General features: G+C 36.6%; 3 non-coding genes across 3 annotated transcripts; 1 reads left to right on the top strand and 2 right to left on the bottom strand.

The window, feature by feature from the left end:
- Positions 1-30493: 30493 nt before the first annotated feature.
- On the bottom strand, positions 30494-30600 carry LOC128291272 (small nucleolar RNA R71). Its single transcript, XR_008281048.1, has one exon. It is a non-coding gene; the product is annotated as a small nucleolar RNA R71 (small nucleolar RNA).
- Positions 30601-361000: 330400 nt separating this feature from the next.
- LOC128290846 (small nucleolar RNA R71) lies at positions 361001-361106 on the bottom strand. The gene has a single exon (XR_008280631.1). It is a non-coding gene; the product is annotated as a small nucleolar RNA R71 (small nucleolar RNA).
- A 76228-nt stretch (positions 361107-437334) lies between these two features.
- Positions 437335-437441, top strand: LOC128291387 (small nucleolar RNA R71). The gene has a single exon (XR_008281161.1). It is a non-coding gene; the product is annotated as a small nucleolar RNA R71 (small nucleolar RNA).
- The last annotated feature ends 139275 nt before the right edge of the window (positions 437442-576716 follow it).

The following is a 576716-nucleotide window of genomic DNA, read 5'->3' as shown; positions in this document are numbered from 1 at the left end:
CATTCGTATTTCATTTTCATTAGCAAAACTCAAACACAAGGCACTTTTCACACTTGCAATTTCGGTTCAATAGCCACACACAAAGAGCACGATTTTGATTTGCTTAAAACATGATCCAATCAAATCATAATCTAAGTTCCATTACTCGAAAACTTACCTCGGATGTTGTCGAACGGCTTCAACGGCTATTCGATCACTTTTTCCTTTCCCTTATCCAACTGTGGTCCCCTAAGCTCTTGAGCTAATTCAAACAAATTTAACTTATTAAAGTCTCATTTTGCTAGCTTATGGCCGAATATGACAAGGAGTTTGATAGGTCATATGGCCACCTTTTAGCTCAAATACACAATGATCATGCACATTTTTAATCACATCAAGCAATTTAATACAATTCATTCAACATCAAAAGAGAAGCTCAAGGTACTTAGCCCATATATACATTAGACATTAGAGTCACATATGTACGAAATCACGAATCGAATTCAACATACTAGCTAATATTTCCCTTACCCGAATTTTCTAAGTCAAGCTAAAGCCATCAATAGGCTACCTATGGCGAACATACCCATCAACTCATGTACTCATTCATGTGGCGAACATACACATCTATGCTAAGGCCGATTGCAACACTTAATACATTCTACAAGTATGGTCACTTGTATTGACTAAACACCATTTGTTTCAAGTTCAAAACTTGGCTAATACACATATATACACTATTAAAGCATCCTCTCCCATTACACTAATTCAACACATGCATTACCCATAATATACAAAATTATATTCGGCCTTAGCACACAACTTGCTAGCCGATTCTTCTCCATCTAGCAACTAATGCACATACGAGCTCATTTGTTAGACTCTACTTCATCTAACAACAACCTTATTTCTCTTTTATTTCCTACCATGGCCGAATGCATCACAACACCTTACCATTTCAATTTTGGTCATGGTTGAACAAGGAACTTAATGTCTCACTCAAGGATGCTAAAAAGGAGATTCAAGAGTTATCAATCCACCATCACATGCATCATTTCAAGCTTCACTTTTAGCATGCAAATAACATCAACACAAATCCACCTTAGCCGAATATCATCTGTGACAGCCCAAAATTGACCCTAGCCGGGAAGTGGTTTCAGGACCGCTAAACCAAGTCACTGAAATGTTTGAACGTAATATTTATTGTCTAGAATATGTAATTATGAATGTGTGAAAATTTCAAGCTTCGATTTAGCCGATAGCATGTGAATTCAGTTAGTAGGACTTGTGTGACACTTTTGAAAAGTGATAGGCTAATCTATAAGGACCTAATAGTGCATGTAGTCAAAGGGGAGGACTTGCATGTCAAATTTCCCCCTAATAGTTAGTGGCCGCCATGACAAGAGATTATGGGTAAAAACATGTCATAAAACATGTTGGGACAATGGTGTATGTAAGAAAAAATAAAATAGTGAGCATGGGAATTTAATAATGAAAGGAACAAAAAAAAGAAAAAAAAATGGTCTCATGCATGCCCATTGCCGTGAGTGTGGAGAAAGAAAGAAGAATTTTGTTCATCATTTTCATTTCCTTTGGGCTGAAAATTCTATGGAAGAAGGAAGGAATTCTTGTTTCATGTTGGTTTGGAAGAGGTTTAGGAGGAGGTTTGGCCATACTTGTACCTAGATTAAGGTAAGTTTGATGTTTTGCCATGAGATTCATGTATATTTTAGTTGCTAGCTTGATGTTCTTATTAGCCCATGGTTCAAATCTTTGTTATGTCATGGGAATGAAATTCGGCCAAAGTGAATATGGTGTTAATGCCATTGCATGCTAAATATCAAGCTTGATAATGATTCATGTGATGGTGGATTGAGGATTCTTAGATTTTTTTAGCATTTTGAATGAGATACTAAGCTCTTTGTTTAACCATGACCAAATTGAAACGGTATGGTGTTGTGGTATTCGCCATGTTATATCCATAAGTATGATTCATGCATGTTGCATGGTAAGTAAGATTTAAGCTTTGGATATGTGTGTATATTTGGATATAAGCCACTTGAGAATTCGCCATTGCACCTACATGAATATATGTTTGCACATGATGAATTGGTATGACATGTATACTATTTTAAGGTGTCTATTTGCTTGTGATGTTGTTTCGGTTATGAAATAAATGAGAGATGTGTATAGAACTACAATATGTAATGCGTTAATTAGGAAAATGTATGCTGTTTTTTTGTGTAGTATTAAGTGTAAAATTGGCCTCCACATAGACATGCATATTCGCCAAAGGAAGTAGATTGGTGTGCATGTATTCGGTTAGAGGCAACCATATTGAAGCCTTATCTTGGCTTAGATTGTTGACCAAATGGGTAATAAGTGAGGATGGTTGCGAATATACAAACATACATATGCATGTGTAATTGAATTATGAATGTTTAGCAAGAGGGTTAAACTAGTTGATTTATTGATTAAGCTCAAGGAGTTAAAGAAGGAGAATCAAGCAAGGGAAAGACGAAGGTCATCGAGTAGCCGACTTGGACTGTTTTACCCAACACAAAGTAAGTCATTAAGCGTATATTTGGTGTTGATTTAAATGATCAATATATATATGCAAATGTGTTTAAATGAGTTGGTGTGTAAATGGAAATGTATGTGTATGGAATGATGCCATTGTTGAATGTATAAAGGCAGCAAAATACATAAGGTATTGGTCTCGGCACTAAGTGTGCGGGTATAAATGGACACGGTGACAAGATTGGCACTAAGTGTGCGGGTTTAAAATTGTACAGCACTAAGTGTGCGAGTTTGATTATATAGCACTAAGTGTGCGAGTTGAATACATATAGCACTAAGTGTGCGGATTCACTATATGCTCTTGCATTACAATTGGCACTGAGTGTGCGACATTTATCGAGCTAATCCCGGACAGCGGATCGGTAAGTACCTCGAGCTCATGACGAATAGAAAATATGTTCATGCTCGGGGTTGAATTTGGTAAGCCTTAAATCTATGTGATGATTGAAATTGTATGGTTGTGCTGGAAAATGAGTTAATGTGTAAAATGCTTGATTATTTTGTTGTGTAGAATATGAAATGTGGATGTATGAATTGGTACGAGATTGGACCGAAAGGTCCGAGGTATTATGGTATAGATTCGATATGGACGAGTACCTAGCCTCATTTGTTGTACATGTAGTAGTAACTTTATCGGTGGATTGACGAATGCTTATGACTTACTGAGTTGTAAACTCACTCGGTGTTTTCTTGTCACCCATTTTAGGTCTCTTGGACTCGTATTGTTGCGTGCTCGGAACCGTCGTTGAAGTCATCACACCGCTGAAATCTTGTGGTATTGTTTTTTGTTGTTGAAGAACATTTGGCATGTATAGGCTATTATATTTTGTCGAATTGTGGGTTGTAAACTTTAAGCCATGTGAAAATGGCCTATGTGGTCGTCGAGTGGGATGCTAGAACCTATAGCCACGAGTCTTAGAAACTCAAATTATGTTAAGGTGGCCATAATTTGTGTCATGTATGATGGATGATTAAGGCCAAGGAAAAATTCATGAAATTGGCATAGTCTACTGCAGTAACTGTTGCGGACAGCAGCAGTGAGATGAGATTGAAAAATCACTAAAAATAGTAGAAGTAGAATTAAATAGTGAGTAAATTATGGAACTGAACCTTGATGAATCTATTTTTATATGGACGAAACGAAACGACCATATGAGCAGTATACTGGGAAATATTAAAGTTCTCGTGAGACAGGGCCAGAACGGTTTCTGGGTCCCCTGTCGCGACTTTGAAAATTTACCATAAATTATCCAGAAAGAATTAGGAGTCATTCCTTATATGTACAGATTCCATTTTGAGTCTAGTTTCATTAGAAACAAACGTCACCAGTATTAAAGCCCTGTACAGAAAGATATTCAAGTTGTAACGCGCGGAGGTCAGAGCAGTCGATCCCTGTAACATGGGTGACTTTAACTAATAAACTGTACCAATTGGCCGAACCAAAAATTCTAAAAATAAATACATGGATGGGTATATGAGTCTAAATTCAGGGAAAATTTACGAAACCAGTTTCCGAGTTTTGGAACTCGAGATATGATTTTTAAGGCGACGGTGACGCAGTTTTCCAGCCTGTCCAGAAATGCCAAATTGGTCGGTACTTTAAGAGGATTTGTCTCGTTAACCCCTCGTGTCCGACACCGGCGTCGGTCACAAGTTAGGGGTGTTACAATTTTATTGGTATCAGAGCTATGGTTTAGTCGGTTCTAGGACTACCATAGCGCGTGTGAGTCTAGCTATACATGCCAAATTGTTAGCGCTTAATAATGTGATGACTTCTGACGGTTGGAATTTTTGTTTTGATTAGCAATGGAACCCGGTAGAGAGACCCTTGGCGGATGACGTTGAAAGTGTAGCGGCTGCTCCTGCGCAAGGGACACCGCCGTTGAGCCTCGATCATCCGCGAATAATCAAAATGAAGGCGCGAAACAAGCCTTCTTCACCATGATGAATGAGTGGGTCGCATAATATGCCCGAACCAACCCGGCTGTCCAACCATTCCCGAATTTAAATACTCCACCCAAGAGCCCGCAATGCCTCCGATTCATCGATCCTGTGAGGCTGAGTAAACCACCGTGGACTTGATTAGGAAGCGTGGGGCGAGGAGTTCAAGGCCATAGTTACCGATGATGCCGAAAAGGCCGAGTTCGCTCGATAACACCATTAGAGTGTTAGATGAATGTCATGCACACCGACGAATGTCTTAAGTGTGCTATATCCTTGTTATGAGACTCACTTACTATTGGTGGAGGACTTTAATTTCCATAGTCCCAAATGAACGAGTTACTTGGGATTTCTTCCAATCCGAATTTCGAAAGAAATACATTAGTCAACGGTTCATCGATCAGAAGCGTAAGGAATTCTTGGAACTCAAGCAAGGCGGATGATCAGATTCGAATACTGAACATGAGTTCGTAAGACTTAGTCGGTATGCTCGGAGTGTGTGGCTGATGAGGTTGCGATGTGCAAAAGATTTGAAGAAGGATTGAATGAAGAGTTAAAGTTACTAGTGGGAATTTTAGAGATAAAGGAGTTCGTGACACTAGTCGAACGAGCCTGCAAGGCGGAAGAACTTGGGAAGGAGAAGAAGAAGGCTGAATTTGAAGCAAGAGATTACCGTAAAAGATCGACGAGTAAAGCTCCGTTCTCGGCTGTAAAGAGGTTCAGGGAGGACACCAGTAAGTCGAGGATGATCTGGAATTTCCATTAGAGCCCGACCATTGACGGACTCGAGCTACTTCATAGCTAGTGTGGGCAATAATCGTCAAGAGAGACCCGAATGCCCCAATGTGGAAGACGACACCTAGGTGAATGTTGGGGTAAGTCATTAATAGGGCTCATTATGGATGCGGTTCAAGGACCACTTCATTAGAGATTGCACGAGCTAGATGAGAGGAATAAGACGCAAGGTGCAAGACCTAGTGGAACGACAATGGAGGTAGGCCCCGAGAATCTCTGGAGGTAGGGGTGGTAATCGAGAGGAGCCTCTAATACTACTGTCCGATCCGAGACCCGTACTCTGCTAGAGCATATGCCATCCGCGCACGAGAGGAGGCATCCTCCCCTGACGTTATCACTGGTACTTTTACTCTCTTTGATACTATTGTGATTGCATTGATTGACCCCGGCTCTACTCACTCATATGTATGTGAAACCTTAGCATCCAAGAAGACTCTACCGTTGAGTCTCTTGAGTTCAATAATTCAGTGTCAAACCCTTTGGGTCAATACGTGCTCGTTGATAAAGTGTGCAAGAGATGCCCCTAATAATTCGAGAATCTGCTTTTCCACCGATCCGATGCTTCTACCATTTAATGAATTCGATGTTATTCTTGGTATGGATTGGTGACCGTACATGATGCAATGGTGGATCGCAAAAGGAAAACCATTGATTTGAGGAGTGCAAATAATGAGGTAGTCCGAGTCAAGTCTACCGATTTAAAAGGAGCGCCGATAATAATATCTTCTATGACCGCCGGAGGTATGTGAAAAAGGGTGTGAAACATACCTTGCGTATGTGTTTGGAAGTAAAGAGACGGAAAGGAAACTCGAATCGGTACCGATGGTTTGTGAGTATTCGATGTTTTCCACGAGGAGTTACCGGATTGCCACCGGTTCGAGAAGTGGAATTCGCATCGGTTGTACCGGTACTACGCCGATTTCAATAGCCCCGTGTCGTATGGCATTAACTTAATTAAAGGAATTGAAGGTTCAATTGCAAGAATTGACGGATAGAGGTTTCGCCGACCGAGTTTTTCTCCATGGGCGCTTTTGTATTGTTTTTGAAGAAGAAGGACGGAACCATGAGGTTGTGCATCGACTATCGTCAACTCAATAAAGTGACGATAAAGAATAAATATCCATTGCCATGAATTGACGATTTGTTTGATCAATTAAAGGGAGCCTCGGTGTTTTCAAAGATAGATTTGAGGTCGGGTACTATCGGTTGAGGGTCCGAGAATCGGACATACCCAAAACCGCTTTTAGAACGAGGTACGGTCACTACTAATTCTTGGTGATGCCGTTTGGGCTCACTAATGCCCCCGGTGTTTATGGATTTAATGAATAGAATTTTCAGCCATACTTGGATCGGTTCGTAGTTGTATTTATCGATGACATTTTGGTCTATTCGAGAGATGAAACCGAGCATCTTGAACACCGAGGCTAGTGTTGCAAATCTTACGAGATAAGCGATTATACGCAAAGTTCAAGAAATGTGAATTTTGGTTGAAAGAGGTTAGCTTTTGGGGCACGTGGTGTCCGCGACGGTGTCGGGTGGACCCGAACAAAATTTCGCCATAGTCGATTGGAAACCACCAAGGAATGTTACCGGTTAGGAGCTTTTGGGGCTTGCCGCTTATTACCGATGATTTGTAAAGGTTTCTCGACGATAGCCACGCCAATGACGGCTACTCCAAAAGGATGTTAAGTTCGAATGGACGGAGAAATGTCGAAAAGTTTCGATCAACCGAAAGCTTATTTGATCAAGCCCCAATTCTAGTGCAACCCGAATCGGGCAAAGAGTTTGTCATTTATAGTGACGCATCCCTACTTGGGTTGGGTTGCGTATTGATGCAAGAAGGGCGAGTTGTGGCCTATCGTCGAGGCAATTAAAGCCACATGAGAAAAATTAGCCAACCCATGATCTCGAATTGGTCGCCGTCAGATTCGCCTTAAAGATATGGCGACATTACTTATTTGGTGAGAAGTGCCATGTGTATTCGGATCACAAAAGTCTCAAATATTTGATGACCCAAAGAGACTTAAATCTGCGACAAAGGCGATGGCTCGAGTTGTTAAAAGATTATGAGCTCGTCATTGATTATCACCCGGGAAGGGCTAATGTGGTTGCGGATGCCTTAAGCCGGAAATCACTATTTGCCTTGCAAGCGATGAATGTACACTTGTCTATCCTACCCGACAATGTGTTAGTAGCTGAATTGAAAGCCAAACCATTATTGATACGTCAAATTCGTGAAGCTCAGAAAGTCGACGATGAGTTGGTTGCAAAACGGGATGAGTGTGTTCCGAACAAGGACTCGAAATTTCAAATCGATGATGACGATTGTTTGAGGTTCAGAAGTCGTCTGTGTGTCCCAAAGAATTCGGAACTTATTCCAATAATTTTGAACGAAGCCCATTGTAGCCGAATGGCAATCCACCCGGGGAGTACGAAGATGTACAACGATTTGAAACGTCGGTTTTGGTGGCATGGTATGAAACGGACATCTCCGAATTTGTTTGAGATGTTTAATATGTCAACAAGTGAAAGCGGAACATCAAGTGCCTTCAGATTGCTTCACCGATCACGATACCCGAGTGGAAATGGGATCGAGTCACAATGGACTTTGTGTCCGGCCGCCATTGTCGACTAGTAAGAAGGATGCGATTTGGGTTGTTGTTGATAGACCGACTAAGTCGGCTCACTTTATCCCCGTCGTCGGATTTTCATTGGATAAACTAGCCGAATTGTACGTTTCTCAGATTGTGAGATTACACGGGTACCGATTTCTATTGTGTCGGATAGAGATCCGAGATTTACCTCGCGATTTTGGAAGAAATTTCAAGAAGCTTTGGGTACCAAGTTGCATTTCAAAGACCGCCTTTCACCCCCAAACCGATGGTCAATCCGAACAGATAATTCAAATACTCAAGATATGTTGAGATGTTGTATCCTTGAGTTTAGTGGTTCATGGGAACAGTATCGCCTTTGATTGAATTCGCTACAACAATAGCTTTCAATCAAGTATTAAGATGGCGCTTTACGAGGCTTTATACTGGTCGTAAATGCCGCACCCATTATTCGGACCGAACTTAGTGAAGGTAAATTCTTCGGTTGATTTGGTTAAGGATGCCGAGCAAAGAGTTCGAGTAATTCGTGAAAGTTTGAAAGTCGCCGGATCGCCAAAAGTCGTATGCGGATTTGAAAAAAGATATTGAATATCGGGTTGGAGACAAGGTCTTTCTCAAAGTTTCACCTTGGAAGAAGGTGCTTAGATTTGGCCGTAAGGAAAATTGAGCCCGAGGTTCATCGGGCCATATGAAATATCTGAACGAGTCGGTCCATCGCGTATCGTTTGATTTTGCCCCTAACTTGAAAGGATTCACAACGTCTTCCATGTTTCGATGCTTCGACGTTATAGATCGACCCGTCACACGTAATTAGTCCATCGAGGTTGAAATTCAAGCCGATATGAGTTATGAAGAAGAACCGATTCGTATCCTAGCTCATGAAGTGAAGGAGTTATGAAACAAAAGAGTTCCATTAGTAAAAGTGTTATGGCTCAAACACGGGATGGAAGAAGCTACTTGGGAACCCGAGAACTCTATGAAAGAGCGTTACCCAAACCTATTTACGGTAAGATTTTCGGGACGAAAATTTCTTAAGTGGGGAGAGTTGTGACAGCCAAAATTGACCCTAGTCGGAAGTGGTTTCGGGACCGCTAAACCGAGTCACCAAATGTTTGAACGTAATATTTATTGTCTAGAATATGTAATTATGAATGTGTGAAAATTTCAAGCTTCGATTTAGCCGATAGCATGTGAATTCAGTTAGTAGGACTTGTGTGACACTTTTGAAAAGTGATAGGCTAATCTATAAGGACCTAATAGTGCATGTAGTCAAGGGAGGACTTGCATGTCAAATTTCCCCCTAATAGTTAGTGGCCGCCATGACGAGAGATTATGGGTAAAAACATGTCATAAAACATGTTGGGACAATGGTGTATGTAAGAAAAAATAAAATAGTGAGCATGGGAATTTAATAATGAAAGGAACAAAAAAAAAAAAAAAAAATGGTCTCATGCATGCCCATTGCCGTGAGTGTGGAGAAAGAAAGAAGAATTTTTGTTCATCATTTTCATTTCCTTTGGGCTGAAAATTCTAAGGAAGAAGGAAGGAATTCTTGTTTCATGTTGGTTTGGAAGAGGTTTAGGAGGAGGTTTGGCCATACTTGTACCTAGATTAAGGTAAGTTTGATGTTTTGCCATGAGATTCATGTATATTTTAGTTGCTAGCTTGATGTTCTTGTTAGCCCATGGTTCAAATCTTTGTTATGTCATGGGAATGAAATTCGCCAAAGTGAATATGGTGTTAATGCCATTGCATGCTAAATATCAAGCTTGATAATGATTCATGTGATGGTGGATTGAGGATTCTTAGATTTTTTTAGCATTTTGAATGAGATACTAAGCTCTTTGTTTAACCATGACCAAATTGAAACGGTATGGTGTTGTGGTATTCGCCATGTTATATCCATAAGTATGATTCATGCATGTTGCATGGTAAGTAAGATTTAAGCTTTGGATATGTGTGTATATTTGGATATAAGCCACTTGAGAATTCGCCATTGCACCTACATGAATATATGTTTGCACATGATGAATTGGTATGACATGTATACTATTTTAAGGTGTCTATTTGCTTGTGATGTTGTTTCGGTTATGAAATAAATGAGAGATGTGTATAGAACTACAATATGTAATGCGTTAATTAGGAAAATGTATGCTGTTTTTTTTGTGTAGTATTAAGTGTAAAATTGGCCTCCACATAGACATGCATATTCGCCAAAGGAAGTAGATTGGTGTGCATGTATTCGGTTAGAGGCAACCATATTGAAGCCTTATCTTGGCTTAGATTGTTGACCAAATGGGTAATAAGTGAGGATGGTTGCGAATATACAAACATACATATGCATGTGTAATTGAATTATGAATGTTTAGCAAGAGGGTTAAACTAGTTGATTTATTGATTAAGCTCAAGGAGTTAAAGAAGGAGAATCAAGCAAGGGAAAGACGAAGGTCATCGAGTAGCCGACTTGGACTGTTTTACCCAACACAAAGTAAGTCATTAAGCGTATATTTGGTGTTGATTTAAATGATCAATATATATATGCAAATGTGTTTAAATGAGTTGGTGTGTAAATGGAAATGTATGTGTATGGAATGATGCCATTGTTGAATGTATAAAGGCAGCAAAATACATAAGGTATTGGTCTCGACACTAAGTGTGCGGGTATAAATGGACACGGTGACAAGATTGGCACTAAGTGTGCGGGTTTAAAATTGTACAGCACTAAGTGTGCGAGTTTGATTATATAGCACTAAGTGTGCGAGTTGAATACATATAGCACTAAGTGTGCGGATTCACTATATGCTCTTGCATTACAATTGGCACTGAGTGTGCGACATTTATCGAGCTAATCCCGGACAGCGGATCGGGTAAGTACCTCGAGCTCATGACGAATAGAAAATATGTTCATGCTCGGGGTTGAATTTGGTAAGCCTTAAATCTATGTGATGATTGAAATTGTATGGTTGTGCTGGAAAATGAGTTAATGTGTAAAATGCTTCGATTATTTTGTTGTGTAGAATATGAAATGTGGATGTATGAATTGGTACGAGATTGGACCGAAAGGTCCGAGGTATTATGGTATAGATTCGATATGGACGAGTACCTAGCCTCATTTGTTGTACATGTAGTAGTAACTTTATCGATGGATTGACGAATGCTTATGACTTACTGAGTTGTAAACTCACTCGGTGTTTTCTTGTCACCCATTTTAGGTCTCTTGGACTCGTATTGTTGCGTGCTCGGAACCGTCGTTGAAGTCATCACACCGCTGAAATCTTGTGGTATTGTTTTTTGTTGTTGAAGAACATTTGGCATGTATAGGCTATTATATTTTGTCGAATTGTGGGTTGTAAACTTTAAGCCATGTGAAAATGGCCTATGTGGTCGTCGAGTGGGATGCTAGAACCTATAGCCACGAGTCTTAGAAACTCAAATTATGTTAAGGTGGCCATAATTTGTGTCATGTATGATGGATGATTAAGGCCAAGGAAAAATTCATGAAATTGGCATAGTCTACTGCAGTAACTGTTGCGGACAGCAGCAGTGAGATGAGATTGAAAAATCACTAAAAATAGTAGAAGTAGAATTAAATAGTGAGTAAATTATGGAACTGAACCTTGATGAATCTATTTTATATGGACGAAACGAAACGACCATATGAGCAGTATACTGGGAAATATTAAAGTTCTCGTGAGACAGGGCCAGAACGGTTTCTGGGTCCCCTGTCGCGACTTTGAAAATTTACCATAAATTATCCAGAAAGAATTAGGAGTCATTCCTTATATGTACAGATTCCATTTTGAGTCTAGTTTCATTAGAAACAAACGTCACCAGTATTAAAGCCCTGTACAGAAAGATATTCAAGTTGTAACGCGCGGAGGTCAGAGCAGTCGATCCCTGTAACATGGGTGACTTTAACTAATAAACTGTACCAATTGGCCGAACCAAAAATTCTAAAAATAAATACATGGATGGGTATATGAGTCTAAATTCAGGGAAAATTTACGAAACCAGTTTCCGAGTTTTGGAACTCGAGATATGATTTTTAAGGCGACGGTGACGCAGTTTTCCAGCCTGTCCAGAAATGCCAAATTGGTCGGTACTTTAAGAGGATTTGTCTCGTTAACCCCTCGTGTCCGACACCGGCGTCGGTCACAAGTTAGGGGTGTTACATCATCTCCATGACATAGTAAAGATTTGAACCATGGGCTACTTAGAACTCAAGCTAACAAAAAAAAACATGCATGAATCTCATGGCACAACATCAAACTTACCTTCACCTAGCTACAAGCATGGCCGAATCTCTTCAACATTTCCTCCCTTCTTTCTTTTGAATTTTCGGTCAAGAAAAACCAAAGAACACAACTTGTTTTTCTCTCTTCCTTAGAACATTCGGTCAAGAGCTATGAAGAAAGATGGACACTTTTTTTTTTTCCTTTTTCCATTTCTTTATTACCCATACTCATTATTCTATTGTTCCTAACATACATCACTACATAACATGTTTGTGACATGTTTCCACTCATAGCATGACCGGCCATTAGCTCAAATATTGGGCAATTTGACATGCAAACCCACCATTTTTATAACATGCATTATTAGGCCACTTTACATTTGCCTAGCACATTTCTAAATTTTCTCACATAAGTCCTATGCACTCCATTCACATGCAATTAACTAAATCGAAGCTTAAAAGTTTTCACACATTCACATTCACATATTTTAGACAATAAATATCACATTCAAATAATTCGGTGACTCGGTTTAGCGGTCCCGAAACCGCTTTCCGACTAGGGTCACTTTAGGGCTGTCACATGCCTAAATTATTAAGTTGATCAGGTACGTATCATGTACTCGTATTTGAATTTCGATTTGGATTGAATTATAAGGGTATAAGTGATGCAATTTTGAAAGAGTGTTATGACTATAAATGTGATTTTTGTACGTGGCTATGGAACTGGAAGTTGAATGGTCGATAAGCATGTTGTGTTTGTATTCAAGTAATGTAAAGGATGTACCAATGTGTATTGCTATATGTGTATATGTACATGAGAATTGAGAGTGATGTATCCGGACTAAGTTCCGAAGAACATTCGTGCTAGTGATGTATCCGGACTAAGTTCCGAAGAGCATTCGTGCTAGTGATGTATTCGGACTAAGTTCCGAAGAGCATTCGTGCTAGTGATGTATTCGGACTAAGTTCCGAAGAGCATTCGTGGTAGTGATGTATCCGGACTAAGTCCCGAAGAGCATTCGTGCTAGTGATGTATCCGGGCTAGGTCCCGAAGAGCAATCATGCTGGTGACGTGTATTCGGGCCTCCGTGCCTAGTAGGCTTCGTGCCGGTAATTTGAGCAAAGTTTAAGTGTTCATTACTATACGAATTCAAATTTAAATGAGATGATATGTTTAAAAGTGTACATACATGATGTTTATCGACTTGGTTAAGTCATTTCAATGTGTAGTAATGAATGAATAAGAGCACTATGTGTGTGAATGATTAGAGGCATTGTGTGTGTGCAAATTCCTTTAACCGAGCACTATGAGTGCGAGATCGGTCAGTGGGCACTAAGTGTGTGAAGTGGAATTCATGTAAGACCTCGTCTGGGATGAAGGCATTGATTTGAGATAGTGTGTAAGACCATGTCTGGGACATGGCATCGGCTCGATATGTGAGAATATGTAAGACCATATCTAGGATATGGCATTGTAAGAGCTATATATGCTTAATGAGTACCCGTAATGATTTCGAATGATTCAATGGGTATATTTAAGATGATAAATAAAGTAAGATCAGAATAAGTGATACGGGTATGTACGGAAGGTATGTGAAAATCAAATGAAAGTAAAAATTTGTGAGTTCATATTATATTATGTTATGTATACTAAGTGAGTGAATACGTAAAAAGATGGAGGATATGTTGTTAAGAAATGAATTCATGTTATAAATGTGTTACGGATTTAGTCTATGGGATGTTTGAGTATATGTGTACTTTCGGTCAGGTTACAGCTTATACATGGATGAAAATGTGGGTTACAAATATGTGGGTTGATGATGTGAATTATACATGTTAATATGTGCTTGATATGTGTTTGAAATGCAATTGTGAATTAAATTAAGTGATTATTGCTTATGAAATCAAGGAAATGAGATATATGTGCATACTTGTAGAAATGTTTATGTATTTGTTTTAAGATAAGAAAATGATTTTATAGATCAATGCGAAATCAATAATGAATTACAATTGCTATCGATGAGCTAATGTTTATATGAATATAATTCAATAAGAGGACGTTATCCTAAACTATGCATCGGTAGAAATTTTCGGGACGAAAATCCTAAAGGGGAAGAGTTGTGACACCCTAAAGTGACCATAGTCGGAAAGCGGTTTCGGGACCGCTAAACTGAGTCACTAAATTATTTGAATATGATAATTATTGTCTAAAATATGTGAATATGAATGTGTGAAAGTTTTAAGCTTCGATTTAGTTAATTGCATGTGAATTTAGTTAATAGGACTTATGTGTGACACTTTTGAAATGTGATAGGTAAATCTATAAGGATCAATTAGTGCATGAAATCAAAAGGGTGGACTTGCATGTCAATTCCCCCACTTAAGAAGTAATGGCCGGCCATGACATTGAGGATAGACAAAATGTGATGGGTAAAACATATTAAAAAAAATTTGTGATAACATGTTGTGGGAAGAACAATAAAATATGAGGGGAGTGGGAGGAGAAACCAAAGTTGTTTCATCCTTGCTCCCCCCCCCCCCCCTTTTGCCGTACCTAGAAGAAAAAAAAAAGGAAAAGGCTTCATCCTCTTTGTTCTTCTTGACCTAAAAATCAAAGGAAGAAGAAAGGAGTTCTCTTGCTTCATGTTCGGTTTGGATGAGGATTAGGAAGAGGTAAGTATCTTGAAATTCTTGGAAAATTATGTATAAAGAAGGTGGTTAGTTCGAGTTCTAATCATTCAATGGCTTGTTTATTTTGTTAAGTTCGGTTTCAAGGTTTGATCAAATTATGGTTATATTTGACATGGTTGGTTTATTTTGTTATGCTTGTTATATGATAGGTATGATTTGTGTTTTGGTGATGTGTTTGTGATGTCGATTATATGATGAAATATAATCGGCCATGGAAGTAGCTCATTTTGGAAGTATGATTTGTGGTATATTTTTTTGTGGTTGATTATAAAATTTGGCTTAAGTGAGGTAATTGGTAAAAGATGTGTTTATGATATAATACATATGCTTTCATAAGCTAAGTTATGTATATGTGATATCTTGCATATTGGTTGTTAAGGTAAGGTTTGAGATATTAACGTATGAATATGTTTTGTATACTATTTGATGTTCATTTAGGTACGGTTATAAATGATGCAATTAGTTTTGATTTAAATTTTGAAATTGGTTGAATTATTAAAGAATAAATTTTATGACCGAATATATGGTTAAAAGGTTGGCCATGCATATGTATTTTGAAAATGGTAAAGGGTTGTATATTTGTATTTGGCTATCAATTGGTAAAATTTGTTTTACATGCCTATGATATGTTTTGTTTGTGGTTCGCAACTAATGGTTAAGTTGTTAAGTTACATGCTTGAGTTTAAAATGTGCCTTATATGTGGTTTATGAATTTGGTAATTGATAGATTGATATTTTGGATATTTCATTAGTCAAGTGATATTGTAACTATGGTATGATTTGATTCGGCACTTATGTGTAAAATTGGTAGTTATTATTTTGGTAAATGTGCAAAATTTGGTAAGACCAAATTTTATACTTAAGCTTAAGTGAAGTTGTTAATGCTGTATATATATATATATATCAACGATTAATAAATCATGTGGTTTGGCTTGACTTAGTAAATAGTGAAGAAATGCATATTTATACATAGTGTTTATGAAAGATAGTTTTATAAATGTGATATGAGTATTTTGTTTGTAAATGAGTAGTAAATATGTTAAGAATGGTTCTAAAATGTATATGGATGCCGTGTGATTGTGTTTGATTGGGAAGTAAATTGTTTGATTTAGCTCAAGAGCCTAGAGGATCAAAGTCGGATAAGGGAAAAGAGAAAGTAAACGAATAGCCGTGGATATCTAGTCGTCGACCACTTCCGAGGTAAGTTTTAAGTGATTAAACGTTGAGTAAATTCAATCATAATAGGACATAATGAGTTGATTTAATAAGATATGATGTGGCCATGATATGTTTTAAACTCAAATGGTAAGTTCATAAGTGTTTGGACTTGGGAATTTAAGAGCAAATGGTAATAATTTGCTTGGACAGCAGCAGTAATGTGATTTTAGAAAATCACTATAAATTGTTGGTGTGGAATTATAGGCTGAATAAAATATGTAATCAAATATTAGTTGGTCTAGTTTCTTATAAAAGAGACCGTGGAAGCAAAGAAATTTCCTATAAAGAGATATTTAAAGTTATGTGGGACAGTGTCGAATGACTCAAAATCCCTGTTCTGTTTTTGGAAAATCATTATAATTTGTACAAAAATGGTTATAAGATAAGATTTATATGCTTAGACTCCTTAATGAGTCTAGTTTCAAATGAAATCAAATAGAACACATTATGAATTCTGTACAATGAAAAATTTGATTCGTAGTGAAGAGTGGTCAGATTAGTCAAACAGTGAAACAGGGGAAATTTTAAGAAAAATCTGGTATTGATTGACCAAACCTAAAATTCTGAAAATATTATGGATGGAAGATATATGAGTCTATGTTCAGGGAAAATTAACGGCAATTGAGTTTGAGTTTTGTAGCTCCAGTTATAAATAATTTAGTGACTATTGCTCAGGAAAACAGCTTGTGGTGAATATGTGAATTTGTTGTAAACATTGATCAAACTATTTGAGTTGCTTATAAGCTATGGCTGAAATTGATGTGCAAGATAAATATATATATGTGTGATATGTATATGTGGTAAAGCAGAATGGCGAATGTGAAATATATGTGTGATATGTATATGTGGTAAAGCCGAATGGCTAATGTGAAATATATGTGTGAAATGTATATGTGGTAAAGCCGAATGGCGAATGTGAAATATATACGAGATATGTATATGTGGTAAAGCCGAATGGCTAATGTGAAATATATGTGTGAAATGTATATGTGGTAAAGCCGAATGGCGAATGTGAAATATATGTGTGAAATGTATATGTGGTAAAGCCGAATGGCGAATGTGAAATATATGTGTGATATGTATATGTGGTAAAGCCGAATGGCGAATGTGAAATATATGTGTGATATGTATATGTGGTAAAGCCAGAATGGCTAATGTGAAATATATGTGTGAAATGTATTTGTGGTAAAGCCGAATGGCTTAATGTGAAATATATGTGTGAAATGTATTTGTGGTAAAGCCGAATGGCGAATGTGAAATATATGTGTGATATGTATATGTGGTAAAGCCGAATGGCGAATGTGAAATATATGTGTGATATGTATATGTGGTAAAGCCGAATGGCTAATGTGAAATATATGTGTGAAATGTATATGTGGTAAAGCCGAATGGCGAATGTGAAATATATGTGTGATATGTATATGTGGTAAAGCCGAATGGCAAATGTGAAATATATATGAGATATGTATATGTCGTAAAGCCGAATGGCGAATGTGAAATATGTATGAGATATGAATATGTGGTAAAGCCGAATGGCTAATGTGAAGGTTGTAACATGCGATTAAATGTACATGAAACTTGGAAATATATTCCGGGAAAGACCCGATGACTACGTGTGGAGATTATGTCTGGGTAAGACCCGATGACTACGTGTGGAGAGTATGTCCGGGTAAGACCCGATGACTTCGTGTGGAGATTTCGTCTGAGCTAAAGGTCTCACCGATAATCCGAGTAGAGGTTAAAGCTATAAGACTTCGTAATAAGAATTGCTTATAAATATATTCAATGCGAAAGGTTAAACAGGTATGTACCCCAAGTTTATATATGATGCATACGAGAGCAATCTATGGGACTATTCCTATGATTATGTGGCATCAGATTAGTGTGAAAGGTTATGTGAAATCATACGATATATCTATGTCACATGAGCTCACTTTTATGTGAGAGTTTATCGCCTATTGTATATGATGAGATGTGCATATTCGGAAAAGGGATGGTATGCACGAAGGAAGAGTGAAATAAAAATACGAACAACTATGTTATAATTTGATTGTTATCTGTTGACACTGCTTAAAACTTACTAAGCATTGTAATGCTTACTCAGCTTACTCTGCTTCCTCCGCCTTATAGGTCTCATTGCAAAGCTACGTGCTCGGGGATCGTCAAGAACTAGTCACACTATCATTATCCACCGCTTGTTACTTGTTATGTTTAGAATTATTTTATGGCATGTATAGAATAGACTAGTGGCGGAGAATATTTTTGGTTAATGTATATAAGCCATGCGAAAATGGCATCTTTTGAATGTTTACTTAGAGAAGTTTAAATTTTATCCCTGGCTGTGCTTAGTACTTATTTAAATGAATGATCTTTATTTCAAGAAAAATTTCAAAATTTTACTGTTCTGACATGAGTTACAAGTCCGGTAATGCCCCTTACCTATTCCGGCGACGGTTACGGGATAGGGGTGTTACATCTATGGCCCCCTGTTTTCTAATTTTATCAACTGGTGGCTTTTATCTTCTGACTGTATCTGTGACTGGGGAAGCTACATGGGTAGTCTGAGGATCATGAGGTGGTAGAGGTCTAACGGCCGGATTCGTATGAATGAACTTGGTAAACTATTCATTCATAACTTGGAAGAAGGCTTCTCGAGCCCCACCTCCCTAACTAACTGTAACAGGCCTTTCACTACTATCTGGTGGCATTGTCCCTTCTGCGGGAGTGGGCGCGTTACTTTCTACATCATTTGAGTTTCGGGATCCATAACTATAAAAGAAAAACATTTTAAAATCTTCAGGAGTCATCACACTATCAAAATATAAGTATGGCATGTATAGGTAGACTCTTACTCATACTGAATATTTTAAGAATCGAATAAAATCTTGCTCTAATACCAATAAATGCAGCACCCCTTACCTGAGACCGTCGTCGGAGTTGAGCACGAGGCGTTACCAGACTTATCTTAATTGTTGAGGGCATAAAAAATTTACTTTTAAAAAAAATTAATTCGCTCACATTCATCCAATAAATCCCTAAAAAGAGCCCTCGAGGCCCTAAAACATGCAATTGGAACGGTTCGGGACCAAACAGGGAACATTAAAATTTTTCCGATTACTTACACAAATCAAAACAATTTATTTCACTATTCATAATAAAACTGTCCATCTGCGTAATAGTCACTAAATTAATTATAACTCGAGTTACAAAACTCAAAATTTAAATCTAAATTTTTCATGAAACTAGACTCATATATATTCTTACCACAATTTTTCCAGAATTTTTGGTTTGGCCAATTAGTACAGTTTATTCATTAAAGTTTCCCCTATTTTTCAGTTTAGCGGACCTGACCTCTCTTCACTAAAAATTGATTATCTCATTATACAGAAATCAGATAATATTTCTATTTCTTTCTAATGAAAATAGACTCACTAAAGAATCTAGAAATATAAACTATGACTTATAATTATTTTTATAAAATTTCTAGTGATTTTTTAAAATTGGAATAGGGGATCATGAAGTCACTCTAAACTAGTCTTACAGAAATTTAAATATCTTAGAATATAGGCTTCTTTGCTTGCTCTATTTCTTTCCTATGAAAATAGACTCAATAAGATTTGATTATATAGCTCATTCACCATTTAATTTCATTTCTATAATTTTTAGTGATTTTTCAAATCCATGTCACTGCTGTTGTTTCCTAACTGTTCCATGGCCAACTCTTACTCCATAATTCCTTTCCATCAAACCTATTTTAGGCATACATAATACCAAAACATGTTCTTATTTAGCTATATCATAAGCTAATAATTACCAAGTATTCACATGCCATTCTTTAATCATATCATAAGGAGATACACACAAAATAGCCAAGTCTCTATACATGCCATAACTTAAAGTATTTCTAGTCATAAAATACCGAGATAGCTTGTTGATAATGTGAGGCGATATCCGACATCTTTACAATTTTTCAAGTTGGCTTTGTGATACTATAAAAAAAAGAGAGAAAAGAAAGGAGTAAGCATAAAGCTTAGTAAGTTTGCATGTAAATAAATAACAACATTCTAAATGAATTATCAAGATAACTTGAATCTTTCTAACATGAACTTTTCTTACCTTGCCTTTGGTACACTTTTTGAATTTTTTGTTGAACCATTTGGAATACTAAGGATACACGGGTACCTTTCCTTTTTAAACTTACCATTTCCATGTCTTGACATGGTCTTACGTGGTATCCTTGCCTTATGAACTCACCATTGTCATGCCTTGGTGTGGTCTTACGTGGGATCTTTGCCTTATAGTAGTTTATCAATGCCATGCCTTGACATGGTCTTACATGATTTCCTTGCCTTGTAGAACTTACCAATGCCATGCCTTGGCATAGTCTTACTTGGTATCCTTAAACCCTAATGTCATGACATTTGTATCCTACACATTCTTAAGGTTCAACTGGGACTTTTAAGTATCATTTCTCCATCAATTCTTGCTTGAATCATCAAGGAATAAATTTACAGAAAAAATATATTGATGCTGAAATATAACGTCATTAATTATAAATAATAAAACATTGCAATTAATTACTGCAAACTTACCTCCATACAAAATACGATCAAATATTTTGATTTAGTCCTTAACCTTTTTCTTTCCTCGGTCTAATCCTGAATTTCATTCTTCTTGATCTATAATAGTAAATTTAACTTATTTAATATTCACATTTATCAAAACAGTCCTTAACTCTAACTTTGGAAAAATTATGATTTTGCCCCTAAATTTTTACATATTTACACTTTTTCCCAAGGCTCGGAAATGAAACTTAATCCCTAATTCTTATGTTTTATGACATGCTGATCATTTATTTGCCTACAGCAACATCAAATTCCCACTTTAACATGTACTTATGACCATTAGGTATTTTTATCGATTATGTTGTTTTACTCGTTTTCGCTTAAAATCGCTTAGCTCAAGTTGCTTAACATAATTTCAAGCTTCATATTCTACCATAAAACATAAAAATAAACACATTTTACCTATGGGTATTTTTCCAAATATGAACCCTATGTTAAATTATTGCTAGAATAAGCTAAATCAAGTTACCGGGACTTTAAAAATGTAAAGAACATTAAAAATGGGGCTTGGAATTACTTACTATGAAGCTTGGATGCTTGACAAAACCCTAGCTATGAAGAACCCTTGAAATTTCGGCCTAATGAAGAAGATGGGTACATTTTGCCATCTTTTTCCCTTTTTTAATCTTTTAATTACCAAATGACTAAAATACCCTTCATTAAAACTTTAGTTATTTTTATCTATGTATGTCCATCTTTGTCCATGAAAACCTAATGGTATAATTACCATTTAAGGACCTCTACTTCAATTATACTCTTCAATTTAATCCTTTAGCATCTAAAACTCATATTTATCAACTTTTGCGATTAAGCCTTAGTAGGCAAATTAAGCATGCTATCTATAAAATTTTCCATCGATACTCTAACACATGCATCTAATCACTCGATAAATTATAAAAATTAATCAGAATAAACTTTTCTATCTCAGATTCATGGTTTTGCAACCACTATTCCGTTTAGGCCCAATTTTGGGATGTTACAAAAAATATACTGGTTGGATGGTATGAAAAGAGACATCTCCGATTTTGTATTGAAATGCTTGATATGTCACCAAGTCAAAGTTGAACATCAAGTACCTTATGGTTTACTACATCCTGTGATGGTCCCTGAATGGAAGTGGAATAGAATCACTATGGACTTCGTGACAGGATTACCATTGACCCCTAAAATGAAAGATGCTATATGGGTTGTGGTTGATAAGTTGACAAAGTCAACTCATTTTATTCCTGTAAAGATAGATTTTTCACTTGAAAAGTTGGTCGATTTGTATATATCTGAGATTATGAGATTACACGGGGTACCGTTATCGATTATTTCAGACAGAAACCCAAGATTCACTTCGAGATTCTAGAAGAAGTTACAAGAAGCCTTGGGTGCTAGGTTGAGTTTTAGTACAACTTTTCACCCACAGACTGATGGTCAGTCTGAACGAATGATTCAAATTCTTGAGGATATGTTGCAATGTTGTATCCTTGAATTTCAGGGCAGCTGGCCATTGGTAGAGTTCGCCTACAACAACAGTTTTCAAATAAGTTTGAAGATGGCACCTTACGAGGCCTTTTATGGCAGAAAGTGCCGAACTCCATTGTATTGGATAGAACTCAAAGAGAGTCAGATTCACGGAGTTGATCTAATCAAGGAAATTGAAGAAAAGGTTAAAGTGATCCGTGATTGCTTAAAAGCGGCATCGGATAGACAAAAGTCATATGCTAATCTGAAAAGAAAAGAGATTGAGTTCCAAGTCAGAGATAGAGTAATCTTGAAAGTATCTCCATGGAAAAAGGTATTGAGATTTGGCCAAAAAGGCAAACTGAGTCCGCGATTTATCGGACCATACGAGATCACTGAAAGAGTTGGACCATTAGCCTATCACTTGGCTTTGCCACCAGAATTAGAAAACATTCATGTTGTATTCCATGTATCTATGTTAAGGAAATATTGATCACACCCCTCTCATGTGATTTCACCGACGGAGATCGAAATTAGACCGGACATGACCTATGGTGAAGAACCAGTAAAGATTTTGGCTCGTGAAGTTAAACAGCTTAAAAATAAATATGCGGCTTTGGTAAAAGTCTTATGGAATTGACATGGTGTGGAACAGGCTACATAGGAGCCAGAAGAAACCATGAGAAGCCAATATCCGAATCTGTTTACTGCTAAGACTTTCGAGGACGAAAGACCCTAAAGGGGGGAAAATGTAACATCCCGAAATAGGGCCTAGTCGAAACAGTGGTTTTGGGACCAAAAATTTGATGTTGAAATATTTATTTTATGATTATTATGAGGTTTAGAATATTAGAATATGCATATGTTAAAGTTTCATGAAGAAATTCTATGAGTAAGGTGTCCAATTGGAAAATGAGGACCAAATTCAATAAAGTGCAAAACTTGGATTCTAGAAGAAATTTGTATGAAATTACTTTAGATTATTAATTAGAAGTCCTTAAAGAGAAATTTTCCCAATTTCTAAGTTTTTGGACAAAAATGGGCATGTATGGATAAAATTTGAAAGAAAGGGCTTAAGGGCATTTTGGTTATTTGGCTAATTAATGAAATAAAATGGGAAAATAAGCCAAAAATCAGCTCATCTTCTCCACCTTGCTGCCAAAATTTGAAAGCCAACATAGCTAGGGTTTATTCACTTTTCAAGCTTAATAGTAAGTGCTCCCAAGCCCCGTTTTTGATGTTCTTCGTATTTTTGAAATCCCGGTAACTTACTCTCTCCATTTCTACCCATATTTTGAGTTAGGGTTCATGTATCTAAAGTGACCCATGTGTGACATGTTTATTCCTTGATGATTTATGGAGGAATATGAGATTTGGATGTGTGTTAAACATCTTTTTCTAGGTGATTTTCATGAAAAACCCCTAAAAGGACCTTTTTGCAAAATGTGTAAAATATGTGGTAGAAATGTGAAATAATGGAAAAATGTGGGCTGCCATAAGAGGAAAGAACATTCAACTAGGCTTGGGTAATGTAGAAAATTCATACAGTTCATCATACGAGTCTAGGGACTAAATCGTAAATAATATGAAAGGTTAGGGGCAGAATGATCATTTTGCTTGGGGGTGAAATTTAGACTCAAAAAGAATAATGTGAGATATTAATGATTTATTTTTATTGTTATAGACCCTGAGGAATAAATTCCGGAGGTCGATCGAGGAAAACGAAAGGTTTCGGAATAATTAAGATGCAAAATCGTAACGGATGCCAGGTAAGTTTGGATAACTTTAAGTAAACTATTAATATGCCTAATTACATGTATTATGAATGTATGATAATTGGTTATAATGATGGCATCAAAATCCATAAAAAATGTGTTAATAATAATGAAATGATAATAAATGTCCCGGTTGAAGTCAAAAAGGGAAATTCGATGGATAAACCATGGCTTACATGACTTGAGATCCTGCATGTGTTGCAGAAAAGGATTTAGCCAGGATGGGTAATCTGTTGCTCTCAAATATAGGAAGGATCTAGCCTAAACGAGTGTTCCTTGAGTGATCGAGCCTCCCGAAGAATATGTGTGCATTGTGGATTTAGCCTAGACGGGTAATCTGACTAGGGTCTGAATTTAGCCTGGATTGGTAATTCAGATCCGAGCTCATTACGGGTGTTTATCGCTATAAGGGATTTAGCCTGGACTGGTAATCCCGACATCACCCTATAAGTTTACAATACGGGGGAGTTAGCCTGGACTAGTAATCTCGATGTATGATAGGAGGCTCGCGGGAGTGCGCAGTTGAGATAATCACTCTTATAACTTGACGGTAAATGGTTAATCCATCGAGATTTTTGAGAAACTCAATAGGATCAACATTAGGTATGAAAATGAAAATTTTGAATGATGAGCTCATCTAAGACAAATTACATGGTGTATCGTTATGGAACTAACTCGTCGGTTTGAGTGCATGTGATAGGGAAACTATTTCATGCTTGTTGGTTTTATTGCCTAATATGGATGCATGCTAATTAATCAATAAGTTTATTTTCCAGTTATTCAGGCTTACTAAGCATGTAAATGCTTACCCTTCTCTTTTCCCTATCTTATAGAGCTCATCGAGTCGCGAAGATTCGGAGACGGTTGGAGAGTCAACACACTATCATCTTGTCTAGCTTTGGTATATAGATACTCCTATTTTGTTCAATGGCATGTATAGGGCTTTTGTTATTTTGTTATATGTGTCAACTGATTCAATATGAAGGCTTATAAAAGTATACATATTCATTTGTATATGGTCATGGAAATTGGCTCATTTTGGTATAGGTTATGACCTACCAAATTGTGCATGTTATGTTCCAATGTTCTTATGATGATTAAATATGGTGTGATACAATTAGTCATATATAATATGACCAAATCACATGGGGTGGTTAGGCCACAATTTGGCAATGAGTTAAGATAACGAGCCAAGCTTAATTGAGTTACAAGTCCTGGAAATCCTTAATATAAAAGTGATAACCTAGCATGTATAAAAACTGATGAGATGAGGTTTACATACAATGAAGCATATTAAAGTCATTTAAGAGTATAATTAGACCATGTCAAGTGTTATTGAAAACTATAAGTTGATATGTATATTAAAAGGTGACCAAAGGCTTGGAAAATAGCCTAACAAGGTCCACACTGGTGGACACACGGGCGTGTGTCTAGGCCGTGTGTGACACACGGACTGCCCCATGGGCGTGTGAAATGGCCGTATGTTCCCCTGCACCTAAAAATATTAAGTTAGAATGCATGGTAGTAAACACACAAGTAGAGACACGGCCATGTGTCTCAATCGTGTAGAGGGCACGGCCTAGCACATGGGCCTGTGTCTTGGCCGTGTGCCCCTAAATGCATGCTGACGTCATAAATAGAATGCTCGAGTTTTTAGGCACGGGCGACCACACGGGCGTGTCTAGGTCGTGTAAAGGGCATGGGCCAGGGACACAGGCGTGTGCATTGCCTTTACAAGGGCGTGTGCATTGCCTCTACACGGGCGTGTGAGGCTTAACTTAGAAACTTTTTCAAGAACTTTCTCAGGTCCTCAGTTTAGTCTCGACCTTTCTCAATGTATGTTTTGGGTCCTGTAAGCCCATAATAGGGACACTAAGATGTTGTTTGATTGGGTTCAAATTGGAACAAAATTTTATAACCCTTATTTCCCGAAAATGTTCGTGTACATGTCTGGTAACGCCTCGTACGTGGTCCCGATCTTGGGTATGGGTAAGGGGTGTTACAGACTTACTAAGCTTTATGCTTACCTTTTTTCCTTTCCATTTTCTTATAGTGCCGCCAAAGTAGCTTGTGGATCATTTCCTTACGCCGGAGAAGGCAGTCACACTATCCCTGAAGCATTTGTATAGCTAGTTTGATCATTTTGATTATGGCATGTATAGGAACTAGTCTTTTTGTAATGGTCGCATTGTTTTGGGCCAAACAAATGGCTTGTCATAGCTCTTTAGTCATTTTGTATAATGCCAAGGATGGTGGCTAATATTGGTTATTGATAACTGCAAATGATGATGATTTCATAGATGAGTAAATCGCATGACTAATCAAGTTCTTGTTAGATTGTTAAAGTGTAATGTGGTTGTATTAGATTTCTTGTTGTGGTTGAATTGGTTTTGTGTTACCGTGTGAATTGGTGGTATGTATTGCTTTGTAGGTAGGTGTAAGAAAGGGTGGCAGAAAGACTTGGTAGATAGCCTATTTTTGTCCACACGGCTAGACACACGAGCATGTGCCTAGGCCGTGTGTGACACACGGTCAGCCCCATAGGCGTGTTGTTTGGCTGTATGTCCCCTGCACCTAAAATTTGCAAGTCAGTATGCATGATAGTAAACACACGGGCAGAGACACGGCCGTGTGTCTCAGCCATGTGGAGGACCTGGCCTTTGGCCATGGACGTGTGCCTCTAATTTGTTGCTGACGTCAGAAATGGAATGTCAAGGTTTTTACACACGAGCTTCAACACGGGCGTGTCATGGCCGTGTGGGGAACCCGGGCTGTAGACACGGGCGTATGCTCAGCCGTGTGAAAACCCTTATAGGTTTGAATTTGGAATTTAATTCACATGGGCTCAGGGCACGGGCATGTCCCCTTATGCTTAGGCCGTGTGAACCACACGGGCCTTCAGCACGGCCAGGTCAAAATGGCCATACGGGCGTGTCATCTTTCCACATGGGCTTGTGCCCTTATCTCAAGTTACATTCTTTTCAGAGTCTTTAAAGATGTTCGATTTAATCCCAGATAGTTTTCTAAGGATGATTTGGGCCTTGTAGGCCCCTATTGAGAATTTTTAGATCAAGAGCGAGAAGTTTTAAATTTGATCTAGTTTTTATAACTCAAAAATGATCGTATGCATGCATTTAGGTCAGGTAATGCCTCATGCCCAGTCCTGGCCTCGGACTCAGGTGAGGGGTGTTACACTATCCATTGGCTCTTTTGGTACTTTTACTTGGTTACATTTTAGTTATAGTGGCATGTATAGGTTATTTTGGCTAATGTTGGCCTATGTGTGATGTTGTGGTTGTGGCCATATGCTTTGGCTTGTGTTTTGGTATATTTTGCTATGTGTCTATGTAAATCACCTTATCATATTTGGTGTGTGGCTTGCTTTGTGATAGAATGATTAAAGGTACATGTTAGCTAAATGTGCATTTTGTACATATGTTTGTGATGTGAAGAATTGGAGATGAATTGGTACATTGATATGTAAGGTATATATATGTCTAAATATGTTAGTATTTGAAATGCATTTTAGTATCAAATGGTATGTTTTGGTAGATAAATGAATTGGTATGAAAGGATGAAATTAGCTTGGTAAATTGATGGTTTATTTGCATATATTATATATATGAAAATACATGTTTGAATATTGTCATTTAGGTGCCTAAGGGCATATTGGTCGTATACGAAATATTACATGTTTAAGACTTGATTTTGACTTGTTTTAGATGCCTTGTTATGGCTTGTTGATGTGCATAATATTGAGTTTAGGTTGATGTCAATTTGTGTGAGAAATGTGGCTTGGAAAATGTAACACCCCTTACCCTTATTCAACGCCGGAACAGGGTACGAGGCATTACTGGACATATCACACGATCAAACATATAGTTTCGAGTTATACATTTGCGTCCAAATTAAAACTTTTTCATTTAATCATAAAGTTCCTAACACAAGCCTACGAGGCCTAAAACATGTTTTGGAAGTGGTTTAAGACTAAACCGAGAACTTTAGAAATTTTTACAAAACTTGAAATTTTTTCTATTAAACAGGGGTCACACGCCCGTGTGGATATGGGACACGCCCATGTGGGCAGGCTGTGTGGTCACACACGCCCCTGTCCCAAACTTATGTAACTCTCTGTTTGCACCCAAGAATAAATTGAAGACATAGTTTAAGTCACACGCCCGTGTGCTAGGCTGTGTGGTCGATTTAAATTTTATGATTTTCATTAAATAGGTGCAGACTTCACACGGCCAGGGAACATGCCCATGTTTGAGGCCGTGTCATCCACACAGCTAAGACAAACGCCTGTGTCTCTGCCCGTGTGCTCAATTCTGAGCATTCTGTTTTACAAAAATTAGGGTGCAGGGGACACAAGGCCTAAACACATGCTCGTGGGGCAAGCTGTGTGTCGCACACGGCCTAGACACACAATCATGTGTCTACCCGTGTGGACAAAAATAAGGCTATTTACCAAGCCATTTTGCCACCCTTTAATTGACACACCTACACAACATAACTGATAAACCGTAATTTATACATATTTTTACCCCATGTTTAACACGTTTTATGGATGACTTTCCATTAGAATTGGTAAATTTGATGCTCCTAATGCTTTAATTTCATGTTTTATACTTAGGAGAGCATAGGATAGTGAAAGGAAAGAGAAACGGGCCAAAAATGGAGAAAATGGGCCAAAGTACAAAATCAACACGGCTTGGACCTCCTCACACGGGCAGACCACACGGTCGTGTCAATTTGGCAGGCTCGAGCATGGCCTGAAGTAATCGTACACGGGCGTGTCCCTGCTGAGCCCAAGTTGAGTCCAATTCCGAAAAGGCTAATTTTGAGGGCTCTTAGGCATTCCAAAGCCTATAAATACACCCTAGAGGAGGAAGAAATAGGACACACAAAATAGGGGGTAAGGAATTACTCCAAGAAAGCCGATTGATTCATCTCAGAAGCCGAATTTATCATCAAGACTAAATATCTCTCCTCAATTTCCCCTTCAGGAGTTTTGGGTTTTCTTTATGTTTTGTATTCTTTATTATTCTGAGATGTTTTCTTATTTAGTTATGAACTAAATCCCCTAAATACCTAAGGGGAATGAAACCTAAGATGAATCTTGTTATTATTTTCTGAATTATATGATAAATATTTAACTTGTTCTTAATTATGTGTTGTTAATTCTTGTTTTGATATCCCAGGATACTGATTCAAGATAAGCTCTTATTCAGAGGAGGAATAGACCCTGTCTAAGAGTACATTTTTCATAATTAAGTGGAGTTGATTGTGCGCCTAGACATAGGGTGACAAGATTTTGCTGGACTAGGGTGAAACCTAATAAGGGGATCCATAGATCGAGTTAATGCAACCCTAGGGTGTTAATTAGAGAAAGGTCTCAATTATTCAATCTAGGGATTAGAAGTTATTAGTCTTGAATAGGGATAATAACATAACTTAGGGAGCTCTAAGGAACAAGTTAAATGAATACATCGTCTGATTCGGAGCCAGAATAACAAGTATAGTCTAGGTGGATTTTTCCTTTGGTATTGTCTTAATTCAATCAATTTTCCCAAAAGCAATTCCCCAATTCTATTCTCTGTGAATTCTTAGTTTAGATAATTAGTTAGTTAAAACAAAACCTCTTTATTCTTAGGCTAGATAATAAAAAGACAATCATTACTAGTACTTTTAGTTCCTTTGTGTTCGACAATCCGGTCTTGCTAAAACTATACTACTGTTCGATAGGTACACTTGCCTATATCGCGATAATAGTTAGTTTCAAGAATGATTAATTATAAATATTTAAAACCTATCACGAAATCAAGTGATCAGGTTTTTGGCGCCGTTGACGGGAAATTGAAATATTAGGAACACTCAATTTTTATTACTTTAGCCATTTATTTTTCTTGCAATCTAATTTTATCTTTAATTTTATTCTAATTTACTAATTTTCTTTTTCCTTCTTCTAGCAGGTTTTTATAGTTTATGATTAGAAAAAACCCGTCAGGACCATTACTTTTTTGACGAAAACATCGAGTGTACAATTCACAGAAACCAAAGAGAAATAAGGCGAAGCCTAAGATACACAAAGAATGAGCAAGAAGACGATACTCAACCCCCAACCGAAGAGATGGTGAAAACCAAGACAATCGCCTACCTCCGCAATTGCGACTAATCAAAATCTCGCCCACGCACTATGTATGCTTATGCTAAACCTTCTTTAACTGGAACTGAATCAAACATAGTTAGACCTACTGTAGCTGCAAATACTTTTGAACTAAAACCTAACACAATTCAAATGATACAACAGTTTGTTCAGTTTGATGGTTTGCAGGATGAAGATCCTAGTTTGTTTAGTTTGATGGTTTGCAGGATGAAGATCCCAACGCTCACTTAGCAAACTTTTTGGAACTATGTGATACATTTAAAATTAATGGCGTTTCTGACGATCCCATTCGTCTTCGGTTATTCCCTTTCTCATTGAGGAACAACGCTAAATAGTGGTTGAACTCGTTACCACGAGGGTTAATTACTACTTGGGAACAAATGATCGAAATATTTTTACTAAAATATTTTTCGCTGGCTAAAACGGCTAAATTACGTAATGATATCTCTTCTTTTGTGTAGATGGATTTAGAAACACTCTACGATGCATGGGAGAGATACAAGGACCTTTTGAGAAGGTGCCCTCACCATGGGTTACCACTTTCGCTCCAGGTTCCAAAGTTTCATAATGGCCTGGATCCTTCGACTCGACAAATGGTTGACGCAGCTGCTGGCGGAACCACCAACAATAAAACACCTGAAGATGCTTATGAGTTCATAAAGGAGATGTCATTGAATAACTATTAGTGGCAAGTCATGAGGACAAAGCTAACGAAAATAGCCAATGTTTATAACGTCGATTCGGTCACCATGCTCTCTAATTAAGTAGAACTCTTGAATAAGAAAATTGATAGTTTTCTTAAATCTTCACAGGTTCACCCAGAAACTCAGTGCGAAGCAAGTGGAGATGAAACAAGCCATTCGGAATACCAACCTTATGGTCACAACATGGATAATGAGCAATTAAATTACATGGGTAATAATCCTCGACCTCAAAGCAATCCATATAGTAACACTTATAATGCAGGTTGGAGGAACCACCCAAATTTCTCATGGGGAGGCCAAGGAAATCAGCGACCACCTCCGGGCTACCAACAGCCACCCTATCAATAGGAAAAGAAACCAAACCTTGAAGAGATGCTCTCAAAGTTTATATCGGTGTCAGAAACCCATTTTCAAAACACCAAAACGACACTTAAAAATCAACAAGCTTCAATCCAAGGGCTCGAAACTCAGATAGGCTAGCTTGCTAAACTAATCTCCGAATGACCACAAGGTAGCTTGCCAAGTAATACTGAACCTAACCCAATGGAACAGCTCAACACGATTAATGTTCAAAATGAAGAGGGATTTGTTGAGCCTGAGCCAGAACCGAGGTAAGAAACTGTGGTAAGCAAAGGTCAAGGTAAGGTAGATCACAATAAAAACAAACCAGTGGCTGTCAAATATAAACCTCGTGTGCCATACCCTAACGCGACAAGGAAAGACCGCTCAGATGAACAATTTGGTAAATTCCTTAAACTCTTAAAAAAATTACATATTAACTTACCGTTTATTAAAGCTCTATCGCAGATGGCAAACACAATTAAATTTTTAAAGGAGCTTTTAGTAAACAAGCGAAAGTTGGACGAGGCGCCGCATGTGGAGCTGAATGCAGTTTGCTCAGCTATTCTCCAAAATAAACTACCCAACAAACTAAAAGATCCAGGAAGTTTTACAATTCCTTGCTTAATTGGTAGTTTAGATGTTAATAATGCATTAGCTGATTTAGGGGCTAGTATTAACGTCATGCCCTACAAAATGTTTAAGTAATTAGGTCTTGGGAAACGCAAACAGACTAGGATGAGCATTCAATTAGTAGATAAAACTATAAGATTCCCTAGGGGTATTATTGAAGATGTACTAGTGAAAATCGATAAATTTATATTTCTCGTTGACTTTATTGTTCTAGATATAGAGGAGGATAGCAACACTCCTTTAATTCTGGGAAGGCCCTTTTTAGCAACTGCTAAAACAATTATTGATGTTGGCACAGGTGAACTCACACTCCATGTGGGAGACGTAACAATCACTCTTCAAGCTCGCAATTCTAGCAACACATCGGGAATTGAAGGTGATCGTTTAACCCATTCTTCTAAAACTGACAATATGGTACAACCTACTTTGCAGGAAATGAGTCTGAAGGTAGCACATGAGTCATTCGCAAGCAATAGTAGAGGACCCATTCATGAAGATCGAAGGCTAAAAATCGAGGAGCTAGATGAATGGCGGACGCATAAATTGAGAACACCTGACAAACCGAATCTACGACAGAACAAGCTCAATCTCTTTCCAAATCTACTTAAGGTTGCAGATAGAGTCTTATTAGATGCCACAAATCCCCACATTGTCACTACCACATCGAATGAAGAAATCTCTCTTACGGTACTCAGTATTTTCCCATTCGGTACGGTTGAGACGAGTCATCCCAAGTTTGGCACTTTTAAGGTGAACAACACCCGTTTAAAACCTTATTTTGATGAGATTAACAGCAGGAATGAGGAGTATAAACTCCTCGAATCACCATGACCATTCAATGGAGAGGTAAGCAGAGCTTAGACTATAAATAAACGCTTTTTGGGAGGCAACCCGAGCACTAACAATATTAATTTCCTTAAATTTTATTATTTAACACCTAACTTACTAATAGAGATCTTGAATACAGGCTTTTCCACAAAGGCACGGCCAAGCACACGGGAGTGCTTAGGGTCTTGTGAAAACAGGGTAAAAGATTTCCCCAACACAGGCTACGATAAAACACCATGGCCGTCTGACATGGCCGTGGTTGAACCTGCCAAAACAACACGGGCATGAGACACGCCCGTGTGGGAGACCAGTGGTTGAAATTGAGAAACTAGCACGAGCGTTCGACACGCCCGTGTCTAGTACCCGTGGCCGAACCTTTGTTAAATTAACACGGGCGTGGACTTTGCTTACACGGGTGTGGGAGAAGTGAACGAAGCTAGACACAGTCATTCGACACGGCCGTGTGCACCCACGCGCCCAAGATACACGGGCGTGGGGCGAATTTCAAACACGCCCAAATAGGAAAAACGGGAAACACACGGGCAAAAATTGGGGAACACGGGCGTGTTACCTGGCCGTGTGCCCCAAAATCTATAAATACCCTGCACTATTCATTGTCTTCCCTACTCAAAAACCTTAACCCTAGCCGCTGCAATTCCACACGGCCTCCTTGCCACACCCATGCGCCACCTCCAACTCTATTTTTGACGCCCACTCTCCTCTTTCTAGCGTTTTTTCACTCTTTTCTCGTTTATTTGTACTAATTTCTAGGGCTATTTATCATAATAATATGAAATTTTTCATGTTACTTTCTTATTTTTTTCATACAAATGTTATATCTAGAATAGTTATTATCTTTTTGATGTTAAAATTTTTACTCATTATATGATTTCTCTACTTTATTTGATTAGTTAGAAGTAAATATTCATGATTAGAACAATATATATACTCATGCCTTTAGTGTTTTTCATCCGTCACACATATTGCATTCCATGAAATTCATTGCCATTTTTATGCCATACAATTGATTGCTTTGATTAACTTGTTAGTCTTAGTAGTTGTTGACATTATGATTGTTATTTACAAATTATATTCATTTTACTTTGATCATTCCTCAAAATGAATTAATGGTTCTTGATCGCAAGTACCATGTCGTCTTCACGAGGAAAGAAAACTGCTGTACCTTCCTCGAAGAAGAGGAAGGGAGCATCATCTTCCGCGCGTCCAACTACATAAATTCATCACCCTCTTCTGCAGTTCCCCCGAGGGCCCCAAAAAGAGCTTTTCCAAATACTTTGGGCTCGACCTTTAATTGCGGGTCGCTGCATCGACTGGGCTGTCGTAGAACAAGTTCAGATGGCTGATGCGATTCGGGCCCTCCTAACCACCGACCCTTGGAGCTGTTCTTTCGGATTATCGAACCAGCATACCTCGAACTCACGATGGAACTATGCTCAACATTCCATCTGCAGATCGTAATGACTAATTACGATGATCCCGACACGGTCTAGTTTCGTATAGGCCGGTTAGTCCGCCAGCTAAGCGTCCCAGAGTTCAGTGCTGCACTGGGCTTATATATGGAGGAGTTCAACGAGGAGAATGAACTACATACTCTCACTCGCCACATACATTTCTCTCCCTCGAAGTGCTTGCACACTTTGGCCCTTGGCACAGCCTCCTACAATCCTAGCCGCTCCAAGGCATCAGTTCTCCCACCATCCCTGAGGTACCTACACGCCATTTTGGCTCACACGATTATAGGGAGGTGAGAGAGCACTGGCATAGTCAACACTCACGATGCCTACTTCTTATGGTGTATGTCGCACGGGCGCGTCATCGACCTTGCCTATTTCATCGCCCTCGTGATTCAGCACCAGACGAAGCGGCATAGGAAGGGGGTCATCTCCATTGGCCCCTATGTGACGCAATTGGCTCGACACTTCGGGCTTCTCGACACCGCGGCCTAAGAATCATCCTTGACCCTCATTGGCCAGATGTCTCCACAAGGCATCTCGAACATGCTTAGCATGAGGATGATTGAGAGGAGCTGAGGAACCTACCCTCCTTAATATCGTCTCGCCCGATCTACCGAGGAGGAGGTCTATGAGGACATTCCTTATGATGTCCCTCCACAGCACGAGGACCCACCATCCTAGCCACCACCACCCTCTCGTCCAGTTCATGCAGCGACTTCATATGCTAACATCTCTGAGCGCCTAACTCAATTCGAGCAGTAGTGTTTTCAATGATTTGAGGACATTGATGCTACTCTACAGCAGATTTGTCAGCACCTCCACATCTCATCGCCAGACCCATCTAGCGAACCATCCAACGATGAAGATGTTTAAAAATATTTATTTATTATTTTATGTTTTTAATTTTTATTAAAACTACTTTTTATTTTGATTAGGTTTTAGAATTTTGTTTTTAATTATCAATTTCGGTTATTTCTTTATGAATAATTATTCTCCCTAATATCCCCTAAAAAGTTCCTGATCTTATCACAGTTATATAGAGCTTTTAAAGCTAATCATCGCATAGGAACTAAAAACTCCACCGGGAAAGGTTCTCCATAACTGCCATGTCCTGATCGACCACGGCCATAGCTACCACTAGATATAATATTTTTTTGGCGTAGGACTTATGGACTAATGAACCTCTACGACCGCCGGAGTATCCTCCTCCACTCTCGAACCAATCACTCTCCAAAACTCCAGTTCGAGGAATTCATCATACAGGAAGTTTCACTTCTCTCCCTATCTTATTTTTATACTCTAATATCTATCTTTGTACATTGAGGGCAATGTACATCTTAAGTGTGGGGGGGTATTTATTTCATTATCAAAAAAATCCCTAAATGACTACCTTGTTCTCTTGAAAAGCTCTCATATCATATTTAGGATAAATTTTGATTGATTTTTGATTTTTTTTTATATATCTTGAATTAAAACATAGGCATTTATGCATTGATTGTTTAAACCTTAAGAAATTAGAGAATCAAACATGGTAAGTTGATTTTTAAGAATTTAAAATACTAGGTTGTTTCCTCAAAGTTAGGCATTACTTTAAGTTAGAATTCACAAGTTTTAAACATCAAAAAGCCATAATTTTTGTGAGATTTTTGAGCCTTTTGAGCACTATTAATTCTTTCATGCTCACTTTTATTATTGCTTTGAGTGCGTCAATATCGAACTGTTATTCTAGAACTTGCTTGATTATGCATGTCAAGACCACACCATTTGATTTGATATGTCAAAATGATTAAGGCACTTAGGATTAACCCACTTATGCCATGAAAAGCCTACCTTGACAATTAACCCCTAGTAAAGCCTCTTGAGCCTAACAAGCCACTTCTTGTATTACCCTTAATATTAACCCTTAACCTATTATTGTTGAAATCCCTTAAATTAATCCCTATTTTTGTCGAGATTTGAGTTGAAGAATTTGCTTAGCTATGTCTTGTTCTTAATAGTTATTCTATGTTTTATTTAACTTGTTCTTAAAAAAAAATACAAAACAATGTATACACATTAATAATTCCATATTCTGAGAAGAAGCTTTGTTGTAGCCAGGTGATGATTAACTCTTTTTCTAGTTAGGCAATTTTTTAATTCAATCTCGATTCTAACCTTTTCTTTTAGCTTGTGGCCTCACCCCCTAACCAAGCCTCATTACAACCCTCTAAAGACCTTTTGATTGATGTTTCATCTCAATTTATCAGTTGTGGAGATTTTATTTTCATGCAAGCCTATGGTAATGACTTTTCATTATTGACTATTGAGTGTTTCATTTGTTGTCCTTAAAATACCTCGAGTGATTTGAGTGAATCTTTAGTGAGGATGTGAAACTCTGTGATATTCCGAATCAAAGGTAATTACTTAAATGAGGAGAGACACCTATGTTTGCATGATTAAATACTCAACTTGGAATGTTTGAAACTTATGTTCTTTTAGTTGAATTCTCAATGTATGATTACCTATGGATTATTTTGAGATATTATCGATAGAAATTATAAATTGAGAAGAATTTATTTTGATTATGAGTTGAGAATTTTGCTTGAGGACAAGCAAATGCTTAAGTGTGGGGGTATTTGATAAACCGTAATTTATACATATTTTTACCCCATGTTTAACGCATTTTATGGATAATTTTCCATTAGAATTGGTGAATTTGATGCTCCTAATGCTTTAATTTCATGTTTTATACCTAGGAGAGCATAGGAAAGCGAAAGGAACGAGAAACGGGCCAAAAACAAAGAAAATGGGCCAATATACAAAATCAACATAGCCTGGACCTCCTCACACAGGCAGACCACATGGCCGTGTCAATTTGGTAGGCTCGAGCACGGCCTGAAGTAATTGCACACGGGCGTGTCCCTATCGAGCCCAAGTTGAGTCCAATTTGGAAAAAGGCTAATTTTGAGGGTTCTTAGGCATTCCAAAGCCTATAAATACACCCTAGAGGAGGAAGAAAGAGGACACACAGAATAGGGGGTAAGGAATTACTCCAAAAAAGTCGATTGATTCATCTCAGAAGCCGGATTCATCATCTAGACTGAAGATCTCTCTTTAATTTCCCCTTCAGGAGTTTTGGGTTTTCTTTATGTTTTGTATTCTTTATTATTCTGAGATGTTTTCTTATTTAGTTATGAACTAAATCCCCTAAATACCTAAGGGGAATGAAACCTAAGACGAAACTTGTTATTATTTTCTGAATTGTATGATAAATATTTAACTTGTTCTTAATTATGTGTTCTTAATTCTTGTTTTGATATCACAGGATACTGATTAAAGATAAGCTCTTATTCAGAGGAGGAATAGACCCTGTCTAAGAGTACATTTTTCATAATTAAGCGGAGTTGATTGCATGCCTAGACATAGGGTGACAAGATTCTGCCGGATTAGGGTGAAACCTAATAAGGGGATCCATAGATCGAGTTAATGCAACCCTAGGGTGTTAATTAGAGAAAGGTCTCAATTATTCAATCTAGGGATTAGGCGTTATTAGTCTTGAACAGGGATAATAACATAACCTAGGGATCTCTACGGAAGAAGTTAAATGAATAAATCGTCCGATTCGGAGCTAGAATAACATGTACAGTCTAGGTGGATTTTTCCTTAGGTATTGTCTGAATTCAATCAATTTTCCCAAAAGCAATTCCCCAATTCTATTCTCTATGAATTCTTAGTTTAGATAATTAGTTAGTTAAAACGAAACCTCTTTATTCTTAGGCTAGATAATAAAAAGACAGTCATTACTAGTACTTTTAGTTCCTTTGGGTTCAACAATCCGGTCTTGCTAAAACTATACTACTGTTCGATAGGTACACTTGCCTATATCGTGATAATAGTTAGTTTCAAGAACGATTAATTATAAATATTTAAAACCTACCACGAAATCAAGCGATCAATAACATAGTACCAATCCAAGCATGGACATAAAACCAACATCCACAACCAAGACATCAACACATCATTCATGAAAGGCATCATTATATGATCTTACTTATAACCAATATTAGCCCATTTCCAGTAGCCTTTACAAAATGAATTACTAACCAATATAAGCCAACACATTTGGCCAAAACAATTATGACACATAACAAAATAACCAAGTCCCCTATACATGCCATAACTCAAAATGTTGAAGTCATTGGTACCAAAATAATTGTTGATAGTGTGAGTGGATCTCCGACGGTCTCCGAACCCCGAGCTAGCTTGGTGACACTATAAGACAAGGGAAATAAAGGGGAGTAAGCTATATAGCTTAGTAAGTTCCTATACAAGTAATAAGCATCATGGCCACAAAAATTAGCATACAATTAGCATGATGATGATTAGCATGAACCATATCAAAATCTCTTAGACATAACTTACTCAATCACATTCCTACTAAGAGTTCATCACATATCGAGCTCATTACTTATGAGTTATACATACATACCTGCACCAATTTGCAACATAACCATATCTTTTCACAACTTTGACATTCTCGTTGAACACTCATAATATTAACGGATACTCAGAAATCTTCCACATAGGTGCATATAAGTAGCCGAAGCTACCTCATATCTCATAATACATATGGGCTCATTTCGAGCTATTCATGGGCTTGCTCACACAAGCTATCTGTCAGGACGTAGCTACACAGTGCTACTCACACAAGCTGTCAGGTATCCGTAACACATGCCAGACTACCCAACCACTGGTAGGACATACGAGACCAGCACCCGGATTATATAATCACTTATACACATGGGTTCCTAGTGACATATCACTCGTATATTATTCTATTCTTAAGGTTTAACCAGGATTTCTCGCTTGTCAAAACTTTTTTGAATACATCCAAAGAGTCAATCACAATTCATACAATATTAAAGCATTTAAAACATAAATATAACAATGCATTATTTACATATGAACTTACATCGGTACAAAAATAGTAGAATTGGACCTAATCATCAAACACTTTGTTTTTCCCCCGATCTAGGTCCGAACCTTGTTTTTCTTGATCTATAATAACAAATTTAACTCATTTAATATTCACATTATTCAATTTAGGCCAAAAATCATATTATGATAAAATTACATTTTTGCCCCTAACATTTTAGATTTTTACAATTTAGTCCCTAGGCTCGTAAAATTGAAATGTATTCAATTTCTTCAGAACCCAAGCCTAGCTGAACCATTTTCATACTCATACCATCCCACATTTTCCAGTTTATCACACTTTTACTACTTATTTTATAACTTTTACAAATAAGTTTAAAACTTTTACAAATAAGTCCTTTTTGACATTTTTATCGAAAATTGCTTAGCAAACGTTGTTTATCTAACACCAAGCATGCATTTTCTACCATACACAAATATCTAACATAGGTAAAATTTTAAACTTGATCTTTCTTTCCAATTAGTCCTTGAAATAGCTAGATTAGGTTACAAGGATCTCAAAAACATGAAAATAATTAAAAACGGGGCTAGAACGAACTTACAATCGAGCTTGGAAGCTTGAAAAACCCTAGCTATGTCTTCCTCTTGTAAACTTTGGCCAAGGGGGACTAAATTGATGAAGATGAAGACTTTTATTTAGTTATTTTGGCTGTATTTGACAAATGACCAAAATGTCCTTCATGCATAACTTTAAAATTTCACCTAATCATGTCCATTTTTGTTCATCTAATTAACAAATGGTCTAATTACCATCTAAAGACCTTCAATTTAAAGCTTCATAGCAATTAGACACCTCTACCTTCTAGAACACACATTTTGCACCTATTACAATTTAGTCCTTTTAACTAAATTGAGTGCCCAATCGATAAAATTTTCGAATGAAATTTTCACGAAACAATTCCATGAAACTGTAGACCATAGAAATATAATAAAAATAAATCTTTCTTTGTTGGATTCGTGGTCCCGAAACCACTGTTCCGATTTGGCCCTAAAATGGGCTATTATAGAAAATGGCCTATTTTCGTCTACATGGACAGAGACACAGGCGTGTGACTCAGCTGTGTGTGACAAACGACCAGGTGACACGACCGTGTGTCCCCTACAGCTTCTTAAGGGTACAAGTTACTATGCTCACACGGCTTAGCACACGGGCATGTAGCTTGGTCGTGTGACCCAAGTCAATGAGTTACATGGCACGGACACGGGCTGGAACACGGTCGTGTTTCCCTATTTCAAATGTCGATACGGCCTAAGACACAAGCGCATCTCTTGGCCGTGTGAATCATACGGCTTGGCCACACGGCCGTATGACCCCTACAGCTTTGAAAACTTTAAATGTTTCCGAAATATTTTCTAAGTTTTCTATTTTGTCCCGATTTGTTTCTAATGTGTAAATTGAGCCTCGAGGGCTCGTATAAGAGACAGCATGTAAGATTTCGATTAGTTTCTTACATGAATATTTTATGATATGAAATGTTTGAAATTATGTCTGTTTGATTTTTAAACTCCGGAAATGCTCCTTAACCCTGTTTTGATGATGGATATTGGTTAGGGGTGTTACAAGCATTATACAGAATTTAGTTCATACAAACTTACCTAGTTAAATTGCAGAAATGTCAAAGTACAAAGGCATTTTGGTAAATTTCCATTCTCTTCGATTTTCTACCCGATCTTGATCTAAATTAATAATTTCATTCAATATATCAATTTAGAAAGTAAAAAAATATATTTTATGCAATTTATTCATTTTTAAATTTTTACAAAATTGCCCCTAAAGTTTTACTTTTATTTAATTTAGCCATTGAGCACAAAACATGCAAATTAACCATTTTTAATGCCAAATTATAATAGCCGAATATTCATGGCACCCATATCAGCCCATATTTGTAATAATTTTACATCAAATCCTTGTACTTTTATTATTTTAACAATTTAGTCCCTAATCAATAAATTCATCAAAAATCACTTAATAAAATACTTTTGAATAACAACTAATATTTCAAATTCATGAATTAACATCTAAAATCACAAGGTTCATCAATGATAAAATTCAGAGTCTTTAACAGTTTCAAAATCGAAGGTACAGGCTAGCTGGACCCAGTTGCAACGATATCAAAAACATAAAAATTATTAGAAACGGGGCTAAAAAGAACTTACATGCATCTTTAAAATGAAAGCTGAAGCTTGAAGCTTTTTCCATTCTTTTTCCATGGCAACCTTCAGTGGTGAAAAACAAATGGGGAAGGAAACATTTTGTTTTCTTTATTTTATTAACCTTTTATTTTATTTATCGAATAAATAACATATAAAACATTATAATTAAAAGAAATTAAGTATCCAACTACCCCATTCATATATAATATATTATATTTACTATATTAGTCCATATAATTTCATTCATTAAGCCATTTAGTTACTCAAATCAAATAATGATCTAATTTTACAATTTTTACGATCTAGTCCTTGTTAATTAATTAACTATCAAAACGTTAAAATTTTTGAACGAAACTTTAATACCATCTTAATGACACTCTGTAAGTATTTAAAAAAATATTTATGACTTAGTTTATAGAAATGAGGTCCCGATACCTCATTTTCTAAAACCAGTTGACCTTAAGGTCTTACCACTTGAACTTAATAAATCGCTTCTATAACATAATTTATTAAATCAAAAACCTTTTTAAAATCATATTTGACACGTAAATATTAAATAATAATATTTACGAACTTACTCGTTGGATTTGGTGGCCCCGAAACCACTATTTTTGACACCATTGAAAAACGGGTTGTTACATTTATATTGTGCATATTAATTGTTTGATGAAATGTCTATTTGGGTGTTAAGCTTTATCATGTGCTAAATTTTTCGATGGTTGGTTGATTGGTTATTTTCTAGTTTAAGTTAATGTTTATGCTTGATTAATTTGTTGTTCGATTATATCAAAATGCTTAATACACTAGAATTGACGCCTCTAGGTAAGATCGAGTGGAGAGTTTATCCTTAGATAGTTCGATATGTTTGTATCGAATAGTGAGACCGAGATGAGAGCTTAGGTGGTACCTTTTAGACTAGGATGAGAACGAGAGAAGATTCCTAACTAAGAGTGACAAATACTATAATCGATACAGATTTATTAGCTTAGCTAGCAATTAACAATTCAATCGTCTATCGGTTTATCATTTACATTGTCTAAAGAAATAGGGAAAAAATTATATTATTTAGTTTAATTGGTAATTTAAACTTAGTTTATAAATAATTTATTTGAGAATTTGCACTAATAATTTTTGACTCGATTAGATTAGTAATTGTTTAACTTGTAATTAACTTGATAAATACATTTACTAGAATCCCTTAGGCTCAATCATTGGAATGCTCCAGTGTTCCATTAACACTACAAATATTATAACTGACATTGTATGCTTGCAATTAAGACCACACTTTTAAAATTGTTTTATAAAATTGTTTATTTTCTATGCACGTAAGCACGCGGTTAATATTCGTTGTTCTGAGAGGTCGGGTGAACTAGAATTTCTCAAGAATGAGTTTAGAAAGAAATATGTTAGTCGTTTATACCTCAAGATGATATGATTGTCGCTGAATACGAATGTGTTTGTCCAAATCAGCAAGTATGCCTGAGAACTAGTATCCACTGAGGTTGAGACATGCTCCCGATTCGAGTGGGGTTTAAGTAAAGACATTCAAATCCCTGTTAGGGCTTTAGAACTAAAAGAATTTTTTATGCTATCAATAATAGCTTAGAAAATAGAGGAAATGAGAAATGAAAATAAGTGGGCCAAATAAAAAAGTAGGGATACTAGGAAACGTAACTTGACTAGATCATTCCCGACTCCCCTATCCAAGTTGAGCAGAGAATTCAGAAGTTAATTTTTTGCTTCTGTAGGGAATCTGAGAAAAGACATGTCCAAACAAAAATTTTCAAGATCATAGGCTACATTAGTAGCTAGTGCTGGCAGTGCCAAGAATATGAACAAATCTATTTGCAAGCATTGTAGAATAAACCACTTTAGGAAGTGTTGATTGAAGAAAGGATCTTGTTTCAGGTGTGGTTCTTTTGATCATTTCTTGAGAAATTTCTCAAATAAAGTTGAGACTAGTTTAGAATAGGTTACAAAATCGGTGACAACTCCACAGAGGTATAGAAGATTGGGATCTCGAAATAATGCTGAAGCTAGTCATGGTGATGTAGGCATACAACTGTGAGATTCGAAGCACATGTACCAGCCAAAGCTTACGATATATGAGCCAAAGACTAGGCTACAACTTCTAATGTGATTACCGGTACATTTTCTCTTTTCAATGTTAATGTACATACTTTGGTAGATCCTGGAGGAACGCATTCATATATATGTATTACACCAGTAATTGAAATAAATATGCCAACAGAATTGACTGTTTATTATGTTAGACTCTCAAACCGTTAGGTCAGTGTGTCAATGTTAAAAAATATGTAAAGTTTTTCCACTGAGAATTTAGGTGATGCGAGCTCGTATTCATTTTTTATTATGAGTCGCAAGAGTTCCCAATCAAAATTAAAAAGTATCAAAATGATGGGCTAGGTATAGGTTGAAAATGGGAATGGAAGGCTATGTAAGAAGGGTGTTTTGTTGGTTGGAAATGGAGAAGTTTTAATTTAGTTTAAGGGCTTAAGAATGAACCAATATTAAAGGACAATATTGACCCAATTCTTATATTAGCACTTAGGATGATTATGATAAGGATAACAAAAGAAAATCATGATCTTCTATCTAGCAAGATAGAAAAAGTTAGATTGACGCTACAAGGAATCTTGATAAGTCATTTTGAGTCAAATATGAACACAGAGAGAGAACATTCACAATAAGATAAGAGAACATTCACAATAAGATAAAAGTTCATCAAAAGTTCCTACAAAGTGTTTCAAGCCTAATATTTATAGGCTGTACAAGAAATCAGCTGAATAGGCATGTTAACAATTAGATTGAATGTGCTTAATGACCATTAATTTGTCTAAGACATCCCTTGAGAGTTTCTAGATGTAGGTAACGCCAGCAGCCTTGTTCACATTATGACATTTGCATTCCCAATCAGCCAATTTGTTGGACCTTAAAGATTAGCTGAATGTGCATGGAGTTGAACGATTGAAATGGTGTGCACATGAATTTATGCTACCTGGAAAACCGAATGGTTATGTAGCTCATTATGTAACAACCCAATTTTAGCTAAACTTGAATAGTGGTTTTAGAACCACAAATCTAATGTTGGAAAATTATTTTAATATTATTTTTGGTATTTGCAACATGTTATTTGATATGTGTGATAATTTCGTGAGCTAATTTTATCGTTTGAATAGTCAATTTGTGAAAAAGGACTAAATCGTGTAAAATGCAAAAGTTACATTCTACTTGTTAAATGTGTTTAATTGCTATGATTTATTAAATAAAAAGTCCTTATGATGATATTAGACCATTGGTAGTATTAATGGACATTAATGGACATGCATTATAAATTTCTATGTTTATTCATTAAAGGTAAATAAGTAAATTGATAATTATAAGTTAATTTAATAAAACAAAACAAAACAAAAAATTTGTTTCATCTTTTTGCCATTGCTGAATTTGAAGGAGAAAGAAGCCATTTTAGGGCTTGAAATATTCGGCCACATCAAGATCAAAGTGTAAGTCCATTTTAGCTCGGTTTTTGATGATTTGTATGTTTTTGTAATGTTGTAGTTCAATCTAGCTAGCCCATACCTTTAATTGTGAAACTATTAAAGATTTTAAGAGTTTCTATTGATTATTTTATGAGTTCTTTGATGTTTGAAGGTGAAATATGAATTTTTGATGATAGATTTTTATCTTTTGTAAAGTGATTTTTGATGAAAATGCATAATAGGGATTATATTGTGAAATGTGCAAATTGAGTGGTTAAAATGTGAAACAAATGAAAGTTTTGGGATGTTAGGGACCTATGAATAATTTGGCCAAGCTTGGGTTTATGGAAATTAAGTGAATTTTGTGTATTTGTGAATTAGAGACTAAATTGATTAAATGTGAAAGTTTAGGGGCTCATGTGCAAATAGGCCTAAATGTATGTCTTGGACTAAATTGAATGAATGGTTGATTAAATTAGTTAATTTTAAATATATTTAGATCAAGAAAGGAGGAATTCAAAATTAGAAAGGGGAAAGGCAAGATCATCGAGTAATTAACTCATTTCTCCATTTTCATACTCGAGGTAAGTTCGTATGTAGTAATTTCATTATAAAAGTATGTTAAAAGCTTTGATTTTGCATAAACTGTGATTATGAGATTATGGATAATCTTTGAATTGTGAAAATGACTCTATAAATGCATTCGATGATAGAAACGGAAAGTGTGAAATCTCGGTGGAACTTTAGGAATAGATTTGGATACTAGTGTCATGTTATTAGATGATAAGTTGAGTTGGCTTCGAGCCATGCATATCGGATGATTTGGCTTCGAGCCATGCATATCAGATGATTTGGCTTCGGGCCATGATAATTATTCTTCGAATAAGTTACCTTGATTTGGCTACGGGCCATGGTATAGGTACTTATCGTATAAGACTATTGAGTATCCAATTTTTATTCAAAATGGTTCAACGAGTAAACGAATGATTTAGTTGAGAAAGAGTTTAGTACGAGGCGATATAGGTATGTACAAAACCTATTTGAGTATTAAATAGGGAAAGTTCAACGGGATGGTATTTAATCATGTTTTAAGACATGAGAAAGGTTTGTAGTTAATATGAAATTGGTTGATTTACGTTTATTTGATGAATAAAGTTATTTACATATGAGCTTACTAAGCTATGAAGCTTACTTCATGTTATGTTTCTATGTTTTATAGTGAATCAAGGCTACCTCGAATCCGAAAGTCGTCGGGAATATCATCACACTATCGGACATCTATTTGGTACTTTTAAGTTGTGTATTTATGGTATATGGCATGTACAGGCTAGATGTGGTATTTTGGTTATGATTATAGCCATGAGAGTTGGCTTGTAAATGATGTTACTATTGATGTATGTTTGGCTAATAAAAATGACGTTTTTTTGGCATGTTAGGTATGAGTATGGTTAATTGAATTGTGGAGTTTAAATGCCTGAGAAATGCTTTGATGAAGTATTATTTTAGAAGTTGAGTTGATAAGTATTTGATTAGGTAAATACATTGAATTGAGTGTTGAAATTGGTTTAAATGGATATTGTATGAATTGTACATTTGGTTGATGTTTTTGGCTGCCTAATTGTATGATGAAATGGTACCATTTTGATTGTTTAGGTGAGCATGAATAAGGGTGGAAAATTGGCCTATTTTGTCTACAAGGGCAGAAACACAAGCGTGTGTCTCAGCCGTGTGTGAGACACGATCATGTTACACGGTCCTGTGTCCTATGGTGTTGAAATTGAATTGAAGTCAGTATGCTCCACATGGACACACACACGGGCATCTGACTGGCCATGTGGTACAAGTCAGTATACCCCCTAATTGGCACACGACCTAGCACACGGGCGTGTGACTTGGTCGTGTTGCATAAGTCAGTATACCCTCCAGTTTTCACAAAGTCTGGCACATGAGCGTGTCCTTGTCCGTGTGATATAAGTTAGTATGTATGCCTTGTTTCCGTACGACCTAAGACACGGGCGTGTCTGGAGCCGTGTGAGGCACACGGCCTATTCACACTGCGTGTGACCCCTGTATGGTTGAAATTTTTCTAAGTTTCCAAAATTTTCATATGATATCTGTTTAGTCTCGAACCACTTCTAAAGCATGTTTAAGGCTTCATAGGCCCTTATAAGGGACAATGTGATTGTGTTGAATGATTTATGAGAATGAATGTTTTACGTTTGATAAATGTATGCTATATGTTGTGATTGATCGGTAATACCTTGTAACCCTACTCCGGTGATGGATACAGGTTAGGGGTGTTACATTTTATTGGTATCAGAGCTACAATTTAGTTGATCTAGGACAAACATAGCGTGTGTGAAAGTCTAGCTATACATGCCATGTATACTCTACGATAGTGTGATGATTTTTGACAGCTTAAATTGTGTTTTCGTATAGTAATGGATCCCGAATGAGCTGTAGTCGATGATGTAGAGAGTAATGCGCTTGCTTCTACTCAATGGGCTGCGCCATCAGATTCTAGGCCTGTAACGAGTAGCCACGAGGGAGAGGCTAAACAAGCCTTTTTCCAAATGATGAACGAGTGGTTCACAGAGTTTGTTCGAACAAATCCAGCTGCTCAACAACCTCCACCACCACTTATTCCTCAAAAAATCCATATTGTTTCTCAAGTTATAGACCCAATACAGTTGAACAAGCCGCTAGTAGATAAGATTTGTAAACATGGGGCTGAAGAGTTTTGGGCTACTATTGATGATGATGCTGAGAAAACTGAGTTCTAGCTCAAAAATATGATTCGAGTATTCGATGATTTGTCTTGTACTCCTGATGAATGCATTAAATGTGTTGTATCTTTGCTGAGAGACACCGTGTATCAATGGTGAAAAATGTTGATATCTGTGGTTTTAAAAGAATGGGTTACCTGGGAATTATTTTAGACAGAGTTCCGAAAGAAATATATAAGTCAACAATTCCTTGATCAAAAGCATAAAGAGTTTCTAGAGTTAAAACAAGGCTGAGTGACTGTCACTGAGTATGAAAGAGAATTCATACGGTTAAGCAAGTATGCTTGAGAGTATGTGTCTACTGAAGAAATAATGTGCATGCGGTTTGTTGATGGGCTAAACGAAAATATAAAACTTCTAGTTAGAATTCTAGAGTTGAAAAAATTTGTCGTTCTGGTTGAAAGGGCTTCTAAAGCCGAGGATCTTGGCAAAGAAAAGAGAAAAGTAGATCCAGAGGTTAGAGGCTTGAGAAAAAGATCGATGAGTAAGCCGTATCAATCTTCCTCAAAGAAATTCAAAGAGTTGTATGCTTGCCAAAATGCTTCAAACGAATATTCAAACAGAGATCATAGAGAAGAATATTCAAGTTCTAAAGCTTAAGCTACTTTAGTAGCGAGTGTTGGCAGTGGGAGAGAGGAGGCGACATTATGGAGAATGCTGGAATAAAAATAATAAAGCTTGTTACAAATATGGTTCGCTAGATCACTTTATTCGAGATTGCCTTGAGATAGATGAGAAAGATAAAGTTCAAAATGTGAGACCAAGTAACAAGTTGAATAGAGGTAGACCACCTAGAGTTGCCGAAAACGTAAGTGGTAGAAGAGGGGCGGCAAAAGATTTAGCTGTGAGGTCTGAGGCCAAAGCACCTTCTAGATCATATACTATTTGAGCTCACGAAGAAGTGTCATCTCCAGATGTTATCACTGGTACTTTCACTGTCTATGATACTAATATGATTGCATTAATAGATCCAGGATCAACTCATTCTTATATATGCATGAATTTAGTATCTAGTAAGATTTTTCCTGTAGAGTCTACTGAATTGTGATTAGAGTATCGAACCCCTTAGGAAAACGTGTTTTGGTTGACAAAGTTTGCAAGAATTACCTGTTAATGAATCGAGATTTATGTTTTCTGGCTAATCTGATGTAGTTGGCATTCAATGAATTTGATGTAATTTTGGGTATGGATTGGCTATCGATGCATGATGCTATAGTGAATTGTAGACGAAAGACAATTGAACTGAAATGTTAGAATAATGAGACTATTAAAATTGAATCTGATGATCTGAATAGTTTGCCAGTTGTGATCTCGTCTATGTTAGCTCAGAAGTTTGTGAGAAAGGGGTGTGAAGCTTACATTGCTTATGTACTTGATACGAAAGTGATTGAAACAAAGATTGAATTAGTACTAGTTGTATGCGAGTATCCAGATTTATTTCCAGAAGAGTTACCGGGTTTACCACCTATCAGAGAGGTTGAGTTTGGTATTAAATTAGTACCAGGAACAACACCGATATTGATAGCTCCGTACAAAATGGCTTCGACAGAGTTAAAAGAATTGAAAGCCCAATTACGAGAGTTGACAGATAGAGGTTTTGCTAGAGTGGCTTTCTCTCCCTAGGGTACACCGATGTTATTTGAGAAAAAGAAAGATGGCACGATGAGAATGTATATAGACTATCGACAGCTTAACAAAGTGACGATTAAGAACAAATACCCTTTACCATGAATAGATGATTTGTTTGATCAGTTAAAAGGGGTAACGGTGTTTTCAAAAATTGACTTGAGATCAGGTTATTACTAGTTGCGTGTCAAAGACTCATGTAACAACCCGGTTTAAACCCTAGTCAAAATAGTGATTTTGGAACCATAAATCCGAGCAAGAAAAATATTTTAATATTTTTATTTCATTTTTTTCTCTATGTTTACAGTATGTGGTTAAACATATATGAAAGTTTTGTATGAAAATTTAATCGTTTGTGTGCTTAATTTGATAAAAAGACTTAATCGTAGATAATGCAAAAGTGGCCTTCTATATGTTAAAGTGTTTATTTGATATGGCTTTTATAATATGAGGTCTTTATTATGTTGTTAGACCATTGATATGGTTAATGGACATTAATGACCATCCATTAAGTTGATTTTTAAATGGTTTAGTAAGGTTAAAATTGGAAATTGATTATTAAGGTTATATTAACAAAACAAAAGCCACAAGTCATATTATTTTTCATCTCATTTTGCCAAAATCAAAGAAAAAAAGGCTAGGGTTCTTGTGTTTTGATATTCGGCTACTTCTAAGCTTAATTAAGGTATGGTTTTGACTCGATTTTTGATAATTTCTATGTTTTTGTGGTTGTTGCTCTGTGTACTATCATGCCCATGTATGAATTTTGGAAATTGTTGATGATTTTGAGTTGAGCCATTGTTGATAATGTGATTTTTATGAAGTTTGATGATAGTAAATAGAAGATATGTGTTAGATTACTATGTTTTGTATTGGAATTTTTGATGAATTTGAGTATTTTGGACTAAATTATGAAAATGAGAAATTGAGGGACTAAAATGTGAAATAAATGATAAATATGGGCTGGTAGGAATCATAGGAAAATTCAGCTAAGGCATGGTTTTGATGAATTTTATATATTTGGTGTTTTGTGTAATAAGGACTAAAATGTAAAAATGTGTAACTTTAGTGGCTAAAGTGCAAAAATGCCCAAAGATGTGTTGTGTATTAAATTGAATGTGTTGGTGATTAAATGAGTTAACTTTGAATACATATAGATCAAGAAAGGAGAAATTCAGACCTAAATCGAGGCAAAAAACAAAGTGCTCGATTGATCGACTAATATCGTCGTTTTTACGTCTGAGGTAAGTTCGTGTATAATACATATTGTTTGTATAATGTTTGTATGTGATGAAATAAATAGAAATGAGATTGAAAAGTTGGAGTATGTGAAATGTGAATCTAATTTGAAGCACTAAGTGTGCGAGAAATGAAATAGATACAACTATTAAAAATGGCACTGAGTGTGCGAGAATATAACAGCAATGGCTGAATAAATGGCACTATGTGTGTGATACCGATATAAGTTCGGTTTAATAAAATGGTAGTAAGTGTGCGATATTAGTATAGCTTCGGCTAATTAATTGGCACTAAGTGTGCGAGTTCATCGAATGTTCAAGTATGATCGAATGAAGTAGTGCATCGAGCACCAAAATGATGAATGTGATAGATAAGAACGTGATGACACAGGTATGTACGGAACCTATGTGTTTGATGATATTGAGTATGAAGTAGATGAAAGGTTATGTAAATGAATGATGAGATGAGTTGCATTAAGTGTTAGCTAATTGATAGAATTTTATTTTAATTGATTAGTTAAATGTGTTATATCATGAACTTACTAAACTTTAAAGTTTACTGCGTGAAATGTTCTCTGTTTTACAGTGTTATAAAGTTAGCTCGGATCCACACTATCGGATATCTATTTTGCTACCATTTTGAGAGTTGTATATATGGTATATGACATGTGTAGGCTAGAAGTAATTAGTATGTTTTGTGATGTGAATATCTAGCCATGAGATTTGGCTTGTAAATGTTGGTACATATGGACTTTTAAGTTGGCCTAAATGATGTGTTTGATAGGTAAATCATATGATGTATATAATGTTCATGAGATGGATTGAATATGGAATGTTGAATTTGTAAGTTTTGTTGTAATGCCCCAAATTTGGGCCTAGAAAGATTGGGCATTGAGCGTGGGAACACAAAAAAGTTTATGTGTGCGAGAAATATCACAAGTTTCATGTTGGCTTTAGTGGCTAAGTATTTGGGCATATTTGGGAGTGTTGGAGAAGTCCTGGGTTCAAACCTGGGCTTTAGCTAAATTTTTGTTTTTTAAAACCTTTGCTGCTTGGAAGTAGGATTTTAAATTTTTGTGGTTAAAATATATCATAAAAGGAGCTTGTGGTCTAGTGGCAAGATGGCATTTGTGGTGTGTATGAGGTCTAAGGTTCAAGTCGTGGCATAGGTAAAGGAATTATTTATTTTGCTGGCTGAGCTTGGAAAGAGGTGGAGTTGGAATGAGACTCTGAGGTTGAATTGGTTATGAGTGTTTCAAGGAAAGTTCAATTGGATGTTGAGTGATTTGGGGAGAAAATCAAGGAATTTAAAATAGGAGAGTTGCATGGGAGGAGTGTTTGTGTCGAATTGGGATGGTGGAAAGGGAGAATTTTGGCTAGGGGGAAATTGTGGTCACATTTCAGTTTTTCTTTACTTAATTTCGGGTTTTTGGTGGTGTTTGACATCTAGTTTTGGTTTCTACTCCTTGTGTGCTGAATTCTCTGTTGCCTTTTCTCTTGTGTTTCTTGCTCAATTTTTGGGATCGAATATTGACTTCTTTTCTTGCTTTGGCCGAATAGGCACTCTCATTTTGGGCATTCTTATTTCCTTTTTTAAGCCGAATTTGGTTTCTTCCTCTCAATATTTTCTCTTAATTATCGAATCTCTGCTCTCCTCCTCCTCTGATATTTCCTTTTCAATCATCGGCTGAATACTCCTTCTTCTTTTTCCCCTCTCTAACCCCTTTCAGTTTAGCCTTGCTTTAACGAATTCTCTGCTTCTACATCCTGTACTCTCTCTATTTCTGTTCTCGATTTGGCAAGTAATCTCTGTTAATCGAACTCGCGATGAGTAAAGGGGGTTCTAGCAATAAAGTGATGACAGTGGTGCCAATTGGGAGCAAACGCGTAGCCTCTGCCCTCCAAGTTTAAGCGACGTAGGGTATCGGTGATTCGAGATTTTCTGCCAGGTTACGGAAGGGAGACTGCACCAAACTTTGGATTAAGTAGGCAAATCACAGTTAACCATTTGAGTCAAGGCAAGTGGTAGTCGATTCTTCAGCTACGGGTTTGGTTAATATTCTTTTAACTTTGTTGATAAGTGATTAACCATTGTTATGTTTGAATAGGTTCCAGCAATCGGTAATTCTTAGTACTCTACGTGATCAGGTGTGTAACCGTACACCCAATTTTGCTACTGTCAAAACGTTGGATAGAGGTGTTTATTCACACCACTATGTTACTGTGAATTGGAAAAAGCTGAAAAGCCGAAAAGCCGAAAAGCCGAAACTTCGTCATTTGAGGCCTCATGAGCGTGCGAATGCTCGTGTGGTAAACCGAGCCCACAAATCATAGGCGTAGACTGTAGAGGCAACCACGAGCATTCTTGTGGGCTTGGGCATATGGGCCTCGTTGGGCCGTGTGGGCCCTACACAGATAAAATTTACGGTAAGTGACATATAATAGAGTGTGGGCTAAATGGGCCACAAGAGCATGTGGGCCCACTTGGGCCAAGTAATGGGCCTTGTGTCCATTTACACTGATTTGGCCATATGGGTTATCTGAGTTGTTAGAGACGACTGTAGACCTTCTGAAGGGTCGTCATTTGTACCGAGACCCCAAAATTAATTAAATTACTTAAATACCCTAATTTGTAAAATTATCAAAATACCCCCGATTTGTAAAATTACTGAAATACCCTCGATTTGTAAAATTACCAAAATACCCTCAATTTGGAAAATTACTAAAATACCCTTGTAGTGTAAAATTACCGAAATACCCTTGTAGTGTAAAATTACCAAAATATCCTTATAGTGTAAAATTATAGAAATACCCTTCTAGTGTAAAACTACGGAAATACCCCTGTAGGGCAAAATGATTGTTTTGCCCTTATGGGTTAATGATCAGCTTAGACTATAAATTTGACTGATTTGACTATGATTGTATGACTGTGTTTTAACTGACTTGACTATGGTTGTAAAACTGATATGCTTTCAATATATGTTTAAATGATTGTTACTGAGCATGGCCACATGTGATGATTGAGCATGACATACAAGACATATTGCATGCGATTGGGACATTGATATGGAGGAAGTACTGTTCTGGTAGGGTCGCACGGGCCACACAAGATGACTGTGGATCTAATATTGATCTGTTAAGGTCGCACGGGTCGCACGAGACGACTGTGGACTGATGGACGGCTTAATGCCGCTTAATTTGATTATGGCTTTGTGCCATCTTGTTTATGCCTTTGGGCTAATCATATTTACCTATGGCTATGTGCCTATCATATTTATTGATGACTATGTGTCGACCATATTTACCCATGGTTGTGTGCCGATCATATTACAGCTACTGATGGCTTTGTGCCGATCAAATTACCACTACTGATGGTTGTAAGCCGTGTATATATCTAGCAGCTTTGCTGCGTTATTATTTCTAGTAGCTATGCTGCGATATTGGTGTGCTGGCTGGGTGGGTCGATTTTATTCCCACATGGTGTGTTGGTTGGTACGGGTGGTGTGTTGGCTGGATTGGGATGGATTGCATTATTGTACTGTTGCATTTCTGTTACTGATACTGTCACTGTAATGGGCTTAGGCCCACATGTACTATGTTTTTGATTCTGTTGCTATATTGGGATAAGGCCCATATTGTTCTGTTACTAAAAAGGGCTCTCGTCTAGACTACTTCTGCATTCTGTTATCTTACTGACTGTTTTTATTTTAGGGGATTGCACACTGAGTTTTTGTAAACTCACCTCGTTTTTAACTGTATAGGTAATCCCCAGCCTTAGACAATTCAGAACCGTAAGGGACTCAGAGGTGGCCACACAACCGCAGCTTTTAATGCTTAACTTTATTTATATTTAAAATTTCACTTTGGGTCTTGATTCTGTAATAAAGCCTCTTAAACTTAAGTTATTTTATTTTGGCTTTATTTATTTGATACTTAACTGATAGTGATAGAATGCTGGTTTTCGAAACGATTAACTGTTTTCAAAACACCGTGTTTTTGCAACATTTTTGGATATTGCTTCTACAACAAACAATGTTTTTAAAGTAAAGACGTTTAAAATGGTTAATAAATGGTTAAGATGATTTGAGTTTTAAACAAAGAGATTTCAACTCAAAAATGAATTTCTACCAACATGTCCAATTTTTGAAAGACACTTCTACATGACACGCCAGATTCGGCCATGACGTCTAGGCCGGGTTTGGGGTGTTACATTTATGGTATGAAGTATGTTATAAAATGATGAGTTTATGTATTGGAAACTTATGTAAATTGTGATGATTTTAGTACATTGATTTGGCATGTTTTGGTTGTGAAATTGAGTAGTGAATTGGATGGTATTTGAATGGCATGAAATATATGCAAATGGCTGAATTGGTTGCCTATGAATGTATGCAAATAATGCTAAAATGTTGTGGGTTTTGAGTGCTTGAGAAAGGTGGGAAATGTGGCTTAAACCAAGCCTAATTTCACCCCACACGGTTGAGCAAACAGGCGTGTGTCTCGACCGTGTGTCTGTTGTAATTTAGTTATTCAAGTCTGTCTTGAGCACGATGTAGATACACGGGCCTGTTGGTGGCCGTGTGAAGCACACAGCCTTGGTACATGGACGAGTGTAGCTATTTTGAAAGGTACACAGGCTAGACACACGGTCGTGTGGTAGGCCGTGTGACCCAAGTAAGTTTTGACCACAACCAAGGCATACGGGCATGTCTTGTGGCCGTGTGGTGAAGTTAGTATGTATGCCCTATTTTGCCACGGCCTTGACACACAAGTGTGTCTAATGCCGTGCAAGGCACGCAGCTTATTCACATGGGAAAGTGACCTTTATTACTTAGAAAAATGTTTAAGTTTTGGAAAAATTTGTATGTGTTCGGTTTAGTCCCGACTCATTTCTAAAGTATGTTTAAGGTCTTGTTGACCTAAGTAAGGCATGTATTGTTGATGTTTGATTATGATTTGAGAATGATGTATATGAATTGTTTGTAAAATATTTCGATTTTCCTGGTAACGCCTTTAACTCTAATCCAGTGACGGATACGGGTTAGGGGTGTTACAACTCAGATGTGCCAAAAACAGCATTTAGAACAAGGTACAGACACTACGAATTTCTTGTTATGCCTTTCAGACTAACAAATGCACCTGCTATTTTTATGGACTTGATGAACTAAATTTTCAAGCTGTTCTTAGACTGATTCATAGTTGTGCTTACTGATGACATTTTAATTTACTCTCGAGATGAATCTGAGCATGCTGACCATTTGGGAATCGTGCTACAAACTTTGAGAGATAAATTGTTGTTTGCAAAGTTTAGCAAATGTGAGTTTTGGCTACAAGAGGTTGGTTTTCTAGGACATATAGTTTCAGCCGCGGGTATCTGAGTTGATCCAAGAAAAATTTTTGCGATTATAGAATGGAAGCCTCCGAGAAATGTATCCGAAGTCCATAGTTTTCTGGGACTAACCGTCTATTATAGACGATTTGTGAAAGGCTTATTGATAATTGCGACTCCGATGACACGATTGCTTCAAAAAGATGTTAAATTTGAGCGGTCAGAAAAGTGTCAGTAAAGCTTCGAGCAGTTGAAAGCATTATTGACAAATGCACCAGTGTTAGTTCAACCTGAGTCGGGCAAAGAATTCGTAGTTTTCAGTGATGCACCATTAAATGGTCTGGGTTGTGTTTTGATGCAGGAAGGCAAAGTTGTAGCTTATACCTCAAGTCAATTGAAGCCACATGAAAAGAATTATCCAACGCATGATCTAGAGTTAGCCGCGATAGTGTTCGCATTGAAAATTTGGCGTCATTACTTGTTTGGTGAGAAATGCCATATTTATACCGACCACAAAAGCTTGAAATATCTGATGACTCAAAAAGATTTGAATTTGAGACAGTAGAGATGTTAGAATTGTTAAAAGACTATGAATTAGTGATTGACTATCATCCAGGGAAAACGAACGTAGTTTCTAATACTTTGAGTCGAAAGTCCTTATTTGCTTTACGTGCTTTGAATACACAGTTAGCTTTGTCTGATGACGGTTCGATAGTAGCAGAGTTGAAAGCGAGACCGTTATTTCTACAGTAGATTTGTGAGGCTCAAAAATTTGATAATGAATTGCAAGCAAAATGAGCTCAGTGTGAGTCAATTTTTGATTCAGTGTTTCAAATAGGGCCTGATGAATGTTTGATGTTTCACAATAGAATATGTGTACCAAGAAATTTTGAGCTTATTCGGAAGATTCTAAACAAAGCACACAGTAGTTGTTTTTTAATACATCCAGGAAGCACGAAAATGTATAACGATTTGAAACAACATTATTGGTGGCACGACATGAAATGAGATATCTCAGAATTTGCTTCAAAATGTTTGATTTGTTAGCAAGTTAAAGTTGAGCATCAAGTTCCGTTAGGTTTATTATAGCCTATTATGATTCCTGAGTGGAAGTGGGATAGAGTAACAATAGATTTTGTATCGGGTTTACCCTTATCTCTGAGAAAGAAAGATGCAATTTGGGTTGTTATTGACATATTGATGAAATCAGCTCATTTTATTTTGGTATGTATAGATTTCTCGCTTGATAAATTGGCTGAGTTGTATACCTTAAAAATTACTCGATTGCATGGAGTACCACTATCTATTGTTTCAGAAAGAGATCCGAGATTCACTTCACGATTTTGGAAGAAATTGCAATAAGCTATAGGTATAAAGATGCATTTCAGCACCGCGTTTCACTCACAAATGGATGGTCAATCTGAACGAGTTATTCAGAAACTTAAGGATATGTTGCGTTATTGCATTCTTGAGTTTGAAGGTAGCTGAAAGAAATATCTAACGCTGATTGAATTCGATTACAATAATAGCTTACAATCAAGTATAAAAATGGCATCGTACGAAGCTTTATATGGTCGTAAATGTAGAACATTGTTGTATTAGACTGAGCTTAGCGATAATAAGATGCACGGGGTTGATCTGATCAAATAGACTGAAGAAAAAGTAAAAGTAATTCGCGATAGTTTGAAAGCAGCTTCGGATAAATCATATGCAGACTTGAAAATTTTGTTTTAGATCGGGGATAAAGTGTTTTTAAAAGTGTTGCCGTGGAAAAAGATATTATGGTTTGGTCGGAAAGGGAAATTGAGTCCAAGATTCATCAGACTGTATGAGATTACTGAGCGAGTTGGGCCAGTGGCATATCGACTATCTTTACCGTCTGAGTTAGAGAAAATACATAATATGTTTCATGTATTGATGCTTCGATGATACTAATCTGACCTTTCGCATGTCATTTCCCCGATCGAGGTTGAAATTTAGTCTGATATGTCATATGCTGAAGAACTGATTCAAATTTTAGCTCGTGAGATCAAAGAGTTTAGAAATAGAAAATTGCATTAGTGAAAGTACTATGGCATCAACACGGGGTTGAAGAAGTTACATAGGAACCCGAGGATGCTATTAGAAAACAATACCCAAACCTATTCACTGGTAAGATTTTTGGGAACAAAAATCCCTAAAGGGGGAGAGTTGTAACAGCCCGGATTCAGCTCAATCAGAACAGTGGTTTTGGAACCACAAATTTGATGTTGGAAAATTATTTTAATATTATTTTTGGTATTTACAGCATGTTATTTGATATGTGTGAAAATTTCATGAGCTAATTTTATCGTTTGTGTAACAGTTCGATTTTGACCCTAGTAGGAATAGTGGTTAAGGGACCACAAATCCGAGTTATAAAAATATTTTTATATTATTTTTCGTGCCTATTATAAGTGAATTAACATGTGTGAAAGTCTCGTGTGAAAATTTAACTGTTTGTGTGCTTAATTTGCAAAAAGGATCTAATCGCGTAAAATGTAAAAGTTGTGTGCTAGATATTAAAAGTGTTTATTTGACTTGGCTTTATAATTTAGAGGTCCTTATGTGGTTATTATGCCCTTTACATAGTTAATGGACATATATGGCCTTATTTCAAAGGATTTTTATATGTATAAATAAATGGTAAAATGGGTATTTGCTTAATAATTATTAGTTAAATAAAACGAAGCATAAAATGAAGGCATATTCATCTTGTTCATGCCAAAATTGAATAAAGAAAAGCTAGGTTTTGTGTTTTAACATTCGGCACATTGGAAGCTTAATTCGGTATGTATTTTGCTCGGGTTTTATAATTTCTACGTTTTTGTAGTTGTTGCTTCGAATACTATCAAACCCATGCCTCAATTTCTGATTTTGATGATAATTTTGAAATGTTCCATTGATGAAGCTATGAGCTTTGTGATATTAGTTGGTGAATTATGAAAGCTTGATGTTGGGTTTACAGGTTTTGTCTTTGAATTTTTAATGAAATTGAGTAATTTGGGCCAAATTGTAAAATTGTTATTTTGAGGGACTAAAATATGAAATAAATGAAATGTATGGACTTGTATGAGAGATAGGATAATTCAGCTAAGCATGAGTATAAGCAAATTATGTGTATTTTGTGATTTTGTGATTTAGGGACTAAAGTGTCAAAATGTGAAAATGTGAGGGCTACTTTGTAAAATGCCCTAAATATGTGTATATGGATTGTTTTGAATGATTTGGTGAATAAAAGGGTTAATTTTGAATACGTATAGATCAAGAAAAGAGGAATTCAGATTTAGACCGAGGGAAGTTGAAGATTGTAGAATAAACAGTCTGAGTCGACAATTTCGAGTACGAGGTAAATTTGTACTTAAAACATAATGTTAAGTATATTTTGATGTTTTGATTATATATACATTGTATATATTTTGTTTTGGATGAATATAATGATAAATAAATAGTATTTGGCACTAAGTGTGCGATGTAAACTAGCTTCGGCTATATGAGGCACTAAGTGTGCGATACCAATTTAGCTTCGGTTAATTGAGATGGCACTAAATGTGTGAAATCATTCTAGCTTCGTCTAATTGTTACAGCACTAAGTGTGTGGATGTTCAAAGCACAAATAATTTATGGAAAGTTTTAATATATTTAAACAAAAAGTGAGAATGAAAGTGAATAAGTACGGGAATATTTCGGTATGTACGATACCTATGTGGTAGATGATACTATGTATGTTAAGCTCATTGATTTGGTATGAGCATATGGATTGTGTTGGTATAGATTTGATAGATAATTTAAGAATTTGTAAGTACTTATGTATTGATGATTTTTGGTACGAGCTTACAAAGCTTTTGAAAGCTTACTTTGTGTGTGTTTGCATTGTCTTATAGATATCGAAGCTATTGCAAGCTCGGGGATCGTCAAGGATCATCACCACACTATCGAACCTCATTTTGGTATTTTGAAATTGTATATTTTGAAGTATGGCATGTATAGGCTAGTAGTTGTGGGATTATGTTTTGTGATGTATATATTTAGCCATGTGATTTGGCTAGTTTATGTTTGAACTTATAGTTTGATAATGGTATATAATATGAGATGCCAACGTTCAATATGGTATGTTTTGGTTGGTTAAAAGAGATGGTAAAAATGGCAAGTTTGGTAAGTTCATAGGATATGTTTGAATGATGTATCGATCATTTGGTTAGGTATGATGTTAGTTTAAGTTTTGGTATGAATTGAGTGATGAATTGAGAATGAAAAATATTGGTAATGTTTTAGCATGAATGATGTATGATTTGATATAGATATTGGCTGAAATGATTAAGCAAATATGCTTATTTCTTTGCTTGTAGGTTGACCCATTTTGGGGTGGCAAATTGGTTATTCAAATGGCCTATTTTTGTCCACACGGGCATGTGTCTCAGCCGTGTGCGATACATGGCTATGTTGCACGGTCGTGTGTCCCCTAAGGTACCCCACAATTGTAAGTCAGGCCCGAACAAGGCCAAAGCACACGAGCGTGTGGCTAGCCGTGTGGCCCAAGTCAGACTCGACCACGGCCAAGGCACATGGGCGTGTCTTGTAGCCATGTGGGCAAGTCAGTAGCTGTGCCCTATTTTGCCACAACTTAGACACACGGGCGTGCCTAAGACCGTGTGAGGCACACGGCCTGTTCACACGAGCGTGTGACCTTTTAAAAGTTGAAAATTTCTATAAGTTCTGAAACTTTCATATGTTATCGAATTGATCCTGAAAACATGTTTTAAACTTCGTATGATCGTTTAAAGTTCATGTTTAATACAAATGATCTATTTTTATTGAAATGGAAGGATATTTGATATTTGATGGTTCTGATTTGTGTTATGAGTCCGGTAATACCTCTTAACCTATTCCGGTGAAGATTACGGATTAGGGGTGTTACATTTAATTGGTATCAGAGTTATGGTTTAGTCGGTTCTAAGACTGCCATAGCCTTTGTGAGTCTAGCTATCCATGCCATATTTAGGAACTGCGATAGTGTGATGAATCCTGACATTGAAATGTGCTTACATATAGCAAATGGATCCCGAAAGAGCCATAGCAGATGATGTTGAAAGCAATGCGCCTGCCCCTGCGTAAGGGACAGTGCAAGCTAATTCTCGACCAGCTACGAGTAGCCGTGATGGTGAGGCTAAACAAGCCTTCTATCAGATGATGAATGATTGGTTCACCCAAAATATTAGAACCAATTCGGCTTTACAACAACCTCCACCCCCGGTTAATCTTCCTCAAGCTCCTGTTATGCCACCAGTGAATCCAGTTCAGTTAAATAGACCACCAGTCGATAAGATTAGAAAATATGGGGTTGAAGAGTTTCGAGCTACAACGAGTGATGTTGCTGAAAAAGTCGAATCCTGGTTAAAGAACACAATAAGAGTGTTTGACGAATTATCTTTAAATTCTGAAGAATGCATAAAATATGTTGATTCCCTTCTGAGAGATACGACATATCATTGGTGGAAAACTTTGACATCTGTGATTCCGAGTGAACGGGTTACTTAGGATTTCTTTCAAACTAAATTCTAGAAGAAATATATCAGTCAAAGATTCATTAATCAGAAATGCAAAGAGTTTCTCGAGCTTAAATAAGGCCGTATGTCTATCACAGAATACGAGCGAGAATTTGTAAGGTTGAGTCAGTATGCTCAAGAATGTGTATCTTCAGAAGAAATAATGTGAAAAAGATTTGAAGATGGTTTGAACGAGGATATTCATTTGTTAGTCGGGATTCTGGAAATCAAAGAATTTGCCGTACTAATGGAACGAGCATGTAAAGCTGAAGATATTGGAAAAGAGAAAAGATAATCTGATTTTGAAGCTAAAGAGGTACGAAAGAGATCATCGGGCAAGTCATTTCAATCTGAATCAAAGAAGTTTAGAGATGATAACAGTTGTTCAAAGACTAGTGTGAGATATTTGTACAGAGATCGTGTTAGATCGCAATCAAATTTCAAATCTTCAGCTACTTTTGTTGCCAGTGTTGATAATGCAAAGAATGAAAAGCCTGAGTGTGATCAATGTGGAAGACAACATTTTGGAGAATGCTAGGGAAAAAGTAATAACCGAGCTTGTTATAGTTGTGGTTCAAGAAATCACTTTATAAAAGATTGCCTAGATTTAGCTGAAAAAGATAATGTTCAGAATCTGAGGCAAAGTGGTAATGCTTCTCGTGGTAGACCTCCCAGAAATTCGGGAAATATAAGTGGTAGTCAAAGAGGAACAAAAGACACAACTGTTAGATATGAGGCTCGTGCACCTACCAGAGCCTATGCTATCAGAGCTCGCGAGGAAGCTTCATCGCCAGATGTGATGCAGGTACATTTGCTCTCTATGATACTTCTATGATTGCTTTGATAGATCCTGGATCAACACATTCGTATATATGCATGAACTTAATGAATAGTAAGACTTTACCTATAGAGTCTACTGAATTTGTAATCAGAGTTTCGAAAGCCCTAGGCAGATGTGTTCTGGTTGATAAAGTATGCAAGAATTGTCCGTTAATATTTTGAGACACTTGTTTTCCGGCTAATATGATGTTGTTACCTTTTGATGAGTTTGATATAATTCTGGGTATGGATTGGTTAACTTTGCATGATGCTATGGTGAACTCCAAACGGAAAACTATTGATTTAAAATGTAAGAATGATGAAACAGACAGAATTGAATATAGTGATTTGAATGGATTGCCTACTGTAATATCTTTGATGAAAGCTTTAAGTATTGTGAGAAAGGGTTGTGAAGTTTATTTTGCATATGTGATTGATTCGAGAGTGTTAGAAAAGAAAGTAGAATCTGTAACACCCCGTACCCGAGACCGTTGCCGGAGTCGGACACGAGGGGTTAACAGACTTAATTCACTTATTTGCACAGTCCATTTTAAATTTTCAGACGAGCTGGCTAACTGCGTCACTGTCACCTTAAAAATCATATCTCGAGTTCCAAAACTCAAAAACTAGTTCCGTAAATTTTTCCTGAAACTAGACTCATATATCCATCTACAAATTTTTTTCTAGAATTTTTGATCCGGCCAATTAGTACAGTTTATTAGTTAAATTCTCTCCTATTTCAGGGTTCAACTGCTCTGACCTTCATGCATTACGAGTTATATATTTCCCTGTACAAGGCTTCAATACTTATTCTGTTTGTTTCTAATGAAGCTAGACTCAAAAAGGAATCTATACATATATGGCATGACTTCTAATTATCTCTGGTTAATTTATAATGAATTTCCAAATTCAGATTAGGGGATCAAGAAATTGCTCTGGCCCTGTTCCACGAAAACTTAAATATCTCTTAAAATCCGACTCATATGACCGTTTCGTTTCTTCCATATGAAAGTAGATTCATCAAGGTTCGATTACATAATTTATTCACTATTTAAATCCATCCATACTATTTTTAGTGATTTTTCAAATTCACACTACTGCTGCTGTCAGCATCTGCCTTTAGGGTAGACCTTACCTATTACATAATTTTCCATGAATCAAATAGTAAATTGACATACATTATTATCAAGGGTAATCCCGATTAGCCATGACGTACGTAGCACCAATAGGACCATGATTGGCCATTCCAATGGCTAGTCATTACCAAATATTTCCGCACAACTTAACAACCATATCACAAGACCATAATGTTATACTCCGAAATATACGAGCCATTTTCGCATGGCTATACGAATACACATTACCAAAGGGTACTTAATTAACAACAAGGGTCAGCCCTATACATGCCATTTTCAAAATTGAACTAAAAGAGTACCAAAAGTGGCTTAGATAGTGTGGATGACTTGACTTTGACACTCCGAGTCCGATGGTGACGAACAAAATCTATAAAACAGAGAATCAAAGTAATCGAGTAAGCATTTTAATGCTTAGTAAGTTCAAGTAATGAAATTATTCACGACTAAGGTATAACATTCATATGACTACATGAATAATTGCATATATGCATGTTCTCAAATCATACTTACTTCATGCTTCAACCATTATATTCATACACAGGGAATCAAACCTAACTAGAGGTCGGAAGTTCGTTAATCAATTGAGCGAATACTATTTAAAAGGAATCAACCTTTCCGATGCATACACGAAACATACCTTATCATTTGGATTTTATGTGCATATTAATTGAAATTATTACAGCAAGATCACTCACTTCCAAACCCAAGTACCTTCGGGATTTAGCCGGATATAGCAACTCGCACAAATGCCTTCGAAATTAGCCCGGATATAGTCACTAGCACAAATGCCTTGGGACTTAGCCGGATATAGTCAATAGCACAAATGCCTTGGGACTTAGCCGGATATAGTCACTAGCACAACCGCCTTGGGACTTAGCCGGATATAGTCACTAGCACCATGCCTTCGGACTTAGCCGGATGTCATCCGAATAATCATGCACATATATCGATAAATCATGACACATCCATATTTCATTTTCATTACTAAAGCTCAAACACAAGACACTTATCAAACCTTACCAATTTCGGCTCAATAGCCATATACAAAGAGCATGATTTCGAGTGGCTTTATAACATGATCTCTATACACATTATCGGATACCCGTCATAGGTATAAACTAATCACCTCAATATATCATTCAAGTAAAGTCATTATATCTCCGTTTATTCGTTATGCTTATATGTCATGACTTAATCAAATCATAAACTAAGTTTCATTACTCGAAGACTTACCTCGGATGTTGTCGAACGACTTCAACGGCTATTCAATTACTTTTTCCTTCCCTTTATCGGATTTAGTCCCCCTTTGCTCTTGAGCTTAAGTTCAACAAATTTTAAACTAGTCATTAATCGACTATTCAAGTATTACTTTCAGAATATAATACATATAGATTCGACTTTCACACATATAGATTATAGTAAGCTTTATAAAATCAATAGATAATTCATTAGCAAATTTTCATTAATGATTACAATATAATTACAATTTCCCTATAAGCTGACTTCCTGAGCAACAGTCACTAAAGTTTTTATAACTGGAGCTACGAAACTCCAAATCAATTGCCATTAATTTTTCTTGATAGAAGACTCATTTACCTATTATCCATAAAATTTTCAAAATTTTTAGTTTATCCCAACAATACCAGATTTTTCTTAAAGTTCACCTTGTTTCACTGTTTGACTAAACTGACTACTCTTCACTACGAATCAAATTTCTCATTGTACAGAATTCAAAATATGTTTTCGTTTATTTCATTTGAAACTAGACTTATTAAGGAGTCTAAGAATATAAATTTTATCTTAGGGCCATTTTGGTACAATTTATACTGATTTTATAAAAACAGAACAGGGAATCTAGTAGTCATTTTGACTCAGCCCCACAATACTTCAAATATCTCAAGATCGGTAACTCTTTTGTTTTTATAGTTTCTTTTGTAAGAAACTAGACTCTTCAAGATTTAATGACATAATTTATTCAGCTTCTAACTCAACTCCTACAAATTATGGCGATTTTCTAAAATCACCTTACTGCTGCTGTCCCCAAGCAGATTATTACCAAATCAAATACTAACATTTGCATTTCACCTCAATAGCTAGCTTAGCAAACCTTAATTTAACATATAATTGTTCATAACACAATTAAAGCATCCTCTCCATTCCATCAATTCAAAACACATACATTGCCCAATAATATCCAAAATCATATTCGGCCATAGTACACAACTTGTTAGCCGATTTTTCTCCATTTAGCAACTAATGCACATATGTGCTCATTTGTTAGACTCTACTTCACCTAACTACCATTTTTTTTTTCATCCAAATAACATGAACAACACCATTTCTTGAATATTTTCTCTTAACCGATTACTCATGTTACCAACAAGATTCAAAATTTGGACATGGGCTAACTAAGGGGCTTAGTAACTAGCTTAATACACTCAACAATTTCAAAAGCTACCATGAATTACATACCTTATTTATACATAAATTTTCAAGGATTTCAAAGTACTTACCTCTTTCTAAACATCAACCAAGCTGAACATGAAACAAGGGAATTCTTTTCTTCTCCCACCCTCAAGTCACGGCAAAGGAGGAACAAGGAGGAGACAACTTTTGTTTTTTTCCTCCCACTCACCTCATGTTCTATTATTCTTAATTCATTATTTTATTGTGTAACATAAAATTATTAGCACAAAATAATTATAATATGCTTTAGTCCATAACATGGCCAGCCACCATCTAGAATTTGGCCAATTTGACATGCAAGTACAAGCATTTTCTATCATGCATCAATAGGCCACTTTAACATTTGCCTAGCACATTTCTAAATTTTCTCACACAAGTCCTATTTAATAAAATTCACTTACAATTACCAAATTCAAACACGAAATTTTCACACATGCATATATACATATAATAAGCATCAAATATGTCGGTTAATTATTTTTATGACTCGGTTTTGTGGTCCCGAAACCACTTTCCGACTAGGGTCACATTAGGGCTGTCACAGAATCAGTGCCTGTTGTATGTGAGTTCCCTGATATATTTCCAGAAGAACTTCCTGGATTACTGTAACACCCCTTACCCATACCCGAGGCCGAGATAAGGTATGAGGCGTTACCGGACACATGGTCGTGTTTCTGCCTGTGTGAAATATACCTAGGCTATTTTCCAAGCTTTGGTCAACCTTAATCTCTTACACACTTATACAAAATCAAAAGCATATAACATGGTATTCATTTAATGATTAAATATTCTCAATTAAACCACAAACATAGCATTTGTATGTCATCATACATGTGTCTCTCATACTCATTTTACCTTGTTTATTATACTACCACTTATACATTTATACCAAGATTACCATCTTACCAAATATCTTCAGCTTAATCATCAAGCATTCATATTTAAAACTAGATCATATCTTTATAAAATACCAAAATTCAGATCATAAAATAACATGTTTGCTGAAACATTTCAATTCAACTCCATACCCAACAAGCATTACATTGAGACTAGTCATATATATATATATACATGTCATGATACATATCATTCTCTTTACTTTTCTTATAAACACATATCATTTATTTCATTATATCAATATTTCATATACCATAGTTTCCATGTATTCCACATATATTTATTTTCCTCCTCCTCCTCTCCATTCCACATCCTTAATGTATATAGCATCCTTTTAAGTACGATTTCACAATTTACTAATAAATTCTCACATCAAACTGTCCACATGAGTCATAGTCACTTACTTATTTATAATTCGAGCTACAGAGCTCCAAATTAAGATTCGTAAATTTCCCCTGAAACTAGACTCACATATCTTTCCACCATAAAATTTTCATAATTTTGGTTTAGCCAATTAGTATAGTTTATTCATTAAAATTTCCCTGTTTCACTTTCGCGATTCGACCTCTCTTTACTAAAATTAATTATCTCACAAGATGAGAACTGGGATAATGTTCTTGTTGATTTATCTTGAAAATAGACTAATTAGGGATTTTAAAAATATAATTTTAACCCTCCAATTATTTTTATCCAAATTGTTTTGATTTTCCAAAGTCAGAATAGGGGCTCACGTAATCATTCTGAACCAGTCTCACAAAAACATTAATATCTCAAAATATAGAACTTTTTTTCTTGCTCTATTTCTTTTATAAAATTTAATTTGATATCTCACTAAGTTTCTGATTCAATTTCTACTATTTTTGGTAATTTTTCAAAATCACATCACTGCTACTGTCCAAAACAGTTTTATTGCTAATTCACTCTTTCACACTTTCTATGTATTAACCTCATTTTAACATACATATCACAAATCATTTTCACCACATTTCATACATCACAAGTATAGACCCATGATCACAAGGTCACCATAAAATCATCCTCATGTATAACTTACTTGTTTATAACATTACCACCTCCTGGTCACTTAATGAACACAGCATTCACATAACCAAGTTCCTGCACTTATTCATCACAAAACTCACAAAGCAATACATAGAGAGTCTCCCGTTGAACACTTCGGATCAATCCTCGATACTTGGTGGTTTCAGCACATAGCTCCACCCATCATATAGTTCGGCTCTCTTGTACACATGGTGAACACTCAGTACCACCCATGTGACCTAGCCAATTTATCTCGTAGCTCTCTTGTCTACATGGTGTCCTTCACTTGGAACCACGCATGCGACCTAGTTACATATATCCCGAATCATCCAATCTTTCCGAAGGTTCAACCGGGATTTCTCTCTCTTTTCCAACAATTTCACCAATCAAGTAATTATCCACAAACATATTTCCAATATTATTATAAAATATCATAATACAAATAATATTGATGTATTACTTACATATAAACTTACATCTCGTTTAATATCAAGGCAATAACATTAAATTACACATTGCCTTATTAAAAATCATATGAACTTACAATTTCCCATAATATCCATAATCATAGAAATCACATTTATGTATGATAATTCAATGCACTTCATGTACCATAGACATATTTTTAAATCAATTCATAAACTTGGCACCATAATCATTTAATTTAACACAATTCAATTAATTCACTAAATTTAACTTTCAAATATAAATTACAACATTATTGTCAGTATTATTATCATCTGAACTTACATACTTTCAACACCTCGAAAATCATAATAAATATATCAATTTTACATTGAAACATGCATAAATTAATGCTTATTATACATATGAACTTACCTCGATACTAAAATGACTATTTTACCAACTTTCCCAATTTTCGATTTTTCTCTCATTCTAGGTTCAAATCTCGTTTTTCGGGATCTAAAACATCATATTTTATTTATTTAATTAATGTACTATTCAAAACAGTCCTTAACTCAAACTTTTCAAAATTACAATTTTGCCCCTAAACTTTTGCATATTTTCACTTTTGCCCCTAGGCTCGGGAATTAAACTTCATCCCTTATTCTTATGTTTTATGACATGCTGATCACTTTTCCCTTCTATAGCAACATCAAATTCTCACTCTAACATATACTTATGACTATTAGGTATTTTTACGGATTAAGCCCTTTTACTCGTTTTCACTCAAAACCGAGTAGCACAAGTTGTCTAACATAATTTAAAACCTCATCTTCCATCACAAAACAGAAAAATAAACACATTTCACCTATGGGTATTTTTCCAAGTATGAACCCTAGCTTAAATTATTGCTAGAATAAGCTTAATCAAATTACCGGGATTCCAAAAACGTAAAGAACTTGAAAAACGGGGTTAGAACGGACTTACTATTGAGACTGGAAAGCTTGAAAACCCTAGCCATGGCTTCCCCCATGCTAATTTCGGCCTCCATGAAAAAGATGAGTAAATTTTGGCTTTATTTTCCATTTTTATTTCTTTTTATTACCAAATGACCAAAATGCCCTTCCTTACTAAACTTTCAAAAATTCCATCCATGTCCAATTTTTGTTCATCAGTTAGAAATTGGTCAAATTTCTATTTAAGACCTCCTAATTAATGTTTCAAAGCAATTTCATACTAGAAACTTCTAGAATGTAAGTTTTGCAACTTATTCAATTTAGTCCCTAACTTCAAATTGAGCACTTTATGCATAGAATTTCTTCACGAAATTTTCACACAATCATGTAATCATATCATAGACCTCAAAATAATCATAAAATAATTATTTCTATCTCGAATTTTGCAGTCCCGAAAACTCTGTTCCAACTAGACCCAATTTTGGGCTATTACAATTACCTCCGGTTAGACAGGTAGAATTTGGTATCGAATTGGTACCTGGTACTACTCTGATTTCAATAGCTCCGTACAGAATGACTCCGAATGAGTTAAAAGAGTTAAAGTCTCAATTACAAGAGTTGACCGGTAGAGGATTTGCCAGACTGAGTTTCTCACCTTGGGGTGCTCCGGTTCTATTTGTGAAAAGGAAAGATGGTACGATGAGAATGTGTATCGATTATCATCAGTTGAATAAAGTGGCTATCAAGAATAAATATCCTCTGCCCTGAATTGATGATTTGTTTGATTAGTCGAAAGGAGCTCCGGTGTTTTCGAAAATGGATTTGAGATCAGGCTATTATCAATTATGAGTGAAAGACTCAGATATTCTGAAAACTACCTTTCGAACGAGATACGACCACTATGAATTCTTAGTTATGCCTTTCGGATTGACTAATGCACCTGCTATATTTAGGATTTGATGAATAGAATTTTTAGACCGTATTTAGATCATTTTGTTGTTGTATTTATTGATGACATATTGATTTATTCACGTGATGAATCTGAACATGCCGAGCATTTGATATTAGTGCTACAGATTTTGTGAGATAAGCAATTGTATGCAAAATTCAGTAAATGTGAGTTCTGGTTATGAGAAGTTGGTTTACTGGGTCATATTGTATCAGCATCTGGTATCTGAGTTGATCCGAGCAAAATTTTAGCTATTCTGGATTGAAAACCTCCGAGAAATGTCTCTGAAGTCCGTAGTTTTCTGGGACTTACTGGTTATTAAGAAGATTTGTGAAAGGTTTTTCGATGATTGCGACTCCATTGACAAATCTGCTATAGAAAGATGTCAAGTTTGAGTAGTCCAAAAAGTGTCAGAACAGCTTTGATCAGTTGAATACCTTGTTGACTGAAGCTCCGGTATTGGTACAACCTGAATCGGGTAAAGAATTTGTGATCTACAGTGATGCTTCATTGATTGGTTTGGGATGTGTTTTGATACAATAAGGCAAAGTCATTGCTTATGCTTCAAGACTGTAACACCCCGTACCCGAGACCGTTGCCGGAGTCGAACACGAGGTATTTACGGACTTATTTCATTGACTTACACAATTCATTTTTTTTTATTTCCAGACAAGCTGGCTAACTGCATCATAGTTACTTTAAAAATCATATCTCGAGTTCCGAAGCTCGAAAACTGATTCCGTAAATTTTCCCTAAAACTAGACTCATATATACATCTACAAATTTTTTTCTAGAATTTTTGATCAGGCCAATTAGTACAGTTTATTAGTTAAAACTCCCCTGTTTCAGGGTTCGACTGCTCTGACCTTCATGCATTACGACTTATATATCTCCCTGTACAGGGCTTAAATACTTATGCCGTTTGTTTCTAATGAAACTAAACTCAAAAAAGAATCTATAAATATATGGAATGACTTCTAATTATCTCTGGTTAATTTATAGTGAATTTCCAAAGTCATATCAGGGGATCCAGAAATCGCTCTGGCCCTGTTCCACGAAAACTTAAATATCTATTAAAATACGACTCATATGATCGTTTCGTTTCTTCCATATGAAAGTAGATTCATCAAGGTTAGATTACATAATTTATTCACTATTTAATTCCATTCCTAATATTTTTAGTGATTTTTCAAATTTACATCACTGCTGCTGTCAGCATCTGCCTTTAAGGTAGACTTTACCTATTTCATAGTTTCCATGATTCAACTAGCCCTTTAGCATATATAGCACAAAATATGATCATGATTAACCATTCCAATGGCCAATCATTGCCAAGCATATCCACACCTCTCAATAACTATATACATAAAAAATGATTATATCACTATGCTCAAAATATATAAGCCATTTTCGCATGGCTATCCAAATATATACAACACCAAAGTACTTGACTAATAACAAAAGGGCGGTCCTATACATGCCATTAGCGAGTTCAACTAAAAGAGTACCAAAAGGGCTTTGATAGTGTGGACGACTTGACTTTGACAATCCCAAGTCCGATGGTGACGAACCAAAATCTATAAAACAGAGAATCAAAGAAACGGAATAAGCATTTAATGCTTAGTAAGTTTTGAGCAATGAAATTAGGCACAATTGAAGTATAGCATTCATATGACTAAGCGGATAATTTCATATACACACATTCTCAAAATCATACCTACTTCACATTACCAACCCTTATACTCATACATAAGAGATCAACTTAACCAAAAGCGGAAGCTCATTAATCGACTGAGCGAATACAATTTAAAAGGAATGAACTAATCCAATGCATATACGAAACATACCTCATCGTTGGGATTTTACGAGCATATTAATTGAAATTATTACAGCAAGATCGCTCATTCCCAAACCAAGTACCTTCGATTTAACCGGATCTGACTACTCGCTCAAATGCCTTGGGACTTAGCCGGATATAGTAGTTCGCACAAATGCCTTCGGGACTTAGCCCGGATATAGTAACTCGCACAAATGCCTTCGGGAATTAGCCCGGAAATAGTAACTTGCACAAACTCCTTCGGGACTTAGCCCGGAATTAGTACTCACACAAATGCCTTCGGGACTTAGCCCGGAATTAGTAACTCGCACAAATGCCTTCGGGACTTAGCCCCGTTATCATCCGAATGTTCATGCACATATCAGTAAATCATGACACATCTTTATTTCATTTTCATAACTAGAATTCAAACACAAGTCAATTATTAAGCATTCCCATTTTCGGCTCAATAGCCACATACAAACAGCATGATTTGGTTTGCTTTATGTCATGATCTCTATGCACATACGGCTACCCATCATACGTATAGACTAATTAACTCAACATATAATTCAAGTAGAATCATTATATCACCGTATTTTTGTTATGCTTATACGTTATGACTTAATCAAATCGTAAACTAAGTTTCATTACTCGAAAACTTACCTCGGATGCTGTCGAACGATTTCGACGGCTATTCGATCACTTTTTCCTTCCCTTTATCGGATTTAGTTCCCCTTTGCTCTTGAGCTTAATTTAACAAATAAATTGATTTAATCATTTGAACATCAAAAAGAGAAACTCAAGGTACTTAACCCATATATACATTAGATGTGACACCCCTAATTTGACCCTAGTCGGAAAGTGGTTTCGGGACCACAAAACCGAGCCACAAAAGTAATTAATTGTTATATTTTATGCTTATTATTTATGAATAAGTATGTGTGAAATTTCATGCTTTAATTTTGTCATTTGGATGTGAAATAAATAAAAGGGCTTATGTGAAAAATCTTGAAAATGTCATAGGTTAATTGGTAGTGGCTAAAAATTGCATGGTTTGAAGCATGAGGGACTTGCATGTCAAACATTCCTTTTCTTGGTAGTGGACGGCAAGGATGGGCATGAATGACACATTTTGGCATTTTGTATGTTATATTTTAGTTAAATAATATCAAATAGTTTTATAATAAATCAAGTTATTATATGTCATAAATTATAAGAGGAATTAAATAATTAAAAGGGTGAGAAAAAAACAAAGTTGGGTCTTTTCTTCTCTTCCATTGCCGTAGCCTAAAGGGAGGGAGAAGAAAGTTTGGTTGCTTTGATTTTTGGCTTAGAAGATGGCTAGAATAAGGTATGTATTGAATGATTCTTGAAAATCTATGCATGTTTGAGATGATTAGTTCAAACTCTACTTATCCCATAGATTAAACTTAGAATTTTGAGGTTTGAGATTCGGTCAATAAGCTTGAAACTCATAGTAGTTTGTTTTGGTAAGCTTGGTATACGGATGATAGATGTGTTTTGGTTTTGGTTTGATAATGATGTTAATGATGGTGATTTTCGGTCATGCATTAACTTAAATTGTAAGTATGATTTATGGTATAATTTGTGTGATGGAATGGTCTTGAGATTTGGCTTGATTAAATGGGTAAAATGCTAAGTGTTTTAAAGATGATGTAATGGTTATTTCGGTTTATGTGAAGTAAATATAGATGATGGTTATAAGCTGTTTTATGATTTGATAATGGTGATTAAATCTTGTAGTTAAGTGTTTAGATATATATATATTAATAATGAATTTAGTTGTACTTGCTATGTGAGAAATGTGCAATGCTATAGGTATTTTATTATTAGATATGGTTATTTTAAGTTGATTTGTAATGGTATGATTGCATTGATGAATTGGTTTGGAAATGGTGGGAAAAATTGGCTATTATGCTTGATACTAATGCCGAATATGAGAATGTTGTACTTGAAAAATGTAGGCGAACATGACAAGTGTATTCGGCTTAGGGCATAAAGGATATGAAAATTTGGTATTTATTTTTTATTGTGTGTGTATGACCATGGATAATTGGCTGCACAAATATTTTGAATACATAATGTATGTTAAATTTATTAAGCTACAAAACATTATACATGATCGGCCAATGTAAATTATTTGAGTAAAGTATATCTTGATGGTACATTTCGGCTAGTATAAAATGTATATGGATGTCGTATGACTATGTTTAATTTGGGAAGTAAATTGTTTGATTTAGCTCAAGAGCCTAGAGGATCAAAGTTGGATAAGGGAAAGGAAAAGTGACCGAATAGCCGTCGTAATCGTTCGGCAACTTCGAGGTAAGTTTTAAGTGATTAAACGTTGAGTAAATTCAATCATAATAGGACATAATGAGTTGATTTAATAAGATATGATGTGGCCATGATATGTCTTAAACTCAAATGGTAAGTTCATAAGTGTTTGGACTTGGAAATTTAAGAGCAAATTGTAATAACTTGCTTAGGACAGCAGCAGTAACGTGATTTTAGAAAATCACTATAAATTTTTGGTGTGGAATTATAGGCTGAATAAAATATGTAATCAAATCTTAATTAGTCTAGTTTCTTATAAAAGAGACCGTGTAAGCAAAGAAATTTCCTATAAAGAGATATTTAAAGTTGTGTGAGACAGTGTTAGAATGACTCCGAAATCCCCTGTTCTGTTTTTAGAAAATCATTATAATTTGTAAAAAAATGGTTATAAGATAACATTTATATGCTTAGACTCCTTAATGAGTCTAGTTTCAAATGAAATCAAATAGAACATATTTTGAATTCTTTACAATGAGAAATTTGATTCGTAGTGAAGAGTGGTCAGATTAGTCAAACAGTGAAACAGGGGAAACTTTAAGAAAAATCTGGTATTTATTGGCCAAACCTAAAATTCTGAAAATTTTATGGATGGAATATATATGAGTCTATATTCAGGGAAAATTAACGGCAATTGATTTTGAGTTTTGTAGCTCCAGTTATAAATAATTTAGTGACTATTGCTCAGTAAAACAGCTTGTAGTGAATATGTGAATTTGTTGTAAACATTGATGAAACTATTTGAGTTGCTTATAAGCTATTGCTGAAATTGATGTACAAGATAAATATATATGTGTGTGGTAAAGCCGAATGGCTAATGTGAAATATGTATGAGATATGTATATGTGGTAAAGCCGAATGGCTAATGTGAAATATGTATGAGATATGTATATGTGGTAAAGCCGAATGGCTAGTGTGAAATATCTATGAGATATGTATATGTGGTAAAGCTGAATGGCTAGTGTGAAATATCTATGAGATATGTATATGTGGTAAAGCCAAATGGCTAGTGTGAAATATGTATGAGATATGTATACGTGGTAAAGCCGAATGGCTAGTGTGAAATATGTATGAGATATGTATACGTGGTAAATATGAGATATGTATACGTGGTAAAGCTGAATGGCTAGTGTGAAATATGTATGAGATATGTATACATGGTAAAGCCGAATGGCTAATGCGAAATATGTATGAGATATGTATATGTGGTAAAGCCGAATGGCTAGTGATTCGGCTAGTGTGAAATATGTAGGAGATGTGTGTATATTGTGGCCGAATGACCAAATGTGAAAGGTGTGTATTATTAGATATTTGATGAGGCAAATGAATTACAAATATGACGGTCGATGTGAATGTTGTAACATGTGAATAAATGTACATGAAACTTGGAAATATATTCCGGGTAAGACCCGATGACTACGTGTGGAGATTATGTCCGAGTAAGACCCGATGACTACGTGTGGAGATTTTGTCCGGGTAAGACCCGATAACTACGTGTGGGGACTATTCGAGCTAAAGGTTTCATTGAAGATTCGAGTAAAGCATAAGATTATCGACTTCACGATAACGATTGGTAATAAATACGTTCAATGCGTTAAGCTGGTCAGGTATGTATTTTGAGATTATATTTAAGCTTGATTTGGACTAAATCACAAGGTCGTTATGTGATGCATATGTGAGTAAAGTAATAAGACTGTTCTATGATTATTGTGCATTTGGTCAATGTGGAAAGTTAGGTGAAAATATGTAATGTACCTATGTTTATAAGAGATCACTATCAAGTGAGAATTTATCTGCCTATTATATATGATGAGATGGGCATATTCGGTAAAGGGATGGTATGCCCGAAGGAAGAGTGAAATAAAAATACGAACAACTATGTTATAATTTGATTGTTATCTGTTGACCTTTGCTTAAAACTTACTAAGCATTGTAATGCTTACTCCGCTTACTTTGTTTCCTCTGTTTTATAGATCTCATTTGGAAGCTACGAGGCTCGGGGATCGTCAACAACTAGTCACACTATCACTATCCTTTGCTTATTCTTGTTATGTTTTGAATTATTTTATGGCATGTAAAGAATAGACCGATGGTCGAAGAATATTTTAGTTAATGTATATAAGCCATGCGAAAATGGCATCTTTTGAATGTGTACTTATAGCGATTAAATTGTATCCCACTGTCTTTAGTATTTACCTAAAGGAACGTTCTTTATAAAAAATAATAATAAAAAAAATAAAAAAAATATTCAAAATTTTTAATGTTCGGATATGAGTTTCAAGTCCGGTAATGCCCCTTTACCTATTCCGGCGACGAATATGGGATAGAGGTGTTACATTAGACATTAGAGTCACATATATATGAAATCATGAATCAACTCAACATATTAGCCCACACTCTCTTTTAGCCGATTATCTAAGCCAAGATAAAAGCATCAATATGCTTGCCTCTAACCGAATACATGCAACACCAATCTACCTCATGTGGCCGAATATGCATGTCTATGTTGAGGCCGATTTTATGCTTAATACTTCCTACAAATATGGTTACTTGTATTGACTACATACCATTTTGTTTCAAGTTCAAAACTCGGCTAATACACATATATACACTAGTAATAAAATACTAACATTTGCACTTCACCTTACTACCAATTCTCATCTACTTCCTACCATGGCCGAATGCATCAAGACACCATACCATTTCAATTTTGGTCATGGGTTAAACAAAGAACTTAATGTCTAACTCAAAAATGCTAAAAAGAAAATCCAAGAGTCATCAATCACCATCACATGTATCATTACAAAGCTTCACACTTAGCATGCAAATGACATCAACACAAGTCCACCTTAGCCGAAACTTAACTCATCTTCATGCCTCGTCACCACAACATCAAACACCAACCAAAAAGACAATACCCATGGCCGAATATCATCTCCATCTCATAGCAAAGATTTAAACCATGGGCTAGGTAGAACTCAAGCTAACAACTAAAAATATGCATGAATCTCATGGAACAACATCAACATACCTTAGTCTAGTGAACCACCATAGCCGATTTTCTCCAAGCTCTTTCCCTTCTTTTTCTTTCTTCTATTTGGCCAAGTTGAACAACATGAGAGCTTTTTCTTTTTCTTTTTTCTTCATCATTTTCCTTTTCATTATTTTATTACCATGCTCCTTATTTTATCATTCCTCCCATGAAACACTAACATAACATGTTTATAATACCTTTTTACCCATAGCATGGCCGGCCACCATCCCAAGTTTTGGGTATTTTGACATGCAAGGACAACATTTTCTAGCATGCATTAATAGGCCACTTTAACATTTGCCTAGCACATTTCTAAATTTTCTCACACAAGTCCTATTTAGCAAAATTCACTTACAATTAACAAAATTCAAACATGAAATTTTCACACATGCCTATATACATATAATAAGCATCAAATATAATGGTTAATTATTTTTATGACTCGGTCTTGTGGTCCCGAAACCACTTTTTGACTAGGGTCAATTTAGGGCTGTCACAACTCTCCCCCACTTAAGAAATTTTCGTCCCCGAAAATCTTACCGGTAAATATTGTTTGGGTATCGTTTTTTCATTGAGTTCTCGGTCTTCCAAGTAGCTTCTTCCATCCCGTGTTTGAGCCATAACACTTTTACTAAAGGAACCTTTTTGTTTTGTAACTCTTTCACTTCAGGAGCCAGGATACGAATCAGTTCTTCTTCATAACTCATACCGGGTTGAATTTCAACCTCTGATGGATTAATTATGTGCGATGGATCAGATCTATAACGTCGAAGCATCGAAACATGAAAGACGTTGTGAATCTTTTCAAGTTCAGGGGGCAAAATCAATCTATACGCAACTGGACCGACTCGTTCGGATATTTCATATGGCCCGATGAACCTCGGACTCAATTTGCCCTTACGCCCAAATCTGAGTATCTTTTTCCAAGGTGAAACTTTAAGAAACACTTTATCTCCCACCTAATACTCAATGTCCTTTCGTTTCAAATCCGCGTACGACTTCTGACGATCTGATGCTGCCTTCAGACTTTCACGAATTATTTTACTTTACGCTCAAAGATCTTTAATCAAATCAACTCCGAAAATTTTACTTTCACCGAGCTCGGTCCAAAACAATGGTGTACGGCATTTTCGACCATACAAAACCTCGTAAGGCCCCATCTTAATACTTGACTGAAAACTATTGTTGTAAGCGAACTCAATCAAAGGTAGATACCGTTCCCATGAACCACTAAACTCAAGGATGCAGCATCTCAATATATCCTCGAGTATCTGAATTATCCGCTCGGATTGACCATCAGTTTGGGGATGAAAAGCAGTGCTAAAATGCAACTTGGTACCCAAAGCTTCTTGCAATTTCTTCCAAAATCGCGAGGTGAATCTCGGATCTCTATCCGACACAATAGAAATGGGTACCCCATGTAATCTCACAATCTGAGAAACATACAATTCAGCTAGTTTATCCAATGAATAATCCGTCGTACGGAATAAAATGAGCCGACTTAGTCAGTCTATCAACAACAACCCAAATCGCATCTTTCTTACTTGTCGACAATGGCAACCCAGACACAAAATCCATCGTGACTCGATCCCATTTCCATTCAGGTATCATGATCGGCTGGAGTAAACCCGTAGGCACTTGATGTTCCGCTTTCACTTGTTGGCATATTAAACACTTCGAAACAAAATTGGAAATGTCTCGTCTCATACCATGCCACCAAAACTGACGTCTCAGATCGTTGTACATTTTCGTGCTCCCCGGGTGAATTGACATTCGGCTACTATGAGCTTCGTTCAGAATCATCGAAATAAGTTCTGAATTTCTTGGAACACACAAACGACTTCTGAACCTCAAACAATCGTCGTCATCAATTTGAAACTCTGATTCCCTATCCGAAACACATTCAGCCCGTTTTGTAACCAATTCATCATCGACTTTCTGGGCTTCACGAATTTGATGAATCAACAATGGTCTAGCCTTTAATTCTGCTACTAACATATTGTCAGATAGAACAGACAAGTGTACATTCATCGCTCGTAAAGCAAATAGTGATTTACGACTCAAAGCATCCGCAACCACATTAGCCTTTCCCGGGTGATATTCAATGACAAGCTCATAATCTTTTAACAACTCAAGCCAACGTCTTTGTCACAGATTCAAGTCTCTTTGAGTCATCAAATATTTGAGACTTTTGTGATCTGAATATACATGGCACTTCTCACCAAATAAGTAATGTCGCCATATTTTCAAAGCAAATACGATGGCAGCCAGTTCGAGATCATGGGTTGGATAATTTTTCTCATGTGGCTTCAGTTGCCTCGACGCATAAGCTACAACTCGACCTTCTTGCATCAATACACAACCCAACCCAAGTAAGGATGCATCACTGTAAATGACGAACTCCTTGCACGATTCGGGTCAAGCACTAGTCTCGAGCTTAGTCAAATGAGTTTTCAATTGATCGAAACTTTTCTGAAACTTTTCTATCTATTCAAACTTAACATCTTTCTGAAGTAGTTTCGTCATTGGTGTGGCTATCATCGAGAAACCTTTTACAAACCGTCGATAGTAGCCGGCAAGTCCCAAAAAGCTCCGAACCTCAGTAATATTTCTCGGAGGCTTCCAGTTATGTATGGCTGAAATTTTGCTCGGATCAACTCGAATACCCGATGCGGATACCACATGACCCAAGAAGCTCACCTCTCTTAACCAGAACTCACACTTACTGAACTTAGCATATAACTGCTTATCTCGTAAAATCTGCAACACTAATCTCAGGTGCTCAGCATGCTCGGTTTCATTTCTTGAGTAGACCAAGATGTCATCAATAAACACAACTACAAACCGGTCCAGATAATGTCTGAAGACCCGATTCATCAGATCCATAAATACCGCAGGGGCATTAGTGAGCCCAAACGGCATCACTAAGAACTCGTAGTGACCGTATCTCGTTCTGAAAGCTGTTTTGGGTATATCCGAATCTCGAATTATGGCGATAATAACCCGATCTCAAATCTATCTTTGAAAACACTGAGGCTCCCTTTAGTTGATCAAACAAATTGTCAATGCGCGGTATCGGATATTTATTCTTTATTGTCACCTTATTCAGCTGACGATAGTCGATGCACAACCTCATGGTTCCGTCCTTCTTTTTCACAAACAATACTGGTGCACCCCAAGGTGAGAAACTTGGTCGAGCGAAACCTCTATCCGTCAACTCTTGCAACTGAGCTTTCAATTCCTTTAATTCTATTGGTGCCATACGATACGGAGCTATCGAAATCAGTGTAGTCCCAGGTACAAGCTCAATACCAAACTCTACCTCCCGAACAGGTGATAAACCTGGTAATTCTTCGGGAAAAACATCCAGATATTCACAAACCACCGGCACAAATTCAGGCTTCTTTTCTAACTCTTTGTCATCAAGTACATACGCAAGGTATGCTTCGCACCCCTTTCTTACATATTTCTGAGCCAACATCGATGATATTACAATTGGCGACCCATTCAAGTCGATGAGACTCAACTCGAATCATCTCATTATTTGCACACCTCAAATCGATAGTTTTTCTTTTGCAATTCACAATCGCATCGTGAGCGGTTAGCCAATCCATACCGAGGATAACATCAAATTCATCAAGCGGTAAAAGTATCAAATTGGCGGCGCAGGAACCTCGATTTCTAAGGGACATTTCTTACACACTTTGTCGACAAGCACATAAGGACCCAAGGGATTTGACACCGAATTACGAACTCGATGAGACTCAACGGTAAAGTCTTCTTGGTTGCTAAGGTTTCACATATTTAAGACCGAGTAGAACCGGGGTCAATCAAAGCAATCACATTAGTATCAAAGAGAGTGAAAGTACGGTAATAACATCGGTGAAGAAGCATCCTCGCGTGCACGTATAGCATAAGCTCTAGCAGCGCACGAGCCTCGAGATCTGGTTGTAGCATCTCTAGATCCTCTCGACCGCCACTAGCATTGCCGTGTTTCTAGACGGTCTACCCGGCGATAGTAGCACCGGTTTCCCACTCTGATTTACATTTTGTTCAGACAGTCTCGGGCAATCCTTGATAAAATGGTCAGTTGATTCGCATTTATAACAGGAGCGGTCATGGAATCTACAACTCCCCGAATGCCATTTACCACAATACTGTTACTCCGTTCTGTCTCGACGATCGTTTCCAACACTGGCGACCGAAGTGACTCGTGTACTCACAGGGGGTCGGTCACGATCTCGTCTAGAAAAACCCGAAGTGTCTCTAGACCGGCCTAAGTCATCTCTAAATTTCTTCGATGACTGTTGGAAGGGCTTTCCCGAAGATCTCTTACGAAACTTCTTTGCTCCCATATCAGCTTTCCTTTTCTCCTTACTAAGCTCCTCGGCTTTGCAAGCTCGCTCGACAAGTACCACAAATTCTCGGATTTCTAAAATGCCAACATACGACTTTATATCATCATTCATCCATCTTGAAACGTTTACACATCACGACTTACAAGAAATACATTCTCGTGCGTCTGGCTAAGCCTCACAAATTTTCGTTCATAGTCGAACCGCATGGAACCTTGTTTAAGTTCAAGAAATTCCTTCCGTTTTGGTCAATGAATCTCGATGATATACTTCTTTCGAAACTCGGTTTGGAAAAACTCCCAAGTTACTTGCTCTCTGGGCACAACAGAAATCAACGTATTCCACCAATAGTAGGCAGAATCACGTAGCAAGGAGATAGTACACTTTAAGCATTCATCGGGTGTGCAAGATAGTTCATCAAGTACCCGAATAGTGTTATCCAACCAAAATTCAGCTTGCTCGGCGTCGTCGCTGTCCGTAGCTTTAAATTCAGTAGCCCCGTGTTTTCGGATTCTGTCAACTGGGGGCTTATTTGACCTTATTTGGTCAGTGACCGGAGGCATTGCAGGTGCGGGGGTTGTATTAGTCGGGAATGGGGGTTGTGGAACAGCCGTATTAGTTCGAATGTATTGGTTGAACCAATCATTCATCACGCTATAAAAAGCTTGTCTAGCTTCATCGTTCAGATTACTAGCAATAGGTTGAGAGTCCGCCGACGCTGTCCCTTGCGCGGGAGCAGACGCTACACTCTCAAGATCATCAGCTACCGCTTGGTTGGGATCGGGATCCATTACTATAAATAAACACATTTTCAATTGTCAGAAATCACCACACTATCAAATAATCGCAAAATGGCAAGTATAGCTAGACCCAAACGTATTACGGTAGTCCTAGAATCGACTAAACCGTAGCTCTGATACCAATAAAATTGTAACACCCCATACCCGAGACCGTTGCCGGAGTCGAACACAAGGTATTTACGACTTATTTCATTGACTTACACAGTTCATTTTTTTTTATTTCCAGACAAGCTGGCTAACTGCATCACAATCACTTTAAAAATCATATCTCGAGTTTCGAAGCTCGAAAACTGATTCTGTAAATTTTCCCTGAAACTAGACTCATATATCCATCTACAAATGTTTTTCTAGAATTTTTGATTGGGCCAATTAGTACAGTTTATTAGTTAAAGTCTCCCCTGTTTCAGGGTTCGACTGCTCTGACCTTTATGCATTACGACTTATATATCTCCCTGTACAGGGCTTCAATACTTATGACTTTTGTTTCTAATGAAACTAAACTCAAAAAGGAATCTATAAATATATGGCATGACTTCTAATTATCTCTGGTTAATTTATAGTGAATTTCCAAAGTCAGATCAGGGGATCCAGAAATCGCTCTGGCCCTGTTCCACGAAAACATAAATTTCTCTTAAAATACGACTCATATGATCGTTTCGTTTCTTCCATATGAAAGTAAATTCATCAAGGTTCGATTACATAATTTATTCACTATTTAATTCCATTCCTACTATTTTTAGTGATTTTTCAAATTTACATCACTGCTGCTGTCAGCATCTGCCTTTAAGGTAGACTTTACCTATTTCATAGTTTCCATGATTCAACTAGCCCTTTAGCATATATAGCACAAAATATGATCATGATTAACCATTCCAATGGCCAATCATTGCCAAGCATATCCACACCTCTCAATAACCATATACATACAAAATGATTATATCACTATGCTCAAAATATATAAGCCATTTTCGCATGGCTATCCAAATATATACAACACCAAAGTACTTGACTAATAACAAAAGGGCAGTCCTATACATGCCATTAGCAGAGTTCAACTAAAAGAGTACCAAAAGGGCTTTGATAGTGTGGACGACTTTGACTTTGACAATCCCGAGTCCGATAGCTGACGAACCAAAATCTATAAAACAGAGAATCAAAGAAACGGAATAAGCATTTAATGCTTAGTAAGTTTTGAGCAATGAAATTAGGCACAATTGAAGTATAGCATTCATATGACTAAACGGATAATTTCATATACACATTCTCAAAATCATACCTACTTCACATTACCAACCTTTATACTCATACATAAGAGATCAACTTAACCAAAAGCCGGAAGCTCATTAATCGACTGAGCGAATACTATTTAAAAGGAATCAACTAATCCAATGCATATACGAAACATACCTCATCGTTGGGATTTTACGAGCATATTAATTGAAATTATTACAGCAAGATCGCTCATTCCCAAACCAAGTACCTTCGGGATTTAACCAGATATAGCTACTCGCTCAAATGCCTTTGGGACTTAGCCCGGATATAGTAGTTCGCACAAATGCCTTCGGGACTTAACCCGGATATAGTAACTCGCACAAATGCCTTCGGGACTTAGCCCGAAAATAGTAACTTGCACAAATGCCTTCGGGACTTAGCCCGGAATTAGTACTCGCACAAATGCCTTCGGGACTTAGCCCGGAATTAGTAACTCGCACAAATGCCTTTGGGACTTAGCCCCGTTATCATCCGAATATTCATGCACATATCAGTAAATCATGACACATCTTTATTTCATTTTCATAACTAGAATTCAAACACAAGTCAATTATTAAGCATTCCCATTTTCGGCTCAATAGCCACATACAAACAGCATGATTTGGTTTGCTTTATGTCATGATCTCTATGCACATACGGCTACCCATCATACGTATAGACTAATTAACTCAACATATAATTCAAGTAGAATCATTATATCACCGTATTTTTGTTATGCTTATACGTCATGACTTAATCAAATCGTAAACTAAGTTTCATTAATCGAAAACTTACCTAGGATGTTGTCGAACGATTTCGACGGCTATTCGATCACTTTTTCCTTCCCTTTATCGGATTTAGTTCCCCTTTGCTCTTGAGCTTAATTTAACAAATAAATTGATTTAATCATTTGAACATCAAAAAGAGAAACTCAAGGTACTTAACCCATATATACATTAGACATTAGAGTCACATATATATGAAATCATGAATCAACTCAACATATTAGCCCACACTCTCTTTTAGCATATTATCTAAGCTAAGATAAAAGCATCAATATGCTTGCCTCTAACCGAATACATGCAACACCAATCTACCTCATGTGGCCGAATATGCATGTCTATGTTGAGGCCGATTTTATGCTTAATACTTCCTACAAATATGGTTACTTGTATTGACTACATACCATTTTGTTTCAAGTTCAAAACTTGACTAATACACATATATACACTAGTAATCAAATACTAACATTTGCACTTCACCTTACTACCAATTCTCATCTACTTCCTACCATGGCGAATGCATCAAGACACCATACCATTTCAATTTTGGTCATGGGTTAAACAAAAACTTAATGTCTAACTCAAAAATGCTAAAAGAAAATCCAAGAGTCATCAATCACCATCACATGTATCATTACAAAGCTTCACACTTAGCATGCAAATGACATCAACACAAGTCCACCTTAGCCGAAACTTAACTCATCTTCATGCCTCGTCACCACAACATCAAACACCAACCAAGAAGACAATACCCATGGCCGAATATCATCTCCATCTCATAGCAAAGATGTAAACCATGGGCTAGGTAGAACTCAAGCTAACAACTAAAAATATGCATGAATCTCATGGAACAACATCAACATACCTTAGTCTAGTGAACCACCATAGCCGATTTTCTCCAAGCTCTTTCCCTTCTTTTTCTTTCTTCTATTCGGCCAAGTTGAACAACATGAGAGCTTTTTCTTTTTTTTTTCTTCATCATTTTCCTTTTCATTATTTTATTACCATGCTCCTTATTTTATCATTCCTCCCATGAAACACTAACATAACATGTTTATAATACCTTTTTACCCATAGCATGGCCGGCCACCATCCCAAGTTTTGGGTATTTTGACATGCAAGGACAACATTTTCTAGCATGCATTAATAGGCCACTTTAACATTTGCCTAGCACATTTCTAAATTTTCTCACACAAGTCCTATTTAGCAAAATTCACTTACAATTAACAAAATTCAAACATGAAATTTTCACACATGCTTATATACATATAATAAGCCTCAAATATAATGGTTAATTATTTTTATGACTCGGTCTTGTGGTCCCGAAACTACTTTCCGACTAGGGTCAATTTAGAGCTGTCACAAAGACAGTTGAAGCCGCACGAAAAGAACTATTCGACGCACGATCTTGAATTAGCTGCGATTGTGTTTGCTCCAAAGATTTGGCGCCATTACTTGTTTGGTGAGAAGTGTCACATATATTCTGATCATAAGAGTTTGAAGTATTTGGTGACTCAGAAAGATCTGAATCTTGGATAGAGAAGATGGTTAGAACTGCTAAATGATTATGAACTTGTGATTGATTATCATCCTGGAAAAGAAAATGTTGTTGCTGATGCCTTGAGTCTAAAATTGTTATTTGTTTTGCATGTGATGAATACTCATTTGGTTTTATCAAATGATGGTTCAGTTTTAGCTGAATTACAAGCAAGACCTTTGTTCTTACAGCAGATTATCAATGCTCAGAAGATTGATAATGAGATTTTAGCTAAACGAGCTCAGTGCGATGTAGAGTCTGATTCAGAATTCAGAGTTGACAAAGATGATTTCTTCAGATTTCAAGATCAAATTTGTGTTCCGAGAAATCCAGAATTAATTCAAATAATTTTGAGTGAAGCTCACAATAGGCATTTATCTGTGCATCCGGGTAATACGAAAATGTATAATGATCTAAAACAACATTATTGGTGGTCCGGAATGAAAAGAGATATCTATGAATTTGTTTCTAAATGTTTGATCTGTCAGCAAGTTAAAGCGGAACATCAGGTGCCATCAGGATTGTTACAACCGAATATTATTCCAGAGTGGAAATGAGATCGAGTGACCATGGACTTCGTTTCAGGTTTGCCCCTGGCTCTGAGAAAGAAAGATGTAATTTGGGTTGTTGTTGATCGTTTAATGAAATCAACTCATTTTACTCCAGTTCAATCCGATTACTCGCTTGATAAATTAGCTGAGTTATATATTTCTAGTATTGTGAGATTGCATGGTGCGCCATTGTCTATAGTGTCAGACTGAGATTCGAGATTCACATCACGATTCTAGAAGAGGTTGCAAGATGCTCTGGGTACTAAATTGCACTTCAGTACTGCTTTTCATCCGTAAACGGACAGTCAATCCTAACGGATTATTCAGATACTCAAGGATATGTTGAGATGTTGCATTCTTGAGTTTGAAGGTACGTGGGAACAATATCTTCCCTTGATTGAATTCACTTATAATAACAGTTTTCAGTTGAGCATTAAAATGGCACCCTACGAAGCTTTATATGATCGCAAATGCCGTACACCTTTGTATTGGACTGAGCTTAGCGAAAATAAGATTCACAGGGTTGATTTGATAAAAGAAACTAAACAAAAAGTGAAAGTGATCCAATATTATTTGAAAGCAGCTTCTGATCGTCAGAAATCATATGCGGATTTGAAAAGAAAAGACATTGAGTTTGAGATCGGCGAAAAAAGTGTTTTTGAAGGTATCTCTATGGAAGAAAGTGCTTCAGTTTGGTAGAAAAGGAAAATTGAGTCCGAGGTTCATCGGGCCATATGAGCTTATAGAGCGTATTAGACCGGTAGCTTATAGATTGTTATTGCCACCAGAATTAGAAAAGATTCATAATGTGTTTCACGTGTCAATGCTTCGATGATACAGATCCGATCCTTCACATGTGATTCCTCCGTCTGAAATAGAGATTCAGTTTGATATGACTTACGAAGAAAAGGCAATCTGTATTTTAGCTCACGAGGTTAAAGAGGTGTGAAATAATAAAATTCCATTAATTAAAGTGATGTGGCAGCGACTTGGTATTGAAGAGGCCACGTGGGAGCCTGAAGATACTATGAGACAATTATATCCGAATCTATTCAATGGTAAGATTTTTAGGGACGAAAATCCCTAAAGGGGGAGAATTGTAACAATCAGGTTTTGACCCTAGTCGGAATAGTTATTTCAGGACCATAAATCTGAGTTAGAAAAATATTTTTATATTATTTTTCGTGCCTATTATAAGTGAATTGACATGTGTGAAAGTCTCGTGTGAAAATTTAACTGTTTGTGTGCTTAATTTGCAAAAAAGATCTAATCGTGTAAAATGTAAAAGTTGTGTGCTAGATATTAAAAGTGCTTATTTGACTTGGCTTTATAATTGAGAGGTCCTTATGTGGTTATTATGCCCTTTACATAGTTAATGGACATATATGGCCTTATTTCAAAGGATTTTTATATGTATAAATAAAGGGTAAAATAGGTATTTGTTTAATAATTATTAGTTAAATAGAACAAAGCATAAATGAAGTTTATTCATCTTGTTCATGCCGAAATTGAAGAAAGAAAAGCTAGGTTTTGTGTTTTAACATTCGGCACATTGGAAGCTTAATTCGCGAATGTATTTTGCTCGGTTTTTGATAATTTCTATGTTTTTGTAATCGTTGCTTCGAATACTATCAACCCATGCCTTAATTTCTAATTTTGATGATAATTTTGAAATGTGCCATTGATGAAGCTATAAGCTTTGTGATGTTAGTTGGTGAATTATGAAAGCTTGATGTTGGGTTTACAGGTTCTGTCTTTAAATTTTTGATAAAATTGAGTAATTTGGGCTAAATTGTAAAAATTTTATTTTGAGGGACTAAAATATGAAATAAATGAAATGTATGGACTTTATGAGAGATAGGAGAATTCGGTTAAGCATGAGTATAAGCAAATTATGTGTATTTTGTGATTTTGTGAATTAGGGACTAAAGTGTTGAAATGTGAAAATGTGAGGGAAATTTTGTAAAATGCCCTAAATATTGTATATGGATTGTTTTGAATGATTTGGTGAATAAAAGGGTTAATTTTGAATACGTATAGATCAAGAAAAGAGGAATTTGGATTTAGACCGAGGGAAGTTGAAGATTGTAGAGTAAACAGTCCGAGTCGACAATTTTGAGTACGAGGTAAGTTTGTACTTAAAACATGATGTTAAGTATATTTTGATGTTTTGATTATATATACATTGTATATATGTTTGGTTTGGATGAATATAACGATAAATCAATAGTATTTGAAACTATGAGGCACTAAGTGTGCGATACAGATTTAGCTTTGGTTAATTGAGATGGCACTGTAACGCCCCAAAAATTGGGCCTAGAAGAGTTGGGCTTTGAGTCTGGGATTCGGATAGAAGAAAACCCGAATATTGAGAAGTTTTGAATATTACTAGTGTTTAAATATATATATTGATAAAATATTTATGTTAGTACTAATATTTTAATTTTTATGAAAATTATTATCATTATAATTATTAGATACAAATATATTTATACAATTATTGTTGTTAATTTAGTGTTTAAATTAACATATTATCAAAAATTTTATCAGTATCTATTTTCATTGATTTATGGAAATTATAATTATTATTATTAGGAAAAATTTATATATATTATCGTATTTGAAATCTTCATTATTATGGTTATTATTATTATTATTATTTTAGTTTTAAATAAATTTAGAAGTATTTAAAGTGTGGGAAAAATTCAGACCAAGACTCTAGCAAAAAAATTATTATTTTTGCTTCTTTAGGGGATCTGAACATTAAGGTTTATTAATAAGTTAGGCTAAAATTAGACATAAGGAGGAGTCTGGCCCAGTGGTTAGGAATGTTGGGCAGCAGAAAGGGAACTGAGGTTCGATACCCAGCGTGCGCAAATTGGGTTTTTTTTTAGTATACAGGTTGCGGTTGGAATAGGCCTTAAAGGAAGTTACGAATGAAGTTTGACACAAAGAGAGCCTGTGGTGCAGTGACAAGCAACGTATGGGTGTGTTAAAGAGGTCGCAGGTTCGATTCCGTACATGAGCGAATCCTGTTTTATTTTTAAAGTGGGCCAGAACTGAAGCAGGTAAGGTTTATAATTTATTGTGACCATAAATTAGCAAGGAAGGAAGCCTGGTGCAGTGGCCAGCAGCATGGGCGTGGGTGCTAGGCGGACGGAGGTCTGGGGTTCGAGTCCAAGCGAAGGTATGTTTTAATGTTATATTTTTAAAATTAACGGGACTTCAGTAGGTAACCTTTAAGATAAAAGGTGACGGTATATTATTGAAAACAAATGCCCGTCCCAGTGGCCAGCAGCGTGCTGGGCAACCTGGGGGTCCTAGGTTCGATCAACGCTATGCTCAAAAGGGTGATTCTTTTTGCTGAACGTGCGTGGGAAGGACCGTATGGAATTGAAACGGTACCAGCTGCAGGAGGAGTGAGTGGGGGACTGCTGCTCAGCAGTGGGAGTTTGAATTAAATTCAAACTTTGATTATGGCCATGAATTAAGGAGATAAGGAAGGAATTAAAATTGGAAAAGGATTTTATTTTATTCTAATCTTAATCTTATTTCTTTTTGCTCTTATTCTTTTCTATTTTTCCCAAAAGCTGAACAATTTTCTCTTTTTTTTTAATTATTTTCTTTCCTTCTCTCATCTATTCCTCTCTTCTCTTTTCTTTCTCCTCTTGCCAATTGTTCTTAAGCTAATCCCTCTCTTTTCTCTTCCGTTATTTCTTCCACAAACTCTCTACCTCTCATTCTTCCTCTCTTTCATTTATAGTAAAAGCTGAACCAATCATTCTTTTCATTGCTAACCGAATATCAACAAGCCAAATCCCGAAGGAGTCAAAGGAAGTCGATTGCTTTATAAAGGTATACACTTGTTCTTTTTCTTTTTAGCCGATTCTTGTTATTTTAAAAAGCCTTTCAACTTTTTTGGCAACACCCTTTTTGGTCCATAACCACTTTTTCTTCAGTGACCCAAAAGCCAAAAGCACAGCACCCTTGGGTAACTTGGTGGCCGATTCGTAGGATCCTTGTGGTACGGGTTCTGCTAGTGTTTTAGAGCGGCGACTGTGTTGAATCGGAGTTAACACGGGATTGAAACCGTTTGGGTAAGTGAACCTTGGTAAGTGCTCGTAGCTTTAATCAATTCAATATTAGGGAGTTTAAAAAAAGCCGAAACCTCTCTAATTTAGGGAGATGGCCGAATGTGGGTATAGGCCTTATGGGGTCTTCTTTTAACATTTTTGTGGTTTATTTAGTGAAGGAGCAGCAAGGTGTAGTGTCGACTTGGAGTAGCTTGGATCACCGGAGTAGCTAGGCCTAGTCATCAATCGCGACAAAGGTAAGGTGCCTAAGGCCATTATGGATGGTGGCCGAATGTGTAAGTGTTAATATTGGATAGTTCTTGATTTGGTTCAATTATTGCGAGCTGATCTATTTAACAACTGATGATAGGAGAAATCGTGTAGGAGATCTCGTCGAGGAATATCACAAATCAGGTGTGTAACGAACCCTTTTCATAGTTTAAAGCGATGAATGTTTAAAAGCAAATGTCAAATTCGGCATTTCGAGGACTTGTGAGCAAGCGAACGCTCGCTAGTTAGTTAGAATCGATGAGATTATGATCGGGAACATTGGAAATGGTAATAACGTAATTTTTGGCATTCACGGTAAGTTGGGCCTCGAGGGGCTGCAATAGGGCCCAATAGGCTTTCGGGCCCATTTGGGTAAAATTGGTAGAAAACGGAAATCTGTTAAATTGCCTGTTAAGACTATTAACACTATTATGGATATAGGCTAAATGGGCCTAGATGACAACATCGGCTAAGTAGGGCCCATTAGGGGTTTTAGGCCCAATAACTCGGTTTCGTTAAAAGTGGGCTAGAAACGCGGTTTACACAAATGAATAGTTAGTAACTGATGATGAACATGGAAAAATCCCTAATTTTTGGTAAAATTACGATATTACCCTTATAATATGAAAATGACCATTTTGCCCTTAGGTAAAAATGACCATTATACCCCTAGGGTTTATGTATGAACTTAATGCATGGGATTTTGATAAACATGATATGTATGGCATGCACATGACATGTATGATATGCACATGATATGTATGATATGCACATGAGATGTTCATAAATGCATTGGGTTGGGAATTTATATGGATGGAGGAAGTGCAAAAGAGCTTATGCCCTAGTTATTAAAGGGCTTATGCCCCAGTTATTAAAGGGCTTATGCCCCAGTTATTAAAGGGCTTATGCCCCAGTTATCAAAAGGGCTTATGCCCCAGTTATAAAAGGGCTTATGCCCCAGTTATTGAAAGGGCTTTTGCCCCAGTTACTAAAAGAGGCTAGGCCTCGGTTATATGATAAAGCGCTTATCTTTGCCAAAAGGAGAGTTTGGCGGGGTGGGTCGAGTTAATCCCACATGGTGTGTTGGTTGGTACAGTGGAGAGTAGCGGATGGTGGGTTGAGTAGTCTCCCAAATGGGTTGCATTCTTTCATTGAAATTATATGTGATATTGAAATGGGCCTAAGGGCCATACTGCTTAAAGATAAAGGCTTGCCCAAGAATATGAAATATGGAATGGCTTCGGCCCAGTGTTATGGAATATGAAACATAAAAAAGGGCTATGGCCCAGTATATGTTGAGATTGGATTTGGGCTTAGACCCAACAGTCATTATTGTTTTTGGGCTCGAAAGGGCTTGTTGCACACCGAGTTTCCAAACTCACCCCTTTCCTTAACCTTGCAGTGAGCCTTGATGTGGGACTTGGGCGAGAGAGGATTCAGAGTGGCCACGGTGATCATCTTTGGGCTTTTAAATAAGTGTTGGTTTTCATTTAATTTCCTTTAATTATTATTTATTTTGGGTTGTAATAAGGCCAATTTTAACTTTCCTTTTATTTCTTTTGAATTATACTAATTTTAATAACTTTAAAATTGGTTAATAATTATTCAAATGGGCTAGACTTAGGACGTGTTTTCAAAATGATACTTGTTTTCAAAATATCACAACACCACAATTAATCGATTTATCAAAGACATCCACTTAAACAAATTTAAACTCGATATAACAAAGTGTGGCTATGGTTGTGGGCATGTCTAGGATTGGATCCAATTAAAGAGCTTGGTACTTAAGCGACCTTCATGGCTCACCTCCTCTGTCTCGGATACCTACCGGTGCCCGACTTCCATACACTTTGTTAACTCAATAAAATGTATGGTTTTAAAACACTAAAACGGGCGTGGGTTTTCAACTCCAATGTGGCACGTCAGATTCGGCCATAACATCTGGGCCGGGTTTGGGGTGTTACATTTAGTGGTATCAGAGCTAAGTTGCAACAACTTGGCTGTGGATCGGGTCCAAAAAAAAAAATTTTGAAAACTTTATGCCAAAAAGGGTATTTTTGGAAAAACCTGACTTTTGAAAACAAATTTTTGTTTAAAGGAGATAATCTCCGAACTTGTTTTTTTTTATGATTGAAAAATGGATTTCAAAAAGTTTAAATCTTTTGAGTTCATCTTAAAACTGAGGAGGTGGCATACTGAATCCCCGGCACCAAGTCTGTAAGTACTTTTTTTTCCTACACTGTAATGCACTGAAATAATACTGTAGTTAGAATCGAGCCTTTTGATATGAAACTGTAGATAGGGTAGAACTAAAAACCCTAAAAGATTGAAACCGTGGTTAGGATATGATTCTATAAGAACAAAAACTTGAAAATACTCTCTCTGCATAAGACATATGAATAAATAGTAAAACTTTTTGAGATCTTTGTAGTTATTTGATATGTGTACTGGTAATGTAGAGTATTGATATGGATTCTGAGGGTAAGCAAAGTCTGCCAACTTCGGGTAGCGGTAACTCGGAGCTTGGTACTGAGGCACTGGCCGAGATAGTAAGGAAAGTGGTAGAGAAAGTATTGGATACCAAAATTAAGGAAATTAGGGAAACGCTTCAAGTAGGGTGCTTGGAGTGTAAGAAAAGGAAGGATTCTAGTTCTTAGAAAATGTGAAACATGTTACGGCACAACCAAACTATCCAATCTGCAAAGACTGCAACGGACGTCATCCGGGTGAATGCCATAGGAAGACAGGAGCATGTCTTAGATGTGGGTCCAAGGAGCATCGAGCTCGGGATTGCCAAGTTTATTCTATTTGAGTGTGTGTTACACGTTTCTTTATTTCGGTAATTAGATGTTCGGGTCGATTAAAATTATTTAGATCGAGTCTTGCAATGATAGCATATTAGCATAGCGGTTTGACTTGAGTAATACTGATTAGTTGATAGTTGGAAATTTCGAGGACGAAATTTGTTTTAGGGGGATAGAGTTGTAACGCCCCAAAAATTGGGCCTAGAAGAGTTGGGCTTTGAGTCCAGGATTCGGATAGAAGAAAACCCGAATATTGAGAAGTTTTGAATATTACTAGTGTTTAAATATATATATTGATAAAATATTTATGTTAGTACTAATATTTTAATTTTTATGAAAATTATTATCATTATAATTATTAGATACAAATATATTTATACAATTATTGTTGTTAATTTAGTGTTTAAATTAACATATTATCAAAAATTTTGTTGTATCTATTTTCATTGATTTATGGAAATTATAATTATTATTATTAGGAAAAATTTATATATATTATCGTATTTGAAATCTTCATTATTATGGTTATTATTATTATTATTATTTTAGTTTTAAATAAATTTAGAAGTATTTAAAGTGTGGGAAAAATTCGGACCAAGACTCTAGCAAAAAATTATTATTTTTGCTTCTTTAGGGATCTGGACATTAAGGTTTATTAATAAGTTAGGCTAAAATTAGACATAAGGAGGAGTCCGCCCAATGATTAGGAGTGTTGGGCGTGAAAGGGAACGAGGTTCGATACCCAGCGTCATAAATTGGGTTTTTTTAGTATACAGTTGCGGTTGGAATAGGCCTTAAAGGAAGTTACGAATGAAGTTTGACACAAAGAGAGCCTGTGGTGCGATGACAAGCAACGTATGGGTGTGTTAAAGAGGTCGCAGTTCGATTCCGTGACGTGAGCGAATCTGTTTTATTTTTAAAGTGGGCGAATCTGAAGCGGTAAGGTTTATAATTTATTGTGACCATATATTAGCAAGGAAGGAAGCTCGTGCAAGGGCTGCAGCAGATGGGCGTGGGCGCTAGGCGGACGGAGGTCCGGGGTTCGAGTCCAACGAAGGTATGTTTTAATGTTATATTTTTAAAATGAACGGACTTCAGAGGTAACCTTTAAGATAAAAGGTGACGGTATATTATTGAAAACAAATGCCCGTCCCAAAGGCCTGCCAGCGTCTTTGGGCAACCTGGGGTCCTAGGTTCGATCAGCTTATATGCAAAAGGGTGATTCTTTTTGCTGAACGTGTGGGAAAGACCGTATGGAATTGAAACGGTACCACCGCAGGAGGAGTGAGTGGGGGACTGCTTTGCTCAAGAAGGGAGTTTGAATTAAATTCAAACTTTGATTATGGCCATGAATTAAGGAGATAAGGAAGGAATTAAAATTGGAAAAGGATTTTATTTTATTCTAATCTTAATCTTATTTCTTTTGCTCTTATTCTTTTCTATTTTTCCCAAAAGTGAACAATTTTCTCTTTTTTTAATTATTTTCTTTCCTTCTCTCATCTATTCCTCTCTTTTCTTTTCTTTCTCCTCTTGCCAATTGTTCTTAAGCTAATCCCTCTCTTTTCTCTTCCGTTATTTCTTCCACAAACTCTCTACCTCTCATTCTTCCTCTCTTTCATTTATAGTAAAAGCTGAACCAATCATTCTTTTCATTGCTAACCGAATATCAACAAGCCAAATCCCGAAGGAGTCAAAGGAAGTCGATTGCTTTATAAAGGTATACACTTGTTCTTTTCTTTTTAGCCGATTCTTGTTATTTTAAAAGCCTTTCAACTTTTTGTCAACACCCTTTTGGTCCATAACCACTTTTTCTTCAAAGGACCCAAAAGCCAAAAGCACAAAGACCCTTGGGTAACTTGGTGGTGATTCAGAGGATCCTTGTGGTACGGGTTCGCTAGTGTTTTAGAGTCTGCATTGCGTTGAATCGGAGTTAACACGGATTGAAACCGTTTGGGTAAGTGAACCTTGTTAAGTGCTCGTAGCTTTAATCAATTCAATATTAGGGAGTTTAAGAAAAGCCGAAACCTCTCTAATTTAGGGAGATGGCCGAATGTGGGTATAGGCCTTATGGGGTCTTCTTTTAACATTTTTGTGGTTTATTTAGTGAAGGAGCAGCAAGGTGTAGTGTCGACTTGGAGTAGCTTGGATCACCGGAGTAGCTAGACCTAGTCATCAATCGCGACAAAGGTAAGGTGCCTAAGGCCATTATGGATGGTGGCCGAATGTGTAAGTGTTAATATTGGATAGTTCTTGATTTGGTTCAATTATTGCGAGCTGATCTATTTAACAACTGATGATAGGAGAAATCGTGTAGGAGATCTCGTCGAGGAATATCACAAATCAGGTGTGTAACGAACCCTTTTCATAGTTTAAAGCGATGAATGCCGAAAAGCCGAAATGCTGAAATTCTGGCATTTCGAGGACTTGTGAGCAAGCGAACGCTCGCTAGTTAGTTAGAATCGATGAGATTATGATCGGGAACATTGGAAATGGTAATAACGTAATTTTTGGCATTCACGGTAAGTTGGGCCTCGAGGGGCTGCAATAGGGCCCAATAGGCTTTCGGGCCCATTTGGGTAAAATTGGTAGAAAACGAAATCATTAAATTGCCTGTTAAGACTATTAACACTATTATGGATATAGGCTAAATGGGCCTAGATGACAACATCGGCTAAGTAGGGCCCATTAGGGGTTTTAGGCCCAATAACTCGGTTTCGTTAAAAGTGGGCTAGAAACGCGGTTTACACAAATGAATAGTTAGTAACTGAGTTTCCAAACTCACCCCCCTTTCCTTAACCTTGCAGGTGAGCCTTGATGTGGGGACTTGGGCCGGAGAGGATTCAGAGTGGCCACGGTGATCATCTTTGGGCTTTTAAATAAGTGTTGGTTTTCATTTAATTTCCTTTAATTATTATTTATTTTGGGTTGTAATATGGCCAATTTTAACTTTCCTTTTATTTTTTTTCTAATTATACTAATTTTAATAACTTTAAAATTGGTTAATAATTATTCAAATGGGCTAGACTTAGGACGTGTTTTCAAAATGATACTTGTTTTCAAAATATCTCAACACCACAATTAATCGATTTATCAAAGACGTCCCACTTAAACAAATTTAAACTCGATATAACAAAGTGTGGCTATGGTTGTGGGCATGTCTAGGATTGGATCCAATTAAAGAGCTTGGTACTTAAGCGACCTTCATGGCTCACCTCCTCTGTCTCGGATACCTACACGGTGCCCAGCTTCCATACACTTTGTTAACTCAATAAAATGTATGGTTTTAAAACACTAAAACGGAACGTGGGTTTTCAACTCCAATGTGGCACGTCAGATTCAGCCATAACGTCTGGGCCGCGTTTGGGGTGTTACAGGCACTAAGTGTGCGGAATCATTCTAGCTTCAGCAACTGTTACAACACTAAGTGTGCGGATGTTCAAAGCACGAATAATTTAAGGAAAGTCTTAAAATATTTAAACGAAAGGTGTGAATGAAAGTGAATAAGTATGGGAATATTCAGGTATGTACGATACCTATATGGTAGATGATACTATGTATGTGAAGCTCATTGATTTGGTATGAACATAGGGATTATGTTGGTATAGATTTGATAGATGATTTAAGAATTTGTAAGTACTTATGTATTGATGATTTTTGGTACGAGCTTACTAAGTTTTTGAAAGCTTATTTTGTGTGTGTTTGCATTGTTTTATAGATATCGAAGCTACTGCAAGCTCAAGGATCGTCAAGGATCATCACCATACTATCGAACCTCATTTTGGTATTTTGAAATTGTATATTTTGAAGTATGGCATGTATAGGCTAGTAGTTGTGGGATTATGTTTTGTGATGTATATATTTAGCCATGTGATTTGGCTAGTTTATGCTTGAACTTATAGTTTGATAATGGTATATAATATGTGATGCCAATGTTCAATTTGGTATGTTTTGGTTGGTTAAAAGAGATGGTAAAAATCGCAAGTTTGGCAAGTTCATAGCATATGTTTGAATGATGTATCAATCATTTGCTTAGGTATGATGTTAGTTTAAGTTTTGGCATGAATTGAGTGATGAATTGAGAATGGAAATGATTGGTAATGTTTCAGCATGAATGATGTATGATTTGATATAGATATTGGCTGAAATGGTTGAGCAAATATGATTGTTTCTTTGCTTATAGGTTGACCCATTTTGGGGTGGTAAATTGGTTATTCAAATGGCCTATTTTTTTTCCACACGGGTAGAGACACGGGCATGTGTCTCAGCCGTGTGCGACACACGGCTATGTTGCACGGTCATGTGTCCCCTGAGGCACCCCTCAATTGTCAGTCAGGCCCGAACACGGGCAAAGTACAGGGGCGTGTGGCTAGCGGTGTGGCCCAAGTCAGATTTGACCACGGCCAAGGCATATGGGCGTGTCTTGTAGCCGTGTGGGCAAGTCAGTAGCTGTGCCCTGTTTTGCCACGGGTTAGACACACGGGCGTGTCTAAGACCGTGTGAGGTGCACGGCCTGTTCACACGGGCGTGTGACCTTTTAAAAGTTGAAAATTTTTATAAGTTCTAAAACTTTTATATGTTATTGAATTGATCCTGAAAGCATGTTTTAAACTTCGTACGATAGTTTTAAGTTCACGTTGAATACGAATGATCTATGTTTATTAAAATGGAAGGATATTTGATATTTGATGGTTCTGATCTGTGTTATGAGTCTGGTAATGCCTCTTAGCCTATTCCGGCCACGGTTACGGGTTAGGGGTGTTACTGTTTGAATAGTCAATTTGTGAAAAAAGACTAAATCGCAGAAATTGCAAAAGTTGCATTCTACTTGTTAAAGATGTTTAATTGCTATGATTTATTAAATTAAAAGTCCTTATGATTATATTAGACCATTGGTAGTTTTAATGGACATTAATGGGCATGCATTATAAATTTTTATGTTTATTCATTATGGGTAAATAAGTAAGTTGATAATTATAAGTTAATTTAATAGACAAAACAAAACCAAAAATTTGTTTCATCTTTTTGCCATTGCCAAATTTGAAGTAGAAGGAAGCCATTTTAGGGCTTGAAATATTCGGCCACTTCAAGATCAAAGTGTAAGTCAATTTTAGCTCGGTTTTTGATGATTTGTATGTTTTTGTAATCGTTGCAGCTCAATCTAGCTAGCCCATACCTTTAATTTTGAAACTGTTAAAGATTTTAAGAGTTGCCATTGATGAGTTTATGAGTTCTTTGATGTTTGAAGGTGAAATATGAATTTTTGATGATAGATTTTTATGTTTTGTAAAGTGATTTTTGATGAAAATTCATAATAGGGATTAAATTGTGAAATGTGCAAATTGAGCGGTTAAAATGTGAAATAAATGAAAGTTTTGGGCTGCTAGGGACCTATGAATAATTCAACCAAGCTTGGGTTTATGAAAATTATGTGAATTTTGTGTATTTGTGATTTAGGAACTAAATTGATTAAATGTGAAAATTTAGGGGCTAATATGCAAATAGGCCTAAATGTATGTCTTGGACTAAATTGAATGAATGCTTAATTAAATAAGTTAATTTTGAATATATTTAGATTAAGAAAAATCTGGAATTAGAATGGGGGAAAGGCAAGATCATCGAGTAATTAACTCATTTCATCGTTTTCATACTCGAGGTAAGTTCGTATGTGGTAATTTCATTATAAAAGTATGTTAAAAGCTTTGATATTGCATAAATTGTGATTATAAGATTATGGATATTGTTCGAACTATGAAAACGAGTCTACAAATGCATTCAATAATAGAAATGGAAAGTGTGAAATCTCGGTTGAACTTTAGGAATAGATTTGGATATTAGTGTCATGTTATTAGATGATAAGTTGAGTTGGCTTCGGGCCATGATATTAGCACTTTGGGTGCAAATTATACCAATTTGGCTTCGGGCCATGATAATTGTTATTAGGATAACTTACCTTGATTTGGCTATGGGCCATGGTATAGGTACTTATCGTATAAGACTATAGAGTATCCAATTTCTATTCTGAATGGTTCATAGGTAAAGGAATGATGTGGTTGAGAAAGAGGTTAGTACGAGGTGATACAGGTATGTACAGAACCTATTTGAGTATTAAATAGAGAAAGTTCAATGGGATGGAATTTAATCATGTTTTAAGACATGAGAAAGGTTTGTAGTTAATGTGAAATTGGTTGATTTACATTTATTTGATGAATTAAGTTAATTACATATGAGCTTACTAAGCTATGAAGCTTACTTTGTGTTATGTTTCTATGTTTATAGTGAATCAAGGCTAGCTCAGATCCAAAAGTCGTCAAGAATATCATCACACTATCGGACATCTATTTGGTACTTTTGAGTTGTGTATTTATGGTATATGGCATGTATAGGATAGATGTGGTATTTTTGTTGTGATCATAGCCATGGGAGTTGGCTTGTAAATGATGTTAATATTGATGTATGTTTGGCTAATAGAAATGGCTTATTTTGGCATGTTTGGCATGAGTATGGTTAATTGAATTGTGGAGTTTAAATGCTTGAGAAATGCTTTGATTAAGTATGATTTTAGAAGTTGAGTTAATAAGTATTTGATTAGGTAAATGGCATTGAATTGAGTGTTGAAATTGGTTGAAATAGATATTGTATGAATTGTGAATTTGCTTTATGTTTTTGGCTGCCTAATTGTATGATGAAATGATACCATTTTGGTTGTTTAGGTGAGCATGAATAAGGTGGAAAATTGGCCTTGCAAGTGGCCTATTTTTGTCTACACCGATAGAGACACGGGCGTGTGTCCCAGCCGTGTGTGACACACGGTCGTGTGTCCCATGGTGTTGAAATTGAATTGAAGTCAGTATGCTCTACATGGACACACACAGGGGCGTGTGACTGGCCGTGTGGTACAAGTCAGTATACTCCTCTAATTGGCACACGACCTAGCACACGGGCATGTGACTTGGTCGTGTTGCGTAAGTCAGTATACTTTCCAATTTTCACACGGTTTGGCAGATAGACATGTCCTCGATCCTGTGATATAAGTCAATATGTATGCCCTATTTCCACACGGCCTGGGACACAGGTGTGTTTAGAGCCGTGTGAGGTACACGGCATGTTCACACGGGCGTGTGACCCCTGTATGGTTGAAATTTTCCTAAGTTTCCAAAATTTTCATATGATATCAATTTAGTCCCGAACCACTTCTAAAGCATGTTTAAGGCCTCGTAGGCCCTTATAAGGGACAATGTGATTGTGTTGAATGATTTATGAGAATGAGTGCTTTACGTTTGATAAATGTATCCTATATGTTGTGATTGATTGGTAATACTTAGTAACCCTAACGGATACGGGTTAGGGGCGTTACACATTATTGTTTCTTGTGTCACATGAAGAGTCTTCAAGTGTGAACAACAAGAATTGAATGGCTTCATAGGTGTGAACTTGGTAGCCAACAGATATGTCAAGTGTGGACACACTTGATGCCTTGGCTTTTCACAAGAAGGCACTTGGAATGTTGTGTTCAGCACCTTCCACATGCATGCACGTCCAAGTGCATGGAGATCCAGAAATGTGGTTCATTAAACATCAATTATGCACGCATTAGCTTGAGAAGAAGTTTCTTAGCAGCAGCCAACGTGAACAACCTGGCCAACATTAAGACAACATTTAAATGCACATTAAGACAATATTTAATCACACTTTAATTTGTTTGAACTTAGACAAACATTAATGATGTCAAAATTAAGACACATAATTAAAACACATATTAACGATGTTCAAACTAAGTCATAATTAAAGACACAAAATAAAATAACTAAAATGGATAGCAATCCTTATTTCCAACAACCGAATTGAACACACTGATTTAAGGCTTTATTTGAAGCACACTGCATGGGTCGCATTGTAACAGCCCGTTTTTAGTCAAATCGGAATAGTGATTTCAGGACCACAAATCTGAAGTCAAAATATTTATTTTATTATTATTTTAATTTCTACAACATGATAATATGTTTGTGTGAAAATTTCGTTAAGAAATTTTATCGTTTGATTAGTTAATTTGATAAAAAGGACTAAATAACGTAAAGTGTAAAAGTTGTGTTCTATTAGCTAAAGGTGTTTAATAGCTATAGAACCTTAAAGTTAAGGTCCTTAAGTGGTAATTAGACCATGTTAATTCTGAGTGGACTATTATGGGCATGCATTAAGTGTTTATATTGTTTTATAATTAAGGTTAAATTTGTAATTAATTAATAATGTTATAATAAATAAAAAAAATTTATATTTTGGTGTCATCTTCATCATATAGCCGAAAATTAGAAGAAGAAAGCGATGGAAATAGCTTGATACATTCGGCCTTCTTTGCTTGAGCATGTAAGTCCATTTTTATTCGGTTTTTAATGATTTATATGTTTTTGAGATCATTGCAGCTAGGTCTAGCTAGCCCATGGACTAATTTGCAAAATTGTTAAAGATTTTGAATGTTGCCATTGATGAATAAGCATGTATTTTCAAGTTTCTTTATATATTATGAATGCTTGTTGATAGATATACAAGTTTTGTTAAGTGATTTTTGAGAAAAATGCAAAATAAGGATTAAATTGAGAAATGTTGAAACTTTGTGGTTAAAATGTGAAATAAATAAAAAATATGGGCTGCTAGGGTTATGATAGTAATTTGGCTAGCATGGGTTAATATTGAATTTTATTAATTTGTGATTTTATGAAATAAGGACTAAATTGTGAAAAATGTGATATATTAAGGGCAAAAGCGTAAATGTGCTTTAAAGTGTGTTTTATACTAAATTGAATTGAGGGATAATTAAATGAGCTAAATTTGATATTATATAGATCAAGAAAAGTTGAATTTGGAAGTAGATCGAGGGAAAAAAAAGTTTCGGATTAATCGGTCTATTTCATCATTTTTTAACCCGAGGTAAGTTCGTATGTTATAAGTTTTAATACAAATGTATTTCATATGCTTTGATATTGCATAAATTGTGAATACAAGACTATGGATATGATCGATAGTGATTCGATGACGATTCGACATTCGAAATTTCAGTTGAACCTTAGGAATAGTTTAGGATAATAGTAACATGTCATTAGAGGATACATTAAGTTAGCTTCGGGCCATGATATTAGCACTTCAGGCCATGAATATGGGTTGATTTGGCTTCGTGCCATAATATCAGTATTTCGGATATAAGCTACATTGATTTGGCTTTGGGCCATGGTATAGGTACTTAGTGTGTGAGACTCTTGAGTATCCGACTTCTACTCCGAATGGTTCAACGGTTAAACGAAAGATGTGATTGAGTATGAGAATGATATGAGATGGTACAGGTACGTACGTGACATGTATAGGTTTTGGTTCAAAGAAACTTGTGAAGAATGTGGTTAATATCATAATTGTGTATATGAAAGGTTTGTTAGCTAACATATGCTAAATGTTGATATATATATTCAAATTGTTGAATTGTAATCTTGAGATTGAGTTGAGTTTATTTTATACGAGCTTACTAAGCTTTATAGCTTACTTTGTTTATTTTCCCGTGTTTTATAGTGTTATCAAGCTATCTTGGATTCAGGGATCGACGAAGATCGCTTCACACTATCCACCTATCACTTGGTACCTATGAACTTTGGCATTTTAAGTATATGGCATGTATAGGTATTTTGAGTCATTTTGGTATATGTAGCATGATTTTGGCCATTTGTGTTGGCTTATGAAAATTTAGTGTTTGGTTTGTGTTAGCCATGTAAGTTGGCTTATTTTGGAAATTATGTGGTGTATGTATATATGTATTAATGTCTCTTAGTGATGCGGTTCATAATTGCTTGAGAATGGATTGTTGATGTAACACCCCTTACCCGTATACATTGCCAGAGTAAGGTTACGAGGTATTGCTGAACAATTCACAACATAAAGCATACATTTATCAAACATAAAACATTCATTCCCATAAATCATTCAACACAATCACATTGTCCCTTATAAGGGCCTACGAGGCCTTAAACATGCTTTAGAAGTGGTTCGGGACTAAACCAATAACATACAAAAATTTTTGGAAACATAGAAAAATTTCAACAATACAGGGGTCACACGACCGTGTGAACAGTCTGTTTGCCTCACGTGGCTCCAGACAGGCTCGTGTCTCTGGCCATGTGAAAACAGGGCATACATACTGACTTGGGCCACACGGCCAACCACACAGGCATGTGACTTGGCCATGTACCCTTCGAAGTGGCCACACACGCCCGTGTGCCAAGCTGTGTACTAGGCCGTGCCAAACTTGTAGGGTATACTAACTTATGCAACACGGACAAGTCACATGCCCGTGTGCTAGGCTGTGTGCAAAATAGGGGGTATACTGACTTGTACCCCACAGCCGATCACACGCCCGTGTGTGAGACCGTGTGGAGCTTACTGAATTTGTAACATCCCGAAATAAGGCCTAAACAGAACAGTGGTTGCGAAACCACAAATCTGAGGTAGAAAAATTTATTTTATTATCATTTTAAGGTCTATGGCATGATTGCATGATTGTGTGAAAATTTCGTTTAGAAATTTTATCGATAGAGGGTCCAATTTGATATTTAGGACTAAATTGCAAAAGTTGTAAAATGTGTGTTCTAGTTCACAAAGGTACTAAGTACTTGTGAGTAATGGGTTTTTAAAGTGGAGGTCCTTGGATAGTAATTAGACCATTATACTAGTTTGGACAAAAATACCTAAAGGAAGATAAAACACCATAGTTTTTAATTAAGGGCATTTTGGTCATTTAGTTATTAAAATGAATTAAAAACAAAATTAAAAGCCAATTTTTTTCCATCTTCAACCCTTTGGCCGAATTTCACATGAGGAAGACATAGCTAGAGTTTTTTGTAACACCCCATACCCGAGACCGTTGCCGGAGTCGAACATGAGGTGCTAACCAACTTAATTCATTTACTCTCACAGTCCATTTAAAAATTTTCCAGACGACTGGCTAACTGCGTCACTGTCACCTTAAAAATCATAACTTGAGTTCCACAACTCGAAAATCCATTTTGTAATTTTTCCCCGAAACTAGACTCATATATCCATCTACAGATTTTTTTCTAGAATTTCTGGTTGGGCCAATTAGTACAGTTTATTAGTTAAAGCCTCCCCTGTTACAGGGTGCGACTACACTGACCTTCATGCATTACGATTTGGATATCTCCCTGTACAGGGCTTCAATACTGATGTCGTTTCTTTCTATAGAAACTAGACTCAAAAAGGAATCTATACATGTATGGAATGACTTCTAAATGTCTCTGGTTAATTTATAATGAATTTACAAAGTTAGATCAGGGGATCCAGAAACCGTTCTGGCCCTCTCTCACGAAAACTTTAATATCTCATAATATACTGTTCATATGAATGTTTCGTTACTTTCCTATGAAAATAAATTCATCAAGGTTCGATTACATAATTTATTCGCTATTTAATTCCATTCCTACTATTTTTAGAGATTTTTCACATCCACATCACTGCTGCTGCCAGCATCTATTTTTAAGGTAAACTTTACCTATTTCATGATCATCCATGGATCAACTAGAGTTTGTCATACATATACCAAAAGTGATTATGAATAACCATTCCCATGACTAACCGTTACCAACATTTCCATACCTCTCGACATTTACATACAAAACGATTATAATGCTATGATCAAAGTGTACTTAAGCCATTTTCGCATGGCTATCCAAATTTACACAAAACCGAAAGGTACATGACCTACAACAAAAGGGTAGTCCTATACATTAACCAAAATATCCTCTCACTACTAGTCTATTCTATACATGCCATAAGATATTCCAAAACGTAGCAGTACCAAACAGTGGATGGTGATAATGTGACTAGTTGCTGACGATCCCCGAGCCTGTAGCTTCCAAATGAGATCTATAAAACAGAGGAAACAAAGTACACGGAATAAGCATTACAATGCTTAGTAAGTTTTAAGCCGTGTCAACGGATAACAATCAAATTATAACATAGTTGTTCGTATTTTTATTTCACTCTTCCTTCGGGCATACCATCCCCTTTTCCGAATATGCACGTCTCATCATATGTAATAGGCAGATAAATTCTCACTTGATGGTGACCTCTTATGATCATAGGTACATTACATATTTTTTTACCTGACTTTCCACATTGACCAAATGCACAATAATCATAGAACAGTCTCATTGCTTTACTCACATGTGCATCACATAACGACCTTGTGATTTAGTCTAAATCAAACTTAAATATAATCTCAAAATACATACCTGACCAACTTAACGCATTGAACGATTTATTACTAATTGTCACCGTGAAGTCGCATAATCTTACGCTTTACTTGAATCTTCAGCAAAACCTTTAGTTCGGGCTTACCGGACAAAATCTCCACACGTAGTCATCGGGACATTAGAGCTCGGATATAGTATGAGCACGGCCTCACGGTCATTAATCGGTGATAATATTCTCGCATAAAGCTCGGGGTTTTAACCCGGATATAGTACTAACACAAATGCCCTTCGGGACTTATCACATTTATACACTTCCACATCCATCACGTTGGCCACTCGGCCCTATCACATATATACACTTTCACATTCATCACATTGGCCATTCGGCCTTATCACATATATACACCTTCACATTCATCACATCGGCCATTAGGCCTTATCACATATATATACACTTTCACATTCATCACATCGGCCATTAGGCCTTATCACATATATACACACTTTCACATTCATCACATTGGCCATTAGGCCTTATCACATATATATGCACTTTCGCATTCATCACATCGGTCATTCGGCCTTATCTCATATATGCACTTTCACATTCATCACATCGGCCATTAGGCCTTGTCACATATATACACTTTCACATTCATCACATTGGCCATTCGGCCTTATCACATATATACACTTTCACATTCATCACATCGGCCATTCGGCCTTATCACATATATGCACTTTCACATTCATCACATCGGCCATTAGGCCTCATCACATATATGCACTTTCACATTCATCACATTGGCCATTCGGCCTTATCACATATATATATCTCATACATATTTCATATTTTTCTTGTACATCAATTTCAGCAATAGCTTATAAGCAACTCAAATAGTTTCATCAAAGTTTATTACAAAATCACATATTCACTACAAGCAGTTTTCCTGAGCAACAGCCACTAAATTGTTTATAACTGGAGCTACAAAACTCAAAATCAATTGCCGTTAATTTTCCCCGAATGTAGACTCATGTATCTTTCATCCATAAAATTTTCAGAATTTTAGGTGTGGCCAATCAATATCAGATTTTTCTTAAAATTTTCCCCTGTTTCACTGTTCGACTAATCTGACCACTCCTCACTACGAATCAGATTTCTCATTGTACAGAATTAAAAATGTGTTATATTCAATTCATTTGAAACTAGACTGATTAAGGAGTCTAAGCATATAAATTTTACCTTATAACCATTTTTGTGCAAATTATAACGATTTTCTAAAAACAGAACAGGGGATTTTAGAGTCATTCTGACACCGTCTCACACAACTTTAAATATCTATTTATAGGAAATTTCTTTGCTCACACGGCCTCTTTTATAAGGAACTAGACTAATTAAGCTTTGATTACATATTTTATTCAGCCTATAATTCCACACCAACAATTTATGGTGATTTTCTAAAATCACGTTACTACTGCTGTCCTAAGCAAATTATTACAATTTGCTCTTAAATTTCCAAGTCCAAACACTTATGAACTTACCATTTGAGTTTAAAACATATCATGGCCACATCATATCTTATTAAATCAACTCATTATGTTCTATTATGATTGAATTTACTCAACGTTTAATCACTTAAAACTTACCTCGGATATTTTGAATAGTTGTGGGTAGGCTACTCGATTGCTTTTTCTTTTCCTTTATCTGATTTTGACCCTCTTAGCTCTTGAGCTTGATTCAAACAAATAGATCTTATTTAATAACTTATCAAATTAGCTATTCGATTAAATACATGTATATTATACAATTAAGTGCGAATGATTTTATTAACTATGTAACAGCCCTAATTTGACCCTAGTCGGGATGTGGTTTCGGGACCACAAAACCGAGTCATAAAATTTAGTTAAAATTTTATTTGCATACCTTATATGTGTGATAGTACTAGTATAAAAATTTGGTGATTCAATTTTTATCTTAGGAATGTGAATCTTGCTCGAAAGGATTTAGTTGAGAGACTTAGAAAATTTGATAGGTAAATAAGTGAGGACCAAATAGTATGGAATTATGAAAAGTTGGGTTTGCATGTCAAAATGCCCCAAACTAAGTTGAGTGGCCGGCCAAGCATGGCTTCATCTTTCCAAGATCATGTTGTTATAATTATTTAATGTTGGTAAGATATTAAAATAGAGGAAATAAACATTAATGATAGGAAAATGAACAAAAAAAAATAGGTGTTCATCCTTGCTACCTCTTAGCCGAAAAACCAAGTGAAAGGAAAAGAGAAAAGCTTTGGAGAAGTCGGCCATACTAGTATCCAAGTTGAGGTATGTTGGAGTTATTCCTTTAAATTCATGTGTATTGTTGGTTGTTAGTTTGAATTCTATCTAACCCATGGTGGGATTTGGGGTTGTTGGAGAGTTGGGATTTGACAAAAAAAAAAATTAGTAGATACCTTGATGCTATTGACATGTTAGTTGTGTGGATGAACTAAGTTGCTTGTTATGTTAGCATGAAAGTGAAGATGTTAGTCATTTTGTTGGAGGTGAAGCTATGCTAGATTGGAAAAAAAAAAGGTTGGTCAAGTGTGCATTAGAAGAATTTAGGTGTTTAGATGATGTTATAGATGACACTATACATATATACATATTCGCCATCAAAGGAGTACATAGGTGAGGTTGAGTCAAATTTTTTGTGCACAATCGGGTATATATATATATATATATAAGTATGCCCATTCATGATGTTACCTTTAATCATGTGTATAATCGACTAAATGAGTAATTAGTAAGAGGGGTTGCGAATCTACAAATATACATATGCATGTGTAATTGAACTATAAATGTATAGCAAGATGATTAAACTAGTTTATTTATCTATTAAGCCCTAGAAGTTAAAGAAGGAGAAACAAGCAAGGGCAAAGCCAAGGACATCGAGTAGCCGGGTCGGAACCGTTATACTCAACGCAAGGTAAGTCTTTAAGCACTTGTTGTGAGAACTCCTTGATAGATATTTTCTGAGTGATTCTCCTATTTATTAATATGATTATATGTACAATTTGAATTTAGTAAATTGCTTTACCATGATGAATTGACATAAGGCACAATGTGTGCAAAGACTATGTGGCACTATGTGTGCCGATTGGAAGGTTGAGGCATGAGGCTATCTCAAATGCACTATGTGTGCGATTCACTATGGCACTATGTGTGCGATTTACTATGGCACTATGTGTGCGATTCACTATGGCACTATGTGTGCGATTTACTATGGCACTATGTGTGCGATTTACTATGGCACTATGTGTGCGATTTACTATAGCACTATGTGTGCGATTTGCTATAGCACTATGTATGCGATTTGCTATAGCTCTATGTGTGCGAACATAATAAGCACTATGTGTGCCACATTCGGTTGTGGAAATAAATTGTGCATGAACGAGGTAAGTGATTGAGTTACTAACTAAATATCGAATTGGGATTGTACGGTGTACGCATAAAATTATCTAGTGCATTGTTGTTCCAACTTGAGGAAACGGATCCAAATCGATTGGGCTGACTTGGCGTTTGATTTGGTTGAAGGATTTGGCATGAGATCGAACCAAAAATTTTAGAAATTGCAGTATAGTTTGTTATGGCTGGAAACATCTATTTTGTATTATTTGATTATTCACTTATGATTGTTATTGTTGATGGTAGAGTAGTGCTTACGACTTCATCGAGTTATGTACTCATTTGGTGTGCTTATTTGTTGTTTATTTAGGTTCTTGATCCATTTTATGCGTTTCGGGACTGTCATCGGTCATCACACCGCCTAGCGACTTTTTGTTATCTTCTTCTTAGATGGTTTAAGAAAACATTTCGCATATATAGGCTATTATGTTTTGTTTGAACTTGGTATGTAAAATTTTGAATAGCCATGCGAAAATGGCTTATAAATGTTTTGAGCATAATGTTATAATCTTTTGGTATGTATATGCTCATTAAGAGGCATGGAAGTGTTTGGCAATGACCAGCCATTAGAATGGGTCATCATGCTTATATTTTGGACCATATATGAAAAAGGGGTGGTTGAATCATAGAAACTATGTGTTAGAGAAAGTCTACCCTAGAAAATGATGCAGGCAGCAACAGTGACGTGGATGTGAAAAATCACTAAAAATAGTAGGAATGGAATTAAATAGTGAATAAATTATGTAAATGAACCTTGATGAATCTATTTTCATATGGAGGAAACAAAACGGTTATATGAGTTGTATGTTAAGAGATATTTGGGTTTTAGTGAAACAGGGCCAGAACGGTTTCTGGATTCCCTGTTCCGACTTTGAAAATTCATTATAAATTAACCAGAAATAATTAGGAGTCATACCATATATGTATATATTCCTCCTTGAGTCTAGTTTCTATAGAAACAAACGGCACCAGTATTGAAGTCCTGCACAGGGAGTTATTCGAGTTGTAACGCATGAAGGTCAGTGTAGTCGGCCCCTGTAACATGGGAGAGTTTAACTAATAAACTGTACTAATTGGCTTGACCAAAAATTCTAGAAAAAAATATGTAGATGGAAATATGAGTCTAGTTTCAGAAAAAAATTACAAAGCTGATTTTCGAGTTGTAAAACTCAAGTTATGATTTTTGAAGCGACTAGCACACAGATTGGCAGCTTGTCTGGAACTTCTCAATAAGTGGTTTGAAGTCTGTTGACACCTCGTGTTCGACTCGTGACGGTCTCGGGTTCGGGTGTTACAATTTTATTGGTATCAGAGCCATGGTTTAGTCGGTTCTAGGACTACCATGGCACGTATGAGTCTAGCTATACATGCCTTAATGTTAATGTTTAAACGTGTGATGACTTCTGACGGTTAAAATGTTTTTTTTTGTTGTTTTGATTAGTAAATGGATCCCGATGTAGAGAGAACCTTGGCGGATGACGTTGAAAGTGTAGCGGCTGCTCCTGCACAAGGGACGCCGCTGTTGAACCTCGGTCATCTGCGAATAATCAAGGTGAGGGGGCTAAACAAGCCTTCTTTACCATGATGAATGAGTGGGTCGCGCAATATGCCCGAACCAATCCGGCTGTCCAACAACTCCCGAATTTGAATAATCCACCCCAAGAGCCCGTAATGCCATCGCCATCGACCTTCGTGAGGCTGAGTAAGCCACCAGATTTGATTAGGAAGCGCGGGCTGAAGAGTTCAGGTCGTAATTATCGATGATGCCGAAAGGCCGAAGTTCGCTTGACAACACCATTCGGTGTTTGATGAACTCATGCACACCCGATGAATGTCTAAAGTGTGCTATATCCTTGTTGCGGGACTCAACCTACTATTGGTGGAGGACCTTGATTTCTATAGTCCCAAACGAACGAGTTACTTGGGATTTCTTTCAAACGGAGTTTCGAAAGAAATATATTAGTCAACAGTTCATCGATCAAAAGCGTAAGGAATTCTCGAACTCAAGCAAGGCCGCATGACAAGATCTCAATACGAACATGAGTTCGTAAGACTCAGTCGGTATGCCCGGGAGTGTGTGGCTGATGAGGTTGCTATGTGCAAGAGGTTTGAAGAAGGATTGAATGAAGATCTAAGACTACTAGTGGGTATTTTGGAGATAAAAGAATTCGTAACACTAGTTGAACGAGCTCGCAAGGCGGAGGAACTTGGAAAGGAGAAGAAGAAGACTGAATTTGAAGCTAGAGACTATCGCAAAAGATCGACGGTAAAGCTCCGCCTCGGCAGTAAAGAAATTCAGGAGGACACCAATAGATCGAGGACGATCATGGGATTTCCATTAGACCACGACCATTGACGGACTCCCGAGCTACTTCGGTAGCTAGTGTGGGCAATAACCGCCAAGAGAAACTGAATGCTCCCAATGTGGGAGAAGACACATAGGTGAATGTTGGGGTAAGTCTACCAATAAGGCTTGTTACGGATGCGGTTCAAGGACCACCTCATTACTGATTGCACAGAGCTTGATGAGAAGAATAGGATGCAAGGTGCGAGACCTAGTGGAATGACAACTAGAGGTAGACCACCAAGAATTTCAGGAGGTAGGGGTGGTAGTCGAGAGGGCTACTGATACAATTGTTCGATCTGAGACCCGCCTCGCTAGAGCATATGCCATCCACGCACGAGAGGAGGCATCCTCCCCGACGTTATCACCGTACTTTCACTCTTTTCGATACTAATGTGATTGCTTTGATTGACCCCGGTTCTACTCATTCTTATATATGCGAAACCTTAGCATCCAAAGAAGACTTTGCCTATTGAGTCTCTCGAGTTTGTAATTCGGTGTCAAACCCTTGGGTCATTACGTGCTTGTCAACAAAGTGTGTAAGAAAAGTCCCCTAGTGTTTCGAGGTTCTTGTTTTCCGCGGACTTGATGCTTTTGCCGTTCGACGAATTCGACGTTATTCTTGGGTTGGATTGGTTGACCATGCACGATGCGGTTGTAAATTGCAAAGGCAAGACTATTGATCTGAGGTGCGCGAATAACGAGATAATTCGGGTTGAGTCTACGGACTTAAAGGGGTTGCCAGCTGTAATATCAGCAATGTTGGCCCAGAAATATGTAAGAAAAGGGTACGAAGCATACCTTGCGTATGTGCTCGATGATAAGGAGTCAGAAAAGAAACCCGAATCTGTGCCAGTGGTTTGTGAATACCCGGATGTTTTCCTCAAGAATTGCCGGGTTTACCACTGCTCGGAAATAGAGTTTAGCATCGAATTGGTACCGGTACCACTCCAATTTCGATAGCTCCGTATCGTATGGCACCAACGAATTAAAGGAGTTGAAAGCTCGGTTGCAAGAATTGGTGGATAGAGGATTTGCTCGCCGAGTTTTTTGCCCCGGGCGCGCCGGTGTTGTTTGTGAAAAGAAGGATGGAACCATGAGGTTGCAGATCGACTATCGCCGCCTTAATAAAGCGACGATAAAGAACAAATATCCGCTATCACAGATCGATGATTTGTTCGATCAACTCAAGGAGCCTCGGTGTTTTCGAAAATAGATCCGAGATCGGGCTATTATCGCCATGTAATTCGAGATTCGGACATACCCAAGACCGCCTTCGAATGAGATATGGTCACACGAGTTCCTAGTGATGCCGCTTTGGGCTTACTAATGCCCTACGGTATTTATGGATTTGATGAATCGGATCTTCGCACCATATCTAGATCGGTTCGTAGTTGTCTTCATTGATGACATTTTGGTCTATTCGCAAAATGAGAACGAACACGCCGAACACCGAGATTAGTGTTGCAAATTTTACGGATAAGCAGTTATATGCTAAGTTCAACAAGTGTGAATTCTAGTTAAGAGAGGTTAGTTTCTTGGGTCATGTGGTATCTCGATCGGTATTCGAGTCGACCGAGCAAAATTTCAGCCATACTTAACCGGAAGCCTCCAAGAAATATTACCGAGGTTCGAGCTTTTTGGGACTTGCTTACATTACCGACGGTTTGTAAAAGGCTTCTCGATGATAGCCACACCCATGACAAAACCGCTTCGAAAGATGTCAAGTTTGAATGGACGGAAAAGTGTCGAAAAGTTTCACCAATTGAAAACTCATTTGATGAAAGCTCCGGTTCTAGTACAACCCGAATCGGCAAAGAGTTTGTCATCTATAGTGATGCCTCCCTACTTGGGTTAGGTTGCGATTGATGCAAGAAGGTCGAGTTGTGGCCTATGCATCGAGACAATTAAAGCCACATGAGAAAAATTATCCAACCCATGATCTCGAATTGGCGGCCATCGATTCGCTTTAAAGATATGGCGACATTACTTATTTGGTGAGAAGTGCCATGTGTATTCGGATCACAAAAGTCTCAAATATTTGATGACTCAAAGAGACTTAAATCTGCGACAAAGACGATGGCTCGAGTTGTTAAAAGATTATGAGCTCGTCATTGATTATCACCCGGAAAGGCTAATGTGGTTGCGGATGCCTTAAGCCGGAAATCACTGTTTGCTTTACGAGCGATGAATGTACACTTGTCTATCCTACCCGACAATGTGTTAGTAGCCGAATTAAAGGCCAAACCATTGTTGGCTCATCAAATTCGGGAAGCTCAGAAAGTTGATGAGGAGTTGCTTGCAAAACGGGCTGAGTGTGTTCGAACAAGGAATCGAGTTTCAAATTGATGATGACGATTGTTTGAGGTTCAGAAGTCGTCTGTGTGTTCCAAAGAATTCGGAACTTATTTCAATAATTCTGAATGAAGCCCATTGTAGCCGAATGGCAATCCACCCGGGGAGTACGAAGATGTACAACGATTTGAAACGTCGGTTTTGGTGGCATGGTATGAAACGAGACATCTCCGACTTTGTTTCGAGATGTTTAATATGTCAACAAGTGAAAGCGGAACATCAAGTGCCTTCAGGGTTACTTCAACCGATCATGATACCCGAGTGGAAATGGGATCGAGTCATAATGGACTTTAGGTCCGGCCGCCGTTGTCGACTAGTAAGAAGGATGCGATTTGGGTTGTTGTTGATAGATCGACTAAGTCGGCTCACTTTATCCTGTGCGTCTGATTTTTCATTGGATAAATTAGCTGAATTGTACGCTTTCTCAGATTGTGAGATTACACGGGTACCGATTTACATTGTGTCGGATAGAGATCCGAGGTTCACCTCGCGATTTTGGAAGAAATTGCAAGAAGCTTTGGGTACCAAGTTGCATTTCAAAGACCGCTTTTCACCCCAAACCGATGGTCAATCCGAGCGAATAATTCGGATACTTGAGGATATGTTGAGATGTTGCATCCTCGAGTTCGATGGTTCATGGGAACAGATTTACCTTTGATTGAATTCGCCACAACAATAGTTTCCAATCAAGTATTAAGATGGCGCCTTACGAGGCCTTGTACGGGCGTAAATGCCGTACACCATTGTTTTGGACAAAGCTCGGTGAGAGCAAAATTTTCGAGTGGATTTGATTAAAGATGCTGAATGTAGTAAGAGTAATCCGTGAAAATCAAAATAGCCTCCGATCGTCGAAGTCGACGCGGATCTCAAACGAAAAGACATTGAGTATCGTGGGAGATAAAGTGTTTCTTAAAGTTTCGCCTTGGAAAAAGATACTCGATTTGGGCGCAAGGGCAAATTGAGTCCGAGGTTCATCGGGCCATATGAGATATCCGAACGAGTCGGTCCAGCTTATGTGATCGTCGATTTTGCCCCGAACTTGAAAAGGTTCACGACGTCTTTCATGTTTCGATGCTTCGACGCTATAGATCTGATCCGTCCCACGTAATTAGTCCATCAGAGGTTGAGATTCAAACCAATATGAGTTATGAAGAAGAACCGATTCGTATCCTAGCTCGTGAAATGAAGGAGTTGCGAAACAAAAGGGTTCCATTAGTAAAAGTGTTATGGCTCGTACACGGGATGGAAGAAGCTACTTGGGAACCCGACAACTCTATGAAAGAGCGTTACCCAAACTTATTTACCGGTAAGATTTTCGGGACGAAAATTTCGTAAGTGGGGAGAATTGTAACAGCCTAATTTGACCCTAGTCGGGATGTGGTTTCGGGACCACAAAACCGAGTCATAAAATTTAGTTAAAATTTTATTTGCATACCTTATATGTGTGATAGTACTAGTATAAAAATTTGGTGATTCAATTTTTATCTTAGGAATGTGAATCTTGCTCGAAAGGATTTAGTTGAGAGACTTAGAAAATTTGATAGGTAAATAAGTGAGGACCAAATAGTATGGAATTATGAAAAGTTGGGTTTGCATGTCAAAATGCCCCAAACTAAGTTGAGTGGCCGGCCAAGCATGGCTTCATCTTTCCAAGATCATGTTGTTATAATTATTTAATGTTGGTAAGATATTAAAATAGAGGAAATAAACATTAATGATAGGAAAATGAACAAAAAAAAATAGGTGTTTATCCTTGCTACCTCTTAGCCGAAAAACCAAGTGAAAGGAAAAGAGAAAAGCTTTGGAGAAGTCGGCCATACTAGTATCCAAGTTGAGGTATGTTGGAGTTATTCCTTTAAATTCATGTGTATTGTTGGTTGTTAGTTTGAATTCTATCTAACCCATGGTGGGATTTGGGGTTGTTGGAGAGTTGGGATTTGACAAAAAAAAAATTAGTAGATACCTTGATGCTATTGACATGTTAGTTGTGTGGATGAACTAAGTTGCTTGTTATGTTAGCATGAAAGTGAAGATGTTAGTCATTTTGTTGGAGGTGAAGCTATGCTAGATTGGAAAAAAAAAGGTTGGTCAAGTGTGCATTAGAAGAATTTAGGTGTTTAGATGATGTTATAGATGACACTATACATATATACATATTCGCCATGAAAGGGAGTACATAGGTGAGGTTGAGTCAAATTTTTTGTGCACAATCGGGTATATATATATATATATATATATATATATATATATAAGTATGCCCATTCATGATGTTACCTTTAATCATGTGTATAATCGACTAAATGAGTAATTAGTAAGAGGGGTTGCCGAATCTACAAATATACATATGCATGTGTAATTGAACTATAAATGTATAGCAAGATGATTAAACTAGTTTATTTATCTATTAAGCCCGAGAAGTTAAAGAAGGAGAAACAAGCAAGGGCAAAGCCAAGGACATCGAGTAGCCGGGTCGGAACTGTTATACTCAACGCAAGGTAAGTCTTTAAGCACTTGTTGTGAGAACTCCTTGATAGATATTTTCGGAGTGATTCTCCTATTTATTAATATGATTATATGTACAATTTGAATTTAGTAAATTGCTTTACCATGATGAATTGACATAAGGCACAATGTGTGCAAGACTATGTGGCACTATGTGTGCCGATTGGAAGGTTGAGGCATGAGGCTATCTCAAATGCACTATGTGTGCGATTCACTATGGCACTATGTGTGCGATTTACTATGGCACTATGTGTGCGATTCACTATGGCACTATGTGTGCGATTTACTATGGCACTATGTGTGCGATTTACTATGGCACTATGTGTGCGATTTACTATAGCACTATGTGTGCGATTTGCTATAGCACTATGTGTGCGATTTGCTATAGCTCTATGTGTGCGAACATAATAAGCACTATGTGTGCCACATTCGGTTGTGGAAATAAATTGTGCATGAACGAGGTAAGTGATTGAGTTACTAACTAAATATCGAATTGGGATTGTACGGTGTACACATAAAATTATCTAGTGCATTGTTGTTCCAACTTGAGGAAACGGATCCAAATCGATTGGGCTGCCTTGGCGTTTGATTTGGTTGAAGGATTTGGCATGAGATCGAACCAAAATTTTAGAAATTGCAGTATAGTTTGTTATGGCTGGAAACATCTATTTTGTATTATTTGATTATTCACTTATGATTGTTATTGTTGATGGTAGAGTAGTGCTTACGACTTCATCGAGTTATGTACTCATTTGGTGTGCTTATTTGTTGTTTATTTAGGTTCTTGATCCATTTTATGTGTTCGGACTGTCATCGAAGTCATCACACCGCCTAGCGACTTTTTGGTATCTTCTTCTTAGATGGTTTAAGAAAACATTTCGCATGTATAGGCTATTATGTTTTGTTTGAACTTGGTATGTAAAATTTTGAATAGCCATGCGAAAATGGCTTATAAATGTTTTGAGCATAATGTTATAATCTTTTGGTATGTATATGCTCATTAAGTGGCATGGAAGTGTTTGGCAATGACCAGCCATTAGAATGGGTCATCATGCTTATATTTTGGACCATATATGAAAAAGGGTGGTTGAATCATAGAAACTATGTGTTAGAGAAAGTCTACCCTAGAAAATGATGCTGGCAGCAACAGTGACGTGGATGTGAAAAATCACTAAAAATAGTAGGAATGGAATTAAATAGTGAATAAATTATGTAAATGAACCTTGATGAATCTATTTTCATATGGAGGAAACGAAACGGTTATATGAGTTGTATGTTAAGAGATATTTGGGTTTTAGTGAAACAGGGCCAGAACGGTTTCTGGATTCCCTGTTCCGACTTTGAAAATTCATTATAAATTAACCAGAAATAATTAGGAGTCATACCATATATGTATAAATTCCTCCTTGAGTCTAGTTTCTATAGAAACAAACGGTACCAGTATTGAAGTCCTGCACAGGGATTTATTCGAGTTGTAACGCATGAAGGTCAGTGTAGTCGGCCCCTGTAACATGGGAGAGTTTAACTAATAAACTGTACTAATTGGCTTGACCAAAAATTCTAGAAAAAAATATGTAGATGGAAATATGAGTCTAGTTTCAGAAAAAAATTACAAAGCTGATTTTCTAGTTGTAAAACTCAAGTTATGATTTTTGAAGCGACTAGCACACAGATTGGCAGCTTGTCTGGAACTTCTCAATAAGTGGTTTGAAGTCTGTTGACACCTCGTGTTCGACTCCGGCGACGGTCTCGGGTTCGGGGTGTTACAAACTAGTTATTCAAGCATTATACATATGCTCTACTCATGCCCCATCGAACATAATACTAGCTTAATACCTTGCATATTAGGATTTCATAGACATCATTTAGTTTCACATAGTACACATATTGTCCCAAATCGACACAAGAGTCAAACGCATCACTCAAAATGCCGAAATCCAATGAAGTCTACCATTATAGCATTATCATATTTATGTACTTGGTAAGTTGGGTTTGAACACGTTTGGCACTAGGTGACCAACCAAATATTCCTTGAACACTAAACTCAATTTATAATCTTTCCTAATTAAAACATTTAACACCGATTAGACATGTTTACAAGCCTAGGCTGAATATTATTTTAGACATTCGAGAAATCATTTCTCAACTCGTGATTCACTAACTTGGGAGTTATTTTCTAACAAATTTTAACTTACTCTAATACTGAATGCTACTCAAGCTTTAAGCTCATGTCCTTTCATTATTAAGCAAATGTTATAACATAACTAACATCCCCTTTTCAATTCGAACATCAACACATAAAGAAATTAAACACAAAGATTCATAGCCGAAACCTATACATAACATCATTCAAGGTTTAATCCCCTAAATTCATGCACAAAGCCGAACCTATTGAGAGATGTATATAAAACAATATCTAGTTAGTACATTCAAGCACCTACGGCATTCCCTTCAATTTAATACTACGACAAACCAAAAGATTTATTCATGTAAATTCAAAAATTTCAAGTTCATCTCTTTCACATATTAATACCAAAAATTAAGTATTAGTAGCTTAAACTCTATTAAACCTTAAAACATCAATCTATCCCTACCATTTTCCCCATGGCCAATGCTCAAGACACCATAAAACTAAAAATTTTGTCATGGGCTATGTAATGAACTTAACATCTAACTCAAAATATGCTAAAAAAATCCATAAGCTAACATGAATTTCTCACATTACTCATGACTTAGAATCACCGAATGGTTGCTCCCTCTCTCCCTCTTAGAATCGGCCAAGAAGAAACAAGAATAAAGACTTGTTTCTTTCACCCCTTTCCTTCTTTCTTCTTCTTCTTGTACGGCTAAGAAGAACAATGTGATGCCTTTTTTTTTCTTTCCTTCACCCTTCATCCCCCTTATTTTATTACTAACTCATTATTTTATTCTTTCCAACATGAACATTAGCACACCATGCTTAAAATATGCTATGACCCATAGCATGGCCGGCCACTAGCTCAATTTTTTGGGCAATTTGACATGCAAACCCCTCACTTCTATAACATGCATTAACAGGCCACTTTACATTTGCCTAGCACACTTCTAAATTTTCTCACATAAGTCCTATTTACTAAATTTCACCTACAATTAGCAAAATTCAAATATGAAATTTTCACACATGCATATATACATATAGTAAGCATCAAACATGACAGCTAATTATTTTTATGACTCGGTTTTGTGGTCCTGAAACCACTTCCCGACTAGGGTCATATTAGGGCTGTCACATTTTTCAAGCTTCCAAGCTCGATTGTAAGTCCATTTGATGTTCAGCCATGTCTTTTGAACGTTTTTGAAAGCTTATTCTATCAATAATTTAACCTAGGGTTTATATTTGGAAAAATACCCATAGGTGAAATGTGTTTATTTTGATGTTTTATGGTAGAATATAAAGCTTGAAATTGTGTTAAATAGTTTTTGCTAAGCGATTTTACGTGAAAACGAGTAAAACGACATAATCGGTAAAAATACCTAATGTTCATAAGTACATGTTAGAGTGAGCATTTGATGTTGCCATAGAAGGGAAAAATGATCAGCATGTCATAAAAAAAAAGAAAATAGGATGAAGTTTAATTTTCGAGCCTTGGGGAAAAAGTGTAAATATGTAAAAGTTTAGGGGCAAAAATGTAATTTTGCCAAAGTTTGAGTCAAGGACTGTTTTAATAAATGTGAGTATTAAATAAGCTAATTTTTTTTATTATAGATCAAGAAGAATGAAATCTGGAGTTAGACTGGGGAAAGAAAAATATAGTGGACTAAATCGATATAGTTGATCGTATTTTGTTTCGACGTAAGTTTGTGGTAAATAAATGCAATATTCTATTGTTTTATGTTAATGTTGTTAATTTCCAGCATGTGTATATTTATTTTATGAAATTATTCAAAGAAGACTCAAGCATGAATTGACGGAGAAGTAATTTCAGAAAGTCCCGGTTGAACTTTAGGAATGTGTAGGATACAAATGTCATGACATTAGGGTTTAAGGATACCATGTAAGACCATGCCAAGGCATGGCAATTGGTAAGGTTTCTAAGGCAAGGAAATCATGTAATACCATGTCTAGACATGGCATTGATAAGTTACTATAAGGCAAAGGTCCCATGTAAGACCATGCCAAGGCATAGCATTGGTGAGTTCATAAGGCAAGCATACCATGTAAGACCATGTCAAGACATGACAAAGGTAAGTTTCAAAAGGATACCACGTAAGACCATGACAAGTCATGGCAATGGTAAGGTACCCGTGTATCCTTAGTATTCCAAGTGGTTCAACGGGAAAATTTAAAGAGAATGTCAAGGTAAGGTAAGGTAAGACGAGTTATGCTAAAAAGGTAAGACAAGTTCATGCTAGAAGAGCAAAGGTAAGTACATAATGTTCATGTATGCTTGATAAGGAAAAAGGTAAGTAAAATGTATTAATAAATTTGATTAAGTAAGTAAGTATTTAAGTAAGTGAGTAAGTGAAGAAGTTTAAAATATGTCTATGACAATTAATGAAGTTGCGTCAAGTAGTATCATGCCAAGTAGTAAGATAATTCTTATGAATGTTGTTATTTATTTGCATGCAATGTTACTAAGCTTAATGCTTACCCCCTTTATTTTCCTTCTTTTTATAGTTTTTTCAAGCCAACTCGGGGATCGTAAAGTACGTTGAGGTCTGGGCACACTATCACAATGATTATTTTGGTATAGCTAGACGTTTCATTTTGAGTATGGCATGTATAGTGTCGTAGCCATTTTGTGTGTATGATCTTATGACATGGCTGATGAATGGTATGTAAATGCTTAATAATGATTAGCTGTTGGAATGGCTAATCAAGGACATGTTTGGTGTTATGTATGCCTAAATGCTAGTTATTCCATGGAAATCATGAAAAAGGTGAAATTAGCTTTAAAATAGTATCGGACAGCAGTAATGATGTGAATTTGGAAAATCGCTAAAAATAGTAGAAATGGATTTAGATAGTGAATAAGATATAGAATTAAATATTATTGAGTCTATATTCATATGAAAGAAACAGAGTAAATAAAGGAGTTGTATTTTACGAGATATTTAAATTTTCGTGAGACAGGGTCACAGTGATTTCTGAATCCCTTATTATGACTTTAGAAATTCACTAAAAATTGTACAAAAATAATTAGGAGTTATACTTTATATGTATAGTTTCCTTATTGAGTCTAATTGTAAAGAAAATAAACTTCATGGCTATTTGAGTTCTTTACAGTGAGAAAATTAATTCGTAGTGAATAGAGGTTAGAGCAACCAAACACTGAAACAAGGAAAATTTTAACTAATAAACTGTACTAATTGGCTAGACCAAAAATTCTGAAAAAAAATTTAGTAAGAAGATATAAGAGTCTAGTTTCAGTGAAAATTTATAGATTTGGATTTTGAGTTTCGTAACTCGAGTTATGATTTATTTAGTGATTATGATACAGATGGACAGTTTATTTATGAAAGATGAAATAAATTGTTTTGATTTGTTTAAGTGATCGAAAAATTTTTATTGTTTCCGGTTTATTCTTAAACCATTTTAATTTTATGTTTTAGGGTCTCGAGGACCCTTTTTAAGGACATATTGAATTAATGAAACTAAATTAATTTTAAAAGCAAATTTTTATGCTCGAATTAGTAAGCTAAGTCAGGTAACGCCTAGTGCACAACTCCGGCGATGATCTCGGGTAAGGGGTGTTACATTTATTGGTATCAGAGCAAAGGTTTAGTCGATTCTCAGAATATTTAGCATGAGTAATAGTCTAGCTATACATGCCATACTTATGTGTTGATAGTGTGACGACTCCTACGATTTTAAAATGTTTTCTTTTATAGTTACGGATCCTCAACAAGCTGGTGCAGATGATGTAGAGAGTAACGCGCCCGCTCCCGCAGAAGGGACGGTGCCACGAAATAGTAGTGAAAGTCCTGTTATAGTTAGTTAAGGAGGAGGGGCTCGAGAAGCCTTCTTCCAAGCTATGAATGAATGGTTTGCCGAGTTCCTTTGTACAAATCTGGCTGTTAGACCTCTACCCCCTCATGATCATCAGAGCACCCATGTAGCTCCCTCAGTCACAGGTACGGTTATAAGAGAAAAACCACCAGTTGATAAAATCAGAAAACAAGGAGCCGAAGAGTTTCGAGCTACAAAAGATGATGCAGAAAAGGCAGAATTTTGGCTCGAGAATACTATCAGAGTCTTTGATGAGTTATGCTGCACACCTAAGGAATGTATGAAATGTGTTGTATCACTTCTTAGAGATTCGGCCTACCATTGGTTGAAGACACTTATATCAGTTGTACCGAAAGAGAGAGTCACTTGGGATTTCTTTCAAGAGGAATTCCGTAAAAAGTACATCAGTAAGAGGTTTGTTGACCAGAAAAGAAAAGAGTTTCTAGAGTTGAAACAGGGCAATATAACAGTGACTGAATATGAGCGTGAGTTTGTTAGAATCAGCAATTATGCTCGAGAGTGTATGTCTACAGAGGCTATTATGTGTAAAATATTTGATGATGGGCTTAATGATGATATCCGATTTTCTGCTGGTGTCCTAGAAATAAAAGAGTTTGTTATCCTAGTTGAGAGAGCCTATAAGGCAGAGGAGCTGTTAAAAAGAAAGGGCAAAGTTGAAATTGAGACGCAAGACACGAAGAAAAGACTAATCAGCAAGTCATTTCAGTCTACATCCAAGAGGCCTAGAGAGTTCTCCATTAGATCTAATTCTTCAGCTGGATATTCTAGCCGAAACAGAGGCAGAAGATTTATGAGTTCGAAAGCTCAGACCACTTCGATTGCAAGTGTTGACAGTGTTCAGCCTGATAGACCAGAGTGTCCCCGATGTGGTCGATGCCAGCCAGGTCAGTGTCGAGCAACTAAGACAGGTTGTTTTTGATGTAGTGCACCAGACCATTTTATTCAGAAGTGTCCCGAGATGATTAAAAGGGACGCAATACCGAGTGTAAGATCAGGCAAAGCTCCTGTCAGAGGTAGACCATTGAGAAATCTTGGAGCTGGGGCAAGTAATAGAGGTGCATCTAGAGATTCAGCAGTGAGGCCAGATGTTAGAGCACCTGCAAGGACTTATGCTATCCGTGCTCGCAAAGAGGCATCCTCCCCCGATGTGATTATAGGTACATTTTCTCTCCATGATACTAGAGTTATTGCTTTGATTGATCCGGGTTCAACCCATTCATATGTTTGCATGAAATTGATGCCTAGTATGAGTATGCCTATAAAATCTACAGAATTTGTGATTAAAGTATCGAATCCATTAGGCAAGCATGTATTAGTAGATAAAGTATGTAGAAATTGCCCTTTGATGATTAGAGGCTCTTGCTTTTCCTACCGATCTCATGCTATTGCCATTTGATGAGTTTGATGTGATTCTTGGTATGGATTGGTTGACTACACATGATGTGATAGTGAATTGTGGAAAGAAATTCATTGAGTTGAAATGTGAAAATTGTGAAATTCTTCGGGTTAATTCAGAAGAGTCAGATAGTTCATTTGCCATGATTTCTGTTATGTCTGCTCAGAAAAGTTTGAGAAAAGGGTATGAAGCTTATCTTGATTTTGTGTTGAACACTAAAGATCTAGAATTGAAAATTAAATCAGTGCATGTGGTATGTGAATTTCCCGATGTGTTTTCGGAAGAACTACCAGGTTTGCCTCCTGTTAGAGAAGTTGAGTTTGGAATTGAGTTGATTCCAGGTACCACACCCATTTCTATCGCTCCTTATAGAATGGCCCCGTTGGAAATGAAAGAATTGAAAGCTCAGTTGCAAGAATTAATAGATAAAGGCTTTGCAAGACCCAATAGTTCACCATGGGGTGCACCAGTACTATTTGTGAAAAAGAAAGACGGATTAATGAGATTGTGCATAGATTATCGGCAGCTTAACAAGGTAACAGTAAAGAACAAGTATCCATTACCTAGAATTGATGATCTGTTTGATCAATTGAAGGGACCCACTGTGTTCTCCAAGATAGATTTGAGATCCGGATACTATCAGTTGCGAGTTAAAGAGTCAAATGTCTTAAAGACTACTTTCCGGACTAGGTATGGTCATTATGAGTTCCTTGTGATGCCATTTGGCTTAACTAATGCTCCTGTCATTTTCATGAACTTAATGAATCAAATTTTCAAACCGTACTTGGATAAGTTTGTAGTTGTGTTCATTGATGATATCTTGATTTATTCTCAGGATGAGACTGAGCATGCAGAGCATTTGAGAATAGTTTTACAGATTCTAAGAGATAATCTGTGACAGCCTTAAAACGACCCTAGTCGGAATGTGGTTTTGGGACCACAAAACCGAGGCATAAAAATAATTTGATATTTATTTTGATGCCTATAATATGTGTTAACTCATGTGTGACATTTTGATGCTTTAATTTAGAGTTATAAATGTGAATTTCACTAGAAAGGACCTAGTAGAAAACTTTGAAAGTATGATGGGGAAATGTATGATGACTAATTAAAGCATGCATGCAAAACAATGGCCTTGCATGTCAAACACCCCTTTTACAAGTGATGGCCGGCCATGACAAGGAGTATGGGCTAAACATGTCATGAAACATGTTTTGTTGGTGCATTAGGGAAACAATAAACAAATAAGCATGGGTAGTAAAGAAAAAAAAATGTGTGTGTGTGAGTGAAACCCCCATTGCCGTACATGGAAGAAAAGAAAAGAAAAAAATTTTGCTCATCCATTTCATTCTCTCTTGACCAAAAATACTAGAGGGGAAGGGAGGAATTTTGCTTCATGCTTGGGTTGGAAGAGGATTAGGAAGAGGTTTGGCTATATTTTCATCAAGATTAAGGTATGTTTGATGTTGTGCCATGAGATTCATGCATGTTTTTGGTTGTTAACTTGATGTTCTTATTAGCCCATGGTTCAAATCTTTGTTATATCATGGGGATGGTATTTGGCCAAGGTGGATTTTGAGTTAATGCCATTGCATGTTAAATATGAAGCTTGATGATGATACATGTGATGGTGGATTGAGGACTCTTAGATTTTCTTTGAGCATTTTTGAATGATATACTAAGTTCTTTATGTAATCATGACCAAAATTATGGTGTTGTGATGTATTCGCCATGGTGCATCCCCAAGTGTGATTTATGCTCTTTGCATGGAGAGTAAGATTTGTGTTTCAAATCATGTTCATGTTTAGTTACAATCAACTTGAGATTCGGCTCTAGCATACATATATGTATATATGTTTGAGCATGATGTATTGGTATGACGTATATACTATCTTAAGGTATATACTTACTTATGATGATGTTTTGGTTATGAAGGAAATGATAGATGTGTATTGAGTTACAATATGGAAAGGTATTAGTTAGTAAAATGTATGCTGTTTTTGTGTGGTAATAAGTGCATAAATGGCCTCAACATGGACATGCATATTCGCCACATGAAGGGAAATTGGTGAGCATGTATTCGGTTAGAGGCAACCATATTGAAGCCTTATCTTGGCTTAGATTGTTGACTAAATGGGTAATAAGTGAGGATGGTTGCGAATATACAAACATACATATGCATGTGTAATTGAATTATGAATGTTTAGCGAGATGGTTAAACTAGTTGATTTATTGATGAAGCTCAAGGAGTTAAAGAAGGAGAATCAAGCAAGGGAAAGGCGAAGGTCATCGAGTAGCCGACTTGGACTATTTTTACCCAACACAAGGTAAGTCATTAAGCATATATTTGATATTGCTTAAATGATTGTAATATCTATGCAATTGTGTTTAATGAGATGAAATATATACAAATGTATGTGTATGAAAAGATGATAATGTTGAACGTAAAAGAGATAGTGAAATGTGTAGGAAGTTGCTTCGGCACTAAGTGTGCGAGAAATAGATGTGTATGGTGACGAGATTGGCACTGAGTGTGCAAACTTGTAATGTACGGCACTAAGTGTGCGAGTTTGGACTATATGGCACTATGTGTGCGGGCTTGAATCATATGGCACTAAGTGTGCGTGATTGAGTATTAAGCACTATGTGTGCGAACTCTACACATATCTCCGATTGAACATTTATATGGAGGCGTGACTTTATCGAGATGAGTATGGACAGCGGAAAGAGTAAGTACCTTGAGTTCATGGCTAATAGATGCTATGTTCATGCTCGGAGTGGAGTTGGTAAGATTTAAATCTATGTGATGATTTCAATTGCATTCCCGTAAATAAGGTATCGTGGAATAGATGAAAGTTCATTTGATTGCATGATTGTTGCGGAAATGAAATGATGTATGGAAATTGCTTCAATTATCCTATTGAACAGTATATGAAATGTAAATGTATGACTTGGTATGAGATTGATCCGAAAGATCTAAGGAACTATGGTATAGTTCGGTATGGCTAGAACATTTGGCCTTGTTTCATTATTTCATTTTATGATAATTGTATTAATGGATGGTTGTGGAATGCTTATGACTTCTTGAGTTATAAACTCTCTCGGTGTTTTCTTGTCACCCATTTTAGGTTCCTTGGGCTCGTCTCCTTTTGGGTGTTCAGAATCACAACAAAGTCATCACACCGTGAGCAATCTTTGGTATTGTCTTCTTAGTCGACTTAGGAGAACATTTGGCATGTATGAGCTATTTTGTTTTATTAAATTTTGGGTTGTAAACTTTAAGCCATGTGAAAATGGCCTATGTGGTCGTTTGAGTGGGATGCTAGAATCTATAGCCACGAGTCTTAGAAACCTTAATTTTGATAAGGTGGCCATAATTTGTGTCACGTATGATGGATGAGTAGTAAGGCTAAGGAAGGATTCATGAAATTGGCATAGTCTACTGCAGTAACTGTTGCGGACAGCAGCAGTGATATGAGATCGAAAAATCACTAAAAATAGTAGAAGTGGAATTAATAGCTAAAAAAATTACGTACTCGAAGCTTGATGGGTCTATTTTCATATGGATGAAACAAAACGACCATATGAGCTGTATTTTAAGAGATATTAAAGTTCTCGTGAAACAGGGCCAGAACGGTTTCTGGATCCCCTGTTCCGACTTTGGAAAATCATTGTAAATTAACCAGAGATAATTAGGAGTCATTCCATATATGTGTAGATTCCTCTCTGAGTCTAGTTTCTATAGAAACAAACGGCATCAGTATTGAAGCCCTGTACAGGGAGATATCCAATTCGTAACGCACAAAGGTTAGTGTAGTCGATCCCTGCAAAAGGGGAGAGTTTAACTAATAAACTGTACTAATTGGCTTGACCAAAAATTCTAGAAAAAAATCTGTAGATGGACATATGAGTCTAATTTCAGGGAAAAATTACGAAACTGATTTTCGAGTTGTAAAACTCAAGATATGATTTTTGAAGCGACTAGTACACAGATTGGTAGCTTGTCTGGGAAATTCTCAATAAGTGGTTTGAAGTCTGTTAACACCTCGTGTTCGACTCCGGCGACGGTCTTGGGTTCGGGGTGTTACATAATCATTTGTATGCCAAGTTCAGCAAAAGTGAGTTCTGGTTACAAGAAGTTGGTTTTCTTGGACATATTGTCTCAGGTGAAGGTATCAAGGTTAATTCGAGCAAGATTTCAGCCATTGTTGATTGGAAGCCTCCTAGAAATGTATCAGAAGTTAGAAGTTTTCTTGGTCTTGTTGGATATTATAGACGATTTGTAGAGGGATTTTCCATGATAGCTACCCCACTGACAAGATTGCTATGAAAGGATGTCAACTTTGAATGGACTGAGAAGTGTCAACAGAGTTTTGACAAGTTAAAGGCATTGTTGTCTAAAGCTCCTGTTTTAGTACAACCAAAACCAGGTAAGGAGTTTATGACTTACAGTGATGCTCCATGAATGGACTTGGTTGTGTACTTATGCAGGAAGGAACGGTAATTGCATATGCCTCTAGACAGCTAAAGCCACATCAGAAGAACTATCCGACACATGATTTAGAGCTAGCTGCCATTGTTTTTGCGTTGAAGATCTGGAGACATCATTTGTACGGTGAGAAGTGCCACATATTCATTGATCATAAAAGTTTGAAATATTTTATGACTCAAAAAGATTTGAATTTGAGGAAAAAAAGATGGTTAGAGTTGATTAAAGATTATGAGCTAGTGATCGATTATCACTCAGGTAAGGCAAACGTTGTTGCTGATTCTTTGAGTAGGAAATCTTTGTTTGCATTAAGAGCTTTGAACACTAGTCTAGCCTTATCAGATGATGGTTTTATCTTAGATGAGTTGAAAGCTAAACCGATGTTTCTTGGAGAAATTTGTGAAGCTCATAAAAATGACAGTGAGTTGTAAGCCAAAAGAGCTCAGTATGAGTCGGATATAGAGTCAGATTTTCAGATCAGTTCTGACGGTTATTTGATGTTCAAAGACAGGTTATGTGTATCGAAGAATGATGAGCTTATTCGAAAGATCTTACAGGAAGCACATAGTAGTTCTTTGTATATTCATCCAGGTAGTACAAAGATGTATAATGATTTAAAGAAAATGTACTGGTGGGTAGGAATGAAAAGGGACATTTCGGAGTTTGTTTCTAGATGCTTGATCTATCAGCAAGTAAAGGCCGAACATCAGGTACCTTCAGGTTTATTACAGCCTATGCTAATCCCTGAGTGGAAATGAGATCGAGTTACTATGGATTTTGTGACAGGATTGCCATTGACACCAAGAAAGAAATGGGTTGTGATTGATAAGTTAACGAAGTCGGCTCATTTTATCCCAGTTCGTATGGATTATTCACTTGAAAAGTTGGCCAAGTTGTATATTTCAGAGATAGCTAGATTACACTGGATACCATTATCGATCATTTCAGATAGAGATCTGAGATTTACTTCACGGTTTTGGAAGAAATTACGGGAAGCTTTGGGCACAAAGTTGAGTTTTAGTACAACTTTCCATCCTTAGACCGACGGTCAGTCAGAGAGAGTTATTCAGGTACTTAGAGATATGCTTAGATGCTGTGTACTGGAATTTCAAGGCAGTTAGGAAAGTACTTGCCATTAGTAGAGTTTGCCTAAAATAATAGTTATCAGTTGAGTTCGAAGATGGCACCTTATGAAACTTTTTATGGACGTAAATGTTGCACACCTTTGTATTAGACAGAGCTTAAGGAAAAAAAGATTTACGAGGTTGATCTATTTAAGGAAACAGAAGAGAAAGTAAAAGTCATCAGAGATTGCTTGAAAGCAGCTTTAGACAGACAAAAGTCATATGTAGATTTCAAGATAAAAGAGATTGAGTATCAAGTTGGTGACAAAGTGTTTTTGAAAGTATCCCCGTGGAAGAAAGTTCTCAGATTTGGCAAGAAAGGCAAACTAAGTCCACGTTTTATTGGACCATTTGAAGTGATTGAGAGAGTCGGACCATTAGCATATCGGTTAACTTTATCGATTGAGTTAGAGAAGATTCATGATGTATTTCATGTGTCTATGCTATGTCGTTATCGTTCAGATCCATCACACGTGATTTCTCAGACAGAGGTTGAGATTTAGCCAGACATGACTTACGGTGAAGAACCGGTAAAGATTCTAGCTCGAGAGGTAAAGCAATTAAGGAACAAAAGTATTGCAATTGCGAAAGTACTATGGAATAGACATGGGGTAGACGAGGCTACATGGGAGCCCGAAGAGGCCATGCGAAAACAGTACCCAAATCTCTTCACAGGTAAGATTTTCAGGGATGAAAAATCCCTGAAGGGGGGAGAAATGTAACATCCCGAAATAGGGTCTAAATGGAATAGTGGTTGCGAAACCACAAATCTGAGGTAGAAATTTTTATTTTATTATCATTTTAAGGTCTATGGCATGATTACATGATTGTGTGAAAATTTTGTTTAGAAATTTTATTGATAGAGGGTCCAATGTGATATTTAGGACTAAATTGCAAAAGTTGTAAAATGTGTGTTCTAGTTCACAAAGGTACTAAGTACTTGTGAGTAATGGGTTTTTAAAGTGGAGGTACCAAGGCATGGCATTGGTGAGTTCATAAGGCAAGGATACCATGTAAGACCATGTCAAGACATGACAGTGGTAAGTTTCAAAAGGATACCACATAAGACCATGACAAGTCATGGCAATGGTAAGGTACCCATGTATCCTTAGTATTCCAAGTGGTTCAACGGGAAAAATTAAAGAGAATGTCAAGGTAAGGTAAGGTAAGACGAGTTATGCTAAAAAGGTAAGACAAGTTCATGCTAGAAGAGCAAAGGTAAGTACATAATGTTCATGTATGCTTGATAAGGAAAAAGGTAAGTAAAATGTATGAATAAATTTGATTAAGTAAGTAAGTATTTAAGTAAGTGAGTAAGTGAAGAAGTTTAAAATATGTCTATGACAATTAATGAAGTTGCATTAAGTAGTATCATGCCAAGTAGTAAGATAATTCTTATGAATGTTGTTATTTATTTGCATGCAAAGTTACTAAGCTTAATGCTTACCCCCTTTATTTTCCTTCTTTTTATAGTTTTGTCAAGCCAACTCAGGGATAGTAAAGTACGTCGGAGGTCCGGGCACACTATCACAAGGATTATTTTGGTATAGCTAGACGTTTCATTTTGAGTATAGCATGTATAGCATAGTAGCCATTTTGTGTGTATGATCTTATGACATGGCTGATGAATGGTATGTAAATGCTTGATAATGATTAGCTGTTGGAATGGCTAATCAAGGACATGTTTGGTGTTATGTATGCCTAACTGCTAGTTATTCCATGAAAATCATGAAAAAGGTGAAATTAGTTTTAAAACAGTATCGGACAGCAGTAATGACGTGAATTTTGACATTCACTAAAAATAGTAGAAATGGATTTAGATAGTGAATAAGATTTATAATTAAATATTATAGAGTCTATATTCATATGAAAGAAATAGAATAAATAAAGGAGTTGTATTTTACGAGATATTTAAATTTTCGTGAGACAGGGTTAGAGTGATTTCTGAATCCCCTGTTCTGACTTAAGAAATTCACTAAAAATTGTAAAACAATAATTAGGAGTTATAATTTATATGTACAGATTCCTTATTGAGTCTAATTTTAAACAAAATAAACGTCATGGTTATTTTAATTCTTTACAGGGAGAAAACTAATTTGTAGTGAATAGAGGTTAGAGCAACCAAACACTAAAATAGGGGAAACTTTAACTAATAAACTGTACTAATTGGCTAGACTAAAAATTCTGGAAAAAATTTAGTAAGAAGATATATGAGTCTAGTTTCAGAAAAAATTTACGGATTTGGATTTCAAGTTTCGTAACTTGAGTTATGATTTATTTAGTGACTATGATACAGATGGACAGTTTATTTATGAAAGATGAAATAAATTGTTTTGATTTGTTTAAGTGATCAGAAAATTTTTATTGATTCTGATTTATTCTTGAACCATTTCAATTTCATATTTTAGGGTCTCGAGGACCCTTTTTAAGGACATATTGAATTAATGAAACTAAATTAATTTTAAAAGAAAATTTTTATGCCAGAATTAGTGAGCTAAGTCAGGTAACGCCTCGTGCTAGACTCCGGCGATGGTCTCGGGTAAGGGGTGTTACAGAATTCATTTCAATTTTAACACCAAAGGACACATGGCTGTGTAACATGACCATGTGTCACACACGGCTGAGACACACGTCCGTGTCTCTGTCTGTGTGGAAAAAAATAGGCAATTTACTAAGCCATTCTGCCACCCATTTTGCACATACTTATACAAGCCCAATTGGTACCATTTTAAGACACGAATATGCAACCAAAAGTCATGAACCAATAGACAATCATACTATATCCATTTCAACCATTTCAATACTCAATTTTATGTCATTTACCTATTCAAGTACCTATCAACTCAACTTGTTTTACTAGACATAATTCACATATATAATTAATATGGGTAAACCATTCCAACATGCATTATCAATTCAACTTCATTCACTCAATATAGGTCAATTACCTAACTCAAAACAAAGCCATTTACACAACTTAATACATTAAAAAATTCGTTATCACAAGCCAACTCAAATGACCTATATTACATGTTCATCAAACATATTCAAAATGACTCAAGCCTATACATGCCATATACCATATATACATAACTTCAAAAGTACCAAAATAGATGTTCGATAGTGCGATGAAGTCTATCACGATCCCCAAATCTGAGCTAGCTTCGAAAGACTATAAAACATAGAAAATTAAACAAAGTAAGCTATAAATCTTAGTAAGTTCATATGATATAAACTTAACTAATCACAAATACAACATTCATCAGTCAAAACATATTATTATGTACTTTATGATTACAAACAAACCTTTCACCTGCTTATTCATAAGCTTATATACAAACTTTGTAACTTCTTCGATTTTAAGCTCATAATATATATGTACATACATGTACCAATCCTTAACAAGTTCATACATACACGGAATACTGTTGTAACAGCCCAATTTTCAATGGTGTCGGAAATGGTGAATTGAGATCACAAAATCTAACAAGTAAGATTGAACAAGACAGTAATTTAATATTTATGAGTCAAGTAAGAAATTAAAAGAATTAATTAGGTAAATTGGGTTAAAAACAAGGTATCGAGATCTCAAATTTGAAAATCGAGCCATAAATATTTTTAGAAATATTTATTGAGTGTCATTAAGTTAGTATTAAAGTTTGGTTGAGAAATTTTAACGTTTGGGTAGTCAATTAAATAAAAAGGACTAAATTGTAACAAATGCAAAATTTACTAGAAGAAGTAAATAGCTCAAGTGTTAAAAGAAAGAGGATTTAAAGGGAAATTAAGCCTAAAAGTGAATAGGTTGGACGGCAAGGGCAAGAAAATCAGCTGAAAAAAAAAGGGAAATAAGGGCAAAAATGGAAATTTTACAATTTTAATATACAAAATAAAGACAAAATTGAAAAATCTAGAGATCTATTCATATCTTCTCAGCCAAAATGCCATAGGAGGTCTGGAGAAAGCTGGTTTTCATATTTTTACATCATGTGAGTTTAATTCTTGCTTTTTCTTGATAATTTTTATGTTTTTATGACTTTTACAATTAGGTCCACTTATAGAATTCATTAGTTTTTGATTTGGTGGGTGAAATTGGAAGCTACCCTGGCTGAGTAAGGGAATTTTATGATGAATTATTCTAATTTCATATTAAGGTTGTTTTATTAAGTAATTTTGATAGAAAATGGTATTTAGGACCTAATTGTGAAAAAGTTATGAATTAGAGGTTGGTGTTGAAATTCAGAATATCAAAAGTTGTGAAATAGTTTATAATGATAAAATAAAGTGTTAATTGGGAAAAATTAGTTCCATTGATGGGTGAATTGAGTAAGGACTAAATTGTAAAAATTGTAAAATTTAGGGTAAAAGTGTAATTTTGAAAATTGAAGGGCATAATTGTGAAGTGAATTAGATCTGAAAAATGAATGCTAATGAATGGAAAATTCTATATTATAGATCGAGAATCCGAAGAAAACGTGGAATAGAGGAAATTTTCGATTAGTCCCTGAATTTCCACAACTTCTACAAATTGGCCCAAGTAAGTTCATATGATTTTTAATAATGCAATGTGTATTTTAATGTTATTGCTTTGATAGTATATGAGATGTAAGTCTATATATAAATAAATGTATTTGAAATGGTTTATTTATGCTTATTTGCCATGGAACCATGATGAATGAATATATAAGTTGAGAAAAAAGAAATTGAGGTAAGTAGTGATATTTTGAATTGAATGAGAATTGGATTCGATTGATGAATGTATACATGTGTGAAATTGAATTGTATAATGATATATGGTAAATTTGAAATTGTGATTGATTTGAATTCGAATGATTATGATCAACTGAAAGCAAAAGTGAAAGTGATATGAATATGTGATTCTGATACCCTATTAACTAGTCGGGCTAGGGTGGATGTATTTGGCATGCTATAGGATAGGAAGAGTTCAGGGATTCTTCGATCTCGAGTCGATGAGACACTTGGTGTGTCATATTTGCTTCGGATAGGTTTGATGAGGCGTTGGTCGCCACTTTGCTTCGGCTTAGCCGATGAGACGTTGGTCGTAACTTATTTACTTCGAACTATCCAATGAGGCGTTGGGCGCCACTCTGGTGTGTTTGGTTAGATTCGTGTATCCTCCAAAGTCCAAGTTATGTTAATAGGGGAAATATATGTGAAGAAAAAAATTAAATGAAATTGATAAATTGAATTGTTGAATAAAATGAGAAAGTGATATTTTAAAATGAAATGAGAAATGCAATTTGTGCTATGAGATTGTTGGCATTGATGTTTGATTACATGTAAGACCACGTCTGGGACGTTGGCATTGTATATGCTTTTCGAGCTATCCACATAGCCTTATGGTTCCAAACAGTTCAAATGCGCATTTCGAGAAAGAAATGATTTTTTGAAATTGGATTCAATTCAGGTACTTTTGCATGTATAAGTGCATGAAAGCAAAGATATTATTTGCCATTATGTGCTCGTATGACTGTGATGATTCATGGTGATATATATATTCTTGTGTATTATGTATGAACGGTAATGTTATTTGATTTGATGAAAGTACGAGGGTTTGTGGAAAGATACATGTATGATATTAAAGTATGCCTATGAGTATAAAGTAACAATGAATTTATGATAGCTATTCTGATTTTGCACCGAAATAGTGTTGAATAGCAGCAGTAGCCCGACTTTGAAAATTCACCATAAATAGTATAAGTTGAACCAGAGGCTGAATAATATATGAAATTAAAGCTAAATAAGTCTAGTTTCACATAAAGGAAATGGTATAAGAAAAGAGTTTTTTTGTAACATTCTGATTTTCGGGGTTTTCGCAATTCTTGATATTTTAAGTAAGTTTCTAAAATTTGGTATGTGATTATGGAATTCTAATTTGGGTATGTAAATGGGCTTATGGAAGGCCCATGAGTTGGCCTAAACCCGGTAGAATTTTTTTTAAATTTTGGACTTAGGAGTTAGGGGTTCTGGCGAGGTGCCCTTATATAAAGTTGTGGGTAAAGTGTATCACAAAAAGAGCCTTGGTAAAGTGGCAAGGGTGACGCCACTAAGCTTCAAAAAAAAGTGGCGTGTGGAGCATAGAGGAAGACCTGGGTTCGATTCTCTGGAATGGCAAAGGTAATGTTATTTTTATGCTTGTGCATGCTAGAGTTTAAAGCTGGATGGAACTCTATGGGAGAGAGTTTAAAATAGTCAAGATGAATGGATTAAGGAAGGATAAGAGGAGAGATTTTAGGGATTTGAGAAAGGGATAGAGCTTAGCCGATTTGAAGGAATTAGAGAGGGGATTTCGGCAGAGGGGTATTAGGTTAGCAATTTCGGCATTAGGGTCTTAGCTGTGCCGTTTTCTCTTTTGGTTTAGTTTTTCTCTTCTTTCTTCTTCCCTAGTCGAATCTTCCATCTTTCCTCTCATATTTTCTCCCTTTTCTTTTTCAAAAACCAGCCCATTACTTTCCTCTACTCATTTATTATTTCTTTCCTTAATCTCTACTTCTGCCGAAATACTGCAAAAGCCAAAATCAGTGAAGATAGGGGGGTGCCGATTCTTTGTGACCAGCAACCTTTTCTTTCCTTTTCAATTTTTGGCGTTCAATTCCTTTACCTTTTAGGCATCCAGATTCAAGAGGAGTAAGACTGTGGTAAGTACTCGAACTCTAAACAATTCCTAGAGTAACTTTTGGCCAAAAGCCGAAACCCCTCTAGTTTAGGGAGGTGGCCGAATATGGGTATAGGCCTTATGGGGTATTCTTTTAATATTTTTGTGGTTTATTTAGTGGAGGAGCAGCATGGTGTAGTGTCGACTTGGAGTAGCTTGGATCTCCGGGGTGGCTAGACCTAGTCATCAATCGCGACAAAGGTAAGATTCCTAAGGCCATTATGGATGGTGGCCGAATGTGTAAGTATTAATATTAGATGATTTTTGGTTTAGTTCAATTATGGGAAGCTGATTATTAACGATGGATTATAGGAGAAATCGTGTAGGAGATCTCGTCGAGGAATATCGCCAAACAGGTGTGTAACGAACCCTTTTCATAAGCTTAAAGTGATAAATGCCGAAAAGCCGAAATGCCGAAATTCTGGCATTTCGAGGACTCGTGAGCAAGGGAACGCTAATTAGTTAGTTAGATTCCTTGAGATGATGATCAGGACCATTGGAAACGGTAAGAACGTGATTTTTGGCATTCACGGTAAGTTGGGCCTCGAGGGGCTGCAATAGGGCCCAATAGGCTTTCGGGCCCATTTGGGTAAAATTGGTAGAAAATGGAAATCTGTTAAATTGCATGTTAAGACTGTTAATACTGTTGTGGATATAGGCTCAATGGGTCTAGATGACGAAATTGGCTAAGTAGGGCCCATTAGGGGTTTTAGGCCCAATAACTCGATTTCGCTAAAAAATGGGCCAGAATCACTATTTGCACCCATGAATTGTTAGTAACCATTAATGAACACGGAAACCCTAATTTTTGGTAAAATTACAAGATTACCCTTATAACATGAAAATGACCGTTTTGCCCCTAGGTAAAAATGACTATTATACCCCTAAGGTTTATGTATGAATTTAATACATGGGATTTTGATAAACATGGTATGTATGATATGCACATGACATGTATGATATGCACATGATATGTATGATATGCACGTGATGTAATCATGAATGCATTGGGTTGGGTTTTTATATGAATGGAGGAAGTGAAAAAGGGCTTATGCCCCAGTTATTAAAGGGCTTACGCCCCAGTTATTAAAGGGCTTATGCCCCAGTTATTAAAAGGGCTTTTGCCCCAGTTATTAAAAGAGGCTAGGCCTCCAGATATATGATAAAGCAGCTATGCTGCAAGTGGAGAGTTATGGCGGGGTGGGTCGAGTTAATCCCCACATGGTGTGCTGGTTGGTACGGGTGGAGAGTAGCGGATGGTGGGTTGAGTAGTCTCCCCAATTGGGCTTGCATTCTTTCATTGACATTATATGTGATATTGAAATGGGCCTATGGGCCATACCGCTTTCTGATAAAAGGCTTGCCCAAGAATATGAAATTTGAAAAGGCTTCGGCCCAGTGTTATGAAATATGAAATATGAAAAGGGCTATGGCCCAGTACATGTTTGAGATTGGATTTGGGCTTAGACTGTAACATCCTGATTTTTGGGTTTTTCGCGATTCTTGATATTTTAAGTAAATTTCTAAAATTTGGTATGTGATTATAGAATTCATAATTTGGGTATGTAAATGGGCCTATGGAAGGCCCATGAGTTGGCCAAAACCCGGTAGAATTTTTAAATTTTGGACTTAGGAGTTAGGGGTTCTGGCTAGGTGCCCTTATATTAAGTTGTGGGTAAAATGTATCACAAAAAGAGCTTTGGTAAAGTGGCAAGCGTGATGCCACTAAGCTCCTAAAAAGGTGGCGTGTGGAGCATAGAGGAAGACCTGGGTTCGATTCCCTGTGTTGGCAAATAAGAGTATTTATTTTTATGTGCAGGAAGGGTAAGTATTAGAACCTAAGTGGATTCTGTAAGAGGAGAGTTGGATCAAGTCAAATGCATAAATTAAGGAGGGATAAGGGGAGAGATTTTAAGGATGTGATATGGAGATAGAGTTGGCCGAATAAGGGAGATTGGAGAGGGGATTTTCGGCAGAGGGGTATTAGGTTAGTAATTTCGGCATTAGGGTCTTAGTTGTGTCGATTTCTTCTTTGGTGTGTAGCCTTTTTCTCTCTTTTCTTTTCCAGCCAAATCTACCTCCCTCCTATTCATTTTTTCTTCCTTTTTCTTCTTTCAAAACAGCCCACTATTTCCCTCCATTCACCATTGTTTCTTTCCTTAATCTCTACTTCTACCGAAATACCGCAAAAAGCCGAAATCAGTGAAGATAGGGGGTGCCGATTCTTTGTGACCAGCAACCTTTTCTTTTCTTTTCTATAGTTGGCGTTCGATTCCTTTACCTTTTAGGCATCCGGATTCAATAGGAGAAAGACTGTGGTAAGTGTTCAAACTCTAAACAATTCCTAGTGTAACTTTGGCCAAAAGTCGAAACCCCAAATTTAGGGAGATGGCCGAATATGGGCATAGACTTTATGGGGTCTTCTTTTAATATTTTTGGTTTATTTATTGAAGGAGCAGCAAGGTGTAGTGTCGACTTGGAGTAGCTAGGCCTAGTCATCAATCGCGACAAAGGTAAGGTGCCTAAGGCCATTATGGAGGGTGGCCGAATGTGTAAGTGTTAATATTGGATAGTTCTTGATTTGGTTCAATTATTGCGAGCTGATCTATTTAACAACTGATGGTAGGAGAAATCTTGTAGGAGATCTCGTCGAGGAATATCACAAATCAGGTGTGTAAACGAACCCTTTCATAGCTTAAAGCGATAAATGCCGAAAAGCCGAAATGCCGAAATTCTGGCATTTGGAGGACTCGTGAGCAAGCGAACGCTCATTAGTTAGTTAGATTCGTTGAGATGATGATCGGGAACATTGGAAACGGTAAGAACATGATTTTGGCATTCACGGTAAGTTGGGCCTCGAGGGTCGCAATAGGCCCAACAAAGCTTTCGGCCCATTTGGGTAAAATTGGTAGAATATGAAAACTAGTTAAATTAGCATCGAGACCGATAAAACCATTATGGAATATAGGCTAAATGGGCCTAGATGACGAAATTGGCTAAGTAGGGCCCATTAGGGGTTTTTGGCCCAATAACTCGATTTCGCAAAAAACGGGCCAGAATCACTGTTTGCACCCATGAATTGTTTATAAATGTTAATAAACATGGAAACCCTAATTTTTGGTAAAATTACAAGATTACCCTTATAATATGAAAATGACCATTATACCCCTAGGGTTTATATATGAACTTAATGCATGGGATTTTGATAAACATGATATGTATGATATGCACATGACATGTATGATATGCACATGATATGTATGATATGCACATGAGATGTTCATAAATGCATTGGGTTGGGAATTTATATGGATGGAGGAAGTGCAAAAGGGCTTATGCCCTAGTTATTAAAGGGCTTATGCCCCAGTTATCAAAAGGGCTTATGCCATAGTTATCAAAAGGGCTTATGCCCCAATTATTAAAGGGCTTATGCCCCAGTTATTAAAGGGCTTATGCCCCAGTTATTAAAAGGGCTTTTGCCCCAGTTATTAAAAGAGGCTAGGCCTCCAGTTATATGATAAACCAGCTATGCTGCCAGTGGAGAGTTATGGCGGGGTGGGTCGAGTTAATCCCACATGGTGTGTTGGTTGGTACGGTGGAGAGTAGCGGATGGTGGGTTGAGTAGTCTCCCAAATGGGTTGCATTCTTTCATTTGACATTACATGTGTTATAAAATGGGCCTATGGGCCATACCGTTTCTGATAAAAGGCTTCGCCCAAGAATATGAAACTTGAAAAGGCTTGCCCGGTGTTATGAAATATGAAATATGAAAAGGGCTATGGCCCAAGATATGTTTGAGATTGGATTTGGGCTTAGATCCAACAGTGCTTATTGTTTTGGGCTCGAAAGGGCTTGTTGCACATGAGTTTCCAAACTCACCCCTTTCCTTAACCTTGCAGTGAGCCTTGATGTGGGGACTTGGGCGGAGGATTCGAATGGCCACGGTGATTGTCTTTGGACTTTTAAATAAGCGTTGGTTTTCTTTAAATTTGCATTAAATATTATTTATTATTATAGTTTTTGGGGTTGTAATAAGGCCATTTTAACTTTTCTTTTATTTCTTTTCGGGATTATTTTAACTTTAATAACTTTAAACCTGGTTGATAATTATTCAAATGGGTTAGACTTAAGACGTGTTTTCAAAATGATCATTGTTTCCAAAAGAGTTCAACACCACGATTAATCGATTTATCAAAGTCGTTCACTTAAACAAATTTAAACTCGATATAACAAAGTGTGGCTATGGTTGTGGGCATGTCTAGGATTGGATCCAATCAAAGAGCTTGGTACTTAGCGACCTTCATGGCTCACCTCCTCGCCTCGGATACCTACACGGTGCCTAGCTTCCATACACTTTGTTAACTCAAAGAAAATATATGGCTTTTAAAACACTAAAACGAAACACGGATTTTTAACTCCAATGTGGCACATCAGATTTGGCCATAACGTCTGGGTCGGGTTTAGGGTGTTACATTTAGTGGTATCAGAGCTAAGTTGCAACAACTCGGCTGTGGATCGGGTCCAAAAATATTTTCGGAAACTTAGGCCTAAGAAGGGTATTTTTGGAAAATGGTTTTTGAAAAGTTCATTTTAAAGATGTTTTACGGAGAATATAGGTCAAAAGGTACCAGTTTTTCTGTTTTAAATCAAGAGTTCAAAATAGAGGGAGTTTTCAAATCAAAGTTTTCAAATTTCTATTTTCGATGATCAAAAACATGGTTTTTAAGTTCTAAATGGATTGGAGAAAGAAGTGGCGCACTGAATCCCCGGCACCAAGTCTGTAAGTATATTTTCTTTACGATATATGATATTATGAATAGTGCTGAGACCCTACTATGATACTTTAGCTAGGGTAGAGCTGTAAACGGTAGGAATGAGACTGTAGCTAGGCTACGATGATACGAAAACAATCCTTGAACCGCTATATCTTCATAAGACATTTTCTTAATAAACAGTGGAACGTTATACTAATTTCATAAAACTCGTAAACAGAAAATTCGATATGAGTACAAGAGGAGCTCGTGGACGAGGCCGCGGACGTGGTCGCGAAGGGTGCAAGTGAATCTTCATCCTTAGGGCATAGGCCACCGAGGAGCCATCGTGCCACAAGCAACGGAGACTGGGTCTTATGATCGGGTCATGAGGATGACGCTTTATCCCAAGCCATGTTAAGGGTTTTAGAAAGAGTGGTGGAGCTAGTCTTGGGACGGTGTATAGGGGGTCTATATCGGAGCGACTCCGGGCCAACGGAGCAGAAGTATTTAGGGGTGTATCTGGAGTAGCCCCAAATGTGGCAGAATATTGGCTAGAGGCAACAGAACGGATCATGGGCGATCTAGACTGCTCAGTGGAGCAAAAGCTAAAAGGAGCTGTGTCGCTGCTACGGGACGAGGCATACCGTTGGTGGATCACCGTAAGGGAGAGTACCCCAATTGAGCAAGTAACCTGGGAATTGTTCAAAACTGCTTTTAAAGGGAGGTATGTTGGAGCAAGCTATATGGATGCTCGTCAGAAGGAATTCTTGAATTCGAATCTGGGGATCGTCAGTGACATCAATCACACTATCAAACATCTATTTGGTACCATTTTGAGAGTTGTATAAAGTATATGGCATGTATAGGCTAGAAGTATTTTGGTATGTTTTGTGATGTGAATATCTAGCCATGAGATTTGGCTTGTAAATGTTGGTATGTATGGCCTTTTAAGTTGGCCTAAATGATCTATTTGTGTAACGCCCTAAATTCTAGGCCTAGAAGAATTGGGCCTTGGGCATGGGAGCATTAAAACTTTTGGGAACAAGGAAATGGCTCATATGCATGTTAGAACTGTGGGGTTAGTGATTTTGGATTGATAGGGGGTCGTCTAGAAAGTTCGAGGTTCAAGTTTTGGTATAGGAAAAATTTTGGCTTTTAGCTTGAAGGGAACCCTTACTCCTGGTGTAAAGACTTTTAATTAATTGAGGCTACATGATGACACAAAGAGCCTTGTGATGTAGTGGCAAGGTGGCGTCACAAGGGTGGCAAGGAGGTCCAGGGTTCGAGCGTTGGCATGGGATATTGATGAGTATTTATTTTGAACTTATGGATGGCAAGTGGTTGAATTGGAGTAGAATTCTATGTGGTGGAAGGTTGATTTGGCCTTGGAATTTGAATGTGAGGTAGGAATAAGTTGAGGAGGGGATTATGGAGAGAATTAAGGATTGAATCAAGGAGATTTGAGTTGTTAGGGTGATCAAACCGAAATGGGACTATTGTTGTGCATAGAATTTCGAAAAGGGGGAAATTTGGGTTCACTTTTCTGCTTTGGTGAGTATTTTGTCTTTCTTTTCGATTTTTTACTAGTTTGCATTGGTGGGAGCCAAAATTTTTACCACTCAGGTCTTTGTTTTCTACCTTTCTATTTCTGTCGGGGCATTTCCTTTCTCTCCATTCTCTGTGTATCGAATTTATTTTGAAAGTGAGTTTTTGGTTTTCTTCTTTGTTGTTTGGTCAATTTCACCTCTCTTCTTTTTCTTCTTGCTTGTGCCGATTGTGTTCTTATTTTCTCTTTTAAACCGTGACCTTGATTTTCTACTTTATTTCTCTGCGTAGGCAAGAAACACTCTTCTTTTATTTTTCTCCATTAAACTTCTCATAGCCGAATACCCTGCTCTTTCTCTATCAACAATTGTTTTCTTCATAAAGTAGTGGTTTCTTCTCCTCCTTTTTTTCGATATTAAGTGTAAGTAATGGTGTTTGCTCTTAATGGTATTGTCGTTGCTGCTAATATTCATTTTCTCTTCTGCTGAATCTCCCCTTCCCTTTCTTCAACAATTTGCTTCTTGACCCCATACATTTTCTTTCCCTTTTCAATACTTTTTGGTTGTAACGGTTCCTTTTTTTTCATATATCGATTATGGTTGATACCTAGGTTCTCTCGCGGTTTGATAGAGGGACAAGCTACTTCAAGTAATCGACTCTCTACTCTCAATTCTTAACCAAGGTGAGCGTTCTTGCCTTGTTTGGTGGAGGGCGAATATTCCTGTTGGTGTGTAAAATTTTAAGTGTGGTTTTAATCACATGATTACTCAACATCTTTTAATAAGGCTCATTGTGATGCAAGATTCATCTATGGGTTTAACTTTTGCTAACGATTAGAGAGGGTTTGACAAGGTGCGATCGATTAAGGTTAGTGAAGTATGGTTTCAGCTTTTGATTGGATAAAGGATTTTTTTTTGTGTGTGTGCTGATCTAGTGGCTAATTGTTAGTCTTGATTGCAATAGGTTTGGTGCTAGAGATTCATCGCACATTCGTATCAAGGTGTGTACACACACCACTCAAACCATAGACCGACAAAAAGTCAAAATCTCGAAATGCTGAAACGCTGAAAAGCCAAAAATTGGGTTTTTGGCCACATAGGTGTTCAAATGCCCATGTGATTATCTGAGCTCACAGGGTGTAGGCCTACATGGGCTTGTTTTTTAGTATTTGGCCTATTCAACCAATTCTGTACTGTTTTCAATTGCACGTGTCGCTAGACGACCGTGGGCTTACTGATGGGCATAAAAGTACTTAGGCCTAAACTGGCAAAATGTATGTTTTGACCCTATAGGATATATGGATGACTATGTATGCCATGAGATGATTTATATATGTATACTTGTTCTGCTTACATGCATGATAAAATTTAGTAGCATGCCATTGATGTATGTTGCATAACATGGGGTTGGGTTACGTGATTGGAGGAAGTATCCTATTCTGGCAGCACTACTGCATATCTCTCATGGTTATTTGCCTACCGTTCTGGGAGTTCTACTATAAATTTTGTTTAGTGCTGCATTGGTACTATTATGTGGTGTTTAGGGATGGGTGGGTCGATATTATATCCCTACATGGTGTGTAAGGTTGGACGGAGCTGGTGTGTAGTGGTTGGATGGACAGGGTTTTTGCATGCTAGATTATTCTGATTCTGTTCTATTTAGGGCTAAAGTTTAGGACCAGTTGGACACTGCTTCTAAAATGGGCCCAGGCCTAGACTGTTTTGGTTGATCACTATATTGAACTGGGGCACACACTAAGTTTTCGTAGACTCACCCAACTGTTTTAACTGTGCAGGTAATCCCCAGACATAGATGGTTCGGTACTGTGAGGGACTTGGAGCTGGCCACACACATAAATTTGCTTTGGATTTTATTTACCTTATTTATTATTTTTGTGTTGTAATAAGGCCTTTAAAATTTTTGGATTTTAAAATTTGGAATTTTATTTATTGTTTTATAATTGCTAGACGTAGAACACTATTTTTCCAAAATAGCAACTAATTTTCAAAATATCACATTTCCGCAACTGTTTTAAATTAAGCTTCCGCAACAAATAAGGTTTTAAGGGTAATAATGTTTTACAAGAGATTGACTTTTAATAAACTGTGTTTAAAAATAAGCAAACGAAATCCGGGGTTTTAAATGGAAAAAAGTTTTGAATGGTAAGAAAGGTTTTCAGCGAAAACACGGTGTTCGAAAAACAATTTAATGTGACATGCCAGATTCAACCATAACGTCTGGGCTAGCTTTGGGGTGTTACAGTTTGATAGGTAAATCATATAATGTACATAATGTTCATGTGGTGGTTTGAATATGGAATGTTGAATTTTCAAGTTTTTTGGTGTGAAGTATGTGATAAAATGATGAGTTTATGTATTGGAAACTTATGTAAATTGTGATGATTTTGGTACATTGATTTGGTATGTTTTGGTTGTGAAATTGAGTAGTGAATTGGATGGTATTTGAATGGCATGAAATATAAACAAAAATGGTTGAATTGGTTACCTATGAATGTATGCAATAATGCTAAAATGTTGTGGAATTTGAGTGCTTGAGAAAGGTGGGAAATGTGGCTGAAACCAAGCCTAATTTTACCCCACACTGTTGAGCACATGGGCGTGTGTCTCGACCTTGTGTATGTTGTAATTTAGCTATTCAAGTTAGTCTCAAGCACGACCTAGACACACGGGCGTGTCTGGTGGCCGTGTGAGGCACACAGCCTTGGTACATGGGCGTGTGTGGCCATTTTGAAGGGTACACGGGATAGACACACGGGCGTGTGGACGGCTGTGTGACCCAAGTTAGTTTCGACCACAACAAGGTAAACGGGTGTGTCTTGTGGCCGTGTGGACAAGTCAGTATGTATGCCCTGTTTTGCCATGGCCTAAACACACGGGTGTGTCTAATGCCGTGTGAGGCACACGGCCTGTTCACACGAGCGTGTGACCTTTTTAACTTTGAATAATGTTTAAGTTTCAAAAAATTTTGTATGAGCTCGGTTTTGTCCGAACTCCTTTCTAAAGCATGATTAAGGTCTCATTAACCTTCGTAAGGGACTCTATAATGATGTGTGACTTTGATGTTATAATGTTTGGAAAATGAATGTGAGATGTTTAGATATGTTCGGTAATGCTTCTTTACGCTAGTCTAGTGACGGATACGGCTTAGGGGTGTTACAGGGGGCATCTTTTTTGTAGTCTCCTTATCCCCACTTCAGTGTAAAAATAGAGTTAGAAAAGGGTCAGGTTGTTCTTTTTCTTTTCAATTGTTTTTCCACCTTGATCGCCATGTGCACCATATCAACGATCTCAACATAATGTTGCAATTCAATTACATTGGCGATTTCTCAATTAACGCCAGCAAGAAACCTTGCCATTGTAGCCTCTAGGTCTTCCTCAATGTCAACACGAATCATGGCTATTTCCATCTCTTTGTAATAATCTTCCATGCTTCGGTTTCCTTGGGTGAGATTTTATAATTTCTAGTACAACTCTCGATGGTAATGGGTGGGTATGAACCTCTTTCGCATGATAACCTTCATTTCAGCCCATGTAGACATGGGTCGTTCACCATTTCTTCTCTTACTCATGGTTAGCTGATCCCTCCAAATAATGGCATAGTTGAAGAATTTGGTGGCAGTAAGTTTAACCTTTTTGCTCTCTGAGTAGTTGTGACACTCAAAGACGAGTTCGATCTTCTTTTCCCACTCTAAGTAGGCTTCGGGGTCAATTTTTCCTTTGAATTGAGGAATGGCCATTTTGATGTTGCTAAGATTGTCATCAACTTGATCTTGTTCCCTTAGCCTTCAATTTCTTTGTCCTCAACACCTCTCACTACGATTTGAGGCTCGATTACTCTCCATGTTGCTAGGCTTATAGTAATCTTCTTGATTCAGCCTTGGATGACCTTGCTTCTTCCTTTAATTTTGAGGAGTTCGTTCTCGTTGGGCTCTTTCCTGCAATTGGTTCAATTGTTCTTGCATTGGCTCCAACCGGCGTTACAACAATCCGTCCATCTTACGAATGAATGCTTGGTACGCTAAACCGGGCACACCACCACCACCAGTAACATTCCTTTTGGGGTGCATACCATTGTCTCTAGCATTACTCTTGTCGGGACTTCGAGACATGTTGCCTTCTCACACAAAAATCTCACTAGTACTCTCAAAGAAGAAATATTTGCTCCTCTCATGATTGGCTTTTATCCCCTCTCATGCTCTCTCGTACTCTTGTGTTTTACCACTCTTGCTTGTTTCTTTAATTTCTTATGTGACTGCCTTAGACTTAGCAACAAACCTTGTGGAATCAACTTCAAAGGTAATGTAAAGGTAGGGATTATGGTTAGATGATAGGGAAGGCTTAAAAGAAAAAGTTAAGGTTAATAATTTAAAGTGTGGCTGATATCGTTATGGTAAGAAACTAGTACTTAGGAACATAAACTCTTTTAAACTAGCTCTTTTTTTTATTATCTTGAGTCTCCCCTTTTGTATTTTGAACTTGTAATTGCAAATATGCTGAATTCTCTCTCTCTTTTTTTGTTTAAATTTTTTTCTTTTTTATTTAATTTGTTTTCAAATTTTGACCCCGAGAGAGAAAAAAAACGTGGATACTTACTTAATTTAACTAGCTTTGATACCAAATGATGCGAGCTCGTATTCCTATTTTGGTTATGAGTCGCAAGAGTTCCTGATCAAAATTAAGAAGTATCAAAATGATGGGCGAAGTATAGGTTGAAAATGGGAATGGCAGGCTATGTAAAAAGGGTGTTTTGTTGGTTGGAACTGGAGAAGTTTTAATTCAGTTTAAGGGCTGAAGAATGAACCAATATTAAAGGAAAATACTGACCTAATTCTTATATTAGCACTTAGGAAGATTATGATAAGGATAACAAAAGAAAACCGTGACCCTCTATCTAGCGATAGGAACCAGTCGGTATAATGGTGAATGCCACACTTCTAAGAAGTGATAAGTTCAAAGCAAAAATTAGTCTAACACCACAAGGAAGCTTGATAAGTCAATTTGAGTCAAATATGAACACAGAGAGAGAACACTCAAATAAGATAAAATTTCATCAAAAGTTCCTACAAAGTGTTTCAAGCCTAGTATTTATAGGCTGTACAAGAAATCATCCAAATAGGCATGTTAACAATCAGATTGAATGTGCTTAATGACCATTAACTTGTCTATGACATCCCTTGAAAGTTTCTAGATGTAGGTAACGCTAGCAGCCTTGTTCACATTGTGACATTTACATTCCCAAACAGCTAATTCATTGGACCTTGAAGATTAGTTGAATGTGTATAGAGTTGAAAGGTTGAAATGGTGTGAACATGAATTGATGCGACATGGAAAACCAAATGGTTATATAGCTCATTATTGCTTCTTGTGTCGCATAAAGAGTCTTCAAGTGTGAACAAGAAGAATTGAATGGCTTCATAGGTGTGAACTTGGTAGCTAACTGATTGGTCAAGTGTGGACGCACTTGATGACTTGGCTTTTCACGAAAAGGCACTTGGAATGTTGTGTTCATCACCTTCCACATGCATGAAAGTCCAAGTGCATGGATCTCCATAAATGTGGTTTATTGAACATTAATTATGCATGCATCAACTTGAGAAGAAGTTTCTTAGCAGTAGCCAATGTGAAAAACCTGGCTAACACTAAGACAAAGTTTAAATGCACATTAATACAAGATTTAATCATAGTTTAATTTTTCTGAACTTAGACAAACATTAATGATGTCAAAATTAAGACACATAATTAAAACACATATTAATGATGTTCAAACTAAGATATAATTAAATACACAAACTAAAATAACTAAAATGGATAACAATCCTTATTTCTGACAACCAAATTAAACACACTGGTTTATGGATTTATTTGAACCACATTGCATGGGTTGCATAGAGTGCATGCCCAAGCTTGATCAATTAGTCTCGTAACAGCTTCTGCCCAAACTCGATCAATGATACCTGTGATAGCTTCCTTGAACTTTTTAGCTAGTGCACGAGTAATTGGTCCTATTGGCATCTAAATTGGATCTTGCGATGTTTCACGAGCTGTTTTGGTTGAGTCCATGTCCATGCTCGCATCATTAGGGCCATGAATTTCTTGCCAAGCTAATGTTATTGCCATTTGATGAGTTTAATATTATTCTCGGAATATACTGCTTAACTCTGTATGATGTTGTGGTTAACTATAGATAGAAATAGATTGTATATTAAGATGTTAGAATAGTGAAACGATTAATGTTGAGGTTGACAGATTCGATTGTTCTACTAACATCATTTTAGCGATATCTACCCAAGAATTGTTCAGAAAGGGTGTGAAATGTATCTAGCTTACATTTTAGATGCCAGAGTGTCAGAATCAAAGATAGAACAAGTTCTGGCAGTTAATGAATTCTCTAATATGTTTCCTTAATAATTTCTAGGTTTATCATTGGAGAGGGAAGTTGAATTTGTTATTAAAGTGGCGCTTGAAATTTCTCGATTTTGATTGCTTTGTATAGAATGGCTTTGGCTGAAATGAGAGAGTTGAAAGAACAGTTGGAAGAATTATTATATTGCGGATTCATTCAACCGAGCGTGTCACCTTAGGGAGCTCTGATTTTGTTTGTGAAAAAGAAAGACAGAACTATGAGATTGTGTATCGACTATCTTCAACTAAACAAAGTCACCATAAAAAACAAGTATCCATTACCATGTATTGATGACTTGTTTTGATCAACTGAAAGGAGCTACCGTATTTTTGAATATTGACCTCAGATCAAGTTACTATCAACTCAGAGTTAATGAACCAGATGCGTCAAAAACTACTTTCAGACTTGATAGACACTACGAGTTTTTGGTGATGTCATTTGGACTGACCAAAGCCCCAAACGTATTTATGGACATGATGAATTGAATTTTTCAATCGTACCTTGTAACAACCTGTTTTTCAGTGGTGTTAGAAATAGTGGTTCTGGGATCACAATTTCAAAGTGTGAGTCTGTAAATATTATTATTTAATATTTATGAATTAAATATAGTATTATAGTAAGTTACGATATGGTAAGCTTTGTTAATAGAATGATTAATTATAGTACAAATGGTGTGTACTAAAAGCTAGTGGTTTTCTAAATAAGGTATCGGGACCTCAATTTCGTAAATTAGGCTCGTAAATATTATCATTAAATATTTGCGAAGTTGTTATTTAGGTAAATGAAATTTTGGTCTCAGCATTTTATTGAATTGATAGTTATTTAAGGTACAATGACTAAATCATAAAAACTATAAAAGTTAAGTGTAATGAATTTTAATTACCTAAATATTAAAATGATGTTATATGAGGTTTTAAATGGCAATTTAGACATTTTAATTGATGGTAGGACGAGTAGTGGGTGTTTTATAAGTTAAAATAGTTAATAAATTAATAATATTATAAGTTAAAAACATAAAATGAAAGATTCATCATCTTTATTTCATAATTCTCAAAGCAAACACCTAAGAAACACCATGGTTGAAGCTTCAAGGTTCGACTAAGTTGTTCTTCTTGCAAGGAGATCTAATTGAGGTCAATTTTTAGTAATTTTTATATTTTTGAAATCATTGTAACTCGATTTAGCAAACACGCATATTCATTTTCAAAACTATTATAGATTTTAAAATTTTTTCATTAATGTTAATTGAAGTTTTTGAATGTAAATGGTAGATTTTGAAGCCTAGAAATAAATTTTGCTAGTTTTAAATTTAAGAACTAAAATGCAAGTATTTTGAATTTGTCATGATATTTCTCTAAATATTAATTTTAGAGGGTTGTATAATGAGAGAATTGAAATCAAATTGAAAATTGAAGCTTAAATGTGAGAGATATGATAATCTATGATTTAGGGCTAAATTGAATAAAATGTAAAATTTTAGGAAATTGAGTAAAATAAAATTAAAATATCATATTTGAGTGTTATAGTGTGTTTGTAATTGATATTTTGAATTTAACTATTATATAAATCAAGTTGTTGATAATCAAGAAAAGAGAAACTACGAATAGTCCCTACATTTCAGTTCATTAGTTTATTGTCTTAAGTAAGTTCATACAATTTATAATCATTATATATGTTGATTAATTGTGTTATAAATACTTATATATATACTTAATGAATATTGAATGAAATAGCATTTATATAGAAGTTGAGTTTGGACTAAAATGAAAGGTATTTAAATATGTATGGGGTAATTAAACTCTGTGTAGAGTATTGCACGATATTGAGATGAATTCAATACATGCTTCAGTATTGGAAGTATTGTGATAACATGAATGTCCTAAATCCTAAAAAAGTGCTCCTTGTAGTACTTTCGTACTCCTGTTAGCACTATGGTGCTCTTGATAGTACATTCATGCTCTTGTTAGCACTACATGCTCTTGATAGCACACTTGTGCTACTGTTGGAACTACGGTGCTCCTGTTACCACTATGGTGCACCTACTAGCACTACAGGGCTCCTAATAGCACATTTGTGCTCCTTTTAGCACTACGGTGCTCTTGATAGCATATTTATGCACTTGTTTGCATTACGATGCCCTGATTGCACATTTGTTCCCAGTTATGCACTCTGGTGCCTTGTTTCACTTTCGTGCTCATGTATGCACTTCCATGCATTGTTTATCACCCCAATGTATCTTGATACAGTGAACTATGTATCTGATGTAACACCCCTAACCGCATTCGACGCCAAAACAGGGTATGAGGCATTACTGGACTTAAACACAAGCAAACATAGATTTTGTAGTCATAAATTTTTGTCCAAATTAAAACTTTTTGAAATCAAGCATAAAGTTCCTAACACGAGCCTACGAGACCCAAAACATATTTTGGAAGTGATTCAGGACTAAATCGAGAACTTTAGAATATTTTATAACACTTAGAAAATTTTTGCCTAAATAGGAGTCACACACCCGTGTGGGCAGGCCGTGTGGTCACACAAGCCCGTGTCTCTAACCTGTGTAACTCTCTGTTTGTCACCCAATAACAAATTCAAAATCACACGACTAGGGCACACGCCCATGTCTTGGGGCGGTGTCCTTCACACAGCTGAGACACACGGCCATGTCTCATGCCCATGTGCACGATACTAAGCATTTTTTTTTGCAACAATTTAGGTGCAGAGGACACACGGCCGAAACGCACGCCTATGAGGCTGACAATGTGTCACACACGACCTAGACACACACCTGTGTGTCTACCCGTGTGGTAAAAAAAAGGCTATTTACCAAGCCATTTTTCCACCCTCACTTGCACACATCTACACAACACTACATGGCACAAATTCAAGCATGTAAGAGCAACCAAACAATCACAACCAAGGTAAGAACATGCCATTCTCATTCCATTATTAATCATACTTAAAACATCAACCTCTCCACATCAAATTATGCAAGATTCCACATTCACAAATGCATTAATATAAATACAGTCATAACCAACAATAGCTAACTTCCAAGGGTATATACAAAATGAATCATGAACCATTATAAGCCAACAAATATAACCAAAAGGCCGAGTCCCTAAGCATTCCATTAATTCAAAATACTTGAATTCATCAATACCCCAAATGATAGCTTGATAGTGTGATAGGATCTCCGGTGATCTCTAACCTGAGCTAGCTTGATGATACTATAAAACATGGGAAAGGAAGGGGGTAAGCTATACAGCTTAGTAAGTTCATATGAAAATAATAAGCAACTCTTACTAATCATTCACCATGTCCAATGTTATCAACACAATATATTATAAATTACTATAAAGCTCACAGTTATAACTTGTTCAGTCATATTATTTGCTCTATAAATTTACAAACATAATTTAACATGTCTTGACATTAGCCTAACAACCATAATCTCTCCATTACAACATATTAACACAATCAACCAATCATCTCAAACCTCATAATAAGCATACACATTAATTACGAGTATTCACATTTCAAGTATATATTTTAACATCTTTCACTTGTTAAAGCTCATATCTTCCCATAGCTCCATAGTCATTTTAATAGGCAATTATGCTAATCTTTCCTTTTTCTCATATCCGATAAATCACAATTTGTGTGAATAAAATACGTTATATCATAACTCAATTTGGCCTGAAGCCAATCACATAATCCTCAACCAAATTTACCATAAATTTCATACGTCACAAGTATAAACCAATAATCACAAAGCTTTCACAAAACATTCTCATAGAAATCATGAACTTACGATATCAAGAAGTCAATTCTTATAAACTTATGTACATACCTGTACAAATTCATAACACTTACATGCTCTTTCTCTTATTTGACTGACCCATTAAATTTCCCGTCGAACCACTTAGAACACTAAATGAACTCGGGAATCTCGTACACACAGTACCATACCAAAGCCATATCCCATATATAGTCTTACATGAAATCTCGTATCGATGCCAATAACCCAACAATGGTCTTACACGTAATCTCAGTAACCCTAATGTCATGAGATTTGTATCCTATCTATTCCTAAGGTTCAACTGGGACTTTAGCTGTATTGAATCTCTGGTGGTCATTTCCATAATATCGTACTCAATAGCATTCACATTTTATTTCAATAATATAGCATTTACCACAATTATATCAATTAAGCATTTATACATATACAATTTAATGCTTATTAAACATACGAACTTACCTCGGCATAAAATTGGCAAAAAGAGCCTAATCGTCAAATACTTCTTTTTCCCCCGTTCCAATTCTGAACCTCATTTTTACTGATCTATAATATCACTTTTAGCTTATTTAATCATTATACTATTCAAAATCAACCCAAAATCACATTATGAAAAAAATTATATTTTTGCCCCTAAAGTTTGACATTTTACAATTTAGTCTCTAGGGTCATAAAATGAAATGTACTTAATTTATTCAATACTCATGCCTAGCAAAACCTTATACATGAGAATAGAAGCCTACATTTTTCTTTTATTCGCAATTTAAAATCCATTTTACAACTTTTTACAAATAGGTCCTTTTAAGCATTTTCATCGAAATTCACTTAGAAAAAGTCATTTATCTAACAACTAACCTGCATTCTCTATCATTAAACATCAAAATACACACATGTCTAACATGGGTCAAACCTTAGACCTTAATCATACCTCAAATTAGTGCTAGAAATAGGTAGATCGAGTTACAAAGACTTCAAAAATGTAAAGAGCATTAAAAATGCTAGAACGAATTTACAATCGAGCTTGGAAGCTTGACAAACCCTAGCCATGGTTTCCTTTTGTAAATTTTGGCCATGGGAGGAAGATGGAAAAAAATTGGCTTTTATTTTGGCCTTTTAATTAATTTAATTACCAAATTACTAAAATGCCTTTAATAAAAAACTTTAGAAACATACCTAGCTATGTCCATTTTTGTCCACCAACTTAACCAATGGTCCAATTCCATTTAAGGACCTCCAATTTAAAATTTCATTACAATTAGGCACCTTTAACCTGTAGAACTCACATTTTGCACTTATTAGAATTTAATCCTTTTGACTAAATTAAGTACCCAAACGTCAAAATTTTTGAATGAAATTTTCACGAGATCATTCCATAAAACTGTAGACCATAAAATATAATAAAAATAAATTTTTCTGCGTCAGATTTGTGGTCCTGAAACCACTGTTTCGACTAGACCCAAAATCGGGCTGCTACAACTCTCCCCCTTAGTGATTTTCGTCCCCGAAAATCTTACCAGAAAAAGATTAGGGTAACGTTCTCGTAGTTTCCCCTACCTCATCAAAGAGTTTTCTTCAAGGTCAACATTTTCAGAAGCACTCTGTCATCGATCTGGAATTCAATACCTTAAATTTTTAAATCTGTATACTACTAATGTTAGTCTGAAGTTGCTTTCAACTTTCATGAATCACTTTGACATTTTTCCTCAAAATCACAAATCAATTCCACCTCGTACATCTCTTTCCAATCACTTTTGAACTCTGAAACACAATGTCAGAGCATATCGTCAAAGATCCGAATGCTCTCTGAATAAAAAACAAGCTACTACTGAGTCTCGTACAACATTTACTGCATAAGCTCCAGAAAATTCATTGCGTGAATTCTATCTCGGAGTAATAATAACAAAAATCAGAATAAAAAGTCGTCTCACACTGTACTCATTTAGGTTACCACTCACTATCACATTACTGAGGTTCTCAATCTTGCAAAGAAAACATTACTTTAGCTTTTTAATTTAGCTAAATTCAGACTTCCATCAAATAAGATTAATCAAGTAACTAACACTCACAAAATGAACAAAGGCTTTTCGTTCAAGCATCTGCAACTATATCTACTTCCCCAAAGTTAATCGTTAATTATTCACAATCTTTCAATAGTTCAAGCCATCAACGTTGTCTTAATTTTAGATTTTTTTGTAACATTATATACTTTATACTCTTGGAATCAAGAAACATATGACATTTTTCGTCCAACAAATGATGTCATCAATTTCTCAAGATAGACTTACTAACGGCCGACTCTAAGTCACTCATCGAACAATTCTTTTAATGAGATTTTAACCGTCTGAAAGCATAAACTGTCAATTTACATTCTTGTATTAAAACACACTCCTATCCGTTTGATAATGCATCACTGAAAATTCAAAAATTCTTTACTCAATTCAAACAGAACCCAGAACCATTGCTTCGGTTAATAACACCTTCAACTATTTTCAACTTTCTTAACATGCAATAGACCATTCAAACTTTCACAAATGTGATAACTTTATCAATCGAAACAACTTTAACCCGTAACAACATCATTCGACTAGAATAAATCTAATAAGTATATCTTTGTATTACACTTTCTAGAATATGAATTCTTCCTTCAAATTGTCCGTCTATTCACCCATAAATGTATAATATTTTATTTTCTTACCTGAGGATAAACTTAAATGCATATAACTCAAATTACCTTTCAACTGTCCAGCTCGCTCAAATAAAAACAACTGAGTCGACCTAAACTATCAAATAGTAACATGTCAAAATACTCATTTCTTCATGCTGTTAAATAACTCAAACATACAATCTTTTATAATTCTCCTAACATAATAATCAAAGATCTTTACAACTGCATTAGCTCAAGAAAACAAAATATCCTGATCAAACTGTAACACCCCTAACTCGTGGCCGACGCCGGTGTCGGACACGAGGGGTTAACGGCCAAACCCTCTCAAGATACCAACCAGTTTGACATTACCAAAGTGGAAAACTGCGTCACCGTCGCCTTAAAAATCATATCTCGAGTTTCAAAACTCGGAAACTGGTTTCGTAAATTTCCCTGAATTTAGACTCATATACCCATCCATGGATTTATTTTTAGAATTTTTGGTTGGGCCAATTGGTACAGTTTATTAGTTAAAGTCACCCATGTTACAGGGACCGACTGCTCTGACCTTCGCGCGTTACAACTTGAATATCTCCCTGTACAGGGCTTTAATACTGGTGCCGTTTGTTTCTAATGAAACTAGACTCAAAATGGAATCTTTACATATAAGGCATGACTCCTAGTTCTTTCTGGATAATTTATGGTAAATTTTCAAAGTCGCGACAGGAGACCCAGAAACCGTTCTGGCCCTGTCTCACGAGAACCTTAATATTTCTCAGTATACCGCTCATATGGTCGTTTCGTTTCGTCCATATAAAAATAGATTCATCAAGGTTCAGTTCCATAATTTACTCACTATTTAATTCTACTTCTACTATTTTTAGTGATTTTTCAATCTCATCTCACTGCTGCTGTCCGCAACAGTTACTGCAGTAGACTATGCCAATTTCATGAATTTTTCCTTGGCCTTAATCATCCATCATACACGACACAAATTATGGCCACCTTATCAAAATTTGAGTTTCTAAGACTCGTGGCTATAGGTTCTAGCGTCCCACTCGACGACCACATAGGCCATTTTCACATGGCTTAAAGTTTACAACCCACAATTCGACAAAATATATTAGCCTATACATGCCAAATGTTCTTCAACAACAAAAACAATACCATAAGATTTCAGCGGTGTGATGACTTCAACGACGGTCCCGATCACGCAAACAATACGAGTCCGAGAGACCTAAAATGGGTGACAAGAAAAACACCGAGTGAGTTTACAACTCAAGAAGTCATAAGCATTCATCAATCCATCGATAAAGTTACTACAACATGAAACAATAAACGAGGCTAGGTACTCATCCATATCGAATCTATACCAAGTCATACATCCACATTTCATATTCTACACAACAAGATATTTGAGGCATTTTCACACACTAACTCATTTCCACCACAATCATACAATTTCAATCACCTCATAGATTTAAGGCTTACCAAATTCAACCCCGAGCATGAACATATTTTCTATTCGTCATGAGCTCGAGGTACTTACCCGATCCGCTGTCCGGGATTAGCTCGATAATGTCGCACACTCAGTGCCAATTGTAATGCAAGAGCATATAGTGAATCCGCACACTTAGTGCTATATGTATTCAACTCGCACACTTAGTGCTATATAATCAAACTCGCACACTTAGTGCTGTACAATTTTAAACCCGCACACTTAGTGCCAATCTTGTCACCGTATCCATTTATACCCGCACACTTAGTGCCGAGACCAATACCTTATGTATTTTGCTGCCTTTATACATTCAACAATGGCATCATTCCATACACATACATTTCCATTTACACACCAACTCATTTAAACACATTTGCATCTATATATTGATCATTTAAATCAACACCAAATATACGCTTAATGACTTACCTTGTGTTGGGTAACAGTCCAAGTCGGCTACTCGATGACCTTCGTCTTTCCCTTGCTTGATTCTCCTTCTTTAACTCCTTGAGCTTAATCAATAAATCAACTAGTTTAACCCTCTTGCTAAACATTCATAATTCAATTACACATGCATATGTATGTTTGTATATTCGCAACCATCCTCACTTATTACCCATTTGGTCAACAATCTAAGCCAAGATAAGGCTTCAATATGGTTGCCTCTAACCAAATACATGCACACCAATCTACTTCCTTTGGCCGAATATGCATGTCTATGTGGAGGCCAATTTTACACTTAATACTACACAAAAAAACAGCATACATTTTCCTAATTAACGCATTACATATTGTAGTTCTATACACATCTCTCATTTATTTCATAACCAAACAACATCACAAGCAAATAGACACCTTAAAATAGTATGCATGTCATACCAATTCATCATGTGCAAACATATATTCATGTAGGTGCAATGGCGAATTCTCAAGTGGCTTATATCCAAATATACACACATATCCAAAGCTTAAATCTTACTTACCATGCAACATGCATGAATCATACTTATGGATATAACATGGCGAATACCACAACACCATACCGTTTCAATTTGGTCATGGTTAAACAAAGAACTTAGTATCTCATTCAAAATGCTAAAAGAAAATCTAAGAATCCCCAATCCACCATCACATGAATCATTATCAAGCTTGATATTTAGCATGCAATGGCATTAACACCATATTCACTTTGGCGAATTTCATTCCCATGACATAACAAAGATTTGAACCATGGGCTAACAAGAACATCAAGCTAGCAACTAAAATATACATGAATCTCATGGCAAAACATCAAACTTACCTTAATCTAGGTACAAGTATGGCCAAACCTCCTCCTAAACCTCTTCCCAACCAACATGAAACAAGAATTCCTTCCTTCTTCCTTAGAATTTTCAGCCCAAAGGAAATGAAAATGATGAACAAAAATTCTTCTTTCTTTCTCCACACTCACGGCAATGGGCATGCATGAGACCATTTTTTCTTTTTTTTTTTGTTCCTTTCATTATTAAATTCCCATGCTCACTATTTTATTTTTTCTTACATACACCATTGTCCCAACATGTTTTATGACATGTTTTTACCCATAATCTCTTGTCATGGCGGCCACTAACTATTAGGGGGAAATTTGACATGCAAGTCCTCCCTTTGACTACATGCACTATTAGGTCCTTATAGATTAGCCTATCACTTTTCAAAAGTGTCACACAAGTCCTACTAACTAAATTCACATGCTATCGGCTAAATCGAAGCTTGAAATTTTCACACATTCATAATTACATATTCTAGACAATAAATATTACGTTCAAACATTTCGGTGACTCGGTTTAGCGGTCCCAAACCACTTCCGACTAGGGTCAATTTTGGGCTGTCACAACTCTCCCCACTTAAGAAATTTTCGTCCCGAAAATCTTACCGTAAATAGGTTTGGGTAACGCTCTTTCATAGAGTTCTCGGGTTCCCAAGTAGCTTCTTCCATCCCGTGTTTGAGCCATAACACTTTTACTAATGGAACTCTTTTGTTTCGCAACTCCTTCACTTCACGAGCTAGGATACGAATCGGTTCTTCTTCATAACTCATATCGGCTTGAATTTCAACCTCTGATGGACTAATTACGTGTGACGGGTCGATCTATAACGTCAAGCATCGAAACATGGAAGACGTTGTGAATCCTTTCAAGTTCGGGGCAAAATCAAACGATACGCGACTGGACCGACTCGTTCAGATATTTCATATGGCCCGATGAACCTCGGGCTCAATTTTCCCTTACGGCCAAATCTAAGCACCTTCTTCCAAGGTGAAACTTTGAGAAAGACCTTGTCTCCAACCTGATATTCAATATCTTTTCTTTTCAAATCCGCATACGACTTTTGGCGATCCGAAGCAGCTTTCAAACTTTCACGAATTACTCGAACTCTTTGCTCGGCATCCTTAACCAAATCAACCTCAAGAATTTACCTTCACTAAGTTCACCGAGAATAATGGGGTACGACATTTACGATCGTATAAAGCCTCGTAAGGCGCCATCTTAATACTTGATTGAAAGCTATTGTTGTGTTTAATTCAATCAAAGGCGATATCGTTCCCCATGAACCACTAAACTCAAGGATACAACATCTCAACATATCCTCGAGTATTTGAATTATCCGTTCGGATTGACCATCGGTTTGGGGGTGAAAGGCGGTCTTGAAATGCAACTTGGTACCCAAAGCTTCTTGAAATTTCTTCCAAAATCGCGAGGTAAATCTCGGATCTCTATCCGACACAATAGAAATCGGTACCCGTGTAATCTCACAATCGAGAAACGCACAATTGGCTAGTTTATCCAATGAAAAATCCGTGACGCACGGGATAAAGTGAGCCGACTTAGTCGATCTATCAACAACAACCCAAATCGCATCCTTCTTACTAGTCGACAATGGTAGCCCGGACACAAAGTCCATTGTGACTCGATCCCATTTCCACTCGGGTATCGTGATCGGTGAAGCAATCTCAAGGCACTTGATGTTCCGCTTTCACTTGTTGACATATTAAACATCTCAAACAAAGTCGGAGATGTCCCGTTTCATACCATGCCACCAAACCGACGTTTCAAATCATTGTACATCTTCGTACTCCCGGGTGGATTGCCATTCGGCTACAATGGGCTTCGTTCAAAATTATTGGAATAAGTTCAATTCTTTGGGACACATGACGACTTCGAACCTCAAACAATCGTCATCATCGATTTGAAATTCCGAGTCCTTGTTCGAACACACTCATCCCGTTTGCAACCAACTCATCGTCGACTTTCGAGCTTCACGAATTTGACGTATCAATAATGGTTTGGCTTTCAATTCAGCTACTAACACATTGTCGGGTAGGATAGACAAGTGTACATTCATCGTCATAAAGCAAATAGTGATTTCGGCTTAAGGCATCCGCAACCACATTAGCCCTTCCGGGTGATAATCAATGACGAGCTCATAATCTTTTAACAACTCGAGCCATCGCCTTTGTCGCAGATTTAAGTCTCTTTGGGTCATCAAATATTTGAGACTTTTGTGATCCGAATACACATGGCACTTCTCACCAAATAAGTAATGTCGCCATATCTTTAAGGCGAATACGATGGCAGCCAATTCGAGATCATGGGTCGGATAATTTTTTCTCATGTGGCTTTAATTGCCTCGACGCATAGGCCACAACTCGCCCTTCTTGCATCAATACGCAACCCAACCCAAGTAGGGATGCGTCACTATAAATGACAAACTCTTTGCCCGATTCGGGTTGCACTAGGATTGGGGCTTCAGTCAAATAAGCTTTCAGTTGATCGAAACTTTTCTAACATTTCTCCGTCCATTCGAACTTAACATCCTTTTGGAGTAGCCGTCATTGGCGTGGCTATCGTCGAGAAACCTTTACAAATCGTCGGTAATAACCGCAAGCCCCAAAAGCTCCTAACTTCAAGAACATTCCTTGGTGGTTTCCAATCGACTATGGCGAAATTTTGTTCGGGTCCACCACGACACCGATCACGGACACCACGTGCCCCAAAAAGCTAACCTCTTTCAACCAAAATTCACATTTATGAACTTTGTGTATAATCGCTTATCTCGTAAGATTTGCAACACTAGCCTCGGTGTTCAAGATGCTCGGTTTCATCTCTCGAATAGACCAAAATGTCATCGATAAATACAACTACGAACCGATCCAAGTATGGCCTGAAAATTCTATTCATTAAATCCATAAACACCGCAGGGCATTAGTGAGCCCAAACGGCATCACCAAGAATTCGTAGTGACCGTACCTCGTTCTAAAAGCGGTTTTGGGTATGTCCGATTCTCGGACCCTCAACCGATAGTACCCGACCTCAAATCTATCTTTGAAAACACCGAGGCTCCCTTTAATTGATCAAACAAATCGTCAATTCGTGGCAATGGATATTTATTCTTTATCGTCACTTTATTGAGTTGACGATAGTCGATGCACAACCTCATGGTTCCGTCCTTCTTCTTCACAAACAATACAAAAGCGCCCCATGGAGAAAAACTTCGGTCGAGCGAAACCTCTATCCGTCAATTCTTGCAATTGAACCTTCAATTCCTTTAATTCCATTAATGCCATACGATACGGGGCTATTGAAATCGGCGTAGTACCGGTACAACCGATGTCGAATTCCACTTCTCGAACCGGTGGCAATCCGGCAACTCCTCGGGAAAAACATCTGAATACTCACAAACCACTGGTACCGATTCGAGTTTCCTTTCCGTCTCTTTACTTCCAAACACATACGCAAGGTATGTTTCACACCCTTTTCACATACCTCCGAGCGGTCATAGAAGATATTATCATTTGGCGTTCCTTTTAAATCGAGAGACTCGACTCGGACTACCTCATTATTTGCACTCCTCAAATCAATGGTTTTCCTTTTGCGATCCACCATTGCATCATGTACTGGTCACCAATCCATACCAAGAATAACATCGAATTCATTAAATGGTAGAAGCATCGGATCGGTAAAAAAGATTCTCGAATTATTAGGGGCATCTCTTGCACACTTTATCAACGAGCACGTATTGACCCAAAGGGTTTGACACTCAATTACGAACTCGAGAGACTCAACGGTAGAGTTTTCTTGGATGCTAAGGTTTCACATACATATGAGTGAGTAGAGCGGGGTCAATCAATGCAATCACAATAGTATCAAAGAGAGTAAAAGTACCAAGATAACGTCAGGGAGGATGCCTCCTCTCGTGCGCGGATGGCATATGCTCTAGCAGAGTACGGGTCTCGGATCGGACAGTAGTAGAGGCTCCTCTCGATTACCACCCCTACCTCCGAGAGATTCTCGGGGCCTACCTCCACCGTCGTTCCACTAGGTCTTGCACCTTGCGTCTTATTCCTCTCATCTAGCTCCGTGCAATCTCTAATGAAGTGGTCCTTCAACCGCATCCATAACAGCCCTATTAATGACTTACCCCAACATTCACCTAGGTGTCGTCTTCCACATTGGGGGCATTCAGTCTCTCTTGACGATTATTGCCCACACTAGCTATCAAGTAGCTCGAGTCCGTCAATGGTCGGGCTCTAATGGAAATTCCCGCAATGCGTCCTCGACTTCTTGGTGTCCTCCACGAACCTCTTTACAGCCGAGAACGGAGCTTTACTCGTCGATCTTTTATGGTAATCTCTTGCTTCAAATTCAGCCTTCTTCTTCTCCTTCCCAAGTTCTTCCGCCTTGCAGCTCGTTCGACTAGTGTCACGAACTCCTTTATCTCCAAAATTCCCACTAGTAACTTTAACTCTTCATTCAATCCTTCTTCAAATCTTTTGCACATCGCAACCTCATCAGCCACACACTCCGAGCATGCCGACTAAGCCTTACGAACTCATGTTCAGATTCGATCTGATCATCCGCCTTGCTTGAGTTCCAAGAATTCCTTACGCTTCGATCGATGAACCGTTGACTAATGTATTTCTTTGAAATTGGATTGGAAGAAATCCCAAGTAACTCGTTCATTTGGGACTATGGAAATTAAAGTCCTCCACCAATAGTAAGCTAAGTCTCGCAACAAGGATATAGCACACTTAAGACATTCATCGGGTGTGCATGACAGTTCATCTAACACTCTAATGGTGTTATCGAGCGAACTCGGCCTTTTCGGCATCATCAAGAACTATGGCCTTGAACTCCTCCCCACGCTTCCTAATCAAGTCCACGGTGGTTTACTCAACCTCACAGGATCGAGAATCGGAGGCATTGCGGGCTCTTGGGGTGGAGTATTTAAATTCGGAATGGTTGGACAGTAGGGTTGGTTCGGGCATATTATGCGACCCACTCATTCATCATGGTGAAGAAGGCTTGTTTCGCCCTTCATTTTGATTATTCGCGGATGATCGAGGCTCAACGGGCGGTGTCCCTTGCGCAGAGCAGCCGCTACACTTTCAACGTCATCCGCCAAGGGTCTCTCTACCGGGTTCCATTGCTAATCAAAACAAAAATTCCAACCGTCGAAGTCATCACATTATTAAGCGCTAACAATTTGGCATGTATAGCTAGACTCACACGCTATGGTAGTCCTAGAACCGACTAAAGCATAGCTCGATACCAATAAAATTGTAACACCCTAACTTCGTGGCCGACGCCGTGTCGGACACGAGGGTTAACGGCCAAACCTCTCAAGATACCAACCGGTTTGACATTACGGTCAAAGCTGGAAAACTGCGTCACCGTCGCCTTAAAATCATATCTCGAGTTTCAAAACTCGGAAACTGGTTTCGTAAATTTCCTGAATTTAGACTCATATACCCATCCATGGATTTATTTTTAGAATTTTGGTTGGGCCAATTGGTACAGTTTATTAGTTAAAGTCACCCATGTTACAGGGACCGACTGCTCTGACCTTCGCGCGTTACAACTTGAATATCTCCCTGTACAGGGCTTTAATACTGGTGCCGTTTGTTTCTAATGAAACTAGACTCAAAATGGAATCTTTACATATAAGGCATGACTCCTAGTTCTTTCTGGATAATTTATGGTAAATTTTCAAAGTCGCGACAGGAGACCCAGAAACCGTTCTGGCCCTGTCTCACGAGAACCTTAATATTTCTCAGTATACCGCTCATATGGTCGTTTCGTTTCGTCCATATAAAAATAGATTCATCAAGGTTCAGTTCCATAATTTACTCACTATTTAATTCTACTTCTACTATTTTTAGTGATTTTTCAATCTCATCTCACTGCTGCTGTCCGCAACAGTTACTGCGATGAGACTATGCCAATTTCATGAATTTTTCCTTGGCCTTAATCATCCATCATACACGACACAAATTATGGCCACCTTATCAAAATTTGAGTTTCTAAGACTCGTGGCTATAGGTTCTAGCGTCCCACTCGACGACCACATAGGCCATTTTCACATGGCTTAAAGTTTACAACCCACAATTCGACAAAATATATTAGCCTATACATGCCAAATGTTCTTCAACAACAAAAACAATACCATAAGATTTCAGCCGGTGTGATGACTTCAACGACGGTCCCGATCACGCAAACAATACGAGTCCGAGAGACCTAAAATGGGTGACAAGAAAACACCGAGTGAGTTTACAACTCAAGAAGTCATAAGCATTCATCAATCCACGATAAAGTTACTACAACATGAAACAATAAACGAGGCTAGGTACTCATCCATATCGAATCTATACCAAGTCATACATCCACATTTCATATTCTACACAACAAGATATTTGAGGCATTTTCACACACTAACTCATTTCCACCACAATCATACAATTTCAATCACCACATAGATTTAAGGCTTACCAAATTCAACCCCGAGCATGAACATATTTTCTATTCGTCATGAGCTCGAGGTACTTACCCGATCCGCTGTCCGGGATTAGCTCGATAATGTCGCACACTCAGTGCCAATTGTAATGCAAGAGCATATAGTGAATCCGCACACTTAGTGCTATATGTATTCAACTCGCACACTTAGTGCTATATAATCAAACTCGCACACTTAGTGCTGTACAATTTTAAACCCGCACACTTAGTGCCAATCTTGTCACCGTATCCATTTATACCCGCACACTTAGTGCCGAGACCAATACCTTATGTATTTTGCTGCCTTTATACATTCAACAATGGCATCATTCCATACACATACATTTCCATTTACACACCAACTCATTTAAACACATTTGCATATATATATTGATCATTTAAATCAACACCAAATATACGCTTAATGACTTACCTTGTGTTGGGTAAAACAGTCCAAGTCGGCTACTCGATGACCTTCGTCTTTCCCTTGCTTGATTCTCCTTCTTTAACTCCTTGAGCTTAATCAATAAATCAACTAGTTTAACCCTCTTGCTAAACATTCATAATTCAATTACACATGCATATGTATGTTTGTATATTCGCAACCATCCTCACTTATTACCCATTTGGTCAACAATCTAAGCCAAGATAAGGCTTCAATATGGTTGCCTCTAACCGAATACATGCACACCAATCTACTTCCTTTGGCGAATATGCATGTCTATGTGGAGGCCAATTTTACACTTAATACTACACAAAAAAAACAGCATACATTTTCCTAATTAACGCATTACATATTGTAGTTCTATACACATCTCTCATTTATTTCATAACCAAACAACATCACAAGCAAATAGACACCTTAAAATAGTATGCATGTCATACCAATTCATCATGTGCAAACATATATTCATGTAGGTGCAATGGCCGAATTCTCAAGTGGCTTATATCCAAATATACACACATATTCAAAGCTTAAATCTTACTTACCATGCAACATGCATGAATCATACTTATGGATATAACATGGCGAATACCACAACACCATACCGTTTCAATTTGGTCATGGTTAAACAAAGAACTTAGTATCTCATTCAAAAATGCTAAAAGAAAATCTAAGAATCCCCAATCCACCATCACATGAATCATTATCAAGCTTGATATTTAGCATGCAATGGCATTAACACCATATTCACTTTGGCCGAATTTCATTCCCATGACATAACAAAGATTTGAACCATGGGCTAACAAGAACATCAAGCTAGCAACTAAAATATACATGAATCTCATGGCAAAACATCAAACTTACCTTAATCTAGGTACAAGTATGGCCAAACCTCCTCCTAAACCTCTTCCCAACCAACATGAAACAAGAATTCCTTCCTTCTTCCTTAGAATTTTCAGCCCAAAGGAAATGAAAATGATGAACAAAATTCTTCTTTCTTTCTCCACACTCACGACAATGGGCATGCATGAGACCATTTTTTCTTTTTTTTTTTGTTCCTTTCATTATTAAATTCCCATGCTCACTATTTTATTTTTTTCTTACATACACCATTGTCCCAACATGTTTTATGACATGTTTTTACCCATAATCTCTTGTCATGGCGGCCACTAACTATTAGGGGGAAATTTGACATGCAAGTCCTCCCTTGACTACATGCACTATTAGGTCCTTATAGATTAGCCTATCACTTTTCAAAAGTGTCACACAAGTCCTACTAACTAAATTCACATGCTATCGGCTAAATCGAAGCTTGAAATTTTCACACATTCATAATTACATATTCTAGACAATAAATATTACGTTCAAACATTTCGGTGACTCGGTTTAGCGGTCCCGAAACCACTTCCCGACTAGGGTCAATTTTGGGCTGTCACACAAACTCATTGACATTAATCAAACTTACTTGAGAAAATAAAACCATCATACAATTTGAGTTTGAGCTTCCACTATCTATACCTTTTCCGATGTCAATTCCTTTCAAGAAAATTAGAGAAATCTTGATACCAAAATCACCACATTCCTATGTTCGAACCAGAAAGACACCCATAATAGACATAGTTATCACAAGCCAAAAAACACACTTTAAAGATGAGCCAAGATTGCCAATTTACGAAATAAGGTTGATAAGAAAATCAAGATAAAGAAATCCAAGATGTGATGCCATACTGGAAGTCCTAGAATATAACTCATAAAAAAATAATAAAGATCTTGATGATTTCTCAGGAAAAACCAGAAGAAAAACAATGTTTACACGCTCTGGAATCCATTGTAACAGAGATAATATATTTTCCATATATATACATAAAACAAAACAACATCTAGTAGAATCAGAAGAATAACTTCACATAAATTTTCACCATAAACTTTTATTCCAAACATAATAGAATAGAACCCCAAAGAGAGAGATAAGATATGCTGATCCTGAACCAACCAAACCAACAGTGCTTTCATCTAACATTATAATTAGCTAGCATTCTCATACGATAAGAATTTCATCAGAAAACGAACAATCACATATATCTCCGAGGCTAAATGAATACATAAAATACCCAGGAGAGATCATCATAATCTATTCAATTACAACTGCTACACTCAGACATCTTTTCGACTCAAATATCATTTCTCTGACTAATTCTGTCATCACTAATCCAGTATTATTCCATTCACTAATGAAAATCAATCCAGAAGAAATTCTAGCAAATACATACTTTAGACATCATACCTGAATAAGTCGATTAGCCGATATTAACTTTTTCTTCAACCATGACATTGCGAAATTCGAATGATCTTTAGAATAGCCTGGAATCTTTTCCAAAACTGTAATCACTTGTCAAACTATTCTCAACTCTGACCACATTATTAGTTATTCTGCTTGTAACACCCTAAACCCAGCCTAGACATTATGGTCGAATCTGGCGGTGTCACATTGAAGTGTTTTTCGAAAACCGTAATTTCATTGGAAAGCCCGTTATATATTAAAACCTTATTATATCATTAACGAAAATTTGTAAATCAAATTAGATTTTTATTACACTTTAAAACTATGTTTCTTGCGGAAGCTTTAAAATTATATTAAGAAGACGTGGTGTTTTTGAAAAACTGTTATCTTTTGAAAACACGTCTTCTTCCTACAACTAGCAGTTTATATCAAAGCAAGTAAAAATCCCAAATTAAAAGTTAAAACCTTAGAGGCCTTATTACATAAAAATACCCAATTAAAACTACTTATAAATTGAAAATCAAGATTGAAAGCGTGGGCAGTTGTGTGGCCACCTTTGAGTCCCTCGCAGCACCGATCCGCCTAAGATTGGGATTATCTGTACAGATAAAATAGATGGGTGAGTTTATGAAAACTCAGTGTGTAATCCCATATAAGCAAACAATCAGAGCAAACATAATTTGGGCCTAAGCCCTTTCAGTTTCAGTTAGTGCCTTAGCCCATTTCAGAATCAGAATCAGTGTGGGCCTGAGCCCATTCCAGTAACAGTATTAGTGGGGCCTAAGCCCGTTACAGAATTAGTGCAGTATGCAATCAGAAAATCCTACCCAATCCATCCATTACACACCATATCCGTACCAGCCCTACATATCATGTGGGGATAAAATTGACCCACCCAACCCTACACACCAAGTCGTACCGGTTGCAGCACTAAAACAGTATTTGCAGCAGAACTGCCAGTAATATGAATGGCTTATAGCCATCAGTAGGTTCATAGTCATCTTAGGCGACCCATGCGACCATATCAGTACAGTACACTTCCTCCAAAATAACAATCCCAACCCCATGCAACATGTCATGCATCGTATCATAATATCTTACATGGATGCAACATACATATAACGTGGCATGCTCAAATACAGTAATACACATCATAAGGCAAGTCAATCATTTTACCTTATAGGGATATTATAGTCATTTTACCGTACAGGTGTATTACAGTCATTTTACCTTATAGGGGTATCTTGATCACTTTACCCTATGGGGGTATTTCGGTCATTTTACCCTATGGGGGTATCTCGGTCATTTTACCCTATGGGGTAGTTCGGTCATACATGGCCCAAAACGATCTAAGCCCATGAGATCGCCCATGGTGGCCTCTCGTAATCCAGTACCCACGTTTATGCATTTGGGGTTACCACACGAGCAATCGCACGCCCATAAGGCATCAACAATCCTATTTTTCGGCTTTTGCCAATTTACGGTTAAGACAGTCATTACACACCTGATTGCAAAAAGACGCAGAAGCCAACGAACACCAACCTATATTCAAACACAAAGCACCATTAATCTTATTACCAATAGGATTAGCAATCCCTTTCCATATCACTTAACAAAATGGTATCTTCTCATTTGCCTATCTCAATCGATTGGGGTTTGTACACCTATCCTGTTGTAAGAGACTAATCGCTTGTTCCTTAAAGATAACCTACAATCCAACCGAAACCGATTAATATATATTTCTACGATCAGATTGAACCAACGAAAGATCGCTTACCGAACTGCAACCCATGCGTAGGGGAAAGGAACAATCAGTCTATTACTTTCCTTTAAAAGAAAAAAGCTCGGCACAACACACCCTAGCAATTAATGGTGGCAAGAGGAGATGTTAAAAGAAAACTATTAGTATGATAGAAAGAAAAAGAGAGAAAGAGTAACCGGAGAATTGGTAGTACCACCAAAACCTACAGAGAGCAGTAAAGATTTGGCACAGTGAAGTGGAAGAAATAGCAGTTTTTCATCAAGGAGAAACTGATATGGGGTGAAGGTGTGAAGGAAGATTCGGTCTAGAAAGGACCCATGGAGAGGGAGAGGGAAGAATACAAGATATTCGACCAAGAAGCCACCACCAATTGAGGGGAGGAAAGATGGAGTAATCAAACAAGAAATAAAACCATAAGAACAACTTGACAAAACTGAAAGTGCAAATGAAAAAGAAATAGAACAAAATCATGTAATGTAGAAAAAGAGATACCCGAAAGAACCTTAGGTACCAATCGACCTCTAGAGAACAACAGGAAAAACCTAAAAATGCTCACAAAATCGAAATAGAATAACCAAACTCACTCCTTCAAACTGAAATTCCTGAGCATTCCTTGATCAAATTCGGTACTCTATTCCCTCTCACCCCACTTCCTTTGATTTCCTCCTAATATCTCTCATCAACTCCCTCTTACAGTCCCTCCATGACCAATTCAAACTCCACTCTACTCTGTAGTGTTTCGGTCAAACTCCACTACCTCCCATGGCCATCAGTAAAAATAATCTCCATTTGCACAAGCAGGGATTCGAACCTCAGACCACTAGCACACCCCACACGCTAATATCTACTAGACCAGCAGGCTCATTCTGTCATGTTTTTAACAAATTTTACTTATAACCCTACTGACCAAAGATAGAGGTTTTATCCTCAAAAACCAAAATTTTGTGAAAGCCAAGGCTTGAACCCATGACTTCCCAGACATTTCCAGAGCACACAACCACTAAGCCAAACACTCAATTGTGTCACTTCCTTGCACAATAAAATATTTATGTGCAACCTCCAAACTGTACCCCTACTCAAAACCTAATACTTCTAGGCCCAAATTTTAGGGCATTACATCGCTACTGAAATCTTTAGTCTCTCACTTGTGAGCTCATTCAACATAAATCTCCTGAAATTTTGTTATAAAATACCACATTGGTAAGGCGGTGGAGGTTGTAAAGTCTCTAACTCAACTCTCATATATACACACATGTAACTTAACATTCGTCATCATAATATCATCACATATCATTCACTTCAGGCAAATTAACATACATACTTAAGCTACACAAACTTTCCGATTATCTTATTCAAACAAATGCACATATATATATGTTCCATAAATTTTGAGTAAGTTTACTTATCGTATTCACTTAATCAAACAACTTAGGCACATAACATCATATGAATGCCAAATAAACATGGATGCTTATCACAATATAAACTTTCATTTCGTGTCACTTTTCCATATTTCAAGAATAACTCCCATTGAACTATTGTAATTTTGATGGATATTCGGGTAGTATACTCAAGGTACACATGGCAACAATCCGTAAATTCATATTCAAAAGAGCCCTTTTGGCACATATCCATAGAGCACACTCTCGAGTCATATATGATATAATAGGATTACGAGTCCAGGCTAAATCCTTTTTATGTCATATGCTCTAAAGAGTTTGATCTGGATTACCTAGTCTGGGCTAAATCAAATCCATAACATTTATAACATTTTATCTGTTTCATAAAATCACCATAATCTATCGAAATACAACATTCAACCAGAAAAATGTCATTTTTACCCATACTTCTTAACTTATTGTTATTTCATTTTACACATCTTCACATGCATATCATGAACTCTTATTCATACCTTTCTAAGTTTTGACTCATCATAAAGACATTTTCAAATATCTTAGTATCACTTTTTGGGTTTCTGAAAGTAGCTTAGCTGGAAAGCATCTCTGTCTCAATAAAAAAATTTCATCAGAGTCAGGAGATATCACACTATCACAGGTTATATATTGTAACATCCCGAATTAGGGCTAGTAGGAACAATGGTTTTGAGACCACAAATCTGAATTAGAAATAATTATTTTATGATTATTGTAAGGCTTATGACATGTTTATATGCTTGTGTAAAAAATTCATGAAGAAATTTTATGTCTAAGGTGTTCGGTTGGACTTTAAGGACTAAATCGTAAAAAGTGCAGAAGTTGAGTTCTACATGCTAGAGGTGTCCAATTTTTATGAAATTTTAAATTAGAGGTCCTTATATGGTAATTAGACCATTGGTTAAGTTTTTGGACAAAAATGGACATGGTTAGGCATGTTTCCAAAGTTTTTCATTAAGGGCATTTTGGCCATTTAGTTATTAAAATGAATTAAAAAAAATTAAAAGAGAATTTTTGTCCTTCAACCTCTTAGCCGAAACATGCATGGAGAAACCATGGCTAGGGTCTTTCAAGCTTCCAATCTCAATTTTAAGTCTGTTCTAGCCCCGTTTTTAATGATTTTTACGTTTTTGCAATCCCTGTAACAAGATTTATCTATTTCTACCATTAATTTGAGCTAGGGTTCATTTTTAAAAAATTGACCAATGTGTGACATGCATGCATTTTGATGTCTAATGGTAGAAAATGAGTGTTGGGTGTTAAACAAATGACTTTTACTAAGTGATTTTCGATGAAAACGTCCGAAATGACCATTTTGTAAAGGTTGTAAAAATGGTATAAAAGTGTGTTTTGATGAGAATTGTGGTTTTCTATAGCTATGAAAATGATTTGGCTAGACTTAAAATAGAAGGAAATTGAATAAAAATCATTTTACGAGCCTTGGGGCAAAAGTGAAAATATGTGAAAGTTTAGGGGTCAAAATAAAAATTTGTAAAAATATGATTTTTGGACCCATATGAATAATGTGACTAATTAGTAAGCTAAATATGATATTATAGATCAAGGAAAATGAGATTCGGGCATAGATTGGAAATGAATGAGATTATGGACTAAATCAGAATATATAGCCGTGCTCACATTCGAGGTAAGTTCGTATGTCAATAATAATACAACGATATCATTCTTTATGCTTGAACTTAAATTGATGTGTTAACATTATGTGGTGAATATTTATATAGTTGATATGATGATTATATTATGTGACAAATGCCTAAATGTAATTATGAGCAATGCCATGTTTATTTCATGAATATGAGAATGGTGAATTTGTAAGCATGAATGATATTATGGTCGTTATCCACGACGTTTAGAGCAAGTATGATGGAGATCCTATGTGCAATGAGAAAAACCCCGTTTGAACCTTAGGAATAGTTAGGATACAAGTGACATGTCACTAGGAATTTAGAAATCCAAGCTCGTTGAGCGGTCTGAGTTTGTGATATATGTGAGAATCCAAACTTGTTGAGTGGTCCAAGTTCGTGATATATGTAGTATCCAAGCTCCTTGAGTGGTCCGAGTTCATTATGGATGTGAGCATCTGAGCTTGTTCAGAGGTTCAAGTTCATAATCGATGCGATTCATGTAACATTTGAGCTCGTTGAGAGGTCCAAGTTCATTATGGATGTATACATGTTATGAGGTAGCTTTGGCTACGTATGTATATGTGGCACATAGGTGCAAGTTTCTGCATATCCAATAGTATTCCTAGTGTTCAACGGGTAATGTAATGAATGTGATGAAAGTCCCGAGGAGGGCATGTTAAAGAGGTATGGTTATATGATACAGTACGATGAATACAGGTACGTATGCTAAACTTATGAATAATGTCTTGGTAAAGATCGATTTATGACGAGCAAGTATATATGTGTATATGATAAGTAAGCCAAAAGGGGTATGAATGATGAATAATATTTATAGTTATGTTATTATTTCTTCATGAAATTGAACATGAAATCCATGAAATGGTAAGTTCATGATTAGTTGAAAATGAACTTATGATAGTTACCATTATATTGTACTAAGACAGTGTTGGACATTAGTAGTTGTGTGACTTTGAAAATCCACCAAAATTTGTGGAAATTGAATTAGAGACTGAATAAGATATGATATTAAATCTTATTGAATCTAGTTTCATATAAAAGAAACGTGTAAGAAAAAGAGTTTCATATTATGAGATGTTTTAACTTTTGTGAGACAGAGTCAGAGTGATCTCGGGCTCCCCTATCTAGAATTTGAAAAATTTCTAAAAATTGTACAAAAATTATCATGGGCTAGGATTTATATGAGTAAATATTTAATGAGTTTATTTTCAATATAAATATATGTGAACATTAATTGAAACTCGTACTATGAGATAATAAATTTTTAGTAAAGAAAGGTCAAAGCTGTCAAATAGTAGAGTAGGGGTAACTTTAAAGAATAAATTGTACTTATTGGCTTGACCAAAAATTTCAAAAATTTTATGGTAAGAATATATATAAGTCTAGTTTCAGATAAAATTCAAATATCTTAATTTGGAGTTTCGTAGCTCCAGATATAAATAAATTAGTAACTATGGCTCGAGAAAATAGCATGACCAGAAAATAAGAAAAAGTGTAATTATGATTATATTTCCATGGAATTATGCTGATAATTTGCTTATTATTTTCATATGGACTTAATAAGCTTTAAGCTTACTCCATCCTTTCTATTTCTTTAGTATTGACAGATTTTCTCAGGGTTGGAGATCGTCGGAGGCAACCTCACACTATCAAGCTACCTTCTTTGGAGTATTGATGAATCTTAATGTCTTCAAGTGAGTGGCATGTATAGGGATTTAATTATTGATATGTGGTCATATGATTTGGCCTAGATGTTGGCTTGTATTAGTACATTGCATATAGCCATGAGATGTGGCTTATGATGGTAATGGCTTGTAAGCCTATTTATCCAAGTTATGTATTGATGCCTTGTGATATGGTCATTAGATGATATTTGTTTGATATGAATGGTTAGTATTACAATATGTATGCTTGATGAATGTCTTATGTCCAAGTAATAATGCTTGAACATGAAATTGGTGTGGAATGACTTAGGCAAGTATGGTATAAATGTATAAGTAATAATCAAAATGACATGTTCAATTGATTATGAATTGGTGTGTTTAGACTTGGTATAAAATGAGTAAGCAATACACATGTATAATGATATATGAAGATTACGATTGAGTCTTAATGGAGGATGTTTAATCATTTACTTGATGCTACATTTTTTGTGTCTATAATGTATTTAAGTAAGTGAGGTATTAATGGTAACAAAAAGGGCTTGGAAAATAGCCTAAGTGCTAGCCACACGGGCAGAGACACTGCCATGTGTCTCAACTGTGTGGAGGACACGACCTAGCACATGGGTGTGTGATCTGGCCGAGTGGTTCAATTTGTTTCGCTGACATCATAAATAGAGAGTTACACGGCCTAAGGACACAGGCGTGTCCGTGTAACCCTGTTTCATGAAAATTTCTCTAAGTTTTCCCACAGCTTTCCAAAGTTCTCAGTTTAGTCCCGAACTACCCCGATGTATGTTTTAGGCCTCAAAGGCCTATATAAGGGACGATTTACATGTGTTTGAAAAGGATTAATTGTGATGAAAATTTTATGGCCCGATTTTACATGTTTGTGAATGTTTAAGTCCGGTAACGCCTCGAACCCTATCACGGCTTCGGATACGGGTAAGGGGTGTTACATATATGGCATGTATAGCTAGACTCTTACACATGCTAGGTTAGCCTGAGAATCGACTAAACCATAGCTCTAATTACACTAAATGTAACACCTCTTACCCGCATTCGACGCTCGGACAGGGTACAAGGCATTACAGGACTTAATCACAAGCAAACATACATTTCCAAGTCATAAATTTTCGTCCAAATTAAAACTTTTTGAAATCGAGCATATAGTCCCTAACACAAACCTACGAGGCCCAAAACATGCTTTGGAAGTTATTCGGGACTAAATAGAGAACTTTAGAAAATTTTACAACACTTAAAATTTTTTTCCCTAAACAAGAGTCACACGCCCGTGGGGCTCATAGTGTGTCACACATGACCTAGACGCACGCCAGTGTGTCTACCCGTGTGGAAAAAAACAAGGCTATTTACCAAGCCATTTTTCCACCCTCACTTGCACACATTTACACAACACCACATGACACAAATTCAAGCATGTAAGAGCAATCAAACATTTACAGCCAAGACAATAACATGTCATAATCATTCCATTATTAATCATACTTACAATATCAACCTCTCCACATCAAATTATGCAACATTCCACATTCACAAATGACATTAAAATAAATATACTCATAACCAACATTAGCTTACTTCCAAGGCTATATACAAAATGAACCATGAACCATTATAAGCCAGTACATATAACCAAAAGAACAAGTCCCTATACATGCCATTAACTCAAAATACTTGAATTCATCAATACCCAAAATGATAGCTTGATAATGTGATAGGATCTACAGCTATCTCCAACTCGAGCTAGCTTGACGGCACTATAAAATATGGGAAAGGAAGGGGGTAAGCTATATAGCTTAGTAAGTCCGTACGAAAATAATAAGCAACTCTTACTAATCATTCACCAAGTCCAATGTTATCAACACAAGATATTATAAATTACTATAAAGCTCACAGTTATAACTTGTTTTGTCATATTATTTGCTCTATCAATTTACAAACATGATTTAACATGTCTTGACATTAGCCTAACAACCATAATCTCTCCATTACAACAGATTACCACAATCAACCAATCATCTCGAACCTCATAATAAGCATACACATTAATTACGAGTATTCACATTTCAAGCATATATTTTAACATATTTCAATTGTTAAAGCTCATATCTTCACAGAGCTCTATAGTCATTTTAATAGGCAATTATGTCGATCTTTCCTTTTCTCATATCTGATAAATCACAATTTGTGTGAATAAAATATGCTATATCATAAATCAATTTGGCCCTGAAGCCAATCACATGATCCTTAACCAAATTTACCATGAATTTCATACGTCACAAGTATAGACCAATAATCACAAAGCTTTCACAAAACATTCTCATAGAAATCTTGAACTCACGATATCAAGAAGTCAATGCTTATAAAGTTATGTACATTCCTATACAAATTCATAATACTTGCATGCTCTTTCTCTTTTTTAACAAACCCATTAAATTTCCCGTCGAACCACTTGGAATACTAAAGGATACTCAGGAATCTCATACACACAGTACCATACCATTGCCATATCCTAGATATGGTCTTAAATGAAATCTCGTATCGATGCCAATAGCCCAGCTTTGGTCTTACACGAAGTCTCATATCGATGCCATATCCCAGATATGGTCTTACACATAATCTCAGTAACCCTAATGTCATGATATTTGTATCCAATCTATTCCTAAGGTTCAATCGAGACTTTAGCTGTATCGAATCTCTATCGGTCATTTCCGTAATATCGTACTCAATAGCATTCACATTTTATTTTAGTAATATAGCATTTACCACAATTATATCAATTAAGAATTTATACATATATAATTTAATGCTTATTAAACCTATGAGCTTACCTTGGCATAAAAATGGTGAAAAGAGCCAAATCGTCAAATACTTGTTTTTCTCCCGTTCCAATTTCGAACCTCATTTTTCTTTATCTATAATTTCAAATTTAACTCATTTAATCATTATACTATTCAAATCAGCCCAAAATCACATTATGGAAAATTTTACATTTTTTCCCCTAAAGTTTTACATTTTTACAATTTAGTCTCTAGGCTCGTAAAATGAAATGTACTAAATTTCTTCAATACTCATGCCTAGCAAAACCTTGTACATGCTTATAGCAGCCCACATTTTTCTTTTATTCGCATTTTAACACCCATTTTACAACTTTTTATAAATAGGTCCTTTTAGGCATTTTCAACGAAAATAACTTAGCAAAAGTCATTTATCTAACAACTGACATACATTTTCTATCATTAAACATCATAATACACACATGTCTAACATGGGTCAAACCTTAGACCTTAGTCATACGTTAAATTAGTGTTGGAAATAGGTAGATCGAGTTACAATGACTTCAAAAATGTAAAGAGCATTAAAAACGTAGAACGGACTTGCAATCAAGCTTGGAAGCTTGACAAACCCTAGCCATGGTTTCCTCTTGTAAATTTTAGCCATGGGAGGAAGATGGACAAAAATTGGCTTTTAGTTTGGCTTTTAAATTCATTTAATTACCAAATTACTAAAATGCCCTTAATGAAAAACTTTAGAAACATACCTAACCTTGTCCATTTTTGTCCACCAACTTAACCAATGGTATAATTACCATTTAAGGACCTCCAATTTAAAATTTCTTAACAATTAGACACCTTTAACCTATAAAACACTCATTTTGCACTTATTACAATTTAGTCCTTTTGACTAAATTGAGTGCCCAAACGTCAAAATTTTTGAACGAAATTTTCATGAGATCATTCCATATAATTGTAGACCATAAAATATAATAAAAATAAATTTTTTTGCGTCAGATTTGTGGTCCCAAAACCACTGTTCCGACTAGACCCAAAATCTCTTTTACTATTGTTCATCTAGCTGTCTTGATTAATAAAAGAAGTTAATGACTTGACAACTTGATGACTGGAATATGTTTTGAATGCTTGGATTGATTTGATTGAAATGAATTATCGATTGTCCTGTTACCTGAGTCTATGAAAGACTCACTTGTTTCTTGTGAAATGAAATACCAGGATTGAAAATGACACATAAACATAGTTATATAAATGTATTTTGGTTGATAAGGTAAGTTAATGTACATGTTATTGTATGAAGTTACTCAGCTTTCGTAAAGCTTACTCGGTTTTGTTCCCTGTTTCTTTTAGTTGACATTTTACAGCACAAGGTTGTCAGATTAACTTTAGAGCTCACATTATTAAGTTTCAATCTCGGTAGATCTTGAAATCATTTTAAAGGTTAATCTTATAATATGGCTATAATTGTAACAACCCATTTTTCAGTGAAATCGGAACAATGGTTTCGGGACCACAAATTCGATCCAAAAATAAGGTTTATTTTTATTTTATTATATGGTCTGTATTATAATAGGCATGTCGTGTGAAAATGTTGATACAAAAATTTTACCGGTTAAGTGTTTAATTATGAGAAGGACTAAATCGCATAAAATATGGAAGTTGAATTCTAGTAGCTATAAGGATTAAATAGCTATGGAATTCAAATCTAGATGTCCTTATATGGTAATTACACCATTAAAGAAGTATGTAGATTTTTTGATGACTCATCCATGGAAATATATAAAAAGGGCAAGGACTAAATTGGAAATTGCAAAATACTTAATTAATTAAAAGATGAAGAGAAAATATCATCTTATTTTTGTCATCTTCAACCTAAAATTCTATGGAAACCGTAGGAGAGAAAAGGGAAACTTTCAAGGCTTAATTGGGTAAGTTTTCTTGTCCCAACTTTAGTAATTTTGATATTTTTGAAACGAGATAGCTTAATCTCTCTATTTGAGGGATTAATTTGAAAATTTACCAAAGTATGGAAAATAGGTCAAGGATGTATATGCTGAAAGTTAGAAATTTATGGTATGAAATGAAAGGTTGTTGACAGATAAACAACTTTTACAAAGTGATTTTGATGGAAACATGGTTCAGGGACTAAAATGTAAACTTGTGAAATTGAAGAAAAATTCTAAATTTTTATTAATATATGTGTTGTAAAATTTGTAATGGGATTTTGGTTAGGCTTGGATTAGGGAGTAAATTGCACAAATTTTATTTTCCGAGCCTAGGGACGAAATAGAAATTTTTGAAAAAGTTAAAGGCAAAATGGTAATTTTACCAAAGACATAAATTGAGTCAATTTAAATATGAAATGTGTGAATTTGATGGTTAAATTTATTTATATAGATCCGTACAACAATAATTCGAGGTTAGATCAAGGAAAAGAAAAGGTTTCGGATTAGTAGACTTCTAACGTGAACAAGTGTCGAGGTAAGTTTATGTAACCTAATTGAGCATGTAAAAATGTTTTATTGAATGTTGTGATTGAATGAAATGTTATTATCATTTGATGTGAATTATTTGATTGCTATAAAGAAAAATTGAATACATGCTTGAAATGATGGAAAAGGGGTTAAGTCCCTATTGAATATTGAATTCCGATGATTATATGCGCTTTCCTGAAACTAATAAGGTCCTGCATTTGTTGCGGACAAGATTTAGCGCAGACGAGTAATCCTATTAACCTTGTTATAGAAAGGATTTAGCCCAGACGTGTAATCCTGATATAATATCTCTCGAGTATACATTATGATTAGGGTTTAGCCTGGACTGGTAACCCTAATTGAACTCTTTTAGCATACATTATATAAAGGATTTTTCCTAGACTGGTAATCCTATTATATGATATGTGGCTCGAGAGTGTGTTCCTTAATTAAGTAACCTAATAGGTACTGTAACACCTCTAGCCCATATCCAACGTCAGAATAAGGTTACGAGGCATAACCAAAAATCACAGATAATTCACATATATTCATAGAATTTTAATCAAAATCTATTCATATCAATCACATTGTCCCTTGTAAGGTCATACGAGACCTTAAAACGTGCTTAAAAGGGATTTGGTACTAAACCGATAACATTCACAAACTTTGGGAAACATAGAAAATTTTCAAAGATATAAGGGTCACATGCCTGTGTGAACAGGCCGTGTGCCTCACATAGCTACCAGACACGCTCGTGTCACAGGCCGTGTGAAAACAAGGCATACATACTGACTTACACCACATGGCCGAGGACAAGCTTGTGCGCCATGGCCATAGGAAAATTAGGGAGGTTACTGACTTGAGTCACACGGCTGACCACGCGGCTGAGGACATGCCCGTGTGCTAGGGCTATGGGAAAATTAGGGAGGTTATTGACTTGAGTCACATGGCCAACCATAGGCCCATGTGTAAGCCCATGTGTCACACACGACCAATAGACACGCCCGTGTGTCTAGGCCGTGTCAAAATTGTAGGGTATACTAACTTTAAATTGTAGGGTACCCCAGGGTACACACGGCCATGTAACATAGTCGTGTGTCGCACACGACTAAGACACACGCCCGTGTCTCTGCCTATGTGGACAAAAATAGGCCATTTATAAGGCCAACATGCCACCCTAAAAGGGTCATCTTTACAAGCATCATCCAAAGCATAATTCATGACCAAAAAGCAACCAAAACCATACCCAAATATGCATAATTCAATCCACAATATCACCAACCAATTTCATATTCAATTTCATACCAAAGCATACCAATTTTATGAACTAAAATTATGCCAATCCATTTGTCTCAAACACTATATAAAACTCAAAATCATATCAAAACCTTACCATTTTAACTACCAAATCATACCAAGATGACCATTCACCCAAGACTCTATATATAGTCTATACCAAAACCAATTCCATATTCTCAATCATATTCATACCATATCACATGGCAGTAAATATACATAACACATATCATAACATCACTAGCCTATACATGCCATATATTAACATTTAGAACTTCAAAAGTATTAAAATAATGTTCGATAGTGTGATAATGATCCTTAACAATCCCCAAGCTCATGGTAGCTTTGATAATCTATAAAACAATGAAAAACACAAACAAAGTAAGCTTTCAAAAGCTTAGTAAGCCATATACAAATAAACTTAACACATAAGATAAAAATAAGCCAATTTATCCACGGAATCCATAACAAATTTCATACACAAGTTTCATAATTCACATCTAACTGACTTGTTCTTAATGCACTTGCATTTAACCACCATTCATTCTTATGAAATTTACATGTCATTATTTATACACATACTCATCTTTCATTCTTGAATAACATATACATTTCATACGTACCTGAATCGGATACTCATTCACATTTTCATTCCATTCTTGATATTGCCCATTGAACTGTTCGGATTTGATAAGGATACTCGGATAGCTCGTAAACTCGTACAATGTTAATGTCCCAGACGTGGTCTTACATGTTATCAAATATTGATGTCACTGTCCCAGATAGGGTCTTACACGAAATCATTTACGATGCCAATGTCCTAGACATGGTCTTACACGTAAATCTCAAATCGATGCCAACGTCTCAGATGTGGTGTAGCACCCTAAATCTGGCCTAGACGTTATGGCCGAATCTGTGATGTCACATTGGAGTGTTTTTTTAAAACACTAATTGTGTGAAAATTCATTCTACATAAAACTCCTTTAGGTTCTTAACCAAAGTTTAGGATGTCCGGCTCATTGTGAAAACACAAGTTGTCTTCGTAAAACATTAATTATATTAGTTTGTTATTAAATTTTAAAACAGTGTTTGTTGCGGAAGCTTTAAAACTCTGTTGCATAAACGTGGTGTTTTCAGAAAAACATTTGTGTATATTTTTTTCTTGAAAATTTGTGGCCTACTACTACCTGATTAAAATTTCAAGTAATTAAATCCCCTAATTAAAATAAAAATAAAATTAAAGGGTCCTTATTACAAAATCAACACCCAAATTAAAATCTTAATTATAACATTTAAAGAAACTTCGTCGAGTGGCCACCTCTGAGTCCTGCATAGTTAAAAGATGAGTGAGTTTACGAAACTCAGTGTATGAAATCCCATGAAAGCATACAGTTAGACTAAACAGAATTTGGGCCTAAGCCCTTTCAGTTTCAGTTAGGAGCCTTAGCCCCTCTTTCGGTAGTAGTAGCAGAGCAGTAATAGTGGCAGTCTGGGCCTTAGCCCATTTCAGTATAGTATGAAAACAAAGAATCCTACCCAGTCCATCCACTACACACCATCTCCGTACCAGCCCTACACACCAAGTCGTGTCAGTTGCGACACTAAAATAGTATTTGCAGCAAAGCTACCAGATTAGGCTTATAGCCTTTCAGTACACTTCCTCCAAAATCATAAATCCCACCCCATGCAATGCAACATAATATAAATGTACATACATGAAAAATGGCATGCTTAAAAAATCATACATCACATAGGGGTAGAACAGTCATCTTACCAAAATAAGGGCCAAGGTATACTTATCAGCCCAACAGAAGGTCCACAGTCGTCTTGGGCGACCTGTGCAGCCTTAATAGTCAATTAGTGATAATGGGCCTACAAACCATATTTTGGGCCCATGTTGAGCCACACGCTTGTATGGCCCATATAGTCTAGAAATGGCCTTAGCCATGTGGTTTACACAACCTGGCCCAGAATTTGCCACACCTTTGAGCGATTTTCCCGTGTAGGGCCCACAGGCCCATTGGGCCTACACGGCTCAGTTCGACCCAAAATGGCCCAGTATCATTTTGGTCCATGAAAACGCTCGTGGCCATCTCATCGACCACACGGCCATGGTTTACTCCATGGCCTGCCACACTGGCGGCCACACGCCCGTGTGGTGGCGACAACCCACTTTTCAGCTTTTCAGCTTTCCCGCCGGTCTACATTAATAACAGTGTGGGTACACACACCTGATTGCGAAATCACCCAACTAGCCCACAAGTACTCTAATTTGTTTCAAGTAGAAGGTTCGGTTAATAGGCTAAAATCGAATTAAAGCAACCCCGAACGAAACACTTTACCATATTCTTACCTACCCCTTGCTTGGACCGATCCACAAACTGTTGCAAGCAACCCCCTTTTTTCCAATCCTTAGAGACTACCTGCAACCATACATCCCTTCTAAACTATTACCTCACGCAATCCATTATACCAAGTGTAAAGAACTTACCAAACTTGTAGACTAAAAGTGAGGGATAGTAGTATTCGGCCAAGAACCCCAAAGCACACCTTAATTCTGAGGCACGAGATGCAACAATCTCGCTCCCTCGAAGGAAACGTAAAAAATAAGAGTTATTAAAAAAGATTATTTTGGCCAAAACCAAAGAGGGAAGGAGATAAATAAAGTGATGGAAAGGAGAAAGAACCTTGCTCGGACCCCTAATCGATTGCTGAAGAACCCACTTCAAAAGCCGAAACACGATAGGAGTTGAGAAAGATGCAGAGGGATTCGGCTTCAAGAGCAAATAGTGTCAGCTTAGAACCAAAAGAAGAAAAGCTAACAGAGATTTGGCAAGGGTTAAGGAGATAGAAAAAGAATAAGAAGAAGAAAGTATTCGGCTAAAGACCAAAAGAGAAGGTGAAAGTTGATGACCGATTGGGAGGGAGAGAATAAAGGTTCGGCAAGTGGTGAAGAAGATTAAGAGAAGAAAAAGAAGAAGGTCGATTACTTAAGCACAAACTTGAAGACAAAACCACAGTAGGCTAGTATGCAGAGTGCCCAAGTGGTCACCAGTATAATTAGCTACCAAGCAAGAAAATAACCGAATGAGAAAAAAGGCATGAAAAGTAGACAGAGGAAAAATTATGATTATCCAAATGGAGAGTACTAGATTACACTTTCGACACTAAGTGTATGGCCGAATGACTAAGTGCACTAACTCAAACCGAAAGGTTGAGGAGAGTCCTCATTCGGCACTACACTCCCACACTTCCCAAATCCCTAATTTTCCTCATCCAAAACCTCCCTATATCTCTCAACCAATAACTCCCCTATCCACTCCCACCAAACTCTCCTCAAATTCGGTTATTCATCCCCATTCAACCACTCCAACATCAGAGTTTCGGTCAACCACAACTTCCTACATTGCAAGAGCAGAAAAATAGAACACCTTTGTGCATAAGAGGACTTGAACTTAAGACCCTTAAGCATCTTAACACGCCACTTTCCACTAGACTAGCAGACTTTTTTATGCCATGCAACCCCCACATTAATTTAAAAGCCCACTAGCTACAGACAAGGATTTATTCAATTAAGAGCAAAATTTTTCTCAAGCCAAGGCTTGAACCCATGACTTCCCAGAAACTCCCAGGACAAACAACCACCAAGCCAGACATATTTTCATGCCATAGACACACAAAAATAATTTTAACAGGGATTTCGGGATTTGAGAAATTAGGGCGTTACATGTGGTCTTATACAAAATCATATACGATGCCAATGTGTAACACCCCTCACCCGACCCCGACGTTGGAACAGGGTTCAAGGTACTTGTAACGCCCCGCACCCGAGACCGTTGCCGGAGTCGAACACGAGGTGTTAACGAACTTAATTCATTTATTTACACAGTTCATTTTAAAATTTCGGACAAAGTGGCTAATCTGCGTCATTGTCACCTTAAAATCATATCTCGAGTTCCAAAACTCGAAAACTGATTCCGTAAATTTTCACTGAAACTAGACTCATATATCCATCTAGAGATTGTTTTACAGAAGTTTTGATCGGGCCAATTAGGACAGTTTATTAGTTAAAGTCTCCCCTATTTCTGGGTTCGACTACTCTGACCTTTATGAATTACGACTTAGATATCTCCCTGTACAGGGCTTCAATACATATGCCGTTTGTTTCTAATGAAACTAAACTCAAAAAGGAATCTTTACATATAAAGCATGACTTATAATTATTTCTGGTTAATTTATGGTAAATTTCCAAAGTCAGAACAGTGGATCCAGTAACAGTTCTGGCCCTGTTTCACGAAAACTTAAACATCTCATAAAATACGGCTCATATGGTCGTTTCGCTTCTTCCATATGAAAATAGACTCATCAAGATTCGATTACATAATTTATTCATTATTTAATTACATTCCTACTATTTTTAGTGAATTTTCAAACTCACATCACTGCTGCTGTCAGCATCTATTTTAAGGTAAATTTCACCTATTTCATAGTTTCCATGATTCAACTAGCCATTTGACATACATAGCACCAAATATGATCGTAATTAACCATTCCAATGGCTAATCATTGCCAAGCATTTCCACACCTCTCAATAACCATATATATACAAAATGATTTTAATACTATGCTCAAAATATTTAAGCCATTTTCGCATGGCTATCCGAATATATACACATTACCAAAGGTACTTGATTAACAACAAAGGCTAGTCCTATACATGCCATTATCAACGTTTAACTAAAAGAGTACCAAAAGGGCTTAGATAGTGTGGACGACTTGACTTGACAATCCCGAGTCCGATGGTGACGAACAAAAATCTATAAAACATAGAATTAAAGAAACGGAATAAGCATTTAATGCTTAGTAAGTTTTGAGTAACGAAATTATTTACGACTAAAGTATAGCGTTCATATGACTAAATGAATAATTTCATATATGCACATTCTCAAAATCATAATTTCTTCACGCTTCAACCAATATATTCATACACAGGGTATCAAACCTAACTAGAGGCCGGAAGCTCGTTAATCAATTGAGCGAGTACTATTTGAAAGGAATCAACCTTTCCGATGCATATACGAAACATACCTTATCGTTTGTATTTTATAAGTGTATTAATTGAAATTATTACAGCAAGATCGCTCGCTTCCAAACCCAAGTATCTTCGAGATTTAGCCGGATATAGCAACTCGCACAAATGCCTTCGGGTCTTAGCCCGGATATAGTCACTAGCATGAATGCCTTCGGGACTTAGCCCGGGTATGGCAACTACTCGCACAAATGCCTTCAGGACTTAGCCCGGATATAGTAACTTGCACAAATGCCTTTGGGACTTAGCCCGGATATCATCCGAATAATCAAGCACATATACCAATAAATCATGACACATCCATATTTCATTATCATAACTAGAATTCAAACACAAGACGCTTATCAACCATTACCATTTTCGGCTCAATAGCCACATACAAAGAGCATGATTTTGATTTGCTTTATAACATGATATCTATACACATTCGGCTACCCGTCATAGGTATAAACTAATCACCTCAATATACAATTCAAGTAGAATCATTATATCACCGTTTATTTGTTATGCTTATATGTCATGACTTAATCAAATCATAAACTGTAACACCCCAAACCCGGCTTAGACGTTATGACCGAATCTGATGCGCCACATCGAAGTATTCAAAACATTCCGTATTACTTAGTTTGAAAAAAAAACTTAGTTGGTGTTGTAAAAGACACTTTTAAAAGTAGGTTAAAGTGAACGGAAGCTGTGCACCAGGTAGGAAACCAGGAAGAAGAGGAGGTGAGTCCGTCGGACTGCTTAAGTACCAAGCTCCCTTCGGATCCAATCGTAGACATGCACACCGCCATTGCCACACTCTAACATCTCGTATAATTTGGAGAAAACCGTTTGGTTATGTCTCATTTTAAGAAAATGATTAAGGTTGAAAACGTTTGCTGGAAATATTTATTCTCTTGGAAAACATTTACTTTGCGGGAACTTTGTGCATCATCGTGATCTTTTAAAAACAAGTAGTTTTTATAAAACGAACCCTAGTGCTAACCAGTTTAATAATCCCCAAAATAAAATTAATAAAAAGAGCGGCCTTATTACAACTTCAAGCACAATAAAAATAATCCAAATTAAATGCTAAACTTATTTAAAATCGGCAATCAAGCTTCATGGCCACTCTGAATCCCGCCCACTCAAGTCCACCAACTAGGGCTCACCGCAAGGATGGAAGAGGAAAGGGTGAGTTTGGGAAAACTCGATGTATCTGAAAACCCATCCAAAGCCCAAATCAGCTCGAGCCCATTGGTCCTAAGCTCTATCTGAGATAACGATTACAGAGAACAAAGCCCTTTTCGAATACGATGAGCAAGGCCTTAGCCCTTTTTAACATAACAGTATGGCCATAGGCCCAGTTCAGTAACATATGTAACAATATCAGTAATGAATGCAAGCCCAACTGGGGAGACTACTCAACCCACCAACCGCTACACTGCCCCGTACCAGCCCTACACTCCATGTGGGGAATATCTCAACCCACCCAGCCCTACACTCCACAGTTGCAGCAACGCTGCTCAATTATCAGTCAGTTGAGGCAAAGCCTCCAGTACGTGGATGAACCACATTCAGTACTTCCTCCATCAATACCCCAATCCCATGCAATAGATATTAATAAATGCATATCATGTAAAATACAGTATTAATCAATCATGCAGTTTAACCAATTTAAACCCTAGGGGTATTTCGGTAATTATGCTCTTTAGGGGTAATTTCGTACTTACGCAACTACACACGTTATTCCAGTAATTCTTAACAATCATATGCAATTTGATTCTCCCATCTAACTGACAGGCTACTTTGCCCACCTCTTGCCCATATTGGGCCGTAAGCCCATTGGGCCCAGTTTTAGCCCATCGAGGCCCTATTTTCGAAGTACGTTGAAACGTCACACAAACTTACTTACCACTTTGCGGTGCTAGATCTAACAATTACTCTATGTCTTGAGAGCATTCGCATACTCACAAGCCTATGAAATGCTGGAATTTCGGCATTTCGACTTTTTGCCGAATTGAACTAAGAAAAGGTGTTCGGTACACACCTGATTCGCGACGACCGCTACTGAGATCTCTTTCGATATCCTACAATTGATTAGCACAGTGCTTATTTACAAACTATAATCACTAAATTCCCAAAACTTACTTATCTATGATCGAACCATATCCCTAAAAAGCCTTTGAACCCTTACCTTTTTGCCAAAATCGATAGCTAGCTCCGAATCCGATTGTTCCAATGATTCACGCTTTCAATCCAACACTTAAGAAGACTCTAATCACCGAGAGAAAACATTAGTTACAAACCTTAAAGCCTTATGCTCAAATCGACAGCCTCCCTAATTTTTAGGGATTTCGGCTTTTCCTAACATCGCAAAATAAGAACAGATCTGAGATGATAAGTACTTACCCCTTACTCCTACTTGATTTCCATGCAATCCGGTGCAGATTTATCCTTAGAACAATGGTAAAACCCGAATCCAGGAGTTTGAAGAAGTTTCGGCTATAAGCCCCTAAACTAGTGGTACTTTCGGCTTTTAGGTGGTGAAGAAGATGATAATGTGGAACTATAACCTTGAAGTAGAATTGTTGTCAGGTATCTAGGATTAAGAAAATATAATCGTAGATTAATAAAAACAAAGAACATAGAAGGACCTGGCTTTGAAGAAATCGGCACAAGCAGTGATCACAGGATTTCGGCTTTTATAGATTCGGCAAAAGTATTGATGAATAGCGGTATGATGAATAGTTTTGAAGTAGAAAAATAGAAGAAGAAGAATAGGGAGGTGGTAGTTTCGACTAGAGAGGAAAAAGAGAGGAAAAACAACCCTAAGGTGTTAAAGCGGAAGAAAACGACAACACTCAATACCCTAAGTGCGAAATACCAACCTAATACCCCCGCCGATTCTCCTCTTCAATTCCCATAATTCGCCAACTCCTAGCCTCATCCAAATCCTTAAATCTCTCCCTTATCCTCCTTAATCCAAGCATTTAAACTGATCCAACTCTCTTCTAGCGTAATCCACCAACTCCAACACTTACCCCTCTTGCACTTAAAAATAAATGCATCTATTTGTCAATCAGGAATCGATCCCATGCCTTCCCCAACGCTCTACACGCCACTTTTCTAGGAGCCTAGTGGCGTCACCCTTGCCACTTTACCAAGGCTCTTTTGTGATGCAATTTACCCACAACTCTACTTAAGGGCCACTTAGCGTAACCCCTAACTCCTAAGTCTAAAATTCCAAAAATTCAACTGGTTTTGGCCAACTCATGAGCCTTCCATAAGCCCATTTACTTACTCAAAATATTAATTTCACATCCAAATACAATAATTTAAAGTCTTTATAAAATATTGAAAACCACGAATAAATCCAAAAAATCAGGATGTTACATAAACTAAGTTTCATTACTCGAAAACTTACCTCGGATGTTGTCGAACGATTTCAACGGCTATTCAATCACTTTTTCCTTTCCCTTATCCAACTTTGATCCTCTAAGCTCTTGAGCTAAATCAAACAATTTACTCCCCAATCAAACACAATCATATGGCATTTATATACATTTTAGAACCAATTCATTTGAATCAATTTACTACTTATACATCAAAATTTCCAATACAAAGTATTTAGCACCTATGCACTTAAACTAGATTTGCAAACACTCATAGACCATGTCCGAATGCCATTTAAACACAAGTCAACAAAACCTCATGATTTCAAATCAAACTCTTAACAAGAATGCACAATGCCGAACCCTTAGATGATTAACATCTAATTTAGACAATTTAGAACACCTAAACGGCACTTGTTCAAACATTAAACAACTACATGTTCGGCCATTACCATAGGTGCATTAGAAATCTATACTATCAATAAGCTCAACTCCTTAGGTCCTAATCGGTACACTAAGACCATCTTAACTCATTTCTCATCTTGTTAACAAAGACATAGTAAAGCAAATCTTTATACACAATTATTATCAATTCATCCATCCACTAGGGACTTAGCCTAACGTTCAATAACAAACTCCTCCTTTATCAATTACATATTCGGCAAGAACATGGTAACTTATACTACATCAATTTTAAGTACATAAATTACTTAAACATAATCAAATTCACATTCGGTCTTGGTACATAATAAGGTAGCCGATTCTTTTCCCTTAGCACCCAATGCTCACATATGCTCATTTGTATAGTTCAAACACTCATCTACCATTGTTCATCTAAATTTATCATAAAACAACAACCATCACCCTTATTAATTACCATAGCCGAAAGCCCTACTCATTCCCACAATCAAAAATTCAACATGGATTACTAAAATAACTTGATACCTTATTCAAGATTAACCAAAATTTCAAGAATTAACATAACTTCTTACCTTAATGCTAACTTAAGATGACCGAATGCCTTTCTCCCATCTTCCTCTTTACATTCGGCCAAGAAGAAAGAAACTCAAGCTTTGTTTTCATCACCCTTCATTTCCTTATTTCAATTACTTTTTCCTTTTTCATTTATTTATGTTATAAAATATAAAGCTACTAACTAATAATTAATACATATTGCATGTATATAACCCATCATGGTAGCCACTACTTGTCATAGGTGGAAATTTGACATACAAACCCATTATTTTCATAACATGCACTAATAGATCCTTATAGATTAACCTATCACATTTCAAAAGTGTCACACATAAGTCCTATTAACTAAATTCACATGCAATTGACTAAATCGAAGCTTAAAACTTTCACACACTCATATTCACATATTTTAGACAATAAATATTATGCTCAAATACTTCGGTGACTCGGTTTAGTGGTCCCGAAACCACTTTCCGACTAGGGTCAATTTAGGGCTGTCACAACTCTCCCCCACTTAAGAAATTTTCGTCCCCGAAAATCTTACCGGTAAATAGGTTTGGGTATTGTTCATTCATAGAGTTCTCGGTTTCCCAAGTAGCTTCTTCGATCCCGTGTTTGAGCCATAACACCTTTACTAACGGAACCCTCTTATTTCGCAACTCTTTCACTTCACGAGCTAGGATGCGAATCGGTTCTTCTTCATAACTCATATCGGCTTGAATTTCAACCTCGGAGGGATTTATTATGTGCGAAGGATCAGATCTGTAACGTCGAAGCATTGAGACATGAAAAACGTTGTGAATCTTCTCAAGGTCAGGGGGTAAAATTAATCTATATGCCACTGGGCCAACTCGTTCGGATATTTCATATGGCCCTATGAACCTCGGACTCAGTTTGCCCTTACGGCCAAATCTGAATATCTTTTTCCAATGTGAAACTTTAAGAAACACTTTGTCTCCCACCTGATACTCAATATCTCTTCGTTTTAAATCCGCGTATGACTTCTGACGATTTGATGCTGCCTTCAGACTTTCACGAATTATTTTTACTTTCTGCTCAGCATCTTTAATCAAATCAACTCTGAAAATTTTACTTTCACCGAGCTCAGTCCAAAACAATGGTGTACGGCATTTACGACCGTACAAAGCCTCGTAAGGCGCCATCTTAATACTTGATTGGAAACTATTGTTGTAAGCGAATTCAATCAAAGGTAAATACCGCTCCCATGAACCACTAAACTCAAGGATGCAACATCTCAACATATCCTCAAGTATCTGAATTATTCGCTCGGATTGACCATCAGTTTGTGGATGAAAGGCGGTGTTAAAATGCAACTTGGTACCCAAAGCTTCTTGCAATTTCTTCCAAAATCGCGAGGTGAACCTCGGATCTCTATCCGACACAATAGAAATAGGTACCCCGTGTAATCTTACAATCTGAGAAACATACAATTCAACTAGTTTATCCAATGAAAAATCCGTACGTACGGGGATAAAGTGAGCCAACTTAGTCAGTCTATCAACAACAACCCAAATCGCATCTTTCTTACTTGCCGACAATGGCAACCCAGATACAAAATCCATCGTGACTCGATCTCATTTCCATTCAGGTATCATGATCGGCTGAAGTAAACCTGTAGGTACTTGATGTTCCGCTTTCACTTGTTGACATATTAAACACCTCGAAACAAAATCGGAATTGTCTCGTTTCACACCATGCCACCAAAACTGACGTCTCAGATCGTTGTACATTTTCATACTCCCCGGGTGAATTGACATTCGGCTACAATGAGCTTCATTCAGAATCATCGAAATAAGTTCTGAATTTCTTGGAACACACAAACGACTTCTGAACCTCAAACAATCGTCATCATCAATTATTTGAGACTTTTGTGATCCGAAGATACATGACACTTCTCACCAAATAAGTAATGTCGCCATAATTTCAAAGCGAATACGATGGCAGCTAGTTCGAGATCATGGGTTGGATAATTTTTCTCATGTGGCTTCAATTGTCTCGACGCATAAGCTACAACTCGACCTTCTTGCATCAATACACAACCCAACCCAAGTAAGGATGCGTCACTGTAAATGACAAACTCTTTGCCTGATTCAGGCTGCACTAGTATTGGAGCTTCAGTCAAGTAAGTTTTTAGTTGATCGAAACTTTTCTGACATTTTTCTGACCATTCGAACTTAACATTTTTTTGAAGTAGCTTCGTCATTGGTGTGGCTATCATCGAGAAACCCTTTACAAACCCTCTGTAGTAACCGCAAGTCCCAAAAGCTCGAACCTCGGTAATATTTCTCGGGGCTTCCGTTAAGTATGGCTAAAATTTTGCTCGGATCAACTCGAATACCGATCTGAGATACCACATGTCCCAAAAGCTAACTTCTCTCAACCGAACTCACATTTACTGAACTTAGCATATAACGCTTATCCGTAAAACTGCAACACTAACCCCGGTGTTCAGCATGATCGGTTTCATTTCTCGAATAGACCAAAATATCATCAATAAACACAACTACAAACCAATCCAAAAACGGTCTGAAGATCCGATTCATCAAATCCATAAATACCGCTGGGGCATTAGTGAGCCCAAATGGCATCACTAAGAACTCGTAGTGACCGTATCTCGTTCTGAAAGCAGTTTTGGGTATATCTGAATCCCGAATTCGCAACTGATAATAACCCGATCTCAAATCTATCTTTGAAAACACTGAGGCTCCCTTTAGTTGATCAAACAAATCATCAATACGTTGTAATGGATATTTATTCTTTATTGTCACTTTATTCAGCTGACGATAGTCGATGCACAACCTCATGGTTCCGTCCTTCTTTTTCACAAACAATGCTGGTGCACCCCAAGGTGAAAAACTCGGTCGAGCAAAACCTCTATCCGTCAACTCTTGCAACTGAGTTTTCAGTTCTTTTAATTCTGTTGGTGCCATACGATACGGAGCTATCAAAATCGGTGTAGTCCTGTACAAGTTCGATGCCAAACTCTACCTCCCGAGCAATTGGTAACCGGTAATTCTTCGGAAAAACATCCGGATATTCACAAACCACTGTACCGATTCAAGTTTCTTTCACGATTTTTCATTATCAAGCACGTATGCAAGATACGCTTCACACCCTTTCTCACATATTTTTGAGCTAACGTCGAGGATATTATTGTTGGCAACCCATTCAAGACAGATAGACTCAACTCGGATTATCTCATAATTTGCACACCTCAAATCAATAGTCTTGCTTTTGCAATTCACAACCGCATCATGCACGGTCAACCAATCAAACGAGAATAACATCAAATTCATCAAGCGGTAAAAGCATCAAGTCCGCGGAAAATGGGAACCTCGAATTACTAGGGACATTTCTTACACACCTTATCAACAAGCACACAATGACCCAAGGGATTCGACACTCTAATAACGAACTCGATGAGACTCAACGGTAAAGTCTTCTTTGGATGCTAAAGTCTCACATATATAAGAATGAGTAGAACCGGGGTCAATCAATGCAATCACATTAGTATCAAAGAGAGTGAATGTACCGGTAATAACATCAGGCGAAGAAGCATCCTCGCGTGCACGTATAGCATAAGCTCTGGCAGGAGCACGAGCCTCAGATCTGGTGGTAACATCTCTAGATCCGCTCTGACCGCCACTAGCATTCCCCGCATTTTTAGATGGTCTACCTCGAGTAGTAGTAGCACCCGGTTTCCCACTCTGATTTATATTCTGTTCAGACAATCTCGGGCAATCTTTAATAAAGTGGTCAACTGATCCGCACTTGTAACAGGAGCGGTCATGGAATCTACAACACCCCGAATGCCATTTACCACAATACTGGCACTCTGTTCTGCCTCGACGATCATTTCCAACAGCGGCGACTGAAGTAACTTGTGTACTCACAGGGGGTCGATCACGGTCTCGTCTAGAAAAGCCCGACGTGTCTCTAGATCAGCCTAAATCATCTCTAAATTTCTTCGATGACTGTTGAAAGGGCTTTCCCAAAGATCTCTTACGAAACTCCTTTGCTCCCATATTAGCTTTTCTTTTCTCCTTACTGAGCTCTTCGGCTTTGCAAGCTCGCTCGACAAGTACCACAAATTCTCTGATTTCTAAAATGCCAACATACAGCTTTATATCATCGTTCAATCCATCTTCGAAACGTTTACACATCACAGCTTCTGAAGAAATGCATTCTCACGCGTACCGGCTAAGCCTTACAAACTTTCGTTCATAATCAGTAACCGACATGGAACCTTGTTTAAGTTCAAGAAATTCTTTTCATTTTTGATCAATGAATCTCGGTGATATACTTTTTGAAACTTCGGTTTGGAAAAACTCCCAAGTTACTTGCTCTCTAGGCTGCTTGAAATCAACGTATTCCACCAATAGTAGGCGAATCACGTAGCAAGGAGATTGTACACTTTAGGCATTCATCGGTGTGCAAGATAGTTCATCAAGTACCGAATAGTGTTGTCCAACCAAAATTCAGCTTGCTCGGCATCGTCATTGTCGTAGCTTTAAATTCAGTAGCCCGTGTTTTCGGATTCTATCAACTAGGGCTTATTTAACCTATCTGTCGATTCTGGAGGTATCGCAGTCTTGAGGTTGTATTAGTCGAAATGGGGTTGTGGAACAGTAGTATTAGTTCGAATGTATTGGTTGAACCAATCATTCATTACGCTATAAAAAGCTTGTCTAGCCGTCATTCGATTACTAGCAATAGGTTGAGAGTCCACGGTCTTGTCCCTTGTCGGGAGCAGCGCTACACTCTCAAGATCATCAGCTACCGCTTCGGTTGGGATCGGGATCCATTACTATAAACAAACACATTTTTAAGCGTAAATCACCACACTATCAAATAGACACACAATGGCATGTATAGCTAGACCCGAACGTATTACGGTAGTCCTAGAATCGACTAAACCGTAGCTCTGATACCAATAAAATTGTAATTCCACAAACCGAGACCGTTGTTTGAGTCGAACACGAGGTGTTAACGAACTTAATTCATTTATTTACAGTTCATTTTAAAATTTCCAAACAAGTCGGCTAATGCGTCCTTCATCACCTTAAAAATCATATCTCGAGTTCCAAAACTCGAAAACTGATTCCGTATATTTCCCTGAAACTAGACTCATATATCCATCTACAGATTTTTTTCCAGAAGTTTTGATTGGGCCAATTTGTACAGTATATTAGTTAAAGTCTCCCCTATTTCAGGGTTCGACTACTTTGACCTTCATGCATTACGACTTAGATATCTCCCTGTACAGGGCTTCAATACATATGCCGTTTGTTTCTAATGAAACTAAACTCAAAAAGGAATCTGTACATATAAAGCATGGCTTCTAATTATTTCTAGTTAATTAATGGTAAATTTCCAAAGTCAGAACAGGGGATCCAGTAACCGTTCTGGCCCTGTTTCACAAAAACTTAAACATCTCATAAAATACGGCTCATATGGTCGTTTCGCTTCTTCCATATGAATATAGACTCATCAAGGATTGATTACATGATTTATTAATTATTTAATTACATTCCTACTATTTTTAGTGAATTTTAAAACTCACATCACTGCTGCTGTCAGCATCTATTTTAAGGTAAATTTCACCTATTTCATAGTTTCCATGATTCAACTAGCCATTTGACAAACATAGCACCAAATATGATCGTGATTAACCATTCCAATGGCTAATCATTTCCAAGCATTTCCACACCTCTCAATAACCATATATATACAAAATGATTTTAATACTATGCTCAAAATATTTAAGCCATTTTCGCATGGCTATCCGAATATATACACATTACCAAAGGTACTTGATTAACAACAAAGGCTAGTCCTATACATGCCATTATCAACGTCTAACTAAAAGAGTACCAAAAGGGCTTAGATAGTGTGGACGACTTCAACTTCGACAATCCCGAGTCTGATAGCTGACGAACAAAAATCTATAAAATAGAGAATTAAAGAAACGGAATAAGCATTTAATGCTTAGTAAGTTTTGAGTAACGAAATTATTTACGACTAAAGTATAACGTTCGTATGACTAAATGAATAATTTCATATATGCACATTCTCAAAATCATAATTTCTTCACGCTTCAACCAATATATTCATACACAGGGTATCAAACCTAACTAGAGGCTGGAAGCTCGTTAATCAATTGAGCGAGTACTATTTGAAAGGAATTAACCTTTCTGATGCATATACGAGACATACCTTATCGTTTGTATTTTATGAGTGTATTAATTGAAATTATTACAGCAAGATCGCTCGCTTCCAAACCCAAGTATCTTGAGTTTAGCGGATATAAACTCGCACAAATGCCTTGGTCTCTTAGCAGGATATAGTCACTAGCATGAATGCCTTCGGACTTAGCCCGGTATAGCAACTACTCGCACAAATGCCTTGGGACTTAGCCGGATATAGTAACTTGCACAAATGCCTTGGGACTTAGCCGGATATCATCCGAATAATCAAACACATATACCAATAAATCATGACACATCCATATTTCATTATCATAACTAGAATTCAAACACAAGACGCTTATCAACCATTACCATTTTCGCTCAATAGCCACATAAAAGAGCATGATTTTGATTTGCTTTATAACATGATCTCTATACACATTCGGCTACCGTCATAGGTATAAACTAATCACCTCAATATACAATTCAAGTAGAATCATTATATCACCGTTTATTTGTTATGCTTATATGTCATGACTTAATCAAATCATAAACTAAGTTTCATTACTCAAAACTTACCTCGGATGTTGTCGAACGATTTCAACGACTATTCAATCACTTTTCCTTTCCCTTATCCAACTTTGATCCTCTAAGCTCTTGAGCTAAATCAAACAATTTACTCCCCAATCAAACACAATCATACGGCATTCATATACATTTTAGAACCAATTCATTTGAATCAATTTACTACTTATACATCAAAATTTCCAATACAAAGTATTTAGCACCTATGCACTTAAACCGGATTTGCAAACACTCATAGACCATGTCCGAATGCCATTTAAACACAAGTCAACAAAACCTCATGATTTCAAATCAAACTCTTAACAAGAATGCACAATGCCGAACCCTTAGATGATTAACATCTAATTTAGACAATTTAGAACACCTAAACGGCACTTGTTCAAACATTAAACAACTACATGTTCGGCCATTACCATAGGTGCATTAGAAATCTATACTATCAATAAGCTCAACTCCTTAGGTCCTAATCGGTTTACTAAGACCATCTTAACTCATTTCTCATCTTGTTAACAAAGACATAGTAAAGCAAATCTTTATACACAATTATTATCAATTCATCCATCCACTAGGGACTTAGCCTAACGTTCAATAACAAACTCCTCCTTTATCAATTACATATTCGGCAAGAACATGGTAATTTATACTACATCAATTTTAAGTACATAAATTACTCAAACATAATCAAATTCACATTCGGTCTTAGTACATAATAAGGTAGACGATTCTTTTCCCTTAGCACCCAATGCTCACATATGCTCATTTGTATAGTTCAAACACTCATCTACCATTGTTCATCTAAATTTATCATAAAACTGTAACACCCCGAACCCGAGACCATCGCCGATTATCGGACACGAGGTTAGCAAGCCAAGTTCACTTGTTTTGCCCATCCATTGGACATTTCAGTCAGGCTGGAAAAACTGCGTCACTGTCGCCTTAAAATCATATCTCGAGTTTCAAAACTCGGAAACTGGTTTCGTAAATTTTCCCTGAATTTAGACTCATATATCCATCCATGGATTTATTTCTAGAATTTTTGGTCGGGCCAATTGGTACAGTTTATTAGTTAAATTCACCCATGTTACAGGGATCGACTGCTCTGACCTTCGCGCCGTATAACTTGAATATCTCTCTGTACAGGGATTTAATGCTGGTGCCGTTTGTTTCTAATGAAACTAGACTCAAAATGGAATCTGTACATATAAGGTATGTCTCCTAATTCTTTCTGGATAATTTATAGTAAATTTTAAAGTTGCGACAGGAACCCAGAAACCGTTCTGGCCCTGTCTCACAATAGCTTTAATATCTCTTAACATGTAACTCCTATGACCATTTCGTTTCTTCCATATGAAAATAGACTCATCAATGTTCATTTACATAGCTGATTCACTATTTAATACCATTCCTACAAATTTTGGTGATTTTTCACATTCACGTTACTGCAGCTGGCAGCATCTGTTTTTAAGGTAGGTCTTACCTATTTTGTAGTCTCCATGAACCAACTAGTCTTGCCTTACATAGGTCCACATATGATCATTTTAACCATGCCAATGGCTGATCATGTGACCAACATTCCCATTTCAATTCATAGTCACATCATGACACCATATATATATATACAAACCGCAAATAGTTTAAGTTGATACTTCACTATTACGAGCCATTTTCGCATGGCCGTACACATATACATCATAACATATTTAAACCAACAAGGGGTAGTCCTATACATGCCATTTCAAGTTCAACCAAGAATTTATACCAAAATGGGGGCTTGATAGTGTGGATGACTTGACTTCAACGATCCCGAATCCGATTGCTATCGGCGAAATCTAGAAAACGAGAGCCAAAGCGGCGGAGTAAGCATTTTATGCTTAGTAAGTCTCAAGGAATATAATCAAGTCTAATTACAGCAATACATTCACATAGTTAAATGCATCATTTCATTAATGCACATTCACATAATCATACTTACTTCACCATCCCAACTCTTATGTTCATACACAAATAACGGCTTCATTAAGGCCGATAACTTCGTTCCATCATAGGGCGGATATTCACACGCTCTTACTCCTAGCGCATAAGCACACACCGCACTTACCTTGTCATTGGGAAATTTCACAAGTGCATTAGCTGAAATTTTCCAGCAAGCTTATAATTTTCAAATCACATACCTTGAGTTTAACGGATGTCGCTACTCGATCAATCGCCTTGGGACATAGCCGGTTATGGTAACCCGCACCAAGGCCTACGGGACTTAACCGGATATCACGATTTGCACAAATGCCTTGGTCTTAGCCGGATAGAATGACTTCGCACGAATGCCTTGGTCTTAGCCGGATGTAGCCACTAGCACAATTGCCTTGGTCTTAACCGGTTATAATTTCCAGCATAATTGTCTTGAGGCTTAGCCGGATATCAATCAATTTCTCATGCACACATACATCAATAATCATTGGACATACATATTTATTTTTGTTACTAAGGCTCAAACACAATTATAATCACTAACATAATCGCCTTGGGACTTAGCCCGGGTATCATTCGAATACTCATACACACATAAATCAATAATCAATACATCCATATTTCATTCCACATAATTCAAGTAAGGTCACTTCTTGAGGACTTACCTCGGATGTTGTCAAACGGCTTTTCGATCACTTTTCCTTCCCTTGTCCAATTGTGGCCCTCTTAGCTCTTGAGCTAATTCAAACAAATTCAATTTATCAAAACCTCATTGTGCTAGCTTATGGCGAATATGACAAGGAATTTAAATGGTCATATGGCCACCCTTTAGCTTGAATACACAATGGTCATGCACATTTTATACTACATCAAGCAATTCAATACAATTTATTCGAGCATCAAGGAAAAGCTAAGGCCTTCAATAGGCTACCCAAGGCCGAATATACTTGTCCATGTTGAGGCCAATTATGCATAATACCACACAAAAACAGCATGCATTTTACTAGTTAATCCTTTGCATATTGTAGCTCAAAACTTACAATATAGCATCAAGCACTCATATGTGTGCTAGGCGAATGTGCTTACAATTTCACAATTATTCTTCAACATCTTCTTCTTTAAACAAACTTATTCATCACTTCCTTCATAACCAAAACATCATGTGCAAACATATATATACATATATGAGCATGGCGAATTTCAAGGTGTCCATAGCCATCCAAAACACAAATTTTAACTAACATGCAAGAAGCATGAACCATGCTCATGAATGCATCATGGCGAATATGACAATCATGCTCCTTTTCAACTTCAATCATGATAAAACAAAAGAAAGCTCAAAATCTTACTCAAGAGTAGACAATCCATCATTGCATGCATCATCATCAAGCTTCACACTTAGCATGCAATGGCTTTATCACCATAACAACTTTGGCCAAATACCATTTCCATGGCTTAACAAAGATTTGAGCCATGGCTAACATGCACATCAAGTTAGCAACCAAAACATGCATGAAACTCCTAGCACAACCTCATACATACCTTAATCTTGATGCAAACTTAGCCAAATCTCCTTCTAGATCTCTTCCAAACCAAGCATGAAGCAAAAATCCTCCTTCTTCCTTAGTTTTGGCTCAAAGAAAGGATGAACAAAATTTTTTCTTTCCTTCTCTACAACTCACGGCAATGGGGGATTACCACACTCACACACATTTTTTTTTCATTTTTTATCACCCATACACCTTTGTTTATTATTTCACCCTAATGCACCAACAAAACATGTTTCATGACATGTTTAGCCCATCCTCCTTGTCATGGCCGCCACCACCTATAAAGGGGGAATTTGACATGCAAGTCCATTATTTTGCATGCATGCTTTAATTAGTCATCACACATTTCCTATCATACTTTCAATGTTCATTACTAAGTCCTTTCTTGTGGAATTCACCCTTATAACACTAAATCAATCATCATAAAATGTCATACATGAGCACACACATATTATAGGCATCAAAATAAATTTTAATTATTTTTATGCCTCGGTTTTGTGGTCCCGAGACCACCTTCCGACTAGGGTCAATTTTGGGCTGTCACAACTCTCCCCACTTAAGAAATTTTCGTCCCGAAAATCTTACCGTAAATAGGTTTGGATATCGCTCTTTCATAGAGTTCTCGGTCTCCCAAGTAGCTTCTTTTATCCCGTGCTTGAGCCATAACACTTTTACTAGCGGAACCCGCTTGTTTCACAACTCTTTCACTTCTCGTGATAGGATACGAATCGGTTCTTCCTCATAACTCATATTAGCTTGAATTTCAATTTCGATGGACTAATCACGTGCGATGGATCGGATCTATAGCGTCGAAGCATCGAAGCGTGAAAGACATCGTGAACCTTTTCGAGTTCGGGGCAAAATCAAACGATATGCCACTTTGGATCGACTCGATCGGATATCTCATATGGCCCAACGAACCTCGGGCTCAACTTGCCCTTACGGTAGAATCGAGTATCTTTTTCCAAGCGATACCTTGAAAACACTTTATCACCCACGATACTCGATATCCTTACGCTTTAGGTCGCGTCGACTTCGACGATCGGAGGCTATCTTGAGACTTTCACGGATTACTTTCACTTTCTGTTCAGCATCCCTAATCAAATCCACCCCGAAAATCTTGCTTTCACCGAGCTCAGTCCAAAACAATGGTGTACGACATTTACGACCGTACAAGGCCTCATAGGGTGCCATCTTAATACTTGATTGAAAGCTGTTGTTGTAAGCGAATTCAATCAACGGCAAATACTGTTCCCATGAACCACTAAACTCGAGGACGCAACATCTTAACATATCCTCAAGTATCTGAATTATCCGCTCGGATTGACCATCGGTTTGGGGGTGAAAGGCGGTGCTGAAATGCAACTTGGTACCCAAAGCTTCTTGCAACTTTTTCCAAAATCGCGAGGTAAATCTCGGATCTCTATCCGACACGATGGAAATAGGCACCCCGTGTAATCTCACAATCTGAGAAACGTACAATTCAGCTAATTTGTCCATTGAAAAATCCGTACGTATGGGGACAAAGTGGGCCGACTTAGTCAATCGATCTACCACGACCCAAACCGCATCCTTCTTACTTGCTGACAATGGCAGTCCGGATACAAAGTCCATTGTGACTCGATCCCATTTCCGCTTTCACTTGTTGACATATTAAACATCTCGAAACAAAGTCGGAGATGTCTCGCTTCATACCATGCCACTAAAACCGACGTTTCAAATCATTGTACATCTTCGTACTCCCCGGGTGGATTGCCATTCGGCTACAATGGGCTTCATTCAGAATTATCGAAATGAGTTCCGAATTCTTTGGAACACACGAGCGACTTTTGAACCTCAAACAATCGTCATCATCGATTTGAAACTCGAATCCTTGTTCGGAACACACTCAGCCCGTTTTGCAGCCAACTCGTCGTCGACTTTCTGAGCTTCTCGAATTTGATGTATCAATAGTGGTTTGGCTTTCAATTCAGCTACTAACACACTATCGGATCAAACAGACAAGTGCACGTTCATCGCTCGTAAGCGAATAATGATTTACGACTCAAGGCATCCGCAACCACATTCGCCTTCCCGGGTGATAGTCAATGACCAGCTCGTAATCCTTTAACAGCTCGAGCCAACGTCTTTGTCGCATGATTTAAGTCTCTTTGGATCATCAAATATTTGAGACTTTTGTGATCCGAGTATACATGGCACCTTTCACCAAATAAGTAATGTCGCCAAATCTTTAAAGCGAATCGATGGCGACCAATTCGAGATCATGAGTCGGATAATTTTTCTCATGTGGCTTTAATTGCCTCGGCGCGCAGGCCACAACTCGACCTTCTTGCATTAATCGCAACCTAACCCAAGTAGAGAGGCTCGCTATAGATGACAAACTCTTTGGGACTCGGGTTGCACTAGAATTGGGGCTTCATCAAATAAGTTTTCATTGATCGAAACTTTTTGGCATTTCTCCGTCCATTCGAACTTAACATCCTTTTGGAGTAACCGTCATCGGTGGCTATCGTTGAGAAGCCTTTTACAAATCGTCGGTAATAACCTAAGCCCCAAAAAGCTCGAACCTCGGTAATATTTCTCGAGGCTTCCAATTAAGTATGGCTGAAATTTTATTGAATTAGACTCGAATACCGATCTGAATACCACATGACCCAAGAAGCTAACCTCTCTTAACGAACTCACACTTGCTGAACTTAGCATATAATTGCTTATCCGTAAAATTTGCAGCACTAACCGCGGTGTTCAGCATGTTCGGTCTCATTTCTTGAATAGACCAAGATGTCATCAATGAACACGACTACTGAATCGATCCAAATATGGTCTAAAGATCCGATTCATTAAATCCATAAATACCGCGAGGGCATTAGTGAGCCCAAACGGCATCACTAGGAACTCATAGTGACCATATCTCATTACGAAGGCGGTCTTGGGTGCGTCCGAATCTCGGATTCGCAATTGATAATAGCCCGATCTCAAATCTATTTTCGAGAACACCGAGGCTCTCTTTAGTTGATCGAACAAGTCATCGATCGTGGCAGCGGATATTTGTTCTTTATTGTCACTTTATTAAGTGGCGATAATCGATGCACAACCGCATGGTTCCATCCTTCTTTTCACGAACAACACTTTGCGCACCCAAGGCGAAAAACTTCGGGCGAGCAAAACCTCTATCCACCAATTCTTGCAACCGAGCTTCCAACTCCTTTAATTCCGTTGGTGCCATACGATCTGGAGCTATCGAAATTGGAGTGGTACGGTACCAATTCGATGCCAAATTCTATTTCCGAGCAGGTGGTAAACCCGGCAATTCTTGAGGAAAACATCCAGTATTCACAAACCACGAGCACAGATTCGGGTTTCTTTTACGATTCCTTGTCATCGAAAGCACGTCGCAAGGTACGCTTCGCACTCTTTTCTTACATATTTTCGGGCCAACATTGCGATATTACGGTGGCAACCCTTTAAGTCCGTAGACTTAACTTTGAATTATCTCGTTATTCGCGCACCTCAAATCGATAGTCTTGCTTTTGCAATTTACGACCGCATCGTGCATGGTCAACCCATCCAAACCAAGAATAACGTCGAATTCATCGAGCGGCAAAAGCATCAAGTCCGCCGGAAACAAGAACCTCGGAACACTAGGGACTTTTCTTGCACACTTTGTTGACAAGCGCGTAATGACCCAAGGGTTTGACACCAATTACAAACTCGATGAGACTCAATAGGCAAAGTCTTCTTTGGATGCTAAGGTTTCACATATATAAGATTGAGTAGAACCGGGGTCAATCAAAGCAATCACATTAGTATTGAAAAGAGTGAAAGCACCGTAATGACATCCGGAGAGGCACATCCTCGCGTCTTGGCGTATGGCATAAGTCCTCGCAGAGCACGAGCCTCGAGATCGATGGTAGCATCTCTAGATCCTCTCGACCGCCACCGACATTGCCCATATTTCTAGGTGGCCTACCTCGGCGATGGTAGCACCCGAGTTTCCACTCGACTCACATTCTGCTCAAGCATCCTCGGGCAATCCTTCCTAAAGTGGTGGCCGATCCACACTTATAGCGAGAGCGATCACGAAACCAACAGCTCCCGAATGCCATTTGCCACAATGTTGACACTCCGCCCTCTCGGCGATCATTTCCACCACTGGCGATCAAAGTGACTCGTGTGGTCACGGGGTCGATCGCGTCCTCGTCTAGAAAAGCCCAAAGCCTCTAGACCGGTTCACATCATCTCGAAATCTCTTGATTGCTGTTGAAGAGACTGTCCCGAGGACCTCTTTCGAATTCTCCGGTTCCCACATCAGCTTTTGTTTCTCCTTTCTAAGCTCTTCGACTTTACAAGCTCGCTCAACAAGTACTACGATCTCTCGTATTTCGAGAATGCCAACGAACATCCTTATATCATCATTCAGCCCATCCTCGAGCGTTTACACATAATAGCTTGGACGAAATCATTCTCGCGCGTGTCGGCTAAGCCTCACAAATTTTGTTCCTAGTCGATGGCCGACACGGAACCTTGCTTAAGATCAAGAAATTCCCTTCGCTTTTGGTCGATGAATCTCTGACTGATATACTTTTTTTTTTTTTTTTTTTTTTGAACTTGGTTTGAAAGAATTCCCAAGTCACTTGCTCTCTAGGTACCACAGAAGTCAGAGTACTCCACCAATAGTAGGTGGAATCACGTAGCAAGGAGATGGTACACTTTAAGCACTCATCGGTGTACAAGATAGCTCATCGAGCACCGGATAGTGTTGTCCAACCAAAATTCAGCTCGTTCGGCATCATCATCATCCGTAGCTTTAAATTCAGTGGCCCCATGTTTTGAATCCTATCGATTGGGGCTTACTTGACCTTATTTGGTCATTCTGGAGGTATTGTAGGTCTTGAGGGGTTGCATTTGTCGGGAATGGAGGTTGTGGGACAGTAGTGTTAGTTCGAATGTATTGATTAAACCATTCGTTCATCACACTATAAAAGGCTTGCCTAGCCTCATCATTCGGATTGCTGGCCATAGGTTGAGAGTCCGCCGGCGCTGTCCCTTGTGCGGGAGCAGGCGCCACACTCTCCACATCATCAGCTATTGCTCGGTTGGGATCGGGATCCATTGCTATAACAAACTCAAAGTCAAATTGTCAGAAATCACCACACTATCGATTCATCATTTAATGGCATGTATAGCTAGACCCCAAACACCTCACGGTAGTCCTAGAATCGACTAAACCGTGGCTCTGATACCAATAAAATTGTAACACCCCGAACCCGAGACCATCGCGGTTAGCCGGACACGAGGGGTTAGCAAGCCAAGTTCACTTGTTTTGCCCATCCATTGGACATTTCCAGTCAGGCTGGAAAAACTGCGTCACTGTCGCCTTAAAATCATATCTCGAGTTTCAAAACTCGGAAACTGGTTTCGTAAATTTTCCTGAATTTAGACTCATATATCCATCCATGGATTTATTTCTAGAATTTTGGTCGGGCCAATTGGTACAGTTTATTAGTTAAATTCACCCATGTTACAGGGATCGACTGCTCTGACCTTCGCGCCGTATAACTTGAATATCTCTCTGTACAGGGATTTAATGCTGGTGCCGTTTGTTTCTAATGAAACTAGACTCAAAATGGAATCTGTACATATAAGGTATGTCTCCTAATTCTTTCTGGATAATTTATAGTAAATTTTTAAAGTTGCGACAGGGAACCCAGAAACCGTTCTGGCCCTGTCTCACAATAGCTTTAATATCTCTTAACATGTAACTCCTATGACCATTTCGTTTCTTCCATATGAAAATAGACTCATCAATGTTCATTTACATAGCTGATTCACTATTTAATACCATTCCTACAAATTTTGGTGATTTTTCACATTCACGTTACTGCAGCTGGCAGCATCTGTTTTTAAGGTAGGTCTTACCTATTTTGTAGTCTCCATGAACCAACTAGTCTTGCCTTACATAGGTCCACATATGATCATTTTAACCATGCCAATGGCTGATCATGTGACCAACATTCCATTTCAATTCATAGTCACATCATGACACCATATATATATATACAAACCGCAAATAGTTTAAGTTGATACTTCACTATTACGAGCCATTTTCGCATGGCCGTACACATATACATCATAACATATTTAAACCAACAAGGGTAGTCCTATACATGCCATTTCAAGTTCAACCAAGAATTTATACCAAAATGGGGGCTTGATAGTGTGGATGACTTGACTTCAACGATCCGAATCCGATTGCTATCGGCGAAATCTAGAAAACCGAGAGCCAAAGCGGTGGAGTAAGCATTTTTATGCTTAGTAAGTCTCAAGGAATATAATCAAGTCTAATTACAGCAATACATTCACATAGTTAAATGCATCATTTCATTAATGCACATTCACATAATCATACTTACTTCACCATCCCAACTCTTATGTTCATACACAAATAACGGCTTCATTAAGGCCGATAACTCGTTCCATCATAGGAGCGGATATTCACACGCTCTTACTCCTAGCGCCAAAGCACACACCGCACTTACCTTGTCATTGGGAAATTTCACAAGTGCATTAGCTGAAATTTTCCAGCAAGCTTATAATTTTCAAATCACATACCTTGAGTTTAACCGGATGTCGCTACTCGATCAATCGCCTTCGGGACATAGCCGGTTATGGTAACCCGCACCAAGGCCTACGGGACTTAACCCGGATATCACGATTTGCACAAATGCCTTGGTCTTAGCCGGATAGAATGACTTCATACGAATGCCTTGGTCTTAGCCGGATGTAGCCACTAGCACAATTGCCTTGGTCTTAACCGGTTATAATTTCCAGCATAATTGTCTTGGGGCTTAGCCGGATATCAATCAATTTCTCATGCACACATACATCAATAATCATTGGACATACATATTTATTTTTGTTACTAAGGCTCAAACACAATTATAATCACTAACATAATCGCCTTGGGACTTAGCCCGGGTATCATTCGAATACTCATACACATAAATCAATAATCAATACATCCATATTTCATTCCACATAATTCAAGTAAGGTCACTTCTTGAGGACTTACCTCGGATGTTGTCAAACGGCTTTTCGATCACTTTTCCTTCCCTTGTCCAATTGTGGCCCTCTTAGCTCTTGAGCTAATTCAAACAAATTCAATTTATCAAAACCTCATTGTGCTAGCTTATGGCGAATATGACAAGGAATTTAAATGGTCATATGGCCACCCTTTAGCTTGAATACACAATGGTCATGCACATTTTATACTACATCAAGCAATTCAATACAATTTATTCGAGCATCAAGGAAAAGCTAAGGCCTTCAATAGGCTACCCAAGGCCGAATATACTTGTCCATGTTGAGGCCAATTATGCATAATACCACACAAAAACAGCATGCATTTTACTAGTTAATCCTTTGCATATTGTAGCTCAAAACTTACAATATAGCATCAAGCACTCATATGTGTGCTAGGCGAATATGCTTACAATTTCACAATTATTCTTCAACATCTTCTTCTTTAAACAAACTTATTCATCACTTCCTTCATAACCAAAACATCATGTGCAAACATATATATACATATATGAGCATGGCCAAATTTCAAGGTGTCCATAGCCATCCAAAACACAAATTTTAACTAACATGCAAGAAGCATGAACCATGCTCATGAATGCATCATGGCGAATATGACAATCATGCTCCTTTTCAACTTCAATCATGATAAAACAAAAGAAAGCTCAAAATCTTACTCAAGAGTAGACAATCCATCATTGCATGCATCATCATCAAGCTTCACACTTAGCATGCAATGGCTTTATCACCATAACAACTTTGGCCAAATACCATTTCCATGGCTTAACAAAGATTTGAGCCATGGCTAACATGCACATCAAGTTAGCAACCAAAACATGCATGAAACTCCTAACACAACCTCATACATACCTTAATCTTGATGCAAACTTAGCCAAATCTCCTTCTAGATCTCTTCCAAACCAAGCATGAAGCAAAAATCCTCCTTCTTCCTTAGTTTTGGCTCAAAGAAAGGATGAACAAAATTTTTTCTTTCCTTCTCTACAACTCACGGCAATGGGGGATTACCACACTCACACACATTTTTTTTCATTTTTTATCACCCATACACCTTTGTTTATTATTTCACCCTAATGCACCAACAAAACATGTTTCATGACATGTTTAGCCCATCCTCCTTGTCATGGCCGGCCACCACCTATAAAAGGGGAATTTGACATGCAAGTCCATTATTTTGCATGCATGCTTTAATTAGTCATCACACATTTCCCTATCATACTTTCAATGTTCATTACTAAGTCCTTTCTTGTGGAATTCACCCTTATAACACTAAATCAATCATCATAAAATGTCATACATGAGCACACACATATTATAGGCATCAAAATAAATTTTTAATTATTTTTATGCCTCGGTTTTGTGGTCCCGAGACCACCTTCCGACTAGGGTCAATTTTGGGCTGTCACAAAAACAACAACCATGACCCTTATTAATTACCATAGCCGAAAGCCCTACTCATTCCCACAATCAAAAATTCAACATGGGTTACTAAAATAACTTGATACCTCATTCAAGATTAACCAAAATTTCAAGAATTAACATAACTTCTTACCTTAATGCTAACTTAAGATGACCGAATGCCTTTCTCCCATCTTCCTCTTTACATTCGGCCAAGAAGAAAGAAACTCAAGCTTTGTTTTCATTACCCTTCATTTCCTTATTTCAATTACTTTTCCTTTTTATTTATTTATGTTATAAAATATAAAGCTACTAACTAATAATTAATACATATTGCATGTATATAACCCATCATGGCGGCCACTACTTGTCATAGGTGGAAATTTGACATGCAAACCCATTATTTTCATAACATGCACTAATAGATCCTTATAGATTAACCTATCACATTTCAAAAGTGTCACACATAAGTCCTATTAACTAAATTCACATGCAATTGACTAAATCGAAGCTTAAAACTTTCACACACTCATATTCACATATTTTAGACAATAAATATTATACTCAAATACTTCAGTGACTCGGTTTAGCGGTCTCGAAACCACTTTCCGACTAGGGTCAATTTAGGGCTGTCACAGCACTACTGAACACTTTTACACTATTTCAGGCTGTGGCATTCAAAAATTACCTTCACGGAATACATCTGATTTCAATTTTCTTATTTATTTACATATCAGGCCCATATCGCACATATAAGTGGGTTTAGAGAGAAACCGAGACCGTTCAGTCACTTAAGAAATTTAGCATTTAACTACGTCACATGCCCAGTGACATTAGACACGGCCGTGTTACCAAAACAGAATAGGGGGTTAAGTTGCAAGGGACACACGTCCTGAGAACACACCCGTATGGTGTGACCGTGTGTCACACACGGCTTAGACACGCGCCCATGTGTCTATCCATGTGGACACTTCTAAGCTATATGACAAGCCATTTGCCACCCTGAACAATCCTAAACACTCATACAATTATTCATACATTCAAAACTTCATAAACAATGAAATTATATCATATGATTACACATTATCATTATACAAAACTCACACTCAGAAAAAAAAATATGGAGTCCCCTATATATGCCTTAAACCTTAATGATTTACAATCCTTCTCACCTCACATGATAGCTCGGTAGTGTGGTGTTATCTCCTGCCCTTCCAACTCGAGCTATTGTACAGACCTATAAGAAATGGGGAAAGAGAATGGGGAGTAAGCTTCAAAGCTTAGTAAGTTCATAAGAAAACAATTAGCAACTCATTAACAAGTTTTATCAATGTTTGCAACATAATCACAAATTCACTACAATCTATCTTCCTGAGCAACAGTTACTAAATTATTTATAACTGGAGTTACAAAACTCCAAATCAAGTGCTGTTAATTTTTCTTGAAAATAGATTCATATATCTTCTATCCATAAAATTTTCAGAATTTTTGGTTTGTCCATTAAATACCAGATTTTCTTAAAGTTTCCCCTGTTTCATTGTTTGACTATTCTGACCACTATTAACTACGAATCAAATTTCTCATTGTACAAAATTCAAAATATGTTCTCGTTTATTTCATCTGAAACTAGACTCATTAAGGAGTCTAATCATATAAATTTTATCTTATGAACATTTTTGTACAATTTATAATGATTTTATAAAAACAAAACAGGGGATCTAGAAGTCATTTTGACTCTATCTCACATCACTTCAAATATCACATTATCGGCAATTATTTTGCTTACACAGTTTCTTTTATAAGAAACTAAACTCATTAATCTTTAATTACATAATTTATTCAGCCTCTAACTCAACTCCCACAATTTATGGTGAGTTTTAAAAATCACGTTACTGCTGCTGTCCCAAGCAGATTTATTACAAATTTACTCTTTCACACATTCTTTGCATTTCATATTATTTAAACATGTATATCACCATTTAATTTCATCACATTTTTATTCATCACAAGCATGGACCTATGATTACAAGGTCACCATAAATTCTATTTGAGATATATATAACATCTTCACATATACTTCTCATTTCACATCCATGATTCAATTCCAATCAATCTAACATATATAGGTATATAACATATACCTGGACAACTTAATGTATTACACAAATTCAATTGTCGATCTAACACAAGGTCTCATAGTTGAACATAAACATGAAACCATTTCTCATATGTTCAATTCACATCAATCATCAAATTCATTTAATTCGCATGTACATAATTAGGTTGTTCGTACCTGAATAATTTACTTTGCGGAACGAATCCACATATCGTATTGGCCCATAGTCTTATAGCACCACACTTTTAATAGTTCACCAGCAATTTGCCTGCTAGGTAGTAACCTGATTTCATCACCGGAAATAAGCCTGCTAGACCTTTAAGTCCGATATCATTTCACCGGCATTACGCCTGGTAGGCTCGGAGCCCGATAATATTCACCAACTTAAAGCTGGCTAGACCTTTAAGTCTGATATCATTTCACCGGCATTACGCCTGCTAGGTATGAAACCTGAATATATATTATAATGTATAACTTATATCATCGATCACTAACATTTACCTCATCGAAGTTCACATTTAATCACTTTAGTACCAAGCCACATTCGGCTACCACATATGACTAATAATAATGTTATACACATCATGGTTTCCTTTAGATATTCAATAATCACAAATCGTGATATCTCTTCCAGCACATATACGACATAGTTTATTCATTGTAACACTCATTTAGTGCATCAAATTTCCAAATCCAATTCAACTTAAGCATAATAGCCATAATCGGCTTATAGCCTTAAATCATTACATATTCGGCACATTAACTAAATAAAACTAACATTCTCTTTGCCATATTAATTTAACTCTTAGGCATATAAAAAGAATCAAGCTTAAACACTTAAGAACTTACCTTGAATGTTATTGAACAATTACGGGTTGATTAATCAACTACTTTTGCTTTCCCCCTATCCGAATGTGGCTCCTTTTGCTCTTGAGCTTAATTCAAGCAACAAATAAACATTTATTCACCTTAATCCATCTCATGACTGAATGCCTTTAAGCTTAATAATAGCAATCCTTTAACAAAATAACACTCAACCAAAACAAATTCAGTTATACAACTATATAATTAAAAGCATCAATCATGCTTAACTAAACGTTAAGCTATAATCGAAATCACTCAAACATATTTATGGTCAAATATAGCAAGAAAACTAAATAGGATTTACTAGCCACACTTCACTTAATTATAACATAACTTCAATAACTTATAAGCACATTCGACAACTTGATAACTAAGTTAATATCATGGTACCATAACTCAACATTTATCAACATGTCATTAGCAAAATATGCTCATGTCAAATTTGCTCCCAACCACATCTCAAAATTCAACAAGCTTAGAGCTCATTTAATAATTAAATTCCATTTCAAAGCATCAAAACATTATCAAATGTATACTCATCCTAAATGACCGAATGCACATTAACTAAGCACTTAACAATTTTCTTTAACCATTAAACTTTTTCGGCAATGATAATGACAAATTTAACAAACCTTAAATTCAACTTATAATTGTGCATATCTCATTCAAAGCATCCACACCAATTTATTGTCTAATCATCCATAGTCGAATACACATATTTCTTTCATTCATTCTTAACAAAATTTTATCAAGCTTAAATCTCCATTCCATCATTTTAAAACACAAACATTACTCAAATGTTATCTAAATTCACATTTGGCAACTACACATACACATAAGCCGATTTCCCCTTATCATCTAATCCACCTATATGAACGTTTAACTAGCTCAAACTTCACCCATCCACAATTACTCATTAATACTTAAAGACAACAATCATTCCCTTCAAATTCTTCCATGGTCGATTGCTCATATCACCAAAAAATTCAAAATTTTGACATGGGCTAAGTAAGGGACTTAGTAACTAGCTTAAAATATGCTAAAATTTCAAGAAATAACATGAATTACTTACCTTAATTCAAGCTTAAAGGTGACCGAATGGCTTAGTTCCCTTTTCTTTCTTTAAATTCAGCTAAGAAGAAACAAAGATGAGCACTTTGTTTTCTTCACCCTTTAGCTATTTTACTTATCTTTATTTTATATTATAAAACCATTTAGTTATTATAATACTAATATAAAATACATATATTTTGTATCAAATATCATCATGGCTACCCTTTGTCTCAAAAGTGGGGAATTTGACATGCAAGTCCACATTTTTTAAACCATGCATTATTTGACCACTACAATTTAACCTATCACATTTTCAAAGTTTCACACCTAAGTCCTTTTTAATAATTTCACATCCAAATGACAAAATTAAGACATGATACTTTCACACATGATACTTCACATATAATAAACATAGAAAAGAGCATTTAAATAATTTTGTGACTCGGTTTTGTGGTCTCGCAACCACTTTTCGACTAGGGTCAAATTATGGCTGTCACACAATGTCCCAGACATGGTCTTACACATAAATCTCAAATCGATGCCAACGTCCCAGACGTGGTCTTACACGAAATCACATACTGGAATCCTATGTCATGACATATGTATCCTAACTATTCCTATGGTTCATACAGGGCTTTCGTACACCATAATTCGATCGATGTTTTCTCAATTTCACATATTCATCTTCCATAGCCATTAATTACATTTCAATATCATAAAAGTATGAATAAATCAATTCAAATACATTTATTTGCATATGAACTTACCTTGTACGGAGACAAATAGGTCAGAACGACTAATCGACAACTTTTGATTTACCTTGATCCAAATTCGATTTCCTCTATTCTTGATCTAAATACATTCAAAATTAACCCTTTTGTTCATCAACACATTCAATTTCATCCACAAACACAAATTTGAGCATTTTTGTACTTTAGCCCTTAAAGTTACACATTTATTCATTTTAATCCCTATTTCATAAATACACAAAATTCACAAAATTTCCTTATACACATGCTTGGCTGAATATTCCCTTAGTTCATGTAAGCCCATATCTTTCATTTATTTCTCAATTTAGCCACACATTTTACACTTTTCACAAATTAGTCTTTTTTATGCAATTTTACTAAAAATCACTTTACAAAATATAGATATTTATCATCAAGCTTTAATAATTCATCATCAAACATTCAAAAGCACATGAACTCATCAATGGGAACTTTCAAAATCATCAACACTTTCAGAAATTGAGGCATGGGCTAGCTAGTATTTGAAGCAACGATCTCAAAAACGTAAAAATTATCAAAAACCGAGCTAAACACATACTTTAATCAAGCTTGAACATGGCCGAACCCTAGAAACTCATTTTCTTCTTATTTTTCTGTTAATGTTCGGCTATATGGATGATGAGAACACCAAATTTTATTTTGGTTTTATTAATGTTAACATAATAGCCATTTTACAATTTTAACCCTTAATAAAAACATTATAATTCACATAACATAAGGCCATTAGTGTAATACTCCACTAACTATGGTCTAATAACATCATAAGCACCTCACAATTAATAAGCCATAACAAATAGGCACATTTAACATATAACAAGTCACTTTTGCATTTTACGCGATTAAGTCCTTTTATAAAATCGAGCACACAAACGATAAATTTTTACGAAATTTTCACACATATCACATATCATCTCAGTAAATCTGAAAATAATATTAAAATATTTTTAACTTTCGGTTTGTGGTCCCGAAACCACTATTCTGACTAGGGTCTAAACTGGGATGTTACAACTCTTCCCCCTTAGGGATTTTCATCCCCAAAAATCTTACCAGCAAATAGGTTTGGGTAACGTTCTCTCATAGCACCTTCGAGCTCCCACGTAACTTCTCAATCCCGTGTCAATTCCATAAGACTTTCATTAAATAGATTTTCTTATTTCTCAATTCTTTAACCTCGCGATCTAAAATTCGGATTAGTTCCTCTTCATATGTCATATCAGACTTAATTTCAATCTCAAACGGAGAGATCACATACGAAGGATCAGATCAATAACGTCAAAGCATGGATACATGAAATGCATTATGAATCTTTTCTAGCTTAGATGGCAACAACAATCTGTAAGCAACTGACTTGATAGGCTCAATAATCTTATACGGCCCAATAAATCTTTGCCTTTACAATCGAATAGGAGTATTTTCTTCCACGGTGATACTTTCAAAACACTTTTTCTCCAATCTGAAGCTCAATATCTTTCCGTTTCAAGTTTGTATATGATTTTTGATGATCTGATTCTACTTTCAGACTATCGCGAATCACTTTCACTTTCTATTAAGTTACTTTGATCAAATCAACCCCGTGTATCTTATTCTCAATGATCTTAGTCCAATACAAAGGTGTTTGGCATTTACGACCGTACAAATCTTCGTAAGGTGTCATATTTTATCCTTGATTGAAAGCTATTATTGTAACACCCCGAACCCAAGACCATCGTCGGAGTCGAACACGAGATGTTAACAGACTTCAAACCACTTATTGAGAATTTTCCAGACAAGCTGCCAATCTGTGTACTAGTCGCTTCAAAAATCATAACTTGAGTTTTACAACTCAAAAATCAGTTTCGTAATTTTTCCCTGAAACTAGACTCATATTTCCATCTACAGATTTTTTTCTAGAATTTTTTGTCAAGCCAATTAGTACAGTTTATTAGTTAAAGTCTCCCATGTTACAGGGGTCGACTACACTGACCTTCGTGCGTTACAACTCGAATAACTCCCTGTGCAGGGATTCAATACTGATGCCGTTTGTTTCTGTAGAAACTAGACTCAAAGAGGAATTTATACATATATTGTATGACTCCTAATTATCTCTGGTTAATTTATAATGAATTTTCAAAGTCGGAACAGGGAATCCAGAAATCGTTCTGGCCCTATTTCACAAAAACCCAAATATCTCTTAACATACAACTCATATGACCATCTCGTTTCTTCCATACGAAAATAGATTCATCAAGGTTCATTTACATAATTTATTCACTATTTAATTCCATTCCTACTATTTTTAGTGATTTTTCACATCCACATCACTGTTGCTGCCAGCATCTATTTCTAGGGTAGACTTTCTCTAACACATAGTTTCTATGATTCAGCCACCCCTTTTTCATATATAGTCCAAAATATAATCATGATGACCCATTCTAATGGCTGGTCATTGCCAAACATTTCCGTGCCTCTTAATGAGCATATACATGCCAAATGATTATAACATTATGCTCAAAACATTTATAAGCCATTTTCGCATGGCTATTCAAAATTTTACATACCAAGTTCAAACAAAACATAATAGCCTATACATGCCGAAATGTACTCCTAGACCAACTACGAAGAAAATTCCAAAAGTTGTTAGCGGTGTGATGACTTGATGACGGTCCCGAATACGCAAAAAGTCGAGTCCAAGAAACCTAAAATAGGTGACAAACAAACACCGAATGAGTATATAACTCGAGAAGTCATAAGCAATGCACTAACAACCATTAATAACATTATCGCAAGATGAAACAAAATGGAGCGAGGCTAATTACTCCATTCAAACCGAACTATACCATAGTTCCTTAGACCTTCGATTCAATCACATACCAAGTTACACATTCACATTCCATATACTAATCAATAGGATATTTGAAGCATTTCTACACACCATTTTGTTTTCGTCACAATCATACATCTACATGACCTTTCACTCATTCCACGATAATTCTTATGTACGTGACTTCAATTTACATTGTCACATAGGTTCAAACTTACCAAGCTCAACCCCAAATATAAACATAGCGCCTATTATCCATGAACTCAAGGCACTTACCCGATCCGCTGTCCGTGATCAACGCAATAGTGTCGCACACTCAGTGTCAATAGCGATTCAAAAGCATATAGTGAGTCCGCACACTTAGTGCTATATAATCAACTCGCACACTTAGTGCTATATGATCAAACTCGCACACTTAGTGCTGTACAAGTTTTAAACCCGCACACTTAGTGCCATTCTCATGATCACAATTGTTTATACCCGCACACTTAGTGCCGAAATCAACAACTCGATACATCTCACCTCTTTTCCTTTCATTCAATACTTCCATCACCACATACATACATGTATATAAATTCATCATTCCTTTCGGCATAATTATATAGACATTATGTCTATTCAAATCAATACCAAATATATGCTTAGTGACTTACCTTGTGTTGGGTAAAATAGTCCAAGTTGGCTACTCGATGACCTTCGTCTTTCCCTTGCTTGATTCTCCTTCTTTAACTCCTTGAGCTTAATCAATAAATCAACTAGTTTAACCATCTTGCTAAACATTCATAATTCAATTACACATGCACATGTATGTTTGTATATTCGACAACCATCCTCACTTATTACCCATTTAGTCAATTATCTAAGCCAAGATAAGGCTTCAATATGGTTGCCTCTAACCGAATACATGCACACCAATCTACTTCATTTGGCCGAATATGCATGTCTATGTTGAGGCCAATTTTACATAATATCACACAAAAAACAGCATACATTTTACTAACTAACGCATTACATATTGTAGCTCAATACACATCTCTCATTTACTACATAACCGAAACATCATCACAAGCAAATATACACCTTGAAATAGTATATATGTCATACCAATTCATCATGTGCAAACATATATTCATGTAGGTGCAAGGGCCGAATCTCAAGTTGTTTATATCCAAATATAAACACATATCCAAAGCTCAAATCTTACCTACCATGCAACATGCATGGATCATACTTATGGATATACCATGACCGAATACATCACAACACCAAAATTTTGGTCATGATTAAGCAAAGAACTTAATGTCTTACTCAAAAATACTAAAAAGAAAGTCCACGAGCCATCAATCCACCATCACATATACCATTAGCAAGCTTCATATTTAACATGCAATGGCATTAACACAAAATCCACCTTGGCCAAACACCATCCCCATGATATAACAAAGATTTGAACCATGGGCTAATAAGAACATCAAGCTAGTAACTAAAAACATGCATGAATCTCATGGCACAACCTCAAACATACCTTAATCTTGATGCATGTATAGCCAAACCCTTCCTAATCCTCTTCCAGCCCAAGCATGAAGCAAAATTCTCTCTTCTTCCTTAGGATTTTCGGTCAAAAGAGAATGAAAGGATGAACAAAATTTTTTTTCTTTCTTTCCCCTCAACTCACGGCAATGGAGCATGCATGAGACCATTTTTTTCTTTTTTTCCATTTCTTTATTACCCATGCTCATTAATTTTTTTTCCACCCATGATGCACCAACAAAACATGTCTATGACATGTTTTGCCCATATTTCTTTGTCATGGCCGGCCACTAGAACTTGGGGGGGAAATTTGACATGCAAGTCCTCCCCTTTGGCTACATACACTATTAGGTCCTTATAGATTAGCCTATCACTTTTCAAAAGTGTCACACAAGTCCTACTAACTGAATTCACATGCTATCGGCTAAATCGAAGCTTGAAATTTTCACACATTCATAATTACATATTCTAGACAATAAATATTATGTTCAAACATTTCGGTGACTCGGTTTAGCGGTCCCGAAACCACTTCCCGACTAGGGTCAATTTTGGGCTGTCACAATTATCATACGTAACAATCAATGGCAAGTATCGTTCCTATGTACCTTCGAACTCAAGAACGCAATGTCTCAACATATCCTTAAGTCTCTGAATAATCTGCTTGGATTGACCATCTCTTTGCAGATGAAAAGTAGTACTAAAATATAGCTTCATATCTAATGCATCTTACAACTTCTTCCAAAACCGCGATGTGAATCTCGGATCTCTATTTGAAACAATAGAAATAGGTACTCCATGCAATCTCACAACCTCGGAGATATACAACTCAGCAAGCTTATCGAGCGAATAATCCGTGCGTACCAGAATGAAATGGGCAGATTTAGTCAGTCTATCAACCACTACCCAGACCGTATCTTTCTTACTCGATGATAGAGGAAAACCCAAAACAAAATCTGTCGTAGTTTTGTCCCATTTCCACTCGAGAATCATAATCGACTGTATTAACCTAGAAGGTACCTGATGCTCAGCTTTGACTTGCTAGTAGATTAAGCACTTCAAAACAAATTCAGAGATATCGCGCTTCATACCAGGCCACTAGTAAAACTGTTTCAAATCGTTGTACATTTTCGTACTTCCCGGATGTACAGATAACCGACTACTGTGAGCTTCATTTAAAATCATTTGAATTAACTTTGAATTTCTCGAAACACAAATTCAGTCTCTGAACCTCAAACAACCCTCAGCAACAATTCGAAAGTCTGAATTAGTAATCAAATCACATTGAGCCCCATTTTGCTAACAATTCATTATCAACTTTCTGAGCTTCGCAAATCTACTGTAAAAGTCACGGTCTCATTTTCAATTAAGCTATAATCAAACCGTTATTAAATAGAGCTCATTGAGTATTCATTACACGTAAAGCAAATGAAGATTTACGACTCAAAGCTTCAGCAACAACATTGGCTTTCCCTGGATGGTAGTTAATCACTAGCTCTTAATCCTTTAACAGCTCTAACCATCTTTGCTATCATAGATTCAGATCTTTTTGAGTCATCAAATATTTTAAGCTTTTGTAATCGGAATAAATGTGACATTTCTCACCGAACAGATAGTGGTGCGAAATCTTCAACGCAAACACAATAGCTGCCAATTCCAAATCGTGTGTTGGATAGTTCTTTTCATGCAGCTTTAACTGTCTCGAGCATAAGCTATGACTTTGCCTTCTTGCATCAAAACACAGCCCAGACCATTCAAAGATGCATCACTATAAATGAAAATTTCTTTACCCTATTCTGGTTGGACTAGCACCGGAGATTCGGTCAATAAAACTTTCAAACGATCAAAACTTTTTTGGCACTTTTCTGTCCACTCGAATTTAACATTTTTCTGAAGCAGTCTCATCATCAGGGTTGCAATCATAGAAAAACCCTTTACAAACCATCTGTAATAACCACTGAGTCTTAGAACACTTTGGACTTCAGATACATTTCTCGGAGGCTTCCAATCTAATATTGCTGAAATCTTGCTCGGATCTACTCGAATACTCGATGCTGACACAATATGCCCTAGAAAACCAACTTCTCTTAACCAGAACTCACATTTACTAAACTTCGCATACAACTGCTTATCATGTAAAGTCTGTAGCACTACTCTCAGATGTTCAGCATGCTCGGATTCATCACAAGAATAGATCAAAATGTCATCTATAAATGCAATTACAAATCGATCCAACTATCATCTGAAGATCCGATTCATTATATCCATAAAAGTAGCAGGTGCATTTGTTAGTCCGAAAGGCATAACCAAAAACTCATAATGTCCATACCTCGTTTGAAAAGCAGTTTTCGGCACAACGGAGACTTCCACTCGCAGTTGATAGTAACCCGATCTCAAATCAATTTTTGAAAACACTATAGCCCCTTTCAACTGATCGAACAAATCATCTATACATGGCAGAGGATATTTATTCTTTATAGTCACTTTATTGAGTTGTCGATAGTTGTGCACATTCTCATAGTTCCGTCTTTCTTTTTCACAAAAAAAACTGGTGCACCCCAGGGAGAAAAACTCAGTCGTGCGAAACCTCTATCTGTGAATTCTTGCAACTGAGTTTTAAATTCTTTTAATTTAGTTGGTGCAATTCTGTACGGAGCTATCGATATCGGAGTCGTCCCCGACACTAACTCAATATCAAACTCTACCTCTCGGATCAGCAGCAAACTTGATAATTCTTCAAGAAACACATCTGAATACTCACACACAATTTGTACTGATTCAATCTTCTTTTCAACCACTTTAGTATCAAGCACATAAGCAAAATAAGCTTCACAACCTTTTTCACATATTTCTGAGCTAACATCGAATATATCACTGCCGGTAAACCATTCAGATCATTAGACTCAATCTGAATAATCTCATCATTCTGGCATCGCAAATCAATAGTCTTCCATTTACAATTCACAACTGTATCATGTAATGTTAGCCGATCTATACCCAGAATTATATCAAATTCATCAAATGGCAAAAATATCAGATCGGATGGAAAGCAGTAATCTTTAATCATCAACGGACAATTCTTGCATACTTTATCAACCAAGACACATCTGCCTAAGGGGTTCGATACTCTAATAAAAAATTCAGTAGACTTTACAGGCAAAGTCTTTCTAGATACTAAAGTTTTACATACATAAGAATGAGTCGATCCTGGATCTATCAATGCAACTACAGTAGTATCATAGAGAGTGAAAGTACCGATAATAACATCTAGAGACGAAGCCTCTTCGTGAGCGCGTATAAAGTAAGCTCTGGCAGGTGCGCGAGCCTTAGATCTAACGTTCCCCTCTGGCTGCCACTCACATTACCCGTGTTTCTAGGTGGTCTACCTCGAACTGCTGTGTTACTCAGCCTCGTATTCTGCACCATCTCTTGTTCAACCAAGTCAGAGCATTCACGAATAAAATGATCTAATGATCCACATTTGAAACAAGCTCGGTCATTCAATCTACAATTGTCGAGATGTCGTTTACCGTAATGTTTACACTCAGGTTGGTTCGGTCAGATGTTACCAACACTAGCTACTGAGGTAGCTTTCGAACTCACAAGTGGTCTTCTCGATCATGTCTAGAATAACCTATAGTAGTCTTTGAACAGCTAAAATAATCTTAAAATTTCTTTGATGCTGAATGAAATGACTTATTCGATGATCTTTTTTGCGAATCCCTAGCTTCAAAATTCATTTTTCTTTTCTCTTTCCTTGGTTCCTCAAATTTACACGCTCGTTCAACAAGCACAACAAACTCTTTTATTTCCAGAATCCCTACTAACAAATTGATGTCTTCATTCAAACCGTCTTCAAATCTCTTACATATAATTGCTTCAGTCGAGACACATTCTCGTGTATATTGACTTAATCTCACAAATTCTCGTTCGTATTTTGTAACAGACATATGACCCCGTTTTAACTCGAGAAACTCTTTACATTTTTTGATCTATGAATCTCTGACTAATGTACTTCTTTCTAAACTCAGTCTAAAAGAACTCCAAAATGAGTCGTTCTTTTGGAACCACTGATATCAAAGTTTTCCACCAATGGTACGTTGTATCTCTCAAAAGTGAAACGCATATTTAAGACATTCATTAGGAGTACATGACATTTCATCAAACACTCGTATTGTATTCTCGAGCCAAAACTCAGCTCTTTCAGCATTATCATTGGTAGTGGCACGAAACTCTTCAGCCTCATATTTTCTAATTTTATCAACCGAAGGCTTACTCAATTGTATCAAATTCACAGCTTGTGGCATTACAGGGACTTGTGGAAGATTAGATGGGGTTAAAGGTTGTGGAGCAGTTTGATTAGTTCTAATAATTGAGTGAACCACTCATTCATCATCTGGAAGAAGGCTTGCTTAGCCTCTCCCTCATGGCTACTCGTAATTGACCTAGAATTAACCGGCGCTGCCCCTTGAGCAGGAGCGGATGCATGACTTTCCACATCATCGGCTACAACTCGATCGGGATCCATCTCTATATGATAAACACATTTTAACATTTAGGAATCATCACACTATCGCAGTTTATATATATGGCATGCATAGCTAGACTCTCACACGCTATGTTAGTCTTGAAATCGACTAAACTGTAGCTCTGATACCAGTAATATGTAACACCGCTAACCCATATTCGACGTCGGAATAAGGTTATGAGGCATTATCGTAAATCACAGATGATTCACATAAATTTATACAATTATAATCAAAATCTATTCATATCAATCACATTGTCCCTTGTAATGTCATATGAGACCTTAAAACATGCTTAGAAAGGGGTTCAGGACTAAACTAATAACATTCACAAACTTTGCGAAACATGGAAAATTTTCAAAGATATAAGGGTCACATGCTCGTGTGAATAAGGCGTGTGCCTCACACTGCTACCAGACATGCTCGTGTCATAGGCTATGTGAAAATAGGGCATACATACTGACTTACACCCTAAAGCCAAGGACACGTCTGTGTGCCATGGTCGCGGGAAAATTAGGGAGGTTACTGACTTGAGTCACACGGTTGACCACATGCCCACGTGCCATCCCGTGTGTCACACACGACCAATAGACACGCCCGTGTGTCTAGGCCGTGTCAAAACTGTAAGGTACACTAACTTTAAATCGTAGGGTACCCTAGGGGACACACGACCATGTAACATAGCTGTGTGTTGCACACGGATGAGACACAGGCTCATGTCTCTGCCCGTGTGGACAAAAATAGGCCATTTATAATGCCAACATGCCACCCTAAAAGGGTCATGTTAACAAGCATCATCCAAAGCATAATTCATGACCAAAAAGCAACCAAAACCATACCGAAACTCGTACAATGCCAACGTCCCAGACGTGGTCTACCGATGCCACAGTCCCAGACAGGGTCTTACACGAAATCATATTTGATGGCAATGTCCCAGACATGGTCTTACACGTAAATCTCAAATCGATGACAACGTCCTACAAGTGGTTTTACACGAAATCATATTTGATGCCAATGTCCCAGACATGGTCTCACACGTAAATCTCAAATCGATGCCAATGTCCCATACGTGATCTCACACAAAATCACATATCGAAATCCTATGTCATGACATATGTATCCTAACTATTCCTATAGTTCGTACAGGGCTTTCGGATGCCATAATTCGATCGATGTTTTCTCAATTTCACATATTCATCTTCCATAGCCGTTAATTACATTTCAATATCATAAAAGCATGAATAGATCAATTCAAAAATATTTATTTGCATATGAACTTACCTCGTACGGAGACGAATGGACCGGAACGACTAATCGACAACTTTTGATTTACCCTGATCCAAATACGATTTCCTCTTTTCTTGATCTAAATGCATTCAAAATTAACCCTTTTATTCAGCAACACATTCAATTTCATCCATAAACACATATTTTAGCATTTTTATACTTTAGCCCCTAAAGTTACACATTTATTCATTTTAGCCCCTATTTCATAAATACACAAAATTCACAAATTTCCTTACACACATGCTTGGCCGAATATTCCCTTAGTTCATATAAGCCCATATCTTTCATTTATTTCACAATTTAACCACACAATTTACACTTTTCACAAATTAGTCATTTTTATGCAGTTTCACTAAAAATCACTTTACAAAATATAGATATCTATCATCAAGCTTTAATAATTTGTCATCAAACATTCAAAAACACATGAACTCATCAATGAAAACTTTCAAAATCATCAACACTTTTAGAAATTGAGGCATGGGCTAGCTATTATTCGAAGCAACGATCTTAAAAATGTAAAAATTATCAAAAATCGAGCTAAAAACATACCTTAATCAAGCTTGAGCATGGTTGAACCCCATCAACTCATTTTCTTCTTCTTTTTCTCTTAAGATTTGGCTATATGGATGATGATAACACCAAATTTTTATTTTGGTTTTATTAATGTTAACAATTTTAACCCCTAATAAAAACATTATAATTCACATAACATAAGGCCATTAATGTAATACTCCACTAAATATGGTCTAATAACATCAGAAGGACCACAAAATTAATAATCCATAAAAAATAGGCACATTTAACATATAGCAAGTCACTTTTGCATTTTACGCAATTAAGTCATTTTATAAAATTGAACACACAAACGATAAAATTTTCACATAAAATTTTCTTACATATCACCTATCATGCTGTAAATATAGAAAATACTATTAAAATATTTTTCAAACTCAGATTTGTGGTCCCAAAATAACTATTCTGACTAGGGTCTAAATCGGGCTATTACAAGTATCATCGAATAAGAATTAACGGATTATGGAATCGTACACCTTGAGTATACTACATGAGCATCCATCGTAATTTCAATGATTCAACAGACTTATAACTCTAGACATGGCATGAGAATTATGAGATGAAATGATAATGTTTTCAAAGTGTATTGCATGATGAGCTTGTGAAAACCCAAATTAGGGCCTAATCGAAATAGTGGTTTCGAGACCAAAAAATCTGAGATAGAAATAATTATTTTATGATTATTTTGAGGTCTATGATATGATTGCATGATTGTGTGAAAATTTCGTGAAGAAATTTTATGCATAAAGTGCTTAATTTGAAGTTAGGGACTAAATTGAATAAGTTGTAAAACTTGCATTCTAGAAGTTTCTAGTATGAAATTGCTTTGAAATATTAATTAGGAGGTCTTAAATAGCAATTTTACCAATTTTTAAGTTTATGGACAAAAATTGGACATGGATGGAATTTTTGAAAGTTCAGTAAGGAAGGGTATTTTGGTCATTTGGATATTAAATGAAATAAAATGGGAAAAATAACACAAAAATGATCATCTTCTCCATAAGTTGCTGCTGAATTTTTCTCTCCACCATAGCTAGGGTTTCAACACTTTTAAGTCTTGATTGTAAGTGATTTCTATGCCCGTTTTTAATGCTCTTTACATTTTTGAAATCCTCGTAGCTCGGTTTACCTATTTCTACCAATATTTTGAGCTAGGGTTTATATTTAAAATTTTACACATAGATTATATGTATGAATTTTGATGTTTTATGGTAGAATATGATGTTTTAGATTGTGTTAAACAGCTTTTGCTAAGTGATTTTTTGTAAAAACGAGTAAAATGACATAATCGGTAAAAATACCTAATATTTATAAGTACATGTTAGAGTGTGAATTTGATGTTGCTAAAGAAGGGAAAAATGATCAGCATGTCATAAAACATAAGAAAATAGGATGAGGTTTAATTTATGAGCCTTGGGGAAAAAGTGTAAATATGTGAAAGTTTAGAGGCAAAATGGTAATTTTGCCAAAGTTCGTACTAGTGGCTGTTTTGATGAATGTGTGTATTAAATAAATTAATTTGGTATTATAGATCAAGAGGAAAGAGATTCGAGTCGGGATCGGGGGAAAAATAAAGTTTACGAGGAATAGGCTTGACTATTCTCATTTTGTATCGAGGTAAGTTCATATGTAAATATTGTAATATAACCGTTATTTTAAATCATTTAATGCTATTTATATGATATTATGATTGTTATCATGCAATTCTATGCTTTGTGGTCATTGTTGGACAACATGCAAAAATTTTATGAATTATGTAAAAAATATGAAAGACTACCGAAGTATCGTCATTGGTATTCCAAGGAGAATGGTAAAGAAGTATGAACGAGGAAAGTCCAGTTGAACCTTAGAAATAGATTAGGATATTTGGGCATCCGAGCTCGTTGAGTTGAGTCCGAGTTCCTGAGATGTAACTAGGCATCCAATCTCGTTGAGTTGAGTCCGAGTTTACTTATGGGTAGGTTACATGGTAGCTTGGCTACATATGTGGCACTTATGTGAAAACTTTCCAAGTATCCGAGTTATATTCCGATGTGTTCAACGGGTAAAATTCTAGTGAAATGGAAGAATACTCAAGATGCAAGTGACGTATTGGTAAGTATTATGGAATGGACACTTTGGACAGGTATGTACTTAACCCTTGGGTTGAGACTTGATACGACAACAATAATATGGTAAGATGATGAATGATGAATAGAAATGTGATACATGTTTTGGTGATATTATGCTAATGTTGGTTGGTATAATTGCTTTGTTAAGTTATTTGTTATTTGCATGTGGACTTACTAAGCATCTATGCTTACTCCCTCCTTTTCATTCTTTGTAGTTTTGACAAGTCAATTTGGAGATCGGGATGGTCAGAGGCACGCTCACACTATCACTGGACAATCGCGGTATAATGACTTCAAATTTTTGGAAATATGGCATGTATAGCATTCCAATCATTTTGTGTGTATAATCTTACGATATGGCCTATGGATGTAATGGAAATTTTTGAGAATGATTAGGTATTGGAATGGCTAATCAAGTTTATATATGATAACATGTATGCTTTATGTCTTAACTAAACCATGAAAATCCTTGGAAAGGTAAAATTGGCCACAAAATGAATCGACAAAGAGAGTGATGTGAATTTGAAAAATCACTAAAAATAGTATAAATGGAATTAAATGATGAATAAGTTATGTAATTGAATATTGATGAGTCTATTTTCATATCGAAGAAACGAAACAGATAAATGAGTTATATTTTATGAGATATTTAAGTTTTGGTGAAATAGAGTCAGAGTGATCTCTAAATCCCCTGTTCTGAATTTAAAAATTCACCATAAATTGTAAAAAAAAATTAGGTGTTTTACCTTACATTTATGAAATCCTTATTGAGTATAGTTTTATTAGAAACAAACAACATAATCATTGAAACTCTATACAGGGAGATATCTGATTCGTAATACACAGGGGTCAGAGTAGCCAAACCCTGGAATAGGGGAAACTTTAACTAATAAACTGTACTAATTGGCTTAACAAAAAATTATAGAAAATAATTAATAAGTAGATATATGAGTCTAGTTTCAAGAAAATTTACAGAATTGGATTTTGAGTTTCGTAACTCGAGATATGGATTTTTTAGCGACTGTGACGCAGTTAGCCAGCTTGTCTTGAAATTCTAAAATAAATTGTTTGAGTTGTTTAATTAATGAATTAAGTCCGTTAACACCTCGTGCTCGAATCTGGTAACGGTCTCGGGTACGGGGGCATTGCAGAGCTCATCTATTCTTACTTGATGTATATGTAAACTTTGTGACTAACATGTTTGATTAGATGCATGTGTTTAGGCAAATTAGCCAAATGGATGGAAAACTTGTTATTGTATGCTTAGATTTAATAAACGAGATTGGTAAGTTTAGTTTCCGTTATACGAACTTACTAAGCATAGCAATGCTTACTCCGTTTTATTTTCCCCTATTTTATAGTGCTTGGAAGCTCGCGAGGGTTGGAGATCACTGGAGCATCATCACACTATCAACTAGTCGTTCTGGGTATACTTAGTAAAATCATTTTGGTATAATGGCATGTCTAGGATAACTTGACCATTAGTAGCTTGATAATGATGCTTTGTAACCTAGCCATTGGAATGGCTAGTAATGGTTCATTTTGGTATTACTAAGTAGGTTATCATGATATATATACATGTGTTATGTTAAGTATATGTGAACAAAGGATGTTATTGCCTAGTTAATTGAAGGTAAGATTGTAAGCACAAATGCATGTAATGGTAAGCTATGTTGAATAATGGAAATTGCCTAAATTGAATGTTTGAAATGGTTGGTATTGGTTGTGTGTTTCAAGTGCAGGTCTTGGGTGAAATTTTTGGTGAGAAATGGAGCTAGAAATGGCTTCTTTTTGTCCACATGGGCGTGTGTCTAGACCGTGTGTGACACACGGCCTGGTAACATGGGCATGTGGTTAGGCCGTGTGTCCCCTATACCTTAATTTTGAAAAAAAAATGCTCAGATTTGGGCACATGGACAGAGACACAGACATGTGTCTCAACCGTGTGGTTGACACGGCCTTGGACACAGGCATGTTACACGACCGTATGAAAACTGCACCTAAATTTTGAAAACTAAATTCACCACACAGCCTAGCACACGGGCGTGTAAATTGGCCGTGTGACTTCAATTTCTTCATGCCTTAAAAGTCAGAGGGTTACACGAGTTAGGGACATGGGTGTGTGTAGTACACGGGTTGACCACACAGGCGTGTGAGCCCTACAACTTTGAAAATTTTTGAAATGTAGCAAAAAATTCTAAGAGGTTCCAATTAAGTCTCGACTCGACTCTAATGCTAGTAATGGGCCTCGAGGGTCCAATTAAGGGATGTTTTGAATGATCTCGGTAAATGAATAGTAACTCACACAAATTATTTGTAAAATGTTCTGAAAGTTCTAATAATGCTTCGAAACCTTGTTCCGATGACGGATACGGGTTAGGGGTGTTACAATAATGGTCTAATGTAAGCTTGATCTTGAAATTTATATGGTATGCTTGGTTAATATAAAATGTGTATGTATGCTTAGTTGATATATGCATAACCTAGAATCATGAAATATTTTTGGATGTAGTAATTGAGGCATATGTGCTAAAATGATAATAGTAGTGTTTGGATCTTTTAGTCAAGTTTGTTTTGTGATATGGTAAGTTTTGACATGTTCCAAGATAGGAAATTGGTAAGTTCTATGTTGGCATTATAAGTGTTTGAACTATATATCTTTAGGTATGCTTGAAACTTAAGGATGTGATGTTTTCGTGTCAAATGAATTGAGATGTTTATAAATGTTGTATATCTTGTTGTGAAATGGTGCCATTGAGGCATATTGGTTTGAAGATTAGGAAATGGATATATGGCATGTTTTGAGTTAGTTAAAAAGTATATAATGAAGTTAGTGAATTGTTGCATAGGTATGGATTGTCTAAGTTGTTAAACTTAGAAATGGGTAAAGTCTTGTATGATATGGATAGATGGTCATATGAATGGTTTGTTACATGATTTGGTATGAATAATAATTGATTCTTGTTTAAGTTATTTGGACATTTATATATTACTTGAAGCATAGGCTTGTTTGGTTCATGCCAACTTGTAAAATGACACATAATTGTGCTACATGGCCTAGCACACGGGCGTGTGCCTCACACATGTTGGCCACACACCCGTGTGGATACTGTAGGTTTAGTAATTTTTGGATCACACGATCACAATTAGTTACACAATTGTGTGACATATGCACACATAGGCATACGTTTCACACGGCCTGGCCATAGGGCCGTGTGACCCCTGTTTTTCATGTTTGCCCTATTTTGCTACAAAAGTTTTAATTTAGTCCTCATTTAATCTTGAACTTATTTTAAAACTTTCGAAAGCTTGATTGGGACCTGAATTAGTTTGTTAATCATGTTTTACATGGATTATGAAATGAACAACTGATTTTTAAACTAGAATGGTATGCGATGATCTTTGTTTACTCTTGTGACATCCCGTGGCTCGGGTCTAGTGACCGGATCAAGGACTAATTTATGAGGATTATGCACGGAGACATGACATTAGGATGCCAAAATTCCCATCAATTAGATACAGTTTGAAACTAGACTTTTGCAATAATGAAAAGAAAGACAATCCTGAAGAAGAGTAGGCTGAATAGTTAGAGCTGAAGTCAAATTCCAATTAAATTTAAAACATTTTTATTTTTATTTTGGGAATGTATAATTTTTAAACTTGGATGATTTTTGTTTGCTTTATTTAGAATTTATTTTTACTTTTTTTTAATTAACGAAAAAATGTGTTTTTTTTTGTGTGGGAACCCCATAGTTTGGATGGCACAAATTTTTGGAACGTAATCAGAAAGGACGAGACGACCAAAAAGTAATCGAGACAAATGGGTAATATCGATCCTTAATTTTATTTTCAGCGCATTAGGGACAACGTGCTAAATAAAGTGTGGGGGTGATATAAAAATTTTGAATTTTGAATTTTTATTTCTATTTAATTATTTTATTGTGTCTATGCTTGAGCTTGTAGAAATACAAGTGATTGGTTAGGAGCATGTATATAGGTTGTTTGCTTAAACTATAAATTTAGCCTGAGAATAAATGATTTTAGGTTATTTGCATTAGATTAGTTAGTTTAACTTGTTAAACTGTAAATAAGAAAAATGAGTTAAATGTACCAAATGACATAGGTGTATATGTTTATTGTATTCTAGGTTGTTTAAATTCAAATACTCAGTAATTAAATTCATGGTGATTGAAATAGTACGATATGATAAGTATAAAATCCTTATAAGTATGTTCCTTCAAATAAAATTGAATGTGCAAACAAAAGCATTGTGAGGGTTAAAACAAAAAGTGTGTGATAAAATCATAGAACGGAAAAATTAAAAGAGAGTAAGAGGATCACAATAATTAAATTGAAAATATGAGAAATTGAGAAAATCTCACTCATATTGGCACAAATACTTGTGAATTGGTTGCACTTATAAATGTTGTATTAGAGTTCAAAGCATGGATAAAAGAAACTAAATAAGTAGAATTCAAACTAAATATTCTCATCACTTCGATCCAACCTCGTGTACGAAGCTTGCTCAAGTACTTGTTTAGTTGTGTATTTTCCTTTTCATTTTATTTTTATTAAGTACTTTTTTTACTTTTCTTTTCTGTTTGCTTTAGGACAAGCAACGAATTAAGTGTGAGGGTATTTGACCTACCACAAATCGTAGTGGAAATTTAGGTACTTTTCAGCACTTAACGAGCTTTTTTTAGCCATTTTAGTATCTTTTATTGCATTTTTGGTTCTCTTAGATTAGAGTTAAATTATTTCAAAATAAGCATTTTTACGCAATATTTCAATTTAGTTGACCTATTGGGCCAATATCGGCCTTAAAGTGGTTTTAATGAGATTCATTGAGTGTGCAAGACACCTATTTTTAGGTCCAAAAGCATAAAGAACGACAATCGAGTTGCAGTACAAGCTTCTGAGGTTGCAACACAACTGAGCCAATTACAAAATTAACATTCGAAGTTGGATGTCATGACACACACTAGGCTATGTCGCAACACAGGTATGATGGAGGCAGTAATTAATTAAGGGTGTTTCTGTCTACACATCTCATATTTAGTGTGATTAAGGCTTGTATTTGACCTAAATTAGGCTACTAAATTTGCCTGTAAATATAGGTTAAGCTTAAGGAGCTTTTGCCAAGCTGTTTTAGGATTTTAAATTAGTTCTATTTTATTTTAAGATAATTTTATTTCTTATTATTTTACTTGGATTCGATTTGAGTCCAAGTCTTCGTTATTTAGTATTTTCTTAATTTTCATTCACATTTCTCTTGCAAACGACAATATCTTAAGAACTGTTAAAGGACTTCACAAATTTGAGCACATCTAGTTTATCAAATGAACCAATTTATATCTCTCTCTATTAAATTTAACTTGTATTCTTGCATGGTTAATTTAATTTTAAGGAAGATGGTTGTTGGATAAGCAACTAAGTCTTTTAAGGAGATTAACAAGTAGATATGAGAGCGATTAATGAAAGAATGAGGGCTTCCCATATGAATTAGTTTGTATAAATTTATGTGTGCTGAAACCTTAAGATTGACGACCTTAGTAAGTAATTTAGGTTAAATGAGGTTGAGAGATAAGTTTGTGGAGTAAATCCTGATTTATCTCAATCAAGAAAGTGAGGTCAAGAGATAAGTGAGTACCAGTTAATTAATTAATTAGTAGATGGTGAGATGTAATATTGGTTAGTTAATAACTAATTCACTAATAAAACCCAAATTCAGAAGTTAATTGCAACCACTGAAGTGAGTTAATATTCTACTTGTTATTCGAGAGTTTTTCATATGTCAACTTCATTTTAGTAGTTTGTTTTATGTTATGACTTTAATATTTAGTTTTAATTATCGTAATATAATTTTTAGTGACTATTCTCTAGACCTACTACTGTAGAAGACATTTTTAGATTTAATTCAACCTCCATTGGGTACGGTCCTTGGTGTAACATCTCGATTTTGGGCCTAGTCCATGTATGGTAATTACCGTGAGCAGATTATGGCTGCCTCTCTTGAAATATAGTATGAGATCAATTGTCTGTGGAAGGGTTATTGAGACTATCTATTTTCTGATGAATTTTTGATATTATGAGAATGTTTTTTGATCTTAATGTTAGACAAAAGACATTGTCAATTTGATTTGGGTTATGATCTACATAATTCTATCTTCTTTCTGTACATTCCGTCTGTTGGGAATTGATGTGACATTGTAAATGGTGCCATGATTCTGTCTCTACAAATTATTACTCTGTATGATTATATGTATATATACACGAGAAGTATATCGTTTTGGTCGTATTTGTTTTCAATGAGTTGGAATGATGTCTTTCTGGATTTCTTTTCTCTGTGGAACCATTGGGGTTTTTCATATTTTCTTATGAATTTTGTTCTCGGTCTTTCGAGACAGTATCGTGATTTGGATTTCTATATTCTAGATTTCTCCATATTAGGTTTCTTTATCTTGAGTTTCTAGTTATCTTTATCTCGTAACTTGTCGAGCATGGCTTATATCTAAAATATGATCTCTAGTTTGTGATATATATATATATATATCAAGCATGACTATGCTTCTGATTTGATTATGGTAATATGGTGATCTTAGTATTTGGATGTCTTTAAATTTTCGTATAAGGATTTAACATTGGAAAAGGCTTAAGTGGTAAAATTTTCGTCTTGTGAAATTAATGGCTTAATTCATGAGTGGCAAAGTTTGGACAGATGAGAACATTGTTAACCGAAGCCTTTGAACTGGTTGAGTCTGTGTTGAGGAAAGACTTTCTGATTTTCAGTGATGTATTGTTGTTTGAATGGTTATGTGTTTTAAGACAACAAGACAAGTGATAGCTTAAAGTATCTGATGTCATAGAAAGACCTGAGTTTGCTATAGTGTAAATGACTTGGGTTGTGACAGCCTTAAAACGACCCTAGTCGGAATGTGGTTTCGGGACCACAAAACCGAGGCATAAAAATAATTTAATATTTATTTTGATGCCTATAATATGTGTTAACTCATGTGTGACATTTTTGATGTTTTGATTTAGAGTTATAAATGTGAATTTCACTAGAAAGGACCTAGTAGAAAACTTTGAAAGTATGATGGGGAAATGTGGGATGACTAGTTGATCATGCATGCAAAAATGAGGGGTTTGCATGTCAATTTCCCCTTTAATTTGCTAATGGCCGGCCATGACAAAGAATTATGGGCAAAACATGTCATAGACATGTTTTGTTGGTGCATCATGGGTGGAAAAATAAATTAATGAGAAGGGGAAATAAAGAAATGAAAAAAAAAGTGTGAGTAGTTGTTTCCCTCCCCATTGCCGTGAATGTAAGAAGGAAAACAAAAAAAAAAAAAGCGTCCATCTTTCTCTCATCTTCTTGGCTGAATGAAGAGGAAGAAATAAGGGGAACTTACCAAAAGAAATTAGGCATTCTTCTTTAGCTAGTAAGAGGTAAGTTTTGAATTGTTGATTTAGTTTTATGATAGGTTAAGTTAGTAATTGGAGGCACTCTTAGTAATGTTAAGAAAGTTGGAGCTTTTATGGTGGTTTGGGCATCATGCCGTGAATCTAAGTGCTAACATTGGAGGTCACTTGCATGTTGTTTGGGTTAGAAGGGGGATGATAGTATGGAATGAAGATTTTGAATAAGTAAGGTTAAATTTAATTTGGTATAATCGGCCATATAGGTGTATATGTTTGTGAAAATATATTTTTCTTTTTGTTAACTCTTTACAATCGATTGAAGGAGTAATATTGGCTTATAAGGTTGAGTTGATTCATGATGTTGTATATTAGGATTAAAAATACTTGAGACTAGGTTAACTTAATAGTGATAATACATTCGACCTTGAAGCATTAATCGAATAATGGTTGAGGTTTTGATATTTTGAACAAGGATAGTTGTGAAATGGGGTGAAAACCATTAAATTATACACATAAGTATCCAGCAAGAAAATTAAACTACTAAATGTATTTATTTTAGATCAAGACATCAAAGAGGAGAATCAAACAAAGGCAAAGCAAAGATAATCGAGTAGTCGATTGGGAATCATTTCATCCAATATAAGGTAAGTCATTAAGCATATATTTTGTATTAATTTAAATGGTCATAACGTCTATGTAATGATGCTGAATGGAATGATAAATATATATATATACATGTATGCATGGGGTGATGAAAGTATTGAATGAAAAGAAAAGAGGTGAGATGTATTGAGTTATTGGTTTGGCACTAAGTGTGCGGGTGTAAACATTTATGATCATGAATTGGCACTAAGTGTGCAGGTTCAAATTGTATAGCACTAAGTGTGCGAGTTTGATTATATAGCACTAAGTGTGCGAGTTTGACTATTAAGCACTAAGTGTGCGGGCTTATTATACATTCTCTAATAAATATACATGCTCTAAGTGTGCGGCCTTATCGAGTCAATCATGGACAGCGGTACGAGTAAACACCTTGAGCTCATGAGGAATAGATATTTTATTTATATTTGGGATTGAGCTTGGTAAGTCTTGAACCTATGTGGTGATTATACTTGAAGATAAATGCATCCAATGTCATATGGTGTAATGTATGAAATATCAAAGTAGGGCTTGGTATGAGATTAAACCGAAATGCCTAAGGAATTATAGCACAGTTTGGGTGTGGATGGAGGATTTTAATCCCGCATTATTTATTTTCTCTTATGATATATTATTACTGAACGGCAATGTAATGCTTATGACTTACTGAGTTATATACTCACTCGGTGTTTGCTTGTCACCTACTTTAGGTTTCTTGGACTTGTCTTTTTGCGTGCTCGGGATTTGTCATCGAAGTCATCACACCGGCTAGCAACTTTTGGTATCTTCTTTTTAGTCGGTCTAGGAGAACATTTCAGCATGTATAGGCTAATATGTTTTGTTGAAATTTGGTATGTAAACTTTTAGCCATGCGAAAATGGCATAAATGTTCGGTTGGATTTGGTTCTATAATGTTAGGTCGCAAGTCTTGGTAATTCGATTTTTATGACATATGTTATGGTTGATTATTTTTGGTGTTAAAATTCATGATATGGCAATAGTGTAGTAGGGAGATATTTGACAATGATTAGCCTTTGGTATGGCTAGTCATGATCATAATTTGTGATATGTATGATGAATTACTAGTTAGGTCAAGGGGAAATCACGAAATAGGCATAGTTGCTTTAGTAACAGATGCTGGCAGCAGCAGTGATGTGAGATTGAAAAATCACTAAAAATAGTGGGAATGGAGTTAAATAATGAATAAATTATGTAATCGAAGCTCGATGAGTCTATTTTCATATAGAAGAAACAAAGCGACCATGTGAGCCGTATGTTAAGAGATATTTAAGTTTTCGTGAGACAGGGCCAGAACGGTTACTGGAGTCCCTGTCCTGACTTTGGAAATTCATCTTGAATGGACCAGAGATAATTAGAAGCCATGCCATAGATGTACAGATTCCTTTTCGAGTCTAGTTTCTCTAGAAACAAACGGCATCAGTATTGAAGCCCTGTACAGGGAGATATCCAGGTCGTAATGCGCAAAGGTCAGTGTAGTCGATCCCTGTAACATGGGGGACTTTAACTAATAAACTGTACTAATTGGACCGACCAAAAATTCTAGAAAAACATTTGTAGATGCATATATGAGTCTAGGTTCGGGAAAAATTTACGGAAAAGGATTTCGAGTTTCAGAACTCAAGATATGATTTTTAATGCGACTCGTATGCAGATTGGCAGCTTGTCTGGGAGATTTCTAATAAGTGGTTTGAAGTCTGTTAACACCTCGTGTTCGACTCCGGCGACGGTCTCGGGTTCGGGGTGTTACATGGGTATTAAAAGATGATGAGATGGTTATTGTATGATCCTTGTGTAAGAATATTTGAATTGTTAATGAGGTTAAAGCCATGCATCAGGTTCTACTAAAGTTATCTATGCCAGTATTGATATTAGGATGGAAAATGAGAAAGGATTATCCTCAAAGCCCTATCAGGATCATCCTTGACTTTGAAAGATAAAAATGTCATGTAGCTTATTGTTAAATGTTTGATGAGATATCTAAATCATGCTGGTTTGTACTAAATTTTCGCTCATCAGGTTCGAGGAGTTTTGTGTCTTTATAAATACCGGACATCTTGAGATTCTAGTCTCCACTAATTGAATTAAGATCTGAGTTTCATATCATGATTTCTTGGGAAAGCTAGAAGAGGCTTTGAAACTTAAAGGTAACCGAGAGTTGAATTAGTAAATAATCGAGCTGTATGGAATTATAGGAAGTAGAAAGCCGAGATGAACTGGCTAGTTTCACTACTCGAATTTGAAAAATATTCAAGCATGAATGTGTATGTAACATGATGGTATGGATCATAATTTTGAATACATGAACTATTTGATAAAGATTAAGTTTCAGTGAAAATGTTGTAAAGCGAAAACCACTCATGATTCTTGTATGTGGAATTTAAGGAGATAGGTAGTAAAAGCTCAGCTTGAGTGAAAGTTCTTTGACATCGATTATAGGATTGAGGAAAATAAGTGAAAAACCAAAACCAACTTTTTTGGTAAGATTTTCGGGGACGAAAATCCCTAAAGGGGGGAGAAATGTAACATCCCGATTTTGGGCCTAGTCGGAATAGTGGTTTCGGGACACCAAATTTGATGAGGAAAATTTTATTTTTATTATATTTTTATGGTCTACAATTTCACGAAATGATTTCATGAAAATTTGGTTTGAAAATTTTGACGTTTGGGCACTCAATTTACTCAAAAGGACTAAATCGTAAAAAGTGTAAAAGTTGAGTTCTACATGCTAGAGGTGTCAAATTGTTATGAAATTTTAAATTGGAGGTCCTTATATGGTAAATTTTAAATTTGAGGTCCTTATATGGTAATTAGACCATTGGTTAAATTGGTGGACAAAAATGGACATGGTTAGGCATGTTTCCAAAGTTTTTCATTAAGGGCATTTTGGTCATTTAGTTATTAAAATGAATTAAAAATAAAATTAAAAGCCCATTTTTGTCCATCTTGAACCTCTTGGCCAAAACTTGCATGGATAAATAATGGCTCGGGTTTTTCAAGCTTCCAAGCTCGCTTGTAAGTCCGTTCTACCCTTGTTTTTAATGATTTTTACGTTTTTTCAATCCTCGTAACAAGATCTATCTATTTCGACCATTAATTTGAGCTAGGGCTCATGTTTAAAAATTGACCCATGTGTGACATGCATGCATTTTTATGTTTGATGGTAGAAAATGAGTGTTGGGAGTTAAATAAATGACTTTTACTAAGCGATTTTCAACGAAAACGTTCGAAAGGACCATTTTGTAAAAGTTGTAAAAATGGTATGAAAGGGTGTTTTGATGAAAATTGTAGTTTTCTATAGTTATAAAAACAGTTCGTCTAGGCCTATAGAGTGAGAAAATTGAATAAAAATCATTTTACGAGCCTAGGGGCAAAAGTGTAATTTTGACAAAGTTTAGGGGTAAAAATGTAATTTTGTAAAAATATGATTTTTGGGTCAATTTGAATAATGTAAGTCCTAAATAGGCTATATTTGAAATGATAGATCAAGGAAATCGAGATTCAGGCTTAAATAGGGAAAATACAAGGTTATGGATTAAAATGGTAACTTTGTCGTTTCCGTATTCGAGGTAAGTTCGCGTGATTTAATAAGCCTATTATTCATGTTATTATTGTTATACATGGAATATATCTTGCTATGATTGTATTGAATTTGATGTTAATGGAAATTTGATGGAATATGACATTTTAAATGAAATGAATAAGTTTGTGTGAAAACTAGGTGATATGTTATTTTTATTGTATGGACTAATGCCCAAATAAACATGAAAATGTGTTGAATTGAATTTATATTGCATGATCGTCTATGCATATCGATATACTTGATGAAAAGAGAAAATTCTCCGTTGAATAAAAAGGGATATCCAATTGATAAATCATTGTTTACATGACATGAGATCCTGCATGTGTTGTAGAAAAGGATGCCCTGATTGCATATTTGTTCCCAGTTATGCACTCTGGTGCCCTGTTTTCACTTTCGTGCTCATGTATGCACTTCCATGCCTTGTTTATCACCCCAATGTATCTTGATACAGTAAACTATGTATCTGATGTAACATCTTTCACCGCATTCGACGCCAAAACAGGGTACGAGCCATTACTGGACTTAAACACAAACAAACATACATTTTCGAGTCATAAATTTTTGTCCAAATTAAAACTTTTTGAAATCGAGCATAAAGTTCCTAACACGAGCCTACGAGACCCAAAACATACTTTGGAAGTGATTCAGCACTAAATCAAGAACTTTAGAATATTTTATAACACTTAGAAATTTTTTTCCAAAACAGCAGTCACACACCTGTGTGGGCAGGCCGTGTGGTCACACAAGCCCGTGTCCCTAACCCGTGTAACTCTCTGTTTGTCACCCAATAACAAATTAAAAATCACATGACCAGGGCACACGCCCATGTCCTGGGGCGGTGTCCTTCACACGGCTGAGACACACGGCCATGTCTCATGCCCATGTGCACGATACTAAGCATTCTGTTTTGCAACAATTTAGGTGCAGAGGACACACGGCCAAAATGCATGCCCATGGGGCTGACAGTGTGTAACACACGACCTAGACACATGCCTGTGTGTCTACCCGTGTGGTAAAAAAAAAGGCTATTTACCAAGCCATTTTGCCACCCTCACTTGCACACATCTACACAACACCACATGGCACAAATTCAAGCGTGTAAGAGCAACCAAACAATCACAACCAAGATAAGAACATGTCATTCTCATTCCATTATTAATCATACTTAAAACATCAACCTCTCCACATCAAATTATGGAAGATTCCACATTCACAAATGCATTAATATAAATATAGTCATAACCAACAATAGCTAACTTCCAAGGGTATATACAAAATGAATCATGAACCATTATAAGCCAACAAATATAACCAAGAGGCCGAGTCTCTAAGCATGCCATTAATTCAAAATATTTGAATTCATCAATACCCCAAATGATAGCTTGATAGTGTGATAGGATCTCCGGTGACCTCTAACCTGAGCTAGCTTGACGGTACTATAAAACATGGAAAAGGAAGGGGGTAAGCTATATAGTTTAGTAAGTTCGTATGAAAATAATAAGCAACTCTTACTAATCATTCACCAAGTCCAATGTTATCAACACAAGATATTATAAATTACTATAAAGCTCTCAGTTATAACTTGTTCAGTCATATTATTTGCTCTATCAATTTATAAACATAATTTAACATGTCTTGACATTAGCCTAAAAAGCATAATCTCTCCATTACAACAGATTAACACAATCAACCAATCATCTCAAACCTCATAATAAGCATACACATTAATTATGAGTATTCACATTTCAAGCATATACTTTAACATCTTTCAATTGTTAAAGCTCATATCTTCCCATAGCTCCATAGTTATTTTAATAGGCAATTATGTTGATCTTTCCTTTTTCTCATATCCGATAAATCACAATTTGTGTGAATAAAATACGTTATATCATAACTCAATTTGGCCTGAAGCCAATCACATAATCCTCAACCAAATTTACCATAAATTTCATACGTCACAAGTATAAACCAATAATCACAAAGCTTTCACAAAACATTCTCATGGAAATCATGAACTCACGATATCAAGAAGTCAATGCTTATAAACTTATGTACTTAGCTGTACAAATTCATAATACTTACATGCTCTTTCTCTTCTTTGACAGACCCATTAAATTTCCCGTCGAACCACTTAGAATACTAAATGATACTCGGGAATCTCCTACACACAGTACCATACCAAAGCCATATCCCATATATAGTCTTACATGAAATCTCGTATCGATACCAATAGCCCAGCTATAGTCTTACACGTAATCTCAGTAACCCTAATGTCATGAGATTTGTATCCAATCTACTCCTAAGGTTCAACTGGGACTTTAGCTGTATTGAATCTCTGGCGGTCATTTCCATAATATCGTACTCAATAGCATTCACATTTTATTTCAATAATATAGCATTTACCACAATTATATCAATTAAGCATTTATACATATACAATTTAATGCTTATTAATCATACGAACTTACCTCGGCATAAAATTGGCAAAAAGAGCCTAACTGTCAAATACTTCTTTTTCCCCCGTTCCAATTCTGAACCTCATTTTTACTGATCTATAATATCACTTTTAGCTTATTTAATCATTATACTATTCAAATCAACCCAAAATCACATTATGGAAAAATTTATATTTTTGCCCCTAAAGTTTGACATTTTACAATTTAGTCTCTAGGCTCATAAAATGAAATGTACTTAATTTATTCAATACTCATGCCTAGAAAAACCTTATACATGCGAATAGAAGCCTACATTTTTCTTTTGTTCGCAATTTAACATCCATTTTACAACTTTTTACAAATAGGTCCTTTTAGGCATTTTCATCGAAAATCACTTAGAAAAAGTCATTTATCTAACAACTAACATGCATTCTCTATCATTAAACATCAAAATACACACATGTCTAACATGGGTCAAACCTTAGACCTTAATCATACCTCAAATTAGTGCTAGAAATAGGTAGATCGAGTTACAATGACTTCAAAAATGTAAAGAGCATTAAAAATGCTAGAACGAACTTACAATTGAGCTTGGAAGCTTGACAAACCCTAGCCATGGTTTCCTTTTGTAAATTTCGGTCATAGGAGGAAGATGGAAAAAAATTGGCTTTTATTTTGGCCTTTTAATTCATTTAATTACCAAATTACTAAAATGCCATTAATAAAAAACTTTAGAAATATACCTAGCTATGTCCATTTTTGTCCACCAACTTAACCAATGGTCTAATTACCATTTAAGGACCTCCAATTTAAAATTTCATTACAATTAGACACCTTTAACCTATAGAACTCACAATTTGCAGATATTACAATTTAATCCTTTTAACTAAATTAAGTATCCAAACGTCAAAATTTTTGAACGAAATTTTCACGAGATCATTCCATAAAACTGTAGACCATAAAATATAATAAAAATAAATTTTTCTACGTCAGATTTGTGGTCCTGAAACCACTGTTTCGACTAGACCCAAAATCGGGCTGCTACAACTCTCCCCCTTAGGGATTTTTGTCCCCGAAAATCTTACCAGAAAAAGATTAGGGTAACGTTCTCGTAGTTTCCTCTACCTCATCAAAGAGTCCTCTTCAAGGCCAACACTTTCAGAAGCACTTTATCATCGATCTGGAATTCAATACCTTAAATTTTTAAATCTGTATACTACTAATGTTAGTCTGAAGTTGCTTTCAACTTTCATGAATCACTTTGACCATTTTCCTCAAAATCACAAATCAATTCCACCTTGTACATCTCTTTCCAATCACTTTTGAACTCTGAATCACAGTGTTGGAGCATATCGTCAAAGATCCGAGTCTCGTACAACATTTACTGCATAAGCTCCAGATAATTCATTGCGTGAATTCTATCTCGAGTAATAATAACAAAAATCAGAATAAAAAGTCGTCTCACACTGTACTCATTTAGGTTACCACTCACTATCACATTACTGAGGTTCTCAATCTTGCAAAGAAAACATTACTTTAGCTTTTTAATTTAGCTAAATTCAGTCTTCCATCAAATAAGATTAATCAAGTAACTAACACTCACAAAATGAACAAAGGCTTTCCGTTCAAGCATCTACAACTATATCTACTTCCCCAAAGTTAATCGTTAACTATACAAAATCTTTCAATAGTTCAAGCCATCAACGTTGTCTTAATTTTAGATTTTTCTGTAACATTATATACTTTATACTCTTGGAATCAAGAAACATATGACATTTTTCGTCGAACAAATGATGTCATCGATTTCTCAAGACAGACTTACTAACGGCCAACTCTAAGTCACTCGTCAAACAATTCTTTTAATGAGATTTTAACCGTCTAAAAGCATAAACCGTCAATTTACATTCTTGTATTAAAACACACTCCTATTCGTTCGATAATACATCACTGAAAATTCACAAATTCTTTACTCAATTCAAACAGAACCCAGAACCATTACTTTGGTTAATAACACCTTCAACTATTTTCAACTTTCCTAACATGCAACAGACCATTCAAACTTTCACAAATGTGATAACTTTATCAATCGAAACAACTTTAACTCGTAACAACATCATTCAACTAGAATAAATCTAATAAGTATATCTTTGTATTACACTTTCTAGAATATGAATTCTTCCTTCAAATTGTCCGTCTATTCACCCATAAATGTATAATATTTTATTTTCTTACCTGAGGATAAACTTAAATGCATATAACTCAAATTACCTTTCAACTATCCAGCTTGCTCAAATAAAAATAACTGAGTCGACCTCAACCATCAAATAATAACATATCAAAATACTCATTTCTTCATGCTGTTAAATAACTCAAACATACAATCTTTTATAATTCTCCTAACATGATAATCAAAGATCTTTACAACGGCATTAGCTCAAGAAAACAAAATATCCTGATCAAACTCATTGACGTTAATCAAACTTGAGAAAATAAAACCATCATACAATTTGAGTTTGAGCTTCCACTATCTATACCTTTGCCGATGTCAATTCCTTTCAAGAAAATTAGAGAAATCTTGATACCAAAATCACCACATTCCTATGTTCGAACCAGAAAGACACCCATAATAGACATAGTTATCACAAGCCAAAAAACACACTTTAAAGATGAGCCAAGATTGGAAATTTACAAAATAAGGTTGATAAGAAAATCGAGATAAAGAAATCCAAGATGTGATGCCATACTGGAAGTCCGAGGATATAACTCATAAAAAAATAATAAAGATCTTGATGATTCCTCAGAAAAACTAGAAGAAAAACAATGTTCACACGCTCTAGAATCCATTGTAACAGAGATAATATATTTTCCATATATATATATAAAACAAAACAACATCTAGTAGAAACAGAAGAATAACTTCACATAAATTTTCACCATAAACTTTTATTCCAAACATAATAGAATAGAACCCCAAAGAGAGAGATAAGATATGCTGATCCTGAACCAACCAAACCAACAGTACTTTCATCTAACATTATAATTAGCTAGCATTCTCATACGATAAGAATTTCATCAGAAAACGAACAATCACATATATCTCCGAGGCTAAATGAATACATAAAATACCCAGGAGAGATCATCATAATCTATTCAATTACAACTGCTACACTCAGACATCTTTACAATTCAAATATCATTTCTCTGACTAATTCTATCATCACTAATCCTGTATTATTCCATTCACTAATGAAAATCAATCCAGAAGAAATTCCAGCAAATACATACTTTAGACATCATACCTGAATAAGTCGATTAGCCGATATTAACTTTTTCTTCAACCATGACATTGCGAAATTCGAATGATATTTAGAATAGCCTGGAATCTTTTCCAAAACTGTATTCACTTGTCAAACTATTCTCAACTCTGACCACATTATTAGTTATTCTACTTGTAACACCCTAAACCCGTCCTAGACGTTATGCTCGAATCTGGCGGTGTTACATTGAAGTGTTTTTCGAAAACCATAATTTCATTGGAAAACCCGTTATATATTAAAACCTTATTATATCATTAAAAAAAATTTGTAAATCACATTAGATTTTTATTACACTTTAAAATCATGTTTCTTGCAGAAGCTTTAAAATTATATTAAGAAGACGTGGTGTTTTTGAAAAACATTTATCTTTTGAAAACACGTCTTCTTCCAACAACTAGCAGTTTATATCAAAGCAAGTAAAAATCCCAAATTAAAAGTTAAAACCTTAGAGGCCTTATTACATAAAAATACCCAATTAAAACTACTTATAAATTAAAAATCAAGATTGAAAGCGTGGGCAGTTGTGTGGTCACCTTTGAGTCCCTCGCAGCACCGATCCGCCTAAGACTGGGATTATCTGTACAGATAAAATAGATGGGTGAGTTTATGAAAACTCAGTGTGTAATCCCATATGAGCAAACAATCAGAGTAAACATAATTTGGGCCTAAGACCTTTCAGTTTCAGTTAGGGCCTTAGCCCATTTCAAAATCAGAATCAGTGTGGGCCTGAGCCCATTCCCATAACAGTATTAGTAGGGCCTAAGCCCGTTATAGAATTAGTGCAGTATGCAATCAGAAAATCCTACCCAATCCATCCATTACACACCATATCCGTACCAGCCCTACACATCATGTGGGGATAAAATTGACCCACCCAACCCTACACACCAAGTCGTACCGGCTGCGGCACTAAAACAGTATTTGCAGCAGAACTGCCAGTAATATGAATGGCTTAAAGCCATTGGTAGGTCCACAGTCGTCTTAGGCGACCCGTGCGACCATATCAGTACAGTACACTTCCTCCAAAATAACAATCCCAACCCCATGCAACATATCATGCATCGTATCATAATATCTTACATGGATGCAACATACATATAACGTGGCATGCTCAAATACAGTAATACACATCATAGGGCAAGTCAGTCATTTTACCTTATAGGGATATTATAGTCATTTTACCGTACAAGTGTATTACAGTCATTTTACCTTATAGGGGTACCTTGATCATTTTACCCTATGGGGGTATTTCGGTCATTTTACCTTATGGGGGTATCTCGGTTATTTTACCCTATAGGGGTAGTTCGGTCATACATGGCCCAAAACGGTCTAAGCCCATGAGATCACCCATGGTGGCCTCTCGTAATCCAGTACCCACGTTTATGTATTTGGGGTTACCACACGAGCAATCGCACGCCCATGTGGCATCAATGATCCTATTTTTTGGCTTTTGCCAATTTATAGTTAAGACAATGATTACACACCTGATAGCGAAAAGACGCAGAAGCCAACGAACACCAACCTATATTCAAACACAAAGCACCATTAATCTTATTACCAATAAGATTAGCAATCCCTTTCCATATCACTTAACAAAACGGTATCTTCTCACTTGCCTATCTCAATCGATTGGGGTTTGCACACCTATCTTATTGTAAGAGACTAATCGCTTGTTCCTTAAAGATAACCTGCAATCCAACCGACACCGATTAACATATATTTCCACGATCAGATTGAACCGATGAAAGATCGCTTACTGAAATGCAACCCATGCGTAGGGGAAAGGAACAATCAGTCTATTATTCTCCTTTTAAAGAAAAAAGCTCAGCACAACACACCCTAGCAATTAATGGCGGTAAGAGGAGATGTTAAAAGAAAACTATTAGTATGATAGAAAGAAAAAGAGAGAAAGAGTAACCGGAGAATTGCTAGTACCACCAAAACCTACAGAGAGCAGTGAAGATTTGGCACAGTGAAGTGGAAGAAATAGCAGTTTTTCGTCAAGGAGAAACTGATATGGGGTGAGGGTGTGAAGGAAGATTCGGTCTAGAAAGGACCCATAGAGAGGGAGAGGGAAGAATACAAGATATTCGACCAAGAAGCCACCACCGATTGAGGGGAGGAAAGATGGAGTAAGCAAACAAGAAATAAAACCATAAGAACAACTTGACAAAACTGAAAGTGTAAATGAAAAAGAAAGAGAACAAAATCATGTAATGTAGAAAAAGAGATACCCGAAAGAACCTTAGGTACCAATCGACCTCTAGAGAACAACAGGAAATACCTAAAAATGCTCACAAAATCGAAATAGAATAACCAAACTCACTCCTTCAAACTGAAATTCCTGAGCATTCCTTGATCAAATTCGGTACTCTATTCCCTCTCACCCCACTTCCCTTGATTTCCTCCTAATATCTCTCATCAACTCCCTCTTACAGTCCCTCCATGACCAATTCAAACTCCACTCTACTCTGTAGTGTTTCGGTCAAACTCCACTACCTCCCATGGCCATCAGTAAAAATAATCTCCATTTGCACAAGCAGGGATTCGAACCTCAGACCACTAGCACACCCCACACGCCAATATCTACTAGACCAGCAGGCTCATTCTGTCATGTTTTTAACAAATTTTACCTATAACCCTACTGACCAAAGATAGAGGTTTTATCCTCAAAAACCAAAATTTTGTGAAAGCCAAGGCTTGAACCCATGACTTCCCCAACACTTTCAGAGCACACAACCACTAAGCCAAACACTCAATTGTGTCACTTCCTTGCATAATAAAATATTTATGTGCAACCTCCAAACTGTACCCCTACTCAAAACCTAATACTTTTAGGCCCAAATTTTGGGGCATTACATTACTACTGAAATCTTTAGTCTCTCACTTGTGAGCTCATTCAACATAAATCTCCTGAAATTTTGTTATAAAATACCACATTGGTAAGACGGTGGAGGTTGTAAAGTCTCTAACTCGACTCTCATATATACACACATGTAACTTAACATTCGTCATCATAATATCATCACAGTTATATCATTCACTTCAGGCAAATTAACATACATATTTAAGCTACACAAACTTTCCGATTATCTTATTCAAACAAATGCACATATATATACGTTCCATAAATTTTGAGTAAGTTTACTTATCGTATTCACTTAATCAAACAAGTTAGGCACATAACATCATATGAATGCCAAATAAACATGGATGCTTATCACAATATAAACTTTCATTTCGTGTCACTTTTCCATATTTCAAGAATAACTTCCATTGAACTATTGTAATTTTGATGGATATTCGGGTAGTATACTCAAGGTACACATGACAACAATTCGTCAATTCATATTCGAAAGACCCCTTTTGGCACATATCCATAGAGCACACTCTCGAGTCACATATGATATAACAGGATTGCAAGTCCAGGCTAAATCCTTTTTATGTCATATCCTCTGAAGAGTTTGATCTGGATTACCTAGTCCGGGCTAAATCCAATCCATAACATTTATAACATTTTATCTGTTTCATAAAATCACCATAATCCATTGAAATACAACATTCAACTAGAAAAATGTCATTTTTACCCATATTTCTTAACTTATAGTTATTTCATTTTGCACATCATCACATGCATATCATGAACTCTTATTCATACCTTTCTAAGTTTTGACTCATCATAAACACATTTTCAAATATCTTAGTATCACTTTTTGCGTTTCTGAAAGTAGCTTAGTTGGAAAGCATCTTTGTTTCAGTAAAACAATTTCATCAGAGTCAGGAGATATCACACTATCACAGGTTATATATTGTAACATCCCGAATTAGGGCTAGTAGGAACAATGGTTTTGAGACCACAAATATGAATTAGAAATAATTATTTTATGATTATTATAAGGCTTATGACATGTTTATATGCTTGTGTAAAAAATTCATGGAGAAATTTTATGTCTAAGGTGTTCGGTTGGACTTTAAGGACTAAATCGTAAAAAATGTAGAAGTTGAGTTCTACATGCTAGAGGTGTCCAATTTTTATGAAATTTTAAATTGGAGGTCCTTATATGGTAATTAGACCATTGGTTAAGTTTGTGGACAAAAATGGACATGGTTAGGCATGTTTCCAAAGTTTTTCATTAAGGGCATTTTGGCCATTTAGTTATTAAAATGAATTAAAAAAAATTAAAAGAGAATTTTTGTGACAGCCTTAAAATGACCCTAGTCGGAATGTGGTTTTGGGACCACAAAACCGAGGCATAAAAATAATTTAATATTTATTTTATTGCCTATAATATGTGTTAACTCATGTGTGACATTTTTGATGTTTTAATTTAGAGTTATAAATGTGAATTTCACTAGAAAGGACCTAGTAGAAAACTTTGAAAGTATGATGGGGAAATGTGTGATGACTAATTTAAAGCATGCATGCAAAACAATGGACTTGCATGACAAATTTCCCCCCCTAATAGCTAGTGGCCAGCCATGACAAGGAAATATGGGCAAGACATGTCATGAAACATGTTTTGTAAGTGCATTATGTAAGGAGAAATAAAATAAGATGCATGGGTAATAAAAAATAAAAAAATTGTGTGTGAAGGCTCTCCCTCCCCATTGCCGTGAGTAGAGGAAAAGAGAAGAAAAAAATTGTTGTTCATCTTTTTTTCATTTTCTTTGAGCTGAAATTCTAAGGAAGAAGGAAGGGGTTCTTGCTTCATGCTTGGTTTGGAGGGGGATTAGGAGGAAGTTTGGCCATACTTGTGTCAAGATTAAGGTATGTTTGAGGTTGTGCCATGGGATTCATGCATGTTTTTAGTTGCTAGCTTGATGTTTTTATTAGCCCATGGTTCAAATCTTTGCTATGTCATGGAATGATATTCGGCCAAAGTGGATGTGGTGTTAATGCCATTGCATGCTAAATATCAAGCTTGATAATGATACATGTGATGGGGGATTGAGGACTCTTAGATTTTCTTTTAGCATTTTTGAATGAGATACTAAGTTCTTTGTTTAACCATGACCAAATTGAAACGGTATGGTGTGGTGGTGTATTCGGCCATGGTATATCCATAAGTACGATTCATGCATGTTGCATGGTAAGTAAGATTTGAGCTTTGGATATGTGTTTATATTTGGATATAAGCAACTTGAGATTCGGCCCTTGCACCTACATGAATATATGTTTGCACATGATGTATTGGTATGACATGTATACTATTTCAAGGTGTATATTTGCTTGTGATGATGTTTCGGTTATGAAGGAAATGATAGATGTGTATTGAGTTACAATATGGAATGCGTTAGTTAGTAAAATGTATGCTGTTTTTTTTTGTGTGGTATTAAGTGTATAATTGGCCTCAACATGGACATGCATATTCGGCCACATGAGGGGAAATGGTGTGCATGCATTCGGTTAGAGGCAAGCATATTGATGCCTATTCTTGGCTTAGAAAATCCGGCTAAGGAGAGTACTAACTAATGTGTTGAGTTGATTCATGATTTCCGTACATATGTGACTTTAATGTCTAATGAAAATATGTGGGCTAAGTACCTTGAATTCCTCTTTCGATGCTCAAATGATAAAACCAATTTATTTGTTAAATTAAGCTCAAGAGCAAAGGGAGCTAAATCCGATAAGGGAAGGAAAAAGTCGTCGAATAGCCGTTTAAATCGTTCGACCACGTCCGAGGTAAGTTCTCGAGTAATGGAACTTAGATTATGATTTGATTAGATCATGCTCTTTGTGTGTGGCTATTGAGCCGAAATTGCAAATGTGATAAGTGACTTGTGTTTGAATTTTGCTAATGAGAATGAAATACTGAATGTGTCATGATTTATTGATAATTGTGCTTGGCTATTTGAATGATGTCCGGCTAAGTCCCGAAGGCTTTGTGTTAAGTGACCATATCCGGACTAAGATCCGAAGGCGTTCGTGTGAGTTAATAAATCCGGTTAAGCCCAAGGCATTTGTGCGAGTTAATAAATCCGGGTTAAGCCCAAGGCATTTGTGCGAGTTACTAAACCCGGGTTAAGTCTCAAGGCATTCGTGCGAAGTTACTATAACCGGGTTTGTCCCAAGGCATTTGAGCTAGTCGTTATATCCGGTTAAATTCAAGGTACGTGATTCGAGAACGAGTGTTCTTGCTGTAAAATTTCAGTTAATACGCTTGAAAAATTCCAGCAATGAGGTATGTTCGTATGTGCTTGAAATTAGTTGATTCCTTGAATGATATTCGCCAATCGAGTAATGAGCTTCCGGTATTTGGCTAAGATGATCCCTTATGTATGAATATAGGGGTTGGAATGTGAAATAAGTATGACATTGAGAATTTGTGCATACGAAATTATCCGTTAGCTATATGATTGCTATGCTTTTGTTGTGCTGGAATCCTTGCTCAAACTTACTAAGCATAAATTGCTTACTCCGCTTTCTCTGCTTCTCTGTTTTATAGATTTTGCTCGTTAGCTATCGGATTCGGGATCATCGAAGTCAAAGTCATCCACACTATCAAAGCCCTTTTGGTATTCTTTTAGTTGAACTCCGGATATGGCATGTATAGGACTACCCTTTTCTGTTTTTCAAATACGTTTTGTGATGTATGTGTGTATAGCCATGCGAAAATGGCTCGTAAAAGTGGGGTATGGCATTAGACTATTTGTGTTTATGTATATATGTATGGTTTCATGATGTGAGCATGGACTGGAATGGAAGTGTTAGGCAAATGATCAGCCATTGGAATGGCTAAATATGAGTATATGTGGACCTATGTATGACAAAACTCTAGTTGGTCCATGGAAACCACGAAATAGGTAAAGTTTACCTTGAAAACAGATACGGACAGCAGCAGTGGTGAGAATTTGAAAAATCACTAAAATTTTTAGGAATGGAATTAAATAGTGAATAAATTATGTAAATGAACCTTGATGAATCTACTTTCATATGGAAGAAACAAAACGGTCATATGAGTTATATGTTAAGAGATATTAAAGTTCTCGTGAAACAGGGCCAGAACGGTTTCTGGATCCCCTGTTCCGACTTTGGAAATTCATTTTAAATTAACCAGAGTTGATTAGGAGTCATGCCATATATTTATAGATTCCTCTTTGAGTCTAGTTTCTAAAGAAACAAACAGCATCAGTATTGAAGACCTGTACCGGAAGATATCCAATTCGTAATGCATAAAGGTCAGTGTAGTCGAACCTTGGAATAGGGGAGATTTTAACTAATAAACTGTACTAATTGGCTCGACCAAAAATTCTAGAAAAAAATCTGTAGATGGACATATGAGTCTAGTTTCGGGGAAAAATTACGAAACTGATTTTTGAGTTTTGAAACTCAAGATATGATTTTTAAGGCGACAGTGATGCAGTAACCAGCTTGTCTGGAAATTTGTAAATGGACAGTGAAAATGATTAAGTTAAGTTTGTGTGCACCTTGTGTTCGACTCCGGTAACGGACTCGGGTACGGGGTGTTACAATTTTTGTCCTTCAACCTCTTGGCCGAAATATGCATGGAGAAACCATGGCTAGGGTTTTTCAAGCTTCCAATCTCGATTGTAAGTCTGTTCTAGCCCCGTTTTTAATGATTTTTACGTTTTTGCAATCCCCGTAACAAGATTTATCTATTTCTACCATTAATTTCAGCTAGGGTTCATTTTTAAAAAATTGACCAATGTGTGACATGCATGCATTTTGATGTCTAATGGTAGAAAATGAGTGTTGGGTGTTAAATAAATGACTTTTACTAAGCGATTTTCGATGAAAACGTCCGAAATGACCATTTTATAAAAGTTGTAAAAATGGTATAAAAGTGTGTTTTGATGAGAATTGTGGTTTTTATAGCTATGAAAATGTTTCGGCTAGACTTAAAATAGAAGGAAATTGAATAAAAATCATTTTACGAGCCTTGGGGCAAAAGTGAAAATATGTGAAAGTTTAGGGGTCAAAATGTAAATTTGTAAAAATATGATTTTTGGACCCATATGAATAATGTGACTAATTAGTAAGCTAAATATGATATTATAGATCAAGGAAAATGAGATTCGGGCATAGATTGGAAATGAATGAGATTATGGACTAAATCAGAATATATAGCCGTGCTCGCGTTCGAGGTAAGTTCGTATGTCAATAATAATGCAACGATATCATTGTTTATGCTTGAACTTAAATTGATGTGTTAACATTATGTGGTGAATATTTATATAGTTGATATGATGATTGTATTATGTGACAAATGCCTAAATGTAATTACGAGCAATGCCATGTTTATTTCATGAATATGAGAATGGTGAATTTGTAAGCATGAATGATATTATGGTCGTTATCTCGACGTTTCGAGCAAGTACGATAGAGATCCTATGTGCAATGAGAAAAACCCCGTTTGAAGCGTAGGAATAGTTAGGATACAAGTGACATATCACTAGGAATTTAGAAATTCGAGCTCGTTGAGCGGTCTGAGTTCGTGATATATATGAGAATCCAAACTTGTTGAGTGGTCCAAGTTCGTGATATATGTAGTATCCGAGCTCGTTGAGTGGTATGAGTTCATTATGGATGTGAGCATCTGAGCTCGTTGAGAGGTCCAAGTTCATTATGGATGTATACATGTTATGAGGTAGCTTTGGCTACGTATGTATATGTGGCACATAGGTGCAAGCTTCTGGATATCCAATAGTATTCCTAGTGTTCAACGGGTAATGTAATGAATGTGATGTAAGTCTCGAGGAGGGCATGTTAAAGAGGTATGGTTATATGATACATTACGATGAGTACAGGTACGTATGCTAAACTTATGAATAATGTCTTGGTAAAGATCGATTTATGACGAGCAAGTATATATGTGTATATGATAAGTAAGCCAAAAGGGGTATGAATGATGAATAATCTTTATAGTTATGTTATTTCGTCTTCGTGAAATTGAACATGAAATCCATGAAATGGTAAGTTCATGATTAGGTGAAAATGAACTTATGATAGTTACCATTATATTGTACTAAGACAGTGTTGGACATTAGTAGTTGTGTGACTTTGAAAATCCACCACAAATTGTGGAAATTGAATTAGAGACTGAATAAGATATAATATTAAATGTTATTGAATCTAGTTTCATATAAAAGAAACATGTAAGAAAAAGAGTTTCATATAATGAGATATTTTAACTTTTGTGAGACAGAGTCAGAGTGATCTCGGGCTCCCTTATCTCGAATTTGAAAAAATTCTAAAAATTGTACAAAAATTATCATGGGCTAGGATTTATATGAGTAAATCCTTAATGAGTTTATTTTCAATATAAATATATTTGAACATTAATTGAAACTCGTACTATGAGATAATCAATTTTTAGTAAAGAAAGGTCGAAGATTGCAAATAGCATAATAAGGGTAACTTTAAAGAATAAACTGTACTTATTGGCTTGACCAAAAATTTCAAAAATTTTATGGTAAGAATATATATAAGTCTAGTTTTAGGTAAAATTTAAAGATCTTAGTTTTGAGTTTTGTAGCTCCAAATATAAATAAATTAGTACCTATGTCTCGAGAAAATAGCATGACCAGAAAATAATTAAAAGTGTAATTATGATTATATTTCCATGCAATTATGCTGATAATTTGCTTATTATTTTCATATGGACTTAATAAGCTTTAAGCTTACTCCATCTTTTCTATTTCTTTAGTATTGACAGATTTTCTCGGGGTTGGAGATCATCAGAGGCAACCTCACACTATCAAGCTACCTTCTTTGGAGTATTGATGAATCTTAATGTCTTCAAGTGAGTGGCATGTATAGGGATTTAATTATTAATATGTGTTCATATGATTTGGCCTAGATGTTGGCTTATATTAGTACATTGCATATAGCCATGAGATGTGGCTTATGATGGTCATGGCTTGTAAGCCTATTTATCCAAGTTATGTATTGATGCCTTGTGATATGGTCATTAGATGATATTTGTTTGATATGAATGGTTAGTATTACGATATGTATGCTTGATGAATGTCTTATGACCAAATGAAGTGGTCATAATCAGAAAATAAAAGTGTGATATGGCAATAAGTCAATAATGCTTGAACATGAAATTGGTGTGGAATGACTTAGGCAAGCATGGTATAAATGTATAAGTAATAATCAAAATGACATGTTCAATTGATTATGAATTGGTGTGTTTAGACTTGGTATAAAATGAGTAAGCAGAACATATGTATAATGATATATGAAGATTACGATTGAGTCTTAATGGAGGATGTTTAAGTAATAATCATTTACTTGATGCTACATTGTTTGTGTCTATAATGTATTTAAGTAAGTGAGGTATTAATGGTAACAAAAAGGGCTTGGAAAATAACCTAAGTGCTAGCCACACGGGCAGAGACACTGCCATGTGTCTCAACTGTGTGGAGGACACGGCCTAGCACATGGGTGTGTAATCTGGTCGAGTGGTTCAATTTGTTTCGCTGACATCATAAATAGAGAGTTACACAGCCTAAGGACACAGGTGTGTCCACGTAACCCTATTTCATGAAAATTTCTCTAAGTTTTCCCACAGCTTTCTAAAGTTCTCGGTTTAGTCCCGAACCACCCCGATGTATGTTTTAGGCCTCAAAGGCCTATATAAGGGACAATTTACATGTGTTTGAAAAGTATTAATTTGGATGAAAATTTTATGGCCCGATTTTACATGTTTGTGAATATTTAAGTCTGGGTAAGGGGTGTTACATATATGGCATGTATAGCTAGACTCTTACACATGCTAGGTTAGCCCGAGAATCGACTAAACCATAGCTCTAATTACACTAAATGTAACACCTCTTACCCGCATTCGACGCTCGGACAGGGTACAAGGCATTACCGGACTTAAACACAAGCAAACATACATTTCCAAGTCATAAATTTTTGTCCAAATTAAAACTTTTTGCAATCGAGCATATAGTCCCTAACACAAACCTACGAGGCCCAAAACATGCTTTGGAAGTTATTCGGGACTATATCGAGAACTTTAGAAAATTTTACAACACTTAGAAAATTTTTGCCTAAACAGGAGTCACACGCCCGTGTGGCCTAGGACACTCCCGTGTGGGCAGGCCGTGTGGTCAGAATGCTTGTGTCCTGAACCTATGTAACTCTCTGTTTGTCACCCAAGAACAAATTGAAATCATACGGCCAGGGCACACACCCATGTCCCGGGGTGGTGTCCTTCACACAGATGAGACACACGATCGTGTCTCATGCCCGTGTGCACGATACTGAGCATTTTGTTTTGCAACAATTTAGGTGCAGGAGACACACGGCTAGATCGCACACCCATGGGGATGATAGTGTGTCACACATGACCTAGACACACGCCCGTGTGTCTACCCGTGTGGAAAAAAACAAGGCTATTTACCAAGCCATTTTTCCACCCTCACTTGCACACATTTACACAACACCACATGACACAAATTCAAGCATGTAAGAGCAACCAAACATTTACAGCCAAGACAATAACATGTCATAATCATTCCATTATTAATCATACTTAAAATATCAACCTCTCCACATCAAATTATGCAAGATTCCACATTCACAAATGACATTGATATAAATACACTCATAACCAACATTAGCTTACTTCCAAGGCTATATAAAAAATGAACCATGAACTATTATAAGCCAGCACATATAACCAAAAAAACAAGTCCCTATACATGCCATTAACTCAAAATACTTGAATTCATCAATACCCAAAATGATAGCTTGATAATGTGATAGGATCTCCCGCTATCTCCAATTCGAGCTAGCTTGACGGCACTATAAAACATGGGAAAGGAAGGGGGGTAAGCTATATAGCTTAGTAAGTCCGTACGAAAATAATAAGCAACTCTTACTAATCATTCACCAAGTCCAATGTTATCAACACAAGATATTATAAATTACTATAAAGCTCACAGTTATAACTTGTTTAGTCATATTATTTGCTCTATCAATTTACAAACATGATTTAACATGTCTTGACCTTAGCCTAACAACCATAATCTCTCCATTACAACAGATTACCACAATCAACCAATCAACAGATTACCACAATCAACCAATCATCTCGAACCTCATAATAAGCATACACATTAATTATGAGTATTCACATTTCAAGCATATATTTTAGCATCTTTCAATTGTTAAAGCTCATATCTTCCCAGAGCTCCATAGTCATTTTAATAGGCAATTATGTCGATCTTTCCTTTTCTCATATCCGATAAATCACAATTTGTGTGGATAAAATATGCTATATCATAAATCAATTTGGCCCTGAAGCCAATCACATGATCCTTAACCAAATTTACCATGAATTTCATACGTCACAAGTATAAACCAATAATCACGAAGCTTTCACAAAACATTCTCATGGAAATCTTGAACTCATGATATCAAGAAGTCAATGCTTATAAAGTTATGTACATTCCCATACAAATTCGTAATACTTGCACACTCTTTCTTTTTTTTGACATACCCATTAAATTTTCCGTCGAACCACTTGGAATACTAAAGGATACTCAGGAATCTCATACACACAGTACCATACCATTGCCATATCCTAGATATGGTCTTAAATGAAATCTGGTATCGATACCAATAGCCCAGCTTTGGTCTTACACGAAGTCTCATATCAATGCCATATCCCAGATATGTTCTTACACATAATCTCAGTAACCCTAATGTCATGATATTTGTATCCAATCTATTCCTAAGGTTCAATCGGGACTTTAGCTGTATCGAATCTCTGTCGGTCATTTCCGTAATATCGTACTCAATAGCATTCACATTTTATTTTAGAAATATAGACTTTACCACAATTATATCAATTAAGAATTTATACATATATAATTTAATGCTTTTTAAACCTACGAGCTTACCTTGGCATAAAAATGGTGAAAAGAGCCCAATCGTCAAATACTTGTTTTTCTCCCGTTCCAATCTCGAACCTCAATTTTCTTGATCTATAATTTCACATTTAACTTATTTAATCATTATACTATTCAAAAAAGCCCAAAATCACATTATGGAAAAATTTACATTTTTTCCCCTAAAGTTTTACAATTTTACAATTTAGTCTCTAGGCTCGTAAAATGAAATGTACTAAATTTCATCAATACTCATGCCTAGCCAAACCTTATACATGCTTATAGCAGCCACATTTTTCTTTTATTCGCATTTTAATACCCATTTTACAACTTTTTATAAATAGGTCCTTTTAGGCATTTTCAACGAAAATAACTTAGCAAAAGTCGTTTATCTAACAACTAACATACATTTTCTATCATTAAACATCATAATACACACATGTCTAACATGGGTCAAACCTTAGACCTTAATCATACGTTAAATTAGTGTTGGAAATAGGTAGATCGAGTTACAATGACTTCGAAAATGTAAAGAGCATTAAAAATGCTAGAACGGACTTGCAATCAAGCTTGGAAGCTTGAAAAACCCTAGCCATGGTTTCCTCTTGTAAATTTTAGCCATGGGAGGAAGATGGACAAAAATTGGCTCGTTTGGCTTTTAAATTATTTAATTACCAAATTACTAAAATGTCCTTAATGAAAAACTTTAGAAACATACTTAACCTTGTCCATTTTTGTCCACCAACTTAACCAATGGTATAATTACCATTTAAGGACCTCCAATTTAAAATTTCATAACAATTAGACACCTTTAACCTATAGAACTCTTATTTTGCACTTATTACAATTTAGTCCTTTTGACTAAATTGAGTGCCAAACGTCAAAATTTTTGAACGAAATTTTCATGAGATCATTCCATATAATTGTAGACCATAAAATATAATAAAAATAAAATTTTTTGCGTCAGATTTGTGGTCCCAAAACCATTGTTCCGACTAGACCCAAAATCTCTTTTACTATTGTTCATCTAGCTGTCTTGATTAATAAAAGAAGTTAATGACTTGACAACTTTATGACTGGAATATGTTTTGAATGCTTGGATTGATTTGATTGAAATGTATTATCGATTGTCCTGTTACTTGAGTCTATGAAAGACTCACTTGTTTCTTGTGAAATGAAATACCAGGATTGAAAATGACACATATACATAGTTATATAAATGTATTTTGGTTGATAAGGTAAGTTAATGTACATGTTATTGTATGAAGTTACTCAGCTTTCGTAAAGCTTACTCGGTTTTGTTTCCTGTTTCTTGTAGTTGACATTCTGCAGCACAAGGTTGTCAGATTAACTCTAGAGCTCACATTATTAAGTTTCAATCTCGATAGATCTTGAAATCATTTTAAAGGTTAATCTTATAATATGGCTATAATTGTAACAACCCATTTTTTAGTGAAATCGGAACAATGGTTTCGGGACCACAAATCCGATCCAAAAATAAGGTTTATTTTTATTTTATTATATGGTCTATATTATAATAGGCATGTCGTGTGAAAATGTTGATACAAAAATTTTACCGGTTAAGTGTTTAATTATGAGAAGGACTAAATCGCATAAAATATGGAAGTTGAATGCTAGTAGCTATAAGGATTAAATAGCTATGGAATTCAAATCTAGATGTCCTTATATGGTAATTAGACCATTAAAGTGCATATCTCATTCAAAGCATCCACACCAATTTATTGTCCAATCATCCATAGTCGAATATACATATTTCTTTCATTCATTCTTAACAAAATTTTATCAAGCTTAAATCTCCATTCCATCATTTTAAAACACAAACATTACTCAAATGTTATCTAAATTCACATTCGGCAACTACACATACACATAAGCCGATTTCCCTTATCATCTAATCCACCTATATGAACATTTAACTAGCTCAAACTTCACCCATCCATAATTACTCATTAAAACATAAAGACAACAACCATTCCTTTCAAATTCTTCCATGGCCGATTGCTCATATCACCAAAAAATTCAAAATTTTGACATGGGCTAAGTAAGGGACTTAGTAACTAGCTTAAAATATGCTAAAATTTCAAGAACTAACATGAATTACTTACCTTAATTCATGCTTAAAGGTGACCGAATGGCTTAGCTCCCTTTTCTTTCTTTAAATTCAGCTAAGAAGAAACAAAGATGACCACTTTGTTTTCTTCACCCTTTAGCTATTTTACTTATCTTTATTTTATATTATAAAACCATTTAGTTATTATAATACTAATATAAAATACATATATTTTGTATCAAATATCATCATGGCCCGCCACTATCTCAAAAGTGGGGAATTTGACATGCAAGTCCACATTTTTTTAAACCATGCATTATTTGACCACTACAATTTAACCTATCACATTTTCAAAGTTTCACACATAAGTCCTTTTTAATAATTTCACATCCAAATGACAAAATTAAGACATGATACTTTCACACATGATACTTCACATATAATAAACATAGAAAAGAGCATTTAAATAATTTTGTGACTCAGTTTTGTGGTCCTGCAACCACTTTCCGACTAGGGTCAAGTTAGGGCTATCACACAATGTCCCAGACATGGTCTTACACATAAATCTCAAATCGATGCCAACGTCCCATACGTGGTCTTACACGAAATCACATACTGTAATCCTATGTCATGACATATGTATCCTAACTATTCCTATGGTTCGTACAGGGCTTTCGTACACCATAATTCGATCGATGTTTTCTCAATTTCACATATTTATGTTCCATAGCCATTCAATACATTTCAATATCATAAAAGCATGAATAAATCAATTCAAATACATTTATTTGCATATGAACTTACCTTGTACGGAGACGAATAGATCAGAACGACTAATCGACAACTTTTGATTTACCTTGATCCAAATTCGATTTCCTCTATTCTTGATCTAAATACATTCAAAATTAACCCTTTTGTTCATCAACACATTCAATTTCATCCACAAACACAAATTTGAGCATTTTTGCACTTTAGCCCTTAAAGTTACACATTTATTCATTTTAGTCCCTATTTCATAAATACACAAAATTCACAAAATTTCCTTATACACATGCTTGGCTGAATATTCCCTTAGTTCATGTAAGCCCATATCTTTCATTTATTTCTCAATTTAACCACACATTTTACACTTTTCACAAATTAGTCTTTTTTATGCAATTTTACTAAAAATCACTTTACAAAATATAGATATCTATCATCAAGCTTTAATAATTCATCATCAAACATTCAAAAGCACATGAACTCATCAATGGGAACTTTCAAAATCATCAACACTTTCAGAAATTGAGGAATGGGCTAGCTAGTATTTGAAGCAACGATCTCAAAAGCATAAAATTATCAAAAACCGAGCTAAACACATACTTTAATCAAGCTTGAACATGGCCGAACCCTAGAAACTCATTTTCTTCTTATTTTTCTGTTAATGTTCAGCTATATGGATGATGATAACACCAAATTTTATTTTGGTTTTATTAATGTTAACATAATAGCCATTTTACAATTTTAACCCTTAATAAAAACATTATAATCCACATAACATAAGGCCATTAATGTAATACTCCACTAACTATGGTCTAATAACATCATAAGCACCTCAAAATTAATAAGCCATAACAAATAGGCACATTTAACATATAACAAGTCACTTTTGCATTTTACGCGATTAAGTCCTTTTATAAAATCGAGCACACAAACGATAAATTTTAACACGAAATTTTCACACATATCACATATCATGCTATAAATACAGAAAATAATATTAAAATATTTTTTAACTCGGATTTGTGGTCCCGAAACCACTGTTCTGACTAGGGCCTAAACTGGGATGTTACAACTCTTCCCCCTTAGGGATTTTCATCCCCGAAAATCTTACCAGGAAATAGGTTTGGGTAACGTTCTCTTATAGCATCTTCGAGCTCCCACGTAACTTCTCAATCCCGTGTCAATTCCATAAGACTTTCATTAAATAGATTTTCTTATTTCTCAATTCTTTAACCTCGCGATCTAAAATTCGGATTAGTTCCTCTTCATATGTCATATCAGACTTAATTTCAATCTCAAACGGAGAGATCACATACGAAGGATCAGATCGATAACGTCAAAGCATGGATACATGAAATGCATTATGAATCTTTTCTAGCTTAGATGGCAACAACAATCTGTAAGCAACCGACCTGATACGCTCAATAATCTTATACGGCCCAATAAATCTTTGTCTTTACGATCGAATAGGAGTATTTTCTTCCATGGTGATACTTTCAAAACACTTTTTCTCCAATCTCAAGCTCAATATCTTTCCGTTTCAAGTTTGTATACGATTTTTGATGATCTGACTCTGCTTTTTGACTATCGTGAATCACTTTCAGCTTCTGTTAAGTTACTTTGATCAAATCAACCCCGTGTATCTTATTCTCACTGATCTTAGTCCAATACAAAGGTGTTTGGCATTTACGACCGTACAAATCTTCGTAAGGTGTCATATTTTATCCTTGATTGAAAGCTATTATCATACGTAACAATCAATGGCAAGTAGCGTTCCCATGTACCTTCGAACTCAAGAATGCAATGTCTCAATATATCTTTGAGTCTCTGAATAATCTGCTCGGATTGACCATCTCTTTGTAGATGAAAAGCAGTACTAAAATATAGCTTCGTATCTAATGCATCTTACAGCTTCTTCCAAAACCGCGATGTGAATCTCGGATCTCTATTTGAAACAATAGAAATAGGTACTCCATGCAATCTTACAACCTCGGAGATATACAACTCACCAAGCTTATCGAACGAATAATCTGTGCGTACCAGAATGAAATGGGCAGATTTAGTCAGTCTATCAACCACTACCCAGACCGTATCTTTCTTACTCGGTGATAGAGGAAAACCCAAAACAAAATCTGTCCTAGTTTTGTCCCATTTCCACTGAGAATCATAATCGACTGTATTATCCAGGAGGTACCTGATGCTCAGCTTTGACTTGCTAGTAGATTAAGCACTTCGAAACAAATTCAGAGACATCGCGCTTCATACCAGGCCACTAGTAAAACTGTTTCAAATCATTGTACATTTTCGTACTTCCCGGATGTACAGATAACCGACTATTGTGAGCTTCATTTAAAATCATTTGAATCAACTTTGAATTTCTCGAAACACAAATGCAGTCTCCGAACCTCAAACAACCCTCAGCATCAATTTGAAAGTCTGAATTAGTAATCAAATCACATTGAGCCCTATTTTGCTAACAATTCATTATCAACTTTCTGAGCTTCGCAAATCTACTGTAAAAATCACGGTCTCATTTTCAATTAAGCTATAATCAAACCGTCAATAAATAGATCTAATTGAGTATTTATTGCAAGTAAAGCAAATGAAGATTTACGACTCAAAGCATCAGTACCAACATTGGCTTTCCCTGGATGGTAGTCAATCACTAGCTTGTAATCCTTTAATAGCTCTAATCATTTTTGCTGTCGTAGATTCAGATCTTTTTGAGTCATCAAATATTTTAAGCTTTTGTAATCAGAATAAACATGACATTTCTCACCGAACAGATAGTGGTGCGAAATCTTCAACGCAACCACAATAGCTTCCAATTCCAAATCGTGTGTTGGATAGTTCTTTTCATGCAGCTTTAACTGTCTCGAGCATAAGCTATGACTTTGCCTTCTTGCATCAAAACACAACCCAGACCATTCAAAGATGCATCACTATAAATGAAAAATTCTTTACCCTATTCTGGTTAGACTAGCACCGGAGATTCGGTCAACAAAACTTTCAACCGATCAAAACTTTTTTGGCACTTTTCTGTCCACTCGAATTTAACATTTTTATGAAGCAGTCTCGTCATCAGGGTTGCAATCATAGAAAAACCCTTTACAAACCGTCTGTAATAACCAGTGAGTCTTAGAAAACTTTGGACTTCAGATACATTTCTCGGAGGCTTCCAATCTAATATTGCTGAAATCTTGCTCGGATCTACTCGAATACTCGATGCTGACACAATATGCCCTAGAAAACCAACTTCTCTTAACTAGAACTCACATTTACTAAACTTCGCATATAACTGCTTATCACGTAAAGTCTGTAGCACCACTCTCAGATGTTCAGCATGCTCGGATTCATCACGAGAATAGATCAAAATGTTATCTATAAATGCAACTTCAAATCGATCCAAATATCGTCTGAAGATCCGATTCATTATATCCATAAAAGTAGCAGGTGCATTTGTTAGTCCGAAAGGCATCAAAAACTCATAATGTCCATACCTCATTTGAAAAGTAGTTTTCGGCACAATGGAGACTTCCACTCGTAGCTGATAGTAACCCAATCTCAAATCAATTTTTGAAAACACTGTAGCCCTTTCAACTGATCGAACAAATCATCTATACATGGCAGAGGATATTTATTCTTTATAGTCACTTTATTGAGTTGTCGATAGTCAATGCACATTCTCATAGTTCCGTCTTTCTTTTTCACAAACAAAACTGTTGCACCCCAGGGAGAAAAACTCGGTCGTGCGAAATCTCTATTTGTCAATTCTTGCAACTGAGTTTTAAATTCTTTTAATTTAGTTGGTGCAATTCTGTATGGAGCTATCGATATCGGAGTCGTCCCCGACACTAACTCAATACCAAACTCTACCTCTCGGATAGCAGCAAACCCGATAATTCTTCAAGAAACACATCCGAATACTCGCACATAATTTGTACTGATTCAATCTTCTTTTCAATCACTTTAGTATCAAGCACATAAGCAAAATAAGCTTCACAAACCTTTTTCACATATTTCTGAGCTAACATCGAAGATATCACTGCCGGTAAACCATTCAGATTATTAGACTCAATCTAAATAATCTCATCATTCTGGCATCGCAAATCAATAGTCTTCCATTTACAATTCACAACTGTATCATGTAACATTAGCCGATCCATACCCATAATTATATCAAATTCGTCAAATGGCAAAAATATCAGATCGGATGGAAAGCATGAATCTTTAATCATCAACGGACAATTCTTTCATACTTTATCAACCAAGACACATCTGCCTAAGGGGTTCGATACTCTAATAAAAAATTCAATAGACTTTACAGGCAAAGTCTTTCTAGATACTAAAGTTTCACATACATAAGAATGAGTCGATCTAACATAAGCTCTGGCAGGTGCGCGAGCCTCAGATCTAACGTTCCCCTCTGGCTGCCACTCACATTACCTGTGTTTCTAGGTGGTCTACCTCAAACTGCTGTGTTACTCAGCCTCGTATTCTGCACCATCTCTTGTTCAACCAAGTCAGAGCATTCACGAATAAAATGATCTAATGATCCACATTTGAAACAAGCTCGGTCATTCAATCTACAATTGTCAAGATGTCATTTACCATAATGTTTACACTCAGGTTGGTTCGGTCGGATGTTACCAACACTAGCTACTGAGGTAGCTTTCGAACTCACAGGTGGTCTTCTCGATCATGTCTAGAATAACCTGTAGTAGTCTTTAAATGGCTAAAATAAACTTAGAATTTCTTTGATGCTGAATGAAATGACTTATTCGATAATATTTTTTTGCGAATCCCTAGCTTCAAAATTCAGTTTTCTTTTCTTTTTCCTTGGTTCCTTAACTTTACACGCTCGTTCAACAAGCACAACAAACTCTTTTATTTCCAGAATCCCTACTAACAAATTGATGTCTTCATTCAAACCGTCTTCAAATCTCTTACACATAATTGCTTCAGTCGAGACACATTCTCGTGTATATTGACTTAATCTCTCAAATTCTCGTTCGTATTTTGTAACAGACATATGACCCTGCTTTAACTCAAGAAACTCTTTACATTTCTAATCTATGAATCTCTGACTAATTTACTTCTTTTTAAACTCAGTCTAAAAGAACTCCAAAGTGAGTCATTCTTTTGGAACCACTGATATCAAAATTTTCCACCAATGGTACGCTGTATCTCTCAAAAGTGAAACGACACATTTAAGACATTCATTAGGAGTACATGACATTTCATCAAACACTCGTATTGTATTCTCGAGCCAAAACTTAGCTCTCTCAGCATCATCATCGGTAGTGGCACGAAACTTTTCAGCCTTATATTTTCTAATTTTATCAACCGGAGGCTTACTCAATTGTATCAAATTCACAGCTTGTGGCATGACAGGGACTTGCAGAAGATTAGATGGGGTTAAAGGTTGTGGAGCAGTCGGATTAGTTCTAATAATCGAGTGAACCTCTCATTCATCATCTGGAAGAAGGCTTGCTTAGCCTCTCCCTCATGGCTACTTGTAATTGACCTAGAATTAACCGGCGTTGCCCCTTGAGCAGGAGCGGATGCATGACTTTCCACATCATCAGCTCCAACTCGATCGGGATCTATCACTATATGATAAACACATTTTAACATTTAGGAATCATCACACTATCGTAATTTATATATATGGCATGCATAGCTAGACTCTCACACGCTACGTTAGTCTTAGAATTGAGTAAACTGTAGCTCTGATACCAGTAATATGTAACACCGCTAACCCATATCCGATGTTAGAATAAGGTTATGAGGAATTATCAAAAATCACAGATGATACACATAAATTCATACAATTATAATCAAAATCTATTCATATCAATCACATTGTCCCTTATAAGGTCATATGAGACCTTAAAACATGCTTAGAAAGGGGTTCAGGACTAAACTAATAACATTCACAAACTTTGGGAAACATAGAAAATTTTCAAAGATATAAGGGTCACACAGTCGTGTGAATAAGCTGTGTGCCTCACACTGCTACCAAACACGCTCGTGTCATAGGCCGTGTGGAAATAGGGATACATACTAACTTACACCCCACAGCCAAGGACACGCCTGTGTGCCATGGTCGTGGGAAAATTAGGGAGGTTACTGACTTGAGTCACACGGTTGACCACATGCCCATGTGCCATCCCGTGTGTCACACACGACCAATAGACACGCCCGTGTGTCTAGGCCGTGTCAAAACTGTAAGGTATACTAACTTTAAATCGTAGGGTACCCCAAGGGACACACGACCATGTAACATAGCTGTGTGTTGCACACGGATGAGACACACGCTCGTGTCTCTGCCCGTGTGGAAAAAAATAGGCCATTTATAATGCCAACATGCCACCCTAAAAGGGTCATGTTAACAAGCATCATCCAAAGCATAATTCATGACCAAAAAGCAACCAAAACCATACCGAAACTCGTACAATGCCAACGTACCAGACGTGGTTTATCGATGCCACTATCCCAGACAGGGTCTTACACAAAATCATATACGATGCCAATGTCCCAGACATGGTCTCACATGTAAATCTCAAATCAATGACAACGTCCTACATGTGGTTTTACACGAAATCATATTTGATGCCAATGTCCCAGACATGGTCTTACACGTAAATCTCAAATCGATGCCAATGTCCCATACGTGATCTTACACAAAATCACATATCGGAATCCTATGTCATGACATATGTAACCTAACTATTCCTATGGTTCGTACAGGGCTTTCGGACGCCATAATTCGATCGATGTTTTCTCAATTTCACATATTCATCTTCCATAGCCATTAATTACATTTCAATATCATAAAAGCATGAATAGATCAATTCAAATACATTTATTTGCATATGAACATACCTCGTACGGAGACGAACGGACCGGAACGACTAATCGACAACTTTTGATTTACCCTGATCCAAATGCGATTTCCTCTTTTCTTGATCTAAATGCATTCAAAATTAACCCTTTTATTCATCAACTTATTCAATTTCATCCACAAACACATATTTGAGCATTTTTACACTTTAGCCCCTAAAGTTACACATTTATTCATTTTAGCCCCTATTTCATAAATACACAAAATTCACAAATTTCCTTACACACATGCTTGGCCGAATATTCCCTTAGTTCATATAAGCCCATATATTTCATTTATTTCATAATTTAACCACACATTTTACACTTTTCACAAATTAGTCATTTTTATGCAATTTCACTAAAAATCACTTTACAAAATATAGATATCTATCATCAAGCTTTAATAATTCGTCATCAAACATTCAAAAACACATGAACTCATCAATGAAAACTTTCAAAATCATCAACACTTTTAGAAATTGAGGCATGGGCTAGCTAGTATTCGAAGCAACGATCTTGAAAATGTAAAAATTATCAAAAACCGAGCTAATCACATACCTTAATCAAGCTTGAGCATGGTTGAACCCCATAAACTCATCTTCTTCTTCTTTTTCTCTTAAGATTTGGCTATATGGATGATGATAACACCAAATTTTTATTTTGGTTTTATTAATGTTAACATAATAGCCATTTTACAATTTTAACCCCTAATAAAAACATTATAATTCACATAACATAAGGCCATTAATGTAATACTCCACTAAATATCATCTAATAACATCATAAGGACCACAAAACTAATAATCCATAAAAAATAGGCATATTTAAGATATAGCAAGTCACTTTTGCATTTTACGCAATTAAGTCCTTTTATAAAATTGAGCACACAAACGATAAAATTTTCACATAAAATTTTCTCACATATCACCTATCATGCTGTAAATATAGAAAATAATATTAAAATATTTTTATAACTCAGATTTGTGGTCCCGAAACAACTGTTCTGACTAAGAATTAACGGATTATGGAATCGTACACCTTGAGTATACTACTTGAGCATCCATCGGGATTTCAATGATTCAACAAACTTATAACTCTAGACATGGCATGAGAATTATGAGATGAAATGATAATGTCTTGAAAGTGTTGCATGATGAGCTTGTGATAACCCAAATTAGGGCCTAATCGAAATAGTGGTTTTGGGACCACAAAATCTGAGATAGAAATAATTATATTATGATTATTTTGAGGTCTATGATATGATTTCATGATTGTGTGAAAATTTCTTGAAGAAATTTTATGCATAAAGTGCTTAATTTGAAGTTAGGGACTAAATTGAATAAGTTGCAAAACTTGCATTCTAGAAGTTTCTAGTATGAAATTGCTTTGAAATATTAATTAAGAGCTCTTAAATAGCAATTTTTCCAATTTTTAAGTTTATAAAAAAAAATTGGACATGGATGGAATTTTTGAAAGTTCAATAAGGGTGGGTATTTTGGTCATTTGGATATTAAATGAAATAAAATGGGAAAAATAACACAAAAATGATCATCTTCTCCATAAGTTGCTGCTGAATTTTTCTCTCCACCATAGCTAGGGTTTCAACACTTTTAAGTCTTGATTGTAAGTGATTTCTATGCCCGTTTTTAATGTTCTTTACATTTTTGAAATCCTCGTAGCTCGGTTTACCTATTTCTACCAATATTTTGAGCTAGGGTTTATATTTAAAATTTTACCCATGGATGATATGTATGAATTTTGATGTTTTATGGTAGAATATGATGTTTGAGATTGTGTTAAATAGCTTTTGCTAAGTGATTTTTTGTAAAAACGAGTAAAATGACATAATCGGTAAAAATACCTAATATTCATAAGTACATGTTAGAGTGTGAATTTGATGTTGCTATAGAAGGGAAAAATGATCAGCATGTCATAAAACATAAGAAAATAGTATGAGGTTTAATTTACGAGCCTTGGGGAAAAAGTGTAAATATGTGAAAGTTTAGGGGCAAAATGGTAATTTTGCAAAAGTTCGTACTAGGGGCTGTTTTGATGAATGTGTGTATTAAATAAATTAATTTGGTATTATAGATCAAGAGAAAAGAGATTCGAGTCGAGATCGGGGGAAAAATAAAGTTTACAAGGAATAGGCTCGACTATTCTCATTTTGTACCGAGGTAAGTTCATATGTAAATATTGTAATATAATTGTTATTTTAAATCATTTAATGCTATTTATACGATATTATGATTGTTATCATGCAATTCTATGCTTTGTGGTCATTGTTGGACAACATGCAAAATTTTTATGAATTATGTGAAAAATGTGAAAGACTACCGAAGTATCGTCATTGGTATTCCAAGGAGAATGGTAAAGATGTATGAACGAGGAAAGTCCTGCTGAACCTTAGAAATAGATTAGGATATTTGGGAATCCGAGCTCGTTGAATTGAGTCCGAGTTCGTGAGATGTAACTAGGTATCCGAGCTCATTGAGTTGAGTTCTAGTTCGTTTATGGGCGAGTTACATGGTAGCTTGGCTACATATGTGGCACTTATGTGCAAACTTTCCAAGTATCCGAGTTATATTCCAATGTGTTCAACGGGTAAAATTCTAGTGAAATGGAAGAATACTCAAGATGCAAGTGACGTATTGGAAGTGTTGTGGAATGGACACTTTGGACAGGTATGTACTTAACCCTTGGGTTGAGACTTGATACGACAACAATAATATGGTAGGATGATGAATGATGAATAGAAATGTGATACATGTTTTGGTGATATTATGCTAATGTTGGTTGGTATAATTGCTTTGTTAAGTTATTTGTTATTTGCATGTGGACTTACTAAACATCTATGCTTACTCCCTCCTTTTCATTCTTTGTAGTTTTGACAAGTCAATTTGGAGATCGGGATGGTCAGAGGCACGCTCACACTATCACTGGACAATCGCGGTATAATGACTTGAAATTTTTGGAAATATGGCATGTATAGCATTCCAATCATTTTGTGTGTATAATCTTACGATATGGCCCATGGATGGAATGGAAATTTTTGAGAATGATTAGCTATTGGAATGGCTAATCAAGTTTATATATGATAACAAGTATACTTTATGTCTTAACTAAACCATGAAAATCCTTGGAAAGGTAAAATTGGCCACAAAATGTAATCGAGACAAGAAGAAGTGATGTGAATTTGAAAAATCACTAAAAATAGTATAAATGGAATTAAATGATGAATAAGTTATGAAATTTAATCTTGATGAGTCTATTTTCATATGGAAGAAATGAAAGAGGTAAATGAGTTATATTTTATGAGATATTTAAGTTTTGGTGAAACAGAGTCAGAGTGATCTTTGAATCCCCTGTTCTGACTTTAAAAATTCACCATAAATTGTAAAAAAACAATTAGGAGTTTTACCTTACATTTATTAAATCCTTATTGAATATAGTTTTATGAGAAACAAACAGCATAGTCATTGAAACTCTATACAGGGAGATATCTGATCCGTAATACACAGGGGTTAGAGTAGCCAAACCCTAAAATAGGGGAAAATTTAACTAATAAACTGTACTAATTGGCCTGAAAAAAATTCTATAAAATAATTAGTAAGTAGATATATGAGTCTAGTTTCAAGAAAAATTTACGGAATTGGATTTTGAGTTTCGTAACTCAAGATATGGATTTTTTAGCAACTGTGACGCAGTTAGCCAGCTTGTCTTGAAATTCTAAAATAAATTGTTTGAGCTGTTTAATTAATGAATTAAGTCCGTTAACACCTCGTGCTCGACTCTGGCAATGATCTCGGGTACGGGGGCATTAAAGAGCTCATCTATCCTTACTTGATGTATATGTAAACTTTGTGACTAACATGTTTGATTAGATGCATGTGTTTAGGCAAATTAGCCAAATGGATGGAAAACTTGTTATTGTATGCTTAGATTTAATAAACGAGATTGGTAAGTTTAGTTTCCGTTATACGAACTTACTAAGCATAGTAATGCTTACTTCGTTTTATTTTTTTGCTATTTTATAGTGCTTGGAAGCTCGTGAGGTTGGAGATCACTGGAGCATCATCACACTATCAACTAGTTGTTCTGGGTATACTTAGTAAAATCATTTTGGTATAATGGCATGTCTAGGATAACTTGACCATTAGTAGCTTGATAATGATGTTTTGTAACCTAGCTATTGGAATGGCTAGTAATGGTTCATTTTGGTATTACTAAGTAGGTTATCATGATATATATACATGTGTAATGTTAAGTATACATGAACAAAGGATGTTATTGCCTAGTTAATTGAAGGTAAGATTGTAAACACAAATGTATGTAATGGTATGCTATGTTGAATAATGGAAATTGCCTAAATTGAATGTTTGAAATGGTTGGTATTGGTTGTGTGTTTCAAGTGCAGGTCTTGGGTGAAATTTTTGGTGAGAAATGGAGCTAGAACTGGCTTCTTTTTGTCCACATGGGCATGTGTCTAGACCGTGTGTGACACACGGCTTGGTAACATAGGCATGTGGTTAGGCCATGTGTCCCCTTCACCTTAATTTTGAAAAAAAAATGCTCAAATTTGGGCACATAGACAGAGACAAGGACATGTGTCTCAACTGTGTGGTTGACACGGCCTTGGACACAGGCATGTTACACGACCGTGTGAAAACTGCACCAAAATTTTGAAAACTAAATTCACCACACAGCCTAGCACATGGGCGTGTGACTTGGCTGTGTGACTTCAATTTCTTCATGCCTTAAAAGTCAGAGAGTTACACGGGTTAGGGACATGGGTGTGTGTAGTACACAGCCTGACCACACGGGCGTGTGAGCCCTACAACTTTGAAAATTTTTGAAATGTAGCAAAAAATTCTCAGAGGTTCCAATTAAGTCTCGACTCGACTCTAATGCTCATAATGGGCCTCGAGGGTCCAATTAAGGGATGTTTTGAATGATCTCGGTAAATGAATAGTAACTCACACAAATTATTTGTAAAATGTTCTAAAAGTTCTAGTAATGCTTCGAAACCTTGTTCTGATGACGGATACGAGTTAGGGGTGTTACAATAATGGTCTAATGTAAGGTTGATCTTGAAATTTATATGGTATGCTTGGTTAATATAAAAGGTGTATGTATGCTTAGTTGATATATGCATAACCTTGAATCATGAAATATTTTTGGATGTAGTAATGCTTGGATGAGATGTTGAGGCATATGTGCTAAAATGATAATAGTAGTGTTTGGGTCTTTTAGTCAAGTTTGTTTTGTGATATGGTAAGTTTTGATATGTTCCGAGATAGGAAATTGGTAAGTTCTATGTTGGCATTATAAGTGTTTGAACTATATATCTTTAGGTATGCTTGAAACTTAGGGATGTGATGTTTTTGTATCAAATGAATTGAGATGTTTATAAATGTTGTATATCTTGTTGTGAAATGGTGCCATTAAGGCATATTGGTTTGAAGATTAGGAAATGGATATATGGCATGTTTTGAGTTAGTTAAAAAGTATATAATGAAGTTAGTGAATTGTTGCATAGGTATGGATTGTCTAAGTTGTTAAACTTAGAAATGGGTAAAGTCTTGCATGATATGGATAAATGGTCATATGAATGGTTTGTTACATGATTTGGTATGAATAATAATTGATTCTTGTTAAAGTTATTTGGACATTTATATATTACTTGAAGAATAGGCTTGTTTGGTTCATGCCAACTTGTAAAATGACACATAATTGTCCCACATGGCCTAGCACACGGGCGTGTGCCTCACACGTGTTGGCCACACACCCGTGTGGATATTGTAGGTTTAGTAATTTTTGGATCACACGATCACAATTAGTTACACAATTGTGTGACATATGCACACACAAGCATACGTTTCACACGGCCTGGCCACAGGGTCGTGTGACCCCTGTTTTTCATGTTTGCCCTATTTTGCTACAAAAGTTTTAATTTAGTCCTCATTTAATCTTGAACTTATTTTAAAACTTTCGAAAGCTTGATTGGGACTTGAATTAGTTTGTTAATCATGTTATACATGGATTATGAAATGAACAACTGATTTTTAAACTAGAATGGTATGCGATGATCTTTGTTTACTCTTGTGACATCCCGTGGCTCGGTCTGGTGATCGGATCAATGACTAATTTATGAGGATTATGCACGGAGACACGACATTAGGATGCCAAAATTCCCATCAATTAGATACAGTTTGAAACTAGACTTTCGCAATAATGAAAAGAAAGACAATCCTGAAGAAGAGTAGGCTGAATAGTTAGAGCTGAAGTCAAATTCCAATTAAATTTAAAACATTTTTATTTTTATTTTGGGTATGTATAATTTTTAAACTTGGATGATTTTTTTTGCTTTATTTAGAATTTATTTTTACTTGTTTTAATTAACGAAAAAATGTGTTTTTTTTTTTGTGTGGGAACCCCATAGTTTGGATGGCACAAATTTTTGGAACGTAATCAGAAAGGACGAGACGACCAAACAGTAATCGAGACAAATGGGTAATTTCGATCCTTAATTTTATTTTGAACACATTAGGGACAACGTGCTAAATAAAGTGTGGGGGTGATATAAAAATTTTGAATTTTGAATTTTTATTTCTGTTTAATTATTTTGTTGTGTCTATGCTTGAGCTTGTAGAAATACAAGTGATTGGTTAGGAGCATGTATATAGGTTGTTTGCTTAAACTATAAATTTAGCCTGAGAATAAATGATTTTAGGTTATTTGCATTAGATTAGTTAGTTTAATTTGTTAAACTGTAAATAAGAAAAATGAGTTAAATGTACCAAATGACATAGGTATATACAAGTAGGTATATATGTTTATTGTATTCTAGGCTGTTTAAATTCAAATACTCAGTAATTAAATTCATAGTGATTGAAATAGTACGATATGATAAGTATAAAATCCTTATAAGTATGTTCCTTCAAATAAAATTGAATGTGCAAACAAAAGCATTGTGAGGGTTAAAACAAAAAGTGTGTGATAAAATCATAGAACGGAAAAAATAAAAGAGAGTAAGAGGATCACAGAAATTAAATTGAAAATATGAGAAATTGAGAAAATCTCACTCTTATTGGCACAAATACTTGTGAATTGCTTGTACTTATAAATATTGTATTAGAGTTCAAAGCATGGATAAAAGAAACTAAATAAGTAGAGTTCAAACTAAATGTTGTCATCACTTAGATCCAACCTCGCGTACGAAGCTTGCTCAAGTACTTGTTTAGTTGTGTGTTTTCCTTTTCCTTTTATTTTTATTACGTACTTTTTTTAGTTTTCTTTTCTGTTTGCTTTAGGACAAGCAACGAATTAAGTGTGAGGGTATTTGACCTGCCACAAATCGTAGTGGAAATTTAGGTACTTTTCGACACTTAACGAGCTTTTTTAGCCATTTTTGTATCTTTTATTGCATTTTTAGTTCTATTAGATTAGAGTTAAATTATTTCAAAATAAGCATTTTTACGCAATATTTCAATTTAGTTGACCTATTGGGCCAATATCGGCCTTAAAGTGGTTTTAATGAGATTCATTGAGTGTGCAAGACACCTATTTTTAGGGCCAAAAGCATAAAGAATGACAATCGAGTTGCAGTACAAGCTTCTAAGGTTGCAACACAACCGAGCCAATTACAAAATCAACATTCGAAGTTGTATGTCATGACACACACTAGGCTATGTCGCAACACAGGTATGATGGAGGCAGTAATTAATTAAGGGTGTTTCTATCTACACATCTCATATTTAGTGTGATTAAGTCTTGTATTTGACCTAAATTAGGCTACTAAATTTGCCTGTAAATATAGGTTAAGCTTAAGGAGCTTTTGCCAAGCTGTTTTAGGATTTTAATTTAGTTCTATTTTATTTTAAGATAGTTTTATTTCTTATTCTTTTACTTGGATTCGATTTGAGTCCAAGTCTTCGTTATTTAGTATTTTTTTAATTTTCATTCACATTTCTCTTGCAAACGATAATATCTCGAGAACTGTTAAAGGACTTCACAAATTTGAGCACATCTAGTTTATCAAATGAACCAATTTCTATCTCTCTCTATTAAATTTAACTTGTATTCTTGCATGGTTAATTTAATTTTAAGGAAGATGGTTGTTGGATAAGCAACTAAGTCTTTTAAGGAAATTAACAAGTAGATATGAGAGCGATTAATGAAAGAATGAGGGCTTCCCATATGAATTAGTTTGTATAAATTTATGTGTGCTTAAACCTTAAGATTGACGACTTTAGGAAGTAATTTAGGTTAAATAAGGTCGAGAGATAAGTTTGTGGAGTAAATCCTGATTTATCTCAATCAAGAAAGTGAGGTCGAGAGATAAGTGAGTACCAGTTAATTAATTAATTAGTAGATGGTGAGATGTAATATTGGTTAGTTAATAACTAATTCACTAATAAAACCCAAATTCGGAAGTTAATTGCAACCACTGAAGTGAGTTAATCTTCTACTTGTTATTCGAGAGTTTTTCGTATGTCAACTTCATTTTAGTAGTGTGTTTTATGTTATGACTTTAATATTTAGTTTTAATTATCGTAATATAATTTTTAGTGACTATTCTCTAGACCTGCTACTGTAGAAGACATTTTTAGATTTAATTCAACCTCCATTGGGTACGGTCCTTAGTGTAACATCTCGATCTTGGGCCTAGCCCACGTATGGTAATTATAGTGAGCAGATTATGATTGCCTCTCTTAAAATATAGTATGAGATCAATTGTCTGCGGAAGGGTTATTGAGACTATCTATTTTCTGATGAATTTTGATATTATGAGAATGTTTTTTGATCTTAATGTTAGACAAAAGACATTGTCAATTTGATTTGGGTTATGATCTACATGATTCTATCTTCTTTCTGTACATTCCGTCTGTTGGGAATTGATGTGAAATTGTAAATGGTGCCATGATTCTGTCTCTACAAATTATTGCTCTGTATGATTATATGTATATATACAGGAGAAGTATATCGTCCTAGTCGTATTCGTTTTCAGTGAGTTGGAATGGTGTCTTTCTGGATTTCTTTTCTCTGAGGAACCATTGAGGTCTTTCATATTTTCTTATGAATTTTGTTCTCGGTCTTTTGAGATAGTATCGTGATTTGGATTTCTATATTCTGGATTTCTCCATATTAGGTTTCTTTATCTTGAGCTTCTAGTTATCTTTATCTCGTAACTTGTCGAGCATGGCTGATATCTATATGATCTCCAGTTTGTGATATATATATATCAAGCATGACTATGCTTCTGATTTGATTATGGTAATATGATGATCTTAGTATTTGGATGTCTTTAAATTTCCGTATAAGGATTTAACATTGGCAAAGGCTTAAGTGGTAAAATTTTCATCTTGTGAAATTAATGGCTTAATTCATGATTGGCAAAGTTTGGACAGATGAGAACATTGTTAACCGAAGCCTTTGAACTGGTCTAGTCTGTGTTGAGGAAAGATTTTCTAATTTTCAGTGATGTATTGTTGTTTGAATGGTGATGTGTTTAAAGACAACAAGACAAGTGATAGCTTAAAGTATCTGATGTCATAGAAAGACCTGAGTTTGCTATAGTGTAAATGACTTGGGTATTAAAAGATGATGAGATGGTTATTGTATGATCCTTGTTTTAGAATATTTGAATTGTTAATAAGGTTAAAGCCATGCATCAGGTTCTACTAAAGTTATCTCTGCCAGTATTGATATTAGGATGGAAAATGAGAAAGGATTATCCTCAAAGCCCTATCAGGATCATCCTTGACTTTGAAAGAGAAAAATGTCATGTAGCTTATTGTTAAATGTTTGATGAGATATGTAAATCATGATGGTCTGTACTAAATTTTCGCTCATCAGGTTCGAGGAGTTTTGTGTCTTTATAAATACCGGACATCTTGAGATTCTAGTCTCCACTAATTGGATTAAGATCTGAGTTTCATATCATGATTTCTTGGGAAAGCTAGAAGAGGCTTTGAAACTTAAAGGTAACCGAGAGTTAAATTGGTAAATAATCGAGCTGTATGGAATTATAGGAAGTAGAAAGCCGAGATGAACTGGCTAGTTTCACTATTCGAATTTGAAAACTATTCAAGTATGAATGTGTATGTAACATAATGGTATGGATCAGAATTTTGAATACATGAACTATTTGATAGAGATTAAGTTTCAGTGAAAATTTTGTAAAGCGAAAACCACTCATGATTCTTGTATGTGGAATTTAAGGAGATAGATAGTAAAAGCTTAGGTTGAGTGAAAGTTCTTTGACATCGATTATAGGATTGAGGAAAATAAGTGAAAAACCAAAACCAACTTTTCTGGTAAGATTTTCGGGGATGAAAATCCCTAAAGGGGGGAGAAATGTAGCATCCCGATTTTGGGCCTAGCCGAAACAGTGGTTTCGGGACCCCAAATTTGATGAGGAAAATTTTATTTTTATTAGATTTTTATGGTCTACAATTTCATGAAATGATTTCATGAAAATTTCGTTTGAAAATTTTGACGTTTGGGCACTCAATTTACTCAAAAGGACTAAATTGTAAAAAGTGTAAAAGTTGAGTTCTACATGCTAGAGGTATCAAATTGTTATGAAATTTTAAATTTGAGGTCCTTATATGGTAATTAGACCATTGGTTAAGTTGGTGGACAAAAATGGACATGGTTAGGCATGTTTCCAAAGTTTTTCATAAAGGGCATTTTGGTCATTTAGTTATTAAAATGAATTAAAAACAAAATTAAAAGCCCATTTTTGTCCATCTTCAACCTCTTGGCCGAAACTTTCATGGAGAAACAATGGCTCGGGTTTTTAAAGCTTCCAAGCTCGCTTGTAAGTCCGTTCTAGCCTTGTTTTTAATGATTTTTACCTTTTTTTCAATCCCCGTAACAAGATCTATCTAATTTCTACCATTAATTTGAGCTAGGGCTCATGTTTAAAAATTGACCCATGTGTGACATGCATGCATTTTTATGTCTGATGGTAGAAAATGAGTGTTGGGAGTTAAATAAACGACTTTTACTAAGCGATTTTCGACGAAAACGTCCAAAAGGACCATTTTGTAAAGGTTGTAAAAATGGTATAAAAGGGTGTTTTGATGAAAATTGTAGTTTTCTATAATTATAAAAATAGTTCGTCTAGGCCTATAGAATGAGAAAATTGAATAAAAATCATTTTACGAGCCTAGGGGCAAAAGTGTAATTTTGACAAAGTTTAGGGGTAAAAATGTAATTTTGTAAAAATATGATTTTTGGGTCAATTTGAACAATGTGAGTCCTAAATAGGCTATATTTGAAATGATAGATCAAGGAAATCAAGATTCGGGCTTAAATAGGGAAAATACAAGGTTGTGGATTAAAATGGTAACTTTGTCGTTTCCGTATTCGAGGTAAGTTCGCGTGATTTAATAAGCCTATTATTCATGTTATTATTGTTATACATGGAATATATCTTGCTATGATTGTATTCAATTTGATGTTAATGGAAATTTGATGGAATATGATATTTTAAATGAAATGAATAAGTTTGTATGAAAACTAGGTGATATGTTATTTTTATTGTATGGGCTAATGCCCAAATAAACATGAAAATGTGTTGAATTGAATTTATATTGCATGATCGTCTATGCATATTGATATACTTGATGAAAAGAGAAAATTCTCGGTTGAATAAAAAGGGATATCCAATTGATAAATCATTGTTTACATTACATGAGATCCTGCATGTGTTGCAGAAAATGATTCAGCCCGGACGGGTAATCCGTTGATCTCAATATAGAAAGGATCTAGCCCGGAGGGGTGTTCTTTAAGTGATCGAGCCTTCTGAAGAATATGGGTGCATTAAGGATTTAGCCTGGATGAGTAATCAATTAAGGACTGAATTTAGCCTGGACTGGTGATTCAGATTCGAGTTTATGAGAGTGTATGTCATTGTAAGGGATTTAGCCTGGACTGGTAATCCCGAAAACACTCAATGAGTTATGATACGGGGGATTTAGCCTGGACTGGTAATCCCGCCATAATGAGTGAGGTTTGTGGGAGTGCGTACTTGAAATGATCACTTGTACGACTCGACGGTACATGGGATATCCATCAAAATTTTCGAGAAAATGCAACGGGATTAATACGAGAAATGAATTAAAAGTTCTTACTATATATATATATAAGATTGTCATGTTTGGAAGAGTAGTTGTGCTAAGAGATAGCATAGGTATGTACTCGAAACCCACGAACATGTGTTTGACATGTGAAATGAAATGGATTTGTGGTAAGAATGCAAAAGAATGAGTGATTCATGTGTGAATAATTTTCATGGCAATCTTATGATGATTATCATTTTATTTCTCTAAAACTGTTTGGATAGCAGCAATAGTCTAACTTTGAAAATCCACCAAAAATAGTGGAAATTGAGTTAGAGCCTGAGTAAAATAGAAATTAAATCTTATCGAGTCTAGTTTCAGATAAAGGAAATGGTGTAAGAAAAGGAATATCATATGATGAGATATTTGAATTTTTGTGAAACAGGGTCAGAGTGATTTCGGACTCCCCTGTCTTATATTTTGGAAAATAATTAAAAATTGCAAAAAATGATTATGGATTATAATTTATATACTTAAAATCCTTAATGAGTCTATTTTCAAGGGAAATAGACAGAATCATCATCCGAGTCTCGTAATGTGGGGTAATTAATTCATAGTGAAGAGAGGTCAGAACTGACAGACAGCAAAATAGGGGTAACTGTGAAGAATAAACTGTACTTATTGGCTTGACCAAAAATTCTGAAAATTTTATGGTAAGAAGGTATGTGAGTCTAGTTTTAGGGAAAATTAGCGGATCTTAATAAGTAAACAGCTTGATTGGATTTTGAATAAATAGAGAGAAATCGAATGTGACATCCCTAATTTGACCCTAGTCGGAAAGTGGTTTCGGGACCACTAAACCGAGTCTTATAAGTAATTAAAAGTTATATTCTATGTTTATGATGTTAGTAAATGCATGTGTGAAAGTTTCATGCATTAATTTGATCATTTCTATGTGAATTTATTTAAAATGGACTTGTATGAAACATTGTTGAAAGGTGATAGGCTAATCTTACAATGGTCTAATAGTACATGCATGCACAAGAGTGGTTTTGCATGTCAATTTGCCCAAAAAAGGGAAGAGTGGCCGCCATGACAAGTTATGGGCAAGGGAAACATGTTTCAAACATGTCTAGTTAATGGATTATGTAAGGAGGAATAAAAAAAAGGAAGCATGGGAAATAAACTAATGAAAAATTAAAGGAAGAAAACAAAGAAAAAAAATGTGTCCATCATTCTCATACATGACCAAAAAAAAAAGGGAGAAGGAAAAGGCTTCATACTTTGGTTCTTCTTAGCCGTGTAGAAGAGGGAAAAGAGGAAGAAATTTAGCCACTTTGAGCTGGAAATTAAGGTAAGAATTCAAGTTAGCTCTTTAAATCTTAGCATGGTTTTAAGCTAGATTCTAAGCCCTTATTTAACCATGCCAAATCTTTGAAAATTATGGTGATATGAACGTTCGCCATGGTAGATGTTAAAGAAGATGGTGGAAATGTTGTACACATTTGATTAGTAAGTTAGATGGATGAGATTTGAACTAGTTACCAAGTTCTTTAGGTAACCCATGTTGAAATCTTGGTTTTGAATAAGTGAGGTTTTCATTAGGGTGACTAACAAGGGTGATGATTGTTGTTTCATGCTGAATCTAGATGAACAATAGTTTAAGAGGAGCACTCGGCCATGATATGAGATTGTGATGTTAGTGCTTAATATGAAGATGATGAACTTGAATAAGAAATATTCGCTAACATGATAAGTATGAATTATCAAGTAGTTGTGATAATTGATGAGTGAAGTGGCTAATGGGGACTCTTAATGAAATTATGCTAAGGCCGAATGTATCAAATGCTAAATGTGCTTATATGTGTGTGTGTCGTTAGTAGCTAATGGCATTCGGCATTGTTTAACTAAAATTAGAAATGAATGCTTGAAAGTTAAATATGGTCGCCCTAGTGACCAAATGCGTTAAAAGCTAATATATGAACAAATGATACGAATAAATTGACCTTTGAAATGTATATGGTTGCCGTGTGTTTGTGTCTGATTGAGAAGTAAATTTGTTTGATTTAGCTCAAGATCTTAAAGGAGAGGCGTCCAATAAGGGGAAATCGAAGGTCATCGAGTAGCCAACTTGGAACTATTTTACCTAACACAAGGTAAGTCATTAAGCACATATGTTTGATATTGCTTAAATGATTGGAAAATCTATGCAATTGTGTTTAATGGAATGCTATATATGTATAAATGAAATTCTATGTGTATGGAGTGAGGATAATTGTTGAATGTAAAAGAAATAGTGGAATGTGTAGAAAGTTTGCTTTCGGCACTATGTGTGCGGGCAATATGTGTGTATGGTGACGAGATTGGCACTAAGTGTGCGTGCTGGAAAAATACGACACTATGTGTGCAAGCTGGAAAAATACGGCACTGGGTGTGCGAGCTCGAAGGGTATGGCACTGTGTGTGCGGGCTTAAATTGCGTGGCACTAAGTGTGCGAAATCGAGTGGTAAGCACTGTGTGTGCGTACTCTATATATATGGAGGGTGTGTCTCCATTGAATTGAGTATGGACAGCGGATCGGGTAAGTACCTCGAGCTCATGACGAATAGAGAATACGTTCATGCTTGGGGTTGAATTTGGTAAGCTTTAAATCTATGTGATGATTGCAATTGTATGATTGTGGTGAAAATGAGTTGGTGTGTAAAAATGCCTCAAATATCTTATTGTATAGAATATGAAATGTGGATGTATGACTTGGTATGAGATTGAACCGAAGGTCCAAGGAACTATGATATAGTTCGATATGGATGGAGTACTTAGCCTCGTTCATTATTTCATGTTGTAATAATTTTGTTAATGGATGGTTGTGGAATGCTTATGACTTACTGAGTTGTAAACTCACTCGGTGTTTTCTTGTCACCCATTTTAGGTCTCTTGGACTCGTATTGTTGCGTGCTCGGAACCGTCGTTGAAGTCATCACACCGGCTGAAATCTTGTGGTATTGTTTTTGTTGTTGAAGAACATTTGGCATGTATAGGCTATTATATTTTGTCGAATTGTGGGTTGTAAACTTTAAGCCATGTGAAAATGGCCTATGTGGTCGCCGAGTGGGATGCTAGAACCTATAGCCACGAGTCTTAGAAACTCAAATTTTGATAAGGTGGCCATAATTTGTGTCATGTATGATGGATGATTAAGGCCAAGGAAAACTTCATGAAATTGGCATAGTCTCACTGCAGTAACTGTTGCGGATAGCAGCAGTGGGATGAGATTGAAAAATCACTAAAAATAGTAGAAGTAGAACTAAATAGTGAGTAAATTATGGAACTGAACCTTGATGAATCTATTTTTATATGGGCGAAACGAAACGACCATATGAGCAGTATACTGAGAAATATTAAAGTTCTCGTGAGACAGGGCCAGAACGGTTTCTGGGTCCCCTGTCGCGACTTTGAAAATTTACCATAAATTATCCAGAAAGAATTAGGAGTCATGCCTTATATGTACAGATTCCATTTTGAGTCTAGTTTCATTAGAAACAAACGGCACCAGTATTAAAGCCCTGTACAGAGAGATATTTAAGTTGTAACACGCGAAGGTCAGAGCAGTCGATCCCTGTAACATGGGTGACTTTAACTAATAAACTGTACCAATTGGCCCAACCAAAAATTCTAAAAATAAATCCATGGATGGGTATATGAGTCTAAATTCAGGGAAAATTTACGAAACCAGTTTCTGAGTTTTGAAACTCGAGATATGATTTTTAAGGCGACGGTGACGCAGTTTTCCAGCCTGTCCAGAAATGCCAAATTGGTCGGTACTTTAAGAGGATTTGTCTCGTTAACCCCTCGTGTCCGACACCGGCGATGGTCTCGGGTTTGGGGTGTTACATCGAAATAACATATTAATTCCTTGCTTATTATTTTCATGCAAGCTTACTAAGTGTAAAGCTTACTCCCTCCTTTCCATTTCTTTTAGTGTTGTCAGGTCAACTCTGGGTTGGAGATCGTCGGAGGCAGTATCACACTATCAAGCCATTACCTTTGAAGTGTTAACATGTATAAGTTAACTATACACAAGTGACTGGCATGTATAGAGACCTAGTTTTTATGATAGATGTTATTATGATTAGCCAAATGTATTGGTATATATTGATTTATTGTATATAGCCATGAGATGTGGCTTATAATGGTTATGGCTCGTAAGCCTATTTATCCGTGCTATGTTTTAATACCTTGTGACGTGATTATGCTTTTTACTATGAATGGGTAGTGGATGGCATATGCACATGATGAATGTCCTAGGACCATTCGAGGTGGTCATGGCCATGGAATAAATGTGTAGCATGGTAATAAGTTGATAATGATTGAACATGAACATTGTTGATTAAGTAGAGATTAAGCGTTGGGTAAAATATTATGGTTAATTGGTAAAAATGGTCATCAGTATGATAAGACTATTAAGTGTGAACTGGTAAGCCCAACTTTGTGTAACATGAGTATATGTGATAGACACATGTATGACAACATGCAAATGCTTTAATTGAATGTTACTAAAGGATGATTAACCATTAAATTAATGTTATAATTTGTGCCTATGACATGTTTAAGTATGGGAGAGAGTTAAAGACAAAAAAAGGCTTGGAAAATATCCTAAATGTTGGCCACACGGGCAGAGACATGGCCATGTGTTTCAGCTGTGTGGAGGACATGGCCTAGCACACTGGCATGTGGCTTGGTCGTGTGGTTCATTTGCAAGATGATGTCATAGTCAGAGAGTTACACGGCCTGAGGACATGGGTGTGTCCCTGTGTCCACACGGGCATGTCCCTGTGTCCACACGGGCATGTGACTCTGCTTCATGGAAAATAATTATAAATTTTCCCGAAATTTCCAAAGTTTTTGTTTAGTCCTAAGCCGCCTTTAATGTATGTTTAGAGCCTCGATAGCTCATGTAATGGACATTTTGCATGTGATTGAATGTTTCTATTAAATGAAATTTTATGGCTCGGTTTTATGAAATGGTGTACGTCTAAGTCTAGTAACGCCTCGAACCCTATCCCGGCATCAGATACGGGTAAGGGGTGTTACACTCAGAATGCTTATTTGTATTTCGTTGTAACACAATACTATATTACAATTTGATTTGTTCTCTAATAGATACAACATTTCATTGGATATTTTATTTGCACAATTTTTATAGTAAATGTTCGCATGTTTGGATGTGGTCAAGAGTTCACACTATCCATTTTTTGATTCGGTAGACTTTTGATCTTTTGTGTTCGATTTTACGTAACATGTACTTAGGAGTTGACATGTTACCTTATAATGCTAAGTTTGGTTTGTGATCTATCATAATTCATTATAGCAGATTAAACCATTTTCCATACTTAAGGAGCTCTTATAAAAGCAATTTAGATATGTTTTTAGTTATTTTTTATTTTAAGTTCATCAATAATAAAAAGTGTAATTTGAGCCATTTATATGACCTTAGGGGATGAAGTAAGCCTAAAGATAGGCTATCGTATTCAGTGAGTGTGCAGGACATCATTTAGATGCATAGGAGCACAAGATTGGCTGTAATGTTGCAACATGGAGCGTTGATGTCACAACATAATGAATGGAGCACTAAAAAGGAGCAAACTGCTTTAAATGTCACGACATAGGCAGAGGGTGTCGCGATACAACCCTGTAATCAAGCCTCAACTTGTAAACTGTCATCAGTGTCACGACACATGCCAGAAGGTGTCACGACATAGGCGTGACGAGGAAAAATAATGAACCAAGGGTGTTTTGGTCTGTACAAAAAAATTTAATGTAAAAACGTCAGCTAAATTAGGTCAATGGACGATGGACCTTAAGCCTAGAAATAGACAGTTCTAAACACTTTATAGACAACTTTTTTCAAGTTTTAGTTTACAAATTTCATTTAGTTTTATTTTCAGTATCTCTTTAGTTTGCTTTTTATTTAGGTTTCTGTTCTTATTGTAATTTTACTTTCGTTCTTTGTGGAATCTGATTTGTGGAACAATCGACTCTTCGTGGATTATCGTTTGTGCTATTATCAATATATCAGGATTCTTCTTAAACTATTTGCTTGATCTATTCTTTATGTTTATCTTTGTAAAAAAGTTTATGGTGTTTATAAGATCCATGAGTAAGTAATCCATTCATGGGATATTAACGAGTGAACGTGGGAGTAATTAAATTCTATGTTAGGTTTCTTAGCGGATCAACTCATTGGGATAGGAAGAACTTAAAATCCTAGGCTTGACGACCCTAGGAAGTCATATAGCTGGGAATGAACCCAAAATTAGTATTGCCTATCCATGAAAACCTTATCCAAATTCAGTCTGGACTATAAAGTCGAGAGATAAGTAGTTTTTACCAACTCATTAGTTTAGTGGAAGATCGAGAGATCCTACTAGGTTAATGAGTAGTTGATTGAATAGAACCTGAAATAGGAGTTTCTTATGACCACCGAAGTGAGTTAGTCTTCTATCCTTAGAATTAATAAAATCTGCAAATTGTTTTCCCTTATTTTTTTCTTATATTTTTCAATTATTTTATAAAATATGATTTTTTTTGTCACTTTAGGATTCATCGTAATATAGTTTAATTAAATTACTAACTAGATCTATTAATGTAGGAATTGGAATTAGTTTACTCTCGCCTCCCTTGGGTACGATCCTCAGAGTACTCCAATACTTGATTGTATAAATATATAATACAACTTAACCCTATACTTGTGGAAACCACCTAACGATTATATTTGGTTGCAGGATTTACATTCTAGATGTTGGTACGTTCGGTGGTGGTCAAGTTGTTTTTTTTTTATTTTAGTGTTTAATAAGATAATTAGGTTTTTTTTTATTTTTTTATTTTAGTTTTTAATAAGATAAGTAGGAAAATTTTAAGCTATAGATACAAATTTTATTTTATTAACATTCCCCCTCTTTCTTGTTGGTGTTAGTGTATGCGCGGAGGCATGAATATTCACAACAAGACGACCATTGGGGAAGTTTGTAGAACTAACTGTGCAAGATTTAACCTATAACATTTCCTTTTTGATTAATTTGTTGTTATCTGAATACGATGATGCAACTGTTAGGGGCATCTCTGTAACACCCTCAACTCGACCCGATTTTCAGGATCTAGATTTCGGGTATTACCACACGAATACAGACAAAACTAAATTACACATATATATATGTACAATAGGTAGATGCAATTATGACACATGCTAATTTAATTACAAGAATATCTAATTTGAAATCCTAATCTATTACAATTATCCCAAGATATGGTTTTCTAAGTGACATTTTAGACTTTGAACACGTTACCAAACTTGCTCTGTATGTATAATAACCCGATACACCACTTTCTTTGACTTCGTCCTAGCATTATCCCTCTTGACACATACTCACATTCAACCTGTAACATAAAGTGTAACTCATGTAAGTTCGTAAGAACTAAATGAGAAATAATCTTTGATACCTTAGTCGTCGTTTCCATAAAGTTCCAGGTAGTTCATCACCACTAGTTTCTCTTCTTTCATCATCCATTATCTATCACAATGAGCGTCACACAGATTGAAAAACATTTTCATTCCTTCTATTAGCTATATCCTAGTCTAAATCCATTACCATCATATATCAATAACTTCATTCTCTCAAGAACCTCTTTTAACTCAACTTGATCATGAATTCTTACTCGTATGCAAACCATTGCTCAAAATTGCTTTTCATACTTAACCTTAACTTCTACAACTCTTTACTTGGTCCTTACTTTGAAATTATCAAACACTTTAGCTTATTCTAGTCTTTTTTATCATCATTAAAGGTCATGTGGGATACGCCATATCGCTTTATATGGAGTCCGCCATAAAGGCTAATCTTTCATAGTTAGCCATAAAGGCTTATTCTTTCGTAGTTCACCACAAAGGCTTATTCTTTCCTGACATGTTTATAACATGGATTTGCCTAAAGTCACAATACGTGAGGTTTGCCCGTCATTTTCCTAGGACAAGCAGAGAACCCTATTAAGTAATCACAATTCTTTAATTCCTTTTAGAGGGTTCCATGGCCATGGACTTCTCCTTTAGAGTTTCATTTTAGAGTTCGTGTTTAAAGTCTCAATGGACCTCTTTTAGATAACTCCGCAGAGAACAGACATAGACTCACATTACAGACTCTTTATGCATTGAAATAAATTAAGCACAATAATCTAAATCTACCAATACATGAAAAACATAACACACATCTCACATCATACATGCTAGACATTCAGATACAACCATATTTCACTCTACATTACTCATACATCATCTATTTCATACTACATATTTCATGATCTCGACATTTACATTTAATTAGTTTTCCACAATTGTCATGGTATGAACAGTACCCAGGCAAGAGTCAGTACAGAGACTCACTTGACCACCACGAGCAACAGCTTAAACTCTAGATTCAACTTCCAACAAGTAACTGTAGCCACCACTGCTTATAAAAATATTAGAACATCATTAAAACTAATTCAAATACTATATATCGTCATCTCAAGCACGAATGACCCCCATGGAAAGCCCTATTTCTTCATTTTATGGTTCAATCACATAGAACAGGCTTACTCTTTTAGAGGTTAACATGCAAGACTATAATGCTCACACGGGATATGAAACAACCTTCTGAATGAACTCAAATCCTTAGTTTCAGCTTAACAAGAGAGAACTATACTCATCTCCAAGGAAATCACAAAAATATATTTATTTTTTTTGCTTAAATGGGAGAAAGAAGAGAGAAACTCCCATTTTTTTCAAGTCCATATCATAATATATATGACCTATGTTCTCAAAGTGGAACATGACATGCATCACATCTTTATTGAATTATCTTTTCCAAAGGTCTACAACTTTTAAAAAACCTAATTGAGTACCCTAATTTACATCTAGTTGGTTCCTAACCGGCTTACCTTGCAACTTAACTTGCATAGTGCTATAGATAAAATGGTGCACTACCCCTCAAACGTGAACTCCTTCCCCAATACCTTTTTACTTGTCTGACATCCTACTCTAAAAAACACAGAAATATTATATCAAACCACCATTATCTTACAAACACATAATGGAATACACCCACTATATGCACCAAAAGATGCACATAAACAAATACCACCCTACCAAACAAACTATTTTAGGACTACACGCTAAACCTTGTACCCATCAGAACTAGTTGTTACAAGTTCTCTTTGACATGAATTGGTTAAAGCCTAAAATTGCTTGACCTTTTATTAAGACTCCCAATTTTGAACTGAATCTTGCATTACTAACATGGATCTCTTCAAATCTCAGGTTTAGAAGTTATACAAATAGGGATGCCATAGTATTCCTCCAATAGTGTGAGCAATTATGTAGAACAGTGGTTTATGCAGATGTCTGAGCATAAGTTATCAAATTGTTACTTATTCCATTCACTCTAAAAGGGAAAGAAAAAGCTTGGTTAGATGCACTACCCCCAAACATTATCACCATCTGGACTGATTTATACAATTATTTTTACATCGTTTTATACCAATGACTAAAGTAATTAGCACAAACAAGGAATTATTTGAATTCAAGAAAGATGCTACTGAAACATTGGGAAAGGCATGAGAGAGATTTAAATTGATTATTTGGATGATATTAGGGGGCCCTTAACCTTGCAGTATAGTTGTGACATTTACGATGGGTTGGATAGGCAAAACAAATGACAATTCAATATCATAGCTGAAGGGAATATTTGGTCAAAAATGGGTTGTGATATAGTTAACATATTGGAAAAGGTAAGTAGCAATGAGCATACATGGGGTATGAGTTAGAAGATAAAAACTGTTTAAATAGTAGGGTTGAATTTATTAGAAAAAGCAACTGATAAATCAGAAAGGGAAACGTTGAAAGCAAATGATCCAAATGAGGACGAGACAGAGGAAGAGGCGATTCATAATTTGGAGCAAGAACATGATGAATTGGTCCTATAACTTGATTGGTGGCATAAAAGTAATGAAAAATAAGAACAAGTAAGTCCGACTACTACTAAAATGGTTCCTTCTATTATTAAACCACCTATTTTGGAATTAAAACCTCCACCTGATCATTTGAAATATGGATATTTTGGAGAGAAGAACACATTGCTTGTAATTATTGTAGCAAGATTATCAACAGAATAGGAAGCAATGTTGTTCAGTATGCTGAAAACACACAAAAAGGTAATTGGATGGACTATTGCAGACATTAAGGGAATTAATCCGGCTCTATGTCAACATAAGATTAGACTAGAAGAAGGAAATAGACATGTGGTAGATACACAACGACGCTTAAATTGAGCAATGAAAGAGGTGGTGAAAAAAGAATTACTCAAGTGGTTGGATATTGGTATCATCTATGTGATTTTTGATATTGAATGGGTGAGCCCTACACAATGTGTTCCAAAGAAAGGAAGGTTGACCATAGTTGAAAATTAGAAGAATGAGTTAATTCCAAGTAGAAAAGTAATTAGATGGAGGGTGTGTATTGATTACCAAAAATGAAACGATGACACTCAAAAGACCATTTTACCCTTCTATTCATTGGTTAGATGCTTAATAGATTAGCCAAAAATGAATACTATTGCTTCTTGGACAAATATTCTGGATACCATTTGATTCCCATACACCCCAATGACAAAGAAAAAAAAAACCACTTTTACTTGTCCCTTTGGTACCTATGCCTTTAAGTGTATGCCATTTGGACTATGCAACTGCCCAACAACCTTTATGAGATGTATGTCTACTATTTTTGTAGATATGTTGGACGAAGGCCAAGATGTGTTTATGGGCGATTTCTCAGTATATGGAGATTTCTTTTGAGCGTGTCTAGACAATCTTGAGAGTGTATTGAGAAGACATGAAGAAACCAACCTACTACTTAATTGGGAAAAATGTCATTTTATGGTGAAAGAGGGAGTGGTTTTAGGACATCAAATCTCTAGGAAAGGCTTGGAGGTGAACAAAGCAAAAATTGAATTCATAAAAAATCTACCCATTCCTACTACGGTTCGAGAGGGTAAGAAATTTCTTGGGTCACGTTGGCTTTTATAGGCGATTTACTAAATACTTTGCATAAACTATGAAGGCATTAAATAAACTTTTACAAAACAAAACACCTTTTATGTTTAATCAAGAGTGCATCCAAGCCTTTGAGGTAATAAAGAAAAAACTTATCTTTGCACCTATTATTATTAATCTTGATTTGTTGGAACCTTTTTTTATTATGTGTGATACTAGTGATTAAGTTCTAAGAGTAGTGTTAGGGTAGAAGAGGAGCAAGACATGTTACGCTATTCATTATGCTAGCAAGAAATTAAATTTAGCACAGTGCAATTGTACTACTATTGAGAAAGAAATGCTCGCAATTGTGTTCGCGTGTGAGAAATTTCATCCTTATTTAATGGCAAACAAAGTATATGTTTACATTGATCACTTCACTTTGAAATATGCTATGAAAAAAAAAGAAACTAAAGCATGATTGATAAGGTGGGTTTTAGTGCTTCAAGAAATCGACCTGTGGATAATAGATCAGAAAGGAACAAAAAATCAAATCCCTAATCATTTGTCTAAGTTAGAAAATGAAATAGAAATGGAAAATGCTGAAAAGATAAAATAGAGCTTCAACAATGATCAATTATTTAAGGTAGAGTAGTATCGAGAAAGGCATAAAGATAATAAAATACCTTTGTATGTTGATTATGTTAACTAAACAGTTCGAGGGGTTTTTCCACTAAACTTGTCTTGGAAACAAAAGAAAAGAATCATACACAAATTGAAAAATATATATTTGGGAAGAACCATGTAACACCCCTAACCCGTACCTGTCGCCGGACTAGGGTTATAGGCGTTACTGGACAATCGGAACATTTTATGAATAATTCATAAACTTTATTCAAAAATTATAGTCATACATCACAATAGTGCCCCTTATATAGATCATTGAGATTTTAAGCATGCATTAGAAAGGGGTCGTGACTAAACCTAGCTCATACAAAATTTCTCAAAACTTAAACATTTTTCAAAGTTGTACAGGTCACAAGCTTGTGTGAATAGGCCATGTGCCTCACACGACTTTAGACACGCCCATGTGTCTAGGCCGTGTCAAAACAGGGCATACATACTGACTTAATCACATGGCCACAAGACATTCCTGTGTGCCTTGGCCATGGTCGAAACTGACTTGGGTCACATGGCTAGCCACACGCCAGTGTGCCTTGGCCGTGCTCAAGACAGAATTAAAATCGTAGGGTACCCCAAGGGACACACGGCTAAGACACAAGCCCGTGTCTCTGCCCGTTCGGACAAAAATAGGCCATTTGAAAAGCCAATTTTCCACCCAATTTGGGTCAAACCTACAAGCATCAAACCAAGCATATTTGCACTATAATTTCAACCAATTTCAATACCAAAACTTACACCAATCATGCCAGAACATTATCAACCAATTTCATGCTTAATGGTCATACCAAATTATGCCAGAACATAAGACAAAATCATATCTAAACATTTGTTCATAACCTCATTTTACTTCATTCAGTTACATGCTATAAACTTACCAATTTCTCAAATATGCACATTCCAAAACTTACCAAAATTGACCATTTCATTTGGTCATTCATAAACACATCACATAAGCATAATTTGCATCACATAACATATACCAAAATCAAACCATAAGTTCAACCACAAACTAGCCATATCACATGGCATGATATATACATTACAAAACATATCCAAATACTTCTAGCCTATACATGCCATATTCTAATATTCACAATGTCAAAAGGTACCAAAATAGGGTTCGATAGTGTGATGATGATCCTTGACAATCCCCGAGCTCCCAGTAGCTTTGATATCTATAAAACAGTGCAAACACACACAGAGTAAGCTTTCAAAAGCTTAGTAAGCCATATACAAATAAACTTAACAAATAACATCAATTCATTCATAAGATTTAAGGCAAAATATATTCACTTAACCACATATATCTTATAATTCATTTGAACATAACTCACATATACATATCATAACTCATTCTCATAGTAACTCATAATTATATCATATATTCATCAAGGTACATTTTCTTACATTTCATTCTCACAGATGATATAAAATTAAAACGTACTTGAATCAGATACAAATTCACATAGTTATCTATTTTCTTGGAATGCCTGTTGAACCGTTCAGAATCATAAGGATACGCAGATAGCTCAAAAAGCTCGTACAATGCCAACATCCCAGACGTGGTCTTACATGTAAACAAATATCGATGCCACTATCCCAGAAAGGGTCTTACACGAAATCAAATACAATACCAACGTCTCAGACGTGCCCTTACACGTAAATCATAAGTCGATGCCAACATCCCAGATGTGGTTTTACACGAAAACACATATTGGATCCTAGGTCATGACATATGTATTCTAACTATTCCCAAGGTTTGTACGAGGCTTTTCAGACATCGAAACTTTGTTGATACTTTCTCGGATGTATTATGCTCAACTCATATAACCATTCATCAATGTTCAATATCATATTAACAGTAATATTTCAATTCAAAACACATTTATTTGTACATCAACTTACCTCGTACAGATTTGGATAGACGGAATCAGCTACTCGACGACTTTTGACTTTGCCCGATCTAATTTCATTTTCTTTAATTCTTGATCTATATAAAATAAAATTTAACTCTTTTATTCACCAAATCATTCAAATCAATCCACAAACACATATTTAGGGCATTTTACAAATTAACCCTCATATTTTTCGTATTTTAACAATTAAGTCCTTAATTCACAAAATCACAAAATACACAAAATGCCTTTGTACACATGCCTAGCCTAATTCTCATAATGTTTATACAAGTCCATATATTTCATTTATTTGACATTTTAGTCCCTCAATTTACAAATTTCACAATTTAATCTAAATTACTCAAATTCATCAAAAATTCAAATACAAAATATGTTAACCCAAAACATATCTTTCATTTAACAAAAACGAACTTCGCAAAGCTTATAATTTCATCAATGGCTCAACTCAAAATCATCAACAAAATTAGAAATTGAGGCATAGGCTTGATAGTATACTAAGAAATGATTACAAAAACGTAGAAATTAATCAAAAACCATACCTTAATCACCAAAATAAGTAGTCGAACCCTAGCTTGTATTTTCTTTTCTTTTCCTTTTGTATTTTTGGCAATAGCATGAAAAAATGGCTAATTTCATGCTTTTTATTTTATTAGTATGGCTTTAATTACCAAATACCAAATTTGCCCTTAATAATATAACATTAATATAAAAGGCCATAATTGTCCACTCAAGCTTACAATGGTCAAATATAAACATAAGGACCTTTCATTTACAAAGACATGTCAAATAAGCACTTCAATAAATAGAAGGTCACTTTTACATTTTACGCGATTAGGTCCATTTATCAAATTAAGCACACAATTTATCGAATTTTCATACGAAACTTTCACACATGTCAATTCACATATTTTAAACATAGAAAATAATATTAAATATTTTTTTGACTCGAATTTGTGGTACCGAAACCACTATTCCGATTAGGGTCTAAACTGGACTATTACAATTCTCCCCCCTTAGGGACTTTCGTCCCCGAAAATCTTACCATTGAACAGATTCAGATATTGTTTTCGTATAACATCTTCAGGTTCCCACGTAGCCTCTTCAACACCGTATCGATGCCACATTACTTTTACTAATGGAATTCTCTTATTTCACAATTCTTTAACCTCTCGAGCTAAAATATGGGTCGGTTCTTGGTCGTAAGTCATATTAGACTGAATCTCAATCTTAGACGGAGGAATCACATGCGAAGGATCAGATCTGTATTTTTGAAGCATCGATATGTGAAATACATTGTGAATCTTTTCTAGCTCATGTGGCAACAACAATCTATAAGCAACCGGGCTGATACACTTGGCAATCTCATACGACCCGATAAACCTCAGACTCAATTTGCCTTTACTATCGAACCAAAGTACTTTCTTCCATAGGGATACTTTCAAAAGCACTTTGTCGTCGATCTCAAATTTAATATCTTTTCCTTTCAAGTCTGCATATGATTTCTGACGATCAGAAGCTACATTGAGACTATCTCGAATCACTTTTACTTTCTGTTCAGTCTCTTTTATCAAGTCAACCCCGTGAATCTTATTCTTGCTAAGCTCAGTCCAATACAAAGGTGTACAACATTTACAACCATATAAGGCTTTGTACGGTGTCATTTTAATGCTTGATTGAAAACTATTATTATAAGCGAATTCAATCAAAGGTAAATATTGTTCCCACGTACCTCCAAACTCAAGAATGCAACATCTCAACATATCTCAGCTATCTGAATAATCTGCCCAAATTGATCATCCGTCTGCAGGTGAAAAGCAATACTGAAGTGCAATTTCATACCCAGAGCATCTTGCAATTTCTTTCAAAATCGCGATGTGAATCTTGAATCTCTGTCTGACATAATAGATAATGGCACACCATGTAATTTCACAATATTAAAAATGTATAACTCAGCTAACTTATTAAGTGAGTAATCGGATCGTACTGGAATAAAATAGGCTGATTTCGTCAATCGATCAACTACAACCCAAATTGCATCTTTGTAACACCCCAAACCCGGCCCAGACGTTATGGCCAAATTTGACGTGCCACATCGGAGTTAAAAATCGAGTTTCGCTTTTAGAGTTTTTAAAAGCCATATGTTTTTTGAGTTAACAAAGTGTATGGAAGCTAAGCACCGTGTAGGTATCCGAGGCGAGGAGGTGAGCCATGAAGGTCGCTAAGTACCAAGCTCTTTAATTGGATCCAATCCTAGACATGCCCACAACCATAGCCACACTTTGTCATTTCGAGTTTAAATTGCTTAAGTGGACGTCTTTGATTAACCGATGAATCGTGGTGTTGAGATAATTTGAAAACAAGTATCATTTTGAAAACACGCCCTAAGTCTAGCCCATTTGAATAATAATTAACCAATTTTAAAGTTATTAAAATTAAAATAATCCCGAAAAGAAATAAAAGAAAAGTTAAAATTGGCCTTATTACAACCCAAAAATAAATAATAGTTAAAGGAAATTAAATGGAAACCAACACTTTATTTAAAGCCCAAGACGATCACCGTGGCCACTCAATCCCTCCGCCCAAGTTCCCACATCAAGGCTCACCGCAAGGTTAAGGAAAGGGGTGAGTTTGGAAACTCAATGTGCAACAAGCCCTTTCGAGCCCAAAACAATAACGACTGTTGGGTCTAAGCCCAAATCCAATCTCAATCATGCATCGGGTCAGTAGCCCTTTTCATATTTCATATTTCATAATCTCGGGTCAAGCCTTTTCATATTTCATATTCTCGGGCAAGCCTTTATCAGAAACGGTATGGCCCTTAGGCCCATTTCAATGTCACATATAATTTCAATGAAAGAATGCAACCCATTTGGGGAGACTACTCAACCCACCATCCGCTACTCTCCACCCGTACCAACCAACACACCATGTGGGATTAACTCGACCCACCCCGCCAAACTCTCCAATCGGCAAAGATAGCTTTTTATCATATAACCGAGGCCTAGCCTCTTTTAATAATCGGGCAAAAGCCCTTTCAATAATCGGGCATAACCTTTTATAATCGGGGCATAAGCCCTTTTGATAACCGGGTATAAGCCCTTTTGATAACGGGGCATAAGCCCTTTTTCACTTCCTCCATCCATATAAAAACCCAACCCAATGCATTTATGATTACCTCATGTGCATATTACCATATTTATCAAAATCCCATGTATCAAAATCATACATAAACCCTAGGGGTATAATGGTCATTTTACCTAGGGGCAAAATGGTCATTTTCATATTATAAGGGTAATCTCGTAATTTTACCAAAATTAGGGTTTCCATGTTCATTAACGATTACTAACAATCCATGGGTGCAAACAAGTGATTCGGCCCATTTTAGCGAAATCGAGTTATTGGGCCTAAAACCCTAATGGACCCTACTTAGCCAATTCATCATCTAGGCCCACTTAGCCTATATTCCATAACGGTTTTAACGGTCTTATCATGCAATTTAACAGATTTCGCTTTTCTACCAATTTTACCCAAATGGGCCCGAAAGCCCAATGGGCCCCACTTGACCCCTCGAGGCCCAACTTACCAAGAACGCCAAAAATCACATTCTTATCGTTTCCATCATTCTCGATCACCGTCTCATCGATTCTAACTAACTAGTGAGCGTCATTGCTCATAAGTCCTCGAAATGCCGAATTTCGGATTTCAAGATCTTATCGCTTTAAGCTATGAAAGGGTTCGTTACACACCGATTTGCGATATTCCTTGACGAGATCTCCTACACGATTTCTCCTATAATCAATTGTTAAATAGATCAGCTCGCAATAATTGAACCAAATTAAGAACTTTCCAATATTAACACTTACACATTCGCCACCATCCATAATGGCCTTAGGCACCTTACCTTTGTCGCGATTGATGACTAGGCCTAGCTACTCCGTGATCCAAGCTACTCCAAATCGACACTACACCTTGCTGCTCCTTCAATAAATAAACCAAAAATATTAAAAGAAGACCCCATAGAGTCTATACCCATATTCGCCATCTCCCTAAACTTGGAGTTTGACTTTTGACCAAAGCTACACTAGGAACTGCTTTAGAGTTTGAACACTTACCACGCCTTTCTCCTCTTGAATCCGGATGCCTAAAAGGTAAGGGAATCGAACGCCAACTATTGAGAAGGAAGAAAAGGTTGCTGGTCACAAAGAATCGGCACCCCTATCTTCACCGATTCGCTTTTTATGCACTTCGCAAAAATAGAGATAAGGAAAACAATGGTGAATGAAAGGAAATAGTGGCTGATTTGAAAGAAAGAAAAGGAAGAAAATTGAGTAGAAGGGAGGTAGATTCGGCTGGAAAAGAAAGAGAGAAAAAGCTACACACCAAAGAACAAAATCGGCACAACTAAGACCCTAATGCCAAATTACTAACCTAATACCCTCTCACGAAAATCCCCCTCCAAACTCCCTTATTCTACCAACTCTATCTCCATATCACATCCCTAAAATCTCTTCCCTTATCCCTCCTTAATTTATGCATTTGACTTGATCCAACTCTCTCCTCTTACGTAATCCACTCAGTTCCAACACTTACCCTTCCCGCACAAATATAAATACTCCTATTTGCCAACACAGGAATCGATCCTGTGTCTTCCCCAACACTTACACGCCACCTTTAAAGCTCCCTAGTGGCGTCACTTAGCCACTTTGCGGAGGATCTTTTTGTGATACACTTTACCCACAACTTAATATAAGGGCACCTAGCCGTAACCCCTAACTCCTAAGTCCAAAATTTAAAAATTCCATCGGGTTTCGGCCAACTCATGGGCCTTCCATAAGCCCATTTACACACCCAAATTATGAATTCCATCATCACCTACCAGATTTTAGAAATTTACTTAAAATATCAAGAATCGCGAAAAACTCGAAAATCAGGATGTTACAACTCTACCCTCCTTAAAGAAATTTCGGCCTCAAAATTTACTCGTCCAAACAGTTGAGGGTATCACGACGCATTGCCTCTTCGGTCTCCCAAGTAGCTTCTTCCTTGCCATGGTTCCTCCAAAGTACCTTTACCAACGGGACTGACCTCCTTCTCAACACCTTGACATCACGATCGAGTATTTGCACAGGTTCCTCTTCAAAGGTCAAATCCGACTGTACCTCAATTTCTGCAACTGGCACGATATGAGTTGGGTCGAATGATATCGCCTTAGCATGGACACATGGAAGACATCGTGAATGCGATCCGATTCGAGGTAACTCTAGGCGATAAGCCACCGCCCTATCCGCTTAATGATTCGGCAAGGCCCAATAAACCGTGGGCTCAACTTACCCTTCTTACCAAATCTCAAGATCTTCTTCCAAGGCGAAACTTTCAAAAAGACCATGTCTCCTACCGCATATTCAATATCCTTACGCTTCAGATCGGATAAGACTTTTGTCGATCCACGCCTCTTTTAACCTCTTCCTGATTACCTTAATCTTGTCTTCAGATTCGCCACCAACTCTGGTCCAAGTATTTGCCTTTCCCCAATTCGCCCAACAAGTAGGCGAGCGACACCTTCGCCCATATAGTGCCTCATATGGAGCCATCTCAATACTTGCTTGGTAATCTGTTGTTATACGCGAACTCCGCTAAGGGCAAATGGTCCTCCCAAATGCCTCTAAACTCAATAGCACAACCCTCAACATATCCTCTAAAATCTGAATAACCTCTCTCGACCGCCCATCCGATCGAGGGTGAAAAGCCGATTGAAATCCAATCGCTTCCCAATGCCTCATGCAACTTCGCCAAAATCGAGATGTAAACCTTGGGTCTCGGTCTAAAATTATCGATCTTGGCACACCATGCAACCATACTATTTCCGCCACATACAATCGCCAACTTCAAGTGAGTAATCGGTCCAGACGGTATGAAATGAGCAGATTTCGTGAGTCTATCCACAATCACCCAAACCGAATCCTTCTTAGAAGGTGTCAACGCAACCCACTTCCAAAGTCCATAGTTACCCTTTCCCACTTCTAAAGTGGTATCTTTACCTACCGTAATAATCCGAAGGTAGTTGATGCTCGGCCTTCACTTGTTGACATGTCAAACATCTCCCAACAAATTTGGTCACTTCGCTAAGCCCAGGCCACCAATATTGCTCTCGCAAGTCTCGATACAACTTACTCCCTCCCGGATGCATAGCACAAGGTCCATTATGTGCCTCTTTCAAAATCATCAATCTCAAATCGGAGTTCTTGACATACAAATTCTCCTCGAAAACAAAGAATTCCTCACTATTTAACCCAAAGTCGATTCTCCCTTTCTCAACTTGTCAAACCGAGCAACCAACGACTCATCCTCCAACTGCTGTTTAACTGTTCTACCCAAGTTGGTCTCACCAGTAACTCGCCAACAAACTCCCGTCGTCTTACAAACTTAGACGAGCAAACATCGCTTTAATTCCGCCTCACCCTTCGACTTAACGCATCAACCACTTACATTCGCCTTACATGGGTGGTACTCAATCGAACAGTCATAGTCCTTTAACAACTCTATCCACCTTCGCTGCCTAAGATTCAGTTCCTTTTGAGTCAGCAAGTACTTAAGACTCTTGTGATCCGTATAGATGATGCATTTCTCTCCATACAGGTAATGCCTCCATATCTTAAGTGCAAAGATTACCGCTGCCAATTCCAAGTCATGCGTAGGGTAGTTCACCTCATGTGGCTTAAGCTGTCGTGAAGCATAAGCGACCACTTTACCCTCTTGCATCAACACGCAGCCCAAACCTACATGTGACGCATCGCTGTACACTGTGAAATCCTTACCAGACTCTGGCTGAATCAAAACTGGCGCTTCCGTCAAAACCTTCTTCAACTTCTCAAAAGCCTCTTGCTGCTTATCTGTCCAAACAAAAGGTGCTCCCTTCCTTATAAGTTTCGTTAACGGTGCTGCCATCACAGAAAATCCTTCCACGAATCTCCGATAATAACCTGCCAACCCCAGAAAACTTCGAATTTCTGTTACCGACTTCGGTGGCTTCCATTCCAAAATGGCTTCAATCTTTCGAGGGTCCACCTTGATCCCTTCAGCAGACACAACATGCCCCAAGAAGGTAACTTCCTTTAGCCAAAACTCGCACTTACTAAACTTTGCATAAAGTTGCTTCTCCCTTAACACTTGCAGTACTACACGAAGATGCTCATCATGCTTCTCTTCCGTTTCCGAATGCACCAAGATATCATCAATAAAAATGACTACGAACTGATCCAAGTATGGCTGGAATACCCGATTCATCAAATCCATGAATGCCGCCGGTACATTAGTCAACCCAAATGGCATTACCGAAACTCGTAATGTCCGTGACGAGTCCCGAACGCCGCCTTATAAATATCCCCTCTTTAACTCTTAATTGATGATATCCAATCAAGGTCGATCTTAGAAAACACCGAGGCTCCTTTTAATTGGTCGAACAGATCATCGATTCTTGGTAACGGATACTTGTTCTTGATAGTCAGCTTATTCAACTGCCGATAGTCAATACACATTCGCATAGTCCCATCTTTCTTCTTTACGAACAGCACCGGTGCACCCCACGGAGAAACACTTGGTCTTATAAACCCTCTATCCAGCAGCTCTTGAATCTGAACTTTCAATTCTACCAACTCCTTTGGTGCCATCCGATAAGGCGCAATGGACACAGGAGCTGTTCTAGGTAGTAAGTCGATTCCAAACTCGACTTCTCTGTTTGGGGGTAATCCAGGAAGTTCATCTGGGAATACATCCTGAAATTCCCTAATAGTCCTAACCGACTCCACCGTTATCTCTTCAAGTCCCGTTTGACTTACAAAGGCCAAGTACGCCTCACAACCTTTCCGGATCAACTTCTCGGCTCTTAACGCAAACAACATTGGATAAATAATCCTTCGTTCCCTATGACCATTATCTCCTCATATTCGGCTTCTTAGTACCATCCTCTTTGCGGCAGAATCCAACGTCGCCTTGTGCTTAATTAACCAATCCATTCCCAAAATAAGATCAAAATCCCGAAATGGCGCTCCATCAAATCTCCTTCAAAGATTTTATCTTGTGTCACTAATCTGATCGCCCTAAAAATTTTATCTACCTTAACCGAATGTCCCAATGGACTTATTATCGATACCCCACTCACGCCTTCTCAAGAAGCATATCCAAAGCCCCGATACATCACAAGCAACATACGAGTGGGTGGAACCCACATCAATCAAAGCGATGTAAGGCATGCTATGAATGAAGAACGTACAGTTATAACATCGGAGCGCCACCCTCCTCACGACGTCGTGCGATAAACCAACGCCGATTGTCGAAGCTTCAAGATGTCCAAGACCTCGCCAGTGCCCCACGCCCTCGCCTATTACCATTGCCACCTCCACCTTGCCCCGACCCTCCGTGGTGGTGGTCCTCCTCGCCGTGGTTGGACATCCCTTTGCTCGCCGCTAGCTTCGAAATCCTCCGAGGACACTCTCGAACTTATGCTCCTTTGACCCACATCAAAAACATGCTCCATTCGTTTCAAAGACTCCATATGCACCCTACCACAGTCCCCGCAAGCTGCGGTCTATAAGTATTTATCGAACTGCTCGAACGGTTCCTCCATCCTTGCTCTTTTAACACTTCGATTCGTGGCACTCGAGGGTCCGAAATCCTCTTAAATCGGTCGATCCTTCTCACGATTCTTTCGCTCACTCACTTCACCTCCTCGGCTCTCTTAGCCTTTTCTACCAATGCAAAAACCACGCTCCTCCGTGGAGCTATCAATATCCTAAGCTCATCGCGGAGACCATCCTCGAAGCGGACATCGCTCCATATTCATTGCCACTATACCACTAGCATATCAACTCGGCCTCAAAATTTCGCCTCATACTGCCACGGCCTTATCACCTTGAGTCGATTCAAGAATTCCTTTCGACGAGCATCCACATAGCTTGCTCCAACATACCTCCCTTTAAAGGTAGTTTTGAACAATTCCCGTGTTACTTGCTCAATTGGGGTACTCTCCTTACGGTGATCCACCATCGGTATGCCTCGTCACGTAGCGGCCGACGCAGCTCCTTTCAACTTTTGCTCCACCGAGCGCCTAGGTCGCCCATGATCCGCTCATTGCCTCCACCAATATTCGCCACATTCGGGCCACTCTAGATACACCCCTAAATACCTCTCTCCGTTGGCTTGAGTCGCCCGATATAGACCCCTATTCACCGTCCCCAAGATTAGCTCCACCACTCTTTCTAAAACCCTTAACATGGCTTGGGATAAAGCGTCATCCCCATGACCGATCATAAGACCCAGCTCGTTGCTTGCGGCACACTGGCTCCTCACCGGCCTATGCCCCGAGGATGAAGATTCACTTGCACCCTTCCGCGACCACGTCCGCGACCTCGCCCACGAGCTCCTCTAGTACTCATATCGAATTATCGATTTACGAATTTTATGAAATTAGTATAACGCTCCACCGCTTATTAAGAAAATGTCTTATGTAGATATAGCGGTTCAAGGATTTTTCAGATCATCGTAGCCTAGCTACGCCTCATTCCTACTGCTTACTGACTCTACCCTAGCTAAAGTCTCATAGTAGGGTCTCAAAGACTATTCATAATATCATATCAATATCATATATTGTAAGGAAAATATACTTACAGACTTGGTGCCGGGGATTCAGTGCGCCACTTCTTTCTCCAATCCATTTAGAACTAAAAAAAACCATGTTTTTGATTATCGAAAATAGAAATTTGAAAACTTTGATTTGAAAACTCCCTTTATTTTGAACTTTTGATTTAAAACAGAAAAACTGGTACCTTTTTAACATATATTCTCCGCAAAACATCTTTAAAATGAATTTTTCAGAAGCCATTTCCAAAAATACCCTTCTTAGGCCTAAGTTTCCAAAACATTTTGGACCCGATCCACGTACCGAGTTGTTGCAACCTAGGCTCGATACCACTAGATGTAACACCCCAAACCCGCCCAGACGTTATGGCCAAATTTGACGTGCCACATCGGAGTTAAAAATCTGAGTTTCGTTTTAGAGTTTTTAAAAGCCATATGTTTTGCTGAGTTAACAAAGTGTATGGAAGCTAAGCACCAAGTAGGTATCCGAGGCAGGGAGGTGAGCCATGAAGGTCGCTAAGTACCAAGCTCTTTAATTGGATCCAATCCTAGACATGCCCACAACCATAGCCACACTTTGTCATTTCGAGTTTAAATTCGTTTAAGTGGGCGTCTTTGATTAACCGATGAATCGTGGTGTTGAGATAATTTGAAAACAAGTATCATTTTGAAAACACGCCCTAAGTCTAGCCCATTTGAATAATAATTAACCAATTTTAAAGTTATTAAAATTAAAATAATCCCGAAAAGAAATAAAAGAAAAGTTAAAATTGGCCTTATTACAACCCAAAAATAAATAATAGTTAAAGGAAATTAAATGGAAACCAACACTTTATTTAAAGCCCAAGACGATCACTGTGGCCACTCTGAATCCCTCCGCCCAAGTCCCCACATCAAGGCTCACCGCAAGGTTAAGGAAAGGGGGTGAGTTTGGAAACTCGATGTGCAACAAGCCCTTTCAGAGCCCAAAACAATAACGGCTGTTGGGTCTAAGCCCAAATCCAATCTCAATCATGCATTTGGGCCATAGCCCTTTTCATATTTCATATTTCATAATCTTTGGGTCAAGCCTTTTCATATTTCATATTCTTGGGCCAAAGCCTTTCTCAGAAATCAGTATCGCCCTTAGGCCCATTTCAATGTCACATATAATTTCAATGAAAGAATGCAACCCATTTGGGGAGACTACTCAACCCACCATCCGCTACTCTCCACCGTACCAACCAACACACCATGTGGGGATTAACTCGACCCACCCCGCCAAACTCTCCATTGGCAAGATAGTCTTTATCATATAACCGAGGCCTAGCCTCTTTTAATAATCGGGCAAAAGCCCTTTCAATAACGGGGCATAAGCCCTTTTATAATCGGGGCATAAGCCCTTTTGATAATCGGGCATAAGCCCTTTTGATAATCGGGCATAAGCCCTTTTTCACTTCCTCCATCCATAGAAAAACCCAACCCAATGCATTTATGATTACCTCATGTGCATATCATACATATCATGTGCATATCATACATTTCATGTGCATATCATACATACCATATTTATCAAAATCCCATGTATTAAAATCATACATAAACCCTAGGGGATAATGGTCATTTTTACCTAGGGGCAAAATGGTCATTTTCATATTATAAGGGTAATCTCGTAATTTTACCAAAAATTAGGGTTTCCATGTTCATTAACGATTACTAACAATCCATGGGTGCAAACAGTGATTCTGGCCCATTTTTAGCGAAATCGAGTTATTGGGCCTAAAACCCCTAATGGGCCCTACTTAGCCAATTCTGTCATCTAGGCCCACTTAGCCTATATTCCATAACGGTTTTAACAGTCTTATCATGCAATTTAACAGATTTCCATTTTCTACCAATTTTACCCAAATGGGCCGAAAGCCCAATGGGCCACTTCTACCCTCGAGGCCCAACTTACCAAGAACGCCAAAAATCACATTCTTACCGCTTTCCATCGTTCTCGATCACCGCCTCATCGATTCTAACTAACTAGTGAGCGTCATTGCTCACAAGTCCTCGAAATGCCAGAATTTCGACATTTCGGCTTTTCGGCATCTTATCGCTTTAAGCTATGAAAGGGTTCGTTACACACCTGATTTACGATATTCCTTGACGAGATCTCCTACATGATTTCTCCTATAATCAATTGTTAAATAGATCAGCTCGCAATAATTGAACCAAATTAAGAACTTTCCAATATTAACACTTACACATTCGGCCACCATCCATAATGACCTTAGGCACCTTAACTTTGTCGCGATTAATGACTAGGCCTAGCTACTCTGGCGATCCAAGCTACTCCAAATCGACACTACAACTTGCTGCTCCTTCAATAAATAAACCAAAAATATTAAAAGAAGACCCCATAGAGTCTATGCCCATATTCGGCCATCTCCCTAAACTTGGAGTTTCGGCTTTTGACCAAAGCTACACTAGGAATTGTTTAGAGTTTGAACACTTACCACAGTCTTTCTCCTCTTGAATCCAGATGCCTAAAAGGTAAGGGAATCGAACACCAACTATTGAGAAGGAAGAAAAAGGTTGCTGGTCACAAAGAATTGGCACCCCTATCTTCACCGATTCGCTTTTTAAGCACTTCAAAAATAGAGATAAGGGAAAACAATGGTGAATGAAAGGAAATAGTGGCTGATTTGAAAGAAAGAAAAGGAAGAAAATTGAGTAGAAGGGAGGTAGATTTGGCTGGAAAAGAAAGAGAGAAAAGCTACACACCAAAGAACAAAATCGGCACAACTAAGACCCTAATGCCAAATTACTAACCTAATACCCTCTGCCGAAAATCCCCCTCCAAACTCCCTTATTCGCCAACTCTATCTCCATATCACATCCCTAAAATCTCTCCCTTATCCCTCCTTAATTTATGCATTTGACTTGATCCAACTCTCTCCTCTTACGAATCCACTCAGTTCCAACACTTACCCTTCCCGCACAAAAATAAACACTCCTATTTGCCAACACAGGAATCGATCCTGTGTCTTCCCCAACACTTACATGCCACCTTTAAAGCTCCCTAGTGGCGCCACTTAGCCACTTTGCGGAGGATCTTTTGTGATACACTTTACCCACAACTTAATATAAGGGCACCTAGCCGAACCCCTAACTCCTAAGTCCAAAATTTAAAAATTCCACCGGGTTTTGGCCAACTCATGGGCCTTCCATAAGCCCATTTACACACCCAAATTATGAATTCCATCATCACCTACCAGATTTTAGAAATTTACTTAAAATATCAAGAATCGCGAAAAACTCGAAAATCAGGATGTTACAATCTTTCTTTCTCGGAGATAGGGGCAAACCCAAAACAAAGTCCATTGTCACTCTATCCCATTTCCATTCCGGAATCATAATTGGTTGTAACAAACTAGAGGGCAGTTGATGTTTAGCTTTAACTTGCTGATAGATTAAGAATTTCGCAACAAATTCAGAGATATCACGCTTTATGCCTGGCCACCAATAAAGCTATTTCAGACCATTATACATTTTTGTACTACTCGGATGAACAGATAAACGACAGTTGTGAGCTTCATTCAAAATCATCTGAAACAATTCTAGATTTCTCAGAACACAAATTCGATCTAGAAAGCTAAGACAATTATCTTTATCAACTCTGAATTCTGAATCAGAATCTAAATTACACTGAGCTCGTTTTGTTAAAATCTCATTATCAATCTTCTGAGTTTTGATACTTTGTTGAATAAATAACGGTCTTACTTTCAATTCGGCTAAAACCAAACCATCATCAGACACTACCAAATTAGCATTCATCGCACGCAGAGTAAATAGTGATTTTTGACTCAAAGCATCAGCAACAACATTTGCTTTTCCCGGATGATAATCAATAACAAGCTCATAGTATTTTAACAGTTCTAGCCATCTTCTCTGTTGCAGATTCAAATCTTTCTGAGTCATTAGATATTGCAAACCCTTATGATCAGAATAAACGTAACATTTCTCACCGAACAGATAGTGGCACCAAATCTTCAAAGCAAACACAATCGGAGCTAACTCAAGGTCGTGCGTCAGATAGTTCTTTTCGTGCGGCTTTAACAGTCTCGAAGCATAAGCAATGACTTTGCCTTCCTGCATCAAAACACATCCCAGACCGTTCAATGAAGCATCATTATAGATCACAAATTCTTTACCCGATTCGGGTTGTACCGACATTGGAGCTTCAATTAATAGGGCTTTCAATTGATCAAAGCTTTTTTGGCACTTTTCCGACCACTCAAATTTCACATCTTTCTGAAACATCTTCATTAACGGAGTTGCAATCATAAAAAAAGCCTTTTATGAATCGTCTATAATAACCGACAAGTCCCAAAAAACTACAGACTTCAGAAACATTTCTCGGAGGCTTCCAATCCAAAATAACTAAAATTTTGCTCGAATCAACTCGGATACCTGATGCTGATACAATATAGCTTAGTTGGAACACTGGTTTTAGGACAACTAATCTGAGGCAGGAGAAATTATTTTTAATATTACTTTATGTGTTATAGCATTATTATATGAGTGCATGAAAATTTTGGTGTAATAATTTTAGCGATTGCATACTTAATTGCGAAAAAGGACTAAATCGCATAAAGTTGTGAAAATTTTGTTCTACTAGCTAAAGGTGTCAAATAGCTATGGAACATTAAAGTAGAGGTCCTTATTGAGTAAATAGACCAATAAAATGTTAGTGGCTGGACATGGAGTCTTAATTCATAGAATGGTCAAAGGGTACGTGACTTAATTGATAAATAAATAATAAACCTAATGGCTAGCTATCATCTTTTTCTTTTTCTTCTCTTCACCATCGAAATTTTCAACAAGAAAGGGCTCTTTCAAGCTTGAAACTTTCAGCTATTTATTTCTCTCATAAGTAAGTGATTTTGATTACTTTTCTTGATAATTTTTGTACTTTTAGGACCCTTGTAGCATAAGCTAACTAATGGGGGGACTATTTTGCAAAATAGTTGAGAGTCTAAGGTTTTCACATGAGAGTACTCATGTTGCTTGTTGAAATTTTATAGAATAAAATTAGTTATGGTTGTTAAATAAACAACTTTTTTGAAGTAGTTTTCATGAAAACCCTAACTAAGGACCATTTTGCATAAGTTATAAATTATGTAGTAAATGTGTAAAATAATTGAAATTTTGAGATACTATAGGCTTAAAGCAGTTTCATCTAGGCTTGGTTAATGTGAAATTCGATAAAAATCAATTTACGAGCCTAGGCGTAAAATCATAATTTTGTGAAAGTCTAGGTGCAAAATAGTCATTTTGCCAAAATATGAATTATGAAATGCATTGACTAATATTATGATTAAATTAGTGAATTTTTAACATTTTAGATTAAGAAATACAAAATTCAGATCTAGACCGGGGGAAGGCCAAGCTAGTAGACTAAATCCAACTAGTCGTCCACTTTTTGTATACCGAGATAAGTTGTACGTAAGTAAGGCAACTTTATCTTTCTTATATATTGAATGATTGATTTTGCGTAATATGGTTGAATATGCTTATGAATAATGCATGATGAACTTTAATGTAGTAAAGTCCCAGTTAAACCTAGGAATAGATTGGATATCCATGCCATGACATTGGGTGATATGTGTGCCAGTGTAAGACCATGTTTGGAGCATGGCATCAGTAATGTTATGAGAGCCAGTGCAAGACCATGTCCAGGACATGGCATCAGTGTTGATAGGTGCGCTAGTGTAAGACCATGTCTGGGACATGGCATCGGTGTCGATATGTGCGCTAGTGTAAGACCATGTCTAGTACACGGCAACGGCCACATTATGAGAGCCAGTGTAAAACTATGTCTGGGACATGGCATCAGCATTGAGATGAAAGCTAGTGTAAGACCATGTCTGGGACATGACATCGGCAATTTACCCTCTTGTGTAAGGCTTGTCGGATATCCTTTAGCATTCCAAATGGTTTCATAGGTTATTCTAAAGCTTATGATAAAGATATGGAATGATATAATCATGTTGTGAGTGGTACAGGTTCTTATTCAAAACTCATGAGATATGAGTCTAGTTATGTTGCCTTAATGGTAAGAATAACATGAGCAAGTTCTATCTATAAAAATGAATTTTGGACAATTTTGTAATCTTTGACTTATACTTGTGATATATAAGTATGTAGTGATATCTACCTTTGTTCACTCAAGAATGTGGTGTTGATTTATAATATGCTATGTGTTTAAACATGCATGGTTGATTTTGTTACTTACTTATAGGCAACTTACTAAGTGCTATGCTTACTCCCTCTCTTTTCCATTTTTGTATAGTTCTGCCAAGTTAGCATCGGGAATCAAGGGGAGTTGGAGGCATCGATCACACTATCACCTGAAACTTTTGGTATAGCTAGTTTAAATGTTTTGAGTGTGGCATGTATAGGGACTTGATCTTTTGTTTAGTTTCATGTTTGTTTAGCCACAAGTGTTGTCTCATATAGGTGTGATATTCATTTTGTCTAAGCCATTAATGTTGGCTAATATTGATTATTATTAAATTCATTTGATGAAAATTCTCATGGTTGTGGCTGTTTTGGTTATGTGTGTTTATGCTTGGATTGGTTATGTTTGATGTTGAGTAGGTTAGTACAAGTAAGGGTGGAAAAAAAGGCTTGGTAGGTAGCCTTGTTTTTGTCCACACGGGCGTGTGTCTAGATCGTGTGTGACACACGACTTCCCCCTAGGCATGTGGTAAGGTCGTGTGTCCCCTGCACCTAAAGTTGGCAAAACATAATGCCTAGTAGCAACCACACGGGCGGAGACACGGCTTTTTGTCTCAACCATGTCGAGGATACGGCCTAGTACACAGGTGTGTCATGGAAGTTTGGGGGGCACGGGTCATGGACACAGGCGTGTGCCAAGTCGTGTGAAATCCCTTGTAGGTTAGAATCGAGAAATAAATTCGCATGGGCTAAGGACACGAGTGTTTCCTGATATGTTCAGCCATGTGAGCCACATGGGCATTCAACATGGCCATGTTAAGAAGACACACGGGCGTGTCGCCCTTCCACATGGCGTGTGCCTCTGTTTGCTTGAAATTTTACAAAAAATTCTAGAGTGCACAGATTAATCTAGAATCAATTCCGAAGTATGTTTGGGACCTCGTAGACCTATAGTAGGGACATTAAGGTATTGTGAAAAGTTTTAATTTGGCGCAAAATTTCATAACTAGGAAATGTTTGTTGCATGTGTTGAGATAGCTAGCTCCTCGTACTCTGTTCCGGCGTCAAATATGAGTAAGGGGTGTTACAAATGCCCTAAATGAAAAACTTTTGAAACATTCCTAACCATGTCCATTTTTGTCCAACAACTTAACCAATGGTCTAATTACCATTTAAGGACCTCCAATTTAAAATTTCATAGCAATTAGACACCTCTAGCATGTAGAACTCAACTTTTGCACTTTTATAATTTAGTCCTTTTGACTAAATTGAGTGCCTAAACGTCAAAATTTTCGAATGAAATTTTCACAAAATCATTCCACAAAATTGTAGACCATAAAATATAATAAAAATATTTTTTTCTATGTCAGATTTGTGGTCCCAGAACCACAGTTCTAACTAGACCCAAAATCAGGCTGGTACAACTCTCCCCCTTAGGAATTTTCGTCCCCGAAAAATTTTAACAGAAAAGAGATGAGGGTAATATTCTCATAGTTTCCTCTACCTCATCAAAGAGTCCTCTTCGAGGGCAATACTTCCAAAAGCACTCTATCATCGATCTAGAATCCAATATCTTAAATTTTCAAATCTGTATACCACTTATGTTAGTCTAAAGTTGCTTTCATCTTTCATGAATAACTTTCACCTTTTTCCTCAAAATCACAAATCAATTCCACCCCGTATATCTCTTTCCAATCACCTTTGAACTCTGAAACACAGTGTCGGAGTGTATCGTCAAAGATCTGAATTACTCTCTCTGGCTTACCGTCAATCTAAAGATGAATTACATTATCAAGATGCAACTGCGTACTCAGATTATATTCCCGATCATGAGGACATCTTCTTCAAATAATTGCATATTTATTACTCCCTGAATGAACAAACGAGCTACTACTGGGTTTCGTACAACATTTTTTTGCATATGTTCTGGATAATTCATTTCATGAATTCTATCTCGAAGTAATAATAATAGAAATCAAAATCAAAAGTCGTCTCACACTGTACTCGTTTAGTTTACCATTCATTATCACATTTCTGAGGTTCTCAATCCTGCAAAGAAAACATCGCTTTAGCTTTCTAATTTAGCTAATTTTAGACTTCCATCAAATAAGACTAATCATGAAACCAACACCCACAAAATGAACGAAGGCTTTCCATTCAAGCATCTGCAACTATATCTACATCCCTAAAGGTTAATCGTTAACTATTCATAATCTTTCAATAGTTCAAGCCATCAACATTGTCTTAATTTTCAAATTTTTCTATAACATTAGATACTTTATACTCTTGGAATCAAGAAGCACATGACATTTTTCGTTGAACAAATGATGTCATCAATTTCTCAACACAGACATACTAGCAGCCGACTCTAATTCACTCTTCGAACAATTCTTTTAATGAGACTTTAACCACCTGAAAGCATAAACTGTCACTTTACATTCTTACATTAAAACACATTCCAATCCGTTCGATAGTGCATCACTGAAAAAATCATGAATTCTTTACTCAATTCAAATAGAACCTAGAGTCAGTGTTTCGGTTAATAACACCTTCAACTGCTTTCAACTTTTTTAACATGCAATAGACCATTCAAACTTTCACAAATGAGATAACTCATCAATCGTGACAGCTTTAACTCATAACAACATCATTCGATTAGGACAAATCTAATAGGTATATCTCTGTATCATACTTTCTAGAATATGAATTCTTCCTTCAAACTGTCCGTCTATTCACCCATGAATGTACAAGATTTTATTTCCTTACCTGGGGATAAGCTTAAATGCATATAACTAAAATTACCTTTCAACTAACAAACTCGCTCAGATAAAATCAACTAAGTCGATTTCAACTATCAAATAATAACATATCAACATACTCCTTTCTTCATGCTGTTAAACAACTCAAACATTCAATCTTTTATAATTCCCTTAACATGCTAATCAAAGATCTTTACAACTGCATTAGCTCAAGGAAACAAAATATCCTGATTGAACTCATTGACCTTAATCAAACTTATCTGAGAAAAGAAAACCATCATACAATTTGAGCTTGAGCTTCCACTATCTATACCTTTGCCAATGTCAATTCCTTTTATGAAAATTAGAGAAATCTTGATACCAGAATCGCAACGTTCCTATGATCGAACCAGAAATACACCCATAATAGACAAAGTTATCACAAGCCAAAGAATACACTTTAAAGATGAGCCATGATTGATAATTTACAAAATAAGGTTGATAAGAAAACCGAGATAAAGAAATCCAAGCTGCGAATACCATACTAGAAGTCCGAGAACATAACTCAAAAGAAATAATAAAGATCTTGATGATTCCTCAGAGAAAACCCGAAAAAAACAATGCTTACACACTCTGGAATCAATAGTAACAAAGATAATATGTTTTCCAAATATATATATAAAACAACATCCAATAGAAACAGAAGAATAACCTCACATAAATTTTCACCATCAACTTTTATTACAAACATAATAGAATAGAACCCCAAACATATGATAAGAATTTCATCAGAAAACGAACAATCATATATATCTCTGAGGATAAATGGATATATAAAATACCCAGGAAAGATCATTATAATCTATTCAATTTCAACTGTTACACTCAAACATCTTTACGATTCAAGTATCATTTCTCTGACTAATTTTGTCATCACTAATCTCGTATTATTCCATTCACTAACGAAAATCATTCCGGAAGAAATTCCAGTAAATACATACCGTAGACGTCATACTTGAATGAGTTGATTAGTCAAGATTAACTTTTTCTTTAACCGTGACATTGCGAAATCTGAATGACCTTTAGAATAACCTGACATCTTTTCCAAAACTGTATTCACTAGCCAAACTATTATTAACTCTGACCACATTATTAGTTATTCCACTACTGAACTCTTTAGTCTCTCACTTGTGAGCTCATTGAACATAAATCTCGTGAAATTTCGTCATAAAATACCACATTGGTAAGGGGGTGAGGTCGTAAAGCCTCTAACTCAACTCTCATATATGCACACATGTGACTTAACATTCATCATCATCATAATATCATCACAGTTATATAATTCACTTCAGGCAAATTAACATACATATTTATGTTACATGAACTTTTTGAGTATATTATTCAAACAACTTCACTTATAAAAATATTCTATAACTTTTGAGTAAATTTACTTATCTCGTTCACTTAATCAAACAAGTTAGGCACATAACATCATATGAACGACAAACAAACATGGATGAGCTTATCACAATATAAACTTTTATTTCGTTTCATAAAATCACCATAACCCATTGAAACACAACGTTCAACCGGAATAATGACATTTTACCCATATTTCTCAACTTATGGTTATTTCATTTTGTACATCATCACATACATATCATGAACTCTTATTCATTCCTTTCCATGTTTCGCTTTCACATTTTCAAATATCTTAGTATCACTTTCAGCATCTTCGAAAGTAGCTCGATTAGAAAGCATCTCTATCTCAACAAAACAATTTCATCAGAGTCGGGAGATATCACACTATCACAGATTATATATGGCAAGTATAGCTAGACTCTCACACATGCTAGGTTACTTCAAGAATCGACTAAACCATAGCTTTGATACCACTAAATTTAATACCCCTTACCTGTATTCGATGCCAGAACAGAGTACGAGGCATTACCGGACTTAAACACAAGAAAACATACACTTCCGAGCCATAAAATTTGGCATCAAATTCAAAATTTTTGCATTTAATCATAAGGTCCCTAATACAAGCCTACGAGGCCCAAAACGTGCTTTGGTAGTGGTTTGGGACTAAACCGAGAACCTTAGAAAATTTTTCTACACTTAGAAAATTTTTACTAAAACAGGGGTCACACACCCGTGTGACTTGGGACACACCCGTGTGACTTGGGACACGCCCGTGTGGGCAGGTCGTGTGGTCACACACGCCCGTATCCCTAACATTTGTAACTCTCTATTTGTCACCCAAGAGAAAATTGAAGTCACACAGCCATGGCACACACCCGTGTCTTGAGGTCGTGTCCTTCACACGGTTGAGACACATGACCATGTCTCATACCTATGTGCTCGATACTGACCATTCTATTTTGCAAAAATTTAGGTGCAGGGAACACACGGCCAGATCACATGCCCATGGGGTTGACCGTGTGTCACACACGACCTAGACACATGCTCGTGTGTCTACCCGTGTGGACAAAAACAAGGCTATTTACCAAGCCATTTTGCCACCCTTATTCACACATACACTTACCCAATTCAAAGGTACAAAGCAATACATGGGCAACCAAAACATCCAGATTCATGGTTTAAACATATCAACTCAATGTCTTTATCTAACACATTCACTACATTTATTAAGCCCTAAATCAAACATACAAATTTCACATTCTTTAGACTTCATTCAATTACTTTCTGGTTACCAAATTATACTCAAATTCCTCATCTCATCAATAGGTCACATTTCCAAAAATTACACAATCATGCCATAAATCATATTTCCAAACATTTCACATTCACCAAGCATACCATGATCATCTCATCATAGACATTGACACATATATGAATATACTTAGGCTTACAACCATGTTAGGCAATATAAGCCAACTTACATGGCCAAATAGCAAAACAAGCCTCTGACGATTACAAGCCATTGCCTTGACTAAAATCTTATGACACATATAACAAAATGACTAAGTCCCTGTACATGCCATAACTAAAAATACTTGAATTCATCAATACCCAAAATGATAGCTTGATAGTGTGATAAGATCTCCAACGATCTCTAACCTAAGCTAGCTTGACGGCATTATAAAACATGGGAAAGGAAGGGGGTAAGCTATATAGCTTATTAAGCCGGTATGAACATAATAAGCAACTCTTACCAATCATTTACCAAATCCAATGATATAAACACAAGATAATATAAATTGCATTAAAAATCACAGTTATAACTTATTCAATCACATTGTTCTTCTATCAATTTGAAAGCATAATTTAACATGGCTTGACATTAGCCTAATAACCGAAATCTCTCCATTATAACCGCTTACCATGATCAACCAATCATTTCAAACCGCATATCCAATAAATCACAATTTGTGTGAATCAAACATGCTAGATCACAACTCAATTTGGCCCAAAAGCCAATTACACGATCGCCAACCGAATTTACCATATATTTCGTACATCACAAGTATAGATCAATAATCACAAGGCTTTCGCAAAAACATTCTCATGGAAACCATGAACTCACAATATCATGAAGTCAATGCTTATAAACTTTATGTACATACCTGTACAAATTCGTAATACTTACGTGCTCTTTCTCTTCTTCGACATACCCATTAAATTACCCGTTGAACCACTTGGAATACTAAAGAATACTCGGGAATCTCGTACACACAGTACTGTACCAATGCCATATCCCAGATACGTTCTTACATGAAATCTCATATCGATGCCAATAGCCTAGCTATGGTTTTACACGAAGCCTCATATCGATGTCATATCCTAGATATGGTCTTACACATAATCTCAGTAACCTAATGTCATGACATTTGTATCCTATATATTCCTAAGGTTCAGCCGGGACTTTCACTATATCGAATCTCTGTCAGTCATCTCTGTAGTATCGTAATTAATAGCATTCACATTTCATTTCAATAATATAGCATTTACAACAATTATATCAATCAAGCATTTATACATATATAATGTAATGCTTATTAAACATACGAACTTACCTCGACATAAAATGGTGAAAAGGACCTAACCGTCAATACTCGTTTTTCTCCCGTTCTAATTCTAAACCTCGTTTGTCTTGATCTATAATATCACATTTAACTTATTTATTCATTATACTATTAAAATCAACCCAAAATCACATTATGGCAAAATTAAATTTTTGGCCCTAAAGTTTGACATTTTTACAATTTAGTCCCTAGGCCTGTAAAATGAAATGTACTCAATTTCTTCAACACCCATGCCTAGCCGAACCTTATACATGCTTATTGCAGCCCACATTTTTCTTTTATTCATATTTTAAACCCATTTCACAACTTTTTACAAATAGGTCCTTTTTAGGCATTTTCATCGAAAATCACTTAGCAAAAGTCATTTATCATACACCAAACATACATTTCCTACCATTAGACATCCAAATACACAAATATCCATCATGGGTGAAATTTTAGACCTTGACTATTTCGTAAACTAGTTGTAGAAATAGATAGATCATGTTACGAGGATTTCAAAAACATAAAAATCTTTAAAAACAGGGCTAGAACAGACTTACAATCGAGATTGGAAGCTTAAAAAACCCTAGCCATGGTTTCTTCTTGGTACATTCAGTCATGGGGTAGAAGATGAGCAAAAATTGGCTTTTAATTTGGCTTTTTAATTCATTTAATTACCAATTTCTAAAATGCCCTAAATGAAAAACTTTAGAAACATACCTAACCATATCCACTTTTTTCCAACAACTTAACCAATGGTCTAATTACCACTTAAGGACCTCCAATTTAAATCTTAATAGCAATTAGACAACTGTAGCGTGTAGAACTCAACTTTTACACTTTTTACAATTTAGTCCTTTTAACTAAATTGAGTGCCCAAACGTCAAAATTTTTGAACGAAATTTTCACAAAATCATTTCATAATACTGTACATATAAAAAAATATAATAAAAATAACTTTTTATAAGTCAGGTTTGTGGACCCAAAACCACTGTTTTGACTAGACCCAAAATTGGGTTATTACATGGTGAGAGATAGAGAGATAATGTAGTGAGTGAAAAAGGGTTACTAAAGGAGGCGAAAAGGGGAAAATACGATGTGGCAAACTAATTTCATGCTTGAAATTGTTTTGATGCTCCTTGTTCTTGAACTCTATACCAACCTTAAGCCTTAGAACGTTACAAGTCAAAAAGTCCTATGTGACCTAGGTAAATCTATTTATGAGCAGAGATTGTTTTGAGTGATTACAATAATAATTGTTTGTATTCTGCTTGGATAATTAAATTACTTGTATGATTTCTTAATGGATAAATATATTTGAGGACATTGTTACTTATATACTGTGTAATATGCTAAACTTAGATGTTTGAACTTGATAATGATAAGTGATAATTCTTGAAAAGAGTTATATTTCATGCCTTTAGACTTAGCTAATTGCTTGTACTTAGGTACATTTAGTTGTATTTTAGGACATTTTGTAATACCCCTAAACCGAGTCTAGTAGTTTCAAGTATTTTTTTTTGGTTCTAAACAAGAATTTAGGAAGTTATCAGGTTAATAGTAATTTTTAATTTAATTTAGGAGGTCAATTTCATCTAAAATAGATTAAATATGAAGGAAATGTGCACCTAGATCATAATTAATCAATTTATATTAATGTACTATTAAATTGTACTAAATTTGCATACAATCAACAATGATTACCTTACAAATTTGGTCTAGTAGGAATCGACTTTCATGTTTGTATAATCTTGCGTGCAAACGTGTAATAGTGAAAACGTTGCTTTCATTATTCAAATTGAAGTTATTTAGATGTAACACCCCAAACCCGGCCTAGATGTTATGACCGGATCTGATGCGTCACATCGAAGCGTTCAAAACATTCTGTATTACTTAGTTTGGAAAAGCTTAGCTGGTGTTGTAAAAGGACACTTTTAAAAGTAGGTTAAAGTGAATGGAAGCTGTGCACCAGGTAGGAAACCAGGAAGAAGAGGAGGTGAGTCCGTCGGACTGCTTAAATACCAAGCTCCCTTCGGATCCAATCCTAGACATGCACACCGCCATTGCCACACTCTAACATCTCGTATAATTTTGAGAAAACCATTTGGTTATGTCCATCTTGGGAAAATGATTAAGGTTGAAAACGTTTGCTTAGCGGAAGTCTTACTTGTATTCATATTATTTTGAAATCACTTAATGTTTTTGAAAACGCGTCCTAGAGCTAATCTATTTCGTTAGTTATCATAGATCAGTTTTATCATAATAGAATTAAATAATAAAGAAACAACCCAAACCATAAAAATAATTAACGGCCTTATTACAAAAAAAACCCAAAACCATAAACGAAAAATATGGAAAATCTAGTTCATCGGAAGAAAACGAATTTGCAGAAAACGTGTGCCCACTCTGAATCCCGCCCAGCTCCAAGTCCACCAACTAGGGCTCACCTGCAAGGATGGAAGAAAAAGGGGTGAGTTTGGGAAAACTCAGTGTATACAGAAACCCATCCAAAGCCCAAATCAGCTCGAGCCCATTGGGCCTAAGCCCTATTCAGATAACAGTACACAGTGGACCGAAGCCCTTTTCGAATCTGATGCAAGGCCTTAGCCCTTTTTACATAACAGTGTGGCCCATAGGCCCAGTTCAGTAACATAGGTAACAATAGTAGTAATGCATGCAAACCCATCTGGGGAGACTACTTGTGACATCTCTAATTTGACCCTAGTCGAAAAGTAGTTTTTAGACCACAAAACTGAGTCATAAAAATAATTAACTGTTAAATTCTATGTTTATTATATGTGTAAATGCATGTGTGAAAGTTTCATGCTTTGATTTTGTCATTTGTATGTAAAATTTATAAGATAGGACTCATGTGATAAAACTTGAAAGTGTGATAGGTAAATTTGTAAAGTGTCAAATAATGCATGAAATGTTAACATGAGGGATTTGCATGTCAAATATTCCTTTTTGGTTATAGTGGCCGGCCATGTTGAGGAATTTATATTAAAAATAGACATAAATAATTACTTATGATGGTTGTATAATTTTATATTGTTAAGGAATAAAAAAAAAGAAACAAATAGCTCAGTGGAGAGAGGGAATGAGTTTTAAGTTTCATTTTTCTGTGCATGTTGATTTGGGGGAAAGGAGAAAGCATATTCGGCCATTGATGTTTTAGTTTGAAGCTCAAATTAGTTGGTATGTTAATGATCATTTTTGCTTATAATTTATATTTTTGGAACCTTAGGATCATGAACTAGCATACCCATGTTGAAATTTGTGGAATGATTGTAGTTAATAGAAATTACTACGGTAGAAAATCTAAGTTCTTAATATTATTATGGTAGATTTTTAAAGTTGGAAGTGAAGTGAGATGATTTGCAAAGTCAATTCATGAAATTGCACATTGAGGATTATTATGGAAAATTTTAAAAATATGGTGGATTAAATTGTTTATTTATGTGAAATTATCAATGTATAAAAAAAAAAAAAACCGTCATTGACATATTTTGAAGTCTTTTATTTGAAAGAGTTTTGTTTGGGTGCTTGATGTTGAATTTGTGTTATTTTATAGAGTAAATTTTACTACATTTAAAAATTAAGGATTTAATTGAGTAAATTATAAATGAGAAGGATTTTTTATAAATTAAAGATATACATATACACGCTGTATATTAAGGGTTAAGTATTTGGCAATAGTGGGTTATGTGTTAATTGTGGAATTAACTTGGTGGATATGACGGATTAAATTGTATAGGATGTAAATGTTTTGGGGAAAATGTGTAAAAGTGTAAATAAGTAGCTAAATGTTTTGAATTAAATGGTATATGAAATTGAGATTAATATTTACATAGTCATTTTAGAAACGAGTAGAATGATAGTTTGATGATTTTTTAATTATTAGTGTTTAATTAAGTACAATGATTAACTTAAGTGGGAGATAAATTAGTAATTAGTATTAAATTTCAAAGTGAGATTATAATAAAGGATTATTAAAATAAATAGTCCATTAATTTGATGAGTTTTGGTTAGTGGATAATTATGAGAGAATTATATATATATATATGTAATATATGTTAAGTTATAATAAGAAAATGAAAATGATATGAAAGTAGGAATAAAATAAAAGAAACAAATAGAGTAGTGGGGGAAAGAAAAGGAAAGATAAACAAAAATTAAAGCTTCATCTCTCGCATGCCGATTTGGGGAGAAAAAAAAAAGGGGGTTAGCATCATTCGGCCTTTAAGTGCCATTTTTGAAGCTTATTTCTGTTGGGATGATTTGATTATTTTCAATTAAATTTTATATTTTTGGAACCTTAAAATTTTGTAGTAGATTACTCATGCGGAAATTTAGAGAAATTATGACTTTTGTGGAAGTTGCCATTCTTGAAAAACTTTACTGCTTGAAGTTGTTTTGATAGAATTAGAGGTTAAATTGTTAATTTTGTGAAGTCTAGGGACTATTTTGGTGGATTGTTCTTTTGCTGGAAATTTGAATTGAATTACTAGGTTTAGTGAGTAATTAAAATATTTTGTACTATGAGTTTTGTTAGTATTAGCTTGCAAGGAGATTAATGCTATAAATTAAATTAGCATGGTGTTAAGTTATAAAATTCAAGAATTTAGGGATTGTTAATAAATTATATGTATATTTGGTTAATTATGGAAATGGTAAATTCAATGATTAATTAGTAAAGTAAATTGAAATGAAGTTTTGCGAATGTGTTTATTGGTGTGTGAAAATTTGAATTGTAATGTTAAATCGTTAGTATGTGTTCTATGATTTCCGAATGTGAATTAAGGTAAATAATGTGGAGAAGGATGAGTTGAGTTGTAAAATTTATGTATATGAATTAGTGGTTAATGGACAATCGGTCAAAGTGGTTAATATGCATTTGTATATGTTATAATGGCCGATTGTAATCAAGAATAAAGATGTGAATGAATGGTTGTTAATGAGTTGTCGTATGTTTCTTATTAAGAAAAATTATTAATGTTTGAATCTAAATAAATTAGTCAAGTAATTAAACAAACCAATTTATTTTACCTAGCTCAAGAGCGAAAGGAACTTCACTCAGAAAAGGGAAAAGCGAAACAAATGGAATAGTCGATTCGTAGTTGTCCGACGACATTTAAGGTAAGTTCTTAAGTATTTGAGTTTGATTCCTTTGTAAGTCTTAAGTTTTAAAATGGGATGAATATGAATTATGTATATACATTAAGGTCAATGACTTTTCTAAATGACGGCATATATGATATTATGTTTTAAATATGTGAATGAGAACTTTACAGAGTAAATTGTATAAATCTGCTAGGGACAGCAGCAGTAGCATGTTTTGGAAAAATTACCATAAATTGTGGGAGTTGAGTTAAAAGCTGGATAAATTATGTAATTAAAGCTTGACACGTCTAGTTTCGTATAAAAGAAATCGTGTAAGTAAAGGGGTTGCCGATAATGAGATTTTCAAAGTTGTGTGAGATAGAGTCAGAATGGCTCCGAAATCCTCTGTTCAGTATTTGGAAAATCATTATAAATCGTACAAAAATGATTATAAGATAAAATTTTATGCTTAGACTCCTTAATTAGTCTAGTTTCAAACAAAATAAACGAAAACATATTTTGAATTCTGTACAATGAGAAATTAAATTCTTAGTGAAGAGTAGTCAGAGTAGTCAAGCAGTAAAATAGGGGAAACTTTAAGAAAAATCTGGTATTGATTGGCCAAACCAAAAATTCTGAAAATTTTGTGGATAGAGGATATACGAGTCTATTTTCAGGAAAATTAACGGCACATAATTTGGAATTTCATAGCCCTAGTTACAAATAATTTAACGGTTGTTGCTCAGGAAAACAGCTTGTAGAGAAATTGTGGTCATGTTGTAAACATGGATAAAACTTGTTTTAGTTGCTCATAAGCTATTGATTAAACCCATACGTTAATTCTAAATTGTGATATTATAAAATGATATATGAGTGTTAGATGGATCTTTGATATTAAAATTTGTGAAATTGTAAGTTTATAAGTATTCGAATATGAAATGATAGTATGGCTTGAAATTGAATTATTCATCGGAAAATGATAGATGTAGATTCAGCCAAGACAAAGTGTATACATGAAAGTATATGTGGTATGTGAAGCATATTTGGATAATTGTGATGTGAATACATGAAAATTTATATTTTGATTTAGGATGTTATGTGATGAATGTGAATGTGTATGTATGAGATAAGGCCGAATGGCCAATGTGATGAATGTGAACATGTATATATGTGGTAAGGCCAAATGGCTAATGCGAAATGTGTATGAGATAGATATGAGGTAAAGCCGAATGGCTAATGCGAAACGTGTATGAGATGGATATGTGGTAAAGCCAAATGGCTAATGTGAGATATGTATGAGATGTGTATATATATATTGTGGCCAAATGACAAACGGCGGAATGTGTGTTTTATTAGATATTTGATAAGGTAAATGAATTACAAATATGATAGTCGATGTGAATGTTGTAACATGTGAATATATATGCATGAAACTCTATGATGTAAACCTGGGATTAAAGACCAGATGACCATATGTGGTGACTATGTGCAGGTTAAGACCATTGACTTCGTGTGGAGATTTCATCCGAGCTAAAGGTTTCGCCGCTAATCCGAGTAGAGTTTAAAGCTATAAGACTTTGCAATAAGAATTGCTTATAAATATATGCAATACGAAAGGTTAAACAGGTATGTACTCCAAGTTTATATGTGAGCTTGATTTGAACTAAATCATAAGGTAGTTATGTGATGCATACGTGAGCAATCTATGAGACTATTCCTATGATTATGTGACATCGGATCAGTGTGAGGGGTTATGTGAAATTATACAATATATCTATGTCACATGAGCTCACTTTTATGTGAAAGTTTATCTGCCTATTATATATGATGGGATGTGCATATTCGGTAAAGGGATGGTATGCCCGAAGGAAGAGTGAAATAAAAATACGAACAACTATGTTATAATTTGATTGTTATCTGTTGATACTGCTTAAAACTTACTAAGCATTGTAATGCTTACCCCGTTTACTTTGTTTCCTCTGTTTTATAGATCTCATTTGGAAGCTACAGGCTCGGGGATCGTCAGCAACTAGTCACACTATCACTATCCACTGCTTGTTACTGTTATGTTTTGAATTATTTTATGGCATGTATAGAATAGACCAGTGGCCGAAGAATATTTTGGTTAATGTATATAAGCCATGCGAAAATGGCATCTTTTGAATGTGTACTTATGGAAGTTTAAATTTGTATCCTCGGCTGTCTTTAGTATTTATCTAAAGGAATGTTCTTTACTTCAAAAAAAAAATTCAAGATTTTTACTGTTCTGATATGAGTTTCAAGTCCGATAATGCCCCTTTACCTATTCCGACGACGGATACGGGATAGGGGTGTTACATTTTATTGGTATCAGAGCTACGGTTTAGTCGATTCTAGGACTAACGTAGCACGCGTGAGTCTATTTATACATGCCATAAAGTGATAAAATGATAGTGTGATGATTTTTGACTATTGAAATGTGTTTGTTGTATTGTAATGAATCTTGATCCCGATCGAGCTATAGCAAGCTTCTGACTATGAGAATTTGCGATATAACTTCACTTGGATATGCTTAAATTATTAAGTTGATCAGATACGTATCATGTACTCGTATTTGAATTTTGATTTGGATCGAATTATAAGGGTATAAGTGATGCAATTTTGAAAGAGTGTTATGACTACAAATGTGATCTTTGTATGTGGCCATGGAACTAAAAGTTGAATGGTCGATAAGCATGTCATGTTTGTATTCAAGTAATGTAAATGATATACTAATGTGCATTGTTATATATATATACATGAGAATTGAGAGTTATATGTATCCGGGCTAAGTCCCGAAGAGCATTCGTGCTGGTGTTATATCCGGGCTAAGTCCTGAAGAGCATTCGTGCTAGTGATGTATCCGGGATAAGTCCCGAAGAGCATATGTGCTGGTGTTATATCCGGGCTAAGTCCCGAAGAGCATATGTACTGATGTTATATCCGGGCTAACTCTCGAAGAGGATTCGTGCTGGAGTTATATCCGGGCTAGGTCCCGAAGAGCATTCATGCTGGTGATGTTTATTCGGGCCTTCGTGCCTAGTAGGCTTCGTGCCGGTAATTTGAGCAAAGTTTAAGTGTTCATTACTATACGAATTCAAAGTTGAATGAAAGGATATGTTTAAAAGCGTACATACATGATGTTTATAGACTTGATTATGTCATTTCAATGTGTAATAATGAATGAATAAGAGCACTATGTGTGTGAATGATTAGAGGCACTGTGTGTACGAATTCCTTTAACCGAGCACTATGAGTGCGAGATTGGTCAGTGGGCACTAAGTGTGTGAAATGGAATTCATGTAAGACCTCGTCTGGGACGAAGGCATTGATTTGAGATAGTGTGTAAGACCATGTTTGGGACATGGCATCGGCTCAATATGTGAGAATATGTAAGACCATATCTAGGATATGGCATTGTAAGAGCTATATGTGCTTAATGAGTATCTGTAATGATTTCGAATGATTCAACGGGTATATTTAAGATGATAAATAAAATAAGATCAGAATAAGTGATACAGGTATGTACGGAAGGTATGTGAAAATCAAATGAAAACGTGGGTTATGAATATCTAAGTTGATGTTATGTATTTGTTTTAAAACAAGAGGACGTTATCCTAACGTAGTCACTAGTAAGATTTTCAGGGACGAAAATCCCTAAAGAGGGGGAGAGTTGTGACATCCCTAATTTGACCCTAGTCGAAAAGTGGTTTTGGGACCACAAAACCGAGTCATAAAAATAATTAACTGTTAAATTCTATGTTTATTATATGTGTAAATGCATGTGTTAAAGTTTCATGCTTTGATTTTGTCATTTGTATGTAAAATTTATAAGATAGGACTCATGTGATAAAACTTGAAAGTGTGATAGGTAAATTTGTAAAGTGTCAAATAATGCATGAAATGTTAACATGAGGGATTTGCATGTCAAATATTCCTTTTTGGTTATAGTGACCGGCCATGTTGAGGAATTTATATTAAAAATAGACATAAATAATTACTTATGATGGTTGTATAATTTTATATTGTTAAGGAATAAAAAAAAGAGAAACAAATAGCTCAGTGGAGAGAGAGAATGAGTTTTAAGTTTCATTTTTCTGTGCATGTTGATTTGGGGGAAAGGAGAAAGCATATTCGGCCATTGATGTTTTAGTTTGAAGCTCAAGATTTTTACTGTTCTGATATGAGTTTCAAGTCCGGTAATGCCCCTTTACCTATTCCGGCGACGGATACGGGATAGGGGTGTTACACTACTCAACCCACCAACCGTTACATTGCCCCGTACCAGCCCTACACTCCATGTGGGGAATATCTCAACCCACCCAAATTTCTACACTCCACATTAACGAACGCTCAAATATCGATAAGTTGAGGCAAAGCCTCCAGGACGTGGATGAACCACTTTCAATACTTCCTCCATCAATACCCCAATCCCATGCAAAAGATATTAATAAAGCATATCATGTACAATACAGTATTAATCAATAATGCAGTTTAGCCAATTTAAACCCTAGGGGTATTTCGGTAATTATGCTATTTAGGGGTAATTTCGTACTTACGCAACTACACAAGCTACTACAATAATTTTTAGCAGTTTTATGCAATTTGGTTCCATCATCTAACTAACATGCTACTTTGCCCATCTCTTACCCATATTGGCCCGTAAGCCCATTGGGCCCAGTTTTGGCCCATCTGGCCCCTTTTTCCGAAGTACGCTAAAATGTCACACGAACTTAATTACCACTTTGCGGTGCTAGATCTAACAATTACTCTATGTCTTGAGAGCATTCGCATACTCACAAGCCTATGAAATGCCAGAATTTCGGCATTTCGACTTTTACCGAATTGAACTAAGAAAGGGTGTTAGACACACCGATTCATGACATTTATCGCTACCGAGATCCCTTTCGATGTCCTACAATTGATTAGTATAGTTCTTATTTACAAACCGTAATCACTAAACCCAAAACTTGCTCAACCAAAGTTGAACCATGTTCCTAAAAAGCCTTTGAACCCTTACCTTTTTTCCAAAATCGATAGTTAGCTCCGAATTCGATTGTTCCAATGATTCACGCTTTTGATCCAACGCTTAAGAAGACTCTAATAACCGAAAGAAAACATCAGTTACAAACCCTTAAAGCCTTATGCTCAAATCGACAGCCTCCCTAATTTTTAGGGATTTCGGCTTTTCCTAACATCGTAAAATAAGAACAGATCTGAGATGATAAGTACTTACCCCTCACTCCTACTTGATTTCTACGCAATCCAGTACAGATTTATCCTTAGAACAATGGTAAAACCCGAATCCAAGGGTTGAAAAAGTTTCGGCTATAAGCCCCTAAACCAATGGTACTTTCGACTTTTGGGTGGTGAAGGAGATGACGATATGAGGCTATGACCTTGAAGTAGAATTGCCGTCAGGTATCTAGGATTAAGAAAAGATAATCGTAGATTAAGAAAAACAAAAGAACATAGAAGGACCTGGCTTTGAAGAAATCGGCACAAGTAGTGATCACAGGATTTCGGCTTTTACGACTTCGGCAAAGGTGCTGATGAATAGCAGGTTTGATGGACGGCTTTGGAGAAGGAAGTAGAGAAAGAAGAACAGGATAGGTGAAAGTTTTGGCTAGAGAGGAAAAGAGAGAAAAAGAAAACCCTTGTGGTGCTTGAGCAGAAGAAAACGGCACCTCACAAAGCCCTAGGTGCCGAAATATTAACCTAAACCCTCTGCTGAATTTTCCTCTTCAATTCCCTAAATTCGCCAACTCCCGCCTCTCACCCAATCCTTAAATCTCTCCCTTATCACTCCTTAATCCAAGCGTTTGGGTGATCCAAACTCTCCTTTAGCGAAATCCACCGGACTCCAACACTACCCTCCCGCACTTAAAAATAAATGCATCTATTTGTCAACACAGAAATCGATCCCATGCCTTCCCCAATGCTCCACACGCCACTTTTCTAGGAGCCTAGTGGCGTCACCCTTGCCACATTACCAGAGGCTCATTTGTGATGCAATTTACCCATCACTCCACTTAAGGGCCACTTAGCCAGAACCCCCTACCCTTTTTAAGTCCAAAATTCAAAAATCCAACCGGGTTTTGGCCAACACATGGGCCTTCTATAAGCCCATTTACCTACTCAAAAATATTAATTTCACATCCAAATACAAAATTTTAAAATCTTTACAAAATATTGAAAATCGCGAATAAATCCGAAAATCAGGATGTTACATTAGATCAATTTAAAAAATGCAAAATCAGCTTTTCAATTTTTGAACGATATTCTCAACCTTTACATAGCCATCATCCTAAAAAAACAAATTAGATTAAGTGTGTTTGTAACACCCCAAACCCGGCCTAGACGTTATGACCGGATCTGATGCGCCACATTGAAGCGTTCAAAACATTCCGTATTACTTAGTTGGAAAATCTTAGTTGGTGATTGTAAAAGACACTTTTAAAAGTAGGTTAAAGTGAACGGAAGCCGTGCACCAGGTAGGAAACCAGGAAGGAGAGGAGGTGAGTCCATCGGACTGCTTAAGTACCAAGCTCCCTTCGGATCCAATCCTAGACATGCACGCCGCCATTGCCACACTCTAACATCTCGTATGATTTGGAGAAAACCTTTTGGTTATGTCTCATTTTAAGAAAATGATTAAGGTTGAAAACGTTTCTTTGAAAACATTTATTTTCTTGGAAAAACATTTACTTTATGGAAACTTTATGCGTCATCGTGATATTTTAAAACAAGTAGTTTTATAAAAGCGAACCCTAGTGCTAACCAGTTTAATAATTCCCAAAATAAAATTAATTAAAAAGAGCGGCCTTATTACAACTTTGAGCACAATAAAAATAATCCAAATTAAATGCTAAACTTATTTAAAATCGGCAATCAATCTTCGTCAACCACACAGTGCAAGTCAGTCACTTGCCCACAAGGGCAAAACAGTCATTTAACACCCTAGGGGCAAAATGGTAATTTTACCTCACAAGGTATCTCGGTAATTCCACCCTACAGGGGTATTTTAGTAATTCTACCCTACAGGGGTACTTCGATAATTCTACCCTACAGGGGTATTGCGATAATTCTACCCTATAGGGGTATTTCGATAATTCTACCCTACAAGGGTATTTTGGTAATTCTACCCTACAGGGGTATTTCGGTAATTCTACTCTATAGGGGTATTTTGGTAATTTTTTAAATTGAGAGTAAAATGGTAATTCCATAAATTGAGGGTAAAACGATAATTTTGTAAATCGAGGGTGAAACGATAATTTATAAATCGAGGGTAAAATGGTAATTCTACAAATCGAGGGCATTTCAGTAATTTTATAAACCGGGGGTACTTTGGTAATTTTACTGATCGAGGGTATTTTGGTAATTTTATAAACTAGGGGTATTTTGGTGATTTTATAAACCAAGGGTATTTTAGTAATTTTACAAACCAGAGGTATTTTGGTAATTTGGTAAACTAAAGTATTCTAAACAGGGATAACAATACGAATGGCCCTAAAGCCTATTCTCGGCCCAAATGGGCCCACACGCTCGTGTGGCCCTTTTAGCCCAAATCTAGCCACAAATATGAGATTCACTTAGCCTAGTCCAATATTTACTACACAATCAAACAACTTACCCAATTGGGCCCATAGGCCCATTGGGCCCACATGGCCCCTTTCGGCCCATCGCGGCCTGAAGTAGCCATCCTACAACTAGAGTAGTGAGAAATACACACTTGATAGGAGACTGGAGTTAATCCGCGCTCCAAGCACTTCTAGCCGATGCCCAACCCAAACGAGCACGCCATAACGCGAAAGGGATCAGCCAAGAAAGGTACCTTTGCTCTCCTCATAGTTCTCTCTATTTAAAGCCAGCTTCGCATCCACTCCTATGTTAGCTTACCGATGTGGGATTCCTCCATCATCAGAGTTTAAATTCAACACCAACTCTTGCCATCCCAACATAGCAAAATAATCAACCTTTGCATGCCAAGGATTCAACCAAAGTCCTCCTATATGCCAACTCACGCCATCACCACTAGGCCACCAACTCATTTGTGTCATAAGTCCAACACATTAAACTTTAAAGCGCACCTACTTGCTTCTAGATTTATTGAAAAGAAAAACCAAAATATATTGCAAGAGCCAAGACTTGAACCTTGGACCCCTTGCTTCCTCTATGGCGTCACTTCCTTGTCCTCTAAGTGGCATCACCTTGCCACTACACCACACTCCTTTTTGTGTCATAATTTCTCCAACAATATTCTTAAGGCCTACCTACTACACCCAGGGTTTGATCTACCTTAAATTTTTACTAGAGTCTAGGTTTGAACCCAAGACTTCTCCAACACTTCTCAGCACACTTAACCACTAAAACAAGCCTTCATTAACAAAATTTACATGCACAACAAAATATTAAAAGCTGCCTTCAACCGCTCCCATGCTCAAGGCCCAAAACTTCTAGGCCCAAATTCAGGGTGTTACAGTGTTAGAGTAGTGTATGTTTTTTTACTAAACATGCAAGTTTTGAATATAAGCAAAGTAACCTCAAAATTTATATGGAATAATTGATGGGCAGTATAAACAATAACACAATTTCCTATGCCATAAAAAATAAGAAAAAATCTTGTTTAGAAATATTTGCAGCTCTTACTTTAAGCTTATACCTTGGTAGAGGCAGTTGCTCATATCCCCCTTCAATATTGTCACTTTATTCTGAGTAATGGAGCACAATACATAATACCAACTGAAAGTAGTATCAGCCAACTGAAAGTAGTATCAACTTCCATTATTGTAACAATAATTGATAACCTTTTAAGCTAGTGAAGTAATTAACTAATTATATGAACTGACGTGTATATTGTAATGAATATTTGATTTTTGGAATTTGTTATTAATGCATATATTAACATAATATGATAATGTTAGTTAAAAGTAATTTTAATGAAATAAACTTATTACCTCTGTGGAACCTTGTCTTGAAAGTTGATAAATATCATCAATGCAACTCCTACTTTCAAATAGATTTGTATATGAGGATAACAATCTTTTTGTAGGAGACATGTATTATTCTACTTCATGCACAACACTATAGTTGTTGAAAGATATAAAAAATTTGGGAAAACTTTATATTGATACTAGTATTGGTATGTTAATTTAAATAATAACAGAGTAATTCATTTGTAGGAGAATGAGTTAAACATGTTTCTAATGGTTTCTACTTACGGTTTATTAGAATTAATATAAAACTTTGTAGTTGGGGTTGCTGAAAAGTTATATGATCTACAAATATTTGAAAATTTTAACTATTATTGTCAAAAATAATAAGTGTTAAACTTTATAATGTATAAAATAATATAAAATTACTAACCTCTGTACCATCTCATTATTGTTAAAGTTATAAAAACAACAATAACTACATTTTCTTTTTTCACCGCATCAATGATCCTTCTTGAAAAGAGTTATCTTTTATACCTTTAAGCATAGCCAATTGGTTGTACTTAAGTACATTTTGTTACATATCAGGACATTTTAGTTAGCATTTTTAATATTGCATTAGGATTTTGACTATGTTGGAATTAGCTGCTTTTAATCGCTTGTGGTGGAGTTTTTTGTGTGCTGGTGTGACAGGAACATGTTTTAGAATGAGAAAATAAAGGAGTGAAGTTTTGTTAGGGCAAATTATAGATAGTTTGCCAACACAGATGCCGTAGCAATGTTGGAAAGATCAAGTCAGCATTTTTCGCACAACAATCCTAGTTCAAATTCAAACTTGTACCAGATAAATCCCCATGAAAAAGGAGAAGATAATCATGAGCTATTAGCCGACCCTAGCCTAATCTATATATAAAAGCTGATGAAGGGGACCTCACAAATGGCGAAAGAAAAAGAAGAAAAAAAAAGAGGGAGAGATCCTAAGGCGTGAATAAGGGTTTGGCTACGCAAAGGAAAGGAAGTCAAAGGCAATCCTTCTTAGCCATCACAGGACACTGTGTTGTTGAAGTGTGGACTGGGAAACCAATAGCTATTTCTCTAAGTTCTTCTATTATTTCCATTAGCCTTTCTTCAAAAGATTGAATTGAAGTAGTCGAACACAATGTCGGATAATATTTTGATTTGAAATTTTATTTCCTAGTCCATGAGGTAAATCTCATAGGGCTGCGATTACTTTCGATGAGACCTTAACTATTTTAATGGATGCAATAGATATCTAATTTAATTTACTGTTTCATTTGATAATTTACTGTTTCATTTGATTGTTCTTATTTCTTAATTAAAATGCAAACAATCTCTAGACATAGAATGTAACAGCCTGGTTTAGACCCTAGTCAGAATAGTAGTTTTGGGACCACAAATTTGAATCAGAAAAATATTTTAATACCATTTTCTGTGTTTATTATATGTGAATTGATATCTGTGAAAATTCCGTATGAAAATTTGATCGTTTGTGTGCTTAATTTGATAAAAGGACTTAATCGCGTAAAATGCAAAATTGTCCTTCTATTTGAATAATTTCTGAATTGATGTGTCTCTTTAAATATGAGGTCCTTATGATGTAAATAGACCATGGTTATAATTAAATGACATTAATGGACATTAGTTAGTGTAATTTTAATGATTTTATAAAGGTTAATTAAGTAATTATATAAATTAGCGTTATTAATTATAACAAAACATGCATTTTGTGTCCATATTTTCCTTTGTTTGCCGAAAATAAGAGATTAAGAACACCATTTCTAGGGTTCAAGCATTCGGCATTCACATTGCTTAATTAAGGTATATTTGAACTCGTTTTTTTAGTGATTTTTACGTTTTTGTGATCGTTGCTCTGTATTCTATCAAGCCCATGTCTCAATTTCTAAATTTGATTATGATTTTAAGATGCGTCATTGTTGATAATGTGAGTTTTATGAAGTTTGATGATAGTAAATGAAAGATATGTGTTAGATTATTATGTTTTGTATTGGGATTTTTGATGAATTTGAGTATTCTGGGTTAAATTGTAAAAATGAGAAATTGAGGTACTAAATTGTGAAATAAATAAAATATATGGACTTATATGGGCTAGAGGAATATTTGGCTAAACATGTATATATAGAATTTTTGTGTATTTTGTGATTTTTTGAAATAGGGACTAAAGTGTTTAAATGTGAAAATGTGAGGGCTAATTTGTAAAATGCCCTAAATATGTGTTTATGGATTGATTTGAATGAATGTGTGATTGAATAAGCCAAATTTGAATGTGTTTAGATCAAGAACCAAAGAAAACGAAATTAGACCAGGGAAAGTCAAAAGTCGTCGAGCAGTTGATTTCATTCGTTCGAATCCGTACGAGATAAGTCGATATAGAAATAAATGTGTTAGAATTGAATTATTGTTGATTAGATGTTAATGAATTGTGATGAATGACTACTTGAGTTGAATATGAGAAATCCGAGAAAGTTCCGATAATGTGACGACGTTCAAAAAGCCCCGTACAAACCATAGGAATAGTTAGGATGCATATGTCATGACATAGGATTTTCGATATGTGATTTTCATGTAAGACCACGTCTGGGACGTTGGCCATCGATTTGAAATTACGTGTAAGACCATGTCTGGGACATCGGCATCGTATTCGATTTTATGTAAGACCCTGTTTGGGACATGGCATCAATATTTGATTACATGTAAGACCATGTCTGGGACGTTGGTATTATATGAGCTTTCTGAGTTATCTGCGTATCCTATTTGATTCTGTACGGTTTAACGAGCACTCTGAGAAATGGATAAATATATGAATGTAAATTTGCTTTAGGTACGTATGACCTGTATATGGATTTTGGTAATGAAAGGTGAGTATGAATATGATCCATTAATATGTGAGCTACATGGAAATGTAAAGTATTTACTAGAAAATGGTTAAGAAAACTAGAACTAAATGAGAAAAATGAACTTGCTATTAAGTTATGTCATGATTCATATGAATTAAATAGTTTATAATTGTGATTGATAAACCGTAATTTACACATATTTTTACCCCATGCTTGGCATATTTATGAATGATTTTTCCTTGGTTTTAGTGAATTTGATGCTCCTAATCCTTTAATTTCATGATTTATACTCAGGAGAGCTTAGGATAGCAAAAGGACCGAGAAACGGGCCCAAAACGGACAAATTAGGCTTAAACAGTGTTTCACACGGCCCAGGCACTTCCACACGGGTAAACCACACGCTCGTGTGAGGCACACTGGCAGACCACACACCCGTGCGTCATAGCCATGTTGACATTAATCCAAGTCAGAATTACATATGGTTTGAGCGCTTGCACATGAGCATAGCACACGGCTGTGCCCCTGTCGAGCCCAAGTCCTGTTCTACTCAGAAAAGGCCACTTTTGAGGGTTTGGAAGCACTCTAAAGCCTATATAAACACCCTAGAAGAGGATTAAAGGGGACACATAGAGTTGGAGGCAGAAAATATTCAAGCACAGCCATCAGAATCACCTCAGAGCCAGGATCTACATCAAGACTGAAGATTTCTATCCAATTTTCTAGAAGTTCTTTGGGTTTCTTTATGTTTTGTTGTTTTCCAAACTTTGAGACATTTTCTATTATTATTATGAACTAAACTCCCTAAATACCTAAGGGAGATGAAACCTAAGATGAATCTTATTACTCTTTGATTTCTATGATAAATACCTGTTCTTATTCTTAATTGTAAGTTTTAATTATTGCATTAATATTCTACGATATTAATTTAGGTTTTTGATGTGCTTATTCAGTGGAGGAAAAGTCCCTGTTTAAGAGTAGATCATTCATAATTAAGCGGAGTTGCATGCAATCCTAGAGATAGGACGACATAAATCTGTCAGATTAGAGTAAAATCTAATAAGGGAATCCATAGATCGAGTTAATGCGACAATATGAGTTTCAATTAGAAAGAGATTTCAATTAATCAACCTAGAGTCAGTTATTTTTTGTATCAAAAGGGATATTAACATAAATTAGGGATTTTTACGGAATAAGTCAAGTGAGTAAATCGTCTAAGTCAAAGGTAATAAGTGAAGTCTAGGGGGATTCTTTCTTGGGTATTGTCTTCTCAATCAGTTTTAAAAAGTATTTTCGAAGTTTCATCTCTGTCGTAATCCTAGTTAAATTACAAAAATAGTTTAGTTTAAAAACACACTTTAATTCTTAGGCTAGATAATAAAAAGATAGTAATTACTAGTACTTTTAGTCCTCGTGGATACGATATTTTCGGTCTCACCATAACTATACTACTGTTCGATAGGTGCACTTGCCTTAAGTCAAATTTTTAGTTAGTTCACGACCATCAGTGATATGTGGTAAGTTTATTTGTATATGACTTACTAAGCTTTTGAAAGTTTATTTTGTGTATGTTTTCAACTGTTTTATAGATTATCGAAGCTACCGGGAGCTCAGGGATTATCGAGGATCATCACCACACTATCTTACTCTATTTTGGTACCTTTTAAAAATGTGAATATTGGAATATGTCAAGTATAGGCTAGAAGTGTAACGCCCCGTACCCGAGACCGTTGCCAGAGTCGAACACGAGGTGTTAACGGACTTAATTCATTTACTTACACAGTTCATTTCGAAATTTCCAGGCAAGCTGGCTAACGCATCACAGCCACTTTAAAATCATATCTCGAGTTCCAAAACTCGAAACTGATTCCGTAAATTTTTCCTGAAACTAGACTCATATATCCATCTACAAATTTTTTTCTAGAATTTTTGGTTAGGCCAATTAGTACAGTTTATGAGTTAAAGTCTCCCCTGTTTCAGGGTTCGACTACTCTGACCTTCATGCATTACGACTTAGATATCTCCCTGTACAGAGCTTCAATACTTATTCCATTTCTTTCTAATGAAACTAGACTAAAAAATGAATCTGTACATATAAATCATTACTTCTAATTGTCTCTGGTTAATTTATGGTGAATTTCCAAAATCAGAAGAGGGGATCCAGAAAACGCTCTGGCCTTGTTTCACGAAAACTTAAACATCTCATAAAATACGGATCATATGGTCGTTTCGTTTCTTTCATATGAAAAAAGACTCATCAAGATTCGATTACATAATTTATTCACTATTTAATTCCATTCCTACTATTTTTAGTTATTTTTCAAATTCACATCACTACTGCTGTCAGCATCTATTCTAAGGTAAATTTTACCTATTTCATAATTTTCCATGAATCAATTAGTAAATTGACATACTTCATTTTCAAGTATAATCACGATTAGCCATGTCGTACGTAGCACCAATAGGACCATGATTGGCCATTCCAATGGCTAATCATTACCAACATTTCCACACCATTTAATAACCATATCATGAGACCATATATACAAAATGACCATAATGTTATACTCAAAATATACAAGCCATTTTCGCATGGCTATACGGATATACATTACCAAAAGATACTTAATTAACAACAAAGGTCAGCCCTATACATGCCATTATCAAAATTCAACTAAAAGAGTACCAAATGGGCTTAGATAGTGTGGACGACTTCGACTTTGACACTCCTTAGTCCGATAGCTGACGAACAAAATCTATAAAACAGAGAATTAAAACAACAGAATAAGCATTTTGATGCTTAGTAAGTTTTAAGTAATGAAATTATTTACAACTAAGGTATAGCGTTCGTATGAATAAATGAACAATTGCATATACGCATATTCCCAAAATCATGTTTACTTTACGCTTCAACCATTATATTCATACATTCAGGATCAAACCTGACTAAAGGCCGGAAGCTTGTTAATCAATTGAGCGAATACTATTTAAAAGGAATCAACCTTTCCAATGCATATACGAAACATACCTTATCGTTTGGATTTATGAGCGTATTAATTGAAGTTATTAAAGAAAGATCGCTCATTTCCAAACCCAAGTACCTTCGGGATTTAGCTGGATATAGCAACTCACACAAATGCCTTCGGGACTTAGCCCGGATATAATCACTAGCACAAATGCCTTCGGGACTTAGCCCGGATATAGTCACTAGCACAAATGCCTTCGGGACTTAGCCCAGATATAGTAACTAGCACAAATGCCTTCGGGACTTAGCTCGGATATAGTAACTAGCACAAATGCCTTCGGGACTTAGCCCGGATATAGTCACTAGCACAAATGCCTTCAGATCTTAGCTCGGTTATCATCCGAATAATCATGCACATATATCAATAAATCATAACACATTTATATTTCATTTTCATTACTAGAACTCAAACACAAGACACTTATCAACCTTTACCATTTTCGGCTCAATAGCCACATACAAAGAGCATGATTTTGATTGGCTTTGTAACATGATCTCTATACACATTCGGCTACCAGTCATAAGTATAACTAATTACCTCGATATATAATTCAAGTAGAATCATTATATCACCGTTTATTTGTTATGCTTATATGTCATGACTTAATCAAATCATAAACTAAGTTCCATTACTCAAAACTTACCTCGGATGTTGTCGAACGACTTCAACGGCTATTCGATTACTTTTCCTTTCCCTTATCGATCTAGATCCTCTTTGCTCTTGAGCTTAATTTAAAACAATTGAATTCATTTAATTTCAAATCAAATAGGCGATTTAATATAATACACGTATATTATAAGGTTGAGGTACATATGACTTAATGGTTAACTATCAAACACCATACGCATATATATGTATATATATATATATTCTCTAGTCATGCACAACCCAACATCTTACTTAGGCATTAACAACTTTATAGATATATGCATATCTATGTTAAGGCCGAATATATATAATTTAACACATTCTACAAATATGGTTATTTCTAATGACTAAACACCATTTTATCTCAAGTTATACTTATAAGCACATCCATTCAAATACATTCGTACTTAAACATCATTCCGACCTAACACTCATATTACATTTATAAAACTACAAGCCGAATATACCTATACTTACATCATTTAAACATCGACCCTCAATTTCTTTGACAAAGCACATTTCCGAAAATGATAAGGCAATATAACAGCCTTTAATCCAACTTATAATTCATACATATCACATTCCAAGCATTCACTCTATTCTATCACTTAAAGTACAAACATTACTCAATAACTTCCTAGTTCAAATTAAGCAATTACACCAATTCACTAGATGATTTATTATTATTATTGTTCATTTATTCAAACTACTTAAAATTACCTTAAACTATCACAATTAACAACCATTTGTAACTTATTCATTAAACATGAAAACAACCATATATCTCTTCCATTTTCTACCATGGCCGAATGCTCAAGACACCACACCATTCCAAATTGGTCATGGGTTGAGCAAAGAACTTAATGACTAACACAAAAATGTTAAAAATCCAAGAATCATCATTGAACTTACCTTCATTTAGCTAACCACCATAGCCGAATTTCTCAACGCTTTTTCTCTTCTAGTTACGGTAATGAGGAGCAAAGATGGAGAAACTTTGGTTTCTCCTCCCACAATTCAACATTTTTTTATTATCCATATTTTTATTTTTTTAACATAAAATATTAACATAAAATAATTATAATATGTTTTAGTCCATAACATGGCCGGCCACCATATAGAATTTGGCTAATTTGACATGCAAGTACAAGCATTTTCTAACATGCATTAATAGGCCACTTTAACATTTGCCTAGCACATTTCTAAATTTTCTCACACAAGTCCTATTTAATAAATTTCACACCATATACACATAATTTAAGCATGAATTTTTCACACATGCATATTCATATATAATGAGCATCAAACATGACTGTAAATTATTTTTATGACTTGGTTTCGTGGTCCCGAAACCACTTTCCGACTAGGGTCAATTTAGGGCTGTCACAAGAAGTATTTGAATATATTTGGTAATGTGTGTATTTAGCCATGTGATATGGCTTGGTTTTGGTTGTGTTTATGAATGACTTTTGAGTATAAGCTATGTGATGCAATATGGTCAATATAATGTGTTCATGAATGGCTAATAGAATTGGTCATTTTGGTAAGTTGTGGTTTGTGCCTATTTTGGAACTTGGTAAGATTTTGGCATGTGAATGAATGAAGTAAACTGAGATTATGAATCATTTGTTTTGGTATGACTTTGGCTTATTATTTGGTATGTTTTAGTTTGGATATGAACATGAAATTGGTTGGTGATTATATGACATGAAAAATGTATGTTATGTGATTGTAATTGGTTGAATTTGTGATGCAGTTGTTACCTATTTGTTGCTTGTAGGGAGGACCTTTAATGGGTGGAATGTTGGCCTTGTAAATGGCCTATTTTTTCCCACACGGGCAGAAACACGGGCGTATGTCTTAGCCGTGTTGCTCAAAGGCCATTTCAAAATGAGCCTGAGCAGACCACACGGTTGCACACATAAAGGCGTGTGCTAGGCCGTGTGGCCAAGACAGTTTCGAGCATGAGCTAGACACACGGACGTGTGACTAGCCGTGTGACCTAAGTTAGTAGCCTCCCTAATTTTCACATGGCCTGGCACACGAGAGTGTCTTGTGGTTGTGTAGGCAAGTCAGTATGTATGCCCAGTTTAGCCACGACTTAGACACACAGGTGTGTCTTGTGACAGCCCAAAATAGACCCTAGCCGGAATGTGGTTTCGGGACCACTAAACCGAGTCATAAAAATAATTAATTGTTATATTCTATGCTTACTATGTGTGTGCATGCATATGTGGAAATTTCATTCTCTAATTTTACCCATTTGTATGAGAAAGTATTAAATAGGGATCAAAGTGAAACATGGTGAAATATGATAGGCTAATTTTAATGGCTTGTTAGTACATGTTAACAAAAAGGTGGAGTTGCATGTCAAATAATCCCCTTCCTAAGGAGGAGTGGCCGGCCATGACAAGGATATGGGCAAGGGAACATGTTCCCAACATGTTTTACTAATGGATGATGTTAGAAATAATAAACAACTAAGCATGGGTGAGAAAAAAAAAAAAAATGTGTGTGAGAGAGTAGCATCCCCCCCCCATTGCCGTGCAACCAAGAAGAGAAAACAAAAAAATTTGTTCATGCTTGCTCTCTCCCTTTTTGGCCGAAAATACTAAGAGGAAGAAGGGATTTTTGCTTCATTTCCTTTGTTTAGAAGAGATCTAGAAGGAGATTTGGCTAAGTTTGCATCAAGATTAAGGTATGTATGAGGTTGTGTTGGGAGTTTCATGCATGGTTTGGTTGCTAATTTGATGTGCATGTTAGCCATGGCTCAAATCCTTGTTATGCCATGGAAATGGTATTTGGCCAAAGTTGTTATGGTGATAAAGCCATTGCATGCTAAGTGTGAAGCTTGATGATGATGCATGCAATGATGGATTGTCTACTCTTGAGTAAGATTTTGAGTTTTCTTTTTGTGTTTAACCATGATTGAAGTTGAATGGAGCATGATTGTCATATTCGGCCATGATGCATTCATGAGCATGGTTCATGCTTCTTGCATGTTAGTTAAAATTTGTATTTTGGATGGCTATGGACACCTTGAAATTCGCCATGCTCATATTGTATATATATGTTTTCACATGATGTTTTGGCTATGAAGTAAGTGATGAATATATTGGTTTAAAGAAGAAGATGTGGAAGAATGCTTGTGAAATTGCAAGCACAATTGCCTAGCACACATATAAGTGCTTGATGCTATATTATAAGTTTTGGGCCACAATGTGCAAAGCATTAACTAGTAAAATGCATGCTGTTTTGTGAGGTATTAAGTGCAAAATTGACCTCAACATGTACATGAATATTCGGCCTTGGGTAGCCTATTGAAGGCCTTAGCTTTTCCTTGATGCTCAAATAAATTGTATTGAATTGCTTGATGTAGTATAAAATGTGCATGACCATTGTGTATTCAAGCTAAAGAGTGGCCATATGACCATTTAAACTCCTTGTCATATTCGCCATAAGCAAGCACAATGAGGTTTTAATAAATTGAATTTGTTTGAATTAGCTCAAGAGCTAAGAGGGCCACAATTGGACAAGGGAAGGAAAAGGTGATCGAATAGCCGAAAAAGCCGTTCGACAACATCCGAGGTAAGTCCTCAAGAAGTGACCCTACTTGAATTATGTGAAATAAAGTATGGATGTGTATTGATTATTGATTATGTATGTATGAGCATTTGAATTCTACCGGGCTAAGTCCCAAGGCGAATATGCTTGTGATTATATTTGCGTTTTGAGCCTTAGTAATGAAAATGAAATATGTATGTCCAATGATTATTGATGTATGTGTACATGAGAAATTGAATGATATCCGGCTAAGCCCGAAGACAATTATGCTGGAAATTATATCCGGTTAAGACCAAGGCAATTGTGCTAGTGGCTATATCCGAGTTAAGACCCGAAGGCATTCGTGCGAGTTATTCTATCCGGGCTAAGACCCGAAGGCATTTGTGCACGTGATTATATCCGGTTATATTCCAAAGAATCTTGGGCTGGAGGTGAGTGTTGATTGCTGTAATGAATTCAATTAGTACACTCGAAAAGCCCAAAGGATAAGGTACGTTATATGTGCATTGGAAAGTCGACATGTTTGAGCAACATTCGCTCAATCGACTAATAAATTTCAGTTATTGAATTGATTGATACTTTGTGAAAGTATATAATGATGAAGTGTGAAGTAAGAATGTGTATTAATGAAATGATACATTTGGCTATGTGAATGTATTGCTGTAATTAGAGCTGATTATATTCCTTGAGACTTACTAAGCATAAAAAATGCTTACCCGTTACTTTGGCTCTCTGTTTTATAGATTTCGCCGATAGCAATCGGATTCGGGATCAATAAAGTCGAAGTCATCCATACTATCCACGCCTCTATTTTGGTATAAATTTTGGTTGAACTTTGAAATGGCATGTATAGGACTACCCTTGTTGGTTGAATATGTTGTGATGTATATATATACGGCCATGCGAAAATGGCTCGTAAAAGTGAAGTATCGACTTAGACTAATTGTGGTTTGTATGTATATATTTGGTGTCATGATGTGGCTATGGCTTGGAAATGGGAATGTTGGTCATATGATCAGCCATTGGCATGGTTAAAATGATCATATATGAACCTATGTATGGTAAGACTAGTTGGTTCATGGAGACTACCAAATAGGTAAGACCTACCTTAAAACAGATGCTGCCAGCTGCAGTGACGTGAATGTGAAAAATCACCAAAATTCGTAGGAATGGAATTAAATAGTGAATAAGCTATGTAAATGAACCTTGATGAGTCTATTTTCATATGGAAGAAACTAAATGGTCATAGGAGTTACATGTTAAGAGATATTAAAGCTATTGTGAGACAGGGCCAGAATGGTTTCTGGGTTCCCTGTCGCAACTTTAAAAATTTACTATAAATTATCAAAAAATAATTATGAGACATACCTTATATGTACAGATTCCATTTTGAGTCTAGTTTCATTATAAACAAACGGCACCAGCATTAAAGCCCTGTACAGAGAGATATTCAAGTTATACCACGCGAAGGTCAGAGCAGTCGATCCCTGTAACATGGGTGACTTTAACTAATAAACTGTACCAATTGGCCCGACCAAAAATTCTAGAAATAAATCCATGGATGGATATATGAGTCTAAATTCAGGGAAAATTTACGAAACCAGTTTCCGAGTTTTGAAACTTGAGATATGATTTTTATGGCGACAGTGACGCAGTTTTCCAGCCTGACTGGAAATGTCAAATGGATGGGCAAAACAAGTGAACTTGGCTTGTTAACCCCTCGTGTCCGACACCGGCGATGGTCTCGGGTTCGGGGTGTTACATGTCTAATGCCGTGTGAGGCACACGGCCTGTTCACACGGGCATGTGACTTTTGTAACTTAGAAAATTGTTTAGTTTTGAAAAATTTTGTATGTGTTTGGTTTAGTCCCGATCTATACCTAATGCATGTTTAAGGTTTCGTTGACCTAAGAAAGTTGATGTTTGACTATGATGCTATGATGTTTGTGAAATGAATGCGAAATGTTCTGATATGTTCGGTAATGCCTTTTAACCCTAGTCCAGAGACAGATACGGGTTAGGGATGTTACATTTGGTTGGTATTAGAGCTACGGTTTAGTCAATTCTAGGACTAACGTAGTGTATGTGAGTCTAGCTATACATGCCATATATATGAACTACGATAGTGTGATGATTCTTGATAATGAAAATGTGTTTTTATATAGTAATGGATCTCGAACGAGCCGTAGCTAATGATGTTGAAAGTAAGGCGCCTGTTCTTGCTCAAGGGGCAGTGCCATCTGATTCTAGACCCGTGACTAGTAGCCATGAGGGAGAGGCTAAGCAAGCCTTTTACCGAATGATGAATAATTGGTTCACTCAGTATATTAAAACCAATCCGGCTATGGCACAACCTTCACCCCCGCTAAATCCTCCACAAGTTCCAGTTGTGCCACAAGCTGTAGATTCGATTCATCTGAATAAGCCTCTAGTTGATAAGATTAGAAAATATGGGGCTGAAGAGTTTCGAGCTACTACCGATGATAATGCTGAAAGAGCTGAGTTTTGGCTTGAGAATACAATACGGGTGTTTGATGAAATGTCATGTACTCTTGAAGAATGTCTAAAATGTGTCGTTTCACTTCTGAGAGATACAATGTATCATTGGTGGAAGACGTTGATATCTGTGGTTCCGAGAGAATGAGTCACCTGGGATTTCTTTCAAGCTGAATTCCAGAAGAAATACATTAGTCAGAGATTCATCGATCAGAAATGCAAAGAGTTTCTTGAATTGAAATAGGGCCATATGTCTGTTATAGGATACGAGCGAGAATTTGTGAGATTGAGCCAGTATGCATGAGAATGTGTTTCGACAGAAGCAATAATGTGTAAAATGTTTGAAGATGGTTTAAATAAAGATATCCGCTTGTTAGTTTAGATTCTAGAAATAAAAGAATTTGTAGTGCTTGTTGAACGAGCACGTAAAGCCGAAGAGCTTGGGAAAGAGAGCAGAAAATCCAACCTAGAAGCTAGAGATACAAGAAAGAGATTCACAAGTAAATCATTTCAGTCTGTGTCAAAGAAATTCTGAGATGATTTTAGCAATTCAAAGGCTAATGTGGGACATTCGAGTAGAGATCGTGCTAGATCATATTTGAACTTCAAAGCTCCAGCTACTTCTATTGCAAGTGTTGGAAATGTTTGATCCGATCGACCCGAGTGTAGACATTATGGTAAAAGACATACCGACAATTGTAGACTGTACGATCGGGCTTGTTTTAAATATGGTTCTTTAGATCACTTTATCGAAGATTGTCCTGAGTCTGCTGAACAAGAGATTGCACAGAATACGAGATTGAGTAACACATCAGCTTGAGGTAGACCTTCTAGAAATACAGGAAATGTTAGCAAAAGTCAAAGTGGGACTAAAGATATCGTTGTATGATCTGAGGCTAGAGTACCTGCTAGAGCCTACGCCATTCGAGCTCGTGAGGAAGCTTCGTCTCCCGATGTTATAATCGGTACTTTTACACTTTACGATACTTCTATGATTGCATTGATAGATCCCGGATCAACGCATTCTTATATAATCATGAACTTAATGAGCAGTAAGACTTTGCCTGTAAAGTCTACTAAAATTTGTAATTACATAATCGAACCCTTTAAGTAAAAGTGTATTGGTTGATAAAGTCTACAAGAATTGTCTGCTAATATTTCGAGACTTTTTTTTCGGCTGATCTGATGTTATGACCCTTTGATGAGTTTGAAATAATTTTGGGTATGGATTGGTTAACTTTGCACGATGCTATTGTAAACTGTAAACAGAAGATAATGATATACGATGTCATAATGATGAGATTATTCAGATTCAGTCTAATGATCTGAATGGGTTACCAGCTGTGATTTCTTTGATGTTAGCACAGAAATATGTGAAAAAGGGTTGTGAAGCCTACTTTGCTTATGTGATCGATTCGAAAGTGACAGAAAAGAAAATTGAATCAGTGCCTGTTGTTTTTGAATTCCCTGATGTGTTTCCTCATGAGTTACCAGGTTTACCACCAATCCAAGAAGTTGAATTTGGAATTGAATTAATGCCAGGAATTACTCCGATTTTGATAGCTCCGTATAGAATGGCTCCAGCCAAGTTAAAAGAATTAAAGTCTCAGTTGCAAGACTTGACCAATAAAGGATTTGTAAGACCAAGTTTCTCACCTTGGGGTGCTCCTATTCTATTTGTGAAAAAGAAAGACGGTATGATGAGAATGTGCATTGATTATCGTCAATTGAACAAAGTGACTATCAAGAACAAATATCCTCTGCCCTGAATTGATGATTTGTTTGATCAACTAAAAGGAGCTACTGTGTTTTCAAAGATAGATCTCAGATTATGTTACTATGAGTTGAGAGTAAAAGGTTCAGATATTCTGAAAACTACTTTCCGAACGAGGTACGGACATATGAATTTTTAGTTATGCCTTTCGGATTAACGAATGCACCTGTTGTTCTTATGGATTTGATGAAAAGAATTTTTAGACCGTATTTAGATCGATTTATGTTTGTATTCATTGATGACATTTTGATATATTCTCGTAATGAATCTGAGCATGCTAAACATCTGATAATAGTGCTACAAACTTTGCATGATAAGCAGTTGTATGCGAAGTTTAGCAAATGTGAATTCTGGTTACGAGAAGTCAGTTTTTTGGGACATGTTGTGTCAGCATCTAGTATCCAAGTTAATCTGAGCAAAATTTTAGCTATCTTATATTGGAAGCCTCCGAGAAATGTTTTTGAAGTCCGCAGTTTTCTGGGACTTGCCGATTATTATAGACGATTTGTGAAAGGCTTTTCTATGATTGCTACTTCGTTGACAAAATTGCTTCAAAAAGATGTGAAATTTGAATGGTCTAAAAAGTGTTAGAAAAGTTTTGATTAGTTAAAAGCTCTATTGACTGAAGCTCTGTATTAGTACAACTAGAATTAGGTAAAGAATTTGTTATATATAGTGATGCTTCGTTGAACAGTCTGGGATGCGTTTTGATGCAAGAAGGCAAAGTCATAACTTATGCCTCGAGACAGTTAAAGCCGCACGAAAAGAACTATCCGGCGCACGATCTGGAATTGGCGGCTATTGTGTTTGCTTTGAAGATTTGCGGCCACTATTTGTTTGGTGAGAAAGGTCATGTATATTCTAATCATAAAAGTTTGAAATATCTGATGACTCAGAAAGATTTGAACCTACGATAGAAAAGATGGCTAGAATTGCTAAAAGACTACGAGCTTGTCATTGATTATCATCTGGGAAAAGCAAATATTGTTGTTGATACTTTGAGTCAGAAATCATTATTTGCATTGCGTGTGATGAATGCTCATTTAGTTCTGTCTAATGATGGTTCAATTTTAGCCGAATTGAAAGCGAGACTGTTGTTTTTACAACGGATTATTGAAGCTTAAAAAGTTGATATTGAGATAATAGTAAAACGAGCTCAGTGTGAATTGGATTCTGATTCTAAATATCGAATTGATAATAATGATTGTTTGAGATTTCGAGGTCGGATTTGTGTTCCGAGAAATTCAGAGTTGATTCAGATGATTTTGAATGAAGCTCATAACAGTCATTTATCTGTACATCCGGGTAATACGAAAGTGTATAATGATCTGAAACAACATTATTGGTGGTCTAGAATAAAAAGAAATATCTCCAACTTTGTTTCGAAATGTTTGATTTTTCAACAAGTTGAAGTTAAACATCAAGTGTCATCCGGTTTGTTACAACCGATTATGATTCTCAAATGGAAATGGGATAGAATAATGATGGATTTTGTATTGGGTTTTCCCCTATCTCCAGAAAGAAAGATGCAATTTCGATTGTGGTTGACTAATTGATGAAATTAGCTCATTTTATTCCTGTACGATCAGATTACTTGTTTGATAGATTAGCTGAGTTTCACATTTCCGATATTGTGAGATTGCATGGGGTGCCATTGTCATTGTGTCAGATAGAGATTCGAGATCCACTTCGTGGTTTTGGAAGAAACTATAAGAGGCTTTAGGCATGAAATTACACTTCAGTACTGCTTTTCACCCGCAGACAGATGGTCAATCATAGTGAATTATTCAGATTCTCGAGGATATGTTGAGATGTTGCATTCTTGAGTTTGAAGGTGTGTAGGAATAGTATTTGCCATTAATTGAATTTGCTTATAATAATAATTTTCAAACGAGCATTAAAATGGCACTATACGAAGCCTTATATGGTAGAAAATGCTGTACACCTTTGTATTGGATTGAACCTAGTGAAAATAAGATTCACGAGGTTGATTTGATTAAAGAAATTGAGTAGAAAATGAAAGTGATTTGTGAAAGTTTGAAAGCAGCTTCTAATCGTCAAAAATCATATTCAGATTTGAAATGAAAAGATGTTGAATTTGATATTGACGGAAAAGTGTTTTTGAAAGTATCCCCGTGGAAGAAAGTACTTCGATTCGGCAGAAAAAGCAAATTGAGTCTGAGGTTTATCGGGCCATATGAGATTATAGAGCATATCAGACCGGTTGCATACAGATTTTTATTGCCACCTGAGTTAGAAAAGATTCATAATGTTTTTCACGTATCGATGCTTCGATGATTCAAATCTGATCCCTCTCAAGTTATTTCTCCGTCACAGATTTAGATTCAATCCGATATGACCTACGAAGAAGAATCGATCCATATCTTGGCTCGTGAGCTTAAAAAATTGCGAAATAAGAAAATTTCGTTAGTAAAAGTAATGTGGCATCAACACGGTGTTGAAAAGGCTACATGGGAGCCTAAAGATACTATGAGACAGAAATATCCGAATTTGTTCAACGGTAAGATTTTAGGGGATGAAAATCCCTAATGAGGGAAAATTGTAACAGCTCGGTTTAGACTCTAGTTGGAATAGTGGTTTCAAGACCACAAATCTAAGTCAAAAAATATTTTAATATTATTTTACGTGCTTATTATATGTGAATTGATATCTGTGAAAATTCTGTATGAAAATTTGATCATTTGTGTGCTTAATTTGATAAAATGACTTAATTGTGTAAAATGCAAAATTGTCCTTCTATTTGAATAATGGTTGAATTGATGTGTCTCTTTAAGTATGAGGTCCTTATGATGAAAATAGACCATGGTTATAATTAAATGACATTAATGGACATTAGTTAGTGGAATTTTAATGATTTTATGAAGTTAATTAAGTAATTATATAAATTAATGTTTTTAATTATAACAAAACATGCATTTTGTGTCCATATCTTCCTTTATTTGCCGAAAATAATAGATTAAGAACACCACTTCTAGGGTTCAAGCATTCTTTGTTTGCTAAAAATAAGAGATTAAGAACACCATTTCTAGGGTTCAAGCATTCGACATTCACATTGCTCAATTAAGGTATGTTTGAGCTCGGTTTTTAGTGATTTTTACGTTTTTGTGATCGTTACTCTGTATTCTATCAAGCCCATGTCTCAATTTCTAAATTTGATTATGATTTTAGGATGTTCCATTGTTGATAATGTGAGTTTTATGAATTTTGATGATAGTTAATGAAAGATATGTGTTAGATTACTATGTTTTGTATTGATATTTTTGATGAATTTGAGTATTTTGGGTTAAAGTGTAAAAATGATAAATTGTGGGACTAAGATATGAAAAAAATGAAATATATGGGCTTATATGGGCTAGATGAATATTCAGCCAAGCATGTATATATAGAAATTTTGTGCATTTTGTGATTTTATGAAATAAGGACTAAAGTGTTTAAATGTGAAAATGTGAGGGCTAATTTGTAAAGTTCCTTAAATATGTGTTTATGGATTTATTTGAATGAATGTGTGATTGAATAAGCCAAATTTGATTGTGTTTATATCAAGAACCAAAGAAAATAGAATTAGACGGGGAAAGTCAAAAGTCGTCGAGTAGTCAATCCCGTTCGTTTGAATCCGTACAAGGTAAGTTGATATACAAATAAATGTGTTTGAATTGAATTATTATTGCTTGCATGTTAATGAATTGTGGTGAATGACTATTTGAGTTGAATATGAGAAATCTGAGAAAGTTCTGATAATGTGACGACGTCTGAAAAGTCCCTTCTGAACCATAGGAATAGTTAGGATGCATATGTCACGACATAAGATTTCTGATATGTATTTTTGTGTAAGACCACATCTGGGACGTTGGCCATCAATTTGAAATTACGTGTAAGACCATGTCTTGGACATCGGCATCTTATTTGATTTCATGTAAGACCCTGTCTGAGACAGTGGCATCAATATTTGATTACATGTAAGACCACGTCTGGGACCTTGGCTGTAACACCCTGAACCCGAGACCATCGCCGGTGTCGGACACGAGGGGTTAACAAGCCAAGTTCACATGTTTTGCCCACCAATTTGACATTTCCAGTCAGGCTGGAAAACTGCGTCACCGTCGTCTTAAAAATCATATCTCGAGTTTCAAAACTCGGAAACTGGTTTCGTAAATTTTCCCTGAATATAGACTCATATATCCATCCATGGATTTATTTCTAGAATTTTTGGTCGGGCCAATTGGTACAGTTTATTAGTTAAAGTCACCCATGTTACAGGGATCGACTGCTCTGACCTTCGCGCGTTATAACTTGAATATCTCTCTGTACAGGGCTTTAATACTGGTGTCGTTTGTTTCTAATGAAACTAGACTCAAAATTGAATCTTTACATATAAGGCATGACTCCTAATTATTTCTGGATAATTTATAGTAAATTTTTAAAGTTGCGACAGGGGACCCAGAAACCGTTCTGGCCCTGTCTCACAATAGCTTTGATATCTCTTAACATGTAACTCCTATGACCATTTCGTTTCTTCCATATGAAAATAGACTCATCAAGGTTCATTTACATAGCTTATTCACTATTTAATACCATTCATATAAATTTTGGTGATTTTTCACATTCACGTCACTGCAGCTGGCAGCATCTGTTTTTAAGGTAGGTCTTACCTATTTTGTAGTCTCCATGAACCAACTAGTCTTGCCATACATAGGTTCATATATGATCATTTTAACCATACCAATGGCTGATCATGTGACCAACACTCCCATTTCCAATCCATAATCACATCATGACACCATATATATACATACAAACCACAAATAGTCTAAGTTCATGCTTCCTTTTACGAGCCATTTTCGCATGGCCGTATACATATACATCACCACATTTTTAAACCAACAAGGGGTAGTCCTATACATGCCATTTCAAAGTTCAAACAAAATTTATACCAAAATAGAGGCGTTGATAGTGTGGATGACTTCGACTTTATTGATCCCGAATCCGATTGCTATCGAGCGAAATCTATAAAACAGAGAAACAAAGAAACGGAGTAAGCAATTTATGCTTAGTAAGTCTCAAGGAATATAATCAACTCTAATTACAGCAATACATTCACATAGCCAAATGCATCATTTCATTAATACACATTCTTACTTCACACTTCATCATTATATACTTTCACAAAGTATCAATCAATTCAATAACTAAAATTCATTAGTCGATTGAGCGAATGTTGCTCAAACATGTCGACTTTCCAATGCACATATAAACGTACCTTATTCTTTGGGCTTCTCGAGTGTACTAATTGAATTTATTACAGCAACCAACACTCACCTCCAGCCCAAGATTCTTTGGAATATAACCGGCTATAACCACATGCACAAATGCCTTCGGGTCTTAGCCCGGATAGAATGTCTCGCACGAATGCCTTCGGGTCTTAGCCCGGATGTAGCCACTAGCACAATTGCCTTCGGGTCTTAACCCGGATATAATTTCCAGCATAATTGTCTTCGGGGCTTAGCCCGGATATCATTCAATTTCTCATGCACACATACATCAATAATCATTGGACATACATATTTCATTCTCGTTACTAAGGCTCAAACACAATTATAATCACTAGCATAATCGCCTTGGGACTTAGCCCGGTATTATTCAATACTCATACACACATAAATCAATAATCAATACATCCATATTTCATTCCACATAATTCAAGTAAGGTCACTTCTTGAGGACTTACCTCGGATGTTGTCGAACGGCTTTTACGGCTATTCGATCACTTTTTCCTTCCCTTGTCCAATTGTGGCCCTCTTAGCTCTTGAGCTAATTCAAACAAATTCAATTTATTAAAACCTCATTGTGCTAGCTTATGGCGAATATGACAAGGAGTTTAAATGGTCATATGGCCACTCTTTAGCTTGAATACACAATGGTCATGCACATTTTATACTACATCAAGCAATTCAATACAATTTATTCGAGCATCAAGGAAAAGCTAAGGCCTTCAATAGGCTACCCAAGGCCGAATATTCATGTACATGTTGAGGCCAATTATGCACTTAATACCTCACAAAAACAGCATGCATTTTACTAGTTAATGCTTTGCATATTGTAGCTCAAAACTTATAATATAGCATCAAGCACTCATATGTGTGCTAGGCGAAATGTGCTTGCAATTTCACAATCATTCTTCAACATCTTCTTCTTTAAACAACCATATTCATCACTTAGTTCATAACCAAAACATCATGTGCAAACATATATATACATATATGAGCATGGCCGAATGTCAAGGTGTCCATAGCCATCCAAAACACAAATTTTAACTAACATGCAAGAAGCATGAACCATGCTCATGAATGCATCATGGCCAAATATGACAATCATGCCCCTTTTCAACTTCAATCATGATTAAACAAAAAGAAAACTCAAAATCTTACTCAAAAGTAGACAATCCATCATTGCATGCATCATCATCAAGCTTCACACTTAGCATGCAATGGCTTTATCACCATAACAACTTTGGCCAAATACCATTTCCATGGCATAACAAAGATTTGAGCCATGGCTAACATGCACATCAAGTTAGCAACCAAAACATGCATGAAACTCCTAACACAACCTCATACATACCTTAATCTTGATGCAAACTTAGCCAAATCTCCTTCTAGATCTCTTCCAAACCAAGCATGAAGCAAAATCCTCCTTCTTCCTTAGTTTTGGCTCAAAGAAAGGATGAACAAAATTTTTCTTTCTTTCTCTACAACTCACGGCAATGGGGGGGAATACCACACTCACACACATTTTTTTTCATTCTTTTCTTACCCATACACCTTTGTTTATTATTTCTCCCTAATGCACCAACAAAACATGTTTCATGACATGTTTTGCCCATCCTCTCTTGCCATGGCTGGCCACTTCATGTTGGGGGAAATTTGACATGCAAATCCCTTATTTTTGCATGCATGAACAACTAGTCATCACACATTTCCCCATCATACTTTCAAAGTTCACTACTAGGTCCTTTCTAGTGAAATTCGCATTTATAACACTAAATCGAAACATCAAAATGTCACACACAAATTAACACATATCATAGGCATCAAAATAAATTTTAAATTATTTTTATGCCTCGGTTTTGTGGTCCCAAACCACATCCCGACTAGGGTCAATTTTTGGCTGTCACAACTCTCCCCACTTAAGAAATTTTCGTCCCCAAAATCTTACCGTAAATAGGTTTGGATATCGCTCTTTCATAGAGTTCTCGGTCTCCCAAGTAGCTTCTTCTATCCCGTGCTTGAGCCATAACACTTTCACCAATGAACCCGCTTGTTTCGCAACTCTTTCACTTCTCGTGATAGGATACGAATCGGTTCTTCCTCATAACTCATATTAGCTTGAATTTCAATTTCTGATGGACTAATCACGTGCGATGGATCGGATCTATAGCGTCGAAGCCTCGAAACGTGAAAGACATCGTGAACCTTTTTGAGTTCAGGGGGCAAAATCAAACGATATGCCACCGGACCGACTCGCTCGGATATCTCATATGGCCCAATGAACCTCGGGCTCACTTGCCCTTACGGCCGAATCGAGTATCTTTTTCCAAGGCGATACCTTGAGAAACACTTTATCACCCACCGATACTCGATATCCTTACGCTTCAGATCCGCGTGCACGACTTCCGACGATCGGAGGCTATCTTCGACTTTCACGGATTACTTTCACTTTCTGCTCAGCATCCCTAATCAAATCCACCCGAAAATCTTGCTTTCACCGAGCTCACCCAAAACAATGGTGTACGGCATTTACGAATCGCATAAGGCCTCGTAGGGTGCCATCTTAATACTTGATTGAAAGTCGTTGTTGTAAGCGAATTCAATCAACGGCAAATACCGCTCCCATGAACCACTAAACTCGAGGACGCAACATCTTAACATATCCTCAAGTATCTAAATTATCCGCCGGATTGACCATCGGTTTGGGGGTGAAAGGCGGTGCTGAAATGCAACTTGGTACCCAAAGCTTCTTGCAACTTTTTCCAAAATCGTGAGGTAAATCTCGGATCTCTATCCGACACGATGGAAATAGGCACCCGTGTAATCTCACAACTGAGAAACGCATAATTCGCTAATTTGTCCATTGAAAATCCGACGTCGGGGACAAAGTGGGCCGACTTAGTCAATCTATCTACCACGACCCAAACCGCATCCTTCTTACTTGTCGACAATGGCGGTCCGGATACAAAGTACATTGTGACTCGATCCCATTTCCACTCGGGTATCGTGATTGGTCAAGTAATCTGAAGGCACCGATGTTCCGCTTTCACTTGTTGACATATTAAACATCTCAAACAAAGTCGGAGATGTCTCGCTTCATACCATGCCACCAAAACCGACGCTTCAAATCATTGTACATCTTCGTACTCCCGGGTGGATTGCCATTCGCTACAATGGGCTTCATTCGAATTATCGAAATGAGTTCAATTCTTTGGAACACACAGACGACTTTTGAACCTCAAACAATCGTCATCGTCGATTTGAAATTCGAGTCCTTGTTCGAACACACTCAAATTTCGCTTTGCGCCCAACTCGTTGTCGACTTTCCGAGCTTCTCGAATTTGATGTATCAATAGTGGTTTGGCTTTCAATTCAGCTACTAACACACTATCGGATCGAATGCATAAGTGCACGCTCATCGCCGTAAGCGAATAATGATTTACGACTCAAGGCATCCGCAACCACATTCGCCTTTCCCGGTGATAGTCAATGACCAGCTCATAATCCTTTAACACTCGAGCCAACGCCTTTGTCGCAGATTTAAGTCTCTTTGGGTCATCAAATATTTGAGACTTTTGTGATCCGAAAGTACACATGGCACCTTTCACCAAATAAGTAATGTCGCCAAATCTTTAAGGCGAATACGATGGCGGCCAATTCAAGATCATGGGTCGGATAATTTTTCTCGTGTGGCTTTAATTGCCTCGACGCGATAGGCCACAACTCGACCTTGTTGCATCAATACACAACCTAACCCAAGTAGGGAGGCGTCGCTATAGATGACAAACTCTTTGCTTGGACTCGGGTTGCACTAGAATTGGGGCTTCACCAAATAAGTTTTCATTGATCGAAACTTTTTGGCATTTCTCCGTCCATTCAACTTAACATCCTTTTGGAGTAGCCGTCATCGGCGTGGCTATCGTTGAGAAGCCTTTACAAATCGTCGGTAATAACCGCAAGCCCCAAAAAGCTCCGAACCTCAGAATATTTCTGAGGCTTCCAATTAAGTATGGCTGAAATTTTATTCGGTCGACTCGAATACCCGATGCAGATACCACATGACCCAAGAAGCTAACCTCTCTTAACCGAACTCACACTTGCTGAACTTAGCATATAATTGCTTATCCCGTAAGATTTGCAAAGACTAACCGCAGTGTTCAGCATGTTCGGTCTCATTTCTTGAATAGACCAAGATGTCATCAATGAACACGACTACGAATCGATCCAAATATGGTCGAAGATCCGATTCATTAAATCCATAAATACCGCAGGGCATTAGTGAGCCCAAACGGCATCACTAGGAACTCATAGTGACCATATCTCGCTCAAGGCGCCTTGGGTACGTCTCAATCTCGGATTCGCAATTGATAATAGCCCGATCTCAAATCTATTTTTGAGAACACCGAGGCTCCTTCAGTTGATCGAACAAGTCATCGATACGTGGTAACGGATATTTGTTCTTTATCGTCGCTTATTAAGTCGACGATAGTCGATGCACAGCCGCATGGTTCCATCCTTCTTTTTCACAAACAACACTGGCGCACCCCAAGGCGAACAACTCGGGCGAGCAAAACCTCTATCCACCAATTCTTGCAACTAAGCTTTCAACTCCTTTAATTCCGTTGGTGCCATACGATACGGAGCTATCGAAATTGGAGCTATCGAAATTGGAGTGGTACCAGGTACCAATTCGATGCCAAATTCTATTTCCCGAACAGGTGGTAAACCCGGCAATTCTTCAGGGAAAACATCGGGGTATTCACAAACCACTGACACAGATTCGGGTTTCTTTTTTGATTCCTTGTCATCGAGCACGTATGCAAGGTACGCTTCGCACCCTTTTCTTACATATTTTCGGGCCAACATCGCTGATATTACAACCGGCAACCCCTTCAGTTCAGAGACTCAACTCGAATTATTTCATTATTCAAGACCTCAAATCGATAGTCTTGCTCTTGCAATTTACAACCGCATCGTGCATGGTCAACCAATCCAAACCAAGAATAACGTCGAACTCATCGAACGGCAAAAGCATCAAGTCCGCGGAAAACAAGAACCTCGAACACTAGGGGACTTTTCTTGCACACTTTGTTGACAAGCACGTAATGACCCAAGGGTTTGACACCGAATTACAAACTCAAGAGACTCAATAGGCAAAGTCTTCTTTGGATGCTAAGGTTTCACATATATATGAATGAGTAGAACCGTGGTCAATCAAAGCAATCACATTTGTATTGAAAAGAGTGAAAGTACCGTAATGACATCCGGAGAGGCAAGATCCTCACGCGGCGTATGGCATAAGTCCTTGCAGAGCACGAGCCTCGATCTCGATGGTAGCATCTCTAGATCCTCTCGACCGCCAACGACATTGCCCATATTTCTAGGTGGCCTACCTCGAGCAATGGTAGCACCCGGGTTTCCACTCGACTTACATTCTGCTCATGCATCCTCGGGCAATCCTTCATAAAGTGGTCGGCCGACCCACACTTATAGCAGAGCGATCACGAAACCAACAGCTCCCGAATGCCATTTGCCACAATGTGGACACTCCGCCTCTCTCTACGATCATTTCCACCATCAGCGATCGAAGTGACTCGTGTGGTCACAGGGGTCGATCGCGTCCTCGCCTAGAAAAGCCCTAAACGCCTCTAGACCGGCTCGCATCATCTCGAAATCTCTTTGATGCTTGTTGAAGAGACTTTCCAAGACCTCTTTCGAATTCTCCGGTTCCACATCAGCTTTTTGTTTCTCCTTTCTAAGCTCTTCTACTTTACAAGCTCGCTCAACAAGTACTACTGAACTCTCGTATCTCGAGAATGCCAACGAACATCCTTATATCATCATTCAGCCCATCCTCGAAGCGTTTACACATAATGGCTTTGGACGAAATGCATTCTCGCTGCATCTGGCTAAGCCTCACAAATTTTCGTTCGTAGTCGAGAATCGACATAGAACCTTGCTTAAGGTCAAGGAATTCCCTTCGCTTTTGGTCGATGAATCTCGATCGATATACTTTTTTCTAACTCGGTTTGAAATAATTCCCAAGTCACTTGCTCTCTAGGTACCACAGAAGTTAGAGTACTCCACCAATAGTAGGTGGACTCACGTAGCAAGGAGATGGTACACTTTAAGCACTCATCGTGTACAGATAGCTCATCGAGCACCGGATAGTGTTGTCCAACCAAAATTCAGCTCGCTTGGCATCATCATCATCCGTAGCCTTAAATTCAGTGGCCCCATGTTTTCAATCCTATTGATGGGGGCTTACTTGACCTTATTTGGTCATCCACCGGAGGTATTGTAGGTGCGGGGTTGCATTTGTCGGAATGGAGGTTGTGGAACAGTAGTGTTAGTTCGAATGTATTGATTAAACCATTCGCTCATCACACTATAAAAGGCTTGCCTAGCCTCGTCATTCGGATTGCTGGCCATAGGTTGAGAGTCCCCGGCGTTGTCCCTTGCGCGAGCAGCGCCACACTCTCCACATCATCAGCTATCGCTCGGTTGGGATCGGGATCCATTGCTATAAACAAACACAAAGTCAAATTGTCAGAAATCACCACACTATCGAGTCATCATTTAATGGCATGTATAGCTAGACCCCAAACACATCACGGTAGTCCTAGAATCGACTAAACCGTGGCTCTGATACCAATAAAATTGTAACACCCTGAACCCGAGACCATCGCCAAAGTTTCGGACACGAGGGTTAACAAGCCAAGTTCACATGTTTTGCCCACCAATTTGACATTTCCAGTCAGGCTGGAAAACTGCGTCACCGTCGCCTTAAAAATCATATCTCGAGTTTCAAAACTCGGAAACTGGTTTCGTAAATTTTCCCTGAATATAGACTCATATATCCATCCATGGATTTATTTCTAGAATTTTTGGTCGGGCCAATTGGTACAGTTTATTAGTTAAAGTCACCCATGTTACAGGGATCGACTGCTCTGACCTTCGCGCGTTATAACTTGAATATCTCTCTGTACAGGGCTTTAATACTGGTTTCGTTTGTTTCTAATGAAACTAGACTCAAAATGGAATCTTTACATATAAGGCATGACTCCTAATTATTTCTGGATAATTTATAGTAAATTTTTAAAGTTGCGACAGGGGACCCTGAAACCGTTCTGGCCCTGTCTCACAATAGCTTTGATATCTCTTAACATGTAACTCCTATGACCATTTCGTTTCTTCCATATGAAAATAGACTCATCAAGGTTCATTTACATAGCTTATTCACTATTTAATACCATTCATATAAATTTTGGTGATTTTTCACATTCACGTCACTGCAGCTGGCAGCATCTGTTTTTAAGGTAGGTCTTACCTATTTTGTAGTCTCCATGAACCAACTAGTCTTGCCATACATAGGTTCATATATGATCATTTTAACCATACCAATGGCTGATCATGTGACCAACACTCCCATTTCCAATCCATAATCACATCATGACACCATATATATACATACAAACCACAAATAGTCTAAGTTCATGCTTCCTTTTACGAGCCATTTTCGCATGGCCGTATACATATACATCACCACATTTTTAAACCAACAAGGGTAGTCCTATACATGCCATTTCAAAGTTCAAACAAAATTTATACCAAAATAGAGGCGTTGATAGTGTGGATGACTTGACTTTATTGATCCCGAATCCGATTGCTATCGAGCGAAATCTATAAAACAGAGAGCCAAAGCAACGGGTAAGCATTTTTATGCTTAGTAAGTCTCAAGGAATATAATCAACTCTAATTACAGCAATACATTCACATAGCCAAATGCATCATTTCATTAATACACATTCTTACTTCACACTTCATCATTATATACTTTCACAAAGTATCAATCAATTCAATAACTGAAATTCATTAGTCGATTGAGCGAATGTTGCTCAAACATGTCGACTTTCCAATGCACATATAAACGCACCTTATTCTTTGGGCTTCTCGAGTGTACTAATTGAATTTATTACAGCAACCAACACTCACCTCCAGCCCAAGATTCTTTGGAATATAACCGCTATAACCACGTGCACAAATGCCTTCGGTCTTAGCCCGGATAGAATGTCTCGCACGAATGCCTTCGGGTCTTAGCCCGGATGTAGCCACTAGCACAATTGCCTTCGGGTCTTAACCCGGATATAATTTTCAGCATAATTGTCTTCGGGGCTTAGCCCGGATATCATTCAATTTCTCATGCACACATACATCAATAATCATTGGACATACATATTTCATTCTCGTTACTAAGGCTCAAACACAATTATAATCACTAGCATAATCGCCGGGACTTAGCCCGGTATTATTCAATACTCATACACACATAAATCAATAATCAATACATCCATATTTCATTCCACATAATTCAAGTAAGGTCACTTCTTGAGGACTTACCTCGGATGTTGTCGAACGGCTTTTACGGCTATTCGATCACTTTTTCCTTCCCTTGTCCAATTGTGGCCCTCTTAGCTCTTGAGCTAATTCAAACAAATTCAATTTATTAAAACCTCATTGTGCTAGCTTATGGCGAATATGACAAGGAGTTTAAATGGTCATATGGCCACTCTTTAGCTTGAATACACAATGGTCATGCACATTTTATACTACATCAAGCAATTCAATACAATTTATTCGAGCATCAAGGAAAAGCTAAGGCCTTCAATAGGCTACCCAAGGCCGAATATTCATGTACATGTTGAGGCCAATTATGCACTTAATACCTCACAAAACAGCATGCATTTTACTAGTTAATGCTTTGCATATTGTAGCTCAAAACTTATAATATAGCATCAAGCACTCATATGTGTGCTAGGCCTAATGTGCTTGCAATTTCACAATCATTCTTCAACATCTTCTTCTTTAAACAACCATATTCATCACTTAGTTCATAACCAAAACATCATGTGCAAACATATATATACATATATGAGCATGGCGAATGTCAAGGTGTCCATAGCCATCCAAAACACAAATTTTAACTAACATGCAAGAAGCATGAACCATGCTCATGAATGCATCATGGCGAATATGACAATCATGCCCTTTTCAACTTCAATCATGATTAAACAAAAGAAAACTCAAAATCTTACTCAAAAGTAGACAATCCATCATTGCATGCATCATCATCAAGCTTCACACTTAGCATGCAATGGCTTTATCACCGTAATAACTTTGGCCAAATACCATTTCCATGGCATAACAAAGATTTGAGCCATGGCTAACATGCACATCAAGTTAGCAACCAAAACATGCATGAAACTCCTAACACAACCTCATACATACCTTAATCTTGATGCAAACTTAGCCAAATCTCCTTCTAGATCTCTTCCAAACCAAGCATGAAGCAAAATCCTCCTTCTTCCTTAGTTTTGGCTCAAAGAAAGGATGAACAAAATTTTTCTTTCTTTCTCTACAACTCACGGCAATGGGGGAATACCACACTCACACACATTTTTTTTCATTCTTTTCTTACCCATACACCTTTGTTTATTATTTCTCCCTAATGCACCAACAAAACATGTTTCATGACATGTTTTGCCCATCCTCTCTTGCCATGGCTGGCCACTTCATGTTGGGGGGGGGGGAAATTTGACATGCAAATCCCTTATTTTTGCATGCATGAGCAACTAGTCATCACACATTTCCCCATCATACTTTCAAAGTTCACTACTAGGTCCTTTCTAGTGAAATTCGCATTTATAACACTAAATCGAAACATCAAAAATGTCACACACAAATTAACACATATCATAGGCATCAAAATAAATTTTAAATTATTTTTATGCCTCGGTTTTTTGGTCCCGAAACCACATCCCGACTAGGGTCAATTTTGGGCTGTCACATTGGCATTGTACGCGCTTTCTGAGTTATCTGCGTATCCTATTTGATTCAGTGTAGTTCAACGAGCACTCCGAGAAATGGATAAATATATAAATGTATATCTGCTTCAGGTACGTATGAACTGTATATGGAATTAGGTAATGAAAGGTGAGTATGAATATGATCCATTAATATGTGAGCTACATAGAAATGTAAAGTATTTACTAGCAAATGGTTAAGAAAACTAGAACTAAATGAGAAAAATGAACTTGCTATTGAGTTATGTCATGATTCATTTGAATGAAATAGTTTATAATTGTGATATGTGGTAAGTTTATTTGCATATGGCTTACTAAGCTTTTGAAAGCTTACTTTGTGTATGTTTTCAACTATTTTATAGATTATTGAAGCTATCGAGAGCTCGGGGATCATCGAGAATCATCACCACACTATCGTACTCTATTTTGGTACCTTTTGAAAATGTGAATATTGGAATATGGCATGTATAGGCTAGAAGTATTTGAAAATATTTGGTAATGTGTGTATCTAGCCATGTGATATGGCTTGGTTTTGGTTGTGTTTATAAATGACTTTTGAGTATAAGCTATGTGATGCAATATGGTCAATATAATGTATTCATGAATGGCTAATAGATTTGGTCATTTTGGTAAGTTGTGGTTTGTGCCTATTTTTGAATGTGGTAAGATTTTGGCATGTGAATGAATAAAGTAAATTGAGATTATGAATCATATGTTTTGGTATGACTCTGGCTTATTATTTGGTATGTTTTGGTTTGGGTGTGAACATGAAATTGGTTGGTGATTATATGACATGAAAAATGTATGTTATGTGATTGTAATTTTTTGAATTTGTGATGCAATTGTTACCTATTTGTTGCTTGTAGGGAGGACCCTTAATGGGTGGCATGTTAGCCTTGTAAATGGCCTATTTTTTCACACACGGGCAGGGACACGGGCGTATGTCTTAGCCATGTTGCTCGATGGCCATTTCGAAATGAGCTTGAGCAGACCACACGGTTTCACACACACGGGTGTGTGCTAGGCCGTGTGGCCAACTCAGTTTCGAGCACGGGTTAGACACACTGGCGTGTGACTGGCCATGTGACCCAGGTCAGTAGCCTCCCTAATTTTCACATGGCTTGGCACATGAGCGTGTCTTGTGGCCATATAGACAAGTCAATATGTATACCCTGTTTAGCCACGGCCTGCACAGGCCGTGTGACCTCTGTAACTTAGAAAATTGTTTAGTTTTGAAAACTTTTGTATGTGTTCTGTTTTGTCTCGACCTATTCCTAATGCATGTTTAAGGTCTTGTTGACCTAATAAAGGGACTTTATGTTGATGTTTGACTATGATGCTGTGATGTTTGTGAAATGAATGTGAAATGTTCCCATATGTCCAGTATTGCCTTTTAACCCTAGTTCGGCGACTGATATGGGTTAGGGGTGTTACATAGAAGACTGTTTGCATACTTATAAACCGATTTTAATTCTGAAAGGGTTGGAGTGGTTAGATTAAAATTAAATGAAATAAGCTAGTATCCGATAGACACTTGTAGTTGACTCTAGACATAGAGTTACGATCATACAAAAGGAACTCATGCAAGATATCTAAAAAGCCTATAGACACGAGTAAGGTAACTTGAGGTTTTGCTTTCGTGAGAGGAAGCCATTTTAGAACTTTTCTATGCAATAAAGTAGATACAATTTTACCAAGGTATTATTGACAGTAAGGGTCAATTATAGGTAATCCTAACCTTTCGAATCAACATCACTCTATCCTTATTCTTTGTCGTAGTATCTTTGCCACATTATATTTAGTTGTTTTTTTCTTTGTTTACATTCTATTCAGATAAACACTCTCGTTATTACCATTACATTCCTGCTCCCACTTTTGCCATAGCATTCCTAATTATTCATCAAATCCATCTACCACATATATCATCATTCCTTTGAATTATCACTGTTTACTTACCTTAGTTTACCATAGCATCTTAATCGTCAGTCTTACCATAACATTAACCATATTACAATAACTTGACCACTTTTGTGCCTCAATTCAATCCTCGTGTGAACAATACTCACTCATCATTTTATTTCTTGAATTGATGTGTATACTTGCACAAATGGCATATCATTTCACACGCGACAAGTTTTTGGCACCGTTGCTGGGGATTGACAATTTGGTGAAATTCAATTTGGTTATTTTACTTAGCAGTTTTATTTAACTTAGTGTATTTACTTTTTACAGATTTTCCATCAATGAATGAGATAAGACATTCCTTCTAACATAGAATACCTTTTTGATACAGAGATTGACAAAACCATGTGGAGAAAGAGAAGAATTAAGAAAAATGGCTAGAAACAAGAATGATCTTAATGTTAATCCAAATGATTGCAATGAAAATCCTCCCACTCGACATGTGGTGGATGATCGAGATAGGCCAATTAGAGAACATGTCATCCCAATGCTGGTTGATTTGAATCCAGGGATAGTCAGACTAACCATACAAGCTCAACAATTCGATTTGAAACTGGTAATATTCTAGATATTACAAACAACAGGATAGTTCGGCGCACTCCCCATTGAAGATCCACGATTACATTTAAGACTCTTTCTAGAAGTATGTGATTCATTCAAATAGGAGGGGGTTCCTGAAGATGCCTTGAGACTTAAGTTATTCCCCTATTTTTTAAGAGATCACGCGAGAGCATGGCTAAATGCTTTACTGTCAGGAACAATGGTATCATGGAATGATCTTTGCCAAATGTTTTTACAATGATATAATCCCCTAAATATGAATGCCTAGCTTAGAAATGCCAGCACATCTTTTCGGTAGTTAGATGATGAAACATTATATGAAGTTTGGGAATGATTTAAGGAGTTAATTCAGAAATGCTCAATGCATGGATTCCAACACTGGACTCAAATGAAGATGTTTTACAACAGGTGGAATGCGCACACAAGGATGGTAGTTGATGTGTCTTTCAATGGTATGTTTTTGGAAAAAACTTATATGAAACGTACAAGATCTTAGAAAATATTGCCAATAACGATTATTAGTGCCTAACCACGAGAGTTAGGATGGGTAAGAGAGTTGGTGGTACCATCGAGGTTGAAGCAATCACTTCATTGACAACTCAGGTATCTTCTCTAGCTAATATGATTAAAAACATGAAAAATCCAACTATAATCCATCACATGAAATCAACAGAATTTTCATGTGTTTATTGCGAGGAAAATCATGTGTTTTACGAATGCCAATCAAATCCAATGTCAGTATACTATATAGGTAATTCCAATTGAAATAGCAATCCATATTCCAACACCTAAAATTCAAGGTGGAAGTAACATCCTAATTTCAGTTGGAGTAATCAAAGTGTATAGAATTTTAACAATACTGTAAAACAGAATGCCAATAATGCACTGCCTCGTTATGTTCAACCTATGTGAAGGCAAAAAAATCAATATGGTAAAGCATCATCTTCTACTTCCATTGAAGTTTCATTGAAGGAACATATGGCCAAGAATGATGATGTAATTTAGAGTTAGGCTGTATCTCTCTGAGCACTTGAAAATCAGTTAGGGCAAATAGCGAATGCTCTAAATTCAAGGCCACAAGGAGCATTGCCAAGTGATACCGAGAATTCAAGAACACAAGGTAAGGAGCAGTGCAAGGATATCACCCTTAGAAGCGATACTCGGTTGAGTGATGTTGTTTACAATGCCGCAGAAGGAGAGGATAATGCTAGTAACAACCAGGTAAAGATCCCAGAGTCTTCTGAAAGACATACTAAACCTAAAAAGGCTAAGCAGCAAAATGTTGTGGCAGAATCAGATCAGGTTGTCAACAGAAATGCCATAGTAGAACAATATTAGCAACCAGAAGGACAAATACCTCTACCTTTTTGTTAGCAATTCCATAATTCCAAACAAGATGCTTAGGTCAAAAGGTTTTAGGAGGTCTTGAAGCAACTCCACATTAATATACCGTTAGTTGAAGCTTTGGAGCAAATACCCAATTACATAAAATTCATGAAAGACATACTGTTAAAGAAGCGCAGGTTGGGAGAATTTGAGACTTTTGCTCTCACTGAAGGGTGTACAGTAATGTTGATAAATAAGCTGCCTCAAAAGTTAAAGGACTTAGAGAGTTTCACTATCCCATGTTCAATTGGAAATCATTATATAGGAAAAACATTATGTAATCTAGGAGCAAGTATAAATTTAGGAATTGGGAAAGCGAGACCTACCATAGTGACTTTGCAATTGGCCGACCAATCCTATGTCCATCTAGAATGTAAAATTGAAGATGTATTGGTAAAGGTGGATAAATTTATCTTTCCTACAGGTTTTCTTATTTTAGAATATGAAGCTAACCATGATGTACCAATTATTTTTGGAAGATCGTTTCTTACTACTAGCAGGACCCTAATTGATGTGCACAAAGGTGAGTTAACCATGAGAGTGAATGATCAGAAGGTTACTTTTAATGTGTTTGATACATTAAAATGTGTGGATGAGAATGAGGAATGTCACGCCATTGACTTGATAGAAACAAAAGTGAAGAATTCATCAAATTTTATCACGACAATTCTGGCAGTGAAGATGATTTGATGGAGCAAGGTGACACAATAAGTTTTAAACAGCTTGGTGAATTTATGGAAGCCCAGCGTATAGTGGATAGGTCAGGGAAGAAATTTGAATCTGCTAAGCCCATACTAGATCAATCTTTTAAGCCTCCTAAACCATCTGTAGAGGAATCTCCCGTACCAGAGTTAAAGCATCTGCCACAACATTTAAAATGTGTGTATTTGGGAAATAATAGTACTTTCCCTGTTGTAATTTCTACTAAGCTAACACCAGTGCAAGAGGGAGGTTGTTAGAAGTGTTACAGCGATCTAAAAGAGCATTTGGTTTGACCCTTGCCTATACAAAGGAAATTAGCCCTACATTTTGTATACACAAAATTTTGTTGGAAGATTGCCATAGAAAATCCATTAAACAGTAGAGACGACTGAATCCAATTATGAACAAAGTTTTCAAGAAAGAAATTATTAAGTGGCTTGATGTTCACATTATTTACCCAATTTTAGACAGCTCCTAGGTAAGTCCTGTGCAATGTGTAACCAAGAAAGGGGGTGTCACAGTAGTAAGTAATGACAACAATGAGCTCATACCGACTTGTACTATTATGGGATGGAAAGTGTTTATGGACTACTGTAGGCTTAACAAGGCAACTAGAAAGGATAATTTCCCTTTGCCATTCATCAATCAAATGTTGGATAGATTACCTGGTAAGACTTTTTATTGCTTCCTAGATGGTTATTCAGGATATAATTAGATTTCCATAGCACTTGAAGATCAAGAGAAGGAAACTTTCACATATCATATGGTACTTTTGTATTCAGTTCAGGTTATGCAATGCCTCGGCAACTTTACAGTGGTGCATGATGACCATATTCTAGGACATGGTGGAAAATTTCCTTGAAGTTTTTATGGATGACTTCTCTATGTTTGGAAATTATTTTGAAGATTTCTTAAGGAATTTGGAGATGATTTTATTCACTGTGAAGAAACAAATCTAGTATTAAACTAGGAGAAATGCCATTTCATGGTTTGTGAAGGCATTATACTAGGACATAGGGTGTCACGGCGAGGAATTGAAGTAGACAAAGCGAAAATATAAGTGATCAAAAAATTGCCACCACCCACCAGTGTTAGGGGTATTAGTAATTTTCTAGGAAGTTTGTTAGGGGTATTAGCAATTTTCTAGGACACACATGATTTTACAAAAGATTTATCAATGATTTTTCAAAACTCTTTAAATCCTTATGTACTTTACCTGAACATAATAAATCTTTTAATTTTGATGATAATATTTGCAGGCTTTCGAGGAACTTAAGAAGCAACTTGTAGCAACGCTGATTGTGGTTGCTTCAAAATGGACATTGCCCTTTGAACTCATGTGCGACGCCAGTGATTGTGCTGTGGGAGCAGTGTTGGGTCAAAGAAGAAACAACATACTACATGCAATATATTATTCTAGTAGGATGCTGATTGTAACATCCCGAAATAGTGCCTAGTCGGAATAGTAGTTTTGGGACCACAAATCTAATGTTAAAATAATTATTTTATGATCATTATGAGGTCTAGGATATGAAAATAAGCATGTGTTAAAGTTTCATGAAGAAATTTTATGTGTAAGGTGTCCAATTGAAAATTAGGGACCAAATTGAATAAATTGCAAAACTTGGATTCTAGAATAAATTTGTATGAAATTGCTTTGGAATATTAATTAGAGGTCCTTAAAGAGTAATTTCCCAATTTCTAAGCTTTTGGACCAAAATGGGCACGCATGGAAAATTTGGAAAGGTTAGTAAGGAAGGGCATTTTGGTCATTTGGTTAATTAATGTAATAATAAGGGAAATTCAAGCAAAAATTTACTCATTTTCTTCTCCATGCTGCCGAATTTGAAGGGGTCTCCATAGCTAGGGTTTTCCAAAATTTCAAGCTCAATAGTAAGTGTCCCTAGCCTCGTTTTTAATGTTCTTCGTATTTTGTAAACTCTCGTAACATGCTCTATCCATTTCTACCCATATTTCAAGCTAGGGTTCATGTTCGAAATTTGACCCATGCATGAGATTATTGTTCTTTGATGATTTATGGAGGATTATGGAAGTGGGATGTTGGATAAACTTCATTTACTAGGTGATTTTTCATGAAAACACAAAAAAGAGACCTAATTGAAAAAGGTATAAAATGTGGGGTAAAAATGTGAAATTGAGGAAAATGTGGGCTAGTATGAGCTTATGATATTCGGCTAGGCTTGGGTATCCAAGGAATTTCATGCATTTCATCATACGAGCCTAGGGATTAATTTGTAAAAATATGAAAGGTTAGGGGCTAAATGGTCATTTTGCCCTAGGGTGAGTTTTAGCCGAAATTGAATAATTTAAGGTATTAATGATTTATTTTTACTGATATCGACCTCGAGGAACCAATTTCGGAGGTGACCGTGGAAAATGAAAGGTTTCAAAATAACCGAGACACGAATCCGAAACAACTACCAGATAAGTTCGCATAACCCAAAGTAAACTCTTAATATACTTAAAATGCATATTCTTGAATGTATGATCAATTTTGATATTCATTGCATGATAATCCATGAAATTTGGTAGTGTAAATGAAAAGATGATAAATGTCCTGGTTGAAATAAAAAGGGAAATTCGATGGATAAATTATGGCTTACATGACATGAGATCCTGCATGTGTTGCAAAAAAGGATTTAGCTCGGACGGGTAATCCATTGATCTCAATATAGAAAGGATCTAGCCCAGACAGGTGTTCCTTAAGTGATCGAGCCTCCCGAAGAATATGGGTGCATTAAAGATTTAGCCCGGATGGGTAATCCGATTAAGGACTGAATTTATCCTGGACTCGTGATTCAAATCCAAGCCTATGGAAGTGTATGTCATTGTAAGGGATTTAGCCTGGACTGGTAAACTCGACAACACTCTGTGAGTTATGATACGGGGGATTTAGCCTGGACTGGTAATCCTGTCGTAAGATGTAAGGTTCACGGGAGTGCGTACTTGATATGATCACTTGTATGACTTGACGGTAATTGAGCTATCCATCAAGATTTTCGAGAAATTCAACAGGATTAACATGAGAAATAAAGAATGAAAATATTGAATTGATGAGCTCATCTAAGACTAATGACATGAAGTATTGATATGAGACTAACTTGATGATTGAGTTCATGTAATAGGGAAACTATTTCATACTTGCTGGAATTATTGCCTAATATGGTTGTATGCTAATTAACCGGTAAGTTTACATTCCTGTTATCCGAACTTACTAAGCATGTTAATACTTACCCCCTTTCCCTGTTTTACAGAGCTCGTGGACTTGTGAAGATTAGAGGACGATTGCTATCAGCTTATCTTACTTTGGTATATAGATACCTTTACTTTGTTTCAATGGCATGTATAGGATTTTTATTTATTTTTGTTATATGTGTCATTCAGCTAGACAATGTAAGGGCTTGAATGATATGCTTACATCATTTTGTCTATGGCCATAAGGTATGGCTCATTTTGATAACCTAGTAAATGTGCATGGTTACGTGTGAATGTTTCTTGTGGATGCCAAACATGTTATACCATGAATGGATAACTGTAATGTGGCCGAATCACTTGAAGATGGTTAGGTCATAATTGGCAATGAGTTATAAAATGAGCAAAGTATAAATTTTGATTATTGGAATGGTAATCCTTAATACAAAAAGGATAACCTAGCATCTGCTTAACCAATGAGATAAGGTTAACATGCAAAAGACTATGCCAAGGTTGGTTATGGACATATTTAGGCCATGTTAAATACCATTGAAGCCTATGAATGTGTATGGATGTTGAGGGTGACCATTGGCTTGGGATATAGCCTCCAAAATGGTCCACACAGGTAGACTTACGGGCATGTGTCTAGGCCGTTTGTGACACATAGTCAGTCCCCATGGGCTTGTTGTATGGTCGTGTGTCCCCAGCACCTAAAATTTTAGGTCAGCATGCATAGTAGTAAACACACGGGCAAAGACATGGCCGTGTATATCAACTGTGTAGAGAACACAACCTAGCACATGGGTGTGTACCTTGGTCGTGTGCCCCTAAATAAATGATAACGTCATAAACTAAATGTCCGGGTTTTTAGGCACAGGTGATGACACGGCCATGTCTAGGCCGTGTGAGGGACACGGGCGTGTGCTTGGCCGTGTGAAATCCCTATAGGTTCAAAATGAAAAATAAATCCAAATAATTCAACACGGGTGAGGGACACGGGCGTGTCCCCAAGCACACGGGCATTTGCTTTGCCTCCATACAGGCGTGTGAGGCATAACCCTAGGAATTTTACTAAAATTTTCTATAGTTCTTAGTTTAGTTCCGAATCGATTTTAATGTATGTTTTGGACCTTGTAGGTCCATAATCGGGACACTATGATGTTGTTTGGTTGGTTTTAAATTAGAATTAAATTTTATAACCCGTATTTTTTGAAATGTTTTAGTATGTGTCCGGTAACGCCTCGTACTTTTTCCCCGTCTCTGGTACAGGTAAGGGGTGTTACACTAATAGAGGCTCAACTTAATTATACCATTACGGAGAAGGAATTACTAGCAGCTGTCTTTGCATTTGAAAAATTCTGTTCTTATTTAGTTGGAACAAAGGTTACAATCTACACAACTCACTTGGCTATCAAGTACTTCATACAAAAGAAAGATGCCAAGCCGAGATGGGTTAGGTAGATACTCTTGTTACACGAGTTAGATTTAGAAATTAGAGATCGAAGGGAATCGAAAATCAAGTAACTGACCATTTGCCAAGAATAGAATTGGGAAATGAAGATTAAAGCAAGAAACTTATTATGGATGAATTCCCAGATGAATAGTTACTTATTGTGAAGGCATTACCTTGGTATGCCGACATAGTAAATTTCTTAGTAAGTGTTGTAATGCCACCTGAGTTCAATGCTCATAAAAGATGAAAATGTCTTCACGAGGCTACACAGTACTATTAGGATGAACCATTCCTATTCAAGCATTATGCAAATCAAATAATTGCGAAGTGCATCCCTAATGATGAGATACATAGTATCTTACAACATTACCACTCAACCCCATATGGAGGACATTTTGGAGTAATAAAAACAGTTGCCAAGGTACTCCAGTTAGGATTCTATTGGCCAAGTTTATTTAAAGATGCTCATGAATTTTATAAGCCATGTGACCATTGTCAGAGAACAGAAATTGTGTCTAGGAGACAATAAATGCCGTTGCAAAGTATATTGGAGATTGAACTATTTGATGTATGGGGAATAGACTTTATGGGTCTATTTCCACCATCCATGGGCAAGCTATACATACTTTTGGCAATAGACTATGTTTCTAAGTGGGTAGAAGTAGTAGCCCTATCCTTTAATGATGCTAAGTCAGTATTGAATTTTTTTCATAAGAACATTTTCATATGATTTGGTACACCGAGAGCCATTATCAGTGATGAGGGATCCTATTCTGATTGTAAACTGATGGCCAATGCGTTGCACAGGTACTAGATGAAACATAGAATTTCCACTACATATCACATTTAGACGAATGGCGAAGCTGAAATCTTTAATAGAGAAATTAAACAAATTCTGGAAAAAGTGGTGATTCCATCTCGAAAGGACTAGTCTCTTAGATTGGATGAAGCCCTATGGGCATATCGAACTAAATTTAAAACACCATTAAAGATATCGCCTTTTAAACTTGTTTATGATAAGGCATGTCATTTACCTGTTGAACTTGAGCATAAAGCGTTTTGGGCGATTAAGAAGCTGAACATGGATTGGGCTACTACTGGCGGCAAGAGATTTCTAGAATTGAATGAGATGGAAAAGTTTCGAACATAAGCATATAAGAATGCTTGTTTGTATAAGGAAAAGACCAAACGATGGTATGATGTCAAAATTTTGCCAAGGCAATTTGGACCTACACAGCAGGTATTATTGTTCAATTCCAGGCTCAAATTATTTCCTAGTAAGTTAAAATCTCAATGGTCAGGACCTATGAATTGAGGCTACATTTAAGGTTAATGGAAAACACTTGAAGAATTACTAGGGTGCTCCTATAGAGCGTGACAAGCAAAGCGTTAGCCTTTATGATGTTTCAACTTTTTGTTTTCGTTAATAAGTAGTTTTTTTTCTATTTTATTTCCCATTGTTATTTTTATTCTCTTTATTTTTAATACAACTTCATTCTTTTATTATTATTATTATGAATAGCAGCATAATAAAAGAAGCATGATTTGTTAGTGTGTACTAAGCAACAATATGCCATAACATTACAGAGAAATGTTATGTCGTGACAAACTGAATATTAAGGGATTTTTATTGAAGGATGAACCCCACTATGATGAATCACGGTTAGAATAAAGGTTGTCTCTGTTTAAGGTGCAGCAATACCAAATGATGGAAGAGTTGGAACAAAGCAATGAACACCTGGTTCGATATTGGTCGCATGTGAAAGATAGGGATTTGGCATTAAGAAGATCCCTCCAAAAAAATTTTCGAGACTGATGCCTTGTAACACCCCAAACCCGGCCTAGACGTTATGACCGGATCTGATGCGCCACATCGAAGCGTTCAAAACATTCCAGACATTTAGTTTGGAAAAGCTTAGTGGTGTTGTAAAAGGACACTTTTAAAAGTAGGTTAAAGTGAATGGAAGTCATGCACCGGTAGGAAACCAGAAGAAGAGAAGGTGAGTCCCATGGATCGCTAAGTACCAAGCTCCTTCGGATCCAATCCTAGACATGCACACCGCCATTGCCACACTTTAACATCTCGTATAATTTTGAGAAAACAATTTGGTTATGTCCATCTTGGGAAAATGATTAAGGTTGAAAACGCTTGCTTAGCGGAAGTCTTACTTGTATTCGTGTTATTTTGAAATCACTTAATGTTTTTGAAAACGCGTCCTAGAGCTAATCTATTTCGTTAGTTATCATAGATCGCTTTTATCATAATAGAATTAAATAATAAAGAAACAACCCAAACCATAAAAATAATTAGCGGCCTTATTACAAAAAAACCCAAAACCATAAATGAAAAATATGGAAAATCTAGTTCACCAAAGAAAACGAATTTGCGTAAAACGTGTGGCCATTCTCGAATCCCGCCACTCCAAGTCCACCAACTAGGGCTCACCGCAAGGATGGAAGAAAAAGGGTGAGTTTGGGAAAACTCGATGTATACTGTAAACCCATCCAAAGCCCAAATCAGCTCGAGCCCATTGGGCCTAAGCCCCATTCAGATAACAATACACAAAGGACCAAGCCCTTTTCGTATACAATAGCAAGGCCTTAGCCCTTTTTACATAACAAGATGGCCCATAGGCCCGCTTCAAGAACATAGGTAACAATAGTAATAATGCATTCAAACCCATCTGGGAGACTACTCAACCCACCAACCGCTACATCGCCTGCATCAAATTTCTACACTTCATGAGGGAATATCTCAACCCACCCAAATTTCTACACTCCACAGCTTGCAAAGAACGCCGCTAAATATCGATAAGTTGAGGCAAAGCCTCCAAGACGTGGATGAACCACTTTCAATACTTCCTCCATCAATTACCCCAATCCCATGCAATAGATATTAATAAAGCATATCATGTACAATACAAGATTAATCAATCATGCGGTTTAGCCAATTTAAACCCTAGGGGTATTTTGCAATTCGCTCTTTAGGGTAATTTCAGAACTTACGCAACTACACAAGCTACTTCAGAATTTTAGCGCTTTTATGCAATTTGGTTCCACCATCTAACTAATGTGCTACTTTGCCCATCTCTTACCCATATTGGTCCGTAAGCCCATTGGGCCCAGTTTTGGCCCATCGAGACCCTTTTTTCGAAGTACGTTAAAACGTCATACGAACTTACTTACCACCTTGCGGTGCTAGATCTAACAATCACTCTATGTCTCGAGAGCATTCGCATACTCACAAGCCCATGAAATGCCGAAATTTCGGCATTTCGGCTTTTACCGAATTGAACTAAGAAAGGGTGTTCGGTACACACCTGATTCATGACGATCGCTAATGAGATCCCTTTCGATGTCCTACAATTGATTAGTACAGTTCTTATTTACAAACCGTAATCACTAAACCCAAAACTTGCTCAACTAAAGTCGAACCATGTTCCTAAAAAGCCTTTGAACCCTTACCTTTTCGCCAAAATCGATAGCTAGCTCCGAATCCGATTGTTCCAATGATTCACACTTTTGATCCAACGCTAAGAAGACTCTAATCGCCGAAAGAAAACATCGCCACAAACCCTTAAAGCCTTATGCTCAAATCGACAGCCTCCCTAATTTTTAGGATTTCGCTTTTCCTAACATCGTAAAATAAGAACAGATCTGAGATGATAAGTACTTACCCCTCACTCCTACTTGATTTCCACGTAATCCGGTGCAGATTTATCCTTAGAACAATGGTAAAAACCGAATCCAAGGGTTGAAGAAGTTTCGCTATAAGCCCCTAAACCAATGGTACTTTCGGCTTTTGGGTGGTGAAGGAGATGACGATATGAGGCTATGACCTTGAAGTAGAATTGCCGCCGGTATCTAGGATTAAAAAAGATAATCGAGATTAATAAAACAAAAGAACATAGAAGGACCTAGCTTTGAAGAAATCGGCACAAGCAAAGGATCACAGATTTCGGCTTTTGCGACTTCGCAAAGGTGTTGATGAATAGCGTGTTTGATGGACGGCTTTGGAGAAGGAAGTAGAGAAAGAAGAACATGATAGGTGAAAGTTTCGGTAGAGAGGAAAAGAGAGAAAAGAAAACCCTTGTCTTTGCTCGAAAGAAGAAAACGGCACCTCACAAAGCCCTAGGTGCCGAAATATTAACCTAAACCTCCGCCGAATTTTCCTCTTCAATTCCCTAAATTCGCCAACTCCCGCCTCTCACCCAATCCCTTAAATCTCTCCCTTATCACTCCTTAATCCAAGTGTTTGACCGATCCAAACTCTCCTTTAGCACAATCCACCGGACTCCAACACTACCCTCCCGCACTTAAAATAAATGCATCTATTTGTCAACACAGGGAATCGATCCCATGCCTTCCCCAATGCTCCACACGCCACTTTTCTAGGAGCCTAGTGGCGTCACACTTGCCACTTTACCAGAGGCTCATTTGTGATGCAATTTACCCATCACTCCACTTAAGGGCGACTTAGCCAGAACCCCCTACCCTTTTTAAGTCCAAAATTCAAAAATCCAACCGGGTTTTAGCCAACACATGGGCCTTCTATAAGCCTATTTACCTACTCAAAAATATTAATTTCACATCCAAATACAAAATTTTAAAATCTTTAAAAAATATTGAAAATCGCGAATAAATCCGAAAATCAGGATGTTACAACTCTACCTCCTTAAAGAAATTTCGACCTCAAAATTTTACCTTATTCAAACAGCTTGAGGGTACTGTTGACGATAGCCTCCTCGCCTCCCAAGTAGCTTCTTCCTTGCCATGGTTCCTCCAAAGTACTTTCACTAGTGGAACTGATTTCCTTCTCAACACCTTGACGTCACGATCAAGTATTTGCACAGTTCCTCTTCAAGGTTAAATCTTCATCAGATTTGATTTACAGAATCGGTATGATATGAGTTGGGTCGATCGATACCACCTCAAAGATGGATACATGAAAACGTCGTGGGTACAATGCGCTCGTGGTAACTCTAGTGATAAGCCACCGGTCCAACCCGCTTAACAATTCGTAAGGCCCAATAAACCGTGGGCTCAACTTACCCTTCTTACCAAATCTCAAAACTTTCTTCCAAGGGGAAACCTTCAAGAAAACCATATCCCCAATAGCGAACTCAATCTCTTTGCGCTTCAGATCCAAATACGATTTCTGTCTATCGGATGCCTCCTTTAACCGATCCCTTATCAGCCTAACCTTGCTTTCAGTGTCTGCCACCAATTCCGGTCCAAGCACTCGTCGTTCACCCAACTTTGTCCAACACGTCGACGTACGGCATCTTCGCCCATAAAGCGCTTCATATGGTGCCATCTGAACACTTGCTTGATAGCTGTTATTGTAGGCAAACTCCGCCAATGGCAAGTAGTCCTCCCAACTTCCACGAAAATCAATGATACAACCTTTCAACATATCCTCCGTAACTCGAATAACCCTTTCGATCGTCCATCTGCGTGGGTGAAAAGTGCTAAAATCCAATCGTACCCAACGCTTCTCGCAACTTTCACCAAAATCGAGATGTAAACCTAGGGTCTCGATCGAAATTATCGACACGGTACCCCATGCAACACACACGCCTCCGCCACATATAACTTGGCCAACTTTTGCGTTGAGTAGTCGGTGCGAACAGTATGAAATGAGCGATTTTGTTAACCTATCCACAACCACCTACACCGAATCTTTCTTGGTGGGTGTCAAAGGTAACCCACTCACAAAGTCCATTATTACACTTTCCCACTTCCATAGCAGAATTTTCACATGTTGCAATAATCCCGAAGGCAATTGGTGCTTAGCCTTAACTCCGCCGGCACGCCGACATTTCCCAACAAATTCAGTCACCTCTCGCTTTAATCTGGGCCACCAAGACACCTCTCGCAAGTCTCGATATAACTTATTCCTCCAGATGCATGGCACGAGTCTACCATGAGCCTCTTTTAGAATTAATCGCCTCAATTCGTGGTCCTTTGGAATACAAACCCTTCCACAAAGCACGTAACTCCTTCAAGTGTTCAACCCAAAATCCTCGTTCTCACCACTCTTAACTTGTCGGAACCGGAGAGCTAATGAATCGTCCTTCAACTGTTTTTCCTTAATCTGCTCAGTCCAAGTAGGCCTTACCTGCAGTTCTGCCAATAAGCTTCCATCGTCGTACAGACTTAATCGTGCGAATAAGGCTCTCAAATTAGTAACAACCCTTCGACTCAATGCATCCGCCACCACATTAGCCTTTCTTGGGTGGTACTCTATCGAACAGTCGTAGTCTTTAAGTAACTCCACCCATCTTCGTTGCCTAAGGTTCAACTCCTTCTGAGTCAACAAATACTTTAGGCTCTTATGATCTGTGTATATGATGCACTTTTCCCCATATAAGTAGTGTCTCCAAATTTTTAACGTAAAAATCACCGCTGCTAGCTCCAAATCATGCGTAGGGTAATTCACCTCATGAGCCTTAAGCTGTCGCGATGCATAAGCGACCACCTTGCCCTCTTGCATCAATACGCAACCTAACCCCACATGCGACGTATCGCTGTATACAATAAAGTCCTTCCCAGACACCGGTTGAATCAATACTAGGGCTTCAGTCTATACCTTTTTCAACCGATCAAAAGCTTTTTGCTGTTTCTCAGTCCAGACAAATGGTACTCCTTTCCTTATGAGTTTTGTCAAGGGTGCCGCCATTACCGAGGAACCCTCCACAAACCTTCTGTAGTAACCTGCTAACCCTAGAAAACTCCGAATTTCCAATACTGACCTAGGTGGCTTCCATTCCAGAAATGCTTCAATTTTACGAGGATCTACCTTAATCCCTCGGCGAGACCACATGCCCTAGGAAAGTTACCTCCTCAACCGTAATTCACACTTGCTGAATTTTATGTGAGCTCCTTTTCCTTAACACTTGCAAGACAATACGGAGATGCTCATCATGCTTCGCCTCTTTTGAGTATACCAGATATCGTCGATAAAGACAACTATGAACCAATCCAAGTAAGGTTAGAATACTCGATTCATCGATCCAAAAAGTCAGCGAAGGCTGCGTCAATCACCCCAAACGGCATGACCACAAACTCATAATGTCCATATCGAGTTCTAATGTCAGTCTTATGAATATCCCTTCTTTACCCTTAGCGATGGTATCCGAACGAAGATCGATTTTGGAGAATACCGAAGCTCCCTAAGTCGATCAAACAGATCGTCAATTCTTGGTAGTGGATACTTATTCTTAATCGTTAGTTTGTTCAATCATGATAATCGATGCACATGCGCATCGCTCGTCCTTTTTCACAAACAGACCAGCGCTCTCCAAGGAGACACACTAGGCCTAATGAAGCCTCTATCTAACAACTCTTGAATTTGAGCCTTCGCCCACTAACTCCTTCTTGCCATACTATAGGGTGCAATAGATATCGGAGTCGCTCTGTAACAAATTGATTCCAAACTCAACTTCCCAATTCGAGGTAATCCAGAAGCTCTTCCTAAAAACATCCCAGAATTCCCTAACAGTTCTGATGGTCTCCACAGTCAGATCCTCAATTTTAGTTTGGCTTACCAAAGCCAGATATGCCTCGCACCCCTTGCGCATCAGTTTCTCAGCCCTCAACGCCGATACTACATTGGATAATTAATCCCTCCGTTCTCCAATAATCATTACCTCTACATCATTGATAGTCCTTCACACCATCCTCTTAGCTGCACAATCCAAAGTTGCCTTATGCTTGGTCAACCAATCCATCCCTAGTATCAAATCGAATTCTTCAAGCGGTAACTCCATCAAATCCCCACAGAAAACCCCGCCTTGAATCTCCAGAGGCACCTCCTTGAAGAGTTTCTCTACCTTAACCGAATGACCTAAAGGACTTATCACAAACACCCCACACACAGTCTCCTCGAAGTGCACATCCAGTGCCCCAGAAATGTTATATGCCACATATGAATGGGTTGATCCCACATCAATCGAGCAAGATTGTAACACCCCAAACCCGGCCCGGGCGTTATGGCCGGATCGGCTACCACATTGAAGTGTTCAAAACATTCCAGATTACTTAGTTGGAAAACCTTAGTTGGTGCTTGAAAAAAACACTTTTAAAAGTAGGTTAAAGTGAATGGAAGTCAGACACCGTAGGAAACCAGAAAGAGAGGAGGTGAGTCCGCTTGACCGCTAAGTACCAAGCTCCCTTCGGATCCAATCCTAGACATGCACACCGCTATTGCCACACTCTAACATCTCGTATGATTTTGATAAAACCGTTTGGTTATGTCCATCTTAAGAAAAGGTTGAAAACGCTTGCTTAGTGGAAGTCTTACTTGTATTTGTGTTATTTTGAAATCACTTAGTGTTTTTGAAAACGCGTCCTAGAGCTAATCTATTTCGTTAGTTACCATAGTTCGCTTTTATCATTATAGAATTAAATAATAAGAAAGCAACCCAAACCATAAAATAATTAGCGGCCTTATTACAACAAAAACCCAAACCATAAAATAAAATGTCGAAAATCCAGTTCACGGAAGAAACGAATTTGCGTAAAACGTGTGGCCACTCGAATCTCGCCCGACTCAAGTCCACCAACTAGGGCTCACCGCAAGGATGGAAGAGGAAGGGGTGAGTTTGGGAAAACTCGTGTATCTGTAAGCCCATCCAAAGCCCAAATCAGCTCGAGCCCATGGGCCTAAGCCCTAATCGATAATAAGATACCCAATAGGTCAAGCCCTTTTTAGAATACAATAGCAAGGCCTTAGCCCTTTTTACAAACAAAGGTGGCCCTTAGGCCTAGTTCAAGAACATAATTAGCAGTAGTAATAATGCATGCAAACCCATCCGGGAGACTACTCAACCCACCAACCGCTACACAGCCCCTCAGACCACCCCTACACTCCATGTGGGAATATCTCAACCCACCCAAATTTCTACACTCCACAATGGCAAAGAACGCTCAAATATCAATCGATTGAGGCAAAGCCTCCGAAGACGTGGATAAACCACATTCAAGATTTCCTCCATCAATACCCCAATCCCATGCAATGATATTAATAAATGCATATCATGTAAAATACGCCTTAATCAATCATGCGCTTTGGCCAATTTAGACCCTAGGGGTATTTCGGTAATTTTGCTCTTTAGGGGTAATTTCGTACTTACGTAACTACATAAGCTATTCCAGTAATTCTTAACAATTTTATGCAATTTAATCCTACCATCTATCTAACAGGCTACTTTGCCCACCTCTTGCCCATATTGGGCCGTAAGCCCATTGGGCCCAGTTTTAACCCATCGAGGCCCTGTTTCCGAAGTACGTTGAAACGTCACACAAACTTACTTACCACTTTGCGGTGCTAGATCTAACAATTACTCTATGTCTTGAGAGCATTCTCATACTCACAAGCCTATGAAATGCCGGAATTTCGGCATTTCGGCTTTTTGTCGAATTGAACTAAGAAAAGGTGTTCTAGACACACCGATTCATGACGATCGCCATCGAGATCACTTTCGATGTCCTACAATTGATTAGCACAGTTCTTAATTACAAACCATAATCACTAAACCCCCAAAACTTACTTATCTATGATCGAACCATATCCCTAAAAAGCCTTTGAACCCTTACCTTTTGCCAAAATCGATAGCTAGTTCGAATCCGATTGTTCCAATGATTCACGCTTTTAATCCAACACTTAAGAAGGCACTAATCATTGATGAAAACGCCGCTTAAAACCCTTAGAGCCACATGCCCAAATCGACACCTCCTTAATTTTAGGGACTTCGGCTTTTCTTAACTTTGCAAAATAAGAACAGATCTGAGATGATAAGTACTTACCCCTTACTCCTACTTGATTTCCTCACAATCCGGTGTAGATTTAACCTTAGAACAATGGTAAAACCCGGATCCAAGGGTTGATGAAATTTCGGCTATAAGCCCCTAAACCAGTGGTACTTCTGAGATGATAAGTACTTACCCCTTACTCCTACTTGATTTCCTCGCAATCCGGTGCAGATTTAACCTTAGAACAATGGTAAAACCCGGATCCAAGGGTTGATGAAATTTCGACTATAAGCCCCTAAACCAGTGGTACTTCGGCTTTTGGGTGGTGAAGGAGATGATAATGTGGGGCTATAACCTCGAAGTAAAATTGCTGTCAGGTATCTAGGATTAAGAAAAGATAATCGAAGATTAATAAAAACAAAGAACATAGAAAAAAAACCTGGCTTTGAAGAAATCGGCACAAGCAGTGATCACAAGATTTCAGCTTTTATGGATTCGGCAAAAGTATTGATGAATAGCAGGTATGATGAATGGTTTTGAAGAAGAAAAATAGAAAAGAAGAATAAGGGAGGTGGTAGTTTCGCCAGAGAGGAAAAAGAGAAAAAGAAAACCTTGTGATGTCTCGAAAGAGAAGAGAACGGCACCACTCAATACCCTAGGTGCCAAATACTAACCTCAAAACCCTCATCGATTTTTCCCCCTCAATTTCCAATATTCGCCAACTCCTATCCTCTCTCCTAATCCCTTAAATCTCTCCCTTATCACTCATTAATCCAAGCGCTTGGACTAATCCAAACTTTCCTTTAGCGTAATCCACTTGACTCCAACACTTACCTCTCCCGCACTTAAAAATAATTGCATCTATTTGTCAACACAGGGAATCGATCCCATGCCTCCCTCTATGCTCCACACGCCACCTTTTTAGGAGCTTAGTGGCGTCACCCTTGCCACTTTACCATAGCTCTTTTTGTGATGCAATTTACCCATCACTCCACTTAAGGCCACTTAGCCAGAACCCCTAACTTTAAGTCCAAAAATTTCAAAAATTCAACCGAGTTTTGGCCAACACATAGGCCTTCTATAAGCCCATTTACCTACTCAAAATATTAATTCCACATCCAAATACAAAATTTTAAAATCTTTACAAAATATTGAAAACCGCGAATAAATCCGAAAATCAGGATGTTACAACTCTACCCTCCTTAAAGAAATTTCGGCCTCGAAATTTTACCTTATTAGAACAGTTGAGGGTACTGTTGACGCATAGCCTCCTCAATCTCCCAAGTAGCTTCTTCTTTGCCATGGTTTCTCCAAAGTACTTTCACTAGTGGAACTGATTTCCTTCTCAACATCTTGACGTCACGATCAAGTATTTGCACAGGTTCCTCTTCGAAAGTTAAATCTGACTGTACCTCGATTTAATCGGTATGATATGAGTTGGGTCGATCGATACCGCCAAATGGATACATGAAAATGTCGTGGATACGATGCGCTTACGTGGTAACTCTAGTGATAAGCCACCGGTCCAACCCGCTTAACAATTCGGTAAGGCCCAATGAACCGTGGGCTCAACTTACCCTTCTTACCAAATCTCAAAATTTTCTTCCAAGGGAAACCTTCAAGAAAACCATATCCCCAACAAAGAACTCAATCTCTTTGTGCTTCAGATCCGATACGACTTACATCATCGGATGCCTCCTTTAACCGATCCCTTATCGCCTAACCTTGCTTTCAAGTTCCGCCACCAATTCCGGTCCAAGCACTCGCTGCTCACCCAACTCGTCCAACACGTCGTCGACATCTTCGCCAGAAAGCGCTTCATATGGTGCCATCTGAATACTTGCTTGATAGTCTTTATTGTACGCAAACTCCGCCAATGGTAAGTAGTCCTCCCAACTTCCACGGAAATCAATGATACATCCTCTCAACATATCCTCTAGAACACGAATAACCCTTTCTCGATCGTCCATCTGTCTCGTGGGTGAAAAGATGCTAAAATCCAATCGTACCCAACGCTTCTCGTAACTTTCGCCAAAACGAGATGTAAACCTAGGGTCTCGATCGAAATTATCGACACAGCACCCCATGCAACAGACTACCTCCGCCACATATAACTTGGCCAACTTTTGCAAAGGAGTAGTCGGTACGAACAGGTATGAAATGAGCGATTTTGTTAACCTATCCACAACTACCCACACCGAAGCTTTCTTGGTGGGTGTCAAAGGTAACCCACTCACAAAGTCCATTGTTACTCTTTCCCACTTCCATAACGGAATTTTCACAGTTGCAATAATCCCGAAGGCAATTGGTGCTCACCTTAACTCTGCTTGGCACGCCGACATTTCCCAACAAATTCACCACCTCTCGCTTTAATCCGGCCACCAAGACATCTCTCGCAAGTCTCGATATAACTTATTCCCCATATAAGTAATGTCTCCAAATTTTAACGTAAAAATCACCGCTAGCTCCAAATCATGCGTAGGGTAATTCACCTCATGAGCCTTAAGCTATCGCGATGCGTAAGCGACCACCTTGCCCTCTTGCATCAAGACACAACCTAACCCCACATGCGACGATCGTCAGATACAAGAAAGTCCTTCCTGACTCGGTTGAATCAATATCGGCGCTTGCTTAATCCTCTTTCAACCGATCAAAAGCTTTTTGCTGTTTCTCGGTCCAGAAAAATGGTACTCCTTTCCTTATGAGTTTTGTCAAAGGTGCCGCCATTACCGAAAAACCCTCCACAAACCTTCTGTAGTAACCTGCCAACCCTAGGAAACTCCGAATTTCCGATACTGACCTAGGTGGCTTCCATTCTAGAATCGCTTCAATTTTACGAGGATCCACCTTAATCCCCTACAGAGACCACATGCCCTAGGAAAGTTACCTCCTCAACCGTAATTCACACTTGCTGAATTTTGCATAAAGCTCCTTTTCCTTAACACTTGCAAAGACAATCTGGAGATGCTCATCATGCTTCGCCTCTGTTTGAGTATACCAGATATCGTCGATAAAGACGACTACGAATCACCCAAATAAGGTTGGAATACTCGATTCATCGATCCATGAAAGCTGCGCAGTGCGTTACGTCACCCAAACGGCATGACCACAAACTCATAATGTCCATATCGAGTTCAAATGTTTGCTTTATGAATATCCCTTCTTTTACCCTTAGCCGATGGTATCCGAACGAAGATCAATTTTGGAGAATACCGCTCCCTAAGTCGATCAAACAGATCGTCAATTCTTGGTAGTGGATACTTATTCTTAATCGCCGCTTGTTCAATGGCGATAATCGATGCACATGCGTATCGTTCGCCCTTTTCTTCACAAACAGACCGGTGCTCCCCAAGGAGACACACTAGGCCTAATGAAGCCTCTATCTAACAACTCTTGAATTTGAGCCTTCGCCCACCAACTCTTTCGGTGCCATCCTATAGGGTGCAATAGATACCGGAGTCGTTCCAGCAACAAATCGATTCCAAACTCAACTTCCCGATTCGGAGGTAATCCAGAAGCTCTTCCTAAAAACATCCGGAATTCTCTAATGCCGATGGTCTCCACAATCGATCCTCGATTTCACTTGGCTTACTAAAGCCGATATGCCACGCATCCCTTGCGCATCAGTTTCTCAGCCCTTAACGCCGATACTACATTGGATAAGTAATCTCTTCATTCTCCAATAATCATTACCTCTTCCTCATTAACAGTCCTTAACACCATCCTCTTAACTGCACAATCCAAAGTTGCCTTATGCTTGGTCAACCAATCCATCCCTAGTATCAAATCGAATTCTTCAAACGGTAACTCCATCAAATCCCCACAGAAAACCCTACCTTGAATCTCCAGAGGCACCTCCTTGACGAAGTTTCTACCTTAACCGAATGACCTAAAAGACTTATCACGACACCCCACATACGGCCTCCTCGAAGTGCACGCCCGAGGCCCTGTAAATGTTATATGCCACATATGAATGGGTTGATCCCACATCAATCGAGCGATAGATAAGGTACACCATAGATAAAAAACGTACCGCTTATGACATCAAAAGGCCACCCTCCTCATGGACGAGCAAAGATACACCAAAGTGGCCGACGAGCATCCGCGTTACCAATACCCCTGCCGGGTGCCCTACGTCCACGACCATTACCATCGCGACCTTGTCCACGACCTCTTGGCAGCGGCGGTCCATCCCTCACCGGTTGAGCCGGTCGCACAGCCCCTTGTTCGGCCTCCTGAGCCAGAGTGGCCCTCCTAGGACAATCCTTAATCCTATGCTCCTTAAACCCACAACAAAGACAAGCCCCAGAACGCTTCCAGCACTCTCCTTGATGCATTCTGCCGCAATCCCCACAAGCTTGTGGTCTACCTGTGTTCACCGGAACTACTCGAACCGGTTCCTCCATCCTAGCTCTCTTAACATTTCGATTTGCAAAGACCACCGTCCAAAGATCCTCCCGAACCGATTTCGATCCCTATCACGATTCTTCCGCTCGGTTTGTTTCACCTCCTCGGCTATCTTAGCCTTCTCTACTAGTGCAATAAATCTCGCTCTCTCTGCTGGCTATGAGCACCCTTAACTCATCTCTCGAGACCATCCTCAAACGAACGCTGCGCCAGATTCAATGGAAACGATGCCATTAGCATACCGACTCAATCATAGAAACTCGCCTCATATTCAAGAATGGTCTTATTTCCCGAGTCGATTCAAGAACTCCTTTCTGCGTGCATCCACATAGCTAGCTCCAACATATTTTGCCTTAAAGGTCTGCTTGAACAGCTCCCATGTTACCCTCTCACCGGGGTACCCTCTCTCACAAGAATCCACCACCGACACGCTTCATCCTCAGAGCAACGACACCGCCCTTTCAACTTCTCCTCTCTTCAAGGTCCAGTCGTCCATGATCCGCTCTGTGGCTTCCAACCAAGATTCGGCCACATTTGGGGCCACTCCAGACACGCCCTAAAACCTCACCTCATTGGCCGAAGTCGTTCGAAATGGACCCCTATTCATGGGCGGCGTTAGCTCCGCCACCATTTCCAAAACCTCAACATGGCCTCGAGACAAAGCGTCATCCCTCGCGTCGATCAGACGCCCATTTTCATTAACCGGTGGTGGGCGTACCTTGCCACCGGCATGTGTTCGATGATGCAGATCCGACTTGAGTGCTACCTCGGCCTCGACCACGGCCTCTTCCCGAGTGGCCCTTGCACTCATAACGATTTATCCGACACTTAATTTTATGACATTAGTGTCTTGGTTTCACTGCTTATTACGTAATGTCTTATGAACAGATAGAGTTTCAGAGTTATTTCGCGCAATCACAATTTAGCTAAGGTTCCAGTCTTGTAGTCCTAATACTACATCATCAATAGCGCTATCCCTAAGGCTCAGTACTATCTATAGTATTATTTACAGTACAGTTCTATATAAATATTTAAAGCAGAAAAAGAACACTTACAGACTTGGTGCCGGGGATTCAGTGTGCCACTTCCTTATCAGTCCATAAAAAAACCCATGTTTTGTTTACCGAAAATAAAAGATTTCATTTGGAAACACTTTCATTTTAAAACTATTGATTTAACCTCGTTCAATAGAAAAATTTTGAACATCTTTGAAAAACTTATAAATATTTTTTTTAAAGATTTTCGGACTCGATCTACAGCTGAGTTGTTGCAACCAGGCTCTGATACCACTAAATGTAACACCCCAAACACGGCCTAGACGTTATGGCCGAATCTAGCCACATTAAAGCGTTCAAAACATTCCGTATTACATAGTTGGAAAACCTTAGTTGGTGCTTGAAAAAAACACTTTTAAAAGTAGGTTAAAGTGAATGGAAGTCAGGCACCGTAGGAAACCAGAAAGAGAGGAGGTGAGTCCGCTTGATCGCTAAGTACCAAGCTCCTTCGGATCCAATCCTAGACATGCACACCGCCATTGCCACACTCTAACATCTCGTATGATTTTGATAAAACTGTTTGGTTATGTCCATCTTAAGAAAAGGTTGAAAACGTTTGCATAGCGGAAGTCTTACTTGTATTTGTGTTATTTTGAAATCACTTAGTGTTTTTGAAAACGCGTCCTAGAGCTAATCTATTTCGTTAGTTACCATAGTTCGCTTTTATCATTATAGAATTAAATAATAAGAAAGCAACCCAAACCATAAAATAATTAGCGGCCTTATTACAACAAAAACCTGAAACCATAAAATAAAATGTCGAAAATCCAGTTCACCGAAAGAAACGAATTTGCGTAAAACGTGTGGCCACTCTGAATCCCGCCACTCCAAGTCCAACAACTAGGCTCACCGCAAGGATGGAAGAGGAAGGGGTGAGTTTGGGAAAACTCAATGTATCTGAAGCCCATCCAAAGCCCAAATTAGTTTCGAGCCCATGGGCCTAAGCCCTAATCGATATCAGATACCCAATAGGTCAAGCCCTTTTCGTAATCTGAGAGCAAGGCCTTAGCCCTTTTACAAACAAGGTGGCCCTTAGGCCCGCTTCAAGAACATAAGTAGCAGAGTAATAATGCATGCAAACCCATCTGGGAGACTACTCAACCCACCAACCGCTACACATCCCCTGCCAAATTTCTACACTCCATGTGGGGAATATCTCAACCCACCCAAATTTCTACACTCCATAGTGGCGAGAACGCCGCTCAAATATCACCGATTGAGGCAAAGCCTCTAGTACGTGGATAAACCACATTCAAGATTTCCTCCATCAATACCCCAATCCCATGCAATGATATTAATAAATGCATATCATGTAAAATACGCCTTAATCAATCATGCGCTTTGGCCAATTTAGACCCTAGGGTATTTCGGTAATTTTGCTCTTTAGGGGTAATTTCAGACTTACGTAACTACATAAGCTATTCCAAAGAATTTTAACAATTTTATGCAATTTAATCCTACCATCTATCCGACAGTTACTTTGCCCACCTCTTGCCCATATTGGGTAGTAAGCCCATTGGGCCCGCTTTTAGCCCATCGAGGCCCTATTTCAAGCACGTTGAAACGTCACACAAACTTACTTACCACTTTGCGGTGCTAGATCTAACAATTACACTATGTCTTGAGAGCATTCGCATACTCACAAGCCTATGAAATGCCGGAATTTCGGCATTTCGCTTTTTGCCGAATTGAACTAAGAAAAGGTGTTCGGTACACACCTGATTCGCGACGACTGCTAGTGAGATCACTTTCGATGTCCTACAGTTGATTAGCACAGTTCTTAATTACAAACCATAATCACTAAACCCCCAAAACTTACTTATCTATGATCGAACCATATCCCTAAAAAGCCTTTGAACCCTTACCTTTTTGCCAAAATCGATAGCTAGCTCCGAATCTGATTGTTCCAATGATTCACGCTTTCAATCCAACACTTAAGAAGGCACTAATCATTGACAGAAAACGTCAGTTAGAAACCCTTAGAGCCACATGCCCAAATCGACAGCCTCCCTAATTTTAGGGACTTCGGCTTTTCTTAACTTTGCAAAATAAGAACAGATCTGAGATGATAAGTACTTACCCCTTACTCCTACTTGATTTCCTCGCAATCCGGTCTGATTTAACCTTAGAACAATGGTAAAACCCGGATCCAAGGGTTGATGAAATTTCGGCTATAAGCCCCTAAACCAGTGGTACTTCAGCTTTTGGGTGGTGAAGGAGATGATAATGTGGGGCTATAACCTCGAAGCAAAATTGCTGTCAGGTATCTAGGATTAAGAAAAGATAATCGAAGATTAATAAAAACAAAGAACATAGAAAAAAAACCTGGCTTTGAGGAAATCGGTACAAGTAGTGATCACAAGATTTCGGCTTTTATGGATTCGGTAAAAGTATTGATGAATAGCAGGTATGATGAATGGTTTTGAAGAAAAAAATAGAAAAAGAAGAATAGGGGAGGTGGTAGTTTCGGCTAGAGAGGAAATAGAGAGAAAAGAAAACCTTGTGATATCTGAGCAGAAGAGAACGGCACCACTCAATACCCTAGGTGCCGAAATACTAACCTCAAAACCCTTTGCTGATTTTTCCCCCCTCAATTCCCAATATTCGGCCAACTCCTATCCTCTCTCCTAATCCCTTAAATCTCTCCCCTTATCACTCCTTAATCCAAGTGTTTGGACTAATCCAAACTTTTCTTTAGCAGAATCCACTTGGACTCCAACACTTACCTCTCCTGCACTTAAAAATAATTGCATCTATTTGTCAACACAGGGAATCGATCCCATGCCTCCCTCTATGCTCCACACGCCACCTTTTTAGGAGCTTAGTGGCGTCACCCTTGCCACTTTACCACAGCTCTTTTTGTGATGCAATTTACCCATCACTCCACTTAAGCCACTTAGCCAGAACCCCTAACCTTTAAGTCCAAAAATTTCAAAAATTCAACCGGGTTTTGGCCAACACATAGGCCTTCTATAAGCCCATTTACCTACTCAAAATATTAATTCCACATCCAAATACAAAATTTTAAAATCTTTACAAAATATTGAAAACCGCGAATAAATCCGAAAATCAGGATGTTACAAGTATAAGGTACACCATATATAAAAAACATACCAGTTATGACATCAAAAGGCCACCTCCTCAAGGCGACGAGCAAAGATACACCAAAGCTAGCTGACGAGCATCCACGTTACCAATACCCCTGCCGGGTGCCCTACGTCCACGGCCATTACCACCACGACCTTGTCCACGACCTCTTGGCGGGCATCCATCCTCACAGTTGAGCTTGGTCAAGACAGACCCCTTGTTCGCCCCCGAGCCCGAGTGGCCTCCTATGAAAATCCTTAATCCTATGCTCCTTAGACCCACAACGAAGACAAGCCCTAGAACACTTCCAAAGACTCTCACGGATGCGTTCGCCGCAATCCCCACATGTTTGCGGTCCACCTGTTCACCGGAATCGCCGAACCGGTTCCTCCATCCTAGCTCTCTTAACATTTCGATTTGCGGCTTTCACCGTCCAAAGATCCCTCCCGAATCGATTCCGATCCTTATCACGATTCCTCCGCTTGGTTTGTTTCACCTCCTCGGCTATCTTAGCCTTCTCTACCAAAGGCAAATGAAATCTCGCTCTCTCTGGAGCTATGAGCACCCTTAACTCATCTCCGAGGCCATCCTCAAACGAACATCGCCAGATTCGGTGGAAACGATACCATTAGCATACCGACTCAATCGTAGAAACTCCGCCTCATATTCAAAGAATGATCTTATTTCCCGAGTCGATTCAAGAACTCCTTTCTACGTGCATCCACATAGCTAGCTCCAACATATTTTTCCTTAAAGGTCTGCTTGAACAGCTCCCATGTCACCCTCTCACCGGGTACCCTCTCACAAGAATCCACCACCGACACGCTTCATCCCGCAAGAATGACACCGCCTTTCAACTTCGTTTCATCGAAAGTCCCAGTCATCCATGATCCGCTCTGGGCTTCCAAGCAAGATTCACCACATTTGGGGCCACTCCAGATATGCCCCTAAAATCTCAAATTCATGGTCAAGTCGTCGTTCGAAATGGACCCTTATTCATGGGCCCGACGTTAGCTCCGCCACCCTTTCCAAAACCCTCAACATGGCACGAGACAAAGCGTCATCCCTGCGCCCCACATACGGCCCATTTTCATTAACCGGTGGTGGACGTACCTCACCGGTGGCATGTGTTCAGATGACGCAGATCCAATTTTGAGTGCTACCTCGGCCTCAACCACGGCCTCTTCCTCGAGTAGCCCTTGTACTCATAACGATTTATCGATTCTGAATTTTATGACATTAGTTTATCGGTTCCACTGCTTATTACTGAATGTCTTATGAACAGATAGAGTTTCAGAGTTATTTTCAAGCAATCACAATTTAGCTACGGTCCCAGCTTTGTAGCCCTAATACTACCTTACCAATAGCACTATCTCTTAAGGCTCAAGATTATCTACATGATACTTCCAAATCCAGTTCCAAATAAATATTTAAAGCGTAAAAAGAACACTTACAGACTTGGTGCCGGGATTCAGCAGCCACTTCTTTATCATCCATAAAAACCCATGTTTTTGTTTCATCAAAATAAAAGATTTCATTTGAAAACACTTTTATTTTAAAACTATTGATTTAACCTCGTTCAATAGAAAAACTTTGAACATCTTTGAAAAACTTATAGAAAAAACTTTTTTTTTTTTGAAAAGATATTCGGACCCGATCCACAGCCGAGTGTTGCAACCAGGCTCTATACCACTAAATGTAACACCCCAAACTCGGCCTAGACATTATGACCGGATCTGATGCGCCACATCGAAGCGTTCAAAACATTCCATATTAATTAGTTTGGAAAAGCTTAGCTGGTGTTGTAAAATGACACTTTTAAAAGTAGGTTAAAGTGAATGGAAGCTGTGCACCAGGTAAGAAACCAGGAAGAAGAGGAGATGAGTCCGGCGAACTGCTTCAGTACCAAGCTCCCTTCGGATCCAATCCTAGACACGCACACCGCCATTGCCACACTCTAACATCTCGTATAATTTTGAGAAAACTGTTTGGTTATGTACATCTTAGGAAAATGATTAAGGTTGAAAACGTTTGCTTAGCGGAAGTCTTACTTGTATTCGTGTTATTTTGAAATCACTTAATGTTTTTGAAAACGCGTCCTAGAGCTAATCTATTTCGTTAGTTATCATAGATCAGTTTTCTCATAATAGAATTAAATAATAAAGAAACAACCCAAACCATAAAAATAATTAGCGGCCTTATTACAAAAAAAACCCAAAACCATAAACGAAAAATATGGAAAATCTAGTTCACCGAAAGAAAACGAATTTGCAGAAAACGTGTGGCCACTCTGAATCCCGCCCAGCTCCAAGTCCACCAACTAGGGCTCACCTGCAAGGATGGAAGAAAAAGGGGTGAGTTTGGGAAAACTCAGTGTATACAAAAACTCATCCAAAGCCCAAATCAGCTCGAGCCCATTGGGCCTAAGCCCCATTCAGATAACAGTACACAATGGACCGAAGCCCTTTTCAGAATACAGTAGCAAGGCCTTAGCCCCTTTTTACATAACAGTGTGGCCCATAGGCCCAGTTCAGTAACATAGGTAACAATAGTAGTAATGCATGCAAACCCATCTGGGGAGACTACTCAACCCACCAACCGCTACACTGCCCCGTACCAGCCCTACACTCCATGTGGGGAATATCTCAACCCACCTAGCCCTACACTCCACAGTTGCAGCAACGCTGCTCAAATATCAGTAAGTTGAGGCAAAGCCTCCAGTACGTGGATGAACCACTTTCAATACTTCCTCCATCAATACCCCAATCCCATGCAATAGATATTAATAAAGCATATCATGTACAATACAGTATCAATCAATCATGCAGTTTAGCCAATTTAAACCCTAGGGGTATTTCGGTAATTATGCTATTTAGGGGTAATTTCGTAACTTACGCAACTACACAAGCTACTTCAGTAATTTTTAGCAGTTTTATGTAATTTGGTTCCACCATCTAACTAACAGGCTACTTTGCCGATCTCTTACCCATATTGGTCCGTAAGCCCATTGGGCCCAGTTTTGGCCCATTGGGCCCAGTTTTGGCCCATCGAGACCCTTTTTCCGAAGTATGTTAAAACGTCACACGAACTTACTTACCACCTTGCGGTGCTAGATCTAACAATCACTCTATGTCTCGAGAGGATTCACATACTCACAAGCCCATGAAATGCTAGAATTTCGGTATTTCGGCTTTTACCGAATTGAACTAAGAAAGGGTGTTTGGTACACACTGATTCGCGACGACTGCTACCGAGATCCCTTTCGATGTCCTACAATTGATTAGTACAGTTCTTATTTACAAACCGTAATCACTAAACCCAAAACTTGCTCAACCAAAGTCGAACCATGTTCCTAAAAAGCCTTTGAACCCTTACCTTTTTGCCAAAATCGATAGCTAGCTCCGAATCCGATTGTTCCAATGATTCACGCTTTTGATCCAACGCTTAAGAAGACTCTAATCACCGAAAGAAAACATCAGTTACAAACCCTTAAAGCCTTATGCTCAAATCGACAGCCTCCCTAATTTTTAGGGATTTCGGCTTTTCCTAACATCGTAAAATAAGAACAGATCTGAGATGATAAGTACTTACCCCTTACTCCTACTTGATTTCCACGTAATCCGGTGTAGATTTATCCTTAGAACAATGGTAAAACCCGAATCCAAGGGTTGAAGAAGTTTCGGCTATAAGCCCCTAAACCAATGGTACTTTCGGCTTTTGGGTGGTGAAGGAGATGACGATATGAGGCTATGACCTTGAAGTAGAATTTCCGTCAGGTATCTAGGATTAAGAAAAGATAATCATAGATTAATAAACACAAAAGAACATAGAAGGACCTGGCTTTGAAGAAATCGGCACAAGCAGTGATCACAGGATTTCGGCTTTTGCGACTTCGGCAAAGGTGCTGATGAATAGCAGGTTTGATGGACGGCTTTAGAGAAGGAAGTAGAGAAAGAAGAACAGGATAGGTGAAAGTTTTATGCTAGAGAGGAAAAGAGAGAAAAAGAAAACCCTTGTGGTGCCTGAGCAGAAGAAAACGGCACCTCACAAAGCCCTAGGTGCCGAAATATTAACCTAAACCCTCTGCTGAATTTTCCCTCCTCAATTCCCTAAATTCGGCCAACTCCCAGTCTCTCACCCAATCCCTTAAATCTCTCCCCTTATCACTCCTTAATCCAAGCGTTTGGACTGATCCAAACTCTCCTTTAGCACAATCCACCTGGACTCCAACACTACCCTTCCTGCACTTAAAAATAAATGCATCTATTTGTCAACACAGGGAATCGATCCCATGCCTTCCCCAATGCTCCACACGCCACTTTTCTAGGAGCCTAGTGGCGTCACCCTTGCCACTTTACCAGAGGCTCATTTGTGATGCAATTTACCCATCACTCCACTTAAGGGCCACTTAGCCAGAACCCCCTACCCTTTTTAAGTCCAAAATTCAAAAATCCAACCGGGTTTTGGCCAACACATGGGCCTTCTATAAGCCCATTTACCTACTCAAAAATATTAATTTCACATCCAAATACAAAATTTTAAAATCTTTACAAAATATTGAAAATCGCGAATAAATCCGAAAATCAGGATGCTACATGCCTGAATTTCCTACTTTCCCAACTACTTTGCTCTCGTCTAATGAGTGCAAAGAAGAGCCAATTCCATCCACTGCCAGAACTGACTCTATGACTGAAGGAGCCACTATAGACTAGAAAAAGCTACTGAAGAGTAGTTAGAAAATTCAACCTCTGCCAAACTAGAGAAGGATGTAGAAGAAGGAAAGGAATAAACAAATGTCCCTGCCACTGCACCACCTATTGCCACTGAAAAAGGTAAAACTCCTGTACTGACATCTTCACCCACCTCCATGACTGCACAGGATCTAGAAATAGATCAACTGATCGATGAACTAATAGAGACCGACAAAGAAGGTGAGGAAGTTGTCCTATGGAAAAGGAAGATACGATACAAAATCAATGCTCACAAGTCCACAAAAAGAATTGAATGGAGTGCCGATGTTCTAGTACAAGAAAGTTAATTTTTTGTTTTTTTTTTCTCTCATGCATTGCATAATTTTTTTCTTTCGTTTGTGTGCATATTCATACTTGTTATATACTATTCATGATTTTACATGCACTGAGGACAATGCATCCCTTAGGTTTGGGGGTGTATTGGTCATCTAGGTTGCATTTTGTATTTAGTGTGTTCATTTTGGTATATAGGATATTTAGCCATGGCATAATAACTATGGAAATACTACTTTCTCTATAAGAAGTACAATTTTTCTTTATGATGTTCGATGATAAGCTTCATTTTTTTCTCGATATACCTAGTATAAGATTTTTTTTCTCTATAATTGAGCTTAGGATAAGTTGATTGGAAATTGATTTCTAAAAATGGAATGTCCTATACTCTATTTTTATTTCTTTTTTCAAAATATAGTATGTATCTTTTACTGCCCTCAGGGATTTTTGAAACCAAACATTAGTTAAATTACTATGACATTTTGTTTAATTAAGTATGCACTCCAATGCTTTACTAAGTAGGCCAGCATCACTTTGTTTTCTATATCTTGTTGTTGATTAGAAAGAGGGTCTAAGTAAGAGTGTGTGATATAATTTTAAGGCCATTCCGCTAAGCAAAGGACTGAATAGCTAAGGAGGTAGTTGTATGCTCCATCCATCTTTTTAGTTAAAGGCCTTAGCTTCATGAGTGACTTTTGGTTTAAATTGTGACATGATGAGGCACTCAGCAATTTGGTGTATGCTCTATCGTGATTGTTAAGTCAAACACATTTTTGTGACATGACTAAATCCCCTAATATGGTTTCCATCAAAAAAAAAAAAGAAAGGAACATGAAGAATAAATATATGAAAATGTGAATAATATACTTTGATATGGGCTTAAAGCAAGTGATTTCTATTTAGGTAACAAATGAACTAAATGAATAAAAAAATATTTGCTATAGGAAAAAAGAAAAAATGCATACGTACTTAGGAAATTTTCTTTTTAGGAAAAATTTTTTGCATTGCCTTTGCTGAACAAACCTTTGACATTCAAATCAGTTTAAGAATATTGCTGAGAACAGAGGTATAAATTTTTTTTCGAATAGCTAGGTAGTATAAGAAGGTTTTTTGCCAAGGTAAAATGGCATTCATGCATTTACGTTTATTTTGCTTGAGGACAAGCAATAACTAAGGTTCGGGGGTGTGATAATTCTTGAAAAGAGTTATATTTCATGCCTTTAGACCTAGCTAATTGTTTGTACTTAAGTACATTTTGTTACATATCAGGACATTTTAGTTAGCATTTTTAATACTGCATTAAGACTTGGGCTATGTTGGAATTAGGTGCTTTTAATCGCTTGTGGTGGAGTTTTTGTGTGTTGGTGTGTCAAGAACAAGTTTTAGAATGAGGAAATAAAGTAGTGGTGTTTTGTCAAGGCAAAGTGCAGACCATTTACTAGCACGGATGCCATGGAAATGCCTGGAAGACCAAGTCAGCATTTTTCACGCAACAATCCCAGTTCAAATTCAAACTTGTACTATATAAATCATGAATTGTTAGCCAACCTTAGCCTAATCAATCTATAAAAGCTGATAATAGGGACCTCACAAATGGAGAAAGAAAAAGAAGAAAAAAAAGGAGAGGTCTTAGGCATGAATAGGGATTCGATTGCATAAAGGAAAGGAAGTCGAATGCAGTAATTCTTAGCCATCATAAGACGCTGTGTTGCCAAAGTGTTGTAACAGCCCATTTTTCAATGAAATCGGAACAGCGGTTTCGGGACCACAAATTCGGTCTGAAAATAAAATTTATTTTTATTTAATTACATGGTCCGTAATATGTTAGAAATGTCATGTGAAAATTCTGATAAGAAAATTTTACTGATTATGTGCTTAATTATAGGAAGGGCCAAATCGTATAAAATGTAAAAGTTGAATTCTAGTAGTTAGAAGGATTAAATAGCTATGGAATTCAAAACTTGAGTTCCTTATATGGTAACCAGACCATTAATAAAAATTTATTATGTAACACCCTTATCCCGTAACCGTCGCCAGAATAGGTAAGGGGCATTACTGGATTTGTAACTCATGTCAGAACAGTAAAATTTTGAACTTTTTCTTGAAATAAAGATCGTTCATTTAAATAAGTACTAAGCACAACCTGAGGTAAAATTTAAACTTCACTAAGTAAACATTCAAAGATGCCATTTTCGCATGGCTTATATACATTAACCAAAAATATTCTTCCGTCACTAGTCTATTCTATACATGCCATAAAATAATTCTAAACATAACAAGAATAAGCGGTGGATAGTGATAGTGTGACTAGTTGTCGACGATCCTCGAGCCTCAGTAGCTCAATGAGATCTATAAAACAGAGGAAACAGAGTAAACGGAGTAAGCATTACAATGCTTAGTAAGTTTTAAGCAGTGTCAACAGATAACAATCAAATTATAACATAGTTGTTCGTATATTTTATTTCACTCTTCCTTCGGCATACCATCCCTTTACCGAATATGCACATCTCATCATATACAATAGGCAGATAAACTTTCACATAAACGTGAGCTCATGCGACATAAATATATTGTATGATTTCACATAACCTCACACACTGATCCGATGTCACATAATCATAGGAATAGTCTCATAGATTGCTCTCGTATGCATCACATAACTACCTTATGATTTAGTTCAAATCAAGCACACATATAAACTTGGAGTACATACCTGTTTAACCTTTCGCATTGAATATATTTATAAGCAATTCTTATTACGAAGTCTTATAGCTTTAACCTCTACTCGGATTATCGGCGAGACCTTTAGCTCGGACGAAATCTCCACACGAAGTTATCGGGTCTTACCCGGACAAAATCTCCACACGTGGTCATCGGGTCTTACCCGGACATAATCTCCACACGTAGTCATCGGGTCTTACCCGAAATATATTTCCAAGTTTCATGTACATTTAATCACATGTTACAACATTCACATCGACTGTCATATTTGTAATTCAATTGCCTCATCAAATATCTAATAATACACACCTTTCACATTGGTCGTTCAACCACAATATACGCACATCGCCTACATAATTCACACTAGCCATTCGGCTTTACCACATATACATATCTCATATATATATTTCACATTGACCATTCGGCTTTACCACATATGCATATCTCATACATATTTCACATTAGCCATTCGGCTTTACCACATATACATATCTCATACACATTTCACATTAGCCATTCGGCTTTACCATATATATGCATGTTCATATTCACCACATTGGCCATTCGGCGTTATCACACATATGCATGCTCACATTCATCACATTGGCCATTCGGCCTTATCACATATATGCATGTTCACATTCATCACATTGGCCATTCGGACTTATCTCATATATACACATTCACATTCATCACATAAAATCCTAAATCAAAATATAAATTTTCATGTATTCACATCACAATTATCCAAATATACTTCACATACCACATATACTATCATGTATACACTTTGTCTTGGCCGAATCTACATCAATCATTTTCCAATGAATAATTCAATTTCACACCATACTATCATTTCATATTCGAATACTCACAAACTTACAATTTCACAAATTTTAATATCAAAGATCCGTCTAACACTCATATATCGTTTTACAATATCATGATTTAGAATTCACGTATGGGTTTAATCAATAGCTTATGAGCAACTAAAACAAGTTTTATCCATGTTTACAACCAAATCACATATTCACTACGAGCTGTTTTCCTGAGCAATAGTCACTAAATTATTTATAACTGGAGCTACAAAACTCCAAATCACTTTCCGTTAATTTTTCCTGAATATAGACTCGTATATCTTCCATCCATAAAATTTCCAGAATTTTAGGTTTGGCCAATCAATACCAGATTTTTCTTAAAGTTTCCCCTGTTTCACTATTTGACTAATCTGACCACTCTTCACTACGAATCAAATTTTTCATTGTATAGAATTCATAATGTGTTCTATTTGATTTCATTTGAAACTAGACTCATTAAGGAGCCTAAGCATATAAATCTTATCTTATAACCATTTTTGTACAAATTATAATGATTTTCCAAAAACAGAACAGGGGATTTCAGAGTCATTCTGACACTGTCCCACACAACTTTAAATATCTCTTTATAGGAAATTTCTTTGCTTCCACGGTCTCTTTTATAAGAAACTAGACTAACTAATATTTGATTACATATTTTATTCATCCTTTAACTCAACTCCCACAATTTATGGTAATATTTCCAAAACACACTACTGCTGCTGTCCCTAGCAGATTTATACAATTTACTCTGTAAAGTTCTCATTCACATATTTAAAACATAATATCATATATGCCGTTTTCTATATCATTCTTCATTATAACTAAACTTATATGCTAGAAACTTACCTTAAAAGTTGTCGACGACTATAATTCTACGGCTATTCGCTTAGTTTTGTCTTCCCTTTTTCCGACTTTTGTCCTTGATGCTCTTGAGCTAATGATTAACAAATTTACAAATTAAAAAAAAAAATTCTACCATGACGATTATAGCCGAATAACATAGACTAAGAAATTAATGTACATATAAAACGTATACATATATAATTAGCTCAACCTTCAATAATTCAATTTGCTAATTAAAACATAGAAATTTATAACCAATTCAAAATTCCTTAACAATGGCCGAATATCAAAAGGGCTATCAAAGGACATCATCAACTAACTAACAAGCTTCAATTGTAATTCAAAACTTAGGTTCACATTTGGCCCAAGCAAACTTCATTTCAATTATGCCACTCTTAAACTTATCCATAATACCCTAAGTTCATTTAGTAGCTAGGCAACAATTATACAAAAACAACAAGCATTTAACAACAATGTACTTAACCAATTCCTTAAGCATACATTCGGCAATATACATATATATTAATGACTAAAACACTTAGGCCAATTCTAAAACATCCACAAATCTTCATGCTTACATGCCATAACTGTATGGCTCTTATCACACTTGGACCACAAAATGCATAAATTTCACAAATTCTAATTACTATCATAGGCTCAATTTCGGCTAACACTCATTTAAATACTTACAATTTAGCACTAATTTAGCACTTCAACATAGCCGATTGTCATTAAGCAATTTAGCCACAAACATTTAATTTTACCAAGCTCAACTCATCTATAATCAACCCTGAATACCAAAAACGACATCAAAGAAATACAAACATCCATGACCGAATGTCATCTTCATAACTTTACAAAAACATTTGCCATGAGCTAGCTTCTATACTTGATGGCCACTCCAAATATACAAAGATTTTCAATGGTAGAGCATTAACATACCTTAATCCACTTAAAGGTGACCAAATGCCTTAACTTCAATTTCTTCTTTTCTTTCTTTAGGTACGGCAATGGAGGAAGAAAAAGATGAACCAACTTTGTTTTTATCACCCATTTCTTTTAATATAAGTTCATATTTCATATTATTTATTCATTTAACATTTAATTTATTAATATAAAAGGCATATATTTTGTATCCCATACCATCATGGCCGGCCACTTCCTCTAAAGTGGGGAATTTGACATGCAAAACCATTATTTTCAATACATGCTTTAATAGACCCTTATAGATTAACCTATCACATTTCAAAAATGTCACACATAAGTCCTATTAACTAAATTCACATGCAATTTACTAAATCGAAGCTTAAAACTTTCACACATTCATATTCACATATAATAAACATAAAATATGACGGCTAATTATTTTTATGACTCGATTTTGTGGTCCCGAAATCACTTTTCGACTAGGGTCAAATTAGGGGTGTCACATATTAGATATTTTTGGATGATTCATCCATGGCAAATTAGAAAAAGGATAAGGACTAAATTGGAAATCAAAATAATTAAAAGATGATAAATTATTAAATACAAATAAAAATCATTTTATATCATATTCTTCCCCAAATATTCTAGGAAACCCTAGGAAAGAGAAAGCAAGCTTTCTTGGCCAAATTGGGTAAGTTTTCTTGTCCCATTTTTAGTAATTTTGATATTTTTGAAACAGGGATAGCTTAATCTATCTATTTGGAGGATCAATTTGAAAAGTTATCAAGGTATGGAAATTAGGTCATGGATGAATATGCTAAAAATTTAAAATTTATGGGAGAAAATGAAAGGTTATTGATAGATAAACAACTTTTACAAAGTGATTTTTGATGAAAACATGATTTAGGGACTAAAATGTAAAGTTGTGAAAATTGAAGAAAAATTCTGAATATTATAGAATATAAGTGCTATAAATTTTATATTGAAATTTTTGTTAGACTTGGAATAGGGAGTAAATTGCATAAATTTTATTTTCCGAGCTTAGGGATGAAATTGGAATTTATGGAAAAGTTAGGGGCAAAATGGTAATTTTGCCTAGGATGTAAATTGAGTCCACTTGAATATGAAATGTGATAAGTTAATGTTAAATTTACTCGTATAGATCCGCATAGACCAAATTTGGAGCTAGAACGAGGAAAAAAGGTAAATGTCGGATTAGTAGATTTTATGTACACGAACATTTGTCAAGGTAAGTTTGTGTAACTAAATTGTGCATATTTATATGCTTGAAATAAATGTTGTGTTTGTGAATTGTATAAATATTGTATATATTTGATATTGAAAATATATCTAACAAAGCCCGATCAATAATAATGGTCGTTAAATGATAAATGATAAAAATGTTACTTATATGCTGGAAATGAAAGTAGAATGTGTTTATTTGAATTATATAAAGGTTATAGATGTATGAAATAATCGCAAGCCTGATAATACCTAAAAAATGTTAAATCCCGTTTGAATAAATGAAAAATCGATGGATATGCGATTTCCCAAAATGAATTAGGTCCTGCATTCGTGCAGACTGGTAATCCTAATAAAAGTCCTCTCGAGCATATGTTATGGATTGGATTTAGCTCGGATGGGTAATCCAGATCAAACTCTTTAGAGCATATGTCATAAAAAGGATTTAGCCTAGACTGGTAATAACTAAGCTCTATTGAGCAAATATATATTGGAGACAGGATTTAGCCTGGACTGATAATCCTGTTGTATACATGTGTGGCTCGAGAGTGTACTCTCTGAGATAGTACCTTATGGGTACCATTGGACATGAATTGACGGATCCTGATTTGTACACCTCAAGTGTTCTACCTGTATATCCATCGATATTCCAAATAAATTCAACGGGTAACAATCCAGACATGAGAATATATGAATAAGAAATGTGTTATTACACATATCTGCCTGAAATACATGATAATTGATATATGGAAACATGAGATGATGATATTTTTACATGGAATTTATTTGATGAGTATGTTCATCCTTGATTATATATTTGTACACCTTGAGTGTACTATTCGAATGATATATGGAAACATGAGATGATGATATTTTTACATGGAATTTATTTGATAAGTATGTTCATCCCTGATATTTTGAATGATATGAGTAAAGTTCAGAAGTGAAATAATCGGAATTCGAGATGAACTATTATGAAATTATATTTGTAATATAAAGAGATGATTTATACATGTTAAATGAATACATGTTGTGGAAAGCATATATGCCTGGAAACTTGATTGTTGTTTAGCTCAAATATGTTTTGATGTTATTATGCAATATATGACTAACAAGGGAAATGAGGATATGTGTAGGGCTTGAGGTCAAATTGATTGAATATGCCTTGCATAGTTACCTCAAAATAGAATAAATGGTAAGTTAAGTACCATATTATATAGACTTACTAAGCATTTTATGCTTACTTAGTTTTATTTCCCTGTTTTATAGTAAATCGGAAGTTCGTTGGATTGGAAGCTGGGCGGGGATCACTCACACTATCCATCGGCCTATATTGGTACAAATAGTAAATCAATTATTTTTATAATGGCATGTATAGGTTAAATTGGCCATATTGGCATGTAAATGTAAATAATTATTGTAATCTAGCCATTGGAATGCCTAGTGATGATTATGTTTTGGTATATGTATATATGTATTAAATTTATTCTATGGTACTACATACATGTTAATGCTTGTTCAAATTATGCCTAACATATGGAATATGCCAAGGTAAGATTATAAATATGTATGCATGTAATGATATGCCATGTTGAATGATAGAGTTAGCTTAATTTGAATGCTTGAAATGGTTGGTATTTGAATGAATACAGGCCATTGGTGTGATTTTGGGTGAGAAATGAAGCTAGAAATGGCTTAACTTTGTCCACACGGGCAGACACATGGGCAAGTGTCTAGACTGTGTGTGACATGCCCCCTACACCTTAAAAAAATTGAGAAACAGAATACTCAGAATTGAGTACACGGGTAGAGACACACCTTGTGTGCTACACAGCCTAGCATATGGGCATATGGCATGGTCGTGTGCACAAGTTAGAGAGTTACATAAGGTAGAACACGACTTGTAGCACGGGAGTGTCCTAGGGTCACACGGGCGTGTCCCTTGGACCACATGGGCGTGTGAGCCCTGTAACTTGGAAAAAAATTAAAATTTTACAAAAAAAATTTAGAGTTCCTGTTTAAGTCCCAATTTGATTCTAAAGCTCATATTGGGTCTCGAGGGCCATTTAAGGGATGTTACGAATAATCTCGGTTAATGAATAGTAAATTTTGAAATTATCTAAAACTGTTTTGAAAGTTTCTGTAATGCTGTGTAACCCTGTTCCGGTGATGGATACGGGTTAAGGGTGTTACAAGTCTGGACTAGGCAAGCGAAAGCTGTTTCCCGAAGTTCTTCTGTTATTTCCATTAGTGTTCATTCAAAAGATTGAATTGAAGTAGTTGAACACAATGTCGAATAATATTTTGGTTTGGAATTTTTTTTCCCAGCCCATAAGCTAAACCTCATAGGGTTGGGATTATTTTCAATGAAACCGTAACTATTTTTATGGATGCAGTATATATCTAATTTATTTTACTAGTTCATTTGATTGTTCTTATTTATTAATTAAAATGTAAACGATCTCTAGACATAAAAGACTGTTTGCATACTTATAAACCAATTCTAATTCCGAAAGGGTTGAATTGGTTGGATTAAAATTAAATGAAATGAGCAAGTAGTTGATAGACTCTTTAGTTGACTCTAGACATAGAGTCATAATCTTACAGAAGGAACCCATCAAGATATCTAAAATACCTATAGAAAAGGGCAATGTAACTTGAGGTTTTTCTTTCACGAGAGGCAGGTCATTGTAGAACTCTTCTATGCAGTAAAATAGATACGAATCAACATCACTCTATCCTTATTCTTTGTCGTAGTATCTTTGCCACAACATATTTAGTAATTTATTTCTTTGTTTACATTCTATTCTGATAAACACAATCGTTATTACCATTACATTTATGCTCTCACTTTTGCCATAGCATTTCTAATTATTCATCAATTTCATCTACTGCATACATCATCATTCCTTTGAATTATCACTACATACTTAGTTTACCATAGCATCTTATTCATTAGTCTTGCCATAAAATTAACCATATTACAATAACTTGACAACTTCTGTGCCTCAATCCAATCCTCGTGGGAATGATAATCACTCGTCACTTTATTACTTAAATCGACGTGTATACTTTCAAAAATCTCATATCATTTCACACGAGACAATCAGCCTTTGAAAAAAATAGTCTACAGATATTATAAATTCAACTAAGCTAAGAGTTCATTACAAAATAGAATGAAAATTTAACTTGTAAGGAAATTAAAAAAAAAAAAGAGGAAGAAGAAACCAAAAACCAAGTATTTGTTAATGTAGTACATATACAACAGTCCTATGTCTACGAAGCCTTGCTCAGGATATACTCTTATTGAATCACCAAATCAAACAACTGTAACAATTCGTCTCTGTCAACTAAAGCCCATAACCCTTACAAGGGAAGTTCATGTAGCCCCAATAAAGAACAATAGTTCACTCAATGCACATTAAGAGCAACTTTCAACTACATTCAAAAGTTTTCACCAACAATCAACAAAACAAACTAAAAACTCAACACAAGAAAAGAACAAAGGCTTGTTGAAAGGGTTGTAAATTTCTAGCTCTCCAAGCCATGAATCACCAAAAGAGAATGATACCTATTTATAGGCTAAAATACCAATAAGATAATCTGTCTAAGCAACAGATAAATCCTTGAAAAATCTCTTTGGAAAAATCTGGCAATTATCTCTTAATTAATTAAAAGTTCAATCCTTATCCAATTAATCCCATGGCCATCACAAGGATTGGTTGAAACTCTTGAAATTCCTAGTCCGACCATGTTAATATTTTGTCAAATATTCCACACATTTGTAGGCCATAAGTAGTTAAAAAATTTTGAGTCAAAACCTTCCCATGACCCTAGCAGAAATTTATTCCCATTCTAACATAAAATGGAATGAGTGAACCAAATACCTAACAACATCAATTTGATGAAAACCTTTACCTCAAAGTGTAATCTCCAATTCCCCCCTAATGATTATTTATATGTTGCAAAAAATGCTAAGGAATTGATAAAATGATAATACCGTAGGAGTAAAAGTAAATTTTGAGAATTGAAGTTTAGATATCATTTTGTATCTCCAACATCCTCTTATCAACCTTTTTCCCATGTATTTTTTGTTCAGTAATGGATGAAATCCATGTAAGTATATCATTGACATCTGCATAGCGAAAGGTAAATATTTTTATAAGCATGAATTATGATGAATTTGATAGTTCTTGTGTATCGGGTTTTTTTATTTAAATTACCAATCAATGGTTCGAAATCAATAATTTCAAATTTATGCAAGGGAATAAGATTGTGTGGTATGGAAATGGGTCTAGCTATTGTGTCGCATATGAATATGACCATCAAATTGTTCTATGTAAAATAACTGAGGGGATGAATAATTATCTGCAATAATGTACAGGAGAAAAATTTAAAGTATATTTTTGATCGACTGTAAAACATAAGTGGACTTTTAAGTTTGTCTAAGAATATAAAAATTTAGTTCGTGACTTAAAAATAATATGTATAACATCGCAAAAATTTCCTTTGGAAATAATAGCATAGCATCACAAAAAATTCCTAGCAGTTGAAAGCATAAATGTGTAAATGAGAAGAATTTGCAGTGAGAAAGTAGTTATAGAATGAAAAATAAATAATTGTATTAAAACCATTTATGGCATATTTATTTGAAATGCAGTCATTTATTTAAATTAGAAAAACTTAAAATCAAACATTAATGATTAAAAGTAGATAATTTTTTCAAACCATAAGTTTTAACATTATCAATTTCTCTCCTTAGTTGCAAGTTTTTGTTAGACTGCTCAACCCATTTTGATGAAAGTCAAATATACTCATTGAGATAATGGTCAATAATGCCTTTAACGATTTCAGTCCTTTCACATTGATATTTGGTAAGTTTAAGTTCCATCTCATACTAATCTTTCCAATGTTGAAGTTCATTGCAGAAACATATTCTCCTTGTTTCACGTAATTGATTGCAAAGATTTGTTAACGTTTCATTACTATCTCTAGTGGACTCTTCTTGATGTACAAAAAAATATATAAATGTTTTAATTAAAAGAATATTATATATAAATGATAGAGTATAAAATAGAAGGCAATATGAGAAGAAGATAATGAAAATACACACAATTAGTTGGGTGTTGAAGTAAGGATGGATGTTGTTAACTCCCACTTGTTGGCGCTAGAATAAGAAAATGTCTTACAGATTTATAGGCATATTGTGAAGAAATTATAAAGGAAATATTAAGTAATTGAGGTAATTATGGTAATTATGGAATGAACTATAAATTCAGATAATAATACTACGTTAATTAATGGAGGAAATTCAAGTAATATCATTCCATTTATAAAGTTTAATGTTAGTATAGTCGTAAGATTAGTTGTAATCAATTGCTCAACTTTTATTTTAGTAATATATTAATTGAAAACATGAATGGTAATTGATGGCCCATCATACTCTACAGTTTTGAGTTTGAAATTAGTGTGTAACACCCCTCACGGTGTCCGGTTAGTTACATGAAATTAACAAAACAGTTACATGAAGAAATAAATTCAAGAATATCAAATATCATGCAATTATTACATGTATCATGCATAAAAAATAAAATTGAGTCTAAGTCGAGCTTACGAAAGCTCTACAATTGATTCGGAAACAAACAGGGATCAAATTGTATCAATTTCAATAGATAAAGGTAATTATGAAAAACTAGGGTCACATAGCCATATGTCAAGGCCGTGTAACTCTCTAAAACCGTGTGGACCAAATTTCAAAATTTCATCAAAGGTCCCATGACCGTATGGGTGGGCCGTGTAACAAAATGAGTCAGTTTGAAACTTAAATGACAAATCTACAATATTCACAAGGACATGTGGCCAACCTGTGTGACAATCGAGAACCATGTGGGTTCAATGCTTCCTAATTTCAAGTGGACATATGATAACTCAAAATTATATAGACATTTATAGCACCTTTTGACTAATAATTCATGCAAATTTTGAGTATTTTAACATCAAATTTTGTAGTTTTATTACAAATTTGTAAAGTAAGAAAAAACTAAAGATAAATTTGTAGTCTTACTTATTTACAAGCTGAATTGACATATTTTTTTCCAATTCAACGCAATTTGGTGAAATAGGAGAAAAGTTAGTTTTGAAGCTCACATGTTCGATGTTCGATGTTGTAGCTTTTCCTACAACAAAGGCCATGCTGACCTAGTGTTTCGCCATCAGGCGCACTAGTACTGTTCATGAAGAAAAAGGATGGTACACTTCAATTATGTATCGATTACAGACTGTTGAATAAGCTAACCACAAAGAATAAGTATCCTCTACCAAATGTTGAAGAGCTATTCGATCAGTTTTAGGGTGCAACTGTCTTTTCTAAAATTGACTCGAGGTATGGTATTACCCAATAAAGGTTAAAGAATCTGATGTTCCCAAGACTGCTTTTGGACTCATTATGGACATTATGAGTTCCTAGTTATGGCCTTTTGGGTTGACTAATACACCGGATGCATTTATGGATCTTATGAACTCTATCTTTCAGCCTTTCCTTAATCAATTCATCGTTCTGTTGATCGATGAAATTTTGGTATATTCCAAGATAGAATCTGAGCACAATGATCATCTGAGGGTGGTCCTACAGATACTTCGTGAAAAGTAGTTTTTTGCTAAACTCAGTAAGTGTGAATTCTTGTTGAAGGAGTTTATGTTTTAGGGTCATGTGATATCAACTAAGGGTATCTGTGTGGATCCTAAAAAGATGGAAGCTATCTTGGATTGGAAGCAACTGAAGAACATCTTGGAGATTCAAAGTTTTCTAGGTCTTACTAGGTATAATCAAAGGTTTGTTAAGGGTTTTTCCCTGATAGTAGCCCCATTGACTAATCTGTTAAGGAAGAGTACTCAGTTTAAGTGGGAAAAAAGAAACAGGTTAACTTTCAGAAATTGAAATCTATGTTGATTGAAGCTCCCGTTCTAATTCAGCCAGAATCTGGTAAGGAATATGTTGTTTACAATGATGCTTCGCATGTTGGGCTTGGATGTGTATTAATGTAGGGTGCTAAGGTAGTAACTTATACCTCAAGATAGCTTAGGCTACATGTGTAACACCCCTTACCTGTACCTGAGATCGGGACAAGGTACAAGGCATTACCGAACATAAACAGGGCATTTCTGGAAAATACAGGTCATAGAATTTCACTCCAAATTAAACTCGATCAAACAAAATTATATTGTCCTTATCATGGACCTACGAGGTCCAGAATATACACTAAAAGTAATACGAGACTAAACCAAGAACTTAAGAAAATTCTAAGAAAATTTCTAAGTTTAACTCTCACACGCCCGTGTAGAGGCAATGCACACGCCCGTGTGTCTTTGGGACATGCCCGTGTCCTATACCCGTATGGAATTTCTAGAATTTATTTTTCATTTCAAACCTACAGAGGTTTTCACACTGCCGAGCACATGCCCGTGTCCCTCACACGGCCTAGACACGCCCGTGTCCAAAAACCTGGACATTCTATTTATGACATCATCATTCATTTAGGGGCATACGGCCAAGGCACACGCCCGTGTGCTAGGCTGTTTCCTTCACACAGTTGAGACACACGACTGTGTCTCCACCCATGTGTTTACTACCATGCATACTGACTTAGAAATTTTAGGTGTTGGGGACATATAACCATTTAACACGCCCATGGGGCAGACCGTGTGTCACACACGGTCTAGACACATGCCCGTGTGTCTACTCGTGTGGACCATTTAAAGGCTATTTTCCAAGCCAATAGTCACCCTCAATCACTCATGCATTCAAACACACTTTATAACATACAACATAACATATTTAGGCCCTCAGTTATTCAACACCATGGCACTCTCACATCTTCATAATATCATCCGATTGCACATTCATTTGTTGCATCATTTAAAGGCATTCCACACCAATTTCATGCATTATTAAACTTGTTACCATCATTTCAAATTGAGTGTTCATGCATATAGTCATTTTAAGCTATTAGGTCATCCGTTATCCTTTAGCACCAGATTCATACTTTACTATACCTTCATCGATCAACAACACATCACATCATTATCATGCACTCACTAAGCAATAACATATCCTACCATTAAAACACTAACACATGCATGCATGGATAATTTGATTACAACCCAAATGATCAAATATGAGCCATATTACATGGCCATTACAAAAAGAATCATCATCATCATAGGCCTTCACAATTTGGCCAAATAGCATGACACATATCAAAAAATGACCAAGCTTCCTATACATGTCATACTCAAAATAATAATTTCACTATACCCAATAGTCTTTTGATAGTGTGATTGAATACTCCAACAGCTTTCGATCCCTGAGCTAGCTTGGCGGAACTACAAAAGGGTGGAAAGAGAAGGGAGTAAGCATTAAAGCTTAGTAAGTCCATATACAAATAATATGAAATAGTAGTAAGGAATCAACATGCAAAAACATAGCCAAATATACATAAGATTATTCATCGTTCAAACCTTTTTGCTTACTCATATACGCACATATATACTTGCTTATTGTAAATCGATATTTATCAAGGCATTACTCATAGGTTTAGCAAGTATTGATAACCATACCTCTTTAATTTGTCCTCTTCGGGACCTTCATCACATTCATTACATTACCCGTTGAGCACTCAAAATACTATTGGATACGCAGAAACATTGCACATATGTGCCACATATACAAACGTAGCCAAAGCTACCACATAACTTATAACACATCCATAATGACCTCGGACCTCTCAACGAGCTCGGATGTTACATGAATCGCATCCATTATGAACTCGGACCACTCAACGAGCTCGGATGCTCGCATCCATAATGAACTTGGACCTCTCAACGAGCTCGGATGCCACATATCTCACGAACCTTGACCACTAAATGAGTTCGGACTTCTTAGTTCCTAGTGACATGTCATTTGTATCCTAAACTATTCCTAAGGTTCAAACGGGATTTTTCCTCACTTGCATATAGTATCTCCATCGTACTTGCTCGTAACGTCGTGGATAACGACCATAATAACATGCATACTTTCATAACAATCAATAAGCATGTAACATCATAATTACAATAAAACATTTATCACAATATATTAAAAAATTAAAACATACTACAACGCCACCTTATTTGTATATGTACTTACCTCGGTACAAAATGATGGTAATTAAGCCTAATCGTCGTATACTTTATTCTTTCCTCGATCAAGTCCCGATTCACGTTTTTCTTGATCTATAATGCCAAATTTAACTTATTTATTATTCACATTATTCAAATGGGTCCATAAATCATACTTTTGAAATTTTACATTTTAACCCCGAAACTTTCACATATTTACACTTTGGTCCCTAGACTCGTAAAATGAAATGCATGCTTTTTCTTGGTTACCCAAGCTAGCTGAACCCTTACTAAGCTTATATCAGCCCATATTTTCTCTTATTTCACATTATTATTATTCTATTTTACACTTTTACAAACAAATCCCTTGTTTAGGTGTTTTTACTAAAAATCACCTTGTAAAAGATGTTTATCATGCATCAAACATTCATATTCCTCCATTAATCATCAAAATACATGCATGTTACACATGGGTCAGATTTTATACATGAAATCTAGCTCAAAATATAGCTAGGAATGGGTAGATCACGCTTTAAGGACTTCAAAAATGTAAAGAACATTAAAAATGGGGCTAGAATGCACTTACAATCAAGCTTGGAAATATTGAACAAACCCTAACTATGGTGTCTTGCAAATTTTGGCAGTGAAGGAAGAAGATGGACACCAATTTTGACTTATTTTTCCCTTTTTATTCTTTTAATTACCAAATGACCAAAATGCCCTTAGGGTTTTTCTTTCACATTTTTCCTATGCATGTCCATTTTTGTCCAAAATTATAAAAATTGGTCAAATTGCTAATTAGGACCCTCTAATTCATAATCTAATGCAATTTCATGCTTAAAGCTTCTAGAATGCAAGTTTTGTACTTTATTCAATTTGGTCCCTAAAATGCAATTAGACATGTTATGCATAGAATTTCTTCATGAAACTTTCACACAAGCATGCATTCATAACATAAACCTCATAAGAATCATAAAATAATTATTTCTATCTTGAATTTGTAGTCTCACAACCACTGTTCTGACTAAGCCCTAATTCGGGATGTTACAACTCTCCCCCCTTTAGGGATTTTTGTCCCCGAAAATCTTACCGATGAAAAGGTTTGGAAATTGTTTCCTCATCTCCTCAGGCTCCCATGTAGCCTCTTCAACTCCATGTCTTTGCAATAAAACTTTCACAAGAGCAACACTTTTGTTTCTTAATTGCTTGACTTCCCGAGCCAAGATCTTAACAGGTTCCTCACCATAAGTCATATCCGGTCTAATCTCAATCTCTGTCGGTACAATCACATATGAAGGGTCAGATCTATAACGATGCAACATGGACACATGAAACATATCATGAATCTTTTCTAATTCAATCGGCAAAGCCAGTCGATAAGCAACAGTCCCTATCCTTTCGGTAACCTCATACAATCCTATAAAACGAGGACTCAACTTACCTTTCTTACCGAATCTCAAAACCTCTTAACCTTCTTCCATGGGGATACTTTCAAGAATACCTTATCACTAACCTGATACTCAATTTCTTTCCTTTTCAAATCCACATATGACTTTTGTCTATTCGACGCAGCTTTCAAACAATCACGAAGTACTTTCACCTTTTCCTCGGTTTCCTTAATCAAATCTATCCCATGAATCTTATTCTCCTTGAGCTCAATCCAATACAATGATGTACGACATTTACGTCCATACAATGCTTCATAAGGTGCCATCTTCAAACTCGTCTGATAGTTATTATTATAGGCAAATTCAACCAGAGGTAGGTACTTTTCCCAACTACCTTGGAATTCAAGAACACAACATCTAAGCATATCTTCAAGTGTCTAAATTACTCTCTCGGAATGCCCATCAGTCTGTGGATGAAAAGCAGCACTAAAATTCAACTTTGTACCCAAAGCTTCTTGTAACTTCTTCTAAAATCACAAAGTGAATCTCGAATCCCTCTCCGAAATAATCGATAAAGGTACTCCATGAAGTCTCACAATCTTAGAAATATACAGTTCGGCCAACTTATCAAGTGAATAATCAATGCGTACCAATATAAAATGAGCCAACTTAGTCAATCTGTCAACCACTACCCATACGACATCTTTCTTTCTTGGTGTCCACGGCAAGCCTGTCATAAAGTCCATAGTAATTCTGTCTCATTTCCACTCGGGAACTAAGATAGGCTGAAGTAAACCTGAAGGTACCTGGTGTTCAGCCTTTACTTGTTGGCAAATCAAGCATCATATAAATTCGGATATATTTCTTTTCATGCCATTCCACCAATACATTTTCTTTAAATCATTGTACATTTTTGTGCTACCCGGGTGAACTGACATACCTCTATTATGAGCCTTATGCAAGATATCCCGAATCAACTCAGCATTCTTTGAAACAAAAATCCTTCAACAGATTCTCAGACAACCATCAGGATCTCTCTAGAAATCTGATTCACTACTCGACTCACACTGAACTTTCTTAGCTTGTAACTCTTAATTAGCTTCCCGAGCATCACAAATCTATTGAAGAAAAGTCGGTCTAGCTTTTAACTCTGCTAGAATAGCACCATCATGAGATAGGGCTAGCCGTACGTTCATAGCTCTAAAAAAAAAAGACTTTCTGCTCAAGGCATCAGCAACCATATTTGCCTTACCGGGGTGATAATCTATCACAAGCTTATAATCTTTTAACAATTCAAGCCACCTTCATTGCCTCAAGTTCAAGTCCTTTTGAGTCATCAGATATTTAAGACTTTTATGGTTTGAATAGATATGGCATTTCTCCTCGAATAGGTAATGCTGCCAAATCTTTAATGCAAATACATTAGTGGCTAATTCTAAATCATGTGTAGGATAGTTCTTCTCATGGGGCTTCAGTTGCCTGGAAGCATAAGCTACTACCTTACCTTCTTGCATAAGGATACAACCTAGTCCATTCAAGGTTGCACCACTATAAATCACAAATTCTTTCCCTGATTCCGGTTGTACTAACACTGGTGCCTCGGTTAACAATGCTTTCAGTTTCTCAAAGCTTTGTTGGCACTTCTTGGTCCATTCGAGCTTAACATCATTTTACAATAACCTCATCATTGGGTGGCTATCATTGAAAATATTTTCACAAACCATCTGTAGTAATTGGCTAAACCCAAAAAGCTCCTAACTTCAGTTACATTCCTTAGCGGCTTCCATTCGACAATAGCAGAAATCTTACTGGGATCAACTCGTATACCATCTCCTGAAACAATGTGGCCTAAAAACCCAACCTCTCGAAGCCAAAACTCGCTTTTACTAAATTTGGCATATAATTGTTTATCCCTCAAAGTCTGTAAAATAGTTCTCAAGCACTTTACATACTTTGCTCATCTCTAGAATAAATCAGAATATCATCGATAAACACCACAACAAACTTATCTAAATATGGCAGAAAAATTCGGTTCATTAAATCCATAAACACGACAGGAGCATTTGTTAGTCCAAATGGCATAACAAGAAACTTATAGTGGTCATACCTCGTTCTAAAGGCAGTCTTAGGTACATCAGACTCTTTCACTCGTAACTGGTAGTATCTGGACCTCAAGTCTATCTTAGAAAACCATGTCACTCCCTTCAGCTGGTCAAACAAGTCATCAATCCTTGGAAGAGGATACTTTTTTTTTATTGTCACTTATTGGGTTGGCGGTAGTCAATGCATAATCTCATAGAGCCGTCCTTCTTTTTCACAAACAGTACGGGAGCACCCCACGGCGAAAAGCTTGGTCTCGTAAAACCCTTGTCTGTCAGCTCTTGCAACTATGACTTTAATTCTTTCAGTTCAGTCGGGGCCATCCTATATGGGGCAATAGAGATGGGTGCTGTCCCGGGCATTAGCTCAATACTAAATTCCACTTCTCTGATTGGGGGCAAACCCAGCAATTCCTCTTGAAATACATTGGCATACTCGTACACAACCAGAACTGATTCGATTTTTAATTTGAATTCTTTTATATTCAATATATATGCCAAATAAGGTTCAGACCCCTTTCTCAAGTATCTCTGAGCAATCATTGAAGAAATCATCATCGTCAACTTATCTACATCATCTGATTCAACCTGAAGAATTTCATCATTTCCACATTTCAATTCGATAACTTTCTGTCCACAATTCATTATAGCCTCATGCAGTGTCAACCAATCCATACCCAGTATGACATCAAATTCGTCAAACGGCAACAACATCAAGTCGGCTGGAAAATAATGATCTTTAACCATCAAAGGACATTTCTTACATACTTTATCAACTATCACATGCTTTTCTAATGGGTTAGACACCTTAATTACAAAATATGTAGACTCGACAGGTATATTCATACTAGATGCCAATTTCATTCATACATACATACGAATGAGTGGAGCTAGGGTCTATCAAAGCAATAACATTAGTATCATAGAGAGAAAATTTACCAGTGATCACATTAGGAGAAGTTGCGTCTTCGTGTGCACTTATGGCATAGGTTCTAGCCAGAGCTTTAGCTTCAAACCTCACTAATGTGTCTCGCGTCACATTCTTACTACCGAACCCATTCCCTGTATTTCTCGAGGTTCTTCCCCTAGAAGCTATGCCACTCGGTCATGGACTCTGAAATCTTTCTTTTTCCATCATCTTAGGACAGCCCTTAATAAAGTGGTCTAAAGGACCACATTTAAAACATGATCCTTCACTCACTCTACAGTTGCCAAAATAACGTCTACCACATTGCGAACATTCAGCCTTGGAAGGTTTAGCGTTACCCACACTTGCCACAGATGTAGCTTGGGATCTAAAACCCAAATTTTGCTTCCTATGATTCCCGTATGAATGTCCAGCTGACACATGTGAATGAGAATACATATCTCCAAATTTCTTAGACTGGGATGGCAATGCCTTACTCATGTACCTCTTTCTTGTATCTCTTGCATCAGACTCGGCCTTCTTCCTCTCTTTAACCAAGTCCTCGGCTTTACAAGCCCGTTCAACAAGTACTACAAATTCTTTTAACTCAAGAATAGCCACTAATGTCTTAATATCCTCATTGATCCCATCTTCAAATCTTCTACACATCTTAGCTTCAGAGGTACACACTCCCGAGCATATTTGCTAAGTCTGACGAATTCTCTCTCATACTCACTAACTGTCATATGACCTTGTTTCAATTCCAGGAATTCCTTGTGCTTCTGTTCGATGAATCTTTCACTAATGTATTTCTTTCGAAATTCCTCTTGAAAGAATTCCCAAGTAACCCTCTCTGAGGGTATTACAAATATCAACGTTCTCCACCAGTTATACGCTGCATCTCTTAACAGGGATATGGCACATTTTAAACACTCCTCTAGTGTACATGATAATTCATCAAATACCCGTATCGAGTTCTCTAACCAGAACTCCACTCTTTTAGGGTCATCATTTGTATTTTCCCTAAATTCCTCGGCACCTCATTTCCAAATTTTATCAAAAGGTGTTCTAGCAAATCTCATGAAATCCATGTGTTGAGGCATCACAAGTGCTGGTTGAGGATTTGGGGGAGGTGGGGGAGGTTGAGCATTTGGGGTTGTTCAAACGAACTCCGTATACCATGCGTTCATCATGTGGAGAAAGGCCTCTCTGTCTCCCTCTCCTCTACTAACAGTTTCAGGCGTACTTTTAGATGGCACTGCTCCTTTCACTGGAGCAGGAGCGTTACTTTCTATGCCATCCACCACTTCTCTGTCGAGATCCATTTGCTATATGAAAACACATTTTAATATTGCCAGGAGTCGTCACACTATCATTACTTATATATATACATATAACATTTATAGCTAGACTCAAATATGCTAGGTTAGTCTGAGAATCGATTAAACCATAGCTCTGATACCACTAAATGTAACATCCCTTACCCATATCTGAGACCGAGACAAGGTACGAGGCATTACCAAACATAAATAGGGCATTTCTAGAAAATACGGGTAATGGAATTTCACTCTAAATTAAAATCGATCAAACAAAATCATATTGTCCTTATCATGACCTACGAGGTTCAAAACATACATTAAAAGTAATCCAGGAGTAAACCGAGAACTTAAGAAAATTCTAAGAAAATTTCTAGGTTTAAGCCTCACACGCCTGTGTGGAGGCAATGCACACGCTCGTGTGCTTTGGGACATGCCCATGTCCTATACTCGTGTGGAATTTCTTTAATTTATTTTTCATTTTAAACCTATAGAGGTTTTCACAAGGCTGAGCACACGCCCATGTCCCTGCCCCGTGTCCCTCACATGGCCTAGACACGCCCGTCTCATCGCCCGTGTCCAAAAACTTGAACATTTTATTTATGACATCATCATTTATTTAGGGGCACATGGCCAAGGAATACGCCCGTGTGCTAGGCTGTGTCCTTTACACAGTCGTGACACACGGCTGTGTCTCTACCCGTGTGTTTACTACCATGCATACTGACTTAGAAATTTTAGGTGTAGGGGACACCTGGCCATTCAACACGCCCATGTGGTAGATCATGTGTCACACACAGTTTAGACACATGCCCGTGTGTCTACCCGTGTGGACCATTTAAATGTTATTTTCCAAATCACTCATGCATTCAAACACACTTTATAACATACAACATAACATATTTAGGCCCTCAATTATTCCACACTATGGCACTCTCACATCTTCATAATACCATCCTATTGCACATTCATTTGTTGCACCATTTAAAGGCATTCTGATGGTCATAAAACTAACTAAAAATTAGACTAAAGCAAGCGCACCTATCGAACAGTAGTATAGTTATGGTGAGACCGGGAATATCGCATCTGCAAGGACTAAAAGTACTAGTAATTACTATCTTTTTATTATCTAGCCTAGCAATTAAGAGAATTTTTAATCTAAAACTAATTATCTATTTACTAAGATTATGACAGAAATAAAAGTTGGAGAATACTTTAGGGAAATCGATGGAGAAGACAATACCTAAGGAAGAGTTCACCTAAACTTCACTTATTACCTCTAAATTAGACGATTTATTCACTTGACTTAATCCATAGAAATCCCTAATTTATGTTAATATCCCACTCGAGACTAAAAACAACTGACTCTAAGTTGATTAATTGAAATCTCTTCTAATTAAAACCCCTATTGTCGCATTAACTCGATCTTTAGATTCCCTTATTAGATTTGACTCTAATCCGACAGATTTATGTCGTCCTATCTCTAGGATTGCATACAACTCCGCTTAGTTATGGGGATCTACTCTTAAACAGAGACTTTTGCTCCACTGGATAAGCACATCAAAACCAGAATTAATACCCTGAAATATTAAAACAAGAATTTAAAACCACAATTAAGAATAAGGACAAGTATTTATCATATAATTCAAATAGTAATAAGATCCATCTTAGGTTTCATCTCCCCTAGGTATTTAGAAAGTTTAGTTCGTAATAATGGAAAGCATCTCAAGATTCAGAAAATAACAAAACATAAAGAAACCCAAAGAACTTCTAGAAAATTGGATGGAAATCTTCAATCTTGATGTAGATCCTCCTTCTGAGCTGATCCCGATGGCTGTTTTCGAGTATTTTCTACCTTCTCTTCTCCGCCCCCTTTCAATCCTCTTCTAGGGTGTTTATATAGACTTTAGTATGCCTCAAAACCCTTAAATTTAGCCTTTTCCGAGTAGAATTAGACTTGGGCTCAATAGGGGCATGGCCATGTGCCACTCCCGTGTAAAGGTGCTTAAGCCGTATGTAATTCTGACTTGGTTTAGTGTCAACATGGCCATGACACATTGGCGTGTGGTCTACCCGTGTGTCACACACGAGTGTGTGGATCACCCATGTGAAAGTGCCTAGGCCGAGTGAAAGACTGATTTAGGCCCAATTTGTCCGTTTTTGGCCCGTTTCTCGCACTTTTTGCTATCCTAAGCTCTCCTAAGTATAAAACATGAAATTAAAGGATTAGGAATATCAAATTCACTAAAACCAAGGAAAAATCATTCATAAATATGCCAAGCATGGGGTAAAAATATGTATATATTACGGTTTATCAAATATCCCCACACTTAAGCATTTGCTTGTCCTCAAGCAAAATCCTCAACTCACAATTAAAATAAATTCTTCTCAACTTATAATTCTCATAAATAATGTTCGAAATAATCCACAAGTAATTATACGTTAACAGCTTAACTAAAAGAACATTAAAGTTTCAAACAATCCAAATTGAGCATTTCAATCATAAAATCATAGGTATCCCCCTTTATCTAAGTAATCACCTTTAATTCCAAATTGACAAGGTTGACATCCTCACTAATGATTCACTCAAATCACTCAAAGTGTTTAAGGTTCAATAATTAAGCACTCAATAGTCAAACAAGTAAAGTTATTACCATAGGCTTGCATGAAAATCAGATCTCCACCACTATGAATGAGATGACAGAGAACTCAAAAGGTCTTTAACCGGGTTGTAATGGGGCTTGGGTTAAAGGTGTGGATAAAGGCTGAAAAACAGGGTTAGAATCGAGATTAATTTAATAAATTACCAAACTTAGAAAAAAATAAAGCTAATCACTGAATTACAAAAAAAAAGTCAGAATTCGAATTATCCGAAACTAATGATGTGAGCTTTTTCTCAATATAACAACTTTAACTTATCCAAGCTCTTTAGAACAATATGCAATTGAATGAATATAAGTATACTTTTTTTTAAGTACAAGAACAAGTATTTAATGAATAGTATATAATAAGAAATAATTCAACAATTGGAATGAACTAACATAGTTAGGTAACTAATCAAATCAAATCTCGAAAAAAATAGGTCAATAAAAAGGGAGAAATTCTTAACGAATCAAAAAGGGTTAAGTTGTGGGTTAATACTAGGGGGAAAATTAAGAAATAATAGTTAAGGCTCAAAGGGGTTCATTAGGCGTCAATTATGTGGGTAAGCTTTTTGTGGAGTAAATGGGTTGAAACCTAAGTGCCATTATCATTTAAGTATATCAAATCAAAGGTGTGGTCTTGACATGCATAATCAAAGCAAGTTCTAGAATAACAAATCAATGTTGACACACTCATAACCAATAAAATCAGTGAGCAAGAAAGATATATGCTCTAAAAGGCTCAAAATCTCACGCAGATTATGGGTATTTGATTTCAATCCTGTGAATTCAAAACTTCAAGATAATACCTCAATTCAGGGAAACAACCTAGCAATTTTACTTCTCAAAAGTCAACTTATCATGCTTGATTCTTTAATGTTTTAAAGTTTAAACAATCAATGCATAGTTACCTATGATTTAATTCAAAATATATCAATAAAAATCATAAATCAATCAAAATTTACTCTAATAATGATATGAGAAAATTATTTGAGAACAAGATAACAAAAATTTAGGGATTTTCTAATTATTACATAAATAACCTTCCCATACTTAAGATGTACATTGTCCTCAATGCACAAAGATATAATAGCAATATAAGCATAATATCATGAGAGAGGAAGAGAAGCGAAACTGCCCTGAAATTTTGGATGAAATCCTTGGAAGAGCGCAAGCAAGAATTGTGGAGAAAGCCAAATAAAAGGCATGATTCTGAGTTAATAATGAGAAAATAAACACCACTGTGGAAGAGAATTAAGGGATCACTTGATAATAATTATAAATATAAACATGGTTCAAAATAGAAAACATAAGTCTTAAAAAATAAATAAGAGACAAAATAGAATTGAAATTAAAATAATAATAAAAATAATAGTAAAATAAGGGGACTCAAAGTTCCTCATCATCGAATGCCTCGTGGGTCGACGGTGCTAAAGAAGAGATGTGGAGGTCGTGATAAATCTGTCGAAGAGTGGCATCAATGCTGTTGAACTGCTCAAAACATTGCTACTTAAATCGAGTGAGTCGTTCGGATATATTAGTCAAAGTAGTAGTAGGAGGTCTATGACTCGGTGATGGTGGCGGTGGGTGTGGGACCTCGTGAGGGGGAGGGACATCATCAGTAATGTCTTTTGGCTCATCCTGGTCATCAGAATGGATGAGTCTGTATTGAGGAGGGTCGATTAAACGGCGTCGCTCTATCATCGTCATGTGGATCATACTAGATATTCCTTGAGGAGACATCTTACCTACTAGTGTGAGTGTCGATGACATCTCTGGAGTGTCGAAGAGGCCAAAGTGTCGAGCGAGGCGAGTCACGTAGGGGCCAAGGCAAATAGGGCCCCTCCTGTGGTGGTCCATCTGATGGTGAAAAGCAAGCGCTATGAAATATGCTAGATTAAGGACGTGACCAGTGGCCATACTCCATAAGAAATAAGCATCGGTGGTGCTAACTACTCCAATGCTCTCTCTCCTTCCAGTCAAGGTGTGAGCCAAGATAGCATGGATGTAGCGTAGTGCTGGAGGAAGAGAAGTTGCCTTTGGGTGACTTGCATCATAGGGAACGGTACTCGCCGTAAGGTCGGTCCAATAGCAAGAGGGCAAGTGGTATATGTGACGGTGTAGATGTAAAAAATTTTCAGACACCATGAACTCCTCCGTGTAAAGGCCCAAGGCAGCTCCAAACTCTGGTACACTCATGTGCCTTACGAGTCCACCAAGTCTAAAAATAATAGTATCGGCCTCGTCATGGGTATTCATCACATGCTGTAGATGGAAAGTAGTGCAAAACTCCAATGTAAGCTTCAAATAGGTGGGCTCGATAATTGCAAAGAACTGATCCCACGGGGCAGTATCGAGATGGAAATGAACCAGGTGAGCAAGTTGGACCTGTTCCAAGGTGAACCAATCAATACCTCGGACCACACCTAGTGGTCGCACGCGCAAAAGTTGAAACAAGTCGTTCTGTGGGCCTGACAAAATTTGAAGCAGAGGGTGATGAGCTTCGGTCGAGGTGCTTAAAGAGGTTGCGCAAGACCCCTACAGCTTTTCCGAAGTAGGGACGACAGTCTTCTTGCCTCGTGTGTTTGTCATGGTATACCTAAAAAGAAAAAGAGTTCATTAATGAAGAATGTATCGCCAAATAAAAGCAAACAATCCTAAATAACAATTTACTCCTAAAATACAATATTCGAAATCAAAATATGCAAGCCTCATAAAGTGATTCTAAGTAGAAAGTAGATAAATAAAATAAATAAAAATAAATACCCAACCAACACATGAATCCAAACAAAAAGACAAAGTATGCTATATGAAACAAATGTTGATAATAGTACTTAAGAATAAAAAGACAAATTGGCAGAGAACAGTCATATTAAAGGAAAAACAAATAAGAAGCAAGAATAAAAAGAACAAATTCAATAAAATTCCAAGTAGAAATCGAAAAGTGAATGACATGCTAGTGATAATAAACAATGAAAATAAAATAACAAAGAAATGGAATAGATACTAAGCATAAGAAATAAAAATAATAAATGTTAGGGTTGAAAGGGGAAAACCGACAGCAATGACCGGAAGTGCGGACGGCGGTGGGTGGGGGTTGTGTGTAGTGCCCCCAAAATCCTGAAACCCAAAAATCCTGAAATCTCGAATTTTTCTTTCTTTTTTTTTTTTGTGTGCTTCGAATTTCCAGTTAAGTGTTAATTATGTGATGGTAGGCCTTGGTCAAGGTTTGAGTTCGAACCTAGGGGTAAAAAAAATTATAGTTTAATTATTAAAAGAACCCTGATGGCATGTAGGTGGGCTTTTGAATAAATAAAGGGAAAATTGGACAGAAAAGAGCTTGCTGGCCCAGGGGATAAGTGGCGTGTTGCTAGTGTCAGAGGTCTAGGGTTCGAATCCCACTTTGCTCAAAAGAGGGATTTATTTTTGCTTAAAAAATGGACAGAGGTGGCGTTGGAGTTGAACTCTGTAGGGAGTGATAAGAGGAGAAATTGAGGAGAGGATCAAGGGGTTATCAGGGAGAAAAACGAGGAGATAAGGAGTAAGGATGAGGTGGATCCGAATCAGGAACTTGAGCTTGAGAAATTCAGCTATAGAGGGATATAAATAGGTGCTGAATGGGAGGTGACCAGGCTAATGCCGAATTCCTTTCACCTTGTTGCCAAAAACCCCTTTCCCTAAAAGCTAAAAACCCTTTGTTTTACTCTTTTTTCTCTGTGCTGATTTCCCCTCCTTCCTCTACACAATATTCTTTGTTTCACTTTTGGTTTAGCCGACTTATTCTTCTTTTTTTCCCTTTGTGCCGAATAATCATTTGTTTGTCATTCAAATATCAAGGGTCGAACACCTCTTTGGCCGAATACCCTTGGTACTGCCACTATGCTTTCCACTCAGTCAATTCTAGTGTAAGTGTTCGCTTTTCCAATCGGTTTGTTTTGCTAAGTATTAATTATTGTCCCTCACTTCTTCTAATCGACCTTGGGTAGGAATAGGTATCGAATCTCAGTCTTTGGATCTCTATGACAACCCGAATTAGGGCCTAATTGGAATAGTGGTTTCGTGACCACAAATCTGAGATAGAAATAATTATTTTATAATTATTTTGGGGTTTATGATATGATTTCATGATTTCGTGAAAATTTCGTGATGAAATTCTGTGCATTTCGCGCTTAAGTTGAGAGTAGGGACTAAATCGAATAAATTGTAAAACTCGTGTTTTAGAAGTCTTTAGTATGAAATTGCTTTGGGATATTAACTAGGAGGTCTTAAATAGCAATTTGACCCATTCTTAAGTTATGGACAAAAGTTGGACATGGAGGGAATTTTTTTGAAAGTTTAGTAGTAAGGGCATTTTGGTCATTTGTATATTAAATGAAATAAAATGGGAAAAATAACACAAAATTGGTTATCATCTTCATTAGTTGCTGCCGAAAATTGCTCTCCTCCATAGCTAGGGTTTCTTCAACTTTCAAGCTTCATAGTAAGTGATTTCAAGCCCCGTTTTTAATGTTCTTCACATTTTTGAAATCCTTGTAGCTCGGTTTACTTATTTCTACCATTAGTTCGAGTTAGGGTTTATGTTTAAAATTTAACCATGAATGATAGGCATGTATTTTTTGTTTGATGGTAGAATATGAATGTTTGAAGTTAGGAGAACGATCTTTTCTAAGCGATTTTTAACAAACGAGCAAAAGCAAGATAATCGATAAAAATACCTATTGTTCATAACTATGTGTTAGAGTGAGAATTTGATGTTTCCATAGAAGAGAAAAATGATCAGTAGATCATTAAACATAAGAATAAGGGCTGAAATTAAATTTTCGAGCCTTGGGGAAAAATCATAATTTTGTAAAAGTTAGTGGGCAAAAATGTAATTTTTGTATAATGTGATTTTTGGATTAAAATAAATAGTTCGAGTGTTAAATGAGCTAAATATGTTGTTATAGATCAAGAAAGGCATGGAATCGACCTCGAACGAGGGAAGGAGAAAGTTTTGGACTAAATTGCAAAATTCCCATATTTTGCACCGAGGTAAGTTTGTATGTAAATAATACATTAATTTCATTTACATTCTTATATTTCAGCCTCTTATATATATATTAGCTGATGTTGAAGTATAAATCGACTATTGGAAGAATGGAAATAAGTAATAGAGAGAGAGATCCTGGTTGAACATTCAGAAAAATCGAATAAAATAGAGGGAGCATAGCTAGGTCACATGTATGTTGTCGAGTGCACATCATGTGTACAAGAAGGCTACGAGATACTATATAGTAGCTAGGTCACATGTGTGATACGGGATGTATCCCATGTAGACAAGAGAGCTACGTGAGAGATAAATGTAGCTAGGTCGCATGTGTGATTCCAAGAGAAGGACACCATGTAGACAAGAGAGCTACAAGACAAATCGGCTAGGTCGCATGAGTGGTACTAAGTGTTCACCATGTGTACAAGAGAGCCGAATTAAATGAAATATGATGGTGGGGCTGTGTGCTGAACCTATCAAGTATCGAGGATTAATCCGAATTGTTCAACGGGATGGTTCTGTGGTGACATTGTAGTCATGGACCTACACTTGTGATGCATGAAATGTGGTGAAAATGATTTGTGGTATATATATATGTAAGTTAAAATGAGGTTAGTAGAAAGAATGTGTGAAAGAGTGAAATTAGCATTAAAACTGTTTTGGATAGTAGCAGTGACGTGATTTTGAAAATTCACAAAAAATAGAAGGAATTTAATTAGAGGTTGAATGAGATGTGAAATTAAATATTAATGAGTCTATTTTCATATAAAAGAAACATAGCAAGAAAAGGAATTCTATATTTTGAGATATTTACAATTGTGTGAGACTTGTTCAGGATGACTATGTGATCCCCTGTTTCAACTTTGAAAAATCATTAAAAATTGTACAAAACAAATTAAGAAATATAGTTTATATGCCTAAATTCGTTATTGAGTCTAGTTTTAAATGAAATAGGTTTCATGGTTAGTTGAATTGTGTACTGAGATAAATTCAATTCGTAATGAACAGAGGTCAGATTAGTTGAGCTGTATAACAGGGGAAAATTTAACTAATAAACTGTAGTAATTGGCTGAACCAAAAATTCTAGAAAACAATTTGTAAGAAGTTTTATGAGTCTAGATTCAGGGAAAATGTACAGATTTGAATTTCGAGTTTCGTAACTCGAGTTATGATTTATTTAGTGATCATGACGCAGAGGGACAAACTTGATCAAATTGGAGTAAACAAAGAAAATTAAAAATATGATATAATTGAGTTATGTTGTAAACATATTAGATTCCTTATTTGTTATTTATATACTTACTTACTATGGTATAAGCTTACTTTCTTTTCTCTCCTTTTTCTTATAGTGTCATCCAGCTAGCACAAGAGTCAGAGATCGTAGAAGATCCGCCCGCACTATCAATACTCTTGGTATCTGAACTCAACATTTTGAAATATGGCATGTATAGCGGACTTAGTTATTTTGTTACTTGTCATAATTTTCTAGGTTTAAATTACTACTTATAGTATCAAACTAATCATTTTGTACGAAACCTTTGAAGTTGGTTTGTATTGTTAATGGCATATGTTATAATGATCCATGATCAAATTGCACGCCATATTTTTGTTGGGTTTTATTTAATAGTATATACTATAATTTGTTAATACCTCGTACCCTGTTCCGGCGACGGATACGGGTAAGGGGTGTTACATTTAGTGGTATCTGGGCTATGGTTTAGTCGGTTCTCGGACTAATAAAGTGTGTGTAAAAGTCTAGTTATACATGCCATAAAAATATTGTGATAGTGTGGTGACTGCTGATTATTCTAAACAGTGTTTTGTTTTAATATAGTAATGGATCCTGAAGGAACTGCGGCTGATGATGCTGCTAGTAATGCACCGGCTCCCGCACAAGGGACCGTGCTTGTGGAAAGCAGACCTGAGACATTGAGACAGGGAGATGAGGCTCGGGATGCCTTTCTCCAAATGATGAACAAATGGTATACTGAATTTATTCGAGCAAATCCAAATGCTCAACCTCCTCCACCCCCTCCTATACCTCAGACGATTCCTGTAGCTGCTCAAGGCATAGATTTGGTAAGAATGAACAAGCCTCCGGTTGACAAGATTCGAAAACAATGGGCTGAAGAGTTTAGAGCAAAGATCAATGATGATCCTGAGAAAGCGGAATTTTGGCTTGAAAACTCTACCCGTGTATTTGATGAGCTCTCATGTACACCCGAGGAGTGCTTAAAGTGTGCTGTATCACTTTTGAGAGATTCGGCCTACCACTGGTGGAAGACTTTGGTAGCAGTGGTGCCAAAAGAAAGAGTTACTTGGGATTTCTTCCAGGAAGAATTTAGAAAGAAATACATAAGTCAGCGATTTATTGATCAAAAACGAAAGTAGTTCCTTGAATTGAAGCAGGGCAAGATGTCTGTGGTAGAGTATGAACGCGAATTTGTGAGACTCAGCAAGTATGCCCAGGAATGTGTGTCCACCGAGGCCATTATGTGCAGAAGGTTTGAAGATGGGCTAAATGAGGACATTAAAGTGCTTGTAGGAATTTTGGAGTTGAAAGAATTTGTAGTATTGGTTGATCGAGCTCTTAAAGCCGAAGAATTGAACAAAGAAAGAAGAAAAGCTACTATTGAGGCTCGAGATGCTAGAAAAAGGCTGATAAGCAAGCCATTTCAATCTCAATCAAAGAGGTCCAAAGAGACAAACCCTCGAATGACAGTTTCAACTGGGGATTCACACAGAGATCGTGGTAGAGCATATTCGGGGTCTAAAGCTCAAGCTACTTCGGTGGCAAGTGTGGGTAATGTGCAACTTAGAAAGCCCGAGTGTCAGCAATGTGGCAGGCAACATTATGGTGAGTGTTGGGGAACCGAGCGAGCTTGTTTCAGGTGCGGTTCTCGTGATCATTTTATTAGAGACTGTCCGGAGAAAGTTAAAGAAGAAAGATTTCAGAGTGCTAGACAGAATACCATCGCTAGTAGAGGTAGACCACCGAGAAATACTGGAGGTGGGACTAGCAGTAAAACTGCGATGAAAGATTCAACGACAAGATCAGAAGCTAGAGCACCTGCTAGAGCTTATGCTATACGTGCGAGAAGATGCATCATCTCCGATGTCATTCTTGGTACATTTTCTCTTTATGATACTATTGTTATTGCATTGATTGATCCGGGTCCACTCATTCCTATATTTGCATGAATTTAGTATCTAATAAAAAGTTGCCTGTTGAGTTTACTGAGTTTACGATTAAAGTGTCGAACCCTTTAGGCCAATATGTGCTAGTTGACAAGGTTTGCAAGAATTGCCCATTAATGATTCAAGGTCACTGTTTTCCGGCTAATTTGATGCTGTTACCATTTGATGAGTCTGACGTTATCTTGGGCATGGACTGGTTGACATTGTATGATGCCAAGGTAGATTGTAAACAAAAAACACTAGAGTTGAAATGTGAAAATGGAGAAATTCTGTGGGTTGAAACAGATGAATCAAATAAATTGCCTATGGTGATTTCGCACATGTCTGCACGTAAATACATGAGGAAAGGGTGTGAAGCTTATCCGCTTATGTAATGAATCTTGAGTTGCCTCAATGAAGTTTGAATCGATCTTGATAGTCTGTGAGTTTCGGATGTATTTCGGAGGAATTGCAGGTTGCCTCCGAGCAGAGAGATAGAGTTTGCCATTGATTTGTTGCCGGCATCGCACCGATCTCGATTGCTCCATATAGAATGGATCCGACTGAATTAAAAGAATTAAAGGCTCAGTTGCAGGAGTTAACAGACAAGGGATTTGTGAGACCAAGTTTCTCTCTCTGGGGTGCTCCTGTATTGTTCGTAAAGAAGAAAGATGGTTCAATGAGACTTTGCATTGATTACCGTCAGCTTAATAAGGTGACTATAAAGAACAAGTACCCATTGCCGAGGATTGATGATTTATTCGATCAGTTAAAGGGGGCCACAGTGTTTTCAAAGATCGATCTGAGGTCTAGTTACTACTAGTTGAGAGTTAAGGAGTCGGATGTGCTGAAAACCGCCTTTAGGACAAGGTATGGACATTATGAGTTTCTTGTGATGCCTTTCGGCTTAACAAATGCTCCAGCTATATTTATGGACTTAATCAATCGAATCTTTCAGCCATATTTGGATAAGTTTGTAGTAGTGTTTATAGATGACATTCTAATTTATTCTCGGGATGAGTCTGAACATGCCGAACACTTGAGAACCATATTGCAGATCTTGAGAGAAAAGAAACTGTTTGCTAAGTTCAGTAAAAGTGAGTTCTGGCTTCGTGAAGTCAAATTTTTGGGACATATAGTCTCAGGTGATGGTATTCGGGTGGATCCAAGCAAGATTTCTGCGATCGTTGATTGGAAACCGCCAAAGAATGTATCCGAGGTTCAAAGCTTTTTAGGCTTAGCTGGGTATTATAGACGTTTTGTTGAGGGATTTTCGATGATTGCCTCTCCTATGACTAAGTTGTTGCAAAAGAATGTTAAGTTTGAATGGACTGATAAATGTCAGCAGAGTTTTGAAAAGTTGAAAGCACGATTGACCGAAGCACCAATTTTAGTACAGCCCGAGCCAGGAAAGGAGTTCGTAATTTATAGTGATGCATCATTGATAGGCCTTGGATGTGTGTTGATGCAAGAGGGAAAAGTGGTAGCTTATGCTTTGAGACAGTTAAAACTGCATGAGAAGAACTATCCTACACATGATTTGGAATTAGCCGCTATTGTCTTTGCCTTGAAGATTTGGCGACATTATTTGTATGATGAAAAATGCCGAATTTTTACTGATCACAAAAGTTTGAAGTATTTGATGAATCAAAAGGATTTGAATCTGCGACAGAGGAAATGGCTTGAATTATTAAAGGATTATGATCTAGTGATTGATTATCATCCGGGAAAAGCAAATGTAGTTGCTGACACCTTGAGCAGGAAATTTCTTTTTACTTTGAGAGCCATGAATACGAGGTTAGCATTGTCTGATGATGGGTCAATCTTAGCAAAAATGAGGGCTAAACCGTTATTTCTCCAGTTGATTTGAAACGCTCAAAAGAACGATAGTGAGTTGTGAACCAAGAGAACTCAATGCGAATCAGGTTACGACTCAGATTTTCGAGTTGGACCAGATGATGCTTGATGTTTCGAGACAGGATATGTGTACCAAAAAATGATGAATTGATTCGAAAATATTACATGAGGCGATAGTGGTCATTTATCGATTCACCCCAGTAGCACAAAATGTATAATGATTTAAAGAAGTTGTATTGGTGGCGGTATGAAAAGGGACATTTCGAATTTGTAACCAAGTGTTTGATCATCAACAAGTAAAAGTCGAACATCAAGTGCCTTGAGATTACTTCAACCGGTAATGGTGCCGAGTGGAAATGGGATAAGATTACCATGGATTTTGTAACCGGTTTGCCTTTAACTCCTAAAAAGAAGGATCTTTATCGGGTAGTGGTTGATAGATTAACAAAATCAGCCCACTTTATACCAAGACGCTTGATTACTCACTTGATAAATTAGCGAATTATATATTGCTGAAATTGTGAGGTTGCACGAGTACCTATGTCTATAATATCGATAGAGATCTGAGATTTACCTTGAGATTTTGGAAAAAGTTACAAGAAGCTTTGGGTACAAAATTGAACTTGAGTACCGCGTTTCATCCACAAATAGATGGTCGATCGGAAAGAGTAATCCGTACTCGAGGATATGCTTAGATCTTGTGTCTTAGAATTTGCAGGTAGTTGGGAGAAATATCTATCTTTGATTGAATTTGCCTACAATAACAGTTATCAGTCAAGTATACAAATGGCACCGTACGAAGCCTTGTGAGAAACAGATTCATGGAGTTGATCTAGTTAAAGAAACCGAAGAGAAAATAAAAGTAATTCGGGATTGCTTGAAAGCTGCTTCAGATCGAAAAAAGTCATATGCAGATTTAAAAATAAAAGAGATTGAATTTCAGGTGGGTGATAAAGTGTTCTTGAAGATGTCACCATGGAAAAAGATTCTGAGATTTAGCCGAAAAGGCAAGTTGAGTCCGCGTTTTATTGGGCGTCTGAGATTCTTGAGAGGATTGGACCAGATGGCATATCGGTTGGCCTTACCGGCGAGTTAGAAAGAATTCATAACGTGTTTCATGTATCAATGTTGCGACGTTATCGTTCTGATCCTTCACATGTGATTTCTCCAATAGAAATTAAGATTCGACCGGATATGACCTATGAGGAGGAACCAATAAAGATTTTGGCTCGAGAAATTAAATAGTTAAGAAATAAAAGTATAGCCTTAGTGAAAGTATTGTGGCATAGACATGGGGTAGAAGAGGCTACGTGGGAACTCGAAGAAGCTATGAGGAAACAGTACCTGAACCTCTTTACCGGTAAGATTTTCGGGGACGAAAATCTCTAAAGGGCGGAAAATTGTGACAACCCGAATTAGGGCCTAATCAGAATAGTGGTTTCGTGACCACAAATCCGAGATAGAAATAATTATTTTATAATTATTTTGGGGTTTATGATATGATTTCATGATTTCGTGAAAATTTCGTGATGAAATTCTGTGCATTTCGCGCTTAAGTTGAGAGTAGGGACTGAATCGAATAAATTGTAAAACTTGTGTTTTAGAAGTTTTTAGAATGAAATTGCTTTGGGATATTAACTAGGAGGTCTTAAATAGCAATTTGACCTATTCTTAAGTTATGGACAAAAGTTGGACATGGAGGGAATTTTTTTGAAAGTTTAGTAGTAAGGCATTTTGGTCATTTGTATATTAAATGAAATAAAATGGGAAAAATAACACAAAATTGGTTATCATCTTCATTAGTTGCTGCCGAAAATTGCTCTCCTCCATAGCTAGGGTTTCTTCAACTTTCAAGCTTCATAGTAAGTGATTTCAAGCCCGCTTTTAATGTTCTTCACATTTTGAAATCCTCGTAGCTCAGTTTACTTATTTCTACCATTAGTTCGAGTTAGGGTTTATGTTTAAAAATTTACCCATGAATGATAGGCATGTATTTTTTTGTTTGATGGTAGAATATGAATGTTTGAAGTTAGGAGAACAATCTTTTCTAAGCGATTTTTAACGAAAACGAGCAAAACGGCATAATCGATGAAAATACCTATTGTTCATAACTATGTGTTAGAGTGAGAATTTGATGTTGCCATAGAAGAGAAAAATGATCAGTAGGTCATTAAACATAAGAATAAGGGCTGAAATTAAATTTCCGAGCCTTGGGGCAAAATCATAATTTTGTAAAAGTTACGGGGCAAAAAGTGTAATTTTTGTATAATGTGATTTTTGGATTAAAATAAATAGTTCGAGTGTTAAATGAGCTAAATAATGTTGTTATAGATCAAGAAAGGCGTGGAATCGACCTCGAACGGGGGAAGGAGAAAGTTTTGGACTAAATTGCAAAATTCCCATATTTTGCACCGAGGTAAGTTTGTATGTAAATAATACATTAATTTCATTTACATTCTTATATTTCAGCCTATTATATATATATTAGCTGATGTTGAAGTATAAATCGACTATTGGAAGAATGGAAATAAGTAATAGAGAGAGAGATCCCGGTTGAACATTCGGAAAAATTGAATAAAATAGAGGGAGCGTAGCTAGGTCACATGTATGGTGCCAAGTGCACATCATGTGTACAAGAAGGCTACGAGATACTATATAGTAGCTAGGTCACATGTGTGATACGGGATGTATCCCATGTAGACAAGAGAGCTACGTGAGAGATAAATGTAGCTAGGTCGCATGCGTGATTCCAAGTGAAGGACACCATGTAGACAAGAGAGCTACGAGACAAATCGGCTAGGTCGTATGAGTGGTACTAAGTGTTCACCATGTGTACAAGAGAGCCAAATTAAATGAAATGTGATGGTGGGGCTGTGTGCTGAAACCATCAAGTATCGAGGATTAATCCGAATTGTTCAACGGGATGGTTATTGTGGTGACATTGTAGTCATGGACCTACACTTGTGATACATGAAATGTGGTGAAAATGATTTGTGGTATACATATATGTAAGTTAAAATGAGGTTAGTATAAAGAATGTGTGAAAGAGTGAAATTAGCATTAAAACTGTTTTGGACAGTAGCAGTGACATGATTTTGAAAATTCACAAAAAATAGAAGGAATTTAATTAGAGGTTTAATGAGATGTGAAATTAAAGCTTAATGAGTCTATTTTCATATAAAAGAAACATAGCAAGAAAAGAAATTCTATATTTTGAGATATTTACAATTGTGTGAGACTTGTCCAGGATGACTATGTGATCCCCTGTTTCAACTTTGAAAAATCATTAAAAATTGTACAAAACAAATTAAGAAATATAGTTTATATGCCTAAATTCCTTATTTAGTCTAGTTTTAAATGAAACAGGTTCATGGTTATTTGAATTGTGTACTGAGATAAATTCAATTCGTAATGAACAGAGATCAGATCAGTTTATCTGTATAACAGGGGAAACTTTAACTAATAAACTGTAGTAATTGGCTAAACCAAAAATTCTAGAAAACAATTTGTAAGAAGGTTTATGAGTCTAGATTCAGGGAAATTTTACGGATTTGAATTTTGAGTTTCGTAACTCGAGTTATGATTTATTTAGTGATCATGACGCAGGAGGGACAGCTTGATCAAATTGGAGTAAACAGTAAAATTAAAAATATGATATAATTGAGTTATGTTGTAAACATATTAGATTCCTTATTTGTTATTTATATACTTACTTACTAAGCTATAAGCTTACTTTCTTTTCTCTCATTTGTCTTATAGTGTCATCCAGCTAGCACAGGAGTCAGAGATCGTAGAAGATCCGCCCACACTATCAATACTCTTGGTATCTGAACTCAACATTTTGAAATATGGCATGTATAGCGGACTTAGTTATTTTGTTACGTGTCATAATTGTCCAGGTTTAAATTACTACTTATAGTATCAAACTAATCATTTTGTACGAAGCCTTTGAAGTTGGTTTGTATTGTTAATGGCATATGTTATAATGATCCATGATCAAATTGCACGCCATATTTTTATTGGGTTTTATTTAACAGTATATACTATAATTTGTTAATACCTCGTACCCTGTTCCGGCGACGAATACGGGTAAGGGGTGTTACAATCTCTACCGATTTGCTCCTCAGGGGAGAGACTTTGGTAAGTACTCTAGATCTTAGTTCGCCGAATGGTCATAGTTAAGGTAAAGGGGACTTGTGTTGGACACAAGTCACATGTTATTTTGGTTTTAATAGTTAAGATTGGTGCAGATCTAGGAGTTGATCGTGGTTAGTGCTTAAAGAAGAAGCTGTTATAACTTGTCGCGTAAGGTAAAGTGAAAGGTAAGTTTTCGATTTTGGTAAAGATATGTATTAAGCATGCGATTAATTGAAGAGTGATATCGACTGTAGGTTCAAGGCTAAGGAAATCGCAGCACGTTTTATTACTAGGTGTGTACATACATTGCACACACAAGTAGATCGGCAAAAGCCAAAATGCCGAAAAGTCGAAAGTTTGGCTACGGTAGTCTTGTGAGTGCGCGAACACTCGTAAAGGGAATCCGATAGGTTGCTTGAGGTCCAAGGGCGATTCCATGGACTTGGGTTGTGAATTGGCCAAACGGGCCAGAATGGGCTAAATGGGCCCGATGGGCTGTTGGGCCCATAATAGGCAAAAAGTTGATAATTGATGTTATGTGATGAAAAGTTGTATGTGAGCATGACTGTAAATGTGATTGGGCCTAATGACCATATGAATGTGATTCGGGCCTAATGGGCCACATAAATGTGATTGGGCCTAATGGGCCATATGAAAGAGATTGGGCCTAGTGGGCCATATACAAGTATATGGATTTGTCTGGGCTTTGTAAGAGGTTTTAGGCCTAGTATATGATGACTGCATAAAACTTAATTAATTTATTAAGGACCGTGGACAAGTCATAGGGTTAAGGTGTGGCAACGGGTATGTGCACGTCTAGGATTGGATCTAGGGAGAGCTTGGTACTTAAGCGGTCTTAATGACCCACCTCCTCTTCTCTGGAATCCTACCTGGTGCATAGTTGTAACACTCCTAACCAGTATCTGTTGCCGGAATAAGGTTATGAGGTATTACTTGACTGAACAAAACTTCTATAAGGTCAAAGATACTTACCAGACATAAATTATCAACAATGCAAACATGTCTCATTGATTTTCCATAAGAGCTCTTATAAATTTCCAAAATGACTCACTATCAAAACATAACCGAATATCTAATAACAAATTAACTACTATCAAGTTATAACTAAAACATTTCACCATATTAGTTCAATTATAAGGCTTCTCTAAACAAAATGAGCAAGCCATCTTTGCATGGCTATAATGTATATAAAGTCGAAATATCATTCTACCTATAGTCTATCCTATACATGCCTTAAACCATGATGATATACAATCTTCTCAACTCACATAATGACTCGATAGTGTGATGATATCTCCGGCCCTTCCAACTCGAGCTAAAGTATAAACCTATAAGAAATGGAAAAGAGAACACGGAGTAAGCTTCAATGCTTAGTAAGTTTTAAGCAATGCAAACAATTAATTTACTTATAGATCGATTATTCAAATTTTCAAAAAATCATTCCTAGATAATTGCCATTTTGGCCAAGTATCCATGAACATAATGCATATTTAGCAAATTCATCTCACTTGAATCTGAATTCAATTAAAACCAAATAATGAAATCACAAATAAGATCATAAGAACTCGAAAAGCATCTCATTAACAAGTTTTAACCATGTTTGCAACAAAATCACAAATTCACTATAAGTTGTCTTCTTGAGAAACAGTCACTAAATTATTTATAACTGGAGCTAAGAAACTCCAAATCAAGTGCCGTTAACTTTCCCTGAAAATAGACTCATATATCTTCCATACATCAAATTTTCAGAATTTTTGGTTTGACCAATCAGTACCAGATTTTTATTGAAGTTTCCCCTGTTTCACTGTTTGACTATTCTGACCACTCTTCACTACAAATCAAATTTCTCATTATACAGAATTCAGAATATGTTATCGTTTATTTAATTTGAAACTAAACTCATTAAGGAGTCTAAGAATATGAATTTTATCCTATAACCATTTTTGTACCATTTATAATGATTTTCTGAAAACAGAATAGGGACCTCGAAGTCATTTTGACTCTGTTCCACGCCACTTCAAATATCTCATTATTGGAAATTCTTTTGCTTACACGGTTTCTTTTATAAGAAACTAGACTCATTAAGATTTCATGACATAATTTATTCAGCCTCTAACTCAACTCTCACAATTTATGGTGATTTTCTGAAATCACGTTACTGCTGCTGTCCCAAGCAGATTTATTACCCATTCTTTGCATTCATATTATTTAACATGTATATCACCAAATCAATCTCATATAACCTTTCACCATAATCGAATACACACATACACATATGAGATTTTCACATATACTTCTCATTTCACATTCATGATTCAATTCCGATCAATCTAACATATAAAAGTATATAAAACATACCTGACCAACTTAATGTATTGAACATATTCAATGGTAGTTTACTACGAACATTCGAAATCATAATCTTACTCCAATCATCGGCATTAAGTCTGCTAGGTTTAAAACCCAAATCCAATCACCACCACAAAGCATGTGGGACTTTAAGCCCGGATATAATACCAGCACAAAGCCTGCGGGACTTTAGCCCAGATATAACACCAGCACGAATGCCTTCGGACTTAGCCCGGATATAACACCAGCACGAATGCCTTCGGGACTTAGCCCAGATATAATTCTCCATTATCATGCACATATATATATCATAACACATTAGCATTTCATTTACATTACTTGAACACAAGCACAACATGCTTATCAACCATTCCACTTTCAGCTCAATAGCCACATACATAGAACATGAGTTCGTTTCGCTATCCAACATGATTTCTATAACCATTTGGCTACAAGTTATATGCACAAATTTTTTATCCCACTACGTAATTCAAGTAGAACCAATAGGTCACAATTTATTTATTATGCTTATATACCATGATTTTATCAAATCATAAGCTAAGTTTCATTACTCAAAGACTTACCTTGACTGTCGTCGAATGACTACGGATATGCTATTCGGTTAGTTTAGCTTTTTCCTTTATCCAAATTAGGCTCCTTAAGCTCTTGAGCTAGATTAAACAAAGTCACTTGTCACTAATTCATTAATCATGCCTTTTATTCAGTTATATTATAATTCGCTCATAACAAGAATTTAACAATATAATTCTTTCATTCATGAGCACATTCGGCTATGTCAAAATAAATTTTTAACAATTTAAGCATCCTCTTCTATCAACTAATATGAGATTTCGTACATTAACATTTCACTCAATTGACATATTAAATATTTTAACCCTCCTTCACTACATGACAACAAAACCTCAACCATTTAACATATAACAACAATTTTCCTCAATTCATCTCCTAAGTTCACTTTCGGTTCTTACACAAAAAATAAATAATTAACTTTTAATTTCAATACTTAGCAAGCTCAAACATTATCTTTCATCCATTACTAATTCAAAACATTAAAATATTCAAGATCCAACACATAGTAGCCAAAACCGAATATCATAAGCTAATGACTTCACCTTAAACTAACTTATTAAGCCTTTAAATCAACTTCTAACCATCTCACATTTAAAATTATCCATCATCTAATCTTCATGCTTACATGCCATAACCGTATGGTTCTTATCACACTTGGACCACAAAATGCATAAATTTCACAAATTCTAATTACTATCATAAGCTCAATTTCGGCTAACACTCAATTAAATACTTACAATTTAGCACTAATTTAGCATTTCAACATAGCCGATTGTTATTAAACAATTAAGCAGCAAATATTAAATTTTATCAAACTCAACCAATTCAAGAATTAACAAGCTCAAACCTTATCCTTCTACCATATCTATTTCAAAACATTAACACACTATTGATGAAGTAGAAAACTTCCATGGCCGAATATACATGACAACACCAAACTTAAAATTTACACATGGGCTAAGTAAAAGACTTAGCAACTATCTCAAATTCACTAAAATTTTAAAAGCAAACTCATGGAACATACCTTAATTCAAGATATCTAAAGGACCGAATGCTTAGCTTCAACGTTTCTTTCACTTACGGCAATGGAAGAAGGAATATGGAAAACATTGTTTTTTTTTTGTCACCCTTTTTCCTTTTATTTAATAATGTATATATATAAAATACATATATTTAACTCAAGCAATCAACATGGTCGGCCACTAATTTGGAAATGACAAAATTGACATGCAAATCCTCATCTATTAAATCATATAATGTTTGGCCATTTAAAAAAATTTAACCAAGCACATTTTCTAAGTTTCCAACTTAAGTCCTATTTAATGATTTCACATTCAAATGATAAAAATCATTGCATCAATTTTTCACACATGAATTATCTCATATAATAGACATGAAATTTAACATTTAATTATTTTCATGACTCAGTTTTGTGGTCCCGAAACCACTTCTCGACTAGGGTCAAATTAGGGCTATTACAATAGTGTTCGTTCATCTTAGCTCATGGGATTTGTTAATGGGCCAAGGTAAGTAAAAACTAGTAATAAAGGAAAATTACCTAAATGCCCCTAAAGGAAAAAATAACTAAAATACCCCTATGCGTTGAGTGTAAAATTTAGGATTGCTACATGTATATCTGCTGCATTCATATGATATTCTATTTAGGATGCATATGGGTTTGGAATTATGGAACGGAGGAAGTATATGAGGGTCGCATGGTTGCTTGACAACTGTGGATCCACCGACGACTTTTTAAGCCCATTATATGATTGGCAGCTTACTGCAATGAAGGTAGCTCCGCACCGAGCTACCATTGATGTGTATCGGTTGGGTGGGTTGATATTTATATCCCCACATGATGTGTAACGGGGGACGAAACTGATGTGTATCGGTTGGATTATTGGGGTGGGTTGCACTGCATTGCATTGCATGTATGTTGTATAGTGAATGATGGATGCTTGTTACTTGTCGAGGGTTGTACACACTGAGTTTATGAAAACTCACCCCCTCTTTTATTTTTCTCAGGTGATGCTCAGTAGGAGGTTTGATGTTTGGAGGGACTCTGGGTAGCCAGCTAGCAAGACAATTTGGATTCGTTCTAAAGTATATAAGTTACTCGTTTATTAAGAAATTTTCATTTAGTATGGATTGTAATAAGGCCTCCCCCTTTTATTATTGTTTGGATTATTAAATTCGTGCATTGTAATTATAAAAAGTGGAACATGGATTTTCTAAGCTATAGTTTTCTTTTAATGCTACTTTTCCGCAACTAAAGTTTTAAATGATGAGTTTTCTTAAGTTAAATTATTTAGGCAAAGCTTCGCAACAGAAAAGAGATTTTACTAAGTAAATGAGATTTAACTTTTTAAGGAAGGGTTTTCAATGAAAACGAGGTTTTCGCTAAAACACTTCAATGTGACATGCCAGATTCGGCCATAACGTCTGGGCTGGGTTTGGGGTGTTACATTGTGGGTGTTACGTGGTCAGAGCTGGTGGGTTTCAGACCGATGGTGGTAAACGGAGGAGGACACGGGCGTGGGGAGTTAGGCCGTGTGGTGCACTGTGGGATGGGGTTGTGGGTGTGATGAGGATTTGAAGAGGAAAAGAAAATGGAAAGGAGAGATGAGGGGAGGAAGAAAAGAAAAGAAAAGAAGAAGGTAGAGCTAGGGGTGGCCGGACGGTGGGGGAGGGAGCCTGCGGCAGCTAGGGTTTAGTAGGGAATTTTAAAAAGAAGAAGAAAGTGTTGGGGTTGGGGGGTTTAAAAAGGGCACGGTCGTATTAAGGCCTCGGGTTGGGCCACACGGCCGTGTGGCTTGAGTTTAACCCATGTTCATCGTGAAAATTTAATGCCCAATCGTCACACGACCTGGGACATGCCCGTGTGTCTAGGCCGTTTGGTTTGCACAGCTGTATCGTATGGCCGTGTGCAATGTTGTTCGCTTCTTCCACGCCTATGTGGTATCCCACACGTCCGTCTGTCTGAACACACGACCATGTGCCTTGCTCATGTGGCTCCCTGACTTATTTAATATTTGAAAATTTAGCTCCAGTTTTCACACGGCCTAGGACAAGCCCGTGTGTCCAGCCCGTATGGTCTACTCGGCCATGTCGCACGCCTATGTGGCTCGATATTTGGGGATTTTTAGCCCTGTTTCCACCCGAAAAAGGACACGCCCGTGTGTCCAGGCCGTGTGGGTCACTATACCTGTATAAAAAAACACAAAAAATAGTTAAAATGAACTAGTTAGGGGTGTTAGTGCTTGGGTTGCCTCCCGAGAAGCGCTTATTTAAAGTCTAAGCTTGACTTACCTCAATTTCGTGTGATTACAGTAGATTGAGGAGTTGAAACTCCTCACCTCTTCCATCAATTTTATCAAAATACGGTCTGAGTCAAGTATTATTTACCTTGAAAGTTTCAAATTCAGTGTGTGTTACCTCGACTGTATCATGTGGGAAGGTTTTCAGTACCATGAAGAAAATTGCTCCATTTGTATTGTGCTCTAAAGTAGCAATTTGGGGGTCCTTTTCATCTAACAAAACTTTTTCCCTGACCTTAAATTGCGTTGTTTCATCCTTACGCTTGTCATGATGTTGCTTTGATTCATCGTGTGCTTTTGGTTTCTCCTTGACATGTGTTTGCCATTCGTCTAGCTCATCGATTTGTAGTCTTTATTCCTCGTGACTCGTTCTGTTTTTGTCACATGGACTAGAATCTGTCTCCATCATATTCTCTCTAGGGGTTTCCTAAAAAGAAGTTTGAGCCATAATGTTATTTATATCAACAGAACTTGTATAGCCATCTTGCTTACTAGATAATTTAATCGAATCACGAGCTTGGAGAGCCTGTGTCAACATCAATGATTGTCCTAGCAGTTGTTAAAAAGGGTCGTCCTAAAATCAAAGGCACGTCACTATCTTCTTCCATGTCTAAAACAACAAAATCAATTGGGGATATAAATTTATCAATTTTGACAAGCACGTCTTCAATAATACCTTAGGAAATCTAACTGTTTTATCTGCCAATTGAATGCTCATCCTAGTTTGTTTAGGTTTCCCAAGACCTAGTTGTTTAAACATTTTATAAGGCATAACATTAATGCTTTCCCCTAAATTAGCCAAAGCATTGTTAACATTTAAACTACCAATTAAGCAAGGAATCATAAAACTCCCTGGATCTTTCAACTTGTTAGGTAGCTTATTTTGTAAAATGGCTGAGCAAACTGCGTTTAATTCCACATGCAATGCATCATCTAACTTTCATTTATTAGCCAAGACCTCCTTTAAAAATTTCACTGCGTTTGGCATCTATGAAAGAGCTTTAATAAACAGTAAGTTAATATGTATTTTTTTAATAATTTAAGGAATTTACCGAATTGTTCATCTGTGTGGTCTTCCTACGAGGTTTATACTCTTTGCTTACCAGTTTCTGCTTATTGTGGTTCACCCCATCCTTACCGTTACTTACCATAAGTCCTTGCTTCAGTTCTGATTCAAGTTCAACTAACCCTTCTTCATCTCGAACAGTAATCCCATGAAGTTCCCTTGGGTTAGTTTCAGTGTTACTTGGTAGGCCACCTTGTGGTCATTCAGAAATCAACTTAGCAAGCTGTCCTATTTGAGTTTCGAGCCCTTGAATCGATGCTTGTTGATTCTTAAGTGTTGTTTCGTTATTCTAAAAACATGTTTCTGACACCGAGATGAATTTTCTGAGCATCTCTTCAAGGTTCGGTTTCTTCTCTTGTTGGTAAGGTGGTTGTTGAAAGCCTGGGGGACGTTGTGGCCTTTGATTTCCTTGACCATCCCACGAGAAATTGGGATGGTTCCTCCAACCTGCATTATAAGTGTTACTATACGGGTTATTTTGAGGTCTAGAATTACTACCCATATAATGGACTTGTTCCTCCTCAGTGCTAGGGTTGAAGGATGGATAATCTGTGTTGTGTACTCCTCCTCCATTTGAATCACACCTCATCACTGGATGTACCTAAGTAGAACTATACAAACCATCAATCTTTTTATTTAAAAGTTCTACCTGATTAGATAGCATAGTGACCGCGTCGAGGTTGAAAACACTAGCTGCTTTTGTCAGCTTCGTTCTCATAACTTGCCACTGATAGTTATTCAGTGACATCTCTTCAATAAATTCATAAGCCTCTTCAGGTGTTTTGTTGTTTAAAGTTCTACCGGCGGCTACATCGATTAATTGCCTTGTTAAGAGGTTCACACCATTGTAAAAAGTCTGAACCTGCAGCCATAGAGGTAACCCATGGTGAGGGCACCTTCTTAAAAAGTCATTGTATCTCTCTCATGAATCATAAAGAGTTTTTAAATCCATCTGCACAAAAAAAAAGATAGCATTCCTTAATTTAGCCGTTTTAGTCGGCGAAAAATATTTAAGCAAATATTTTTCGGTCATTTGTTCCCAAGTGGTGATTGACCCTCGAGGTAACGAGTTCAACCACTATTTAGCCTTATTTTTTAATGAAAAGGGAAATAACCAAAAGCGAATGGCATCGTCAGAAACACCATTAATTTTAAGGTGTCGCAGAATTCCAGAAAATTAGCTAAATGAGTGTTTGGATCCTCGTCTTGCAAATCATCAAACTGAACAAACTGTTGTATCATTTGAATCGTGTTAGGTTTCAGTTCAAAATTATTTGCAGCAACAGCAAGTCTAACTATACTCGATTCAGTTCCTATTAAAGTAGGTTTAGCATAATCATACATAGTACAAGGAGCAGAATTCTAATCTACAGGATTTGCAGCAACCACTGGAAGTAGCAGATTATTCTGATTATCAGCCATCTCCTCAGTTGTAGTATGTATATCGTCCTCTAACTCTTCCTCTATGTATTGTAGGCTTCACCTTATTTCTCTTCGGTTTCTGTGAGCTGTGCTCTCGATCTCACTATCAAAAAGCAAAGGTCCTGATGAGTTTCTTCTAGTCATAAACTGTTAAAAACCTGCCAGGAGTTAAAGAAAAGAAAATTTTAGAAACAAAAAATTAAAATTAAAAACAAAAAAGTAAATTGCAATAAAGGAAAAAATGGCTAAAGTAATAAAAATTAAGTGTTTCTAATATCTTAGTCCCCGGCAACGGCGCCAAAAACTTGATGGTCGTAAAACTAACTAAAAATTCGACTAAGGCAAGCGCACCAATCGAACAGTAGTATAGTTATGGTGAGATCGGGAATATCGTATCCACGAGGACTAAAAGTACTAGTAATTACTATCTTTTTATTATCTAGCCTAACAATTAACATAGTTTTTAATCTAAAACTAATTATCTAATTACTAAGATTACGACAGAGATAAAAGTTGGAGAATACTTTAGGAAAATCAATGGAGAAGACAATACCTAAGGAAGAGTTCACCTAGACTTCACTTATTACCTCTGAATTAGACGATTTATTCACTTGACTTAATCCGTAGAAATCCCTAATTTATGTTAATATCCCTCTCGAGACTAAAAACAACTGACTCTAGGTTGATTACTTGAAATCTCTTTTTAATTAAAACCCCTATTGTTGCATTAACTCGATCTTTGGATTCCCTTATTAAATTTGTCTCTAATCCGGCAGATTTATGTCGTCTTATCTCTAGGATTACATGTGACTCTGCTTAATCATGGGGATCTACTCTTAAACAGGGACTTTTGCTCCACTGAATAAGCACATCAAAACCTAAGTTAATACCCTAGAATATTAAAACAAGAATTTAAAACTCACAATTAAGAATAAGAACAAGTATTTATCATATAATTCAAATAGTAATAAGATTCGTCTTAGGTTTCATCTCCCCTAGGTATTTAGGGAGTTTAGTTCATAATAATGGAAAACATCTCAAGATTCAGAAAACAACTAAACATAAAGAAACCCAAAGAACTAGGAAATTGGATGGAAATCTTCAGTCTTGCTGTAGATCCTCCTTCTGAGCTGATCCCGATGGCTGTTCTCGAGTATTTTCTGCCTTCTCTTCTCCATCCCCTTTTCAATCCTCTTCTAAGGTCTTTATATAGACTTTAGAATGCCTCAAAACCCTCAAAATTAGCCTTTTCCAAGTAGAATTAGACTTGGGCTCAACAGGGTCATGGTCATGTGCCACGCCCGTGTGAAGGTGCTCAGGCCATGTGTAATTCTGACTTGGTTTAGTGTCGACACGGCCATGACACACGGGCGTGTGGATCACCCGTGTGGAAGTGCCTAGGCTGTGTGAAAGACTGATTTAGCCCCAATTTTTCCGTTTTTGGCCTGTTTCTCGCAGTTTTTGCTATCCTAAGCTCTTCTGAGTATAAAACATGAAATTAAAGGATTAGGAGCATCAAATTCACTAAAACTAAGGAAAAATCATTCATAAATATGCCAAGCATGGGGTAAAATATATATATATATATATATATTACGGTTTATTACATTCCACACCAAGTCATGCATTATTAAACTTGTTACCATAATTTCAAATTGAGCATTCATGCATATAGTCATTTTAAGCTATTAGGTCATCTCTTATCCTTTAACACCAGATTCATACTTTACCATACATTAATTGATCAATAACACATCACATCCTTATCATGCACTCACTAAGCAATAACATATCCTACCATCAAAACACTAACACATGCATGCATGGGCAATTAGATTACAACCCAAATGATCAAATATGAGTTATATCACATGGCCATTACAAAAAGAATCATCATCATAGGCCTTCACAATTTGGCCAAACAGCATGCACATATCACAAAATGACCAAGCTTCCTATATAGGCCATACTCCAAATAATAATTTCACTACCCAATAGTCTTTTGATAGTGTGATTGAATACTCTGACAGCTTCTGATCCCTGAGCTAGCTTAGCGGAACTACAAAAGGGTGGGAAGAAAGGGGAGTAAGCATTAAAGCTTAGTAAGTCCACATACAAATAATATGAAATAGTAGTAAGGAATCAACATGCAAAAACATAGCAAAATATACATAAGATTATTCATCATTGAAACCTTTTTGCTTACACATCATACGCACATATATACTTTCTCATTTTAAATCGATCTTTATCAAGGCATTACTCATAAGCTTAGCATACATACATGTACTCATCGTAAAGTATCAATAACTATACCTCTTTCATATGTCCTCCTCGAGGCTTTCATCACATTCATTACATTACCCGTTGAACACTAGGAGGACTATTGGATACGCGGAAACCTTGCACATAAGTGCCACATATACAAACGTAGCCGAAGCTACCACATAGCATGTAACACATCCATAATGAACTCGGACCTCTCAACGAGCTTGGATGTTACATGAATCGCATCCATTATAACTCGGACCACTTAACAAGCTCGAATGTAACACCCCTAACCCGTATTTGTCACTGGATTAGGATCATAAGGCATTACAGAATAAAAGCACAATTTCGAACAATTATATATACACATGAACAAGTCTCAAAGATCAATCAAAATTTATTTCATGAATTAAAACAACTCTTGAATTTGAAACATTTCATATCATACTTATATATACAGTCATATCATTCTTATGCAACAATATAAAACATATCATTCAAAACTTTAAAGCATATACTGATTTTAAAAAAGATTAAACATAAACCTAAATAATTATCCAACTTTTCTAATACGCGAGTATACATTGACTTTTCATATTAACTAGTGATATTACTACTCAATTCAAACTCAAGCATCATTTAAATATCTAATATCAATTGAATTTATACTTAAAATCACAAGTCAATACATTATACAAACAAATATCTTTATATATATATTTACTGGGTGACTAACCCCATTAGCGCCGAATATCTAGTTCAAAAACAACCACATAAGTCACATAATAATGTCGAACATTTATGCATGCTAATACCATGTAATAGTTCATTTATGAAGCTAACTTTTATAACTTAAATGAATGTTTTGTCATGGTAACCGAATACATATAACTAAATATATATGTATCATACTTATCAACGAACATAGATCACAACCAATTTCCCAAATTCCAATCATTTTATCTTGTAAACATATAATTCAAATAATACATCAAACCACTTCATTACATTTATATTTACAAGTGCCGAATCATAGGTGGCTCAAAAATAATATTCATATCTCCCATATCATAACCGAATGCCATTACTTCAGTCATATTCAGTTAACTAATATATATATTCAAACATGCATTTTCCATACCATATAGTGAGCATATCAAGACAAAGTTATATGATGTTCGGACATAATCAACCAACCTTTAATGCCAAATCACATATAATATATTGACTAAATGCTACAACCAAAATTCAAACAATCATTTATCTATGCATATCATAACTGAATCAACCTAATGCATACATCCAAAATCACCAAGCAACATCGACACTTAAAATAGATATCACAAGTATCATCCCAACATGGCACGTTGCATAATAACCAAAAAGAACTTAAACCATGGTCCAACAAAATAGAATTTAAGCATGGAAGTTAAGCCATTTTCAAAGCATAAAACACTTATTTCAAACATCATTCATTCATAGTACTTAACACGTTAACTAAAACGAATTCAAACCACAACCAAGCATAACTGAATTCAAACATAGAAATTAAGCCATTTTCGCATTGCCTTTATACAAAACCAAATTTCATCATTTGAAACATATTCCAACCTATACATGCCATATTTCGATTTTAGCTTATAAAAGTACCAAAATAGTAGATAGTGTGATGATCTTGCTGACGATCCCCGAGCTCGTAACTTGATCCAGAAAACTATAAAACAAAAACACACATAAACACAGAGTAAGATTTTTATAACTTAGTAAGTCATAAGCAAATGTACAACCTAATGATAATATCAACTTAACTAAATCAAGCCAAATTATATTATCATAATACAACTAGATCCAAACATATAAAGTTCATATTATATAGATATATATACATTCATTCATAAATGCCACTTGGTAAATGCTATTATAATCCAAATAATTTAATTATCATTCAACCTTCAAGCCAAAATGTCAACATTTATATACCGAATATACATACACTTATATACTTAAGCTCAAATCATAATATAACATCATGTATATATACATATCTATGTGACCGAATATACATGGTCTTGTATATACCTATTCAAAAAAAAGACAATTCCATAATATTCATATCATTCATTCATAAGACCAAACACATATATCATAATCACATAAATCCTTTGTTTGCATCACATATCATTTACATCAAATAACCAAATTACTTACTTACCTTATTTTAGTTAGGTAGTCAACTATTCCATACTGGTCGTTTCCACTCATTTTACACTTTCGATCACAACTTATCAATGCCTGATAAACCATTTAGAATTGGATAGGACACTCGGATAATCACACATATCATACAATGCCAATGTCCCAGACGTGGTCTTACATGTAATCACATATCGATGCCACTGTCCCAGACAAGGTCTTACTCGCACACATATATCGAAATCCTATGTCATAACATATGTATCCTAACTATTCCTAAGGTTCATACGGGGCTTTCGGACGTCGTAACTTGGTCGAAACGAATTCGGAAACATGGTAACCAAGCTTATTCACATTCGGCTATAACATGTATAAAATCATATATTTCATTTCAGCATATATATATTACATTTAATTAAAATTAAGTACGTCTATTTGCTTATAAAATTACCTTGGACAATATAAAACGGAACGGGACAGCTAGTCGACAACTTTCATTTACCCCCGATCCAAATCCAATTTCTTTGGTTCTTGATCTAAACATATTCAAATTAAGCTCATTCAAACATATTTTCATTCAATTTAGTCCAAAAACACATAAATGGGAAAATTACTATTTTACCCTTGACATTTTACATTTTTTACAATTTAGTCCCTATTGCACAAAACATAAAATATGCAAAATTTCAATATACCCATGTTTGGCTGAATATTCCTAGTATTCATACAAGTCCATATATTTTATTTATTTCACATTTCAGTCCCTCAAAGTATTATTTTTACAGTTTAGTCCTAACTACTCAAAATCATCAAAAACTCCAATACGAAACATGTTAATCTAAAACATATCTTTCATATTTCATCATCAAACAACAAAAATCACAAGCTCTCATCAATGACATAACTCAAAATATTCATTGAAATAAAAAATTCAAGCTTGGGTCTTGAAGATAACTTAGCAACGATCTCAAAAATGTAAAAATTATTAAAAATCGAGCTAAACGTATACCTTGATTGAGCTTAGAATTGGCCGAACCCTAGGTTTCTTTTATCTTTTCTTTTGTTTTAGTTTCGAAAATGGTGAAATAATATGAACATGGCTTTCTTTTTTATGTTTTATGTTATAATATATCTTTTATTAACTTATGGTTTAATTTACATATTTAACATTAATAAATTATAACAAAACCATATAATATATGTCTATTACCGTCCATTCAATATGTCAATGGGCTATTTACCACTTAAAGGCTTCTATTTATAAAGGCAATAGCTATTCAGCCCCTTATACATTAAACTACCAAATATTCAATTTGAATGATTAAGTCCTTTTATTTCATCAGGCACCTAAACGACAAAATTAAATCACGAAAATTTTACAGATATAAATTCACACAAAATAAACACAGAAAATAATTTTTGAATATTTTTCTGACTCAGATTCGTGGTCCTAAAACCACCATTCCAATTAGGGTCTAAATCGGGCTGTTACATCAGATGCTCGCATCCATAATGAACTCGAACCTCTCAACAAGCTCGGATGCCACATATCTCACAAACCTGGACCACTCAACAAGTTCAAACTTCTTAGTTCCTAGTGACACGTCACTTGTATCCTAAACTATTCCTAAGGTTCAAACAGGATTTTTCCTCACTTGCATATAGTATGTCCATCGTACTTACTCGTAACGTCGTGGATAACGACCATAATAGCATTCATGCTTTCATAACAATCAATAAGCATGAAACATCATAATTACAATAAAACATTTATCACAATATATTAAAACATTAAAACATACTACAATGCCACATTTTTTGTATATGTACTTACCTCGGTACAAAATGATGATAATTAAGCCTAATCGTCATATACTTTATTCTTTCCTCGATCAAGTCCCGATTCATGTTTTTCTTGATCTATAATGCCAAATTTAACTTATTTATTATTCACATTATTCAAATGGGTCCATAAATCATACTTTTGAAATTTTACATTTTGACCCCTAAACTTTCACATATTTACACTTTGGTCCCTAAACTCATAAAATGAAATGCATGCGTTTTCTTGGTTACCCAAGCTTAGCCAAACCCTTACTAAGCTTATATCAGCCCATATTTTCTCTTATTTCACATTATTACTATTCTCTTTTACACTTTTACAAACAAATCCCTTGTTTAGGTGTTTTCACTAAAAATCACCTTGTCAAAGATGTTTACCATGCATCAAACATTCATATTCCTCCATTAATCATCAAAATACATGCATGTTACACATGGTTCAAATTTTATACATGAACTCTAGCTCAAAATATAGCTAGAAATGGGTAGATCACGCTTCAAGGACTTAAAAAATGTAAAGAACATTAAAAACGGGGCTATGATGCACTTACAAACAAGCTTGGAAATATTGAACAAACCCTAACTATGGTGTCTTGCAAATTTCAACAGTGAAGGAAGAAGATGGACACCAATTTTGACTTATTTTTCCCTTTTTATTCTTTTAATTACCAAATGACCAAAATGCCCTTAGGGTTTTTCTTTCACATTTTTCCTATGCATGTCTATTTTTGTCAAAGATTATAGAAATTGGTCAAATTGCTAATTAGGACCCTCTAATTCATAATCTAATACAATTTCATGCTTAAAGGTTCTAGAATGCAAGTTTTGCACTTTATTCAATTTGGTCCCTAAAATGCAATTAGGCATCTTATGCATAGAATTTATTCATGAAACTTTCACAAAAGCATGCATTCATAACATAAACCTCATAAGAATCATAAAATAATTATTTCTATCTCAAATTTGTGGCCTCAAAACCACTATTCTGACTAGGCCCTAATTCGGGATGTTACAACATGAATGCAGTTATCCTACTCATGATTTGGAGCTGGTAGCTGTCATTTTCACTCTTAAAATCTGGAGACACTTATATAGTGAGAAGGGTATTATTTACTCAAATCACAAAAAGCCTAAAATATCTCCTTACCCAGAAGGAGCTTGATTTGAGGCAATGCAGGTGGATTGAATTGTTAAAAGATTATGATTTCACGATCGAGTATCACCCTAGGAAAGCTAATGTAGTGGCTGATGCTTTGAGCAGAAAAGGAATGTTTGACTTGAGGGCTATGTTTGGTCATTTAAGTCTTTTTGATTATGGGACTATTTTGGCTGAGTTGCAAGTAAAGCCTATTTAGTTCAGGAAATCAATATAAGAAAAGTCTAGATGAATCTTTAGCACTTCAATTTAAGCAGGTTGAGGATAGGTCGACTCAGGACTTTGGGATTAATTCTGGTGGTATTTTGTGTTTTAGAGGTAGATACTGTGTACCAAACAATCAGAGTTTAAGACAATCTATACTACATGAAGCACATAGCAGCCATTATGCTATGCATCGTTGCAACACTCCTTACCTGTACTCGAGGCCGGGATAGGATACAAGACATTACCGGACTTAAATATACACAATTTCATAAAATCAGGCCATAAAATTTCATTCAATTTAAAATGAATCAAACACATGTACATTGTCCCTTATACGGGCCTACGAGGCCCAAAACATACACCGGAGGTGATTCGAGACTAAATCGAGAATTTATAAAAATTTTACAACACTTAAGAAATTTTCCATGTTTGGAGAGTCACACACCCATATGGATTAGGCCGTATGGTCACACACGCCTGTGTGGCTTGGGACACGCCCATGTCCTCCACACGGCTAAGACACACAGTCATGTCTCTGCCCGTGTGGCCGAGAAAATGGCTATTTGCCAAGCCATTTGTCACCCTTATTTGCACATACTTAAACACAACTTCAATAGTACATTTCATGGCATAAATAAACTACCATCAGGCAATAACATATCATTTTCACACCATCATCTATCATGCATTATAACATCATCCCTTACCAAATCACTTCATGCTAATTTCACACTCAAAAGGCATTAACATATGAATAAATTCATGTAATATCCTGAATTAGGGCTTAATCGGAATAGTGGTTTCGTGACCACAAATCCGAGATAGAAATAATTATTTTACAATGATTTTGATGTTTATGATATGATTGCATGATTGTGTGAAAATTTCGTGATAAAATTCTATGCCTAAAGTGCTTAAATTGAAAGTAGGGACTAAATCGAATAAGTTGCAAAACTTGCATTCTAGAAGTTTTTAGTATGAAATTGTTTTGGAATATTAATGAGGAGGTCTTAAATAGCAATTTGACCAATTTTAAGTTCATGGACAAAATTAGGACATGGAAGGAATTTTTGGAAAGTTTAGTAGTAAGGGTATTTTGGTCATTTAGTTATTAAAATGAATTAAAACAAAATTAAAAGCCAATTTTGTCCATCTTCTTCATTAGGCTGAAATTTCAAGGGTTCTCCATAGCTAGGGTTTGTTTCAAGCTTCCAAGCTCCATAGTAAGTGATTCCAAGCCCGCTTTTAATGTTCTTTACGTTTTTGGAATCCCGGAAGCTTGATTAAGCTTATGCTAGCAATAATTCAACCTAGGGTTTATATTTGGAAAAATACCCATAGGTGAAATTTGTGTTTTTTGATGTTTTAAGATAGAATATGGGGTTTTAAATTATGTTAGACAACTTGTGCTACTCGGTTTTTAGTGAAAACGAGTAAAAGGGCTTAATCGGCAAAATACCCAATAGTCACAAGTATATGTTAGAGAGAGAATTTGATGTTGCCATAGAAGGAAAAGTGACCAGCATGTTATAAAACATAAGAATAAGGAATAAAGTTTAATTCCAGAGCCTAGGGCAAAAGTGTAATTATGCAAAGTTTAGGGAAAAAGTGTAATTTTTCCAAAGTTCAGATAAATGTCTGTTCGATGAATGTATGTATTAAATAAGATTAATTTGGTATTATAGATCAAGAAAAATGAGATTCAAGTCGCGATCGAGGAAAAGAAAAGATTGTGGACTAAATTGCAAAATCTTTATATTCTGGTACCAAGGTAAGTTCATGTGTAAATAATGTAGCATAATTGTTATTTTTAAGTTATTGATGTTAATTATATGATACGCTGATTTTTAATCGTGAAATATTATGCTTTGTGTTTAATGTTGAGTAATATGCAAATCATGTTTACTACTTGATAAATATGAATTGCTACCGAATATCGGTTCCGATATTCCATGGAAGACGACAAATGTGAGATCAAGGGAAAAAGCCCGTTTGAACCTTAGGAATAGATTAGGATACAAGTGACATGTCACTAGGATGGTTGAGCATCCGAACTCGTTGAGTTGAGTTCGAGTTCGTGAGATGTAACTAGGCATCCGAACTCGTTGAGTTGAGTCCGAGTTCATTTATGGATGCGAACACCCGAGCTCGTTGAGTTGAGTTCGAGTTCACTTAGGGGCGGGTTACAGGATTTCTTAATTACATATGTGGCACTTATGTGCAAATTATCCATGTATCCGAGTTATATTCCGATGTGTTCAACGGGTGAAATTTCTAGTGAAATGGAAGAACACTTAAGATGCAAGTGACGTTTTGGTAAGTGTTGTGAAATGGACACTTTGGACAGGTATGTTCTTAACCCTCGGGTTGAAAATAGATACAACAACGATAAGGTGGTAAGATGATGAATGATGTTTAAAGATGTGATATATGTTTTGGTGGTACCATGCTAAAGTTGTTTGGTATATTTGTATTGTTATGTTACTTGTTATTTACATATGAACTTACTAAGCATTTATGCTTACTCCTTCCTTTTCATTCACTGTAGTTTTGAACAAGCCGGCTCAGAATCGGACAGTCGAAAGTTCGATCACACTATCCAAAGGACTTTTATCTTGGTAAATGGCTTGTACAACTACTTAAGTATGGCATGTATAGCAATATACCTATTTTGTGTAAATAATTTTATGATATGGCCATGTTTGGTTGAGAAAATGTTTGATATTGATAAGTCATGGTGATGGCTAATTTAGATCATGTTTGATATCATGGAAGTTTAACAGTTATCTAGTTCATAAAAATTCATGGAAAGATGAAACTTGCCTTAAAATGAATATTGCTGCAGCAATGACATGAATTTGAAAAATCACTAAAAATAGTATAAATAGAACTTAATGATGAGTAAGTTATGAAATTGAAGCTTAATGAGTCTATTTTCATATGGATGGAACAAAACAGGAATATAAATTATATTTTATGAGATATTTAAACTTTTGCGAAATAGGGCCAGGGTGATTTCTGGATCCCCTGTTCTGACTTTAAAAATTCATAATAAATTTTACAAAAATAATTATAAGTTTTCATTTATATGTACAGGTTCTTTATTGAGTCTAGTTTTAATAGAAACAAACCTCATAGTCATTGAAATTTTTTATAGAGATATATCTGATTCGTAATACACAGAGGTCAGAGCAGTAGAACCCTAAAATAGGGGATACTTTAATTAATAAACTGTACTAATTGGCCCAATAAAAAAATTCTAGAAAAAAATTAATAAATAGATATATGAGTCTAGATTTAGGGAAAATTTACGGATCTTGATTTCGAGTTTCGTAACTCAAGATATGATTTTTCTTGTAACTGTGACGCGGGTAGTTAGAAAGCTGTGAATGTAGAAACAAATGATTTGAAGTTCTTAATTTGATAAATTATGTTCGGTAACCCCTCAAGCTCAACTCTGGTGATGGTTTCGGGCGTGGGGGCATTACATTTAGTGGTATCAGAGCAGGTTTAGTCAGTTCTCGGACTACGTGTTGTATGTACGGATTTTGCTATACATGCCATATGTATGAATTGTGATAGTGTGACGACTTCTGACCTTTTTAAATGATTTTTATATAGTAAATGGATCCCGATCCAGTGTGGCGAGATGAAGTAGAGAGTAATGCGCCACTCGGCTGAAGGTGCAGCCGATGAAAACCCACCTCCTCTTGTTGGTCGGGGAGGAGGAGAAAGGGATCGGGAAGCCTTTCTCCAAATGATGAGTGCATGGTACACTGAGTTCGTTCGTACGAACCCAAATGTACGACCTCCCCCACCTCCCCCAATTCCTCAACCTATGCCTCCAATGCCTCAAGGAGTGGATATGATAAAATTTCACAGAACCCCGTTGATAGAATTCGTAAACAAGGGCTGAAGAATTTAGAGCAAATATTGATGATGATGCAGAGAAAGCAGAGTTCTGGCTTGAAAATTCTATCCGGGTATTTGATGAATTATCTTGTACACTTGAAGAATGTTTGAAATGTGCTACATCTTTGTTGAGAGATTCAGCCTATAATTGGTGGAAGACTTTGATTTGGTGGTACCGAAAAAGAGGGTAACACAGGAATTCTTTCAAGAAGAGTTTGGAAGAAATATATTAGTGAAAGATTTATTGATCGAAATGTAAAGAGTTTCTTGAGTGAAGCAAGGTAATATGACGATCTCGAAATATGAAAGAGAGTTTGTTCGATTGAGTAAGTATGCGAGAATATGTTCCTCTGAAGCCAAGATGTGCCGACGATTTGAAGACGGGCTCAACGAAGACATTAAAGTATTTGTCGGGATCCTTGAACTGAAAGAAATGGTAGTCCTAGTTGATCGAGCTTGTAAGGTGAAGAACTACTTAAAGAGAAGAGGAAGGTAGAGGTTTGAGACACGAAATTGGAAGAAAAGGCCAATGAGTAAGGCACCTTCACAACAACCCGAAAGTCAAGAAATATGAATCCTCGTTCCCAAGTTTCAATTTGGGCAATCATATGGAAATTTTAAGAAGCGAATGTGGGTCCTAAATCTCGAATACTTCTGCAGCCGGTGTAGGGAACTCGAGATTTGTTAAACTCGAGTGCCGTGTGTGGTAGAAATCATTTTGGTCCGTCTGAGCAAATGAATGTTTTCGATGTGGTTCTGCGGATCATTTTATTAGAGACTGCCCAGAGAGAGCTAAGAAAGAAAAATTTGAGTGTAAAAGCTAGTGGTGTAAACTCGAGGGAAGGTATCCGAGAAAAGTGGAAGTGAAACAAGCGATAAGAATGTAGCCGAGATGCGTGAGTTAGATCCGAGGAAGAGCTCGGCTAGAACTTATGCTATTAAAGCGCGTGAAGATGCTTCCTCACCCGATGTGATTACCGGTACATTTTCTATTTATGATATTAATGTTTTTGCTTTGATTGATCCTGGTTCTACTCATTCATATGTATGCATGAAACTGGTGTCTAGTATGAATATACCTGTTGAGAACATAGAATTTGTGATTAGAGTGTCGAACCTGTTAGGCAAATGCGTGATAGTTGATAAAGTAAGCAAGAAATGCCCTTTAATGATTCGGGGTCATTACTTTCTGGCCGAATTGATATTGTTGCCGTTTGATGAATTTGATGTTATTTTGGGTATGGATTGGTTGACATTGCATGATGCTATAATAAATTGCAAAGAAAAGGTTATAGAATTAAAGTGTGAAAGTGGTGAAATTCTGCGGGTTGAGCCAGACAAATCAAAGGCATTATCTAGTATGATTACTTCGATGTCGGCTCAGAGATATTTGAGAAAGGGTTATGAAGCTTATTTGGCGTATGTAATTAATACAAAAGAAGTTGAAACGAAAGTTGAATCAGTGCCGGTTGTGTGTGAATTTGCGGACGTATTTCCAGAAGAATTACCGGGTTTGCCTCCAGTCAGGGAAGTAGAATTTGGTATAGATTTGATACCGGGAACAGCTCCGATCTCGATTGCTCCATATAGAATGGCACCACCAGAGTTGAAAGAATTAAAGTCGCAGTTGCAAGAGTTGACTGATAAAGGCTTTGTGAGACCGAGTTTTTCACCTTGGGGTGCTCCCGTGTTATTTGTGAAAAAGAAGGATGGTTCTATGAGATTATGTGTTGATTATCGGCAGTTAAACAAGGTGACAATCAAAAACAAGTATCGGAGCGACGTGGTTTTCAAAGATTGACTTGAGATCTGGGTATTATCAGCTGCGAGTAAAAGAGTCAGATGTGCCTAAAACTGCTTTTAGAACAAGGTACGGTCATTATGAATTTTTAGTTATGCCATTCGGGTTGACAAATGCTCCTGCTGTGTTTATGGATTTAATGAATTGCATATTTCGGCCATACTTGGACAGATTTGTTGTGGTGTTTATAGATGATATTTTAATTTATTCAAAAGATGAGACGAGCATCTTTGAGCATTTGAGGATAGTTTTGCAAACTTTGAGAGATAAGCATTTGTATGCTAAGTTTATTAAAAGTGAATTTTGGCTCAGGAAGTTGGATTTTTGGGTCATATTGTTTCGGTGATGGTATACGGGTTTATCCTAGTAAAATTTCAGCCATTGTTGATTGGAAACCACCAAAAACGTGGCGAAGTTAGAAGTTTCTTGGGGCTAGTGGGTATTATCGGCGGTTCAGTAAATGGATTTTCTATAATTGCTGCTCCTATGACTAGACTACTCCGAAAGGATGTTAAATTTGAATGGACGGAAGAATGTCAACAGAGTTTCAAAGAATTGAAAAAGTTATTAACTGAAGCACCAGTGTTGATACAACTCGAATCAGGTAAAGAATTTGTGGTGTATAGTGATGCTTCTCTAAATGGTTTGGGGTGTGTACTCATGCAAGAAGGAAAAGTGGTGGCTTATGCTTCGAGACAATTAAAACCTCATGAGAAGAATTATCCTACTCACGATTTGGAACTGGCTGCGGTGGTATTTGCTTTGAAGATTTGGCGACATTATTTGTATGGTGAAAAGTGCCGAGTATATACCGATCACAAAAGTCTTAAATACTTGATGTCACAAAAAGACTTGAATTTGAGACAGCAAAGATGGTTGGAGTTATTGAAAGATTACGAGCTTGTTATCGATTATCATCCAGGAAAAGCGAATGTGGTTGCCGATGCTTTAAGCAGAAAGTTGTTGTTTGCTTTGAGAGTTATGAACACTCAGTTGAAAATTTTAGATGACGGTTCTATTCTAGCAGAGTTAAGAGCAAGACCGATGTTTTTACAAGAGATTTCTGAAGCTCAAAAAAATGATCAAGATTTGCTAGCCAAAAGAAAATAAAGTGAAGTCGATACGGGATCGATTTGAAATCGGTTCGATGGTTGTTTGATGTTTAAAAATCAGATTTGTGTACCAAAAAATGATGAGTTGATTCAAAAGATTTTGCATGAAGCACATAATGGTTGTTTAGCGGTTCATCCAGGCAGAACGAAGATGTATAATGACTTGAAGAAAATGTACTGGTTGAGTGGAATGAAAAGAGATATTTCCGAGTTTGTATCAAAGTGCTTAGTTTGCCAACAAGTGAAAGCTAAACACCAAGTACCTTCGGGATTACTCCAGCCTATTATGGTTCCTGAATGGAAATGGGATCGGATTACTATGGATTTTATATCAGGGTTGCCGTTAATTCGAGGGAAGAAAAATGCATCTGGGCAATAGTTGATGATGACTAAATCGGCTCATTTTATTCCTAAGACGTCATGATTATTCTCTTAATAAGTTGGCTGAATTGTATATCCGAGAGATTGTTAGACTTCATGGGATACCTTTGTCAATCATTTCGGATAGAGATCCGAGGTTTACCTCACGATTTTGGCAAAAGTTGCAAGAAGCATTAGGTACAAAGTTAAATTTCAGCACTGCCTTTCATCCACAAACTGATGGACAATCAGAGAGAGTAATTCAGATTCTTGAAGACATGCTCAGATGTTGTGTATTGGAATTTCAAGATAGTTGGGAAAAGTATTTACCATTGGTAGAATTTGCTTATAATAATAGTTATCAGACAAGTTTGAAGATGGCACCTTATGAAGCATTATATGGTCGTAAATGTCGGACGCCATTGTATTGGACTAAACTCAAGGAAAATAAGATTTATGGAGTTGATTTAATAAAAGAAACTGAAGAAAAGGTGAAAGTGATTCGAGATTGTTTGAAAGCTGGTTCAGATAGACAGAAATCTTATGCGGATTTGAAACGAAAGGAAATGGAGTTTCAAGTTGGTGATAAGGTATTTTTGAAAGTGTCTCCATGGAAGAAAGTCCTTAGATTTGGACGAAAGGGTAAGTTAAGTCTGCGTTTTATTGGACCGTATGAAATAATTGAAAAAGTTGGACCGGTAGCATATCGGCTAGCGTTACCACCTGAATTAGAGAAGATTCATGATGTGTTTCATGTATCTATGTTACGTCGGTATCGTTCGGATCCTTCACATATAATTTCACCGACAGAAGTTAAACTACGACCGGATATGACTTATGAAGAAGAACCGATTAAGATTTTAGCTCGAGAAGTCAAACAACTAAGAAATAAAAGTGTTGCACTTGTGAAAGTGTTGTGGCAAAAGCATGGGGTAGAAGAGACTACATGGGAACCTGAAGAAACTATGAGAAACCAATATCCACACCTGTTTACCGGTAAGATTTTCGAGGACGAAAATCCTTAAAAGGGGGGGAGAGTTGTAATATCCTGAATTAGGGCTTAATCAGAATAGTGGTTTCGTGACCACAAATCCGAGATAGAAATAATTATTTTACAATGATTTTGATGTTTATGATATGATTGCATGATTGTGTGAAAATTTCGTGATGAAATTCTATGCCTAAAGTGCTTAAATTGAAAGTAGGGACTAAATCGAATAAGTTGCAAAACTTGCATTCTAGAAGTTTTTAGTATGAAATTGTTTTGGAATATTAATGAGGAGGTCTTAAATAGCAATTTGACCAATTTTAAGTTCATGGACAAAATTAGGACATGGAAGGAATTTTTGGAAAGTTTAGTAGTAAGGGTATTTTGGTCATTTAGTTATTAAAATGAATTAAAAACAAAATTAAAAGCCAATTTTGTCCATCTTCTTCATTAGGCCGAAATTTCAAGGGTTCTCCATAGCTAGGGTTTGTTTCAAGCTTCCAAGCTCCATAGTAAGTGATTCCAAGCCCGTTTTAATGTTCTTTACGTTTTTGGAATCTCGAAAGCTCGATTAAGCTTATGCTAGCAATAATTCAACCTAGGGTTTATATTTGGAAAAATACCCATAGGTGAAATTTGTGTTTTTTGATGTTTTAAGATAGAATATGGGGTTTTAAATTATGTTAGACAACTTGTGCTACTCGGTTTTTAGTGAAAACGAGTAAAAGGGCTTAATCGGTAAAATACCCAATAGTCACAAGTATATGTTAGAGAGAGAATTTGATGTTGCCATAGAAGGGAAAAGTGATCAGCATGTTATAAAACATAAGAATAAGGAATAAAGTTTAATTCCAGAGCCTAGGGCAAAAGTGTAATTATGCAAAGTTTAGGGAAAAGTGTAATTTTTCCAAAGTTCGTATAAATGTCAGTTCGATGAATTTATGTATTAAATAAGATTAATTTGGTATTATAGATCAAGAAAAACGAGATTCAAGTCGCGATCGAGGAAAAGAAAAGATTGTGGACTAAATTTCAAAATCTTTATATTCTGGTACCAAGGTAAGTTCATGTGTAAATAATGTAGCATAATTGTTATTTTTAAGTTATTGATGTTAATTATATGATACGCTGATTTTTAATCGTGAAATATTATGCTTTGTGTTTAATGTTGAGTAATATGCAAATCATGTTTACTACTTGATAAATATGAATTGCTACCGAATATCGGTTCCGATATTCCATGGAAGACGACAAATGTAAGATCGAGGGAAAAAGCCCGTTTGAACCTTAGGAATAGATTAGGATACAAGTGACATGTCACTAGGATGGTTGAGCATCCGAACTCGTTGAGTTGAGTTCGAGTTCGTGAGATGTAACGAGGCATCCGAACTCGTCGAGTTGAGTCCGAGTTCATTTATGGATGCGAACGCCCGAGCTCGTTGAGTTGAGTCCGAGTTCACTTAAGGGTGGGTTACAGGATTTCTTGATTACATATGTGGCACTTATGTGCAAATTATCCATGTATCCGAGTTATATTCCGATGTGTTCAACGGGTGAAATTTCTAGTGAAATGGAAGAACACTTAAGATGCAAGTGACGTTTTGGTAAGTGTTGTGAAATGGACACTTTGGACAGGTATGTTCTTAACCCTCGGGTTGAAAATAGATACAACAACGATAAGGTGGTAAGATGATGAATGATGTTTAAAGATGTGATATATGTTTTGGTGGTACCATGCTAAAGTTGTTTGGTATATTTGTATTGTTATGTTACTTGTTATTTACATATGAACTTACTAAGCATTTATGCTTACTCCTTCCTTTTCATTCACTGTAGTTTTGAACAAGCCGGCTCAGGAATCGGACAGGTCGAAAGTTCGATCACACTATCCAAAGGACTTTTATCTTGGTAAATGGCTTGTACAACTACTTAAGTATGGCATGTATAGCAATATACCTATTTTGTGTAAATAATTTTATGATATGGCCATGTTTGGTTTAGAAAATGTTTGATATTGATAAGTCATGGTGATGGCTAATTTAGATCATGTTTGATATCATGGAAGTTTAACAGGTTATCTAGTTCATAAAAATTCATGGAAAGATGAAACTTGCCTTAAAATAGAATATTGCTGCAGCAATGATATGAATTTGAAAAATCATTAAAAATAGTATAAATAGAACTAAATGATGAGTAAGTTATGAAATTGAAGCTTAATGAGTCTATTTTCATATGGATTGAACAAAATAGGAATATAAATTATATTTTATGAGATATTTAAACTTTTGTGAAACAGGGCCAGAGTGATTTCTGGATCCCCTGTTCTAACTTTAAAAATTCATAATAAATTTTACAAAAATAATTAGAAGTTTTTATTTAGATGTACAGGTTCTTTATTGAGTCTAGTTTTAATAGAAACAAACCTCATAGTCATTGAAATTTTTTATAGAGATATATCTGATTTGTAATACACAGAGGTCAGAGCAGTCGAACCCTGAAATAAGGGATATTTTAATTAATAAACTGTACTAATTGGACCAATAAAAAAATTCTAGAAAAAAATTAATAAATAGATATATGAGTCTAGATTTAGGGAAAATTTACGGATCTTGATTTTGAGTTTTGTAACTCGAGATATGATTTTTCTTGTAACTGTGACGCGGGTAGTTAGAAAGCTGTGAATGTAGAAACAAATGATTTGAAGTTCTTAATTTGATAAATTATGTTCGGTAACCCCTCAAGCTCGACTCCGGCGACGGTTTCGGGCGTGGGGGCGTTACAATTCATATCCATTATATATATATCAAGCAAACATAAATCACATCACCAAACATTGTCATATGCACATGCATAATTATATGGGCTTACAACCAATTAGTCAATATAGCAAATTTGCATGACTACAAATTACATCTGACCTTTAGCCTTCACAAGCCAATACATTTAACCAATTCATAATGACTCATACAGAAAATAAACAAGTCCCTATACATGCCATAAACTTAAAGGGTTTTGCATTCATTTATACCCAACATGATAACTTGATAGTGTTATAGCATCTCCGGCAATCTTCAACCTGAGCTAGCTAAATTAACTTATAAGAGATGGGAAAAGAAGGGGAGTAAGCTTTAAATCTTGGTAAGTCCATATGAAAATAATAAGCATGTTATTAACATGCTTCTACCAATTCTCACAAAATGATCTCAAGGTAACACAATCATATTAAATCATATTTGCACTTTTTTACTTATATTCATGACAAGCTGTCCACTAGAGTCATGGTTACTCAATTATTTATAACTTGAGCTACATAATTCTAAATTAAGATCCGTTAAAATCATTTGAAACTAGACTCATATATATTTCTACCATTAAATTTTCAGAATTTAAGGATTAGCCAATAAGTACATTTTATTCTTCAAAGTTACCCCTGTTCTGCTGTTTACAACTTTGACCTTTCTTTACTAGAAATTAATTATATCTTAATACGGGATTCGGATGATGTTCCTGTCTATTTCTCTTGAAAATATACTCATTAAGAATTTATTCATATAAATTCTAACCCATAATTATTTTTTTTACAATTTTTAGTGATTTTCCAAATTCAGAATAGGGGAATCCAAAACCTTTCTAACCTTTACAAAAATTCAAATATCTCATAATATGAAATTCTTTTGCTTACAAGGTTTCATCTATGTAAGACTAGACTCAATAAGCTTTAATTTCATATTTTATTTAGTCTCAAATTTGATTTCCACAATTTTTGTGGATTTTCAAAGTCGGACTACTGTTACTGTCCAAAACTGTTTTAGAGCAATATAATGATAACTATCATAAGTTCATTTTCAACTAATCATGGACTCACCATTTCATGGATTCCATGTTCAATTAAACAATGTAAGTTGGCATGATATTGCAACAAAATTCATAATCATAATTCATACATCTTAGCTCACTGAGGTCTCGACATTTCAAAATCTCAATAACCATAAGCTTAGCATACTTACCTATACCCTTTCAACATTTTTAACATATTCATTCTTGTCTTTGACATACCCTTTTGGGACTATCATCAAATCATTCTTTGAACTACCCGTTGAACACTTGGAATAATATTGGATACACAGAAAACTTGCACATAAGTGCCACATATACATACGTAGCCACAGCTACCCCATAACATGCAACGCTCAAAATGGAGCTACTCACAGGCCCGCTAGCATAAGCTATCGGTCAAGGTGTAACTACGCGGGCTGCTCACACAAGTTGTCAGGTCTGAACCACTCAAGACTACCTAGACATTGGTCGGACGCACAAGACCAGTTCCCGGAACCAAATTACATGTATCTCATACATCATGAACTCAGACCACTCAATGAGCTCAGATGTCACATATATATCACGAACCCAAACCGCTTAATGAGTTCTGATTACTTAATTCCTAGTGACATGTCACTTGTATCCTAGACTATTCCTAACGTTCAAACGAGGTTTCCTTGCTTATCGCATTACTGTCGAACTTGCTCGTAATGTCGTTTACAACATCCATAATACTAATCATGTACTCATGGAATATCAAGGTATATAATTCATGATAGCAAATAAACATTTGAATTCATATAACATTAAAGCATTAAAATGTGTAACACATCACATTATTTACACATGAAATTAAAATTCATGTAATATCAAGCATTAACATTCAAGTATAACATTGCATTATTATTATCGCACGAACTTACCTTGACACCAAAAATGGTGAAAAAAGTACTTAACCGTCAAATACTTGTTTTTCCCCGATCTAAGTCCGAATCTCGTTTTCCTTGATCTATAATATCACATTTAGCTTACTAATTAGTCACATTATTCATTGTGACCCAAAATCATATTATGGAAAAATTACATTTTTTCCCCTAAAATTTGTCATATTTACATTTTTACCCCTAAGCTCATAAAATGAAATTTACTCAATTTCTTTGTACTTTAAGCCTATCCAAATCATTTTCATAACTATAGCAGCCCAAAATTTCCACTAAATCACACGTTTATGACAAATTTTATAACTTTTACAAATTAGTCCTTTTTAGCGTTTTCACTGAAAACTACTTAGTAAAAGTCATTTAACACACAACAAACATTCATATTCCTCCCTTAAATATAAAAATACACACATGTAGCACATGGGTAATTCTTTAAACATCAACCCTAGCTCAAATAAATGGTAGAAATAGCTAGATCTTGTTACGAGGATTTCAAAAACGTAAAAATCATTAAAAATGGGGCAAGAACGGACTTACAATCGAACTTGGAAGCTTGGAAAACACTAGTCATGTCCATTTTTGTCCAAAAAATTAACCAATGGTCTAATTACCATATAAGGACCTCCAATGTAAAATTTCATAGCAATTAGACACCACTAGCTTCTAGAACTCAAGTTTTGCACTTTTTACAATTTAGTACTTTTGACCAAATTGAGTGCCCAAACATCGAAATTTTCAAACGAAATTTTCACTAAATCATCCCGTGAAATTGTACACCATAAAAATATAATAAAAATAAATTTTATTATGTTGGATTTGTGGTCTCGAAACCACTGTTTTGGCTAGACCCTAAATCAGGATCTTATAATCCTGGTAGTAATAAGATGTGTCGTGACTTAAGAAAACTGTATTGGTGGTTGGGTCTTAAACGAGAGGTAACTGAGTTAGTGTTGAAATGTTTGACATGCCAAGTTAAGGCTAGCCATCAGTTTCCATTTGGGTTACTACAACCGATTCGTATTTTGCAGTGAAAGTTAGAGAGAGTGACTATCGACTTTGTTAGTGTAACATCCTATACCCGACCCGGTCGTCAAGCCCGAGAATAAGATGTTACACTATCGTCTCACATCGCATACAACATAACTCTACACATTATTAAACATACATCTTTTTATTTCCTTTATTATTATGGCATTCACATGAATTATAAACATACTTACTCTAGGGTGTATAAAACGTGATACAATACATTATACAATCATAAAATATGCACCAAACAAGCATTAGGACCATTTAGCAAAATTTCCCAAAACTGTTACATAGGTATCGATACTGGTAGAGTGGTATAGATAATTCTCTCAAGTGGAATCAATACCGCTTGAAAAATTGATAAAAATTAGCTTATTATTTCTCATCTTAAAAACCCAACTTTCAAAAAATATCGGTACCACTAAAAAGTTATCAAAAATCTTACCCCGAGTATTGATATTCATGGAAAAATATCAATACCAACTAGCGAAACTGACATGCTGCACTTTAAAAATTACAGAGGTATCATTTTTAAAACCCGAAAATCGATACCTCTATTCCAGACCATAAAAACACATCATATATCAGCACAGAGATCATTCCAAATAGGTTATAAACATCATGCATCAATTGTCTCATAAAATAAACACTAAAATGTCTCAAGTATTTGTCCCCATCACCTGTTTAAAGTCCAAAATTTACCAAGCATAATAGGCATGCAAACAACCAAAAATCATAGCAAAGCCAATATAACATCTACCAAATTGCCTTTTATTCCCAAAACAAAAATAATCAAAAAACACCTACTAATAGCAACTTAAGTACTTGGCTTGGATCACCCCTCGAGACCACACCACTCACACCAACACTACTTATATGAAATGGTTAAAAAGGAGTGGGTGAGCTTAACAAGCTTACTGAATGCTCAGAACAGTCACTACGCAAACAAGTCACCAAGCATCAGCTAAGCAAACATGTAACATATTCATAACATATTTAACTCTAGTATCATATTTTACACATTTAATCATCTTTCGTTTGTACCATTACATATTTATCACTTTAACCACATGATTATTTAAACATATATTATAGCACATATAATTCACATTTAATCATATTCAGTCACATTATATGATAGTTTGGCTCTTGAGGTTATGAAACATAAAGTGGATTCTATCACTACTCATCGAATACATGGATCTTCAACACACCAAAATGACTCTTAGAGTCGATCATGTCCCATGAGTGAAGCTAATAGCTGACACTCTCCACCACACCAACACAGATATCCCGATCTAGGAGCGAGTATCACCTTGATGCCCATGTGAGCTTTTCCCCTATTGCATCGAACATCGAACATCAAGGTAAAGCCCTATGTGATCTAGGAGCGAGCATTACCTTGATGCCCATGTCTATCTTTAAGAAGTTAGGTATAGGTAAAGTAAGACCAACAACTTTAACACTCCAACTTGCGAATCGAGATCGAGGATGTTTGGGTACGTATGGATAAATTTATATTTCCTACTGACTTTATTATCTTAGATTTTAAAGCAGATAAGGAAGTGTCAATCATCTTGGAGAGACCATTCCTAGTGACCGAGAAAACATTAATTGATACGCAAAAAGGAAAACTCATGATGCAAATTCAAGATGATAAAGTCACCTTTAATGTTTTCAAAGCTATGAAATTCTCTAATCCATTTGAAGAGTGCTTTACATGTAACAACCTGATTTTGGGCCTAGTTAGAATAGTAGTTTCGGGACCACGAATCTGACATAGTAAATCTTGTTTTTATTACATTTTTATGGTCTAAAATTTAATGGAATGATTTTGTGAAAATTTTGTTCAAAAATTTTGACGTTTAAGCATTCAATTTAGCAAAAAGGACTAAATTGTAAAAAATGCAAAACTTGAGTTCTACATCTAGAGGTGTCTAATTGCTATGAAATTTTACATTTAAGGTCCTTAGATGGTAATTAGAATATTTTACTTTAATTTGGACAAAAATAGACATGAAGTAAGAGAATTTTAGTGTTTTAAGAAAAGGGCATTTTGGTCATTTAGTAATTAAATTAATTAAAAAGGAAAAATCAAGCCAAAATCTTGTCCATCTTTCTCACCATAGCCAAATTTTTCAAGGAGAAGCCATATCTAGGGTTTTTCCACTTCCAAGCTCGATTGTAAGTCCATTCTAGCCTCGTTTTTAATGATTTTCATGTTTTTGAGATCCTTGTAACTTGATCTATCTATTTCTTCCACTAATTTAAGAAATAATCAAGGTTTAGAATTTTACCCATGTCGGATATGTGTGTATTTTGATGTCTAATGGTAGAAAATGTATGTTTGGAATATGCTAAACAACTTTTTCCGGGTGATTTTTGATGAAAATGTCAAAAGGACCTATTTGTAAAAAGGTTATAAAATGTGTGTAAAAATGTGATTAAATGAAAATGTGGGCTGTTATAAGAATGAAAGAGTTCAGCTAGGCTTGGGAATCGAAGAAATTGAATCCATTTCAATTTACGAGCCTAGGGACCAAAGTGTAAAAATGTCAAAGTTTAGGGGCAAAAATGTAATTTTTCCATAATGTGATTTTTGAACTGAATTGATTAATTTGAATAATAAATGAGTTAAATTTGCTATTATAGATCAAGAGAAACGAGGCTCGGACCTAGATCGGGGAAAAACAAAGTGTTTGATGATTAGGTCCCATTTCTACTATTTTTGTACTAAGGTAAGTTCGTATGTAAATAATGCATTGTTTTAATTATGTTTTAAATGCTTTATTATTTATGATTGTGATTGACCCTTGGACGTGTAACACCCCTTACCCGAGTCCAAGGCTGGGACTGAGTACGAGGCATTACTAAACTTAAACTCATGCATTCCGACATTTACAAATCATAAAAACTTGATCAAATTTGAACCTTTTCAATCCTTATCTAGAATTCCTTATTATGGGCCTACAAGGCCCAAAACAAGGTTTAATGAAGATTCGGAACCAAACTGGATCCTTCAAAGAACTCTAGAAAATGACTCTTGAAAAAGGGGCACACCCTCGTGTGGAAGGGCTACACGTCCGTGTGGCCTTCTTGACATGGCCGTGTTGAAGGCCTGTGCAGTTCACACGACCTAAACACATCGAGACACGCTTGTGTCCCTAACCCGTGTGGAATTAATTTCTATTTTGAACCTACGGGGGTTTTCACACGGCCTGGCACACACCCGTGTCCCTCACACGGCCATGACAGGCCCCTGTCTCAGCCCATGCCCAAAAACCTTGACATTTTGTTTCTGATGTCAGCAACCATTCAGGGGCACACGGCTAAGGCACACGCCCGTGTACTTGGCCGTGTCCTCCACACGGCCGTGTCTCTGTCCATGTTTTTACTACCATGCATACTGACTTGAAATTTTAAGGTGCAGGGGACACACGGCCGGACAACACGCCCATAGGGTTGACTGTGTGTCGCACACGGCATAGACACACACTCGTTTGTCTACCCGTGTGGACAAAACAAGGATATCTACCAAGCCTTTTTGCCACCCTTACTTGCACCAACATACACAACAATAAATATCTCCAATCCACACAACAATATAAGGCTAAATCAACCACAACATGACATTCAAAAGTAAAACAAATATGCACTTGGTCATTCATACATTTTGTTCATCTATGGGAGCATCATCATTTGCAATTATCAATAATGAATATTAGCCATTAACCATGGCCTTATAAAAAAAAAAAAGGGTTTTCATCCCAAGTCAAATAATTGGCTAATTTAACAATATGACACATCACAAAAGACTCAATCCCTATACATGCCATACTCAAGATAACAAAACTAACTATACCAAAAGCTTCGAGTGATAGTCTAAGCGATGCCTCAGACGTTCTATGATCCACGACCTAATTTGGCAGCTCCATGAGAAAATGGAAAAGAAAAGGGTAAGCACAAAGCTTAGTAAGTTGCATGTAAATATCGAAATAACAACCATGTTACCACATGTGATCATACTCCCAATATATCATAACTCGCACGAAGAGTAAATGTTCATAACACAACTTACTCATGTTCATTCCTCACTATTCGTACAACAAGAATAGAGTTCACATATCATCAATTTCATATAAGTACCTGTACCACTCACAACATGGTCAGAAGCTCTATCATTATGATATAACCCATAAATTTCCCTTTGAACCATTTGGAATACTAAAGGATAATCACAAGCCTCAAACATAGGGTACGATGCCGATGCCATGTTCCAAACATGGTCTTACACTGGCTCTCACATCTAAGTCGATGACATGTCCCAGATAGGTCTTACACTGACTTTCATACATCGAGGCTGATGCCATGTCCTAGACAGGCCTTACACTGGCTCTCACTTATCTGTGTCGATGCCATGTCCCAGACAGGTTTTACACTAACACACCTCAAGCCAATGTCATGTCCCAAACAGGTCTTACACTAGCTTGCGTATCTTAAGGCCGATGCCGTGTCCCAGAAAAGTCTTACATAGGCTCTCATCTATCAATGATGATGCCATGTCCCAGACATGTCTTACACTAGCATGCACATCACCCAAATGTCATGGCATGGTTATCCAAATTATTCCTAAGGTTCAACAGGGAGTCTCAACTACATCAATTCTCATCATGCACATTCACAAGAATAATCCACAATTTATGCCACATTAATTATACAACACATAAATACAAATAAATTACATTATTTACGTACAACTTACCTTAGTACACAAAATGCAAGCGACTAATTGTATTTAACCCGCTTGCTTGGCTTTTCCCCGGTCTAGGTCCGAATTGCATATTTCTTGATCTATAATAATAAAATTTCACACATTTAATCATCACATTAATAAAAATATTCTACAATTCACAATTCGGTGAAATGACTGTTTTGCCCTTAGACTTTACAAAAATTATGATTTTTCCCTTAGCTTCGTAAATCAATTTTTATTGAGTTTCCTCATTAATCAAGCCTAGCCGAATCTTTTTATACCTATAGCAACTCAAAATTTCAAACATTTCACACAAATACCACCTATTTTACAAACTTTACAAAATCGCCCATTTAGGTGTTTTCATGAAAGCCCCTTTCACAAAAGTTATTTGTTTAACAACCAAGATTCATTTTCTTCCATAAAATTTCAGCTAAAAAAATAAATGATTTCATGGAAAAATCCTAGACTTTCATCCATTTTGCAAAATAGTCCCCTTATTAGAAAACTCATTCTATAAGGGTCCTAAAAAATGTAAAAATCATCAAGAAAGGCTATCTAAATCACTTACTTGCAAGGAATATAAGTGGCTGATGTTTTTGAGCTTTTAAAACACCCTATTTGCTGATATTTTCGGTGGAGAAGAAGATGAGAAAAAAATGATATCATTCTCTCTTTATTTTATTTCATTTCTAGTCAATTTAGTCACCAAAACTCACCTAACTTTGACAACTTTCTTCTTTTTGTCTCTGTGGTTGGCCACCACTAATTTAAAGGCCTATTTTCACTTTAAAGACCCCCAATTATGGTTCTCTAACTATTTAACACATTTGGCTGGCAAAAAAAGTTTTAATGACGATTCAAAACCAAATTGGATCTTTCAAAGAACTCTAGGAAATGACTCTTGAAACAGGGGCACACGCTCGTGTGGAAGGGCTACAAGTCTGTGTGGCCTTCTTGACATGGCCGTGTTGAAGGCCCGGGCAGTTCACACAGCCTAAACACATCGGGACACACTCGTGTCCCTAACCCATGTGGAATTAATTTCTATTTCGAACCTACAGCGATTTTCACACGGCCTAGGACACGCCCATGTCCATGGCCCATGTCCCTCACACAGCCATGACACGTACATGTCTCAGCCCGTGTTAAAAAACCTTGACATTTCATTTCTTACGTCAGCAACCATTTAGGGGCACACGGCCAAGGCACACGCTTGTGTCCTCCATACTGTTGAGACACACAGCTGTGTCTCTACCCGTGTTTTTACAACCATGCATACTGACTTGAAATTTTAAGGTGCAGGGGACACATGGCTGGACAACACACCTATGAGGCTGACCGTGTGTCTCACACGGCCTACACACACGTTCATATGTCTACCCGTGTGGAAAAAAACAAGGCTATCTACCAAGCTTTTTTGTCACCATTACTTGCACCAACCTACACAACAACAAGTATCTCTAATGCACATAACAATATAAGACTAAATCCTAGCCCATGTCTAAAAATCTTAACATTCTGTTTCTGATGTCAGCAATCCTTAAGGGTCATACGGCCAAGGCACACACCCGTGTGTTTACTACCATGCATACTGACTTGAAATTTTTATGTACAGGGGATACACGAGCGGACAACACACCCATGGGACTGGCCCTGTGTCACACACAGCCTAGACACTCGCCTATGTGTCTACTCGTATGGACAACATAGGACTATTTATCAAGCCCTTTGCCACCCTGAAACACAAAATAACAACATCCATCATGCTAAAGATCATCATAATATGATTCCTCAATCCAATAATCACATCAAAGGCCTTTACACATTTCATATTTCCTAAAACAACCAACAAATTACCCATTCACGAAATAACTTGTTGCATTCATATCCCAACTTTCAACTTTAGCCATTTTCGTGGCCTTATACAAAATGAATCAAAATGCTAAAGAAAGCTAACACATTTGGCCAACTAACAATGACACAAAATTCTAAAGTTAGGGTCCTATACATGCCATAATCAAAATAAATAGATCTAACTATACCAAGTGCTTCGATTGATAGTGTGATTGATGCCTCCGACGTCCATTGATCCATGAGCTAATTAGGTGGTGTTATAAGAAATTGGAAAGAAATAGAGTAAGCATAAAGCTTAGTAAGTTGCATGAAAATAATATAATGGCAACTTTACCATTCGTCATCATGCTCATAGCACTGAAGTAGGCGTAAGTACAACTTACTCGTCACTATCCAACACAATTCACATAGCATTTATTAAGCTCACATATCAAGCATATCATTTAGGTTCCTGTATCACTCACAACATGGTTATACCTTTCTCGTTTAACTTAAACTATAACTCTCACTATTGAGCCATTCGAAATACTATCGGATAGCCACTAAGCCTCAAACATAGGGTATAATGCCGATACCATGTCCCAGACATGGTCGTACACTGGCTCTACCATTAATTCGATGCCATGTCCCAAACATGGTCTTACACTGACTATCACATATCTGTGTCAATGCCATGTCCAAGACATGGTCTTACACTGACACATCATGTAGCCAATGCATGTCCTAGACATGTCTTACACTGGCTTACATCTCGAGGCCAATGCATGTCCCAGACACGTCTTACACTAGCTCTCGTCTCAATGTCGATGCCATGTCCCAAACATGGTCTTACACTGGCTCTCATAATGTGGTCGATGCATGTCCCAGACATGTCTTACACTAGCACACAAATAACCCGAGTGTCATGGCATGACTATCCGATTTATTTCCTAAGGTTCGAACGAGAGTTCTACTATCTCATCATTCATCATACATAACCATTTCCAAAACCAAGCAATTTATGCTATATCAATTCAAACACATATAATAACATTATAGTTGCATTATTTATATACCACTTACCTCGAATTACAAAAATTTAAACGACTAGTTCGACTTAGTCCACTTGCTTCGCTTTTCCCCAGTCTAGGCTCGGATTTTGTAATTCTTGATCTAAAATGATAAAAATTCATGAATTTAATCATTTTATTAATCTAGATACTCAACAATTTAAAATTGGGCCCAATGACCATTTTTCACGTAGACTTTTGCAAAATGTCCATTTTATCCTTAGGTCCGAAAATTGATTTTTATCGAATTTCTTCATATCTTAAGCCTAGTCGATTATTTTTTACACTAGAAGTAATCCAAAATTCTCAACATTTCACACCTTTATCACCTATTTTAAAACTTATGCAAAATGGTCCTTTTTAGGGTTTTCATAAGAAATCTCTTCACAAAAGATGTTTATTTTACAAACTTGATTCATTTCCTTCCATAAAATTTCAGAAAATAACATGTCAACTATCATGGTAAAACTCTAGACTTTCAACCATTTTGCAAAATAGTCTCCTCATTTGAAAGCTCATGCTACAAGGGTTCTAAAAATATAAAAATTTTCAAGAAAAGACATCAAAGTCACTTACTTGCAAGAGTAGAGAGTGGCTGAAATTTTTGGAGCTCAAAACCCCCTACAATGGCTGAATTTTTGGTGGAGAAGATGGTAGAAAAAAGATGATATCTTTTCTCTTTATTTTATTTTTATTCTAGTCAAAATTAGGTCATCAAATTACCTAACCATTTGACCCATTGGTTTCCTTGTCCCTATGGCCGGCCATGCCTCTTGGAGGGGGTCTAATTGCCCTTTAAAGACCTCCAATTATGGCTCTCTAGCTTTTTGGTATGTCTATCAAGTAAAATAGAACTTTTATCCTTTATGTGATTTAGTCATTTTTCCCAATTAAGCATGCAATCACTAAAATTAATTCACCAAAATTTTCATACTTTCATATAATCATACCAAAACACATAAAATAATATCAAAAAAAATTTCTCCAACCCTAGTTTAATGGTCCTGAAACCACTATTCCGACTAGGCCTAAAATTGGGTTGTTGCAATTCTCCCCCTTAAGGATTTTTGTCCCTAAAAATCTTACCGGCGAATAAGTTCGAGTATTGATCTCTCATAGTCTCTTCGAGATCCCACGTGGCTTCCTTGACTCCGTGTCTATGCCACAAAACCTTTACAAGTGCTACACTTTTATTCCTTAACTTCTTGACCTCTCGATCCAAAATCTTAATTGGTTCTTCGCCATAGGTCATATCGGGCCTTATTTCAATTTCTTCTTGTAAAATCATGTGTGAGGGGTCAGATCAGTAGTGGCGCAACATCGATACATGGAATACATCATGAATTTTCTCTAGTTCACGAGGAAAGGCCAATCAGTATACTACTGGCCCAATTCTCTCAGTCACCTCACAAGGTCCAATAAACCGCGAACTCAGCTTGCCTTTTCTGCCGAATCTAAGGTCTTTCTTCTAAGGGGATACTATCAAAAACACTTTATCATAGAATTGGAACTCGATCTCTTTCCTTTTCAAGTCCGCGTAGGATTTCTGTCTATCCGATGTGGCTCTCAAGCAATCACGAATCACCTTAACCTTTTTGACCATATTGACCCCGTGAATCTGATTCTCTCTCAACTCAGTCCAATATAAATGCGTTATGTACTTATGCCCATATAAAGCCTTATAAGGTGCCATTTTCAGACTTGATTGATAACTGATGTTATAAGAGAATTCGACCAAGGTAAAATACATTTACCAAATGCCTTGAAGCTCGAGAACACAAACCGCAACATGTCTTCCAATATCAGAATTACTGTTTCCGACTGACCATCGGTTTGCGGGTGGAAAGCTGTACTAAAATTCAACTTTGTCCCCAAAGCTTCTTGCAACTTCTTCGAAGGCCTCGAGGTAAACCTCGGATCCCTAGCCGAGATAATCGATAAGGGCACCCTATGAAGTCTCACTATCTTCGAAACATACAAATCAGCCAATTTCTCAAGGGAGAAGTCGGTATGCACCGATATAAAATGTGCTGACTTGGTAAGTCTATCAACAATGACCCAAACGAAACCTTTTTCTTTGGCGTCAAAGGCAACCCTGACACAAAATTCATGGTTACTTGGTCCTATTTCCACTCGGGAACCATCAGTAACACCTCACACCCGTGCCCCAGCTGGGTCTGAATATAAGGCATTACCTGACTTAAACTTATGCATATAGACATTTTCATAACACCAAAACATGGTCAAATTAAAACTTTTTCAATTTTATTTATAAACTCCTTAATAAGAGCCTACTAAGCCCAAAACATCTATTGGAACCCATTAGGAAACAATCTAAGTCCTTTAAAGAACTCTAAAAATAACTCTTAACACAGGGGCACAAGTCCGTGCGGGAGGGGCAACACGCCCGTGTGACATTTCAACATGGTTGTGCTATTGGCCTGTGTAGCTCACACGGCCTAAGCAATACAGGGACACGCCCGTGTCTTATACCTATGTGGAATTAATTCTAAATGCACACCTACAGGGGTTTTCACATGGCTTAGAACACGTCCGTGTCTCTGGCCCGTATCCTTCACACGGCCATGACACGGCCGTGTACAAAAACTTGGACACTTTATCTCTAACGTCAGCAATCCTTAAGGGCCACACGGCCAAGGCACATGCCCGTGTGCTAGGCCGTGCCCTTCACACGGCTGAGACACACAGCCATGTCTTTGCCCGTGTGTTTACTACCATGTATACTGAGTTACAATTCTTATGCGTAGAGGGCACACGGCCATATCACACGCCCATGTGGTGAACCCTGTGTCACACATGGTCTAGACAAATGCCCTTGTGCCTACCCGTGTGGACAAAATAAGGCTATTTACCAAGCCTTTTTGTCACCCTTACTTATGTAACCTGCACAAAAATCACTCTATAGTAACATAAAGGCACATCACATAGCCAATATAACCTCAATGGACAACATTTCATTTACGCAATTTACTCATCCATAAAAATATCATCTTCTATTTATAAATCAAAATGAGTATTGACCATCATCCATGGCCTTATACAAAATGAGTATCATATTCATCATATGAGCTAACACATTGTGGCTAACTAACAAAACACTAAACAAAGACTTGAGTCCCTATACATGCCAGAAAACAAAACAATGAAACTAGTTATACCAATGTCTTGAGTGATATTGTGATCGAAGCTTTTGATGTCACTGGATCCCCGATGCTAGCTTGACGGCACTATAAGGAAAGAAAAGAAAGAAGGGTAAGCGTGGGAGCTTAGTAAGTACATATATACAAATAAAGTGTAATTATAAGAAAATCATATTCATCCAATGGTAGCTTGTCATGCTTAAAAGATATAAATCACTTAACGTCTCTATCTTACTCTTCTTTTCGTTCATGTATACTTAATACACCTAGTTCTTTACTCAGGTCCTAACCATGAGTTCGGTATACATACCTCATCAAAGTACTCACCAACTAAATCTTCGGGTTACCCGTTGAACTCTTGAAATATATGTGGATACGCAAGGAATTTGTGTCTAAATGCCATATAAGAAATTAGGGCTACCTCATTCTATGAAGCACTCACATTTGAGCTACTCACGGGCCTTTTTATCAAGTCAGGACCTGGACCCCATAGCTATCATGTAACGTATGCTCATTGAGCCACTCACGGGTCTGTACACAAAGTCAGTACCCGGACCCACGTTACCTATAGCATTTATCTCATGAACTCAGACTCAACTCATAAGTTCAGACCACATAATTTTCATAACATGCCCCTTTGTATCCTATGCTATGTCTAAGGTTCAACGGGGTTTCATATCTAATCAAATAGCATCGCATTTGCTCACATTGTAATTTACTCAGATAACATGTCATTTAAACATTCATGCCAACAATTAATTTAGATACATAACAACAATAAGCTAATTACACATGTATATTATTAAAATATACCAAACTAAGCTTCAATAACATATTATTTACATATGTACTTACCTCGATACAAAATGATGAAGACGAGCTTAATCTTCGTAAACTTTGTTCTTACCCCGATCAAGACCCAAATCACGTTTCTCTTGATCTAAATTAATAAAATTCATTTGTTTCATTAGCATATCAATTTAAACGCCTAAAAGTTCATAATTGGGCAAAATGATAATTTTGCCCCTAAACTTTCACAAAATGACCATTTTACCCTTGTGCTCGAAAATTGATTTTATCAAAATTTTTCATATTATAAGTCTAGACGATTACTTTTTATACTAGAAGCAATCCAAAATTTCCATTATTTCTAACATTTATAAACAAATTTCCAACTTATGCAGAATAGTCCCTATTAGGGTTTTCATGAAAAATCCCTTCATAAAAGTTGTTTATTACACATCTAATACTCATATTCTTCCATAAAATTTCAGAAAACTACACATATGCTTTCATGGAAAAACCCTAATCTCTCAACCATTTTGCAAAATAATCCCCTTCATAGAAAGCTTATGTTACAAGGAGACCAAAAATACAAAATCATTAAGAATAACCTTATAAATGACTTACTTGTAAGAGATGTTAATGGATGATATTTTGAACTATCAAAACCCCCCTTTTGAAGATGAAAATTGGTTGAAAAAGAAGAAATAAAAAAGATAAAGCCTTTTTTGTTTTATTTTATTTAAAACTAGTCAAAATTGGTGACCAAAACACCCTTAATTTTGACTTTCCCATCAATTTGTCCCCCTATGGCCGGCCACCCTATTCTCTAAGGGTCTAATTGCTCTTTAAGGCCCCCAATTTAGGTTCTTTAGCTAATTGACACTATTATCTAACAAAATAGGACTTTTGCACTTTAAGCGATTTAGTCCTTTTTCACAATTAGACAAGCAAGCGTTAAAATTAATTCACCAAAATTTTCATGTACTTATCTAATCATGCTACAATACATAAAATGATATTTAAAATAATTTCCTCGACCTCAATTTAGTGGTTCTTAAATCACTATTCTGACTAGCCCCAAAATCGGGCTATTACAATTCTCCCCCTTTAGGGATTTTTGTCCTCGAAAATCTTACCAGTAAAAAGGTTTGGTTATTGCCTTTTAATGATCTCTTCGGACTCTAATGTGGTATCTTTAAACCCATTTCACTGCCATAATACTTTCACAAGGGGAATGCTCTTATTTATCAGTTGCTTAACCTCTCGGCCTAGGATTTTAACAGGTTCCTCACTATAGGATATATCCGGATTAATCTCAACCTCTGCTGGCGAAATCACATGCGAAGGGTCTGATCTATATCGACATAGCATGGACACATGAAACACATCGTGAATCTTTTCCAATTCTGGTGGTAAGGCTCGTGTCTCTCACAAGGCCATGACACGCTCGTGTCTTTTCCCGTGTCTAAAAATCTTGACATTTTGTTTCTAACGTCAGCAATCCTTAAGGGGTCACACGGCCAAGGCACACACCCGTGTGCTAGGCCGTGCCCTTCACACGGCTGAGACACATGATTGTGTCTCTGCCCGTGTGTTTACTACCATGCATACTGGCTTGAAATTTTACGTGCAGAGGACACAAGGCCAGACAACACGCCCATTGGGCTGGTCGTGTGTCACACACGGCCTAGACACAAGCCCATGTGTCAACCTGTGTGGACAACATAGGACCATTTATCAAGCCCTTTGCCACCCTGAAACACAAAATAACAACATCCATCATGCTAAAGATCGTCATAATATGATTCCTCAATCCAACAACCACATCAAAGGCCTTTCACATTTCATATTTACTAAAACAACCAACAAATTACCCATTCATGAAATAACTTCTTGCATTCATATAACAACTTTCAGCTTTAGCCATTTCCGTGGCCTTATACAAAATGAATCAAAATACTAAAGAAATCCAACACATTTGGCCAACTAACAATGACACAAAATTCTAAAATCAGGGTCCTATACATGTCATAATCAAAATAAATAGATCTAACTGTACCAAGTGCTTAGATTGATAATGTGATCGATACCTTCGACGTCCATTGATCCACAAGCTAATTAGGTGGTACTATAAGAAAATGGAAAGAAATAGAGTAAGCATAAAGCTTAGTAAGTTACATGACAATAATATAACGAAAACTTTACCATTCGTCATCATGCTCATAACACTAAAATAGGCGTAAGCTTACAACTTACTCGTCACTATCCAACACAATTCACATAGCATATACTAAGCTCACATCTCATGCATTTCATTTAGGCACCTGTATCACTCCCAACATTTTTATACCTTTCTCGTTTAACATAAACTATATCTCACCGTTGAGCCATTTGAAATACTATCGGATAGTCACTAAGCCTCAAAAATAGGGTATAATGCTGATGCCATGTCCCAGACATGGTCTTACACTGGCTCCCAGGTTAAGTCGATGCAATGTCCCAGACATGGTCTTACACTGACTCTCACGTATCCGTACTGATGCCATGTCCTAGACTTGGTCTTACACTGACACATCATGTAGCCAACTCATGTCCTAGGCATGTCTTACACTAGCTTACATCTCAAGGCTGATGCATGTCCCAAACATGTTTTACACTAGCTCTCGTCTCAATGCCGATGCCATGTTCCAGACATGGTCTTACACTGGCTCTCATAATGTGGCTGATGCATGTCTCAGACATGTCTTACACTAGCACACGAATAACCTGAGTGTCATGGCATGACTATCCGATTTATTTCCTAGGGTTTGAACGGGAGTTCTACTATCTCATCATTCATTATACATAATCATTTACACAACCAAACAATTTATGCTATATTAATTCAAACACATATAATAACATTATTGTTGCATTATTTACAGACAACTTACCTCGAATTACAAAAATGTAGACGACTAGTTCGGCTTAGTCCACTTACTTCGCTTTTCCCTGGTTTAGGCCCAAATTTTGTAATTCTTGATCTAAAATGATAAAATTCACGAATTTAATCATTTTATTAATCTAGATACTCAACAATTTAAAATTGGGCAAAATGATCATTTTTCCCCTAGACTTTTGCAAAATGACCATTTTACCCCTAAGTCCGAAAATCAATTTTTATCGAATTTCTTCATATCTTAAGCCTAGTCGATTACTTTTTTACACTAGAAGCAGTCCAAAATTCTCAATATTTCACACCTTTATCATCTATTTTACAACTTATGCAAAATGGTCTTTTTTAGGGTTTTCATGATAAATCTCTTCACAAAAGTTGTTTATTTTACAACCTTGGTTCATTTTCTTCCATAAAATTTCATAAAACAACATGTCTACTATCATGGAAAAACTCTAGACTTTCAACCATTTTTGCAAAAATAGTCCCCTCATTTAAAAGCTCATCTACAAGGGTTCTAAAAATGTAAAAATTTTTAAGAAAATCCATCAAAGTCACTTACTTGCAAGAGTGGAGACTGGCTGAAATTTTTGGAGCTCAAAACCCCCTACAATGGCTGAATTTTCAATGGAGAAGATGGTAGAAAAAAAAGATGATATCTTTTCTCTTTTTTTTTTTTATTTTCATTCTATTCAAAATTAGGTCATCAAATTACCTAACCATTTGACCTATTGATTTCCTTGTCCCGATGGCTAGCCATGCCTCTTGGTGGGAGTCTAATTGCATTTTAAAGACCTCTAATTATGGCTCTCTAGCTATTTGGTATGTCTATCAAGTAAAATAGAACTTTTATCCTTTATGTGATTTAGTCTTTTTTCCCAATTAAGCATGCAATCACTAAAATTAATTTACCAAAATTTTCATACTCTCATATAATCATACCAAAACACATAAAATAATATCAAAAATAATTTCTCCAGCCTCGGTTTGTGGTCCCAAAACTACTATTTCGACTAGGCCTAAAATTGGGCTATTACAAAATCGGGCTATTACAATTCTCCCACCTTAAGGATTTTCGTCCCCGAAAATCTTACCAGGGAAAAGGTTAGGGTATTGATCTCTTATAATCTCATCGGGTTCCCAAGTGGCCTCTTCAACCCCATGTCAATGCCACAGTACTTTCATGAGTGCTATACTTTTACTTCTCAATTGTTTGACCTCTCGGGCTAAGATCTTAATCGGCTATTTGCCATAAGTCATGTCTGATTGAATCTTCACCTCTGTTGGTGAAAGAACGTGCGAAGGGTCAGAACGGTCACGGCGTAACATCGACACATGGAAAACATTGTGAATCTTCTCTAACTCAAATGGCAAGACTAGTTAATAAGCTACTGGTCCAATTTCTCGGTCACCTCATAAGGTCCAATAAACTGTAGACTTAATTTTCCTTTCTTATCGAATCGGAAAACTTTCTTCCACAGGGATACCTTCAAAAACACCTTATCACTGACTTGAAACTCAATATCTTTTCGTTTCAAATCCACGTAGCATTTATGTCTATCCAATGTGGCCTTCAAACAATCACGAATTACTTTTACTTTCTCTTCGGTCTCTTTCACTAAATCAACCCTGTGAACCTGACCCTCTCTAATTTCAGTCCAGTATAAGGCCGTTCGACACTAACGTTCATACAAAGCCTCATAAGGTGCCATTTTTAGACTTAACTGATAACTATTGTTGTAGGCAAATTCGACCAGCGATAAATACCTTTCCCACCTGCCTTGAAACTCGAGAACACAACACCGTAATATGTCATCCAGAATCTGAATTACTCTTTCCAACTGACTGTCGGTTTGCGGATGAAAAGCAGTACTAAAATTTAATTTCCTCCCTAACGCCTCTTGTAACTTCTTCCAAAACCGTGAGGTAAATCTCGAATCTCTATCCGAAAGAATCGACAAGGGTACTCCGTGAAGTCTCACGATCTCAAAAATATACAAATCAGCCAATTTCTCATAGAAGTAGTCGGTACGCACTAGAATAAAATGTGCCAACTTTGTAAGTCTATCAACAACAACCCAACTGGCATGCTTTTTCTTTGGCGTCAAAGGCAACCCTAGCACGAAACCCATGGTTACTCGATCCTATTTCCACTCGGGAACCATTACGGATTGAAGCAAACCCGAAGGTACTTGGTGTTCAACCTTCAGTTGTTGTTAAACTAGACACTTAGAAACGAACTCTGAAATGTCTCTTTTCATTCCCGACCACCAATACATTTTCTTCATGTCCTTATACATTTTAACACTACTCGAATGGACAAACATACAACTACTATGCGCCTCATGCAGATTTTTCGAATAAGCTCACCGTCTTTGGGTACACAAATTTGGTCTTGAAGCATTAAACAGCCACCTGATCCAATCAGAAAGTCCGATTCTATACACATCTCACATTGAGCCATCTTGGTTTGCAAATCTTTATCACCTTTTTGAGCTTCAAAAATCTCTTATATGAACGTCGGTCGAGCTCTCAATTCCACCAAAACTAAACCATCATCAGCCATAGACAACTGAGTATTCATGGCCCTCAAAGCGAATAATGACTTTCTACTCAGAGCGTTGGTGACCACATTCGCCTTTCCCAGGTGGTAGTCGATTATCAACTCATAGTCTTTTATCAACTCTAACCATTTTCATTGTTGTAAGTTCAACTCCTTTTGAGTCATCAAATACTTGAGACTTTTATGGTCGGTGAACACTCAACATTTTTCACTATACAAATGTCGGTGAACACTTGACATTTGTCACCATACAAATCATGTGTCGAGTAGTTTTTCTCGTACAATTTTAGCTTTCTTGAGGCATAGGCTATTACCTTACCTTCTTGCATAAGCACGCACCCCAATCCATTCAAAGAGGCATCGCTATATACCACAAATTCTTTTCCCGGCTCTAGTTGCACTAAAATTAGGGCTTCGATCAATAAAGCCTTTAATGTCTCAAAACTCTGTTGGCATTTATCTATCCATTCGAACTTGACCTCTTTCTGAAGCAACCTCATCATCGGAGTAGCTATCATAGAGAATCCTTTAACAAATCGTTAGTAGTACCCTGCTAAGCCTAGGAAGCTTCTAATCTCCGATACATTCCTCGGTGGTTTCCACTCAACAATAGTCGAGACCTTACTTGGATAAACTCTAATTCCATCACTTGATACGATGTGTCTTAGGAACCGACCTCTCGGAGCCAAAACTTACTTTTACTAAACTTGGCATACAACTACTTAACTTTTAAGGTCTAAAAAACAGTTCTCAAATGCTCCGCGTGCTCACTCTCATCACGAGAATAAATTAATATATCATCAATAAAAACAACAACAAACCTATCCAAATATGGTCGAAAAATACAATTCATCAAGTTCATAAACACGGCGGGGGCGTTTGTTAAGCCAAAGGGCATGAAAAGGAACTCATAGTGCCCATATCTCGTCCGAAATGTGGTTTTTTGCACATCTTGCTCCTTAACTCTTAACTGGTAATAGCCAGGTCTCAAGTCAATCTTTGAAAACATAGTGGATCCATTCAATTGGTCAAATAGATCGTCGATTCTTGGCAAAGGATACTTGTTCTTCACAGTCACCTTGTTGAGCTGTCTGTAGTCTATACATAACCTCATCAACCTATCTTTCTTTTTCAGAAAAAGTACCAGAGCACCCCACAGAGAATAGCTCGGTCTCGTAAAACCCTTGTCCGTTAACTCTTACAGCTGTACTTTCAACTCCCTTAACTCTTTCAGAGCCATCCTATACGAAGCACTCGAGATAGGTGCCACACCCGGGACTAACTCGATACCAAACTCAACTTCCCTAAATGGGGGTAATCTAGGCAATTCTTCCGAAAACACATGCGGGTACTCACATACCACTGGTACTGACTCTATCTTCACTTCAGATACTTCAATATTCAACACAAAAGCGAGATAAGCTTCACACCCTTTTCTCAAATATCTTTCCGCAGTCAAAGACGATATTACTACAGACAAGCTGTCCGCTTCACCTGATTTAACCCGAAGAACATCCCCGCTTTCACATTTCAACTCGATAACTTTTCATCCACAATCCACTACAACACCATGAGAAGTCAACCAGTCCATACTGAGGATTACATCAAATTCATCAAACAGCAATAACATAAGGTTAGTCAGAAAACACTGACCTTTAATTGTCAAGGGATAGTTTCTACATACTTAGTCTACTAACACATGTTTGCCTAACAGGTTAGACACTTTTACCATAATTTTAGTGGACTCAACTAGCATGTTCATACTAGGTATTAATTTCATACAAATATAGGAATGGGTAGACCCTGGATCAATCAAAGCAACAACAGGTATATCATGGATAGAAAAGGTACTCGTAATCACATTAGGAGATACAGCCTCTTCACAGGCTCGAATGGCATAAGTACTTGTAGGCGCTCTGCCCTCGTACCTCATAGCAGCATCTCTAGGCGCATCTCTATTGCTAGCTCCACTTCTGGGGTTCTTATGTGGTCTACCCCTCGAAGGAGTGTTAACCGATCTCACACCTTGATCCTTATCTTTCTCGACCATCTTGGGACAGCTACGAATAAAATGGTCCAACGACCCACATTTGAAACAGCCTCTTTCATTACCTCGACACTCACCAAAATGACGTCTACCATACTGTGAACATTCTAGTATGTATGGTCGAGCACTACCAACACTCACGATGGAAGTGGTCTGAGCTTTAGACATTGATGCAGCTTGTTCTTGTTTCTGCTCGAGAATCCTACTAACGCATTTGATCGAGTAGGAAACTCCCTCGCTTTCTTGGATGAGGTCTGGTGTGTTTTCCCCATCTATCTTTTCTTTGAGTCACGAGACTCAATGCTAGCTCTTCTCTTTGGCCAATTCTTCAGCCTTGCAAGCTCTCTCAACAAGTACCACAAACTCTCTTAACTCTAAGATGCCAACTAATAGATGGATGTCTTCGTTTAGACCATCTTCAAACCTCTTACACATGGTGGCTTCTGTAGATACACACTCCCGCACATATTTTTTGAGCCTCATAAACTCACACTCGTACACCATCACTGTCATACGGCCTTGCTTCAATTTAAGAAATTCTTTCTTCTTCTGATCAATAAACCTTTGGCTAATATACTTTTTACGGAACTCTTCCTAGAAGAATTCCTAAATTACTCTCTCTCTCGATACCACCGACACGAGAGTTTCCACCATTGGTAGGCTGAGTCTCATAAGAGTGACACTACACACTTCATGCACTCGTTTGACGTGCACGATAGCTCATCAAATACTCCGATGGTATTTTCTAACCTGAACTCTACTCTCTCCTGTTCATCATCAGCACTAGCCCGAAATTCCTTAGCCCCATGCTTTCAGATTCTGTCCACTGGAGGTTTCTCTCTACTAACCATTTCTACTCTATGAGAAGCTATAAGGGCAGGCTGGGGAATCAGAAGAGGTGGGGGAGGTGGAGTGTTCAGATTCACACGAACGAATTATGAGTACCAAGCATCCATCATATGGAGGTAGGCTTCTCTAGCCCCTCCTCCCTGACTCACCGTCATGGGCTCACAATCAACTGGCGCAGTCCCTTCAGTGGGAGCCGACGCATTACTTTCCACATAATCTGCCATAGCTCCGTCGGGATCCATTTACTATATAAAAACATGATTTATATTCATCAGGAATTGTCACACTATCAATATACAACTATGGCATGTATAGCTAGACTAGTACCCATGCTAGGTTAGTCCTAGAATCGACTAAATGTACCTCTAATACCACTAAATGTAACACCCCTTACCCGAGTCCAAGGCCGGGATTGAGTACGAGGCCTTACTAAACTTAAACTCATGCATTCTCACATTTACAAATCATACAAACATGATCAAATTTGAACCTTTTCAATCCTTATCTAGAATTCCTTATTATGAGCCTACGAGGCCCAAAACAAGTTTAATGGCGATTCGGAACCAAACTGGATCCTTCAAAGAACTATGGATAATGACTATTGAAATAGGGGCACACTCCCATGTTGAAGGGCTACACGTCCGTGGCGCCTTCTTGAAATGGTCGTGTTGAAGGCCTGTGCAGTTCACACGGCCTAAACACATCGATACACGCCCCTGACTCTAACCTATGTGGAATTAATTTCTATTTCAAACCTACAGGGGTTTTCACACTGCCTGGCACACGCCCGTGTCCATGACCCGTGTCCCTCACACAACCATGACACGCACGTGTCTCAGCCCGTGTCCATTTCCCAAATTGGATTGTTGAATTTGACACAATTGCATATCAATCTTTTGAACTTATTATTCCAGTTTACAAATTTCTTTCACATTAACAATTTTTTTCATTATAATTATAAATTTTTACATATTATATCCTTATTAACTTGACTCAAACACGAATGGATACACAAATCCAACCAACATCCTAGTTTGACACCCGGTGCCTCATCGAATAATTTTCGAAGAGAATAGACTGCGCCTAGCACTCATTGGTATAACCGAAGTAAATATTGTGCTCAACACTTATCGATACATAGTCGAATTAACCATTTGGCACCCAGTGCCTCATCAGAACATCTGTAATAATTAGTTCACACCCAACGCTTATCAGAACGTCTGAAGTAAAATGCACCTCGTGCTAATTGAGATATAGTCAAAATAACTCCACCGAGCAATTAATAGGGTAATCATTTATCTAATTCCATTATAAGTTCAATTCTCATTCTATCGATCTCAATATCATCAATTTATCACTCATGATATTATTTCATACATAAGATAACATACCATTTCAATTCCAAACCAATTTCACCATTTCATTTAGTTTTAATATTTTCACTTTTATTCAATTTAATCATATATCTCAATAATCAATTAAATTTACACCAATATGATTTGATTAGTCATAATCAACTATTAATTCATTTTACAGCTCTTCTATTATTTTCCCCCTCTTCCTTTCCATCCCACTTCCTTTATTTACAAGTATTTATACAAGAATCTTTAGCCTTAGTATGACAGGCTTTTTGTAACATGAATTATCTTTAACTATTTATGCATATATTTTTAACAAAACTGTCTTCTTGAGTAGTAGTCACTAAATTATTTATATCTTGACCAAAAAAATTTGAAATTAAGATCCGCTTTTTGTTTTTGAAACTAGACTCAATAAACTTTTTACCATAAAAGTTTCAAAATTTATTTCTTGGTAGATTAATACCAGTTTTGTTTTTTAAAAAACCTCCCCTGTTTTTCCGCTAGGCAGTTTTGACTATTCTTCACTAAAAATTAAATAACTTTTAGTACAAATCTCAGATTGTGTTTTTGTTTGTTTCCTTTGAAAATAAACTCATTAAGATTTTATGCATATAAATTTCATCACCTAAAATTTTTTGTACAATTTATAATGATTTTTTGAAGTTAGAAAAACTGAACTCAAAATCATTCTGACATTGTCTCATAAAAAGTATTATATCTCATAACCTACAATTCCATTTCTTTCACCGTTACTTTTTGCAAAACTAGACTCAATAATATTTAATTTTGTATTTTATTCAACCTCTAACTTGATTCCTACAATTTTTATTAAATTTTCAAATTTGTAATACCACTTCTGTCCATAAAATGTTTAGTTAAACAATTTGCTCTTCCATGATTTAAGTTCTTCTTATTTCATTATACAACATAATACATTCTAACCAAATTAAATGCCAATACATATAATCACTAAGTTACACAATTTTTCATTATTGTTCAAATTAGTCCTCTAGTTCGATAATCAATCTCAAACATAATATTTTAAACTCAAATAATCATTTTAATTTCCCTCAATATCATATATTGCATAACAAAATAAATATGTAATAAATATAATTATTCAATTTATAGAAATAAAAACATAACATGAATTAACGCAATAAGTTCCATTTGAACTTACTAAGCGAAACAGTAACCAAACGAGCTTTTAAGGACTATTCGACAATTTTTTCTTTTTTCACGACTAGCCTTAATTTGGTTCAATTCTTGATCTATACAATAATTGAGTTCAAATTATCAATTCCAAACATCTCATATCATCCTATTATAAGTTTGTATCAGTTTAATTTTATTTTTCAAATTCCTTTAATATTTTACATTTTATTCAATTTAGTCCCTAAAACTGAAACAGCCATATCTTTCAAACTTGTGCTTCGTTTTCTAATCTTATTTCAATCTCATCCTTTATAAACTCTTTACTATCTATTTGTATCAAAGTCTTATCACAACGTTACAAATAATTCATTTTAGTCCTTATGTTACAAAATTAATATTTAAACTTCACAAACTTGTCAATTTTCATATTTAAGCTCAAAATTTAACAATTTAACACCAAAAACTTCAAGAAATAAACAATGGTAACTTTTGAAAGCTTTAACAGTTCTGCAAAATAACACACAGGCTAGCTAAATCAAAGCGTCCACGATCTTAAAAACATAAATATTACAAAAAGAGGGACTTGAAATAACCTACCAATCAAAGGGTTAAAATCGAAATGTTTGAAACCTCATTTTCTTGAACATTTGGCCAAAGAAAGAAAATTCAAAGAAAGATGATAAATATCTTCTCTTTTCTTTTACATTTGTGTTTTCTTTTACATTAATTTATTAAAAAAAATTACACCTGCCAACCCTCCATCATCATTAAAACCCACCTATTAAATAATAACAATGGTTTAATAACCATTGTGGCCCTCAAGCCTTTTATAAATTAGAATTCTATAATATTTAAATTTTTTACGATTAATCTCTGAACCTTAATTAATAACTAATCCGGCCAAATTACCAATCTGAAATTCAATTCACTTATAAAATAACTCCATAAATATTTAGTGATATTTACAAGCTCGATTTATGAAAACAAAGTCTTGAAACCGTATATTTTTTACACCACTAACTTTCGAGTTGTTACACGTAAATAAGTAAGACTACAAATTTATCTTTAATTTTTTCCTAGTTTACAAATTTGTAATAGAACTACAAAATTTGCTGTTAAAAATACTTAGGATTTGCATGAATTATTAGTTAGAAGGTGCTATAAATGTTTATATAATTTTGAGTTATCACACCTGTAACACCTCTAACCGTACCCGTCACCAGAATAGGGTTCCGGAGCATTACTAAAACATCCAGAACATTTTTCAATTCATTCATACAAATCACTATTCATTAACCGAGATTATTCATAACGTCCCGCAATTGGGCCTTCGAGGTCCAATATGAGCATTAGAACTGAGTTGGGACTTAATCGGGACCTCTAAGAATTTTTTGCAAAATTACAAAATTTTTTTCAAGGTGCAAGGCTCGCACGCCCATGTGGTCCAAGGGGTACACCGGTGTGACCCTAGGACACGTCCGTGCTAGAGGCTGACCGTGTTTGACCCTGTGTAACTCTCTAACTTGCACACACGGCCATGCCACACGCTTGCGTGCTAGGCCGTGTGGATAATTAATTTAATTCGAATTGGGTGCAGGTTTCACATGGCCAGGACACACGCCCGTGCTCCAGGCCGTGTGGCATACATGGCTGAGAAACACGCCCGTGTCTCTGCCCGTGTGCCCAATTTTGAGCATTCTGTTTATCAAAATTTAGGTGCAGGGGATGTAACGCCCTGATTTTCGAAATTTTTTGGGTTTCTGTGATTTTTGGTAAATTTTGAAATTTTGGTGTTCTGAATATTGGAATTGTGTTTAAATGTGTTAGTGGGCCTTTAGAAGTCCCAAGCCTAAGTTAAACACGGTAAAATATCAAGGTTGGATTTTAAGTGAATAGGAGACTTGGTTAAGTGGGCTTTTAAGAAGAACTTCGTAAATTACGACACAAATAAGGCCTTGGTAAAGTGGCAAGGTGGTGCCACTAAGTTCCTAAAAAAAATGGTGTCTGGGAAGGAACTAAAGTTCCAGGGCTCAAGTTGCAAGGTAGGCATATTGTTACTTTTTAATTTTAGGCATGTGCCGGGCATGTGATCACTTAAGAGAATTTCGGCAAGGGCCTTAGGGAAGTTGGGTCGATTGTTTTAGTTGATATTAGGGTTAGATTCTTTTCTTTTCTGTCTTGGAGAATTAGGGTTAGCCACCTGAAAGCTTTCACTGTCATTCATCCTTTCTGAGTTCTCACAAAAGCCGAAAACGCAAATTCCTTCTCCTTGGTGCTGATTTCTTCTTCCTTTCTTTTTCCTCCAATTTCTTTCTTCCTTTTTGCTTTTTCTTCTAGCCGAAACCTTCTAATCACCTTACACACCTCCTCTGTCGATCCCATCCTCCACAAAACCTCCATAGCCGATTGCCATAAAAGCCGAAATCTCGAAAACTCACTTCTTGTGCTGATTTCTCCAAGCCAAAATCCTTCAGTTATTTTTTTTCTTTTTGATCAAATTTTATCTTCTCTAAACCCTTAGTATCTATCGGCAACATTACTTTAAAGTTATAGCCTCAAATCGTCATCTTATTCGTCACTTAAAAAGCCGAAATACCCTAGATTTAGGGACTTATAGCCGAAACTTCAGATCTCCTGGATTCGAGTTCTACTATCATTTAGAGGATAGATTTTCATCAGATCTGTGTAGAAATCAAAGAGGAATAAGTGGTAAGTGCTCATCACCTCAGATCTAGTCTTATTTTACAATTTAGAAAAGCCGAAGTCCCTAAAATCTAGGGAGGCTGTCGATTTGGGCATAGGGCTTTAAGGGTCTTTAACTGATAATTTCTTTTGGTGATTAGTGTCTTCTAGAGGTTTAATCGAAGGCTTGGATATTTGGAGCAGCTAGACTTGGACCTAGTCATCAGTTTTCGGCAGAAAGGTAAGATTCTAGAGGCTTTAGGGGCATGGTTCAAATATGGGTAGGTGAATATTGGGATTGGTTGTTGTGGGTTGCAATCTAGGAATTGTGGTAATCAATTGTAGGACATCGTAAGGGATCTTAGTAGCAGTTTTCGTGAAACAGGTGTGTATCGAACACCCTCTCATAGTTCAATTTGGCCAAAGCCGAAATGCTGAAATTACAGCATTTCGTGGGCTTGTGAATGTGCGAGTGGTCACAAGACGTTTAGAAATCATTAGATCTGAAATCACAAAGTGGTAAGTCAGTCACGTGTGAAATTTCATGCACTTCGATAATTGGGCCTCGATAGGCTGAAACTGGGCCCAATGGGCTTACGGGCCATACGGGTAAATAATAAAAAATATGTATAATATATAAAAAATAGGCAATAAGTATGTTCTGTTAGACTGCAGAATCAAAACTACTTAAACCGGTAAACTGGTCATAAAACTTGGATTAAATGGGCTTAAATTGCTAGTGGACACTGTAGGGCCTATTAGGGGTTTTAGGGCCCAATGGCTAAAATTGTGAAATTGAGATAAATAAATTACTGCGATGACAAATGGGCTAGTAAAGACCGTAACATTCATGAAAACCCTTAAAACTGATAAAATTACTGAAATACCTTTATAGGTGGAAAGTTTACAGTTCTACTCCTAGGAGCAAAATTACTGATATACCCCTAGGATTAAGGTTGACCTGAATGCATGTTTGACTGTTACTATTTACTGCATGCCATGTTATTATTATCTGATGCATGGGACTGGGTTATTGATGGAGGAAATCTTGAAGGTGGCTTGACCACATCTTGGAGGCTTTGCCTCAACTTACTAATATCTGACACTATCTTTTATGTGTGAGTGTAGAAATTTGGGTGGGTTGAGCTATTCCCCACATGGAGTGGAGGGCTGGTACGGTGGAGTGTAGCGGTTGGTTATAGGCTGGGTTGGGCTTGCATACACGAATATGTCTGTTACAGTGCGGAATGGGCCTATGGGCCATCTTGTTATCTGAAAAGGGCTAAGGCCCGCCATCAGATTCGAAAAAGGCTTGACCAATACCATTGTTATCTAAATAGGGCTTAGGCCCAATGCGCTTGAGCTGACTTGGGCTTTGGATGGGTTTTCCATATACACTGAGTTTTCCAAACTCACCCCCTTTCTCTTCCATCCTTGCAGGTGAGCCCTAGTTGGTGGACTTAGAGCTGGGCAGGATTCAAAGTGGCCACGAAGATTAAATTTCTAGTTTTTAAATAAGTTTCAAGTAGCTTCCTTTTAAATTTCGCATTTATTTTTGATTATTTCTATTTTGGTTAAAGTTGTAATAAGGTCACTGTCTTATTTTTATTTTGGGTTTTTAAATTACTTAAATCGTTTCCAACTTGGGATTCACATCACTTAAATTGATTCCTTGAAATTGGTTAACTCTAGGTTTATCAAAAACTACTTGTTTCAAACCGACATGACAACCAAACGTCTTCGAAACGAAACTTTTCAAAGTACAATAAAAGTCACGTTTTTTCTAAACCCTTAACAATCGATAATGGATAGGACTCACACTAGTGAATCAGAACATTTCTCTTAAAACTTCGTTAATGGATTTTGCAAAGCTCACCCAAATTTTAGTAAACTAGGTAACTTGGTTAGTGGTAGGTAATGTGACACACCGGATTCGACCGTAACGTCTAGGCTGGGTCTGTGGTGTTACAGGGGACACACGGCCTAACCACATGCCCGTGTTACCAAATCGTGTGTCACACACGGTCTAGACACACGCCCATGTGTCTACTCATGTGGACAAAATGAAGCCATTTCCTAGCTTCACTTCTCACCCAAAATTACCCAAAAACCTGTACATAAAACACTCAACCAATTCCAACCAATTCAAGTATTTAAAGTAAGCAATTTCATCATTTAAACAAGGCATACCAATTCATGCATACATAATTACCAACTCACCTTATCTTAAATTAGACATTCACAACATTGGGTCACATGAACTTAGCATAACACATGTGGATATATATATCATAATAGCTTACTAAAACATATCCTAAAATGAACCATCACTAGCCATTCCAATGGCTAGGTTACAAAATGACCCCTCAAGCCACTATTGGCCAAGTTTCCCTATACATGCTATTACCCCAAAATGATTTCACTATGTGACGATGGTCCAACGATCTTCCAACTTCACGAGCTTCCGAGCACTATAAAACAAGGGAAAACTAGAAGGAGTAAGCATTACATGCTTAGAAAGTACGTATAACAGAAACTAAACTTACCAATCTTGTTTAAAAAATCTAAGCATGCATATCATGTTTTCCATCCATTTGGCTAAATTGCCTAAACACATACAATCAAGCAAACATGTTAGTCACCAAAATCTTCATATCATCAAATAACATAAATGAACTCATCAAGCAATGTTCTTTCAATTCATTATCATTTTATCTCAAAATTTTCATGCCAAGTCAAGAGTTATATGTCCATTGAATTATTGAAATCCCAATGAAGGCTCAAGTAGTACACTCGAGGTGTACGATTCATTAATCCGTCAATTCTTATCGAGGGTACCCCTTAGGGTACTTAAACAAGGAACACACTCACGAGTCACATGTCGTATAATAGGATTATCACTCCAGGCTAAATCCTTTATGTAACACCCCAAACCCAGCCCAGACGTTATGGCCAGATCCGACATGCCACATCGAAGCGTTCAAGACATTTTATATTGTTGATCCAGAAAAACCTACTTAGTGTTTTAAAAGATAATTTCATTATAGGTTAAAGTGAATGGAAGCTGTGCACCAGATGGGAAACCGGAAAAGAGGAGGTGAGTCTATCGGACTACTTAAGTACCAAGCTCCCTTCGGATCCAATCCTAGCACACCGCCATTGCCACACCTTAACGTCATGTATATTTCTAGGAAACCGATTTGATTAAGTCATTTTTAGGAAAAGTGATTAATTTTGGAAAATACTTTCATTGCGGAAGCTTTGCTTGTTGTCGTGTTATTTTGAAATCAATTGTTGTTTTGTTTTTGAAAACGCGCCCTAAAGCAATCCAATTTCAACAATTAAAATAAGTAATACCTATCTTAGTAGTAATACATATTAAAACCATAAAAAATAATTAAGCGCCCTTATTACATTTAAAAACCCAAACCTCAACGTAAACAATAGGATGTCCAGTTCACCAGAAGAAAACCAAACTTTCAAAACGGGTGGCCACTCCGAATTCCCTCACAGCTCCAAGCCCACTATGGTTGGGGATTTCCTGCGTGGATGAAAATAAAAGGGGTGAGTTTGGGGAAACTCGATGTGTAAAGAAAACCCATTCAAAGCCCAAGTCACTCAAGCCTATTGGGCCTAAGCCCATTCAGTAACAAAGGTAATGGACCGAGCCCTTTTGATTACAATAAGCGGGCCTTAGCCTCTTATTCAGATAACAGTATGGCCCATAGGGCCATTTCAAAATACATGCAACATCAATAACATATGCAAGCCCATTTGGGAGACTACTCAACCCACCAACCACTACACTCCACCCGTACCACCCTACACTCCATGTGGGAATAGCTCAACCCACCCAAATTTAACACTCCACATTTTGACCTTTGCTTTCGATTAACGATAAATTGAGGCAAAGCCTCCAAGATCGTGGACAAGCCACTTTCAGTACTTCCTCCGTCAATATCCCAATCCCATGCATCGATAATAACAACATGGCATGCAATAAATAACAACGATCAAACATGCATTTAGGTCAATTTAACCCGGGGTATTTCATAATTTATCTACTAGGGTAAACGTAAATTTTCCACTTTTAAAGGTATTTCAGTAGTTTATCTATTTTAGGGTTTTCATGCATATTCCTACTTTTCACGTACTAATGTAATCACTACCGAGGGTTCTTACCAAATTGGGCCGTTGGCCCATCATTCCAATTTTGGCCCATTAAGCCCAAAAATATCGAGGGCACGAAATCATGCACTTTGCGGTCAAACATTGCAGCTTACCAAAAACATTAATCGATTTACCTCACGAGCATTCGCACACTCATAAATCTACAAAATACCGGTTTTCGGCATTTCGCTTTTCGACTTTTGCCTATCCGGACTAAGAAAGAGGGTGTTAGTTACACACATTTGCGACGATATCTTGTGAGATCCACACACGAACCGCCTACAATTGGATTACTAACACGTTAATCTAACTATTCAAATGCAAACTACGTATTAACCCCTTACAATATTCGGCCAACCACACCTACAGATCATAGTAAGCTTATAAGAAATCAATAAGCAACTCATTAACAAATTTTTGTCAATGTTTACCACATAATCATAATCTCACTGCAAGCTATCTTCCTAAAGAACAGTCACTAAATCATTTATAACTGGAGCTGCGAAACTCCAAATCAAGTGCCGTTAATTTTACCTGAAAATAGACTCATATATATTCTATCCATAAAATTTTTAGAATTTTTGGTTTAGCCAATCAATACCAGATTTTTCTTAAAGTTTCCCATGTTTCACTGTTTGACTAATCTGACCACTCTTCATTACGAATCAAATTTCTCATTGTACAGAATACAAAATATGTTCTCGTTTATTTCATTTGAAACTAGACTCACTAAGCTTTAATTACATAATTTATGCAGCTTCTAACTCATCTCCCACAATTTATGGTGATTTTCCAAAGTCACGTTACTTCTGCTGTCCCAAGCAAATTTATTACCAAATCAATCTTTCACACCTAACTTGCATGCTTGTTATTTAAACATGTATACCACCAATCAATCATCACATATCTAGGATTTTACTTAAGTATAATCTCCATTTCATCATTTTAAAGCACAACATGTTAGCCGATTTTTCCCTTTAGCATCTAAGGCACATGCATGTTCATTTGTTTGGCTCAACTTCACCTATCTTCCATTTTTCATCAAAAGCACATGAAACAACAACCATTTCCTTCATTTTAATTCATGACCAAATGCTCATAGCACAACTAAAAACCAAAATATGCTTCAAGAGTTAAGGTAGAATCAAGAAGAACTCATGAACCTCAAAATAAAAGCAAACTACCATGAACTTACCTTCAATTTTCTTCCCCAAGTGACCGAACATTCAAGAGCTTTCTCCTCTCCTTTCTCTTCTCTAACTTTAGGCTATGATGAACAAAGATGGACAAAACTTTATTCTTTTCATCCCTTTTTTTTTTAATAAAATTTCATATTTCATCCATTTAATTCTTTAATACAAAAGACATGAAATTCCCATCTTGGAACATTTACCTAAACCATTATCATGGAACATTTACCTAACCAATTATCATGGAATATTTACCTAATCCATTATCATGGAACATTTACCTAACCCATTATCAATTTGTACCATGAATTATGGATATCAAGTGCTCATATTGTCTACAACAACATGATGGCTGGCCACTCCATGTAAAATGGGAGGTTTGTCATGCAAATCCTCCTATTTTGCACTCCTATTTATTTGGCCACTTCAATTTAGCCTATAGCATTTTCAAACATTTTCACATAGGTTCTATTTCATAATTTCACCCCCTTTTTCTTATCGAACAAAAATTAACTAAAATTACCGGGTTCTATCTTAAGCTTGGGCCTTCTAGAGGCCCACTAACATAATTAAACCTATGCCAATATTCACAAAATTCCCAAAAATTGGGGCGTTACACTTTAAATAACGTATGCTCACAAGAGCTCGATTAGGGTTACCAGTCCAGACTAAACCCTAATCATAACGTGTGCTTGAGAGGTATTATATCAAGATTACCCGTCCGCAAAAAATGCAGGACCTTATTAGTTTCGAAAAGCATATACATTTATCAAAATTCAATATTCAATCGGGACTTAACCCTTTTATTACCATTTCAATTATGTATAATTTTCTATCATAACATACAAGTGAGGCACATTAACATAAATCATATTACATGCAATACAACATTCAAGTCACATAATTACATATCCGATTAAGTTATACAAACTTACTTCGACACTTGTTCGCATAAAAATCTACTAATCTGAAATATTTTCCTTTCCTCAATCTAACCTCGAGTTTGTATTTTTCGGATCTATATAAATGAATTTAATCATTAATTTCATACATTTCATACTTAGACAGACTCAATTTATGTCCTAGGAAAAATTACCATTTTGCCTTTAACTTTTCCAAAAATTTTGATTTTGTCCCTAGGCCCAAAAAATGAAACTTGTACAAATTACTCCCTATTCCATAACCAAAGCCCCATTAAAATTTTCCAGCACATGTTTACATAAAATTTTAGAATTTTTCATAAAATTTTACAAGTTTACATTTTAGTCCTTAAATCAAGTTTTCATCAAAAATCACTTTGCAAAAGTTGTTTATCTATCAATAATCTTACATTTTCTACCATAAATTTCTAATTTTCTGCATAATACATCCATGACCCATTTCATACCTTGATAACCTTTCAAATTAATCCCTCAAATAGAGAGATTAAGCTATCCCGGTTCTAAAAATACCAAAATTACTAAAAACGGGACAATGGAACTACCCAATTAGGCTTTGAAAGCTTCTTTTATCTCTCCTAGGGCTTCCATGTGTTTTTAAGGTTGAAGATGACAAAGTAATATGATATAATTCTATTCATCTTTTTAATTAATCATGTATTTTAGTATTTTCAATTTAGTCCCTTGTCTTTTTCTATAATTTCATGGATGAGTCACCATAAAAAATTTACATACTTTTATTAATGGTCTAATTACCATATAAGAACCTTAAGTTTTGAATTCCATAGCTATTTGATCCTCATATCTACTAGAATTCAACTTTCACATTTTATGCGATTTAGTCCTTCTCGTAATTAGGCACTAAATCGATAAAATTTTCATATCAAAATTTTTATACGTTATTTCTATCATATTACAGGCCATATGGAAAAATAAAAATAAAATATATTTTGGATCGAATTTGTTGTCCCGAAACCACTATTTCAATTTCTCTAAAAAATGGGTTGTTACAACACCCTCAAACTTAATTCATTCCTTGTCCGAGTAATGCTAACTTCCATTAGAACTCAAGAAGTCACTTTTGGAAAATATCTCTTCAAACGAAATCAATCCTTCCCGTAGTTTCGTGTTTAGCAAAATTATGGTCAATACTAGAAAATTTGCAAACATGCAACTTGAGTACATATAACACTAAATTATTTTCAAATACTAATATGCTAACAAAAATATGTACTAAATACCTTTCTTTGACAAATATGGGAAAAGTTTTTCCCAATCAAATTTTATTTCCTTCGATTAAATTAAGTAGCAATCCTAAATTTTAATTATACCTTCATATCTTGAACTCAGTAATTCCTCTCCATTAATGTAGTTGGCGCAAAAATCTAAATCAATAGGTATTTAATATGATCGTAATATGGCTTGGGTTAAGGTAGGAAAAATATAGATAATTTAGGCTAAAACCTTAGAGTCAGCTTACCTCAAACCTTCCTAATACAATTATCTCCAAGAGCACCAACTCTTTTGAGTTTGAGTACACATGCTCTCTGTACATCTTTTTTCAACAATTGGACTTTTTTTAAGCAATCATCGATGCTTTCTTGAGCATACAACTCAACATTTTGATCATTCTAGTACTTCTCTTTAACACCTCCAAACTTAATCGCAAAAATCGTACTGAGTCTAAGATTTGGGACAAGTAGAGATAAATTTACAGGAAGAGATGACTTATTAATGTAAGTTTTAGAAGAAAATCAGGCTATATAGCTCAATGTGGGGTTTCAAAGGATAATTATTAGTAGGGTTGGCTTGAACAACTCAAATGGTCCAAACAAAAGTTTTCCTAAATCAGTTTTAAATTACCATAAGTCCTAGGATTTCACCTCAAGGAAATTACTAAGTAAATTCTAAAAGCTTAAACTTTCATGCATGCTTAGTTTTTCTAAGGAATTAAATTTTTATGGGTTGATTTATACACAATAACTAAGTTCAGCATTTTTGTCATAGTTAAGCTAACATAAAAATAATTGAAAATAATAGAGTTTTTTACATACTAAAACTAGCATAGTTAAGCAAAAATTAAAATTTTGAGGAATACTTAAACATAACTTGATGGAAAAAATTAATTTTCGTCAAAAATCCCAAAAAAAATTATTTTCGGTTCCCTACTGCTTAAAGAGAAACAATGTCCCCACTGTTTAAAACATAAATTAGAAGGGACAAAAATAAAGAAGTGAACGGAAACTGTACACCAGGTAAGATCCCAGGAAATGGAGGTGAGTCAAATTTGACTACTAAAGTACTGAGTCTTTCTTTGACAGGTCCACTCCTAGACATGCACATAACCATTACCACACTTCTCATTTTTTTTTTGTAGATTTAAAATTTTGATATGTAAATTTGCTTAATTTATTCATAATTGCAACTTAATATTTATTATCAATAAAAAGAAAATAAAAGTAATTAAAAATAATTTAACGTAACATGTCCTAAGAAGAAAAGAAAAAGAAAAAACCCCTTATTTATTTTGTAGCATCCTTGCTATTTGATATTGTTTCCACTCCCCCACGACCCTTTGTGCGCCTAGTTCTTCATTCTAGAGTGATGAATTCATCTTTCTTAGTGTCTGGAGTTGGAGTCCATGGATCGAAGATGAAATCTGGAAATTTAGTACAAATCCAAACGGGTTATGTGTAAGTTTTCTAAGTGCACCCCTTATCGAATCGTCTCAAATTTTTGTATATCTCCAATAAGGTTGTCGGTGCATATGTTGTAGCAAATACAAGATTTAGATTGACTTGACTGTGTAGCACCTCTAGATGATGGGAAGGTGGGTGTTGATTTAGTCTATTCAAGAATAATAGGTCCAATTAGTGTGGTAAAGTTAGGATGAGTAGTCGGTTTTGGCTCAAGATCCAATTTCGACTCAATTGGATAATTGGATGGTTTTGCCTTGGATGGTTCATCAATTGGTTGCTTTTGTAACACCCTTTACCTATATCTGATGCCGGAATAGGGTACAAGGCATTACCGAACTTAAACACGAGCAAACACACTTTTTCAAGCCATAAATTTTTGACCAAATTAAAACTTTTTGTAAATACTCATAAAATCCCTAACACGAGCCTATGAGGTTCAAAACATGCTTTAGAAGTAGTTCGAGACTAAACTGAGAACTTTACAAAATTTTATGACACTTAGAGAATTTTTGATAAAACAAGGTCACACGCCCGTGTGGGCAGGCTGTGTGGTCCACACACGCCCATGTCCCTAACTCATGTAACTCTCTATTTGTCACCCATGAACAAATTAAAGTGAAACGGCCAAGAGACAAGCCCGTGTCTCGAAGCCGTGTCCTTCACACGACTGAGACACACGGTCGTGTCTCATGCCCATGTGCTCAATACTAAGCATTCTGTTTTGCAGCAATTTAGGTGTAGGAGACACACGACTGGATCACACGCCCATAAGGCTGACTGTGTGTCACACACGGCCAAGACACACACCCGTGTGTCTACCTGTGTGGACAATAATAACGATATTTATCAAGCCATTTTCCACCCTTATTCACAGATACACTTACCCTAATTCAAAGGCACAAAACAATACATACTTAGCCAACCAAAACATCCACATTCATGGTTAAAACATATCAACTTTATGTCTTTATCTAACATATTCACTACATTTATTAAGCCCTAAATCAAACATAAAAATCTCACACTCATTAGGCTTCATTCAATTACTATCTAGTACCAAATTATACTCAAATTCCTCATCCCATCGATAAGTCACAATTCCAAACATTACACAATCATGCCATAAATCACATTTCCAGATATTTCACATTCACCAAGCATACCATGATCATATCACCATAGACATTGACACATATATGAATATACTTAGGCTTACAACTATGTTGGCCAAATAGCAAAACAAGTCTTTGATGATTACAAGCCATTACATTGGCTAAAATCATATGACGCATATAACAAATTGACCAAGTCCCTATACATGCCATAACTCAAAATACTTGAATTCATCAATACCCAAAATGATAGCTTGATACTGTGATAGGATCTTCGGCGATCTCCAATCCAAGCTAGCTTGGTGGCACTATAAAACATCAGAAAAGAAGGGGGCAAGCTATATAGCTTAGTAAGTCCGTATGAAAATAATAAGCAACTCTTATTAATCTCTTATCAAGTCTAACAATTTAAACACAAGATAGTACTAATAGCCATGAGTTTCACAGTTATAATTTTATTCAATCACAATGTTTACTCTATTAACTCATAAGCATAATTTAACATATCTTGGCATTAGCCTAACAACCGTAACCTCTCTTTTGTAACATATTACAACAATTAACAATTCATTTCAAACCTCAAAGTAAACATACACATGAATTATGAGTATTCTCATTTCAAGCATATATTTTAACATCTTTCAATTGTTCCAAGTTCATATCTTCTCATATTTCCATAATCATTTTAATAGGCAATTATACCAATCTTTCATTTTTCTCATATCTGATAGATCACAATTTGTGTGAATAAAACATTCTATATCATAACTCAATTTGGCCCGAAAACCAATTACACAATCGTCAACCAAATTTACCATGTATTTCATAAATCACAAATATAGACTAATAATCACAAGGCTTTCACAAAAACATTCTCATGGAAACCATAAATTCACAATATCATGAAGTTAATGCTTATAAACTTTATGTACATACCTGTACTAATTCGCAATACTTACGTGTTCTTTCTTTTCTTTGACATACTAATTAAATTACCCATTGAACCACTAGGAATACTAAAGGATACTCAGGAATCTCGTACACACAGTACCGTACCAATGACATATCCCAGATATGGTCTTACAGGTAATCTCGTACCGATGCCAATAGCCCAGCTATGGTCTTACACGAAGTCTCATATCGATGCCATATCCTAGATATGGTCTTACACGAATTCTCAATAACCCTAATGTCATGACATTTGTATCCTATCTATTCTTAATGTTCAATCGAGACTTTCGTTGTCTCGAATCTCTGTCGGTCATTTCCGTAGTATCATACTCAATAACATTCACATTTCATTTCAATAATATAACATTTATCACAATTATATCAATTAACCATTTATACATATATAATTTAATGCTTATTAAACATACGAACTTACCTCGGCATAAAAATGACGAAAAAGACCTAACTGTCAAATTCTTATTTTTCCCCTATTCTAGTTTCGAACCTCATTTTTCTTGATCTATAACATCACATTTAACTTATTTAATCATTATACTATTCAAATCAGCCCAAAATCAGATTATGTCAAAATTTACATTTTTGCCCTAAAGTTTCACATTTTTACATTTTAGTCCCTAGGCTTGTAAAATGAAATGTACTCAATTTCTTCAAAACCCAGGCCTAGCCGAACCTTATACAAGCTTATACCAGCCCACATTTTTCTTTTATTTACATATTAGCACCCATTTTACAACTTTTTACAAATAGGTCCTTTTAGGCATTTTCATCGAAAATCACTTAGCAAAAGTCACTTATCAAACAACTAACATGCATTTTCTACCATTAAACATCAAAATACACAAATATCCATCATGGGTAAAATTTTAGACTTTGATTATGTCTTAAATTAGTGGTAGAAATAGATAGATCATGTTACGAAGATTTCAAAAATATAAAAATCATTAAAAACGGGGCTAGAAAAGACTTACAATCGAGCTTGGAAGCTTGAAAAACCCTAGCCATGGTTTCTTCTTGGTACATTAGGCCATGAGGTAGAAGATGAACAAAAATTGGCTTTTAATTTGGCTTTTTAATTCATTTAATTACCAAATTACTAAAATGCCCTTAATTAAAAACTTTAGAAACATACCTAACCATGTCTATTTTGTCCACCAACTTAACCAATGGTCTAATTACCATTTAAGGACCTCTAATTTAAAATTTCATAACAATTAGACACCTCTAGCTTATAGAACTCAAGTTTTGTACTTTTTACAATTTAGTTCTTTAGACCAAATTGAGTGCCCAAACATCAAAATTTTCAAATGAAATTTTCACGAAATCATTCCGTAAAATTATAGACAATAAAAATATAATAAAAATAAATTTTTCTACATCAGATTTGTGGTCCTGAAACCACTGTTCCGACTAGACCTAAAATCGTGCTGTTATAGCTTTTGCCTAGCTATACCACCTACTATTCTACCAACACCACTTTTTGTTATATGACCTTGGTGGTTTCTTGCTTTGAGATCTACCTTTGGATGTATGAAGGATTGTAGGCATAAACATGTGATCAATGATGGAAAATGAGCATAACCAGCCCATTTAGCAGCATAGTCCCGGATCTTTTTATAGATAATTTTTCCTACATCAATGGACTTTTCTGTCATGATAGCATATAACAAAAGCATACGTTCCATAAAGATAGCGGAACTATATGAGACAGACATAAGACTAAATCGTATGAAATAAAACTATACTTTTGCGGTTGGGTTTAGAAACTCTATTCAACAAGTATGAGTACCAGATTTAGAAGTTATCCATTTAGCTCCAGAAATTGTAACTTCTTTTAGTACCTCTTTCAATAACTCCCCATCAATGAGGTCCAACGTTCTCGTATAATCATTTTCTTTTATATTGGGCAAGTTAAAGAAACCATTAATAGGTTTAGGTGTGAAAGATGCATTCTTACCTCGGACAGAAACTTCTATTTCGGTAAATGAAGTCAAGTTTGCATAAAATTCCAGAACCAACTCAACCTCCAGAAGTGATCTTACATCACAGAATAAATTCCACATCAATGCATTGGCAGTTTTCCAAATGTTTGACAATACTGTAATGCGATCAATATTCAACAAATTGAAATTTTTTTTGGGAGAATCGATTTCTTCTTGAAAATTGATTTGAAGCTCTCTCTTGCTTCTTCATTATGAAATCGATTATAGGGTTCATCAATTTGAGTTTCAGTTCCCTTCCTTTTATGAGACATTCTTCGAATGGTTGGAATATAGGTTCAGAAATCGTGGAAGACAAGTAAGGATTTGGGTAAATAGGGGTTAGGGCGATAAGGTGACATATTGGTCGTTCAGCTGATAGTTAAAGTGGACGGTGACTAAGGTGATCGATGGTTTAAATGGTTCAACTAGTGATGGTTGTGTTAGCTAAGGTTAGCAATGGTTCAGGCAGTGCTTGTGGCAGCGATTGTGGCGACTTAAGGTGGTTGAGGTAAAGGGTGGCTGACGTTTTGGGAAGAAGTGTCATGGAAAAGGAGAGGTGGGGGTCGACGATAAAGGGTTTTTTAAGAGAGGATGTGCTTAATTGTGTTTGATATGTTTAGGGTGAAAGGGATGTGAATTTATAGGGGTAGGTTCAGGTTAAAGTTTAAAGAAATAGTATCCTACTAAAATGAGGAAAGAGTTAACCTGAGGAAACAAAACACTTAAAACAAGGGGATTAGTTTTTAAATAAAACAAAATCCTTTTATTTTGCAAAAAACATAATTTTAATTAAATATATATAGATATGTAAATAAATTTTTTTTGGCTCTTCAAATATTTACAAAAAATTACAACCATTTATTTAACAGCAATAAAATAAATAACTAAAGTACTTTTACTGAAAAATAAATCAAAGAATAGATAAATTACTATCTGGGTCGAAACTAAGATCCTATATCACTTTCATTCATCCCTAAGTAGGGGACATTTCGATGGTTCCCGTAAATCAGCTAAGGTTTTGCAAGCTAGATTTTTCTGGCCAACTTTATTCAAGGACGCACGCATATGTAAAGAGTTGCGATTGATGTCAACAGATTGGAAACATATCAAGAAGGAATGAAATGCCATTGACGAACATATTTTAGGTAGAATTATTTGAAATTTAAGGTATCGACTTTTTAGGTTTGTTGCATTCTTATGGTAATAGGTACATCCTAGTGGTTGTTGATTACGTGCCTAAATAGGTAGAGGCTGAGGCATATCCGAAGAATGATGCCAAGGTGGTCATGTCTGTAACACCCCTAACTCGTATTCTTCACTGAAACAAGGTTATGGAGTGTTACCAGAATTTTTCAGAACATTTGCAGATATTTCAAGTCAATTAGTATTCATTTTCCAAAATCATTCATAACGTCCCTTAAATAGACCCTCGAGGCCCAATACGAGCATTAGAATTGAGTCAGGACTTAATCGAAAACTCTAATAATTTTTTTGTGTCATTTTAATTTTTTTCCAAGGTGCAGGGCTCACATGCCCGTGTGGTCCAAAGGACACGCCCGTGTAACCCTGGGACATGCTCGTGTGACCCTAGGACATGCCCATGCTACAGGCCGTGTTCGACCCTCTGTAACTCTCTGACTTGTGCATACGGCCATGCCACATGCTCGTGTGCTAGGCCGTGTAGTTAATTAAATTCTTTCAAAATTAGTTGTAGGTTTCACACGGCCAAGACACGCGCCCGTGTTCTAAGCCGTGTAGCACACACGGCTGAGACACGCGCCTGTGTCTCTGCCCGTGTGCTCAATTCTGAGCATTCTGTTTTCTCAAATTTAAGATGCAAGGGACACACAGCCTAACCACATGCCCATGTACCGGGTAGTGTGTCACACACGAACTAGACACACACCAGTGTGTCTACCTGTGTGGGCAAAATAAAGCCACTTCTAGCTTCATTTCTCACCCAAAATTTTTACCAAATTCCTGCACCAACTTACATCCAATTACCAACCAATCCAAGCATTGAATTCAAGTAATTTATAACATCTAACATGATATATTGCTACATACATTCATGCTTTTAGTCTTATCTTTTATAAGCATACTCATTTAACCTTTATCAATCAATCAATAATAAACACTTATGTTATCTCCATAAAATAAACTTAAATACATATGTATACATGTACCAAAACATAATCATCACTAGCCATTCCAATGGCTAAATTACAATAATCATTTACATGCAAATATGACCAATATAACTTATACATGCCATTGTAACTATAATTGCTTTACCATATTATACCGACATGGGCTGATGGATAGTGTGAGTGATCTCCGCTAAGCTTCCAATCCGACGAGCTTCTAATTTGCTCTAAAATAGGGAAATAAAACTAAGTAAGCATAAAATGCTTAGTAAGTTCATATAACATGATACTTAACTTACCATTCATTCTATTTCGAGGTAACTATGTAAGGCATATTCAATCAATTTGACCTCAAGCCCTACACACATCCTCATTGCCTTGTCAATCATATATTCCATGATAACATCAAACATATATGGGCTCAGCAACAATCAAGTTTCCAAGCACATATACTTTCCACAACATGTATTCTTTCAACATGCATAATTCATCTCATTATTACAAGCATAATTTCATAATAGTTCATTTCGAGTTCAGATCATTTCGTATTAGAACTTTACTCATATTACTCGAAATATCAAGGTCATGATTTGAACACTCAAGGTGTACAAGTCCATAGTCAAGAAGGAACATATATTAATCAAATAAAGTCCACGTACAAATATCATCATCTCATGTATTCATATATCATTTGTCATGTATGTAACACCCCGTACCAGAGGCCGTTGCCGGAGTCAGACACAAGGTGTGAACGAACTAAATTCATTTATTTTCACAGTCCATTTAAAAAAATTTCCAGACGAGCTGGCTAACTGCGTCACTGCCACCTTAAAAAATCATATCTCGAGTTCCAAAACTCGAAAACCAGTTCCGTAAATTTTTCCTGAAACTAGACTCATATATCCATCTACAAATTTCTTTCTACAATTTTTGGTCAAGCCAATTAGTACAGTTTATTAGTTAAATTCTCCCCTGTTTCAGGGTTCGACTACTATGACCTCCACGCACTACGACTTGGATATCTCCCTGTACAGGGCTTTAATACTGATGCAGTTTGTTTCTAATAAAACTAGACTCAAAAAGGAATCTATACATATAAGGAATGACTTCTAATTATCTCTGGTTAATTTATGATGAATTTCCAAATTCGGAACAGGGAATCCAGAAACCGTTCTAGCCCTGTTTCGCGAAAACCTAAATATCTCTCAACATACAATCATATGATCGTTTTGTTTCTTCCATGTGAAAGTAGATTCATCAAGGTTTGATTACATAATTTATTCACTATTTAATTCCATTCCTACTATTTTTAGTGATTTTTAAAATCTACATCACTGCTGCTGTCAGCATCTACCTTTAAGGTAGACTTTACCTATTTCATAGTTTCCATGATTCAACTAGCCCTTTAGCATATATATCCCAAAATATAATCTTGATGAACCATTCTAATGGCTAATCGTTGCCAAATATTTCCATGCCTCTTAATGAACATATACATTCAAGATGATTATAACATTATGCTCAAAATATATATAAGCCATTTTCGCATGGCTATCCAAATATATACAACACCAAAGTACTTGACTAATAACAAAAAAAGGGGTGTCCTATACATGCCATTTCAAAGTTCAACCAAAAGTGTACCAAAAGGGGCTTTGATAGTGTGGGAGACTTCGACTTCCAAAAATCCCAAATCCGATAGCTGATGAACCAAAATCTATAAAACAGAGATTCAAAGAAACGGAGTAAGCATTTAATGCTTAGTAAGTTTTGAGCCATAAAATTAGACACAACTGCAATGTAGCATTCATATGGCTAAATGGATAATTTCATATGCACAAATTCTCAATATCATACTTACTTCACATTACCAACCCTTATATTCACACAAAAAAAGATCAACTTAGCCAAAGGCCGGAAACTCATTAATCGACTGAGCGAATAATATTTAAACGGAATCACTACTCAAATGCATATCTGAACGTACCTCATCGTTGGGATTTTACGAGCGTATTAATTGAAATTATTACAGCAAGATCGCTCATTCCCAACCAAGTACCTTCGGGTTTAGCGGATATAGCTCTTGCTCAAATGCCTTGGGACTTAGCCCGGGTTATAGTAACTTCGCACAAATGCCTTGGGACTTAGCAGGATATAGTACTTCGCACAAATGCCTTGGGACTTAGCCGGATATAGTAACTCGCACCAATGCCTTTGGGACTTAGCCCGGATATAGTAACTCACACAAATGCCTTCGGGACTTGCCCGGAACTAGTCACTAGTGCAAATGCCTTCGGGACTTAGCCCGGTTATCATCCAAATATTCACACACATATCAATAAGTCATGACACATCTATATTTCATTTTCATAATTGGAGTTCAAACACAAGTCACGTATTAAGCAAACCCATTTTCGGCTCACTAGCCACATACAAACAGCATGGTTTACTTTGCTTTATGACACTATCTCTATGCACATACTTCTACCCGTCATACGTATAGACTAATTAGCTCAACATATGATTCAAGTAGAATCATCATATCGCCGCATATTTGTTATGCTCATACATCATAACTTAATCAAATCGGTAACTAAGTCTCGTTACTCGAAAAGTTACCTCGGATGTTGTCGAACGATTTCGATGGCTATTCGACCACTTTTTCCTTCCCTTTATCGGATATAGTTCCCCTTTGCTCTTGAGCTTAATTTAACAAATAAATTGATTTAATCATTTGAGCATCGAAAAGAGGAACTCAAGGTACTTAGCCCATATATATACATTAGACATTAAAGTCACATACATGTGAAATCATGAATCAACTCAACATATTAATCCACACTCCCTTTTAGCCGATTGTCTAAACCAAGATAAAGGCATCAATATGCTTGCCTCTAACCGAATACATGCAACACTAATCTTCTCATGTGGCCGAGTATGCATGTATATGTTGAGGCCAATTATATACTTAATACCACACATAAATGGCATACCAAGACATCATGTGCAAACATATATATATATATATATTTATATGTGCAAGAGCCGAATCATAAGGTTGATTATAACCATTTCATATATTTTCATCAAGTACCCGAATGCACAAATACATTACAATAACTTCCAACTCAAATCATGTTACAAATTTATACTTCACAAGGATAAATCATTAACCAAATATAAACATATATCCGAATTCACATGTATATTTTATTTTTACATGAAGCATAGCCGAATCATTTTAACCATGAGTAACATAACAAGCATAAATCATACTTATGGATATACCATGGCCGATTGCTTCATGAAGTTGCTAAGACCTACCTTTTTTTTCAAATTCTCACACACACTCTATCATCTTCATACCTCACCAACACAACATCTAGCATCCACCAAGAAGACAACACCCATGGCCGAGTATCATCTCCCTCACATAGCAAAGATTTAGACCATGGGCTAGGTAGGACTCAAGCTAACAACTAAAATATACATGAATCTCATGGAGCAACATCAAACATACCTTAGCCTAGTTACATGCATGGCCGAACCTCTTCAACCTTTCTTCTTCCTTTCTCCTTAAAGTTTTCAGCCAAAGATGTTCAAGGATGAACACTTTTTTTTTTTGTTTTCTTTCCTTCAACTCACGGCAATGGGGGGGAACAATCACACACATTCTTTCTTTTTTTTTTCATCATATTCCCTTTCATTATTTTATTACCATGCTCCTTATTTTATTTTTCCTAACATACATCACTAACATAACATGTTTGTGACATGTTTCCACCCATAGCATAGCCGGTCACTATGCTTTAATTTGGCTAATTTGACATGCAAGGACAAGCACTTTCCCACATATATTAATAGGCCACTTGAACACTTGCCTAGCATATTTCTAAATTGTCTCACATAAGTCCCTACTAATAAATTTCACATACACTGACCAAATTAAAGTATGGAACTATCACACAAGCATTTACGCACATCATAAACACAGAATATAACCTTTAATTATTTATAAGACTCGGTTTCGTGGTCCCGAAACCACTTTTCGACTAGGGTCAATTTAGGGCTGTCACAATGTATCATCATTTTCTTGTATTTCAAACGGATAAATGTAATAACTCATTTTATCATTCATATTTTCTCATGTTTGGAATTCTCACTCGTTGAATTTATTCAGAATATTAATGGATACACAGGTAGTACACTCAAGGTGTACAAATCAGAATCCGTCAATTCGTGTCCAATGGTACCCGTAAGGTACTATATCAGAGAGTACACTCTCGAGCCACACATGTATACAACAGGATTACCAGTCTAGGCTAAATCCTTTTTATGACATATGCTCTAAGGAGCTTGATCTGGATTACCCATCCGGGCTAAATCCAATTATAACATATGCTCGAGAGGACTTATATCAAGATTACCCGTCTGGGCTAAATCCTTTCTGTATTGAGGTTAATAGGATTACTCGTCCGAGCTAAATCTCGTCAGCAACAAATGCAGGACCTCATTCATTTCAGGAAATCACATAACCATCGAATTTCCATTTTATTCAACCAGGATTTGAACATTTTTCTCAAGCTTTATCAGGCATGAGATTATTTCATACATCCATAACATTCATATAATTCAAATAAACACATTTCACATTCATTTCTAGCATATAAGTAACATTCTCATCGTTTATCCTTTATTATCTATCGAGCATTATCATTTAATTTAAACATTTTTATTTATCGAGCTTTATCGGATATGTAATCATTTCACATATTTATGACATTTATACAATTTACATAAACACAATCAATGCAAGCATGTATAAACACAATTTAGTTACACGAACTTACCTCGACAATGTTCGTGTACATAAAATCTACTAATCCAACATTTTCCTCTTTCCTCGTTCTAGCTCCGAATTTGGTCTATCTGGATGTATACGAGCAAATTTTACATCAATTTCTCATATTTCATACTCATTTGGACTCAATTTACATCCTAGGCAAAATCTCCATAAATTTCCATTTCGTCCCTAGGCTCAGAAAATGAAACTTGTGCAATTTACTCCCTATTCCAAGCCTAACCAAAATCCCATTACAAAATTTACAGCACATGTATTCATTAAATTCAGAATTTTTCATCAAATTTCACAACTTTATATTTTAGTTCCTAAATCATGTTTTCATCAAAAATCACTTTGTAAAAGTTATTTATCTATCAACAGCCTTTCATTTTCTACCATAAATTTCTAATTTTTAGCAAATAAATCCATGACTCATTTTCCATACTTGACAACTTCTCAAATTGATCCCCCAAATAGATAGATTAAGCTATCCCGATTTCAAAAATATCAAAATTACTAAAAACGGGCCAAGGAAACTTGCCTAATTTGGCCAAGAAAGTTTTTTCTCTCTCTCCTAGGGTTTCCATACATTATTTTAGGGAAGAAGATGATAAAAAATGATTTTTATTTCTTTTTAATAATTTATCATCTTTTAATAATTTTGATTTCCAATTTAGTCCTTAGCCTTTTTCTAATTTTTCCATAGATGAATCATTCAAAATATCTTCTAATTTTTCATTAATGTCTAATTACCATATAAGGACCTCAAGTTTTGAATTCCATAACTATTTAATCCTTCTAGCTACTAGAATTCAATTTTTGCATTTTATACGATTTGGTCCTTCCATAATTAAACACATGATCAGTAAAATTTTCTTATTAAAATTTCACATGAAATTTCTATCATAATACAGACCATATAATAAAATAAAAATAAATTTTATTTTCAGCTCGAATTTGTGGTCCCGAGACCACTATTTCGATTTCACCGAAATCGGGCTGTTACAATGTCATTCCTACATAAACTCATATTTACAAGGATTGGGACTCCTAGAGATATAATTAGAGATGAAGGATCTCGCTTTGTGAATAAGTGGCTTAAGTGGTTGCTTGACAATTATGATGTGAAATACAAGGTAGCCACTACCTATTATCCGCAGATTAATGGGCAGGCTGAGCTGGCAAATCAAGAAATTAAAAGGATACTCGAGAACAGAAGTAATTGGTCTAGGAGACTCGATAATCATCTGTAGGCTTATCAAATAGCTTTCAAAACATCTTTATGTATTACTTTGTATCGATTGTTCTTTGAAAAGCCTATCATCTACCGTTGGAATTGGAACATAGAGCTCATTGAGCTCTAAAACAACTTACCCTAGATCTAAAACAAGCTGGAGAGAGAAGGATGTTGCAACTCGACGAGCTAGAGGAGTTGAGTTTGATCTCTTATAAGAATGCAAAAATTTTCAAAGAAAAGACTAAAATATGGCATGACAAACGCATAGGGGTCCTATTGATCAACTCGAGACTAAAGTTATTCCCTGGAAAACTTAAGTCTCGATGTCTGGGCCATTCACCAAGTCTATCCATACAAAGAGGTCAAATTGCAAAACGATAAGGGAGGTAAATTCAAGGTTAATAGACAATATTTTAAACACTATTGCAACAATGAAAGTGAACGGAATAAAACCTCGCTCACTTTATTTGATCCATAAGTGTCCTGTAACACTCCAAACCCGGCCTAGACGTTATGACCGGATCTGATGTGCCACATCGAAGCGTTCAAAACATTTCGTATTACTTAGTTTGGAAAAGCTTAGCTGGTGTTGTAAAAGGACACTTTTAAAAGTAGGTTAAAGTGAATGGAAGTCATGCACCGTAGGACACCGGGAAGAAGAGGAGGTGAGTCCGTGATTTGCTAAGTACCAAGCTCCTTCGGATCCAATCCTAGACATGCACACTGCCATTGCCACACTCTAACATCTCGTATAATTTTGAGAAAACCGTTTGGTTATGTCCATCTTGGGAAAATTATTAAGGTTGAAAACGTTTGCTTAGCGGAAGGCTTACTTGTATTCGTGTTATTTTGAAATCACTTAATGTTTTTGAAAATGCGTCCTAGAGTTAATCTATTTCGTTAGTTATCATAGATCAGTTTTATCATAATATAATTAAATAATAAAGAAACAACCCAAACCATAAAAATAATTAGCGGCCTTATTACAAAAAAACCCAAAACCATAAACGAAAAATATGGAAAATCTAGTTCACCTAAGAAAACGAATTTGCAAAAAACGTGTGGCCATTACGAATCCCGCCCACTCCAAGTCCACCAACTAGGGCTCACTGCAAGGATGGAAGAAAAAGGGTGAGTTTGGGAAAACTCGGTGTATCTGAAACCCATCCAAAGCCTAAATCATCTCGAGCCCATTGGGCCTAAGCCCCATTCGATATAACGATACAAGATGGACCAAGCCCTTTTCGAATACGAGAGCAAGGCTTTAGCCCTTTTTACATAACAATGTGGCCCATAGGCCTAGTTCAGTAACATAGGTAACAATAGTAGTAATGCATGGAAACCCATCGGGGGAGACTACTTAACCCACCAACCGCTACACCGCCCCATACCATTTCTACACTCCATGTGGGAATATCTCAACCCACCCACCCTTACACTCCACAGTTAAAGAAGCGCACTCAAATATCGATAAGTTGAGGCAAAGCATCCATGACGTGGATGAACCACTTTCAATACTTCCTCCATCAATTACCCCAATCCCATGCAATGATATTAATAAAGCATATCATGTACAATACAAGATTAATCAATCATGCGGTTTAGCCAATTTAAACCCTAGGGGTATTTGGTAATTATGCTCTTTAGGGTAATTTCAGTAACTTATGCAACTACACAAGCTACTTTAGTAATTTTTAGCAGTTTTATGCAATTTGGTTCCACCATCTAACTAACAGGCTACTTTGGCCATCTCTTACCCATATTGGTCCGTAAGCCCATTAGGCCCAGTTTTGGCCCATCGAGACCCTTTTTCCGAAGTACGTTAAAACATCACACGAACTTACTTACCACCTTGCGGTGCTAGATCTAACAATCACTCTATGTCTCGAGAGCATTCGCATACTCACAAGCCCATGAAATGCCGGAATATCGGCATTTCGGCTTTTGCCGAATTGAACTAAGAAAGGGTGTTCGGTACACACCTAATTCGCGACGATTGCTGCCGAGATCCCTTTCGATGTCCTACAATTGATTAGTACAGTTCTTATTTACAAACCGTAATCACTAAACCCAAAACTTGCTCAACCAAAGTCGAACCATGTTCCTAAAAAGCCTTTGAACCCTTACCTTTTTGCCAAAATCGATAGCTAGCTCCAAATCTGATTGTTCCAATGATTCACGCTTTTGATCCAACGCTTAAGAAGACTCTAATCACCGAAAGAAAACATCAGTTACAAACCCTTAAAGCCTTATGCTCAAATCGACAGCCTCCCTAATTTTTAGGGATTTCGGCTTTTCCTAACATCGTAAAATAAGAATAGATCTGAGATGATAAGTACTTACCCTTCACTCCTACTTGATTTCCACACAATCCGATGCAAATTTATCCTTAGAACAATGGTAAAACCTGAATCCAAGGGTTGAAGAAGTTTCGGCTATAAGCCCCTAAACCAATGGTACTTTCGGCTTTTGGGTGGTGAAGGAGATGACGATATGAGGCTATGACCTTGAAGTAGAATTGCCGTCAGGTATCTAGGATTAAGAAAGATAATCGTAGATTAATAAAAACAAAAGAACATAGAAGGACTGGCTTTGAAGAAATCGGCACAAGCAAAGATCACAGATTTTGGCTTTTATGACTTGACAAAGTGCCGATGAATAGCGAGGTTTGATGGACGGCTTTGGAGAAGGAAGTAGAGAAAGAAGAACAGGATAGGTGAAAGTTTCGCTAGAGAGGAAAAGAGAAAAAGAAAACCCTTGTGGTGCTGAAAGAAGAAAACAAAGACCTCACAAAGCCCTAGGTGCCAAATATTAACCTAAACCCTCTCGTCAATTTTCCTCTTCAATTCCCTAAATTCGCCAACTCCCGCCTCTCACCCAATCCTTAAATCTCTCCCTTATCACTCCTTAATCCAAGCGTTTGGGTGATCCAAACTCTCCTTTAGCAAATCCACCGACTCCAACACTACCCTCCCGCACTTAAAAATAAACGCATCTATTTGTCAACACAGGGAATCGATCCCATGCCTTCCCCAATGCTCCACAAGCCACTTTTCTAGGAGCCTAGTGGTGTCACCCTTTCCACTTTACCAGAGGCTCATTTGTGATGCAATTTACCCATCACTCCACTTAAGGGCCACTTAGCCAGAACCCCCTACCCTTTTTAAGTCCAAAATTCAAAAATCCAACCTGGTTTTGGCCAACACATGGGCCTTCTATAAGCCCATTTACCTACTCAAAAATATTAATTTCACATCCAAATACAAAATTTTAAAATCTTTACAAAATATTGAAAATCGCGAATAAATCCGAAAATCAGGATGTTACAACTCTACCCTCCTTAAAGAAATTTCGACCTCGAAATTTTACCTTATTCGAACAGTTGAGGGTACTGTTGACGCATAGCCTCCTCAGTCTCCCAAGTAGCTTCTTCCTTGCCATGGTTCCTCCAAAGTACTTTCACTAGTGGAACTGATTTCCTTCTCAACACCTTGACATCACGATCAAGTATTTGCACAGGTTCCTCTTCGAAGGTAAAATTTGACTATACTTCGATTTCTGCAACTGGTATGATATGAGTTGGGTCAAATCGATACCGCCTCAGCATGGATACATGAAAAACGTCGTGGATACGATGCAGTTCTGGTGGTAACTCTAGCTGATAAGCCACCGGTCCAACCCGCTTAACAATTCGGTAAGGCCCAATAAACCGTGGGCTCAACTTACCCTTCTTACCAAATCTCAAAATTTTCTTCCAAGGGGAAACCTTCAAGAAAACCATATCCCCAACAACGAACTCAATCTCTTTGCGCTTCAGATCCGCATCGACTTCGCTCTATCGGATGCCTCCTTTAACCGATCCCTTATCATTCTTAACCTTGCTTTCGATTATACGCCACCAATTCGGTCCAAGCACTCGCTGCTTCACCCAACTCGTCCAACACGTCGGCGTCGACATCTTCGCCCATAAAGCGCTTTATATGGTGCCATCTGAATACTTGCTTGATAGCTGTTATTGTAGGCAAACTCCGCCAATGGCAAGTAGTCCTCCCAACTTCCACGAAAATCAATGATACAACCTCTCAACATATCCTCCAGAACCTGAATAACCCTTTTTGACTGTCCATCTGTCTGTGGGTGAAAAGCGGTGCTAAAATCCAATCGTGTACCTAACGCTTCCTGCAACTTCCACCAAAATCGAGATGTAAACCTAGGGTCTCGATCAGAAATTATCAACACTGGCACCCCATGCAATGCAAGACTACCTCCGCCACATATAACTTGGCTAACTTTTGCGTTGGAGTAGTCAGTGCGAACAGTATGAAATGAGCGATTTTGTTAACCTATCCACAACCACCCACACCAAATCTTTCTTGGTGGGTGTCAAAGGTAACCCACTCACAAATTCCATTGTTACTCTTTCCCACTTCCATAGCGAAATTTTTACAAAGTTGCGTAATCCCGAAGGCAATTGGTGCTCACCTTAACTCGCTTTGCACGTTAGACATTTCCCAACAAATTCGGTCACCTCTCGTTTTAATCCGCCACCAAGACACCTCTCGCAAGTCTCGATATAACTTATTTCCTCCAGATGCATGGCACAGTCCACCATGAGCCTCATTTAGAATTAATCGCCTCAATTCAGTTCCTTTGGAATACAAACCCTTCCACAAAGCACGAACTCTTTCGGTGTTCAACCCAAAGTCCTCGTTCTCCCACTCTTAACTAGCCGGAACCAAGAGCTAATGAATCGTCCTTCAACTGCTTTTTCCTTAATCACTTTCGGTCCAAGTAGGCCTTACTGCAGCTACGCCAACAAGCTTCCATCGTCGCATGCACTTAATCGTGCGAATAAGGCTCTCAAATCAAGAATAACCCTTCGACTCAACGCATCCGCCACCACATTAGCCTTTCCTAGGTGGTACTCTATCGAACAGTCGTAGTCTTTAAGCAACTCCACCCATCTTTGTTGTCTAAGGTTCAACTCCTTCCGAGTCAACAAATACTTTAGGCTCTTATGATCCGTGTATATGATGCACTTTTCCCCATATAAGTAGTGTCTCCAAATTTTAACGCAAAAATCACCGCTAGCTCCAAATCATGCGTGGGGTAATTCACCTCATGAGCCTTAAGTCATCACGATGCATAAGCGACCACCTTGCCCTCTTGCATCAATGCGCAACCTAACCCCACATGCGACACATCATCAGATACAATAAAGTCCTTCCCGACACCGGTTGAATCAATCACGCACTTCACCAATACCTTTTCAACCAATCAAAAGCTTTTTGTTGTTTCTCACCCGCACAAATGGTACTCCTTTCCTTATGAGTTTTGTCAATCGGTGCCGCCATTACCGAGGAACCCTCTACAAACCTTCAGAGTAACACGCTAACCCTAGAAAACTCCAAATTTTCGATCTTCGACCTAGGTGGCTTCCATTCCGTAATTGCTTCAATTTTACGAGGACCCACCTTAATCCCCTGGCAGAGACCACATGCCCTAGGAAAGTTACCTCCTCAACCGAATTCACACTTCTTTGAATTTCGCGTGAGCTCTTTTTCCTTAACACTTGCAAAGACAATACGGAGATGCTCATCATGCTTCGCCTCCGTTTGAGTATACTAGGATATCGTCGATAAAGACAACTACGAACCGATCCAAGTAAGGTTGGAATACTCGATTCATCGATCCATAAAAAGTCTGCAGTGCGTTAAATCATTAAACGGCATGACCACAAACTCATAATGTCCATATCGAGTTCGGAATGCTATCTTATGAATATCCCCTTCTTTTACCCTTAGCTGATGGTATCCAGAATGAAGATCGATTTTGGAGAATACTGAAGCTCCCCTAAGCTGATCAAACAGATCGTCAATTCTTGGTAGTGGATACTTATTCTTAATCGTCAGTTTGTTCAACTAGCGATAATCGATGTACATGTGCATTGTTCTGTCCTTTTTCTTCACAAACAGGACCGGTGCTCCCCAAGGAGACACACTAGGCCTAATGAAGCCTTTATCTAACAACTCTTGAATTTGAGCCTTTAGTTCCACTTACTCCTTCGGTGCCATCCTATAGGGTGCAATAGATACTGGAGCTGTTCCAGGTAACAAATCGATTCCAAACTCAACTTCCCGATTCGGAGGTAATCCAGAAGCTCTTACGAAAAACATCCCGAATTCCCTAATGATTCGATGGTCTCCACAATCGGATCCTCGATTTGATTTGGCTTACCAAAGCCGATATACCTCGCACCCCTTACGCATAAGTTTCTCGACCCTCAACGCGATACTACATTGGATAAGTAATCCTCCGTTCTCCAATAATCATTACCTCTACATCATTGGCGATCCTTAACACCATCCTCTTAGTTGCACAATCCAAAGTTGCCTTATGCTTGGTCAACCAATCCATCCCTAGTATCAAATCGAATTCTTCAGCGGTAACTCCATCAAATCCCTCTGAAAACCCGCCTTGAATCTCCGAAGCACCTCCTTGAAGAGTTTCTCTACCTTAACCGAATGACCTAAAGGACTTATCACAGACACCCCATACACGTCTCCTCGAAGTGCACACCCAAGACCCGAAATGTTATATGCCACATATGAATGGGTTGATCCCACATCAATCGAGCGGTATAAGGTACACCATATATAAAAACGTACCGATTATGACATCAAAAGGCGTCACCCTCCTCGCGCGACGGCAAGATACACCAAAGTCGGCCGACGAGCATCCGCGTTACCAATACCATCGCCGGTGCCCCACGTCCACGGCCATTACCACCGCGACCTTGTCCATGACTTCTTGGCAGCGGCGGTCCATCCCTCACAGGTTGAGCCGGTCGCACAACCCCTTGTTCGGCCCCCTGAGCCTGAGTGGCCCTCCTAGCACAATCCTTAATCCTATGCTCCTTAGACCCACAACGAAGACAAGCCCCAGAACGCTTCCAGCACTCTCCTGGATGCATTCTGCCACAATCCCCACATGCTTGCGGTCCACCTGTGTTCACCGGAACTGCTCGAACCGGTTCCTCCATCCTAGCTCTCTTAACATTTCGATTTGTAGCACCCACTGGTCCAGCATCCCTCCTGAACCGATTCCGATCCTTATCACAATTCCTCCGTTCGGTTTGTTTCACCTCCTCGGCTATCTTAGCCTTCTCTACTAGTGCAGCGAAATCTCGCTCTCTCTGCGGAGCTATGAGCACCCTTAACTCATCTCTGAGGCCATCCTCAAAATGAACACTACGCTCGTATTCGATGGAAACGATACCATTAGCATACCGACTCAATCGTAGAAACTCCGCCTCATATTCAACAATGGTCTTATTTCCCTGAGTCAGATTCAAGAACTCCTTTCTGCGTGCATCCATATAGCTAGCTCCAACATATTTTGCCTTAAAGGTCAGTTTGAACAGCTCCCATGTTACCCTCTCGGTGGGGTACCCTCTCTCACAAGAATCCACCAGCGACACGCCTCATCCCGCAAAGAACGACACCGCCCTTTCAACCACGTTCTCTTGGCGGTCTAGGTCATCCATGATCCGCTCTGTGGCTTCTAACCAATACTCAGCCACATTTGGGGCCACTCGAGATATGCCCCTAAAATCTCAAATCAGTTGGCCGAAGTCGTTCGAAATGGACCCCTATTCATGGGCCCGACGTTAGCTCGCCACCCTTTCCAAAACCCTCAACATGGCACGAGACAAAGCGTCATCCCTGCGGCCGGTCATACGGCCCATTTTCATTAACCGGTGGTGGGCGTACCTCGCCGGTGGCATGTGTTCGATGACGCAGATCCGGCTTGAGTGCTACCTCGGCCTCGACCACGGCCTCTTCCTCAAGTAGCCCTTGTACTCATAACGATTTATCGATTACGAATTTTATGACATTAGTTTCTTGGTTCCACTTGTTTATTACGAATGTCTTATGAGCAGATAGAGTTTGAGTTATTTTCGCAAATTACAATTTAGCTACGGTCCAGCTTTTGTAGCCCTAATACTACCTTATCAATAGCACTATCTCTTAGGGCTCGATATTATCTATGATTATTTCGGTCAGGTTCCAAATAAATATTTAAAGTAGAAAAAGAACACTTACAGACTTGAAGCGGAATTCAAGTGTGCCACTTCTTTATCAGTCCATAAAAACCCATGTTTTTGTTTACAAAATTAAAAGATTTCATTTGAAAACACTTTTATTTTAAAACTATTGATTTAACCTCGTTCAATAGAAAACTTTGAACATCTTTGAAAAACTTATAGAAAAACTTTTTTTTGAAAAGATTTTTGACCCGATCCACAGTAGAGTTCTTTGTAACAGACTCGATACCACTAAATGTAACACCCCAAACCCGGCCTAGACGTTATGACCGGATCTGATGTGCCACATCGAAGCGTTCAAAACATTCCGTATTACTTAGTTTGGAAAAGCTTAGCTGGTGTTGTAAAAGGACACTTTTAAAAGTAGGTTAAAGTGAATGGAAGTCATGCACCGTAGGAAACCGGGAAGAAGAGGAGGTGAGTCCCAGATCGCTTAAGTACCAAGCTCCCTTCGGATCCAATCCTAGACATACACACCGCCATTGCCACACTCTAACATCTCGTATAATTTTGAGAAAACCGTTTGGATATGTCCATCTTGGGAAAATTATTAAGGTTGAAAACGTTTGCTTAGCGGAAGTCTTACTTGTATTCGTGTTATTTTGAAATCACTTAATGTTTTTGAAAACGCGTCCTAGAGCTAATCTATTTCGTTAGTTATCATAGATCAGTTTTATCATAATAGAATTAAATAATAAAGAAACAACCCAAACCATAAAAATAATTAGCGGCCTTATTACAAAAAAAACCCAAAACCATAAACGAAAAATATGGAAAATCTAGTTCACTGGAAGAAAACGAATTTGTAGAAAATGTGTGGCCACTCTGAATCCCTTGACTCCAAGTCCACCAACTAGGGCTCACTGCAAGGATGGAAGAAAAAGGGGTGAGTTTGGGAAAACTCGGTGTATCTGAAACCCATCCAAAGCCCAAATCACTCGAGCCCATTGGGCCTAAGCCCCATTCAGATAACGATTACACAAGTGGACCAAAGCCCTTTTCGAATCTGATAGCAAGGCCTTAGCCCTTTTTACATAACAGATGTGGCCCATAGGCCCGATTCGATAACATAAGTAACAATAGTAGTAATGCATGCAAACCCATCCAGGGAGACTACTCAACCCACCAACCGCTACATCGCCCAAGACCACCCTACACTCCATGTGGGAATATCTCAACCCACCCAAATTTACACTCCACAGTTTGCAACGCTACTCAAATATTAGTAAGTTGAGGCAAAGTATCCAGTACGTGGATGAACCACTTTCAATACTTCCTCCATCAATTACCCCAATCCCATGCAACAGATATTAATAAAGCATATCATGTACAATACAAGATTAATCAATCATGTAGTTTAGCCAATTTAAACCCTAGGGTATTTGGTAATTATGCTCTTTAGGGGTAATTTAAGTAACTTATGCAACTACACAAGCTACTTGATAATTTTAGCGCTTTATGCAATTTGGTTCCACCATCTAACTAACGAGCTACTTTGCCCATCTCTTACCCATATTGGTCCGTAAGCCTATAATTATGACATTACTGCCGAGATCCCTTCGATGTCCTACAATTGATTAGTGCAGTTCTTATTTACAAACCGTAATCACTAAACCCAAAACTTGCTCAACCAAAGTCGAACCATGTTCCTAAAAAGCCTTTGAACCCTTACCTTTTTGCCAAAATCGATAGCTAGCTCCAAATCTGATTGTTCCAATGATTCACGCTTTTGATCCAACGCTTAAGAAGACTCTAATCACCGAAAGAAAACATCGATTACAAACCCTTAAAGCCTTATGCTCAAATCGATGCCTCCCTAATTTTTAGGGATTTCGCTTTCCTAACATCGTAAAATAAGAACAGATCGAGATGATAAGTACTTACCCTTCACTCCTACTTGATTTCCACACAATCCGGTGCAGATTTATCCTTAGAACAATGGTAAAACCCGAATCCAAGGGTTGAAGAAGTTTCGGCTATAAGCCCCTAAACCAATGGTACTTTCGGCTTTTGGGTGGTGAAGGAGATGACGATATGAGGCTATGACCTTGAAGTAGAATTGCCGTCAAGTATCTAGGATTAAGAAAAGATAATCGTAGATTAATAAAAACAAAAGAACATAGAAGGACCTGGCTTTGAAGAAATCGGCACAAGCAGTGATCACAGGATTTCGGCTTTTGTGACTTCGGCAAAGGTGCTGATGAATAGCAGGTTTGATAGACGGCTTTGGAGAAGAAAGTAGAGAAAGAAGAACAGGATAGGTGAAAGTTTCGGCTAGAGAGGAAAAGAGAGAAAAAGAAAACCCTTGTGGTGCCTGAGTAGAAGAAAACGACACCTCACAAAGCCCTAGGTGCCGAAATATTAACCTAAACCCTCTGCCGAATTTTCCCTCTTCAATTCCCTAAATTCGGCCAACTCCCAGTCTCTCACCCAATCCCTTAAATCTCTCCCCTTATCACTCCTTAATCCAAGCGTTTGGACTGATCCAAACTCTCCTTTAGCAAATCCACCTGGACTCCAACACTACCCCTCCTGCACTTAAAAATAAATGCATCTATTTGTCAACACAGGGAATCGATCCCATGCCTTCCCCAATGCTCCACACGCCACTTTTCTAGGAGCCTAGTGGTGTCACCCTTGCCACTTTACCAGAGGCTCATTTGTGATGCAATTTACCCATCACTCCACTTAAGGGCCACTTAGCCAGAACCCCCTACCCTTTTTAAGTCCAAAATTCAAAAATCCAACCGGGTTTTGGCCAACACATGGGCCTTCTATAAGCCCATTTACCTACTTAAAAATATTAATTTCACATCCAAATACAAAATTTTAAAATCTTTACAAAATATTGAAAATCGCGAATAAATCCGAAAATCGGGATGTTACATGACCCTTTTATTTTAAATAATTGACTTAGACAATATTTTTTAGATCATTATATTAGAAGAAATTTTGTTAAAGAGGTTGGGTTTTAAATGCGACCATCTATTACCCCTCCAAGCTTTCCTAGGAATTGAATCTAATATAATTTTCTAGGAAATACTTTCTAAGTAGCCAAATAAATAAAAAATAACTTATATTGCTTAATAAAAGTAGTCTACCTCGCTTTCAGCTGTACACTTCCTGATTACATGATTTGCACATTGTTTAAACAAGAAAGGCTTCTCCCCAAAATAATACCTTACGTCATGGAGGAATTTTTTCCTTTGTTGATATTTCATTCCAGGAGACATTATTCTACTAACCAAATAATTTGCATAATCAACAAACCAAGGAGTTTCATGGAATTGACTTACCTCAAAGATATACTTATCTAAAAAATTCTCATTAATAGGGATAGGGAAGTGAGTTACCTTATGTTCTTCCAACCTTGATAGATGGTCCGCCAGTTGATTTTGGACTCCTTTTCTATAAGAGTACGCACCGAATCAACCTTGGCTTCCCATCTTTCTTTGTAAGTGAGTACTTAATGGCCGAATGATTTGTGAAAATCGTCACTTTAGTGCCTACAAGATAAGAATGAAACTTGTCAAAAGCAAAACTATAACAAAGAGTTGTTTTTCAATTACTATATAGTTTGACTAGGCTCTTGTCAAAGTTCTTCTTGCGTAGTAGATTGCATGAAATACTTTTTTTTTGCTACCCCATCATAACTCCCACAGAAAAATCATTGTCATCGTACATCAGTTCAAAAGAAAAGTTCCAGTTTGGTGTAATGATGATCGATGCTGAAACTAACTGTCTTTTCAGCTTTTTAGAGGCTTCCAATCATGACTCATTAAAATCAAATGTTGTGTCTTATTCTAGCAACATACACAGTGGCTTGGCAATCTTCAAAAAGTCCTTGATAGACCTTTTTTTCAGTAAAAATCGACATGCCAAAAAAAACTCCTAACACTTTTAATGGTGATTGGGGGTGGTAACTTTTCAATTACATCCATTTTTGCTCTATCAACTTCAATCCCTCTCTTGGATATTCTATGACCTAAGGCAATACCTTTCTTAACCTTGAAGTGACACTTCTCCCAGTTAAGGACAAAGTTTATCTCCTCACATCTTTTTAGCACCTTAGATAAATTACACAGACAATCATCATATGAATCACCAAAAAAGAAAAATCATCCTCTACAAAATTCTCAACCATATCAATAAATATTGCCAGAATGTTGCATCGCATTACATAGACAGAAAGACATATGTCTAAAAGTGAACGTACTTTATGGGAAAGGGAAAGTTGTCTTATGTTGGTCCTCCGGGGCTACAACTATCTAGTTGTATCTTCAGTACCCATCTAGAAAGCAATAATACTCCTTACCCACGAGCCGGTCCAACATCTGATCTATGAAGGGTTGTAGAACATGGTCTTTTCAGGTTGCCTTGTTCAACTTTCTATAATCTATACAGATTCTCCAACCCAGGACCGTCCTTGTCTGGATAAGCTCATTATTCTTATTTTCCACCACCTTAATTCTGTCCTTCATTGGTACACACTATACCATACTCACCCGTAAATCATTCCTGCATCTAACCACTTGATAATTTCCTTCCGAATGACCTCCTTTATGATCAGGTTAAGCATTTTTTGCCTATCAATTGTGGCTTTCTCACCCTCCTCTAATTAAGGGTGAGCAAAACTTGATTTGATTTGAAAAATCAAAAAGAATTTCAAATTTTGAGTTAAACGAATAGAGTTATTCGAGTCAACTTGAATTTTTTTTGAATTTTGAGTTTGCATCGAGTTGTGTTTTCAAATTCAAATAAATCGAATAATTCAAATAAACCGAATATCAAACTATAATATTTTACATTTTTACCCCAAACTTCTAAATGTTTTTACTTCCCCCCAAAACTTTTACTCCCATCCAATCTCACCCGCCATCTACCCCAAACTCATTTCCCTCTAATCTTTTTTTAATATTTTCCTTTCAAAATTTTACTCTCATTTACTTTCCTTCAAAATTTTACTCCCCCAAAACCCTTAACACTTTTTATTTTCCCCTAAAACTTTTACTCCCCTCCCATCCCACGCCCTATCTACCCCAAACCCATCCCCTCATTTTTTTTTTGAAAACCCCCGAAACTTTTTATTTTCTCCCTAAAATTTTTACTTCTCACCCTTTACCCCCAAATAAAAATCAAAATCATCCAAAATATCCCTAAACCTAAATAGTAATAATTTTATTTATATATACTATTTATATTATTAAATAAAACTTCACATTTTGTACTATTTATATTATTGAAATTTTAATCATATTGAATCTTTATATCAAAATTGAATTATTAATGATGCCATAAAATATTGGCATTAAAATTTTATGTTGGTATCAATTTCACATTTTATCTTTAAAATAACTTTTATTAAAAAAATCACATTTTTACATCAATATATTTTTTAATTTCAAAATACATAGTGACAAGAATTAGAATATAGTTCAAGCAACTAGCAAGTAAAGAATCTAACTCGTATATAAAAGATTAATAAATAAATTATGAGGTGATGAAAGTTAATAACAAATTTGATTACAGTGGACAAATTTGATCGCGGTGGGTAACAGTGGTTGCAAGGACCCAAAGTTATTTTCTAAATATTTAACTCAAACAAATATATTCAATTTGATTCGATTTGAATTCCATTTCACTCGACTCGATTCGAGAAAATTTCAAATCAAGTTAGGATGATAAAATAGAATTCGTCAACTCGATTAACTCAAAAATTTTTCATTCGATTTGATTTTATTCGATCAAATGCTCACCCCTACCTCTAATAGAATCTTATGCATGCAAAAGGAGGAACTTATTCATTAGTCCAAACAATCGCCTTTTTTAATTTTTTCAACACTTCAATAAGTTCTCTCTCTTGGCTTTCGGTTAACTCTTCTAAAATAACCACAAGAAAAGTAGATGAGGTGCCTAAATAAACTTATTTTAAATGGGAAGGTAGTACCTTTAGTTCTAATTTGGGTGGCTCCTCAATTAATGCCTTGGGTTGTGTCTACTCTCGAGACTCTAGCTCTAATATTGAAATTGGGCTTGTGACACATAACCCTTCAAATTGGCATCGAGTAAATCCAAATGTTCCTTACCTTTTTTAAAATCATGTGGATTAGACACTAAAACATGGTCTAACGGGTCATCTATAAAATTAAGCTCCCAAATGTTCCTTACCTGTATCCAATGCTAGAATAGGGTACGAGGCATTACCGGACTTATACACAAGCAATCATACAAAATTGAGACGTAAGTTTCCATCCAAATTTAAAAATTTTCATATACATTCATATCGCCCCTAAAACGAGCCACGAGGCCCAAAACATACATTGGAAGTGGTTTGGGACTAAACCGAGAACTTTAGAAAATTTTACAACACTTAGTAAATTTTTCACTAAACAGGGGTCACACACTCGTGTAGCTCTAGGACACGCCCATGTGGGCAGGCCGTGTGGTCATACATGCCCGTGTCCCTAACCCGTGTAACTCTCTATTTGTCACCCAAGAACAAACATCGGGAGATGTCACTTCTTGGCGAGCACGGATGGCGTAGGCTCTAGCAACTGTTTGAGCTTCGGATCTCACAGCTGTATCTTTCATCACACCTTTACTACTAGCTCCATTTCCAGTATTTCTCGGTGGCCTACCCCTGTTATTAGTATTACTCAGCCTTGCACTCTGAAATATTTTTTCTCAGCCATTTCAGGGCAATCTCAGATAAAATACTCTTAAGAACCGCACTTGAAACAAGCCCAGCCATTCATTCTATACTCATTGGGATGACGTCTGCCACAATCCTAACATTCAGGCCTATTAGATCTAACATTACCCACAATTGCCATGGAAATAGCCTGAGCTTTAGAGCTAGAGTATTGCTTCCCACAATCTTTGTGTGAATACCCAATTGGTACATTCGAACGGGAATACATTTCTTTAGATTTCATTTACTGAGATGGAAATGGATTACTCATAGGTCTTTTCCTCGAATCTCTAGCTTCAAGATTAGCTTTCCTCTTCTCTTTATTCAACTCTTCGGCTTTACAAGCTCGCTCGACCAATACCACAAATTCTTTCAGTTCTAAGATCCCAACTAACACACGAATATCCTTATTCAATCCATCCTCAAATCTCTTACACATGATGGTCTCGATGGAAACACACTCTCGAGCATATTTACTGAGTCTAACAAATTCTCGCTCATATTCTGTCACTAAAATTTGACCTGTTTCAGCTCAAGAAATTCCTTACGTTTCTGATAAATAAACCGTTGACTAATATATTTCTTTCAGAACTCCTCTTGAAAGAATTCCTAGGTAATCTTCTCTCTTGGAACCACAGATACTAATGTATTCCATCAGTGATACGCAGAATCTTTCAAAAGTGAGATGGCATACTTTAAACACTTATCTGGTGTGCAAGACAGCTCATCAAATACCCTGATGGAGTTTTCAAACCAAAACTCGACCCTCTCGGGATCATCATCCACACTAGCTCCGAAGTCTTCGGCTCTCTATTTTCAGATCTTATCAACCGACGGCTTGTTCATTCTTACAAATCCCATACCTTGTGGAGCTATGGAACCAATCGAGGAATAGGTGGGGGTAGAGGAGGTTGGACATTCAGATTTGTTAAAATAAACTTCGTATACCACTCGTTCATCATGTGGAGAAAGGCTTTTCTAGCCCCTTCTCCCTGACCAATCGTTGGAGGTCTACAATCAGACGGCACTACCCGTTGAGCGGGAGTCGGTGTATTACTTTCAACGTCATTAGCCTCAGCTCGATTGGGATCTATTTACTATACGAATACACAATTTAAAATTGTCAGGAGTCATCACACTATCACAATTCATTTGTGGCATGTGTAGCTAGACTCTTACACATGCTACTTTAGTCCAATAATCAACTAAACCATAGCTCTGATACCACAAAATATAAGACTCCTTACCTGTATCCAATGTCGGAATAAGGTACGAGGCATTACCAGACTTATACACAAGCAATCATTTAAAATCGAAACGTAAATTTTAATCCAAATTTAAAACTTTTCATATACATTCATATCGTCCCTAAAACGAGCCTACGAGGCCCAAAACATACATTGAAAGTGGTTTAGGACTAAACCGAGAACTTTAGAAAATTTTTCACTAAACAAGGGTCACATGCCCGTATGGCTTTGGGACACTCCCTTGTGGCTTTGGGACACGCCCGTGTGGGTAGGCCGTGTGGTCATACACACCCATGTCCCTAACCCGTGTAACTCTCTAGTTGTCATTCAAGAACAAATTGAAGTCACACGGCCAATGCACATACTCGTGAGCTTAGTCCGCATGGTCGATTTAATTTTCAGAATTTTTCATAAAATAGGTACAGACTTCACACCTCAGGGCACATGCCCATGTTTGGGGCCGTGTCATCCACACGGCTGAGACACACACCCGTGTCTTTTTCGTGTGCTTGATATTGATCATTTTTCTTTGCAACAATTAAGGTGCAGGTGACATACGGCCTAGACACACGCCTGTGGGGCAAGCCTTGTGTCACACATGGCCTAGACACATGCATGTGTGTCTACCCGTATAAATAAAGTCAAGGCTATTTACCAAGTATTTTGTCCCCCTTTAATGAACACACCTACACAACAAAACATAGCACCAATCCAAGCAATTACATTCAACCAATTCAGTCACACTCAAGACATCCACACATCATTCACTTGCTACCATTTATCACATACGAGCGTCACATTCTTATCAACTTAAACCATGCAAATTTCTATATCCATGAAAACATCATCATATGCATATATTCTTAAACCAATATTAGCCAATTTCAATGGCCATTTACAAAATGAATTATCAACTAACATAAGCCAATACATTTGGCCAAATTAATTATGACAGATAACAAAATGCCCAAGTCCCTATACATGCCATAACTCAAAATGCTGAATTCATTGGACCCAAAATAATAAGTTGATAGTATAAGTGGATCTTCGACAGTCTTCAAGCCCCAAGCTAGCTTGGTACACTATAAGGCAAGAGAAAAGAAAGGGGAGTAAGCTATATAGCTTAGTAAGTTCCTATGCAAATAATAAGCATCATATCCAACATTTAACATGTAACAGCCCGATTTTAGGCTTAGTCAGAACAGTGGTTTTGAGACCACAAATCTGAAGTTAGAGAAATTATTTTTATTATTATTTTAATGTTATACATGATTATATTAGTGCATGAAAATTTTGGTGAGGTAATTTTAGCATTTGTGAGCTTAATTTTGAAAAAGGACTAAATCACATAAAGGGAAAAGTTGTGATTTGCTAGCCAAAGGTGTTTAATAGATAGAGAGCCATAATTGAAGGCCTTTTAAGTACAATTAGACCCCCTTAAAGAGGCATGGTCGGCCATAGGGACAAGAAAATCAATTGGTCAAATGGTTAGGTAAATTGATGACCTAATATATGATAAAATAATACCCTAAGAGCCTAGCCTTCATCTTTTTCATTTTTCCTTTCTCCTCCACCAAATTTTTTAGCCATTCTAAGGGTTTTGAAGCTTGAACTTTTAGCCATTCATCTCTCTCTCAAGCAAGTGATTTAGATGCCCATTTTTTATAATTTTGGTACTTTTGGAAGCCTTATAGCATGAGCTAGCCAATGGAGGGACCATTTTGCAAAATGGTTGATAGTATAAGGATTTTCCATAAAAGGATTTATGATGTTTTCTGAGTTTTTATGGAAGAAAATGAATCTTGGTTGTGTAGTAAACAACTTTTGTGAAAGAACTTTTCATGAAAACCCTAAAAGGACCATTTTGTAAAGTTTGTAAAATGGATAGTAATGTTGTGAAATAATGGGAATTTTGGGTCACTATAAGAGTAAAAGGGGTTTGGCTAGGCTTAAGACTTGAAGAAATTTTATAAAAATCGATTTACGAGCCCAATGGCGAAATTGTAATTTTTGTGAAAGTGTAAGGGCAAAATGGTCAATTTTTCCAAATTATATATTGTCGATGATTTTATTAATATGGTGATTAAATGAGTGAATTTTTATCATCTTAGACCAAGAAAGATGAAAACTGGACTTGGACCGGGGGAAGGCCAAGAGTAAATCGTCTAATCGTCTACATTTTGTTATCTGAGGTAAGTTGTATGTTAATAATGCAACTATATTGCTATGATGTATGAATGAATTGATATTGCATAAATTTTTTGATTGTGATTATGAGAATGTATGTCGAGAAATTAATGTAATAAAAACTTCTGGGTGAACATTTGGAATAAACTTGGATACTCATTCCATGACATTGGGTGATATGTGTGTTAGTGTAAGACATGTTTAGGACATGCATCAGCCACATTATGATAGCCAGTGTAAGACATGTCTGGGACATGCATCAACATTGAGATGAGAGCTAGTGTAAGACATGTCTGGGACATGCATCGACCTCGAGATATACAAGCTAGTGCAAGACCTGTCTAGGACATGGCATCAGCTTGTTATGTGTCAGTGTAAGACCTATCTGGGACATGGCATCGACACCGATGATGAGAGCCAGTATAAGACCTGTTTGGGATATGTCATGGGCCTCGTTATATGAAAGCTTGTGTAAGACCTATCTGGGACATGGCATCGACTTGATGTGTTAGCTAATGTAAGACCATGTCTGGGACATGGCATCGGTGTCTTATCCCATGTTTGGGGGTTATTGAGTATCCTGTAGTATTCCAAATAGTTCAACGGAAGATTTCTTATTTATATCGAGACAAGAAAAGTTATGACCATGTGGTGAGTGGTAGAGGTACCTACTTGAAATGTATGAGATGTGGACTCAGTACATGCTATATGAATTGTATTGGATGGTGATAAGTAAGTTGTGCTTATGTCTATTTATTGTATTCGAGAACAAGCTATGAAATTGTGATGAGCATATTGCGGTATGATAATTAGTTAATGTTTATTTACATGCAACTTACTAAGCTTTATGCTTACCCCTTTTCCTTTCCATTTTCTTATAGTGCCGCTAAAGTAGCTTGTGGATCATCGTCTTACGTTGGAGAAGCAAATCACACTATCATTTGAAGCACTAGGTATAATTAGTTCTTTTATTTTGATTATGGCATGTATAGGATTATTAGATTTTGTTTTAGTGTCATATTATTTTGGGGCCAAATGTGTTGGCTTACTTTAGTATTTGACTTATTTTGTATAAGGCCATGAAAATGGCCAATATTGAAAGTTGTTTTATGAATACAAAAAGGTCTTTCATGAATAAGAAATTAATGGTATGGTTGACCATGTGAATTTCAATGTTTGGATAACAAGATGCATGAATTAGTTGCTTAAGCATATGTGAAATGTGTATAGGCCTTAGTTAAGGTTGTTTGGTTTAGAAATCATGTTACATGAGACTTTGGTATGATGGAGGGTGTTATATTGTATTTCAAGGTTGCAAAAAAGCTTGGTAGATAACCTTATATCGTCCACACAGGCGTGTGTTTAGGCCGTGTGTGACACACAGCCAGTTCCATGGGTGTGTTGTTCGACCGTGTGTCCCCTGTACCTCGAATTTGCAAGACAGTAAGCATGGTAGTAAACACACGGGCAAAGACACAGCCATGTGTCTTAGCCATGTGAAGCACACAGTCTCTGGCTACGGGTGTGTGCCTTGGTTGTGTGCCTTTAATTTGTTGCTGACGTCAGAAATAGAATGTAAGGTTTTTAGACATGGGCCAAGACACAGGCATGTCATGGCCGTGTGAGGGACACTTGCCATGGACACGAGCATGAGTCAGGCCGTGTGAAAACCCCTGTAGGTTCGAATTTGGAATTAATCTACACGGGCTCTGGACACGGGCGTGCCCCCTTATGCTTAGACTGTGTGAACCACACGGGCCTTTGGCACGACCAGGTCAACAGGGCCACACGGGCGTGTTGCCCTTCCACATGGGCATGTGCCCTATTTCAAGTGATATTTTCCAAAGTTTTCATAAGTGATCAAATTAATCCCAAACCGTTTCCATAGTATGATTTGGGCCTAGTAAGCCCATATTAAAAATCAACAGACTAGGAAAGGAAAGTTTTAATTTGACCTAGTTTTTACATTTCAAAAAAGATTGAATGCATGCTTTTAGGTCAGGTAATGCCTCGTGCCTAGCTCTGGTCTCGGACTCGTAAGGGGTGTTACATAACATACAATTAACAAGATGATAATTGGCATAAATGTTATTAAGATCTTATAATCATAACTTACTCAATCTTAACCTTAACAAGGGTTTCTCACATAACGAGCTTATTACGTATGAGTTTTACGTACATACCTGAGTCACCTCGAATTGGATTTACACACAATTCATCTTTGACATACTCGTTAAATTACCCGTTGAACCACTTAGAATACTAAAGGATATTCAGAAGTCCCATACACACAGTACCGTACCAATGCTATATCCCAGATATGGTCTTACATGTAATCTCGTATCGATGCCAACAGCCTAGCTATGGTTTTACACGAAGTCTCATATCGATGCCATATCCCAGATATGGTCTTACACGTAGTCTTATGTTGATGCCATATCCCAGATATGGTCTTACACATAGTCTCATTAACCCTAATGTCATGACATTTGCATCCTAGCTATTCCTAAGGTTCAACCAGGATTTCACGCCTTTTAAAACTTTGTCGAATAGATCCTGTAATAACCCGATTTTGGGCCTAGTCAGAATAGTGGTTTTGGAACCACAAATTCAAGGTCTAAGAAATTGTTATTTTACGTGTCATAGCATGATTATATAAGTGCATGAAAATTTTGGTGAATTAATTTTAGTGTTTGTGAGCTTAATTGAGAAAAAAAAGACTAAATCGCATTAAGGACAAAAGTTTTGTTTTGCTAGCCAAATGTGTTAAATAGCTAGAGAACCATAATTGGGGGTCGTTAAAGTGAAAATAAGCCTTTAAATTAGTGGTGGCCGGCCATAGAGACAAAAAGACGAAAGTTGTCAAAGTTAGGTGAGTTTTGGTGACTAAATTGACTAGAAATGAAATAAAATAAAGATAGAATGATATCATCTTCTTCTCATCCTATTATCGATCAAAAATATCAGCAAATAGAGTGTTTTGAAAGCTCAAAAATATCAGCCACTTATAATCCTTGCAAGTAAGTGATTTAGATAGCCTTTCTTTATGATTTTTGCATTTTTAAGACCCTTGTCACATGAACTTTCTAATAAGGGGACTATTTTGCAAAATGGATGAAAGTCTAGGGTTTTGCCAAGAAAATTTTTATATTGTTAGCTAAAATTTTATGGATGAAAATGAATCTTGGTTGTTAAACAAACAACTTTTGTGAAAGGGTTTTTCATGAAAACACCTAAATGGGTTATTTTGTAAAGTTTGTAAAATAGGTGGTATTTGTGTGAAAAGTTTGAAATTTTGAGTTGCTATAGGTATAAAAAGAGTTCGGCTAGGCTCGATTAGTGAGGAAACTCAATAAAATTGATTTACAAGCCTAAGGTAAAAATCATAATTTTTGTAAAGTCTAAGGGCAAAACGGTTATTTCACCGAATTGTGAATTGTAGAATATATTTATTAATGTGATGATTAAATGAGTGCAATTTTATTATTCTAGATCAAGAAATTCGCAATCCGGACTAGACCGGGGAAAAGCCAAGCAAGCGAATTAAATACAATTAGTCACTTACATTTTGTGTACCGAGGTAAGTTGTACGCAAATAACATAATTTATTTGTATTTATGTTTTGTATAATTAATATGGAATAAATTTTGGATTATTCCTGTGAATGTGCATGATGGGAACTGATGTAATAGAGACTCCCAGTTGAACCTTAGGAATAATTTGGATAACCATGCCATGACATTTGGGTGATGTGCGTGCTAGTGTAAAACTTGTCTGGGACATGACATCAGCATTGACAGATGAGAGCCTGTGTAAGACCTATCTGGGACATGACATCAGCATTGATAGATGAGAGCCTGTGTAAGACCTGTCTGGGACATGGCATCGGCCTCAAGATATGCAAGCTGGTGTAAGACCTGTCTGGGACATGGCATTGACACAGATAAGCGAGAGCCAGTTTAAGACTTATCTAGGACATGGCATCGACTTAGATGTGATAGCCAGTGTAAGACCATGTTTGGAACATGGTGTCAGCACCGTACCCTATGTTTGAGGCTTAGTGATTATCCTATAGTATTCCAAATGGTTCAAAGGCAAATTTACGGGTTATATCATAATGATAGAGCTTATGACCATGTTGTGAATGGTACAGGTACTTATATGAAATTGATGATATGTGAACTCTATTCTTATTGTACGAATAGTGAGGAATAAACATGAGTAAGTTGTGTTATGAACATTTACTCTTCGTGCGAGTTATGATATATTGAGAGTATGATCACTGTGGTAACATGGTTGTTATTTCGATATTTACACGCAACTTACTAAGCTTTGTGCTTACCCACTTATTTTCCATTTTCTTGTAGAGCCACCAAATTAGCCCATGGATCAAAGAACACCGGAGGCATCGCTCACACTATCACTCGATACTTTTGGTATAGTTAGTTTTTTTATCTTGAGTATGGCATGTATAGGGATTGAGTCTTTCGTTATTTGTCATATTGTTAAGTTAGCCAATTATGTGACTTGGGATAAAAACCTTTTTTCTTTATAAGGCCATGGTTAATGGCTAATATTCCTTATTGATAATTGCAAATGATAATGCTCCCATGGATGAACAAAATGTATGAATGACCAAGTGCATATTTGGTTTACTTTTGAATGTCATGTAGTGGTTGATTTAGTCTTATATTGTTGAGTGGATTGGAGATATTTGTTGTTGTGTAGGTTGTGCAAGTAAGTGTGGCAAAAAGGCTTTGTAGATAGCCTTGTTTTTTTCCACACGAACGTGTGTCTAGGCCGTGTGACACATACGATCAACCCCATGGGCGTGTTGTCCAGTCATGTGTCCCCTGTACCTTAAAATTTCAAGTCAGTATGCATGGTAGAAAAAACACGGGCAGAGACACGGCCGTGTGTCTTAGTCTTGTGGAGGACACAGGCATGTGCCTTGGCCATGTGACCCTAAATGGTTGCTGACGTCAGAAACAGAATGTCAAGGTTTTTGGACATGGGCTGAGACATGGGTGTGTCATGGCTGTGTGAAGGACATGGGCCATGGACATGGGCGTGTGCCAGGCCGTGTGAAAACCCTTGTAGGTTCAAAATAGAGATTAATTCCACATGGGTTAGGGACACAAGCGTGTTCCGATGTGTTTAGGCCGTGTGAACTGTACGGGCCTTCAACACGGCCATGTCAAGAAGGCCACATAGACGTGTAGCTCTTCCACACAAGAGTATGCCCCTGTTTCAAAAGTCATTTTCTAGAGTTCTTTGAAGGATCCGGTTTGGTTTCGAATCGTCATTAAACCTTGTTTTGCTAGCCAAATGTGTCAAATAGCTAGAGAACCATAATTGGGGGTCTTTAAAGTGCAAATAGGCCTTTAAATTAGTCGTGGTCGGCCACAGAGACAAAAAGAAGAAAGTTGTCAAAGTTAGGTGAGTTTTGGTAACTAAATTGACTAGAAATGAAATAATATAAAGAGAGAATGATATCATCTTTTTCTCATCTTATTCTCCACCAAAAATATCAGCAAATAAGGTGTTTTGAAAGCTTAAAAATATTAGCCACTTTTATTCCTTGCAAGTAAGTGATTTAGATAGCCTTTCTTGATGATTTTTGCATTTTTAGGAATCTTGTAGATGAGCTTTCTAATAAGGGGACTATTTTGCAAAATGGATGAAAGTTTAGGGTTTTTCCATGAAATCATTTATGTTGTTAGCTGAAATTTTATGGAAGAAAATGAATCTTGGTTGTTAAACAAACAACTTTTGTGAAAGGGGTTTTCATGAAAACACCTAAATGGGCTATTTTGTAAAGTTTATAAAATAGGTGGTATTTGTGTGAAATGCTTGAAATCTTGAGTTTCTATAGGTATAAAAAGAGTTCGGCTAGGCTTGATTAATGTGGAAACTCGATAAAAATTGATTTACGAGCCTAAGGGCAAAATCATAATTTTTGTAAAGTCTAAGGGCAAAACAGTCATTTCGTCGAATTGTGGATTGTAGAATATATTCATTAATGTGATGATTAAATGAGTGAAATTTTATTATTATAGATCAAGAAATACGCAATTCGGACCTAGACCGTAGAAAAACCATGCAAGCGGATTAAATACAATTAGTCTCTTACATTTTCTATACCGAGGTAAGTTGTACGTAAATAATGTAATTTATTTGTATTTATGTATTGTATAATTAATATGGTATAAATTGTGGGTTATTCCTGTGAATGTGCATGATGAGAACTGATGTAGTAGAGACTCCCGGTTGAACCTTAGGAATAATTTGGATAACCATGCCATGACATTTGGGTGATATGCGTGCTAGTGTAAGACCTGTCTGGGACATGGCATCAGCATTGATAGATGAGAGACTGTGTAAGACTTGTCTGGGACATGGCATCGGCTTCAAGATATGCAAGCTAGTGTAAGACCTGTCTGGGATATGGCATCGACACAGATAAGCGAAAGCCAGTGTAAGACCTGTCTGGGACATGGCATCGACCTTGATGTATGAAAGTCAGTGTAAAACCTGTCTGGGACATGGCATCGACTTAGATGTGAGAGCCAGTGTAAAACCATGTCTGGAAAATGGCGTCGGCATTGTACCCTATGTTTGAGGCTTAGTGATTATCCTGTAGTATTCCAAATGGTTGAAAAGGAAATTTACGGTTTATATCATAACGATAGAGCTTATGACCATGTTGTGAGTGGTACAGGTACTTATATAAAATTGATGATATGTGAACTCTATTCTTGTTATACAAATAGTGAGGAATGAACATGAGTAAGTTGTGTTATGAACATTTACTCTTCGTGTGAGTTATGATATATTGGGAGTATGATCACATGTGGCAACATAGTTGTTATTTCGATATTTACATGCAACTTACTAATCTTGTGCTTACCCTCTTCTTTTCCATTTTCTTGTAGAGTCACCAAATTAGCTCATGGATCAAAGAACGTCGGAGGCATCACTCACACTATCACTCGCAGCTTTTGGTATAGTTAGTTTTGTTATCTTATGTATAGCATGTATTGGGATTGAGTCTTTTGTTATGTGTCATATTGTTAAGTTAGCCAATTATTTGACTTGGGATGAAAACCTTTTTTTTTATAAGGCCATGGTTAATGGCTAATATTCATTATTTATAATTGCAATTGATGATGCTTCCATGGATGAACAAAATGTATGAATGACCAAGTGCATATTTGGTTTGCTTTTGAATGTCATGTTATGGTTGATTTAGTCTTATATTATTGTTTGGATTGAGGATATTTGTTGTTGTGTAGGTTGGTGCAAGTAAGGGTGGCAAAAAGGCTTGATAGATAGCCTTGTTTTTGTCCACACGGGTAGACACACGGGCGTGTGTCTAGGCCGTGTGTGACACACGGTCAGCCCCATGGGCATGTTGTCCTACCGTGTGTCCCCTGCACCTTAAAATTTCAAGTCAGTTTACAGGGTAGTAAAAACACGGGCAAAGACACGGCCGTGTGTCTTAGCCGTGTGCCTTGGCAGTGTGCCTCTAAATGGTTGCTAACGTTAGAAATAGAATGTCAAATGTTAGTATATATATTTCTAACTAGTTATTTGTTCATATTTAAGATGATTCGTAATACACATTTATAATGAGATATTGTATGTTGATGATTAATTGAATTGTGATTCGAAATTGAATGTGAATATATATATTGGATTGAACTATAATTAAATCATTGTCATACGATAAAAATAGTGTACAAGGTACAGTATACAAATAAGATCAAATTCATTATATGATATGTGGAAATATGAATGGTTCTATCAAGCATGCTATTATAATTGGAATTAGAAACATAACAATGTAATGAAATAGATTGACAATAAATATGATACTGAAATAAGTTATGTGAAATTGGTATGATTTAGTGACTTGATAAAAGATATCGAAATGAAATTGTATAACGTTATGGAATCAATTATGCATATACATGTGGATCATGATAAAGGAAATACATGAACTTCTATGTGAATAAATTGGAAAAGAGCTTTGGGAGAGGTTAAAATGAATACGAATGAGACTACCAACTCCAGAAAGAGACTTAAATGGATTATTGTTGTGGAATGAACATAGAATTTGATTGTTATAATGTTAATGATATAAATGTTTGACTCATGATTGGTAATTGAGTTCTAAAAAGGCTTTATAATAGGTGTTGGCATGTAAATGAAATTGATCACTTCTATTGCAATGCTAAATGAATTGGTTTGACATTTGATATGAATGACATACTAGTTGGATGTTAGAACTTTCTTAACTTGTAATTTTGTTATTTGAATCATAAAAATACTACCGAGTCCTATTGCTCAACATATGGTTTGTTTTTTGTGCGCAGGTTAGGTATAATTCATGATATCTGAACTATGACTTCAACATCCAGTCAACAATCCTGAACTCGTCAATGTTTGTATATTTCATTTTTTTTCTAAGTTGGCATGTACCTAGTTGAGTCTAATTTGGTTTGTTCTTAAGTGAATGCTTCAGTTGAATTTGGTATCATATGATGGATGTTTGGTTCATGTTCAACCTCAGATTAGTTCTTAGAGCTTTTGTGAATAAGTATAAATCCCGTAAATGGTTGATTATTGTGATTAATATTTCTTTGATTGAATTAAATCTTATAATGGCTTAAAGTGGAAATAAATTGATTTCAGTTGCTCCGGCAACGAATGTGACATCTTGTTGCTCAAACTCAACGATTGAGTCGGGTGTAAGGTGTTACATTACATGCTAATTTGACATATTATTGTCATTTTATGCAGTTTGGGGCAATAAGAGAAAACTTAGTCTTGAAGCTCACCTGTTCAATGTTCGATGCTATAGCATTTCCTATAGCAAAGGCCATGCAGACGTAGATTGATGGATGATCAACATAGGGTGTCCAAAAATTATTTATTGGACTTCCAATTTCAATTTGACCCAGCTCATAATTGGATCACTGAATGGGACAAACTCGCTACTTAATTAGAAGCCTAAATCGTCCACTAATGGAAGAAAAGAGCCCAATTGAACTGTGGAAGCCCAACCAACCATAAAATAATTAAATTAGACACCCAAAACTTGGTAAAAAACCACAAATCAGCCATAATAACTTCCCAATGTGACTGTTCAAGTCCTTTCCAAGAATCAAGGTTTGGCTAGCTAAATTTAGCAAAGTCATCAACCTTCCTTCCTCCACTCAAGGGGTCAGCCATGCATGAGTGAAAAACGAGGGATTGACATGTTATTTTTAGTGAATATCCCTAGGCATTCACCCATTTCATGCATCCCTCACTCACCATCTCTTCTCTCTTTTCTCTTCCCATTTTCCCTTTTCTTCAAGAAAGTTTCCAAGGCTTGAGACCGACCCCATTTGGTATATTATGACTTTCCAGCTTGTTTGTCATAACAAGAAGCAAAGAACAAAGGAAGAGCAAAGTGAATTGTGCCTCAGAGAACCATTGGAAACGGCTTAGCATTTTTTATCCCGTTAATATTTTATCTTTGTTGAATTCAAGAAAAATGATTGAAACTAAGTTTTTTGCTATTAATATAATCATGGTTGTTTAATTTTGTTGGTATTTGAATGATTTATGTAACAAACACTCTATACCCGTAACCCACACCGGGACAGAGTACAAGGCATTACCTAACTCGACTTCATGCATACCACCAATCTCAAGTTACCAAGACTCGGTCCTGATTAAAACTTTTTCAATTTCCACTTTAAACTTCTTATTATGGGCCTACGAGGCCCAGATAGATCATTGAAAATTATTCAGAACCATCCAGATCCTTAAACCAACCTTAAAAATTTTACCTTTAAAACAGGACACACGCCCGTGTGGAAGGGTAACACACCCGTGTGGAATTAAGTTCTAAGTCACACCTACAGGGGTTTTCACATAGCCAGGCATACGCCCGTGTCAATAGCCTGTGTCCCTTACACAGCCACGACACGCCAGTGTCTTAGCCCATGTGTAAAAACTTGGGTATTTTGTTTTTGATGTCAGCAACACCAGAATATCACATGGCCATGGCACACACCCGTGTACTAGGCCGTGTCCTCCACATGGCTGAGACACACGGCCGTGTCTCTGCCCGTGTGTTTATTATCATGCATACTGACTTGAAATTTTTATGTGCAGGGGACACACGGCTGGACCACACGCCTATGGGGCTGACCGTGTGTCATACACAGCCTAGACACACGCCCGTGTGCCTACCTGTGTCGACAATATAAGGCTATTTACCAAGCCTCATTGCCACTCTTGCATAACTATTTTCATGCAAATGCCAACCAACCAAATCAAACATGATTTCCACAATCAAACCAGCCACAATAGATATTAATTCAACCATGAGGATGTATCTTTTATAAACTCAAAATAAATATTAGCCATCATTCGTAGCTCAATATTAAGTGTGGGATCTATCCCAAGCCAACACATTTGGCCAATTCTCAAAGACTCAAAATAATAAGTTCTAACCCTATACATGCCATATTCAAAAATATAAATCCAATTATACTGAATGTTTCGGCTGATAGTGTGATCGATATCTCTGACGTCCGATGATCCTTAAACTAGATAGGTGGCTCTGTAAAGACATGGAAAGGAAAGGGAGTAAGCATAAAAGCTTAGTAAGTTGCATATAAATAAATATACAACAATAAGTCTACAATTTACCAACAACTTATGATACCAAAGTGGGCATAAGCATGACTTGCTCTTTACTTCATACAAATCACATAGCATATACAATGAGTTCACATCTTATACATATGTATCACTTAGGTACCTTTAATACTCACATTATGGTTTTTTTTTCTCATTAACTTAAATTTATAACTCTCGCCGTTGAACCATTTGAAACACTACCGAATATTCCATAGGTCTCAATCATGGGTAAAGTGCCGATGTCATGTCCCAGACATGGTCTTACACTAGCTCTCACATAACTGTGCCGAGGCCATATCCCAGAAATGGTCTTACACTGACACGTCTCGTAGCCGATGCATGTCCCAGACATGTCTTATACTAGCTTACGTCCCGAGGCTGATACATGTCCCAGACATGTCTTACACTTGCTCTCGTCTCAATGTCGATGCCATGTCTCATACATGGTCTTACACTGGCTTTCATAATGTCACCGATGCATGTCCCAGACAGGTCATAATATGGTCGATGCATGTCCCAGACATGTCTTACACTAGCTCACACAAATGACCCAAGTGATACGGCATGAATATCCGGTTTACTTCCTAAGGTCCCAACGGGAATTCTACTATCTCAATGATCATTACACATTCTCAATCTCGAAATCAAGCAATTCATGCCATATCTATTCAATGACAATTTAAATACGAATAGTAGCAATGTAGTTATATTATTTACATACAACTTACCTCGAATTTCAAAATGTAGCGACTATACAGTTTAGTCGATTTGCTTGGCTTTCCCCCGGTCTTCGTTTGGATTTGGCAATTCTTGATCTATATTAGCAAAATAAACTCGTTTAGTCACTAATTAAAATTAGGTAATTGAAAATTCACATTTTCGTTAAAATGACCATTTTGCCCTTAGACTTTGGCAAAATGACCATTTTACCCCTATGCTCGAAAATCAATTTTTATAAAATTTCTTCGCCTCTTAAGCTTAGATGAACTCTTTTTACTCTTATAGCAACCTAAAATTCCCACTATTTCACACACTTATCACTTATTTTGCAATTTATGCAAAATAGTCCCTTTAGGTGTTTTCATGCTAACACCTTTCACAAAAGTTGTTTATAAGACAACCAAGACTCATTTTCTTCCATAAAAACTCAGAAAAAAGCATAAATTCTTTCATGTAAAAACCCTAAACTCTTGATTATTTTACAATATAGCACCCTCATTTGAAAACTCATACTTCAAGGGTCTCAAAAGTACAAAAATATTTTAGAAAAGCCATTAGGATCACTTACTTGTGAGTGCTTCAAGTTGCTGAAAATTTTTGAAGCTTGAAACCCCAAAAATGGATGATATTTTCAACTAAGAAGAAATGGGATATAGGGTAATATCATTTCCTTTTTCTATTTTCTATTTTAGTCAAAATTGGTCACCTAATCCCACCAAAATTTGAATTTTTTTTACCACACATGTCTCCTATGGCCGGCCACCCTATTTCTAAGGGCCTAATTTCCCTTTAAAGGCCCTGAATTTAGGATATCTAGATATTTAACACATTTATCTATCAATTTAGGACTTTTACACTTTATGCGATTTAGCCCTTTTTCATAATCGGGCTCACAAACGTCAAAATTAACTCACCAAATTTTTCATGTACTAATATAAACATACTATGTCTCCAAAATAATAATAAAATAATCCCTCTGACTTCTCATTGGTGGTCTCAAGACCACTGTTCTGACTAGGCCCTAAATCAGGCTGTTACATTTCTCCCCTTAGGGATTTTCGTCCTTGAAAATCTTACCAGTGAATAGGTCCAGGTACTGATCTCTCATAGCCTCCTCGGGTTCCCACGTGGCTTCCTCGACTCCATGTCTATGCCACAAAACTTTCACAAGTGATATATTCTTATTTCTCAATTGTTTGACTTCCGGGCTAAAATCTTGATCGGCTCCTAGCCATAAGTCATAACTAGATGAATCTCAACATCTGATGGCGCAATTACATGCGAAGGATCTGATCTATACCGACGTAACATGGACACATGAAACACATCCTGAATCTTTTCCAATTCCAGTGGCAAATCCAATTGGTATGCAACAGGCCCTACTTTCTCGGTAACTACATAAGGTCCTAAGAAACAATGACTCAACTTGCCTTTTCTACCAAATCTGAGGACTTTCCTCCACGGAGATACTTTTAAAAATACCTTATCACCAACTTGAAACTTAATTTCCTTTCGTTTCAAATCCACGTAAGATTTTTGTCTATTTAAGGCAGCCCTCAAGCAGTCATAGATCACTCTAACTTTCTTTTCAGTCTCCTTAATTAATTCAACCCTGTGAATCTAACCCACTTTAAGCTCGGTCCAATATAAGGGCGTTCGGCACTTTCGCCCATACAATGCCTTATAAGGCGCCATTTTCAGACTTGTCTGATAATTATTATTATTATAGGTGAATTCAACCAACGATAGATACTTTTCCCAACTACCTTGGAACTCAAGGACACAACACTGTAACATGTCCTCTAATATCTGAATTACTCTCTCTGACTGACCGTCGGTTTGCGGATGGAAAGCTGTGCTAAAATCCAACTTTCTTTCCAGAGCCTCTTGTAACTTTTTCCAAAACCTCAAGGTAAATCTTGGGTCTCTCTCTGAAACAATCGATATAGGCACTCCGTGTAATCTCACAATCTCGAAAACATACAAGTCGGCTAATCTCTCAAGGGAGTAATCGGTATGTACTGGTATGAAGTGTGCCGACTTTGTTAGCCCATCCACAACAACCCATACTGCATCTTTCTTTTTCAGGGTTACTGGCAAACCCATCACAAAATCCAAATTGATTGAATCCCATTTCCACTTGGAGACCATGATAGGCTGAAGTAGACCTGAAGGCACTTGATGTTTAGCCTTTACTTGTTGACATACCAGGCGCTTAGACACAAACTTTGAATTATTTCTTTTCATAGCCGACCACCAATACATTTTATTAAGGTTATTGTTCATTTTCATACTACCTGAGTGGATGGGCAAACAACCACTATGTGCTTGTCTCAGAATCTTCTGAATAAGCTCAGTGTCCTTGGGTATACAAACTCTGTCTCTGAACATTAAACATGCATCAGTACCTATACAAAAATCTGATTCAATTCCCGACTCACACTGAGTTCTCTTGGCTTGCAATTTCTCATCACCTTTCTGAGCTTCTCAGATCTCTTGAAGAAACATCGGTCTAGCTCTCATCTCTGTTAAAATTGTACCATCATCAAACAATGTCATATTGACATTCATTACTCTCAGCACAAATAACGATTTTCTACTTAAAGCGTCGACGACTACATTCGTCTTTCTCAGATGGTAGTCAATAATCAATTCATAGTCCTTTATCAGCTCTAACCTCCGTTGTTTCCGTAAATTCAATTCCTTTTGAGTCATCAAGTACTTTAAGCTCTTATGGTCGATGAATACCTGACATTACTCCCCATACAAATGGTGTCTCCAAATTTTCAGTGCAAACACGATAGCGGCCAACTCTAAATCATGCGTCGGCTAGTTTTTCTCATGTGGCTTCAGTTGTCCTGAAACATAAGCTATGACCTTAACTTCTTGCATAAGCACGCACCCAAACCATTAAGAAGATGCCGCTATATACTACAAACTCCTTGCCCGACTCTGGTTGCACTAACACTGGTGTTTCGATCAATAAAGCCTTTAGTCTCTCAAAACTTTGTTGGCACTTTTCTGTCCATTCAAACTTGACATCTTTTTACAGCAGTCTTGTCATTGGCGTAGCTATCATAGAGAATCCGTTCACAAACCGTCTATAGTATCCGGCCAACCCCAAAAAGCTTCGAACCTCTATCACATTCTTCGGAGGTTTCCATTCAACAATAGCTGAGATCTTACTTGGGTCAACTCGGATCCCGTCTCCTGACACAAGATGTCCTAGAAAACCGACCTCCTAGGCCAAAATTCACTCTTACTGAACTTGGCATACAATCTCTTGTCTTTCAAGGTTTGCAACACAACTCTCAGATGCTCTGCATGCTCACTATCATCACGCAAATAAATCAATATGTCATTGATAAAGAAGATGAAAAACTTATCCAAATATGGCCTGAAAATGTGGTTCATCAGATCCATAAATACCGCCGAGGCATTAGTCAAACCAAAAGGCATAACAAGGAATCCATAATGCCCATATCTCGTCCAAAAAGTAGTCTTTGGTACATCTTGCTCTTTTAGTCTTTGGTACATCTTGATCTTTTACTCTCAACTGGTAGTACCTAGATCTTAGATCAATCTTGGAAAATACAATGGCCCCCTTCAACTGGTCGAACAAATCATCGATTCTTGGCAAAGGATATTTGTTCTTCACTGTCACCTTATTGACCTGTCTATAGTCAATACATAATCTCATCGACCCGTCTTTCTTTTTCACGAAAAGTACAGAAGCCCCCCACAGTGAAAAACTTTGTCTCACGAAGCCCTTATCCTTTAGGTCTTGCAACTGTGCTTTCAACTCTTTCAACTCCGTTGGAGCCATCCTATACGAAGCAATCGAGATGGGTGTTGTACCATAGACCAACTCAATTCAAAACTCTACTTCCCTCATCGGAGGTAATCCAGGCAATTCTTCTGGAAAGACATCTGTGAACTTACAAACCACTGGTACTGATTCAATCTTGAACTCAGACACTTGAGTATTCATCACAAAAGCTAAATAAGCCTCATACCCTTTCCTCAAATATTTCCCGGTAGTCAAAGACGATATCACTACAGGCAGATTATCTGACTCATCTGATCCAACTTGAAGAACATTCCCGTCTTCACATTTCAGCTTAATAACTTTCCTTCCATAGTCCACTACAACACTATGAGAAGTCAACCAATCCATCCCAAGGATTACCTCAAATTCATTAAACGTCCATAACATCAAGTTAGCCAGAAAACAATGACCTCTAATTGTCAAAAGACAATCCTTACACACTTGGTCCACTAATACATATTTGCCTAAAGGGTTAGACACTTTGATCACAAACTCAGTAGACTCTACTAGCATGCTCATATGAGGTACCAATCCCATACAAACATAAGAGTGGGTAGATCTGGGGTCAATTAATGCAACAACAGATATATCATAGATAGACAAAGTACCCGTGATCATATCGAGAGACTTTGCCTCTTCCCGGGCTCGTATAGCATAAGTCCTTTCAGGTGCTCTACCCTCAGACCTCACTGCGGTATCTCTCGCCACACCCCTACTGCTAGCCCCACTCTCGGGGTTCTTCTGTGGTCTACCGCTCAATGGTGCACTACTTGCCTTCACTTCTTGCTTCCTTTCTCTCTCTTTCATCTCAGGACAATCACGGATAAAGTGGTCTAGTAACCCACACTTGAAGTAGCCCCTTCCGTTTCCTCGACACTCGCTGAAGTGACGTCTTCCACATTGCGAACACTACGACCTATTTGGTCGAGTACTGTCGGCACTCGCGACCGAAGTGGTCTGGGCTCTAGATGCCGTGTTCGGTTGGTTCTTATTTCTATTCAAATATCCCGTTGAAGTATTCGATCGGGTAGTAAATTCCCTTGATCTCTTAGATGAGGACTGATGTGATTTCCCCATCTATCTCTTCTTCGAATCCCGCGACTCAAAAGCTACTTTCCTCCTTTCTTTAATCAGCTCTTCGACCTTACAAGTTCTTTAAACAAGGGCTACAGATTCTCGTAGCTCTAAAATGCCAACAAACACTAAGATGTCTTTATTGAGGCCATCCTCAAACCTCTTACACACAGTACCTTCAGTGGATATACATTCTCGTGCATACTTGCTGAGTTTCACAAACTCACGTTCATACTCCATCACAGCCTTATTACCTTGCTTCAACTCTAAAAATTCCTTCCTTTTCTGGTCCATAAACCTCTAACTAATGTACTTTTTTCAGAACTCTTCTTGGAAAATTCCAAAGTTACTCTTTCTCTCGGTACCACGGACACGAGAGTATTCCACCACTGATATGCTGAATCCTGTAAAACTGACACCGCACACTTCATGCATTCTTCAGGTGTGCATGATAATTTATCAAATACCCTGATGGCATTTTCTAGCCAAAATTTTTCTCTCTCCGGATCATCATCTATGCTAGCCCAAAATTCTTCGGCCCCTTATTCTGGATCTTGTCTACCGAAGGCTTCTCTCTTCTAAACATGTCCACACCCTGCAGAGCTACCAGGGCATACTGAGGAATCGGAGAAGGTGGGGGAGGTGGAGTGTTCGAATTCGCATGAACAAACTCCGTGTACCACGCATCCATCATTCGGAGATAGGCTTCTCTAGCCCCTCCGCCTTGGCCCATAATCACGGGGTCACTCTCAACTAGCGTAGTCCCTTCAACGGGAGTCGGCGCGTCACTTTTCACGTCATCCGTCGTGGCTCTATCAGGATCCATTTACTATATAAAAACAAAATATATTATCGTCAGGATTCATCACACTATCAATATACAACTATGGCATGTATAACTAGACTCGTACTCTCATTAGGTTAGTCCTAAAATAGCCTAAACCATAACTCTGATACCACTAAACATAACACCCTAAACACCCTAAACTCGTAACCCACGCTGGGGCAGAGTACAAGGTATTACCTAACTCGACTTCATGCATACCACCAATCTCAAGTTACCAAGACTCAATTCTTATTAAAACTTTTTCAATTTCCACTTTAAACTTCTTATTATGGGCCTACGAGCCCCACATAGATCATTGAAAATTATTTAGAACCATCCGAATCCTTAAACCAACCTTAAAAATTTTACCTTTAAAATAAGGCACACGCCCGTGTGGAAGGGTAACACGCCTGTGTGGAACTAAATTCTAATTCACATCTACAGGGGTCTTCACACGGCCAGACATACGCCCAAGTCAATAGCCCGTGTCCCTCATATGGCCATGACACGCTCGTGTCTTAGGCCGTGTCCAAAAACTTGGGCATTTTGTTTCTGACATCAGCAACCCCAGAATATCAGAAAGCCATGGTACACTCTTGTGTACTAGCCGTATCCTCCACACAGTTGAGGCACACGGCCGTGTCTCTGCCCATGTGTTCATTATCATGCATACTGACTTAAAATTTTTACGTGTAAGGGACACACTGCCGGACCACACGCCCATGGGGCTAACCGTGTGTCACACACAGCCTAAACACACGCCCATGTGCCTACCCGTGTGGACAATATAAGGCTATTTACCAAGCCTCATTGACACCCTTGCATACCTATTTTCATGCAAATGCCAACCAACCAAATCAATCATGATTTCCACAATCAAATCAGCCACAATAGATATTCATTCAACCATGTGGATGCATCTTTTATAAACTCAAAATAAATATTAGCCATCATTCATAGCTCAATTCTAAGTGTGGGATCTATCTCAAGCCAACACATTTGGCCAATTCTCAAATACTCAAAATAATAAGTTCTAACACTATACATGCCATATTCAAAAATATAAATCCAACTATACTGAATGTTTCGGCTGATAGTGTGATCGATATCTCTAACTTCCAGTGATCCTTAAGCTAGATAGGCGGCTCTGTAAAGAAATGGAAAGGAAATGGAGTAAGCATAAAAGCTTAGTAAGTTGCATATAAATAAATATACAACAATCAGTCTACAATTTACCAACAACTTATGATACCAAAGTGGGCATAAGCATGACTTACTCTTTACTTCATACAAATCACATAGCATATACAATGAGTTCACATCTTATACATATGTATCACTTAGGTACCTGTAATTCTCAGAATATGGTTATACTTTTCTCGTTAACTTAAATTTATAACTCTCGCCGTTGAACCATTCGAAACACTACCGAACATTCCATAGGCCTCAATCATGGGTAAAGTGTCGATGCCATGCCCCAGACATGGTCTTACACTAGCTCTCACATAACCGTGCCGAGGCCATGTCCCAGACATGGTCTTACACTAACACATCTCGTAGCCGATGCATGTCCCAGACATGTCTTATACTAGCTTACATCCCGAGGCTGATGCATGTCCCAGACATGGTCTTACACTGGCTCTCATAATGTGGCTGATGCATGTCCCAGAAATGTCTTACACTAGCTCACACAAATGACCCAAGTGATATGGCATGAATATCCAATTTCCTTCCTAAGGTCCCAACGGGAATTCTACTATCTCAATGATCATTACACATTCTCAATCTCAAAATCAAGCAATTCATGCCATATCTATTCAATGACAATTTAAATACGGATGGTAGCAATGTAGTTTTATTATTTACATAGAACTTACCTCGGATTTCAAAATGTAGAGACTATACGGTTTAGTCGATTTGCTTGGCTTTCCCCTGGTCTTGGTTCAGATTTGAAAATTCTTTATCTATATTAGCAAAATACATTCGTTTAGTCACTAATTAAAATTAGGCAATTGAAAATTCACATTTTCAATAAAATGACCATTTTGGCCCTAAACTTTGGCAAAATGACCATTTTACCCTTATGCCCGAAAATCAATTTTTATATAATTTATTCACCTTTTAAGCTTATCTGAACTCTTTTTAATCTTATAGCAACCTAAAATTCTTACTATTTCACACACTTATCACTTATTTTGCAACTTATGCAAAATAGTCCTTTTAGGTGTTTTCATGCTAACACCTTTCACAATAGTTGTTTATAAGACAACCAAGACTCATTTTCTTCCATAAAAACTCAGAAAAAAACACAAATTCTTTAATGGAAAAACCCTAAACTCTTGATCATTTTACAAGATAGCACCCTCATTTGAAAACTCATGCTTCAAGGGTCTCAAAAGTACAAAGATATTTATAGAAAAGCCATTAGGATAACTTACTTGTGAGTGCTTCAAGTTGCTGAAAATTTTTGAAGCTTGAAACCCTAACAATGGATGATATTTTCAGCTAAGAAGAAATGGGATATAGGGTGATATCATATCCTTTTTCCATTTTCTATTTTAGTCAAAATTGGTCACCTAACCCACCAAAATTTGAATTTTTTTTACCACACATGTCTCCTATGGCCGGCCACCCTATTTCTAGGGGTCTAATTGCCCTTTAAAGGCCCTGAATTTAGGTTCTCTAGCTATTTAACACCTTTAGCTATCATTTTAGGACTTTTACACTTTATGCGATTTAGTCTTTTTTCACAATCGAGCTCACAAACGTCAAAATTAACTCACCAAATTTTTCATGTAGTAATATAAACATGCTATGACTCCAAAATAATAATAAAATAATCCATCTAACTTCATATTGGTGGTCTCGAGACCACTGTTCTGACTAGGCCCTAAATCGGGCTGTTACAATTTAAATTTCATAGCTTAGATTATTTAATTTTGTTAAGAGGTGTTCTGTGCATTTGATCTATTTATTCATTCAGATAAAAACATGAATATTTATTCATACATTATAAATATCAAGATGCAATTGAATTAATTATTATATCAGAACTAGATTTTAATTAATTGACACAATATCTGAATGGTGCAAATTGATCTTTTTATGATGAAATTAGGTCAAATTTGTAATAATATCAAAAGAACTTTATTACCTTGCATAACCCTAGGATTTATGTGATTAAACTATTTCGGTATAGAAATATTACAATTACCTCAAATAATTTGATTCCTACTTATTAAAACACTAAGTTAATTGACATAGACATATGCTAGAAAGCCTCAACATTTTAATTAATATGATTCTTTAGACGATGCTTGGAAAGGTAATCATGAAGTTGAAATAGACATAGAAATATGCAAACTAAAATGTTAAGCTTAAGTCTTCGAGAGAAGTCGAGCACTCATAAAATCAAGGTTAGTGAATTATCAAGATGCCACGAAATCTCCGTAACATCTCTTAACAGTATTTAAATAATTCTAACTTAGGAAGGAAAATTATTCTAACACATGCATGCTATTGTGATTTCTCTTAAAAACTTGCATACTTATTTCTTCTATGTTTATTTTAATTTTATGCATATTTGGAATAGTTTTAGTATAAATTAGAAATACATCACTCTTTAATTTATTTTATCACCAATGAATTTGCTAAGTATTAGTTTTGCAATACTTGATTTGCATAAGCAGTCTCTGTGGAGATGATAACTCTTACTCACTACTTTATTACTTGTTAACGAATGTATACACTTGCACACCAATCGAATTTTCATGAGATAACACGACTGTGTCACCAACCTGTGTGTGACACACGGTCGTGTGGTACAAAATATGCCATTATGTGCCTATTTTGTGTCAAGACAAACCAAAGACTCAAACAATGCATATTTGGTCATTCAAACTTGCACAAAACCAACCAAATGCAAGCCAAAACAACCTATTTAACCATTTCAACCATTCAACGCAACAATTCAACAATTTCGCATCCAACATTTCAGTCCAACTTTTATCGATCCAACCTACTCAACTTTGTCATTAGCTATTCAATAACATCATTTAATCAAACCATTTCATGTCCATTCATACTATTTAAGAGTTATTCAACATGTCATCACATGTTACCAAGCAAACATGTATGTACACATAAGTATTAACCTTTCCAAAATCAAGCACTTAGCGAAGTTTCAACCAAAATTATCATTCAAGTAAACACATTCATTAACCCCTATGTACATGCCACATAACCGAATAAAGTGAATAAAAGACTATCGAACCAATCTGTGGGATAGTGTGAGCTTCATACGATCCACTTGACACGTTCTGTAGGTTGACAATTTATAGGAAAAAAGAAATCAAACAAAATAAACGTTACAAATGCTTAGTAAGTTCACAAGTATTAAATCAAGTAACTTACCTCAGTTTATAATTAAATACTACATGCTACTTAGTTGGTAAAGTTTGCCTAACATGGTAAATAAAGTGCCAAAAAGGTGAGTTAAAATTTAACCACATTATATAGCAATTTAAACATGAATAAGCCAAATCAATTAGAATCACATCCAATACCATTCTCAACCCAATTCAATATTAAACCATATGAACATCATTCTTATATCATATAAATTCCATCTATTTATCAAATATACATCCAATTTCAATTTAATATCAATCATTATTTCATTTCATAATACAAATTTTGAATTGTATTCATTGATTTTCACATTTCCATATTGACCCTCTAGGCTCGTATAACCGATTCACAGTATGTATATGTATCATCCAATTACTGTATCAACTCAATTTGAATATCATTTATCCAATTAACATTTTATATCCCTATTAACTTGACTGGGGCTCAAAGAGATACACACATCCAACCACTAGTTTAGCACCAAGTGCCTATCAAATAAATTTGAAATAGTAAGTTGCGCCCAGCGCTAGTCAGTATAACGACATATAAGTGTGCCCAGCACTCCTCGACTCTTAATGGCAATAACTCTAAACTCTTCCTATCATATTGCATGCAAATTATATCTGACTCTACTCAAACAGTTAATATGGTAACAATTTATCAATTTCATTTCATAATCTCATCAACCAATCATCAATTCTCAAATATGATAGCATATTTCATAACAATACTGATTCAATTTCACACTTATAACAATATATAATATTTTCACATATATTCAATTCAGTCCTTGTCCTATCCTTATCAACTAATCCAACTTGAATCAATTCAACTCATTTTATCAAATCATGAATTTATTACATAGTATATCCTATTTCATCAATTCAACGTCAATTCCTTAATTTATCGAATTACACTATTTTCAATTCTATTCAATTTAATCATTTATCTTAATAATCTATTAAATTCACACCAATATGATTCAATCAATCATAACTAGTTATCAATTCATTAATTATTTCAAATTGCAATTCATCATATTCAAATTATCAATTAATTGATTATTTCCTTACGATTTAGTTCATAACTCACCTATTGTACCAAGTTGCAAACAATTCAAACTAAAAGTAAAACAATATAATACAAACATATCATGAATTAATAAAGTAAGTATTGTATGAACTTACCAGGTAAGATTAGAGACAACTGAAGTGCTAGGGACTAATCGGTAATTTTCTTTATTTCTCAATTAACTTCCAATTGATTTAAATCCCGGTCTATAATAATTCATTGTCAATTATCAATGCCAATTACCTTATAACATCCTATTCAAGGCATATGACAACTTAATTTCATTTTATATCATTTACCTTAAGTTTTGAAATTTATTCAATTTAGTCCCTAAAATAAAAACTATCATAATTTTCACATTTAAGCCCCATTTCTCATTTTGATTTCAATTTCATCCTTACACAACCCTCTAAGTTCAATAATTGCATAAATTTCATGTCAATTTCAAAATGTTTTCATTTTAGTCTCTAAACTTAAATTTAATAAATTTCACTTTACAATTTAGTCATATTATATTTCTAAGCTTCAAATCCTACCATTAAATATCAAAAACCTAAAAAACCATCAATAGAAACATTTTAAAACTTTAACAATCTTACAACTTAATACTAGGGTTAGCTAAATCAAGCAACAACGGTCTCAAAAACATAAAATTTACGAAAAACAAGCTTCAATTGGCTTACCATGCATGAATGGAAAGCTTGGCTGAATTCCTTCCTATAATGCCCCAAACCTGCCAGGATGGCCCTACCTAAATTTCAAACGTCACATTAGCCACCAAGGTGACTCTCCATTTAAAACTTTACGAACCACACTAACCAACCATACACACCACACATTTGCAGAATATTTCATATAGGAATTAGTCCTAAGTGCATGCCTTTCTAAGTTGATCATTTCATTCACACAATCAAAAGGTATAGGGCATACCTTAATACTCGGTGGTTTTCGTTAGTTGCAAAAATTTGTTAGTTCATTCAATTATCATCATATTAAACAAGTAATAAAGCCATCCATATATGCAATCAAGCAAGCAATTATAATGATCAAAATCCCAAAATTAAATGGTCTATAATGTTTGTTTACAACCCATTGAAATTTATTTAAAAAGTCTAAGCTAATTCTAGTACTAACCCTTGGAACGACCCGCATTTCCTTCACTTGGAAGTTTAAAAGCTCAACACACATACTCTAAAAAAATGCCTTGTGATGGATCCTCGAATTGCCACCCTCCTTGCTAGCTTGCAAACTATTTATCTATAAGGTAAAGTAAAAAGTGTAAGCTTAGTAAAACATAGTGAGTATACATGTATGCAACACAAATAAACACACCAGACATGTTAGGATTTAAACATACTTTAATGATTCAGATATAACACAATTTTCACACTCAACAAAGTGATATATTGGCAATTCATGAATGTGAAACATAGTCATATTATATGCTCATTGGATAAATGAATCTTCAAAACACTCACATGACTTATAAAGTCGTACAAAATCTCCATATAAGTGTAGCACAAATGCTCACACTCTCCAAAACACTCTATGCTATCTATGGTGAATAAAGCTATACTCGACATTTTTAGAACATTGCATATTTAGAATTAATTGTTTATAATTAAGTAAATATGTTTGCATTTTTAGGATATTTTTATAACTTTGCATAAAAAAGCTTGGATTGTGCTATAAATGTTATTATTTTTTACTTTTATTGTTAGGGGAAAAAGGTATTACTTGTGGTTGGCAGCAGGTGCAGGATGAAGAAGAGAAGAGAGAAAAGAGTAGGAAAATGAATGAAATGAGATATTGCCATGGAAAAATGCTGGTTTGATTGCCAACAAGAATGTCATGGCAATCCCAGGAAGATGACGCAGCACTCAGTCCACGTCACTATCAGCCAGTTGTACTTGTACTAGATAAACCACCCTAAAAAAGAGGAAGCAAAGGGTGTGTGCTAAGAGGGAGGGACTTACCTTGTAATGGAGGAAAGAGACAAGAAAAGAAGAGAGGATTTTTGGAGAAAGAATAATTGGAGAGCAGTTTTACTCTCTGCATCAAATTCTCATGGAAAATCTCAGAGCAAAGAGAGTAGATGGTAGCAGCTTACAGAGCAGAAAGTCACAGATGCAAAGGGGAAGAGAAATCTGCCTTGGGTTTTGCATCAAATCTCATTATTAAAGTGAAAGCTTGAGTAGTGAAAGCTTCCTGCAGTTTTGCCTTTATGTTCTGATTTGAACTTTGTGATTCAAAAACTTAAATGATGATGTTGAATGGTTTTGTCTTGAATTTGAATGTCCAACCCATGAGCTAAATGTAACAGCCTAATTTTGGGCCTAGTCGGAATAGTGGTTTCGGGTCCACAAATTTGATGTAGAAAACTCGTTTTTATTACATTTTTATGGTCTACAATTTATGGAATGATTCGTGAAAATTTTTTTCAAAAATTTTGACGTTTGAGCACTCAATTTAGTTAAAAGGACTAAATTGCAAAGAATCCAAAACTTGAGTTTTATATGCTAGAGGTGTCTAATTGCTATGGAATTTTAAATTGAAGGTCTTTAGATTGTAATTAGACCATTTTTTAAGTTAGTGGACAAAAATAGACAATAGGTAAGAGAAATTTTATGTTTTAAGTTAAGGGCATTTTGGTCATTTAGTAATTAAATAAATTAAAAGGCCAAATCAAGCCAAAACCTTGTCTGTCTTCTCCCCCTTGTGCCAAAAATTAGAAGGAAGACATAGCTAGGGTTTGGCCAACTTCCAAGCTCGATTGTAAGTCCATTCTTGTGTCATTTTTAATGCTCTTTACATTTTTAAAGTCGTTATCGCTCGATCTACCTATTTCTACAATTAATTTGAGAAATGATTAATGTCTAGGGTTTTACCCATGTTATAAATGTGTGTATTTTGATGTTTAATGATAGATTATGCAAGTTTGATGTTTGATAAATGACTTTTGCTAAGTGATTTTCGATGAAAATGCCTAGAAGGACCTATTTGTAAAAATTCATAAAATGAGTAGTAAAAGTGTGAAATAATGAAAAATATGAGCTGTTATAAGCATGAAAGAGGTTCGACTAGGCTTGGGAATCGAAGAAATTGAATCCATTTCAATTTACGAGCTTAGGGACCAAAGTGTAAAAATGTTAGAGTTTAGGGGCAAAAATATAATTTTTGCCATAATGTGATTTTTGAACCGAATTGAGTAATGTGAATAATAAATGAGTTAAATTTTCTATTATAGATCAAGAGAAACAAGGTTCGGATCTAGATCGGGGGAAAACAAAGTGTTTGACGATTAGGTCTCTTTCTACTTATTTTGTACCAAGGTAAGTTCGTAAGTAAATAATGAATTGTTTAATTATGTTTTAAATGTTTTATTATTGTATGAATTGTGATTGACCCTTAGACGTATTCGACAAAGTTTTGACAAGCGTGAAATCCCGGTTGAACTTTAGGAATAGATAGGATATAAATGTCATGACATTAGGGTTAATGAGACTACGTGTAAGACCATATCTGGGATATGGCATCAACATGAGACTACGTGTAAGACAATATCTGGGATATGGCATCGATATGAAACTTCGTGTAAAACCATAGTTGGGCTATTGGCATCGATACGAGATCACATGTAAGACCATATTTGGGATATGGCATTGGTACGATACCATGTGTACGGAACTCCCGAGTATCCTTTAGTATTCCAAGTGGTTCAATGGGTAATTTAATGAGTATGTCAAAGATAATTTGTGTGCAAATCCAATTTGAGATGACTAAAGTATGTACGTAAAACTCTTACGTAATGAGCTCGTTATGTGATGAACCCTTAGTAAGGTTATGATTGAGTAAGTTATGATTATAAAATTTTAATAATATTTATGTCAATTTTCATCATGTTAATTGTATGTTAAATGTTTGGATATGATGCTTATTATTTGCATAGGAACTTACTAAGCTTTAAAGCTTACTCCCCTTTCTTTTCCCTTGCCTTATAGTGTCACCAAGCTAGCTTGAAATTGGTGATCGTTGGAGACTCCATCACACTATCAACTGATTATTTTGGGTACAAATGAATTTGACATTTTGAGTTATGGCATGTATAAGGACTTGGTCATTTTGTTATGTCATAATTAATTTGGCCAAATGTGTTGGCTTATGTTGGTTGATAATTCATTTTGTAAATGGCCATTGAAATTGGCTAATATTGGTTTAAGTATATATGCATATGATGATGTTTTCATGGATGTGGGAATTTGCATGGTTTAAGTTCATAAGTATGTGCGTCCGTATGTGATAAATGGTAGCATGTGAATGATGTGTGGATGTCTCAAATGTGGCTGATTTGGTTATATGTATATGCTTAGATTGGTGTTGTATGTTGTTGTGTAAGTATGTGTAGGGAAAGGTGACAAAATTGCTTGGTAAATAGCCTTATTTTTGTCTACATGGGTAGAAACACGGGCGTGTGTCTAGGCCGTGTGTGACACACGGCTTGCCCCATGGGCGTGTGTTCCGGTTATGTGTCTCTTGCACCTTAATTGTTAAAAAACAGAATGCTCAAAATTAAACACACAGGCGTGTGTCTCAGCTGTGTGGATGAGACGGACCCAAGCACAGGCGTGTGCCCTAGGCATGTGAAGTCTGCACCTATTTTATGAAAAAATATGAAAATTAAATTGACCACATGGCCTAAGCACATGGGCGTGTGCATTGGCCGTGTGGCTTCAATTTGTTCTTGAGTGACAACCAGAGAGTTACAAGGATTAGGGACACGGGTGTGTATGATCACACGGCCTGCCCAAACAGGCGTGTCCCAAAGCCACATGGGCATGTGACCCTTGTTTAGTGAAAAATTTTCTATGTGTTGTAAAAATTTCTAAAGTTTTTGGTTAGTCCCGAATCACTTCCAATGTATGCTTTGGACATTGTAGGCTTGTTTTAGGGACGATATGAATGTATATGAAAAGTTTTAAATTTGGATGGAAATTTACATCTCGATTTTGTATGATTGCTTGTGTATACTATTCCAGCGTTGGATACAGGTAAGGAGTGTCACATTTAGTGGTATCAGAGCTACAATTTAGTCGATTCTTGGACTAACATAGCATGTGTAAGAGTCAGCTATACATGCCATAAATGAACTGTGATAGTGTGATGAATCCTGACAATTTTAAATTGTGTTTTCGTATAATAAATGGATCTCAATCGAGCTGAGACTGATGACGTTAAAAGTAATGCACCGGCTCCCACTCAAGGGGCAGCGCTGTCTAAAAGTAGACCTCCAACGGTTGGTCAGGGAGAAGGGGCTAGGGAAGCCTTTCTCCACATAATGAACGAGTGGTATACGGAGTTTGTTCAAAAAAATCCGAATGCCCAACCTTGTCCACCCCCACCTATTCCTCGATCGGTTCCCGTAGCTCCACAAGGTATGGAATTTGTAAGAATGAACAAGCCTCCGGTGGATAAGATCCAAAAACAGAAAGCCGAAGACTTCAAAGCTAGTGTGGGTGATGATCCCGAGAGAGCCGAGTTTTGGCTCGAAAACTCTATCAAGGTATTTGATGAGTTGTCTTGCACACCAAATGAGTGTTTAAAGTGTGCCGTCTCACTATTGAGAGATTTTGTATTTCACTGCTGGAATACACTGGTAACAGTGGTAGCAAGAGAGAGGGTTACATGGGAATTCTTTCAAGAGGAGTTCTAAAAGAAATATATTAGTCAGCGGTTCATCGATCATAAATGTAAGCAATTTCTTGAGCTGAAATAGGGTCGGATGTCAGTGACAGAAAATGAGTGAGAATTTTTCAAACTTAGTAAATATGCTCGAGAGTAGGTTTCCACTGAGGCCATCATGTGTAAGAGATTTGAGGATGGATTGAATAAGGAAATTTGTGTTTTAGTTGGGATCTTAGAGCTGAAAGAATTTGTGGTATTTGTCGAGCGAGCTTGTAAGGCCGGAGAGTTGAATAAAGAGAAGAAGAAAGCTTATTGTGAAGCTAGAGAGTCGAGGAAAAGACCTATGAGTAAGTCATTCCCATCTCAGTCAAAGAAATCTAAAGAAATGTATTCCTGTTCTAATGGATCAGCAGGGTATTCATACAGAGATCGTGGGAAGCAATACTCTGGTTCTAAAGCTCAAGCTACTTTGATAGTAAGTGTGGGTAATGTTAGATCTAATAGACCTAAATGTCAGCATTGTGGCAGACATCATCTCGGTGAGTGCAGAACAAATGACTGGGCTTGTTTCAAGTGTGGTTCTCAGGAGCATTTTATCTGAGATTGCCCTGAAATGGTTGAGAAAGAAAATTTTCATAGTGCAAGGCCGAGTAAAACTAATAATAAGGGTAGGCCACCAAGGAATACCAGAAATGGAACTAGTAGTAAAGGTGTGAAGAAGGATTCAACTGTGAGATCCGTAGCTCGAGCACCTACTAGAGCCTATGCCTTCTGTGCTCACGAAGAAGCTACATCTCCCGATGTTATCATTTGTACTTTTTCTCTCTATAATACTAATGTAGTTGCATTGATTGATCCTGGATCAACCCATTCTTATGTTTGTGTGAAATTGGTAACTAGTAAGAGCTTGCCTGTTGATTTTTCTGAGTTTGTGATTAGAGTGTCAAACCCTTTAGGCAAACATGTATTAGTTGATAAAGTTTTCAAGAATTGTCCCTTGATGATTCGAGGTCACTCTTTTCTGGCTGATTTGATGTTGTTTCCATTTGATGAATTCGATGTTATTTTGGGTATGGATTGGTTGACACTGCATGATGCCGTAGTGAACTATAAAAGAAAGATTATTGAACTGAAATGTGAAAATGGTAAAACTCTTCAGATTGATTCAAATGAGTCAGGTGAGTTACCTATTGTAATTTCTTCAATGTCCACCCAAAAATATGTAAGGAAAGATTGTGAATTTTACCTTGCTTATGTGTTGAATACAAAGATGTCTGAATTGAAAATTGAGTCAGTGTTGATAGTATGTGAAAATCCGGATGTGTTTCCAAAAGAGTTGTCTGGGTTACCTCCGATTAGAGAAGTCGAGTTTGGTATTGATTTTGTACCAGGGACCTCAACTATATCTATTGCTCTGTATAGAATGGCTCCAACTGAATTGAAAGAATTAAAAGCTCAGTTACAAGAGTTGACAGATAAGAGTTTTACAAGACCGATTTTTTCTCCCTGGGGTGCTCCTGTATTGTTTGTAAAGAAGAATGACGGATCCATAATGCTTTGTATCGACTACCAAGGATTGATGACTTGTTTGATCAGTTGAGAGGAGCAACGGTATTCTCAAAAATTGATCTGAGACCTGGCTACTATCAGTTGAGAGTTAAAGAGTCAGATGTGCCGAAAACTACTTTCAGGACAAGGTATGGACACTATGAATTTCTTGTTATGCCTTTCGGGCTAACTAATGCACCTGCTGTTTTTATGGACTTGATGAATAGAATTTTTCAACCGTATTTAGATAAGTTTGTGGTTGTATTCATTGATGATATCCTAATTTATTCTTGAGACGAGTCCGAGCATGCCGAGCACTTGGGAACTGTATTGCAAACTTTGAGAGATAAGAAATTGTTTGCTAAATTCAGTAAAAGTGAGTTTTGGCTCCGAGAAGTCAAATTTTTAGGACATATTGTTTTAGGTAATGGTATTCGGGTTGATCCAAGTAAGATTTCGGTAATTGTTGACTGGAAACCGCCAAGAAATGTATCTGAATATATAAGCTTTTTGGGATTAGCCGGATATTACCGACGTTTTGTCAAATGATTTTCGATGATTGCTACTCCTATGACTAAACTGTAACGGTCCAATTTTGGGCCCAGTCAGAATAGTGGTTTCTAGACCACTAATCCGAGGTTGGAGAAATTGTTTTTAATATTATTTTATGTGTTGTGAAATGATTATATGATAGTATGAAAATTTTGATGAATTAATTTTAGCGATTTCATGCTTGATTGTGAAAATGACTAAATCGCATAAAGTGCAAAAGTCCTCTTTTGATAGCTAAGGGTGTCAAATAGCCAGAGAACCTAAATTGGGGTCTTTAAAGGGCAATTATACCCTTAAAAGATAAGCTAGCCGGCCATAGAGACATGAAGAGTCAAAAAAAAGTCAAAAGATGACTAGGGTTGGTAATTGATGACATAAGCAAATTGAATATTAAAATAGAATCAAAGTGGTCATATTTCTTCTCCATTTTTCCATCGAAAATAGCAGCCATTAGAGGGGTTTTTGAAGTTTGAAATTTTAGCCACTTAGTCTCTCTACAAGTAATTGATCTTGATGGTTTTTCTTGATGATTTTTGTACTTTTAGAACCCTTGTAGCATGAGCTTTCAAATAAATGGACTATTTTGCAAAATGGTTGAAAGTCTAGGGTTTTACCATGAGAGTGTTCATGTTGTTTTCATAAATTTTATGGAAGAAAAAGAATCATGGTTGTGAAATAAAAAACTTTTGTGAAGTAGTTTTCATGGAAACCAAGAATCATGGTTGTGAAATAAACAATTTTTGTGAAGTAGTTTTCATGGAAACCCTAACTAAGGACCATTTTGCATAAGTTGTAAAATAGTTGATAAATGTATGAAATAATGAGAATTGTCGGATGCTCTTAGTATAAAAAGTATTTGGCTAGGCTTGATTAACAAGAAAATGTGATAAAAATTGATTTTCGGGTCTAGGGGTAAAATGGTCATTTTGTGAAAGTCTAAGGCAAAATGGTCATTTTTCCCAATTATGAATTGTTGAGTACCTAGATCAATAAAATAATTAAATTTGTGAATTTTTATCATTATAGATCAAGAATTACAAAATCTGGGCCTAGACCGAGGAAAAGCAAAACAAGTGGACTGAGTTGAACTAGTCGTCTACATTTTGTAATCCGAGGTAAGTTTTATGTAAATAATACAACTAAATTGTTACTATATGTGTTTGAATTGATATAGCATAAATTTCTTGTTTGTGAAAATGATTACGTATGATGAATATTGAGATAGTAGAACTCCCATTTGAACCTTAAGAAATAAATCGGATATTCATGCCATGACATACGGGTTATTTGTGTGCTAGTATAAGACATGTCTGGGGCATGCATCAGCCACATTATAAGAGCCAGTGTAAAACCATGCCTGGGACATGGCATCGGCATTGAGACAAGAGCTAGTGTAACACATGTTTGGGACATGCATCGACCTCGCGATGTAAGCCAGTGTAACACATGTTCTGGACATGCATCAGTTACGAGATGTGTCAGTGTAAGACCATCTCTGGGACATGGCATCGGCACGTATAGAAGTGTCAGTGTAAAACCATGTCTAGGACATGGCATCGATACGGATATGTGCGAGCTAGTGTAAGATCATGTCTGGGACATGGCGTCGAACTCGATTTCAATAGTGTAAGATCATGTCTGGGACTTGATGGATGAGCCAGCGTAAGACCATGTCTGGGACATGGCATCGGCATCATACCCTATGTTTGAGGCTTAATGAAGATCCGATAGCATTCCAAATGGTTCAACGGTGAGAGTTACAGTTTAAGTTAAACAAGAAAAGTATAACCATGTTGTGAGTGGTATAGGTACCTATTTGAAATGTATGAAATGTGAGCTCAATATATGCTATGTGAATTGTATTGGATAGTAATGAGTAAGTTGTGCTTATGCCTACTTTTGTACTATAAGCATGATGATGAATGGTAAAGTTGTTGTTATATTTATTTGCAGGCAACTTACTAAGCTTTATGCTTACTCCCTCTCCTTTCCATTTTCTTATAATGCCGCCTAATTAGCTCAAGGACCATCAGACGTCAAAGGCATCGATCACACTTGTAACACCCCGTACCCGAGACCATTGCCGGAGTCGAACACGAGGTGCTAACAGACTTAATTCATTTATTTTCACAGTCCATTTTAAAAATTTCCAAACAAGCTGGCTAACTGCGTCACTGTCACCTTAAAAATCATATCTTGAGTTCCAAAACTAAAAAACCAGTTTCGTAAATTTTATCTAAAACTAGACTCATATATCCATATACAATTGTTTTTCTAGAATTTTTGGTCAAGCCAATTAGTACAGTTTATTAGTTAAAGTCTCCCCTATTTTAGGGTTTGACTACTCTGACCTTCATGCATTATGACTTAGATATCTCCTTGTACAGGGCTTCAATACTTATGCCGTTTGTTTCTAAAGAAACTAGACTCGAAAAGGAATCTTTACATATAGGGCATGACTTCTAATTATCCCTGGTTAATTTATAGTGAATTTCCAAATTTGGAACAGGGGATCCAGAAATCGCTCTGGCCCTTTTTCACGAAAACTTAAGCATCTCATAAAATACGGCTCATATAATTGTTTTGTTACTTTCATATGAAAATAGATTCATCAAGGTTCGATTACATAATTTATTCACTATTTAATTCCATTCCTACTATTTTTAGTGATTTTTCAAATCCACACCACTGCTGCTGTCAGCATCTGTTTTTAAGGTAAACTTTACCTATTTCATGGTTTTCCATGAATCAACTAGAATTTGTCATACAAAGCACCAAAATGATCATGATTAACCATTCCAATGGCTAATCGTTACCAACATTTCCATACCTCTCAATGAACAACATACAAAATGATTATAATGCTATGCTCAAAGTATATATAAGCCATTTTCGCATGGCTATCCAAATTTATACAAAACCAAAGGGTACATGACCAACAACAAAAAGGGTAGTCCTATACATGCCATTTTCGAGTTCAACCAAAAGTGTACCAAAAGGGCTTTGATAGTGTGGACGACTTGACTTTGACAATCCAGTCGATAGTGACGAACCAAAATCTATAAAACAGAGATTCAAAGAACGGAATAAGCATTTAATGCTTAGTAAGTTTTGAGCAATGAAATTAGGCACAACTGAAGTATAGCATTCATATAACTAAACGGATAATTTCGTATACACATATTCTCAAAAATCAGTCCTACTTCACATTTCCAACCCTTATATTCACACATAAGGGATCAACTTAACCAAAGGTCGGAAGCTCATTAATTGTCTGAGCGAATAATATTTAAAAGGAATCAACTACTCCAATGCATATACGAAACGTACCTCATCGTTGGGATTTTACGAGCGTATTAATTGAAATTATTACAGCAAGATCGCTCATTCCCAAACCAAGTACCTTCGAAATTTAGCCGGATATAGCTACTTGCTCAAATGCCTTCGGGACTTAGCCCGGTTATAATAACTCGCACAAGTGCCTTCGAGACTTAGCCCGGTTATAGTAACTCGCACAAATGCCTTCGGGACTTAGCCCGGTTATAGTAACTCGCACAAATGCCTTTGGGACTTAGCCCGGGTATAGTAACTCGCACAAATGCCTTCGGGACTTAGCCCGGGTATAGTAACTCGCACAAATGCCTTCGGGACTTAGCCCGGTTATCATCCGAATATCCATGCACATATCAATAAATCATGACACATCTATATTTCATTTTCATAACTAGAATTCAAACACAAGTCACTTATCAAGCATTATCATTTTCGGCTCAATAATTACATACAAAGAGCATGATTTTGATTTACTTAAAACATGATCTAATCGAATCATAATCTAAGATCCATTACTCAAAAACTTACCTCGGATGTTGTCGAACGATTTCGGCGGCTATTCGATCACTTTTTCCTTTCCTTATCCAACTTTGGTCCTCTAAGCTCTTGAGCTAATTCAAACAAATTTAACTTATTAAAGTCTCATTATGCTAGCTTATGGCGAATATGACAAGGAGTTTGATAGGTCATATGGCCACCTTTAGCTCAAATACAAAATGGTCATACGCATTTTTAATCACATTGAGCAATTTAATACAATTAATCTAACATTTCCTCATGTGCACCTTTATGACCGAATACACACATCATTAACCTAATATCAATTAACTAAGCACTTTAACAAATTCTCCTTGAGCCGATTATCTAAGTCAAGATAGATTCATCATTATGCTCGCTTATAACCGAATACATGCAACACCAATCTATCTCATGTGGCGAATATGCATGTCTATGTTGAGGCCAATTATATGCTTAATACTTCCTACAAATATGGTTACTTGTATTGACTACATACCATTTTGTTTCAAGTTCAAAACTCGGCTAATACACATATATACACTAGTAATCAAATACTAACTTTTGCACTTCACCTTACTACCATTTTTCATCCAAATAACATGAATCAACAACCATATTTCTCTTCTACTTCCTACCATGGCGAATGCATCAAGACACCATACCATTTCAATTTTGGTCATGGGTTAAACAAAGAACTTAATGTCTAACTCAAAGATGCTAAAAAGAAAATCCAAGAGTCATCAATCCACCATCACATGTATCATTACAAAGCTTCACATTTAGCATGCAAATGACATCAACACAAATCCACCTTAGCGAAACTTAACTCATCTTCATGCCTCATCACCACAACATCAAACACCAACCAAGAAGACAACACCCATGGCGAATATCATCTCCATCACATAGCAAAGATTTAAACCATGGGCTAGGTAGAACTCCAGCTAACAACTAAAAACATGCATGAATCTCATGGAACAACATCAAACATACCTCCTCCTAAACACCAACCAACCGAACATGAAGCAAGAAAATCCTCTTCTTCTTCCTTCCTCAAGTCACGGCAATGGAGGAGTAGCCTAGCTCATTTTTTTTTCTTTTTCTCTTTCTTCTCCTACTAACCACTATTATTTTATTACCCATGCTCCTTATTTTATCATTCCTTCCATAAAACACTAACATAACATGTTTATGACATGTTTTACCCATCACATTTTGTCCACCCTCATTGTCATGGCCGGCCACTACCAATTAAGTGGGGAAATTGACATGCAAGTCCACCCTTTTTAATTACATGCACTAATAGATCCTTATAGATTAACCTATCACATTTCACAAGTGTCACACATAAGTCCTTTTAACTAAATTCACATGCAATTAACTAAATCGAAGCTTAAAACTTTCACACATTCATATTCACATATTTTAGACAATAATTATCATATTCAAATAATTTGGTGACTCGGTTTAGCGGTCCCGAAACCGCTTTCCGACTAGGGTCACTTTAGGGCTGTCACAACTCTCCCCCACTTAAGAAATTTTCGTCCCCGAAAATCTTACCGGTAAATAGGTTTGGGTATCGTTCTTTCATAGAGTTCTCGGGTTCCCAAGTAGCTTCTTCTATCCCGTGTTTGAGCCATAACACTTTTACTAAAGGAACCTTTTTGTTTCGCAACTCTTTCACTTCACGAGCTAGGATACGAATTGGTTCTTCTTCATAACTCATATCAGCTTGAATTTCAACCTCGGAGGGACTTATTATGTGCGAAGGATCAGATCTGTAACGTCGAAGCATCGAAACATGAAAAACATTGTGAATCCTTTCAAGTTTAGGGGGTAAAAGCAACCTATATGCAACTGGACCAACTCGTTCGGAGATTTCATACGGCCTAATGAATCTCGGACTCAATTTGCCCTTACGGCCAAATCTGAGTATCTTTTTCCAAGGTGAAACTTTAAGAAACACTTTGTCTCCCACCTGATACTTAATGTCTTTTCGTTTCAAATCCGCATACGACTTCTGACCATCTGTGGCTGCCTTCAGACTTTCACGGATTACTTTTACTTTCTGTTCAGCATCTTTAATCAAATCAACTCCGAAAATTTTACTTTCACCGAGCTCGGTCCAAAACAATTGTACGGCATTTACGACCGTACAAAGCCTCGTAAGGTGCCATCTTAATACTTGATTGAAAACTATTGTTGTAAGCGAATTCAATCAAAGGTAAATACCGCTCCCATGAACCACTAAACTCGAGGATGCAACATCTCAACATATCCTCGAGTATCTGAATTATCCGCTCGGATTGACCATCGGTTTGGGGGTGAAAAGCGGTGCTAAAATGCAACTTGGTACCCAAAGCTTCTTGCAATTTCTTCCAAAATCGTGAGGTGAATCTCGGATCTCTATCGACACAATAGAAATAGGTACCCGTGTAATCTCACAATCGAGAAACATACAATTCAGCTAGTTTATCCAATGAAAAATCCGTGCGTCGACGGGATAAAGTGAGCCGACTTAGTCGATCTATCAACAACAACCCAAATCGCATCTTTCTTACTTGCCGACACCGCAACCCGGATACAAAATCCATCGTGACTCGATCCCATTTCCATTCGGTATCATGATCGGTGAAGTAAACCCGTAGGCACTTGATGTTCGCCTTCACTTGTCGACATACTAAGCACTTCAAACAAAATCGAAATGTCTCGTTTCATACCATGCCACCAAAACCGACGTCTCGGATCGTTGTACATTTTCGTACTCCGGGTGAATTGACATTCGGCTACAATGAGCTTCGTTCGAATCATCGAAATAAGTTTTGAATTTCTTGGAACACACAAACGACTTCGAACCTCAAACAATCGTCATCATCAATTTGAAACTCGATTCCATATTCAAACACATTCACCCGTTTTGCAACCAGTTCATCATCGACTTTCGAGCTTCACGAATTTGATGAATCAACAATGGTTTGGCCTTTAATTCTGCCACTAACACATTGTCGGATAGAACAGACAAGTGTACATTCATCGCTCGTAAAGCAAACAGTGATTTACGACTTAAGGCATCCGCAACCACATTAGCCTTTCCCGGGTGATAGTCAATGACAAGCTCATAATCTTTCAACAACTCGAACCAACGTCTTTGTCGCAGATTCAAGTCTCTTTGAGTCATCAAATATTTGAGACTTTTGTGATCCGAAAATACATGGCACTTCTCACCAAATAAGTAATGTCGCCATATTTTCAAAGCGAACACGATGGCAGCTAGTTCAAGATCATGGGTCGGATAATTTTTCTCATGTGGCTTCAGTTGTCTCGACGCATAAGCTACAACTCGACCCTCTTGCATCAATATGCAACCCAACCCAAGTAGGGATGTATCACTATAAATGACAAACTCTTTGCCTGATTCGGGCTGCACTAGTCTTCGAGCTTCATCAAACAAGTTTTCGATTGATCGAAACTTTTCGACTATTTTCGTCCATTCAAACTTAACATCTTTAAAGTAGTTTCGTCATTGGTGTGGCTATCATCGAGAAACCCTTTACAAAGCGTCTGTAGTAATCGGCAAGTCCCAAAAGCTCGAACTTCATAATATTTCTGAGGCTTCCAGCTTAAGTATGGCGAAATTTTGTTCGGATCAACACGAATACCCGATCTGAGATACCACATGACCCAAGAAGCTAACCTCTCTTAACCGAACTCACACTTCATGAACTTAGCATATAACCGCTTATCCCATAAAATTTGCAACACTAATCCTGGTGTTCAAAGATGATTGGTTTCATTTCTCGAATAGACCAAAATATCATCGATAAACACAACTACAAACCGATCTAAATACGGTCTGAAGATCCGATTCATCAAATCCATAAATACCGCGGGGGCATTAGTGAGCCCAAACGGCATCACTAAGAATTTGTAGTGACCGTATCTCGTTTTGAAAGCAGTTTTGGGTATATCCGAATCTCGAATTCGCAACTGATAATAACCCGATCTCAAATCTATCTTTGAAAACACCAAGGCTCCCTTTAGTTGATCAAACAAATCATCAATACGCGGTAACGGATATTTATTATTTATTGTCACTTTATTCAGCTGACAATAGTCGATGCACAACCTCATGGTTCCGTCCTTCTTTTTCACAAACAATACTGGTGCACCCCAAGGTGAGAAACTTGGTCGAGCGAAACCCCTATCCATCAACTCTTGCAACTAAGCTTTCAACTCTTTTAACTCGGTTGGTGCCATACGGTACGGAGCTATTGAAATCGGTGTAGTCCCAGATACAAGCTCAATACCAAACTCTACCTCCCGAACAGGTGGTAAACCCGGTAATTCTTCGAGAAAAACATCCGGGTATTCACAAACCACTGGCACAGATTCAGGCTTCTTTTCTAACTCTTTGTCATCAAGTACATACGCAAGGTATGCTTCACACCCCTTTCTTACATATTTCTGAGCCAACATCGATGATATTACAGCTGGCAACCTATTCAAGTTAGTAGACTCAACTCGGATTATCTCGTTATTTACACACCTTAAATCGATGGTTTTTCTTTTGCAATTTACAATTGCATCATGTACGGTCAACCAATCCATACCGAGGATAACATCAAATTAAATCAAGCGGTAAAAGCATCAAATCGGTAGGAAAATAGGAACCTCAGACTACTAGGGGACATTTCTTGCACACTTTGTCGACAAGCACGTAACAACTCAAAGGATTTGACACCCAAATTACAAACTCAGTAGACTCAACAGGTAGAGTCTTACTGGATTCTAAGGTTTCACATATATAAGAATGAGTAGAACCAGGGTCAATCAAAGCAATCACATTAGTATCAAAGAGAGTAAAAGTACCGGTAATAACATCTAGCGAGGAAGCATCCTCGCGTCTGGCAGATAGCGTAAGCTCTAGCAAGAGCACGAGCCTCGATCTGGTTGTAGCATCTCTAGATCCTCTCGACCGCCACTAGCATTGCTTATTTCTAGATGGTCTACCCCGAGCGATAGTAGCACCGGTTTCCCACTCGATTTACGTTCTATTCAGACAATCTCGGGCAATCTTTAATAAAGTGGTCAGCTGATCCGCACTTGTAACAGGAGCGGTCATGGAATCTACAACTCCCTGAATGCCATTTACCACAATACTGACACTCCATTCTGTCTCGACGATCATTTCCAACACTGGCGACCGAAGTGACTCGTGCACTCACAGGGGGTCAATCACGATCTCGTCTAGAAAAACCCGAAGTGTCTCTAGATCGGCCTAAATCATCTCTAAATTTCTTCGATGACTGTTGAAAGGGCCTCCCCGAAGACCTCTTACGAAACTCCTTTGCTCCCATATCAGCTTTTCTTTTCTCCATACTGAGCTCCTCGGCTTTTCAAGCTCGCTCGACAAGTACCACAAATTCTCGGATTTCCAAAATGCCAACATACAGCTTTATATCATCATTCAGTCCATCCTCGAAACGTTTACACATCACGGTTTCTGAAGAAATGCATTCTTGAGCGTACCGGATGTAACACCTCGTACCCGATACCGTTGCCGAAGTCGAACACGAGGTGCTAACCGACTTAATTCATTTACTCTCACAGTCCATTTAAAAATTTTCCAGACGACTGGCTAACTGCGTCACTGTCACCTTAAAAATCATAACTTGAGTTCCACAACTCGAAAATCAGTTTTGTAATTTTTCCCCACAACTAGACTCATATATCCATCTACATATTTTTTTCTAGAATTTTTGGTCGGTCCAATTAGTAGATTTTATTAGTTAAATCCTCCCCTGTTACAGGGTGCGACTACACTGACCTTCATGCATTATGATTTGGATATCTCCCTGTACAGGGCTTCAATACTGATGCTGTTTATTTCTATAGAAACTATACTCAAAAAGGAATCTATACATATATGGCATGACTTCTAAATGTCTCTGGTTAATTTATAATGAATTTCCAAAGTTAGATCAGGGGATCCAGAAACCGTTCTGGCCCTGTCTCACGAAAACTTTAACATCTCATAATATACTGTTCATATGAATGTTTCGTTACTTTCCTATGAAAATAGATTCATCAAGGTTCGATTACATAATTTATTCGCTATTTAATTCCATTCCTACTATTTTTAGAGATTTTTCACAACCACATCACTGCTGCTGCCAGCATCTATTTTTAAGGTAATCTTTACCTATTTCATGATCCTCCATGGATCAACTAGAGTTTGTCATACATATACCAAAAGTGATTATGAATAACCATTCCCATGACTAACCGTTACCAACATTTCCATACCTCTCGACGGACGACATACAAAACGATTATAATGCTATGATCAAAGTGTACTTAAGCCATTTTCGCATGGCTATCCAAATTTACACAAAACCGAAAGGTACATGACCTACAACAAAAGGGTAGTCCTATACATTAACCAAAATATCCTGTCACTACTAGTCTATTCTAACATGCCATAAGATATTCCAAAATGTAGTAGTACCAAACAGTGGATGGTGATAATGTGACTAGTTGCTGACGATCCTCGAGCCTATAGCTTCCAAATGAGATCTATAAAACAGAGGAAACAAAGTACACGGAATAAGCATTACAATGCTTAGTAAGTTTTAAGCCGTGTCAACGGATAACAATCAAATTATAACATAGTTGTTCGTATTTTTATTTCACTCTTCCTTCGGGCATACCATCCCCTTTTCCGAATATGCACGTCTCATCATATGTAATAGGCAGATAAATTCTCACTTGATGGTGACCTCTTATGATCATAGGTACATTACATATTTTTTTCCCTGACTTTCCACATTGACCAAATGCACAATAATCATAGAACAGTCTCATTGCTTTACTCACATGTGCATCACATAACGACCTTGTGATTTAGTCTAAATCAAACTTAAATATAATCTCAAAATACATACCTGACCAACTTAACGCATTGGCGTATTTATTACTAATTGTCACCGTGAAGTCGCATAATCTTACGCTTTACTTGAATCTTCAAGAAAACCTTTAGTTCGGGCTTACCCGGACAAAATCTCCACACGTAGTCATCGGGTCATTAGAGCTCGGATATAGTACGAGCACGAAGCCTACGATCATTAATCGGTGATAATATTCTCGCATAAAGCCTGCGGGGTTTTAACCCGGATATAGTACTAACACAAATGCCCTTCGGGACTTATCACATTTATACACTTCCACATCCATCACGTTGGCCACTCGGCCCTATCACATATATACACTTTCACATTCATCACATTGGCCATTCGGCCTTATCACATATATACACCTTCACATTCATCACATCGGCCATTAGGCCTTATCACATATATATACACTTTCACATTCATCACATCGGCCATTAGGCCTTATCACATATATACACACTTTCACATTCATCACATCGGCCATTAGGCCTTATCACATATATACACACTTTCACATTCATCACATCGGCCATTAGGCCTTATCACATATATACACACTTTCACATTCATCACATCGGCCATTAGGCCTTATCACATATATATATCTCATACATATTTCATATTTTTCTTGTACATCAATTTCAGCAATAGCTTATAAGCAACTCAAATAGTTTCATCAAAGTTTACAACAAAATCACATATTCACTACAAGCAGTTTTCCTGAGCAACAGTCACTAAATTGTTTATAACTGGAGCTACAAAACTCAAAATCAATTGCCGTTAATTTTCCCCGAATGTAGACTCATGTATCTTTCATCCATAAAATTTTCAGAATTTTAGGTGTGGCCAATAAATACCAGATTTTTCTTAAAGTTTTCCCCTGTTTCACTGTTCGACTAATCTGACCACTCCTTACTACGAATCAGATTTCTCATTGTACAGAATTCAAAATGTGTTATATTCAATTTCATTTGAAACTAGACTCATTAATTAGTCTAAGCATATAAATTTTACCTTATAACCATTTTTGTGCAAATTATAACGATTTTCTAAAAACAGAACAGGGATTTGAGTCATTCGACACCGTCTCACACAACTTTAAATATCTCTTTATAGGAAATTTCTTTGCTCATACGGCCTCTTTTATAAGGAACTAGACTAATTAAGCTTTGATTACATATTTTATTCAGCCTATAATTCCACACCAACAATTTATGGTGATTTTCTAAAATCACGTTACTGCTGCTGTCCTAAGCAAATTATTACAATTTGCTCTTAAATTTCAAGTCCAAACACTTATGAACTTACCATTTGAGTTTAAAACATATCATGGCCACATCATATCTTATTAAATCAACTCATTATGTTCTATTATGATTGAATTTACTCAACGTTTAATCACTTAAAACTTACCTCGGAAGTGGTCGACGATTAGATGTCCACGGCTATTCGTTTACTTTCTCTTTTCCCCTATCCGACTTTGATCCTCTTTGCTCTTAAGCTTAAGTAAAACAATAGATTTGCTTAAGTACTTAACTAATATTATTCACTTAACAATCACATTTGGCAATCACATATCGTTAATCTTTGATTAACCAATTTAACACATACCAAAATCCAATCATACATCTAACCTTTATCTCAATACCAAACCGAGTTATAAGATCATACATTATACTAAGCATATCATTAAACATACCTATTCAATTTAGCTAATTTCATAGCCGATTAATCACCTTACCCCACATTACTCAATGCCGAATATTAACCCAACATCACAAGCATAATCACCATGAAACTTACCTTAATACACATTTTATCTCATTTCCGAATACATATATCATCAAACAAATATTTATTCACATAACAACAATTCATTCACATCAAAGCATAGTCGAATGTATCATTCTTCTTAAATTCAAAAATAAATACATGGGCTAACTTCAAAATCTATTTAACAACTTAACTTTATAAACACATATTCGGCTAGGAAGAAAGATTGATAATTTAAACCACACAACTCAAATTCTTACAATTTAAGCTTAGAAATTTCTATTCATGTAAATTTTAGCAACATGGAGTCCATTAAACACTCCAAAGTTTCATTTGAACAACAATTGTTCAACCTTCTAGCATAATTTCAATCTGACAGCAAGCATTATTTAACATTCAGCTGTTTTATTAAACCATTCGAATAGCTTAATTAACACCAATTTATAGCCCTTGAACAATGAATTAAACCCATTCGATTAGCAACAAAACTAATATTTAACAACCATTGTTCTCTTTTATTTCAAGCATGCAGAGACCAATTTCTCCTCATATTACAGCACATTCAAATCAGCATTTACATGCTGGAACAATTTGTTTTCAAGCTGCAAATTTCCAGCAGATCATTTATGCATTTAATTGTCAAATTGTTACGTCACTACTAACAATTGAAACTTAGTAAGAATAACATAATATTTTAGCTATTAAACTCAATTTATCAACCCCTAATTGGCATGAAAATAGAACCATTAATTTGTTCAAATTTTGGACAGCATAACGAAGGCACAAAATTGGATGGTAGTAATTTTTACAACTAATCCAAGAGCTTTTCTTTTCTACAACCCACATTCATGCCTTCCAACCACAACCCATCATCATTTTTCTTTACAACATAGATAAAGATAGAGGAGAGCTTAGAAAACTTACCAACTTAGGATACAACTCCTAACAAGCTTGTAACAGCCCTAATTTGACCCTAGTCGGGATGTGGTTTCGGGACCACAAAACCGAGTCATAAAATTTAGTTAAAATTTTATTTGCATACCTTATATGTGTGGTAGTACTAGTATAAAAATTTGGTGATTCAATTTTTATCTTAGGAATGTGAATCTTGCTCGAAAGGATTTAGTTGAGAGACTTAGAAAATTTGATAGGTAAATAAGTGAGGACCAAATAGTATGGAATTATGAAAAGTTGGGTTTGCATGTCAAAATGCCCCAAACTAAGTTGAGTGGCCGGCCAAGCATGGCTTCATCTTTCCAAGATCATGTTGTTATAATTATTTAATGTTGGTAAGATATTAAAATAGAGGAAATAAAGATTAATGATAGGAAAATGAACAAAAAAATAGGTGTTCATCCTTGCTACCTCTTAGCCGAAAAACCAAGTGAAAGGAAAAGAGAAAAGCTTTGGAGAAGTCGGCCATACTAGTATCCAAGTTGAGGTATGTTGGAGTTATTCCTTTAAATTCATGTGTATTGTTGGTTGTTAGTTTGAATTCTATCTAACCCATGGTGGGATTTGGGGTTGTTGGAGAGTTGGGATTTGACAAAAAAAAATTAGTAGATACCTTGATGCTATTGACATGTTAGTTGTGTGGATGAACTAAGTTGCTTGTTATGTTAGCATGAAAGTGAAGATGTTAGTCATTTTGTTGGAGGTGAAGCTATGCTAGATTGGAAAAAAAAAAAGGTTGGTCAAGTGTGCATTAGAAGAATTTAGGTGTTTAGATGATGTTATAGATGACACTATACATATATACATATTCGGCCATCAAAGGGAGTACATAGGTGAGGTTGAGTCAAATTTTTTTTGTGCACAATCGGGTATATATATATATATATATATAAGTATGCCCATTCATGATGTTACCTTTAATCATGTGTATAATCAACTAAATGAGTAATTAGTAAGAGGGTTGCGAATCTACAAATATACATATGCATGTGTAATTGAACTATAAATGTATAGCAAGATGATTAAACTAGTTTATTTATCTATTAAGCCGAGAAGTTAAAGAAGGAGAAACAAGCAAGGGCAAAGCCAAGGACATCGAGTAGCCGGGTCGGAACCGTTATACTCAACGCAAGGTAAGTCTTTAAGCACTTGTTGTGAGAACTCCTTGGATAGATATTTTTGGAGTGATTCTCCTATTTATTAATATGATTATATGTACAATTTGAATTTAGTAAATTGCTTTACCATGATGAATTGACATAAGGAACAATGTGTGCAAAGACTATGTGGCACTATGTGTGCCGATTGGAAGGTTGAGGCATGAGGCTATCTCAAATGCACTATGTGTGCGATTCACTATGGCACTATGTGTGCGATTTACTATGGCACTATGTGTGCGATTCACTATGGCACTATGTGTGCGATTCACTATGGCACTATGTGTGCGATTTACTATGGCACTATGTGTGCGATTTACTATAGCACTATGTGTGCGATTTGTTATAGCTCTATGTGTGCGAACATAATAAGCACTATGTGTGCCACATTCGGTTGTGGAAATAAATTGTGCATGAACGAGGTAAGTGATTGAGTTACTAACTAAATATCGAAATTGGGATTGTACGGTGTACGCATAAAATTATCTAGTGCATTGTTGTTCCAACTTGAGGAAACGGATCCAAATCGATTGGGCTGACTTGGCGTTTGATTTGGTTGAAGGATTTGGCATGAGATCGAACCAAAAATTTTAGAAATTGCAGTATAGTTTGTTATGGCTGGAAACATCTATTTTGTATTATTTGATTATTCACTTATGATTGTTATTGTTGATGGTAGAGTAGTGCTTACGACTTACTGAGTTATGTACTCATTTGGTGTGCTTATTTGTTGTTTATTTAGGTTCTTGATCCATTTTGCGTGCTCGGGACTGTCATCGAAGTCATCACACCGTCTAGTGACTTTTGGTATCTTCTTCTTAGATGGTTTAAGAAAACATTTCGGCATGTATAGGCTATTATGTTTTGTTTGAACTTGGTATGTAAAATTTTGAATAGCCATGCGAAAATGGCTTATAAATGTTTTGAGCATAATGTTATAATCTTTTGGTATGTATATGCTCATTAAGAGGCATGGAAGTGTTTGGCAATGACCAGCCATTAGAATGGGTCATCATGCTTATATTTTGGACCATATATGAAAAAGGGGTGGTTGAATCATAGAAACTATGTGTTAGAGAAAGTCTACCCTAGAAAATGATGCTGGCAGCAACAGTGACGTGGATGTGAAAAATCACTAAAAATAGTAGGAATGGAATTAAATAGTGAATAAATTATTTAAATTAACCTTGATGAATCTATTTTCATATGGAGGAAACGAAATGGTTATATGAGTTGTATGTTAAGAGATATTTGGGTTTTAGTGAAACAGGGCCAGAACGGTTTCTGGATTCCCTGTTCCGACTTTGAAAATTCATTATAAATTAACCAGAAATAATTAGGAGTCATACCATATATGTATAAATTCCTCCTTGAGTCTAGTTTCTATAGAAACAAACGGCACCAGTATTGAAGTCCTGCACAGGGAGTTATTCTAGTTGTAACACATGAAGGTCAGTGTAGTCGGCCCCTGTAACATGGGAGAGTTTAACTAATAAACTGTACTAATTGGCTTGACCAAAAATTCTAGAAAAAAATATGTAGATGGAAATATGAGTCTAGTTTCAGAAAAAAATTACAAAGCTGATTTTCGAGTTGTAAAACTCAAGTTATGATTTTTGAAGCGACTAGCACACAGATTGGCAGCTTGTCTGGAACTTCTCAATAAGTGGTTTGAAGTCTGTTGACACCTCGTGTTCGACTCCGGCGATGGTCTCGGGTTCGGGGTGTTACAATTTTATTGGTATCAGAGCCATGGTTTAGTCGGTTCTAGGACTACCATGGCACGTATGAGTCTAGCTATACATGCCTTAATGTTAATGTTTAAATGTGTGATGACTTGACGGTTAAAATGTTTTTTTGTTGTTTTGATTAGTAAATGGATCCCGATGTAGAGAGAACCTTGGCGGATGACGTTGAAAGTGTAGCGGCTGCTCTGCACAAGGGCGCCGCTGTTGAACCTCGGTCATCTGCGAATAATCAAGGTGAGGGGCTAAACAAGCCTTCTTTACCATGATGAATGAGTGGGTCGCATAATATGCCCGAACCAATCCGGCTGTCCAACAATTCCAATTTGAATAATCCACCCCAAGAGCCCGTAATGCCATCGATTCTCGACCTGTGAGGCTGAGTAAGCCACCAGTAGATTTGATTAGGAAGCGGGGGCTGAAGAGTTCAGAGCGATAATTATCGATGATGCCGAAAGGGCCGAGTTACGGCTTGACAACACCATTGGTGTTTGATGAACTGTCATGCACACCGATGAATGTCTAAAGTGTGCTATATCCTTGTTGCGGGACTCGACCTACTATTGGTGGAGGACCTTGATTTCTATAGTCCCAAACGAGCGAGTTACTTGGGATTTCTTTCAAGCGGAGTTTGAAAGAAATATATTAGTCAACGGTTCATCGATCAAAAGCGTAAGGAATTCTGGAACTCAAGCAAGGCCGCATGACAAGATGTCGAATCGAACATGAGTTCGTAAGACTCGATCGGTATGCCCGGGAGTGTGTGGCTGATGAGGTTGCTATGTGCAAGAGGTTTGAAGAAGGATTGAATGAAGATCTAAGACTACTAGTGGGTATTTTGGAGATAAAAGAATTCGTAACACTAGTTGAACGAGCCTGCAAGGCGGAGGAACTTGGAAAGGAGAAGAAGAAGGCTGAATTTGAAGCTAGAGACTATCGTAAAAGATCGATGGGTAAAGCTCCGCTCTCGGCTGTAAAGAAATTCAGGGAGGACACCAATAGATCGAGGACGACTGCGGGGATTTCCATTAGACCATGACCATTGACGGACTCCCGAGCTACTTCGGTAGCTAGTGTGGGCAATAACCGTCAAGAGAAACCTGAATGCTCCCAATGTGGGAGAAGACACATAGGTGAATGTTGGAGTAAGTCTACCAATAAGGCTTGTTACGGATGCGGTTCGAAGGACCACCTCATTAGAGATTGCACAGAGCTTGATGAGAAGAATAGGATGCAAGGTCACGAGACCTAGTGGAATGACAACTAGAGGTAGACCACCAAGAATTTCAGGAGGTAGGGGTGGTAGTCGAGAGGGGCTCTTGATATGGCTGTTCGATCTGAGACCAGCTCTCCTGCTAGAGCATATGCCATCCGCAAGCGCGAGAGGAGGCATCCTCCTCGACGTTATCACCGGTACTTTCACTCTTTTCGATACTAATGTGATTGCTTTGATTGACCTGGTTCTACTCATTCTTATATATGCGAAACCTTAGCATCCAAGATGAGTTTGCCTATTGAGTCTCTTGAGTTTGTAATTGGTGTCAAACCCTTGGGTTATTACGTGCTTGTCAACAAAGTGTGTAAGAAAAGTCCCTAGTGTTTCGAGGTTCTTGTTTTCGGCGGACTTGATGCTTTTGCCGTTCGGCGAATTCGACGTTATTCTTGGGTTGGATTGGTTGACCATGCACGATCACGGTTGTAAATTGCAAAGGCAAGACTATCGATCGAGGTGCGCGAATAACGAGATAATTCGGGTTGAGTCTACGGACTTAAAGGGTTGCCGGTATAATATCGCAATGTTGGCCCGAAATATGTAAGAAAAGGGTACGGCGTACCTTGCGTATGTGCTCGATGACAAGGAGTCGAAAAGAAACCCGAATCCGTGCGATGGTTTGTGAATACCCGGATGTTTTCCCTGAAGAATTGCCGGGTTTGCCACCTGTTCGGGAAATAGAGTTTAGCATCGAATTGGTACCTGGTACCACTCCAATTTCGATAGCTCCGTATCGTATGGCACCAACGGAATTAAAGGAGTTGAAAGCTCAGTTGCAAGAATTGGTGGATAGAGGATTTGCTCGCCCGAGTTTTTACATACAGGGCGCGCCAGTGTTGTTTGTGAAAAGAAGGATGGAACCATGAGGTTGTGCATCGACTATCGTCGACTTAATAAGCGGCGATAAAGAACAAATATCCGTTATCACAGATCGATGATTTGTTCGATCAAGCGAAGAACCTCGGTGTTTTGAAAATAGATCGAGATCGGGCTATTATCGATTGCAAATTCGAGATTCGGACATACCCAAGGCGCCTTGAGCGAGATATGGTCACTACGAGTTCCTAGTGATGCCGTTTGGGCTTCGAATGCCCTGCGGTATTTATGGATTTGATGAATCGGATCTTCAGACCATATCTGGATCGGTTCGTAGTTGTCTTCATTGATGACATTTTGGTCTATTCGCAAAATGAGAACGAACACGCTGAACACCTGAGATTAGTGTTGCAAATTTTACGGGATAAGCAGTTATATGCTAAGTTCAACAAGTGTGAATTCTGGTTAAGAGAGGTTAGTTTCTTGGGTCATGTGGTATCTGGCATCGGGTATTCGAGTCGACCGAGCAAAATTTCAGCCATACTTAACTGGAAGCCTCCAAGAAATATTACTGAGGTTCGGAGCTTTTTGGGACTTGCCGGTTACTACCGACGGTTTGTAAAAGGATTCTCGATGATAGCCACACCCATGACAAAACTGCTTCAGAAAGATGTCAAGTTTGAATGGACGGAAAAGTGTCAGAAAAGTTTCAACCAATTGAAAACTCATTTGACGAAAGCTCCAGTTCTAGTACAGCCCGAATCTGGCAAAGAGTTTGTCATCTATAGTGATGCCTCCCTACTTGGGTTAGGTTGCGTATTGATGCAAGAAGGTCGAGTTGTGGCCTATCGTCGAGACAATTAAAGCCACATGAGAAAAATTATCCAACCCATGATCTCGAATTGGCGGCCATCGTATTCGCCTTAAAGATATGGCGACATTACTTATTTGGTGAGAAGTGCCATGTGTATTCGGATCACAAAAGTCTCAAATATTTGATGACTCAAAGAGACTTAAATCTGCGACAAAGACGATGGCTCGAGTTGTTAAAAGATTATGAGCTCGTCATTGATTATCACCGGAAAGGCTAATGTGGTTGCGGATGCCTTAAGCGAAATCACTTTGTTGCTTTCTGACGATGAATGTACACTTGTCTATCCTACCCGACAATGTGTTAGTAGCGAATTAAAGGCCAAACCATTGTTGGCTCATCAAATTCGGGAAGCTCGAGAAAGTTGATGAGGAGTTGCTTGCAAAAGCAATGAGTGTGTTCTAAACAAGGAATCGAGTTTCAAATTGATGATGACGATTGTTTGAGGTTCGAAGTCGTCTGTGTTTCCAAAGAATTGAACTTATTTCAATAATTCGAATGAAGCCCATTGTAGCCGAATGGCAATCCACCGGGAGTACGAAGATGTACAACGATTTGAAACGTCGGTTTTGGTGGCATGGTATGAAACGAGACATCTCCGACTTTGTTTGAGATGTTTAATATGTCAACAAGTGAAAGCGGAACATCAAGTGCCTTGAGGTTACTTCAACCGATCATGATACCCGAGTGGAAATAGGATCGAGTCACAATGGACTTTAGTGTCCGCCGCCGTTGTCGACTAGTAAGAAGGATGCGATTTGGGTTGTTGTTGATAGACCGACTAAGTCGGCTCACTTTATCCTGTGCGTCGGATTTTTCATTGGATAAATTAGCTGAATTATACGTTTCTCATTGTGAGATTACACGGGTACCGATTTACATTGTGTCGGATAGAGATCCGAGGGTCACCTCGCGATTTTGGAAGAAATTGCAAGAAGCTTTGGGTACCAAGTTGCATTTCAAGACCGCCTTTCACCCCAAACCGATGGTCAATCCGGCGAATAATTCAGATACTTGAGGATATGTTGAGATGTTGCATCCTCGAGTTCGATGGTTCATGGGAGCGGTATTTACCTTTGATTGAATTCGCTTACAACAATAGTTTCCAATCAAGTATTAAGATGGCGCCTTACGAGGCCTTATGCAGGCGTAAATGCCGTACACCATTGTTTTGGACGAGCTCGGTGAGAGCAAAATTTTGAGTGGATTTGATTAAAGATGCTTGAGCAGAAAGTAAGAGTAATCCGTGAAAATCTGAAAATAGCCTCCGATCGTCAAAAGTCGTACGCGGATCTGAAACGAAAAGACATTGAGTATTAGGTGGGAGATAAAGTGTTTCTTAAAGTTTCGCCTTGGAAAAAGATACTCAGATTTGGGCGCAAGGGCAAATTGAGTCCGAGGTTCATCGGGCCATATGAAATATCCGAACGAGTCGATCCGATTCGCGTGTCGTCGATTTTGCCCCGAACTTGAAAAGGTTCACGACGTCTTTCATGTTTCGATGCTTGACGCTATAGATCTGATCCGTCCACGTAATTAGTCCATCAGAGGTTGAGATTCAAGCCAATATGAGTTATGAAGAAGAACCGATTCGTATCCTAGCTCGTGAAATGAAGGAGTTGCGAAACAAAAGGGTTCCATTAGTAAAAGTGTTATGGCTCAGACACGGGATGGAAGAAGCTACTTGGGAACCCGAGAACTCTATGAAAGAGCGTTACCCAAACTTATTTACCGGTAAGATTTTCGGGACGAAAATTTCGTAAGTGGGGAGAATTGTAACACCCTAATTTGACCCTAGTCGGGATGTGGTTTCGGGACCACAAAACCGAGTCATAAAATTTAGTTAAAATTTTATTTGCATACCTTATATGTGTGGTAGTACTAGTATAAAAATTTGGTGATTCAATTTTATCTTAGGAATGTGAATCTTGCTCGAAAGGATTTAGTTGAGAGACTTAGAAAATTTGATAGGTAAATAAGTGAGGACCAAATAGTATGGAATTATGAAAAGTTGGGTTTGCATGTTAAAATGCCCCAAACTAAGTTGAGTGGCCGGCCAAGCATGGCTTTATCTTTCCAAGATCATGTTGTTATAATTATTTAATGTTGGTAAGATATTAAAATAGAGGAAATAAAGATTAATGATAGGAAAATGAACAAAAAAAATAGGTGTTCATCCTTGCTACCTCTTAGCGAAAAACCAAGTGAAAGGAAAAGAAAAGCTTTGGAGAAGTCGGCCATACTAGTATCCAAGTTGAGGTATGTTGGAGTTATTCCTTTAAATTCATGTGTATTGTTGGTTGTTAGTTTGAATTCTATCTAACCCATGGTGGGATTTGGGGTTGTTGGAGAGTTGGGATTTGACAAAAAAAAAATTAGTAGATACCTTGATGCTATTGACATGTTAGTTGTGTGGATGAACTAAGTTGCTTGTTATGTTAGCATGAAAGTGAAGATGTTAGTCATTTTGTTGGAGGTGAAGCTATGCTAGATTGGAAAAAAAAAAAGGTTGGTCAAGTGTGCATTAGAAGAATTTAGGTGTTTAGATGATGTTATAGATGACACTATACATATATACATATTCGGCCATCAAAGGGAGTACATAGGTGATGTTGAGTCAAATTTTTTTGTGCACAATTGGGTATATATATATATATATATATATATATATATATATAAGTATGCC

The sequence above is a fragment of the Gossypium arboreum genome, chromosome 3 (genome assembly GCF_025698485.1).
Source record: "Gossypium arboreum isolate Shixiya-1 chromosome 3, ASM2569848v2, whole genome shotgun sequence".
Classification (NCBI taxonomy): domain Eukaryota; kingdom Viridiplantae; phylum Streptophyta; class Magnoliopsida; order Malvales; family Malvaceae; genus Gossypium; species Gossypium arboreum.
The sequence above is the reverse complement of the archived record's forward strand: the minus strand, read 5'-3'. Positions and strand labels throughout refer to the sequence as shown.